This window comes from Microcebus murinus, chromosome 10, assembly GCF_040939455.1.
Source record: "Microcebus murinus isolate Inina chromosome 10, M.murinus_Inina_mat1.0, whole genome shotgun sequence".
Taxonomy (NCBI): domain Eukaryota; kingdom Metazoa; phylum Chordata; class Mammalia; order Primates; family Cheirogaleidae; genus Microcebus; species Microcebus murinus.
Genome location: NC_134113.1, coordinates 82,533,642 through 83,110,357, shown reverse-complemented (window position 1 = coordinate 83,110,357; position 576,716 = coordinate 82,533,642). Strand labels below are relative to the sequence as shown.

Below are 576,716 nucleotides of genomic sequence, written 5' to 3'. Positions count from 1 at the left end.
GGACCTAGTGCACGCCAGGATAAGTGTGCAATTTTATCTTTCCAGAGTTGGGAGCAAAAAGATGAGCCAAGAACACTCATTTATCTAAGAATAAGACTTACCATGCTGTCACTTGAATCTGAAAAGGGGGGGCCAAAGTTCCACACTTTCCAGGAAGCTAGAAGACAATATTAGCATTCCTTAGAAGACCTGATTTGCTAAAATGCTAAATGCTCTTAGTGTCATATTAGAACTGCTCCACTGGCAGAACAAACATTTTTCTACTGGGATACAATGTAATTTTTGAAACAGTTTGACTTGACAATTTAAATTTCAAAAATACATTTGAGGATGTAATGTATGTGTCTCTACCTTTAAATCCGAAGATTAATATAGAGAGCATGGGGTAGGGGGAGATTAGTACTCTGCATGTAGCAGAAGACACATGGAAGGGAAAACAGCTTCTCAAGATGTGTGAAGTGCAGGGACAAGATTAAGATGAACATTTTCCATGGTTTAATTGGTTTAATTAATTGAAAAGGAGGTAATTGATTTTTAGAAGGTGTTTAAAAAGTGTAGTTAGGGATTGAAACTTTCTAAAATGAATTCATAAATCTCTGATAATCCTCAAACAGAATAAGGAAGTATTGGTTTAAGGGAGCCTCCTATTAATCATAGGAAGCCATATGAGGTTAAATCGATGAGATTGTTATTTGTAACCAGATGTTAATTCTCCATAAACAGTAGTGTGGTTCATAGTAATACAGAACCTAATGTGGAATTAATTTTAAAAATAAAAAAAAAAAACACTGATGTGTAGACAAAATTCTTCCAATATATTGGGAGGAAACTAAGAAAAAATGAAGGAGATCCTCACTGGGCACATCCCAGGGACTCTCACGAATGGCTAAATAGTAACCGCCTTTCTTTATGGATTTCTCATTACCTCTCCCCATCGTGGCTAGGGGAGGAGCATTCACTATGAGAAAAAGTGCTGAAACTGACACATCTAATAAAGGAATGATTCACAGTGTCTGCTGAGGTCTCTTGGCAAGGGCTTTGGGTCTAAATAACACCATTTTCTAACATTGCCTGAATGGGTGTTCTTTCAGAAGCATAGAAATATTATCTCCTGTCCTTCCAATTCAGTCACTCAGCTTTTTCTTCTATATGGTTGTAATGGAGGTAATGCTTTGAAAAATTTAAATATGCATTCTAATTTAGTTTTCCAAGTATATGACATTTTTATTCTCGTTGGCCCAAGAATTCATCAAACCTGGAGAAGATTAAGATGTGTTATTGCAAATGGGATGATATAATAGCTTCTGACATGGAAAATAAGATTTTTAAAATTCCTTAAGTTTCTTTTCAGTGTACCAAGAACACTGGTGGATGAAGAGAGAGGGAAGAAGTTCATAGTTCAGCCAAAAATGTGTGTTCTTATTTTTCCTTCCTTGGGCTGCCACTCAAAGCCATAAAAGAAAGGAAAAGAGAAAAAAAGAAAAAGCGGGTAAATGAAGCCAGAATTGGACTTTTATGTCCACTTCTGATTTGAAACTCTGAGCCTTGCAAGGTACTCTTAGATGATGTTATGGGGTAAAGGTTATTATTCGTATTTTAAAAGCTGAGGCAAACAAAGATCACGCAGATGGCTCAGAACCTGGATTTGAATCCAGGACAATTTGATTAAACACTCTTAACCGCAATATCACACTGCCTCTCTGTACTGCACTGGGCACATAGAGGTGCTAAATTTTTTAAAAAAGTTAATTAAAGTATGAAAAAAATAAAAGTCAGTAAAAGTTTAATACTTTTACATTTGTACAATAAATCAATTTCTGATCATTATTTTTAGTTGTGATATCATGGTAAGGCACTTGCTCTAATGGTTTAGCAACATATTAAAGTCTGCTAAAATTTTGGGTAGAAATAAAGATTTAAAATGTAACTTGAACTTCTATGTGTCTTGCTAATAAAAAAGAGTGTCTTGCTAATAAAAAAAAGCTGTACTTTTGCTCAGTTGCATCTAATCTCAAAGCATTTTTTTTTTCCTCATTGAATATCTTGGATGGCTTTGTAATTATCAATGATTATAAATGATAATATAATTTCTGGTCTTGATTTATCAAGTACCATAAACTTTTACAATAGATTTGTAATTTCCTCAGAGTTTCACAAAGTAAATTAATTGCCACAATAAAAATGATCTTTGAAGTTCTTTTAAGTAGGGTACTTTGTTTATATTCCAACCATTTCCTTAGAGATGGTGTAAATATTTCATAATTGTTTTGGGAGCCAAACTTCCAAACTTTTTATATATAGGTATATTTTGAGCCTTTTTGTCATCAAATTCCATCATCCAACACAATATAAACTGTCTCATCTAGATATTATTTTTACTTTTAGGTACTTGGCTCTTTATTTACGTGTTTTAAAGGATTATTATTTCACAGTAGTTTATTTGAACTAAATGAGACATTTCTGACATCAACTTTTAAAACTTGATGGTTTGGTTCTCTTGTATTTATTTTTTGTAGACTTTCTGTCTCTAGTCGAAGGCTTGCTTTTGCTTGTAAACCTATAGTGTTACCAATTAAATGATGTAGCAGTTCAAGTAATGTTAACCACTCTGGATTAAAATGCTCTCAGGCAATTAAGTCATAGTTGTAAATCACTGGAATTTCAAAAAATAATCAAAGTCATAGGACAGTTGCATGACACATGATGCATCTGATTCTTAATGTATGAGATTTTGGTTAGAAAATGAAGGTGAACCTTCTCTACAATTTCATGCGTAAGATAGAATCAAGTAGAGGGAAGAAAAAAAAAGAACAGAGAATATGTGCACCCTGCTTTTCCCGAGTAATAAGGAGAGGAAAAATTTAACTCTGAGAAAAGTAATACAACTGCACCAATTACATTAATGCAGTTACACAAATTGTGAAACAACAGTATAGTTTTCTTTTTACTGTTGTTATATGAAATAAACCTCTTTGTTAAAAAAAAAAAACATTCTGTTTGATACAAACAAAGTAGAAGTCATGGACAACTTGATATGACAGTCAACTATTCCGGTATTTACCCTGTCCCTGCCTAGATAGTGGTGGCAAACTACACCAATGTATTTGTGTCTCACCTTCCTAGGTTGCTTTTTCTCCATACAGATATTTCTATTATCACCAATCATTTGCCATTTTGGCCATGATTGATTTTGTTTCTTTGTAGGTATCTATGATTATGTGAAAATGATGTCAAAACAAATGTTTGTGTTTTTATTTTTCAGAAAAAATCCCCAAGAGTCGGACTGGTGAGTCATACCATTGCCACTAATAATCATGTGACATAGCTGAAAATTTCATCAACTTCAATAAATAATCAAGATGGTAATAGTTATACAGGATCTAGCACAGACTGTTAAATTTGTGAAAATAAGCTGTGGACTGTGTGTGTGTTAGGATTAGGTTTGTCTGCCACCGACAGAAATCTCCAAATAGAATACGTTTTATACTAAATAGAAAAATCCAAAAAATTTACCCAACACAGTAAATGAGATCAGTTTTTCCTTAGCTTAGATAATAATATGAGAAAACTGTAGGGAAAGAAACAACTTAAAAATATATGAAACCCACAGAATATGTCAAAAGGTACCCTAATTTAAAAGAGGCTCCTAAAGTTTATAAAATAGGAGAAATGACCGGGATTAAGTCAAAACTTATTTGTAGCAAGTCACAATCAAATATGTCCTGGCCGGCAATAGAAGTATGAAGTTGTGGGAATTTTAATGAAGTACTTTTTGAGTTAAAACAGAGAACCACAGAGCTTTCTTTATCATTATGCACATCTTTTGCATTTATGAGTGATAATGTTTGATGAAGAAGTTAAAAAAAAAGTTGTGAAAAGCTCTCAATACTCTAAGTCTATAGGTGACATCACTACAAATATGCAAAAAGAAGAAGACTTCCCCAAAATATGTAAGCAGAACAAAGGCGTTAGAAGTAAACTATGAGAGTTGTGAAGCACGGATCGATGTGTACTTCATCTTACAGTATTGGTGGAATTGAGACACATCTGGAGATTACAGAGTCTTAGAATTTGCAGGTAACTGGTGAATTAAGGGTTTGGTTTACAGAGATTCTAAATTTGAAATTATAATTTCTTTAAAATGCTTTTTTTTTTAAAAGAAAAAATCTTGTTCTGTTATTAGAATTTTTCCCCATGAGCAAAAAATACATACATTATAGACCCTTTTTATTTGCCTTCAACAGAAAACCATTATTTCAATTTTTGTCAAGGACAGATGATAAATATTTTAAAAGTATTTGGGAAAGAGAGAAAATATTGTATATATCACAAACTAATCTCTAAAGTTTTCTAAGTACAAATGCCCTTTCTTCAAAAGAGGCAAAATATATTCATAATGAATTTTTCTAATTTTATGGAATGAACTCATATAAAAGAACACTAGGATGTTCACTGAGAGCAAGGTTTTATCTGTTTTGTTCATTCTATTCCTTCACCTAGAACAGGTCCTGGGACATAGTAGATGCTCAATAAATATTTGGTGTATGAGTGATCGATTGACTAAATCAACAAATGAACGAATAGCTAATCATATGCTATGTAATCCCAGAACTCCAATTTTCCTGAAATTCTGAAAACTCTGACTTCATGTATGAGTGTATCAACATGAACAATTTTGGCATTTGATGTATTTAATGTGGTATTCATAATAATCCTTAGAGCTGGCACTTAATATTTTGAGCTGGCCAGTTGTTACGGCAAGAGCAAATGACTCATTTCCATTCCACTTTACCCTTAAGAGTACTTAAAAAATACCATGGAGAAAAATAAAATTAGTGTCCATTGATAAATGGAAAATAATTGGTAACTGAACTGATGAACTCAGTAGGGCTCAGTGGCACTGGGAAGAGATTTGCCACACTGCTAGAGAAAAAAAAAGTGATGCTTCACTAATCATACCTCTAAAAACATATTGCTGAAAGTTCATATATTCCCATAATTCACATTTCAGATTTTAGCCTCTCACTTCATATATATATATGTATATATATATATATATATATATATATATATGTATATTACTCTGATTATAATTTGATGCCATTATAATAACACTGTTGCTGGGAATGACATTAGGGAAATTAACACTATTTTGTTAAAAGCTTCTAGTATTATTAAAATGAATAATCCATTGGAAAGATATTACTCTGATATTTCTCATAAAGCTTTTGTTTCATTTTGTTTAAAGTACTTACTTAGGGTAACCATCACCACTTCCCAGCAATAATAACTGTCTCAGACAAACCTGAATTCTAAGCATTAGAGTTCAGCCCATTAAGCACGTAGTCCCAACCCCAGGGCTGCAGACCAATGCCTGGGGCCATGGCCTGTTAGGGACCAGGCCACAGAGCTCCCTCGAGCCCAACCCCCTTACCTGCCTCCTTAGAAAAATTATCTTCCAAGAAACTTAGGAAAGGGGGTGATGCACAGCAGGAGATGAGCTAGTGAAGTTTCATCTGTATTTCTGTTTACAACCAGCTGGTCCCCATCCCTTGCATCACTGCCTGAGCTCCATCTCACCCTGCCCCCGTCCATGAAAAAATTGTTTGCCATGACACTGGCACCTGGTGCCAAAAAGGTTGGGGACCTCTGGTTAGGCATCTTGGGGATGAGACTATAATCTTTATTTCGAATTGGTTGGGGAGTTAACGTTACAGAATAGGACTGAATGCCAAGTTTCTAGAAAGTAGCATATGAATGTACTCAGAGTAAACTCAATACATGGTGCTACAACTCTCTGCTGAAATTGTTCTCCCTAAAGTTAATCAGTGGACGCTGTGCCAATTGTCCTCAGTTCTAACAGTTTATAAAGCCTCTGTTCAGTTTATACTATTGCATCCTTGCTCTTCTCTTGCATTTTGTGTTCTTCCTTGTGTCCTTCTCCCTGGCTGCTTTTACTTTTTATTCTTCACTGTGGGATCTTCCAGTAGTCAGTATTTGTTGGTACTCAGTTTCTGGCTCCTGGAGCATGTGTTTTGGGTTTGAGGTGTTCATTTCCTCTCATGAACCCCATCTATTCCTAGTGTAGTGTGGGACTCACCCTAGAAAGGAGAGGGTGTGTGTCCTGCCCCCTTCCTGTCACATTTCTCCAATGCACATCTTCTCAGCCGTGTCCCTAGGTACAGTCTTTTCTGTCTGCTCAGGATGAAGTTGAAATTCCTTAATATTTCCCACCAGGCTCACCTTTCCTGAACCACATCTCATCATTTCGATCTCTAGCAGTGCTGAAATATTATTAGCTCTCCAAACATACTCTGCTTTGTCTCTTTTCACAGGCTTTCTCGTGTGCTAAGAATACCCTTCTGCCTGATGGATAATGCTGCTTCCCCTCATGACTTCATTTATGTATTTTGTCTCTCAGGAAACTCTCTCTGCTGCACTGCAGCCGGCAGGTGGTCCAGTGATGCTCCCTGGCCCCTGTGCTAACTACTATTATCTCAGAGAACTTATCTTCTATATTTTAATCATCTATGTATTTTGTTCCCTGCTGAATTTAAGTTTCTTGAGGACAAGACCTGGGACTCATTCACTATTTTATGTGTACAGCAGTGCTGAGCACTTAGTTCTACAAATTAAGCAGCCAATAATTTTTTTCATTCATAAATGAAAAAGGAGATGTTTTGTCTTATTCAGAATTGTGTTCTAACGACTCAAAATCATGAATATTTTCTTCCTGACTTTCTTAGATTTCTATGGATTATTTTCCAAATTCTTGAATTTTACTTTATGTAATGAAAGTCCACTAATTTATTTCAAATCATTTTAACTTACGATTAAAAAATATAAAATTGCCACGACTATCTCCTGAAAATGTTAGAATGGAGTTCACTCATCATCATCAGTTCCTGAATAATAGTAGATTTATATTTTGGGCCTATATTTAAGAAACTATTTTCAAATTGTCAACTGATTGGAGTCCCTCTTGAATATTTTTCTGAAAATATCTAGTTTTACTCTTTTGCAGAAGAAGAATGTTGGTAGCATATTTTTGACACTTTGGAATTTATCTAGGTTTTGTTTTTTGAACTCCTGACCTTCAGCAATCTGCCCGCCTCGGCCTCCCAGAGTGCTAGGATTACAGGCATGAGCCACCGCGCCCGGCTAGGTTTTGTTTTTTTACAGACTATCTATATAGATTTTTAGGGACCATGTGCACTGTTTAACTGTTTGAAGGCTTACAAAATTTGATAAATATAAAATTTTGAATTTTATTTTTCTAATTTCTTATATATATGTTACATAATTGTTTAAGGGCTAAGAAACGTGTATTAAACTGAATAGTTGTGTCTGTGTCAAATTACTGCTAAATGTCAAGAATTTTGCTTTATGTATTTTGATACACTTTATGAGTTTTACCTTATATTACTTTAATGACTCTCTTTTATCCACGTTAAAAAAGTTACTTTCAAGTCTACTGCATTCAAGTAATATGGCTATTGTTACATTTTTCTTGACTTTACCTAGTACATTGTAGCCAGTCATATTATGTTTTACTTTTCCATACTGTTTTGTTTTATTCATATCCCTTGAAGTGGAGATTATTTGATTTGGAATGGTGTTAAATGTCCCCTCCAACTGCCATCAAGTTGAGTGAGAGATGATTGATTGAAAGAGGTCCCTATGAGGTTGCCTCATGGTCAGTATGGGGATTGCTGGAAAAACCTAAAGGCACAGCAGCTCTGAGCAGCCTCTGCCGATTGTCCAGAGAAGAGTCTGGTTGCCTTAGGCACAGTCTGGGCTGCCAGAGGTCTTCGGAAGGAAGGCTTCTGAGGGCCACGTGGAAGACAGAGACATGTCTGGAGACTCCTTGGTGGGATGGTAGACTCCTGGGAGAGTGGAATGGGCCTCAGAAAATCAGGATGAAGTTGCATGTGGCCATGCAGAGGAGAAACCATTGTATTCAAAGAGTAACTGTGTGAGATCTCATTGCCAGGGATGGGGATCATAGGAAGTAAAAGATGCTCCAAAAGAAAGAATCAGGGAAACCAAAGCCAGATTATGCTGTTGTCTGTCAGGTGAGAATTTTCTTGGACACCACTGCTTTTTAATACACCTCCCCCAAATCTAGATGATGCGGAGCAAGCCTATTCAGAGAGGGAGGTGGGGTGCATGTTTTAGGAAGCAAAACAAAGGAGGTAACTGGAGACTTCATCACTCTGCAGTCTTCCAACCTACTCCTTAGCCTGAGCTGGGAGAAAGCAAACTTTAAATGAAGTTTGGAGATTTGACTGTTACTTGGGAATATTTAAAATACTGAAATGGGCCGGGCGCGGTGGCTCACGCCTGTAATCCTAGCTCTCTGGGAGGCCGAGGCGGGCGGATTGCTCGAGGTCAGGAGTTCGAAACCAGCCTGAGCAAGAGCGAGACCCCGTCTCTACTATAAATAGAAAGAAACTAATTGGCCAACTAATATATATAGAAAAAATTAGCCGGGCATGGTGGCGCATGCCTGTAGTCCCAGCTACTCGGGAGGCTGAGACAGAAGGATCGCTTGAGCCCAGGAGTTTGAGGTTGCTGTGAGCTAGGCTGACGCCACGGCACTCACTCTAGCCTGGACAACAAAGTGAGACTCTGTCTCAAAAAAAAAATAAAAAAATAAAAATAAAAAAAAATAAAATACTGAAATGAAGCTTTTTGTGACCAAAAGTGACTAGAGGACTTTTTTACTTTCTGAGCATGATCAGAAAAGACATGATCGCTGCTTAGATTTAATTGCATGGGTACAAAGAAAACAGGTTTGAATGGGCGACGAGAGAAGAGAATAGAGTTTTCTATTCTATTCTTTGGGGAATAACCACAGCTATCAGTGGCATTATGAGTTTTCCTTCTGTGTGTTTTCCTGCATCGCTGGCTCTCGAGCCCTGGTGCATATCGGAACACTAGGAGAACTCAGAATGCGGAGTGGAAGGTCCGTGAAGAGAATAGGTAGACCTGAGCCTCCGTGTTTATACCTCTGCTTCCCACCAAAGTTTGAGAACCACTGTCTTGGATATATTGGTAGAAAGGTGAATGAGGCTGTGCATCATGAGCTGCTTGCTAAATACAAATTAAATCAGAATTCCTTCTGGAAGCTGTCCTTAATTCTACTCATTTGCATATTTCTTAATTTGCTGATTCTTTCTGTTTAAGTTTTAACAATCTTTTTCCCTTTTCATATTTCTGTACATCCTGAAGAACAAATGTCCTTCTCACCATTCCATACTCATTTTAATTTATTTTATATCTAATTATTGTAATTAGGGTGCCTCATATTCTATTATAATCCTGTGTTTCATCAGACAGATGAAAGCCACAGAAAAGATCACTAGCCTTGATATGGTGATGCTTTTTGTTTTTCAGATTTAGAGATGGGATCTTTCTATGTTGTCCAGGCTGAACTTGAACTGGGCTCATACAATACTTCTGTCTCACCTTCAAGAGTAGCTGGGACGACAGGTGCTCCTTTTTTCCCTGTACACTACTTTACTGAGATATGGTTGACATACAAAAAGCTGTACAAATTTAATGTATACAACTTCATGAATTTGGAGATAATTATACATTTGTATAACCATCACCACAATCTATGCCATAAAAATATCTATTACCTCCAAAAGTTTATTCATACCCTCTTTATTTATTTTTATTACTACTATTATTATTTGTAATGAGAATACTTAGCATGAGACCTACTTTATTTTCTATTTTTTATTTTTTATTTTTTATTTTTTTTTGAGACAGAGTCTCACTTTGTTACCGAGGCTAGAGTGAGTGCCGTGGCGTCAGCCTAGCTCACAGCAACCTCAAACTCCTGGGCTCAAGCGATCCTCCTGCCTCAGCCTCCCGAGTAGCTGGGACTACAGGCATGCGCCACCATGTCCGGCTAATTTTTTTCTATATATATTAGTTGGCCAATTAATTTCTTTCTATTTTTTTATAGTAGAGACGGGGTCTCACTCTTGCTCAGGTTGGTTTCAAACTCCTGAACTCAAACAATCCGCCCGCCTCGGCCTTCCAGAGCGCTAGGATTACAGGCTTGAGCCACTGCGCCCGGCCAAGACCTACTTTATTAGTAAAATTTTAAGTATAAAATACATATTGTTAACTATAGTCACTATGCTATACGATAGATCTCTAGGACTTAATCATCTTGCATAACTGAAACTTTGTATCCGTGGACTCATGACTCCCCCAGCTTCTGGCAACCACCATTCTTTGATAAGCAACCACTCTACTTCGATAAGTTTCACTATTCTAGGCTTCTCATGTAAGTGATATCATGTAGTATTTGTCCTTAGGGCGTGTTTTCACTTAGCATCATGTCCTCCTGGTTATCCATGTTGCTGCAAATAGCAAGATTTTTCTCCTTTGTTAAGGCTGAATGATACTCCAGTGAATGTATGCACCACATTTTCTTTATATATTCAACCATCGGCAGACATTCACTTTGCTTCCATGTCTTAACTATTGTGAATAATGCTGCAATTAACATGGGAGTGCAGATATCTCTTTGAGATCCTGATTTCAACTACTTTGAATATATACTAAAAAGTAGAGTTGCTGGATCATATGGTAGATCTATTTTTAATTTGGGGAGGAACCTCCATACCGGTTTCCATAGTAGCTGCACCAATTTACATCCCATCAACAGTGTACAGTGTTCACTTCTCCACATCGTTGCTAACACTTAGTGTAGTATCTTTTCATTTCTTGATAACAGCAATTCTAACAGGTGTAGGGTGGTATCTCATTTTAGTTTTGATTTGCATTCCCCTGCTGGTTAATAAAGTTGAGCATTTTTCCATATACCTGTTGTCCATCTGCATGTCTCCTTTGGAGAAATGTCTGTTCATAATCTTTACCCATTTTTAATTGGATTATTTGGTATTTTACTACCAAGCTGGGTTTCTCTATATATTTAGAATGTTAACTCATAATCAGATGTATGATTTTCAAATATTTTCTCCCATTCCATAGGTTATTTCTTCAGTCTATTGATTACGTTTTGTTTGTTTTGCTGTGGAGGAGCTTTTAGTTTCATATAACCCCATTCGTTTATTTTCATTTTTGTTGCCTATGCTTTTGATGTCATATCCAAGAAATTATTGTTTAGGCCAGTGTCAAGAAGCTTTCCTCCTATATTTTCACCTAGGAGTTTTATGGTTTCAGGTTTTACATTTAAATCTTTGATTCATTTTGAGTTTATTTATGCATATGGTTTAAAATAAGAGCCCAATTTCATTCATGTCCCAGCACCATTTATTGAATATTCAACTGTCCTAGCACCATTCATTGAAGATATTAACATTTCCCTATTTTGTGTTCTTGGCATCCTTGTCTAAGATCAATTGATCAAACATGCATGGATTTATTTCTCAGCTTTCTATTTTGTTTCAATTGTTTATTTTTATGCCAGTACAATAATGTTTTGATTACTGTAGCTTTGTAGTATATTTTAATATATATTAAAAGTATATGAATATATATTGAAGTGTAATGACTCCAGCTTTGTTCATGATTGCATTGGCTATTTGGGGTCTTTTTGGTTTGATATGAATTTTAGGGTTTTTCCATTCCTGTAAATAATGTCATTGGATTTTTTTTATTTATTTATTTACAGACAGAGTTTCACTCAGTTGCCTGGGCTAGAGTGCCATGGCATCAGCCTAGCTCACAGCAACCTCAAACTCCTGGACTCAAGCAATTCTCCTGCTTCAGCCTCCCGAGTAGCTGGGACTATAGGCACGCTACACTATCCTCAGCTATTTTTTTTTTTTGGTATATTTTTAGTTGTCCCACTAATTTCTTTCTATTTTTGGTAGAGGTGGGGTCTCACTCTTGCTCAGGCTGATCTTGAACACCTGAGGAGGAACGATCCACCTGTCTTGGCCTCCCAGAGTGCTGGGATTACAGGAGTGAGTCACTGTATCCAGCCCATAATGTCATTGGGATTTTAATATGGATTGCATTGAATAGGTGGATAACTTTTGGTAGTTTAACATTTGGACATTTTAACAATATTAATTCTTCCAATATATGAACATGGGATATCTTTCCATTTATTTGTGTCTGCTTTAATTTCTTTCATCAGTGTTTTATAATTTTCAGTATACAAGTTTCTTAATTCTTTGGTTAAGTATATTCCGAAGTCTTTTGTTCTTTTTGATGTGATAGCAAATGGGATTTTCTTAAATTCCTTTTTAGGTAGTGTGTTCTTAGTGTATTCAAACACAACTGATATTTGCATGCTGATTTTGTATCCTGCAACTTTAATAAATGTTTTTATTAGATCTGAAAGGTTGTTTTTTTTTTTTTTCAGAAGTCTTTAGGATTTTCTATGTATAATATCATGCCATCTGTTACCAGAGATAATTTTGCTTCTTTTTTCCTAATTTGGATGACTTTTATTTCTTGCCTAATTTCTCTGGCTAGGACTTCTAGTACTATGTTGAATAGATATAGTGAGAGTGGGCATTTTTGCCTTGTTCCAGATCTTAGAGGAAAAAGTTCCAGTTTTTCTCCATGGACTACAATGTTAATGGACTTTTCATATATGGCCTTTATTGTGTTGAGGTAAATTCCTTCTACACCTAATTTGTTGAGAATTTGTAAAATGATAAATGTTTTTTCTGCATCTATTGAGAAGATCATGTGATTGTTATTATTCATTCTGTTAATGTGGTGTGTCCCATTTATTGATTTGCATATGTTGAACCATCCTTGCATCATAGAGATAAACCCACTTGATTATGCTGTATAATCTTTTTACTGTGTTGGTGAATTCTGTTTGTTAATATTTTGTGGAGGGTTTTTGCACTCATGTTTATCAGAGATATAACCATTAGTGTTCTTTTCAGGTGATCTCTATGTCTGGCTTTGGTATCAAGATGATGCTGACCTCAAAAATGAGTTTGGAATTTTTTCCTCTTCTTCTATTTTTTGGAAATGTTTTGCAAATTTAATGCCTACGAAATTGTATCTCATTATTCTCTTATTTGCCTTTCACTGACCATTAATATAATACTAACAATATTATTGTCCATATGAATTTTTTCTTTGGTTACATAGTTGTCTTTTATTCAGTTTTTTATAAAGTTTCTGCTTTTATTATTGATATCTTAGGAGTTTGTAAAATATGTTCTTTATACTAATCTCTTGTTATTGTAAATGTTGTAAATGTCTTCTCCTGAATTATGGCTCTCCCTCCATTTCACATTCCTTAAGGTATTTTGGATGAACAGAATTTCTTTTTTCTGATTTTTGTGAATTAAGAGGTTTTTCTCTACTGTAAGGTCTTAAAATATTCATCTATATTTTCTTGTAGGAGTTTAATATTTTTGTTTTTACATTTTCAACCCTTATTCCATTCAAAGTTGATTTTTTTATTATGGCATGGGGTAGAGTCAAATTTGTTGTTTTTACAAATGGATAACTTTTTTTAAAGCTCCATTTATTAAACAGTCCCTCCTTTTCCCACTGCTGCATATACCAAATTTCTATACTTGAATAGTTCTGTTTCTGGGCTTCTAGTCAATTTATCTACCACAATTGCCAATCATGATATTAATTATCATAGTTTCATTATAAGCCTTGATTGCTAAAATTCCTTTAAATATCTTTTAGATTAAAAATTTCTCATAATATTACATGTAGTATTATCCATTTAAAATATTTTTCTTACAAAATGTATATTTCAAAAGGGGTGAAGTCATTCTGAAACCAGATATTTTAAAAATATTCTAATATGGAAAAAATAAAAATATCTTCTTAATATTGGTGCCATTGAGATTTTACTTCTGGAGTCAGTGTATTTTAGATTAAAAAACCATAAGTTTCAAATTCCAAGTTAGTATTCATGAAGGATACTGCTTGCTGCCTATTTCTCTAACTAGAAAAAGGGCTCGATATAGTTTATACTTCAAAGTGAGTTTTTGGCAATATAAAATGATACATCTGATATCTTCTAATTAAGTGATATTCATTTATTTAGCATTTGCATATGTTTGAGATTTTAATCTATTCTAGATACTCAAGTTTCAGCACATTAAGACATCTACTTTTCTTTAGGGGTACATTCAAAGTAGCTTCTGATAAGTTGGTTTGCCTGGAGAGATTCTCAGGGGTGAGAGGAAAATTATTGTAATCTGATGACTGCACTTTTACAGATCCAGTATCACTTGAGGCCAGGCCATATGCTTGAGCAGGGACAATAGAATATGGCTTCAAGTCCTTAGTGTAAACATGCCCTCTTAGCCTACCCCATAATACTAGGGTAGATTAAGGAATGCACCAATATTTTTAGGCTTAATCAGTACTAACTCTGAGCTGAAACTAATCATTTGGAACCATGGATATCATTAAGTCCACTTTTTTGGGTGATGGTTTTTGAAAGGTGAGATGATAACTGGAATTCTGACATAAAACATCATAGTCCGAATCTATCCCCTGAATTTTTTCCCCAGTTCCTCAGTATAAAGTTGAGATAGATATCACAATTACCAGGGGATAGATTCATACTGAGATCAGCATTTTGACCAATATGGTAAGGGTCATTTAGTAGGAATAGCCAAATGGAAACTCCTAGAACTCTCATCCTGACCAAAAGAGTAGCGCCATTTCACTCTCTCTTTGCCTGTTTTACTCAATCCAAGTTCAGAATCTCAGATGGAAGCATCTGTTTGGAGAAGCCCAGGTCTTGTGCCAAAGCCCTCGGTACTGGGAGTAGGAGGTAGATAGAAGAGTGGGTTTTTGCTCTTTTCGGGTTCTATAGTTAGAAATAGTTCAACAAAATACATAAAATAGAGAATTCTCCAGATATAGGTAAGTCAGATTCTAGGCAGCCAAAGAAATGCAAGTATAATTTGCCCAAGATCACAGAGCTAACTAAAAGAGCTGAATTTACTAACTCCAAATCTTTCTACTCTACAATACTGCCATCCTTATTAACTAAAAGACCAATAGTAGAGAGTGTGTATGATTAGGTAGATAACAACAATACCTTGGGTTTATATTATGTTTTAAAGAACAAACAAATCCTAAACTACTTTAACTCTTGCTTATACTTAAAAACCTTAGTAGTTTAAAGCAAGTTTATTCCTTTATTTAACAGATGACCAAACTGAGATAAAGATAAATTAAATGACTTCCCCATGGTCAAACAGCAGTAGATTTAGCATTATTTGTTTTTCTGAACTCTGTTTCAACCCATTAGCATCCATTACCTGCTTTCTGAAAAAGAAAAGGATATGGCTACAAAGTAACAGATTGAAAGTGAATGATATGTTTTCCTCACAGAAACTCTTTCTATGATGTAGGTGTTAGTAACAGGAAAACTGAAATTTAGGAGATATAAAAAATAATGGATTTGGTCAGACTGGGTCATGAAAAGATGAGAGCTGAATTCACTTATCATAGCTTTAAATAATGCAAAGTCCAGCTTAGTACAGATCCCTCTCTTAAATGGAAAGGTACTTTAAAATCTTCTTGGCATATTTCCACTTTAATAATCCGACACCATCTGTGGAAACAAAACTAGTATTAGAGGTTTCCACTAAATGGATTATACGTTCCTTAGCTGACACCTGTTCAGAGCACTTAGGTATTAGGTGACTCAGAGATCTAAAACATATCCATATCTATTGAGTGAGGCTAGATATGAATTTAAATGTCAGGAAACAGTGGCAGTTTTAGAGCAGAAATATTATATTTTTAATTTTAAGCTTCTTGAATTTGAGATTATCAAAGGAAAAAGTCTTTATTTGTGTGGAATAGCATAATTTATGAAATTCTTGCACAATACTACTGCACTGTGAAGCACTGGCTACTGTTAGGATGGTGCAATTATGTTGTCATACATCACAGGCTAATAAGTCAGGGAAGGTCCTTGGATCTGTTGGATCGCACAACTCAGGGACTCCCTGCAATACTGGCATGCCTGGCCCACCTGGCTCAACGTGGTAGCCCTGGGTTCAGGAATAGAACTTGAGTGTGGTGATGCCTAGCCTTGAGTTTTCTTTACTTTATCTTGTGCTATCTATGGCCCAGAGAAGAATCCAGAAATAAAGATAAGCGTAGACTTGAATTTTATTATAATTTGACTTGTAGCAATGCACTGAATTTTGAAAAAAAAATTTAGTACTTAAAGAAGCAGCAGCAAAAAAAAATAGAAGGGAATATGAGTTGTAAGAAAATGTAGCCCACACTCCAGTAATATGTTAGAATTTAAAGAAATCAGAATCACCCAGGGCTCTAATGTACAGGAAAATGAATGTTTTCTAAACTTGAATTCTTTTGAATGTACATACGGGCACATTTTGTAAGCAGCAACTTTCCATCTCTTGAAAAAGCAACATATTTTATGGTAAAACCCAGCCTGAACTAAGAAATAAGACAACTTGTCATGTTTCTTGAGTATTTAGGGAGCAATGGCATGAATGTTCTGGTGAATATGGCTGTAGAGAAATGCATGAAGAAAAATAGAAGCAGGAAGGGGCAGATGTTGCTTTTTTAAAATCTTTAGGATATGAGGAAAGAAAAGGGGTAATGGATATCCTAGAAGAAACAAAAAAGCAGATGAAAGTTTTTTAATAGAAGTTCTCTTTCTTCCCACCTTACTGGGAGCCTTACTGCCTGATATATGGTCTTGTGAGAAAATGTTTGGTAAGAAGTGATTTTATACAAACATTATGAAGCCAGATATATCTATAGGTTCTCCATGTAGGTAGTATATTTGTAATTTGGTAGGCTGATGAGAAACATTTTTTGGAGTAGGCACTTTAGTGCTCCTAAATTTAATAAAAAAAAAAATTAAGAGAAAGTAGAAATGGTTCTTGGTCCTGGAAAATAATTGTCCTCATTAATCAAATCTTGCTTATGGTTTAGCAAATAGAAGAGACACATAGAGGAAAATCTCTTAAAGGAGAAAATGTTTGGAAGTAGCTATTTAAGCCATTGTACTCTAATACAGTATATCTAAGTCTTTAGTGTTTATAAGAATCACATGAAGTAGCATTAAAAAATATGGATACTTATGTTTCACCAGTGGAAATTCTGATTCGGAGGATCCAGAAGAGCCCAGAAATTTTAATTCTTAACAAGCTTCAAGAGATTCTGAAATAATTGGTCTGGAGAAACATGTGATGATCCATAGATCTACAAAGCATAGTATTCTTGTTCTGCTCAGCAACAGCCAAGCTCTTAAAAGTATGTGCAACCTAGCTCTAAAGCCAGAAGGAGGTGGAGAACTTGAAAGGAATTAAAGGAAGTTGAACGAAAATGGCTGTCCATGGTGATCTAGCACCTCTTGTATTATCCTGGATAGAGCTGGAGCCCATTCTACTAAGTGAAGTATCACAAGAATATGTACTCACCAAAAAACTGGTATTAACTGACTTAACTGACCAACACTTAAGTGCAGATATCGTAGTTACATTCATCAGGTGTCAGGCAGGTGGGAGGGGTAGGGCGGATGGGGAAATACACAGCACTGTCTGGGGGATGGACATGCTTGAAGCTCTGACTGGGGTGGGCAAGGGAAATATATGTAATCTAAACATTTGTACCCCTGCAATATGCTGAAATTAAAAAAAATTAGAAAAAAGAAAATGCTGTCCATATGGTGATGGCTGGTAGGAAGATTTTTCTTTGAAAGTAAAAAAATAAAAAAATGAATGACAAAAAAGTAAGGCTTTGCATTCTTTTGTCCTAGTGGATTGTTTTTCAGATATTGCTTATCTTTTGAAATGTGTCCCTTGATCATATCATTGGCACTAATGGTTGGTGGCTGGGGATATCTGTGAGGTGCTTTGTCAATTATCAGTGTTGGAATGTATAGAAATAGGCAAAGTTCAGCACTTTTGGTAACGTAAACATCCATCCAAAGGGGTGGTATTTTAATATATCATTTAATAGAATATACAAATATGGAGATATTTTTGTATCTCAATTTATAAGACATATCTATTTCTGCTATAGATTCTCTGAAGAAAATATGTTTAGTATTTTTAAACTATTTGCTTATAGTGCATAAAACAAAAATGCTGCTTCTTAGATAATTGAAAACAATAACTACATATAAAGTTACCTAGTAGCTTTCTGGACACTAGCCATCAAAGAAGAGTTCCTGAACTGGTGTAGGCTATGGACTTGAATTTCTTGATGAAATCAGATATCACTAATTAACATAGATGAAAACAGCCTAACCAAAAAACACATAGAAAACTCTCTTAAAGTGACCTTTTCTTTGTGGAAAAGAAAACAAGACAACAATTTTTAAGACTATCAATATGTTCACCACTGAAATTGTTTTCAAAGGAAATTCATAGGACTAGAGTGTCATGTTAGTGAAATAAGAAATGTTAGAACAAAGTATAACAAAGTCTAATGCAATGTGCTGCAGGGGAAAATGGAATGTTTTTCTTTCAATGCAAGAAAGAAAAACAAAATAAATATAAGAAATTGGACCAGGAAAAAACAGAAAGGATTTTTGTGAATGACCCCGTAGAGAGATTAGCAATGTTCCCTGAAGATGGGAACCCAAAGGGTAAATGGACTAAGGTGATTTGAAGGTGAGGTCTGGAAGAAGAAAAAAAGAAGCCATGATTGTGAGATTACAGAGCTGGGAGAGGTTTGAAAGATTAGTCACATTCCACCTTACACCTTTCCTTTAAGCTGATGTGATTCTGCCATAGGCAACACATAGAAGGAGCTTCCTGGTCCCTAGTCATTAATCACAGGATACATCTTTAATCATTTCTCCCAGTGCTTATTTTTATACTTAGTAGCATGTCCCACTGCATGTTCTGGTCTTGAACTTCATTACTTACTTGCCTATCTTTACCTCTGCCTCATACTCTGGACTTGATGGTTACATTATAGCTTTGGCTATGATCATGCCCCATGCTCCACATTTGATCCAGTCTTTGGTATCCTCATTTCATAATACACCACTAGCTGCTCACAGTCACCCCTCCAGCCCGGATTACTTTTGCCATGTGACCAAGATTTATATAAATAAGTTCAACTTATTAATTTTAAAGTTAAGTATATGAAGTCCTACAGAAGTTAGGTAGTTTACCAAAGTCATTCACCTGATTAGTAGACTATTCTGGTCTAATTACATCCATTCCAGTTCTTTGTCTACCAACAATTCTCTCTTTTTAGTCCTAATAGTGCCTCACCTTGTAGATAATGTAAATTTAAAATCTCCTTCTCCTTGCAAAAATTTTAAAGAATTTCTTTTGTCATTTGTACTTCCCAAATAATATGTTGGCCTTTCTTGCATATGATACCTGTGCTGCTTTGGTAAAATTTATGCTAATTTATCTTCTTTTTTTGGGTACTTCTTGCTATTTTATTTATGCCACTGGAAGGTTTAAAGGCATTCTGGTTTATTGAAGAGAACAATTTTAGGATGTGTCAAACATGTTGCATGTTTTTAAAGCCAGCATAATGTTGGAATGCTTAAACATGCTTAGTATGAATAATTCACAAAGCACAGTTTAGTTCAGCAGTAGTTAAGCTCATAAAAATGTATGCTACATGGCCCTAATGGCTAAAATTTAAGAGATGGGGAACCTGAAAGGAATTGCAAAGAGCTGAATGAAAATGGCTGTCTGTATTTTGAGGGCTGATAGAAATTGCCTATTTCCTCTTCGCTCTACACCACGATGAATTTAGAGTTAGCCATTGTCTTCAAAAGTAATATCATCTAAAGTGGTTGTGTCCATTTGGCATTTGAGAAAGCACAAAGATCCCTGATTCAGGCCTGGCTGTGCTAACTTGATATACACATTCCAAACAAGAAATTATGGCACAGAGCCTCTGTCGAGGTGGAGGGAAATTGAGTGTCTAAATTAATGGAAGCCAAGGAGAAGGCACGTATGAAGCACCTTTGATATATAAATCCAAGGTTTTGAAATTCTGGGCAGACCGTCAAAATGTAACCCTATACATAATCCCCAAAGAAAGCATAAACAGAATATTTCCTTTTTATTACCATTTCACTTATTTTTCCCCAACCTATAAATACTAAGAACATTTTCCTGGCTTCAAAGTTTATAAAATTAAATGTCCTAGATGTTTCAAGTGTAAATTAGCCTCTAATAGAATCCTAGAAACCCAATTTAAATGCTCAGAATTCTATTTTGGGTTCTAGTAATATAAAATATAAAGTTTCCAATAAACTTCAAAGATTGCTATCATGTGTACCACAGTTATAAAAGTCATTGCCTTTTATGCTCAGGTTTGGCTTTTGCTAGTTTTAAACCCCCCTCCAGAACTTTGGAAAGAATGACTGGCTTCACAGAAGTGCTACTTGACTTATAAGGTTTGACCGATTGGGAGAAACAGTCTCAGGTAGAGTGAACAGGGATGGGAAATTGCCTGGAAACCAGAGAGATGACAGTAGCTGAGTGAAAAACTTCCCTGTGTGCTTTGGTGCTTACTGCCAGAGTAGCTGTTCCACTTTCGCAGTTTATAGCTATGAGACTCCAGGAACATATACATGAGAAAGCATCACTCAACGTGACAGTTTAAGCCATAGGTACCTACATTTTCAGCAAATCCATGCATTCGAAATCAAATTTGGAGTGCACAAATTAACCAAAAATTGAAGAACAAAATTTTGTCCTTAGAAAGTGTCTTGCCAGCTACTGATGGCTTGGGCCCAGGCTACCATGTGCACTGGATGAGGGATGGCTGCTGAGCACATTTTGCTGTCAAGCTGATGACTGCCTTAATCAGGTAGGAATGCAGAAGCATTTCCAAGCTCTCAGCCTGGTTTTCCATGGCACATTAATTATTTCTAAACCAAATTCTTTTATGACCTAAATTCTAATCTTGAAAATGATATATTAGAGTGGCAGCACTGGAGATAGAATTCAGGATATACATTTTTCCATGCTACCTCCCTGCATTATTTTCTTCTCTGTGCCTTGGTATCTTTAACACTGGACCATCCATAGTGTCCAAATTGAGGTCTCAGTAGTAAAGCTGGGAGAAGCACAGTAGAAACCAGAAGAGATTTCCTCAAAATCTAGAGAAGTACCAAAGATCAATAATGGAATGACAAGGTTGTAAGGAAGGCAGATAGAAGCAACTGCCAGCATTTTTGTAATGAAGTGGATTTATGGATTATAGTGTCTGGTTTTACTTACACAACCCTTCTTCAAATTGGCAAATGCCTCTAAAAGATTTCTGCAAAAAACTATGGATTGAGGAAGTGTACAGAGTGGCCAGATAGAATCCTCCAGCAATCGTTCTCCTGCAAGAACACCAAAGTCAACAACTATCCATGCAAGAAAGCACTTTCATAAGAGCCAAAAATCAGGCGAGCAATCACAGTACCTGGTTCTACATGATATTGAGGAAAGAGGCCCAGAAGAGGGCAGAAAAGACAGTCTTGCATTGCCTATACCACCACCCCCCATCCTGTGGCAATGCTACACCAGTGCACTGGGTGAAGACAGTCTCTATGTGTCCGGGGAGGGGAAGAAAAAGTGAAGCAATTGTGGGGCTTCGCATTGGAATTCAGGGCTGCCCTGTCACAGGGGAACACAGCACAGGGCAGATTCTGCTGGCCGTCACAGAAGGAGCATTTAGATCAGCCTGGCCAGAGTGGAATCCTCTGCCCCAATGTTAGAAACTTGAGTTCTGGCTGGCCCCACCACCAGCTGAAGAAAGTGGCCTAGAATAAATTTTAAAGGCAGCCAGGCTACACAATCTGCCATCCTTGGGCAAATTCTTTAGCTGTGCTGGCTTAGAGCCAGTGGAATTGGGGTGCACAGGACCAAGTGAAACACCAGCAGTGGCAGATAAGAAGTACCTGTGTCCTTCCCTCCCCCAACTCCAGGCAATGCAATTTGGGAGAGTCATCTTCTGCTTGGGGAAAGGAAAGGGAAGAGTTCAGAGGACTTTGTTTTGCAACTTGGGTACCAGGTCATCCACAGTGAAATGAATTACCAAGCAGACTCCTGAAGCCCCTGATTTCAGGCCTTACTTCCTGGATGGCATTTCTAGACCCATCCTGGGCCAGAGAGAAGCATGCTGCCCAGAAGAGAAGGTCCTAGTCCTGGCAAGATTCAACATCTGCTGACAAAAGAGCCCTTGGGTTTTGAATAAATATCAGAGGTAACCAGGCAACAGTCACCATAGGCTTTGGATGAGACTGGATTGGCTTCAGGTGTGACCTGGAACAGAGCCAGCAGTGGTGGCCACAAGGGAGTATCCAAATCACTCCTCCCTCAAGTGCTGCAGCCCAGCACAGACAGGGAGGGAGGAGAGTGAGAGACTTTGCCTGATAATCCAGGGAATTCTCTCATATCTTACCCAAGTCCACCAACGTGATACCACCAGGAGTCTACAAGTCACAGCATTACTGGGTTTGGGGTGCCCCTTATGCTGATACAGCAGTGACTAAAGACTTAGATCACAGCACTCAATTCCCTTTGAATACTTGGTAAGCCTTCTGGAAAAAGACAGGTTCAAATATGCTTAGACACTGAAGATTAGAATAAATACCTAACTTTCAATGCCCAGACATCAGTGAACACCCATAAACATCAAGAACATCCAGGAAAATACGGTCTCATCAAACTAGATAAAGTACCAGTGACAATCATGGAGCAATAGAGATATATGACCTTTCAGATAAAGAAGTCAAAATAGCTTATCTGAAGAAGCTCAATGAATTTCAAGACAACACAAAGAAGGAATTCAGAAGCCAAACAGAGAAATTTAACAAAGAGATTGGAATCACAGAAAAAGTATATATTCTAGAGCTAAAAACTTCAATTGACAAACTGAAAAATGCAGCAGTACCAGAGTCTCCCAACAGCAGAACAGATCGAGTAGAAAAAATTATTAATGAACTTGAATACAGGGTATTTGAAAATACACAGTCAGAATAAAAGAAAGAAAGAAAAAAAAACTAAAAATAGAACTACCATATGACCCCAAAATCCCATTGCTAGGTATGTATCCAAAAGAAAGAAAATCAGTATATCAAAAAGATATCTTCACTCCCACGTTTATTGCAGCACTATGCAGAATAGCCATGTTTTGGAATCAACCTCCATGTCCATCAATGAGTGAATGGATAAAGAAAATAGGAAACCTATACATAATGGAATAGTATTCAGCCATAAAAAAGAATGAAATTCTGTCATTTGCAACAGCATGGATGCAACTAGAGAACATTACATTAAGTGAAATAAGCCAAGCACAGATATATAAATCTTGAATGTTCTCACTCATATGTGGAAGCTAAATTCTAAAAACAATTAATATGATGGAGACAGAGAGTAGAATGATAGTTACCAGAGGATGGGAAGGGTAGTGAGGAGGGGGAGATAAAGTAGGGATGGTTAATGAGTGCAAAAAATATAGTTAGATAGGATGAACAAGGTGACTAAGACAACAACAAATGAGGGTATACTTTAAAATGACTAAAAGAGTGGAACTGGAATGTTCCTAACACAAATAAATGATAAATGCTTGAGGTGATGGATACCCCACTTATCCTGTTTTGATTAATACACATTGTATGCCTGTATCAAAGCATCACATGTACCCTATAAATATATACAACTATTATGTTCCCATAATAATAAAAAATAAAAAATTTGAAATGAAACAAAACACTGTGGATTGAAAAACATGAACAATGCAAGACCAAGCAGAGAAGACAACGGTAGACCTGCTGTCATTTCCATTTCTAGCGCAAATGCTTGGTCAGCCACATTTAAAATAAAATAAGGATGACTAATCCTGCCAATGTATTCATACCACATTGCTGTCAATGAGTGCATTGAAGTTTTTTTAATTAAAAAAATGAAATAATATGAATTTATGTCATTTTATTTCTTCCCTAAGTTTAGAATTTAGCTGCAGCCTTGGAGGGAGCTCTAACAGATGTGAGATGGGGTGGAGCAGTCTACACTGGGATGGTTCCATGGACAGTGGCAGCCCTGGAGGCAGGATTCAGGAATCAGCATGCTTGGTCCAGCAAGTGGAGTAGGTGGTGGAAGTAGCCAGCAAGCTTGGCATACTCTTGCCACAGTTCTCATATGGGGTGGGGCGAGTTTAGGGTCAATGGTCCTAAGCATTATGGATATGCTAGTCTGTGCTTCACAGAGAGTCAACAGCAGATTGTACAATAAGCAGTTCTACTAAGTGAAGTATCTCAAGAATGGAACAAGCAGCACCACATGTACTCACCAGCAAATTGGTATTAACGGATCAACACCTAAGTGGACATATAGGAGTAACATTTATCGGGTGTTGGGAGGGTGGGAGGGGGAGGAGAGGGGGGTGTATACAACCACAATGAGTAAGATGTGCAACATTTGAGGAATGGACATGCTTGAAGCTCTTACTTGAGGGGGTAGGGGGGCATGGGCAATATAAATAACCTTAACACTTGTACCCCCATAATATGCTAAAATAAAATAAAAAGAAATAAAAATTATAAAAGGATGGAATGCAAAAGAAAAAAAAAAGAAAGCAAGGAGTGGAAAGACTTGCCCCGCCTCCTGTTTGTTCACTGTAACCCTGGAAACATTCTTTTGAGTAAAAAAATTAATTTTTAAAATTGAAAAAAAAAAGAAGCAGTTTGTATGTATATATTTTTTTTTGGCAGGGAAAATGTATTCATTTTCCCCCTTCCATGGTCTTAGGATGGTAGAAGATAAGTTTACAGGGTTGAACAGTGATCTTCTCTCCCCTGTCCGAAAGATACGGTCAAGTCCTAACCACTATACTTGTGAATGTGACCAGTGTTTATTTGGAAATAAGATCTTTGAGGTTGTAATTAAGTTAAGACAAGATCATTCTGGATTAGGATGGGCCCTAATCTAACGTCTGATGTCCTTATATGAAGAAGAAAATTTGGACATAGAGACAGACATGCACAGGAGAAGTCCATGGGAAAACAGAGGCAGATATTGGAGTGACACATCTACAAGCTAAGGAATATCAAGGATTGCTGGCCACCATCACAAGCTAGGAGAGAGGCATGAAATACATTCTTTCTTAGAACCTCCAGAAGTAACCAACCCTGCCAATGCCTGGATTTAGGATTGTAGCCTCTACAGCTGTCAGAGAATAAATATTTGCTGTTTAAAGCCACTCAGTTTGTGGTAATTTGTTATGGCAGTCCCAGGAAACTAATGCAGAAGGGGTAGAGATTAGCTATTTTAGGAGAATGATAACTGATTTGTCCATTACATATCACTAGTAAAGGGCAAAATCAAGGCTAGCTATAAGGACTTGGGTACTACTGTATCTGAATTTCAATTTTGTCTAGAAAAAGAATGAGTTAGAACCTATGGGAAAAACTTCTTAAAGTGAAAAGTGTGCATTTAAGTGTGCTCCTCTCTCTCTTCTTTCCTCCTAATAATGAAACAGTGAGTTACTGTACAGCATGTTTAGAGCAGGAGCTAAAACCTAATTGGATCAGTACATTTTAGACCAGGGATTCTCAAACTTTAGCACACATTGGAATTACCTAGAGGGCTGCATGAACACAGTGCTGGATCCAATCTTCCAGAATTCCTGATGCAATAGGTCTGGGAATTGGCATTTGTAACAAGTTCTCAGGTGATATTGATGTTCTAGTCTGAGTACCACATTTTGAGAAACATTGGTCTAGTACATGTTTTATTTTTTCTCTCTCTTTCTTCCTTCCTTCCTTCCTTCCTTCCTTCCTTCCTTCCTTCCTTCCTTCCTTCCTTCCTTCCTTCCTTCCTTCCTTCCTTTCTTTCTTTCTTTCTTTCTTTCTTTCTTTCTTTCTTTCTTTCTTTCTTTCTTTCTTTCTTTCTTTCTTTCTTTCTTGACATTGGTCTCACTCTTTTGCCTGGGTGTGAGGGCAGTGGCATCATCATATTAGTAGCTCAACTCAACCTCAAACTCCTATGCTGAAGTGATCCTCCTGCCTCAGCCTTTTGAGTAACTGGGACTATACGCATGTACCACCACTCCTGGCTAATTTTTGTATTATCATTATTATTATTTTTGTAGAGACAGGGTCTTGCAATGTTGCACAGGCTGGCCTTGAACCCTTGACCGCAAGTGATCCTTGGCTCCCCAAAATGCTAGAATTACAGGTGTGAGCCACTGTGCCTGGTTAGTACATGTTTTTTAAGCATCTTCCTAATTTGGACCAGGGACACTGTGTTGTTCTTGTATGATAGTTAAGTTGTAACTGGTAGCAAGGCAGGGTTTATACTGTAAGAGCTACACATATGTCAGTGGAGTTTGTGGAAGAAGATGAGGGCATTACCTTGTGATTGCTTTTATTATGATAGTAAAATATTGAATCATCAGATAAGAGTGAGGAGGGCAAAGGGAAGTATGGGATGTTTGAAAATAGAGGAATATCTGTGAAACCGTCACCATGAAGTGGAGGAGAATCAACTGATGAGAAAATGTGGTAAGTTTTCTTGGCAGTTCCAAAGGCTCATGGTTAGTGGTTTAAAGTGAAATTGATTAGCAATGTGGCTGGTTTTTAAAAAATCATGTGAGCTGCACATGTACAATCATTAGTGTGCAGAGATTTATCCTAACTGGGGTTGGGGTTTCTTCAGGCAAATGGCAATGAAGGACAGATGTCAAAAGAGTTGAAATTATACACTAAGAAATGACAACAATGATGGACTGTAGACTAAGCTGGGACAGGAGGCAAGTGAGGAAGGCCTGAGTGCACAGTGAGTGAAAAGGTGACCAAGTTAATGGATTGAATTCAAAGTTGGGGTGAACTGTTGGAGTACTGAAAATACAGGAGGTAAAGGTTAGATGATTACACTGTGGTTTTTGTAGGTGATAGAGTAGTATCAATCAATTAATCATTTAGTTGCATATAATAGCAAACCCATCTAAGACTGCCTATGTGGGTAGGTGTTAAATTTAATTTAATTTTGTCACTTATCAAGCAGTCCCAAGTGGACAATCCAAGGCTGATGCAGTTACTTATTGTCACCATAAAGGACTCAGCTGTTCTCTCTCCTCTCTATCTCTCTCTCTCTCTTTACTCTTTCTCTTTCTCTCTCTCTCTCTGTATGTGTGTGTGTGTGTGTCTCCCTCTTTTATATAGTGATGAATGTGTTTTGTCTACATATTTATTTTATTTTATATTTTTAATATTTTGGAGTCTATGTTCATGACAGTGAATGATATATATATATTCTTTTCCTATTACTATAATATCCTTCTAAGACTTTGATTTAATAATACGCTGAGTTCATAAAAGAAGCTGTTCACATGTTTTGTTTTGTTTTGTTTTTGTGTTTGTTTTCCTCTATTCTCTGGAAAGGATTGTGTATGGTTGGTGGCTGGAAGAATTCCCTGGTAAAGCCCTTTGGGCCTGGAGTTTTCTTTGTGTAAATTTTCTTAAAGATTCAGATTTGTAAACAGATATAAAACTTTCCAGATTTTGTATTTGGTTTTATGCTAATTTTGATAAATTGTGTCTTTCTAAAGATGTATTCATTTAATTTATTTATCAAATTTATTGTCATACATAGTATAAGATGTAGTTCCCTGGACCAGAAGCATCAGCATCTCCTGGGATGTTGTTAGAATGGAAATTCTTAAGCCCTATGCTAGACCCACATTCAAGAATATATTTTCTTCAGATCATATTTCATAACCCCCTATAATACTTTATACTTTTGTTTGTAAGTATTGTGTTAGAATATTTTTACTATTTACATTTTTGGGCAGTTATTGCTAATATGGAAAAACTATTTTATATATTTACCTTATATCCAGCCACTTTACCAAATTCTTCCACTAAATATATAGTATAATCTACTGGATATTTAGAATATTTTTACTATTTACATTTTTTGGCAGTTATTGCTAATATGGAAAAAGTATTTTATACATTTACCTTGTATCCAGCCACTTTACCAAATTCTTTCACTAAATATATAGTATATATAATCTATTGGATATTTAACTATACAATCATATAATCAGAAAAGTAGAGCAGTCAGATTGCACCTTACTGTTTCCAATACTTATATTAGTTATTAAATTTTGCTTTACTATTACATGCAATAAAACCTCCCCAAATGTTTAGATAATGATGGTAATGGCAAGCATCTCTTTTTTTCCTCTGCATTTAATAAAAATGTGATCACCCAGACTAATATTCAGTTTTTTTAAAGCTAATTAATCTTTCCCCTATTTAATTTAATTCTTTCTATTTATATTTAGTTTCTTTCTTACTTTTAGTAAGAATGGCTGCTTATCTTAGCAATTATAGTTTTATTGACATGTTTGTATTATTTTTCTACTTTTGACATCTTTTTTATTTATTTATCTTTATATCAGGAAATTATGGGGGTACAAACATTTTGGTTACATGTTATGATTTTGCCGCATCCCAACCATGATTCAAGACGTGCCCTTTCTTCCTCTACAACACTCACCACATCCATTAGTTGTGAGTTTACCCATCCCCAACCCCCCACCCCTATTACTACTGTGTGAGCACCTTAGTGTTGATCAGTCAGTGCCAGTTTGATGGCGAGTACATGTTTTTCCTATTGTTGACATGACTTTGCCTTCCATTCATTATTGTCTTTCAGATATCCAAATTTATTTCACTTTATTAATAATTCTTTATAACTAATATAAAACATTCTCATTAATCAGAATTAATACAATACTTTCCAATCCCTACTCCTAAACCCAGTTCCCAGCTTATTTTGCATATTCCAAACAATGTTCATGCTCTGATAAGCAAAATGGCAAGGTTATGATAAAGGCTTTTCATAGAGATTGTAAACCTCTTCGGAAGGCAGAGGTGGCTTAGCATTTTTTCCTGGTTAACAATTAAATTATTTAGCAGAGTGCCTCATATGTGGTAGGTATAGAGTAGTCCTTTTTTCTGTTCTTCTTTTTCAGGACAACCATTCTGGTTTCTCTTATCATTCCTTCTACAAAGCTCTCACATTGTGTTGTTACTCTTTTCTGTATTTGCTCCAATTGTTTATTGTGCCTCTTAAAGTGTCACTTCTAGAACTAAAGCTAGAAATCCACCTGTGGTATCACCAGTAAAAGTAATGTTACCTCCATATATGTGACTACTAAGAAACTATTAGTGCAGCCTAAGATCACCTCTTTTTTTTTTTTTTGGCAATTATATCATATCATTTCCATATATCAGTTTGTCCAGTTCTTTCTTCACAGGAATTTCTGTGGTGGTAAATTTTCTCCACAATGGTTAAGACTATTCCTTCTGGAGGCAGTTATGGCGAGTTCAAATATAGAGTTTTCTAATTCTAAGATATTTGACTTTTGGCAAATTTTTTAATAGCTATAGTTTCGTCATTTGGAAAATGGGATTATGGGACTATTTTCAGTACCAACAGTTTAGAGACATGAACAATGTATATACAAGGTCTATCTGGAAGGTATCTGGCCATATAATAGGAAAAATAGGGACTTTCAGAAGATACAAGATACAAGAAATATTGTACATAGGACTGATGCCTCAGTGCCCCTCAAAGTAGGCACCTTGGGACCTCACACAGTTCTCCCAGTGTCTCTTAACCTAACCTGTACACATTCAACATTCTCAGGTGTTCTGCTTATTGCAGGTCTTCCAGAATATGGATCAGTTTCAACAGATTTTTGACCATCTTTGAGGCATTTTTGACACACATTTATTTGCACTGCACACATTGCCTTGTCCCCCAAAAGCCTTCTGAGTTATCTGAATAGTTTCTGCAGAGGAATGTTCAAGCTTAACACAAAATCTGATGCAGATTCATTGCTCTACTCGCTCAGTCATTTAGAATGTGATGGTCACACAGTACATATGCTCACTCAACAGTGTCTAGCACCCCACTCACTAGTACAGTGAAGCCGTCATTGTTCACTTATGCACAGTACAGTCCACTCTGCATGGCTGCCAGGTTCCATCGATGTTGTGCAAACCGTTCTCAGTATATTAACAATGGCTGGGTACCTTACAGATAGTCCTGGTATGCATGATTTAGACATATAGATGTAGACATAAAGATATAGGACAGCACATAACATTCTTAGCACAGTTGTGGGACTTAGTAAGCTCTAAATAAATATTCATCAGAAGGAACTGCAAGAGTGACATTATCATTATGTTTATAATTCACTGCTTGTGCAACTTTTCCCCTAAAGTTAGGGTCTTATAGATGTTTTAAATTTCATTTTATTTTGTCTAGAACCTAAAAAACATTTTAAAACATTTGCACAACTTTTTGTTTAAGGTTGTGTCTAATGTTCTGAAGTCAACAGGCTTTCATAATAAGAAATGATACTGTCTTTTCTTCCAGTTATTTTATTAGTGGAATTGTTTCAGATCTTTCTAAAATGTAGGTAGAGGCAAAATAACTGGAATTAGCTTATAATCCAAGCTAACAGTTATTCCTGTGCTCATATTTCATCAAGAATTTGAATATAAACTTGTCATTTATTTTATACTGGTGATAGTTATGCTAAGTATCAGCAAGAGCAGATTTGCTGTATTAAATACATATCTTTACACCTGGAATTTTTTTTTATTTATTTTTTTTTTTTGAGACAGAGTCTGGCTTTGTTGTCCAGGCTAGAGTGAGTGCCATGGCGTCAGCCTAGCTCACAGCAACCTCAAACTCCTGGGCTCAAGCGATCCTTCTGCCTCAGCCTCCCGAGTAGCTGGGACTACAGGCATGCGCCACCATGCCCGGCTAATTTTTTGTATATATAACAGTTGGCCAATTAATTTCTTTCTATTTATAGTAGAGGCGGGGTCTCGCTCTTTCTCAGGCTGGTTTTGAACTCCTGACCTTGAGCAATCCGCCCGCCTCGGCCTCCCAGAGAGCTAGGATTACAGGCGTGAGTCACCACGCCCGGCCTACACCTGGAATTTAAGATCTCTTTTATGTTACTAGTTAGAAAATGTGTGTCGTTTAAGCAATTAGATCTTTAAAATGACTTATCAGCCTATTTACCCCCCATGTGTACCATTTAACTTTATAGTCTGTATGAGAAAGGGGTCACTTCAAGGTTTAAAAAGAAAGTAATATAAATTTTGGATTTTGTGTTTTTATTCTTAATGTATTTGTGTCCCAACAAGGAAGAAAAGTAAAAGTGAAACAAGAGTATTCTACTTGCTTTGTTTAAAAACGGAAAGTAGCGCCCAGGCTGAGGCTAGCATGTCAAACAATTACTGACAGCAATGCCACTGTTTGCCTGTGAGTGTGTGTGTATGGATAAGGATATGATTTTTTTAGTGCACTCTGTTTACACAATAACATTCCTCAAAGCAATATATACAGACTCATTCTCAGCATGATTTTTTTTTTTTGCTCTTGCTAAAATATTGTGCTATTTGCTTAACATTAGTCCTTCTCTTTTCTGGCTATAATCCACTTCCTAGCTTCTCCTTGATTTCTTCAATGACTTAGGAAAAGATTAACAGGATTTAGGTCGTTATTCTTCCTGACCATAAGACTGGCTGAGTTCCTCTTTCTTGTAGACAAAATCATACATTTTGCTGATGTTTTGGCCTATTCTTATAAACTCTGCTGTCTGTTGAGTAGGGACCATTCTGACAAATTATCTCTTTGGGAATAGAAGTATATTTTATTGAGCAAATTAACTTGATAAATCACATTATATTTGAGTGTGGGTGCTTTTATGGTAAACATTTTTACTTGGAATCCCTTTGTTGTTCACTGTGTTGATGCCTATGATTCAAACAGTCCTCGATCTTGTCATTGGTAGTATATGCAGAGAAGAACTCGCTATGGGAATTTAAACAATGACTTTTCAACACAGATTCCCTGATAAGGTATTTCATATCCCACACACAATTCAAAATGAAAATAACAAATAAAAGTTGGCTGGAAAGACTTAAAAGCACAAAAACCAAGAGATTCGATGTAAGAAATGTTGATTAAAATATATCTTAGCTAGGGTCTAAAGATGATCTTTATGTCCCAAGTGTTTGTTTTACATTTACTAACAATACCTTCTATTAGTAAAGATTATTTATTTGACAAAGGGATGAGAAAATTCTAAATGTGGACTCAGGTGCCAAAAGGTGTTAGTAACATAGAAACATGAGCCAAGAAAGCAGTATGACCAAAGACACAAGATAAATGCAATCACATGGATTTTGCAATGTAAACTAAAAGAGACAATACAAAGTTATTTTGCTAATAGAAAAATGGCTGATGACTTTGTTGTCACTATTGCTTTTTTTTGCTCTTTTTAGAACAATTATTATTACAGTTTCTTAATACCTACTTCTAGGACAAGTATGCATTATAGAGATCTGTAACAAAAGAGGCTTAAACTGAAAGGACACCTCTTAAAAGGAGAATAAACACTTCAGAGATTCATATTTATTAGGAAACACTGGAAGTACATCCTATGATTTTTCTTTTCTTTTAAACTTTAGAATTCCACCTCACATTTTGTCTGGAGGGTTAGACAACATCTGTATTTTTCAACTTTCTCAATTATTTAGGACTTATTACAGACCACACAACTTTGAGCTTTGAAAGAAACCTAAAAGGATACAATTGAATTCATTTTATAGCTGAAGAGACAGGACAAGAGAGATTAATGACTTACCCAAGATCACACAGCAGTTATTTGCAAATAGGTTTTTAATCTGGGTTGCTAAATGTCCAGTCCAATGTTCTCACCACAAATGCCTACTAAGGCATCACATATTATTAGGTTTTGTTTTGTATTCTCTGGATTGCATTTAGAATAATTCTGGGACTTATAAAAGGTTCAATAAATGCTTATTAAATGTATAAATGAAAAATGGCCTGGAGGTAGCATAAATCAATATTCCATTTTGTTGTCATAGCTTTCATCAAACAAATCTTGTGATTATTCTTGGAATCTATTACACACCACAAATCAAATGTGCATAGCGAATAGATTTTTTTTTAACCTCTCCCAGCTAAATTGATATTGAACTTCCCTGTGCTTGTTTAACAATTCTGGCTCAGGGTTTTAAAAAATTGTAAGTTTTATTTTGGGGGTTACAAGCTTCAGCCCAGGACTGAGAAAGGAGATGACAGCAATCTGTAAATTTCAATGGTGTGTAATTCTGGGGGCTCAAAAATAATTCATAACTCCTGTTCTCAGGAGCTTTGCAAACAAAGATGCCAAAGACATAATGGATTGCCATTGTATACAGGGAAGAAAAAGTAACAATGACCCACTGATTGCTTATTTATGAAAATTATTTCCTTAATGATACAATGTTAGAAGTCAAAATCAGTTGCATAACCTGCACATGAGATCGAATTGAGTGTAGGATGTTAGGTCAGAGTGGAGTAAGGTTTTAAAAGAACAGAATAAAAGCAACACCTAGGAATGCTATTGGGGTAGGGCAAAACATTAGTTCTGAAATAAAAAAGTTCTGAATAAGAAAAACTTATCTGCTCTGTAACTTGAGTAATAAAATTTGCCAAGCCTCAAGCAGTTCATGTGTTACCTGGAGTACAGATACTCACCCTGCAGGGTTATCGTAAGAATGAAACAAGATTCTGTGGAAGCACTAGCCTGTATAGGTATTACCTACTTTTGTGCTATTATTTCAGAAATATTTTTTATATTTTAAATACTAATGTATGTGTGGTATTTATTATCACACTGAACAGTTTGGTCCTAAGTTGCTAACAAATAGCATTCTAGAGGGGCTTTAAAAAATGCCAAGGAAGTCTAACTTCAAGATGTTAAAATACAACTTTTATAGTGGTTCTATTGACTGTCAGTGCAAATAGTTGGAGAAAAAAAATCAGCAGGGAATTAGAAAATAATGAAACTACTTTTAAATGAAGAAGTAAAGAAGGTAGCCATGCCTAGAGGCAGGTTGTAACTTGAAAGAAATAGTTGCCATGTTCCATACTGGGCAGAGTAGTAGAGTGTATCCAAAGTAGTTGAGTACACCAAAATAGGCAGTAGTCTTCTCTCTCTCTCCTCTCTCCCTCTCTCTCTTCACTGCCCTCTCTCTCTTCTATTCAGCTAGGATGCAGTGGCCACACAGCAGGTGCAAAGGTAACACACCTTGATGAGACCTCTTGAGACTTGCTAGAATCTCTCATGTGGGAATGCTAAGAAGTATTCCTAGTGCTATGAAGATTCCAGGTAGAAGGCAGGGGTTCACTGGATCTCAAAAGCTTAATTTATGGCTATACCACAGTTCTCTTTCACTAGAGCTTAAAATGTTCTTTTATTATTCTTATTATTTCAATAGATTTATGGGGTACAAGTGGTGTTTTGTTACACGGATGAATTATACAGTGGTGAAGTCAGGGCTTTTAGCATAGCCATCACACAAATAGTGTACATTGTACCAAATGTACTTTAAGACACTATGTAGATTTAATATTTCCATTAAGAGAATGTTTGCACACATTGAGAGCCTCCTGGTTTTCAAGTCAACCCAGCACCAAGACCATATTCTTATCCTATAAAGAGCAAAATTAGTACTCAGGCATCCCTGGTTGGTTTCTGCCTTTTTAAAAAATGTTTTTATTCTCAATTATTATAGACACATAATAGTTGTACATATTTATGGGGTATATGAGATATTATCATACAAGCATGAAACATGGGTCTGGAGTATCCATCACCTGAGGCATTTAACATTTCTTTGAACTAGGAAGATTCCAATTTCACTCTTTTAGTTATTTTGAGATATACTACAAATTGTTAACTACAGTCACCCTATGGTGCTACTGAACACTACATCCTATTCCTTTTTTCCACCATGAGCCCTGGTGTCAGCAAAGGCCCAGCAGAGAATGAGCAGTTTTACCACCACCCAGCGTAGGGAACCCACCCCTCCTCTGGGGTGTCCGTGGAGGTCACAAAGGGAGTGACAATATGGCCTCTCTACCCCTCCCAGCCAGGATGGTGTCAGCAGAGGCTTAAGCATAACCAAGAGCCCCTCCTTCCTCTCAGGTGTCAACAGAGTTTGAATGTGGAATCTGCACTTCTACCTCCCAGTGGCAGCTTCTCCCCTTTGCCTGTCTGAGTTCTGTCGGAGGAATTCCACTAAGATAGAAGGTTTAATGAAGATCCACAGTCTTCTACCATAACACCCAAAACGTCTAGGTTTCAACAGAAAATCACTCGTCATACCAAGGACCAGGAAAATCTCACTCAAATGAAAAAGGCAATCAATAGATGCCATCAATGGGGTGATAGGGATGTTAGAATTATCTGAGAAACATTTTAAAGCAGCCATTATAACAATGCTTCAAAAAGTAATTATGGCCGGGCGTGGTGGCTCACGCCTGTAATGCTAGCAGTCTGGGAGGCCGAGGCAGGAGGATGGCTCAAGGTTAGGAGTTCGAAACCAGCCTGAGCAAGAGCAAGACCCTGTCTCTAATAAAAATAGAAAGAAATTAACTGGCCAACTAAAAATATATAGAAAAAATTAGCCGGGCATGGTGGCACATGCCTGTAGTCCCCGCTACTCAGGAGGCTGAGGCAGGAGGATTGCTCAAGCCCAGGAGTTTGAGGTTGCTGTGAGCTAGGCTGACGCCATGGCACTCTAGCCCGGGCAACAGAGTGAGACTCTGTCTAAAAAAAAAAAAATTAATTAGGAACATGTCACTGAAAGCTCAGCACTTGTCCCTAAAACCACATTGGAAGAATAAAGACAAGTGGCTGAGGAAAAGGAAAGAAGAGTTTATTAATTTGCCTCATTTGTAAATGAGGAGGATGAAGACTCTTGTCTTAAAATGCCATTGTCCTATCCATAAGCAGAAATACAGAGCTTTTACAGGGAGGTTTTTCAGCTTTGGGCTATTGCTGTTTAACTGTAGTTGATGATTCAGATCCATCTTATCTCTAGGGAAGACAACCTTGTGACCTCCCCCCAGATCTCTGCCTAGACAGTTGAGCCATCTCCTGTGGCACAAGGAACAAAGGACACTGCTATGCCTATCCCGACCACTGGCCTGAGGCAGGAATGCAGGTTTTAATTCTCAAAAAAAGTGGAGGAGGTTTTAAAGAGACAGCTTGTAAAACATTTTTACCCTTTTACAGGCTGTTCCCTCTGTTACATATTTCCCACTGTCAAATTTATCCTTCTATATCTATGGGAGGAGGAGTGACGTAGTCATCAAGCTACTTCCTGCTGAACTGGGGAATGTTTTAGATGAAAAGTTTATAATTAATAGATTTACAAAAATAAAGAATGCAACAGATTACCAGGTGAAAAAGGGCATAAGCAACAACTACAACCATGAGGATTGATGAAGTGAAATGGAGGATACCTGATAAGAGGGATTTTACCCCACTTGGTATCTAAGATTCCAGTAGGACTGTGGGTTCTTATTGTCACTTCATATACAATGTCTGATACAGGGTTGGGAAAGAAAGAAACATGGACTTCTGAGTGTGGAACTATTAATCATGCCCAGTAGGTGATCTGAGAGACCAGCTTCTGCAAATCCAGAAATCATATTCAGGAATACTTGCATGGAATGAGGTGATAGCTCAGGGAAATGCACACTAAGGAGTGGATTCTGTAGACAGAACAAATAACTAAAGCTTAAGCAGATACTTTAGATCTCCTAAAGGTTGGTTTATCCATTGAGGGCTTGGGTCCTTCTCTTTCAGGGGACATCTCTTTACTCTGTATTATGGGCCCAAGGTTTTATTCATGATGATTTCAATGAGATGTGAGTTGTTTTCACGGGGTCTCTTCCACTTCTCTGCTTCCAACTGGGGTGGGGATCTGAAAGAGGCAAACTCATGCATAATGGTTCATGTCTGACCCATTCGTTTGACACATTGCTTTACTCTGCTTTCTTTTGTTCATGATTATATAACCATACTTACCTCGGGGTTCTAGGAAGGGTCTCCCATAAACTATTTCTTAGGGGCTTAACTTAAGCCTGCTTCTAGGGCCAACCCTTACCAGAGGAGGGCAGGCAGCAACACTTTATCCTAACTTAGATGGGTCTCGTACATCAATTCCAGGATGCGTGTAAATTCCATTCTGGGTTTAGGGCTTTGCTTACGTGCTGGGTTACCTCTGATACAAAGAAGGGTCCATTATCAGTCTTGCAATATGCTCAGGGCTCAGTGGAGGGTTCTTCTGGGTCCTGTTGATAATGGAGTTGCCAGTCTATGGCCTGCAGCTGTCACTGTTCTAGGAAGAGGCTCCCTGTGGAGCAGGTTGCCCTGTCTTTGGGCTCTTTTGAGCACACAAACAGCCTGCTGTAAACAGGGTTCTCCCAAATGAGGTCCCACCAGACCCATCAAGCATCACGCTCTCAATGTGTGCATTCATGCAAGTGCCCCACAAGAGGCCAAACTCCTGGTCTTGGGCAGGAGAACAAGTCCATGAGAATTCTGTCTCCATTTAGCTATGCCATCCCAAATGTCAGAGCCCCAGTCTTTGGCTTTAGAGGGGATCTAAATATAATTGGGGCATTAACTACCCTGAGGCCTTATTTTCTGCCATCAGGAGTCCCTTTCCTTCCAAAGAGCACCATGAGCATTCACAACCATAAAAGCATATTTAGAGTCTGTATAAATATGTACCCTTTTCTTCCTCTGGATAACTGAAGAGCGCTGGTTAAAGCAATCAGCCCAGCTTCCTGGGCTGAAGTCCCAGGTGGCAGTGTGTTTTGCAACCACCCCATCTCCAGCCCTTCACTGTCCATAAAGCTGCTCTGCCAGTGGAAAGATCCTAACCTGGCTTTGGTATTGGCCAATCTGACATATTCGTCCTGCTAGCGTAGACGGTCTCCAGAACCTCTAATCAGCCATGTTGCAAAGGCTCATTCTCTTTGGCTGGTAACAGCGTGGCAGGATTGAGGGTAGACCCAGTCCTTAACTTAAAGTTTGGATTATCCAAAAGGAGGGCCAGGTATTTTCCCAGCCTTCCTGCAGTCAGCCAATAACCCCCTCTTCTGTTCTAATAAAGTCAGAACCTGGAGGGGTGCATATACTAGAACAGGTTGTCCTAAGGTGAATTTTTCAGCCTCTTGCTACAAGTCACAAGTAAGTAGCTGCTACTGCTCGGAGGCAATGAGGCCATCTTCTCAGTCCAGCAGCACTTCGTGGCTACTCCAGCCCTAGGATCCTGCCATTCAAATGTGACTGAGTACCATTCATCGAGTTCCTCCTCCGCCGCTTGCCTACAGTTGCCTCAACTTTGCCTGGCCCCTTGCCCACCCACCCCTGCCTGGCTCGCAGAGCACTGGGCTCAGCTGGTGTCAGGGGTCTGGGCAGCAGCTGTGGGAAGGGGCCCTCTAGACTGCTTTTGGCCATGTGGCTTGGTACCGATTAAATCCCCACTGTTGATTTCACCTGGGGCTCCTTTGGGGAATATTGGGATTGGAGCCACTAGTGGGGGACCCGTGCCCCTCCTTCATCGTCTGAGTCCTGGACTTTGCCCTGGCCCAGGTATGGGTGTCCTCTGGCCAAATTGAGTTTATAGAAGGAGAGCTCATTCCCTCCCCTGAGTTATAAACTAGTGGGCATGGAACTGAAGCCAGTCACACCCTCCCAGCCCCTCTCACTGTGTGGTGGTTGCCCTGGGCTGTTTCCCAGGTGGCTGCAGCCCTCTGGCAGGGGCCCCATCAGCACAAGATCCAGTGTGGCTGAGCCTGGGGCAGCATCTTCCTGTGAATGGCCCCAGCTGTGGTGTGCCTGGCATGTCCCTGCTGTGTTGTGCATGTGCCTGGGGCAGGGGCGATCAAGCAGCAGACGCTCCCTCCTTGGCCCTTGTTTCCCCCTCATCGTGCAGTGGCAGGCTGAGCTCAATGGTACCCACCTCCTGGGTCCACCTCCAGGGCTGCATTGGTGTCCAACAGCTGACCCCAAACTGGTGCAGACCAGGGGAATTTGACTGTTTAATTAGAACAGAGTACCACAAAGGCCTATGGTGGGTGGGGAAGTGGGGCCCCAGCAGTGTGAACTTGAGCATGGCCAAGCCCACAGCTCCTTTCCCAGTGAGTGGGAGCTGGCAGTGGCAGAGCAGGTAAAGGGTTCATGTGATCCAATCTGATTAATCCCTCCCCAATTCTATCACCCAGCCTTTCAGCCTCTTTATTATGCAATTGCACGAAAGATTGTAAGCATATGATCTCATTCCATTTACTCGACCATTTGACATTTCATTCAACAGCCACTTCTCCTCACACTCCAGCATGTACATTGGATACAATAATACCATTGTCTTTTAGACATAGACTTATAGCCGTAAGTTGGCCATTCAGCCAAGATTCTCCCCAAGGGGCTTTCAGATGGAGCTTCCTAATGTTGCAATAAAACTCACAAGCATCACAAGTAGACACTATAGGGAATCCCCAACACAAAATGCCAAGGCCTACACAATGGGAACCAAGCAAATGAGAACCAAACTCTCAAATGAGTACCAACATCTTCTTAAAGGGGACAACTGAGAACCAAATTCTCTCAAATAAGAACCAACATCTCCCAATCCTCCTTGGTTCTCAGGGAAAGGCAAGTGAGCTCCAAATCCAAACCAATTTCCTTAGTTCCACTCAAACTCATGACTTCCACCCCAAACGGTGCCTCCAAACATATCCAAGAGGAAAGTCTGAAAGCCTCTCCCAAATGGTTGGAATCAAGGGTCTTGGCATGCACTCCAGAGCACTTACCAAACAAATGGCTGAGGCTGTTGAGACACTTTCCAAATCTATTTGCTTTTCCCCAACAAGTTTTAGGTTGGTCAGAGCTGTGTCCAATTCGGGGAGAAAGAGACGGGAGACCCCCGAGCTAAAACAGGCTCCGTCATCTGCTGGGGCCATCCCTCGCTCTCTCACCTTGAAAAGAAGTTGCTCCTACAAGTGAAAACCCACAGCTCGACCTGGGGCTGCTGCCTCCCACTTCCAGCCACAGCAGTTGTGGGGTGCCATTCAACAAGGGCACTGATGAGCCCACCCAGGGATGGCAAATTCTGTTACCAAAAGTTCAGCACTTGTCCCTGAAGCCACATCGGAAGAATGAGTTCAAGTGGTTGAGGGAAAGGAAAGAGGATTTTATTAATTTGCCAGTAAATGGGGAGGATCAAAACTCCCATCCTATCCATAAGCAGAAGGACAGAGCTTTTAAAGAAAGGATTTTCAGCTTCAGCCTGTTGCTGTGTATAGTTGATGATTCTCTGGCGAAGACAATCTTGTGACCTCTGCCTAGACCTCTGCCCGAATCTCCACCTGGATAGTTCTGTTGAGACATCTTCTTCATACAAAGACCAAAAGGCATGGCCCTGCCCTGCCTGAATTCTTGCCTGAGGCGAGGATGTAGGTTTTAATTCTCAAAAAAGAGTGGTGGACATTTTAAAGAAATGGCTTGTAAAACATTTTCCCCCCTATTTCAGGCCCTACCTTCTGTTACAAACATGCTTAAAACAAAAAATAAATGGTCTCAGCAAAGAAACAGAAAATTTCAGCAACAAAATGCAATAATAAAGGAAAATCAAATGTAAATTTTAGAACTGAAAAATACAATTACCAAAATTAAAAACCCAGTGGATGGACTTGATAGCAGCAGTGAGGGAGAAAAAACAATGTGTGAAGCTGAAGATATAACAAGAGAAATTGTCCAATCTGAACAACAAAGAAGAAAATAGGCTGGAAAAAAAAATAAATAGAGATCTAGAGGACTATAATAAAAGAATCATGTCACTGGAGTCCTGGAATGAGAGGAGAAAGAAGGCCTTGCTAAAAAATTAAGAAATAACGACTGAAATTTTCACAAATTTGGCAAAAGACATAAATCTACACAATTAGGAAGTTACGTGAATTCCAATTGGATAATTCACAGAAATCCACACCAAGACACATTATACTCAAATTTATTAAAACAGTAAAATTTATTTTACTGTTTTTACAGTAAAAAAATCTAGAAAATACTCAAATGATACTTTTTGTCTAAGGAAGAAATAATTCCAGTGAGGGTAGATTTCTTATCAGAAACCATGAAGACCAGAGAGGGTGAAATATTGTTTTCCCCAGAATTCTTTATTCAGCAAGTACATAATGCAGGGTTTTAGATAGATTTAACCCACTTAATCCTGCATTTTAAAGCACTTTTTTCCAAGAATGGATTTTTAATTGTCAATCTTTATAGCACTCTTAGTTTAGTGGTTGTGGCTCTCAAACATTTTGGCCTTAGAACTTATTCACAATCTTAAAAATTATTGAGAACCCTAAAGAGCTCATGTTTATTTGGGCTATATCTAACAATATCTTCTGTATTAGAAATTAGAACTGAGATATTTTAAAAAATATATATATATTGATTAATTTATTTCAAAATAACAATAATGAACCCATTATATATCAACATACATATCATAATTTTAGAAAATAACATTTTTCAAAGCAGCAATATCTCATAAGAAGATTGGCATTCTTATACATTTGCAAATCATTTCAATGTCTTATTTATTTAAGAGAACACAGCTGGCATCTCATACAGGGTTCTGAATGCAATCTGTTATGGTATATTTTTTTAGCTGAAGTGTGTATAGAAAATCTGGTTTCACATATATATAGCTGGAAAGTGCAGGGTATTTTAACATATTTTTCAGGTAAGTATAAATATCTCTTTTTTTTGACACATCACTAAAATCCAACAAGTAGTATTTTTTAAAAATATTACCCTTGATGTGAAATCTTAAACCATATCAATGGAGATTTGGTATTCTGTTACATTCAAATCCATTGTTTTGCACTTCTAATGGATATTTTACTTATGTGTGCTTCTGTAAAACCACAAAGTGGTCATTTGAAAAATATTCATTCACTGACTAATATAATATAGACCCCCCAAATATATATTTTATTAAATATAAGAGACACATTTATTGACATCATCACTGATCTCATCAGAAAAATTTTTGCGTATTGGAAAACTGTGAAGCTCAAAGGAGCAGATACAATTTTTTCCAGAATCCTAATTTTTGCTTGTCAGTGGTTTTCCTTGAACTGATGGGCTCATTTTGTTCATTTTTGAAAGCATGTCTCCTAAATACTAAAATCAGATTAACGATAGGCTGTCAATTATTCTTTCAAGTAAAGATGGTGTTTCATGACAAACGCATCTGGTTCCACTCACAGCTGAAACAATTGTCCAAGTGCTTTTCCTTGGAAGAATCATTACTTCTTGGAATGTAGAAGTGTTCCGTGTACATCCATTTTGTTATACAGAATTTTTAAAAAGACATGTCCCTCAAGGGTTGAGGTATAACAAGATTAAGAATTTTTATAGCTTCAACAAGGACATACTTAAGTATATTTGGAAGTTTGTTTTTAACTGAAAGTGCACGGCAGTGAAAAACACAAGGAATACTATTACAATTAGGTGTCACCGCTTTAATTTCTACTAAAATGCAAACAATTTTATATATTATTTGGCAGTATCAGTGCAAATGTCCACACAGTAAGAAGAGCAAATAACATGTTAGTATTATTATGAAAATATTTTGACCTCACAAACTTCCTCAAACTGTTGCTGCAACCCAGCTATCAACACTGAGAGTCACTGGTCTAATGTTTCTTTAGTCAGTTTCTCATAGGTTTTTACTATAAGCAAGGATAAAACTAACATATTTCCACCTCTCTCTCTCTCTGTTTGCCACCAAATGACGTTAATCAATAGTGTTATCTTTCTTCATATTTACCTTTGTATTGTTAAATATGCTTAAACATCTATTATTTGATCTGCCAGCAGTAAATGATATCCTTTGACTCCAGAGATTACAGATGAGGTAATCAGCAAACCTACTATACCTTCAATCTTCTTCCTTTTTTTTCCACAAATTTCCATTAGGTCCATTATTTCTACATTGTCATGGTATGAACATTATGTTCTGTTCTGTTACTGCCAGTTGCTGTACCTTTTTTAACCTTAGTGCCTGTTGCCAGTTTATTTGCTGTTGTTTCTCTATTTGTCTCATCCAGCTAAAGTGCAGCCTGTAGTAGTTTTCCCAAGAAATACTTACTCCTATCTCTCCATGCCAACATTTATTGTTTTGAGACTTTTTGATAAAGACCATTCTCATTGGAGATAAGTGATATCTCATTGTGGTTTTGATTTGCATTTCCCTGATGATTAGAGATATTGAGTATTTTTCATATGTTTGTTAGCCATTAGTCTATCTTCTTTTGAAATGTTTCTGTTCATGTACATAGTAATAACGCTCATAGGGTGTCGGGCAGGTGGGAGCAGGGAGGAGGGGATGGGTATATACACACCTAATGGGTGCGGTGTGCACCATGTGGGGGATGGACACGCTTGAAGCTCTGACTCAGATGAGGAAGGACAATACACTAACCCAAACATTTGTACCCCTGTAATATGCTGATATGAAAAACAAAGAAAAAGAAATTAATAAAAGAAATACTCATAGAAACCATATTTCCTGAGTTTTTATGGCTTTTGAAAGATATTTTGTCTATATATTAAAACCTTTTCATAAACCTTCTTTTCCTGAGTATCTTGTATTCAAAGGACTTGTAATCTATATCCTTCTGCTGTTATAGATTGTGGTGAAGTACAAGACTAGCCTGCTTTCTTCTTTATAAATGGCTTGATATTTTTGTCTGGCTTCCTTAAGGATTTTTTTTTTCTTCCTATTTGAAGTGTAGTATCTTTGAGCAGATATCTTGGATTGATAATTCTATTCCATTTTCCCTAGTTTCTGGTCCATTACTTTGTATCTTTTCTTTGGATTTCAGCTGTATACATATTGGGACTCCTTTATTTTATCTTCTTTTACTATAATTATCTCTAAAACTTTTATATTTTTAAATTTCTTTTTCCACCCACTTTCTCAATTTCTATTTTCCATATACTATGTTGTGTTTTTCACATAAAACTTAGAGGAATGCTCTGTGCACTTTACTTGTCAGGTAAAATGGTTACAGTCAAGGGGAACTTTCTTTTTCTTAAGTCAAGCCCAGCAGAAACATAAACCATATACAGCCATAGGAAAAAGCAGTTAGTCAGTGATTAGTAGTTTTTGGCATCCTAGAAAATCCAATTCCTTAATGATGTTGTGAGAGATCTCATTTCCAGGAATTTAGGAGCAGGTCTAGAGACTTGTATTTCTCTGTTCCCAACATTGATGGTGATAGTTGTAGTGGTGGTTGTATATTCATATGTTTGAAGCTGCAGTTCTGGTAGGCATCTCAGCTTCCCGTATCCAGTTCTCATTTGCATATGAAATCCAAGGATCCAGCCTTGTTATGATAGATCCAAATTCAGATCTCCAATTCAGCTTACCAATAACAAAGCCACTATTTGGATCTGTCAGACTCACACATATTTATCTCAGTTGTTTCTGAACTTACTCAAGTATGAGAGGCAAAGCGAGAATCATATTTCCAAAACTCAAAGCTCCTGCCCAGTGTACTTCCTTCCTCCTAAGCCTCAGTTGTTTTCAGGTGTAAAATAGGATTTAATGTATTTAATAATTTAATGCATATAGAGCTCCTATTTCAGTACCTGGTACATGATATTTGCTTAACAAATATTAGCATACCTTCCACCTTCTTCCAAATATTAATATACACCAGACTTTCTTTCAAAGAAAAAAAGGAAGTTCTTTTGGGACAGCTAGGGTTTCCAAAGTTGAGTTATGGAACTTTTTCAATAGATATTTTCTGCGTATTATGTTCAGGCGCTATCTTTCAGGCACTAAGCTAGATTCTTGGGTTCAGAGGGAAAACGTGTTGTCCTTCTCCAAAAGCTTAAGATGAGTATATATGAATACAAAAATGAAAAAAAAAATGATTATGCAATGTGATAAATGTTTTCTCTTAAATACACCCAGAAAGCTAGGGAAAAAGAGGATGGGCATCTCTCAGCCTGGAATAGTAGAAAAGCTTCCCAGAAAAAGTGGAATTTCAGCTGCAGGAGGAAAATATTGTAAAATAATATGAGGGATGTTAAACCATTCCAATAACTGTAGTAATTCAAGACGATGGGAGAAAAGGAATGACATGGGAACAACAGACAGAGATAATGTTGGAAAGGTACACAGAAGTCAGTTACCAAAAGGCTTTCTGTGATGCCATTAAGCCATTTGGATTCCGTGCTCAAGGCACGGGGGAGTCAGTAAGGATTTTAAGCAGGAAAGGAAAAGAATCATTCTGGTATTTCTGAAATTTCACTCTGGTTACAGTATGACATGATGGACTTAAGTGGGGAAAAAACAGAAGCTGGGACATTAAACCCTCCGAAGAGTTGGGTAACAAATATTGGACTAAGGCAGTGGGAACGAAGATGTGGAAATGAATTTGTAAATTATTAAGAAAGTATAATTGTCCAAACTTAATGATTATTTAGGTGAGGAGGATGAAGGAAGGAGAGGGGGTGTCAAAACTACATCTAGTTTTCTGACACAGATGTCTCAACTGATGATGAGGGAAAGGTTTTGGGGGAATGATAAGGTTTTAGTGTTGGGCATAATGCATTCTTTTTTTAATAAGTTTTTTATTTTAAGTAGGCCTAACTTTACAGATTAGTGCATTTATTTATATATATAATATACAATATGGTATATTATAGATTTAAATTGATTAAAGAGTTGCTAAGATAGTACAGGGGGTTTCCAAATACCCTACATCCGATTTTCTCTGTTATTAACATATTAGTATGCTACCTTAGTCACAATTAATAATCCAGTATTGATACATTATAATTAACTTAAGTCCATATTTTATTCAGGTTTTCCTAGTTTTTACTTAATGTCCTTTTTCCATTTCAGGATCCCATCCAACTTATCACATTACATTTTAGTCATCTTAGGCAGCTCTTAGCTGTCACAAGTTAGCTCTTAGCTGTAAAAAGTTCTTCAGACTTTTCTTGTTTTTGACGACCTTGAGAGTTTTGAAAAGTACTGGCCAGGTATTGTGTAGAATGCCTCTTCTATTTGGGGTTTGATGTTTTTTTCCCCATGATTTATCTGGGGCTAAGGGTTTTGGAGAAGACCACACAGGTAAAGTGTCATTCTTAAGCCATCATTTCAAGAGTACATGCTGTCAACATGATTTATAACTGTTTCTGTTAACCTTGATCACCTGGCCAAGGTAGTGTTTGTCAGGTTTCTCCACTATAAAGTTACTCTTTTCCACCCTTCCTATAGTTTACTCTTTGGAGGGAAGTCACTATGCACAGTCCACTGTTAAGGAGTGGACAGTTATATTCTTCCTCCCTCAGGGCACGGTTATCTATATAAGTTATATGGAATTCTTCTGCAAGAGAGATCTGTCTCTTTTCCATTTATTTAATTATTTGGATATCATTATGGACTCCTGGGTATTTATTTTAGATTTGGGATTATAATTCAATACTACTTTATTGTTTTGCTTAAATTGTCCCAACTCTGACCACTGAGAGCTCTTACACTTAACTCCTATACCCTATCAACATATTCACATCAGTGATTTGGGGGGGGGTATTTTCTTACTTTTTGGCACTGTTAAGATACTCTAGGCTCATTTTGGTTATTTCCTGGCCCAGTCCTAGAATTGGCCATTTCTACAAAGAGTCTGATTCCTTTTATAAGAGAGCAAAGAAATACATATGTATATGCTAACCTCAATATACACATATCTATAAATATTTCTATATTAATTCATCAGTATCTATATCAAGCTAACATGCTCATGGATCATTCTAGCTTTCCTCCCTTCCTTACCCCTGTTCCTACTCCAGTAGGGAAAAACCTGGTTCCTACCCTCTGTCATCATTTATTTAATTGTTTCATTCTAGTATACATGTATAGTGGTTTCAAAATTGTTAACCTGTACCCCTGTGGGAAACAACATAATTAACTAAAGGATAGGGCTTATGTGCAGTTTCTTTTGTCTTTAGTCTTATGACTCAATTCATTTCTAAAGTCACTTAGGTCAGCATCTCCCCCAACCCCCATCAACCTCAGTGAGGTTGCTTCATACATTTGTATATAGTTGGATTTTTTTTTTGTCACAATCTGCCTTCAATCCAGGATCCTCAACCATTTATATGATTTCTTAAACTTGCATTAATTAATGTTCACTTTTTATGCTGGAAACACTTTATGGGTTTTGATTAATGCATAAATGTGTAATCCACCATTACAGTATCATACAGAACAGTTTGACCCCCCTTAAAAATCCACTGTGGTTCACCTATTCAACTATCTTCCCAACCCTGAACCCTTGGCAACCACTGATATGTTAACTATTTCTATAGTTTTACCTTTTCCAGAATGTCACATAATTGTAGTCCTATAGTAGGCAGACTTTTCAGACTTTTTCCACATAGGTTAGCTTCTTTCCTTAGTAATCTGTATTTAAGGCTCTCCCATGTGTTTTCATGGCTTGATAGAGCATTTCGTTTAATCACTGAATAATATCCCATTGTAGTGATATACAGAAGCCCTTCCTTATCTGAAGTTTTTAGTTACCCATGGTCAACCATGGTCACAAAACATATGGAAAATTCCAGAAACAAACAACTTATGAGTCTTAAAATGTGTGCTGTGCTGAGTAGCATGATGAAATCTCATGCTGTCCTGTTCTATCCTTTCTTCATCACAAGAATAAGAAGAGTGATATAGTACAATAAGATACTTTCAGAGAGAGAGAAAGAACACATTCACGTAAATTTTATTACAGTATATTGTTATAATTGTTCTATTTATTATTAGTTACTGTTGTTCATCTCTTCCTGTGTACAATTTATAAATTAAACTTTATCATTGGTATAGGTATTGGTTGGATTTTGTGAAATGCTTTTTCTGTGTCAATTGATACGATCATATATAATTTTTTTTTCTTTAACTTGATAATATGGTAGATCATATAAATTGATATAATAATACTGAATCAGCCTTGCATACTTAGAATAAATCCCACTTGGTTGTGGTATATAATTGTTTTTATACATTGCCCTATTTGATTTGCTATTATTTTATTGCAAATTTTTGCATCTATGTTCATGAAAGATTTTAGCCTATAGTTTTTTTTATAATGACTTTATCTGGCTTTGGTCTTCTGATGCATTGCCAAATTTATGAAATGAGTTTGAACTCTTCCCTCTGGTACTTGACATTATGTTTTCTTTGAAAGTTCAGGAGAATTCACTAGTGAAGCCATATGGGCTCTTGTTGTTTATTTTTGGAAGATTATTAATTATTGACCCAATTTCTTTAATAGAGATAGAGCTATTAAGGTATCTATTTCACCATGTATGACTTTTGGTAGTTTGTCTTTCAAGGTATTAGTCCATTTCGTCTAAGTTAACAAATTTGTTTGCATAGAATTGTTCATAGAATTTCTTTAAAATTATTTTAATGTCTATGATATATCAGTAGTAATGATCATTTTTGCATTTGTGATATTCATAACTTGTATCTTCTGTATATGTGTGTGTGTTTGTCTGTCTGTCTGTCTTCAGCTCTCTTTTTTGGTTAGCCTGGTTAGAGTTTTATCAATTTTATTGATTTTTTAAAAATCAGCTTTTGGTCTTGTTGACATTTTCTATTGTTCTCCTGTTTTCAATTTCATTGATTTTAGCTCTAATTTTTATTTATTTATTTATTTATTTTTTTTTGAGACAGAGTCTCGCTTTGTTGCCCAGGCTAGAGTGAGTGCCGTGGCGTCAGCCTAGCTCACAGCAACCTCAAACTCCTAGGCTTGAGCGATCCTTCTGTCTCAGCCTCCCGAGTAGCTGGGACTACAGGCATGCGCCACCATGCCCGGCTAATTTTATATATATATATATCAGTTGGCCAATTAGTTTCTTTCTATTTATAGTAGAGACGGGGTCTCGCTCTTGCTCAGGCTGGTTTTGAACTCCTGACCTTGAGCAATCCGCCCGCCTCGGCCTCCCAGAGAGCTAGGATTACAGGCGTCAGCCACCGCGCCCGGCCTAATTTTTATTTTTTAATTTTGTTTGATTTAGGTTTAAATTGCTCTTCTTTCTTCAGTGTTCTAAGGTGGAAGTTTAGTTTATTGACTTTAGATTGTCTTTTTCTTTTAAACACATGCCTTTAATGCTACGTATTTACTTCCAAGTACTGGTTTAGCTGCATCTCACAAATTTTGATAATTGTATTTTTGTCTTCATGGAATTGAAAATGTTTTAAAAATTTCTCTTGTGACTCCTTTAACCAATGAGTTATTCAGAAGTGTGTTGATTAATTTCCAAGTAATTTGGATTTTTAAAAGCTACCTTTCAGTTATAGATTTCTAGTTCAATTCCATTTTGTTCTGAGAGTATATATTATATGATTTCTATTCTCTTAAATTTTTAAAGTATGTTTATGGACCAGAATTTCTCTATATTGGTGAATGTTTCATGTGTGCTTAAGAAGAATGTTTATTTTGTTATTGTTAAATGAAATATTCTGTAAATGACAATTAGATTAAGGGAACTATGAGGATGTTCCTGAAAGGAAATTGAGAAGGAATCAAATATTATTAGTGAATGAATAAGTCAGGATCCAAATTGCTGGTCAGTTGCCTATAATGTCTCCCAGGCTAAGAACTGAAAACAAACAAACAAAACAAAAAAACACAAATGGTGGAGGAGAACTGAGATTTTTAGATCTCCATACTGGCAACCCATTTATTTGGCTATACCTTAGAACTTATTATCATCTCCAAATAATTTTAAAGAAGTTTTAATACCTGAAATTCTCCCGGCCTTTTATGTTTTTGCCTTTGCCATTACTTTACTCCCACTGAACTTATCTTCATGTCACGTCAACCTTCAGAACCTACTCATTCATGTCCAAGTATACCCTCCCCAATTACATTCACTTTTCTTTCCACCCTGCCTGAGCTCCTTGTCCTTATTCTCATTTGCACCCTTGCTGTTTTGGTCACATCTCTTACTCTGCCCTCTGAATCATCAGCCCGGGAATTTCAAGCCACTTTCTTTCTCCTTCCAAGGTGCTGATGGTTGGTGGGCAGACACCACACAAGAAGGATAATTAGTTACATCTAAAATCCCCTGAGGATGCTCAACAATTCTTTTCCTCTTATTCAAATCAATTCCTTGTTGCCATCCTAGTCCCTTTTTCCATGTACACATTACACATCCTAAATGTTTTGATTTTATTTAAGTCCCTAACCACGGCCCCCTTATTCACAACTGACATTTCTAACTTCCTAAAGATAGCCACTGTAATGCCTACTATGGTTCTGTGTTTACTCACATCTTCTCCTTCTTCCATCTTTCCCCCAAATAAATCATTTCTACTTCTCTGATATCTACTCTTTCAAATTTTGTCTGGATAATTTTAATTACTGTTATTAATTATCTAATCTCCTCTTTGAATCTTTCATTTCTTTTTTCTTTTGATTCCTATCCTTAACCAACAAACATATTGAAATCTTACTTTGCTGTTAAAAAAAAAAATACTTCTTTCCATGATCTTTCTTTCCTCTTATAGCACCTTCTCTTTTCTCTTCTTCTTGTAATAGTTGTCTGCATTTCCTGCTGGCACTGAAATAGGGAAAACTCTGACAACAGTGTGTAGACTGGATGAGTTGTCAAGGATAGTTGTCTTGGTTTTCTGTCACTCATTATTAAGACCCCAGTAATCTGGCTTTAATTCCTATAACTTCATTGCAACTGGACTCTTAATAGTTGTCATTAATCTCCTAATTTGCAAACATAATGATGAGAAGATAATGTTTTGCTTTTGTAAGCCCATTTTCTCTATCCTAATAGGTTCGTGTCTGAACATAGAGAGTAATCACACAAGGCAAAGATAGAAAAAAAGCCGTCTGCCTCATCAGCTAGAGATTTAAATATTGCTGCACTTGTCTTTTTTGTGATAGTCACTTTAACTTACCTTCTTCTGCAGAACAGAAAAGCATGATCCTAGGTGTGAGACAGACTCAGGTCTCAGCACACATCCCTAGCTCTGTCACTTATGACTTGTGACTCCAGAAAGCTATTGTCAGCTTCAGTTTCTCATCTGTAAAATGTTTATAATATTCCTTCCCAGAGTAGCTGTGATATTAAATATGTGTGTAAAAATGCCTTGCTCACAGAGGAGTCACTGGGCAGAAGTTGTTTCCTTTTTTTTATCTCCTGCTCTTACCTCACCCTTGAAAATGGATTTGTTTCCCATGATACGTCTTATCATGTTTTGTCCAATCTACTCTTCAAGCAAACAGTGAGTGACCAATGAAGAGGTTGCTACAATTTCCCCTGAGATAGTGTTTCACAGATTAAGAGATTTCATTGCCATGGAATGTTTCCTGATCTTTGGCTGAAAGTAAATATCCTCACCAGTACCATATATAGAAAATCATGATGAGCAGTGTTTGTGACATGATACTTTGCCATCAACCATGGACAAAAAAGTCAGGTTTCATTTTAAATCATTGTCTTGAACCATTATAGTCTAATTTTTTTTTTTTTTAGTACAGTATTTATTTTCTTTATTCCCATCATGAGAACTAGTTTGTATTTCCCTAGGTGAATTTTAAATTCACATGTAAGTTTTTAATCTAAGTAATGTTTTAAAATATCTCTTTTTTCCTGATCATTCTAGTACTTTCTAGAGAATATCTCATATATTGTTTATCCCTTGTTCACGATCTTTAATAAAGCTCAACATTATGAATATGATGCTGAATAAAAACTAACAGAAGCCATTTCATTATTTTATGGCATAAAGTTTATAAGCTTTTGGTATGAAATGTTACATTTCAGCCATCATCTCTTTGCCAATATTTGCTGAATACAGATTAGTTCCTTTGTCTTCATTAATCTCATGGAAACTTTAAACAATTCTGATTTTATGGAGATGTTCTTTCACTTAAATAAGAAAACCTGAGTAGTCAACTTCTTGCTATGTCAGTCTTACTATAGAGTTTTACCATATTTCCCTTTCAGGATGTTCTAAAACAAAATCTGTCATGGACTTATGACTAATCAGGCAAAGTGAAATGAGGTAATTATTTGGTGACTTTGATCAATGGGAATAAACACCCTGGATAATTCAAGCCCCATTTCCCACTTTTTCTTTAATAACATTTACTGAAAAGTCACAGTGGATTTTTAGGTAATTGTCTCAATCTTCTTCCATGGGCCTGAGTAAACATAGCTAATGGGTCTGTTTTACATAATGAAATGTTATGGAAAATTCAAAACATAAGCCTGGCAGGGACTTTCAGAGGTCATCTGGAGCATCTCACTTCCTCTAGGCAGGCTTCTTAGAAGTCTTAAGAAGAGAACGCCTGTCTCTAGGTTCAGCTTTGCAGAAGACACAAAGCTAAATGAGCTAGTCGATATGATTTATGGTTTAAAAAATATCCAAGATGTTCGATCAGCATTAGAAAGTTGGAATCAATAGAAAAAAAATAAGCTCTGCATCTCATTTTAAATTTCAGATGTACATATAGAAATTGTGGAACTGAAGGGAGGAGAAATAACAAGGTAGAGTGAAGCAAAGCTGGTTGGATTAGGCTTGTACTGTGGCTGTGTTTCAGGTTATTAACTGATGTGCTGGTTCCTACTTGACCTGAGGCAGCTGCTGTGCTCCTCATCTGGCAGGAAAATGGATGATCATCCACTGCTGTAGATACAGACAGTCCACCAGGGAGAACCAATGTGCCATATACTTAGCTGACATGTTCAAATGACAGTATCTAATGGAGTGTGAACAGGAGAACAGTCTTTCCTTTTGCTTCCTCTCTTTCCATATAAAAGACTCTCTCAGCTACGGAGAAGCAGAAAGGTTCAGAGAGAAAAAAATAAAGTTAGGACTAGAAGCAATGTACAGACACATGAGTAGGAGATTTCCCACGAAATGCAGAGGATTGGTTAAAAAAAAAATAGTGCTTGTTCATCCCTTTGGAAACTCCAAGTCTAGATGAGGTTGTTGATTCTGTTATCCTTATTGCCATCTTAATTGTAGGCCAAGAATGAGCCCTGCTTCCCACCCCCAAAGAATCCTCTAACGTTTGGGAAGAAGGTGGGACATTGTCTAAATCCATTCTTGATTACTGTTCTTCTGAATTATTTGTTTCATCCACCCAACTCCCATTCTCGTGGGGCCAGACCACTGTTGATTTTACTTATGATCTTGTCCTAAATTAATGGATAGCAGAGCTCCTAGCTGCAGCTATTTATACACTGCTGCTTGAGTGATAGTATTGGTAGAACAGGGTGATCATGGGTAAGCTTCCCGTCTCTTAACACCCCTGTCTTCTGTATCTGTTCTCAGCACCATGAGGTGACGTTGTGTGCTATATCAGACTCAGCTGAATGGTGGGGGTGAACAAAAGAGGATGCTGTAGATCTGGGGTTTGCATCTCTCCAGATTTGCCTGCTCCACTGTACCCTAAGTCCCAGCCACTTGCTTGGTAAGAACTTTAGCTGTCTTCTTATTTGCATCATCTACTACTGCTGCTACCTGTCTCAGCCTCTCTAGGTGAGGTCAGGATTTGGCACAACCTTGCCCACCAATGTGGGATTCCATGGTGGCTTTGGCACCCAAGTCTAACCTAAGTAGACCCACGGAGATGCTACCTCTTGTACCATCTTCCAATTCAGATAAAGCCCATGTGGGAATGGGATCTGGCTTCCCAGAGCGGCCAGGTACACAAGTGGGAAACACAGAGGAGTCATTGTCCCTTGGAATGAATTGAACTTGGACCCACATGGTGCAGGAAATTTAAATGGATTATATTAAGACATTCCACTTGCTTCAAATCTATGACCCTCTTTTCACCTCATCATAGTCAGGAGATAAATTTTTAGCTCTACTTCATGGAGGAAATTCATTAATTTATTTCCAGTTTTTCAGATATATAAGTAACCAGTAGTGGTTAGCACTTACTATTTAATATGGAATAAATAGCGACTATATCAGGTGGGAATTCCCTCAGTCTTCTACTGCCAAATCTACAAATCTGGTTGTAAAATCTGCTGCCATCCTGCCACATGTCCCCTCCCATCTCAATGGCCGTAACTGAGACCCATGGCTACATAGTGCTGCAAGGCAGGCTGGAAAATTTGATACATGGAGAGACAAATGGGGTTCCCATGGTTGGTTTTTAACCAAGTGATACTCATTTCTAGGAATTAGTACATTGCTTCTCTGTATAAAGTCAGTGATTTGCTACCAAGAAAGCCTGCAGAACTATCCCCGTAGGTAATAACAAAGAGGGCATCCATGGCTGAGGACTTGCACCCCTATTGCATTTTTGCAGCTCGTTACAGTCATGGTTTAGAGTCATGACTCCTCCACCCTGGCAAAGTACTTCCCATATATTTTTTCAATTTTAGAGAAACAGGACTTGTTCCAAAGCTTGCGTAATTGAAAATCCTAAAGCAGTAATCAAAACTCCAGTGCATTTTGACTCTTGATTGAGAAAGATAAACATGTCAGCACATCTGCCATCTACTCTTTCTCCCTCTAGAAAAATAATAATTTCTCAGGAATTTGTGAGGCTGTTGCAGTTAGACTGTAAAGTAATTTTTAGATGATGATGTAATGAGGAAATTTTTAATACTTCCTCAATTTGGCATATCTTTAAAATGTTACATGTCTAGTGTTTCCATTGTGACAACCAGTTTATATCTAGGCATTATGAAATTGTAACTTAGATTGTGGCAAAACCTCCACAATTATTTTCTGTGTATTCCACGAAGCATAGTGCTTTGGGTCTACTTGACAAGAGTTCTTTACACAATTTTCCTACAAATTTGATAATCATGGTGAAAATTTACTCCTGGATCCAACCTAAAGTGAATATTTTAACCTGAGATATAGCTGAGTGCTTAACTGCAGCAGGTCTGAGATCTTGGGTGATAATTCATCAAGGGATAATGTGAGTGAAACTAGGCTCCCTCAATGTCCAGTCTTCCAATGCAGTCACATTAAAAGGAAGCACACATTAATTCTAGAATCCCTGAGGAATAATGCCAGTATTCAAGGCAATATACTACCCAGAAAAAATAACTCTCTTTAGGTACTACCCCATGCTGCCTTAATTTTCACTCTCATATGCACTAGTAAGAAATTCTCTTTCTCCCTGGCCACCAGGCAGAGGCCTTCATTCATTTCTGCATTTTCGACAGCAAGCGCAGATACAATAGTGGACGGAAGCTCCTACTGCCCTGAAACCTCATCATCTCCCCGGCTGCATTATCTACTTGGAAAGTATACTTCTTTCATTCTGAGTATAATGATCGCAGATAGCTCTCCCAGATTCTGACCAATAAAATTCTCTACCTTGTTACAAAATCAACCAAGACACTGATAACATGGTGCAAATTGCACCCAGAGAGAATAGAGAGCCTTCGCATGGATGTCCTAATGATGAACCACACGTTGAGATGGAGTTTAAGGGGCAAGACTGTGTTAGAGATCAAGGCCGGTGAAAAGAAGGGGAAGGACGTGGGTTTGGGCAGTGAAGTTGAGCTCCAGTGTAGGCCCAGCAAAGCCTCTGCCAGCCTGGTGAGGAACTCTGGAATGACTACTGCCCATTGGAGTACGCCCTGAAATGGCAAGGCCTTCATACCCAGCCTCACTCAGTCCCTGAACGTGAGGGGACAACTGTCTGGAGAAGACATGACCTAGGCAAAGAAACCCTCTTCAGCCAGGGATGACTCCAAAAGAACTGTAGCTGGAGACTATCTGCTGCCCACACTCTCTTCAGCAGAACAGTAAGAACTTTCTTAAAAGGGAACCTGGGAAGCACATCTGTGTCTACCACAGTTGATCCTTGTGCCTCTCAAATATACTTCTCCATAGAAGTTCAGTGGCCATCTCTCCCTGGAGGAAACATAGAGGAGGGAGATTAGTGGGGCCAACTGCAGTCCCAGCTGCTACATCTGATCTCAGGGCTGCAATTAATACTCATTGTCTCACTCTTCTATTACTCATTTTAGATTTTCCTCACCCTCAGCCTGTCCTTGCTGGCCTCAGTAGTTTACTTGGTGGCCTAACCCAATCTCAGAGGCCCTGCCTCCTGGTCATTATGCCCTTCGCAGATCAGATGCTCTATATTTGTCCATTTACATTAAAAATTAATGTGTTCAGGGAGCAATTGTAGCTGACAATTTTATGGGATGATTGCTGTGCCTTCTGGCAAAAATATGTCCCCTTTGCAGATGAGGAACTCTAACCATGCACAGCTCAAACTTGCAGGACCAGGAAGCACAAAATCCCTCAGTGTCTTTGGAAGTAATTATAAGCAAGTCCACTTTTATTTCTATTCCTTGGTTCTCAGACCAATGTGCCTCTCCTAGTGAGAGCATCGCACCATATAAATGTCTTTGACTTAATGAATATATTGCACCCTGGAAAATTGCTCTCCATTTTTGCAGAGCCTTACCTGTAAGCTTGCACTTCTACTGTGCTTTCAGCCGGGCCTTCCCATGCTCTATCTGGCCAGCAGATGCTGAGTGGTACTGTATGTGATATGACCAGTGTGTGATATGTCATATGCCCATTCCCACAGCTATGTTGCTTAAAGTGAGTTTCCTGGCCTGACAATACTGTTATGAGGACTATTATGCCAGTGGATCAAAAACTTAGTAGTGCTGGTTGGAGCCCTGCAGTGAGAAAAGTCCAAAAATAATTAGAATAAATATCCCCATGAGGAAAAAGAGCTGGCTCTTCCAGGATGGTAGCAACCCAATGTAGCCCACTTGCTACCAAGTGGCCAGTTATTCTTTTTGAGGAATCGTCCATATCAGGTGCTCAGCATTGGTCTCTGTTACTTGCAGACCGGACATTCAGCCATGGCAATAGGTTGCAGTCCATGCTTTTGGGCCTGTGCATAGTATTCAGTTCTGCCACTGTGCCCACCTTGTTGATGTGTACTGCCAGCACTGATGACATCAGCTATAATGTCAACCAATCAGGTCATCTTGTCTACTTGCTTGTTTATTGCTTCATCTATGGTGGATGCTCTACATTGAGCATTAATATGACCTACAAAGATCTTCATATTTCATGCTGACTCCTGTATTTCCATCCACTTGCCTCAATCCCAACCTCTTTGTCCCGATTGTCTAGCCTTTTTCCATTCATGTCCCTGAACAACTGGCCAGGCATTCACGAGCCTATACATATTCTAACCAGATTCACTGCCTTTCCCAGTGAAATATTTTTTGTTGTTGTTAGTGTTTTTAATTTTAAAATATTAAAGGGGTATAATTTTTTACATGGATAGCTTTGATAACGCTTAAGTCAGAACTATTAGTGTGCCTATCACCCAAATAGTGCTCAGTGTACCTGATAGATAGATTTTTACCCTTCCCCTTCTCCCTGCTTCCTGCTTCTTGATTTGCAATGACCTTTACTTCTCTTTGTGCCTGTGTGTGCCCATTGATGAGTTCTTTTGTTAGAGAGTACACAGGGCATTGGTTTTTTCATTCCTGAGATACTTCACTTGGGATAATGGTCTCCAGTTCCATCCAAATTGCTGCAAAAGACATTCTTTCAGTCCTTTTTATGTCTGCATGATATATATATATATATATATATATATATATATATATATATATATATTTATTCCAGCCATGAATTGATGAGCATTTAGATTGATTTCACATCTATACAATTATAAACTGTGCTGCAATAAACATTTCAATGAAGGTGTCCTTTTGATAAAATGACTTATTTTTTTTGGAGGGTAGATACCCAGTAGTGGGATTTCTGGGTCAAATGGCAAGTCTGTATTTATTTCTTCTTTTTAATGCAAAAAAAAGCCTTAATTTTAATTTCATACAAATCTTTGCTGCATTAGTACATTCTAAAATGTCATTTCTGGAAATTAGGGGTTTTGTTTTTGGTTTTTGCTTTTTGCTTTTTTAAATTTCAGAATATTATGGTGGTACAAACATTTTGGTTACACATATTATCTTTGCATCACCCAAGCCAGAGCTACAAGTGTGCCCGTGCCCCAGACAGTGTGCTCCACACCCATTGGTTATGACCTTACCCATCCCCTCCAGCCCTCTCCCACCTACCTTGCACCCACCGAATATTGCTTCCATGTGCTCACCTAAGTGTTAATCGGTTAGTACCAATTTGATGGTGAGTACATGTGGTGCTTGTTTTTCCATGCTTGTGATACTTTGCTTCAAAGAATGGGCTCTAACTCCAACCGGGATAATGCAAGAGGTGTAATACAAGAGGTGCTAGTGTATTTATTTCTTTGGGGAATCTCCATATTATTTCCCATAGTGGCTGTACTAATTTTCAGTGGCACCAACAGTGTGTAAGCATTCCTTTTTTTCTGTATCCACATCAACATCTATTGTTTTTTCACTTCTTAATAATGACCATTCTGACAGGGGTAAGGTGAGATCTTATTGTGGTTTTAATTTGCAGTTACCTGATGATTAGTACTATTGAGCATTTTTTTGTGTTTGTTGGTCATTTGTCTATCTTCTTTTGAAAAACTTCCTTTCATGTCTTTTGCCCACTTTTTAATGAGGTTGTTTGTTTGTTTTCTTGATGATTTGTTTGAATTCTTTGTAGATTCTGGATATTAGCCCTTTATCAGATGCATAGTTTGTGAATGTTTTCTCTCATTCTGTAGCTTGTCTATTTACTTTGTTTCTTAGCTATACAGAAGCTTTTTGATCAACTCCCATTTATTTATTTTTGTTGTTGCTGTAATTGTCTTTGGGATCTTAATTATAAGTTCTTTGCCTAGGTCAATGTCTAGAAGAGATTTTCCTATATTTTCTTCTAGAATTTTTATTGTTTCATGGCTTACGTTTAAATCTTTCATCCATCTTGAATTCATTTTGCATGTGTTGAGAGATAGGAGTCCTGTTTCATTCTTCTGCATGTATCTATCCAGTTTTCCCAGCACCATGTATTGAATAGGTCTTCCTTTCCCCATTGTATGTTGTTGTCTACTTTTTTGAAGATCAGTTGGTGGTAGGTAGATGATTTTTATACGGGACTCTCTAATCTTCTCCATTGGTCTATATCTCTACTTTTATACAAGTACCATGTTGTTTTCGTTAATGTAGCCAGGTAGTATAATTTGGAGTCAGGAAATGTGATGCCTCCAGATTTGTTTTACTTATGATTGCTTTGACTATTCATTCTCTTTTTTGGTTCTAAATGAAGCCATTTTATAATATTTTTTCTCAATCTGAAAAATATGATGCTGGTATTTTGATGGGGATTGTGCTGAATCTGTAAATCACTTTGGACAGTACAGACATTATAACAATGTTGATTCTGCCAATCCATGAGCATGAGTTGTTTTTCCATTTGTTTGTGTCATCTGTGATTTCTTTCCTCAGTGTTTCAGAGTTCTTTTTGTAGAAATCTCTCATCTCCGTGGTTATGTATATTCCTAAGTATTATTTTTTATTTTCTATGTAGCTACTGTGAATAATATTGATTCTTTGATTTGATTTTCAGCTTGACTATTATTAGTATATAGAAATGCTACTGATTTGTGTACATTGGTTTTGTAAACTGAGACTTTGCTGAATTTATTTATCAATTCTAGCAGTCTTTTGGTGGAGTCTTTGGGATTTTCTAGCTACAAGACTATATTGTCAGCAACAAGCAATAATTTGACCTCCTCTTTCCTGATTTGGATGCCCTTTATTCTTTCTCTTCCTGGTTACTCTAGATAGGACTTCTAGTACTATGTTGAATAGACGTGGTAGCAGTGGGCATGCTTGTCTTGTTCTAGTTCTTAGGGGGAATGCTTTCAACTTTTCCCCACTCATTATGATGTTGGCTGTGGGTTTGTCATATATGGCTTTTATAATTTTAAGGTATGTTCCTTCTATGCCTAGTTTTGTGAGGGTTTTTATCATGAAAGAGTGGTGGATTTTGTCAAATTCTTTTCCTGTGTCTATTGAGATGATCATATGATCTTTGTTTTTGCTTCTGTTTATGTGATGAATCACATTTTTCGCTTACATATGTTGAACCACCCTTGTATCCCTGGGATGAAGCCCACTTGTTTGTGGTGAATTAATTATAAGGTACTGTTGAATTCAGTTTGCTAGTATTTTTTGAAGATTTTTACATCTATATTCATAAGGTATATTGGTCTGTAGTCTTCTTTGTTGTTGTTGTTGTGTCCTTTCCTGGCATTGGTATCAAGATGATACTAGCTTCATAGTATGAGTTGAAAAGAAGGATTCCTTCCTTCTCAATGTTATGGAATAACTTCTGTAGTATAGGTACCAGTTTGGGGGGTTTTTTGTAAGTCTGGTAGAATTCAGTTGTGAATTGATCTGACCCGGGGCTTTTTATTTTTGTTGTTGGGAGTTTTTTAATTACTATTTTAATCTTGCAGCTCATTATCGGTCCATTCATGATTTCTGTTTCTTCCTGATTGAGGCTTGGGGGATTGTATGCTTCTAGTAATTTGTCTATTTCTTCTGTGATTACTAGTTTATGTGCATAGAGATTTTTGTAGTACTTATGAAGAAATTTTATATTTCTGTGGTATCAGCTGTAAGATCTTCTTTTTCATTTATTATTGAGCTTTCTCTTCAATTTCTAGCTAATCTAGCAAGAAGTCTAGTGATTTTACTTATCTTTTCAAAGAACCAACTTCTTGTTTCATTGATCCATTGTATTGTGGTTTTTTGTTTGTTTATTTGTTTTCTTTTGTTTCCTGTAATTCTTCTGCTGGCTTTGGATTTGGTTTGCTCTTTCTTTTCTAGTTCCTTGAGATGTGACATTAGGTTGTCAATTTGTGATGTTTCTATCTTTTTGATGTAGGCATTTAAGGCTATGAATTTTCCCCTGAGGTCAGCTTTTTCTGTATCCTATAGATTTTGATAGTTTGTGTCTCCTCTGTCATTCAGTCCAAGGAATCCTTTGCATTTCCATCTTAATTTCATCATCGACCCAAGGATTGTTCAATATCATATATTTTAATTTCTATGACTTTGTGTAGATTTGAGTGTTTCCCTTGGAATTGATTTCTCATTTTATTCCACTGTGGTCTGAGAAGATACATGGAATAATTTTAATTCTTTGTAATTTGTTGAGACATGTTTTGTGGCCTAATATATGATCAGCCTTGTAGAATGTCCCATGTGCTGCTGAGAAGAATGTATATTCAGTAGTTTTTAAGTAGAATGTTCTATAAATGTCTGGTAGGCCCATTTGTTCTAGAGTCTCATTTAAGTCCAGTGTTTATTGATTTTCTGCTTCAATGATCTGTTCAACTCTGTCAGCAGGGTGCTAAAGTCCCTGGAAATCATGGTGCTTCTATTATCTCTTTGCTTGGATCTAGTACAATTGACTTGATGAATGTGGGAGCTCCTGTGTTTCGTACATATATACTTAAGATAGTTATGTCTTCTTGTTGAATTTCTTCCTTTATCATTACATAATGACCTTCTTTGTCTTTTTTTACCATTATTGACTTAAAGTCTGTTTTATCTGATATGAGAATGGCTACATCTGCTCTCTTTTGTTTTCCATTACATGGAATAATTTTTCCCCTCCCCCTTCACCTTGAGTCTGTGTGAGTCCCTGTGAGTTAGATGTGTTTACTGGAGACAGCATATACTTGGGGTATGTTTTTCATCCATTTCAGCTAGGGTGTGCCTTTTGAATGGAGCATTCAGATTATTTATGTTGAGTGCTAGTATTGATATGTGGGATGCTGTTCTGTTCATAATGTTGGGTAGTACCTTATTGCTTTGTTTTCTCTATTGCTATTGTTTTATAGGATCTGGGAACGTATAGCTTTTGGTGATTTTATTGTATTGATCCATGCATAGTGCAGTTCTGAGTATTTCCTGTAGGGCAGGCCTAATTGTGACGAATTTCTTTAGCATTTGCTTGTCTGGAAATTCTTTGTTTCTCTGTCATTTATGCAACTTAGTTTTTCAGGATACAAGATTCTTTGTTGGAAATGGTTCTGTTTAAGTTGTTCTTGGCTGAAGGTAGGGCTGCAAGCCCTCCTGGATTGTAAGGTCTCCACTAAGAAGTCTGCCATTAGTCTGATGGGTTTTTCTTTATAGTTTAGTTGTTGCTTTAATCTTGTTGCTTGCAGAATTTTCTTCTTCATTTTGACATTGGTGAATATGATAACACCAAGACTCTGTGTCTTGGTGTTATCATATTCACTATGAATCCTGCCAGCGTTCAATGACCACCTTGTATCTGGATGTTTAGAGCTCTGATGATACCAGTGAAGTTTTTCTTAATAATTCTCTCAAATACATTTTCCATGCTTTTTGCTCTTTCTTCTTCTCCATTATGGATACCTATAATTTGTATATTAGTTTGCTTCTCATAGTCCCATATTTATCTGAGTGATTCTTCAGTCTTCTTTATTCTCTTTTCTGCATCTTTGAATGACTAGGTTAGCTTGAGAGCCTTGTTTTCAAGCTCTGAGATTCTTTCTTCTGCTTGGTTTAACCTGATATTGAAGCTTTCTGCTATATTTTTAAATTTCCTAAATGACTGTTTCATTTCACTAAGTTCTATGATATCCTTTTTTATATTATCTAGCTCTTTAGTGACTTTTTAATTTTTTTCAATTGGTTTTCTGGAATTTTTTTTGGCTTCTCTTTGCTGGTTTTCGACTTTCTCTTCAATTCCATTCATCTTATTTGCCATCCATATTCTGCTTTCCATTTCTGAAATTTTGACAATTTCCTTTTGGTTGGAGTCCACTAGTGTAGATCCATTGTGATCCTTCAGGAGCCTCAAACTGTTTTGTTTTTTCATGTTGCCAGTGTTCTTTTGCTGGTTTCTTCTCATCTGAATCTTCTTCTTTCAGTTCAGGGCTGATAGGTTTGCAGGGCACCTGTTGTCTTTTGCTGGGAACTTTCCTACTTAGTGAGAAGGGAAGGTCTCAACATGGCACTGTTGTGTCCTCTGGAATGTTGATTTGGCAGGGGAGGGGAGCGTGCACTAAAAGCCTGTAATGCAGCTGTTCAGTTTTGTCTTGTTCCCCTGTGATTGTCACAGTTCAAGCTGGTGCTTGATGATTTTTTGTGGGATAGTGGGTTGTTCCCCAGATCTTTGATGGAAGCTCAAGTTGGGGGCTGAGTGATATTCTCTCCATGCAGGCTGGCATTATGGGAGATTGCTCTGCCTAAGGTCTGCCTGTGTAAGTGACAAAGACAGCTGGGCAAGGCTATCTAGGCAGTGGTTGTGGGTGTCCAGACTGTGGGTGTTTGCTTGAACTGTCCAGGTATAATGTTGGCTCGAGGCTGGGGTGTCCCTGGCAGGGTGTTGGACCTCAGGGCAGTTCTATGGGCCCAGCAGTGCTGGAATCTCAGGGGTGGAATTGTGGGCCCAGAGGGAGCACCAGAGCCACAGGGTCAGAGCCTTGGGTCCTCCGGGGCAGCACTGGAGGCTCCGGGGGTGGAGCCACAATCCCATCAGCTATAGTTAAGTATTGGGGGCAGAACTGAGGGCCTGAGCACAGCAGGAGTCTCAGTGCCAGAGCTGTGGCCTGGAGGAAGGGAAAGTGTGACATGGGTGTGGCCATGTGGTCAGAACACAGTGCAGGAACTGCAAAGGCGGATCTACGTGAGAGTAGAGTGGCTCCAGCAGTGTGGGGATCACAAAGGCAGGGCCACATGGGTTAGGGGAGGCTCCAGTAGTGCAGGTGATGGAGCTGTGCCTGTGAGGGTGGGCTGCAGGCCAGGTCCCTTGGGCAGCTAAGGTTCTCCCCCCACCAAGGTCCTGCTGAGGCAGTCACCACAAGGTCTCTCAGGTGGTGCCAATGGCACCTGAGGCACCCCATCTGCTCAGATCCCATATTGACGGGGAAGGGGTGCTAGGCTCCCAGTCATGGGGCATGGCACAGGGAGCATCTACTCTGACTGCTCCCTCTCTGGCCCAGCAGGGTGATGCAAATTCTGCTATTGCAAATTCAAGCCCTGTGCAGACCTGGTGCCTCATATCTGAGAGATCAGGATGATGCCATTTACAGTAACCCGGGATTGGTAGCCACCAGATCCCTGCTGTGCCTGCTGTCTAGTACAGTGTCTCTGCACAGGCTTCAAGCAGCTCCCCAATCAGTTCAGAGGCCTGCCATGGTGGTGGGGCCCCCTCACAGCCCAGGCTGCAGTGCCTGCGAGAGTTAAGCATGGAGCCCCAGGGCTCTCTCGTCCTGTCCTTCCCCATATGTGGATGCCTCCCCAAGGTTCCCTTCAATCCTGTCAAATGAATTGCCCCATCCCCTTCTCCCTCACTCTGATTGTCCCCTATCAATTCTTCAGAGTTTTACCATGTTCTTTCCAAGAAGAGCCATTGGTAGATAGGCATCCACCTGCAACTTTTGATCCTCTCCTTGAGGCGGCATGCTCAGGCTACTTCTAGTCCACCATCTTGCCCCCTCCTCCACCAGTGGAAGTTTTAACAACCATATAGCCACCTTGTGCCAGGGCCTGTCTGTGTTCCAGCTACCATCAGTAATGGGCTCCTGACTATCAGCCAGGGGATGAATGATCAGCTCCTAAATCCCATCTTACTGATCACTCTTGGACCACTGCTAGTACCAATGACTGGAGGTTGGAGTCTCTAGAAGCAGGCACTGAGATGGAGTTCAAACAGCAAGTTGTTTATTAGTATTAAAACCTGTGAAGGGAAGACAGAAGAAGCTGAATTTGGCAGAGGAAGAAGTCAAACCACTGACAAAAGCTTATCAGCCCTGCAAAGGGCTCTTGAGTCAATATAGCCCATCAGCGTGTGTCATATTTGCACCAAAATAGCTGGCCTTGGTACTCTTACCTCACTCAGTCACCAGCTGCAGCCTGCCCCTGAGAAAGACATGACTTCAGAGGAGGAAGCGCTCTTCAGCTATGGCCCATTGGGAAGGAGCTGGCAGCTGTAGGCTTTTGCTCACCACTCTCCCTTTAGCTGGTCAGTAAGTTCTTCCTTGAAAGAGTCTGATGGTGCATATCTGTTTCTATTGCATTTGTGCTGGGGCAGAGAAAAGTTCCTGTAGATACAAGGAGAAGAAGAAAATGTCTGGTATAGGTGGTGAACATAGGATTTTTTTTTTCCCATGAATTCAAAGGTCAAGGGAGTAAAATCAAGGGTTTGGAAGAAGGAATGGAGTGGAAATTTGAGTCACGGGAAAGGAAGCTCAGAATGTTATGGGTATTAGGACGTAGGAGAGGATGTATAAACAGAGAGGTTTTCTCATCATCTTTCCTCTAAAGGAAGATGATATGAAAAATACACAAGGCGGGGCGCAGTGGCTCACGCCTGTAATCGTAGCACTCTGAGAGGCCATTTGTGGGTCATTTTGTCATGAGTTCATTAGAGATTAATTTAATTTAATTTAATTAATTAAGTTCGAGACCAGCGGGTTGATCATTTGAGCTCAGGAGTTCGAGACCAGCCTGAGCAAGAGCGAGACCCTGTCTCTACCAAAAATAGAAAGAAATTAGCTGGACAACTAAAAATATATATAAAAAATTAGCTGGGCATGGTGGCACATGCTTGTAGTCCCAGCTACTCAGGAGGCTGAGGCAGGAGGATTGCTTGAGCCCAGGAGTTTGAGGTTGCTGTGAGCTAGGCTGATGCCACAGCACTCTAGCCTGGGCAACAGAGTGAGACTTTGTCTCAAAAAAAAAAACTAAAAATACAAATGAGGAGCATTTTCCATTTCCACCTTTCTAAGCCAATTGGCCTCATGATTTTAGTTGCAGCCTTAAAGGGAAGCGAGGCAGTTGTTTGTGCAGTTAGACTTTCTGTTTGCTTCTGGTCTGAAAAAGTAAATGGCAGCAATGAGCACCTGCAAATGAGCCAATGTTTCTTGGTACAGCATGGATATTTAAACTCAGGGCAGGGTGTTAATGTTTCTGTATCCATATTTTAATCCTCTTAGCTGACTTGGAAAGATTTAAGTCTGAGACTTAACAGAGCCTGTCAGAACTGATGGGATAATGTACAAAAGGTTTGCCATTCTCACATACAAGAGATGCCAGTTCTCTAGAGCCTTAATTTTAATGCAGGGATTAACATCCCTTAGGTCAGCAACTAATTCATCAGAATTAAGAAGGATGAACAGGTGCACTTTTCTTTGTAGTAAAAGAGTTAATAATAAAACTGTTAGCATGCTCTGTAAGCAGAAACTGAGACACTTGGATATTTGCCAAGTGCCTTAGAGCCTGAAAACAGTGTTTTCCTTGCTTCTTTCAATTCTTATGCCATAATATATCATGTATGTTATACTTTTAAAAGAAAAATAGTATATAGCTCTATGAATTTCTGTTTTCCTTTAATAATATTGTATGTCAGTAAATATGTAACTGAATTATCACTTTTCATGACCACTTATATTTTGCTATATGTTTTTGTCATAATTAAGCAAATTTTCTGCATTTGAGCACATTCTATTTTTTGTTTTTTGAAAAACAAAAATATTTTGAAAAATTTTGAAAAATGTCCTTGTTGAATTTCCTAGTCCCTTTATGCCTGTGGACTTTCACAATTATTTCTTTGTATTAAATTGCTAGAAGTTGAATAACTGAGTCAAAGTGTCTAAATATATGTTAAAAGTTACCAAATTGTTCTCCAGGTAAGCAGTATAAATTTATACCTAACATAGGGATATGTAAGAGTGTTCTATATTCTCATCAATATTATATTTAATAATTTATTCATCTCTTTGAATCTCATGATTAAAATTATATCTCCTTTTAAAAATGTCTTCTTTTATTATTAGTGAAGTTGACTGTTTTGTCATGTGTTCATTAGAGATTAACTTAATTTAATTTAATTTAATTTTTTAAATTTCAGAATATTACCAGTTTACAAACACTCTGGTTACATAAATTGCCTTTGCACCACCTAAGTGAGAGCTACAAGCATGCCCCTCCCCGAGACAGCATGTACCGCACCAGTTAGGTGTGAGTTTACCCATCTCCTCCACTCCCACCTGCCTGACATCCGATAAATGTTACTTCTATATATGCACACCAGTTTTAATTGATTAGTACCAATTTAATGGTGAATACATGTGGTGTTTTTCTTTCCATTCTTGTGGTACTTCACTTCAAAGAATGGTCTCCAGCTCCATCTAGAATAATACAAGAGGTATTTATTCATCTTTTGTGGCATAATAGTACTCCAGGGTATATATATACCACATTTTATTCATCCACTCATGTATTGATGGGCACTTGGGTTGTTTCTAAATCTTTGCAATTGTGAATTGTACTGCTGTAAACATTCGAGTGCAAGTGTCTTTTTTATAAAATGTCTTTTTTTCCTTTGGGTAAATACCCAGTATTTACCCAAAATTGGTAGTATTGCTGGATCAAATGGTAGTTCTACTTTTAGTTCTTTGAGGTATCTCCCACTCCTTTCCACACAGGCTGTACTAGCTTGCAGTCCCACCAACAGCGTATGAGTATTCCTATCTCCACATCCATGCCAACATTTTTTGTTTTAGGACTTTTTAATAAAAGCCATTCTCATTGAATTTAAGTGATATCTCATTGTGGTTTTGATTTGCATTTCCCTGATGATTACCCAAAGTGATCTACAGATTCAATGCAATCCCTATTAAAATACCACCATCATTTTTTGCAGATCTACAAAAAATAATTTTATGCTTTGTATGGAGCCAGAGAAGACCCTGAATAGCCAAAGCCACATTAAGCAAAAAGAACAAATTAGGAGGCATCAATTTACCAGACTTCAAGCTATAATACAAGGCTATTATCACCAAAACAACATGGCACTGGCATAAGAACAGAGACATAGACCAATGGTATAGGACTGCGAACCCAGGTATGCACCCATCCTCATATTGCCATCTGATCTTTGACAAAGCAGACAAAAACATACTATGGTGAAAAGAATCCCTATTTAATAAATGGTGCTGAAAAAATTGGATACCACATGTAGAAGATTGAAACAGGATCTGCACCTCTCACCTCTTACAAAAATCAACTGACAATGGATAACAGACTTAAACATAAGGCATAAAACCATAAGAATTATAGAAGAAAATGTTGGAAAAACTCTTACAGAAATTGGCCTAGGCAAAGAATTTATGAAGACCCCAAAAGCAATCATAGTGACAACAAAAATATATAAATGGGACCTGATCAAATTAAAAAGCTTCTGCACAGCCAAGGAAACTATCATTAGAACAAACAGACAACCTACAGAATGGGAGAATATATTTGCATGTTAACATCCGATAAAAGGTTGATAACTAGAATTTATATAGAACCTAGGAAAATCAGCAAGAAAAAAATCAAACAACCACATTAAAAACCAGGCAAAGGACATGAACAGAAACTTTTCAAAAGAAGATAGACTCATGGCCAAAAGCATATGAAAAGATGCTCAACATCTCCAATCATCAGGGAAATGGTGATTTATTTTAATCTTGTGAAATTGTTTCCCAATGTTTTTAGCCCATTGCACCATATGTTTTTGTCCTTTTTTAGAAAAAGCACTTTATATATCAAGGACATTTACTCTTTGTCTTAGTTTATGTAAAATATATATTATCTTTTTGACCACTCTTTTTATGTAAAAGTTTGTATTTAAATTAAATTTTTAAAATTTAAATTTCTCAAATTCAAACTAAACTTTCTGTCTTGTTTCTAGCTGTGGTCGAATGCAGATCTAAAAAAACTTGTCATGTTCTAATATAATTTAAATTCTTAGTTTTATAGTTTGTTTTCATAGTTAAAAATTTTAATACATCGAAAATTTATTTTAGTGCCAGATTTTAAGTTGTCCGAACACACTTTTTTTCAGTTAGTGAGACATTTGACCCAATAGCATTTACGGAAGAATTTATCTATTTCTCATTGATATGTATTTGGTATGAGTCTGGTGTTTGAATCCTCTTATATTAATCTGTCTCTATATGCTACCCTCACAATGATATTATTTTAATTATTGTAGCTGTGTGGTATATTTTAATACCTTAGAGGCAGAATGGCTATTGATGCATTTTGTTCTTTCATATTAAAATTTGCAACTCAAATTTTTAAAAGTTGCAACTCTTAGTAGCTTAAAAAAAAAAAAAAAAACAGTATAAACTCATGGGATCAAAGAAAAGTTTGGCAACTTTGCTTTGAGAAAAACATCCAGGCACTGAGGCCCTAAGAACAAGGAAAACTGTAGAGAGATTCTGTCTGGTAAGGTTCGGCCTTCCTGGACATGCCAGCCTTGTTTTATCACCATTCTTATCTCAGTGTGGAAAACATGGCGACCGACAGCTCAAGACTTTCACTTTAAGGCCCTAGCCAATAGATTAAACCTAATTTCGACTTTTGTCTCTGGCTTGGTAGAATTCTCTGACAAGGGACATGTTAGCTCAGTTTAGCTTAGGCATCCACCACTTTACGTGGTCTATGCAGGTAAGCACCTATGAGGACTGTTCTATCCTTGGCAAGAAATTTTGCAATGAGCTCAGAATGCATTAGTTCGTTTATCAACTGCAAACAAATTGTTTTGAACTTAATGATTAGAATTGTGTTTGGTGAAATGTTTTGACCAAAGAAATGGAAAATACTTAAATAATCATGATAATGGTTTTGTTTTCTCTTATTTTAATGGTATATTGATTTTGCTGTTTGAAAAGTAGGTTTGCATCAATGCTTTAAATGTTTGAAGTACCTCTTAGTATTGGTTATAAGAGAGTGTTTGTGAGCAGTGTAGATTTGGTTTGAAGCCCAGAAGCTTTGTATGACAATGGGCAACCATGACTCAGCCACATTGATTAGGCATCCAAACTCTACCTATAGTGATAAAGTCGTGGAGAAAACACTTCCTACATATGAAAGTGAAAGATTGGAAGAGGAAATAGAGAGCGGGTTTTTTAATTATTTTATTTTTTATTATGTGATATAACAAGCAAGAACATTCAGTTTTGTTCAAATTAACCCAAAGAGTGAACTTTAATCAAGACATCCATTTTTATGACCCATTCCATGGCTCCTTCACCTTCAGCAAGTCTTTCTGAGTAGCTGTGGTGGCGTTTGTTCACCATCTAGTTTCTCTGTTTCTTAACTTGTTAGTCTCATGTCATAACCTGTCAGCTTCTCTAGGTCAGGGACTTTCTTATTTCTCTTTCAACACTTAATGAAAAACACTGTGTTTAAAATGTTGGTGCTCCATAAATGTTTTTCTTAAATAACTTAAAAAATAAAGATAACATAGAAATACCAGAATTTAGAGTGGAATAGAAACTTGGTTACTTGTTTTCATATGTTCAAGTATTTTGCATAATGACATTTTGTAGGAATTTTTCCTTAGGCCTTTATCTCTTTCTTTACTGTAGTTCTACCAACTATTCATATGCTACTTACCTTGGAGACAGTATAACTCATATCCTTATTTTCTATTGAACTGAGCCATTTTTTCCTCCTAGAGGTTTGTTCATTGAGTTGCAGAACTAAATATCACATACTAATTAATAGATATTATATGCAGGATATTATGTAATAGTGGAAGAAGAGGTCACTAAGACATAATATACACCAGATTGCCAACTTGAGTGCAAACCAAATGAGTAAACAAGCATAGACATCTAAAGACTTTTGGGGAGTTTTCTATGCTGTGTGAAGAAAAAAAAATGTCCTCAAGATTAACATCCTATGAATTTGGATCTACTCCTATAGGGAAAGCAGGTCATCAAAAATATACTTTTATATAACAGTTTCATTGAAGTACAATCTATATACAATAAACTGCACATGAGTATAACTTGGAAAGCCTTGACATAAGTGTGTACCTGTGCAACCGTGTGTCATTCCCCAAAGTTTCCTCATGACCCTTCATAATCCCTCCCTCTTGTCCTTCCCAACCCCCCTCCCCAGGCAAACAGTTATCTGTTTTCTGTCACTGTTGAATAGTTTTCATTTGCTAGAGTTTTATATAAATGGAATCATACAGTATGTACTCTTCTTTTTGTCTGGCTTCTTTCACTAAGTATAATTATTTTGAGATTCGTTCATGTTTTTTATACATCATTAGTTCATTCTTATTGCTAAGTTTTATTCCATTGTGTAGATATACCACAGTTTGTTTATCCATTCACCTCCTTATGGACATTTTAAGTGTTTCCAGTTTTTGACTGTTGCAAATAAAGCTGCTGTGAACTTCATATGTAAGTCTTTGTACAGAAGTTTACTTTCTTTTCTCTTGAATAAATATCTAGGATTTGGATGGCTGGAACGTACAGTGCGTGTTTAAGTTTTTAAGAAACTACTAAACTGTTTTCCAAGCAGTTGATTTATTCATTATTGGTTGGTTTATTCATTATCCACCCCCTAAACAGCACCACAATATTATCTATCCAAATAGGTATGTAGTGGTATCTCACCGTGGTTTTAATTCGCTTTTCCTTCATGACTGATGATGTCGAGCATCTTCTCATGTACTTTTCCACCCATCTGCGTTAGTTTCCTGTGACCGCTGCAATAAATTAACACAAATATGGTGGCCTAAAACAACAGAAAGTTATTCTCTCATAGTTCTGGAGGCTAGATGTCTGAACTCAGTTTCAATGAGCCAAAACCAAGATACCTCAGGGCTGTGCTCCTTCCAGAGGCGGTAGGAGAAAATCTAGTTGTTCCTGCCCTTGCCCGCATTGAGGACTGCATTCCTTGTAATACTTGGCTTATCCCTTTTGCAATAAGATTGCAACACCAATATCAAAACCTTAAACCTTTCCCTATATTTCTCTGAAAATGTGTTCTATTTGGCTGAAAAATATACTTGGTCTTTTTCATATCCTGATTTCTGCAGCAGATTACACAGTCCATTTCTTATGACAATTTTAATACACTACATACATATTTTTCATTTATCTTTACATCACATATTTGAAGCAGTTCAATTAAAGAATCTGGTGGTTAAATGGCTTAACAACTTTTTTAGGTTCACAGCTAGTCATCAACAAAGGTAAGTTTAGCGGTATGATACTTTGGGTTATAAGACTCCTCATTATATTCTATCCAGTAAATTAACTTTGAATTTTTCCCATTTTTAGAACCATGAAATAGGGCTTTCAGCAATTTTATATATATACAAGGGCCGTTCGTAGAGTATCCATCCGTGTAAAATGAAAAATTATATTATTCATGCATAGTCAATATTGAAAATTTAACAGATTTCTAAATATTGTATCAATGTTTAGCCTAAGGCATAATTGCCAAAGAGCACAGGATCTAAATATAAATGTCTTTGTAGTCTAAAGCCTAACACACTGTAGATCAGTGTGTTCTATTTGCATTACATTACTGTAACAGGGAAGCATATTTCTTATCTGTTTTGCACTTCAAGTAGCATAAAGAAAAGTTTTTTTCCTTACTGATTCTTAGAGGTTATCGCACAAAAATCCTATGATAATTGCCATGTTACTTATCAAAGGGCAAAGCCCAGGGTTATGACTTACGGACCAGTAGTCAGTTTTGAAGGGACTCATATAAATTGTGTAATCATTCTTTTAATTGTTTTATTACAATGTTGATCTTTTTTCCAAAGAATTGAGGCAAATAGAAATTGATACTATATAATAGCTAATTAGTTTAAGCTAGTTTAATAGCATACATTTCAACTTCTTACAACAAAACATTTAGCTTCTTCGGAAGCACAGTGTTAGCAATTGGAGCTGCATGTTTCAATATGCCTGAAGTTTCAAATATTATGCTGAGATGCATTTGAAAATGATTAAATTCGTCTCACCAAAAATGCTTTCTATTTTATAAACTTCAAGGTAAACACCATTTTAGGTTGTAGCATCTTATGATGGTTTCTAAGGCAATGTTGATTTTATCTTTGATGCAGAAAACGACTGTCACTGTGAATTGCCTAAACTGTTCCTTGTCAATGTTGCTACTATTTTTATACCACCCTGGTATGCCAGTAAATGTTTCTCACTTCATTATTATGCCCAGGCCTTTATAATATCGCTTAATACAGGATGAAAATATTTGTTCACTTTTGGTTTGGATGTTTGTGAGCATGAATGATTATGGGGAATCAAACGTAGTTGTTAAAAAAGGGTTTTTACTGATGAATAACAAAATCCCTCAGAGGTATGGGTGCATGTATTTTTAATAGGTGCATTTATTTGATTACCATCAGCCATTTGTAGTGTGTTCCAGTTGCTTCCCCATTAACTGACTTAGAAAAATAGTTATTAAGCCAAGATTCCTCCGTCGTTCTGAACAAGACTGACTTTTATTTACATATAAATTCAAATTTATAAATTATTTAAAAAATACTAAATTATGTCTTTAGCATTCGGCTTGTTTTGGAGTTGAGGACTGACTAACTTGGATGGTTTATTGTGTTGCTTTTTGCTAATTTAAAAATAAGTGTTTGAAATATATGACAGAAAACCTACCTCTAAAACACCTAAATGACTCATTATTAAAGAAACCTACTTTCAATAATTAGATACTGAATTTGTTTGCACGTATAGTTCAGAGTCTTTCTGAAAAACTAAATTCTCACATTTTTGCTTTTCTGAAAACAATGATGGACTTGTTCTAACCAGCTTTACTTGAATTTCTTTCTAAGTTGCTTTCAGGGCAAATGACTTGAATCACTGTGTTGTTCAGATTGATAGTATATGATGATTTAACCCTCAGAACTCTAGTGCTGTGTATTTTGGCTTCATTCCAAGTTACCATGAGATACACATAGGGCACACTTTGTCTTTGCTGAAATCATGAAAACACTGCAATTTCAAGTTATGTGCTACCTGCCCCAAAATAATAAACTGCCCCATCTATTGCCTTCACTCATGAGCCAATAAAGTGTTCCCCACGGTTCCTTTAAAACTAAATTGAGAATGTATCCTATCTGTGGATATCCATTTCAGTGGATGTTCATTTAAATGTGTAAATTTGTGTGCTGTTGTCACATTCATTTTAGAAGTGGATTTTCACAGGAAACTAGCAATGTTTCCATGTGAAATTTAGGTCTGATTTCATGTAGATAATTCTTCCTGCCTCTACTCTTTCTCTGACAGTGTAAAATCGAACACACAATTACTTATTTGTAGTCAAAGTTATTCAGTAGAGCTTCAAGCCAAGAACTTCTAGCATAAAGCAGTCTCTTTTATGAGCGTTTGAAAATGGAAGCCAAACTATGTGAAGAGTCAATTTTAAGATTAACAATGTTTTGGAAGCACTTTTAAAAGAAATCTTGGGACTCCATTTACAACTATCAGGCTTAAATCAAAGGACTTGCCTTGCTGGAGAAGATCTGAGAGATAAGAACACATAAAGCCTCAGAGGTAAATCAGTTTGACATAAATAAGGTTTTGAAATGTTTAAATTCAGTTTAACTGAATTTTTCAGTTTACAGAATACCAAATAGTGTGTTTAACAAAATATTTCATGATACTTCATTAAGGGTTTAGTAGAGAGAAAACCAAAGACTGAGAAACATTACTTATGAAATTTAGAAAATCAAATTGAATATGTACGAGCAATTTTATCAAAAGAAGAAATAAGTATTTTTTATTTTGAGTCTTTCATGTATACTCAACATTTATAATACCTATAATATCTGAGGTATTTAGGGCGTTATATTTTAAAACTATCCTAAAGCAATTTTAGCATACATAGATATTTATGTTTATCTAGATATAGATAAAGAGAGATAGATATCTCATATATAATATAGAAATCACATATCTTTTCATGGATCACTTTGAAAATTAATTCAGAAAACTTAGTTTTTAAATGTGTTTTGATGACTGCTATAGGTCTATAAATAATATTTTATGTATTTATATATGTTTTTAGATACATGTAACATATTAATATATGCTTTACCTCAGTGAGTTTCCTTTCAAAAATATATAGAAATCTATAAAACTGACTTAAATTTATTTTAAAGGAGCATATTTTAAAAAGTAATATAAACTATCATTCAATTTATTGAATATATACTAAATTCATGTCAAATGAGACACAGTGAGTTTATATTGTTTTCTAATTATCTCTCATCCTAAAAAGACAAAGCAGACTAAAAGAGAGATTAAGGCTTTTGTTGGGCCTGATGATTAGTCCCCAAAAGTGTGGGGGCAATTTGATACCCTGAGATTCAGTATCTGAGCAGGGGGCTCTACTTTCTGTGAAACTACCCACAGGAAACTACCCAGTGGAATCAACTTGATCCTTCAGTCCTTCATCTCTCGGGTTCCATCTCTGTTGGCTTAGCTCTGAAGGAGCTCAAGGAATTTTACCCCAAAATATGACTGCTTGGTATAAAGAACATTTTGAATTAAAGGCCTTTAGCATTCAACAGGCTTTGGAAGGGGCTTTCCCTCTATCTGCATAAAACTAGACAGACCCGTCAAAAAAAAACAACTGCCCCCCCCCCCCGCATTATTATCTCAATATATTGCCAGAAAGAGGATCAAGAATACCACCAGACCTGGCCCAAAACCTGTTTTAAAGATAATACCTGGGCCTGGCACGGTGGCTCACGCCTGTAATCCTAGAACTCTGAGAGGCCCAGGCAGGTGGATTGCTCTAGGTCAGGAGTTCGAAACCAGCCTGAGCAAGAGCAAGACCCTATCTCTACTATAAATAGAAAGAAATTAATTGGCCAACTAAAAATATATACAAAAAATTTGCTGGCCATGGTGGTGCATGCCTATAGTCCCAGCTACTCGGGAGGCTGAGGCAGGAGGATTGCTTGAGCCCAGGTGTTTGAGGTTGCTGTGAACTAGGCTGACACCAGGGCACTCTAGCCTGGGCAACAGAGTGAGACTCTGTCTCAAAAACAACAACAACAACAACAAAAAGATAATACCTGTGTCTCAGGTTAATTTAATTTCTAAAGAGAATCGTTTACAAGTCAATCTGTTACCCCTCATCCATTCATTCGTCCAAGTATCTATTCAGCCTCCTTAGTGACCATTTATTGCCCCTAAACAGAATTACCTATATTCCTCAATTCCCTCCTCCCCTCTAAAATGAGGTTATATAAACTTCTGGACCCCACTGAGATACTGGGTGATCACTCTGTGATTCTCCCTGTGTGCATGGTAAATAAATCTCTTTCTCTTATTAATCTGCTTTATTGTGAGTTGATCTTTCAGTGAACCTTGAGGGAACTGAAGGGAAAGTTTTCTTTCTCCCCCACAGCATCAAAGGCCAATTAAGCACTGCAGGCCAGGAGGAATAAAGTAAGTCCTCATAAACATCCCCCAGCTAACAGTCTCAGTCTTTTATCAACCAGAAAAGCAGTATCAGAGATGCTAAAAGAGAAAAGACTTAACTGAAAAAGAAAAAAAAAGGAAAGAGAAAAAGAGAGTTCGATAGTGTCAAACATGATAAAGAGGTAAAGGAAAAGGAAAAAGCCACAAAATTGGCTGGCTTGAAGGTCATTAGTAAGAATTTGCTAAATCTACAATAATCATATTTCAATAATAAGGTTTGTGGTTAGTTAGATGGTACAATTTCAGTAGAATAAAATAGCAAATATTATGGTGATAGCAGGGCATTAAAAGGGATACTTGGTGGGGAGAACCTAGAAGATTTGTTAAAATATTTGTTTGAGCAGTTTTAAAGAAAAGGAAGGAAGAAAGAAGAATAACTAAGAAAGACAGAAGGTTCATTTAGTAAGCACCTACTAGATATAGGGACAAAATATAAATTGAAGAAATAGTGAAATAAATAGTACCTAATTTAAGACAAGAAATAATTTCCATGTTTGTACTTTGTTTCTTACTACGAATCAAGACAGCCATTGGGGCAAGAAATAGCTATATAACAAAAATATTTCATTTATTCAAATTCTTGCTTTTGTTAGTTCACAGAATAAGAATGCAAATTTCTTGGATTTCATTTTCCAGCAGTTAGCATATATTTTTAAGCCAGCTGGAGGACAAGTTATTTCTGGGAGAATTAAAATCTTGCAAGTGAAAACTCAAGATCAAATAATCTGCGCACATATAAACTTTACTATATTGCAATAAATGTTTTTGTTGGCACAGTAATTTTGATAGAGACAAGAGACACCTCTCCTTTATTCTTTCTGAGATTTTTCTCTTTAGAGATTTATATCTTAGGGGCCTGAAACAGAAGTAAAAGTAAACTTAATTCTTTCTAGTTTTCTGTCTTTTCTTTTTTCTTTTTTTTCAGCCCAGTCACCAAATGTTTATATTCTGGGCACTTGTTCTTGGTGCCAGGGAATCAGAGATAAATAAGACATGGTTTCTGCCATCAAGGGGTTTATCATCCAGTGATAGAATAAATAAATGCAAGAAATAGAGTGCTGTGGGCTTTTTCATAAAAGTGTGTACCGTGTTTCCCCAAAAGTAAGACCTACCCATAAAATAAGCCCTAGCAGGATTTCTAAGCATTTGCGCAATATAAGCCCTAACCTGAAAATAAGACCTAGTGATGGGCGTGGCTGTGCAGCGTATCTGCACAACCCATGCATTTCGTCGGAGTGGTGAAGAAGATGAGCAACCCTTCTCATCTGCCCCATGAGAGCTCTATTGCTCCACATGAGAGATTGGGGCCAATGGTTCTAAAGGAAATAGAGTCGCAAGAAATTCAGGATGGAATTCAGGGTTTGGAGAGTTATGATGATGTTCCAGAAGAAGATGACTTAACTATATTTGTATAAATGTAGATTGCTGTACCATACATAAACAAAATAGCACATCCCCTGAAAATAAGCCTTAGGGTGTCTTCTTGAGGAAAAATAAATATAAGACCCTGTCTTATTTTGGAGGAAACACGGTACCTCTGGGGAAAAAGAAAGAAGCAGTTAATTACATTGAGGGGACCTACTAAGGCATCTCAGACATAATGGTGGTTTAGATGATTATGAGCTTGTATTTGTCAAATGGACAAAGGGGAAGGCATGTTCCAGATAGAGGAAACAGCACAGTCAAAAGTAAAGCGACTTGAAATGATAGAGTGTGTGCAGGACGGTATAAATCATGTCAGTATAGCTGGAGCATGAGACGTGAATGTGGGAATAACAAGAGAAAGGCACCACAGAGGTAAATTACGGCAGTTTGGAATAGCTTTGTCATTTTAGAAGCCTGGAGTTCATGCCAAAGAGAATAGAAAGCTGTAGAAGGACTTCTTGTTTAGTTTAGTAACATCATTCTTGCAGCCGTGTGGAAGATAGATTATAAAGAGATCCGGGAGAAAGGAAGGGGGAGGAGAGAGACTCTTGAAATTATCCAGGTAATGTGCTCACTGCTATATTGCTGCAGCTACTGCTTCAATCCAGATCTTCAGCTAACCCATCATTTTGTCTGGGAAGCCTTATGAGGCCCCCTTCATCTTCATCTGGACTGAAGCAGTAGCCATAGCAATAAAGCAATGAGCACAAAAAGATTATTTAAGGAAGTTGTATCGACATCCACTGGGTAGAAGGAAAAAAGGGGACATCAAGAATTATTTCTCGGTCCTTGCCTGCGAGAGTGGCCACTGCGTTGGTGCTCTGGGGCTTGGACCCTGGCTAGCCAGAAAATAAACCTCCTCTTGTGTGATTGCAAAAAAAAAAAAAAAGAATTATTTCTCCTGTGTCCACCAAGACTTAAAGGCACATAGTCAAAATTCTCCACTTTCTTTTAATAAGTGGTTGTGGATTAATAATCATTTATTTATGTAAAAATAAGTAAAGATTTGCTCTGCATTTCCTCTGTGTGGCAGAATGTCTTAGTCACTGTTTCCTTCTTTTTCTTTTTCCCTCCCTTCCTTCCTTCCTTCCTTCCTTCCTTCCTTCCTTCCTTCCTTCCTTCCTTCCTTCCTTCCTTCCTTCCTTCCTTCCTTCCCTCCCTTTCTTTCTTCTTTCTTTTTGTCATCTTTTGTTGATGTTGTTTGTATCTAACTAAGTTTATTCTGGAAGAAGGAGTTTGGGCCAATTTTGGAAAAAGGAATTGATTTCTTCATATGCACATTTATTCATTCAACAAACACTTGTGTAGCACCTTCACTGTGTCCCAGGGATATGAGAAGAACACGGCCCGATCCATGGCCTTAATTTGAAGATTTCACAGCATGGTGGGGAGAATACATAAGAGCCTACTACATACTGGACATACATATGAACTGCAGAGGAAACACAGAAGAAAGTCAATGCTTGAGGACAGACTTGACAAATGAGTTATTTGTCATGGGGAGAGGAAGCCAGACATAGTGAATGCATTTTACGTTCAAAATTTCAGATAAATAAGGGAACCTGGCATGCTGAAGGAAGAACAAATGGCCTAGAGTGACCTGGGGAAGAATGGTGACAGAGGAAACAATCTAACATAGGCAGGGGCCCTGTTATGGAGGGGACTTCATGTAAAAATTTTTAAGAGCTATGACATGATCAGAATTGCAGGTAAAAAGAAAGAAAAGGCACTGATGTTAGTTAAGCCCCTGTGCTAGCCCTGTGATGAGTGCTTTCGATATGATGTATCTAAATGCATGACGCAGTGGGAGAGAACAACTTTGAGCCCAGACAAAAAGTTTCAAATCTTAGATCTTCTTTATTATTTTAAGAGTTGGACCAATTCCTTAAACTCTTTGAACTTCTATCATCTTCTTAATGTCTAATACATAACTTGCAGAGTTGTTATAAAGAACAAACATTAGCTGTAAAGTACATGACACAGAAGTGTAGCTATATTATTGCTATTAATAAACACCACTAGGGCCAAAATTCGAAACCATGCTTGAATCCAAAGAGTACATATGACATAGGTCTAGTGACACAGAACGTTGCAGCCTGTTGGTCAGCATGCTTGGTTCAGCAGTGGGTATGTAACTCATCTGGAGTCCACCAAAGTTAACCCCGAGAATTATATGGGAGATAGGATCAAACAAACTCTTTTACTGATAGAGTTATAGCCATGAGAATGTTAAGTGTAAAAATCTCTGCCACGTTTTACCGCCACAAAGCATGAATCGGCCAACAAGGTAAGCCAAAATAGCAGGCAGAGTCAGGAAGATGAGAGTAAGTCCTAGCTCAGCTCCACCTGGAGTCAGCACAAAAGATGGACTTTTTTGGGTAAATGAGCTAAATTACTAATAATAATCAAATTAATAACAATAGCTTTTCTTTTGGTTTAACTGAACTTGCATTGAGTTTTCCGTCTTATATCCAATAGTATACTGACTAATTAAATTGGAATTAGCAGCCTAGAAGCTCACTTTGGAATAACAATAATGTAAAGTTGGAGGGATTCTTTTTTTTTTTTTTGAGATAGAGTCTTGCTTTGTTGCCCAGGCTAGAGTGAATGCTGTGGCGTCAGCCTAGCTCACAGCAACCTCAAACTCCTGGGCTCAAGCAATCCTACTGTCTCAGCCTCCCGAGTAGCTGGGACTACCGGCATGAGCCACCATGCCCGGCTAATTTTTTCTATATATATGTTAGTTGGCCAATTAATTTGTTTCTATTTATAGTAGAGACGGGGTCTCGCTCTTGCTCAGGCTGGTTTCGAACTCCTGACCTCGAGCAATCCGCCCGCCTCGGCCTCCCAGAGTGCTAGGATTACAGGCGTGAGCCACAGCGCCCAGCCTGAGGGATTCTAATTAATAAGGAAAAGAACAAAATATGAGTAAGTAAAAACTAAAGACAGTCCACATAGACTGCTTGTTCTACAAGCTGATCTGTTGGGTTGCAGTCTGAAATGTCTGTTCTGGGTTCTTAGTTCTTGGTGTGTGCTCATGGCCGAACAATGACCAGACACATCAGAATAAGGCAAACATGAGGTGAAATTTATTGAGAGGGAGCAAGAGGATTATAGAGCAAGAGCAAGACATAGGTTTATAGAGCAAGATACATACACCACAGATGATCACTGGACCCCTGTCATAGCAAAAAGAGAGCTTGGTCATGGTCTGGGTCCTGTTTCATAGTGTCTGGATAGGGACCTCCCGGTGGTTCAGACAACGTCATAGAACCACTTTGGACAGTTGGGAGTTGTACGACCTGAGTCTTACTATGCATGCAGATCTCCCATGAGCCTCTCTGAAAGCCTACTGGAGGCAGTGAACTGCTACGGTACCCACTTTTGTCCCTGGGAGACTCAGAATCCCTCCCTATCTACCTAACAGATCTATTTTAAAAAAATTGAAAAGAAGGTGCAGTAAAGGGGCAGAGTCAAGAAAGTGTTTATTCCCAGGAGGGAGAGACTAGAGCGTGTTTATAGGTGAAGAAAAGGGTGCCAGTAGAAAGGAAAAGGTTGACAGTACTGAGAAGAGAGAGGATAATTGATGGAGACACGGAAGCAGACACAGAATGTGATGAATATTTCTGTTGTCATGAAATCTCTAGCAAGCCCTAGTGTCTGCTCAGATGATGAATTTAACTAAAAGTGTTCAATTTTTTTTTAGTTTTTAAAAAAAAATTTTTTTGGGCTTCTTTAGCATGTCTAATCACACTTTTATATCTCCCCTAATCTCTTCCACTTCCCTAAATCATATGAAATCTTACAACACCCTGCTTTTCCCCCCAAAAGCAAACAAACACACAAATAAACAGAACTAAACTAAAGCCCTCTATTCAAACTAGTAGAGATCTTCATGGCCAAAGAATGCCCCCAGCATTACTGATGGTGTCTCAGAATAGTCATTTTGCAGGCTTTTCGTTTCTGCTTTACTTTTTTCCCCTGACATTTTTCACAGTCTGATGCACAAAAACAATGGGAAAGCGGATGACGTTAAATGTATGAAAGAAATGGCAGGAATCCAATGGGAAAGACATGCCCTCCGCGTTTGGCAGGAGGCGCGCAGGGAGGCAGTGGCTTTGCAGAGTGATGAGTCACACTTGAACAGAGGCTCTGGAAGGAATTAGTTGGAGAGAAGGCTGGAGAGCTCCCTGAAATGTCTGAGTGCCTCGGGCCAGTAGCAATCTGTGTGTGATCACAGCGAGACAAAGGAAACCCTGAGATCCTCAGACCTTCTTTCTGGAACCAGTGGAGAAAAGTTATCCCTAGCTGCTTTTGTGTCTGTGGTAGGTGTAAAACCACAGCCCTTCTTCTGTAGTAGCGAGAAAACATGTCGTGAGCCCTGACTGCTTTTTAGAAAACTTTATTTGGGCCAAAGTATATAACGTGAGCTTCAAACTTTGAGGATCGATAAAGAAAAGCCATGACTTTAAAGAAAAAGAAAGACTTTAAAGATAAAGAAAGACAGATCTGCTCCAAGGTCAGCTGGGCCACAATATTAATGAGCTTGAGAAAGACAAGACAAGAGATTAGGAGAGAAGAAACTTGTTTGCTTAACTCTGAATCAATTAACAAAAACAAGGAAGTGTCCCCAGGGAGCACATAGTTAGCATATGGACGAGCCCTAAAATAACCAGGCAAAGAACACCACCAAATTTAAATATCAAACTTATCCACTGAACATCATTGCAAATATCAAATGCCATGCATCATAAATCAAAAGCTCCCAATTCTTGGACTAGTAAACTGCTCAATATTTAATGCCTTGGGGAGGAATGGGCCATCATTTTGCAATAATATTAAAAATAAATAAACAATAAATATAACTCTACATAAATAACAGCTGTTCTCCTGATTGTCTTTACGTACTGCTTCATGGTATTCATATAACCTTGAAGAGCACCAGGAACATTCCAATATTACAACAATAAATGACATTTTGAGCCTGTGATATAGAAGAATATGACTCTTTGGTATACTCTTCTATGCTCAGATTTGACCAAAAAAAATAAAAGAAGTTAGGTTTGCATAGGCCGAAGTATCAAAATGTGACCGAAATCCCCACAGTTTGATTTTTAAGTGAAGTGCTGTAAAATTAATAAAATTCTCTAGTAGACAGTACATATCATGGGATGGAGCATTTTGTTTCTAAAGCATTAAGTAACAGATCAAATGCTATTAAAGGCTGGATCAGGGTTGGGCCATCTAAAATAGGTAAAGAAACAACTAGTGTGGAAGCAGTTGCACAATAATGTCAGAACACGACTTCAGAGCACGCCGAAACATCTGCTCATTTCTAGCTGTTACAATATAAAGCTTACTTTTTTCATTTCAAAAAACCGAAAGCGCTTGAAACGAGACTCCTTCCTTTTGGGAATTTACAGTGAAGACACAAAGCCTTTATAACATAATTATGATGAAATGACTTGAACATTTCATTATCCCACTTTCATTTGCTTAGGAGAATAACCTTGACATTAGATTAATGTAGAATGAAATTGAAGTTTCCACAAACTGTAAACATCTCCGCCATGTGACTAGAATGATGTCAGCCGAGCCAGTGATCTGAGGCCAAGAGGGAACTGTGAAAAGATGTCCGCTAACGGCAACTGAAGACAGGGAGCTGGTTTGGCTTTGACTTTTAAAAATTGCCAGAGAAGCGTGTTCTGTGTCTCTCCTGAATTTGAAAGGAGCTGGAAGCTTGTGGGTACTCGAGAGCTGATGGTCTCCAATCTGCCTTCTCATGGAAATTCTTGGCCCTTTGCCTGGTTTACCTTAGACTTTGTATTGCCTCATTTTTCTTTTTTTTTTTTTTTTTCCACCGATGCCCTGCCCTGAAGAGCTTTCCCTAAATGTAATTTTTCTGTCTCTTTCTTTGGGGTTGACCATGCAGACATCTAATAAAGAATGGCAGCACGTTGCCCTCAAGGATGGGATCATTGAGACATTTGCTTGGGAGATGGCAATCTATTAATGCAGTCCTTCTGAGGAGGCTTTTTGAAAGAGTCCAATACAATACGTTTTCCCCATTCCACAGATTAAGAAACTGAGCTATATATAAAAAATGGGAGAAATAGCAATTCTAATGGTCAGGTGCCAAAATATTAAAGGAAATGAGAAAAGCTGAGAATAGCATCTACTCCGAGCCAGATCCTGTGCTAGACAGTAGGCTATTTCAGTATGTTAATTCCAATTCTCCCATTAACTTTGTAAATTAAATGGGGTTGTTTCCATCTGCTGCTAAGTCCCAGAGCTAGGATTTGTCCCCAAGCCTGTCTCCTTCCAAAGTCTATTCTTTATAATGTCACACAATGCTGCCTCTCCACTAAAAATAATAAATTTATTACATGTTTATGTAGTAGATTTGTTTCTTAAGGCATTTTATTAACTATTATTTTACCCTCACAATAATCTTTTGAGTTTAATAGAGATTATTAACTTTTTGTTGTAGAAAAAGAAACTGAGGTAAATGAAGAGACCCTTTGACATGCTTACAAAGGTTAATCATGTTATAAGAAACAGAATTCAGGTCTTTCGTGTGGCATTTACATTAGATCACATCATCTATTTGGGTATATTTATTTTGACATAGACCCAAAGCATTTAAGGTCAATGATACGTGTATAAGCATTTCCACAAATAAGCGCATAATTTTACATGCCATTACTAAGGCTGTAGGTAAGAGGCACTATTATACACTGTAAAGAAAAATACAATTGTAGGTTTCCTGCAACCAGATAGGCTTATAAATGGCATATATACTATTCAGTGGATATACTGAGAATGGCCTTATGAATTTAAGAATTTATTAATTCTTTCAATCAGTAATTAGACAAGTTTTCTTGAGTGCCTACAATGTGTTAATCACGGTTCTAAATACTGGAGATACAGCAATAAACTAAATAAAGAAAAATGCTTCCCTCATAAAGCGTACATTCTAGCATAAGAAGTGAGAATAAACAAAAAATTGAATATTTACTCTGTCGCATGGGGATAACAACAATGAAGGAAAATTCTCAAAGTGTTTTGTCTAGTTACAGAGATTTAGCCAAAGATATTATATAGCTTTCAAATAGCATGCTTCACAAGTGTTTGGTTTGGTTTTGAATAACTCTTATTTATTCTTCAATTCTGAGGCTAGAAAAATGAAAGAAATTTATCTTCATCAGGTTACATATGTAATATTTATTTATGTGTATGAGCTCTACATTTTTAAGGTCTCCAGAATCTGCTAAGTGTCTGATCAGCAAGGAATTGATCTTTTATAACCTCTACAAGGCTAAGATCTTGTAATCCATAGAAGGTATCAGACCAGTGTCCTGTCAGGGTTTTGTAGTCTTTGATTCCACATCCGAGTTACAACATTTGTTCCTTAATGGTGGGCTTATATCTCTGATTAAATTGGATTTATTCTCAAATATGACAAGGTTGTTTTGTACATTACCTTGGCTGCACGATTGACTTGTGCAATGATATTCCAATTTAAAAAGAGATATCTATTGAACCTTGAAAATAACTACATTGTAATTAAAATTAAAGAATTTTAGTTAAATTATTTTTTTCTGAAGGGTGAAAAGCAGTAAACAAGATGCCATTTAAAGTATGTTTCATTTCATTCTGCAAAAGCGTAATTTAATAAGATGTGGCATAAAGGTAAGAGGCTGCGTCATATAACTATCAAAAGTATCTGTAATATCACAATGGCAAAGATGTGAAAACAACCCAAGTGCCCATCAATACATGAATGGATTAATAAAATGTGGTATATGTATACCATGGAGTATTACTCAGGCATTAAAAATAAAACAAAATAAAACGGTTATCTAATATCTTTTGTATTACCTTAATGGAACTGGATACCATTATGGAACCTTAATGGAACCTTAATGGAACTGGATACCATTCTTCTTAGCAAAGTATCTCAAGAGTGGAAAAACAAACAACATATGTACTCAGTACTAAATTGGAACTAATTGATCAAAGCTTATGTGCACATATGGAAGCAAAACTCAGGAAAATCAAGTAAGTGGGAGGGGGGAAGAGGGGATGGGTAAATTCACACCTAATGGGTACAATGCAAGTTAACTGAGTGAAGGGCACACTTATAACTTTGACTCAAATAGTACAAAAGCAAATTATGTAACCAAAACGTGTGTACCCTGTAAAATTCTGAAATAAAAAAGAAGTACATGTCAAAAAAATAAAGTTAGCTCAATTATTTAAAAAATCTATAATATCCCAAACACACACACACACCATAACATACATTTTCCTTATCAGTTCATTTAGTACTATGCAATTAATTATTGTTCCTCTTGATCTTGGGTCAGCAGTGTGCATTTATAAATTTGCTGGCTTCTGGAATAAAAAGAACTGCTGACTGAGTTGTCTGGTACAGTCTTTAAGTGATGTCACTTTAAGCTCCAAAGCCTATACTAATGAGTCTATTTCCTCGAGTACAAATAGTTAAAAAAAACACCTGCTACATGTCTTTAAGGGAGACTCTGAGACTGTTTGTCTTTTTTGAAGACCAAATTGCTGGTGGATCTTTGGTTGGCTTCCTAAGAGTCTTCAAGAGTTATGATGTTATCCTATGAAGTATAAGATGTTACCATACTTAGAAGCTAACAAGTTAGCCTGGTGTATTTTCAGAGATGCTGGTAGAAGTCTCAAGACTCCTGGGTCAGAGGGAAAGGACTGCTTATTACTCACAACAGAGTAAGCCGCATGAGCTTCAATTTCTTATCAGTTCCCCTTGCCTACCAATTCATAAATTGGCCAGTGTAAAGGGGGCCCAGGTGGATGCTGTGTGTGGAATGGGTTTGCATCACACCCGAGGAAGCAAGACTTTAGGAAACCTAAATCATTTATAATGAGCAGCAAGGAAATAAAGTGAAATTTACTTCAGAGGAAGATGTATTCATTATAATGACCTGTAAACAAATCTGTCTTCTGCTCTAGAGAGAAACACTATTTTCCAAGCTGATGAGCTTGGAAAGACATTAATAATCCAGAGTAAAGATAGCCAGTGCCTCTCCCTGGAAGACATATAGAAATGTAAGAAGTCTATGAAGAATTGTTTTCTGACAAGGGCGAGAAAATAATATTCATAGTGAGAGCACTGTGAATTTCCTGGACCTTCCTGTAAAGTATACAGTCTCTAAATATAAATATATTTATATTAATAATAATTTACCTACACAAAACTATTTGATAACCAATGTTTCAGTATTCTGTCTTTCTTAGGAAGAATTTGGAGTTCTGGATGGCACAAATGGACCTCTGAGTAGACAAATTTTAAAAAGATATGAGAATAATATTAGCTTTTTTGAATTAAACCACCATAAGAAGCTTAGGAAGCTCAAATTAACTAGTCTCTTCAAGAGGAAACAAATGCAAACATTATACAAATACTGTTTTGCTGTTTCAAAAGTTTTGCTCTAGACTGATAGACTCAAGGAAATTAAATCTTCATTTAGATTTTTAAATTCAAAACTATCAAACTGGTCTGATTTATCTAAGATTCACCTGTTTATATTAACTTGGTTTCTTGTAGAAAAAAGCTGCTTCTGAACTAGCACTTTTAATGAGATTGGTTTGTTTTCTTTTTAAAATGCTAGCACATTTTAAAATATAAGAAGTTTTTGTCTTTATTTTCTGAAACTATTAGAATTAGGCCCATGTTTATTACTTTGTATATCAGAAGAGACCTAATTTATTTTTAGAGCCTTTGTATCTAATATATTACTGCCCTTTGGAGTAAGAAAATATTTTAAACATAATGAGAGGTCAAAGCTTTTCTCACTGATAGACAGACACACAGAGACTTTGTAGCCTCGGTCCATATTAAACATAGGTCAAAATTCAACACATAAACACATGCACACAAATCACTGATCCAGATTCCAAAGCACTTTTCTTCTTTCTAATGAGCATAAAATATTTTCTTAATTGACTTGACCTTGCAAATAGACAAGTAGACTAAAGAAAAAAAAAAAGGCCAATAACTCAGTTGTCTAACATCTCCCTTCCATCAGAGAATAAATTGCTGTTTCTATGAACTAGAGATTATTAAATGGTCAGATTATGAAACCAGATATTTATAACTTGCTTATACAAACCAAAAGCAGAAACAAATTTAGTCAGGATGTAGAAAATAAAACCATAGAATGAAAAATTAAAACAGCAGAGATGCAAGCGTCAGTAAAGATAATATTTACTACAACTTGACATTCTCTCTATGAGCCAAGAAAGGATGCACTCGGCTTAAAACATGAGGTGCACTTCTCGAGCAACTCAGTCTTACTGATTTAGGAAGATGGACCCACTTGGACATTTCAGTGAGTCCTCCAAAACTGTCACAGTGTGATTTTTTTTTAAGTTTAAAATATGACTCTCATATGAAGTGATCACATATCAAAAACTTAACTAAGTAATAAAAAACCTACCAAGGAATTTAGGTTCAAAAATATATAGAAGATGGGACAAATACCTTAAGGGACCGCTCACCAAAGAAGTTGTACAACTGGCAAATAAGCATATGAAACATTGTTCCACATCATATGTCACCAGGGAAATGCAAATTAAAACAAAGAAATATCACTACATATCTACTAGAGTGACCCAAATCCACAACATTAACAACAGCAAATGCTGACGAGAATGTGGAGGAACAGGAATTCTCATTAGTTGCCTGTGGGAATGCAAAAGGGCACAGACACTTTGGAAAACCATTAGGCATTTTTTCACAAATCTAAACCTACTATTACCATTCAATTCAGCAGCCATATTCCTTGGTATCTTCTCCCAAAAACTGAAAACTTATGTCTACACAAAACCCTGCACACTGATGTTTATAGCCACTTCAGTTATAATTGCCAAAACTTGGAAGGAACCAAGATATGCTTCAGTAGGTGAATGGACAAATAACCTGCGGTACATTTGAACAGTTAAATATTGTTCAATACTAAAAAGAAATGAAATATTAAATCATAAAAAGATATTAAAAAACCCAAAATGCATATTACTAAGTGAAAGAACAAATTTTAAAGGGCTATATACTATATAATTCCATTCTGGAAAGAGCAAAATTATGGGAAGAATGAAAAAAAGATCAGTGGTTGCCACAGGTTAGTGGGGAGGAAAAGATGAATAGGCAGAACACAAGAGGATTTTAAGGTCAGTAAAATACTCTGTATGATACTATAATAGCAGACACATGTAATTTTACATTTGTTCAAACTTACAGAATGCACAATACAAAGAGTGAATCCAGATGTAAACTATGGGCTATGGACTTTGGGTCCATAATCATAATGTACCAATGTAGGTTCATCAATCGTATTAAATGTACCACTCTAGTAGGGGATGTTGAGGGGGAGGGGATGCAAAGGGGGAGGCTAAGCATGTGTGGGGACAGGAGGTATATGGGAAATCTCTACACCTTTCTCTCAACTTTGTTGTGATACTAAAAGTGCTGTAAAAAGAGTCATGATATGTGTATGTGTGTGTGTGTATATCAATATATATCTCATACAAAGTCACATATGTATATATGAGACAGAAGTATGAAAGAACAATATGAAAACATATGAAAGAACAATAGAATAAGATTGTGAAATTACATGCAAAACTGGTAAAAAAAAATCCATGCAGGTCAAAAATAAATAAATAAAAAGCTAAAACATTTAGTTTGTAGTTTTATCTATGGACAGGAATGATTTGTCTATTGACAACATAAGTTCATTTTCATTGTTATAAGAGAAGAACATTTGCATTGCTATTGTATTTCTACAAGTTAACATGTGGACACTTACAGAATTGTACAATAGCCTAATCAAGAGTAAATAGTAATAATGACAGCAAGATGGCAGATTATGATGTTCCAGCCCTTGTCATCCCACAAAAACAATGTAACAACTATCTATGGATGCAAATAGCTCTGGGAGTGCTCCAGAGTCCATTTAAAAAGCTGCAGCAACCAGTGGAGCAAAATACCCAAGAATAATTGCATAGAAAAGGGTAGGAAGAACAGTTTCATTTTACCTGTGTCTTCTCATCCCCTGACCTGCAGAACTCAGTGCTGAAAGGAATTTCCCCAGCCATGTGTTCCTCACAGAAGAAAAAAAAAAAAAAAAAAAAAGCAGGAGGACTGCAGCAGCCTTTGCTGCTAAGGATCCCTACAGTCTTTGCTGATGTAGAATCCTGCTTTCAGAGCCCATGCCACCATGCCTCCCTAGAGCCAGAGATGCTGAGTCCCTAACCCCAGCCAATGCCTCTGTGGTTTCCTACCCCTCTGCTGACACCATCACATTCTCCCCAGTGAAAGTCTTTACTTACCAAACCAGTCCATAAAGTCTAGAAGAGGTGACTGCTTATTTAAATATGCAAAAATTAAAGCAAGACTACAAAGAGCATAAAAAAAAAATCAGGGAAACATAATATCATCAAAGGAAGACAATAAATTTCCAAAAACCAGTTTCAAAGAAATGGAAATCTATATATTGTCTGAAGAAAATACAAAATAATTGTTTTAAAGAAGCTCAGTGAAGTACAAGAGAACACAAGCTACTCAAAAACCAGGATAACAATAAATGAACAGAAATGAGAAGTTCAATAAAATGTTAGAAATCATAAAAAAAAGAATCAAACAGAAATTCTGGAGCTAGGGCCAGGTATGGTGGTTTATGCCTGTAATCCTAGCACTGGGAGGATGAAGTGGGAGGATCTCTTGAGATCAGGAATTTGAGACCAGCTTGAGCAAGAGCGAGACCCCATCTCTACTAAAAATAGAAAAAATTAGCTGGGCATGGTGGCGTGTGCGTGTAGTCCTAGCTAATGGGGAGGCTGAGGCAGGAGGATCGCTTGAGCCCAGAAGTTTTTCATAAATCTAAACATACTCTTACCATTCAATTCAGCAGCCATGTTCCTTGGTATCTTTCCCCCAAAGCTGAAAACTTATGTCTACACAAAAACCTGCACTCTGGTTTAAATATGTTGTGAGCTAGGTTGATGCCATGGCACATGGCACTCTAGTCTGGGGAACACAGTGAAACTCTGTCTAAAAAAAAAGAAGAAGAATGAACAAAAAAGATAGAAAGAAATTAATTAATTCTGGAGCTAAAGGATATAATAACTGAAATAAAAATGCAATAGAAAACAGAAGATTAAGCAGAAAAAAAGAATCAGCAAACTCAAAGACAGGTAAAATTATCCAGTTAATAACCTTTAAGGAAGGTCACATCTATTCCTGGTTTAGTAATTGTTGAAACCATAAACAGCTGTTAAACATTATCAAATGCTTTCTTGGCACTGATTTGGGTAAGTTTTGCCCTTTATTTTGCAATGTGATAAATCATATTAATTTTTTTCTGATGTTGAGCTATCCCTGCATTCCTAAGATAACTCCAGCCTGATTTTGATATATTAATTTTTAAATACACTCTTAGATTTAGATAGTATTTTATTTAGGTTCATAAGTAAAGTTGGCCTATAACTTTTTAAATTCTTGACTCTTCCTTATCTGGTTTTAGAATCAAGACTATTTTAGCCTCATAAAATGAGCCATTCATCTTTCTCTCTTTCTGCTAGTTAAATTGCCTGTTTGCTTTCAGCCCCATTTCTGTTCTGGGTGCACTGCCAATGTCTGGTTCATAGTAGGGACTTAATAAATTTTTTTGTGTGGTTGAATAGGAATGACATCAAGACATCAAAAATGGGTCATGCTTGAGATGATCTAGGCAGTTGGCCAGCATTTCACTGACATCACTGTTCTACTGCCTATTTAGCTATCATCTGTCCTCTGGCTCTTGGATCACCAGCAAGAAAGGAAACTCAGAGTTTCTATGTCATGCCTTTTTATATTCTTAACTTTGTCTTTTGAAAACCAAAATTTTTAAAATTATGGTGAAGTTCAATTTATCAACTTATTTCTGTTATGGTTTGTGCTTTATGTGTACTCTAAGAAATCTTTGCCTAACTCAAGATCACAAAAATTTTTTTTGCATGTTTGCTTCCAGAAGTTTTAGCTTTTATATTAATTCAAGTTAATATTATTTATGGCATGTATGGTTTCTTATTTTCCAAAGGAAGTCCAATTATTTTAGTACTGCTTATTGAAAAGACCAAGCTTCCTCAAGTAAATGGCTTTTATATCTTTGTTGATAATCAATTTTAAAAAAGAGAGAAATGATCTAGTCAGAGAAGAAAATAGAATGAAAACCTGCAAGATTAATAGGACATCATCAAGTGGACCAATATGTACATTGTGGGAATCACAGAGTGAGAAGAGAGAAAAAGGAAGGGGCAGAAAACGTATTTTAAAAATAATAGCCAAAGACTTCTAAAATCTGAGGAAGAAAATAGATATCCAGATCAAAGACTCCTAAGTGATTCTCACAGGTAGAACATGCATATGTCTACACCAAGATACATTATAATTAAATAGTCAAAATCAAAGATAAAGAGGAAATTTTCAAAGCAGCAAGAGAAAAATAACTAATAACATAAATAAGAATTTTCATGAGATTGTCAGCAGATTTTTGATCAAAATTTTTGCAGTTCAGGGGCTCAAGGGAATAACTTATTCAAAGTACTAAAATGAAAAACTCTGCCATCCAAAAATATTATATCCAGAAAAACAATGCTTTAAAAATGAAGGCAATAAAGTCCTTTGCAGACAAACAAAAACTGAAGGTGTTTGTTATGACTAGACCAGTCTTGCAAGGAATGCTTAAAGGAGTTCTTCAAATTGAAATAAAAACATGCTAAATAGGAACACAAAGGCATATGAAATCATAAGCTTCACTGGTAAAGGTAAATATATAGACAAATACAGAATAATGTAGCATTGTAATAGTGGTGCATAAATTACCTTTAACCTTTATATAAAAGTAAAAAGACAAAAATATTAAGAATAACCACAACAACAAAAATCTGTCAGCGTGTGCGAAATATAAAAAAGTACACATTTACTTTAGGAACACAAAGTGTGTGCAAGGGAAGTAAAAGTCTAAAGTTTTTGCTTGCTGTTGAAGTGAACTTGTTATCAGTTTAAAATGCATGGTCATAACTACAAGATATTTTATACAAGCCTCTGGTAAGCACAAAGAAAGAACCTGTGATAGATATACAAATATAAAGAGAAAAAATCAAAACAAATCTCCAGGAAAAATATATAAATACAAAGAAAAACAGCAAGAGAGGAAGAGAAGAACAAAAAACCTGCAAAACAGAGAGAAAACAATGAATAAAATGTTAATGGCAAGTCTTCACTTGTCAAAAATTACTTTATAAGTGGTTTTAAATTCTCCAACAAAATATATAGAGTGGCCAAATGGATAATAAGATAAGATTCAGTGATATACTCTCTACAAAAGACTCTATTTAAGGACACACGTCAGCTGAAAGTGAAAGATGAAAAAAGATATTCTATGTAAAGAGTAACCAAAAAAAAAAAAAAAAAAGGAGTGGCTATACTTATATCAGACAAAATAGACTTTAAGTCAAAAACTATCACAAAAGATAAAGAAGCTCACAAGATTGTATAATAATGAAAGCATCAATTCAACAGAAAGATATAACAATTGTAAATCTAGGTGTACCCAACATCTGAGCAACAAAATACATAAAGTGAATATTGACAGATCTGAAGAGAGAAATTGAAAGCAATACAATAACACTAAAAGACTTCAATACCTCATTTTCAATAATGTATAGACCATCCAGACATAAAATTAATAAAGAAGCAGATTACTGAACAACAGTATAAACCAAAGAGACCTAAAGTACACATACACAACTTTCCTCAACAGCAGAATATAGATCCTTCGCAAAGAAAAATGGAACATTCTCCAAGACAGATCACATGTTAGGCCACAAAAGAAGCCTTAACAAATTTAAGAATGAAATATACTAGTTATCTTTTTTAACTGCAATAGAATAAAACTAGAAATCAACAAGAATAAGAAGATGGAGGCATTCATAAATATATGGAAGCTAAAGAATATACTCTGGAACAACAATTGGCCCAAAGAGGAAATCAAAAGAAAATATTTAAAATATCTTGAGACAAATGAAAATGAAAATATAACATACCAAAACTTATGGGAAGCAGCAAAAGCAATACTAAGAAGAAACTTTATAACAATAAACATCTACTTTAAAAAGGAAGAGCTATCTCGAACACTGGTCCATGTTTATTTTTATGCCAGTACCATACTGTTTTACTATAGCTTTGCTATATAATTTTAAATCAGGAAGTGTGACACCTTCAGTCTGGTTTTTTTTTTTCCCTCAGAATTGTTTTGATTACTCAAGGTCTTCTGTGGTTTCATACACATTTCAGAATTATTTTTTCTATTTCTGTGAAGAAATATTATTGGTATTTTTTATTATTATTATTTCGGCTGGTGGGACTGCAAATTAGTGCAACCTCTGAGGAAAAGAATTTGGAGATACCTCAAAGAGCTAAAAATAGAAATGCCATTGGGATTTTGACAGAGATTGTATTGAATCTGTGTATTGCTTTGGGCAGTATGGACATTTTATTAATAACAATATTAATTTTTGATGTACTTTCGAGTCTTTCATATCATTTAGTGAAATTTTATTTAGCTAACAGTTTATAAACACTACCACCCCACCACCACACACACATTGGATTCATATAGTGCAGAGATTCTCAGTCATGACTGCATATAGAGTCACCTAGAGAGCTTTTTACAAAAATATTGATGCTTGAGACACCGTACCACATAAATCAGAATCGCTGTGGCTACGCCCCAAGCATCAGTGTTTTCCAAAACTTTTTCAGGTGATTCAAATGTACAACCAATGTTTAGAAATACTGATACAGTGAATTTTTCAGATGTTAGGTATCAGTTCATTCCTGACATTCCCCCAAAGTTTTCAAATACTTTCGATTCCAAAGAAATTGTTAGTATAATACTTTTTTAGAATAAGAAGCTTGAAAATGTATTCACAAAATTTTTTGTTTTACTAGTTTTTTAGAAATAGACATTTTCTTCTGCTAATATTTGGAAAACTATAGCTAAAATACATCTTGATAGAATGTAAAGGCATAGCTCACATGATCAGAAAGTATTCTGTTGATCAGGTGTGTAGTAAACCAGACTCATATTGTTCACTCCAGTGGCTTTACTGTGTATGTAGGTATGGGTGAGGGTAGGGGGAGGATACAGATCTATATTATTTCAAAGCTAAAAGTAGTTTTTTCATATAGAAAAATGATACATTCTTTCTTTGGGAAAAAAATTTTTTTTAATTGGACTTTCAGTTATGCAAAGATAAAGTCAATAACCTACTGTGGAATGAGAAAGTTCAAGACAGTAACATGCTATTCTTCAAGAATAAAAGATTGCAATGGTTATTTTTACTCTGGGAAGAGTGGTCATAAATCCTTCTCACGCATGCACTTTTTGGGGAGTATCTGAAAGTGATTTTCTAGATTCTAGGAAGATACAGGGAAGGAGGGATGGTGGTCCTTGTATAACAGTTGTGTAGAAGCTCAATTGAGAATTAAGAATAGTTGTGAGTTTTGAAGTCTCAGTTGAGCATTGAGAATAGTTGTGTAGAAGCTCAGCTTCACAGGTCCAAGGGTACCTGTGGAGTACCTCGGTCTAAAAATTCTCATATATTTAATCCAGTTTCAAGTGTTTTGTGTAAATGTACGTATATATGTATGGGTTTCTCACAAATAAAAATTTGGCTTTTTTCTACACAAACCTTGAGTAAAATCTTGTTAAATCATGTTGGCTGATCTTAGCTGTGCTGTGTGGTGTTGGCGAATATTCTGGGTTCATACTTGGAAAGAAGTGCCCAAGTGGAAAACAGCAACTGACGTAAGGAAGAAGTTTCCGGAAAGCAAGAGAAGATACGGAGTAGATGGAGACATGATCTGGCACAAGGAGTGAGGTGTTAGGTAGAAGTGATAACTAGAACAATTCTAGAGCCTGCAAACATTCCTCAGTGATTCTAGAAATATCTAGGGGTAAGAGAGTGTTCCAAGACCAGACAATCAGTTATTGAAAATGGATGCTACTGTGGTGAGTGACTCCTGATAGCTGAAGCAGAAGATACAACTGGATTTCAATAGGAAAAAAATACTCTAACGTTACAACTATTTATTCTATCACTCAACAAGCATCTACTAATCGTATTCATTGCCCATGTTGATACCTATTACATATTACTTACTATATATATAAACTGGGCCAGCTAACAAAATTATTTTCTTTAATGAGGCATAGCATTAAAAATAATAAATATATAGCAAGGCACTTTGCCAGGCACTGTACATATGAAGCTATTAATTATTATCTTCAATTGTAAGTCTTTGATAGGACCATCATTAAAAAAATAAAAAAAATAAACTGTCCTATAAAAAGTGTGCATCTTTGTGTTTTAATTTCAAGAAGATTTTGTTTAATTATTATTTTTTGTATAGCATTTCTATTCTATTTCTGAATGGAATTAAATAAGGGAGATTTGTTTCAAGGCTGATCCGTGGAGAATCCCTTTTAGCAGGATGACAGCATAATGAGAGGAGGTTAAATAGGCAAGGCAGCCCGTGCAGCTGAGGGTCATCAGAGATCAGCATAGGAAGGAAATTCAGGATATAGAAGCCATCTGGCCAGAGGTAATTTAGCAAATCCTCACGAGGAAATCTAACTTCGTCGTTAACTTTAGTTACGACGCAGAACAGCAATGTTTTAAACTCTCTTAACAAAATGAATGATTCAAGATTCGGAGGGAGAATACCCTGTAATGCTGTCTGCAAACACGCTGAGAATTTCCCATGCTCAAATAGCTCTAGCTAAAACTGAAGATGAGTTATAGTGTACTCGAACTTAACAGCATATGAAGTTAGCATACACATGTCGAGTACACTTTGTCTAGATGAGGACACTTAGAAAAAATGAAATTATAACCAAAGTGCTTTCTGCACAATGGACAGTTTTGTTATTGATGATACTCCTCTGTTACATCTGCTCATTTATATTCCCTCTATTTTTGGTCCTCATCCTTGTTTTTCCTCCCAAGGCCCCTCTTTTCTTGTACTTCTCCCAGGCTGGTCCCATTTGGGAACTGATTTCTCATTAATATTTCCAGTAAAAAGAGGATAATTGCCAAAGAAATGATAAAATTCAAACTTTCCATGCTACAAATTTTAGTTTAATCTTTTAATTATACCTGAAGATATAATGCAATCAAGTATACAATTCGAAGTGCTAAGGCTTCTTAGGTTTCCTAAAAAAAAAAACAACACATTTTTTTTTTTCAACAAATATTCACCAAGTACCTCATGTACCAGATACTATTCTAGATACTGGAGATAAATCAGTGAAGAAAAATAGAAAAAAAATTCTTGCTCTTACAGAACTTGTATTTAATAAATGTGTTTATCTATATCTATATTTACACAAACATATTTTTATTAAAAATCAAATTTTTTAAAATGTAATACACAAGAATGAACACACACATCCCTATATAACAGAAAAGTAGGATTGGTGGTCCTTGAATTAGGAGTGAAAAAAGTGTCAGTTTTTAAATGGGATGACCAGGGTAGGCATCCCTGAGGTGCTGACATTTGAACAAAGGCCTAAAAGAGTTGTCCAGTGTCACAGAATGCTATTGTGTGAGCATGCTGGGGGAATTTGAACAATAGTTGGCTTTAATAGATGAACTGATAGAATCCTAGAAGTGACACACAACCAGTTAATGTGTGAACGCACAGTCCTTGAGAGAAGCAGAAGCCTTCCCAACAGGGGGAAGGTAAAAAAAAATCAGTTGTTTGATCTAAACCACCTGTGCACTTGCTTTAACATAAATACACACAGTTGTGGTTAGTCATTGAGAATCCTAGATAAAAGAATAATGTTTTAAAATAGATAGTTAAACATTTTACTTTGATCAAGATTTTAATATAATCAGAAACCAATGTCAGAAATCTTAGAAAATGAATCAGGCTAAATATTTTGGTGCATGTTATGGGAAGATGGGGCTGTCTGGCAGAAAGAAACAAAGAAAGGAGGAGGGGCAGGGTATAAGGTACAAGGAGAGTTGTGACTTGAAAACACAGGAGATTTACTGAACATGGGAGAGGAAAATCTACCCCTTTGTTAGACATCTAAATATTGTGCTGTATTAATAGAATGAGTGTAATAAAGTTGATTACTTTATTACCAGATCTGAGAAAATTCATTGAAACATACACAGACATATAATTTTGAATTGGCAGCATATTCATAGTCTAAACAACACACAAATTTAGGAACATACCTGGAATGAATTTTTTTATCTCAGTCTTGTAGCTTATATTATGTGGTCTTTTGCACCTTAAAATTCTTTCCATATTAATCCATTCATAAAGCACTTTCTTATTCTTTTTCATTGTTTTTACAATTGCAAAGTATTCCATTGTATGGATATACCATAATTTCTTTAACCTATTAATGGAAATTTAAGAGGTTTTCTTTCTTTTAATGCCATACTGACTAACATCATATACCTATGTAATTTCACATATGTGGTACTGTATGACTAGGATAAAATCCTCAGAGTAGAATTATGGTGCCAAAGGGTACAGACATTTTAATTTTGATAAATGCTGCCAAATAGCCTTCTTAGGGGTTGTATAAATTTACCCTTTTGCCAAAAATTCATGAGAGCTACTGTTTCTCTACAGCCTTGCCGATACAGTGTATTTTGGATTTTAGTTTATCGTGTATATAATTCGCGGTAAGAGTTCTAAGAAGTTATTGGCTGAGGCTTAATAGAAGTATGACTTCAGTTAGATCATAAAAAATGATTGAAAGTTGAATAAACATAAAGGAGGAGACAGGGCATTGCTGGAGCAGAATAATATACCAAGCAGATGGTCAGGTGAAAGGAAGAAAACCATTCAAGCTAAAATATACCGTAGTGACAAAGAAGACAAGATAATGAAAGGCTTATTCAGGGAGGTCAGCGGGACACTCAGGGAAGACTGTATCTGTCAGTGTTCTGACCGTTAGGCTATTACAAAAGGTAGAACTGAAACATAAGGACCCATGTATTAAGATGACTTAAATTTCATCCTGAACAATCTTAAATTTTCCCACACTTCTGCCTATTCTATTGATGACATCCACTACTTCTTATGACATTCAGTCTGCCTGTGTCTTTGATGCCTTCAATTTTGATTCTACTTTATCTCTGCTTTTCTGCAGCTTGCTAATAAATGTCATGAGAAGGGAATCTTTGGAGTTAGCATGGTGGCTGGCTACCACACGCTCAATGACTATTACATTTCTTAAATCACAGTAGCCTTTCTACAGCCCAATGCCAGTAGTGTTTTTCTCCACTCTTGGCCAATTTTCAGTTCCATGTCTTTGAGATTTTCCATTTACCTAAAATATCCTCTTTTCTCTTCTGACTCTATCCAAAGTCTACTTAACATTCAAGGCCTAATAGTCAGTGCATGTTGACTATATACACATTGATTAATACTCTTTCCTCCCATACTTATTATGCACCTTGTATAATTTAATAGGATCTCATTCTTTTTCATTCTGTAAATTGTTTTCCTCCAGCAACTAGATACTAAATGTCTCATAATCACAGACCATTTCTTATTTTTAACTATCCATCCAATACATGCTAGTTGATTGGTTGATCAATTGATTCTTCTAACCAGTACTTAACTAGTTCTTACTGAGGACTGACTACGTTTATTAGTTACAGGGCAAACATCTTAGCATAATGAATAAGATATTTTACAACTCAGTCCTGAGTCTAATTTTCAGCCCCCCTGATTTTCAATTTTTAATCTACATTTAAACTCTAGCTTTGGTGAATTTTTCAGCCAGTTTCTGAAATATCATGTTATTTCTATCATCCATTTGCATTTACTCTTCCCTGTTCCCGTGCTACCTATACCCACACATTTATTAGGCTGGCATCAGTTTCCCCTTATTACTTGGCTTCTGCCTCTTAGAGAAGATAGGCCAGTCACTCTTGCATTCCACTAGATTGTGAGGTCCCCCAAACCTCTCTTATTAATAGTTGTATACTCACAGAATAGTAATCTCAGAATGGAGGAGGAAGTTGTATCAATCTAAGAGTTATTACCAAAATAGTAAGAGAAGCAGAAGGGTAGCAGGGAATGTCCTATATGTTTGAAATCTGTGGGTAGAGAAGCTTTTAAGAAAAGTGGATGGCCAAGAAGGGTAAAAACTCAAGAAATGTGATAAAAAAGGAGAATAGAAGAAACACCTTTGAATTTGACGTGTAAGAGACCATTAAGGTGCATGGGCAATAATAAAGTATTAGCATTGAAGAACTGAATATAGATTGCTTATTAGAAAAGTTTGGCAGTAAAGAGAAAGAGAAAGATGTGAGCATTAAGGAAAAATGTCAGCACTGGCAAAGGCAGAAACATCTACAAGATGAGAGAGATTAATTTATTGATTTTAACATCTTCACAAACTTTCATTAGTAATTATTTAGGATGTCTATTTTTTCCACCCCTTTTAAACAAGTAAGAAAAATGATTATATTGGAATAAATTATATAAGAAAAATAATATTTAACACAAACATTGTCATTTCCTGTTAGGCCACCTATGTATCTCGGTATAGCACAACACAACCTAGTCTAAATGACTATCATTCCACAGAATTGTGTTTATGAAACAGTACCTGATAAAATGTTTCTGGTTTGTCTTAATTGTTCTCATTAAATTTAGCTCACACTTCAACACATATCTTAAATCTCATGACTTCTGTGAAGTCTTCATAAATAACCTCTAGTTGAAATCCTTACGGAATTCTCCCACATTTTCATACTATTTATTTATACTTCTTAGAGCACAAATAATGCAGTTACTTGTGTCATTATCTTTAAATTAATAGACTGTATTTCTTAAGGCAGATTTAGGTTTACAGAAAAATTTAACAGAAAGTACAGAGGTTCCTAAATATCCCCACCTCCTTATTTTCATGTATTATTAAAATCTTATATTGGTGTGGGACCTTTATTATAATTGATGAACTAATATTGATACTAATTAACTAAAGTTCATAGTTTACCTCGGGGTTCACTCTTTATGTTGTATAGTTCCATAGATTTTGCCAACACATAGTATCATGCATACACCGTTATAGCATCATATAGAATAGTTTCACTGGCCCCAAACTCCCCTGCACTCCATTTCTTCATCACGCCCTTTTTCTTAACCCTGGATCTTTTTACTATCCACATTGTCTTGCCTCTTCCAAAATATCATTGTCTTATTCTGCTTTCTACTGCTAAAACAGAATGCCACAGGCTAGGTAATTTATAAATAAAAGAGATTTATTTGGCTCTCAATTTTGGAGGCTGAGAAGTCCAGAGGAATAAGGCCAGCATCTGCTCGGCCACCTGGTAAGGGACTTCTCGTTGCACCATTCCTATGGCAGAAAGGGAAAAGCCAAGCAAAACTCAAGACAGAGAAAATGGGGGCTGAACCCATCCTTTTATCAAGAGCCAACTCCCGAGATAACTAACCCACTCCCTCAATACTGGCATTCATCACCCCTTAAAGGTCCCACCTCTCAACACTGTTACAATGGGGATTAAGTTTCCAACATTTAAACTTTGGGGGGGCACATTTAAACCATAGCAGTCATATAGTTGGAATTACACAGTATGTAGCCTTTTCAGACAGGCTTATTTCACTTAGAAATGTGAATCTGAGTTTACTCCATGTTTTTTGTGACTTGATAGCTCATTTCTTTCTTTCTTTTTTTTTTTTTTTTTTTTTTGAGACAGAGTCTCACTTTGTTGCCCAGGGTAGAGTGAGTGCCATGGTGTCAGCCTAGCTCACAGCAACCTCAAACTCCTGGGCTCAAGCGACCCTCCTGCCTCAGCCTCCCAAGTAGCTGGGACTACAGGCATGTGCCAGCATGCCCGGCTAATTTTTTCTATATATATTAGTTGGCCAATCAATTTCTTTCTATTTATAGTAGAGACGGGGTCTCCCTTTTGCTCAGGGTGGTTTCGAACCCCTGACCTTGAGCAATTCGCCCGCCTCAGCCTCCCAGAGTGCTAGGATTACAGCTCATTTCTTTTTATCACTGAATAATCTTCAATGTATGGGAAGTACCACAATTTGTTTATTCATTTGCACACTGAAAGGCATCTTGATTGCTTCCAACTTTGGGCAATAATGAATAAAACTGCTATAAATATATGTGTATAGGAATTTTTTGGATGTAAGTGTTCAACTCATTTGGGTAAAGACCTAAGAGTATGATTGCTGGATCCTATGGTAGGACTATGTTTAGTTTTATAAGAAACTGCCAATGCATTTTCCAAAGTGGCTGTACAATTTTGCATTTTCGCCAACAATGAATGAGAGTTCCTGTTGCTCCACATCCTCACTAGCATTTAGTACTAGCGTCAGTGTGGTGGTATCTCATTGTTTTAATTTGTAATTCCTTAATGATGTATGAAATTGAGCATCTTTTCATATAATTATTTACCATCTGTATATCTTCTTTGGTGAGGTTTCTGTTCAGATCTTTTGCCCACTTTTTTCCAGATAATATTTATTTTATTGCTTATTTTATTTTATTTTTTATTTCAATAGATATAAGGGATACAAGTGTTTTTTTTATATGGATGGATTAATAATGCTGAAGTCAACTGCCCACTTTTTAATTAGGCTGTTTATCTTCTTATTGTTGACTTTTAAGGGCTCTTTGTATATGTGGATACAAGTCCTTTATCAAATGCATGTTTTACAAATATTTTTTCCCAGTCTGTGGTTTGTCTCTTTATTCTCTTATACTTGTATCATATTTAATCAAATGTTATAGTTGAGTATAATGTCCCGTGGGGTGGGATTTTTGTCTTAGGAATCTTTTTAGTTGAAATTAATTAATTAATTAATTATTTACAAGCCCAATGATATTCACATCAGACTTCAGCTTTTCCTGCTGTCACAATTTCCTCAGTGAAGCATAGAATAGTCGAGAGCCCAGTTTTCAGTGTTTTCCAAGGGCTCAGCTATTCAAGAGTGTATTTTAATATGTAAGATTACATATTAAAGTGTGTAAGCAATGAAATGAGAGATCACCATTCTAAGTTTATAAGTTACCGATATTTAGCCTGCATATAAAACATTTTTACAATATACTTTACAATATTAACATGATTCCTTCAGAGAAACCAAAAGAATTCTTAACTTTCAGTTTATCTTTTTTGTGGTTTTGATGGATTCTGGAAAAATAACTGCAAATATCTTAACATTAATGTAAGCCTTTCAGACAACCAAACTACTAAGTTTTTGTGGTACGCAGTAAACGACAGTAGTTGGGATAAAATTCCAAAGAGTAAAGGTGAAGAAAAACATGATAAAGTCCCAACAGAAAAAAGCTGGAAAATGTTTTGCGAAATGTCAGTCCTTTGGGCTTTCCTAACCGGGTGAGAGTCTATCCAGTCCAGGAACTTGGAGTCACCACCCCAACAACTTGGATCAATCTTATGTTAAAAGTGATAAATTTACTTGTCAGTTTCTTACTGTCCTTTCCAACTTGTGCAACATAAGCCAAATAAGCCAAATGGCAAATTATGTTTTTATCTACCTTGACAATGTACAAAAATAATTTTTATTGTACATTAATAATTTGTTTTGCATATAAGTCTATGTACTTTCCGTTTTACTTTGAAAATGTTTTCATTTCTATTATTCCTATAGAGGAGGAATAGATAAGGCAGTCATTATTTCTAGTCACTTATCTCACTTATTAGATACCTCCGCCTGAAAGTTCCATGAATCTCAAATTCAATGTGATCATATTTTTTCATGTCCCCATAATCTGTTATGTTTTTATACTCCCTGACTCAATTAATGACATTTAAATATATCCTATTTTCCAGGATAGAGTCTTCAAAATTATACTCACATTCAAACTGTCTCCTGTTCTCTCTTTCCTATTCCCAGGCCATTCTCTGTATTATCTTGTAGTATATCAATCTGGTATCAATTCCTAGTTTTAAAATTTTGGCTAATCCCCAATTATCTACAGGAAGAAATGTAAATTACTTTTAATGCAATATAAAGCCTTTCAAAATCAGGCTTTGATAAATCTTTCCAACCTCATTTTCCTCTATACCCCAAAATACACTCTACACAGACTACATTGAACTGTTACAATTCCCAAAAACAACTTGTTTTTTCTTTGATTTTATACCTGCTAATTTTCTGTTCTTTCCTTTCCACCTAAAAGTTTTCTTTTTCTGCAAAAATTTTAAAGAAATTCTGTGACATAATTCATCTTTTCCTCCTCTGTGTTTACACATCATCTTCTTCCATTACATTATAATTACTTTGGTTGTTTTCCACCTAAACTATGAGTTCCTTCAGAATGGGAACCAACTCATTGGATTTCACATCTCCATCACTTTGCATAGTACCTAGCACATGGTTTGCGGTTAACAAAGGTCAAATAAATGGAAGCTTGATTGCACAAATGAATGATTGATTTGCCAACATTTTGTTTCCAAAGTAACAAAAAAAAAAATTCTCTGCCTACATAGAAAATATCTAGGATGAATTATTTTTCATGAGTACTCTATATTTACTTGTTTAATTAAAAAACACATATTATTGAGTAGAAATTACTTTAGATGTTTAAGACCTACACCCCTCCTGCAGTGAGAAATATGGACTTTGTTAGGCATGTCCACAAATAGCAGACTCAGATAGAAAGTAGTGGGTACTGTGGGAGAGGTTTAGGATTCTGGGAACTGAAAAGATGACAAATTACTTTCAGCTTCATAGAAAAACATGGCATTTCCTTCAATTATTAAACTATCAGTACAATGTAGACAAGGAGAGATGCGAGGAAAACACATTTGTAAAGAGTGCAACACAAACAAAGGCTAGAGATAAGAATGTTAGGTAAGTTGTACATGACCAGGTTGCAAAATACTTTCAAAGTCAGGCTAAGGATTCTGACATCTGTTCCATAAATCGCAGGGAGCTTTTCAGGTTTCTGGAAAAAGATGGGACATTGTAAGACTAGGACAATTAGTCTGGGGTCAGTAGATGAAATGGATTCGAGAAAGAATAGATTAGTAGTGGAGAGAACCATGTAGCAAAGTGTGAAACACTTTTATTTGCAGCAGTTTTCTTATTAGATATAGTGTTATAGATATTTGTTAATTTTGCCAGTTATTGCCATTTTTGTATCAAGAAAACATTGATTTCATATCTTCTTTTTTAGCTCAAAGGGTGGAGCATTTGCACTAGGGTTAGCCTAAACAATTAGGGCATTTTTCCTTTACCCCTGGCTGCAGTGATTGTTTCTAGAAGGAACAAATGACCCAAGGCAGAGGAACCAGACAATTAGTCAATTCTGGACTTTTTAAAAAAAATCAACCAGAAAGCAAACTATGTTCTGATGGATTGCCATGATGTGAGCCTGAAGTTTCTGGGATTTTCCCACTACAGTCTGAAAAATCCAAAATCCATACAGCCTATGGATGGATCTTAGTGATATTTTGTAAGCCCTGAATCAAGCTTTGCCTCTACACCTTTGGAGGCATGTTGGTGGAAGTCCGTTTGGGCTAGGTTTTCTGCAATTGAAAGAATTTTTGTACTTCAATTTGTTTCACTGATCATCCATATCATTGCACGTTACTAGATTTTATGGACAAGGCATTTTGTAGGTTTCTTTCCACACTTCCATCTTAAGAAAGAACTCAAAGCAACCATAGTTCAAGGCTTAGCCACAGGCAACAGTTGGATTTAATTGAGTCTACTTCATGAATAACAGTGACTAATGGATAATTAATGATGAATGAAAGTAAGGAGCTGTTTGGAGTTAAATAACTTATGGTATGTGAAAAACATTTGTAAGTTGTGAGGCATAATACAAAAGGTAACTGTTAATACCATATTTGTATTGGTCTCATATTTATTGCCTCATCCATTGCCTCCTGGAATTCAAAAAGTCTGTACTTTTTCTGTGCACCTTGGTTTTTTCCAAAGTCACTACACTGACTTTCCTTGTTTGTCCATCTGTTGCTTTAAAAAAGAAGAAGAAGAAGAGGAGGAGGAGGAGGAGGAGGGGGAGGAAAAGGAAGAAGAGGAAGAGGAAGAAGAATCAGGTAAAGCCCATTTCTTTAGAGAATAAGAGTGAATTCATCTTTTCTTAAAGCCCGTAAGAAAACATCAACCTCACAATGGAGGCCTTTATTGCTGGGTGTTTTACTGATGATTTATCTTCTTGAAACCTTGTTTTACTATTTGATTGGCAGTTTCAATGCCATCTCCACCTTTATCTAATATGACTCTATATTTCAACAGTGATTTCACTATCAAGAGAAACAACTTCTAATCCGACTAAGCGAATTAAATTTGGGTTTTAATTTATACTTCACAAAAATACAATTGCCGAGTGATCCCAACAGTGAAAGTAGAGGTGCATAACAGAAAGGAAATAGTCTCAAAACAAGAATACTGGCCGTTTATAAAACCTTATGTAAATATTCCTTTTGGATTAGTCGAAGCTGAGAGCTTTCATTCTTTGAAGTTTGAAATCAGCCAGATTTTTAAAATATATTTTTCAACTTGGGAACTGTATTTTTATTACGCAGTTGAAATATTTTCTTTAAGCACGACTTGTCACATCTATTATTTAAGTGCTATAAAATTAGCACTTCCTTTCTCTGATGGAATATTCCATTTCCTCATTTCTTGTCATATCATTTATTAAAATAAAAAAAATTCTTCCCCTGAGTCCCCTGAAACTCTTTATAATGCTTTTTTTCCTACTTGGAATAATCTGCCTTTTATAGTATTTACCTATGTCCCTGTTGTATCTCTTTCACTTAATGGCTAAGGACTGTAAGAGGAACCCTTAGTCTCTTCTTGTATATTACTGTACACTCTATTCCCCTCACTGCTTGAAATACTTATTCTCAAGGCATAGAATGTAGAATGGAAGTGAATTGTCCCTTTATGATGGAACCTTCTAGCATTTATTTATTTGTTTTGTAGCCAATTTTTGTCACTCTTCTCCCCACCCCTGTTAGAACACAAGCTCCTGGAGAGCAGGGGTCTTTGTCTATTTGGTTCACTGATGTATTCTGAGCATCTAGAATGGTTCCTGGAACATACTTTATTCAATAAATATTTCCTGAAGAAATGACTGTATATTTGAATGAATAAACAATAATGCATCTTTGCCATTCTAAAAGCTAAAAGTCAGTATGCTGTGGCAAGAGACCAGCGATTGACCAGGGAAAGAACCTAGTGGCACACAGAGGGTCGGAGAATCAGCTTTTATTTCGCTAGCGGGCTCAGAGGGGCATGCCACCAAACTCTGAGCACCACTTCCTTATTTCTCTACAGTTTTATACTCTTCTTGGGGTTACACACAACCAATAGCCAATTAACAGTGGGATTAGTAGGATCAGCCGTAAGCTTCACTTGTACCCAATCAGCAGTACCCAATCAGCCTCAGCCCCCCACCCCTGGGGGGCGGGGCGGGGCTTTTCCCTATCAACTATACTTTTTTAATAAACAAAAACTCTAGTGTAATCTCTATTTTTTGCATTTATAACCCCAAAGCTACTATCCCAGAATAAGAGTTCTTTAGTATGACTTGTAAGATGACACAGTGACAGAAAAACAAAGGGAATGCTTTAATTTTAAGAAACTTTATATATGTGAGTTTGCTCACAAAATGGCTTCCTTGACACTCTCTATCTGCTCTCCCCTGGTCTTGTCCCATCTTTCTTTCTTCATCCTCATCATTATATCCCTCCTCTGTGATTCTTCCTACTGGTTTTTTTTTTTTTCCAAGTCTACTAAATCATAGATATTGGCCATCCCCTTCTCACAGGCTTTCCTACTCCTAGAGCAGTCCCTGAAGAAGAGGTGCTGTGAATCTGAAAAGAGAAAGATGGTTAAAAAAAAAAAAAAAAATAGCAAAAGCCAGTGCCAGTGAATGGTGGGATGTGAACTGGGTTTTGTTGTAAGTTGAAGGAAAAATGTACCGCTGACCAAAAGAAACCCCTCTTTCATTATAGCATGCCAGGTAAAGGTCTCAACAATGAGAGTAGAAACTTTTTCAATTCATGAGGGTGCTTTCTAAACCATGGTGTTTATTTCTGGAATCTCTTTACCTAAAATCAGCTGACTAGATCACTTTTGAACAAGCAAAATTAGGTCCCATGAAATATATTAATAGGTTGAAAATTTTAGAAAAGTAAATATGTGCAAACAAGCAAACTTACACTTGCTGTAGTTATTTGAAAAAAGAAAACAATAAGAACTGCTCCTTTTTTGAAAGTAGACTTTGGCTAAATTAAGTGCCTAAGTTATATGTTAGAAACCATTTCATGTGAGTTATCTAAAATATTCCACAGGCCTTTCTATAACTTCTCAAAATTCACTGGGCATAAAAATTGCCTGAGGAGCTTGCTAAAATGTAGTTTCTAATTCAGTAGGCCTTGGTGGGGCCTGAGATTCTACATTTCTGATAAACTCTTAATAATCTTGCAAGCGATTACAATGCTGGTGATTTGCAGACCACATTTTGAGTATAAGGCTTTAGATATTTTCGTTTTTTAAAAATATTTTTAAACAATGCTTTAAGTTGCAATTCCTAATTATTTTATTTTGGTCTTTCTACTATATTTTGACTTGTTTTTACAAAAGAAATTCTTTCATTTATTTATTATTCTCCCTAACTAAAACACATGATTCATCTGATTAAATTTTAGTTATTTATCCATTTGGAAAATTTTTTTGATTGCTAAACTGAAATGAAATACTAAATAAATGGTATAATCATCTAGAGTTAGATGAAAAGATAAGTGTGTTTCACTGTCTTGTCAGCCCCCCACATAAAGACAAGGGAATTTAAGTCAAACAGTCAGTTCCTGACTAAGAGTAGATTTTCCTCTCCTATTTCCTAATTTGAGGCACTTTGAGTAACACATGTTGCGTACAATAGACTCAGTCATATATTTTCCTTAATATGGTGGGTTACAAATTACTTCCTATTTTTCTCCAAATTTTCACCAACATATTCTACTTTTCCTAAAGTAAAAAAAAAAAAAAGAAAAAAAATTGGAACCAGGTTCAGTTTTTAGCTTCAGGTGACTAGCTAATGAGGTAAAAATGCCCATGTTCAGCAACATTGAACAGAAACACTTTTCTACTAGGCATTCAGTTTTCAGAAACATTTTAAACTATGACCATACTGTTCATGAATTTTTAGAAACACCATTGGGGAATTTTCTTCCTAAAGTACCACGTTCACACTACTGAATACTTTCAGGTCAGTGGTGAGGGTAAAAGATGGAATTTAGAGGCTGGGCGCGGTGGCTCACGCCTGTAATCCTAGCTCTTGGGAGGCCGAGGTGGGCGGATTGCTCAAGGTCAGGAGTTCAAAACCAGCCTGAGCAAGAGCAAGACCCCGTCTCTACTATAAATAGAAAGAAATTAATTGGCCAACTGATATATATATATATAAAAATTAGCCGGGCATGGTGGCACATGCCTGTAGTCCCAGCTACTCAAGAGGCTGAGGCAGAAGGATCGCTCGAGCCCAGGAGTTTGAGGTTGCTGTGAGCTAGGCTGACACCACGGCACTCACTCTAGCCTGAACAACAAAGCGAGACTCTGTCTCAAAAAAAAAAAAAAAAAAAGATGGAATTTAGAAAGATTAACTCTCTCTAGCATTCTAAAGAGTTTAAAAAGCAATGATGCTAGAAAGATATACTTTTGAACAAATATATTTGTTACTGAACACACAAATATTTTTATGAGCATTGGTTGCATGAAAATTATAAAAATATTATCTAACAATGAGTTATAGTCCCTACTCTTTGAAGTTACGTCTTCTCTAGCTTCAATCTTCCACTGGCATAAAATTTAAGCCAGTTAACACAACATATTAGAACTGCTGAAAAACACAAGTACATTTTACTGAACTTAACACTGAGGACATAGGAAACAATTTTATCATTAGATTTGAGGTGGTTTTTTTAAAAAATTGAGAAAAAATATTATAATTTATTGACATTGTTATCAATAGTTACCCAAGCAAATGCTAACAAAACAGTGTGTCACTTATTGTTTTTGAAACCTACCTAAACTCAATGACTAAAGACAAAACAGCCTGTATTCCGTTGCCAAAGGGTACCTTCTACACTCTGGTTCTATGACTCTCCTGCCTAGATTTTTTCAGTGGCTCCCAGAGCTCTTAGTCCAAAGTTCTAACTCCTTAGCTTAGCACATTACAGGCTATACTGCCCCGACTCCTGCCCACCTCTCCAGGATTATCTTCTGCTATACTCCTTAAGTCTATCTGTAATCATCTAATTATTCAGTTTTGAGTGGGGACTTTCTAGGGGCAAATTTTCACTTTCTTGGCCAGGCACAGTGGCTCACACCTGTAATCCTAGCACTCTGGGAGGCCGAGGCAGGAGGATCGCTCAAGGTCAAGAGTTCGAAATTAGCCTGAGCAAGAGCAAGACCCCATCTCTACTAAAAATAGAAACAAATTAATTGGCCAACTAAAAATATATAGAAAAAAATTAGCTGGGCATGGTGGCGCATGCCTGTAGTCCCAGCTACTCGGGAGGCTGAAGCAAGAGGATTGCTTGACTCCTGAGTTTGAGGTTGCTGTGAGGTAAGCTGACACCACGGCACTCTAGCCTGGACCACAAAGTGAGACTCTGTCTCAAAAAAAAAAAAAAATTAATTCAATTTTTGTTTTCTCTAGTCACCTTTATATATATATATATATACATATATATGTATATATATTTTTTAATTTCAGAATATTATAGGGCTACAAATGTTTTGGTTACATAAATTGCTTTTGTACCATTTGAGTCAAAGTTATAAGTTATCCATCACCTAGATAGTGTTCATTGGACCTGTTAAGTGTGAATTTACCCATCTCCTCCTCCCCTCATCACCTGCTGGATTTCTGATGAATGTTATTTTCACATGTGCACATAAGCGTTGATCAATTAGTCCCAATATAGTGGTGAGTACATGTGGTTCATTTTTCCATTCTTGTGATATTTCACTTACAAGAATGGTTTCCAGTTCCATCCGGGCTAATACAAGAGCTATTAGTTCACCAGTTTCTTATGGCTGAGTAGTACTCCATGGTATACATATACCACATTTTATTAATCCACTCACGTATTGATTGATGGGTTTTGGGGTTGTTTCCTCATCTTTGCGATTGTGAATTGTGTTGGTATAAACATTTGAGTGTGAGTGTCTTTTTTATAAAATGTCTTTTTTTTCTTTTGGGTAAATACCCAGTAGTGGGATTGCTGGATTGGTAGTTCTACTTGCAGCTCTTTAAGTCATCTCCCTACTACTTTACATAGAGGCTGTACTAGTTTGCAGTCCCACCAACAGTGTACAAGTGCTCTTACCTCTCCACATTTGCTGTTTTGGGGCTTTTTGATAAAGGCCGTTCTCACTGGAGTTAAGTGATATCTCTTTGTGGTTTTGATTTGCACTTCCCTGATGATTAGAGATGTTGAGCATTTTTTCTCATGTTTGTTGGCCATAGTCTGTCTCCTTTTGAAAAGTTTCTGTTCATGTCCTTTGCCCACTTTTTACTGGGATTATCACCCTTATCAACCACAGTATATCAAACTTCCCAACCCACTGAACAGTAGATCCCATTACAAAATACAAATTTACTTACTTTTTTAATGGTTTTGATAATTTAAAGTATCTCTATTTTATAATTCAGAGTTCATGTATTTTAAATCTCTTTTGCTTTCCTCCCCTAAGGCCCCTTGGTTTTGTGGTTTGGGGATGGTGATTTGTGACTTTACTTCTCTTCTCACTCCCTCTTCTTAGAGTGGAAAGTGGGAGTGATATGTCTGCCTCTGGGACACTTCCTTTCCCTCCTATTTTCTGGAACTAGCTCCTTTCCCAGTGTGCTGTGGTAGGTAGGAGCAAGACTTTCATAGTTCACTGTTGGTGGTTGCTGCTTCCCTGGCTAACAGTGACAGGCCATTAGGGCCCTTCTGCTGTTGAAATCCCAATGCTTAAGCCCTTCAGCACCCCCTCTTGGGGGCCCTTAAACTTGACAGTGTCCAGATGTGAGACGGCCAGCTCCACCTGGGCCTCTTCTATCCACTTCTTCTCTTCCACCACCAGCCTCTTGCTGCCTGGGTCCCCTCACCTATCCTTGCATCCTGTTGGCGTGACATTGGGCAGATGGCTCAAGCTATCTTCCACAGTTCTAATTTGTCCACAAACAGCTCCCACATTCTTACCATGCCAAATGTTTGGCTCAGAGCCTTTTCCATGCTGACCACCTCCCTTCCCCCATGCCCTGGCATCTTTTTCCAGCTCTCTTGTTCTTGTGTTCAAAGAGGCACATGTGGGAAAATCAACCAGTCTACAGCCTGCACACGCGTCCAAGCAGTTGGTGAGATGCCAGTTTCTCTTTCTTGTCAGGCAGCCCTGACAAGATCCTCTACAAATGATCCTCTTGGAGCCCCTTTTGAAAGAACTTTACTTCTACTAGAGCAGGCATCCTCAAACTACAATCCCCGGGCCACATGAGACCAGCTGAGGACATTTATCTGGCTCGCTGGGTGGTTTTGCCACCGCTGCCTGTCCTGCTTAGCAGCAGACTCGTCCTGGGCCCACAGTGCGCATGTGTGGAACGTGCACCGCACTCTCCAAGGCCTCCAACGGTCTGAGGGACAGGGAAGTGGCCCCTTGTTTAAAAAGTTTGAGGACCCCTGTCCTAGAGAATGGGGACTATCCTGCCTTCCTTCTCTCCAGAGGAAAGGAAGGAAAATCTGTCCCTATGAATACTACTCTTCCACTTTCTCCTCTCTCACCTCTCTGTTTTTATTCTTTTTAACTCAACACTCCACTGTCCCCATAGACCCTATTGGCTGATTCCGGGGCCCAGGGAAAGCCCCATCCAGAATCATGTCACATGATTCAGTGAGTCTGTGTGTTCCGGAAAGGGCCATGTTGTTTCAGGCCTCCTTGCCAGTCACTCTGCCTCCATCTTCCCTTCTATTGTTAAATCTTAAAAACTTTACCCCAACCTTCACCTTCTCAATGACTGTATCTCAGTTCTAGTACAATGTATTGCTTCTTTTCAATGAATTAATGACACAGTGACTATCTCCAAGAGCACTCATCTGACTATGGTAATCTTTGATTTACTTGCCTTCCTCCCAGAAGACTAGAAGCTCCTCAAGAGCAGGGACTATGTCTTAACGGACTTTATATCCCCAGCATTTAACACAAGAATTACTGTACAGATTGTGAGAAATCCATGTGTGTTAAAGGAATCAATGGATGACATATTATTATATTTAATTTTCCTGCTAATAGCTTGAACTGTAATTAGATACATATAAATTTAAGTTCATGATTTAATTTAAAAAATGAATAATTTAAAAAATGTTACAGAAAAATGGAATTAATGATGTGCCACCTGTATACTGCTGAGCAAGAAGTATACAAAAAACTAAGTACCAAATACAAATTATTACGTCCTTGTGGCTTTCTTTTTTAAGCTATTTATGATTAATGAAAATATGTGTTCATAAAAGAAGGGAAGCAGTGAATTAAATAGAACTAGCATAATGTTTCCAAACTGAAGCCCTAGAATCAAACAAGTTCTGCCACTTATTATCTGCATAACCTATGGACTCAGAAAGTCCCATGACTTTCTGAACAGAGGATAATAATAATAATTTTACCTGAAATAGATCATTCCAAGGATTAAGTTAGATAGTACATGTGAAGTCTTCTAAAATGTATAAAGGATTATAGAAATACAAGCATTGTATATTATTTCTGATCTTTCATCATGTCTAAAAATCTGGGATATTTTCTAATATTGGATATTTTAATTGAGAATATTTCTGAATACACATAATAGTAAATAACCTACAGAAAACGTACTATTTTTGATTAATGAAAGTGGGAAGAAATAACTAATACTTGTTCCTGAAATTATGGTATTCTTTTCTGATCAAAATGATTAATAGTTTTCCTTGTTTTCATCAGTCATTCTCACCAGGCCCACTGTACTTGGAGTTTTGGTCTAACAGTTTACCTAATTTGAAGATGAAATAATGAGTTATTTTTCCCCTTCTATTGTTGAAAGTAATAGACACCATCTCTCTGAATAATTTATGAATACTAAGTATGATAGTAGCTGATTCCAAAAGTTGCTTGATTAACTTTTAACTCAGTGAGAAACTATATCAAGTGAGTGATTCTAGATGAAAATTCTGTAAAGGTCTGTTTTAAAGGTGTTCTCCAAAAGTAAAAATGCAAAATAAGGTTTGAAATTACTAAATCAGAGAAATATTTCTCCTATGATATTCCTTTCATGTAGAGAAGTAGAGTGGGCTATAAGTCCTTTGAAAGGTGTTTTCTCATAATGCCCAATCTTAAATTTATCTTTCAACATGGTTGGCAATCAAAGTTGTTTTAAGTGAAAATAAAATGAGTAGAATGAATAAGACTTAAAAGTTTTCCTTTCCTAGAAAGGGCTATTTGGCTTTCCTGACACTATATTCTATGTACTTGAAAATTCTCCTAAAGAGATTTCTAAACCAGGAAAGTGTCTTTGGGGCCAGTTTTATGAACAACATGGTCATATCCATGTATGTATATTAAAAAAAAATTGAAAAACCTCAAATAATTGTTTTACATTTCCAGTGGACAGTCTTTTTTTAAAGATTACCTGAACTAAAACTATTAAGATTACCCAATTAAATGTAAGAAACTGAGATGACAAAGTACATAGGAGAGAATTAAAGAAAGCTCTAGTAACTTTACAATGCTAGAAAAAATCTCTTAAACAAGAAGGACTTCACAGACACTGGAAGACTGACAGTTGAGTTAGAATAAACCCAATTATAATGACATGAATAATTTGCATTCTTTTAAATATAACTAATATTACTCTGGAAGGAAATTCACTGTCTAATATCCCATCTATAATTTACGTTTACCTTTTATTAATTGAAATTGCAGCTATAAGGACAGACCACATGTGTGCGTATACATCTATATGTGTGTGTGTATATAGACATTGAAGCTAGTCAAAGAGGCCAGGTTCATTCCCCTGGCCTATGTCTCAATGAGTGTGGGGTAAAAAGAGTATAACAGATTATACTGTTCTTAGAATTGGGAAACAACAGTTAAATGCAAGTTTTCTGAAATATCTAATCCTCTCCATCTGATAATCTGATAATCAACAGAGAATCATCTGTTCTCCCATCCTTTCTATGCTTTTCTCTTTGAAGTTGGAGAGAAAAAGAACCAAGAAGTTTAAGCAATCCAAGCAACTTCCTCCTGCTTTGATTAGCATCTGTTTCCTTCCACCCTCTTCATTTGTAGCATTGTTCAGGACCACTGTATCTTTACCACTGGCCTTGATTCCCTGTCTTTTCCCCAAACACCCATTCCCCTTCTATCTTGCTGCTTGCTCGGTGGCGATCCTTCCCTTTTAGAAACCTCTCTGCCATCTTGGACACCATCTTGCTCTTCTTCTGTATTTAACTCTGTGTGACTTGTCCTCCCAAGCAGCCTCTGTTCTCCACTGGCATTGGTTTTGGATTATGTCTCAGTGTTTGTGTTTGCTCTCCTAAAAAAGAAGGGGCAAGAAGGCAACATAGAGAACTGAGATACAGTAAATAACACTTTCTTGGTCAATGGAATAGAAGAGAGGGAGGGAAGAGTCACTCTATGACAAAACTTATTTAAAAACTCTTGCATATATATATTTATCTTTCTCAGAATTGGGCATGATGTGTTTTCACTTTCCTCCTTTGATCCTTTGCCATCCTCCATGAGAAGAAAACACCCATGTAGATGTCACTACTCAACCAGAGTCCAGCAATAAACTAAATATAGAAGAGACCTGACCAACTGGAGCCTGAAGTAGCCAGGCCTAGCCAATCTGCACACCCCTGAGTGAAAAATCAACCCCTGGACCTATGAGCTAGAAATAAACATTTGCAGTTATAGGACACTAAGATCCTGGTTTGTTTGGGGCAAAATCTGACTAATGCAAAACCCTATGAATTTAAAAATTGGTCTGAATATGAATAAGAATTCTAAGTAAAATTAGAAAGAAGGAGAAGTAGAGAGAAAAAAGAATGGCAAGACTTCTGAATGTTCTAGGCATTCTACATATCTTATTTCCTTTTATTCTCATCAACACTATGATATATTTATTTTTATCTCCAACTTACATATGAAGTAACTAAAGGGGTTACGCAATCTTAGTAGTAGTTACCTCTTGCAAATGTGTCAAGTATATGCATATGTGTATGTATGGGTGCTGCTGGACTTTTGCTTCTTGTTTATGTGCTTTAAAAAAATGTTAGAATGGGCTGGGCATGGTGGCTCATGCCTATAATCCTAGCACTATAGAGGACAAGGCAGGAGGATCACTTGAGGCCTGGAGTTAGAGACCAATCTGAGCAAGAGTGAGACCCCATCTCTACAAAAAATAGAAAAAATAGAAAAAATAAGAACAACAGCAATCATGCTTCACATATATCAGAGAGTTTGTTAGAACCCCAGACAAATGTGCTTTGAGATGTTATATGCTCCAGCATCTGGGCTGCAGATGGTCTTGCAAGAGGGTGCTGTCTATACACTAGAAGCTTCTGTAGTTGAAATAACATCAATTAGGGGACTTTGTTGCAGTCATTCATTTGCTATTAAGAACTTTGACCCTGTTTTTGTTAGCAGTTCTGCCATGGCTTTTATATTTCACATCTTGCTTGTTAACATCCAAGAATAGAATTTGGGTATTAGCAAAACTGAGAGTGGGTTTTCTCATTCCATTTCCCAAGTATATATAGGATATGAAGATGATGCACAGAATGTATTTTCCCATCATATTCTCCACTGGTAAACAAATCCAGAGATTAAAACTATTCTTTCAGGCTTTCATCTTCGAACTTCAGAAAGAATTTCTGACATCCCCACCATTAGAGCAGCAAATATAGGCTTATCCTAATACATTAATTAAGTCAGAAGCATCCACAGAAGGAAAAAGCATCTGCTAAAACATGTCATGTTGTCCAACATGAAATATTTGATTTTTCCTTCCAACAACAGAACTAGATCTTAAAACATCACAACATTATGTACCAGATGATAATCTCCCACAGGTTTTAAGCGACCAAAGGTGACACCGACAAAGACATAATTTATTTGCTCCTACTATAAGACCACAGAATGTGAGAAAACTAACTTACTGAAGTCTGTGATACTCAAAGTAGCATGATAAGTGGGAACTAGGACTTTTGGAATTTAAACAAGAAATATACTCCAGAGAAAGGCCTCTTGGCTATCCAAAAAGGTTTTAGCAACCTTACAGGCTTTGGTGATTAATTATTTTAATATGGTGGTGATTGCGATCTTGGCTTGAAAGGTGTGATAGAAGAACATTTCCAAATATTTATACACGTTGAGCCTAAGTTTTTAGTAAAAAAAAATTCCTAACTTTCCACTAGGGAGTATGACTACATAGTCAAATTTATTTGCAACAACATTTTGTGCATATAGTCATTTAACAACAATCTTAACAAATTACCAGATGACTAAAGAATAGAATTCCTATTGTATTTTGGAATTTAAGACCAAAATATACTGGCTCCTTGCTTTCACAACATATAATCAATCTTTGTAATGAAAAAAATATTTCAAGAAATAAAACAGCACTGTTACCATCTCCCCTAAGTACTTTTTTTTATTTTCCAAGAGATCCATGTGCAGAGGAGTTTTCTCCCTAAGTAGCTCTGATGTGTTGCTAGGCTCTACTAAGCTACAGAGGAATTGAAATGGAACAAGAATTGGTATAAATCCCATTTAGTATGACTTTTATTAATATCCAAGCATGATATGTTGATAATAAAGTCAAATGACTTAATGCAGGTTTACCTCCTATGCCAGCAGATTATTCACATAAGGTCACAGTAATATTGACAAGGTGTTAAATGTGAGTGTTACATAAACAAAAGCAAAAGCATGTAGTTCGATATTATACAAATGACAAACATTGCTTTTAATGTAATTATTTTGAAGTGCAATATAGTATTTGGGTCATATTTTCTCACCAATGTCACAAGCCAAGAAGAACAGATGTGTAGAGTTTTAAAGATTACAAAAATACCCAAAATTTTTCCAGTGATGGAAATTAAGAAAGCTTCTTAGAATAGAGAATGCAAAAAGAACTTTTCTCTTGGTGTAAGAGGTGTACATTAATTGTTAGACCACAGAGAAGAGTAAGAGTTGCATATACATACTTTCACCATTAACAGTCTATTTAAGCCTCATATTTTAGAGGTATGCAATACAACAATTTGTGTTATCTTTTTATTCCTTCACTTACAGTGGCCAATGAATAACACCAAAACACTTGTGTTAGTGTGTAGAACTAATGTAGATAACTAATTTTATAATGTAATCTGTCATAATTTCAATGCCTTAGAGAAGAACTTATTGATTCTCCTGTTACTATTTTTACTAACAATTCAAATGATTGAAATTTGCAATGCTAAGGAAATATGCATAGATTTAATTCATAAGATTTAATGAGATATTCTTCAAAATCAATATTTTTATAATTACCTATTAATTTTAATATTTTTTTTGAAAAAAGAGATGTTTAGAAGAAAGAATATGTACAAGGGTATATTCCAAGTTCTCAATTAATCGAGGGCATTTCAGGTGGTTAGCCCTGCCATGCAAATACCCTGTGAAATACATCCAGGACCAATATAAGTAGGCACAGTAAGGAAACAAATAATGGCACATTTTAAAGAAAGAAAGATCCTAAGGTCACATTTGGAAGATAAAACAATCTGCTTCTCAATGTGAAATTTTCCATGAATGGAACTGTTACAGAAGCCAGGTAGTCACTCAGTTCGGATGTTGCAGAAACACCTACAAGTTTTCCCCTGGTGGGTTTTTTGGGGTGGAAGGCTTGTCAAGGTATAGAAAGCTGGAGGCCCCAGACAGAATACAAAATTCATGGAAAATGCATCTCTCTGAAATTGAAGTCCAACTTTAGAGAAATGCATTCTGTAGGCATCCATATATAGTTATGCCTTCTGAAGAAGTGATCCACAGTATTAAATGATGTAGAAATGTCTCATTGGCAGGAACACCTCCTAAAGGGCTTAATTAAGAGAGTACATCTTAAAACATCAGTGTAGACTAGAACTCATATAAAGTAAGTTATCATCTATCTGCAACATATTAAAATTTATATGTTCACAGAATGACTGAAACTTTTGATAATTGATAAGGAGTATTAGATAAAATGAAGCAGAATTAGGACAGATTCATCGGGGCTCATTTAACAACGTATAAAGAAAGGAGAGAATATGCCAAGTGTTGCTATGTTTCAAGCTTATTTAAGGATATGATCATTTCTTATTTATGTCTAAGCTCAAGCACAGGACTGCAGATGGTACGAACAGACCTCTAAGTAGGCAGATTTTCAAAAAGGCATCCCCTCTGGGCAAGGAATTAGAAAAAGTTGCCTCACTCAGAGATTGCAGTTGTCCAGAGAGCAGCTTGGTGAGCAGAACACAAGCAGGATTTCAGGCTCTACTTGTCTCTTGTTCCAGCACTTCACATGGGCTTTACACAAATTGCACATCAATAAATAAATGTCCTATGTTACGTGAATTAATAAGTAAATGAATAAATAAATGAAAACATGAGGCATTCTAATTGTTTTATAGTTTCCAAGAAGAAACAACACTAGGATATTTATCCTAATAAAACTAGAATGAAAGTTTTACTCCAGTTAAAAGCCCCTCAGAAGACTATAGAGGTCACTTTTCCTTCATTCAGTGAACATCAGAAAACTTTCTGATTACTTTTTTGGTTTACAGCTAGCCTAACCCTGTGAGTTCTGGAAAGGAAGGATAAGTATACTGATTGCTATAGAGTTTTATTCTGTAATATATAACAATAAATGCCTTTTTCTTTTCTTTTCTTTGGGTTCAAAGGGGGACTCTTTTATCTTAATCAACACATTCTCCAGGATTACCATACTGCTTATGCATTGCAGTAGTCCATTAAATTTATTACATAAATATAGAAAATAATTAAATCTGTCATTTGAGGACTTGGCTAATGTCAATCAATCTCCCATAGACTAACTACTTGTAAGTGGTTGAAAACAGAGTTACAGAATGTATAAAAGCAAACTGATTCAGAAGTGTTTCTAACAAGTGATTACTACCTTGTAAAATGCCACCTGAAAATGTCCGCTGATCAATCCTGCATAGCTACCAGAAAAGTTTATTTTGTTTGAAAGTCTTGCCTATGAAAAAACTTAAGAGGCATTTTGGAAAAGGCAGACAAAGGCACCTGTGTGGACAGCACAAATGACACGGAAACTGGGTGCTAAAGTTGAGGCCCATTATTCAAAATTATGATGTGTTACATTCATAATCTCATAATCTCTCAGGGCCCAACAGTGGAAGGACATAGTAAAAATAAGAAACTATAACTGCTGAAAGTATAACAGTCCAAAAATGAGGTAAGATATAGAACAATTATTTTTTCCAAGTCAGACATAATAAGTCCAGAGGCATCAGTGCCACTTACTATATAAACAACAAGCCTAGAATATCTCAATATTACCCTCAGGGCACTCCTTATTACTGGAGAATTCTTCTATTATTCTGATCTGATGACACATGAAAATCTTACATTGTGTTCACTGGATTCTGGAAAACATAAAATTTGTAATATCTGAAAAATAGTTAAAATATAAATAAATGTTTCTTATTGTTAAAGCAATGTTTTCTTACTATAGTAAGATATGTGTGTATTCTAGTAGTCAGTTGCAGAAATTATTTTATTGTGACTTGGCATCCCGGTGACACATCAGTGAAAAATAGTAAATAAGAAAGCCACCAGGTAGTGTATGCTTGTCCAAATGAGAATGTCTCTGATAATAAGCCTTTTGGAGGACAGAAATGACATTATTAAGCTAGTGTGAATGTCTATTCCAGTTCCACTAGATGGGGTCAGGGCCCATTCTGGTAGGCTGATGTCTGTGTCATACCAGTTGCTAAACATAACAAATACCATCCCTTCAGCAGAGTTGGTTCCTCCTACTCAATATCCCTCCTTCAACAGGCCCCCATATCTTTACTGAAAACACCTCCATCCTAAACTTAGGTCAAACTTTTCAACACCACTCCATACCTGGCGTAACTTTAACAAGGGCACAGAATTGTTACATAGTACTAAACGGAGCAGCTTTCCATTCTACCATCTTCCAGCTCTGGAACCTTGGGCAGAGAATTAGCTTCACTTTGCCTGAGTTTTTGCATCTTTTAAACACCTTTATTGATTCATATAGCATTTCCATTAGACTTTTCCAGGGAAAGTGAATACACAGAATGTGCGCACACACACACACACACACACACACACATATATTTACAGAGAGAGAGAGAGATTTTAATGTATTGGCTCATGTGACTGTGGGGGCTTGGAAAGTCCAAAAGTTTCAGGGTAGGCTGGCAGGCTAGAGATCCAGGGAAGAGTTATGGTTAGAGTACAAAGGCAATCTGCTGGCAGAATTCCTTCTTGCTTGGGGAAGTCAATCTTTTTCTTATTAAGGCCTTCAAGTGCTTGGATGAGTGCTCCCACATTGTAAAGCTGCTTTACTCAAAGTCTACTGATTTAAATGTTAATTTCATCTAAAAATACCTTCATATCTAAAATAATTTTTGACTAAATATGTGAGTACCATGACCTAGCCAAGTTGATATGTAAAATTAATCCTCACACCATACAATGCACCCATTTAAAATATATAATTCAATCGTTTTTAGTATATTCACAGATATGTACAGCTATCATCAACAGTCAATTTTAGAATATGTTTATGACTCTCAGAATCAACCTCATACCCTTTATATATCATCCTCCTATCTCCCCATTTGCCCCAACCCCAAGCAACCACCAACCTACTTTTTGCCTCCATAAATCTGCCCATTCTGGACATTTCATATGATTGGAATCATGTAATATGTAGTCTTTTATGACTGACTTCTTTCACTTAGCATAATGTTTTCAAGGTTCATCTATGTTGGAACATGTAAAGGTACTTCATTCCTTTTTATGATTTAATGATATTCTATTATAGATGTTGGGGACTGATATTATACTTTCCTGGTTTAAGAATTAAATTTAGTGAGTAATGTACGTGCTCTGCCCAGAGCGTTTGAGAGTAATGTGTTCTGGACAGGGTCCCTGTGACAAACAAGGTTGTTGCCTAGTGGCATAACAAAGGACCTGAGTTTCTGCACTAAGGCAAGAGCTGCCCAGCCCCATGGCAGTGGGTATCTGGGGGCCACATGATAAACACATTGTTCCTTTGATTGCTGCTTAGCCCCATAAGATGGCTGGTTAGCCAATTGATGGGTAAGAGCCCTTAAGACAGGCAAAGCCGCAGGGAGTCAGCCTAAGAGAAACTGGGGACGGAAAATGTCCCCTGTGGCTGCCTTGCCCAACCTTGCTAATCTCTGTCTGTGATCTATGCCTGGCATCTAGAGCAACCACCTGGAAACCTTGAGTCAGGGGACACCTGTGTCCTTAAGGCTACGTGTTCCGGAATTTATGGCCATTGCTGTAGTGCCTGGGAACTAACCTTAGTTTTTTAGAGTATAAAAACAAACTGACCAGTGCATTCAGCACTAGAGTCATGTAACCATCTTTGTGTGTGTGTGTGTCTTTCTTTTTGTCTTTCTTTTATGTTCTGTGTTCATCCCCCATCCTGTAAATGGGCCACGGCAATAGGAATATACCACATTTTGTTTATCCATTCATCTGTTAGAGACACTTGGATTATTTCCGTTTTGGGGCTCTTATAAATAATGCTGCTATAAACATTCAAGTACAAGTTTTTTGTATGGGCATATGTTTTTATTTCTCTTGGGCATATACCTAGGAGTAGAATTACTGAGTCACATGATAACTCTATATTTAATCATTCAAAATACTTTTAGGCTGTTTTCCAAAACAGCTGTACCATTCTATATTCCACCATCCGTGAATAGGCTTCCAATTTCTTCATGTCCTCACTAACACGTGTTAGTGTCTGGACTTTTTATTCTAACCATTTTAGTGGTTGTGAAGTGGTATCTCTCATCATGATTTTAATTTGCATTTCCCTGATGACTAATGATAAAAACTAGTATCTTTTCATATGTGTATTGATCATTTGTGTATCTTCCTTGGAGAAATGTCTATTCAGAGCCTTTGTTTATTTTTAGTTGGTTTTTTGTCTTTTTATTATTGAGTTATAAGAGTTATTTATGCATTCTAGATACAAGTCTCCTATCAAATATATGATATGAAAATATTTTCTGCCATTATGTGTATTGTCTTTTCACTTTCTTGATAGTGCCCTTTGAAGCACAAAAGTTTAAATGTTGATGTAATACAAACTATCTATATTTTTCCTTTGTTGCTCATGCTATATCTAAGAATCTTTTGCCAAATCTGAGGTCATGAAGATTTAACCCTGTTTTCTACTAAGAGTTTTATAGTTATAGGTATAAACACTTAAGTTTATGATATATTTTTAGTTAATTTTCGTAGATGGTATAGATCCAATTTCATTCTTTGGCATGTGCCTATCTAGTTGTTCCCAACACTCTTTGTTGAAGAAACTATTCTTTCCCCATCAAATGTTGGAACGCTTGTCAAAAGACTGTCAACTAATGAATGACACATGGTTTTATTTATGAATTCTCAATTTGATTCCATTGATCTATATGTCTATTTTTGTGTGAGTACCATATTGTCTTGATTACTATTGCTTTATAGTAAGTTTTGTAATACTGAAGTGTGAGTCTTCCTAATTGGCTTTTCTTTTTTAGGATTTTTTTTTTTTTGCTATTCCATGTCCCTTGCAATTCTATATGAATTTTAGAATCAGCATGTCAGTTTCTTACAAAGAAATTAGATGAGATTCTGCTAGGAATCACATTGGCTCTGTAGATTAATTTGGGGAATAGTGCCATCTTAACAATGGCAATATTAAGCCTTCTAATCTATAATTGTGGGATATTTTTCCAGTTATTTATAGCATCTTTCATTTTCAACATTATTTTGTCATTTTAAGAGTATAAGATTTGCATTTCTTGTATTTAATTTAGCCTTTCGATTCTTTATGATGTGAAGGTAAGTGGAACTTTCTTAACTTAATTTTCTGGTGAAGTCAGTTCCTTTGGGAAGAAGTTAGTAGCTTTGCATGGCCCACCTCTATCCCAGGCAAAATCTCTGACCCAGGATTCTGAAGCTAGAAGTAGGGATGATGGCACAATTCTCTCTGACACCCTGTCTTTAGAAGTTGAGTACTAGGTGGAGAAAAGCAGTAGCCTTTCTTCTCAGCTTGCCTCTTGTGTCATGGAACTACCACCTCATGCACTGGAGGAAGGATGGTAGGGTCCCAATATTCTCAGTGGCACTGCACCCAAGGTAGGGCCTCCCTTGCACTAGCGGGAGCTGGGCATTAGAAGGAGCACCCACCTCATGATGACATAAACCAGAAAAAGCCTCAGCAATAGCTAGCTTCGGGCAAGATGAGAAATGCTGACATCCTGCTTCTCCCTGGAAGAAAGTCTTAAGCTCTTGGCTGCACCAGACTGGAGTAGAGTCTTTGGTTGGTAAAGCTAGGAAGGAGGAGAGAGGGAGTGGTCTTGGTTCAAATACCACTGACTATTGCTTTTCTTATAGGATTTTATATAGAATTCTCTTAGGACAATTTCCAAAGGTTTTAAATGATTGTGTTTTTATAATTTTCATGAGTTTCACGGGGAATAGTTCTGCTAAGCTCTCCATGCTGTCATACCAGTGTATATTTTTAAATTTCTTGATTTTAAAAATGGGGATAATAGGGTTGTTTGATTTTTTTCATGCTGATTTGCCTGAGTTCTTTATAGATTCTAGTTAACAGCTCTTTATCAGATGTGGAGCGTGCAAATATTTTCACCCATTCTGTAGGTTGTCTATTCGCTCTGATGATTGTTTTCTTGGCTGTGCAGAAGCTTTTTATTTTAATTAGGTACCACTTACTTATTTTTGTTGTTGTTTTGGGGTCTCTTTATAAATTCTTTGGTGTGGCCAATGTCTATAAGAGTTTTTCCAACATTTTCTTCTCAAATTCTTATGGTTTCATGCCTTAGCTTTAAGTCTGTTATCCATTGTGAGTTGATATTTGAGAGAGGTGAGAGGTGCAGATCCTGTTTCAGTCTTTTACATGTGGCTATCCAGTTTTCCCAGCACCGTTTATTGAACAGGGATTCTTTTTCCTGGTGTATGTTTTTGTCTGCTCTTGCAAAGATGAGATAGCAATATTGAGGATGGTTTTATGTCTGCGTCCTCTGTTTCGTTCCATTGGTCTATCTCTTTGTTCTTGTGCCAGTACCATGTTGTTTTGGTGATAATAGCCTTGTACTATAGCTTGAAGTCTGGTATATTGATGCCTCCTACTTTATTCTTTTTACTTAAAGTTGCTTTGGCTATATGGGGTCTTCTCTGGTTCCATACAAAGTGTAGAATTATTTTTTCTAGATCTGAAAAAAATGATGTTTATATTTTAATGAGTATTGCATTGATTCTGTCATTAAAAAGTGAGTAAAGTACATAAACAGAAACTTTTCAAAAGAACACAGACTAATGGCCAACAAACAAGAAAAATGCTCAACATCTCTAAACATCAGGGAAATGCAAATAAAAACCACGATGAGATATCACTTAACTCCAGTGAAAATGGCTTTTATCAAAAAGTCCCCAACCAACAAATATTGGTGTGGATACAAAGAGATAGGAACACTCATATACTGCTGGTGGAACTGCAGATTAGTACAACCTGTATGGAAAGTAGTAGGGAGATATCTCAAAGAACTAAAAGTAGAACTACCATTTGATTCAGCAATCCTACCACTGCTTAGTTACCCAAAGGAAAAAAAAGACACTGGCACTCAAATGTTTATAGCAGCACAATTCACAATTGCAAAGATCTGGAAACAACCCAAAAGCCCAAGAACACATGAATGGATTAATAAAATGTGGTATATGTATACCATGGAATACTACTTAGCCATAAAAAATGGTGAACTAATACCTCTTGTATTAACCTGGATGGAACTAGAGCCCATTCTTCTAAGTAAAGTATCATGAGCATGGAAAAACAAACCCCGCATGTGCTCACCATTAAATTGGTACGAATCAATCAACACTTATGTGCACATATGAAAGTAACATTCATTGGGGATAGGCAGGTCGAAGGGTGGAGGAGAAGATTGGGTAAATTCACACCTAATGGGTGAGTTGCATGCTGTCTGGGGGATAGGCACACTTACAGCTTTGGTTCTGGTTGTGCAAAGGCAATTTTATGTAACCAAAGCGTTTGAACCCCTTTAATATTCTAATATAATAAAAATTTTTTAAATTAAATTGAATTAATAAAAGTATATTCTCATAATGGCTAGCTGGAATGTGAATTGTTTCAATTACTTTTTTAAGAAAACTGGCAAATGCTATTAAATAAATATGCATACCCTTAAAAATGGGAATAATAGTTTCTATTTCATGGGATTATTGTGAGGATTAGTTAATACATGCAATGGGCTTATAACAAATGCCTGCCACAGAGTAAGATACTATTAATAGTATCATATACTATTAGTATCTTATACTATTCTTATACTTATTCTTATCTTATACTATACTATAAAATACTATTAGTATCTTATACTATTAGCATAAAAAAATTTTAGAGCATTTACTCTGTTCCAGGTACAATACATTGTTTACTAACTCATTTATTTCCTATAATGCCTTATGAAATAGGTACTCCTGCAAAGCCCACATTTTAATGCCAATGCTATCCGATTTATATAAGATACATGCCTACATCTGTATTGATATATATGCATAGAGAGATTTTCCCCAGTGTGGGAATAGAAATTTCCTTTGGGTGGTGGGATTTTCATAACTTTTACTTTCTCCTTCCTATATTTTGAATTGCTTTTCAAATTTTTACTTTTTTATAATGAGCATGTATCATAACTAGAAAGAGTAAAATGAAAATCCTCGTGCAACTCTGCAGGCAAGAGCAAAGCTAAGTTAAGCTCTTTGTGATAAGCGACGCCTAGTAACAAGGGTAATTAACTTGAACCTTTGTATTATACGATTTTGAACCTTGCTCTGACTTCCATAGCATGTTTTATTATGCAAAAATTAGAAATCAATCAAAATATGTTCTATTAATGTAATGAATTATACTTTGTGCCAAATGAATTAGGGAAAACTCTATATTATGCACTTGTTTCTCCCGATTTTTCAAGCCTGACCAAAGCCTATTTCTTGAGTCCATAAGCATCTACCACAGCTCACCTTGGCATTGCTACCTAATGTGCAAATTTAATTTCTGGAAGGAAGCATTCAACCTGTTCAGGGTTTTCCCTGTTCTCAGCGTGATATCAAACACCACAATCTTCCTAAATAGCTGGAGAAAGTGAGCTGTCCAGTACTTGCTTTTTATCCGTTCAAGTAAGACCTGAAGGCTGAGTTTTGTTAAACAAGAAAACATATAGAAATAAACCATTCATGTCTTTTTGAATAGATTTCACAAAATATGCTGCTTTTTGTTTCTTTTTTTCTAGTTACTATTAATAAAAAGGTAACTAAAGCACAATTTTGCGATAGGAGAATGAGACAAAATGACATCTGATTCAAGTGCTTTCCAAATGGAAAATAAGATAAAATGGAAATCTCTTCAATTTTATAATAGCTAAGCTGAAGCTACTTAAGAATGTGGTGATAATTTTTAATACTACCACATCAATGAGTGTTTCACATACTTGTAATTTTTCCTCATTTATCATTCTCTCTTTTATTAGTCAGTCTCCTTTTCTGCTAATTTGAAAAAGAACTTGAACATCTTTAATTTATATTAAAGTAAATGCCTATGATCCCAGACCAAATTTAAAGGTTGAATGGTTGTATATTATTAGAATGCTGGATCCAAGGAAAACTTTTAGATTACGCTTACACTGAAAAATTAAATTAATAATTTATCTATCAAATGCTTGTTTTAAATTTTTGAGTGACAAGGAGTCTGAAATACAAAGTAGGATATAAATCCTTAAATAATGTGCAAGCCATCAGACTTTGGCAAAGAATATCAACATAACCCAGATTCCTGATATGGTGCTAAAGATTTTAATCAGTAAAAAAAGAAAATACTTCTAAGAAAAAAAAAAAAACCCTAAATTTTGTTATGAGATTTTGTCCATATATTTCAGAATTTAAAGTCCAACTTTTTAATGAACATGCTTTTTCCCCAAACTTATCACTAATTATCTAAATCCACAGTCATAAAGTTGTAGAACTGGGATTTCAATAGAAGACTATTTATAACAGTGAAAATGTTGAAAACAACCTAAATGTTCAACATTAAGGGTTTGGCTAAATAATAAAAGATAAAATCATGCAATGAAATATTACCCAGCTATTAAAAGCATTCTACTGACGTAGAAATAGCAGGAAAGCCAGCTATAAATACCTGCCAAAGTTACAATTCTGTTTTTAAAACTACAATATATATGCACATGAAAACAGATTAAAGGACATACTTCAATATTGTAACAGCAGCTTTCCTTGGAAACTACATGTATCCTTTATTGTCTTTATTCCTTTTTTGAGTTTCTGATTATTTTTTTCCCCACCACACTTGTATTGAGTTTGCTAGGATTGCCATAACAAAGTACCACAGACTGAGTGGCTTAAACAACAGAAATTTATTTTTTCACAATGCTGGAGACTGGAAGTCCAAGATCAAGTTGTCAGCAAGGTGACCTTCTCAGGCCTCTCTCCTTGGCTTGTAGATGGCAGTCTTCTCCCCCATTGTCTTCACATGGTCTTCCCTCTGCGTGCTCATGCTCAAATTTCCTCTTCTTACAAAGACACCAGTCACATTGTGTTAGGGCCCACCCTCATGACCTAATTTTCCTTATATTACCTCTTCGAGAGCCTAAATACAGTCACATTCTAAGTTATTGAGGGTTACAACTTTAACATGAATTTGGGGGAACACGATTTAGTCCCTAACAACAATGTTCATATATTCCTTTTGCAAAGAGAAAATAGAGGAGCTTCGTTTCAAGCAAGATGGGGCGGGGGTGTGTGTGCTGAAATCTAGTCCTTTCTATTAAAATGCCAACTCTAAATTAATTCATTGGTCTTTTTGTTTACAGATCAATCTCTTTGGGCCTTGGCTATTAGGAGTCTGTCCTTCCAAATCCCTCTGTCTAGACTTTGAAGCTTTGGCCTAGACTCTGTGCGGTGATCACCCCATCAAGGCAGTGCCCAACTGCAGGCATTTGCCGAGGCAGCTGGCCAGTCCATTTTCAGTTTGTTTTTGAGCTACAACAGCCCTCATTTCCATTTTCTTGATAGAAAACATTTTAATATAATGTTAGAGAAAGCAAAAATTGCAATCAGAAACTTAGAAAGAAACTATAGTCATGCCCTCCGTGATTCCTCAGTATGTAAAAAGAAAAATGAATTCAAGGCAAGTTTTTCTGAAGCCAGTGAAGGCATGTTCCTTCTCTGTGCCTGCATTCTCTTGATGTTGCACTGTATGGACACCACGAAGAGCGAAATCTTGAAAAATGGACAGGGAGGGTCTTGTAATCATGGATCTCTGGAAACTTCTTGACCATAAATCTTCCTTCTGGAAGATTTGTTTGGTCAAAAAAAGAGTGGTGGTGGGCAGGGAGGTGGGTGTCAAGAGGAGTGTAGAATTTTAAAAGAGCCTGAAGGAGCAGCAATGATTACAGAGAAAACTAATGAAGTGGGAACCCCGAAAGAAGGAGAGATCAGATTTACTTACTATAATTGAAGAGCCATGGACCACATTTATTTGCACGTTCTCTAAAAGATGTTCGAAATAAAGGCCTGACATAAATCCCAAAGTATACGTGTTTCTCATAAATTCATCAAATATATTTTTATTACACTTATTTCCAAAAGAGTGCAGTTAGTTTGAGCAAAATAAATGGAAAAATAATTTTATAACACTCAATGAATATCTTTTGTGTTTCTTCTTTTAATGACACATGCTAAGTCATAAAACGTTTCCAGGTCATTTTTTCAGGGGCATTAACTTGTCTAATTTGTAAGTAAAGAGATTTGGGAGGTGAGGAATAGTTGAATACACCAAACTAAACCATTGGTTTCTCATTAACTTCATCTGTGCTTATAAGATAAATCTTTCTTATTTTCAGGAAAAAAAGCAGTTGGTTTATAAAAGTGTATACTCATTAGCAATTGGCTTCATATCCACCCAGATGTAAGTTTATAATTTCTAATATCGACTGAATTCAAATGAACTTGAGGTACCTAAAATGTTCTTGACAACTTAATAACATCATTGAAGTATGAATTCAATACTTTAATAAAACTCCTCAATCTAGAAAGTCAAGTATTCAGCCTTAAAATTATCTTGAATACAGATCTGCCCTAGGAAAATATCCGCATTTGGCGAAATCATTCAATATGAACACAAAAAGAGAGCTGATATGTGTAGAAAATAATTCTAACATCAACTTCTCTTTTAATATTTCAAGTACTGCAGAACTCTTTCATTGTAAACAAACCTTCAAAAGCAGATCTCTTATAATTTGTTTTCCTTCCACTTATACACAATGTAAGCATTTTGTTCATTGCTCTCTAGCACAGCTCATTACTGTGTTCCTCTATCCCTCTTATTACAATCAATTGTTTGAATGGCCAAAAAAGAGAAAATGAACAATGACTATCTCCATGCTGGACTCCTCGGCGCCTAAGAAAGCATTTGTTATCTAAATAAAACAAGGCATCATCTTCCGTAGTATATTTTATTTGAAAAACTTTTAGGCTTCATCAAAGCCACACTTAAAGTTCGTGGGTGGCAGCATAGATTCTTTTCTAATTTAAAAAGGACCTGGATAATTTTGGTGCTTCTAATGCCTGAGAAATATTACTTGGCACTGATTACAGTAAGAAGCAAATGGCCTACGTGTGATTGTAGCCTCATGATAGGATATTCCCAGTTACATGGGTAGACTACACCTTGTAGGATTTAGAAACCACCTTTTAGAAAAGAACTGGGGAATTTGCAAATGAATGAGAAAGTGGTTCCCCTACCCCCAAGATCAAAGCTTTTCTTCATCTGGTGTGAAATTCTTTCTATAGTTACAACTAGTTATTAAACACAATAGAATCCTAATTTAGGACATATTTCTGGACGATTATAAGATAATTCCAGGATGTGCTGTGGTGGCTGAAACTGAGAGCAGCTGAAGTAGACAACAGGGTGGCCTTAAGAATTAGTGAAATAAAAAAAATTTTTGAATGGGTTGGGGAAAAACATGGGTTGTCCAGAAGCTAAGTGTTGCATATGAAAATAATGTTGGAAGAAGTCAGGAAATCTGACAAAGTGAGATTCTGAATTAAAAAATCAGGCTCTGAATTCTTCTGGAAAGAGCATTATTACCAAGTTCTATCTCTTATTCCTTGTAAGAGCAGGCAATCAATGCAAGTACTCCTTTAGCCAAGGATAAAAACAAGAAGGCTTTCAGTTTCCTTCACATTTCTGTTCTGATTTACTGTGGCAACTATATCATTGATGATTCATGTATTTATGCCATATGTGTGTGTGTACATTTAGGCAAGCTAATCAGAATCCATTTTGTGTATTGTATTTACTGTATTCATTTCTTTTAAACCCATCTGAGCAGAAAGTAAGCTCCAGAAGACTTGGGAGTTTAGTTTGTTTTCTGCTGTTTACCCAGCACTTAGGAGAATGCCTGACATAGAATAGTTGCTCCCTACCTAAGCCTTAAGTGAATACATACAATGAGAGCATAAGTCCTATGTTTGGCATACATTGAATATTTCTAAAATTATTCAACCAATTATTATGCACTCACTCTACCACCTGCACACATAATTTTAACTAGTGTATACCTGTAAGCAATTTAAAATCTGATAAAGGAGAGGAATTGCATACATACCACGATCCACTATCAACAAATATTTGCGACAATTTTGCAATATGCTGCAGTGGGAGGAAATTGTCTGATGCACAGAATGAAAATCATGATTGCAGTAGTGTTTGGAAACCCAAGGGAAATGAAAAGCCCCCAAAATTTAGGGCTGTGGACAGAACAAATACTATAGAAAGATAAAGGAAGGTGAGGTGGAGAAGAGGTATTGGGTTTAGGTTTTAGGATATTCAGTGGAGACTCTGTGGGAGGCCTCGTGTTATATACAGTGACTAAGAGCCTTTTCTCTGGATTCAAACTGTTTAAGTTCAAATCTCAGCTCTGCTGCTCAGTAACTCTCTGTCCTCTCTATCCATTCCTTCCTCTGAAAAACGAAAAGGATAAGAGTAGTAACTAACTCATGGGGTACTTGTAAGGATTAAATGAGCTAAAATATTTGCAATATGTTTAAAACAGTGTCTATCATGTAGTATATACTATTACATGTTAGAAATGTTAATTATTATTGTTATCAAAACTATGGGGGAAGGACCCACATTTTAAGAGCTTTAAAAGGAGTAAATAACAAAGTTTCTCCATGTCGACATTCTACCAGGGAAAGAACCACCGGTATACAGCTCCTTAGGTTTAGCTACGTGAGTCTAAGGGAAGCAGCCCACGTGTAAGACTTGGTAACTATAATCTCCTCTTGTTTGGCAGCTTCTGGCTTGATGCTTGGTGATCCCTGCTTCCTGGTATTCACTATTTTGTGGGATCCTCTCCCCAAAGTGTTGGATGAACATAGTGATTTGTTTCTTTTGCTTTTAAGATTTTATTTTTTAGAGGCGTTTTTAGGTTCACAGCAAAATCGAGAGGAAGATACAGAGATTTCCCACATATCCCCTCCCCCATCCATGCGAAGTCTACCCCATCATCAACATCTCCCAGCAGAGTGGTCTATTTGTTACAGCAGATAAACCTACACTGACACATTTTTACCACTCAGAGTTCATAGATTATATTAGAGTTCACTCTTGATGTTGAATGTTGTGGGTTTGGACAAATGTATAATGACCTGTATCTACAATTACGGTATCATGCAGAGTGTTACACTGTCTTAAAAGTCCTCCGTGTTCTGTCTATTCATCTCTCCCTCCCTCCTAACCCCAGGAAACCACTAATCTTTTTACTGGTTCCAGTTTTGCCTTTTCCAGAATGTCATATAGTTAGAATCATACAGTTTGTAGCCATCTCAGATTGGCATCTTTCACTTAGTAATATGCATTTAAGTTTCTTCCATGTCTTTTTTTGGCCTGATAGTTCCTTTCTTTTTAGCACTGAATAAAATTTCATTGCTTGGATGTACCACAGTTTATTTATTCATTTCCTTACTGAAGGACACCTTAGTTGCTTCCAAGTTTTAGCAATTATGAGTAAAGCTGTTGTAAACATTCATGTGTAGGTTTTTGTACAAACAGAATTTTTCAACTCCTTTGGGTAAACACCAAGGAGTACAACTGTTGGATTGTGTAATAAGATTATGTTTAGTTTTGTAAGAAACTGCCAACTCTATTCTAAATTGCTGTACCGTTTTGCATTCCCACCAGCAATGAATGAGAGAGTTCCTCTTGCTCCACATTTTCGCCAGCATTTGATATTGTCAGTGTTACAGATTTTAGTCATCTAATTGGTCTGTAGTGATATCTCACTGTTTTTTTAATTTTCATTTCTCTGCTGACCTATGATATGGTGTACCTTTTCATATAATTATTTCTGTGTGTATATTTTCCTTGGTTAGGTGTCCAGATCTTTTGCCCACTTTTTTTATGTTGAGTTTTAATAGTTTTTTGTATATTTGGGGTAACAGTTCTTTATCAGCTATATCTTTTGCGAATATTTTCTCCCAGGCTGTGTCTTGTCTTTTCATTTTCTTGACAGTGTCTTTTATAGACCATAAAATTTCATTTTAATGAAGTCTAGCTTATCAATCCCTACTTTCTTTTTGTTTTTGTTTTTGAGACAGTCTCACACCATTGCCCTGAGTAGAGTGCCATGGCATTAGCCTAGCTCACAGGAAGCTCAAACTCCTGGGCTCAAGCAATCCTCCGGCCTCAGCCTCCTGAGTAGCTGGGACTACTAGCATGTGCCACCACGCCCCGCTAATTTTTCTATTTTTAGTAGAGACAGGGTCTTGTTCTTGCTCAGGCTGGTCTCAAACTCCTGAGCTCAAGCAATCCTCCCACCTTGGCCTCCCAAAGTGCTAGGATTAAAGGTGTGAGCCACTGCACTTGGCCAATTCCTACTTTCATGGATTATGCCTTTTGCATCATATTTAAAAAGTCATTGCCCCAGACTGAGCAAGAGCGAGACCCCGTCTCTATCAAAAATAGAAAGAAATCAGCTGGACAACTAAAAATATATATAGAAAAAACTAGCCAGGCATGGTGGCGCATGCCTGTAGTCCCAGCTACTCAGGAGGCTGAGACAGAAGGATCGCTTGAGCCCAGGAGTTTGAGGTTGCTGTGAGCTAGGCTGACGCCACGGCACTCTAACCCAGGCAGCAGAGACTCTGTCTCAAAAAAAAAAAAGTCATTGCTAAACCCAAGGCTATCTGTTCTCTTCTATGAGTTTTATAGTTTTGTGTTTTACATTTAGGTCTATAATTCATTTTGAGTTAATTTTTGTGAAGGGTGTAAGATTTGTGACTAGACTGATTTTTTGCATGTGAACATTCAGTTTTTTCAGCGCCATTTCTTGAAGATTATCTTTTCTCCAATGTTACCTTTATTTCTTTGTTAAAAATCATCTATATATCAAGTTGAGAAGAATTCACAACTTGACAACAATGATTTTTGCTATCTATGAACATGAAATATGTCTCTATTGATTTAGTTCTCTTTTGATTTCTTTCAACAAAGTCTTATAATTTTCCTTATATAAGTCTTATACGTATTTTGTTAGACTTATACCTGAGTAAGTATTTCATTGTAGGGGTACTAACATAAATGGAATTGTGTTTTTAATTTCAAATTTGTTTTGTTCATTGCTGGTATATAGGAAAATGAATACATTTTGTATATTAATCTATATCCTGTAGCCTCACTAAAATTACTTATTATTTCCATGAGGATTTTTTTTTGGTCAATTCTTTCAGATTTTCTACATAGACAATCATGTCATCTGCAAACAAAGACAGTTTGATCTCTTATTTCCCAATCTGTACACCTTTTATTTCCTTTTCTTATCTTTTTATGTTACTTGAAACTTCCAGAGCCATGTTAAAAGGCAGTGGTGAAAAGGAACATCCTTGCCTTGTGTCTGATCTTAGTAGAAAAACTTTCAATTTCTCACCATTATGTTAACTATATGTTTTTTGCAGATATTCTTTATCAAGTTGAAGAAGTTACCCTTTATTCCTAATTTACTGAGAGTTTTGATCATGAATACATGTTCCATTTTTTCAAATGCTTTCTTTTGTATCTATTGATATGACCATGTGATTTTTTTTTCTTTAGCCTGTGGATGTGATGAGATACATTAATTGATTTTCTAATGTTGAATTAGTCTTACACCTGGGATAAATCCCATTTGGTTATGGCGTATAAATTTTGTTATATACCATTGGACTTGATTTGCTAATGTTTTGTTGAGAAATTTTACATCTACATTCTTGAGAGATATTTTTCTATAGTTTTCTTTTCTTATAATATTGTCTGGTATTGTCTGATTGTGGTGTTAGTATAATGTTGGCTTCATAGAATGAGTTAGGAAATATTTCTTCAGCTACTGTCTTCTGAAAGAGAATGTAGAAAATTGATATAATTTCTTTCTTAAATATTTGGTAGAATTCACTAGTGAATCCATCTGGGCCTGACGTTTCTATGTTGGAAGGTTATCAATTATTGATTCAACTTCTTTAATAGATATAGGCCTACCCATATTATTTATAGGCATACATCTTTTTATTGTTTTATATTTTATTGCACTTTGCATATATAGACTTTTTTTTTTTTTTTTTGAGACATATTCTCACTCTGTTGCCTGGGCTAGAGTGCCATGGCATCAGCCCAGCTCACAGCAACCTCAAACTCCTGGGCTCAAGAGATCCTCCTGCCTCAGCCTCCCCAGTAGCTGGGACTATAGGCATGCACCACCATGCCTGGCTAATTATTTTTTTACATATATATGTTTTTTAGTTATCCAGCTAATTTCTCTCTATTTTTTCTAGTAGAGACGGGGTCTCACTCTTGCTCAGTCTGGTCTCAAACTCCTGAGCTCAAATGATCCTCCCGCCTGGGCCTCCCAGAGTGCTAGGATTACAGGTGTGAGCCACCACACCCGGCCAGATATAGAATATTTTACAAATTGAAATTTTGTGGCAAACCTGCACTGAGCAAGTCTGTCAGTACAATTTTCCAACAGCATGTGCTCACTTTGTGTCTCCATGTCACATTTTGGTAATTCATGTAATATTTCAAATTTTATCAACATCATCATCGTCATTATTATTATATATGTTATTGTGACATGTGATCAGTGATCTTTGATGTTACTATTGGAATTGTTCCACATATAAGGGCACCACATATAAGACAGTAAACTTCATTGATAAATGTTGTATGTGTTCTTACTGTTTCAGGGACTGGCCATTCCCCTATCTCCTTTCCTCTCCTTGGGCCTCCTTATTCCCTAAGACACAATATTGAAATTAGGACAATGAATAACTCTACAATGGTCTCTAAGTGTTCAAGTAAAAGGAATAGTTGCATGTTTCACTCTTTAAATAAAAAGCTGGAAATGATTAGGCATAGTGAGGAAGGCGTGTTGAAAGCCAAGATAGTCCAATAGCTATGCATCTTGTGCCAAACAGTTAGCCACAACATTAATGCCAAGGAAAAGTTCTTGAAGGAAATTAAAAGTGCTATTCCAGTGAACCTATGAATCTCAAGAAAGTGAAACAACCTTATTGCTGAGATGGAGAAAGTTTTAGTTGTCTGGATAGAAGATCAAACCAGCCATAAAATTTCCTTAAGCCAAAGCTTAATACAGAGTAAGGTCCTGGCACTTTAATTCTATGCAGGCTAGGGAAGGTGAGTAAGCTGCAGAAGAACAGCGGAAAGCTAGCAGAGGTTGGTTCCTGAGGTTGAAGGAAAGAAGCCGTCTGTGTAACATAAAAGTGTAGGTGGCACATGAAATGTTAATGTAGAAGCTGCAGCAAGTCATCCAGAAGATCTAGCTAAGATAATTAATGAAGGTGGCTACACTAAACAACAGATTTTCAATACAGACAGAGCAGCCTTCTGTTGGAAGATGTTGCCATCTAGGACTTTTGTAGCTAGAGAAGAGAAGCCAATGTCTGGCTTCAAATCGTCAAAGGACAGCCTGACTCTCTTCTTAGGGGCTAATGCAGCTAGTGACTTTAAGTTGAAGCCAATGGTCATTTGCCATTCTGAAAATCCTAAGGACCTTAAGAATGATGCCAAATCTATTCTACCTGTGCTCTAGAAATGGAACAACAAAACCTGGATGGTAGCACATCTGTCTATGACATTGTTTACTGAATATTTTAAGTCAATTGTTGAGACCTACTGCTCAGAAAAAAGATTCCTTTCAAAATATTAATGCTCATTGACAATGTACCTGGTTACCAAGAGCTCTGATGGAGATGTACAAGATGAATGTTGTCTTCATGCCTGCTAACACAGCATCCAGTCTTCAGCCCATAGATCAAGGAGTCATTTCAAATTTTAATTCTTATTATTTAAAAAATATATTTTGTAAGGCTATACCTGCCACAGATAGAGATTCCTCTGCTGGGTACGGGCAAAGTAAATTGAAAACTTTCTGCAAAAGATTCACCATTCTAGATGCCATTAAGATCATTTGTGATTGATGGGAGGAAGTAGAAATATCAACATCAACGAGAGTTTGGAAATAGTTGATTCCAGTTCTCATGAATGACTTTGAAGGATTCAATATTTCATTGGAGGAAATAACTACAGATGTGGTGGAAACAGAAACAGAACTAGAATTTTAGAAGTAGGGCCTGAAGATGTGAGTGAGGTGCTGCAATCACATGATAAAACATGATTGGATGAAGAGTTGCTTCTTATGGATATGATTTCTTGTGATGGAATCTACTCCTGGTGAAGATGCTGTGAATATTGCCGAAATGACAACAAAGGATATAGAATATTATATAAACTTAGTTGATAAAGCAGTGGCAGGGGCTTGAGAGAACTGGCTCTAATTTTGAAAGAAGTTCTACTGTTAAACAGAACTGAATACTACAGAGAAATCTTTTTCCGAAAGGAAGAGTAAACTGATGCCAAAAACCTCATTGTCTTATTTTAAGAAACTGTCACAGTTATCCCAACCTTGAGCAAGCACTACCCTGATCAGTTAGTAGCCATCAACACTGAGGCGTGATTGCCCACCAGCAAAAAGGTGACAACTCTCAGAAGGTTCAGATAATCATTAGCGTTTTTAGCAATAAAGTAATTTTTAAAATTTTAAAATGTTAAGGGGGCACCTAGGGTTTTGGTTATATGAATTGCTTTTGTATTGCTTGAGTCACAGGTGTAGGTGAGCCCATCATCCAAATACTCATCTCACCTTGTACTCATTAGGTAGGTTTTTCTCCTTCCCCTTCTCTCCCTCTCCCCCTTGCTTGATTTCCAGAGTTTTACTTCCTTCTGTGCATGTGTGTTCTCATCAGTTAGTTCCAATTTAATAGTGAGTACATGTGGTGTTTTCTTTTTCCATTGTTGAGATACTTCACTTAGGAGAATGGTCTCCAGTTCTATCCAAATTGTTGTAAAAGGCATCAATTCATCCTTTTATATGGCTGAGTAGAACTCCATGGTATATATATACCATATTTTATTAATCTACTCATGGATTGATGGGCACTTGGATTGATTTCACACCTTTGCAATTATGAATTATGCTGCAGTAAACATTTGAGTGTAGATGTCTTTTTGATACAAAAACTTCTTTTCCTTTGGGTAGATACCCAGTAGTAGAATTTCTGGATTGAATGGTAGGCCTACTTTTAGTTCTTGAGGAATCCCCATACTGTTTCCATAAAGGTTGTACTAATTTGCAGTCCCACCAAGAGTGTATAAGCATTCCTTTCTCTCAGCATCCATGCCAGCATCTGTTGTTTTTGGACTTTTTAATAAAAGCCATTCTAACAGTGGTAAAGTGATCTCATTGTGGTTTTAATTTGCATTTCCCTGATGATTAGTGATATTGAGTGGTTTTTTTGTATGTTTATTGGTCATTTGTCTATCTTCTTTTGAAAAGCTTCTGTTCATGTCTTTTGCCCACTTCTAATGGTTTTTTTTTTTTTCTGATTTGCTTGAGTTTTTTGTAGATTCTGGTTATTAGCCCTTTATCAGATGTACAGCTTGTGAATATTTTCTCCCATTCTGTATGTTGTCTATTTATTCTGTTGTTTGTTTCCTTAGCTGTGCAGAAGCTTTTTAGTTTAATCAAATCTCATTTATTTTATTGGGTTGTGAAGAATGAAATAGGACCCCTATCTCTCACTACTCACAAAAATTAATTCAAGATATATAAAAGACTTAAATGTAAGGCATGAAACCATAAGAAATCTAGAGGAAATGTAGGAAAAACTCTTCTAGATATCAGCCTAGGCAAAGAATTTGTGAATAAGACACCAATGGCAATCACAGAAGCAATAAAGTATTTTTAATTAAGGTGTGTACAGTTTATAGACATAATGTTATTATACACTAAGTAGACTATATAAGCATATAAGCATAAATAGACTATATAAGCATAAATTTTTATATGCACTGGGAAACAAAATTCATGTGACTCACTTTATTGAAATATTCACTTTATGACAGTGGTCTCAAACTGAACCCACAACATGTCTGAGTTATCCCTGTATTTCTTATTGTGTGTTTATCAGATTGTGTCTTTGAAGGAATTGGTTCATTTCATCTAGGTTATCAAATTTGTGAGTGTGGATTTGTTCATAATATTTTTTATTATCTATTTAAATGTCCCTGGGATCTGTAGAGATGGCCCCTCTTTTATTTCTGATATTAGTAATTGTGTTCTCTCTCTCTCACTCTCTCTCTCTCTCTCTGGCTAAAGGCTTCTCTATTTTATTAATCTTTTCAAAGAACTAGCTTTTGGTTTCATTTATTTTTCTCTATTGATTTACTATTTTCAATTTCATTTATTTCTACTCTAATTTTTCCATCATTATTGACAAAAATTGTATATACTTAAGGTATGACATGTAATGTTTTTTTTTTTTTCTTTTTTTTTTTTTTTTTCTTTTCTCTTCTGGCAGGAATCTGACACATGTAATGTTTTGATTATTCTAATTTTTTTCTTCTGCTTACTTTGGTTTTAATTTGCTCTTATTTTTCTAGTTTGCTAAAGTGGAAGTCTAGATGATTGATTTTGGACCTTTCTTCTTTTCTAATGTATACATTCAATGCTATAAATTTCCTTTTAAGCACGGTTGTCACTAATTCTACAAATTTTGATAAGTTTTCAATTGCCTTTGTTTCAAAATATTTTTCGAATTTCTCTTGAGATGTATTTCTGTGACTCGTGTTATTTAGAAGTTGTTTAATATCCATGTATTTTGGGATTTTCCAGTTATCTTTCTGTAATGGATTTTTAGTTTAATTCTATTGTGAATTAGAAATCTGAGAAGAGATATTGTATAATTTACATTAATTTTAAATTTGTTAAGGTATGTTTTATGGCCCAGAATGTGGTCTATCTTGATGAATGTTTCACATGAGTTTGAGAAGAATGTGTGTTCTGTTGTTGTTCACTATCTTTAGTTGATTGATGGTGTTGTTGAGTTTAACTGTGTCTTTACTGATTTTCTGTCTGCTAGATCTGTCTGTTTCTGATAGAGAGATGTTGAAGTCTCCAGGTATAATAGTGGATTCATCTATTTCTCCTTGTAGTCCTATCAGTTTTTGCCTCATGTAGTTTAATGCTCTGTTGTTAGGCACATACATTTTAAAGACTGTTGTGTCTTGTTGAAGGATTGACCCCTTTATCATTATGCAATGACCTTCTTTATTCCTGATAGCTTTCCTTGCTCCCTGCTGTGTCTGAAATTTATCTACTCTGGTATTCACATTGTATATATGCTACAGCTCTTGGATATTTTGTCCTTTTTTCAATCTTATTCTGTTTGTCTTTCAGTTTGGGAGGTTTCTATTGATATATCCTCAAGTACAGAAATCTTTCCTCGGTTGTGTCTAGTCTACTAATAAATAATCAAAGCATTGTTTGTTTTTGTTAGTGTTTTTTATTTCTAGCATTTCTTTTGGATTTTTTATTCTTAGGACTTTCATCTCTGTGCTTACATTGCCCATCTGTTCTTGTAAGTTGTCTACTTTATCTATTAGAGCTTTTAGCATATTAATTATATTTGTTTTAAATTCCATCTGATAATTCCAACAGCCCTGCCATGTCTGGTTTTGATGTTTGCTCTAACTCTTCAAATTGTTGTGGGTTTTTTCATTTGTTTGTTTGTCTTTTTATTTCTTTTTGGAGCTGGACATGATGTACTAGGTAAAAGGGACTGTGGTAAATAGGCCTTCAGTAATAGGTTGGTAGGGTGAGAGAAGTGTTCTATAGTCCTATGATTAGATCTCAGTGTTTCAATGAGCCTATGCTTCTGGACTGTGACCTTCACAAGTGCTTCTCAGGTTTTTTCTCCCCACTTAGGTGGGACAAGATGGCTAAAGAGGACTTCAGTTGGATATTTCCCTTCTCCCATGAGGAAGGCCAGAGCTTGCTGAAGTTGGATATTTCCCATCTCCTAGGTCAGTTAGGCTCTGGTAAAATTCCAGCAGGTTGGACTATGGTTAACTAGTTTCTCCTAAGGCCAGACCTTGTTAGGAAGAACAGATTTCCTTGGTGTATTTCAAATTTTTTTTTCTCCTCTCCCTGATGGAAGCAGAAGGAGCTCTTTCTCTAATATTTACTGTGAGAATTTGTTTGAGCTTCTGGAGGAAACACTCACAAAACCATGGAGGTCCTCCTATGAGTGGGTCTCCCAGGAGTTTTAACCTCTCAGACTTGCCTGAAGCTAGCCTCTAGCAGTTCATCATTAGGAGTCCAGATTTTCCTACCCCACCTCTGGTCCTCAAAGTGGTTTTTGCTTAGGTATGTTGTGATTCTCTGTATTTGCCTTTCTGTCTCTCCAATTTGGAATGCAGCTGTTTGCCCTATGACCTTACATCTCTCACAGATCCAAGAAGAGTTATTGATTATTTAGTTTGTTCAGCTTTTTACTTTTTGTTAGGATGGAGTATTGACTTTCAAGCTCCGTATATGCAGAACCAGATACTGTGACTTACTTCTGTCAAATAGAATACAGCAAAAGTAATGGGATCTCACTTCTGTGAGTATGTTGCGAAAGACTATCACTTCTGTCGTGTTAGACCTTCTCTCTTTTAATGACACTCTCCTTTGCACTCTTGCCCTCTCACTTGCTCTATGAAGCAAGATGCCATGTTGTAAGATGCTGTATATAGAGAGGTCACATGTGGCAAGAAGCTGAAGGAGACTTCTAGTCAACAACATGCAAGGAACTGAGACTTTGGTCCAACAGCCTGGAATAAACTGAATCCTTCCGATGACTAAATGAGTGAGTTAGGAAGCAAATATGTCCAGTCAAGCCTTCAGGTAACGGCATTTATGAGAGACCCAGAGTTAGAGGACCTGGCTAAGCCATGCCTGCCTGTATTTCTAGCCCACAGAAACTGTGAGATGATAAATGTTGCTCTTCTAGTCCACTAAGGTTTTGGGTTAATTGTCAAGCAGCAGTAGATAACTAGTGCACAGCTATAAGGAATATATTATAACTAGTTTCTCCAGAAGGCAGATCTTGTTAAGAAGAGCACAGTGCTCTGGTGTATTGAAATGATTTTTGTGACCTAGCATGCACATGCACACATGCAGACACCCATACATATGCTTATAAAGCTTCATAAAATAGTATTTACTCTTCTATATAAGGAACTCAGATCTTTTCTGTTCCATTAATATTTTTGTATATAATGGGGAAACTGATTTGATTTCATGAGCCACATATAAGGCGAAACAATTTGAAAAACACCGATTAAGAACATAATCCCTAGAATAAAATTTCTTTGTAACTCAGGTCTATCACTTAGTATAGTTCAGTATCTCTGCTAATTACACAACCTGTCCGTGTGTCAGTTTCTTAATCTGTAAAATAAGGAAATAGGAAAAAATAGGATGGTCTTGAGGATTCGATCAGACAGTATGTGCAAGGCATTTAGCAAAGAATTTTGCATATAGATAAAACTAATTATTCATAGATATTAATAATATTATTTGAATGCAAAATGTCTTTATGTCCACTCAATCCTAGGGCAGAATTAGTAATTCTATCCACTCTTGTTGAGAACAGTTAGAACTTTTTATATTCCATTATAATCACTTATTTTTCTACCATTCTCTCTTTTACTCCTACCCCATTCCTACTAAATTATGAATGCCTTGAGGGAAGTTATTTTTTCTAATTATTCTTTGTCTCTTCAATACATAATATAATTCTTGACACAGAATAGGCATTCAATAACTATTGAATGAGCAAATGAATTACAAATGAATGAATAAAACTCATATCCACAAGATAGCCCATTTAGTTTTTAACACCTATAATTATTAGAAAGTTATACCTTTTAGCAAGGCAAAAAATCTGCTTTCCACATTCTCCTTTCCCTGTCAAAATGAGCTCATTATAAGTCTATTTTCTGCTCATAACACTTCTTCTATTTCCCCCCCTCAATTTTCGTGTAGAAAAACTGTCAGATGGGAGAATAGGATTTATAATTCCAAATAATCTGAATAAAAAATCCCAAGTTTTTCAGTGATTCCTGACTGCCATCTCAGTCATTCTCCCTAGAAGTATCACACTTTGCTAGCATTCCTATTAAAATCTGATATTCAGTTTGAACATGTGAGGTCAGGCAAATATGCCATATAGCTCTCATTGTCCTAGTTTTACATTACAGTTCTACTAGTGTATTCCAAAATTATTTTAACCTTTCTTCTGGTAAAAATGCAATAACCATTCTTACCAAAATATCCATTTCCTACATACTGATTTTTTTTAAATGTAGCTTCACACTTTTATTTATATTAAATGATATTAATTAAATATTTGGTTTTGCATTTTACAGTCTTTAGAAGACTTTTGGAATACTGATTTCCTTATACTATATTAACCAGATTTCTCAGCTAATGTCATTAGAAAAATGCAATAAGCATGCCTTCGTGTTGTAGGAACGTAACTGATAAACTTTTTGGACAGGATAGGGGAAAGTAATGTTTTAGACACTACACTGTAAGTTGGTATCCAGCCCGATTAATCAACACTCTGGCTAGAATTCAACTGGTGACAAATTATTCTATACTCAATTATATTATACATGTCCAAAAAGTTATTATGATAGTCTATGCCAATTGTTTTGATTTAATGGAGATATTTTAAGGTATTACCATAGAATTACCATTTTCTACCTGTGTGGTCAGGCTATTAAAAAGCAAATAAGTTCTCTTCGGCATGGCCTCTTCTTAGTAAACCTGTGCTGGATTCTAGTCATTACTTTTCATGAGAGCCAGAAAACAATTTATAATGCATACTAAAATTTTAAAGAGGATCAAAATTAAAACTCAATGACCTGTATTCTGGGGAATTGTTTTTATGATCCTACCATTGGGAGAATATTTCGGATCATCTAGTAATTGTAAACTCTTTTTTTATAATTCTGCAGAGGTCTGACAATATTTGAAAATAACATGTAAATTCTTTTCTAATAGTTTCACATACCCGTGTCACTTTGGCTAAATTACTTTTGTCTACTCACTTCATTTGTTGATATTAAATATTATTCAGATATAACAGCTTCCATTTTCAGCTATGATGGAATTATTTTGTAGCAGAACAATGCTCCGGCCAAGAACAATTCAAACAAATCACACACACACACACACACACACACACACACACACACACACTCTTCATGTTAACCTGTAGGCATGAGAGAACAGCAGAGGGAACCGAGACTTGAGGAGCCATAGTCCTAGGAAAAAAGAAACCACAAAGCACAAAGAGGCGAGGAGACAACTCTGCAAGCAGCACACGTGTCCTATTTGGGCATTTGCCAATTACTGACAGGACAAAATGTCAGGAATTGTAAAGAAGGTCACCACTAAAAATGGAAAGAAGCCATCAGGTTTTTTTGGCATTTTGCCAGGGTTAGAGGAGTGGGGGAAAATGGAGTTCTAGGATGCCAAGAAAATCAGAATTTAAAGGGCAAAGATCATGGCAAGCAAGGAGGTACAGAAAAATTAACCTGGAAGTTGGTAGTTTTTTTCAAAGCGGAAGATAACTGTCAGCAGTCTTTCAGTGGTAAACAGAAAAAGAAATTGGGACACGGTAAGGTGGAACTCTCAGTAGGAACCTGTGAGGCAGACACAGCTTTGCAAAAAACCTGCGATGTAACTTTGAGTTAGGTCAGTCCCAAATTGGGGGAAGGGACTCTGGTTCTACTTTCTGTCTACCACTGATAATGTGAGTACTCTGGCAGAAGACAACATCATCACAAGCCTCTTGGGTTTTTATGCACAATGTCCAGCATTTAAGAAAAAGTTGTCAAACCTATGAAGAAATGAGACAAAAACAATGGAAACAGCTCATAGTTGACCCAGTCATTGAAGTTATCAGAAATAAACTTTAATTTTTAATATCATGTTCAATAAAATAATTGAAAAGATAGAAAATTTTACTAAGTAAGTTGGAATTGAGTTTTTAAAAGAATCAAGTGAAGTTTCTGGAACTTAAAAATGGAATAATTGAAATTAAGATCTTAACAGACAAATCAAATATCAGACTTAGCACAACAGAATAGATGATTAGTGTATTGAAAGATGTCAGTAAAATATACCCAGCTAAGAAACCTAGAACAAAAGAGATGAAAATAGGACAAAAAGCATAAACAGATATGAAATATGATGAATATATGTAAGATTGGAGACCAGGTATAGTCAAAATGATCTTGAAGATTGAAGCTGGAGTACTTATACAAACAGATATTAAGATATTTAAAAAAATTATGGCAATTAAAACATTGTGCTATTCACATAAAGAAAGGTAACTACTCAGATAGAACAGAAGAGAAAGTGATCTAGAATAGACATATCATGCACATTCTCATGTCAACAATGACAGTGCAGCAGGTAAGGGGAATTTTTTTTTTTAATGAATGATGTGGGATCAGATAAATATTCATAAAACAAATAATGAAATGAGATAGTGGAAATTTAAAGGTGGAAATTTAAATTTAAAGGTGGAAAATAAAATAAAAGATTTTAGGAGGAAAATGGAGAAGATCTTCCTGGATTTGAAATAGTCAACATTTCTTAAATAGGACAGAAAATTGTGAATATAAAACAAATCGAGAACTTAGACCATTATGCAGTAATCATGCTCATTAAAAGACACAATTAAGAGGAGTGACATCAGCCAGATGACCAACTAGAGGTTCTTATAATAAATAAATAACTGCATTTTGAAAAGAACTAAAGGAGAGCACCGGGGTTCAGCAAAGGAGTAGCAGAAGTCCTGTAGAAAACAGAAACTCAATGGGTGCATACAGAAAAGATGAATAGATCTTGCCTCTGCCACCCCAACCACCACAGTCAGGATCAGTTGGGAACCAGGAGGGACCTCTCCCTGTGGAGAAAAGGTAAACAAGAGGACCCCAGCAGCTCCCACACCACCATGAACACCTGCAGTCTTTGCCATTGGAGACTCCCGCAATCCTCACAGGCTGTGAGCTCAGCTGATGGAGCCGCCCAGAGTCCACACAGCTGCAATAACCCCAGAGAAGGGGCCAATGCTGTGTCCCTCCCTATGGGCAGAGCTACTACTATGCTGCAACATCTTAGAACTGGAGCCACTACTAGAGTGCATCTTGTTCTGGGGATGAGTAGCCATTGCACATTTCCATCCCCAAGGCTTTGCTGCTACTGCATCATACCAAGCTAGTAGCACAGCATTCCCAAGCCAAACTGCTGCTATGCCCTATCCCCTGAGGCCAAGCTTCTGGAGAGCCACTCTATCCCTCTACCCTAGTTGGCCCTGCCCCTCAGAGCCCAAACTCACTCAGTACCCTTCCCCCACCAAGGGAACTAGAGTCTTGGCTAACCGGTGTAGCTTCACCTTCTGCAGCTGAGATTATGTGGTGCCCCATGTGCCAGGGAATGAGAACCTTGCCTGAGCTGTCCTGCCCCACCCTCCAGAACAAATAGCCACAGAGCCCCACCTCCACAAAACTGGAGTAGCCATCTGGAGTCTGAGCTACTGAAGTGCCCTGCTTCCCAGAGGAGTTGAGCCATTGCTGTGCTGCTCTCCACCCAATCCACAGCTGTGTTCCACCATCCCTGGAGCCCTGCTGCCACTGTACCCAGTTTACAAAACCTGGGATACTGCCATGTCCCACTATCCTAGGATCCACTGCATGGTACTTCATCCCCTGGGGCCTGAGGTGCCACTGTGCATTGTTGACTCCAGGACCTGAATTGCAGCTGTGAACTGTTCTCTGGGTCCCAAGCCTCCAAAGTACCCCTTGTTCCCTAAATTCATTCTGATGCTGCACTCTGCCTCCCAGGGTCAGAGGCACAGTTATATCCCTGCTCCCTGGCCCTCAGATGTTGGGGTGTACCTCAGAGTCACAGACCACAGATTTGTAAGCAATCTATATCCACCCATGCCTCAAAATCTGAATCTGTCCCAGGTACCATAATTGTTTTGCAAGACACTGAACCCAGGATCCCAGGTCCACAGCCATTCTGAACACCTGTGCCCTGAATCCCAGCACTACTGCAGCTGCATATGGGCCATGCCAGGCCCAATAGTAAGAGAGAAGCCCTCAGCTAAAACTCCCCACCATGGGGAAAAAAAGAACGGGAGGTTCTCTAAAGCCCTTTCCACTGAGGACGGTAAATAACCTATGCTGCCACCACCTTTGCCACAAACTCCTGTAGCCTGGACCCCTGAGGTATCAGCAGTCATGATTGGATATTGAGCACAGCTAAAGAAGCTGCATGGAAATTACACCACTGCTCCCACCCAGAGCCAGAGCCACCACACTCTGGTCAACTGGTACCTTCAAATCCATCGACAGGCAAAAGTATTTTCCTATAAAACTACCCTGTCACTGCTCCGTCAGATGCACAGACATCAATGCAGGGCCACAGAAGCATGAAAAATGCAAGGAAACATGACACCACCAAAGGATGGTGTCACATATTTCTTCAGCAACTGATTCCAAGAAATGAAAATTTATAAACTTCCTGAAAAGAAATTCAAAATAATGACCTTAAGGGAACAGAAGGAGACTCAAGAAAATCCAAGTAGACAATTCAACAAAATCAGACATGTGATTCATGATCAGAATGAAAAATTCAGCAAAGAGATATGTATCATAAACTGAAAAGAAAGTTTGGAGCTGAATAATTCAATGAATAAAATAAAAAATAAACTATAGAGCTGCATGAGCAGACTAAATGAAGCAAAGGAAAGAATCTGTGAACTCAAAGATGGGTCCTTTGAAATTAGTTAGGCGGAGGATTAAAAAAAGAAAAAAGAATGGAAAAGAGTGAAGAAAGCCTATGGAACTTATGGAACACCATTAAGCAAACAAATATTCTCATTCTGGGATTTTTAGAAGGAGAAGAGACAAAGAAATTGTTAAAAATCTTATTTAATGAAATAATTGCTAAAGATGTCCCAAGTCTTGGAGATAGAGACAACCAGATCTATGAAGCTCAAAAGTTCCCAAATAGATTCATCCCAAAGAGGTCCTCATTAATAATAATCAAATTATAATTAATCAAATAATAATAATTGAATTGTCAAAAGTCAAAGACAGAGAATTTTTAAAATGGCAAGAGAAAAGTGACATGTCGCATACGAGGAAATCTTTATTAGACTATTAGTGGATTTCCCCACAGAAAACTTGTAGGCCAAGAGAGAATGGGATGATATATTTGAAGTGTTGAAAGAAAAAAAAAAAAACCCTTCAGAAATTAAAGAGAAATAGTAAAGTATTTCCCAGACAGGCAAAATCTGAGGGAATTCATCACCACTAGACCTGCCTTACAAGAAATTTTTAGGGAGTTCTTCAAATGAAAACTAAAAGAAACATATGAAAGTAAAAAACTCACTGATGGAAGTAAAATTCAGAATATAACAATATTGTAACAGTGGCATGTAACCCATTCATGTCTCTAGTATAAAAGTTAAAAATCGAACCAGTCAAAAATAACTATAGCTACAAAACATTGTTAAGATATAAACAATACAAAAGGATGTAAATTGTGACATATATAAAATATAAATAGGAGGGTGAGGATAAAAGTCTAGAGTTTTGCATGTGACTGAAATTAAGTTGTTATCAGCTTAAAATGGTATGCTATAACTATGAGATATTTTATGTAAGCCTCATGATAACTATAAAACAAAAAGCTACAGCAGATACAGAAATGATAAAGAGAAAGAAAATCAAAGCTCAGTACTACAGAGTATTACCAAATCAGAGTATTACCAAATACTACAGAGTATTACCAAAGTTAAACCCCAAAGAAGGAAGAAAGGAACAAAGAATCTACAAAGCATCCAGAACATAAATAACAAAATGGCATTAATAAATCCTTACCTACCAATAATAACCTTAGATGTAAATGAGTTAAATTCTCTAATCAAAGATATAGAGTGGCTGATTGAATTTTAAAAAATCGAAACCCAAATATATGCTGTCTATAAAGGACTCACTTTAAGGAAACACAGAGGCTGAAAGTAAAGGGATGGAAGAAGATATTCCTTATAAATTGTAATTAAAAGAAAGCAGTGGTGGCTATACTTAGATAAAAAAAAATTTCAAGTAAAAACTTTCACAAGAGACAAAGAAGGTCATTTTCTAATGAAAAAGGGGTCAATACATCAAGAGAATATAACAATTATAAGTATATATGTGCTGAACATCAAAGCACCAAAATATAAAAGGAAATATTAATGGCATTAAGGGAGAAATAGATAACAACACAATAATAATAGGAAGCATTCCCTATTATTACCTATTATACAATACCAAACTTTCAACAATTTATATATCAATAAGACAGAAAATTAGTAAGGAAATACTGATCTTGAATGGTACTATAGACCAAATGGACCTAAAGAGACATACAGAACTTTTTATCCAATAGCAGCAAAAGACACATTTTTCTCTCATTCACATGGTACGTTCTCCAAGATCAACTATATGTTAAGCCACACTAAGTCACAAGTCTTAATGAATTTAAGAAGATTGAAATCATATCTAGTATTATTTCTGACCAAAAATGATATGAAACAAGAAATAAATAATAGGAAGAATCTTGGAAACGTTACAAATATGTGGAAATGAAACAACATGCTTCTAAATAACAAATGAATCAAAGAAGAAATCAGAAGGAAAAATTTTAAATATGTTGAAACAAACAAAAATGGAAATACACATAACAACTTGCACCTATGGGACGCAACAAAAGCAGTTCTAAGAGGGAAGTTTATAGCAATAAATTCCTTAGACAAAGAAAAAAGATCCCAAATAAGTAGCCTAACATTATGCTTCAAGGAACTCAAATAAAAGAAAAAAAAAACTAAACCTAAAATTAGCAAGGGAAGAAATAATAAAGATCAAAATCAAAATGAATCATATAAATAGTAGAAAAACCATAGAAAAAAATAAAACTCTGTGGGTTGGTTTTTGTAAAAAATAAACAAAATGAATAAACTTTTATCTAAACTAAGAGAAAAAAGGAGAGATAAATCAATAAAATCAGAAATGACAGCAGAGACCTTACAACAGATGTTTCAGAAATGTAAAGGATCATAAAGAACTATTATGAACAATTATACACCATCTAATTATATAGTATAATGTAGAGGAAATGGATAAATTGCTAGAAAAATTCAACCTATTAAAATTGAATCAGAAAGAAAGAGAAAACCTGAACAGACAAATAACAAATAAAGAGATTGAAGAAGTAGTTAAAAACATCCCAACAAAGAAAAACTCAGGACCAGATGGCTTTATGGTTGAATTTTGCCAAACATTCAAAGAAGAATTAATACAAGTCTTTCATAAACTACTGCAGAAAACAGAGCTAGAGGGAACACTTCCAAACAAATTTTACAAGATCAGCACTACCTTGATACCTAAGCCAGACAAAAATAGCACAAGAAAAGAAAACTACAGGCCAATATCTCTGATGAACATTGATGCGAAAATTCAAAATAAAATATTAGCAAACAAAATTAAATGACACATCAAAAAAATTATGCATCATGACCAAGTGGATTCATCCCTGACAAGCAAATCTGGTTTAATATGTGTGAATCAATGTGATACATCACTAAACAGAATGAAAGATGGAAACCACGTGATTATATTAATAAATCATTTGACAAATTCAACATTCTTTCTTGACAAAAACTCTCAATGATTTAGAGATAGAAGAAAGTTTCCTCAACATAATAAAAGCCATTTATGAAAAACCCACAGCTAAATACTGAAATACTAGGGAAATACTAAAAGCTTTTTCATTAAGATCTTGTATTAATACAAGGCAAGAATGGCCACTCTAATCATTTCTGTTTAACGTGTTGCTAGAATTACTATCATGGGCAATCAGACAAAAAATAAATATGGAAAAGACATACAAATTGGAAAGATCGAAATAAAAATATCTCTATTTGCAGATGACAAGATCCTATATGTAAAAACCTGAAAGATTCCACAAAAAAATGGTTAGAATTTATAAATGAATTCAGTATAGTTTTAGGATACCACATCAATATTTATAAATTGATAGAATGTCTATACCTAAATAACAATCTTGCCGAAAAAAGAAGTCAAGAAAATAATCCCAATGTAATAACATCAGAAGAAAGAATTAGGAGTAAATTTAACAAAGGAAGTGAAAGATCTTTACACTGAAAACTATAAAACATTGATTAAGGAAATTGAAGAAGACATGAATAAATGAAAAGATATCCCATGCTGATGTACTGGAAGAATTAATATTGTTATAATGCCCATACAACCCAAAGCAATATATAGATTCAATGCAATATCTACCGAAATCCCAGTGAAGTTCTTCACAGAACAATACTAAAGAAAGAAAAAACAATACTAAAATTTGTATGGAACCACAAATGACCATGAACAGCCAAAGCAACACTGAGAAAGAAAGACAAAGTTGGAAGTATCACATTTTCTGATTTAAAATATATTACAAAGCTATAGTAATCAAAACAGTATGGTACTGGAATAAAAACAGACACATGGATCAATGAAACAGAATAGAGAGCCCAGAAATAAATCAAATATATACAGCCAAGTAAGTTTTGACAAGGGTACCAAGAAGACTCAATGAGGACAGGATCATCTCTTCAATTAATGATGTTGAGAAAACTGGATTTCCACATGCAAAAGGATGAAATTGGACACTTATCTTACACCATACACAAAAACACACTTAACATGGATAAAATACCTAAACACAAGACCTGAAACCAGAAAATTCATAGAAAAGAATGTAGGGGAAAATCTCCTTGACATTGCTCTTTACAATTATTTTTTGGCTGTCACACCTAAATCTTAGGACACAAAAGCAAACATAAATAAATGGGACTACATAAAACTAAAAGACGTTTGTACAGCAAATGAAACAATCAATAAAATAAAATGGCAACCTAAGAACTGGGAAAAAATATTTGCAAACCATATATTAGATAAGGGGTTAAAATGCAAAATTAATAAAGAATTCATACAATTCAGTAGCAAAAAATAATAATAATAATTTTTTTTAAATGACTAAAGATTCTGAATAGACATTTCTCCAAAGAAGACACAAATGGCCAAAAGGTATATGAAAAAGTGCTCAACATCATTAATCATCAGGGAAATGCAAATTAAAATCACTATAAACTATCACCTTGCACCTGTTATAATGGCTAACATAAAAAAGAAAAAGATAAGTGTTGACAAGGATGTGGAGAAAAGGGAACCCTTGTAAACTGTTGATGGGATGTATATTGGTGCAGTCCCTACAAAAACAGTACCAAGATTTCTAAAGAAATTAAACATAGAAGTATAATACAATCCAGCAATCTCTTTTCTGGATCTATATATCCAAAGGAAATGAAATCAGTATCTCAAAGAGATATCTGTACTCCTATGTTCATTGCAGCTTTATTCACAATAGCCAAGATACAGAAATGACCCTAGTGTTCATTGACAGAGAAATGGATAAAGAAACTGTGGCATCTATATATACACACTGGAATATTATTCACCCTTAAAAAAGAACACAATCCTCTCATTTGTCACAATACGGCTGAACCTGGAGGACATTATGCTAGGTGAAACAGGCCAGACACAGAAAGAAAAAATATTGCCTGATCTCACTTATATGTGGGATCTTAAAAGAAAAAAATCAAGTATCCAGAAAGAGAATAAACAGTGGTTGCCAGGGGTGGTTGAGAGCAGGGAGGAAACAGGGAAAAGCCACAGTTATGTAAGATGAACAAATCTAGACGTTTAATGTACAACATGAGGACTACAGTTAATATAATTGGACTCTATTGGAATTTCTGCTAAATAAGTAGATTTTAGCTGCTCTTGTCACACACATAGAAAATGAATAACTATGCGAGATGATGGCTATGTTGATTTGCTTCACTGTAGTAACCATTCACTATCTTAGGAAGAGTATCCTGTAAGATCATGTTGTACACCTTAAATAGACACAATGAAACTTACGTTGTTGTTGTTTTAAAAAAAAGAAAAGAATAGTAATTAAAACATTTTGAAAAAAGGGGGGACAAAAAAGATATCACGAAGAGAGTGGAAAGGCAAGACACATAGAGGGTGACAGCATTTGTAGTATGAACAAAGAATTTCTATCCAGGATCTCCAAGATATGTAATGAACTCTTACAAATAAATCCATAAGAAAAAGCCAAACAACCCAATAGAAAAATGAACAAGGAACATATAAAAGAGGCCTATAAATATATTTAAAAACTGTCGATCTATGTTTCAGAGTATTAAGAATTAATAGGGAAATAAGGCATACTATATAACTACAAGGTAGCTAAATTAAATATTAATACTAAGTATTGGTGTAAATATGAACCAATTGGAAGTCTCATTCATCACTGTTGAGACTGTAAATTGGTACAACCAATGTAAATTGATAAAACTTTGGGAAACTGGTAATATCTACAAAATTTGAGAATAGAAATGCCTCATGACTCAGAATTCTACTCATTAAGAACAGGACTATTGGCCGGGCGCGGTGGCTCACGCCTGTAATCCTAGCTCTCTGGGAGGCCGAGGCGGGCGGATTGCTCGAGGTCAGGAGTTCGAAACCAGCCTGAGCAAGAGCGAGACCCCGTCTCTACTATAAATAGAAAGAAACTAATTGGCCAACTAATATATATAGAAAAAATTAGCCGGGCATGGTGGCGCATGCCTGTAGTCCCAGCTACTTGGGAGGCTGAGACAGAAGGATCGCTTGAGCCCAGGAGTTTGAGGTTGCTGTGAGCTAGGCTGACGCCATGGCACTCACTCTAGCCTGGACAACAAAGTGAGACTCAAAAAAAAAAAAAAAAAAAAAAAAGAACAGGACTATTAAATATATGTAGGTAAGCTTACCAAAGGACATATGAAGAATGTTCATAAAAGCATTATTTTGAGTTTTATACATATGTGCTTCTTAACAATATAATGGATAAATAAATCAATTAAAATACATTCCTAAATGGTATAGTATGCAACAACAAAAGTGAATAAACTACTACATATAAACGACATGTAAACACTATTCATTGAAATGAGCCAGACACAAAATAGTGCACACTGTCTGTTGCTTGTTATATAAATCTGGAAAACAGGAAAAACTAATCTATGGTACTAGAAGTCCAGATAGGTTACCTGTAGGGAACCAGTGAATGGATGGGGGCAGGCAGGGTACTTTAGGGTGGCAATGCTCTATTTCTTGATCTAGAGGGTGCTTACATAAATGTGTTCCTTTGCACAAAATTTATTAAATTTTCCATTCAAGATCTGTATACCTTTCTGCATGTATTTCATATTTTTTGAAAGATTTGCTTAAAAAAATTCATTCAAGTATCATTCATTCTTTTGCTTTAAACATACATTACATTTCACATGGGAGACTTGTAGAACAACACTGAATATGTTGTCAGCACTATTTAACAGCCTTCGGAAAGATCCAATCTCCTGCCTGATGGGTGAAATATAAGCTCCTAAAAATGAGCAAATTATTTAACTAATTAAGCCCAGATGTTTTCTTTACGTTTCTGCTTTGTTCCTGGTATTGTGCTAAGAACTGAGGACATAATAATGAATAAGACGGACATTGAAAAATGAAGGGCATTTTGAAACAGAGAGCTAGTTATGTTTTCATTTTCTATTGCTGTTTTAACAACTTAGCACAAACGTAGTACCTTCAAACAATGCACATTTATTATCTTATTGTTTTAGAGATCAGAAGTCTGAAATGGGTCTTACTGGGATCAAAATCACAGTGTTGGCAAGGCAACATTCCTTTTGGAGGCTCCAGGATTCTACAATTTTTTTCCTTGACTTTTCTAGCTTCTAGAGGGTGCCTGCATTTCTTAGTTCATGGCTCCCTTCCATCTTCAAAGCCAGCACTGCATAGCTCTTTCCTGTTTTCATTGATCTTCTCTAACTCTGAATCTCCTGCCTCTCTCTTTCACTTACAAGGACCATTGGTATTATACTGGGCCCACCTATGTGATCCAAGATGAACTCGTCATTTTAAGACACTTAATTGTATGTGCAGAGTCCCTTTTGTCACATTGTGAATGTCACACATTCACAAATTCCAGAGATTAGGTCATGGACATCTTTGGGGAGACATTATTCTACCTACCACAAGATACGAAAGGAGTGATTCCTAAAACTAAGTAGTATTCCTTAATTAAATTTGCATCACTAGCAGGAAAGTTCTAAGAAGACTTGAAATAAATGCTATATAATTCCTTTCAAAATCATGATGTTGGCTCTTCCTGTTTTATGTGGTAGTTGGAGGTGGGAGGGGAATTCTGGGAAATCACTTTCTTTGAGTTCTTCCCATCACCTGATGTATTCTAGCTGGGACTAAGAAATTTAAATCATTTGAAGTAGCAAATGTGTCTGAGCATTTCCACGACTGCCATCCAGTCATGCACTTCATAACAACATTTCAGTCAACTACAGACCACATATGTGATGTTGGTCCCATTGGATTGTAATACTGTATTTTTACTGCAGCTTTTCTATATTTAGATACACAAATACTTACCGTTGAGTTACACCTGCCTACGGTATTCAGGACGGTAACACGCCGTACAGGTTTGTAGCCTAGGAACAATAGGTTAGACCATATAGCCTAGGTGTGTAGTATGCTAAGACCATCCAGGTTTTTGTAATTACAATCTGTGATGTTCACACAACAAAATCACCTAACGACACAATTCTCAGAATGTATCTTTATCATTAAGCGACACATGACTGTACCTACTCTCAGTTTAAAGTTTTCGTGATGACCACAGTCTCTTTGCTGTTGTTGACGTTTTAAAGGCAGTGTCCTTCACAAAGAACAGGTAAGCCAAATAAGGGTTGAATAATTCTGCTTTATTATTTATAAACCATCTCTTCCAGGAGGTGTGTCAACTCTCTGCCTGCCCAGTCCTTCTGCCTTGTTGCAGCTGCCATGCTAATGTGCTTGCAGCTCCCTGGAAAAAACATGTCCTTGCACAATTCCATGGCTTTGCAATGCTTTCTTCCTGTCTAGAAACTTCTTTCTCCCATTTATTCATTTGACTAACAGCTGCCTATACTCTAATCCAATTTGAGATTTATTCCATATAAAAATATTTCCTGACCCTTATCCACTCCCATCTAATCTGGGTAGATATCCATTTGCATGTTCTGATAGAATTCTAAGTTTCCTTCTGTCAAAACATGTCTCAATCTTTATTACATGTCTAATTTATTAAGTTCACCATTTGTGAATCCCTTTAGGGTAAAAACATATATTATTTGCCTTTGAATTTCTGACATTTATACAAGGAAGGGAGGGAGGAAAGGGAAGGAAGAAAAGAAGAGTAGTAAGTCAATTAGACTTAAATTCATTTAAAACCTGGTTGTAGCTATACCTGTGGGAGATGGGACTAAATTATTTAGCCACTCTGAGTCTTGGTTTCCTTTTCTCATGAGGAAAATAGCTGCTATTTATGTCTTATTTTTTATTATGAAGATGAAACAAAATAATGTAGGTAAAGTCCATGTCAACAGTGAGGTTTTACAGAAACCTGTTGACAACCTACTGTTTCAGTCATTGAGCTCAGCTTAGAGAACACAAAAAAGAATAAAATATATACCTGCCATTGAGGAACTGTGATCTGTTGTGAATGTCAAAGAAACAGGGGAAGGAATTGTTTTCTTCTGTTGAGAGGGGGAAGAAAGTCAAAGATATAAATTCAGACAGTGGTATTTGAGCAGGTCCATTTAAAAAAAATGAAGCATTTATTTGGTTTGAAATGTGAAATGATGAAGTTAATAAAAATTAGGAGAAACAAAAAGTGGTATGGGAGTACAAAGATAGAATGGATTAATTGCATCCAGAGGAGTCAGATAAAGAAAGCCGCACAAAAGAGATGACATTTTGGGTAGATCCAGAAGGACATGGTATCTTCTCTTCTTTCAAAACCCTAGCGGACAGAAGGAAATTCATCAGACTGTGTGACTAGGCTAGTTTGGCTGCAACATATGGTGTAGTGTGAGGATTGCCTGCCAGCTCCCAAGAAGGGTTTTTCCAAACACCACCTGAAGATGTGAACCTGGGTCAATAGCAGCTGAAGCCAAGAAAGGAGTAGAGGTTGACTGAATGACAGATGGGGCAAAGTCACATAAAGACTGATGTCACAAACGGCCAAAGCTAAGGGAACAAGACAATTTCCAAAAGGAAATTTGAGAGCAAAATGAAGGCCAACAGGCAGAAATGGATGGATACCATGGTGTCAGTACAGGGGCAGGGCAAATTACCAAAGGCAAAAGTCCAGTAGCCCAGCTGGGTTTGAGAGCTCTTGGTGTGTACCATCAGGAACAAGATTTAAAACAAGGGCCAATTAGGTAGAACAGCGGATCTATGAAGCTCAAATTGTTTCGACAGTATAAATCAGGTGACATCATTAATTCTAAGAGCCCCCCAAAATTTTGTGGGGTAAAAACCTCCAGTTTCAACTCCTGGTATATGAAATTGCTCTCTACTCTGGGGCAGAAAACAACACCCCCCCCCCACTTGCCTAGCTTTGTGGCAGTTACATGCAATTATGCTAGTGGCAAAAGTAGGGAGGCATAGGAAGATTTGGGGTAGGAGGGCCACATGATTGAAGCTGAACTTTAAGAAAATCAGCAGAAAATGTAACAGCATGGTTGGTGATGTTTTTGATAAGTAGAATTTTAGTTATAAAAAGTCTAAATTGAGACTGCTTCATAGGTTTATTTATAAAGAATAGATAGTCAATGTGATAAGGATTCATCTACTAAACCTCTGTTATATAACTTGCAAATAGGCTAGATGATACCATGTTTGTGGACCATCCAACCATCCTCATGCTCACCATCTTGTTGCAATATGTGTGTGGATAGTGGTGGTGAGTTTCTGTCTGAAAAGGAATCAGAATTGGCATTCTTATAAGATTCTGCAAGTGCACTCTGAATGTGATGCAGTCCCTAGGCAAAATGTGGTCATGCATGCTGCTTATACCTGTTATGGTGTCTTAGAATTGGAAATAAGGCCATTGGAAATTCTTTAATACTTGGATATTCTAGTTTCTGAACTTCCTCTAGGCCCCAGAGATGATTATATTCCTAGATTATATCCAATTCTACCCCAGTCCATTGTTCTCTAGTGGCTTTTGTTCCTTTCCGCAGTATGTTTAGACTTTTTCTCATTATTCTACTTGGCCCCATCTGAAGTGACCACTGCAAGTATGCCCCTCTTGGGGACAAGAATCATTCTCAGCCTACTTCCTATCTGTAGAAAGATAAAGCCTGAAGGATCATTTTTAGTTCAGAGAAATACTTTTTCTTAGGCCAGACCTATGGTATCTACAGCTATAAGTTCTCTTAAAATAATTGACTTCTTATCTGTTAAATTTCAGTTAGTTTCAAGTACTAGGAGCCACAGATATTTTCCAGATATACTATATGTATTAATGTATTTCTAGACATATATATTTCATTCAATAAATGAATATTTAAGTCTATGTAAATTTAAGTCTATATTTTCTTTTCCCTTGTGCTTCTCTCTCTCGACTTATTGTGAGTTCCTTAGAAATGAGAATTTGTTGCAAGAGCTTACAGCCTTAGTCCCTATTCACTGATTCATTTTGTTCTAATTTTAAGAATTTCATGGGTACCACCTTAATCTATGCAGAGGTTTTAACAGTGGGTGAGCCCGATAGGTACTTGTTTTAATTCTTACAACAAAGCCAAGATTTTACCAGCCTTTAGCCTTGTTTAATTTCATTTTCTACTATGTAGGCTTAAGAACTGGCTGTCTCTTCCATCTATAAGAGACTCTAAAATTATGGCCTCTATTTCCATTCAATCCATTCTGCAGATATGCCTTCTCTTTTCTAAGATCATGTCTTTTTTATATCTTGCCATATATAGACAACCACAATCAACAATGGCACTAACATTCTTTTCTCTAACTTCTAGAACTACAAGTTCATTAGATACTTTGTCTACCTTCTATGCTGCTATAGACTGTTTGTGCTCCCTCTACCCAAATTCATATGTTGAAATCTAATCCCCAATGTGATGATATTTGGAGGTGGGAAGTAATTAGGCCTTTGGGAAGTATTAATAATTAGGTTTATATGAGGTCAAGAGAATGGAGCTCCCATGATGGGCTTAGGACTCTTATAAAGGGAAGAAGAGCCTATAGCTCTTTCTCTCCACCTTGTGAGGCTACAGCATGAAGACAGCCATCCGCAAACTAGGCCTCATCAAGAATCCAACCATACTGACACTCTGATCTTGGACTTCCAGCCTCCAGAATTGTGAAAAATAAATATTTGTTATTTAAGCCACCCAGTCTATGGTAGTTTATTACAGTGGTCTAAACAGACCAAGACATAAACTCTTCCAGTTGTGTATTGCATGATTTCTATCCTCCCACCCTGAAATATCATTTTCTTCCCTGTCAGCACCCTAGTCTGATGCCACATATGATAAGTTATTTAGTATCTATCATCCCAATTCTAGGTACCAATTTCTGTATTAGTCAAGATAAAATAGATTATGCATTAGTATACTAACCCCACAATCTTACTGACCTATAATAATAAATGACTATTTCAAAAAAGGAGTCAGAGCACTCTTTATTATTAAGTATTAAATACATAATATATTCTAGGTGTACTACCATGATCTTTATATGTACTACCTCATTTTGTTCTTCACAAGGTGTTCATGAATGTCTTTATTTTCTAGATCAGGAAAATGAAGTTTAAAGGGATTAAATCACTGTTTAAGAAAGAATACATAGTCAGCATACAGTATTACTGGTATTTCAATTCATGTCTGTTGAACTTTAAAACTTTTGCTCTTTTTGACCAGCTGAGGAAAACTGAAAACTAAAATAAAAGTACCTTCTGCCAATATATAAAAGTAGGCTAGTCACATGTCATTGGCTACAACTACTGCATGTAAAAGATCCTCTGCAAATCTCAGATGCTCATTATATGCTAATTAAATTTGTCTTCTTTATTCTTTTGCCTTTTAGTAACTAAGGGCATGACTCACCATCCATCTTGAATATTTCAAATTGAGTATTAAAATATTCTATAAAGCTCTTCTTTTGAAAAATTAAGCAATTTGTGAAAGCTATGTTCTATCTTTTATTTAGCATTCTTTTTTCCTTTTTTTTTCTTGCCATGAAAGAGTATGCCTACAAAATATAAGGAAAAGTATATACCTGCTTTTTATAACATGAAATAAAATCAATCTGAAAAGTAGCAATGGAAAAATAAAATAGCATTACTTTGGGGGAAGGGATAACAATTGCACACAACAAATTTTATTAGAAAATAAAAACATATAAATGATAAACAAAAGTCTAAAGAGATTGCAATTGAATTGCATAGAGAGATGAAAAATGGAAAATCCTTTTTAGATCTGTCGGCTTAATCATTTCAGCTCTGATTTAGATGTTTCAGTCAAGAACTTACAAAACAGAAGAGAACTTAAGTAGAACTTTGTTTGTAAGGGAATTGGGCTACCTGGATGTCACAGGAAACTAAGTGACCCATTCAGGTGCATTCTGGGTACTGGAGGTTGTGAGTCAAAGTGGTATTATTTGATGGCTGTTCTTGGGCTCAGATCCAACCCGTTGCTGATCACATTCTAGTCATCTCTCTACTGTCATGTGCCTGCACAACCCTTCCCCCTGAACTTAGCTAAGGTTATCTCTAGAAAGGAAAATAAATTTTAAATGATGCTGAATTTCAAACTATGCTTTCAAATCTACACGTGGTTTCAGTTAGTGCAAAAGCAGGAAAGAATAGAAAAAGCCATGTCATTAATTTGGTGAGAAAGAGACTTTGTACATAAACATAATCAAAGAAGTGCCTTTCTGTAATTGCCTAACAATTTCAGGTTTAAATGAACCTTAAATATACTTCATTGAAAACATGTCCTGCCAGTACAAGCTGTTTGCTTCCTCCTCTGAATTGTTTTATCATTTATTATGTAAACTGTGCATGTGGTACTAGCATAGGTTACATTTAAATAAAACATAGCATTTGTGCAAATCTTACAATTTAAAAGAATACTTTCACATCCACATTTTTGAATCCATAAAACTCTCATGAATAATCAATACCCGCATTTTACAGTAAAGGAAATGAAGATCAAGTAAGATTGAGCAATCTACCCAAACTCTTACAACTATCAGACCTGGGACCTTTCTGATGCAAAGCCTGGTATTTTCACTGAAATTACTGTCTGCATTGTATTGTTAATTTTAACCACATGTACACTATCAACAGGATTAGAAAGTTCTTGAGCAAACCGTGTCCCGTAAAATTTTTTAAAGCAACCTTATGCAGGACCTTTTGGTAGTCATTTAGAAAAGTCTCTTGTGGATAATGATCATGACCAGCTCCAAGAGTCTTACTCCGAAGTATGTTTACAAAATATTACTCAGCTTTGAGATGTATGTCAATTGTATTTAAAAATACAGTGAGCTGCAGCTTCTACAGAATTTTCTGATACTATCACCCCAAAATGTTTGCATGCTTAGTCAATCTTTAAGCTTCTGTTAAAATAAACCAACAAAACACCTACTCACCTCAACAACTTTTAAGTAAAACGAAAAAGCTCAATTTTTAAGATATATATCCTTTTTTTTTTTTACCTTTCTGAGAAAAGTAATCACTTACTGTGTAGAAACAGGGAGAAGCTATCAAAGCATAAACTTAAACACTCTACTGGGGAATTTAATTCATAAAAGTACTTTTTGTTTCCTTACACCAAAGAGCTATGATGAGCTCAGTAGTTAACATCTTTGATGAGGTATTTTTATCAGAGGTAATGTATTTACTACAGTTGAAGAGGAAACATCTTTGCAATAAAAGAAATATAATTCCAAATCTTTTAGCAAAATTTACAAACTGTTTTCTGTGCTCAAAAGGTCTCAAAAACTACTTTGCTCTTTAAAAAAAATTTCCATGGCCTTTGTGAAAATAAGACAAGATGCATTTTCTCTGGGAGATAATTTATGTTCAAGGAATTACCACAGAATGGAACTCAAAGATTCAGGCCCTATTGTCGTCATCCGCAAATCTAGCATCTCTAGATATAAAATTCACTCCAAGGCAGTAATTCAACAATGCGCTATGGGAAGTTTTCTTTTGGAAACTCCTGAGGGCAAATCAAAAAACTATGTTGTTCCTCAGAAAATGTCATTTTAAAGGAATGTACTTTCTTTCCTCACCCTTTATTTCTACTGGAGGCTCATGTAGGGGTTGCCATTACCATTAAAATGACTCCTGTGAAGAACCTTTGTGCCTGGAACAAATTATATGAAACAGGAGAAGAGTAGCTTCCACAATGACTCCCATAATGCTAGTGGTGGTAGCAGAAGGAACTGTAGGCCTTTTGGCTACATGGTTAAATACAATTTCTAACTGGCATTAATTTCTTTACTCTTCAGAAGAACCCTGAGAGGGAACCTATGGCCAGTATTTTCCCCATTATATAGATGACAAAACTAAGGCCCTGAGAAGTTCATTACGTTACCTAAGTAAGCAGCAGAATCTCGACTTCCCTCCTAATCCAGTAAGAATTCTGCCGTATAAAATGATTTCTTATTCCAGGGTTAAGCTTGAGCTGATTGAGGAGGAATTTATGCTTGTGGGAACACAAATAAGTTGCAATAGTCTACAACCCACATTCCTGTTCCTACACAGATCTCCTCATTATTTATGCATTAAACACATTTTTAATGAGCATCCACCATGCATGGGACACTGTGCTTAGCACTGGGGTTATAACGATAAATAAAACAAACACAGTCTCTGTGCTCATGAAGCTTGCAATCTGGTAGGAAAAAGAAACAGCAAAGAAATGCTACCACAGATAATTATATCTGTGTTATTTTTTTTGGTAATATGGAAGAGGAATAGGACCAGTATTTTCCTCTTAAAGTTACTCATCATTATGAAGCACTAGCCACATATAATGAATTTAAAAAAAGAATTAACTGCCATTCATTTCTATGTGCCCATTTAGTCATTGAAAATTCTTTACTTAATTTATAATATCTCTGGCCTTTGTTGCTTCTGTTTCCCTAGACCAGCATGGTGTTGTCTTTTTTTCCCAAGACTATTCTGTTAGAAGTTTATGTGCAAACAATATATATATATATATTTTTTTTTTTTCTTTTCAGATTTTCCATTCTTGTGGAAACGCTTAATTTTCCTAGAGAAATAACAGCTGGGGGCCTAAGTGACCTCCACTGTTGTCATCAATGCACACGGTCATAGTTTTACGCACTCATGTATCCAGCAATCCTGAAACGATACCATAAGGGAGATTATTGCACTGGGAGACTGAGAACCTGGAGTAAAGTTCTGGCTTTTGTCACCTTATAAACTACGGGACCAAGAGTAAGTTATTGCCCTTCATCCGCCTGTTTTCCTCATGTGTGAAATGTTATCTTTAAACACTCTTGTATAACTTACACTCTAAGAAACAAACTCACTGTGCTAATGAACTTCAGAATTTGCTTAGATATAAGAATCTGACCATGTATTTTACGGGCAGATTATGGATTCCAATTGTTATTTTGAATATGTCTTATGCAAATACTATAGCCCTCAGAGGAGAGATTTACTTTACATTCAAGTCACTCTGTATACAACAGAAAACTGAGCATTTTTAGATTACTTAACGTGTTTCAGGGTCAAAACCATCTGATACCTTTAACTCTAGTCAACAAACAGCCACAATTTAGTTGTCTGTTGGCTGTTTGAACACCCATGATGAGGTTTCTTTCTACAGCTGCTGTGATCTGAATATGTCCCTCTAAATTCATGTGTTGGAAATGTAATCCTCAATGCACCAGTGTTGGGAGGTAAGGCCTTTTGGGAGGTGTTTAGGTCATGAGCACCCTCGTGAATGGATTAATGGCCTTATAATAGGGCTTGACAGAGGAAGCTTGTACCCTCTTTGCCCTTCAATCCCTTCTACCGTGTAAGGACAAAATATCTCTCCCCTCCTTGGGACATAGTGTGAAGGCACCATCTTGGAAGTAGAGAGAGCAACCTTCACCAGATAATCAAATTTGCTGGAGCCTTGACCTTGGACATCCCAACCTCCACAGCCGTGAGAAATAAATTTATGTTTTTAATAAATTACCCAGTCTCAGGTATTTTTTGTTATAGCAGCACAAATCAGACTAAGGCAAAACCAAAGAGTTCTGAAAGAAATCTAGCAAGTGGCCTGAGAGGGAGACTATTTCCTGGCCATATTTCTCAAGCTTTTCATAGAAATCCATGAAAATTAGCTTGCATAGACATTTTGTGACATTTATGTGGAGAAATTTGAGCCATTTGAGATAAAATATGTGGGATAAGCTAAAGGAAGCATATTGGTATACAGTACTGAATACAAGCTCAGCTCACCTTCCCTCTGGTAACATAAATGAAAATTTGCAAGTAGATTATTACCTAGCCCAGTTAAGAATTTTCCTTTTATTTTTTTGTAAACCCCCTTTAAAACACTGATATCTAGCTGGGGACTTAAAAGAAATTAGCACATATGGCATAGTGGCATAAGCAAGAAGTTTCAACATTTTTATTTAATTTAATAACCATATTTAATGCCTTGTAGTTTTTGAAAATTTATTCAGAGCTTAATTTCTATCATATTTTATTCTTTTCTTTTACATTTCCCTTTTTCTTTTCTCTCTCTCTCTGTGAGATAAGAATGGAAAGTTTTCTAAACCTAAAATCATATAGAAGGTTTTGTAGACATTCTGCTTATTAAAAACAACAAGAACACCATCCTGAAATATAAATGCCAGCAAGTAAATTAAATAAGATAGGCATTTAAGGACTGAGAAACAAAAATTGATGGGTACTCTTGAATTCCTCTTTGATTACTCTTTCTCATCTTAGTGCATGCAGCATTCTCAAAATATCTGAATCAAACAAGACTTGGTAGTGACTTCACAATGTAAAACCAACTCAAATTATGGGAAAACTTTTCATAATCAAATTCTATTTTATTTCAGCCTGAGATCAATATGACATTTGTTTTCTAAATCAAGTTTTGTATTTTGGGGCTATATTGGAATTTTTAAAAACTTGATAGCAACTCATTAAGTAGGCCAAATTAAATTTTAGAAGTTTTATATGTGTTGTAATGTTAACATTTTTGTGTTCTGATTGAAAACTAGGCATATTTCTTTAATATGACTAAATTTTCTGCTATTATACATGCATGTATGTAGTTGCACTGTTTTTAGATCCAAAAAGATTTTTTTCCCTGAACTTTTTTCCTTCCTATATCCTTCCTATATCCTTCTTCATGTCCCCATCATATTTTCTTTCTAAACCACAGTACAATCTTGTTTAACTCTTAAGCAGATACCACCTGGGTGTCCCACAGGCACCTCAATCTCAGTCTGTGCAAACAATTATTTTTCCCATCAAGTTGGCTTCAAGCGCTCTTATTTGCTCTCTTAGCTGTTGGTGTAACCATGTCAGAAACCTACGATTATTCTTGATTACTCCCTACCCCTGAACTCCAAATGCAAAAATCACTAGATACCGTCAATTGGGGCTGTGGTCCAGGTGAGTCTGACACAAGCAATTGAAGAGCAATGCCACCATTGATTACTCATGTGTCAAGCTAACCCCTCTAAGTGTTAGTTTCCTCACCTATCAAGGTGAACTTACCTCAGAGTGTTGCTGTGAGATTAAATGAGATAATGTATATAAAGTATTTAGCAGATATCTGGCATGTAGTAAGTTGAGGGTAACGGATGAAAAAGGAAGGAAGATTATAGTCCCAATAGAGAGGAAAAAGTATATAATGTCTTAGGGAATTTGAAGCAGCACAGCCCATTCAGGCAAAAGAAATGCCTGCTTGAATATTAATAATTCTGCATATTCATTGCTATTATTAGGTTGGTGCAAAAGTAATTGTGGTTTCGGACCATGAATTTTAAATCATCATATTAATAACTAGGCTCAAATACATCTTTATTAATCAAAATAAGAACCGTTACAATCAACACATTTTTGCCAATGAGAAATAAGTTTGTTCATTCCCTCTAAAACCCATTAAATTCTCAGAAAGCATTTTCTGCATCCTGCTGGCTGTGGAAATGTTTGCCCTGCAAAAAGTTGTCAAGATGCTTCAAGGAGTGGCGGTAGTCGGTTGGCGAGAGATCAGGTGAATATAGTGGATGAGGCAACACTTCTTAGCCCAGTTCATTCAATTTTTGAAGCATTGGTTTTATGACATGCGATCGGGCGTTGTCATAGAGAACAATTGGGCCCTTTCTGTTGACCAATGCCGGCTGCAGGCATTGCAGTTTTCCGGTACTTCTCATTGATTTGCTGAGCATACTTCTCAGATGTAATGGTCTAACCAGGATTCAGAAAGCTGGAGTGGATCAGACTGGCAGCAGACCACCAAACAGTGACCATGACCATTTTTTGGTGCAAGTTTGGCTTTGGGAAGTGCTTTGGAGCTTCCTCTCAGTCCAGCCACTGAGCTGGTCATTGCTGATTGTCATATAAAATCCACTTTTCTTCACATACCATAATCCGATCGAGAAGTAGTTTGCTGTTGTTGCAAACAATAAGAGAAGAGGACACTTCAAAAATGATGATTTTTTTTTGATTTTCAATCAGCTCATGCAGCACCCACTTATGGAGCTTTTAAACTTTTCCTATTTGCTTTAAATGCTGAACGACTGTAGAATGGTCGACCTCCGAGTTCTTCAGACACTTCTTGTGCAGTTGTAAGAGGATCAGCTTTGTTGATTGCTCTCAACTGATCCTTGTCAACTTCTGATGACCAGTCACTGCCCTCCTCATCTTCAAGGCTCTCCTGTGCTTTGCAAAACTTCTTGAACCACCAATGCACTGTACGTTCATTAGCAGTTCCTAGGCCAAATGTGTTGTTGATGTTGCGAGTTGTCTCTGCTGCTTTACGACCCATTTTGAGCTCAAGAAAATCACTGGAATTTGCCTTTCATCTAACATCATTTCCATAGTCTAAAATAAGTATAAAAGAAACAGCAAGTCATAAGTCATTAGCAAAAAAAACATAAAGAGAAAATATGCATGAAAATGATTTATAACATAACCACATTTATTTAAGAATGTATTCCAATATCAAAGGCAAATTTCAACAATGCTAAAACCGCAATTACTTTTGCACCAAACTAATAGGTAGAAATGAGGCTATGGACTAAATCATATAATGCTCATGGCTAAATAAGATTTATTCAATTTTTTAAAATGCAAAGTACAAGAGAAAAGCAGATCTAGCACAAAACACAACTAAACACTACCCACAAATACAGATCCGTATGTGTATTTGCATGCTAAGAACACCTGGAAGGAAAATATCCCCAGTAAATGATAAACTGATCAGGTATTTTCAGCTGTTAATAGAAGATTATGGGGATTGATTACTGTAGCTACTTTTGCAACACTTATATTTTATAGTTGTTTATATATAATATTAAAAATTAAAATTTCCTATGGCATTGTAACACTCAACCTAAAATTACAAAGAGTAGTAAAGTTCAGGCCAGGAATATTTTTATTTTAGTATGTTTTTTTTCTATTTTTTCTCTTTTCAGAATATTATGGGAGTAGAAACGTTTTGGTTACATAAATTGCTTTTGTGCCACTTGAGTCAAAGTTATAAGTGTGCCCATCCCACAGATAATTGTACCCATTAGGTGTGAATTTACCTATCTCCTCCTCCCCCCCAGTTGCTTGATTTTCTATGAATGTTATTTCCATATATGCACGTGTGTGTTGATCGATTAGTTCCAATTTAATGCTGAGTACGTGTGATGTTTGTTTTTCCATTCTTGTCAATGAGGCTTCACTCATTTGCAGTGATTATTCCTTTCTTCTGACCCATTTCAAAAAGCTGTTCCTTTTATCTTGAATTGATTCCAGCTGATTGTATCAGCACCTGCCCCAAGAGAAAGATCAGTCCTTTGGCACCACTGCCATAGGGCGGTAAACAGGAATTGTCTGAGACAGGCAGGGTCCAGTAGCTACCAGAGTGACTCTGTCTCCTCATGATTGTCAGTTTTCCTGCGATCAATACTAAGAAAGAGGAAAAAAAAAGATTTCCATTCACTTGCTGACTGATACTGCTTTCAGGTAACCCTGAAATGCTCTATTCTTTGTCTAAGCTAAAAGAATTACTCTTGGGCTTTCCTTTCACTGTTTTAAATAGCAATCCATTTCCAGCCATAGTGGATTTGCCTGTTTTCAAAATATAACTGCAAGGAGCTGTGGCGGCTTCAGTGACAATCTATTCACAGTGTCACAGAAAGTCCACCAGCGTAGAAATCTTACAAGTTCCATTAAACTTGTCAACCATGTTTAATAGTCTTTCACTTTGGTAGTTGTTTATTTATACTTTTTTATTATTTTCTAATTTCCCTTTTTATACCAGGGCCTATTTGAAGTTTGATACCATTTCTACAATTTCTTCTGGGTCTTTGGAATCTTTTCAAAATATGTGGGGTTTTTTTGTATAGTATCTTGCTACAGTTAATAAGCATATTTTAAGTAAAAAACAAAATTATGTCAGGTTAGTTAGAAACCTGAATGATGCAGAAGGTGATATTGAAGAGTAGGTTTCAAATAGCAAAACTTCAGGAAATGAGAGGGACTTGGCTTGGTTAAGACTAAGATGAGATGAAAGGCAGCGACCATCCCCAAAATGTTAGAACTTCAGCCTTTGGCATGAGTGGTGGAAGACGAGTAAATTATTCCCAGTGATTACCTCAAATCAAGTGCTGAGAGTGGAAGACTAGAAAACACAGAGTGGCTCCCACTCCTAAACTGCGCTCAACACGATGGGGGCAAGGAGACTGGCTGCTTTTGACAGCATCGTCTAGATCAGGGGTCCTCAAACTTTTTAAACAGGGGGCCAGTTCACTGTCCCTCAGACCATTGGAGAGTGCTCACTGTGGGCCCAGGACAAGTCGGCTGCTTACTAAGCAGGACAGGCAGCGACAGCAAAGACACCCAGCTGGCCAGATAAACGTCCTAGGTGGGCAGCATGAGGCCCACAGGCCGTAGTTTGAAGACGCCTGATCTAGATAAAATCAGGTTCAAATTCCTTTATTCTGGACTCCTGGTACAAAAATTATGGCATATACCTAAAAAGAGACCATATGACATATATGTGCAATTTAAGAAGGAACAATAAGATGAACAGGCACCACCTGGCTTACAAATTAGGAAAGAAGCCACAACTTAAGTGCACTTCCATTCCTGTCCATTCTTTTTTTTTTTTTTTGAGACAGACTCTCACTTTGCTGCCCAGGCTAGAGTGAGTGCCATGGCATCAGCCTAGCTCACAGCAACCTCAATCTCCTGGGCTTAAGCAATCCTCCTGCCTCAGCCTCCCGAGTAGCTGGGACTACAGGCATGCACCACCGTGCCTATATTTTTAGTTGGCCAATTAATTTCTTTCTATTTATAGTAGAGACGGGGTCTCGCTCTTGCTCAGGCTGGTTTCAAACTCCTGACCTTGAGCAATCCTACTGCCTTGTCCTCCTAGAGTGCTAGGATTACAGGCGTGAGCCACCACACCCGGCCTCCTGTCCACTCTTTTTGGGAGTCAGTATTCTAAAACTTGCATTAATCATGCTTTGATATTTTTCATGGTTTTACCATGAATTTGTGTCCTAAAATATATACTGTTAAGTTTTGTCTGCTTTTTACTTTTATGTGCTGACAATAAATCGTACTTTTATGTGTACTTCAGTGACATTTTCCCTCAAAATATTATGTTTTCAGTTTCATCCATGTTGATATCCCAGTTCAATCATTTCCAAAACTATATAACAAACAACTACATGAATTTAAGGTGATTTATTTATCTAGTCTCCCATCCATTGATTATTTACAGTTTTTATCTATTTCAAACCATGCCTCTATTGAGATTGTGGTATGTTTCTTCAGACACATATATAGAAATAGTTCTCTATGGTACGTTCCTTGGAAAGGAATTGCTGGGTTGTAGTGTAGGCATAACTTCAACTTTACTAATTAATGCTTAATTGTTTTCCAGACAGGTGGTAACAATTTACATTCTCATCAGTACTTTGTATGTTCCTGTTCTACCACATGTTTTCTAATATTTGGAATTATCAATTTTTTAAGTTTTTATCAATATCGTGGATATAAAATGATTATTTTGTTTTATTTGTATATTCTTAAATACTAAAAAAGTTAAGCATCTTTTCATATGGATGTTGGTTACTCCTATTTCTTCTTTTATGAAATGCCTCTTCTTGTATTTTCCCATTTTTATAATGTATTGTTTGCTCTTACATATTGCTTTGTGGGAATTCTTTACATAGTCTGGATATAAAGTTTTTCTCATTTAAAATATTTAAAAATGTCTTTTCCTGAACTAGTTTGTTGTTTATTTTTGATTCTTTTTATAGTATTATTCGATAATTAGAAGTTTTGCATTTTAATGTATTTGAATATATTAATCCTTTTCTTTATGGCTTGTACTTTATATGCCTTAATTAAGAAATCGTTTCCATTTTGATGTGTTTTCCTATGCTTTCATTAAACTTTCTAAGTCTGTCTTTCACAGGTTTTATCTATATAGAAATGATTTATATGTGTTTGTGAAAAGCAGACTTCAAATTTTATTTCTTATGAGTAGAAAATTTTCCTATCATTATTTATGAATAGCTCATCCTTGGCTAACTGACTAGGAATTCTATCTCTGTTCTATATCAGATAGCCATGGATAAATAGATCTATTTCTGGGCCTGCCCCTACTTGCTTCCACTGGCTTATTTTTCTATAATAGTACTACATTTTCTCAATTCCATTTTCTTCATAATGAGTTGTATTTTTTGTAAGACACTTTTCTTCTTTCTCCTCCTTCATCTTCTTCATGAATATTTTAGCTATTCTAGATCCTTTGTTCTTGCATATAAGTTTTAGAAACAGCTTGTCAAATTCCAAGAAAAACTCCTTTGGGAGTTTGATTGAAATTTCATTGAATCTATTAATGCATTTAGAGAGAATGACATATTTATTGAGTCTTTCTATTCATAAACATGGTATATATTTCCATTTATGCAGGCTTTATTTTTTCAACTGTACTTTCTATTTACATTTATTCCTGACTACCATGTAGTTTTTGGTTTCTATTATAAATTAAACTAAATACTTGTTTAAATTAAATTTCTTAATTATTATTTATAAGTATACAGAAATTTAATTGTCCTTAGCATCTTATCCTTATATCTTGCAATCTTATTATACTATTATTAATTCTAATAATCTGTCTGTAGAAAATTGAGGTTGTTTATAGAAATAATTATATAATCTATAAATAATAAAGGTTGCCTTTCTTCTTTCCTAATTCTTATGCTTTATTTTTCTTGTTTTATTATATAAGATCTCAAGTGTAAAAGAATAGAAATGGTTATAAGGTGAATCAATGACTTGCTCCTGAGTTTAAAGGGAAAGCTTAACAATTGCTAGAGTTAGTTTGCTAACATATTTGGAATTTTTGTATCTATGTTCAGGAGTGATGATACTCTTTATTATTTTCTATTTTGTTATTCCTTATTTTCATGTTAACATTAATTACTCTCATCAATTAAGTTGGAAAGTAGTCTCTTTTTTTCTCTTTTCTAGAAGACTTTTAAAATATGTTATTTTTGACTACTGAAAAAATTCACCTGTAAAATTATTTGAACCTGATATTTTATTCATGGGATATACTTTTGTTATCGGAACATTAATGTTTTCTTTTTCAGTTAGTTTTAGTAGGTCATGTTTTTCTAAGGTTATTTTATCATAATCAAATTTCAAATTTATTGGTATGAACTTGTTTATATTTTTTCCCGATCTTTTTATTATCTGATTCATTTGTAGTTAAATCTTCTTTTACTTACTAATATTATTATACTTTGTTTTTAATTGATCAATCTTTCTAAACTCCATCAATGCAATAATCTGTTCAAATAACTATTTTTTCACTTTTGATCCTGTCTTTGTGTATTTTTTGTCTCCTTAACTTCTGCTCTTATATTTAATCCTATATTTCTGATTTTTACAGAAGTTTGGTGTTCACTTTTTAAACCTCTTTAATTAGATAATTAATGAAGTATTAGGTTTTTTCTCTTCTAATGTAAATAGTTAAGGATATACATTTCCCTATAATACTACTTTAACTTTAATCCTCAAGCTTTGATAGGAAGGGTTTTTATTATTTTTTGGTGCTCAGTATTTTCTAATTTTCCTTTTAATTTTTTTTGACCTAGGAGTTATGAGAGAGTGTATTTTAAATTTTTCATCTGATTGACTTTTTAAAGGTATCTATTTTGTTATTGAATTAAGAGGATTTTTTTTAACACAGAATATGCTCCTAAAATATTGATTCTTTGAAATTTGTTTTGCTTGCTTTATTACATAGCACAAGGCAATTTTTGCAAATGTTCCATTTATCCTTGAAACAAACATATTTTGCAGTTTTAGGGTTTAATTATGTATATCTACTTGAGCAAACTTTATCATTGCATTTTTCATATTATGTCAATTCTTATTTCTTTTCTGATTGATCTATCAATTATTGAAGGTTTATTAATTTTCTAATATGACAGCAGATTCTTCTTCTTTTATGTATTTTTTAAAATGTTATTGAGTACATATGGATTTAAAATTATATACTACTGAGACAGTGAATCTTTTATCAATGGGAAATGACTTAAGAAAGATATTTATAAGAAAGCTCTTATGTGTTGTTTCTCAGATACATGCAGAGAGATTATATATCACACAGCAATAAATGCAACCGAAGGTGGAAATGATCTCAAATCCTTCTGAATAAATGAAAACAACTTCCAAGTAAAGAGGTTGGTGTGGCTAATTAATGGGTAACAGAGAACTTTCATCACACAGGATTAACATTAAAGCATAGTTTCATAGTTTAATAGGCAGTGTTTTCGTTTTATTTTTTTAACAGGCTGTGAAATAATAGTGCCCCTTTCATTGCGTGGCATATTAGATCAAGTGACATAAAAAAGCCGGGCATTTTAGTCCAGTCTGTCAATCTTTGCCTTTTTCCCTAGAAATTGTAGTCTATTTCCATTTGTTCAAAATAAGTATACTTATAGTTACTACTTGGTCCATAGATCCCATATTTTCACCTTTCCAGGATTTTATTTATATTGTATTTGTTTAACTTATAAATTAGGTATTATTAAGTATGAGGTATTTGGGCAGGTTTACCCACAAGTTTCCATTTTCTTTGTTCTTTCTTCCTTACATCTCAATCTTCCTTTGCAAATCACTTTTCAGCATTCTAATGTACATCCCTTAGAAGTTCCCTTGGCAATATTAGCATTAATATTTACAGTTTCTGTTTGTATAAAATTGTCTTTATATCACTCTCATCCTTGGAAACATGTTTCAGTAGAAGTACAATTCTAGAATGATACTTACTTTCTCTTGGTATATAAAGACATTATTCCTTTGTCTTTTGGCTTATTTGTTGCTGTGTAGTATTAGTAGTTAGTTCTAATTCTTATTGTTTTATAGGTAATCTAATTTCTTTCTGGATGCTTTTAAGATCTTCTTTTTTTGGTATTTTTGTCTTTGTAAATTGTATCCTGCAATTTTATATTAAAAAAACAAAATTTGTCTATTTCTCCTTGGGATTCCTAAGACTGGTCTATTATCTTTCAATATTGAAAATTCTCAGCCGCAGTGTCTTTGAATATTGCCTCCTTACCATTCTCTCCAATCTCTTATTCTAAAATTTCAATGAGATATATACCAAACAATTTACTATAGCCCCACAGAAAGTTAACTTCTCTTTTATATTTTCCATTTCTTTGATTCTTTCTGGCACATTCTTTGGAAGCTTCAGTTTTCCCTTCCTGTATATAAATTCCATTTTAACTTGTATCTAATCTGTTATTCAATATATTTATTGAATTCTTAACAAATTCCTAATATATGTTCAAAACCCTTCTGCTGTCCTGTACTGTGTTACTCCAGGTAGCCAAGCCCACTTTAGTGCCAGAAATAGAAGACAGACATCTAGGAGAATTTCTACGATCATAGTGAAAGAATTTCCTAACTCTTATAATGAAAGGGCTAAAAAAAAAAAGCTCAAAATCAATCTTTACCTTGAGAGGTTTCTTATATAACAGGGGGTTGATCTGGAACAAATGGGCCCTGAGAATTGAAATGAGGATGTATAAGAAAATCAGAAGAGTAACTACAGAACTGCGAAATTTACTATCTTCTGAGTTTTCCGTACCTAAGAAAGCAGCTATTCCTCTACCCCTTCTGCTATTGTCTTTCATTTGCCTAACTAGCTAGTTCCTCTTCTAGCATCAGGACACCACCATTCCCTTACCTGAGATAACTATCTTCCAAAAGGAAGCTGGTTCTCATTTTTTTCAGAATTCAGTAAAGTTATATCCCAACATGCCCTTGGGAGTCAAATCCAAATTTATACCCAGGAGGAGAATACTCACACAAAATTTCAGAACTCTTTTAATATGTATCAGAACCTATCTCAGGAATATGTATGGAAATGAAATTTTAGGGTACTCCACTAAGCAGGGAAGAACACAACTTTAGATCAATATCAATTCACTAATAATGATACAACTTGAAAAATCAAGATTCCAATAGTACACTGGGTGGACGTTAACACAGATTTCATTTACTATGGGCCCACAAATAAAAATGAGAGTCAAGAAATGAATAGAAAATACAAAGCACAACAGTAAGAATAATTGAAATATGAAAATGTATATTAGTATATATATTTGTCTTTTAAGAGACAGCAATTATTAGAATGTTCCACTTACATGCTGTTTATAGGAGACAGCTAAAACACAAGGACACAGAAAAGTTGGAAAAGGAACATTCTATTGGAGAGGCCCTTTAGAGTTTGGAGGCAATTTCTACCACATTTGGTGTCCTGCTTTGACCCTTTTACCAGGTGGCCTGAAAAGCTGCCAGCCTTCAGTGGTGCTCAGAGCAAGAGAAGACTCTTCTTTAGCCAGCCTGCCACACAAACAGGCTCCACAACTAGGTCCGTATGACCCAGCAGGTACAATCACGTTGGAAGTCTCAGGATGCTGCTGTACAGACTACAGCAAGCCCTAAAGGAGAATCAGCATCCCTCGGAGTTCTTCAGCAAAGCCAACCACTTTATGGCAAGTAACTATACTTCTTTTGAGGAACAGTTTCTGGCTCGCTACTGGGCTCGGGTGTTAATTGAATGCTTGTGCACAGTATATCATGGGGATTCAAACTTAACACCATGAATTAGGTACTACCAGATCTTGTGTTTATTTACGACTGAACAAGATGAGATCTGCTCAACATCATGCTCAACATCATTTCACCATGAAGAAGAGTATTTTTTCAAACAGGTTTGGCTAATATTGTCATCCCTCTGTACCATTCCCCCACATGAACATTCAAACATATTTGGGAAAAACATATTTTGCAAAACTAAACATACCTTTACTGTGTGCAGTGCACTGTAAAATTTTTATTCTATCTTATTCTATTCAATTTTCAAATTCTGGTTGTAAACCAATAAATTTATTTCAAAACCCACTAAATGGAGGTGACAGGCAGTTTGCAATGGCATCTCAAAAGTCTGGTCTTGAAGCTACAAGCAAGTTGTGGGAATCTCAATGGGCCCACTTGTACCTCTCTGCCAGGTTCTCATTCTGTCTATACCTGTGGCTCCCAGGGACCTTCCCTATGACCCATTAAAGAAAAAAATTGAGCTGGGAACAATAATTCTGCATGCTATATCAATAACCAAGCATGTTAATGAATTTCTAAAGTGGGTAAGAATTTTATAGTTCTTTTTACCATCATCTCAGCCTCATTCACTATTTTAAATGGTGAGAAATCTATACCTTGATGAATACTATCATCATGTGCTGTCATCTTAAGGTAACTGCTTTGTAAGAACTACAAGCAGGAATATTAACTTTTTTTAAGCTAATTATCTAGTTTTAAGGATGTCAGCTTGTGTTCTTTTACAATTAGCATTACATATTAGTATCAAAATTTTTTTTTATCACTGGAAAGGTTGTTAGAAATCACTTTCTTAAAGTCCTTATTTCATTGATGAGAAAATTAAGGTTTGTAGTGAAAAAGTGACTTACTAAGGTCACATAGTACTGGGTAACAGAACCAAGTTTACAATTTGGGTCTTTGGTACCTTAATTAGTATTCCTACATGCTGTTTGTTAAATATTAAAATATTTAAATATTAAATATTTAAATATTTCTGATATTAAAATATTTCTGATAAGGAAACTTCTCATTTGCAATCCATGTTTAGCAAAGGGCAAAAATAAGCACTTCATTGATATTTTTCTGAGGGGTAAGTAAATTAGTCATAAGCTGATTCTAACGGGCTTTATGCCCTATTTAAGCACTGGGTCCAGAAAGAAGAAAATATCCCCGTATAGGGATATGCTTTTATACAAACCAGATCACTTAATGGTTAAAATACTAAACACAAGTTTTTTGCTGAGAAAACTTGAAATATATCTTTTTTAAGCCCAGTAATGTAGGAAAATAAACAAAATGCTAAGTTTACTTTTATTACTATTACTTCTATTTTGCAAAATATCCTCTGGAAGCCAAATGTAGCATTTCTACCCAAAGACTTATATGCATAATGAGATTTAAAATACTTTAAAAGGTGCTCTAGTAATACCATATTTAACATATTCCATAAGTCTTATAAATTGTTAGTCTCAATAAAAGTAATAACAAAGTAAAACTTAAAATCATGCCCCTTATTTCTGAGTGGAACTCATATTTATGCACTGTGGATTCAGATACTTCAGGTCCTTCCATCTTACTGAGTATGGCTGTTATCATCTATAAGGTTTACTGGCAGGCTTGCTTTCTCAAGCACCTTTCTGCCACCAATAGTAAAATGGACAGAAATTTGCCTTTCCATAAAGTTTGGTTTCTGAGATGCAAAATGTCAGTCATCAACTTTATCGCTTTATGCCAACCTCTGTTTGCTATTTCTGCTATTACCTATTTTTTTCTGATTATTTGCAAATTTGTTCTCTCTTATGCAATTCTAGAGTGTCCCACCATTATTGGAATTATTCACATAAGCATTAAATCTGCATCTGGCAAACCAAGAAATCCAAACTTCTTTTATACAAAAAAAAAAAAAATTCAGTAACACTTGGTTATTGCTATCATAGTCATAAAAAAAAGGCAGTATTGCTAACATGTCCAAAGCCAAAAAGAAATGAGATTGGACAACATGACTTTTATCAGAATCATCAATTTCATGGTTACTAAGACAGGTGCCAAGCATTCAGCTAAGAGCTTTAAGGGCATCAGCTCAATTACCCCTTACCAACATCATCTTGTGAGAGAGATGCCATTAGTATTCCATCCTCATTTTTGTGGATAAGGAAGCTGAGGCATGATAAATGTAGTTTGACACCCAAAGCACAGTTGCTAGTAAAAGGATAAACAAAGCTATGAATCCAGGTATATCTGCAACTGAAGAATGACATGCATGTCTTTACATAAATGAAAATTAGTCAGAATGCCTTAGTCCACTCAAGCTGCTATAAAAAAAAAAATACCATGAGCTGGGTCACTTACAAACATTTACTTATTACATTTCTGGACGCTGGAAAGTCCAAGATCAAGGTGCCAGAATACTCAGCATTTAATGAGCGCTTGTTCCTCATAGATGATGCCTTCTAGCTATGTCCTCATGCGGTGGAAGGGAAAAGCAGGTTCCCTTGGGCCTCTTTTTTAAAAGCAATAATCCCATTTCTGAGGGCTTTGCTCTCATTATCTAATCACCTCTTAAAGGCTCCACCTCTTAATACCATTGTCTTAGGAGTTAGCATTTCAACATGTAAATTTTGGAAAAGATGGGCTTTTTTAAAATAAAAAATATTGCCTATTACCGTGTTTCACCAGAAAATAAGACCTACCCATAAAATAAGCCCTAGCAGGATTTCTAAGCATTTGCACAATATAAATCCTACCCCGAAAATAAGACCTAGTGATGGTCGTGGCTATGCAGCACATCAGCACAACCCATGCATTTCCTCAAGGAGTGGTAAAGAAGACGAGCAGCCCTTCTCATCTGCCCCATGAGAGCTCTATTGCTTGACATGAGAGACTGGGGCCAGTGGTTCTAAAGGAAATATGTCCCGGCCCGCGGGACCTTCTGTTACTCGCGGGGGCGAGGGGGGCCGTGCCTGAAAGAGATGGGCGAGAGAAAGAAACGAGACCAAGCGAATGGTTGTCAAGGTCTACTTTACTTGGATTTTTAGTAGGTTTTATATACAGAAAACAAGGAAGTAGAAACAGAAAAATAGAGTGGGGGGATGATGAGGCTTGGGTGTGGGCTAATCAGCTCCAATCAGCATCTCAATGGCACCGAAAGCTGTTTGTGATGGATCACTCAACCCCAACCTGGCAGGGGGTCTGGAACAATTGCAGGTAGCATGCCCTGGAGCAAGCACGTCATGGAATGCATTCTTCTCGGAACTATAGCTGGAGGGCTGGGTGCTATTTTCATCTTAGGCTATTTTTCCTGCGTAGGACAAGTCAGGACAAGTCAGGACAAGTCATTGGAGTGTGGAGGGTCTTAGTCTCCAACAGAAATAGAGTTGCAAGAAATTCAGGATGGAATTCGGGGTTTGCAGAGTTATGATGATGATGATGTTCCAGAAGAAGACGACTTAACTATATTTGAATCAATGTAGATTGTTGTACCGTACTTAAACAGAATACACATCCCCTGAAAATAAGTCCTAGGGTATCTTCTTGAGGAAAAATAAATATAAGACCCTGTCTTATTTTCAGGGAAACACGGTAATTGGAAAAATGATTGCAGGTAAGATTTAAAGCTGGAATCACCACAGTGGCCAGCTAAATGACCTAAGTGAGTGATTCAGAATGGCTAAGCATAGTGGTGACTAGAAAACATGAACTAATCCAGTGGGTCTCAAAGTGTGGTCCCTGCAGCATCAGCATTACCTAAGAACTTCTTAGAAGTTCCACTCACACCTTCTGAGAATCCTGGGAGTGGCACCAAACAACCCACCTTTAACTGGCCCTCCAGGTGTTGGTCCCAAACCTATGGGTTTGGGTCTATGAGTTCCAGTCACTTATTGCCAGGAGGAGCCTGCAGAATTCTCTATAAAGCTCTTTGAATTTTCAAGATGTGTTGGAAATATGGTATTTTATGTAAATCTTGAAGATGCCATTTCATTGTCTTCTAGCAGAAAGCGTTGTTGATGTGAAGTCTGATACTAATTTCTCACTCCTTATTGCTACCCTTTGTCTTTTTCTCTGAAATATTTTGGGATTTTCTCCATCCCCCATGCCCTGTCCAGCCCCATAGAGTTATGGACAGAAGACAGACTGAGAACTCTCTGTACATGGATGGTGTCTGTCAAAAATAAAGATACCCTTAAGAATATACAGGAAGGTTGGCCTATGACCCTTCCAATGGTCTATACAAGTAGGGCTTCATGTTGGGAGTGGAAGGTTTAAAGGATTTTATAACTAGGTTCATTGATGTACTTTCCCGCTACCATTCCTTGTGTCTCTTGAGGTGCCTTAAGTGCTCCTTTGCATCTCTCTCAGACCCCAACTCAAGAAATTGCAATCTCACTTTATTTACAGACAAGTTCTTGAAGTTTACCCTAAGCCCAAAGCAATCAGTGGCAGCTATGCTGAATACACAAGCAGTCAAGGAGGGGAAGGATGCAATTCCCTCAAGTGATCCGCAAGCAGTTAAATTAATTTTCATGGTCTAATTCTCTTTGCATTTGTTGATTCTGAGACGGGAGTTCCTTCAGGGCTCCCATGTGACCATTTGCTCTTGCTCCAAATGTTTGAACTATTTTTTTTCTTTTCTTTTCTGATTTCTTTGTCCAGGAGATCTCATCTGCTTTATCTTTTCAGGTTTTTATTATTATTATTATTATTATTGTAAAGTTTTTCGGCGGCGGCAAAAAGAAAAGAGACACAGAAAGAGAAAGAGTGGGGGGCCAAACCACGTGGCTTTATTATACACTCCTGGACGAGGTTCCCGGGGCCCCAAGAGCGGGGGCCCCGGAAGTAGCCGCCGTTTGAAGGGGCTGAGGCCTTTTATATCCTTTGAGCCTGGCTAGGGACTTTTGGCGGGAAAAGCTGGGGATTTTAGGAGGGGCTGGAGGTATTTCTGGAATCCAGGAGCCAAAACGTTCTTATCCAGGTGGACATCTGGGTGTGGTTCCTCTCAGCGGGGCCTGGCAGTTTTGTCCTTGGCGGGTCTGGTCTCATGAGCCTTTTCTTTTTGATCTAGGGAAGGGAGGTGACCCGCCACCAGCCTTACAATTATTATTAATCATCAGCTATTTTTTGTCTGCCTTCAGGAATTCCTTGTCATTTCTGGTTTGCTGATGGGGATCCTTTCTTGTAGATTATACTAACTTGCAAAATCTGGGGTCAGGTATATTAGTCAGGGTTCTTCAGAGAAATATGAGTAGGATGTACATGGATATAGAGAAAGAGATTTACTATGAGGGATTGGCTCACATGATTATGGAGGCTGAGAAGTCCTATAATCTGTCATCTGCAAGCTGAAAGTACAGGAAATTTGATGTTGGTGTAGTTCCAGCCCGGACCCAAAGGGCTCAGAACCAGCGAAGCCAAGGGTGTAAGTCTCAGTTTGAGTCTAAAGCCCCTAGAACCAGGAGGCAGCTTATGCAGAAAACAAATTCACCTTCCTCTGCCTTTTTGTCCTATTTGGGCCCTCAGTGAATTAGATAATATCCACCCACATTGATAAGGGCAATCCTCTTTACTTAGCCTACCTATTCAAATGAAAATTTCTTCTGGAAACACCCTCACAGACACACCCAGAAATTTGTTTTACCACCTGAGGGGCATCCTTTAGCCCAATCAAATTGACATATTAAAATCAACCATCACACAAAGTTAATCCAATGCTGTCTGCTATTGGAACCAAATGTACAACTTAGTTTCTTGGCATGTCCTTATTCAAGATGGACTCCCATTTTATAACAAACCCTACAGTTCTTACAATGGCCTGCAATTTCCTCTCCAGTCTGACTCCTACACACCTCCATAACTGTCTCTTTTTGCTCTCCTACTACCACACTCCTTTCTGTCACATTGGCCCTCTTGCTACTCCTCAAACTTGGTGAGTATATTCCCATCTCCTAGGCCCTGGCAGTCACCCTTCCCTCTCTGAGGACTACAGTTTCCCCACATGTTCTACAGATCAGTCCCTCAGTGCCTCCAAGTTTCTGTTGCATGTCACCACTTCAAAGTGGCCTTTTGAGATCACCTTATTAGAAGTGGTTTCTCTCTATCCTCTTAATCGTGTTTTCTCTTTCCTGACAGCACTTCCTTCCTGATAGAATGCTCTATATTTATTTGTCTAACATGTTCACCACTTTATATCAAACACATAGAACATTACTTGGCACCTATGAACAAATGAAACGATAATGTCCATCATAACATCTGACTCGTGGATATTAAATGTTTATATTAAGTCTAAATTTGTCATTTATCTCAGACTAAATGTCAGAAAACGTAAAAAATAACATTAGTGCAGATACAGTTTAGTTCTTTTTTCAAATAAATAGTACACCATTAGCTAATGCAATAAATTCAATAATCTCAGAACCTTGAAAATATATGGCTAAATGATGGTGAAATAGATTCTGTTGACATTTCTGAAAAGCCTCTGTGAAGATGTACAGCTTAATCATTAAACACAAGGAGGTGAAGAAACCATTAGCCTCTTCCCTTCTGCATAGTTTATTTTCTGTTCCATTTATTATTTGTAGAGGACTTATCACCATAGCATCTATGATTCATTAGCAAAAGGCAAGCAGGAAAGGCAGGAGTTGAAAAATTAAGCCCTCTGAACTGCTCATCTGAAAGCATTCTACTCACAAAAAAGAACCTCAATCCAGAATGATAACTAATATTCTCAGTGACCACAACTGAGACCGCAAACCACTGTACCTGTCTGTGCCTCAGTTTCTCATCGGTAAGATGACAAGTTTGAATATGGGTGACATTTAAGGTCTCTTTTAGCTCTAATCATCAATAATTCAATAACTCTAAAAATGACTAGTTTTAGGCTGGGCGTGGTGGCTCATGCCTGTAATCCCAGCACTCTGGGAGGCCGAGGCGGGTGGATTGCTTGAGGTCAGGAGTTCGAAACCAGCCTGAGCGAGACCCCGTCTCTACCAAAAATAGAAAGAAATTAATTGACCAACTAAAAATATATATACAAAAAATTAGCCGGGCATGGTGGCACATGCCTGTAGTCCCAGCTACTCGGGAGGCTGAGGCAGCAGGATTCCTTGAGCCCAGGAGATTGAGGTTGCTGTGAGCTAGGCTGACACCATGGCACTCACTCTAGTCTGGGCAACAAAGTGAGACTCTGTGTCAAAAACAATAAAAATAAATAAGTAAATAAAAATAAAAATGACTAGCTTTAAACACGTTTCTGCAATTTTTTATATTCATTTTGTATTATATCATAGCAATTAATATGAAAAGACATTTTCAAATCAATGATAAACATGAATGCAGCATAAATATAAAGCAAACATAAGGAAACATTACACTTTCTATGCAAGGTTCTCAGCCTTAGTTATCTAACATGGAAGATAAACATGTAGAAAGGCCTGTAACATAACGGTTAACATCATGGAAACTAGAGCCACACTGGCTAAGTTAAAACTGGGTTCAACCACTCTCTAGATCAGGGGTCCTCAAACTTTTTAAACGGGGGGCCAGTTCACTGTCCCTCAGAGAGTTGGAGAGTGCACACTGTGGGCCCAGGACGAGTCAGCTGCTAAGCAGGACAGGCAGTGGAGGCAAAAACACCCTGAGGGCCAGATAAATGTCCTAGGTGGGCAGCATGTGGCCTGTGGGCCGTAGTTTGAGGACGCCTGCTCTAGATAAAATGGCTCTAGATAAAATGACTTTAGGCAAGTCATTTAACTTCTCTGTACCTCCATTTTCTTATCTGCAAAATGAGAATACTTCATGAGATAAATGAGAATTAAATTATTTGAGTGAAGCCCTGAGAATATTTCCGGGCATCTAGAAAGCACTGTTTAAGTATTTTTCTATTATTAGGATCTAATTCAAAGGGTTAATATAAAAATTAAGTGACAAAGCACATTCGAAATAACACAATATCTAGCAGAGAGAAATTCATCAATCTGACAATTTTTATTGAGGGCTTCTTCTGTGCCAGACACCGGGCTAGGATTAGGGATGCAATAATGAATTAAACAAAATCCCCTGTTCCCCGGGGGCTTACACTCTGTTGAAGAGAGACAGAAAATGTACAAATAAACAGTTAATTTCAGGTAGTGAAAATCAGGAATGAAAATAATTTTGGAAGAAAGGATGTCAGATGTCCTATTTTATTTAAGATAGTCAAAGAAGTCTTGTCTGACAAGGTTCACTTTTTCCGACTTATATGAAAAAGTAAATGAAATTTTATAAATGTACAGTGTCAATGCCAGTATCAGCACATATAATTAAAACTTACTATGTGTTGAAGAATTGCATTTGGTATATCATTACTATTATTCTGATAAAAATTAAAGTAATGATAATTATCTCTTTTTGATAGTGCACTGGTACATTTAGAAAACATGCTGTCATTTCAGTCATTTTCATGTTCATTAAAAAATTAATATAGAGTTTATCCTATGAAGAGTATTTTTAACATGATACAAGTCATGTGAAACTTCAATGTTCATAATAATTTTAAAGTGCATATTATCTATTTAATGTATACAAATAGATAGATACCATTGATTAGGAAATTGATAATTTCAGAGATGCCCCAAATTATACCAGCACTCAAAGCTAGGTTCTTGATTCTAAATTCAGGATTCTTTTCACTCCTCTAAACAGTCCAAATTATATTTAATTGGCTAGACTCTGCAGTTTTTAATTCTTAAATACATATTACTAGCCTTTTCACTCACTTATTTGCATTCCTGAGGACAAGATTGCACAAGATAATTTTGTTTGCCACATTAGTGGACTCTCATGACCTTTGCCTTCAGATGAGAAAAATGCAGAATTCATTATTTTCATACTCGGTATCTCACTTGTAAAGCAACAGGTTTTTCTATTATAAAGTTTCTCATTGCAGGGTAAACAGTGCACTCAATATACCAGTTTAACTCAAAAGAAGAGAAAATATTTTAAACTTTAGTGAGTCTATCAGTTTAACAGGAAACACAGTAGTGCTAGAACAATGTGTTCCATTGAAACACTGAAAGCTATATCATCTTTTGGTACAGACTGCAAAACATAAAGACCTGCAAATGTGAACAGGCAAAGTGAATACCGATGCTACAGGAAGACAATGATTTTTATAGTGAGCCAACATCTGAAGTAGCTAATGGTGATCAGGAAGCTCTTAAGATTCAGCTGTGTGTCAGTGAAAAGAGATTGATGCTTAGGAGAACTGAGCGAAGGTAAGACATAATTATTTAAAAACTCTTATTCAAATCTTTTGCATATCGAACCAAAGAAACAATAAAAATAACACATGTTCTCAATTCATGAGACTAGCTGTATATATAGAAAGGTATTACTTTAGAAGCATTTTAAAATATAGTCCCATTAAGTCATTAAAAAAAGGAGTTACACGTAAGTTTGTTGATTTACTATCTTTTTAAGTTTTTTGTAATGGGATTTTCTTGGTTTAGAAAAAAAGAAAGAAAAAACCTAATGTCTTACTCTCTTCAATATGATAAATATAGAAAGGAGCACATAAATACTAATTCACACAATGTTGCATATTATGCTTTCTCCAAAAGTGTTTATATACATACACTATCTCATTTGATGTTCACAGTGGCATCTAAAACATGGAGAAGAGTGCCTGGCACAAGTCTGGTAGTTCATAATATTATAACCATAATATTATAATTATAATAATATAATAATATTTGTTATTATTTTCAAACAGTGCCTCAAGCTCAATATATCCGAACTATGCTGCTTACCCACTCACCCACACCTCCAATCTCTTTCTGCTCTTTCCGACCTGACTTGGCATCACCCTCCAGTCTGCAACCTGGGAGACATCAGGGACTCCACCTGCTCCTCATCCTCTCTCTTACCTTTCTACGTAACCTCCATCATCTCCGCTGCATTCTCACTGGAAGGGCATTGACTCAGCTGCTCATCATTTTTTGCCCAAACTATTGCAATTCTCGCTCTTAACCAAGAAGAATCCCCATTCCTGACCCCCTTAAAATTCAAATGCTTGTACAGCTGGGGGGAGTAATCCAGTCATGTTGATTACCTAATTGACCTTAAGTATTCTCCACTGGTTGGGGGATAAGACCCAAACTCTTTCTCTCTTCATCCTTGCCACTCCTCACCAACCCACTCACATCTTCCCATTATTTACTCCTTTTATTCCAAATTTCATGGAGTTCTCAGAACACACTATGTCGGCTTAAACCTTTCTGCCATCCTATAGCCCATTTCATCTGGAAAGAACACTCCTTCTTTCTTAGCCTGGGTAACTTTTGCTATCTTTCATGACTTGGTCCGGGCATCAATTCCTCTGTGATTATTACTTTATATATATGGCTCATCTCCATAGTTGACTATTCCAAGTTCTGTGACCATATTGCCTTGACTCATTTCCATCATGGCCTTCTTCCACTTGCACTGTGATTCATTTATTAAATATTTATTGGATGTTGAACTCCAAAGATGCAAGACTCATCCATGCTTTTAATTTGCTTATGCTTCAATGAGGGAGAACACTAAAAAGATGAGTACCATAAGTGTTCCATCAAAAGTAGACCTTTTTAATGCTGATACAAAGACCTAACATTCTCTTGCCATGCTCAGCTTCCTCATAGTGCTTTTCTTACCTTCAAGGGCTCCATTTCAAAAATTCACTTTTCTTTTTTCCTTTTAGCACAGCCAAATGTTTTACGAAGTCACCCACCCCCAACTCTGAACAGGATGAACCCAGCTTGATGTAAAGGGAGTTAAACAATGGATTTTTTTCTTCCTTGCCTGCTGTGTATCTGGCTTAAGGCTCTGAATTTGGAAGGCACCCTGACTGCTCTGGTCTCAGTTTTAGTTTTCATATGTGTCAATATTTCTTTTTCTTTTTTTTTTTGAGACAGAGTCTCACTGTGTTTCCCAGGCTAGAGTGAGTGCCATGGCATCAGCCTAGCTCACAGCAACCTCAAACTCCTGGGCTCAAGCAATCCTTCTGCCTCAGCCTCCCGAGTAGCTGGGACTACAGGCATGCGCCACCATGCCCGGCTAATTTTTTCTATATATATTTGTTGACCAATTAATTTCTTTCTATTTATAGTAGAGCCGGGGGTCTCGCTCTTGCTCAGGCTGGTTTCGAACTCTTGACCTCAAGCAATCCGCCCACCTCGGCCTCCCAGAGTGCTAGGATTACAGGCATGAGCCACTCCGTCTGGCCCATATGTGTCAGTATTTCTTATTCAGTGCCCAACTGGGGACTGGATCTTCTTTTTTTTTTCCCTTTCCTCCTTCTTGGCTACTTTCTTTCTATCCTTCCTCCCATCTGTCAACAAATATTAATTGAGCACCTACCAAAAGGATAAAAGGAGACAGGGCTTATGATCTTCTCCGGGAGCACTGCTGCTGCCAGGTACATCATGGGCACAGAAATTTCCTCATCTGTGCTTCTCCAAATGCGCTTTAGCTCAATTTGTGTGAGTAGTGTTGGAAATAAAGCAGTCTGATTAAACCATTTGATATTCAGGTATTGAAGTCCTAGCAGTGTATCCCTGACACGCATACACACACACACACACACACACACACACACACACACACTCTTGAAGAAACTAAAAACTAGTTTCAAGAATCTTCATTTTCATATATTAATGCTTTTTTCTTTATTGAGGTATAATTGACAAAAATTGTATATATAGTTGTCCCTCAATATACTCAAGGGATTGGTTCCAGGACCCCTGAGGATACCAGAATTGGTGCATATTCCATGGAACCTGCATGAAGGAAATTTCAGCTCTCCATATCTGTGGGTTTCCAATCCCTCAAATACTGTATTTTCCATCAGTGTTTTGCTGTGGATGTGGATACCAGGGGCCAACTGTATTTATTGACAAAAGATCCATGTCTAGGTGGACTCTTGAAGTTCAAACCCATGCTGTTCAAGGGTCAACTGTAGTTATGGTGTAGGACATGATGTTTTGGTATATATGTATACATTGTAAAATGATTACCTCAATCAACCTAATTAAAATATCTATTACATCACATAGTTATTATTGTAGGTGTGCGTGTTGAGAACATTTAAGATCTACTCCCTTAGCAATTTTTAAGTGTATATTATTATTACTGATAGTCACCACGCTGTATAATAGATCTCTAGCACTTATTCATTCTAACTGAAACTTTCTACATTCTGACCAAGGTCTCCCTAATTCCTCCTACCCCAGTTCCTAGCAACCACCATTCTACTCTCTGCTTCTATGAGTTTGACTCTTTCAGATGCTACATATAAGTGAGATCACATGATATTTGTCTTTCCTGCCTGGCTTATTTTTACTTAGCATAATGTCCTCCAGGTTGTCATAAATGATAGGATGCCCTACTTTTTTTAAGGCCTAATAATATTTCATTGTATGCACATTCCACATTTTCTTTATCCATTTATTTGTTGATGGACACTTAGGTTGATTCCACATCTATTGTGAATAATGCTGCAATGAACATATTTTAATTGCCAAGAGTTGATTTAATAACATTAATTCCTGATGTACGTTATTGGTTGCAGACTGTCAGCTTCTAAAAACAGGCATCACCTTAATTCCACTGCTTAGTTTGTTTGGCCATATTTTGCTTGATAACTAAATGTAACTAAGTGTAAGTGTACTTTAATATGCATATGAAAATCATGTAAATTGTTTGCTAATTTCTTTTCTTTTCTTTTTTTTTTTTGAGACAGAGTTTCACTCTGTTGCCCTGGCTAGAGTGCCAGGCGTCACCCTATGTCCTGGCCCTCGGGACCTTCTGTTACTCGTGGGGCCAAGGGGGACCGTGCCTGAAAGAGATGGGCGAGAGAAAGGAACGAGACCAAGCAAAGGGTTGTCAAGGTCTACTTTACTTGGGTTCATTGTAGGTTTTATAAGCATACAGAAACAAGGAAGTAGAAACAGAAAAATAGAGTGGGGTGACGATGAGTCTTGGGTTTGGGTTAATCAGCCCCAATCAGTGTCTTATCGGTATCGAAGCTGTTTGTGACTGGTTACTCATCTCCAACCTGGCAGGTGGTCGGGAACAATTGCAGTTAGCACACCCTGGAGAATTCCATGGTCAGCACATCATGGAATGCATTCTTCTCGGAGCTATAGCTGGAGGGTGGAGTGCTATTTTCGTTCTGGGAATTTTCCAGGGCGAAGCCCGTGCGTAGGACGAGTCATAGGGGAGTTGAGGGTCTTTGGGGGTCCTTGCCTCCAACAACCCTAGCTCACAGCAACCTCAAACTCCTGGGCTTAAGCAATCCTTCTGCCTCAGCCTCCTGAGTAGCTGGAACCATGCTCAGCTAATTTTTTTTTCTATATATTTTTAGTTGGCCAATTAATTTCTTTCTATTTTTAGTAGACATGGGGTCTTGCTATTGCTCAGGCTGGTTTTGAACTCATGACCTTGAGCCATCCATGCGCCTCGGCCTCCCAGAGTGCTAGGATTACAGGTGTGAGCCACCGTGCCTGGCCTTGTTTGCTAATTTCTTGAGAAGGAAAATAGAAAACAAATTCTGGGGTCATTTTGACCATCACTTGCTAGATTTGGAATCTTAAATAAGTGATTTAACACTGTAGTTTCAATCTCTTCATGAATGCAATGAGGTAAAATTAATAATATAGGTCTGTTGTAAGGATTAAATGTGTAGATGTACACAAAGCAGTTGGCGTTGTACCCACCAGATAGAATGTGTTCAATAAATGCTAAGTAAATATTCTTAGAGACTGATTTTTCCTCCAGAGGCAGGAATTAAATCATTTAGATTGTGTATTGAGAAGAAGAGACAGTGTAATAAATTTGATATTTATATCTTAGAGCAGGCGTCCTCAAACTATAGCCCATGGGCCACATGCGGGTGTTTTTGCCCATTTGTGTTTTTACTGCAAAATAAGATATGTGCAGTGTGCATAGGAATTTGTTCATAGTTTTTTTAAACTATAGTCTGGCCCTCCAACTGTGTGAGGGCCAGTGAACTGGCCCCCTGTTTAAAAAGTTTGAGGACCCCTGTCTTAGAGCATAGTACAGAGTAATGGCCCTCCAAAGATGTCCATATCCTAATTCCCAAAACTGCAAAATGTATTACCTGTGGTAACGGGAACTTTGCAAACATGATTAAGAATATTGAAATTAGAAGAATATTCTGGATTATGCAGCTGGGTCCAATATATTAGGGTCACAGTGATCTTTATAAGAGGAAGGCAGACAGTTTGGAGAGAAGAGGAGGAGACATGACCGCAGAAGCAGAGGTCTGAGTGATGCCATTGCTGGATGAAGCCATGAACCAAGGAATGCAGGTGACCTTTAGAAGCTGGAGAAAGCAAGGACATGGATTCTCTCCTGTCCACTTGCCTTTAGCCCAATGCACATGGTTTTGGATATCTAACTACCACAAATGTAAGATAATAAATTTGTGAGGTTTTATGCCACTAAGTTTGTGATAATTTGTTTTAGTAATAGGAAATCAATATACACAGATTGATCCCAATTGATTTTATTCTTTTTCAGGCAAGAAAATGTCTAATGTTAAAAAGGAAAAATATAATTCAATATGCAAATACACATTGCATGCACTTTTCCAAAAAAAAAATTGAATTAATTTTGGCCTCCATCACATGAGCAATTTAGAAATTGTTCTGCTTTAGCTAACTGGTTAGGCCTACCTAGATGGACATATCATGCCTTCTTTCTTGCTGATCTCCCAACTCAGCATCAGTACAATTGACAAGAACTGGATATTTTTTCCTAAGGATTCCAAATTTTAAATTGGACATTCTGGAATAGAAGAATGAAATAATGAAAAAATATAGATAGCCTTGAAAAATAAGTAAAAATAATTCACTATGCTAACATTATTGAGTGTCATATTTTCTAAACACTATTTTTTTTGAAAAACCTAAAATTTCTTTCTGCTTTCGAAGTCCTGTTTCTTGAGCTTGATTCTGCCTCTCTACTGATTTAATGCTTATTATGTGCCAGGCATAATATTTTCAAAGGAGATAATACCTGGGAATGATTATTTGTGCTATAAAATGGATCAATACAGGGTTTCTTGAAATAGAAAGCTCTCCTAGTGCATTTTTAAATGTTTCAATGTTATAAATGTGAATAAATGATTTACATACACAGCTTCTCTTGAACACAGTTATTGTACAAAGTGAGGAGCACTGGTGCATACATAGTGTCTGTAACTGGGTATATTTCCATGCATTGACTATCGCATATGCATTTAAAAACACGCCAATAAAAAGTAGGTTTGTGTTGGAAAGCTGAAACTACTGTGTTAAGATATCAAATGCTTACTTGTAATAACTTCTATTTTGTGCATGTTGTTTTTGTACTGATGGAAAAAATTGAAAATGATGTTTCCAGACCAGAAAAAAAAAAAAAAAGGAAGGTGAGGGAGAGGTAGGGGTTAGAAGCTTTAATCAGTTAATAAAATATGTTTTACCTTCACTTAATTCCGTTTATCTAAAAGAAAAAATAAACAGGTAATCTTTTAAAAATGCTGTAGAATGCCCCAAATATGTGGCAAAATAATAAAAATTTAAAGGTGAAATTTAAATGTCCACAAGATTTTTCTTAAAAATAAATTTAAAAATCATATATTACACCATAGCTTCGGGAGACACATTCATTTTTAAGAATAGGTATATGTGTATTTGAAAAATGTTTAATCTTTTCTCTAGCTCTTCAATATTCCCTGTGCATAAGGCTTACTTCCTAGGTCTATGGTCATACCCACAGACAAACTGCACAACGACTGCCGGTTTCCAAAGGCAGGGACTTGTCGGTGCTTGTGAGGAGGATGCTCTGTGGTTAGCTTTATGGGGGATTGGGGGGGTTGGCACAAAGCAGTGGCGAAAAACATGGCACAGAGCACTTATAGGTGGCTCTGAACACTAGTGGCAACACCTTGGTTACATGAGTATGCTGACTCAAGCCTCCCCGGAAGGCCAGCTAACCAGCGGGGCTGGGCCGGAAAAAAACATTGCGGCAGCCATCTTAGTTTGGCCTAAGAAACCTGCTGCCTATACAGAGGCAGTTTCCCTTACAGGGCTCTGTAAGGATTACATGGTTCAAACATGGACATTATCTCTTTCTGTTTTCCTACTCCCAGAGGTCAGCCATTGGAGGGTGAAAACCCCCAAACCTAACACGTTTGATTTGGAATCTCAATCCAAATGCTTATGCTTTTATTCCAATGCCTCTGCAGCTGATAGAAAGTAAGCTGCCTTCTCTCTAGGAGAAGACTGCAGTCAATGTGTTCACAAGTGATTTTCTTTTATAAAGAAAAGTATTTATCAATGTAGGGCACTGCTTGGAAAAACTGATAGCTAGTTCTTAAAATCAGTACTTACTAAGTTTTAAACCATGGTCAGAGAGTTAAGAAGAATGTGGATACCAGCTTTGAGTCCCTTTGTGGATTCATATACAGTAACTATAATTAGAGTTTTTTTCCATTTTCAACTTATCTCTCAAATATGACCTGTGTAAGTCTTTAAACTTTCTGCTATAGAAATTAAATGCCAACTTCGAGGGGAAAATCTCCAAGGTATGAATGATTATTTTTTTTATATACTTAACTCTTATTACTATTGCAATGAGTATTGTGAATGGGAAAAGAAAAATAAGGTGTGCACGAATCTTCTATTGCTGCATGACAAATTATCACAGACTTAACACTAAAATACCATTCTTATATTAGCTCATAGTTCTATAGGTCTGAAGTCCAGGACAGTCACTGGGTTCTCTGCTCAGGGTACCAAAAAGGCCAAAATCAGTTGTCAGTTGACCTGAGTATTCATCTAAAAACTCTAAGATTCTCTCCAAGCTTATTTGGGTTGTTGGTAGAATCTAGTTCCTTGCAGTTGCATGATTGAGGTCATGGTTTTCTTTTTGGCTACTGGCTAGAAATAATTTTCAGAAACTAAAAGACCTGCTCAGATCTTTTCCCCATAGCCCTGTTCTTTTCAAGCCAGGAACAGCATGTCAAATTCTTCTTATACTTTAAATCTCTGACTTCTCCTTTTACTACCAGGTAGAGAAAAACCTATGCTCTTAAAAGGCTCATGTGATTAGGTTAGGTTCATGTGGATAATCATCCTAGCTTAAGGTCAACTAATTAGTAACCTTAATTACATTTGCAAAATCCCTGTGGTGATGTAACATAACATAATCATAGGAATAACAATGAGGGAGGAAATCATAAGGACCGTTTTAGAATTCTGCCCACCACACTGAGTGTCCTATTTAGCATACCCTTCCTGGTTTTCACCACCTTTTATTATTTTTGAACTATTTTACAACTCTAAGTTCTAGAAAATTGATAACAATGCAGGTGAATCTTATCCATAGAAATGCAAATGAAATGTGTCTGATAGAATGCAATTGATTGTTTCCCTGTGGATAGACTACTTTTGCACTTATTTGCAAACTCATTTCAGCATTCTCTATTACCTATATGTTTTCTTCAATCCTCCTTGGAATTAATTGTAACATCTTACTGGTTCCCTCACTAAATAATGAATGAAATAAAATGGACACATTTTATATCAGTATGAGTTATGATTTTCTTTTTAAAAATATTGATCCCGTAACAATATTTATTATATATGTCACTCTAGTGGTTCATTAGCACACAAAGATAAGGTCTTAGCAATCTCATATAAGGTCATATGAAGCTGGTTCTTTTGAAATTGAAAAGTCTCCTAGAAATGAAGGGTATAAATGAGTGAAAAGATGTTACTACTGTTTCAAGTGAAGTTTTATGTTAATGCCTTATAGAAGTTATGAAAAGACTGGGAGTCTCAATTCCAACAACTGAATAAGCATTTTTTGTAAGGAAGGAATATTGAGTACATATATCTACAAATATTAACACAAGAAAATGACCTTCTTGAGCTTTCCTAAATGAAGGAAAGCCAAGCCAGGTATAGGTGGGCTTACTTAGAATCCAGAAAGGTAGAAACAAATGCTCACATTGGTGAGCACAGGAATGAGACTGTTTATGAAACTGTCTTGTTATACTCAATCTTATAATTTATATAGCTCAGCAGCCAATATTCAATCATTATCATAAAACTGACAATAGTGTTTTACTTGGTAATTATGTCACAAACAGTGCTATTTGCTATCAACTCTATCATTAAGTAGTATCTTTAGAGTACTTGGCATAAATCAGGAAACTAGTATGCATAGATTATAAAGCACATACAGATACTCATCTTCAAAAAATTTGTTTTTAAAAAATAGGTCTATAAATTAACATACTTTTGGGGGAAAAATGTGACTGGTATATTTTTATGTATTTTTGAAGATATCCACATCTATTACGCAACTGACTATACTCGCCAGTTCTGATAGGTTCAACATTTCAGGCTCAAGTTTTAGATTAGTTGTTTTGCTTCGTTCATTACAGGATATCACAGATTACGATGAATTGTAATGACAAAATATAGAAAAGTTTTTCAGCGGTTGAATATTCATCAATGCCCACAGCCAGTATTTGTTTTCTAAAAATAATCTCTAATTAAGTAGATGAGATTATTAGAAATTCTCTTTATACATAAGTACATAACTTTATGGAAGATGAGATTATTAGACATTCTCTTTATACATAAAAGGTGTAACTGTGGAAGGAAGAGAAAGAAAAGATGATTAAATTTGCTTAACCTTGTTTTTAACTTTATATTCTGTCATGAGATGCAGGCAGCAATACACTAGTAGATGTTTTCTGGAAAATATGTTTTCAAAAAAAACCAAATGCTTTAAATTAGAGTCAATGAAAAGTAGCTCAATCAGTAAGAGTATCTTAGTTAAAATCTTTGTGATCCTTAGAATGAAAGCATCAGGCTATACTTGGCCTTCATTTGTACTGAGAAAAATAATTCTCATAGGAAGCATGCTACCATGACTCATTTACAGTTTTGTATCGTGAGAAAGGAAGAACGAGCTGACGCAGACATCAGGGCTAAATGGGTAAAATAAGTTTATATTACAGGCTTGTGTGATATTTCCTTCAGCATGATGAATAATTTGTCATTTCTAGATTCAGTGAGTAGCAAGTTCACCCTTGACCCCTCTCACCAGGCTGTTTTGTGAAAGGCATTTGGCCAAGTAAGATCAGGCTGTGTCAAAATCATGAAGTACAAAGTACCGCTTTTAGACTTTACAAGTAGAATACTTCCATTCAAGTAAATTGTGGACGTTGTGTTTGTTTTATTTGTATTACTATAAAACAAACTCTTGAGATAGTCTCACTTTCAAAAGTGAACTGGTAGGATGCAGAAAATATTTAGAAATAAGTCTGAGGAACAAATAAAGTCAATGAACACATTCCAAAAAATCAATGGCCACTGGCTGGAAATTCTTTTTTTCCCAAGTATGAAATAAAGCTGCAGTGAGATAGACTTGATGTATAAATATTACACCTTTCCAGGACCTTTTTCCAATGCCTTTGAACAGCGGAGCTCTCTCATGGCCACATTGAGCTGTACTTTGAATTTCTTGCTTTGATGCATTCCTGATTTTATTGCTGCTTAAAGGCAAAGTTTGGGTTTTATTTATTTTAAAAGCATTAGAGAAATATTTGCAGAATGACTGGATTTATTATAATAAAGGCTTCTAACAAACAGATCAGTTAATAAACCAAGAGAACGGCACCCTTATGGGTTTTGTTCGAAAACTGATAGAATTGCTTACTCGATGACTCTTTAACATGAAAATTTTTTTTTTTGAAGCTTTTAGAGAGCTTTAGTGGTTTGTCACACAAAGACAATCGGGTTTAAAATACATGCCACTGTTCTGTTAGAGTTCAATAGATGCGACATTAGAAACTTGTTTAAATATACGTTACCAAATGAAAGCCAAGAAGATACAGGCTTCGGGTTTACAGGGCCAAAATAAGCAATTAAAATGGGAAGAATTCGCTGTATACACATGTGGCCTACGTTATGACTAGCAATTGTTGGACCAGGTTTTTAAGCTACAGTGATATCAGGACTCAACTCACTCGGAGAAGCTTTCCTTCGGCCAGCCCAGACTTTGCATAACTTTTGCAGTCTTCCCTGGCCTCCAAAATACCATTCAAGTTAGGTTTTCTCGATGAAGTCTTTCCTGACTAATTAAACTTACCTTGGTTTCTTCTCCCCAGTTAACTATCCGTATCATACATTTCTTCACTTCTCTATACACTGTGTTGTATCAATTTCAAGGTGTGTGCCTGCTTGCTTCCGTGTCCATACAAGTAATTATCTCCCCTGCAAGAGCCTGCATTTTTCAATGCAGAGAGTGTGGCCTTGTGCTTTTGTATTTCCCGTGGTGCCTAGTGTAGGACATGTTATTAAGCATGAAATGGTTCCACTGTAAAACTCCAGGCTGCTGAGGCCAAAGGTGTTTTTAATGGGGAGCACAGGAAGTATCCTAGAGTCCATGTTTTTGCCTACTGGGGGATACGTTTTCAACTTGGACCTAAGCTGGAATTTATTTTCCCAGCCAAAAATCAGTAGAATATACACCCCCTCCTCGCAACGGCTACGGCTCTGGCAGAACACAGAAACAGCAGACAAAGAGCACTCAGAGAAGACAGAAAGTTGCCGGGCTGCTCAAATGGAGACAGAAGCCAGTCCCTGTGTAATAAATACGAGCCTTAGCCATTTAGCCAACAGCAAGGAGCGAAACAGCCTTCATGTTTAACTGTATACAGTTAATGAAGACTCTGTATTAAAATCTGAAAAGCAACTGTAGATAGAAACTAAGATTTTTCTACTATTTTCTAATATGGAATTTGGTACAAAGAAGTAATTATCCCAGTATAGAAGAGCTAGGGGTGTAAAGAAGAGGGTGTGTGTGCCAAATTGATGACAGATGAAGAAAATTAATCTGTGTCATACCTGATCAGAGACACTTTGCTACTCTCACTGAGCCAATAACACAGAATTGAAAAAGAATTTCCAGACTCTACTCAATGTCATTTCTAATTCATTACGTATACTTATCTCTAAAGATTATTCAATACTTTTCCTCAAAATAGAGCCTTGAGTTAAAGAAGCCCTATATCAATAATGATAAAAATCTGAACCTAGTAATTTGCTGGCATGATCCTGGCCTCTATTTTGAACATGCCAAGACAGCCTTCTTTATAGAGGATTGCTCTAAGAAAGCTTATTCTTACAGGATACAATACACCAACATGTGGCTGGCAAACGTGGTTGTTCAACATATACCTGTTGATTTGTTTAACAACCCCCAAATACCCTGAATATAGTAGCGATTTCTTCTTTTGAGCTCATCTCTAAAATAAAACAGGATAAAGCTACCCAATGATCCGTATATATTTAAAAGAAAAAGGCAGGGTGAGGTTGGATGCTTGATAACCTTAGAAGTGAAGGAGAAAAACAGCTGGCTATGTACCCCCATAATATGCCAAAATAAAAAAAAAAAATTAAAAAAAAAAAAAAAAAAGCTACCCAATGATCCGTATATATTTAAAAGAAAAAGGCAGGGTGAGGTTGGATGCTTGATAACCTTAGAAGTGAAGGAGAAAAACAGCTGGCTATTAATAAGCCTTGCAGGGTGACATTTACCTTGGTCAGTTTACCTAGGCTCAGAGCTTGACATCCCAGCCAAAATAATCTTGTCAGTCACCCAGAGTTTGTGAATGTCAGGGAGGCTAACCTGCACATTCTAAATGCAAATAAGACTTCAAAATGCCAATGTTGTTAATTTCCTATGTTATTTATGTTAGAACTCTTAGTGGCGAGTGAGAAAAATCCCAATATCAAGCTGGCTTAAGCAGAAAGGGAATTTAGGGACTCAAATAACCAAAAAAGTTTGGAATTTTGGCCGGCTTGATGTGAAGTTTCAAACAACATCACAATTACCTGGTTCTCCATCTTGGATTGATTCTCGCCCCCACCCCAACTCACACACATGTTGGATTGATTTGTGACATGATCTCCTCTCTTAATTAAAAACTTACCACTACAGCTCCAGACTTCATATCCAGTGTAGAAGGCATAGCCTCTCTTTTGCAGCCATCCTGAATCTTGCTGTCGTGGCCCTCACAGGGTCACACACCCATCTATAAACCAGTCACCAGGCCAGGGAGATGGGGTGTGCTGATTCGTGTTGGCCAGTTCTGAAGCTGAAGGTGAGGTCAACCCCACCTTGATTGTGTGGGCTGAGTGGAGAGATTGATTATTCCTCAAAGGAATAGCCACATGCTATTAGAAAGTAAAACAGATGCTGGGGATGGTGAAGGGAAGAGCAATCCATTAGATAACAGGAAATACAACTGAATAAGATATTCACTTATTCATCAGCAAATTATTTCTACCACCCCCAAGGTAAGCTAAACATAGGGAAACAAATTATCAGAAATTTTTTTTGGTGAACAGGAATTAGATTAAGGGAAATTAATTATATGATTCAGATATTTTGTAGCAGCAACCTATATTGTCTTTACCTTTACACTAATTATAGATCTATTATTAAGTGATCTGGGCATTGGCTTGCCAAGGGCCTCACTATAGCCTTATGTGTATCTTTCACACCAGCTTTATGATGAAAATTCTAGCTGATTAAGCAAACTCAGTTTTAAATTTGAGACAGCCAGTTTCCAACAGATGAATTCTAGAATTCCAATACAGCATTCTCATGTTTGTATGTTAGACAACAGTGGATACTACAGATGGTACCTTTCCTAACATAGCACTCAGTTATTGGTTTTTCTCTTCCATTTTCTTGGAAATAATAATAATCCATTCATGAAGTGTGTAACCTTAGGCAAATCATTTAACCTCTTTGGATCTCATATTTATCAACTGCAAATGAGATTATATAAATTCCACTCGTTCTTTTCATATTCTCTGTAACACTTTCTCAATAAAGGGGTCACTAAAGTTTCTCTCATTTTATGTGTTGTGTATATTCATATTGTACTTTTGCTGAGTTATCGGACAGGATCAAATACATCTCAGATCTCAGCGGCTTAGAAAACCGGAAGCATTGGTCACTCACGATGCAGGTCAGCTGGGACTCTGCTGCATATCATCTTCTTTCAAGCACAAGGCTGGAGGAACTGCCTCTACCTGGGGAAAGTCAGTTTGATGGCAGAGGGAAGAATAATGCTGGAACTTGTGGTCCCATAGGTCACTTCTGCTCACATATCATTGACCACAACAAGTCACAGGGTCAAGGCAAGTGTCACTGAGAGGGGCAAGAATGTGGCAAAGGACTAGGATATATAATCCTCTCACATGGACAGGTAGGGAGGTCTTAGGGAAAACAATACACTCTATCATGGTCCTCACTGTCCAGGTGCATTACAATCATGTTTCCACATATTATTTTATGTCACCTTATTTAGGTGAAATAACATGACATTAAAAAAAATACATAATACTAGTTTTGAGTACTACATTTATAATCAGGGGGTATCTAAGAACATGGATCACTTTGGAACATGGAACCTAATCAGGGGATACCTAAGAACATGGATCCACTTTGAGAAAAAAATAATGTCAATACCAATTCCATTTTGTTCAAAGCAAACTAATCATCAGTTGTGGTTCTTTGCAATTCAGTAGATGTGGGGATTGTATGAAACCCGTGGCCAGGGAAAAAAAAAACAGGAGCCCTGGATTTAAGACTTTCCCATCATTCTGACTTCTCACAATTATCTCCCCCAATTCAGCACTTGGGTGGCACAAATGATTAACCCCCAATAAACTGAATATCAAATATTCACCATGTAAATAATTGCTGCCAGAGTTTAGTGGATTTAGCACAAGTAAACATTATATGAAAGTTACTGTGGCCTCAAGGCTGTCTTTCCTCCGAAGTGTTGCTGTGATGTCCAAGTTAGCCTAATGCTAATGCAATAGTTCTTGAAATGGGGCTCTGGAGCCAGGAGAATTAGCAGTACCAGGGAATTTGTGATAAATGCACGTGTCCAGGCCCACCTTTGACCTAGTGAATCAGAAACTCTGAAGCCCAGGCCCAGCTATGGTGTATGAAATGCACCAGGGTTTGGAAACCACTGGGCTGAGGAGTATTCTTAAGTCTCTGAGACTTGAAGCCTGTCTGGGGGGCATCTCTGTTTCTGAGTGGCTCATGTACGTTTGCACCTATACCTTTCATCTCACAGAATCTAGGGCCGTTTATAATCTCCACCTGAAACAGGGCATCCTACGTAGCCCAGTGTTCTAAAACCTCAGCTAGGTCGTTGACATGGATTAGTGTGAGAAATATTTCTATATCACCACATATTTGCTTTAAAAATATGTTTTAGCTATTTGCCTCAGTATGCCACTTTGACCAATGTTATATGATCTTGGAATAAAAAACCTTGTCTTATTTTAGGGTTCTGCTTTGCCAAAAATATTTATGGCTTTCCCAGCTTTGCCAGGATAGGGAAAGCTGCAGGGGTTTGGTTTATAGCAAGCCAGCTCGTGTAGGTCAAGAAGGCCTGTGGAAAAATCTGAACTGTGCCTCTGTCCCAAACCAGCTTCAGGCCACAGTCCAAGAAGAGAGAAATAAACACTCAGGTGAAGAATTGTTCATTTCTTCTGGAATATTTAAACGATCTTTCCCAAGAAGTCTTGATTTGAGATCAGATAAATATGATTAAAAATAAAGTTTTAGTGGGAATTGGTGAGTTCAAATTTGGGTTGGATAATACTTTACTGATAGCCTGATTGGAATCTTCAAATCATTTTGGGGGTAATACCTCTTTAGAAATCTATAGTTTTGGTACATGGATATACAAAACCTACCAAATTACCATTGTTACTTAGATAAGTGTATCTTAATATAATTTGGGCATTTTTATAGATTTCTTCTAAAGAAGACTTTTGCCTATTTTAGGTCATGCTATATTTAAACCTAAATGATGACTTCTACATCAGAACATTTTATGTTAAGTTTTGTTCTTCTTTGAAGTGTTTACAATTTATGCCGTTAGATGTAGGCCTGAGGTTTTTGCCTAGTTACGGTAGCATTTTGCACATTATCTTCTCTCAGAAGAAGGGACTAACCTGGGGTAGGACATAAACACGTGGTGATATATTGATAGTTAACATGGAAGTATACGAGGGACAAAGGATACCTTTTAAAGCTCATATTTATAATCTGATTTTCCCAAGACACATCAGTTGGGGGTATAGATTAGATAGGCTGCTACAGTTGAAGAATGCAGGTCAAAATAATGATACCAACAAAGAATGTATTTTCTAGCAAATGTCCTACCTGCTGCAGTGTCTTGTGGCATCTCTCTCTGTCTTCCTTAGTTACCCACCCTTCTGTGCTCATCACGTGACTCTGTTCACCTCTCCATGTGCTGGCATCACTCACACTACCATATGGCACCTTCATTTCAGTTTCAGTGGCACTATGGTGAGACAAAGGGAAATGCCTTCTTTCTATTAGATTAAACCATACAGATTTGTTCCCTCATTTTCTATAATAGCACTTTTTCCCCCCCATGGACTTACTGATTTAGTCCCTGACAGCCTCATTTTCCCAAAAAGACATGGCACACATTTTCTGAGGACTCTTCCAGAAGACAATTTGCGGGACATATTTTATTTCTTTCTTCCCATCTAACTTCCAATGTGTCCAAGCCCCAAATCAAACACAATCTTATCAAGTATGAGTCCCTTTTCCATCTTACATAATGCCCAAGAGGTAAAGAGGTCACCCTTTTTGCCTAAATGCTTAAAAACTTGGCAACTCAGTGTGTTCTGCCATTGCCACTCTCACGAGGATAATTATGCCTTTGAAAAATGTAATCCTAGCCAACCCTCCTAAATGTAGCCAGAGATAACTAAATTTGTAGCAAACGTAGGCCCTTCCACTGTGACTCTGAGAACACAGAGAAATAAAGTTTTTTGTTTAGAAAATACCATTTATATAATTTCAATAGGAATTATGTAGGTCAGCCCTTCTGGGGCCCAGAAGAAGGCAAGTCTAAGTTAGCTTTGGGAGTGAAGGGGTCTCAAGGCATGCTATGGTAGCCTCTTATTTGATTATTGGTACCCAAAAATCCTGTGCCAGAGAAAAGCAACATCACTAAAGTGCAGAAACCTAAGTAATAAGATCAAAACCTAAGACAGTAGGTAAAATATTTTATTGCATGGGGCACTGCAGTGGGGGAGAAGCCCAGAACTATTGGTTGGATAATGGGATCCACAGATATTAAATAGACCTGTGGGTCAAGGAGAGGCCCAGGAGCACACAGAGGTAGGTACATGATCTTACAGTAGGCCACAATGTTCTTCTTACTTACAAGATGAGCTCCGGCTTTAAAGCAAAAGCTATTGCAGACATGCAGAAGCGGTATTTTTCTTTGCATTATTTGGAAATTGAGAGCTTCCTTAGAGTTTACTTTGGGTCTTAGGGTGCTCTGTCCATTGACTGTAACTTTGATCAGTACTGAAATAACCCCTTTATCACTTTCTTTTAACTTTCTTTCTTTCTTTTAACTTTCTTTCTTTCTTTTATCTACTGGATGCTTCTGTCTGTGTTTCATTTGACTGCAACCTTCACCTCCACTCTCCACCTTCCTGACACTTGCTGATTGACTCTCTGGTAGATCTTACTGAATGGCGTTGTCTTCCCTTTGCTAAAATATCCTTGGCGAAGGAGCATCACTAACTCCCAAAGTTATTCATCTTTTCATTTTCAAGTGGTTTTAATTGTTAGTAAGTTCTTTCATCTGTAGCCGGGTCACAAAAGTGTTTACTCTACAATATGGTTGCTCATTCCTGCACCTGCAGTTAGAGAAAGACTCTGGGAAGGAAGGCACAAGTGTTTGCAGCTGTAGGCGTTTACAGGGAAAGTGAATGCTGATGAACGGGGCACTGCCACCACCTGCTACAGTCCACCCCTTGGGCCATCCAGATATACTCATGCCCTGCTTTAAATTGAGCTGCTCTGTTACTGATTTTACACAGGAGTATTCAGTTCCTATACCTCTTCTCTCTCTCTCTCTCTCTCTCTCTCTTCTCTCTCTCTTTTCTCCCTCCTCACACACACATATACTTTCTAAAACAAAGACAACAGGAGGATTAGTGGGATAAACTGCAAATCCAGCTACTGCAGATGGCCCAAGGTTATCATTGATATTCACAGCTCCCTCTTCTAAGACCCATTCTAGGGTCTCCTCATCCTCACCCTCAGCTAGCACTTCTGCTGGCCTGAGTCGCTGGCCTGCTTCAGTAACACAGACCTAGATCCATGAGGGCTCTGGACCCTAAATTGCCCTAATCCTTCCCAGTTATTCCCTGGGATGAAATCACCAAGAGGCACCTCAGCAAATTCCCCGAGCTCAGTCATGTCATTTCCTGCCCCCCTCGTGCAGCAGCAACCTCACCTGCTCATGATAACCAGAATAATAACTCCTTTCTTTGGTTGCTATTCTACTGGCATGAGATGCCCACTATGTCTACGCAGCAGTCAAAGTTTTTCATGTAGTGAAACACCATGTCCCCTGGCAGAAGATCTACCCCAACCACCCTCCCCTCCCCAATTGTCTGCACCCCTATGAGGTCATCTGGTCTCCTGTCAGGCTAGCATCTTCTGGCTGGCCATGACGTGTGTGAGCCTAGCACTCTCTGCAGCCAGAAAAAGTCCCCAGAGAGAAGCAGTAGGTTGTCACTGATGTACAGTCAAGGGGATGTGGGAGGGGAACCCCATAGCTATAGTGCTATAGTGATAATATCAAATATTTGTTATAAAAGGAGGCATTAGGTATGAGGCTGAGAGCTACTGTGCGATACCACGAACTACACATCTGTCACATAATTTCATCTGATAGCTGGACTTTATTGATTTTATTACTCAAAGTATCCTTCAAAGTGTCCTTTGGTGTGGACACCAAAGGTTTTTACATAAGAAAGGACTGAGGACAGAGAAAAAGAAATAAAACAAATAGAACCTAGTGTCCTCCCAATTTTCAGGACCTCTAAAATGAGGACAGAGGAAGGCAGTTGTTAATGTGAGCAGGACTTGAAATACTCAGTTACTGAGCACAACATGTGAGTTTTCCGCAATCAAGTGGTAACAGAGAGTAGTCTGTTCAGGTCCCACTTAGTTCTACTGCTTGGGTGCAAGAGGGAACTTATTTTAGCCGTCAGCCCAAATATATTGGTTAAATTATTACCATTTTCATTTAGAGGCAGCTGAGAAAATATATGCCAATTACTGCCAGTGACCACTGGACTCAAGATGTCTTTTCATTCATTAATTATTGAGGACTGGGCTTTTGTAAGAGGAGGTGATGGTGACCTCTCTCTCCCTCTCTCTCATTTAACACCTTTTTCAGAGGGGTGTCGTGAGGATTTCTGCCTGTGTGGTAATGAAGTTCAGTAGCCTGCTTGGAATTTCCCAGTGGAAAAGGTGTTATAAAATTTCAAAATAAAAATTATACTACTACTAATAAGGATGTTGATCTTGAAATGCAATATGAATGCCAGAGACTGGAAATTTAAAATTTGTAATGAAATGCTCTAAAGCTGTGATCTCTTCAGACCTTGGGAGCTCAGCAGGGGTGGGCCCAGGGAAGACTTGGATGGAAGATGCTGCAGGATGTGGTGGCGGTGATTCAGTAGGTGGCCTTCTTCCATCCCAACGTGGTCCTGAGCCAACTCCCAGCCCTGGGTTATGGAGCACTGTGCTACAGGAGAACCATCTATTGGATCAGAAGTAAGACTGAGGTTCTGACCACTTCTGCCCATTAAAAATTCCCGGGCATTTTTATAGGGTTAAGGATGTATCCTCCTATTCTACAATCCTGTTCCAGTTGGGTAGCAATATTGGCTTTTTGGTAAGGTCTAGAAGAAAGAAGATGCATGGCAATTTCAGGAGGATGGTTAACATTTCTATGGGAGAAATTTCAGACAGATCGACTCAAAACTTTATACTGAATTTTTATTTTACCAAATAGCAAAACAAAACACCTGTTTGAGTAACTCTCTTATTGCGGTATAAATGAATTTGTAGGTGAGACATCTCCTTTCTCAAATAAACCTTTATAATAAGTGTAAATCTGAAAAACTCTCCAGTATCATTATACTATAAGGAGATGAAATGACTTGTACCTTGAGGGTTTCTTCTGGGCTTTTCTTCAGTTTCTTGAATACTTTGATACAAAATAAATGGAATAAGAGAATATGGTAAATGATAATCATTGTTTTAATTTAGAATAATATTAGATCTTTCCGTGATAGCTTTCAGCTATGCATCATCCATAACTTCCAGAACTCTTAGCTATGTGCCACCTATAACTTTACACGCAATATATTAATCATAATAACAAGAATCAAAACAATAATGTCAAATTAATTCTCAGTAGTAAATGGACTGGAAGTTCATTGATGAGTCTTTAGAAATACAAAAACAAACAAAAAAGAAAAGAAAAAAAAGAAAAAAACCAATATAAAGATTAGGTGAGGAAAAAGAGACTGAGAAAACAAACATTCTTACATATTTGGAGGTCCCCCCTTTTCTGGAAAGGGAGAACTACATTGCTTTCTCCCATGCATCACTTACTGTTCTTACCGAGCTCAAAATGCCCCGTTTCTAGATTTTGGCTAAAGGAAATCATTGAGCCTAAGCTCTGTATGTAATTTGCCATTTCTGTGGAAAGTTACCATAGTTCTGTGGTTCCAGTAGAATGAAAAAAATGCCTCACAGTTTCAAGCAGAGAAAAACTCAGATTAACTAACATGAGCACTGCCCGCTCAGTCCCTGAATACCAGATATTGATCACACTGAGAATCCTAAACAATCCCTTCATTTCAGAACTCCATATTAGTTGGGGAAATAATAGTCATTAAGCATTTTGCATTTTGTATTTGAGTCTAAGTCTGTAAGTGTAAATAATAGGTGTTTATAGTCACCGATTAGTTCTTTTCTACAGTTTCTACAGGTAATTGATTTTTAAATGCTATATTTTGGTACTTTCCCTCACTTTTACAACATAGCTATTATGTTAAAGCCAACTAGACATTGTATAGCCCTCTTTGGGGCTAATGCTTCGGAGGAGTTAAGAATTTGAGAGACTTTAAAAAATAGCCCTAGATTCTGCAAGGTCCAATACAACCACAAATAAAAACAGAATTGTAAATGTAAGTAATGTGGGATAATTAATCATGTGACAGTATTCTTTAGTTCTAATTACTTAAATATAAATATATGTATTTAATTGCTGGACCATAGCACCAATAGACCTGGCATCCAGACTGAATTGTGAAGTATCCTAAGTGAGACAACTGAAATACCTGTGCTTCTATTTCTATATTTATGCAACTAAGATGCTGTTATCTACTTTACCAATTGCATATATTTCATAGTGAACAATGTCAATAAGCCATCTTTAAAAGCAAAGAATAAAATAATACCTAGATATTACCTTATAAACATTTATTTTTAGGAAAACTGCTTTGTAATAGCCAAAAGACTAAAATAGCATATATTGTGTTTTTTAGTTATAAATGTATTTTCCATTTTAATTTATAGGCTATATAGCAATTATTTCAAACTAAATTAACCAAACATCAAAAGAATTTCAATGTGGGAACAGTAATGAGGAAATCAGCAGTTTTTTTTTTAATGACATACCTAACTAAGCACAGAAAGAAATAATAGTGATTCCCCTTAGTATCAGAGATAATGCAAAATATACTTTTTTTCTTTTTATATTGTGTATTCACACATGGAATTGTAAGAAATAATTCAGAGAGATCCATGTAACCTTTACCTGGTTTCTCCCAGTGATAACATCTTGAAAAACTATAGTACGATATCACAACCAGGATATTGGAATTGATACAGTCAAGACAGAGAATAGTTTCAGTCCCACAAGTATCCTTCCAGCCACCCTTTTATAGCTACACACACATACACACACACACACACACACACACACACACACTCTTCCCTTTTACTCAATCCTCTCCTTGGCCTCTGGTAACCACTAACCTGTTCTCCATTTCTATTATTTTTTTCATTTCAAAATGATATATAAGCAGGATCATACAATATGGGACTTTGTGGGATTTTTTTTTTCACTCAGCATAATTCTTTAGAGATTTACCCAAGTTATTGTGTGTATCAATAGTTTGTTCTTTTTCACTGGGGACTCTTGGTTTTTTTTTTTTACTAAAGTGCCTCATGAAATAATCAGAACACATAATGAAAGAGCTCTTTCTTGCTGAAATCTATTTTTTAAATTTCTGGTAGTTTTAATGAACCATGAGAAAATACCACATACATATAGCTAGAAAAAAGAGTTCACATGGTTTCAGTTTCCATTAATATTAACATGCATATGTGATCATGAGAAGTAAAACAGCAGTTTTGTTCTCTTCTGCATTCATAAGATGTAGGCTATTCCAGAATGATGTTGACACATAGCCATGAAGGTTGCAAAGAAATTGAAGGACCAATAAACCACGTTCTCCAATAAATTACACAAACTAGGAATTCCTCTATTGGAGAAAATAAGACTTCAAAAAGATCACAAATGTTTGAAATGCTGTTTTGTATAGAAATTAACAATAATACATTTTGTATTTCTCTAAAAGTAGAAGGGGGAAGTATATTTGAGGAGAAGCAGAGTTTGCCTCAACGTAAAAGAAGTGCTTTCTAACATCTTTAATTCTTATCTGTCTCTTAAGGGTAGTGGGGGTCATGACAATTCAATGAGAAAAAAATAGAACTTCTGAGCAAATTGTGCCAGAACAGCTAGATATCCACATGCAAAATAATGAAATTGGACTTCTACTTCATATCATATGCAAAAAAGTAACTCAAAATAGATCAAAGACCTAAATATAAAAACTAAAAATATAAAACTCATAGTTTTGAGAAAACATAGGAGCAAATCTTCATGACCTTGGATTTGGCAATGATTTCTCAGATATTATATCAACAAAAGAAAACAATCAATAAATTGAGCTACATCAAAATTTAAAACTTTTGTCCTTTAAAGAATAATATCAGGAAAGCAAAACTACAATCCAAATAAGGGGAAGGGGAGACACTACTTGCAAATTCTATCTGATAAAGAACTTGGACCCAGAATATATAAAGACCTTTTGTAACAGTATATTTATTCAGTGGAATATTATTCAGCCGCCCAAAGGTATTAGTACTAATACACACTACAACATGGATGAACCAAATCTCAATCTCTCTGGGTTTTGGTTTCCTTTCATATAAAATAGCGATGGTAATATAAGCTTTACTGACATCATATACATTGTGAAAATTAGAGTAATAAATACCATATTACTTTTAAAGCTGCAAAGCACAACATAGATATTAGGAAGTTTTCAGAATTATATAATATACTCTTTTTATGAGTGATTTTTGAATCCATTTTAAAATTTCATTCTAATTTTAAAAATGTTTTCTCCTTAGATAGTTGTAAAGAAAAAAAGTAGTGGGTGATCGATTATTCAGGGTAGATTTTCAATTAGTAAATTATCTGTGTTCTTTCTTTTTTTTTTTTTTTTTTTTGAGACAGTGTCTCGCTTTCTTGCCTAGGCTAGAATGAGTGCCGTGGTGTCAGCCTAGCTCACAGCAACCTCAAACTCCTGGGCTCAAGCAATCCTCCTGCCTCAGCCTCCCGAGTAGCTGGGACTACAGGCACGAGCCACCATGCCCGGCTGATTTTTATATTATATATATTAGTTGGCCAATTTATTTCTTTCTATTTTTATGGTAGAGACGGGGTCTCACTCAGGCTGGTTTCGAACTCCTGACCTTGAGCAATCCGCCCGCCTCGGCCTCCCAGAGTGCTAGGATTACAGACGTGAGCCACCACGCCGGCCTCTGTGTTCTTTCTATTGCCCCTTCTATCAATTGCCTAATTCTAGACATTTGGCTGCTTATTGGAATTTCCTCCAAAATGATAAGGTGGCTCAAAATGCTCCATTAACCGTTAGAAACATTGGTAGGTTTCATATAAAAGAGCATTAAATTTACAGACGAAAGATGTTTCGGTACTGTTTATATGTTTTGTCCTGGCATCCTACTATCATATACACAAAAAGTAACAGTTTGGGTGCTATTGTAACTCTTGGAAATGGGCATTTATTGAAACCTTAAAATCTGTACCCCCATAATATGCTGAAATAAAAAAAAAACAACTAACTTTGGAATTCAGTGGTGTTGAAATATAAAACAGAAGTAGGCTATACTTATTTAAATATATTTTCCTTTCTATCAATAAGCTTTGAATTTTTCTCAATAAATATGCTCTAGTGGAAACATGCAAATCATCCTTAAGTTTGAAAATTTTAGAATGGACTGCTCATCAGTAGCCACTGTAGACCTGAAGTATTTACTCACGAAGTCAATAATAGCTCAGTCTCGGGTTGTTTATTGGCAATTTATTTGGCAGGCACTGCATTTTCTTTCTTCTGCTTCTTTCACCAAAGTAGGTATTTTTCATATTATTACATATTTTTATTAAATTTTAGTAAAATGCACTTCTCTCCATTAAATATTAATAGTACATGATGTGTCCTTTAATAGAGACACATTTTTTTTTGAGACAGAGTCTCACTCTGTTGCCCAGGCTAGAGTGCCATGGCGTCAGCCTAGCTCACAGCAACCTCAAACTCCTGGGCTTAAGCAATCCTTCTGCCTCAGCCTCCCGAGTAGCTGGGACTACAGGCATGTGCCACCATGCCCTGCTAATTTTTTCTATATATTTTTAGTTGGCCAATTAATTTCTTTCTATTTTTAGTAGAGACGGGGGTCTCGCTCTTGCTCAGGCTGGTTTTGAACTCTTGACCTTTAGCAATCTGCCCGCCTCAGCCTCCCAGAGTGCTAGGATTACAGGCGAGAGTCACCGTGCCCAGCCAACACACATATTTTTGTGGACTATAATAAATACGAGTTGTAATTCATTCATGAAGTTAATGTTACTGAAAATCTCTGCCCATTCTTTTCTCCGATAACAAAGTATTCAATCATTTTGATTTTCTTATATTATTATTGTCTGGTTCTATCCAGAGTCTAGTAGAAGAGAATTTTGTTTTGTTTCTAAAGTTAATGCCCTTAAAGAATATGACACAAGAGTAAATGATTATTACGCTCAGGCTTTTGCCAATGCATTGCTTAGATTTTGAGATTGGGATTATTTTAAATGTAATTATTGCTGAACAGAAATCAGATCACATTCAATCTAATCCCCATCCTTACCCCACCATGTACACACATATTGAAAAGTACTGTTCATAATGGTGAGTCTGAAACATTGTAAGATTTTGAGTCAGCACAGAAAGATTTAATTAAGTTTGTCATCCTGGTCTTACTAAAGCTGAGAAATGGAACAATTTATTTTAATAAAATTATTTATGAGAATTAGTAGGATGCCAGGACAAAATTTCAAAGCTCTTGTGATTACTCATACTAGTTATAATACAAGTTGAACATCCCTAATCTAAAAATCCAAAATCCGAAGTGCTCCAAAATCTGAAACTTTTTGAGCATTGATATGATGCTCAAAGGAAATACTCATTGAAGCGTTTCAGAGTTTTGTATTAGTGGTGTTCTCCCAGTAAGTATATAATGCAAATACTCCAAAATCCAAAAAAAAAATCTGAAATCGAAACATTTCTGGTCCCAAGCATTTCAGATAAGGGATCCGCAACCTGTATTTTGCTATTTGTATAAAAACAGATTTATACATAAAAACATTGTGTGCAACTCTTTTGCTTGACCTGGGCTCTGTGCCAGTGTTTCCTTCCTCCTTAATAGCCTTGCCCACTGGTATTGAGATGTGGAGAATCTAGAAATAAAAGCATAAGTCTTCATTTTCTGGTGGAACAACACCTTTTGATACATGTACATGGGATTAAAGCATGCTGATTTCCAAAAAAAGTTATTCTGGGGATTTTAACAAAATATATTTGTATTATTACACAATAATTCAGGTTTTCAAGAGTTATACTATGCTTGCACGTTTTGGGGGAAAAATTTTATGGATGTGATGAACAGCATGTCAGTGAGTGGTAGGAAAGATTTGGATTCTAGGCTCAGCTATAATAGTGTCTATTTTACCAATCACACTTAGTGTGCCTCATTTCCAAATTTTAAAGCTAGATAAAAATCATGCATTTGGGCCGGGCGCTGTGGCTCACGCCTGTAATCCTAGCTCTTGGGAGGCCGAGGCGGGCGGATTGCTCAAGGTCAGGAGTTCAAAACCAGCCTGAGCAAGAGCGAGACCCCGTCTCTACTATAAATAGAAAGAAATTAATTGGCCAACTGATATATATATAAAAAATTAGCCGGGCATGGTGGCGCATGCCTGTAGTCCCAGCTACCCGGGAGGCTGAGGCAGAAGGATCACTCGAGCCCAGGAGTTTGAGGTTGCTGTGAGCTAGGCTGACGCCACGGCACTCACTCTAGCCTGGGCAACAAAGTGAGACTCTGTCTCAAAAAAAAAAAAAAAAAAAAAAAAAAAAAAAAAAATCATGCATTTGTAGACCAACTGAGGAAATGTATGTGAAAGTGATCAGAAAGAAGTGCAAAGAACTGTATGTTAATCAGCAAGCCATTAAGATCTTGAAATTTGTCATATGTTTAACAGACTTCTGAAGAAGGCCCTATATTTTATTAGTGAGTTAAATATTAGGTGTCCCCCAAATTGCCAGCTAGTGTACCACAAGTTACAGGTGTACCTGAGATTACGATCTTATCAGGCCTTGTGCCCGAAGCCTTTATTTGCAAAAAAGATTTGTCCCTTTATCTTGATGTGACAACAAAACATTATCATCTTCTTTGTGTGCCATAAAGTAAACAAAGTCGGGAAGCCCAGTACCTAAAGTACTCTGATTTCCTTAACGATTTGTTCAGAAAGGGCAGAACCAGCCATTGACTACATGTAAGACATGATGTAGGGCAGGGGTCCTCAAACTACGGCCCTCGGGCCACATGTGGGCCGCCTAGCACATTTATCCGGCCCTCCGGGTGTTTTTTCCACCGCTGCCTGTCCTGCTTAGCAGCCGACTGGTCTGGGCCCACAGTGTGCAAGTGTGGAATGTGCACCGGCCCTCCAAGGGTCTGAGGGACAGTGAACTGGCCCCCTGTTTAAAAAGTGTGAGGACCCCTGATGTGGGGAATATCAACTCTGTGTAGACGTCAGGATAGAGAGGACTTGAAAAGTGATGTGAATTGTCCTGGTTGTTTGTGCTGTAAATAGTCTGATTCTTTAATAATACTTTTGTTGGTAGCAACCAGTCCTTACACCTTGCTTTTTCTCTTTATTTTTTTTTTTAATGCAAAGTCACAATTGTATATCCAAAGATGTTGCTTAAATTCTTTGAAAATTACAAAGAAGGGCAGCACTCAAAAGAAAGAGAAGGAAGATGATGCCTGTAAAAATACAAGCTTTCTGCATTTTTCCCTCACTGTATGTGAAATAATAACAAGTATTAATAAAGTCTATCTTGGCAAAATGCTTACTTTTTTTAAAACTTAAATTAATCCCCTAAAGTAGTATTGTTAATTGCCATACTTGAAGACTAGGTTATACATCATGATGTGAGATAATGACATTTTAATCACCCATATTCAGACATCTAATTTTGAATTTTTCAGCTTACTTGCTACCCAGATGCATATGTTTAAGTTGCTTTTTCCTTGTACCTACCAGAAAACTGCTATGGATTATTCATGCAAAGTTTTCAAACTTTGACTATTACCTATTTCACTAATAGTTAAATAATTTAAATATATAGTCATGTGCCCCATATAACATAACAATGTTTTGTTCAATGACAAACCATATATGTGACAGTAGTCTTATATTATTATAGTATTATAGTATAGTATTTTTGCTGTGCCTTTTTTTATGTTTAAATACACAAATACCATCATGTTACAATTGCATATAGTTTCAGTATAGTGACATGCTGTACAGGTTTTTAGCGTAGGAGCAATAAGCTATGCTATATAGCCTAGGTGTGTAGTAGGCTATACCATCTAGGTTTAAGTACACACTATGGATGTTCATATAATGATGAAATTGCCTCATGCTCCATTTCTCAGAACATATCCCTGTCATTAAGCAAACCATGACTCTATCTATCTATCTATTTTTAACGCAACATTCTGTAAAAGTGCTGTTTGCATGATTTTGCCCATTGGTTCACTCTGGGAAACAGAATCTTCAATACAAGATTTAGAGGGATTATGTGTAGAAATAAATGGGAAAAAAATATATGGAGATGATCTTTAACTTAGGACTTTATAAAGATATTGTCATTTATTATTTCATCATTTATTCAACTACTTCATTCATTCATTAATTCATCCAGTATTTATTCAGTAAGTATGTACTGAGTTTGGCTATGGTTTGGTTATGGTATTTTTATTTCCACCAAAGCTCACCTTGAAATGTGATGTTTGGTGGTGTTGGGAGGTGGGGCCTAGCAGGAGGTGTTTTGGTTATGGGGGCAGATCCCTTGTGAATGGCTGGGTGCTGTTCTTGCAGTAGTAAGTTCTCACTCTTGGAGACTGGATTTGTTCTTGTGGGAATGGATTAGTACCCTTGAGAGTGGGTTGTTAAAAAGCCAGGACCATCCTTAGGCTTCTCCCTCTTTATACTTGTCCACTTCCCCTTTGACTTTCTCTGCCATGCTATGACGCTGCATGCAAGCCTTCACACCAACATGGGAACAAACAAACTATACCCAGCCTCAGGTATTCGTTTATAGCCATGCAAAACTAACACAGTGTCCCCAAATCCTTTGATAAGATTGTTGGGAAAAATCCTTTCTATAAATACAGTAACACTTGCAGTTAGACTTAATGGAGCAGAAGGAGCCAGCCATGTGAAAATCTGGAGATCCCAAGGTCCTGGAGAGAGGTTTTGATTTGACATGTATGAAGACCACAAACATGGCTTGAGGTACCAGAGAGAACATTCTCCATTACTGTAGAACTAGCCAAGCCAGACCATTAACAATAAAATAAAATAAAATAGAAAAACTAAGTCCCTCAGTGGCACTAACCATGGTTCAAGTGTTCAACAACCATACATGCCTAGTAGCTACATACTGGACAGCACAGAGTCAATTTCCATTGCTGAAGAAAGTTCTAGTAAGTAGTGCTGGAAGCAGTAGTGAAGGAAGAACATCAGAACAGGAAGAGAGGTCAGAGAGAGTGGCTTGGAAAGATCATGAAGGTCCTTGCAGGGGTCATGTGGACTTTGGATTCCACAAGCTTAATGGGAAGCCTTTGGATGGTTTTAAGCAGCAGAGGGACATCATTCAATTTATATTTTTAAACTATAACCCTGCTGTGTAGATGAATTATAAGGAGGGCAAGACCAGTTAGTTATTGCATTTGTCCTGGCTGGGGATGATGATGAGTCTTTGGTAGGTTATTATGAGAGGGATGGTGGAAAGTAAATGGATTCAGGATCTATTTTAGAGATAAAATCAAGTAGATTTGCTAACAGACTGATAAGTGAGATAAACAGAGGAAAGAATCAAGAGCAATGCTGGCTTTTGGGATTTGAGCAACTACGTAGGTAGAAGGTCATGTTTTTTACTGGGATGAGGGAAGACAAAGAAGGAAGAGTTTGGGTGGGGTTGGAGGGCAGGAATTGGAAAAATTCTGGTTTGGATACAATTTTAGGTACTTCTTGGATATAAATGCATAGAGATGGGGTAGGTAGTAGAGAATGAATGAACTCATACTATGGAGTGTCAACTTTTTGAATTTTACAATAGAGTCCCTTTAAACCTAATCGTATTGGGTAAAGGACAAATACAATGGGGTTAATTTCTACACCCTCTTTCCAAAGAGCTAATAAAAACATACTAGCTAGATTTGGCTGAGTGGAGAGTTTTATCAGGGGAAATTTGAATTTTTATTTCTCTTGTCCAGACTCCATTATCTTTCTATGTGTCCAACAATTTCCTTATTGTTTGACCATGTTGTCACTTTCTTGCTTGAATTAGGACTCATCACTATCTGCCAAAAAATGAGCAAGATTTACATGTGACTGCTCCATGTCCACTGTATGTATCTCGGTATTTATGCACATGTTTAATCACTGCTTTTACTGTAGCCCTGCAGCTTTCTGTGTCTCTCTAATGTCTCTCTTTTGTTGTTTTTGTTCACCTGCCTCTGTGTTCTGGATGGTAATGGGGAGAAAAATTTACCTTCTTTCCTTTGGGTGGACAAATAACTTTTTGATTATGATTTTTGTTGGAAATGGGCAGAAACTTGGATGCCAGGACATTGTCTTCGTTATATTATCGAACAGCTCCAGGATGTCATTGTTTAACATGTGACCTAGTATTCCTGTTCATAATGATGGCAAATGCCTTTTTTTCTGTTACAACTTGAAAAAAAAAAGTCTACTTTCCATCCCTTAAGGGTCCAGTTTTCATGGTAATATTTATTATAGTATCTTTTCTAAAGAACTGAGCTAATTGTTGGGATAGAAGACAGAGAAAATTAAAATCCTGTAAAACTTCCTTTGCTTTTCTTTCTAACCTTGGTATATCCCCCAATTTTTACAGTTTTTCCTTTTAATATGCTATTTTTGATGCCAACAGATATTAACATGATTTTTCCAATCAAGGTTTTTCACTCTGATGTGTTCCAGGTAGGATCTGGCATATGAATCATATGTCTAAAAAGGAAACTCATGAAAGTATGTGTGCATGCTAGGGGGCTCATTTGTCTTTGGCAAAGACATTGCTGCTCCTGTTCCCTTAATTATTAAACAGATGGTACCCACTGCCATTGACTAGCTGCCCAACTTGTACTCCTGTGTGTGAGCACAGTTCTGGACATCTGACAGAGAGAAGCTGTACCATCACAGCACCTCATATCCACTTATGTCATAATATTAATACCTGATTCTAACTAGAGCAGGCTGTTTCCCATGAAGCTATGTCGAAAACTTGAGTCATCTTCTTCCCTAACTCCCATGAATTAATTATTTTATCTCAAATATCTCCTTCTGGCTTTTTCTTTTATTGCTTCATTTCTACACACAAAATACAGTGGCATATTGAACCAATTATCCAAATACTCCAGGCTATAAACACACTTTAACCTGGAATGTCAAGATAATTAAGACAAAATTGGATTATTATTAATGTTATTAGTGAGGGCAAATGACATCTAAGATAGCCATATTAAAACTGAACAAGAGTGGACTATCATATTCTTGTTTCAGTTTAAACAAGACACTAGCTCCCAAGGAATATAGATGGAGTTTTTTAAAGGCCATCGAACACATTGAACACATACTAAATTATTTTTCATAATCTGCCAAAAAAAAGTTAACTTGAAAAATTTCCTTTAGTTTCTTAAACATCACATTACTACAGCACATGTGCCTGCAATCATTAATAACCAGGATCCTGATTATTTTTTTCTCATATGCTTTTTTCTTTGTAGATGTAATATTTCACAGCCATAATCAGTCTTCTAAGACTTTTCCTAGCGTTAACCCACCTATCCCATTGTTAACCCACCTATCCTCACCTTTATATTATGTTCTGATAAACTATCTGGGCTTCTTAACTTTGTAAACCTTTTTGAGGATATGGTCACTTAAGCTCAATGTGCTTTTACCATCCACAGTCAACAAATGATGATTAATACTTATACATTGGATTTAAATGAATGCTGCCCCTCTCCCCCTTCTCTTTAATAAATTCTATTGTGTTCCAGATAACTCTCTGAGATTCTACTTTCATTTGAACCAACAGGACAGGTTTGGGTTCTCAGTTGAAAACAGTCTTTCAAGCTAGGAGCAGCTAAAAGCATTACAACGCCACCTGAAATTGGTTTGCTGTCGTACCTGACTTGAGAACCTATGAATATCTTTGAAGCACTCAGACAGTAGATGTGGCTGTCATTTTCAATGACGGTAGGAAGTACACTGGCTCCCGTGACCTGCCAAGTACATTTTTTTTTTCCCCCAAAGTCCTAGGAAGCTCAGACTCGGGGCCAGCTGCAGACCCCCACAGCCCTGGGCTGCAGCGAGCTGCGAGCTGGACCCGCCCAGCAGCCCCTGCACGAGGGTGCGGGGTCGCTCTCCCAGCGAAGGAGCCTTGGAGCCAAGAGCAGCGCCTCCTCCGGGGCAGGAGGCGGGAGCTCGGCTGAGAAAGCTTTCCTAGGGAGTTGCCTTAAAGCAAGCAAGCAAGCGGAATTGCCGAGCGCTCCAGCTGCCTGTTTCATACAGTTTTAAGCAGCCGTCTCCACTCGTTTTCCCTTCTGCAAAACTGTAAATCACCACCAACCTTGCACCAACGAGGAGGAGGAGGAAAAAAAAAAAACCCACAAAAAACCCCAAATCTCCTTCTCCCTTCTCACCCTCCCTTTCCTCTAACCCTCCCTTCCTCTCCTGCTCGTTCCCTCTCCCTCCCTCCCTTCTCCTCCGGCTGCCGCTCGGCTCTCGGTCTGAGTCTCTCTCTCCGACGGGACTTGGCAACTTCGGTTCTTTCTCAGCCCCTCTTCCACCCTTTGCCATGAACTGGACCGACGGACGCGGGCGAGGCTTCGCTCTCTGCCCCAGGGAATGGCGGTTCGCGTCCTGGGGCCGCTCCAGGGAGGATCGGCCGAGGAGAGAGAAGGAGTGATAGAGAAAGCTGCGGGAAGGAAGAGAAGGGAGCCCTCCATCTGCCGCGGGCCCGGCGCGCAGCAGGGCGGCGCGGAGCCGCGTCCGGAATGGCCCCGAGCTCGCCCTGCGCCCCCGGCTCCTCCGGCGTCAGCAGCCCCGGCACCGCGCGGGACGCACTGGGCAATTTTTAAAATCCTGGAGTAGGAAGAGACCCCGGAGGCTATAAGTCGGGGGTGGGGCTGGAGCACAGACTTTGCAAAAGCCATTCCAAGAGAGAAAAGGGGAAGCGCGACCGTTCCTGCCTGTGCTAGCTTTTAACTCGAGCATGCTCGCTCTTAACTTGAAGTCTCCTCGGAGCATCTAGCCTTCTTCTCCCGGAGTTACTCGAAAGCTGAAACTTTCGGTGGACCGCGGGCCTGGGGACAGGCAGCAGGGATCCCGAGGGTGGGACCGGGGGCGCGTTTGTGTGCGCGCGCGTGGGTCGGGGAGCCACCGGGGGTTCGGTGAAGAGGGGACACCATGGCAGTGCCCGGCGAGGCTGCACGAGCCAGGGACAAGCCCGGCCACGGTGGGCTGGGGCAAGCCCCTGCGGCGGGCCGGGACTGCCACCGTCGCGCGGGCCCCGCGGCGCGGCGGGGCTCCGACTGCCGCGGCTGCTGGGGAGACCTGGTGCTGCAGCCGCTCCGGCGCTCCCGGAAACTTTCCTCGGCGCTGTGCGCGGGCTCCCTGTCCTTTCTCCTGGCGCTGCTGGTGAGGCTGGTCCGCGGGGAGATCGGCTGTGACCCGGAGCAGAGTCGGGAGGCGGCGGCGGCGGCGGAGGAGGAGGAAGCAGCCGGGGGAGCAGAAGGGGGCGTCTTCCCGGGGCCTCGGGGAGGTGCTCCCGGGGGCGGCGCGCCGCTCGGCCCCTGGCTGCAGCCCTCGGCGCTGCTCTTCAGTCTCCTGTGTGCCTTCTTCTGGATGGGCTTGTACCTCCTGCGCGCCGGGGTGCGCCTGCCTCTGGCCGTCGCGCTGCTGGCCGCCTGCTGCGGGGGGGAAGCGCTCGTCCAGATTGGGCTGGGCGTCGGGGAGGATCACTTACTGTCGCTCCCCGCCGCGGGGGTGGTGCTCAGCTGCTTGGCCGCCGCGACATGGCTGGTGCTGAGGCTGAGGCTGGGCGTCCTCATGATCGCCTTGACTAGCGCGGTCAGGACCGTGTCCCTCATTTCCTTAGAGAGGTTCAAGGTCGCCTGGAGACCTTACCTGGCGTACTTGGCCGGCGTGCTGGGGATCCTCCTGGCCAGGTACGTGGAGCAGATCTTGCCGCAGTCCGCGGAGGCGGCTCCGAGGGAGCGTTCTGGGTCCCAGCTGATTGCTGGGACCAAGGAAGATATCCCCGTGTTTAAGAGGAGGAGGCGGTCCAGCTCCGTGGTGTCCGCCGAGATGTCCGGCTGCAGCAGCAAGTCCCACCGCAGGACGTCCCTACCGTGTATACCCCGAGAACAGGTAAGCACCAGGCAGCTGCTCGCTCTCGGCTCCCGGGGAAACTTGAAACACTTGGAAACCGCCGCAAAGTGGAGGGAATCCGAGCGCTTGGGAACTAAAGGGAAGGTAGGCTAGAAAAGTGGTATAATTGAGACGTACTAAGAATTAGTGGGGGTTTCCTCACCCTCTCACAGTATTTTATAACTTGGACAACTGAAATACGAATAAGGAACAAAACCAGGTGGCATTTGCAGGGGCTCCCGCAGCTGAGCTAACTTTTTAGATCTGCTGCACCTGGTGTGTATGGCTTCCCTACACTTTTCAAGCACGCTCACACTTTTCTCCCCTTACCAGAAATTTTAGAAAGAAGTTTAGTTTTCTAGCAGTGGGTGATTTTTCAATACGTGGATTTTACCAGATTTCTAATTCCTTTTGTAAAATGTCCTTCTTATAACGTGGTAGGGTAAACATTTATGAAAACCAGTAAAAAGGTTCTAGGGCAAAGCAAGGCATGCTGAAAGGTGAGGTGTTGATACACACTTTCTGGGTTTGCAGTAAGTTTTATTTGGAGAGACTGCATCTAGTGGTGCCCAATTTGTTTTTAAACATTATTTAGTGGCATACAGTATTACATGCTGGTGTGTTTGTATCATAATGATGAACTTCAATTTGGGAAATAGTATGTCTGAACATCCGAATTGCTCAAAATGGTAAACGGTGCTTTCTCTTGTCAACTAAAAACATTTCTCTGAGTATGTGCATACTGAAGTGGATATTTAGAAAGACAAGTGGATTTATACAGGTTTTACAGGAAATGTTAATTTGGAATAACATTTCTAAGATTGCTGGTGATCTGTATCTTTCAGAAAGGAGGAAGAGGAGGAGGAGGAACCTGGAATTACCATGAAGTTGTAAATAAAAGTTTAGTCAATTTGGGAGATAAGTCTCATTATTGTTATTAAACATTTTAAGACCATGGGATAGTTGCTAGAAAGGACGTAGAAGAACAAATCCCAATTTTAACTACAAATTGTATGTGAAAAAGCTTTCTTAAGTGTTCCCCTCCCTACTTGAAGCAGATTTGACACTTGCTAGTGGTAGGAGGGAGCTGGTTATGTATACAGCAAGTGGAAATTTACACTTTTCCCATGTAAATTTATGTCTAACTATGGTGCCACAAGGACAATTCTAGGGAGTTAGGGACTATCCTAAGATATAGTAAGCTTTTTCTTTTGAGGTTATTCTGTGGATAATCATTTAGGTATTTCTAAGAAATAGTCACCATATGGTGTGGGTGCTAGTTTGTTTCTGAAATGAAGTTGATTACACAGATCTGTGGTTGTTTGACATTATTTAGCAGAATAGATGACAGCGCCATAGTCTGTGTGTTTATTTTACAGCAAATGTACTTATTTAGCTTTTTGTTTAGATAAAGTAAATGTTTCTTGGGTTTAAGCATACTCTAAGAGTGAAGGAAAAAACAGGCCACTGACTGATACTTAGTTTTGGGAGAAATTTGGAAATCATTGAAACAAAGTAAAATTTTATCTATTTAAGGGTAAACTTAAAGATTTTAAATTTTTTTCCCACAGTTACAGGAGAGAATGCCTTTTAAATGAAAACATCACTGCTTTAAAATGTTTAGAATAAACTATTCTTTAACTTACAGGAAAATGTGATATGACCATTGCAAAATTGAACCATAATTCTTAAGGAAAACCTGGGATTTAATGGTAAATAACTGGACTCCAAATTCATATTATTTAGCCTCTGTAATTAAATTTCTGAAATTTTATTTTAATATTTATAAGTTAGAAGTTAAGGGTGGATTTACGATAAGAAGGTGTTTAGGTGAGTTAGCCAGCCGTGTTAATTAACCTACAAATATTTATTGATTTTCTCTGGTTTAAATTGATAAATGGAGACTTTGAATTATTTGCAAACTTATAAGAAAATAACTGAGTATTGCATTTTTAAATGTTGTTGATTAATGCTGTTGAAAAATGCATATTTATAATATATTTTGGTGATTTTTTTCAGTTACTTTTTTTTTAAAGGCTGTGTAAATGAAAAAATGTTCAAAAGAGAGACTTTATCTCTAATGTTTGATGGGAGAACAATAATATATTTAGCAGAAACTGAAATCCTTGAAGTTTTAATAAGGGCATGGGTGAGTGTATGCGTGTCACTGAAGACCAGTTTTTATATATGACCCATTAAAGTTGTTGCTGAGTGTAATTGTGGGGAGTGGGTGGGAACTGACATAGACTAGTAAAAGATAGGGCAATATGCCATGCCTAACTGTGTGAAAAGTTCAGGAGCTATACAGTAAATGCTTATCTGTTTTATCATAAGGAAACAAACTTCTGATTAAGGGTGCAAAGTGTACGCTGTCATTTGCATGCTTTACAACGTCAAGAATCAAAATAACTGTGAAACAAGTATAACACTCTTCTGAATGCCGCCTGATTAGTTGATTTGTTTTGTTTTCTGAAAGAATGGCTACCCTCAACTCAAGACAATACTCACAGGCAATAAGTGAATTTTAAATAGTAGAGCTCAGAGAGTCTGTCAGTGGCCTCTTGAAATTTATGTGGACTTTGCTCTTTGTGAGATTTAAAGGTGAGAGAATTTAACATTATCTTCTCTGTATGAATGACAGTGACCACTTGCTTATGAACTACCCCTCTTAAATGGCTCTTAATTCTAAAAGTGCAAAGAGACTATATGACAAAATTCTCATAACACAAACCAATGGACACACATCCTCCCTCCCTCCCTCCCTCCCTCCCTCCCTCCCTCCCTCCCTTCCTTCCTTCCTTCCTTCCTTCCTTCCTTCCTTCCTTCCTTGGATAGAACTATAAGTCTGTAGCACTGGTTTGTCTGTGAATGCAAGTGAAGATATCTTTATTCTCAGTATATAACAAAGTTTATAGAACCTGGATGGCTTTTGTTAATGGTTTAGTCCTGCCAGCTCAGTATCCTCAATACTGAGGCTGATTTTGTAGATGAATGTGCTAAACTGTGCTTTTTTGGCTGGCAGTATTAAGAAGGTAAGTGTCCATTAAGGTGTATATATCTTTTAAGTAGACTTTCATATCTGAGACCAGATATATCTCTCTCAAGTTACAACTGTATCCACCCTCCACCACCACCAAACACAAATATACAGAAGTACTTAGAATTTCTTGAATTATTAGATATTATGCATGATTAATATGTTATTTTTAAAAATAATATTAATTATGCAATTTTAAAACATTTGGAAATTGTATTTGAAGAGGTGTCTATTTTCTTTATACATCAAAGAGTACAATTGATGATGCATTCCTCTCTAATGATTGTGGCCACCTTACACACTCACTTTTGAAAGATTCCAAACCAATGCAATTTTATTTTAGTTACTTGTTAAGAAGAATTTAATATTTTTACCTATGATTTCAGATAAAAATAAACATAAAGCATATCATTCTCTCCATTAATGCATTTGTACCACTTAATGACAAAATTCTCTGGGATGGATACTACGTCAGTCAGAAGTATATGTTACATATGTTGCATTATGTGAGTAAAAACCCAAAATGTTTCCTATAAATACTTCCCTAAGCTCTTAAACATCTTTAGCAAAAATGAATTGCTTATTGTAGGAATGTAAGTTGGTTATCAAAAGAAGAATCAAGTTTTTCATCACTGATGTGAGAAAAACATTTCGAAGCAAAAAAACAACAAGAAAACCATAATAGGAGAAATGGGTATGGTTTTTGATGAGAGGCACTGAATGGTAGGCACTGTTATGTCTTTGTAAAAAGTGTAACTTGCTTTATAGTACAGATAAAAAATATAGAAGTATTTCTTCTGAATGTATAGAATATATTAATCTTTAAATTCCAAAATGTGTTTCAATGTAACATATTTCTCAAGTTGAATGCATTTCAGAAGTAGTCATGGGCTTTTAATTGTAGCTGCCATCACATTTTAGTAGTATTACGCAGCTCATGGTGCTACAAAGAACAGTATTGATTATTTATGACATGGTGACAGAATTAAAATTAATTAACGTCAACTTCTGAAAATACTGGAAAGGAAAAACAAGATTTTCTTGTCCCTTGGGAAAGGTAGGGAAAATAATGTTTTGGTTTTTTGTGGGGAAAAATTGTGATTTTACTTTGTGAATGCAGATATTTAAAGCATACTGAAAAACTATTTTAATTGACAGAAATAGTCAGTGAATCTATATAAATTTACAGAGGTTGGAAGGACTGAAAACAGTAATTTTACTCTTTCTGTATTGAGTCGAAAGTGTAAAAAGTTAAAACTGTAGAACTGAAAGAAATGCTGTGTATGCTGGGCTGTCATGTTAATTAAATAAACAACCAGAACAGTGACTCTGTGTATGAAATACATTTTGAAAAGCTTGGGGGGAGGGGGTTCAGGCAGGCAAGGGTGAGTGACACTGGCCTGAAAAAACATTCATTATATCTGTAGTGACATTTGTGTGAATTTGCTGTATTCTATTAGAAAATTCAGCTCTAAGAATAATTTCTCTAGGGCTCTAGTTGAATAAAGGCTTTACCAAATTTAATTTTACTTCTATTTTTAAGCAAGTTCTCATTTATTACATTGAGGTAGGATATTTATAAACCTCAAAATTAGGAGTATGCCTATATATTATAAGATTTTCCATTAATATGGTTTGTGTCAGTAACAGCCCAATAGAGTCTATGTCAACTTCTTGAAAACTTGTGTTGTTTAATCTGTCAAAATAATTTTATTTGGGAATTAAATAAATGGGAGTTCCATTTTTCAGAAATAGTTATTGTTGTGAGTTGTACCTTCCTGGATGGGTGAAGATAATGCAATTACTGTATCATGCAGTATTTTAAGAGATTTTGCCTTGCTGAAACAGTGCCTTTGCAATGGGCTATGGGGAAAATTTCTTATGCTTTGTGAAATGATTCATAACCCTACATGTTTATGGTGAATTGTTTACTTAATTATCACATGTCTCCTGTTCAGTGGAGACTTCCTCCTCATCCTCTTCTGTGTGATGTTTATAATTATATCTTCTAAAAAACCCTCACATATATTGAAATCTCAATTTATGCTTATTTTCTACAGTCAGGTGTTTAATGAAGCTCTATCAAATAATTATGAAGAACCTGAGGAAGTCCAGTTTCCATATTCTTTTACCTAAAGATGTACTCCTATTAATTTTCAAATGAACATCATTCCTTTACATAGAAATTTAAATCCTTTTAGTAATTACCTATACATATTTTTACTATTGGTTGTATTTTTTTGTGAAGGAGTTTTTATAATTAGATTACCCTTGGGAATTGTTTTAACTTTGAACTGAGAATATATAGTTTGTGCTTTTATCAGCATAACACTGGGAGAAAAGTCTGAAAGATATGCCTGACTTGTAGTTCACAGTGAGATGTGTTGGGCAAAATTGTCAAGAATATTAGTTGGCCATACCTGTTCATGGTAAATGTATACTACTGTTTTAAAAGAAGATGCCACCCTTAGCTCATGTTATCCACAAAGGCTCTTTGGTCAGTCAACCTATCAAATGCCAAATCAACACATTTTTTTTCTATGCATTAAGCCTTGTGCTGGAAATCATACAAATTAGACACAGATATGGCATGGCATCTGCTTCTCTAGAGCTTAGAGCCTAGTTACAAAAATGAGACATAAACACAGAAAAGGGGAAGTCACACGAAAATAGCTAAATGATCTCTTTGTTAATAGTTGGAGAAATGTTCAGAATAGCTTAGAGCAGGTTTTTAACCTGAATCCAGGGCTCATTCATCTCTTCTCTGAAATTATATGCAAACTTTCATTTGTTCATTTTTATGAGGAAAAAATGTATAATGCCATAGATTTTTCAGAAGGTGCTCAACATGTAATGGTTAAATACAAATGGTTTAGATTTTAAGCAAAATTGACATTTTGAAGACATGGGGAATTTTATTTTGAAATGGAAATTAATTGCGGTAATTGACTACAGTAATTAATTCATAGTATGCTTTGAAATAAAAGTAAAATATTATTGGATTTAAGACATGTGACACTTCAATGTAGCACACTGATTTTTTTGATGTCTTGAAGTAGTTTGTGAGTAGCTGGTTGCAATGATATCTTTTTTTTTTTTTAATTAATTTTTTTAGAGACAGAGTCTCACTTTGTTGCCCAGGCTAGAGTGAGTGCCATGGTGTCAGCCTAGCTCACAGCAACCTCAAACTCCTGGGTTCAAGCAATCCTACTGCCTCAGCCTCCTGAGTAGCTGGGACTACAGGCATGCGTCACCATGCCCGGCTAATTTTTTCTATGTATATTTTTAGTTGGTCAGTTAATTTCTTTCTGTTTATAGTAGAGACGGGGGTCTCGCTCTTGCTCAGGCTGGTTTCGAACTCCTGACCTCGAGCAATCCGCCCACCTCGGCCTCCCAGAGTGCTAGGATTACAGGTATGAGCCACCATGCTGGGCCTCCAATGGTATCTTAAAATGCTGAATTCTGTGCCAGGCTCTAGTTAGTAGACTGGAATTAGTCTGATTTTAGAGAAAAGGAAACTGGAGGGAGTCAGCTAAATGTATGTAGTCGGCTTCAGGCAAGATGGCTTTTTTCCATTTCCTCTTTACCTTGAATATGTTGCTGGGAGACAGGAAGTAGGAAGAGAGGCTGGTAGTTTTAAGCCAGGTATCATTTGTGAGTTTACATGTGGAGCCAACTCTAAATTCTCATTCAGAATTGGAAGATTGAATAATCAGATTGAGTAGTAGATGCACAGATGATATAAACTTTTTTTCAGCCCTTCACAGTGAGTTTTCTGGTCATCAAATAGTACCAGGCAGCCTCTGGAATGTGTTATTTTTGACTTTGCCCGGTACATGAAAATCACTTGCATTGAAAATGTGGAGTCCTTATCTCATCAAATAAAAATATTCAATGTTGGCTCAAATATTGATTATTTTTACTTTAGTTTTTCAGTAAATTGGTTTTAATGTGTTCAGGATTTCTAAATTCAAATGAAATATAGTCTGAAAATCAGTGAAGCATTTCTTCACTATCAAAAACAGCTGTTTATTTTTTTTAATCTAAATTATTTTTACTGTTAACTCAGGAAGCCATTAAAATCTAAGTAAATAGGACGTAATATTAGAGGAGGTCATGAAGAACATTACCTTTTAGAAGATGGGAAGCTCTTTGGGAAAAAAATCACAAACTAAACAACTTCTGCATGTTTGGTTTGATTAGAGCTGTCATTTATTATTAAGGAATCTGAATTATTATTAACGTTTTCAAGTATAGCCACTTCTACTAACATAGCAAAAAAATTACTTTAAGGATACTCATGTTGTTTTATCCTAAGAAAATGAGTAGTTTATAAGGGATACCTTTTGTCTGTCACAGGGTGTGTGTGTGTGTGTATGTGGACACGTGCCTATGTGTACGTGTGCATTTGTGACCTGTGTGTGTTTGTGTGTGCATGTGTGATTTTCCCTTGCCAGGAAATTGCTTGGGTTGTATCAATTTAATGGAGAAACAGTGTCACCCAGTGGCTTCTATGAAAACAGTCCTGTAAACAATATAGATAAGCACTGTCCAATAGAAATAGAACACGAGCCATATATTTAATTTTTTGTACTACATCTAAATATCTGTTGTGTGTTTTATACTTAAAGCACATCCCAATTTGGTCTAGCCACATTTCAATTATTCAATAGACACATGTGGCTAATGGCTACCATATTGGACAATGTAGCTATATATTTTTAAAGATATAAAATACTTGAATACTAATACTACCTCTTTAGTTATAATGGGAAATCTAGATTTAGTGATAGCATTTAATATATAATCTTTAAAATTTTATCTGTAATCTTGATAGCTTATTTTTGTACCACTTGAATAGTTAGCAAGTATATTCTCTTTTCTTTATTGCATATTACTGCACATATTTTAAAATATTATTTTAATTTGAGGGGGAATTTAGTAGAGTCCTTAGTAAAATTATGGCCCATTATGTTGACATGATTTATGACACAGTATCAATATTTCCAGTTAATTATAAATTTGTCTTTCACAGTGTGGTAGATAGCAAGGATTGCTTATGTATACAGTGTAAACACATCACATGTTCATAGTGATTAGTTTGTAATTGGGTTATTCAATGTATCTCTAGAAATGAAAGTGCTTATGTTTGTATAGTAGGTTGTTATCTTTGTAGTTTAGGAAACTAAAGTGACAAACCTGCTAGTAGCTTTAATGGATGAAAATTATAACAGTGTATATAAAGATAACTTCTCACTATTGCTTATGTTAATATCACTTTCATGGAAACAAAATGAAAATGGTTCCATTTTGTGTATAGGAAGGATTGGAGATTTTGGTAGTGTGGAATTTCTAAACTAGGAATTGAGATTAGATGACTTTTCGAGCCATTTTCTGAGTTCACTCTGCAGTTTATGATTTGAAACTGATTTGAGATGAAAAAGTTGAGAAATTTTTAATGTCACATTCCTTCTATCACCTCTCCTCAAACTCTATGAATTCATTACCTCTAGGCATAACTCCAATGTTACATCAAGAATTAATGAGGAAATTACTTTTTATATATAGCATATTCCTTTATATACACACACAGAGAGCTCGATTTTAAACAAATGTATTTATTTTGTGTCTACTGGTTTATATCTGTGTGATGCTTATAGTTACTTTTGGGACAAGGTATATTTATCTTTGTGTTGCAGGATGACAATAGATAGAATTTCTAAGATACATAGAGTTTCACATGTCACTTCGAAAATAATCTAAAAACATCAAAAGCAAATAGAATCATGGCATACAAAGAAGCACATTTGGATAAAATGAAATAACGAACTCAGATTTACTCCTGGTAAAACTGACTTAATTCAGACTTATTAAAGAAGCTAGCTAAAGAATAAAGTGTAATTTTAACACATCTGCTTCTTGAAAGGGTTTGTATTTGAATGTAACTAGTAATTTGTCATGGATATTTTTGAAGTTGCTTTGAATTAATATAAATGTTGGTCTTGTAAATTTATTTTTGGGCCAGTCTTCTTTTTCTGTTCTCTCACTTTCTCTCTTGCCCCCATATATGTGCATTTCATTTTATGTTCTTCTTATCTAATAGAGTCTTCTCCCTCAGAATGTGTTTAGAAGGTGAAGGAATAGCTTTCTGTCTCCCATAGTACCTTGTTAGAATATTAAAATGAAATAATTTTGTGCAAGAATCTTGTGGTTTTGGTTTTAATAGGATTTTAATAAAAATTTTCCAGCTTCTAAAGTAATTTTAAATGACTGAATATTTTTGCCATGTCTGTGGCAAGTGTTTCCTCCTCTCCAGGTTTAAGCCACTTAAATAGACCTGCTGGAAGTTTGAAGTTGTTGAGATATTATTTTGGGGAGAATGTTTTATTTTGTGGCATTTGTACTGCTATGTGGGTTCAGCATCCTTAGCACATTTTTTAAGCTAGCGTGAACACCAATAAAGGAAATAGTTCTTATTTTTAATCCTAAGTATTTCAGAGGTCCACTTAAGAAATACTCCTTAGGAAGCAGAGTTTGTTCTGCGGTCTGAAACATCCCCTTGTTTGAGAGTTAGTATTTTGGGGTTGTGCCTCAGCAGTCCCTCAGAAAGTTTGGAAACGAGCGAGCCTGTTGATCTGCGTATGCTACCCTGAGAATTTGCTTTCTAGGCTCAGGAACTGAGGAAGTCAGACTCAGATCCTGACAGTTTCCGTTATGAAAGCAATCAAACTTTTTATTCTCCTTGTCTCAGCCATAAACATTTCCTGGCTTAGTGTCTTGCTCTTTGTAGGGGCGGGCTGGCTGGCTGGCTGGCTGGCAGAATAAATGGATGGAAAAGAAATAAAAGACTTTGAACGTGAAATATTTATCGCCCCATTCTCCTGACACTAAGTTAATGACTACATTGATATAAGGGATTTGCAGAGAAGAAAAGAAATAGAATATCAACACGTCTTTGAGTTGCGTTTTTACTATGATGATTGCATTTTTGTTACTTTAAAAAATGTTTCTCTTTTTGCGTGCGTCACTTAAGGGGCTGCATTTGCTGGTGCCCTTACTAGTAGGATTTCCCATGTTCAGCATGAGTCCTAGATATTTATTTTTAGCTCACTCTCAATTGAATATAACCAAAGTTACCCCCAAGATCATTGTAGTACAAACTTTAGAGAGATCTCTGAAATGACAGTACATTTTTTAGAAAAATAAAAATTGAAATGCTTTTCACATTCAGTTAATAAATTGAGAAAGAATGAACTCTGACTTTATTTGCTCCCATTACTTCCCACAAAGATCTGACAGGTGTTCTTCAGCTATCTCCTTTTTACTCTGTTGGTCTTTATTCTTGTTAGAGGTTCTTACTGAACAGCTGTATTTTTTGAAAAGTCTAATGTAAATACTGTGTCTATTTTGTCTCTTAATTGAATTAAATTACAAAATACATTCTGAGATAGTTGGCTTCCAGAGAGACATTGTGAAATTGGCTTATTTAAAATGTCATCCAGATGCAATACTGTTTGAATCATGTGAAATGATCTAGAAATTTGGTAGCATAATTTGAGTCAAGGTGAACTGAAAAATCAGAAGTTTGTAAGGTTTTATTGAAAGGTTTTTAGCTTATCCAGTCATTTTTTTTCTTTGGTCCACCTAGTTTTGAATAGAACTTCTGAAAACAGAAAAAATTTAAGTTAAATAAGAACATTTTTGTCGCCGCAATTTTAACACTTTAGTGAAGATACAGTATTATCATATCCTTTTACTGAAATCAGAAGCATCTCTTTTGAGTATATTAGACAGTATATCATGACATTAAATAAACTAGAAGTATAATGTTTAGAAAAAAGTTATTTCCAACTTTACGGTGACAAATTTCTTTTTGTCTGTAGATATCAAATGATCCTCATAGGTAGATTTTCCAGAAAGGTTACTATTACTGACAGCTTCCTGAGTTTGGGAGTTATTTGAATAATATATTATGTTTAAAAATCTGAATATGGTTTCTGTTTGATAAAATAAATAATAAACTAGAAGTTAGTTATAAATTAATTTGAAATAATCAAAATATAATCAAGCCATTTGTGAATTTGACATTTTTGTAAAGAATTTAGAATGAAAATCTTTTAAGTATATTTTCATTTTGGAACAAGGAGCTAAGTGTGTGTCTGTATCATGATGAATAGTGTTTGTTTTTACTGTTAATGATTTGCTTTTGCTATAAGTGGAATTGTTTTTGCTAGATAAATAGGACCTAAATTACAGCACAGTTATTAAGGTGGTAGTCTCATTTTGTCCACTTCTTTTCATACCTTTTACTAGAGTAACAATTAGATTGACTCTTCTTAACCCCTTTAGAGAACTACAACTAGAACTTTTAAATGTTTTCAGTGGAACTTCTTTAAGCAATTAACAGGTGTTAATGAAAAATGTGAGAATTAGGTTGGGAATGTTGGATACAGATATAATGAACACTGATTATGTTATCTAAAAAATAAAGTGGCATTCGGAAATGAAAACTACCATAGAAAGTAAGTGCAAACAACTGATGCCTGTATTTTGCTTGTGCAGAAAGATTAGATCAAAATCAAATATGTAATTCCTCAGTTTTCAAAAAATAGTTATTTTATGGTCTTTTGGGGACATAATGTTAGTTCACTTAAAATCTAGAACTCCTTATGATTTGAAAGCAGGGGAAGAACTTGAGAGAGTCATTCTTGGGTCCTGGGCAGGAAGTCAAGCCATGCATTGGCTCAGGATCTGTCCTTAAACAAAAAGCACTAAGTGATGGTCTATGTAAGAAGCCCTAATGCTATTCACGAACTTTTCTGACATTCATTGCTTTCCAAGACATTGATTCTTATTCCTTGGATCTTTGCAAATTTATCACTTTGACTTTTAAATGTACCTTAATGGCAATCTTCTAAGAACTTTTACCTCTATGTGACCAGGATTGATTGAAAATGCCAGCAAGTAAGTGTACCTTATTTAAAATCCCAGAACTCTCTTTATTTTATTTTATATTGAATATTTGCTTCATTCTAAGCATTTCAATATTCCTAGATTCTTATCTTCTCTTTTCTGACTTTTCCCCTGTTGATAATTATCTATAATGCTGTGTTAAATTAAACTGTTGTTTATGAATTATAGTAGACATCTCCTATTAATAGATTAATCAACTTCTTTTAGATACTTCCAAAGTCTGTGAGGAGATTGCCTGATTTCACCTACTTATAATTACACCTCATTTGGCACTTTCTAAATTGAGCTGGATGATGTAGTTCTGAAAATTTAGTGTGAATAAAAATCATTTGGGAAACCTATTAAAATGCTGATTTCTAAATCTTACCCTCGTATATTCTGATTCCTTAAGTGTAGCCTGGGGTGCAGAAATCTGCAGTTTTAAGGAACACCCCAGGTGCCTCAGCTGAGAAACACAGGGTTGTAAATGTCTGTCTACTAAAACTGTACAGGAAGTTCTGATTTTTGCAGTCTGGTTTAACAAATACTTAAAAGTGCTTGGCTCAGACAAGAAGGCTCAGTATTATGAAGAAACACTAATTTATACACAAACACACTATATTTATGAACATATGACATTTTGTTTCATTTTTGATTTCCCCACTGAGGATACCTCAGAGAAGTTTTTTCACTGCTCTGTATAACAATTTCCTCATCTGTAAAATAGGATAGGAATAACAGTGTCACTATCTTACGGAGCTGTTATAAAGCCTAAATAAAATAAATTGCTATGCAAATGTTAAGTAGAAAGAGTATATGCCCTATTCACTAGACTGAGACAGATTAAACCTTTGTAATACGTACAAGTTTCCTAAATTTTCAGAACTTTAGTGGTCCTATCTATACCTTAGGAATGATATAATCAACTTCTTAAGATTGTAAAGGTTAAATTAATACAAATAATGGGCAGGGGTTCTTGTCAAACATCTCTCCCAGCTGAACATAAATAGTGTCTATTCTTGCCCATCACAGCCATGGCACTGAAGGCTATAGGGTAAATATCAGAAAGCAAAACATAAAACAAGGCAAACAAATATGCATTTGATGACAGAAATAGACTGGCAAGTGTTACAAAATAAACAGATTACAGATTTTATGGAAGTTCACTAAATGATATTAGAGAGCTGTTTAAATTGTAACCAAAGCTACCGACTCATGAGGATTCCTGAGAGCCAGGTAAGGTAACAGCAGGAGAGAAATCTGACAGGGACTTCATATACTTCTGGGACTTCAGTAGGAAACAATTTGAGTGAAAAAGAATTAAGAGAGAGATTTAGGAAAATTAATGGGCCTTGTTTGTGAAAATGGCTGATGATACTACTGAGAGTTAATTGTGCAGTGTGTCAAATAACTCTATTTACAGAAACTTGATTCATGCTTTAAATTTGATTTAAATGATTATCACTCTTATTTTGACTTGGAAAAACAAAATTCTTTTCAAAAATTTTTAATTTCATTTTTCATGGTAAAATTGTAGTCATACCTTTCCTTTTTTCATTATTTACCCATGGTGCTGTTATGCTTGAATCATGGGGACTTCTTGCCTGTTATCTGTATAAAATAGCTAGGACCTGGCACACTCAGCTGTGGCCCTCAGTGGAAGGTACTGAATGTGTTTATTTTGTCACATGAGGCTATTCCTCAAGATGTGCTCTCTTTTAGCCAGCTTTTGTAGGGCTTTACTCTAGGCCTCAATCCTCAGAACACTTTTTCCCCAGATTTTTCCACTCATTGAATGATCTTTCAGTCTGGTCTGAGGTGGTTATTCTGGTTTGGCCACAGAGGAGTCCTGTATAGTCTCAGTTGCCCACCGTTGGTTTCAATTTAGAAATTCCGCCTGGGGTAGTCATTTCTTTCCAAACTTGGTCTTAGAAAATTCTCTGATTTTTACTTCTGCAATACAGGAGGAGCTGTAGAAAAGTGTGTGTTTAGGGGGAGAACAGTAGATCACATTGGCCCTGGGGTAGGGGTTCTCTTGCTCCTAGGCGGATGGGACACCACTGAAAGGTTTTGAGTAAAGAAAGGATGTAATCAGACTTATGTTGAATAGGATAGGTCAGATTCTCTGTGTTGAGTAAGAACAGGTATTAGGACAAAAGAAGGAACACCAATTAAAAGACCGTTGCAATAATCCAGAGATGATTGGGAATTGGACCAAAATGGTAATGTCAGTGGAACGATTATAAATGTATATTGAAAACAGTACCATCAAGATTGGTATTGATTTGGCTGATCTTCTCTTTGAGGGTAGACTGTAAATTCCTTTAGTATTTTCTCTTGGGGACATACTATTGAGGGAATATTTACCTATATTTCCTGCTTTTAAAAAATCAGGGGTGACTTTTATTTTCCAATTTTATTTTTTGCCCACATGTTCCAGAAGATGTACAAATTGTGGGCCTGACTTTCAGGGAGGTTGTCAAACCCCCTTATGTGGAAACAAATTCTAATCAAGCATCTCAAACCCTTTAAAAGTTTTTAGTTTTTTAGGCTATTATAACATTTTATATAAGAAAAATTGGTTTTGAATTTTATATTGATGTAAATGTGTTTATATTTTAGAATAAATTTTAACAAGATAATTTTTAATAAATTTGTGTCATTTGCATGCTCTCCCTCTTAAATGGATGTTTTTGTAGGTGATACTCTGATATCTTGAGCTCTAATATAGCAAAAACATTAGATTGTTCCAAGAAAACTCAAGGCTTTCTCTCTCTATTAGTCTTTGAACAGTCTGACAAATCCCATTTCCATCAAAAACATGTTGCCAATATATCCCGGGGCTTCCTATGGAAGAAATACTTCTATTTTGTTTTCATATTAACTCAGACCATTTGTCAACCTACAGAGCACTTCAGTGATAGGTGCTATATAGATATTTAAATTATGATAGCTTGATCATGCTATAACTTTTCACAGTTTGCTAACTATGCTGTGGTTAATTTCTGGTTATGAAATGTTTTACATACTGCTTGGGAGCAATGAAAGATGAGAGATGTATGTATGAAATTAAGAGTTTTTAGTCTTCAAAATACTTTTGATGGGTGGAAAAAAAAATCAGGAAACAAAATTGAGGATAAGGCATGCTATCATCTATGACACCTAAATGCACAGCAGAAAGAAAATTTGTCTTAATATTAATTGTTGTGTGTATGGAGAATCATGGGTGATTTTTACTTTTCTATCCTTCTCTGCATTTTCTAAGTTTTCAACGTTGCATATATTTTATAATCAGGGAAATCATTAAAGCCTTACTGAGAAATGTAGTCATTTGACATTATTTATTTGGATATATTCACAGAATGTTTATTAGGGCCATTTGCCTAGTAGTTTGGCTTGCAGACATGGAAGTTGCACCTCTGGTGCTTTTCTGAATGGTGATGGGGTATTCAATACGGGGTAAAACACATTTAGAAGTAATATCCTTCAGCATTCCTGATTCTTGACCCAGATGGCTGGACAGGCTTAAAGTTTCTTTTTTTTTTTTTTCTTTTTTTTTTTTTTTGAGACAGAGTCTCGCTTTGTTGCCCAGGCTAGTGTGAGTGCCGTGGCGTCAGCCTAGCTCACAGCAACCTCACACTCCTGGGCTCGAGTGATCCTCCTGCCTCAGCCTCCCGAGTAGCTGGGACTACAGGCATGCGCCACCATGCCCGGCTAATTTTTTTATATATATATCAGTTGGCCAATTAATTTCTTTCTATTTATAGTAGAGACGGGGTCTCGCTCTTGCTCAGGCTGGTTTTGAACTCCTGACCTTGAGCAATCCGCCCGCCTCGGCCTCCCAGAGAGCTAGGATTACAGGCGTGAGCCACAGCGCCCGGCCTTAAAGTTTCTTTAAGTTGGAGGTCTAATTGGCCAGTGATCCTCCACAGTAGGTGGAGGTGAAATTTTAGACAGGCATATAGACCATTTTTGTAACTTTACCTGAAGTTATAGTTTTATGAAAATATATAGATACGCTTGTGCTGAAATACATACACATATACAGAAATATGTTTCATTTTTTTACAAAGGCTTTTTGGCCTATTTTTGTTTACAAGGTGGCAACAAATCTCTGTCACCACAATTGTGATATACTGAGATGAACATGAAAACAAATATTCTAAGGAGAGAACATTTTTTATAAAACGTATATATGGAGAATATTGAGCCTGCTTCACCCATTACCAGGCCAGTAAGATTGCCAATATCAGCTTCATAGTGATTGTCTTTCCAAGTTATGAACATATTTTTTAAGAAAAGTCTTTGCCTGAAAGAATTCTATGTACCAAAGTTCTTATTAAACACAGTATATTTTTCCTAAGAGTTTATGCATAGTCTATAAATGTGTTTTTATTTTACATTTTCAAGTTTCATTCCACAAGTCATAGGAAGAAATATTATGAGCTATTGTTTTGTGTCTGAGTTATGCTGTATGTAATATTGATCAATTTCAGTTTTGCTTGTCAGGATTTTGTTGATTATCCCCTGCATTTCCTGCAAAAGACTAAAAAACTTTGCACAATACCATTAGCTATTGCTTGTTTAAATAAATAGGGAAAGAAAGCGACATGCATATGATATTTTAAAAACTGCTTTCACATCTGAGATTATTAATATGCTTTTTCATTTGAAGAGTTGTCAATTTCTACAGAAATTAATGTGAGAATATTAAACCAGTTTCTATAACTACGTACTTAACAACAAAAAATTCTTTCCAGAAAAAAAAAATATGATAGAATCAGAGATGGTAGTTAAACAGAAGGAAAAAAACCAAATCTTTGCTCAGGCATTCTACCCACTTTTTACTGTTCTGTCGAAGGAGAGTTAACAGGTTAGCACAAGCTGATTATGTCTGAGGTGGTTGAGTTAAGGTGACAGGGACTGGTAGGCATTTTCTTTCAGAGTGTGTGTATGTGGGCTGGGCGGGGGGAGAGAAAGGGAGATCATACTGAAGTTAGCATTTGGCTAGAATCCAGATCTCAGCCTTGCAGGTCAGAGATGCAATTTTTCCATAAAACCAGAGGTTATCCATTGCTGAGGCATTACTAATAATAAAACTTTAACCATCAATCAGATGTCAGGGTATTCGTGGGCACTGGGGAATTTAACTGTAAGGAAGAGTGCCAGTGCTTACTATTACTAGTAAATGTTTCTTGTTCCTAGTGGGAAAGTCACTTTTAGCATGGTTGGCTACTGGGGATCTCTGGCTTGTGGGAATTCTCCTTGGAAAACTTGCACTGTTTGCATTTTTTATTCCAGAATGTTTGAAGAGTACCCACAACATGCCAGAAAGTGTGGGGATTGTTCGGGAAGATTCAGAAATGGACCACTCTTGCCCCACTTCCCGAGCTTCCAGAAAAGATACTGCAGGAACAGATGATTACAGTGCCAAATAAATGCTTTGAAATACAGAAAGTCATGAGAACTTTGCCCTCTAGAAAGGTCATAGCTAAATTTAATGCTCAAATACCATCACCCTCTTAACATGGATTTCTGGTAAAATTCTGTCTTGTCTTTTCTGACATCTCCTTTTGATTTATGCTTAACATTTTCATGTGTTTGTGTTAGTAGTGAGCCGACTGTAATCAACTCTGGTGCAATAGAAAGAATGTATCTAACAGTAAGTTACAGATCGAATTCCTTGTTCTACTCTCCCCTCTTCTCACTACTGCACTTGACTAGTGTTAAAAAAAAAAAGAAAAAAAAAGAGGAATGCTTCTTTGTATTTCCCCTGTGGAACTGAGGCCCTGAGGATACCAGGGAGGAAAAGTAAAAGGTTAGACACCAGGTGTGGAACACATATTGTGTTCTGGAAAAGCTACTTGGTACAGGTGTCTAGATTTGTGGTGAGGAGAAAGGCAGGTGGTGGGAAATTTTAAGAAATACTACAGGAGAGGTGTGGGGCTGGGGCTTAGATTGAACAATCCAAACATTGTTTAGTGTGCATTGAATGTTAACTTTTTTGTTTTTTTAACTGGAGAGTGATCGTGAACAGATTACACATACTTTTGATAGCAGTGGATCAGATGAGAGCCCAACTGGACACAAGGAGACATTTAAGGGGCTCTTGTAAAAGTCCTGGTTACAGACATTGAAGATTTATTAAGATAGCAGAGGTGAAAGGAAGTATGATTTAAGGGGGGAGAAGAAAGAGCTGCAGTCAGCAGGATAGGTCAGTGATTGATGGTGGAAGATGTTAACAAAGGGCATGAACACTACTTAAAGACGTGAACTTGAGAAACCAGATAGTGATGCAGCTCTTTGAAGGAAAAAGCATCCGAATGTCAGTTTTTGTTTATTTCAGTGTCTGGCTGAAGGAGGGAAGACGATGTGTTTGTTTGCTTTGGACGCATTCAGTGTGTGATACTTTTTGCAACCTCATGTGACCATGTCTGCTTGAAGGCACCCGATTTCATTGTTTCGCAAAAAGGGCTTTAATACCAGAGTCACGTTGGCCCACCATGTTCCCCTCCTTAGTATGTCCGTGCTTTTTAGAACTGGAAGCCTCTTGTGCTCAGATTATAACTGAAAACTCAGAGAGCTTTGGCCATGATAATGAGTCCAAAGACTATCACCCTGTTTAAGATTAGATGTTAAGTAGGGTCCTAAATCTTACAGGGCAGATGACTTTGTACTCTTGGTGCTGAATCTTCCCACTGGAAGCGATTGCTGAGTAAGTACAGACTGTAGCTTCTGTGCAACCCTCTGGCAATCCCACGGCAATATACTGTCATAACCTCTGATCACACTTTAAAAGTACATGGGCAAGGTTCTTATCCTTGAACAGACGAATGCTGGGTCATATGAGTAGTTAAAAGCTTACTTTATCGATAGAAACATTCTAGAAAGTCTAGAGGAGTTAACCTTATAAAATTATCAGGTGTAGTTCCACTTTGATTTTTTTTCTTCTTGGATCACCCTTAGATGCTTACTATGGTTTGTCTTTTTTTTTTTTAAATATATGTATATATAAATTAGGCTGTATTCAGTGATGCCAACTAGCACTTCTGGGTCAAGTTTCTGTAAGTGCAATGTGATAGCTATTTTTTGCCCACTCAGTGAAGTTTTCCACATGGTAAAATCTTCATTGCTCTCAGTACTCTTCTAGACTTGTCTTTGTATGTCATAGCAAATTTTTGGAAGGCTTTTTTTTCCCTTGATTATGTGTGTGTTACTTTTCATGGAAAATATCACTGTTGTTATAGGGTTGGGGGGAAATTTAAGGTATGACAAATTTTATGAAATTCTAACAAGTGATCCTCATTAAGCTTTTGCATAATCACTACTATGACAGGGAACTAAGTTTCCTTCCATACCATTTTCATGCTGCCTCTTTTCCTTTCCTCTCTTTTTAGATATCATGGTCTTTTGAAATTGGGAAGTCCAGAGCTTGGTATAGTAGTTTAGTGGTGGTTTGACTGGAACAAAATAGAGTGTGATTGTCACCTTTTTTGTACAAGAATAATTTATGGACCTTTTACCAACATATACTTGCCTAAGCATGGACCCTAAACCTACATTATATCAAAATGCAGGCGAGCAGGCAAAAGGACGTATAATTTTGTCATACACCTGCTTATGAGCTACTGTATAGTTAGTGAGACCCTTAATATACTTTAAGACTGCACTTCCTTTTTTTTGTCAGCATAATAATTTATAGATTTATATTTTGTTATTTTCAGCTAAAACTTTGAAGTCCTTCACATCAATTAATACTGTGCTCTATCTGTATTGTGCCTTTGGGACTTTGAACCTTCTTCTGTTCTTGTTTGGTTCAGGTGAAAACAGGAAGATAGCTAAGGTTTCTTCTGTTTTAAATATCTTCTGGTAATTTATGTATGTCTAGAATAGCAAAAACTGGGAGGAAGAAACATTACGTGAAACTTGGTCAAATTTTCAGGAATTAAAAAATAGTTTCATTTATACACCCTTCATTCAAAGTACACCTTTAACACAATAGAAATCTGCAATGAGTTTACTAATGCTTTGGGTTCTTCCAGGTATAGAATCATAGATAGCAAAGAACCAATCTAGCTATATGACATTTTGTTCGTGATTTTGTATATAATACTTAATACAAATATTAAAACAATTTGACAAATTTATAACTATCACTGGAACTCTATAATGCATAGGTCTAAAATGTAGCTGGGCCAGGCAAGGTGGTGCATGCCGGTATTCCTAACTGCTCGGAAGGCTGAGGCCAGAGAATTGCTTGAACCCAGGAGTTTGAGACTAGCCTGAGCAACAACACGGCAAGACTTTATCTCTTAAAAAAATAAAATGTAGCTGGACATTATGGAAAACAGCATGGAGGTTCTGCAAAAAACCAGAAATAAAACTACCATGTAATCTAGCAATCCCACTGCTGAGTATTAATATATATCCAAAAGAAAGGACATCAGTTCATCAAAGGTGTCTGCACTTCCATATTTATTGCAGCACTATTTGCAGTAACAAAAGATATAGAATCAACCTAAGTGTCTGTCAACTGAGGAATGGATAAAGAAAATGCAGTACATACAATGGAATATTATTCAGCCATAAAAAGTGTGTAATCCTGTCATTTGCAGCAACATGGATGGAACTGGAGGTCATTCTGTTAAGTGAAATAAGCCAGGCACAGAAAGACAAACACTGCCTATTCTCACTCTCATGTGGGAACTAAAAAAGTTGATCTCATGGAGATAGAGAGTAGAATGATGGTTACTAGAGCCTAGGAAGGGAAAAGGAGGTTGGGGGAAGACAAAGAGAGGATTGTTAATGGGTACGAACATACAGTTAGGTAGAAATTATAAATTCTAGTATTTGATAGTACAGTAGGGAAATTATAGTTAACAATAATTTATTATATATTTCAAAATAGCTAGGAGAATTGTAATGTTCCCAACACAAAGGAAAGATAGATGTTTGAAGTGCTGGATATTTAAGTTACCCTGATTTGATCATTACACATTGTACACATGTATCAAAATATCACATGTACCCCCAAAATATGTACAACTATGATAGATCAATAAAGTACAAAAAATGAATACCATAAAATGAATAATAAAATTGTAGCTGGAAAAGGAAAGCTTGAGATTTGATGCACTAAATTCTAGGTGCTTTGGGAAATGCTTTTAGCATAAGGTGGCACTGTCAATGGTTAACTTTTCATCCTAGGTGTGCTCTTTGAGATGGCTCTTTGTTTTCTACAAGGGTGATTATCACATGATAGGCTTTTTCAAACACTAACCTGCCCTGGATTCTGATATGTTATCTCTAGGGGGACCTCCCACCCCCCTGAATCAGTGCTGTAGTGGGCCACAGTTACTGATGTGTGTGTCACATCCATCAGGTATGCTGGCATGAGAAAAAAAAAAGTTTGCAAATCACAGCTCTATAAACTTGCTACAAGAAGGGCATGAACCTCATTTGTGGACTGAACAAGCAGTCAGTCTTTCATGTAGAAAGTTCCTGTAGGAGAGATTTAAATAAATATAGCTTAGAGGAAGGGCCTTTTCCAAAGTTGCATTTGATATCAGTGAAGTATTCATTCAAGGGGCAGCGTTTGACTCAGCATTTTCATTGATCATTTGGATTTTATTTCGACTTTAATTACTAGTGTTCTAGCCTTGAATGGCAGACTGTCTCATGATTTTTCCCCATAAAGTTATGCTTCATTATTTATTTTCTATAGTTTATGGGTTCATGATTGTAACTTATACGGAAATCATAAAAAATAGGACAGAGTAGAGAACGGAATGTTCTAAAAGGATATCTCTGCATTAAAGGTGGTATGGATTGCTTTTTCATGAGTTGGGATAAATAAGAAACTTCTTTGTGGCACTTTGGGTAAAAAAACAAATTTATTTAACATTACACTAAATGGACTACTAATCTAAAAAGTTGCATCTGAAATATTATTTATCTAATTTAGTTAACTATAGATTTGTATAATAAGCTTTCAGGAAAGCATTGTAATTATGTTGAGCTCTATGTATTCTTCCAGAAGTAGTCAATTCTATAATTATAATCTCCACAGAAGAAAATGTGATTTTAAAATGTAAATAAATATGCAAGAACTTGAATCTGTTATTCTGCTTACTCTGTGTTTTCAAGTTTTTAAGTAGAGTACTGTGTTGATTATCAACTGAGGCTAATTTTGCCCATCTGTAGATATATTTTAGTTGTTAGGACTTGAAGGGTACTGCCAGTTTGAAATCTAGTAGGTAAAATCCAGGGATGTTGTTAAACATCTTAAAGAACGTAGGACAGCTTCCACAAGAATGAGTTCTCTGACCCAAAATGTCAGTAGTGCCAAGGTTGAGTACAATCTAACTTAGAGTATTATGATTTCATTTTTATTAACATTCCATATGGATGGGAGGATAAAATAAATGGAAATGGAATTTTTCCTTTTTCTAAGTGTGGAAATAGTGATAGTAGGATCTATCGATGGAGGGATTCAAATACAGTGCAGTGATTAAGATGTAGGATTTGTTATCAGATCTGGATTCTGAGCCTCACTGCAGTCAGTGGCCATCTGGCCTTGAGTAAAATGATTAATCCCTCTGAGACTGAATGTGTTCATTTATAAAATGTGGATAATAAATTCTACCTTACAGGCTTGCTCTGATAAATAAAATTATGTTTGCAACCTGGAAGGTATTACACGTTCTATAAATGGTAGCCACTGTTACTTGTTTAGAATGTCATTTGGGATTGGTAGCATAGTATTTATGTAGTTATATAGAAAGTGAGATGGTAGAAATATTAACAGTAGAAATGAATTTCTTAAATGAATCTTAAGGATTTCTCTGCAATTTAATGAAGAGATATAGTATTTAAACATTATATATGTGTGTATACATATATACTATATATAATGAGAAAAGAATAGTTATGTGTGTATAACTAGAAAAGAATATTTGACAACCTGGGGAGATCTATAGAAATGCAAACTTCAAGACACTATAAACTAGCATTAAAAAATGCCAAATTATCAAGAGATTACCAATGAGATTTGTCAGAAAAAACCTTTTTTTTTATTTTACATTCTTCTATGTTGATATGTTGCCTAATTTTTTTTTCAAAAAACATATATTCTTTTTGTAATTAAGAAAACAAACATTAGAAGTAAAAAAAAAAAAAACAAAAACCCTTTTAGTTTCCCATTACAAATGTTGAAAAATATGATACTTGTTAAAACATCCCTCTTCTAATTTATAGGGTTACCATTATTTGCTAGTTTATCTCTATTTGTTGGTTTCCCTCTTTAGTCACCTTTCTAAAAGTGGTTAAGGTGTGGGACCCATTAACATTTTACTGGCATGATAAAACTGGTCATGTTGATGCCTTTTATCTGCTAGGTTGGCATGAGGTGCCAGTAAAATTTGGTCTGAGCAGTGAGGAGAGAGGGAGAGAGCACAGGAGAATTTAGAACTTGAATCTCCAAAGCCAGAACTCTGTCCTTGACCAGGTCCTCTTCAATAATTTATTAAGAACTTGACTAAAAACATCGAAAGAATATATATATTAAGTTTCCAGTTGACAAAAACTGGGAAGCATAGTTAATAGTTTAAGATGATTGAATGTCAGTTTCAGAATGTACATAGATTGGAACAATGAGCAAACACTAAAAATATTAAATTTAACAGGAGAAAAGGTAAATTCCTATAAATTTAGCTTTAGAAATAATTTTATAATTTCATGATGAGAGAGATTGGACCATTATCTAACTCCCATTTAAATAAATAAAAAAATAATACCTAAGGGTTAGATGGCTGCAAATTCAATGAATTGACTGCCTCATCTTAGATTTTGACAGCAAAATTTCCAGAATCCTACTTGTATGTTTGTAGCATTGTGACCAGTTCTGCTTGCCATATTTTAAGAGGAATATTAACCACTAGAGAGGGGTCAGAAAGCCTGGAGTTAGTCAAATCCCTGCTCTGCCATATATTAACTGTGTGGCTTCGGGTAAATTATGCTTTATCTCTCAAAGCTAAGGCTTTCTTATTTAAAAAAATTTTTAACTACCTTATAGAGCTGTTTTAGAGATTAACTGAGATGATGATGCTAACAATAATTTATTAAACCTTGTATGTTGCTTACTTTAAGCCAGGCTTAATTCTAAAAACTTCCCATTTATAAATGCTTTTAATCCTTATTAGTAGCTCTCTGAGGTTGGTAACACTGTTTCCATTTTACGGCTGAGGAAACAGGCACAGTGAGAATAAATTCTCTGTATGTTCTATTAGTAAATCATAGCTTAAAATTTTTGCACATATATACTCCCAAACACTGTGCCATATGTTTTATATGCCTCTGTCGCTTTATGCCTGAATTAGGAAGTTGGGCTTATTTCAAGAAAGGTTCTGAGCCCTGTTGGTACCTGTAAAGACTAGGAGAATTATATTTAAAATGTATATTAAAGTTTGTTTCCTGTAACCATGCTAAATAAAATTTATCAAGTTAACAGAGTAGTATACTATGTAAGTATGTATAATATAGTAAAATAGATATGATAATATATTATCAAGTAACTATAGCATAATTAGTAAAATCATAATTGATTTCAAATAGTATTATTAAATGAAACTTTAAAATATTTCCCAAACACTGCACTGTTCTATATGCTTTGAACAAAATGAAAGTTTTGTTTTAAATTTGAAGTGTAAATAATTGCCTGCTGGGTATATATTTTAAAGATGGTCTACAAACTATACTCATTAATGCAAATTTATTAAAATAGGAAACTCAGTCAAAAAGAGAATCAGCTCATTTTCTTAAATGCCAACAAAACCAATTATAAGAATGCTGACAAAGAGAAGAGTACAAATGATAGAAAATTTTAAAAAAAGATTGTTTATAATAGTATTAATTAAATATGGGCAGGCTGACAAAGAGCAGAGGATGTGTTGGATGCTTATTGAACTCTTTAAATCATTTTATAGAAACTTACTGATATCAATCTCTCCACGAGAATGTTAGTCTTTACAGGAGTGCTGGGAATCTCTATCTAATTCAGTCTCATGCCTTTTGTTGGCCAAGGCAGGAACTCTGACCTTTATTTCCAAATGAGTAATTAATAAGGCTAACCCAATCTAGGGGAAAGTGGGAAAATACCTGGTGGCTGACTGGGGAGAAATAAAAGGGGTGCTTGAGAGGAGGAATCATTAAGTTAACATTATTCTGGGGGAGAAACAGCATGGTGCACTTGCAAAACTATAATTATTTCACTTTTTTCGTTGTCCTTAGTGATAATTTGGGTAATAACAATAAATTATTTATATTTTCTCAATATAGGTATCTCAGGTGTCTTACCTGTGTCATCAGTTGATTTCTTCACATCCACTTCTAAAACTTTTATGCTGATAACATTGCCAATACGGTTTTGACAATCTGCAGTGAGTTCTCTTGAGTTATAAAAGCCTAATATTTTAAGAAAAATGAGAAAAGGATTTTCTAAACAACTGTACTTACTTTTTAGCCTTGGTTTCTCTGCATTCCTTAAAATGATACAGCTTAATAAGAGGCTGTAAAATCAATACAGCTATATTCTGGATTGTAAGGCTGTTGTAAGGATGGTATAACCATATTTGGTAAATCTTGTTTTGAATGTTGCTTTAACCACTCAGCTGTGTATTCGTATTAACTTTCAGTCTGATCACTCCAAATGAGACACAGTTTTGTGTACCAGTGATTGAATTAGACAGGAGAAAGAGCAAGTTAATTTTTCTTGTCTAAAAGCTTTGTAGGAGTCCACTGTTTGCACAGTTGTCCATTAGTCCTGTCGTGTTTCCTTCTACTTTGAGACATCCATTAGTAGACACTTTTACACCGATCTTCTCTCTGTCCCAAACACATACGAGCCCAGGAGCCAGGGATGCAAGGTGTCATTTTACCTTCTAGTGGTCTATTTCTGTGTTCTGGCACATGTCCTACTGAGCTCTATTTTTAAAAGGAAGGAACTGCCACCTGAAGCCAGAGAGATACTGAAGAATGAAAAGCCTTGAGACTTCTGCTGTCTAAAGGAGTAGTACAGCCAGACCCTCATGAGGGTGGAAGAAGTAGCTGAGTCTTTTTATTATAAAAGCTCATGTTGACTTCTTACCATTGTTAATATTTTAATCTTCATTTTTGTTTCTCTTGTTTGCTCTTGCTAATTTCCCCCCAGTATGCTAAGCGCTTGACAGACAGTACAACGAATTCTCCCAACAAGATGAGAGGTGTGTGTTATTATTCTTGTCTGAAGCTCAAAGAGATTAAGTAGCTTACCCAAGAGCTCATTGTTTGTCAGATGCAGAGCCTGGGTTTTGGTCCAGGTCTGTCTGGTGCTGATGGCTTCCTGTTTCTGTTACACTAGACAGCAAAAACATCACTGGAATTTACAGGATATAACTTTCTTCAAAGTGATAATCCTTATGTCCAGGCCTTCCCTCCCTTCTCTGCTCTCACTGTCCCAGTTTAGGGCCACATCATCACATCATGCTTGGATGGGCTATTGCGGGCATCCTGCCTCCATGCTTTCTGAATATTAATTCATTCCCTGTGCTACTACGCTGCATTTTCATGGTGTACAGCTCCAATCGTGATAGCAGTTTTGTTGAGTGTTAATATGAAGTCATGTCAATCCTTTGATTCAAAAATAGTTCATAGTTCCTTGTTGCCTTTCAAATGAAATGAACACCTCTTCATCTGGGATTCATGACCCTGTCTCATCTGCCCTTCCTATATCAGCCTATGGAACTGCTGCTACCTTCATCACGTCAATTTTCTAGTGACTTTGAATTGGTTACAGTGCATTCTTCTCCCGCCAGGCAGACATAGGTAGATAGGTCTCTTGAGTTCCTTTTTTTTTTTTTTTTTTTTTTATTGCCGCAATAGTGCCCACTGCCTCTAATGCTCATCTTTTGTCCTGATCTCCAACCACCTCACCATGAAATTTTACTGTCTTTTACCTGCTTCATGATGGAATTTCTGATCACCCCAACTGGAAGTTTTTTCTCCTTCCTCCGAGGCTCCATAGCACTCTATTGATTACTCTCTTATGGCACTTATATTTTCCACCTTGGGTTGTGAACATTTTTTAAAAATGAGAGTGAGTTCCTTCAGGATGATCTGCACATAATTGAGCCTGCCTCTCCCATGCCCTACGTTGTTTATCACAGTGCCATGTAGATGGTTAGTGAATGTTTTTGAGTAAATGAGATATCATCATAACTTGCTTGTAAGATGGTGTTTGGAAATTTAGCTAATATCTTTAGTATACATTATCACATTAAATCTGACAACAATACTGTGGAACTTGGTGGTTATCCCCAGTGAATGGCTGATACTTGGAACTTCACAGAGATAGGTTCAGGAAATATATATGGAGCTTTGTGAATAATTCTGTGCCTGAGGAAGTCGTAAGACAGGACTTCAAGTTAAGTATTAATAGTATGGAGCTAACATAACCTCCCAGGCAATTGAATCCTGAGTTTCTGAGCCCTGATTGTACCTTAGACTCATCTTCAGGAAATGAAGAGTTATTTACCAAGTTGCACTGCCAAAGATTCTGATCTGATGGTCTCAGGTGGGGCCCAGATGTTTTTATTTTTAAGTGTGATGGTTTTTAAAACTATTTTAGTGAATTTAATTTATGGAAGAAATTTATAATTTCTGTTATAAACACACTAAAAAATTTTGAGCAAAGCATCCACAGACTATTTTTTTTTCTTTTTATGAAATAGAAATTCCATTTTCCTTTTATTTCTATAGTATTGTCAAAAATTAATTTTTTTCTGATGCTGGGTTGAAAAATAGGTCTATATCCTAGTTATATGAGACTAACCCTTCAGAGGCACAGGATTATGTTGGTATAATCCTAATGCTGAGCTATTAGATTTAAATACTTTGCAATAGGTACTCTGGGTCAGCTCACGTTTCTGGGAATTGAAAGCTTGGCTACCAGTGAAGATTATATTTAAAACTTAAAACAGAAAAAAAAGAAAAGTCTTGTAGATGAGAAGTATTTGATAAAAGAAAATTACATAGGAATAGAGAAATGATATATAACTCCTACTCATTATAGTGTAACATCTTCTTTTTGTCTCTCATTAAGGAATACTGTCACATGAATTTTTACTGTGGCCTGTTGAATTGGTAACCACATTTAATTCATTTTCTTAGTGTGTGGGTGAGTGCATACACTGACTTTAATTAAATCTTTTCTTGCTTGCTCAAGGTCTTCATTACCAACTTGAATTACTTTAAAATGCAGCAGACGTTTCAATAACATCTTCAGAGACCATTAAAATATTTAGAAATATTTTCCTGATGCTGAACAGCTCAACTTTCCTTGCTTCTATATTATTATGTGTGCCTTTTAAAATTGTTCTTCTCTCCCTTACAGTTAGTTGACCAATGTATTTAGCAGATATCTTTGATTCTGTTTGGAAGAAGAATTGCAAGTTTGCAGGCAGAGCACTTAACTATGCTTATTAAGTTAATAGTTATATTTTTTTCTCAGTTGGAGTGAGTGGCACAGGCATGAGGTGGGGGCCTGAGTGTGACAATATTTCTATCCTATGTGAGGATTTGTGAGCACAATTGTATCAGGACCTTTTCTCCATGATAACTAGATTTACAACTGTGTTAGGAATGGAAGAGCTTGTTGGCATTGCTTCCTAAAGGAAATGAAGACATTTAATATCAGAATGTTCAACATGATAATTTTATGTTAAAGAAGGAGATTTAGAGGTATGACAAATTAAATTTTGTCTTTTTTTTATAAGACAAAAAATAATATGACTTGCCATTTTCATTTCAGGGCTATTTCCAATCTGAGCTTCAAATAAAAAACAGGACTGTCAATTATATATTTTTGTTCTTTTTGGAGAAATTGGAAATTTAATTGAGGATAAATATTATTTATGTAGATATACATATAGATATATCTATCTTAAGCAACTATATACATGGTAGACACTCAGTTATTTAAAAAATTTCTAACTCCAAAACTTAATAATTTTGTTAAAATTCAATCTTTAGATTTCTACTTGAACTTCCTAATGAATTATTACCTTTCAAGGGCTCTTCCTGGTTTCTCTCTTTTTGGCAGGTAAGCTTACATATCTAACCTGACATCATTTAGTTGGATTTTGGAAAGGGAATACTTTAAAACAAAAACGTGGGGTGGTTCTTGAGAGTTCTAGTGTTACGAGTTTGAGAGAAACTAAAATAGAGAAATTGTATGCTATACTTATAAGGAATATGTGCTGTTTTCTTAAACTCCATATTTTATTAAAGTTTTTTTGTTTCTTTTGATAAATTTGTTAGGTTTATAATTTTATTTCCGAAGCGGAATATTATTTTTCTCTTCATTTTCAGAGTTAAATTTTAGCAAAAGTGACAATTATAATTTTGATTTAAACATGCTGCTTAAAATGAATTGGGTCCTGGACTTAATAAAATCACACTTATGTAGAAAGCCATATAATTGTAGGTTTTTTAAAAAAAGGAAAGGGACAACGTTAGTCATATCAAAGTTAAAAATATAACACTGTAAGTTTCATGAGGTCAGGAACCACAACTTTTAATCTTTTTTTTTATCCTGAATTAAACCTAACAAAGTATACTCATTAAATATTTTTGACTTACTGTTTACAAAATAAATTTATTGAATAGTACTAGCCATTGTAGCTTTCCTCCTACTGATCTGGCTGTATCTAGTATCTCTCTTATGGAAATAGCAATTCCCGAAGGTTTAACTCTTTGTTTGACACGTCTACCTCAGATCACCTTATTCATGTATATTTGAACTGTTTTCCTTGCCAGGCATGATTCATATTCCTTGAGCTGTTGGCCACTTGCCATGTGCCATTGCCATTCCACATCTGTGTGGCTTACCATGGTTTTTTTTTTTTTTAAACAGGAACTAGGGCATAAATCCTTTCTTCAAGATAATACCTGACACAGGAGTTTCCACATGGTTTCCTATTGCTTGCTGACTCAAATACAAAGTTTTCTGCTGGCTTTCTGTATTTCTTTCCTGAACATTCATTTTGATAGACCGTTTTATTCGGAAAAAGAATGAATATAAGATCAGCTTTTCTGTGTAAAGTTTTGAATGTGGTATGAAGGAGGGAGAAGAGTCAGGGAAGATGGAAACTGAGAAATAGGAAAGAAGTAGTATGATCCAAACATAAGCGACTGCTTCTTAACTAATCCTCCTCTGTCCTCACAGCAGTTTTCTCTCCATCTTTGTTATATTTATTTTGTCTGTTCTATTATGTGAGAGTCTACCCAGCCCTGTCATACCTAGCCAGTGCCCTCATGGTTTCTTTGTGCACACCTTCTAACCCTGATCGGCACCTCATCCTGTTTCCTGTGAGTCTGCCGGGTGGCCGCCCACCTTCAGGCTCTTCTGTTCCTTGGGATGACTTAACTTCTCTTCTGTGCTTAGACTAAAATCCTGTTCCTGGCTGGGCACCTGTAATCCCAGCACTCTGGGAGGCTGAGGTGGGCAGATTGGCTGGAAGTCAGGAGTTCGAACCAAGCCTGAGCAAGAGCAAGACCCCCGTCTCTACTATAAATAGAAATTCATTGGCCAACTAATATATATATAGAAAAAATTAGCCTGGCATGGTGGTGCATGCTGGTAGTCCCAGCAACTCAGGAGGCTGAGGCAGGAGAATTGCTTGAGCCCATGAGTTTGAGGTTGCTGTGAGCTAGGCTGACACCATGGCACTCACTCTAATCTGGGCAACAGTGAGACTCTGTCTCAAAAACATAAAAAATAAATAAAAATAATAATAAATAAATAAATAAAATCCTGTTCGTCCTTCATGCCATATTTCCAAACCCACAACTTTCACAAAACTTTCTGGAGCTATAGAGCTCATTCTCATTTCCCTTAGCTCCTCACACATATTGTCTCACAGTTTAGCATTTCCTTACTTGTTGTGTGGTCATCTTTCCCTGACCACATCAGAGAGATCACATCATCTTTTTTTTTTTTCAGCTTTACTGTGATATAATTGACAAATAAAGTTTTAGCTGCTCGGTGTGCAATGTGATGAATTGATAGATGTATGCATTGTGAAATAATGACTGCAATCAAATTAACACTTCCCACAGTTACCATTTTGTGTGTGTATATGTGTGTGGGTGTGTGGTGAGGATACTTAAAATTTGCTCTGAGAAAATTTCAAGTAAATGACACAGTATTATTAACTGTAGTTGCAATGTTGTACATCAGATGCCGAAAACTTATGATGATTGATAGTTAAAGTTTGTACCCTTTACCAACATCTCCCCAATTCTCCCACCTCCCAGCCCTTGGAAGCTCCCATTCTACATATAAATCAGTTCAATGTTTTTAGATTGCACATATAAGTGAGATCAGGTGGTATTAATATTTGTCTTTGCATGTCTGGCTTATTTCACTTACCATAATGTCCTGTAGGTTCATCCATGTTTTCACTAATGGTAGAATTTCCTTATTTTTAATGGCTGACTAATATTTTAGTGTGTGTGTGTGTCTGTGTGTATGCACACATATACGCACACACCACATTTTTTTTATCTTTCCATCTGTTAATGATTACTCAGGTTGATTTCCTATCTTGGCTTTGTGAATAATGCTACAGTGAACATGTGGTGAAGGTATCTTTTTGATGTATTGATTTCATTTCTTTTGGATATGTACCCAGAAGTGGGATTGCTGGATCATATGGTAGTTTTATTTTTAATTTTTAAAAAATAAATAGCATAGTGGCTATGCTAGTTTATATTCCTAACAATAGTGTACATGGGTTTTCTTTTCCCTAGGTCCCTGCCAACACTTGTTTTCTTTCATCTTTTTGATGATAGTCATTCTAACATGATATCTTACTGTGGTTTTGATTTGTATTTTCCTGATGATTAGTGATGTCAAGCACCTTTTCATATACTTGTTGGGCATTAAATATGTCTTCTTTGGAAAAATATCTATTCAGGACCTTTGGCTACTTTTTAATCAAGTTTATTTATTTATTTATTTTGCTATTATGTGAGTTCCTTATGTATTTTGGATATTAATCTCTTATTGGATATATAACTTGCAAATATTTTCTCCCATTCTGTAGGGTGCCTTTTCATTTTGTTGATCATTTCCTTTGCTGTGCTTGCAGAAGCTTTTAGTTTGATGTAGTTCTACTTGTATACTTTTGCTTTTGTTGACTTTGCTTTTGGTGTCATTTCCGAAAAGTTATTGCCAATACCAATGTCTTTTTGTCTGTTTTCATCCAGGAGTTTTATGGTTTCAGGTATTATATTTAAGTCGTTAATCTATTTTTGTATATGGTGTAATTTAGGATCCAATTTTATTCTGTGCATATGGATATCCAGTTTTCCTAACACCGTTTATTGAAGAAACTATCTGTTCCCCATTGTGTATTCGCATGCCCTTGTCAAGGGTTAGTATATGTGTGGGTTTATTTCTGGGCTCTCTATTACATTCCATTGGTCTATGTACTAGACACCCTGCTTTACGCTGCTTCTCTGCCTTATTGGAGGCAGGAGTCACAGTGGTGTAACATGCAGTTTGGGATCAAGGCAGATGTTGATTACTAGCTACGTGACCTAGAGAAAGTTACTTGGCATCTTTGCATCTTTTCCTTCATCTGTTTAATGGAGATAAAAAATTTCTTGTCTCCTAATGTTATTACTTAATCTTAAAGCAATTTGCTTACAGCATCTACCAAAGTACCAGGCACTAGCAGGCACTCGTCATTATTTGCTTTTCCTCATGAGTACATGCTTAGGTTCACAATAGGTAGTCACTAAAAACTTTTTTTTTTTAATTGATCAACTAAGTGATTAAGTTTCAATTGAATGGATGAATTATTAGAAAGGCCAAAGAGGCAGCAGATAGACATGTCTTCATATAGGTATTCTTGATCTATAAGTGTAGTACCTCTAAATCCAGCCAAATGAGCTCTGTTGTCATGTACTGTAGCTAATTACCAAGGTTCCTAGGAAGGGATTGGTGCTGTTATTTGTTCTAGTTTATTAGCTTGCATTGGATTGGATACATGCAGGAAGATATACCAGCATTCCCCAATTCCTTCTACTACTAAGATTCTGTGGCTTAGAATTAAATTTTTAATTGATTATGTAGTACTTAATTTTAGGGTTTCTAAGTTAATTCTTGTAAATTTGTGATAATTAAAAAAAAAAATTGCTTCCAGTTGGCTTATATATATTTTCCATAGTATAGATGTAGTATAGCATATATCTATACTGACTACACAAAGAAAAGCAACTAGTATATAAAAAGTTTTCTTAAAAATTTTTTGTGTAATGTCCTTATGTTTAGAACTTCTTTTGTACTGAAGCCTAGTAAAATGTATTTTCTTTCAAGTAAAACTTTAGAAAAGTCACATATTATAACTTAATATAGAAATCTATAAGAGCATGGATGAAGTTTAAAAATTTAGACATATGTTATCAGTCTCTCTTCGTAAGATATTAGTGTAGGATCTATATACCTTAAATGAAAACTTACAGTTACAAAAGTTGATATTCTTAATGATGTTGTGCACTCTGGTATTTACACTGCTCTTTGGCTGTGTAGATGTTAGCAAACACTTCATTATTAAAGGCAACACTTTTCTTTGTGGTAAATTGCCTGAAGCTGACTTTAATTTGCAGATGGTGTTCATTAGAGTGTTTCTTTTCATAAGGTCATTCTTCGTTTTTATTTCAAAAATTAAGTGGATTTATGCATAATTTTTTTAACATAACATCTGTTCTTATTTTTTCCTATTCAGAATTTCCTTCTCAAATATCACATGCTTGTATTCAGTAAACTGTACAAATGAGTTTTAAAGGAAAATATGTAAGCCTAAATGATTATATAATTTATTGCCATTCTTTCTCTTATCATAATTTTCATTTAAAATATTCTCAAGTCTTTCAATAGAAATTCTTAAACGCCATAAAAATTTAAACTCTATGACAACATTAATTATGTGTACATATATTATTTCTGCTGCATTTTTTTCTCAGAGTACAATGATGAATCCATTGTGAGTGAGGATTCTGGAAGGCTCTAAAAGGATGGCTTATATATCATCTTCCTTCTTTCCTTCCAACTTTTCTTCCATTCCTTTCTCCCTCTCTTCTGCAAGTGAAATATTTGTTTCAAGTGAAATTCTATGAAAACTCAATGAATGGATAGGCAAAACAAACAAATCTGGTGAAAGCTATCGAAGGCACTGAGAGCAGGCTTCATTATCACCTGTACCTGAATTCTTCCTCATTTGGTTCATGAATGGATGTATCCGAAATCTGGAGCTTGAAAGTAATATTTAATAGATCTTAAGGATCTTGAGGTCTTAATCATTGTATGTTTATAAGTCAGTGACACAGCTGGAAAGCCCAAGCACAATATTATTAAACCTTGAATAGGTTTTATTTTTTTAAATTCTATTTTAGCTATTTTTTTAATCAAAAAATGTGGTCACTTCTACAACTCTTTCTAGAAAATATTGTTTCTCAGATTTGGATATATTTACTATTACTAGCATTCTTATTTAAAGATGAATTAGATCTCTTTTCCTTAAAAACAAAATACAAAAGAAAAATTCTTACTAACAATTTTGGTGCTATAGATAAGGAATATTTTCTTTTTGGAAATTATCAAGATTGTAAAATCTTTGATAGATAGGAAAAGTATTTTTCTTTGCTTGTAATGAATACTTTCAAAATGAATTCACTGAATATAAAACAGTAAACACATGAAATATTACAGTTGGAAATCATCAGAGAGGTGAGATAATGTCTCCCCTCCCAAATAATAATTGTTCCTATAGTATTTCTGTAATGAGTGTTTATTTAGCTACTATACCTTGTATGAAAGAGAGCATTCTATAGTCAAACCAATACAAAGTGACCCAGGGTGTAAGGAAGGAAAAGGGCATTGGATCCAAGTGCACATTGGTACAAGTTGTGATTCTGTTACATATGAGTTATCTGATATTAGACAGTCTGAGTTTCTTGGCATTGGGTTTTCTGTTTACTAAATGAAAACTCAAATTCCAGCTCTGCTGGTTTGTTGAGTGATAATATAAATGGATTATCTTGCATACAAAAAATATTTAATAAAATATTGCTATAGGTTTGTTGTTATGTTGAGCCCAAAACTGCAATTGTTGTAACTTTGACTCCTTTTTCCGAATATTTATTTTGTATTCTGTATGCCTCTTAGGATTCTCAAGTCTTCTTCCCAGGCTAAAGATGCCCATTTAATTCAACTGTCTTTTTCCATAGCTTTTGACATTATTCCTCTTCCCTGAGATGCGCTAGTCTAATCTTACTGGGCTACTAGACTATCCACATTGTAGTCATCTGTGGGAAGCCACACTTGTTTCACATGGATCTGTTGTCCTAGCTGCACTCAGTTGGACCTAAGCTGAGCAGTGAGATTCTGATCCAGGGATTCAGTATTGGGACCAAGGGTGAGTCAAGTCAGTCTTTTCCAAAGTGCAAAACCTGCAGGGCTAAGAAGCAGAGAAAGTCAATTTGCAAAAAGAATGAAACAGATATGAGGGTGGGCTGGGGAGAGAGAGAGAGAGAGATCTTGGTGACCTCAGGGCTCTCATGATTCTGGTTCTACTTTTTCCCTGGGGCTGCACTGTGTCCCTGACCTTCCTTCTATGAATAACCCTGCCCTAAGCTATCTAGAATTAGTTTCTGGTTTCTGTTTTTACAACTACTGTTTTTCATCAAAAGATGCTGTTTGTGGGTTTTTGTTGTTGAGAACAAATCAAGATGTACCTTCTAATAGATACAGTTTTTATTTGTTAATTATATCTCAAGCTATTAAGATGTTATTCATTATAAGACCATTCCAATTCAGAGATATTAAAATGTGAACAATATTTTCACATAGCAATCTATTTTAAAAGCATCTCTGTTAAAATCTAGGGCTGAGAATTGAACATGATGACTGGCTCCCCTCTCACCCCTCCCCTCAAAATGGTGACACTAAAATAAAAGCATATTTCCTCTTCTGTCCACAGAGCCATTATCTATTGTCTCCAGATGCCTGTGAAACACATTTAGATATTCCCATCAAGCACATTTCACAATTCATACTCTTCTCTCAGGCCGGATTCCTTTTGTTTACTTCCATAACAATTCCATTTACCCCAGTCTTCGAAGCTAGTGATGTAAGAGTAATTTGGAATTCTTTTCTCCTTCTTCCCAGTTTTGGCATTTATTTTTTTTAATTAATATTTTAAATTGTGGTATAATGCATATAAAATTTACCATCTTAGCCATTTGTTAGTGTCCATTTCAGTATTAAGTTCATTCACATTTTTAGGCAAGCGTCACCACCATCCATTTCCAGAACTATTTTCATCTTGCCAAGCTGAAACTCTGTACCTATTAAATAGTAACTGCTCATTTCCCCCTCTATGAGGCCCTGGTAACCACCATTCTACTTTCTGTCCCTATGAGTTTGACTACTTTGTGTAACTCATATAAGTGGCAGCAGACAGTATGTGTCTTCTTTGTGCCTAGCTTATTTCATTTAGCATAATGTATTCAAGGTTTATTCATAGCGTAGTATGTGTCAGAATTTTGGCATTTTTTTATGTTGATATTATTCTGCTACTTTTTCCCCCATCTTTATCCCTTTGTTGACAACCATAGGGTCTAACCCTTTGTCATCTGAGTTACCGAATTGAGTTACTTAACAGGTCTCTGAGGATTCTCTCCCTGCTTACAGCCATAATCTATCATGGATAAATAATCTTTATAAACATGGCTTTCATCTGGTGGATGCCCACAAGATGACTATGAATGGCTGGTGCAGCATTGAGGCCCTAAATAGTCCCCTTCTTGCTAAAAACATTACATGTTTTCACCTGATGTTCCCCAACTAGTCTAGCTCCTTCTAGTTAATATCTGAGACCTTTATAATCTAGTTAGACTTTTTGCTTTTAATTATCTCATTACTATGTGCTTACATTTACATGCCCCCATCAGCTTTGATTTCAAGATTTCAATTAGATAGTCATTTAACTTACTCTGTTTATATTTGTCTCCTCTTCTTTTTTGCCTTTAATTTCTCACAGATAAAAATTTCAACTTCTCATGACCTATGAAACACCATATGTTCTGCATAGCTCACCTCCTTCATTAAAACTTCACAATTGCTATATTCCTATATATAGTGCACTTAGTTTATACTCTTACTCTTAAACACTATTATTATAAATTGTGTTGTACTGGTTAGTAGTTTCCTAACCAGATTACAGTTTCTTGAAAATTTATACTTGTTTTTTGTAGCTCCACATTAGCAGGCATAGTGCAAATATACATCATGTGGGCAATAGATATTTGTTGTCTTAGAGGTATTTTTTATATTAGTACAAATGATAGAATAAATTAAATATGTGCTATAAAAAGCTTTCATGACACAACTGTTATTTTCTACCTCACTGTTGTTTCCAAACCTCCTACGTTTAATTTACCTGAAAATGTTTTTGAGTGTGAAAACGTGAAAAAGTCATTAGTATTCTTTTTTCCTCCTGAGAAGCACACAGGCATCTTTTTGATTTAATCTATGTTTAGTCTAGCATAGAAGTATTCGATACATCTGTGAGCGATTATCATTACACATATATCCAAGAAAAGGCAAAAAACAAGCCAACAAACAAAAACCCACCTGGGTGAATAATACTGGCAACAAAACATAGACTGCTGTGACAACATGTGAAATGATCTCTTACATAGATGGGTATGGGTAATATGTAAAGAATATTTTTAGCTCTTTTGTTTTATGTTTCTTTGAAAGCACTCTATTTTCCTTAACTCTCCTCATCCTTTTCTGAATGTCCTTAAACTCAAGGTCATTGTTGAGTAGGAAGGATGATAATTAGCCATCCTAGGTAGATAGGACTTACCAGCTTGGCCTTCATTTCTCTGCATTCTGTTAACATTGAAGAACGTCATACTGACTGTAAAAATCAAGTACTGCAATAAGAGTGAGAAAGTGTATGTTTACAGTCTGTAGATATATATATATATATATTTTTTTTTTTTTTTTTTTTTTTTGAGACAGAGTCTCGCTTTGTTGTCCAGGCTAGAGTGAGTGCCGTGGCGTCAGCCTAGCTCACAGCAACCTCAAACTCCTGGGCTCAAGCAATCCTGCTGCCTCAGCCTCCCGAGTAGCTGGGACTACAGGCATGCGCCACCATGCCCGGCTAATTTTATATATATATTAGTTCGCCAATTAATTTCTTTCTATTTATAGTAGAGACGGGGTCTCGCTCTTGGTCAGGCTGGTTTCGAACTGCTGACCTCGAGCAATCCGCCCGCCTCGGCCTCCCAGAGAGCTAGGATTACAGGCGTGAGCCACCGCGCCGGGCTCAGTCTGTAGATATATTAGCTCATACCACATATGTGTCAAAAAGCAGACATACAATTCAGTAATGATGTACTGAAACACCAGTTGCATCCTGTGCTAGATATAACAAGATGAAAAAAGGAACATCATTCTGCCCTTGTGCATTTCATAGTCTAGTTGGAATATATTGGGTAATTAATTACAAGTACATGAGTATGATTAAAGGGTGTAAAATATCGAATAGTAAGGGAATTTTGCTTTGCTTATGGGGCCAGTGAAAGCCTTCGAGAAACTATTCTTTAAGCTGAGAACTGACAGTTGAGCAGGGGGTAGCCAGGCAAGAATGGATTCAATGAGTTTTCCAAGTCCAGGAAATGACATATGTGAACACTCTTGGGCAAGAGTGTGGAACTCTTGCGTCCTGTGGAACCCTGGGGAGAACAGAGAACGTGGAGGAGTCATGACTGCAGGGAAAGTTGTAGGGGGCTGAGCAGTAGACCTGAGAGAGACAGGTTGGGGCCAGATGATGCAGGAACTACCTCTGCTTGACAAGGATTTTGAAATGAGCCCTACAGGAGGCTCAGAGTCAGGGGATAGTCAGGGGATATAGTCAGGCAGATAGTCAGGGGACTATCTGGTTTAATTTGTATTTTAAAGTGACCATTCACCCGTATTACGGAAAATGAAGTTAAAGGAGGCCAAGACTGGATGTGGGAAGACCAGCAGCTGGGCCACAGAGGAGGGTGCCTTTGACCAGGGTGGTAGCTGGGGCTAGGGGAAGTAGGGGGATTTCAGAGATGTTTCTGTTAAACAGAAATCATGTTCTGTAAGTTCTGTCAGATTTTTAGGGGTGACAGAAATACAGGAGGCAAAAATAGCTTCCAAGTTTTTCTACCTTGCGTAGTTAGGTGAAAGATGGTGGAAAATAAAATACGATCCCTGAGGTAAGGAAAACCAGCAAAAGAACGGATTCTGAGGAGATGGGCAATGAGGAATTCTGTGGTATTTATTATATACCAAAATATATTAAGTATATTAAAATAGTGTAATATTTATATATACATATATGTTCTTGTATGCCTATAGGGTACAAGATTTTGGAATCATCCCTCCACAAATGGCCAAGTAAGGCCATGCCCGTAGACACAATTTTTTGAGAGTTTGTAGAAAAAGAAGTGCTCTTGGGAACATAAATACTTAGCAAGAGAGTAGTGATACATTTAGGGCCGATAACTATAGATTTAAAATCATATAGCAGGATTAAGTCTTCTACATCATCCAATCTGATATCAAAATAAAGATGAGTAAAATGAGGTTCTGTCAGACTAAGTGACTTTCTCTAAATCACAGCATAGAAAGTCTCCTAAATCTACCTTTCTAGTGTAGGTTTTTGACAATCAAGTTCAATCTCTTACTGGTATTTTGTCTGCTTTGGATTATAAATTTTGAGGGTATAAGAATTTTTTCCCTATGTTTATATTTAACACCCTTTGATGAAAGCAAATTTTAAGATATCTCTTGAGTATTCAAATTTGTTACAATATGAAACACAGAGCCTGGCAAAAAAATAGATAATATTGGCTGAATGAAGGCAACATACAGATTTCTGAGACAATCAATTTTTTAGAGACAGAGACTCAATTATTTATCTTTTTCTTCTGGGCCAAGTATAAATATTGCATAACAGTTACTACTTCTTTCTAGTAACTATCTTTTCTCATGGTTTAAACTGGGGACAGGAATTGATATTTTTAAGAGCAAAACTTGATGTTTTTAGTCTAATAAACAAATATAAACCATTAGTAGACATAAAAGTATGTCAAACACAATAAGACTCTGACTGTAAATACTCATTATTTTTTGATCCTAAAGACCAAACCTTACAGGATTCCTGATAAAGTTAATAGCACATTTTTTAACTCTCCCAAATATCTTTTATTTAAAGACCTTTTTTAACCACAGACTGTTGAGTACTTACGTTCTATTTATTGCTGATGACTCTCTATTTTTTTTCTTTCTTTTTGTATCATGCCCATAGCAGCTGTTTCCCTAACCCTTACCCCAAACCACGGGCTTTCCCACGCTCCTTTTTTGGCTCCCATTTGGCGCTGATCCTCACTTTGACAGATAAAACACGTGTCTGAATTGTAGTTACAGCCAAGCTGCAATCCATCAGGTTTTTCTTAGGGGTGATTATGCTCATTTTACCCCCAAACAAGTTGATCGTTTTGTGATAAAGTATTTAGTTCGCTTTGGATAAGCCTTCATTCCTTGGTAACATGCTGACAGATTACTTTAGGTTCTGTAGAGTCAGTGTGAGTGAAGCTCATCGGATGTTACAGTTGGGGACAGAGACAAAGAGGCTTCAGTGTTGGGCAGAAATGGGGTTCGGTTCAAACTCAGACGCATACTAGCTTGTGACTTTGGGTGGGATATTCTATTTCTATGTGTTTCAATGTCCTCATGTACAAAAGGAGTAAAGGCTACCTGCCTTTGAAACTTTGATCCAAAAGGAGTCATTTTGGTAAATTTAAAACTAATATGTGATGGACTTCATCACTGTTTCATTTATAAATGTATAACCAAGGTTATTAGTTCTAAAGTTTTTTTGTTTTTTGTTTTTTTTTTTTGAGACAGAGTCTTGCTTTGTTGCCCAGGCTAGAGTCAGTGCCGTGGCATCAGCAACCTCACAGCAACCTCAAACTAGCTAGCTCACAGCAACTTCAAACTCCTGGGCTCAAGCGATCCTGCTGCCTCAGCCTCCCGAGTAGCTGGGACTACAGGCATGCGCCACCATGCCCAGCTAATTTTTTCTATATATTTTTAGTTGGCCAATTAATTTCTTTCTATTTATAGTAGAGACGGGGTCTTGCTCTTGCTCAGGTGGGTTTCGAACTCCTGACCTTGAGCAATCCGCCCGCCTCGGTCTCCCGGAGTGCTAGGATTACAGGCATGAGCCACCACAGCGCCCAGCCAGTTCGAAAGTATTAATAAAATGCATCCATGGCTCAACACTGTCCACAGCACAGTATCAACTTTAGTTGTAAGAACACTTCCCAGGTTGTTGTATAGATGTGTGTGAAATCAGGGTGGACATGGAAGGAATAAGTGACTTAAACAAATTCTCCTTTGTGGGCATCACCACCCTTGGATTTCAGGATCTGATTGTGAGTGGTCTACATTACATTGTAAAAAAGAAACAATAACAACAAAAAATGGGTTAGGTTTGTTTTCTTGTGCAGTATAGTTGACAACTAAATTAATTTGCTTTCTTGTGAGTTGTGTTTATCATCCTGTCATTCCCAACAGCTATTTAATACATTGTATATGTTCAAAGAAGAAAAAAATTAATGATTTAATAAGTAAAATAATGCATGGGTTTAAGACACAAATTTAAATTCATAAATTTAAGACCTCATGGGATACAGCCCACCTTTGTGTGTGAGTGCATGTGTGTACATTGTGAGTGCATTGTGTCACTCAAAAGTTACAATTTAAGGCCAGAATTGAACATTCAAAAAACATTTATTAAGCAGCCGCCATATGCCAGGAATAGTAGAATAAATAACATTTTCTGAAGTTATAGGTACTTTAAAGTACTCCAAATTTAGTAGTACTTTGCACAACTTAATTTTTTATTGGTGTGTATTTCAGTGATATCCTTTTTAAGCTTTCTCTGAATGGCTTCATCACTTCTTAAAGCCCCTGAAAAATTATGAAAAATTAGAATGCAGCTTATCTGATTTCTTAAATTTTCTAGACATTTTCTTTAGATTATGTGATAACTCCTCTTTTTCCCAGGTATATACATACATGGACACAGGCACACAACTGTGGGCCCTACTACGTAGTCACTTTTAATTAAGAAAGAACTCTCTAGGAATTGATACTCTGTATGGATATAAAATTATTTAAATTCATATTGAAATTCCTCAACTTTATATTCAAAGTACCTAAGCTGATAAATTGTGATTTTTTTTCTTATAAACTTATTATATTAAGGCAATAAAATTGGTTCTTTTTATTTGAAACAAATAACAAATTTTACCAATGATGATTGGAAACCTTAAAGTGTGTGTAATGTATATAAGTGATGAGAAACATTCCTTCTGCAACTAAAATTAATGCTGGAATTGGGCATTGATTCTGTGAGTAAATATATTTAACTGTTACCCTTATACATGATATGTCATTACTTAGCAGAGTTATTTATGTGACATCATGTGGCAGTCTTTAATTTTTAGAACCAATTTACTTTTCTAAAAATTAAATCGGCAGTACACAAAAGTACTGTTATAGAAAAATATTTTAAGTCTGACATTAGAATGATATAATTTCCTTTTCTGTTTTACTTTGATTTTTTAACATTTATTTTAGAAAAAGATTAGTAAAACACAAATTAATATCTTTAGAAACCAATATATTTAAGAATATTTTACACAATTAAAATAGCAACCGTAATCTTGGGAGGTAAGATTTAGCCCTATTTTTAATTTCCTATGGTAGCAATTCCTAAATGTAAATTATGGTGTATATGCCAAAAGCATGGACTTTTGTCTGGCAAAGGTTTTTTTAAAACTTGAAGAGACATGAAGAAGTATATGAGTTCGACCAGCCAGTTCCAGCTAGAACTGCCTCTGAATGGTCCTGTGGCTCATTTAGGTCATTAAAACATTGTGATTGCCCTCTTAAAAGTCTGAAAGTAGTCAAGTGTTATACATAGCAATAATAGTTAACATTGTAAAACATTTTTCATGGAAATTAAAAATTTCATGGAAATGAAAAATGTAGACTAATAGCTGATATTTGTAGAGTGTTGTCTGTGTTCAAGGCAATTTACTTATATCATCTCTGAATTTTGTTATAAAGAGTAAACAAAGTTGATATAAAGCACATATGTGCCTCGTGCATAAATTTTATCTACTTACAAAAACAATAATATCAATTATCATTGATTTAATTAAAATTTAGTACCATTAAAATAATAGAAAGCTAGTAGGTGGGAGAACCTGGATTTGAATTTCAGACTGCCTGACTCCTAAGTTCATTCTACGTCTCACGGAGTAATTCTAGTTTTCCCATGTAAAGGATCTAGGATGGTCAAAAATGGTCTCCAGACCCTCCCTATGGAATGGAAACAAGTTGGCTTATGACCTTTGTAATTGCCTCTCACTAGTTATTGGGTTTAGATTAAGTTATTTAGATCAGTTTCTCCTTTGGTAAAGTGAGAACACCAAAAATACCAATCCTAGATGTGTTGTGAGGATTAAATGAGATAATTCATATGCGTTGCTGAACACAAAGCCCGGCACGTAACAGGCACTCAGTAAAGGTTAGCTGTCGTTGCTTGAGGTCTGTGCATCATGACTGATTGCCTTGGTTATTAGTGCTCAACTTACGCCTAGCTCAATCATGTGCACCAAACTCAATGGTAGGTTTTCGTGAACTAACCTCACCTCTGGCTGTGTTGTAATGTTTTTCTGATATTCTGGTGATATACTCATCTATTTCATTTAAATTTTACATAATATAGTTACATGTTAAAAAGATGATTAGCTTAAATTCCTTCTAAACTAAGAAAGCAAACAAAAAATAACTGAAAATAATGTTTTGTCAATTTTTATGCAATACTTTTTTCAAATCTTTTATATTGTACTTGATTAGGATGATATGTTTTGATTGGTGTTGTATATTTTTAAATTAACAGTATTTTATAACCATTTTCTACGACATTAAAAGTCTACAAATATCACCTCTATACTTCTTAATATTCTATATATGATTGTGTCATATTTAAGCAGTTTTTGCTCTTGTTGGACTTGTCTATTATCTCCAGGTTTTGTCAGTATAAATAATACCTAACTGATGATTTTAATAAATCCTTATTTGCATTTCTGATGTTTTTTTCCCTATACATTTCTACATGTGGGGTTATAGATTAAAGAAACTAAGCCCTCTGTTCTTTAAAATAATGGCTTATGGCCTAATAATATTAGGAGAGATTTCTTTTAAAAATCCTAGAGCAGTGATTTTTAAAGTATTCTGTGACATCTCCTTTGGGGTTACTATTGAAAGGAGAGACCCTGAAGGTAACCTTTTTTCATGTTCTTTCTTATTATACCAAGTGAAACTTTGTTTTTTAATCACAAGGATGCATTTCAAAATATCAGATTTGACAAAAAATAAAATCAAGGTGGGTCGCTTCATATAGTTAATATTTGTTTCATTTTATAATAAAATATAAATATTAAATTTCTTATCATATTTTAAATACTAATTTGATACTGAACACCACAAATAAGTATATTTATTTAATAAATAATTTAAAATTATACATCAGCTATCTGATGAAGTTTAATGTTATTGAAAGAGACAGTGGCATGGGATAGTTTTAGGAACTTTTTTTTTTTTTAATCAGGTGAAGAATATTTTACTGACTTAACTGTCACCAAAATTCCTCTTAGAAAAAGTATGGAAAGTATTTAGATATTGGTGAAAGCATGGGGGAAACACCCTTCTTCCAAAGGGCTTGGGTATCACATGAAGCCAGGGCTTCAGAGAAGAGAGAAAATGTCTGCATTAGAGAGAGACAGAGAGAGAGGGAGGGGGCAGGGGAGAGGGGGGAGGAGAGGGAGGGAGAGAGAGGGAGAGGGGGAGAGAGGGGGGAGAAGGGGAAAGAAGGAGAGGGGGAATGGGGAAGAGGGAGAGGGGGATAGGAGGAGGAGGAGAGGGAGAGAGGGGGAGGGAGAGGGGGAGAGGAAGAAAGGGGGAGAAGAGGAAAAAGGGAGAGGGAGAGAAGAAGAGAGGATGAGGGAGGGGGGAGAGGAAGAGGTGGAAGGGGAGAGGGAGAGAGGGGGAGAGGGAGAGAGGGGGAGAGGTAAAGAGAGGAGGAGAGGAGGAAGGGCGGGGGACAGGGAGAGAGAGAGGGGGGAGAGGAGGAGGTGGAGGAGGAGAGGGAGAGGAGGAGAGGAGGAGGTGGAGGGGGAGAGGGAGAGGAGGAGGGGGAGAGGGAGAGAGTGGGAGGGGGAGAGGGAAAAGAAAGGGGGAGGGGAAGGAGGAGGGGAGGAGGGGGAGAGAGAGAGACTCTTTAGGAATATTCTTAGCAACTTATAGAAGAGTTAGGGGAGGAGAGCACACAGAAGATCAGGGGCTGGCAGAAACCTGCAGTGTGACTCTTACTTCCAAATCTCCCCATCCTCTACCCTCTAAACTCAGTCAAGTCTCATTCATGAATGCATGCTTCCAAGTTTTATGTTATTTTTAACCTGGGAGACTGATCTGAGCCTCATGCTGGGGTTGATGTGATTGTGGAGTAGAGGCAACCCTGGGATAAGCCAGCACCCTTGGCCAAGGGTAAAGTTGGGTCAGGAGCTTTCAGCTGAATGTGGAATGTGAGGGCATTCAAGGAAATTCTTCATGGATTGCAAGGGACAGGGAGGCCCAGGTGAAGGCTTGGTTTTGTGACTTTTCAAGAGCACTGTGTAGGCAGCACAAGCCTTACTTGTCATTGTTATATGGAGCAGAAACCCGGAAGGATTGGCTGCACAGTGCTACGTGAGGTCCCCCTGAACGCGTGCCAGGTTTATCTCTAGAAATGCAAGCTTTTAGACGTTTCTGGGCTAAGGTGTGATCATTCCACTTTGCCCTCAGATACTAGGTAAGTTATTGGGCAACAAAAGGATGAATGTCTTGCCCTTTATTTGTATGTTCTAAATCCGACAGGCATTTGAACTGTATATTTTAAAACAAACATGAGAAAGGTAAGTATATGAGAGTTAGACTTGTTCAATATTATCCTAAGGAGTAGAACTAGAACCAAAAAATAGATGCTTTTTTTTTTTTTTCCTTTTTTCTGGTCACTGAAGGTGTTTAAGAGCTGAAACACAGTTTGCTGGGGATAAAATAGAGGACATCGAAATGGTAAATTCACAATAGTGTTGATAAATAGAATAGCTATATTAGGTAAATGTATATGTTCTGTGAGTCTTGAAATCATTAAAGTATCGAATTAGCCACTTAAAAATACTATGACATTGATTTTTAGGCACATACGTTTGTATACTTTCTAGTGTTTTTTTTTTTTTAAGTTGTTTTTTCTGCTATTTACTTTTGCCTTTGTGTAAATATAATTTTAGTGTTTTGATGTCCAGGAGCCATTTTATACTAATAGCAGCTCTAACTTCGATGATCAAAGAAGTTAATGTTTTTTACATGTCTTTATCAGACTTGAATCTGTGTTCGTACCGGAGAACAACTCCAGACTGTGAGACTATTCTGTTGGCCATGAGGTTTGTTGCTTTAATTGCAGCCAAGTTAATCTGTAGAATTTAACAATTATGCTGCCGTCTGTCTTAAGAGTTTATAACTCTGGTATAGAATAAGCAAATAGCATAAAACACTTGTACCTGTGTGTGCTGCTCAGGATTTTATTGGTAATAAAAAAAAAAAAAAAAGACATGCTCACTTTTGTGCTTGGGAACAGAATCTGTTTCTAACCTTTGCTATTAACAGGAAGTGGGAGAGGTGAAATGAGGCTTGGTTTTGTGGCTGGGCCAGGTCACTCTGTGTTCCTGAGAGTGGTATTCAGGTTTCATTTCTGTCTAGCTTCTTGCTCCTTTGAATAGCTGGCCTTTGAAGTCCTAAAAACATAGATTGGTAATGAGCAACATAAAGTAAAGAGTAGGCAAATATTTGGAAAATTCAAGCTCTGAGAATAGCCTGCCTAGGATAATTTGGCTCAGACTGGGTTATAGCTATATTTTCCTTTCCCAGTTGAATTATGAACTTTTACTAATATAATAGTATAAATTTTCTGTGTAATAACCATTGAAAGTTTCAACTTCTCCTGTGTTTTTTGAGTAAGACGCTATATTTATTTTTAAATTTTAGGGCAGCACTAACTGCTGTCTAGTCTATTAAAAAGACGATCCAGCCTATGAAGTGCTTTTTTTTTTTTACGAGTACAAATGGGGATCAGAGAAAGAAATCTAATATAATTTTTAGGTTTTAAATGGATCTGAATCTAATACCTTTGAATAAAAATAACCTAAACGTTTTATTCTATTTGTTATTAATAAGTACACTCATTATAATGTATACAGTGTCCTATTTGGGAAACTATTGTTTTCTGTCAGAAAAAAGCCATAATTTAATACTTATTTTCACTGTTGTAAATTTCGCCACATTCTAAAATATGGATAGAAGGACATGACTCTAGCTTCATATAGACTTAGGTGAATTCTAGAGTATCCTTCACCACCAAGATTATATTGTCTTCTCCTCCTAAAAACAGGCACATTTTGTTAAATAGTCCCAAAGGGAAGATATAATATGAATATTTTTATATGTTTAGGAATATATGAATTTTAAAAGGCAATCTCAGTTATTAGCATATTTATATCCTGCTTTGGAGACAATTCATAAAACTGTGAAATTTATTCTTCAGTTGTGACTGTCAGACTATGACACATATATGTTTTTTGTAGAACATAATTTTTTAATACTGATAACTTTAATTTGTTACAGTAATTATGTTAGAGTAATAGTTTAACATTTCAGTGGCATGATATTAAACTTGAAATACTAGACATCACTGGAATGTATAGGCGACCACGCTTGCATTGGTTTTAGTTAGTTTTGGTTTTATATAGTACTAAATTATAATGCCATATTCTGTATTCAGGTCTCTGAAATAAATGTGGCCTTTCATTTATCCAAATGTATTTCTATATAAGATTTTAGCAAAGTATATGCATACAGAGGGAATGCATATGTATACAGAGGGAATGTATGCAGATTTAAATTACAGTCCTATAAATCCTTTTATCTTCTTAGATATGAAAGTTATAAAAATTATGACAATTAGATACATCTGTCAGGAACTAGTTTTTCACTTTAGTCTTTCTGTCTCAGCCTCTGTCTGTTTTCTCTCCAATGGATACAATGTACATACTCATGCATTTGCACTCATGTCTGTCTTCGTTTGCTTCTTCCTTGAGACTTTAATCCTGAAATATTTCACACTAGGCATACAGCTAAGATTAAAGTGTTCTTTTTAAGAGCACACTTTTCATAATGCCTTGAACTTGTTTTTCTGTGGCAGAGGAAAACAACCTCATGCACCTGGACAAACAAAGGTGTTCCTTCAAAAACAGACTTTCAGAATCATTAATTCTGGTTTAGAAATAATTACGAAGGTTAAGTGGACTCTCATGCGTGAGGTTTTTGAGCTGGCGAGCAGCTGATCTGTGATTTGCTACTCTCTTATTTTCACCTTTCCTATGCCACATATGTTACTGTGCCTCCTCTTAAAAGTTTGATTCCCTTTGTAGAGAGTGAGCCAGAGACAGACAGCCCTCCAGCTTCCTGCAGCCTCCTAGTGGTATGCAGGGCCAGCTGGCTGCTACCCTGATACATCCCAAGGTAAGGCCACGGATGGTAAAAGTCGGACCAGAAGGTGGATGTTTTATGCATTTCGATGCTAGAGATGTTGAAAGAGCAGATAGTACATATTTTAATAACCGAGTGAGAAAGGAATAGGGTGTTGAGTAGAGCAGTTGTGTTTAGTGTAAGGATGAAGAAATAGCAATGCCTTTCAGTGAAGTGGAAGTTGATGAGAGACGCTGCAAACTACAAGTAGAAAGCATTGGATTTTTGGCTTTTTTTTTTTTTTTTACCATAACCATAAATATAGTATTAAGAAAAAAGTAGATGTTAACAAAGGAAAACTTTTAAAGGATAATTTTTCGCTTACAATTTTTAATACATTGTAGTAATCTTATTGTGTTATAGAGTGGCTGTAAAATAAGGTGGTCAGTTTTTAATTGTTAAGAAAAGAGTAGGAAGGGGAAAAAGTACTAATGGAGACATGAGCTTGAAGAAAGTATTTTTGCCCTTTGATTGTTGGAGGAGGGTGAATAATTTATTCCAGTAGACCTCTCACTTTCCTTCCTGTTTTTCTGCCTCCTTCTCTCTTTTAATTACTTCCCTTAGATCACGAGTTCTTATGTTAGTAAAGAAATTATTCCATAAATACAAATAAGTGGAAAGGGGCATATGTGAATTGCTGACTTCTTTATACAAACTAAGAATTCAACATGCATTTGTGATTTTATTTTATAAAACAAATTCCATCATTGCAAATTATTTACATAAAGTCACAGGTGAATCAACGATGATGTGGTCCTATCCTTGAAAAACAAAAAAATTGTTTGTGAGGTGGTGTGGAATAATGTTTATACCTCCTTTATGGAATTTACATTGGAACTTCTAGGTATACATGTCAGAATATCTACTTATTAGAAAATCATGGAAAAATATAATTCCATCATATTTTTCCATTACGCTGTAGAGTAAACCAGATAGCCAATAAGAAACTTTGATAAATATTAACAATGATTTATAATAAGCACCAGAATATCAACAATTATTCTATTGCCATTTTTTTTTTTTTTTTTGAGACAGAGTCTCGCTTTGTTGTCCAGGCTAGAGTGAGTGCCGTGGCGTCAGCCTAGCTCACAGCAACCTCAATCTCCTGGGCTTGAGTGATCCTTCTGCCTCAGCCTCCCGAGTAGCTGGGACTACAGGCATGCGCCACCATGCCCGGCTAATTTTTTATATATATATATCAGTTAGCCAATTAATTTCTTTCTATTTATAGTAGAGATGGGGTCTCGCTCTTGCTCAGGCTGGTTTTGAACTCCTGACCTTGAGCAATCCGCCCGCCTCGGCCTCCCAAGAGCTAGGATTACAGGCGTGAGCCACAGCGCCCGGCCTCTATTGCCATTTTAAGACAGTAGATCATGATGCAATGACAGTAGGATTCCATCCTGAATCCTGTTTATCATGGTACCCATGTTGTGTTTTGTCTGTACAGAGCACAATGATCATACTTCAAAGCCAAATGAGAGTTTAGGGGTGCTCAGGAAATTCCAGTAAAGAAATGCTTTTAGTTTCACTGGAACAATACGTAGTACTTAGTCTTAGGCAAAAATAACAGTCTGTGGAATCTTGTGTCATTCATTTGAAAGAACTAACAAAAAGAACATGTTTCTAGATAACCCTGGATTAACAGGAACACATATGGATTGCCAAAAATATCAATTTAGAAGATTTAAAGAGGCGCACTCCTGGATTGGTATAAGTGACCAATAAAGTCTGGTGGTAATGCATGTTTTTCGGAGTAGTTTTACCTTAAATCACCAAACAAGGTAGTGACATACATAAAGCTGGTGGGGTTCTTTCCACCAGGGGGTGGGTGTTAAAGAAGTTGAGCAATTTTTTTTTTCATCATACAATGTTTCTGGTGGTCTTGCCTACTTCCAGTCTCACCATGTTTTGCTTCTTAGAGAATATTTCACTGTTTAAAATAAAGTCTCATGATGATTTAATTAAAGTTTGTTTTCTTGCTCTAAGGAACTTTGTAACTTATAAGTATAAATTTACATGTATGCATATTTATAGGAATAAATTCATCTACAAAATTAACACTTAAAAAGAGCTAGCACTTAGGGTAGTCCAAACATTCTTTTTTTCTTTTTTTTTCTTTTCTCAAACCGATAAATGTTATTCCTGTATGTCCACTTAGGTGTTGATCAGTTAATATCAATTTACTGATGAGTACATGTGGTGTTTATTTTTCCATTCTTGGGTATTTCACTTAGTAGAATGGGTTCCAGCTCTATACAGGAAAATATAAGAGGTGCTATATCACTGTTGTTTCTTATAGCTGAATAGTACTCCATGATATACATATGCCACATTTTATTAATCCACTCATGTATTGATGGGCACTTGGGTTGTTTCCACATCTTTGCAACTGTGAATTGTGCTCCTATAAACATTCGAGTGCAGGTGTCTTTTTTATAGAGTGTCTTTTGTTCTTTTGGGTAGATACCCAGTAATGGGATTGCTGGATCAAATAGTAGACCTACTTGTATTGAAACCAGCCTGAGCAAGAGCGAGACCCCATCTCTACTATAAATAGAAATTAATTGGCCAACTAATATATATAGAAAAAACTAGCCAGGCACAGTGGCGCATGCCTGTAGTCCCAGCTACTTGGGCGGCTGAAGCAGCAGGATTGCTTGAGCCCAGGAGTTTGAGGTTGCTGTGAGCTAGGCTGACTCCACAGCACTTACTCTAGCCTGGGCAACAAAGCAAGACTCTGTCTCAAAAAAAAAAAAAAATATATATATATAGTAATATAGTGGATTGTCCGACATATTTGTCCTTCTCTTGGCAGCTACACATTCAAGTTCTCTACCTGTTACTGGAGCTAGTGGTTGCTGGCTCTGAGTGAGAAGTGAATATGAAAATTTTCAGTTTGTGAAAAACATCTGGAGGTTTTACTTGACTACAAACTTTAATATGAGCCAACTGTATGATGCAGCTGCTTCAAAGAAAAAGAAAAGGAAAAAAAAAAAAAAAACTCTTAAGACTTCCTTATGCAGTATAAATAGAAATAAGAGTGTCCACATCATGGGAAGTAATATCTTTGACGTACTTCACACTGGCCGGACCACAATTGGAATACTGTGTTCTGTCCAAGACACCATAATTTTAAGAAGGACATTGACAAACGAGAGTGCCAGAAGTCTGGAAATCATGTAAAAAAAGGAGGAAGTGGGACTGTAGTAGCCTAGAGAAGACTAATAGGAACTAAAACACCTGTCTCCAATTATTTATAAAGTTGTCATTAAAAAAAAAAGGACACACTTATGTATTCTAGAAAAAAAAACATAGAATCAATATAATGAAAGTAACATTTATATTTTGACTCAAAGGGGAAAACACTGAGTAGCTAGCTCATTGTTCTCATTAATAATGGGTACTGATACTGGGTCTTGCTGGAATGTTATAAGAATTCCTGTATATGGTTGAAGCTTAGATTCAATTACATTCACTAAAGTAAAACTTATGCATTCATATCCTCACTGGGCTTGGGCAATAAAGAAGTTAGATTCCTGGAAGATTCATTAAGATTTAAAGGCTGTTGTGTGATTTCATGGGTGGTTAAACTTAGACTTGATGGCCCACAATTGGTCACTCCATGAAAGGAGTAAAAAGTTTATATAGTTGCTTTACTTTTATTTGGTCTAGTTTTGAAATCTTATTTAAGGGTGGATCAGGGAACACTTGGATGGTCAGGGGACACAAGGAGATATGAAATTTTCCTAAATTTCAGAAAATCTTCTAATTTAGGTTCAGGAGGTTATTAAGAATTCTTTATATGTATGTCAGCAAAAATAGTTTGATAAAGGACTAATTGAGAATTGTATGGTTTTGGAATCTGATCAAAGAAAACTCATAGTGCTTGTCTCTAATCTCTAGTTGCTTTTAATCTAAGAAGGGTATAAATGTTGTGTGCCTTTGAATTTTATGCGTGGACAATATTTGAGGTTTGTACGCTAAGGGTTCTCTTTAAGGATTAAGTAAAATGAATGCATTACTGGGAAATACAATAGAAGGTAGCTATGGTATTGGTACTGAGCAGCGGACTCACTGCCCAGTGTACATAGAAGCCAATACTATGGCATCAGCTTTTGAGAGAATTAAAAGCTTTATTGCAAGTTGACTGGCAAGGGGACAGGAGGCAAAACTCAAATCTGTCTCTTCGATCTGGGATTTGGGGAGAGTTTTATGGATTAGGGTGGACAGATTGATATGTGGAAGCACTGGTAGGGCGGGTTTGATTGGAAGGACTTCAAACAAAACCATGTATGGTAAGACATGGATAGGGGTCTTATCATCAGACATTCCTAGACAATGGACTTCTTGCTTTTGAAAGTATTCTAGTTGTTCAGATTCTGGTCATGTCTTGATCTTTTGGTTCTTGGGTGGAGGGAGGCGAGACTTTAGTTCTGGGTGTTATTTGAGGTTGAAGTCTTCTGCACATGCTCCAGGTGCATGACTTGTAACTTCTTGGCCCTGGGCCTGTAAAATAGCTTGGCATCTTGTTATTAGTAGAGTAAGGCCAGTTAGAACTAGTTGGAGGATACAGTATGGCCTTGGAAACTGACTTTGCGTTTTATAGATATGTATCTGTTTTGGTATTTCATTCTTGTATCCTCAGATACACTCTTCTTAATGGTTAGATATGTGCTTGCTAGATCTTAGAGCTCATTTAAATTCATCTTGTCAAAATATCAGGCTTTATTGATTCAATGTTACCAAGTTTCAGATACTAGCTTATGTTCAGTTTTTGCAGTTTATTATATTTTTTTTGACAAGACAATAAAATGGACTTCATAATTTTATATTGTTTCATAGGAGACAGGTAGTTTCATTTAGCAAATTTAACCATATAATGTCTGTATTTCCACATAGGATAATCTATGTAAAACAAAATATTATCCTAAATCCAGAATTAAAAAGGCACATTCATATATATATATATTTTTTTTTGTAATGTTCAATAATGAGTTTGTTATAACCGGGAACACATTGTAGTCATCCCACATCATTCCAGTCAATAATGAATTTCTTACTCTTCTTTGAAACAGAAGTAGTTATATCTTAAGAATTGTTTCTATGCATTTATTTATATGGTTGTGTCTAAATTGGACACATCTGAAATGCTGTGGCAGATAACATAAGTCTTTTGATGAGATTGGTCAAAAAACTGCAGTGGGTCACCACCATATATGCAGTTGCCCAAAAAGTCAAGATCTTGAGAAATTTTATTTTTCAGAAATGTAAATATATAAAAGGACATCTCTTCATTTATTAAGAAAGTCTCAATGTTTTTACATGCACACACAATGCTTACAAAGTCAATGTTGTGATAATGCACTTCCATGTAGTCAAATTTGCAAAAGCTACATAAAATGAATTAGAACCCTATAAAAGTCTCTATATAATTTATATCTCCAGTATTGGAAATTGTATGAAGATGGAATATATAGCATAACAAATTGCTTTACCAGGTTTCTAGGTATTCCTTAATCCAGTCAAGTTGACACCTAGTCCAAAAATATACCCCTGGCCACCCATGTGTATCTCCTTAAACCATTCTTAATTTCTAAATAAAGGCAATAACAAAGTAATAGTTCTACCTAACTCGATGCAACTATCCTGTGATTGTGATTCCAGGATTTTAGACATTAGGGATTTTGATCTTTGGGGATATCAACATTCAGGATTATGGCATTCAGGATTGTGTCTTTTGGGTCACAATTGCACTCTAAGAAGCCATGATTAGAACAGTGAATATGCATTGCAATATTAGTATGAATCTGTTGTCCAAACCTGTCAAATGAGCACCATAAAAAGGAATTTAATTACTAAAATATTTTCTAACACAAAGCCAAACTTGTTTTAAAATAATCTCACTTGTAAAATGAAAAGATGATTAGGCAAATATTGTAACTGGGACTTGTGGAAAATGTTGACTGTAAATAACATTGATGTCATTAACTTTTCCCTTTCCTGTCCTTCATAATTCTACCACATGAATGCTTCATTATGTTCTCTGAGGAAAATGACATTAGTTGATAGTATAAATAAGCATTTAATTAAGTAATAATTTTGAGTATAATTGAGTTCTATTGCTTAATGTTGGTATTGGTAAATGTAGGTCAGAAAAATAGCATACATAGGTTTGATTTTTGATTTATTTCTCTTTTCTTCAAACAGTTACTTTTTTGGCTATATTATCTTATTCTTAACACTTCTCTCAAATTGTTTCCTGGTAGAGTGCTGCGACTTACAGTGCTTTTTCAAATGGTTAAAAATTACAGAGAATTAGGGGTTTGGGTCTTCTGATATGAAGAGCATCTTGGAATGCAAGGCTGTTTAGATGTGCATGTTGTGTTGGTCTTGTCTGTGTTTGTGAGGCTCTATGAGATGCTCTCCTAAGCCAAGAACAATTTTTACCCTGTAAGGTGGGAAAATGATCCTAAGTATTATATGGGCTCACTTTAAATGAAAAGGTAAATTTCATTGAATGGTCACTTTATTCAGCACCTACTACATTCAAAACATGTTGGGAGGGAGGGATTATAAAAAGAGAAAGTCAATATATATATAGAGAGAGAGAAAGAAAGAGAAATAGATATATAGGTAGATTTGGCCAGTAGAAAGAGCTTGTTTACTTTTTTTGTGGTTGTTCTTGGTCATGTTTTGGTTTTTACTGCCATCATTTCACTTTCTTGTTTTCTTCCAAATACTGAAACATCAAATCCATGTTCCATATATCTTGGAGGCCGATTCTTATTTTGACATCTACCCAGCACCCAAATGCCAACATCTGCTACATGTTGCTCTATGGTTTAGGCTTGAACTCCGAAATGCCCCAAATGTTTTTAAAATTTATTTGTGTACATTTTCAAAATAACCTTCCTTTGAGTCCTCAGTTTTATGTGAACTGTAGTTAAACTCTTTTTTCCATGACTTGTAGCATATGGTATTTAACTGTTTGCTAGTGTTGCTTTTTTAAGTAAACATATTTGTACAAAGGCATTTTAAGAGAACAGTGCACTTAATCAGAGAAACTCCTTCAAGGTGACTCTACTGCTTAAACATGGCATAAAGACAAAAATATATTTGACTTAGCACATTGTTTCACTGTCTTTCAAAGTTCATCAAAATATGTGACTTTTGGGAAAGGATAAGCATTTAAAATTTTTGAAGGCACAATAACCTTTTTGACTTTTGTCTCCGAGTATCTGACCCTAAGAGAAGAGAATCAAATCAGCTGGCTTTACAGTCAACCAGGATGCACTTTTAAAAACCATCTATTCGATGTGATTTGAACATATGATCAACTGTAATTCTAGGATTAGAATTTTCTGACCAATAGAATATGACTTGCTTTCCATAAATTGTACCTTTGTGTCATTTTTCATATTTTAAATAATCTGCTGAATTTCTTATGTCTTTTACGTCATCCAGATTATCACGAAGAAGGGGCATCTAGCATTTTTAAATTCTGTTAGCCCTGGGACAACAGATTCATACTAATATTGCAATGCATATTCACTATTGTAATCATGGCTTCTGAGAGTGCAATTGTGTGAAGTGTTAGGCATGTTAACTGAATCATAAACACAGCTGCAAACATTTAGAGGGTGATTAGAGATGCCATTTGTATATCAGATATGTTTGTCAGAGAATAGTTTGGAGACTTGCCCCAAAACATACAGCTAGTCTGGTGGCCGTGTCGTGATCATTGCCAAGGTTTTCTAGCACTGTGGTCTAGGGCTTGTCCCAGGAAATCAGGTGATTGGACCCAGTGTGCAATAATGAAACAAGTTTGCGAACTCTGATCTTTTCAGCCATAAAATGTCTATAAAACAAGCATTTCAAAACTTGGAGGAGGAATTTAGTGGCTGAAATGCTCAAAGGTAATGTTCGACTTTGTCCTTGTCTGACCTGCAGCAAAATGGTAGTATGGCTAGAGAGTGGAGTTTCGTGTGGTCCTTGATCTAGACAGAACTGGACTCAATCTTGGCCTTGCTATTTACTAGAATTGTGACCTTGGGCAAGTCATTTAAATGCTCCAAACTCTATAGTTTCTTTGTCTATAAAATGTGAAATGGTTAAGATGTCCTTATTGCAATGTTTTGGTGGGAAATTAGAGACGCTGTATATATAGCACCTACCACAGTGCATCGTGCATGATTTTTAAATTTTGAAAAGTAATGCCAACAACAACTTCTGAAAGTGTAAAGGTGATTATTGAACCATTTCAATAATTTAAGTCATTTGTTAAAGTTCTGCTAAAATGGCACAATGATGTTATCATAGGCATATATGATAATCAGAACATATCAGACAATGTATTGGTCCACTAGCTATTTATTTTTATGTGGGGGTAATTTTTCCCTTTAAGAAAATCAAAGAAATATAAAACTAATGATTACTAAATGTTTGGGGAAGGGATAGTGTGATTCATATTGAAATTTTTCGTACAATTCCTTGGTATTATTGAGAATCTGTTTTTGACCCAAATGCAAAATATTTATGTTATGGTTAGGAAGCTGCTCTTTTGCTTAAACACCAGTCAAATGCCTTCAGTAAAAGGCAGATACTGATTGCTTTGGAAGACGATGTGAGCAGTTAGTCTTTAGCACTAGGTCAGATTTCAAGGCTTGGAAAGCAGAACATGCTTAAATCATTTCAAATAGGGAAGCTTAAAAAAACTAGTTTAAGAAGTGTTTTCTAGATGTTCAAGCATTTTACACAGTATGAACTACTTAATAATGTAGGAGAAAATTAATAATTATTTCTATATGTCTTGATTTAAACTACTACTAATCCTTCATCTCCCAGCATCATTCTGGGATTTTCCTGTGCATGCTTATGTGTCATCTCATGCAGTTGGCCGCATCATCTTTCATCGTTTGAAAAGCGTTGAAAGCTGCCAGGAAACTGTCAGTTTGCATCCAGGTGTTCTGAATGCTGGTGAGTGATTTACACTGTGCTGCTTTCGTAAGAACAGGTGGCCCAATGGTCTCTCCATGTCTCAGCAGTAGCAAAGATTAGTATGCACAAATGGCTCTTGGCCATGAAGGGATGTGGTGATCCACAGGTGCTTTGCAGACTCAAGATCTCAGTGACTTGAAGCATTCCATGCCCTATATTAATATTCTTGGGTCATTTGCATTTTTTTGCCAATGGTTCCTCTGAATACCATGCCATGAAACTAGTGTTCCCTGTAGCTCCCTCTAATGGGCCTGGCAGACATTACAGTCTTGGAAATTTCCATGTCTGTCTCAGAAATAAACAGTAACAGGGCCTATAATTGAAAGTGTAGTTAACTGCCAAGCGCTCTTCATCTCTGCTTTTATTTCTTCTTTATGAAAAGAGCAAATTATCTGAAAAGGAACAGAAAACCCACATGTATTTTAGTTTAAAGGATTGTAATAATACAGTAAAAGGATTTTTGACCCCTCATTGTCCTGATGTCGGGAAAATTGGCCTGAGGATAAAAACCCCATACTGATATAATTTGGTTCATCTATTACCTTGGCCACAAGTTCTGAAAAACCGCTTTAAAATATATAAAGTAGAAAAGGACAATCTTGCTGAAATTTAGAAGACGGTATTCATACCAATGATTAGTGAAGACAGAGAATAAAATTGGAAACCTTTATTACTAATATTTAAATGCTATGCTGAGAAGATTCTTTTGTGTTTGAGTTTATTTTCTGCCTCTCCCACTACATCAGCATTTGCACACATATACAAATTCCTACAGCAATGTCTATATTCAGTGAAACTCCAGTGCAACAAATGAATACACTTTGTTGTTCTTTGTGCCATGGAGATACCTATCCCAGGGCAGAAGGAAACACTCATGGTTCTTGGTGGAGCAAATTCACAAACTATGTTCTTTAGAAAGCTATTTGTTTTAATCAAAGAAGTTTTTGTTGACATTAATAACTTGACATAATCTGCTAGTTCTCTGTAAACACCATGCCTTAAGTGAAGCCTGTATATTCGAACCAAGTTTTGTCTGAAGGAAAATTGTCTATTTTGTTTTGGAGATGAATGACCCAACTTTTCAATTCTTTGTTTTGGGGGTAGGGTGCGTTGTATTTACTAGTGGAGAGCAAAAGTAATGCACTACGTTGGAAGGAAGATCTGCAAAACCATGGAAGTGAGCAAAGTTGTACAGAAATTGAGCATTTTATTGAAAAATACTGCATTTTGCCAGGAATCATTCCCTGGTGTTTATATAAGCATTAGCTGCTGCCTGAGTCCCTGTGCACTTCCATTCCCTACTTTTAGTATATAGAAACACGATTGCACTCAACTTGAAAGAAGTGTGTTGTAGTAAAGGTCATATTTTTGGCGTCTTTCTATTGTTGGTTTGCCGCTATGTGGAGAGGGATATGGTTGGTGTGAAAACTACCTTGAATTCATGTTCTGAACAGGGCTGCAGATGTCTTATTCCTTAGCTCCAGGCAAGTCACTCTTTCTGGGCTGCAGTTACTATTCAAGACTTAAGTAGTCTGGTTTGTTGGAAGATTTTTTTAAACAAAAATCTCTATTTTATCCTTCTAGTTCTAAGAGAGTAATACCCCCCTCAGATTGTCTCATTTGGGGGAGGAAACATTATCTGCCTATCCTTATTACTACCTGTATGTAAAGTTTGCATATTTATATGTTTGGCATTCTATGATTCTGTCTAAAACAGGTCAGTTATATGTTTTGAACATAAAAGACCAGAATGAGATGAGGCTATAGGGAGAATGAATGAACCAAAAACAAGAAAATAAGTTTTGTATATTTTAATTTCTAAAACGTTTCTCTAGGAAGGTTTATAAGATGATTTTTTGTTGCTGTTCACTAAAATATTGTTCTGACCTGTAGATTCATGTGAGGAAAAAAATGTTCTCATCCTTTGAGAGGATGAGGATACAGTACATAGTGTATATAATGTTGGAGATGAAAGATTTTACTAGCTCCCTGACCTTAAAGTATTAATAATTTTTATATCTCCCTTTCTGAGGTGGGTTTCTTATGCTTAAGATGGGACATTTGAGTTACTGTGAGGATTAAATTAAATCAAAAGGGTTAATTGTTAGGGCACCATGCCTGTCAAATAGTGACTGGTCAGCAACAAACAAAAAATCGCACACACACGTCATTGCTATTGAGACACACATGTAGCTATGTCTACATTTTCCATGGTATTAGATTATATTTCAAGTTTTTGAAATTCAAGTAAAAAAACCAAACTAAACTAACAAGTCATGAAATCAAAGATAGTCTGTGTGCCTTATAGTCTCAGTTATATAAGCCTCAGTTATATAAGCCTTTGCAAAGAAAATGTGTTCTTTTAATACATTAGTTTAATAATACATTTTGCAATTGCTGTAGGGTTCATAAGTTTCTGCTACCTGAGAATTAAAGCAAAGTTTTAAAACAAATGAGATCGAGTGACCTCATGATCAGACTTCAAGTATTAATCTGGATGCACTTTAAAAATGATTAGTCAGTTAGCAGCACGATTTCTTGTTTCTTCACAAATCATTTGCAAAAAGCAGTGATAATATACTAATGATAATGAGACATTTGAACTAGAAAAAATGTGTTTATTTACAGATGAAAAACCACCTAAGGTGGTTGAATGATTTGCCTAAAGGCACACGGAAGCAGCTCTGATTTCTGAAGTTCACCAGATACTTAAGTGCTCTTTTCTATGACAAAAAAGCAAAAGATTTACTCTCTGAAAATTATTGAATTCTCTGTTATGTTTCTAGGATCACATGAGATGCTGGGAAATTTCTTAAAGAAAAAAAAAGAAGAGTGGGAAGTTGGGAGGTATTAGTCAAAAGGTACAATGGTTTATGTTTATCTAAGATGAGTAAGTGGGTAAGTCCTAAATATCTACTGTACACTATATTGTCTACAGTGAACAGGAACATGCTGTATTGTATACTTAAAAATTTGTTCAGAGGGTAGATCTTATGTTAAGTGTTCTTGTAAAAAAAAAAATTATAAATAAGGTAGGAAGAAATATTTGGATTTAATAGATAGGGCTATGGCAGGGGTAGGGGTTGGGGGGGGAACCTGTGGCCTTAAAGCCAAATGTGGCTTTCTAGTTCCTTAAATGCAGCCTTTTGACGGAATCCCAATTTTACGAACCAATCCTTTAATTTTTATTAATACATTTTTATTCATTGTTTATATTTTTATTTTATTATTATTTTTTTTAAATGAATGTATTTAAAGTGCCAAAGAATAAAATAAGTTTCAACGAAATAACCCTCCCAGACTGACCGGCACAATTAGAACATTAGTAAGCCATGAGGGCTAACTGGGCGGCTGCTACGCTCACGATTTAGTTCTCACTTCCCCCGCCTGACTGGCGCCACCACCGCATGAGGCTGGGTAGCAAGAGTTTATGGGGGTCGAGTGCACCAGTCTGTTATCAGCTTTGACAAGTGTGCAGTGTGTTTCTGTTTGAAGTGGAATTTGTGAATAGTTACATAGCTCGACAGTATTTTTTAATTCTGTCTGCTTAGCAGCCCATCTTGTCAAAAAGACCAAGAGAATGCTAAAGGAAGAAAACAGATTTTTTAATGAGGATTGAGAATTGCACTATTATCTTGTTTCTGCTAATGATAAGATGATTTGTTTGCTTTGTGATACTGTAATATCAACATTAAAGAAAGCCAGTGCTCATCAGCATTGTAACACTTATAAGGACCACACATATTTTCAATTAGAGGGAGAGGTGCAAAAGGTTGTATTGCAGACATTAAAAGATGAAAATCAAAGGCAAAGACAATTCTTTCAAGTAGTAATAAGACCTGGAAATAATGCCACTGAAGCAACTTATAAGGTAGCTTATATACTCAGGGAAAGAAGAGAAGCCATTCAATATGATGTAGAAATTATGAAAGAATGCATCGTCGAAATCGTAGGATGCTTAGACCCTGATAACATTTTGAAATACAAACAACTGTCTTTTTCAAGGAGAACCATAACTGATCGGCCACGTGAATTTGCCTTCAACTTAACAGAACTTCAGGAAATATAAAAGGAAAATATATATTATTCAATCGCTTTGGATGAATCAACTGATACTACTGACTTGGTGTAGGTTTTATACTTCAGGTCATAAGAGAAGATTTTCTTTGCTACAAAGAGTTACCCGCTTTAGACACTCCTGTGGACAGAACACAGGGAATAAGTATCTTCAACAACTTTCAAGATAATTATCATGAAGTTGGACTGAATTTGGTAAGTTTAGTGAGTGTAGTACAGATGGTGCACCTTCTATGACAGGAAAACATGAAGGGTTTATTGCACAGATTAAAAAAAAAGTATGAAAAGATCCAGATGCTCTCATTTCTTTTCATTGTATCTTGCATCAGCAAAATCTCTGTGCTAAAGCTACTATTTTAAGTGACACTTTGCAACAAGTTATAAATATTGTTAACTCTGAATATATTTATGCATATGCAACATGATATCATCAGTTTCATAACATGGTAAAGTTGAACTATAAAGTATTCAGTGTGGACTTGAAGTTTCATTCTAATGTGTGTTGGCAGGGACAGGTGTTAGCCAACATTTTTTCTATGTGAGAACAGATAGTTAAATATTGTGCAGAACAGAATCAGCGATGTGAATTATTGAAAGATTTCTATAGGAATGCAGCTATGTGATACTATGTCAAATCAAAACAACTTGAATATTTCTTTGCAAGGTAAAACTAAGTCTCTATATGATTTGTGGCAAAAAAATCCAAGCATTTTGAAAAAGGCTTTCTTTTTTCAAAACTCTTCTTCAAAAGTAAAATTTCAGGTGAACATTTTCCTCAGTTAGCAAAGGTCATTGATGAGCAGGGTGATATATGTGAATCATTTGGAGAATACACAGCTATTATAGACCTATTAATCGAAAAATACAATGCAAGTTTCACTGACTTGGAGAGTCATGATGTTATATTCAAATTAGTATTTCAGCCTCACCTAGTTAATATCACTAAGGCACCTGAAGAAATATAGATGGAATTGATCGAGCTCTCAGTAGATGACATTGTAAAATCATTGTTTGATGCTAAGAAAGATCCAATTGAAATGTGGAAAAATGTGGTAGAATACCCACATCTTTGGCAGTATGCTCAAGAAATGCTCATTAGCCACATCCTTCCCAAACACTTTGTTGATATTTGAAGCTGTCTGAGCTACATTGGTTCCATGATGGAACTCATATTCGAAAATAACGTGAATTTTTGACTTATCCATGGTTTCACAAAAATCACTTCAAAAAAATATTGAAGAATAATCCCAAGCCAAACTATACATCTGAAAGACTGAGGATGCACCTTCACAATAAAAATAAAACAAGAAATGTTAAAGTGAGTGTCAGATATATGAACGGTCAAACTTAGTACTTAAGGAAATTGGACACTTCATACTTAAGTAACCTATAATAGTAGTTAGAATTTTATAAAATAATGTACATTTTAAAGTATATCTAATTGAAGTTTTTTGAATGTGGCGGTATTTGATTATAGCTAAATTAATGCAGCCTTCTCACATGAAAATGTTCCCTACTGTGGTATATGGCACAGATTATGGTGATGGTTTCATGAGTGTATACTTATCTCCAAACTCATTAAGTTGCATACATTAAATATGTACATCTCTTTATATGTCAATCATATCCAATGACATATATATTGGTCCAAGTGGACCAATAAAACGGAAGAGCTTCAGTTATTTTTCACTTCTTTTTTCCATATTTTCATAAAAATTCAGAGGGCTAATTCCTTCAATTATTTAGCTTTCTGAGCCATATTTTTCAAGACTTGCATTATATTTCAAAAGAAAAATTCAATTCTGTGTCATGCCATTTACTATATAAAATTGTTCTTGAAACTTAGGTGGATTTTAAATAGTTTTAAACTAATGTATTTTACATATATTTTAAATAATAACAATTTATATTTATCCTTTAGTAAGCTTTTGTGTACCTGCAGTAGAAAACCCCACTGAAAATGATATACATGATAATAATAAAAGTATATTGTCTCACAAATGGAAGTCTAAAAGGTCTTGGGATGACTTCATCAAGGAGTTGTGGCCCTGGAATTCTGTTGATTTTTGCCCTCCTCCATTGGGAAGCGATAAAACTGATATGCTTCTGGGACTTCATGTCCAAGCATAATAATGAGTAGATGAAGAGTGGAGCAGAACTTTCCTAGCAGCCTCCAGAAATCCTCCTGCTATTAGCCTCAGTGACTTTTTCCAAATCATTCCCTGCAAAGGGCAGTGGGATCAGTCCATGACCAAACTGACCTTTGGTAGGACACAGACCTGTGACACTGGGTCAGGTGGGAGAGGAGTAGCTGCCTCTACAAACGTGGATTCCCTTAAGAAGGAGGAAGAGTAGGAGGATGCCGGACAGAACACCCTACCCCTTAGACAAACTGGAGATTTTGGGTTCCTGATATTAAAGGAGACAAGTGTGAATTATAACTCTTGATATGTTATGAAGTAGAAAGAAAAGTTGAAATATATAGCAGACATAAGTGGCACACAGCCTTGGAGATTACATCAGTTGGTGGTGGATATATGTTACAATCTTTGCAGGTAGTGCTTGAGTTTTCTATGTGCAGGATGACTTTTAAGAAAATAAAAAAATTTTAGCAAATATTAATGCCATTCTCTCAGGGCAGCTGTTTGTTTATTTCCAATTTGGACTGCAGTTGAGTTTTTTAATAAATCCAAAACCCAATTAAGTAGACCTGTTATAAATATTGTACCATATTTCAGTGTCAGAATTTTAAGAACAGCGTAAAAATTTTAGAAAACCACAAAATGTAATTTTAGTAGAGAAAAGTATGTGTGACTGGAAGGACATTTCTGTAGCTACATAGGTAAAATATATGCTTTCTCTGTCACAATTTTGCCTTCAGATTCCTTGTTTATGTTAGTAGAATGTTTCCTGTTTATAGGCCTCATAGATAATGAAACTTTTCATAGATGGATTATGGAGAAAGAGCATGTATAGATGAAATTCCTAGATGGTCCCAGTATTTTAAATGTGGTTGTCTGCCTCCACTCTGACCAATATTGAGTAAGAATTGCTAGTAGAAAATTTGAGTAATCTATTATTAATCCCCACTCTGAAATCGGTTCTCATTTAACTTTGATTTGTTCTTCCTTAGACACGATGTTTCTGACGGAGGTGGTATGAGGCTCCCACATTGTTAAAAATATTGTCAACATTGATGTTCTTTTAAAATATCATTAAAGTGCTTACTCTTTGTTATCTGTCAAATCAAGACTTAAACATTGAAGATGACTTTTTTTTTCTTTCTGCATTTTAGCCGAGTTTCTGTCTCTTGCGATAGTCTTGACTGTAACCTTTCCTTGTTCATGGCTGCTGACTGCATGTGCCCTGAATAATTTCTGGACCAGCATGGAAACATGCAGTAGCTATGTCATATGCTTAACAATTTGTTTCCATTGAAATTGTGTAGGGGCTTTGAAGTGGTGTGGTATGGTACCTCCATAGAAAGCTCTGTGCTCATCTTTCTTCATATGAGGGTAGAGCCAGATAGGCTGTTTAGAATTAAATGTTTTTAGAGAGAGTCTGCTAGTTTTTAATAACTCCTAGATCTGGTAAGGATCATGGACAGGCAGGTGCAAAAGATCCCTGTCCTGAGAGGAAGTGTAGTCTACTGCCAGGGACAGGTAAAGCAAATACGTATAAAATTATATGACTTCTATGAAAGAGAAGCCCATGGTGCTAAGAAAAACCTGTAATAGACTTCCTTCATGAGATGCTGATGGAGCCAAGAGCTAAAGGAAAATCAGAAATGAAACTTCCGTAATATCATGAAGAGTAGACTGGAAATAAATAGGAGCCAGTGGCTATGTTTTTCTCATTTGAGTCATTATGGAATTTGTATACAGTGAGATTTATTGGGTTGGTATTATCTTTGTCAGAAACTAAAGAGTTTTAGTTTGTAAAGAGCAAAATGTCTCTAGTTATCCTAAGAATTAAAAATTTTAAAAGAACTTTTAATTCATATTACTGTGAAAAAGAATCCACTTACAAAGAAAGAAATGACAGTTCCACATTTAAAGACATTTTACCACTTATTACATTGTTTATTGTTATAATACGACTTCAGTTATTCATTTGATTTAAAAGATATTTATGGACCACTCTTTACATATCCCAGGGTACAACAGCAAACAAATGGCCTGGAAGGCCATGAACTTGACCTGGAAAAAGAGCTTCTCTTTGAGACTAGCATGGACAGAAGGAACTTGTCATTCCTCACTCTGTCATAGGGAATCCCCATTGCATTCCTTGCTACTGTGGAGTCACTTGAGATTCTTGATTGTGGAGCATTTTCATCCACTTGTGAACACTGATGATCTGTGACTAGCATTTGTATTCAGATTGATTAAAATATATATCTCTGCTGTTGAGTCAAATCTTGAGAATCTCATTCCTTCTGTTTAGCTATATGTCATCCAACAGAATTTAGGTTTACCTTCCAGATTTAAAAAATTTATTTAAGGTACAGTATGTAGTAAAACAGTGAACCCCAAACAATCCCATATGCCATTGATATTCCTTTCCACCCCACCTCCCACTCCCAGTTATAGAACTGCTGGAACAGTAGTATAGTGATGTCAAAGAAAATTTGGGAGTTAAGAACATGGGTGATATGGGCTGGGCGTGGTGGCTCATGCCTGTAATCCTAGCACTCTGGGAGGCTGAGGCGGGCGGATTGCTTGAGGTCAGGAGTTCAAAACCAGCCTGAGCAAGAGTGAGACCCCATCTCTACTATAAATAGAAAGAAATTAATTGGCCAACTAACATATATATATAGAAAAAAATATATATATGTATAGAAAAAAATTAGCTGGGTATGGTGGTACATGCCTGTAGTCCCAGCTACTCGGGAAGCTGAGGCAGAGGATTGTTTGAGCCCAGGAGTTTGAGGTTGCTGTGGGCTAGGCTGACGCCATGGCACTCACTCTAGCCTGGGCAACAAAGTGAGACTCTGCCTCAAAAAAAAATAAATAGGCCGGGCGCTGTGGCTCACGCCTGTAATCCTAGCTCTTGGGAGGCCGAGGCGGGCGGATTGCTCAAGGTCAGGAGTTCAAAACCAGCCTGAGCAAGAGCGAGACCCCGTCTCTACTATAAATAGAAAGAAATTAATTGACCAACTGATATATATATATAAAAAAAAATTAGCCGGGCATGGTGGCGCATGCCTGTAGTCCCAGCTACCCGGGAGGCTGAGGCAGAAGGATCACTCGAGCCCAGGAGTTTGAGGTTGCTGTGAGCTAGGCTGACGCCACGGCACTCACTCTAGCCTGGGCAACAAAGTGAGACTCTGTCTCAAAAAAAAAAAAAAAATAAATAAATAAATAAATAAATAAATAAAATTAAAAAAAAAAAAAAAAGAAAGAACATGGGTGATGTGAAAGGCACTGTTCAAATGGACAGACTCTAGACTTGGGAGTCACAAATTTGGAGTATGATTCCTCGATCTGACTCCTGCCAGTTAGAAGACTGTGAATAAGTTGCTTACCTTGGTCAGTCTGTTTTCTCCTTTTCTAAAATAATAATTCTGCCTGCTCTCCTTAGCTCATAGCGATCATAAGGATCGTGTGAGAAATACACAGATGCTTTTATATGGTAGTATAGGCACAAAGCTAGAAGTCATCAAATTTTAGACTGCAAATGTGGTCTAACCATTCTTAGTACAATCTAGTGTCAGATTGGGGCAAACAAGTTAAATAAGGGAAACTAGATTTTGTTTTCCCCACCCCACCCCCTTTTTTTGTATTTCTTGTGTTGCATCAGATAGTTAAGATTGAGATTTTTGGTGGGCGAGAAATTTTTTTGATATTCCTCAAATTAAATTACAAAGGTAAACGTGGTGGAATAGATCCTTGCGATTCAGAGTAAGGTTCGTGGGTTAACAACATTAGCATTACCAGGGAGCCATGAGATAGGCCAAATCTCAGGCCCCACTTCAGACTGCCACATCAAAATCTGCAATTTAACAAGATCACCAAACTTATCATTTGTAAATTTTCCTAAGCACTGGGGTTGACAGATTCTAAAACTACCATTATCACCCCAAAAGACTCTTAGAGCTTCCATGACAGCAGCTGCTAGATGTTTTAGCACCACCTGGAAGAATGTGGAGAGGGTAGAGGCGGGTTATACTGGGAAAAAAAAAAAAACAAAACAAAACGAGCTGCTTTCTGTTCCCAAGGAACCGTTTTAGGGGTGAAAGGTTCATAATTCCATTATCAGTCCCCTGAGCCCACCAGTGTTCAAAAATGTTTTTTTCCCAAGACTTTTATGGCACTTAAGTCAGACTTCTCATATTGGAATAACAGACCAAAAATGACTGACAGTTATAGTGTCTGGGATTAAGGGGGGAAATATTTAGTCAGAGGAACTGGGAATTTATCAGGAGACATGTGTGATTTCATCTCCAGGATTCTGGTTTCTAGTCACCTTTGCTCTCTGGGGGAAATGGATGAGAGCTGCCTTACTCTGCCTGTTCCAAGGTCCAGGAGACATACATTCTCAGGGGATCACAGTGTATTGTAATGTATGTTGTATTCTTTTACTCTTGTAGAAGGGAATTGAAACCAAGAGAAAGCCTAAATTCTCAATAAAGATCACATGCATACTTGAAAATTGGAACTAGTTCTTCAATTACCCAAACCTTTTCTAATAATTATAAATTAGTCCTCAACTCTAGTCTTGGCAAGGTTTAGGATCAAATAATATTGAACTAGCTCTCCCCTTAGAAGAATAGAGCTGAGTTTTTAATCATATGCCCTCTGCAATTAAAAAAATTGTGATTTCTCTTTCTCCCACTCTTTCTTGCCTTCCTGCCTGGAGTCCTGGATAAAATTTAAGGTTGTTTTCTGAGCCCAAAGCTATCCAATTCCTTTGAGTGTTGACCACACATCTGGACTATGCTACTAAAAAAAGTTGAGAGTGTCGGGTGATATGAGATAAATCAGCTTTGACGTCAGAGATAAGTAGATGGCTTATGACAAAGTTTCAGGCCTTGTTTTTCCAATTTCGCTACAAATTGGTAGCAACACTTTGTGGTGGCCAGCATTTGAGAACCAGTGTTACACCCGACTCAGCCTTCATTCACTTATTTAACAAATATTAATTGTATTCCTGTTGTGTGGTAGGTGTCAGGCGTCGAATGGAAAACAGATTTGTACTCAGCTTACATTTTATCCTGGCAGACATCCCTGTGAGCCCATAGCTCAAAAGTTTGAAATGAACAACTGAGGGTTAGTTGCTCATATTAAACCTTTTCCCCCAATTTTAACTAAATCTCATTTTATGTAAAGAAAAAGGACTTTTTTCCAATACCACTACTAAAGTAGGAAATCATTTTATTAAAATTTTCTTAAAAAGCAGACCCATGAAAGGCTCTTGTCAATGTTAAGGCTTTTCTTGGGGTATCTTATAGCTGATTCTATCTAGTAAAGAAGTCTTCCTAGTCTTGGGTGTAGACTCTTGTTAGGAAGAATTAGTTCATCAGAATGCTCCAAGTTAACCCTATTTCTCTTTTTAAGGATGCTCCTAACTATCCACAGGTGTTCAGCCTTCTTAAATTTTAATTTATCTTCAGCACAACCAGCTTTTCAGTGTTTACTATAAGGCTTTAACCACATAGCAATTCCTCTCTTAAAGAAGCCTGCTGTATATAATGTTAAGGCAGAGTTGTCATAGCTGTTATGCTGTGTCTTAAGCCAAATACATCTCTCAGCATTCCAAGGTTAAGTGAATACACAGAAATAATTATTTTCAGATGTTGACATTGCATTTAGTGATTTAGTAATATGAGAAAATACGGTTCAAAAGTTTCATCCAAAAAGCAATGCAAAATATAGAAGGAAAAAATATGTGCATTCAGGCACATACTGTAATGTAGAAATGTTGGAGTGATTTAGCTTTCTGTCATAATATCTTCATCACGTAGGATGTGGACTGTGCTATGTTGTAAGTTAGTCTGTTTCCTATGATGAAACCAAAGTCCAGAGATGTGCCTTGCTTCCAGTCCAGAAACTGCTTTTAATCACTGAGCCAGACCCGTGATTCTTGGCTTCTCTTGTCACTTAATATGTCCTGTCTTTAAGTCAGTTTCAAATGTTAAAAAATGGAAATCTTCACTTAGTTTCAAAATGTAATTTTTCTATAATCATCCAAAAAAATGACAACAGGACTTTAAAAGCCCTTAGCTTTGGAAGAAAGGATATGAAGTCAGTAAAGAAGATTTAATTGTCAGAGAAACCAAGACTCAATTGGAAAAGTACTCAATTTATTTTTGTCCTAACATTCATATATGACATGGAGTATGAATTTTGTTTATTTATATTGACTTATCTTCTAGTCAACATAGTGAAAGGAGAAGCATGAATGAAGTTTTATTGTACTCATAGTATTTTGTTTCTTTACATTTATAAGATGGAAAATTATTATCTGTTAACAGTCTTGAAATTTCTACAGTAACATTTAAAGAAAACCAAATAAAAACTCCATTAGATGTATGACTTATTGCACTTGAAAAATTTTCAGATCACTGAGTATTGCTGACTGCCTCTCTTACAAGGCAAAATATTTTGACTTTACTGTGTTGTTCATGCTGTGGGAGAAATGGGGTTCTCTGCTAATTTTTTATTTTCAAATGCATATATCTGTCTTTACCTTGTATCCTTGCAATGCATAATTCAAAATGTTAAATACAAGAAATGTATTGTATTGTTTAACTGTCTGTTTCTTATAACTTTAAAAGAAAATGGGACACCCTCCCCCATCCCACCCTAGAGACAGATTTTCCATGACAGAATAGTTTTAAACATCAGGATGTTGCATAAGTCAGTCTGGAAAAAATATGAACAGACAGCACTACCTAGTAAAGGCTTGCTTTGGTGACATTTCTTGGTTAAAGGAACTGTATGTAAATGATAATTTCCCTACCTATGTTGATAGACTTTCAAAATTAGTAATTGTTTTGCTTTTTTTGTGTGTGTGATTGTGTTGATTTGGGCACTGCATAAAAATAAAGAAATTTTAAAGTCATTGTATGGTGTAAGATCCAAAGAAATCTAATTAAGCTTTGAGTCTAATGAGTATGAGGGAAGCCCATGCAAAGGAAATTTGAAAGAATGAATGAACATTTGTGTTGAGGTATGAAAAGTCAAAGTGATGTGTTTGTTCTGTGGAATAGGTTAGTATCCTAGACAGGTAACTGCTCCTGTTTTTACAAGTAGTTAGCATTTAATTTTAAAGTTTTGGCCTCCAAAAGACTTAAATTTTAAAGTAATTTATAAGGGATAACAAGTTATTGGGATGGATTTGTGATCCTGTGAGTTGCTTAGTTAGAGCTGGCTCTGTAGTGAGTAGTTCATAGGGTAGAGGTTAAAGCCTACTTCAGAAAAGTTGAAATCAGAATGGTAAGCAAGAACTATTCTCTAAGTCCCTTTGAATTTGGTTTGATCACTTAACATAAGTGGCCTGGGCTTAGGCCATATGTTTTTCAGGTTACAAGGATCAAGCTACAGGAGCCAGTTGCATTTCAAGTGCAAATCTATTTCTCAATAAGTCACATCACTTACGTAACACTTCTTGAATGCTTGTTTACTACAGCCTAGACAGAGAGTAGCCAGACACAGACACACTTGGTGGTGGAGTCAGGGGAAAACTCAAATTGTTTTTTAACAGCCAGTTGTTTATAAGGATACTTACCGGCCTTTTGATTACCTTTATGGTCATGGAAGTAAAGAATGCTATCTGACCAGTCGTGGTTGGCTTTCTTCCCATTCTGCTCCTGGAATATGGGAGCTAGAGGTTTATGTCGGAGATTATAAATTTTCCTTTAGAATTTGCCATCAATATGCCATGTCATTTTAAAAGAATGACATAACCTATCCAACTTTTGATTATTTATAGGTAAAAGCAGGAAGAAAACTAACAGCTTTGTGAAATGGTTGTTGTTTCTCACACTTTATGAATGAAAACATATATTAATAGTATACTAATAAGTTATCATCAAATTATATGTTAGGATTTGCTCGAATTCCTTGAGTTACTCAATAAGGATCAGAAAGTTCAAGGCATAACAACTAAGAACTGCTAGGAATATACATGGATACATAAGAAGTCATACTGGCTAAAGGAAAATACAGTTGAGAAAAATAAAACCTGCAAACAATTTATAATTAGGTGTCATGAAGCAGTTAGAAACTGTGGTATAGTTCAGAATTGGAAGAAATTATTTCCTGGGGCATAGGGAACAATTTAGAGAAGCCTTCATCGTGTAGACTGTAGTTGAGCTGGACCTGAAGGATGAGGGGAGTCTGAGCAGATGGAGACTGGGGAAAGACACAGCCAAAGGCAACATCATTAGTAGAGGAGGAATGAAAAAATATGGTATTGAAGAAGAATGGCTTATTTATGTCATGGGTCATAAAAATGCACTAGATAAGCAAGTTAACTTTCCACTAAAAGCCAGCTGCTTTGCTAAATTAAGCATTTTTTACATATATTATTTTAATCTTCATGATAAACCCAAGAAGTAGAAATTTATGGATAAAGAACCCAGGACATCATACAGCCAGTGTGTGGCACAAGTTGAACTTGGAATGAGAGACGGGGGCCTTTACCACTAAGCTCTGTCCCCTGATGTTGGAGGACATTTCACTCTGTAAGCTGTGGGTCACTCATAGGGTGTTTTTGAGCAGGATGAGTAATGTGTTCCTCCCAATTACTCTTTTTGTCTCATCTCACCCTTCTATTTCCACCCATTCCCTCTCTTCGACTCTGCCTTCAAACTACAGGGAGGAACGTTTTGGAATTACAGATCAGATCAAACAGTGCCCAAGCTTATAATCTTCCAGTGCACCCAGGGTCCACAGCATGCCTTTCTTGCTCCTTCCCATGATGTGCAAGGCCCTGCCAAGCTCTCTAGCTCCATTTGGAACTGTTTTCCATTCTCTGAAATCTTGTCTTCTCAGTCTTCTACTTTTCCCAGGTGAGCGCCTCCCTCTGATTGACCCTTTTGCACCTCTGGATCAGCTCATCTACCTCTATTTTTCTCATTTATTGTTAAATAGTGAACTGCTTGTTAACCCTTTACTTCATACAAAATGTGAAAACCTCAGGTCCAGACCTGTAGTTCTACACCAAAATGGAATTCAATCATCGACACTACAATAGTCCATATTAAAATGGCTTTTACGTATAAAATTGTTTCATGTATACATAACCTTAACATTTGTAGCCCTGTATTATGCTGAAGTTAAAAAAAAATTGTTTCATGCAATTTTTTAATCAAACGTCCAGTGTGTGACTCCTAATCACAACCTGGTATGTGTAGTGGTCAGGACAGGTTAAGTTAGCTTGCTGTAACAATCACTGTAAAAATCTTGATGGCTTATAACAAAAAAGGTTTCCCTCATGTCTGTGTGGGTAGGGAGGAAGAGTCTGCTTCCCATAGTTACTTCTGAGGCAAGCACCATGTGCTGTGTGCTTTCACAATTACATGGCAGGGGGAGGGGCGAGCTGAACATGGTAAGTTACAAATTGGCTCTGAGCACTTCTGGCTCCTCATGCATACATTTGCAAACCTCTTGTGCATACATTTCATTGACCTCCCATGACCTCACTAAATGTCAAGGAGACAGGGAAGTGCAATGCCACCGTATGGCTGAAAGTGGGAGACAAATAGAAATATTTCATTAACAGCACTGCATTTTGTTTGTTCTTGAGATCAGAAATTATAAGACAGCTCTTTTGAAAGTGATGTTCATTAGTAGTTTGTAAACTAGCAGTTTGGAAGTCAAAACTAGAAAAAAAAATTCCTTAATATGTGTGCTTTATGTGTCTTTTAAAATGATTATCTCAACTTAAAACACTGAATAGTGAAGCATGTGCTTAAACTTAACTCAGTAAATGTGAACATGTGCAAAAACATGCACAAAAACATGCGCTAAAATTATATTGTCCACTGATATAGTGTTAAAATGGCAGTGTCACAGGAAATAGGTATATATATTCAAGGATATATATATATATTTTTTTTTTGGGGGGGGGGAGGCCATGATTATCTTTCATAATTTACCAGTCAGTGGTAATGGACAGAGTTTGAATGAGTCAAAATTCCACATTGAAGTGCTCCTCTATAGGTATACTGAATGTCATATTAATAGAAACAAAATATTTTTCTTAATATTCATTTTTGGTTTAGCTTTGTCAATACTAATTACCGATTTTTATTTCTTTTTGCAAGAAGTTATGTAGAAATTGATTTAAGGGACATTTAATATAAATATACCATTGGAGAGAAAATCTTACTCTGTCCCGTCTATAGATATTGCTAAACTATATCACTATAGTCCTCGCCCCAAACTTGGATATAGGACCTTCATTACCTGCATGGATACGTAAGGGGTGTTGGTGAGAGGAGGACTTACAAATACAGTTAGACCAGAATTACTTGCTGATATAAGCTATTTAGGTAATACTTCATTATTTTCTGGAATGATGAAGGAATGATGACTGTCAATGTGATCAAGTATACAAACATAGAAAGGGGAAATCTAAAGTATCTGTTTGCTTCAAAAAAATCTGATCAGTAATTGGATTTCTTCCTGTGGTGTTTTTTTAAAAATTGCACAAGACTATCTCCTTCCATTTGTTGTGTATAAGTTAAATATGTCTGAATAAGTCCCTTTGCTTTCTTTTGCTTCACAGTAATTATGGCGAAAATTATGAAGAGACGCATTAGCATAAGTTAAAGATTCAATGTGGAAATCATAAGAAACCCTACTCCGTGAAAATGAAATTCCTTTTTACAAAGAATAGTAGATATTCACTGTTGGTCTGCTTTTTGCATTTAGTGAATTTTCTTTTGGAACACCATTGCTCTGCCTCTCAGAAAATGTGCCAAATTGTTCCAAACTTCCCCTGAATGTTGGTACTTCCATAATCTATTGAAAGAACAACTGGTTTTGTCTGTGCCATGTTGATCTCCATTGAAAGGCGGGCTCATTTGGTTAACTTCATTGTGGCAGAAAAAGAGAGGAGGAGGAGGAGGAGGAGGAAGAGAAGGAGGAGGGTAGATCTTGTGGTACTGGTTTAAGTAGCAGAAAGTTAAGAGACAAGAGACCTTTGTAATTACTAAGCACATGAAAATCAAGCTCCTATTCCTGGTAGCACGATGCATGTAGAGGAGTTTTCAAAGATGATGTAGGACATAATCCTTTCCCCTGTGTTACGTGAGTAATCTACAAATATTTATCAAGTAGCTGTTAGTTTAAGTACTGTGGCTGAGTTTTCGTGTCTGTCCTGCTTTCCTCATCCCTGCTCCTCCAGCTCCTGGCCTCTCCATCATGAATATCAGCTTTCCATGTGCTTGTGTCTTTCATCTAATAAGCCTCACACTGCCCACTTTTCCTTTCTGGCATGGGGACCCAGGAACAACAGAGAGCAACAGTGCTTAAACCCATAAGCCCATGCTATAAAACAAAAACAACAAATTGGTTGTGATTTATATCAGCCATTTACATTTTGAGAAATCTGGTTAATCAGATAAGTTTACTACTTTCATTCTAAATCCATTGGCTGTATCCATCAGTCACTATGTTTCTTACACATAGCAACTGATTTAAGAATATCATTGACCTAACAACGAATTCATGACATTTACAAGCTCAAAAATTACCTAGGACATTTTTGAAAGGAAAGAATTAAAAGCATTAGTTCTCTCCGATTTGAGCAAGACTCAGCCTCACCCCTTTTATAGGTCAGGCTGTGGAAGAAGTGAACAGATGATATAATAGTGCGTGCTCAGTGAATTAAAACCAAACGGGATTTCAGCGGATGAAAGGAAAGGGTGAAGCAAGCTTTAAATTGTCTGCCTCAGAAATGATGAGAAGACTTAGACAGTGATAGTAACAGGAAGTGTTTGCTGTGAGCCTTGGGTATATTCAAAGCAATGTCAGTTTGTATTCCATTAAGGAATCCTGGCTCCAGGTGTGAGCCTATGTGCATCAGTAAATTTTGCACTAGGAAATACCTCACATTAAGCCTTAGAACTTCATACTCTGGCCAGCTGTCAGCAAATCCATCGCCCTTGCTAGTAAAATAACTCCAAAAGCAAATCAAGCTGGCAGAAATTGCAAACGGGTTACTAAAAAGCAAAATGGATAAGTGTTACAGTGTCATTTCTAGTGGGCTCCACGTTATCCTGCTTACATTGGAAACAAATGGAAGTCTAGAAGCAAAGCTTGGTGCTATATTCTCTAGTGATGCAGAGGTAAGTGTTAACAGCTGGGCTTGGGTGCTTTTTTTTTTTTTTTTTTCCTGCTTTGTCCTGGAAATAGTTCATTGTTTAAGAGAGACGAACTCCATACCTTGGAGGAAAAAAAAAATCTCTCCCAAATTGTACAAATCTCTGTAAATCTCATTTTTTACCCCATTCTCAGAGTTAAGTCACACGAGTAACTGTAAGGCTTTTCCAAATACTTTCTTAGCCCTGAAAAACTTTCCCCCAAGACTTATAGTGTATCCGAATGGTTGCAGATGATAGCCAAATGTGAGTGCGTGTGTACATATGGAGGGAAGCCAATTTTTGAAATGTGGGTGGCAGTGTATTTAACTCAGACTAAGGGTACTTTTACACAATAGTGGGAAATATCAGGGGATCAACTTGAAATTCTTTAGAAGCAAACTGAATTTTTGGAAGACCAAGGAAAATGGGAATATGGCCTCACCTTTTATTTCTCACTGACGGCATAAATGCCTCCCTCGCTCTGTTGTTTATTGTTTCTTGCAGACGATCTTTGCATACCCAGTCCTTGGAATATAGAGTCATTGCCCTGTACTCATTTTTTCCTTCCTGGAGGTATAAATAGACTGATGACGCCCTATGCTCTCTGCAGTCCGTGCATCATTCATACCGTACATCTCCTTTCTAGGTCACAAAGCTTTTAAAAAAATCAGCAGCGGTAGCAGCATGTGAGAAGATGAGCATATGACTCCTTCCTCTCACCTCAGAGCCATGCCTTTGATAGCATCCAGACAGCCGTGCATGGAAACATGACATTTGGGTGGTTCAAGAATATCAGAGGGAAAAATAGCCATTCTTACCAAATAAATTAAAAATAGCATAGTCTGGGCATTTTTCCCTCCCCCCTTTCTCCCCCACATGCCTGAAATGAAGCCCTTCCCATCCAAAGCACAACTAGGAATTTGTGTTTTGTGAGAACTCGAAGAGCCTGCCTCTGCTACTACTACTGCTCTCTCCCTTTGTCCAGTTGTATAAGCTCAAGTCATGAGAACATGTCATGTCTCTCATTCCTCTTTACTCTCCAGTAAAATAAAAATGATTATGCTTCCAGACAGTCATTTATTTTTGAGTGCCTACTGAGTGAGGGCACAGTGTATTGAGTGTTTTGAGATGGAGTGAGGGAGGACCTTAATTTTCTGTATTCCTCCAGCTTTGCTTTGTTTTGTAATTCATGATATCTAATGCAGCACTTCCACGAGGGTTAATTCCCAGAGGCGATGTCACATTTGGGGAAGGCTGGGAACAAGGTTGGTAAGTAGTGGGGACATTGCCCTTGTAGCCATTTGAGTTTGTGTCCTGGGTCTCAGGTATGCATCATGCTGTTGTTTACTTCTTGGTCTGTCAATATTTTTTAGGAATTATTAATTCTCTCTTTTAGTAAACACTTACTGAGTGCCTATTATGTGCCAGACTCTAAGCATTTAGAATGCCAGTTAACAAGTAGACGAATCCTCTGTTCATTTTAAATTTCATTCCAATAGATAATATATCTGGTAGAATAAATGCTATGAAGAAAAATCAAGCAGGCTGAGTGTTACCTATAGGTGGTACACATGTCCTATAGCTATCTTTCTCGTACAGGTTGGTCAGGGAGGAGCAAATTAATAAGGGGGCAATTGCTTTTTCCTATGAAAGAAGCAAGCAGTGGGAGCTTTGTAGATGTCTGGGGGAAAATCAGTTCCAGGCAGAGAAAACAGTGAGTGTAAATCTCACAGATGAGGGCTCAGTGGGAGAACAAGGGCAAGAGTGGCAATGACACAAGGTCATGGAGGCCCATTGTGGGACATGTTGAGGATTCTAGGTTTTACTCTGATAAGATGTGACATTGCAGAGGAGTGGCATGCTCTGACTCACTCTTTGGAAGAGTAGGATGAAAATTAGACTGTAGATGGGCAAGGATGGAAGCACGAGACATGTCTTTTTCTTGCAGACCATCCAGGTGGGAGATAATGGTGGCTTGGAGATGACATTGAAGGTGGTGGGAAGATAGTCTTAAAGTGGAGCTAAATGGATTTGCTAGTTGTAATATTGTGAAATGTACATTTGGTCTTCATCTCTGTCTCCTGGCGTATAGCTCTTAAAACCCTTAACAAGAGTATCTTTTGTATGCTAATGAGTTGACCAATGACTGGGGCCCCTAGGTAGCTTCCGGTTGGGGGCTGGCCACCAGAAAGACTGAGGTCTGATCAGAGGGTTGAGACTTTCAGCCCCTACCCCTCAACCTCCAGGGAGGGGAAAGGGGCTAAAGGTTGAGTTGACTACCAAAGGCCAATGCTTTAATCAGTTATGAGCACATAAAGAACTCTCTATAAAAATTCAAAAAAACAGGGTTTGGAGAGCTTTTGTAGTGAACATGTGGAGGCGGTATACCAAGAAAGGGTACCACCTGTGCATCTCTCCATCTGGCTGTTCATCTATATGCTTTGTATTTTTCATAATAAAGAGGTAACCATATGTGAAGTGTTTTTCTGGGTTTTGTGAGCTGCCCTGGAAAATTAATTCAACCCGAACAGGGGTGTCATGGGATCTCTGATTTATAATTGGTCGGTCAGTAGTACAAGTCACAACCTGGGGTGTGCAATTGGCATCCGAAGGGTAGGCAGTCGTGTGGTACTGAGCCCTCAAACTGTGGCATCTGATGCTGGCTCCAGTTAGAATTGAATCGGAGGATCCTCAGCTGGTGGTGTTTGCTGGTGAATCTGCTGTCAGAAGGGTTGAGAGACGTGTGAGAGTAGGAGAAACACTTCTTTAGTTTTTCCTACATCTTCTTACATTAATGGATTCATGTTCTCAGAGACTGGAGGGATGAACCTGTCATTTGTTGAGATGGGAAGACATGGGAAGGAAAAGGTTAGCCATACATTAACTCTGTTAATGATGTTAAGGCCATCAGTTCTAGGAAACTGATGGTTATCCCTCAAAGTAGACAGTGGATTACAGTTGAGCAAAAATGGTATAAAATTGGTGAAGAAGACAATTTTGTAACCTACAAAAATTTTGATAGAAGACATTTCTGAATAAAGTACTTCAAAGAAACTTGGAGTTAAGATATTTTAACATTATGCCTTGGTTTTCCCAACTTGAGTGTTTTCAATATATTTTTGTAAATTTGTATATAAATGCAGCCACTTACTCAGATTTCTAATATTGATAATACCACTGTTTCTCATTCACTAAAACAATTGTTTGTTAAGGGTAATTGCATTACATTTTTTGGAGGTTTTTTTTTTTTTTTTTTAAATTTCAGCATATTATGGGGGTACAAATGTTTAGGTTACTTTTGAGACAGAGTATTGCCCAGGCTGGTCTGGAACTCCTGGGCTCACGTGCTCCTCCTGCCTCAGCCTCCCAAGTAGCTGGGACTACCACATTACATTTTTGAAAGACAGAGAGTATATAAATATTGATTTCCATACATTTTTTAAAAATGGTTTTGGGTAACAAGATTTATTTATTCTTTTTAAATGGGATTTATTTTGGTGTTCTACTACCTCTATTAAGGCTCATTATCCTTCTTAACATATGTTTTTGTCACTTGCTGGATTGCTAAGAATATTCTTCTTTATTTATAGACAGTTCAGACCTAGAGAGTGAAAAGATCTTCTACCCAAGTTGTCCTCTAGGAAGGGAAGATGGGGAATTGTCTTTTTTTTCTCCTAGTCATTCTGCCCTTTGATTAAGTAACAATCTGTGTTCTTCCAAATCTTTTAAATGCTACATAATCCTTAATTCATTTTAGTAGTTCCTTTAGAAAATAGTTTTGTAAAGCAAAATGCAGCTAAATAGTTCAGCACCACATTCTTTTTCCAACCAAGGAGTTTGTTTCATTTATAAATATTGCCAGTCATTATGCTTTATTTATAATAGTTGCACTTTATGCTTTTACTAGTGTGTTCATTCAACAATTATGTATCCAGCACTTACAAGGGTTGTCTAGTTGCCAAAAATTGTCAAGTTTATGCTAAATATGCTAAATTGTGAGTTTATCATAGAACAGTGAATGAGACCTAGTTCCTGCCATCCAGGGGCCAGTGGGCCAGGGACATGAATGAACCCTTCTTCCTGACTTTTGCAATTCTAAGTTTAAAGGGGTTGTAGAGGAGACAGTTCTATATTCCCAATTCCTTTACTCAACCAGGTAAAAATAAATTTGCATATCCTTCTGTTGCACCAGCTAGGCACCAATGTGCTTTGATTTGTGTTTCAAATGGAAAACTCCTTTAGTGTGAAGCTGCCTTAGTGAGCAAAGTGAAAAAGATTCATAAAATATTACAAAAGGTGCATCAGTTTGGTGCCTAAGATGGTCCTTTTCATAGTATTTTAACATTTGATAGAATGCTATCCAAATGTCAAATTGGATAAAAGTGTTAGAAATAGTTCAAGTTGCCATCAACAAAGAGTCATTTAAAATTTGGCTTCATTGTGGTGTATCAAAAATGGCTCGTAGGTGTGTGCTTATATTTTAATAAATCAAATGTATTTTTATTACGAATGAAGATGCATATCAGGATGCTGAGCTACTGGAGGGCTAGAAGTATAGCATTACAGCAAGTGGGTGCTAAACAGAGAGTGAGAGTTAGTTTACTTGGATGCATGAAGGCTCTGTTTTCTGACTCCGAGGACATGTTCAAGGCAGGAAAGAGTTTTTATCTTGAGCTGAAGGGGGAGCAAGGGAAAAGCCCAGTTACCTGCAGAAAGTTACTTGCAGTTTTAGTTTTACACAGCATGTTGCTTAAATCTAGTGTTTACCTTTTAATCCCTTTAGATATGTCGGCAGAATTCTAGTATTTGGAAGTATGCCTTGATCACTTGAAAAAGGCCATGGAAGACAGACTCATTGTAAAATGTCAGGTATTTAAGAACGCAGTTCAAACTTCCAACCTTCAGACCTCAGTGTATGAACAGTTCTTCTATACACTGTCCAGTGATCTCTAATTCACCTGTATGTTTTAATTTTTTTGGTGTGGGAGAAGGGACCAATGATCTTTTTGAAGGTGAGAGGGATCCGAAAGCAAAAGGGTTTATTTCCCTCTCTTTAATTCCACCATGTGACATGGCATCCCAGTATCCAGAAGAATTTTCTCATGTACTAGATGGGGGTGTTGGACTTCTTTTGGAAAGAGCCAAATTTCATATTCATTTAGGAATATTTGTGCCTACAATATGGCAGCAATGACACACGGACAGTTGTTTATTTAACTCTGTTTAACCCCTTCATTTTGTGGGTGATATATGCACACTTACCACATCTTTCTTTGTTCCATTGCTTATCCCTGACTCACTGGGCCCTTTATCTGATCAGTCAGTATTGTTCCTGTATCTCAACACTCTTCTTCCTCTTATCAACTGACCAGAATGCTCTGCTGCTTTAGGTCTCAGTTTACATGTTATTTCTTCTTGGAATGCTTCCCTCAACACTGCTTTCCACATTCCCAAACCCAAGTTAAGTATTAGTGCCCCCAAATCATAGCATTCCTCTGCACTTAGCAGGCTAGTTCTCCTAATGGCTCATGTAGACTAAGTCGTGCGAAAGCAAGATTGGTTTCTTTCTAATTCATTGTTCTTGGTGCCTGATTTAGTGTATGGAATATAGCAGTCCTGCCTGAAGAGTACAATTAAAACAAAAAATTTTTTTATTTTGGAAGTCAGTTGTTTCGATATGTCATTTTGCCCCTTTTTTGGTCATCAGGTGAAGAACTGAAATCCTCTTTCAAACCTACCTCTCCTTCATCCATTCATTAAATAATTCACCACATTTTGACAATTTTCCTTTGCAGTGTGTCCCCAAAGGGTCATCCTCTTCTCATTGTTCTAATTAAGGTCCTTGTTTTCTTTACCTATTGGTAAAATAAGTTTGGGAAATGCTAGTTAAGCAGTTAATGGTTTAATTACCACAGGACTTGACAAAACCTTTATTGAAGGAATATCTTAAATTTCTGCAGGAAGCATGTAGCATAGAACATTTCCTATATTTGCTTGATCAGAGAAACCTTTTTCCATCTCAGAGCATCTTACGTGGTTAATGATCTGCAGAACCCACCTGGGGAAATGCTGGCAAAGATCATGGAGCAGTCACCCTCCCATCATGTGCTGAGGATCACTTGGGCTTAACTTAATGATAGACATCAGCCATAGACGGCGAACACGTGGAAGGGAAGCCTGCCAGACGCCTGACATCAAATGACCTTTGACTCTTACACTTCATTGGCAGCTCGCACCAGTTTACCTTGATTAGATGATGAGGCCCTGAGTAGGGAAGCATGTACCTTTTTCACCTGCTAAAGATGCTGCTATTTTTTCTCACAGTGCTGTGTGGTCTGCCTGCTTTCCTCAATGCTATCTTGACAAGGTTGAAAGAATTTTCAGCCTCCGTCTTCAAGCACCTTTAGAAAGAATACCATGGTACTCATTTAATGTCTGCCTACACCACTGGTTTGAATCAGCAGTTACAAAGAATGTAAGAGACAGCCTCATGGAAGTTAGGTGGCAGGCTTATGGGGTTTTATTTCCCAGATTTATGACTTACTGGTTTTGGACGACAAATTTGCTAATGTGTATATACATTTGCTGAAGTGAAGGTATATAGGTAGCAAAAACAATGGAAAGAGAGAATCGTGACTTGTTGGAGTATCTAAGAACTGAGTAAAATTAATCAGGAAGGTAAATTTTTTGGTTAAAGAGAGCAGAAAGGAAACCTATAAAATGTTAGAAACTATATTTAAAAAATATAAATAGGGATCATGTTCAGGAAATCATGTTATTGATGCATCTATTACACTTTTCCAGAGGTTTAGGTCACACATTTTGGAGTTAACCTTCCCAACTCCATTGCTCGTAAATCTCACATTTGATCTGCAAAGCCTATTCCACCTAACTGCACAATATTTCTAGCGTCCCACTACTTCTTACCGCCTACACAATTACCATCTTGCTATCATCTGTTGCCTGAATTATCGCAATAGCCTTCTAAAGGTTTCCTGTTTCCACCCTTGCCTCCTTATAGTTTATTCATCACACAGCAGCAGGACTAATCCTTTGAAAGGTGAATCAGATCGTGTCATTTCTCTGCATTCTTGCAATTGTGTCACCTCTCATTCAGAATAAAATTCTTAGTTCTTAACCCAGCCAGTGAGCTCACATGATCTGTCTACCTGTGATATCTTTGACCTCATGTTCTGACACTTTTCCTATTACTCACTCTAGTCACATCTGCTGCTGGCTTTTGTTTGAACCGAAACATGCCCTTACGTTGGGGTTTTTGCTTTTACTGTTTCCTCTGCCTGGAATGTGCTTCTTTGAATCCCCGTGTGGTTTTATTCTTTCATTTCCTTGCAGCCTCTGTTCTAGTTTTCCTCATAGAGTCTTCCCCATATTACTTTATTTAAAGCAATTCATATAAACTTACCCTTACCACTTTACCTGACCGTATTTTTCTGCATTGTTGATACTACCACCTGGTATGTTATTTTGTTGTTGTCTACCTTCTCCAACCATAATGCATGCTCAATAAAAGGAAGACTCTTTAATCTTATTCATTGCTAAAGAACAGTGCTGGTAACAGAGTTCCTGGCACACAGTAAGTAGGTATGCAACAAGAGATGCTTGCTAAGTAAAGATGGAAGAATGTTTGAGCAAACCGCCTTGTATGTTATACATCAAATACGCACTAAGAAATGGTGAGCTGTTTTTCAATAGATCCCAGTCATTGCTATATGTTTATGCTAAAATTGGTAAGCTTTCTAATTATAAATGTATAGATAAACATCTTCTTAATTGCTGCTCTCCTTTTCCTCTCTCTTTATTTTTGTAGTATAAGGGCAGGTGAATATTTGAAAATACTGAAAAAGTTGGGAAAGGTCTAATAGATGGGAAGTAGGATAATCTATTCAGGTAACTGCTCTTGAACCTATGTAAGCAGATTTTAGGGACTGTTACTGTGTGGTGCTTTCTGACATCAAAGCATCAATTTCTATCCGTGTAACATTTTCAATGATAAAGACATTGGCATTTGATCACCAAAGATAATATTTTTCCTTGACAAAAATTACGTGAAAAAAAAGTCCTTAATTTGGGATGACTAAAAATGAACTGCCCATTTAAACATTTATATCTAGAGCATCTTGACAAACAGAATTGAAGGCATTTACTATGTTCTGCCCCAAATAAGTTTGCTGAGTGACAGGAGTAAGTCAAATAACTTAAGTTTACTAAAAGACAGAAGCAGGTTGAGTTTTAAAACAATGAAATTGTTTTAGTTTTAAAACAATGAACTAGTATGTTCCCCGGGAGTCAGTTTGCTTGTGTAAAATGTCATATCACCAAAGAAGAGATACTATGCAAACAAATTGTGTAAGATTTAGTAAAACAAGTATCAATATTTCTCATTTAAGCCATAATGTTTATGCCTTAAAGTTGACTACTTAACAAGTTTTATTCCCAAAATGTTGATAAAAATCCATATTTCTGTGCTGCAGGGTGAAACAAAACCTCACATAACCTAAATCATTAGTTGCAAAGCTAAACTAATTTATAATAGTAGGCCAGAGTTACAGTAATTAAAAACGTGATCAACTCAGGAAAATATTCCAGTATTTAATACTGTAATAGTTATTACCAAAAATTTTGCTGGAAATCCAATTAGGTACATGTGCGTCTATGGGTAGAGTTGCCAAGCATCATATGGTAGGTGAACAACTAGTGATTTGGTCATTTCAGTTTGTTGCTATAGAACTCTAATAATCCTCTGTTTCTTTGTAGGGTAGCTCTTGATAACAGGAGAAAGAAAACCATGAACTTGCTCACAAGAATCGAGCAAAGGGCCTATGATTTTGCATGAGGACTATCCTGAGAATACGTGTTCTCTGTCAGACTAAGCATAGAGATGGTTTTGTCAACTAGCCTTAATTTTTGCTTTCTCCTCTTTTGGTTGAGTTATGCCAAAGACGGCATCCAGGAAATCCTTTTAATCCTCTTACATACAAAGCAAACCAATGACTTCATTCCCATGAACGCATCTATTTCCAACAGCAAACAAACAAACACAAAAAACAAACCTGACAATTCACAAAGAGATAAAATTTCAAGCAAAATCTTAGAAAGGACATTGAGTGAAGAAGGAATTCCCCTTCTATAATAATGTGGAGGACACTGTAGGGAAAAGATTCTATTTTCTAATTCTATGTAGGGAAAGTTTTTTATTTATTCACTTAGTTTTGTTCTTAATACTAATGCTTCCATATGTAGACCGTACATTTATATAGGTATCCTAGATTTTTACAGGACTGCCAATGGTATTATAGTATTTCACTTATAAAAAAAAATGAGGCATACATGAATTAAGGTTTACATATGCATGGGTTTGTATGTGCGTATACATAACATAAAATATATACCTTAATTCATGTATGTTTTCTTTTGTCCTTATGTGAAATATTTTAACTGCAATTCTATATACATACATTATATAAATTATCATAATGTTATCTAAGTGGTTGATCTAGAACAGAATACAGATTTCCTAAACTATCAATACAACTGGTAGAAAAGGGTATAATGTCTCTACTCATAGGGAAGGGTTAACCAACTTTTGGCAGGTTAAAAGCCAGAACATTTTCTTATCTGAGTTGTTATAGCTGTTAAAAAAAATAACTTGTAATATTATTAAATTTGTCATAGTTGGTGGATGGCAATGCTGTAAAAATATTTTTTTAAGTAAAGAACTTCTGAACTATGCCCTGATTAAATTAATAAACATGTCAGATAAATTACCATTTAGAAAGGTTATTTCCTTTCACTAAAATTGCTGCATCTTGAACTTATCTTCTCTGTCAGTTTTCACAATGTTCTGTATATAGTTAGATATGACGATTATTCTGGTGATTCCTTTATATATCAATTTTACTAACACTAGCAAATATGCTCTTTGACATATTTTTCTTCAAAAATATTTCCAGATTATTTTTTCTGGATTTTAGAAACTTGGATCCTTTAATATGCTAGTGAATTTGCACTTTTTTGTACATGCTCATCTTCACATGGATATATTTATTATTTATACACCGTGTAGCTGTCCTGCTTGTTGCCAAAAGTACAAAGAGCAGTGCCTGGTGACTCTGTAGCTTTTCCTCAAGGTTATTAAAGGTTATTAATATGTTTCCTGAGAGTCCTACTATTGACTGATTCTTATGTGCTTCTGCAGTTTCCATTTATGTCCAATGGACTATTGAATTTGTTGACACTATTTCCTTTTTTTCAATAGTAGTCTTTTTACTTATCCTGAATTTTATTGAGGTGCATAAATATTAATTTCCAAGAAAACTAATTTAGGGATGATGTAATGTTTGGGGAAAATCTTTTTATGTAGGTTTAAAAAGTGGGCTGGGTTTTAGTTTAGAAATGGTATCTGGTCAGTAGCCCTCTCCCACCGTAGTACTGATGATATGCCCTTAGAAACAGGAAAAGATGGATGCAGAAAATTACAGTTAACATTCAACCTATTGCCTGCCTCTAGGAAGAGTTTTCACTACTGCAAGCAGATAGAACTAGAAGAACTAGAAGAAATCCATCAGTCCCCTAGTTTTGCTATACTTGTTTGAAGGTAAATAGGAAACCAAGCTATCATTCCTAAGATTCAGAAACAGTTATTCCAATAAAAAGCAAAGACACAAGTAGGCTGCTGTCTGTCTTTTGCATGGCTGCAGCATTCTGGGGTCATTGGAATGTTGTCTATACTACATCATATAGTCAATAACATGGTGGTTACTTACATTATATGGTCAATAACATGGTGGCTCATAGAGTGATTAAAAAATGCTTATGGTAAAACATTAAGAGTGGGAAAGTTTAAATTTTTTAAAAAGGAATATTAAGGTTATACATACTATGTAAACACAAGTACCTTGATATAAGGGTGAAGGAAATATTTCAAATGTTAATGGTACTTCCTTGTCAGATGGAGAAATTTTTCCCCAATTCAATGTTGCTTTGTACTCTCAAAATTTTTACAATAAGCATCTGTTGTTTGTAATTTGGTGTCTTTGTATATGTATCAAGTTGCTATTTAAACAAAAGAATGGATGGTAGGTATAATGATACCCCAGTTTTAGCAACTGTAATTTCATACAAAATTCTCAACAACCTTGTGAGGGAGACTTTTATAGATATTATGCAATTATGAAATGGTCAGATTAGGATAGTCATGCTATCTGTCTGACTCCAAACCCCATGCTCCTTCTATACTTTGTTACAAGCAGAAAATCATCCTGATGGAAACTTCAAAGGCAAATACACACACACACACACACACACACACACACACACACATATAATAAGTATATTATACTTATAGAGAAAAATTTTAAAGACATTTTTGAAGTTAACTAGCATAATTTCTATCTTTTTAAATTTTGTCATGTACCTTTTAGTGTGTTTTTGTTAGTAAAGTAATATATGAAGAAAAAACAATGTATATTCAACTATCAAGAGATTGTTTATCATTTTAGAGTACGTTCTTCCAATTTGTGTCAAATGTGTATATAGTATGTATATTTATACTTACATATTCAAAGGTTTTTGCAGCATTAATCTGAAATGTATATTTCAAAACTTTGGCAATTTAATGCCAGTAATGATAGGAAGAGAAAATACTTTTGAGCTATACTGGTTTTATTGTGTACCAGCAGTGCCCATTCAGAAAGTCAGAACCTATTCTAATATAAGCAGCAAGATATTGAATGAAAAAAATCAATTTCAGAGATAACTGGAGGTGCAAAAAGGAGAAAGGGCTACTATCCAAAAATCAGAAAGCTGTAACCACCCAGGCCTGGAGACCATGAAATTGCATTTGATGCTGAGGTACAGGAGGGGTTGGTGCTTGCACTCTTAGAACAGAATTGTGCTACTGTTGCTGAGTAGTTCCCCCAGGAGTCAATACTACTACTAATACTTCTAAAATGACTAGGCTGGTGCATGCCATAGTCACCTGCTGTGGTTCACAGTATCCCTCTGCTGCTCTTGCCTCTGCTAGAAGCAGAGAAAAAAAAAATAGCCTCCCCTTCCTTCCACCTTCAAATCTTTGACCAGTGCCTCCCTTTAGCATAACCTGACAAGAAGCCAGCTGGCTGAGGATCAAGAAAAATGTGGTTTAGAATCATCCCACCTCCTATGGATGAGAATGATGGGGATGGAGTTCAAAGTCAATAGACAATCTGCACATGTTTGTTCATTTACTCATTTTAGTAATTTTCTTCTCTCATCCTGCTTGTTTTAATAACTGACCTGCAAGTATATAATCCACAATCATGGTAATTCATTTTTGCTGAAAGCATGTACTGTAATTTATTAAAAGCAAAATCTTGTTAGGCAGTGAATGGTTGGAGAAATAAGATGGTATCAAGGAAGATATTTGTACTTCTATGATGCATCTCACCCATAGTTTATAAGAAGAATGCAATGCAAACAAACCTAAAATCCTGGTAAATTAAATCCTTAAGCTTTGGGAATAATATGAAAGTTGGTTATGTTATTAATAGTATGCTAGAATTCATATAACTGATTAGTTAGAACAAAGACAATGCTATTGTATTCATTATGGAAAATAAGTTTAGTAGTCTTCTTTAAAATATCTGCTATTTGAAAAGATAGCTTCAGCCTGATTATTTTAAAGACTGTATAGTTCATCAGTTTAAGCAGGGGAGTGGGAGTTGGTGATCTCAAAGGAGTTCTGCATTTCCGCCCTCTTTTTGACTCACTACTCCCATTCACATAGTCAAACACTACCCTCCCTCACTCATTCAGATCATGGATGAATGCCATTCTGTTTTTAGCTTAACCACCATCATTCTTGATAAAATGTAACATTTTATTTGAGAAATGCCTACCTGGTATAATAGACTACAGTGTTTCTTGAAACATAGAGTCCCTATCAGTGGTTGTATAAAAGGTTATTTTAGATGCAACCAGAAAGGCTGGTAAATCATATGTTTAATAAGTTCTTTGCTTTTCAGTTCTGCTCTAATTTTTCTGGTTAAGGTAAGGGGAGCAGATCTCAGTGTGGAGCTAGTATCCCTTTAACATCACTCCTTTGTAGCAGAGGCAGGCCTTAGGTTCAGCATGTTGGTCAGGAAATAAGATCTTGGGAGAATTTGATAGCATGGCATAGTTTCTCATTGACTTTACTTTTATGGCCACTTTGTACTTATATAAAGTGTTACTGAGTTTCCATTTAAGTAGTAGTATAAAGTCATAAAAAATAAGTCCAATTGAAGAAAATTTCAAATTAAAGAAAAACACTAAGTGTACAATATTGTGAGTGGTTCGTCCATAACATGGCTGAGGTGATTGCTATGTGAATAAATGAAATTCTGGTAAAAGTGATATATATATATATATATATATATAGCACACTTACATCCATTTTTTTCCTTCTTTCTAGTTACTTTGACATGGAGATATAAAACATAGAATGATAGACTTATCTGGAAAAGCTAGATTAATATAATCATTTTTGTCTACTGTTTTCTCCTAAGTAATCTATATTAAAGTTTGGGCTCAACCCAGTAAGTGAAAAGGATGATGATAATGATGATGAAGATTTTTTTTTTAAAAACACCCATAATTCCTGCTAACATAACCCTGGAGCAAATTTAATGAATTTTGAGTTGCTTTACCAGATGCACAAAAGACAGGTATCAGTCAAAATGTCAGTGTACAAGTGCATAATATCCTGTCTTATTCCTAAAGTAGCTTATTATTATTTATCTGTAGTGCATCAAAATATAGATATGGTATCAAAAGATTGAAAAAATAGCAGTTAGCATGGGAACAAAAGGAATACTAAAGGAAGGAAAAAGAGATGAAGTAGTACTTCCTTTGCCACCTCCCTGCTGAACCCATCTCTGCTTTGGATGCTACCCATATATAGATGAAGTTGGCACTCCCAAACAAGGGTTATTACCCGTCTTCAGTTTCACACATATCTTGTAATTTTAGGTAGAAAATATGCTAAAAGTGTTATTGTTGTTGACAAGTGCTTAATCCCAGAATTTCCAAATCAATTTTGATTATCAGGAAGATTGAAAATTGAACTACTATTTGGTTATTTGTGAAGTTAGGGTTAGGATTTGGCCTCTTATTGGAATTGTATTCTTCCCCTCAGGGTTGCCTTATACAACGTTGTGATTTGCTAGGTCCATTTTTAATTTTAGTTTGATTTGTTTAGATTTTTCAAAATGTTATTATTTTCGATGTCTAAAGTTTCCTTTTGTTCCCCATTTACTCTGAACATTTACTTCAAGCTTTCTTGCAATTTGGTATTCAGTTAGTCAAAAAGCTCTTCTTATAAAATATCAACATATTTTAGGATAGTAAAATCTATATTCAGATTATACCCAAAATACATTTTCTCAGCTATAGTACATAACCTATGTCTCTATATAAATAGGAATAAGAACAAGTGCTATTGCTGCCAATGAGACTTTTTAAGAAGATATGTGTAATAGTTTACAGGTAATTTAAGTTCTGGGCATCAGACTTGTTATAGTATGAACAATAGAGTAGGAGTCAGAAGAATTTTAACTTATTAATGACAGAGCTGGAGATAAATATGTGATCTCTCTAAAGCTCCATTTCTTTATCTAAAACATGAAAATAATTATCTTTTCCTTTTCTCCCTCAGTGTGCTATTTGCAGTATTTAGTATATTGAAAAGTAATTTGTGTGTATTTTTAAAACTCTACATAAATATGTTATACTTGTTATTTGTTGCTCAATCAAATCTCAAGCTTATATGCCTTCTATCTAAGTATATTGTGATTTACTCCCAGATGAGTAATGATCTCAGCTGGTAGGATTTTGTTCAGTCACAGCAAATAATCTCTAGATCTACAAGGAGGTACAATTAGAATTGGAAAATACCATATATTCTGAAAGATTAGTGACTTTATTCTGATATTTATTTTTCATATTTTTAGTACTCTCCTAAAGTATTTTGAAATATTATATTTTCTAATTATAAAAGAAGTATGAGGAAAATGCAGAAAAGTTTCAAGGAGACAAAACATCACACTTAATCCACTACCGAAACTTGGATATTATTAATAATTTTACCCAGTTCCTTCACTTTGTGTGTATCTATGTGTCTGTGTGTATTGTGTGTGCATGTGTGTGTAGTTCTTATTTTAGTCTTTTTGATTTCAAAAAAATAGGGACTATATACACATTCCTATTATAATTGAATTTTCCACTGAATTTTTTTTTCTGAATAGCAGAACCATTTAAAATTTGTTACTGTGTGGTTTAGGTTGTTAGTTATGATATTGACTAAAAATATTGTTATACTCACTGTTAATTGGGTGTTGTAATCATCATTCTGCACTTGCCACTAGATGGCTCTGTTCTCGGAGTGACTTTTTCCTAAAAAAAAGTGTGCCCTGTATTAATTACGTTGAAATGATGGGAAATTTTCTTGGTCTTATTAGCATTATATTAAATATACACAAATGTAATTGCATAATAATTCAATGAAGTAGGCCTGTGGTATTTTAAATGGTATTTCAGTAGATCCACAAATTTAATATGCCCCTTCAAAATGGGGATTTATATACTTAGAAAGAAATATATTCACCTAATAAGGTCCACTTGCCAATTAGCAAACCAATACCTAGATAATTTTTTTATGTCTTGCTTTTGAAATTTATAACTATGATTTTAAATATATGATTATTTTTTACATTACTCAGCTAATTTTTGTCATAATTCTCTCTTCTGCAATTTATTATGGTAACAATGTCATTCTATAGGCTCGTGAAATATACTATGTATGTAAGATCTTATTCTGGATGATTATGATGGTAAGATGTATTACCATGGGCTGAATCATGATTACTCTCAGAGCCAGTCTGCTTTCACATAGGGTCCTAAGCCCACACTAATTTCTATGACGTGGGTAGTCTGTTATGCAAATTTTATATCTCCTTGAAGACTCACTGCAGGACTAAAAATGGCTGATCTTGTATTGAATGAAATGAGACATATGGGCACAGACATCAGTTTCTCATGTGTGGCTAAGTTCTGGTGTCTGTTTATCCAAAGCCTTCCAGACATATCCAACTAATTACCATCAAACTATATCTTATAGAGAGGAAACCAAATATTTTGGGATAAAACACTCTCACCACATTATGAACTGATAAAATATTATACTCCATTTATATCACCAAGCAAGTCTCAGTATTATGAATTAAGAAGCAGTTAATAACATACAAGAATATAAAAGAATCCTGAAAATGAAAGTAGAAGCTTAGACATTGTGCCTAACTTTTTACTTCTGTGTTTCTGGGTTCATGACACCCCATTTATTTATTTTTAAAATAAATTTGAAGTTATATATAGTTTATCAAAATTCTGGGTGTTTTCCTTAGTTCATCAAACTTTCCTGTCTGAGGATAAAAGTCAATGAAATTGTAAGTTTCTCTATACAGTTTCTTCTCTTCATTAGTATATCATTTTCATTTCTGTAGTGTATATATTCCAAGAATTGAGTAGCCCTTATATTGGTTCATATTGAGTTGTTGGATTACACATGCTCACAACTCTGGTATTATATCAATTTTATACCAGCTCCTCAAGCCAGATACTTATGTGTTCTGGAATATCAAATATCTTAGATACTTTTATTTAAACATTTTAAAATGGTAGCATGTCCTGAATAAAATAGAAAACATAAAAGTTGAAAGTCCTGTAGTTGGATGAAATGGGGAGAACAGATAGGACAAACAGTTCTTACATTTTAGAACTTGAGGGACCGTATCTAAAAGAATGTTCCAGAAAAGGGAAGCATTATAAATAATACCAATTTGTGCCAAAAATATTACTCATTTTACATCTCCCTTTCTGAGATTTTCAATCAGTAAGGAACCACGTTTACACGGACGTGGGGCAGAGGCCATCACCGAGTGTGAAGAGCTTATGAACTAAGTCAGCAGGTTAAAACCTGACCCTCTGGCCCATTTATTTTTCTCTCTTCTGACTCTTGAAAAGCATGTTCCCTAGAGATCTATACAAATAGTCACTGGGAGTCCGGAGGCCCCACCCTTTGTCCAGGACACTGCACTGTGTTATGCAACATGGAAATTTCCCCCCTTTCCAGCTCCTAACAGCCAGACTCTTGGAAGGCAGGCAAAGAAACAAGATGCTTCTGTGAAGTACAGACACTTTGCACTGACAGCTATGATCTGTGCATAAAGCTATTTTCTATTATATGAATAAATAACATGTTTTTAAAAATTCAAATGTTATAACATGTATAAGCAAAAAACCCCAAAAAACCCCCCAAAATCCCCAAAGAGTTGTGTAGCAATCAAGAATCCTTGCTGAATGGGAAGTAACAATTCTCATGTGTTTCAAGAAGGTGAGGCGGTAGCAGCAGATGGGGGCCAGTTAATGGACCCCATCTAATAGGGTGCCTGAGTTGCATTCTGGTGATTATTATGTAATATAATGACTAGCCATGAGTAATACTTTGAAAGTGAATAAAAGAAAGTTAATGCTTTTTTATTTTTAGTGTACTTTTAAAGAAGTTATTTAAAGACTAAATTATGACTACTGTATTATTTAAAAATGTCTCATATAAAAGGCTATTTTGTCTCTTTTTGCATTTCTAGCTCTTTTTGCATTTCTAGCTAGTTTTTGTGTAGCTGATATTCTAGACAAAGCCCATCTGAATAGAGATACCACTTAATCTGTTAATAAGTATGATTACCTGATTGTGGCTTTGTGTCTGATGAAGTTCAAATTTTAAGATAAATGTTTCCTCCTTTCTTTTAGCCATCACCCCCTGCTCTTGTTACTAAAGGCATCTGTCTTTTCCCATCACAAATTTTTGGTTTGAAAAATAGAATGAAGAGTGTGCTTCTCATTTTATAGTTACGAGGACAAAAATTGTCATTTGAACTCGCCTTGAATTCAAAATTGTAGGAAGTAAGCACAAATTTCATTAGATTTTTGAGATTTCTTTGTTTTTGTCCTTGTTGGGCAAACAGCCTTTGTTCAATATGCCTTCCAAAGTTTTTTCTTGGTTGTTGAACTGCTCGACTTATGTGTTATTTTAATAAGTGCATTCAATTTTTATATCACGGGAAGTAAAAGAAGAAAGCTGCTAAACATGAATTCTAAGTTAATTTGGTTTTCATTTTTTAAAAAATTCTGATTTGAGGAAAGGCAGACAAACTTGGTTTAAAATGATAGCTTATAAATAAATGAAATGTCTGGAAGATTCGTTAAGAAGAAAACAAAAGAAAGGGGATCAGTGATAATACTGTTCTATCTGTTCACGTATCTAGGAATCTTTAATTCTAAAATGAGCTAACTATAACGATAGTCTAGGAGTGATTTCCCATAGTCTTGCTTTGGACTCTTTCCATTACCCCATATTCTAGATGTTTCAGCATTAAATGTTTTATAAAACATGAATTACTACTTTTTATTATATAAAGGAGGATTATAAAAAATTTCTCATTTTAATGTATTTTTTTCTAAGTATGTGGTACTCTCTTAAAAGCATTGAATATACATTTTCTGGCATCTGTTACTGGATTTTGGACTTTTCTTTATACATCTTTAAGATAGCCACTTTAATCCAAATACTTGAGCTAATTAAACAGTGGAATGTTGCTCAACGGATAAGAACATTTCTTAAAAAACTTATTTAAATTCATATTAATAGCAAGTTCATCTTTTGTAGCCAGCTTTGTGATTTTTTTCTCTTATACTCAAGCAAAGTAAATAGCATTGTTTAGGTTTTAAAATAGCAACATTGTTCTATAAGAATTGAACTGTATTCATAAATTCATTATGGCATTTATTTTTCCATTTGCAATTGATTTCTGAGCATTCCCTTTTATACTCTGGGCTGTCTCAGAATCTTGCTTTCTTTCATTTTAATAACAGTTTGCATCTTATATATGTTACCTTTGTGTGTATTGCATATTATCATTTGCTTTTTGTCTGGAAATTAGAATGGCTAATGATTAAGGTCTATACTAGCCTGTGGCCATAAATTACTTAATTTCTCTGGATCCCATTTTGTTATCTGCAAAATTGCCCTAATAAAGTGGGATCTATAAGACTGATTGTAAAGATTAAATGAAATGATAAAGAGAAATGCCTGGCAGGACATCAGAAACCTGGTAAATTCTTGCTGATCATGGTTTTATGAAGATACAAGAGGCAATTCAAAGGACATTGACACTAAGAGCTACCTAGTGTTTCAGGTTACACTTGTAATCTCTGTATTTCCCCTTCCATATGCAGCTTCAAGCATGCCAGACCCAAGGGAATTATTTCACTGTTGTTACGACTTTTCACCTAACTGCTGTTGAGAGAAATTAAAAACGAGTACTTAAGAAGTGTTTGTTCACTGCGTGTTAGCGGTGGATTGGCAAGCACAGTAATTGATTCTGTTGGACCTCTCCACACAAAGGATCTAAGAACCACTAAGCATCCTCTCAAAGTTTCAAATGTCTTTTCTGGCAGGCATTATGTTGTGAAATAACTCTGGAAGAGAAGTTACTAAATAGCTTATTTGCGCACTGTGAGGCTGCCACTTTGTCACTGAGTGTATCATTAGCATGGTCCAATTGTTTGTGTCTTCACACAATTCCATACTGAACTAGGAAGTGAAGTTGGAAGCCTTGGAGCTCACTACCTCTCCTCTATGCTTCAGAACCCAGAGATGGTAAATGCTTGAGAATCATTAGTCATGCAGTATAAGAAGTCAGTCATGCCAAACAGAGAGATCACACCATTATCATTATTTTTTTTTAATATTTTGGCAGCTTTTGAGGCACATTTGTTCATGTTTAACACTGAAAGACTTCCAAGCCATTCTTTAACACTGAATGACTGACGTTTTCCAGATTTTCCTAGCCACCCTATTACTCAGTATTTTTCTAGTTACCTGGGTGTAACATTCAACATCCATTTTTGCCTCCCTTCTGAAATTCATTTCTCACTTTCATTATGTTATAATGTTCTGCCAGGTTTAGATCTTTCAACTCCTCTCTATTCCTGCAGCCTTAGGCTATCCAGTTATTCCCCACGCAGATGGTGGTCTGGTCGTGCCTCCTAATGATTTTTTTTTGTTTCTAGCCTCACCTGAATCAGTCTTCCACATTGTCTTCAGAGTTACTTTCCTAAGATATACACATACACAGGGTACTAACTCAGCATGGAAATTGACTCTTTCTGGGTTTGATAAATTCATTCCTTTCCTACACTGTTGATTATAATTAGTTAGGAACTATTTCCATTTAGAAACACCTCAAATTCCCTTCTAATAAATACAGATGCTTTTTATAGGTTTTAAAAAGACATTACATATGGAATAATGTCTAGAGAAACATAATATTTTTTAGGTACAGCATATGTTTTTGATGGCATCTGAAAGTAAATATTATGTGGGAGGAATGGGGAAATACTAAGTTATTTAGGAAGTGAAAGCAGAATAAATTATTTAACACAGCTTAACAGTGCTGTAATTATAAATAACACTAATTCTGAAGCTACAGGTCAGTGTGGAGAATGAGGCAGACAAAATAGATATTTCCATAGCAGAAGGTTTATGAGCTTTCAGGAAACTCTAAATGACATTCTCTGCCAATAACAACTTTGGAAATTGCATCTCCTTGTTTTCTGAATTTACGTCCATCTCCACCTCTTCTTGGAAATCGTATTTTAAATTTAATCTCTTTTCTGGTTTGTTCTGTCTGTGCCACATGTGTTAACAAAGCTCAGATTGTTTTTTCCGACTTGCATAACAGTAATTATTCAGTATCATCCATTATTTTCTTAATTGTTAGGGTGTTTTTTTTTTTTAATGCACCAAAATTTTGTCTTAATAAAGAAATAATTTTGTTGATGGACTTCGTGGCACAAAATAGAAGTTTTTAGAGTAAGAATGGAAAATAGATTTTATCTTGAGTGTCGTTCCTATTTGAACTGTAATGCTGTGTTAAGAAGGGCTCTGAGGCTGTATCTGAGCTTGTGGGAAAGAAGTAAGAATTCATGATATCTGAGCTGGGCATCTACTTAGGGAGGGGGTTGTGTCCAATGGTATCAAGTATGACCACAGTCATTAGAAGTTAGATCCTTGAAGTGTCTGATTACAAAGCTCAAATTCTTAAATATCCATTTTGGATTGCCTCCCATAAAAATGTATAAATGGTCAGAAAAATGTATTACTATAGTTTATAATATTTTTTCACTTAAAATACTTTAAACAGGATTGGGAGAGAGTTTAAAGATGTGAACGTGCAAGTTGTGGTAATGAGATTTATCTTCTTCTTAAATAGCAATCTCTGAGTTATGAATCTGTAATGTAAGTACGAGCCTTAAATAGGCACCAAAATTGTCATGAAACTTTTAAAATACAGTGCTGTGGGTTGAATTGTGTTTCCTTCTCCCATCCCCAATTTTTATATTGGAGCCCTACCCCCAACGTGGTAATATTTGGTGAAAGTGCCTTTGGGAAGTAATTAGGTTTCTATGAGTTCATGAGAGTGGGACCCTCATAACAGGATTAGTGGACTTATAAGAAGAGACATCAGAGATCTTGAGTGCTCTCTCCCCACCATGTGAGCACACATGAGAAGGTTGCTGTCTGCAATTCCAGGGCAGAACCCTCATCAGATACCAACCATGGTGGCACCTACATCTTGGACCTCAAGTCTCTAGAACTGTGAGGCAACAAATTTCTGCTGTTTGAGCCACCCAGTCTATGGTATTTTGTTAATGCAGCCTAAGTTGACTAATACATGTGCATTCCCAGGCTTCACCCTGGAGATTTATTCAACAGATCTGGAGAGAAGCCTAGCATTTGAATTCATCAAAAATAGCCAAAGGATTCTGTAGCATGCTTTTAGGGTGGCGAACAACCTAATTTTTAATTTGTGTACAAGTGATTGTCAATCTTATCTGCACGTTACAAGCTCCTTTGGAGCTTTTCAGTATTATTGGTGGAAGGTTCCACTTCAGATCAATTAAATCTAGGGTAGGGCCAGGTGTTGGTGTTTTTTAAAGAGCTCCCCAGGTGAGTTTAACATGCAGCCAAACAAAGGAAAGAGCCACTGGCCTGAATTAATACTGTTTCCTCTTTGCTTTTGCTCTATAAATCCCAGTTTCCAGAGATAGAGTCTGATCATACTCTCTTTTCCCTCTGGGTTCCCCATTCCACATCTCAAAGCAACATTGCTATTATTTTCTGCACAGCAAATCCATAGTTTCAAAAATCATCTTTTCTTCTGTTGCCTCAAGTTCATCAGCACTTAAAAATCTCAGAACCAGGACTGAAAAAGGAAGAAAGTGAGTTGGTAGTCTAGGTTTTTTAAATTCTGGGTAAATTAGTAGTATTTATTTAAAAGTGAACATTTCAAAGAAGTAATAGATTTTGTATTTTATACCAAAACAATATTCGATGCGTGATACATGTTTCTCTCAAGGTTATTTTTTTGATCTTCTTACTCAAGAAATATTTGTTGAATGCCTTTTTTTTTAAAACGTGGGCTGGCTACTATGTTGGCACTTGGGATATGATAACATTTACAGTATTTTTCACCAGTATGGGACTAATGTGATTGGTTAGAGAGGACATCAGTTATAAACAGCCATTATGTTCATGCTAGTGCACATTGGCCCTGAATTAAACACTGAAAGGGATACATCCCTACCCTGTTAAAGCCTATAGTCCCTTGTAGAGTCTTACATTTGAGTATATGTTGACATGACCTAGTTATTCTTGGGTACCATCCCCAGAGAATCTGACTCAGTGGATCAGAGTTGGGGCTCAGGAATCTGCATTTTTAACATATTTCCTGGGAGACTAGATGGGAAAAGAGAACCAGGAAGGGATTACTCAGTTGTTCCATAAAGCAATTCAGAGTGTCTTTAACAAACTCTAGCCAACTTCCATGCATTTTTCTCTTATTTCTTTCAGGGTGTTTTTAGTGGAAAATCTCTGCTGTCTGATAGTTGGCATCCTGGAAGTCAATTTTATAGAGAGTTAGCTTTTGTACATTCCTACAACTTGGGCTCTTTCCTTCACTCCCACTGCAAGCCCCAATCAGTAGGAAATTCTGGAAACTTGAAGAGTGATACTACTTTGTTTTTCTTCCTAAAGGTGCAACCGTTTAGTTAGATCTAAATTCCAACACTCTTCAGTTGTTAAATCTAGTCATTCCTCAGGGGTTTCATTAATCTAAATGACCACATTATCACAGCTGCAACTCATCTTAAGAACTATTTCTCAGAAAAACAGTAAGTAGCTAGTGGATCTCTGTATACTGAGAAAAAAAATAAAGAACAGTTTAAATTCTAAATCTTATCAGAGTTTCCGCTGAAATTTTTTAAAATGTTGGAATGTGTAGCTTTTAATCTTGTTTGGGGGAATTTTTAAATTTGGCTTGGATTAAAGGGCAAAATGTTTGGGAACATAAACAGCTTGGTATCTAAAAGCATTAAAGAGTGCATATTTTTGGATTGACATCTTAAATAAATTGCAACTCTTATTTACCAACAGGGTAAATCTTTTAATTGTGTTTCAATTAATATATTATAAGTGATACTTGATATATGCATGTTGTATGTAATCTTACATGTAGTAAAGTATAAGGCGTTTAGAGCTTTTTCAGCAATCAATAATGAACAATTAAAATGGAGAGGTAGATCTTGGAAATGGTATCTAATTTCCTATTATAACAGTTCTGGTGAGTTGTGTTACTGAATTTTGTAGATTAAAAACTTCACTTGTGAATATTATGCATGTGAAGGAGTATATATATATATACAGTTTAAAGAATAGCAGACACTCCTATTCTACTTTTCAGCTTAAGAGAGAGAACATTTTCAGAGACTATACATCTCCCTGAGTTCTCTACCCTCATCCCCTGCTCCTCTTTTCTTTATGCAGTTAACCTGTACTGTGAGTTCTGAGAAAATCATTCCCTAGATTTTTTCCATAATGTGAATTTCTTAAAAATATAATTTTAAAAAAATGTTTAGTTTTATCTATTTTTGAGCATTATAGCATTAGAATCATACTGTGTGTGTTCTTTTATGATTTGCTTTTTTCATTCAACATTATTTTTCAGATTCAATCATGTTGCTGTATATAACCATAGTTCACTCATTTTCCCAATGTATATTAATTCAGCATGTGAAGGTACTATACAATAACATATCCATTCTAGTATGAATGGACTTTTGGAATTGTCTCTAATTTCTGGATATTACTGTCTAACAGTATGAATAAAACTATACACACATTTTTCATGCACATGTACAAATATTTCTCCAAGGTGTATACCTGAGAGTGAAATTGTTGGGTCATATGGCATGTGCTTGTTTAGCTTTCCTGGATAGATTGAAACAACATTCCAAAATGTTCATAACAATGTAAACTCTTCCCCCCCACCCCCACCATGTTGTACCTCTTTTTGTTTTTTGGACCACTTTACTAAAAGTTAGTGATTTGTCATCTAATTGCATAAGAAATGTTTACATTATTTTGGATACATTATCTTTTGTCAGCTGTATACATTGCAAGTGCTTTTTTCTTGGGATATTTTTGAATTTTCACTCTCTTTAAAGTCATTTTGATGACAACAGTTATTTTTCCATTTTAATGTAGGTGTGTGAGTTTCCTATGGCTTCTATAACAAATTTCTACAAACTCAGTAGCTTAAAATGACACACATTTATTCTCTTTCAGTTCTGGAAGGTCAGAAGCCTGGGTCAAAAATCAAGGTTTCAGCAGGGCCTTTCTTTCTCGGGATACTCTAGAGGAAAATTCTTTTCCTTTCCTTTTCCAGCGTTTAGAGCTGCATTTCTTGGATTCCTTACCTCCTAGTCTCTTCTTCCATCTTCAGAGCCTACCATCTTGTCTCAGTCTTCACATCGCCTCTGCTGTCCTTTAGCCTCTCTCTGCCTCTTTCTTCTGTGGACACTTGAGATTATATTTAGGGCCCACCCAGATCATCCAAGATAATCTCCCCATCCCTAAACCCTTGATTTAATCACATCTACAAGATCCCTTTGCCATATAAAATAAGTTTCCAGAGATTAGAATGTAGACATCTTTAGGGGACTATTCATTATTCATCCCACCACAGTAGGTAAATTTCTTTTGCTGTTTTGGTGGTGGAGGTGGGGTTGGTGGTGAGAGGGTGCTGTGATTGTTAAATCTTCATAGCCAGATCACCCAAACGATCTGTCAGGTATTCTTTTTAGCTCACTGTTGAGAAGACATGAGTGACAACACAGTTCTGTCACTTAAGGATGAAGTGACATCTACCATTTATCCAAAGGTAGGTATGCAGTATACATGTATATACATATTTGTACTTTTTTCTTTTCCCTCCCTTTCTTTTCATATTTCTGAGCTCCTCATCTTTTCCCTACATGTCCAAATCTTTGGGCCTAGTGTCTTCACACTTGCTTTTCCATGTGAGCTTTATTCTATGGCAAAATCTTAGTAAAGAGTTAAAAAAAAAAAAAACACAAAGGCCTTTTGCAATCCCTTTGCCTAATTAAATGATTCATTAACTTTAAGCATGCTTGGTATATAATGAACAAAGGAAATGCCTTTGGTTTTGTGTATCTGGAAAGAAAATGGGATTTTAAATGGGCTGAAGAAGACACAGGCTGTGTACTCCTAATAAAGGAAGAAACTGAGAAGCAAGCAGACGTTCTTGGAAGCATTGGTGGGGAATGCCAGAGGCTGGTGCTAGATAAGCACCCAAGTAGAAACAGGTGGAGAATGACTCAGAGCCAAGAAGCCACAGCACATGAGTTGTTTAAATACTTCCGTTTGCATTTTAGTTTGTTTTAGAAGTTATGGAATTTAAAATCAGGTGTTTTTCCTCTACCTGAATTTCTTTGCTTTAGTCATTTGCATTTTAAATAATTTATTTTCTCTTTGGGATATAACAGAAAAGGTTTATTCTGGCTTTTATTCTTATTTTGAGGATTGGGAAAATATGTGGGAAAATGCTAGCACAGTATTGCTATGATTGACAAGCAAAACACTCATGTCACGAACTTATAATCTATCATGTCTTTAGACTGAGAAAAATCAATGCCTTGGTAATATCTATGGCAGGTGGTAATGAGGAGACGTGGTATTTATATTGTGCTATTTAATATTTGATTTTATGATATTTGAGTTTTGTGGGATAGATTGGATGGTGGTTATGATCTTAATAAGTAGAGATTGTCAATTCTTCTGTGACTGGCATATAAAAATTATAAAAGAATTGCAAGAAACATTCAAAGAAACTTGACTGTTTGAGTAAAATAAGTAATTCAACACTATTTCTACCATCCCCTAAAGATGGGAACTTAAAGACAAAGTTTCATATCTCTACCCTGTCTTGGTAACTACCTGCCCATTCCATTCTGTGGCATCATACATCCTATAAACCTACTGCAGAATACAGTTGGCATCGAAGGGGAATTTACTCCATGTGATTATCTAAATTATTCACGCAGGATAGAGTATGAGTCCCTCGAAACATATGTTTGGGTCCGCAGGGCTTCAAACCAACGCCTGGGGGTTTAGATAAAATGTCCTTCCCCAAAGAGCAAAAAGATATGACAACAAAATTATCACCCTTGGCAAATCCCATCAAATTGTTTTGAATCTGTGGGCTGAAAATGTCAGTACTTATTAAACTATACATTGAAAATTATTAAGAATATAATTGCTGGATGTCCTATATTCTTTTCTGCCAGTAGCAATGAAGTGGCAGCCGAGCACTCATTTTTCTGGTCTAACAGGGTTACTGTTGGTTATGAATTTGGTTATGTTATGAACATGAAAAAACGGCCTTTGTTAACTACTGATGCTGTTTGGGAATTTAGTGCAGATGGGCTAACCTTCATTCCGCCCATACATTCACTGCTGTGCCATCTTTTGAGAAGATGCCTCTCTCTGGCAAATGTATAGGGAATGCTTCCTCACTGCTAGGGTACAAAAAAGGAAAGATGTGTTTCTGACATTTTCAAGAATCTTAAAGTCCATTGGATAACCTTTTGGAGCAAAGAAATAATATACTTTTGATTGGGATTGCCTACGAAATCTGGAGGTGCTAATAGGAAAGTAAGAGTTCACGTTGCATTATAAATATACCTCTTTTCCATGCTTTTAAAAATACCACAGCAAAAACCCAAATACTGTGTACCAACAAATGTATACCCCTGGTTATCATGAGAATTATCAAGCAGTTTGAAAGAACAGAGTTTCCAGCCTTCCAATTTCTCATCAGCAATAATGATCCTCTGCCTCATTGGTAAAATCCTTTATTTTTGTGGTATCATAAAGATCAGTACTTCTAGCTAAGATGCAAACTATTAAGGCCACAAATCAAAGGAATAATTCATTATTTAGCTAGGTAAACATGAGATTGAAAAAAGAATCTTGACTTTCTGCTTAAAGTCTTTTCCCTTAAACATATAAAACAAGTGAGGTTGGCTACTTGCTGGCTTGGGATTAGAGAGAGGGAAGTGGAGTAAGTGGCGGTGGGGACATCTTAAGAGTTACAGACACATGGCCTGGTTCCTAAAAATTAATGCATAAGATGCAAAGAATCACTTTCTACCATATATTCGCTCTAGTGCTGTCAAGTATTGGTATATTCTTCAGTGGGGTCAGATCAACACAGAGGAAATCTCATGACCAACTGACATGATATGTTACATCAAGAGAGAAAAGAAAACAATTATTGATTTCATCTGTGTGATTCATACATTAGCTAGACAAGTCAGGCTTCCTATGTTTCGGTTAAACTTTTGAATGTCTTAGTAACACCTTCCAAGTATTATTTTTGACACGAAGAAGGTGGCAGTTCAGTTTCTTTCCCCCATCCCCTTTACAATAATTGAAACTTGGAATTTCTCAAGATACAGAGAGGTTTCAGTGAAGTGTGATGAGTAGTTATGTTACCCCAACTTTGTATATCGAAAATTTAAAAACATACTTAAAAGTTGAAAAGATATCCCATTGAACCCCCATATACATAGTGGCTAGATTCTACCATTAACATTGTACAATATTTGCTTAATCACATATCCATTTATTTTTCCAACCCTTTACCCATGCACTGATGCATCTAGGTTTTTTGATGCATTTCAAAGTTAGTTACAGACATTTGTACATGTCCCTGAAATCTGTCAGCATGTGTATCATTAAGTAAAGTTCAATGTTTGTTTACAGGTAGTTATGTTTTGAACTGAACTAGTCTAGAGCTACTTGGCTGGAAAAGGTACTTGTGGGGAGAAAAGCTGCCAAAAGTAGGAGCAGTTGAGAATTGGCTGGGAAGGTGCAGTTTTTATCTGGGATTAATAATAGCTTTCAAGTATTTGCACCATGCTAAGCATTTTAAGTATACTGTTTGATTTGGTCCACACAACAACACTGTAAATTTGTTTTGCTACCTTTAACTTACTCATAAGGAAATGGAGGTTTGTAGAGGTCAAAGCAGTTGCCCAATGGATTTGTCAAGGGCTGGAATTCACATGTATTAGACTTTAACCTGTGGTTTTTAAAGAGCCAGCGTCTTGACAATGAAAACAAAATAATACATCGGGGTATTTATTCTGTTTGGTTCGTTAAACAAAATTTTAAATACATATCAAAATCACCCAGTGATAAGCTACATTTTCTTCCAGTTGTGGCTATGACACTCAGAAAGATTTTATTACAAGCTTTGCCTTCATTTTGTAGTATGGATAGAAAAGTACCATTCTTAATTAATTTGTGTTCCTTTTTTTTTTTTTTTTTAATGTCTATAGGCTGGAACCAAAGTGTTTTATGTTAAATAAAAGTTAATCTCTACAATTAATGTAGCAGCCTGACAGTCATCTCTTAGAGAGATTATTGCTGGTATAGAATTTATTGTTCACAATTACACTGATGTCTAATATCTGAATTTTGCCCTCTTGATATGATTATGAGGGAGTAAAGACATTAGTTACATTTGTTTTTAAAAACTGCTCAATATGGATATATACACACCTAATGGGTGTGGTGCACACTGTCTGGGGGATGGACACGCTTGAAGTTCTGGCTCGGCTGGGGCAAAAGCAACATATGTAACCTAAACATTTATACCCTCGTAATATGCGGAAATAAAAAAAAATTTTTTTAAAAAAACCCTGTTCAATATTTGAATTTAGGATTGGTGAATTAAATTATTATGAATATTAAGTTTATATCCATGTGGTAGTCATAGGTATTCCTAAGGGGAAATACTGCTTATTATACTGAAAAAGTAGTGTCTTTTTCTTTTTAGATCATTAGATTTTTTTTTTTTACCAGCATTTTCCTTACTTGATTCTGAGGTTTAAGAGGAGGAGGAACAATGTAATTTCTACTGAGGGAATTCATTTCATATGTAAGCTTTGTTTCATTGAATTCTAGCAAAGAAGCTTCTAAAACAGCTTGAGGCCCTTTTGGAGCCGTGAGGGGGAGCTAGGTCTAACACATTAATATATAATTATGATTGTTGAGCTAATATTGCATGAATATGTGATGAATTAAGATGGCTAATAAGGTACTGTCAACCCAATCCTGTGTGAAGAGACGCTATATGCTGTTGAGTAAACCAGAGGCCTATTTTTAAATTTTACCAAGAATAAACTAGCATGTGTATTGTTATGCATCTAGGGAATGCATATTCCTTTATTCTGAGGCCTGCCCTACATTATAGCTGGCACACATGTCATGATTTACAATCCTTGCAGAATCCATGTATTCTTCCATAGTTACTCAATATGCAAGAGAGTTTTAAAGGGAATGAAAGATTTTTATGTTTGAAGGTAAAAAAAGAACATTCTTGATTTAAAGGAACACCATTGTGTATAAGAGGAAGAAACTTAGAATTTTTTTTTTTTCCCTCTTTTCTTGAGTATGTTAGCCTTGGGAATGAGACCGTTAAGCAACAACTGAATACTTTTTGAAAGACATCTTCGCTGCCCTCCTACCAATCCCCACCTTCCTTTGTAACAACCAAACATGGAGCTTGATTTCTCTGCTTCAACAGCTTGTCTTTCTCCTGGTCCCCAGAGCAAGCCATTCTCACCAGATCGAATCTTCTGCCAGAAGCCACAAGTTTGGCTTCTTGAAATCTTGAAGGTACTCGTTTCTCAAGGAATTAATTAAAACAAATAAACAAAATGTGTAAACTTTAAGGTTCTGCAGATGACTTAAGTTCTTCCAAAATAGTCTGTCAACAGTTGCAGTAGTCACAACATGATTGTGGGGGAGGGACAATTAGCTTGAGGAATTGTTCTTCATCTAAATTTTTATAAAGTGCTCTTAGGAATAAGGCTAGTTGACTCCTACTGACAGCTTGGCCCATGTAGAATAAATAGGGGAGCCATGTTTGGAGGCAGCATGCTAAATAGGAAGGAGCAATGATTCAAAAGAGGATACTGAGAAAATAAATTATACCAATATATTGTATAGTTGCAACAGTTGTAGTTGTAATCAGACATAAATACCTGAAGCAGGCAGTTGCATTTTATACAATCTCATTAGATCAAGCTTCTGGAAACACATAAGTTAGGTTACATAATTAAGTACTGGATCCAGACCCCATAACTCTATCCAATATACATACTACCTTCAGTGACCCCCTGATGACTTAACTCTTTTTGTGTTCAGTATTTTCGGTACCCACCTAGCACAGTGCTTGACATTCAATAAGAACTCAATAAATATTGGATGTATTAAGCAAAATTAAAACCTGCCTGAAAATTTAATGATGTAAATATTTATTGCAAATGTTAGAATTTCCAGGAATTAACAATTTTCATCCAGAGGAACTACCTATTTTGAAAAATAATTTAAATGACATTTTCCTTCTGTATAATCAGACCAAGTTTTAATATTACATAATCCTTATTAAAACCAGGATAATGCCAGTATTTTGGGGGCTGTATTTCAATATTATTAATTCTAATGTTAAAAGGTCGCTCTTTTACTGTAAACATCTCAAATTATTTCCAGGTCAAAATTTTGGCACATGCATTTTTGCCTAGATTTTTTGATAGTTGAAAAGTTTACCATCCCCCTGAATTTTCTCATGCATTTTCCTCACCCTCTTGATGAAAGAGCTGAAAATAATTATACTAATTTGAAAATGTATATTTTGTGATGTTTTCAACATTTATTAAAACCCGCAATTTCTCGTGGCCAGGCTTCTTATCTACACTTTTGCTTAGAAAAATAGCAGTTAGCTGGGATTGACTTTTGATTTTCAGATAGTGTTGTAATATTTCTCAAGAGTAACTGTTGAGCAATCATAGCTGTTGCTTCTAAATATTCTTCCTTCTTAAAAAGTTTTTAGTTATTCCCTTAGAAGGTAACCAACACAGTGAATAGAAATTGAAAAATACTGAATCTATCATTTTCCTTTTTTTTGAGACAGAGTCTCACTTTGTTGCCCAGGCTAGAATGAATGCCGTGGCGTCAGCCTAGCTCACAGCAACCTCAATCTCCTGGGCTCAAGCGATCCTACTGCCTTAGCCTTGGCTAATTTTTTGTATATATATATTTTAGTTGGTCATTTAATTTCTTTCTATTTTTAGTAGAGACGAGGTCTCGCTCAGGCTGGTTTTGAACTCCTGACCTTGAGCGATCCTCCTGCCTCGGCCTCCCAGAGTTCTAGGATTACAGGTGTGAGCCACCACGCCCGGCCTATCATTTTCCTTTAAATGAGCTTTATCAAATATAGTATAGTCTAAAGCAGGGGTCCTCAAACTTTTTAAACAGGGGTCAGTTCACTGTCCCTCAGACCATTGGAGGGCCGGACTATAGTTTTCAAAAAACCATGAACAAATTCCTGTGCACACTGCACATATCTTATTTTGAAGTAAAAAAACAAACGGGCAAAAACACCCGCATGTGGCCCACAGGCTGTAGTTTGAGGACGCCTGGTCTAAAGAGCTAAAGATTTTTTGCAATGGGTGCTGTTGAACTGCCCTGTTTTTATGGGGATGATGTGATTGTACTGGTGAGTCCAGGGGACTTTTTCGTTACTCCTTCTCCTTGTTCAGTGCCGAAGTTCATGCATCACCTTCATGCCTTAATTTCCCTTAGCATGTTCTCCAGTGCTACACCTTGAGCACATCTCATGTTGTTGAGGGCCTGAATTGCAGAACTTCCCCTGGTTGGTAGTTAAGAGGAAGTCTAGGAAAATGAGTGTTGCAGCAGATAAATATTCCAGTTGCTTATCCTATTATCTAAATCTTACTCTTTTGAGTTTGTGATCAAACATGAGCACACTTATAAAATGCTTTTCTGGGGCCAGTGTGGCAAAAACTGTGGTTGGAAAGTGATTCATACTACGCTGAGGACACTTGGACCAGAGACTTCTGCAGCTGCAGTTGCTTAGAAGATTCTCGCTATGACTCGAGATCTTTTATGAACGTTTCTAACTTGAGATGTTAATAGTTGAATATTGGATAACAGAATCTTAAATTGATCTGGTGCCGCAGAGCAAGTGGGAGGTATGCAAAAGGATAAAATTGAGAAGTTTGATGATCTAAACCTGAAGTCCCTGAATGATCAAAAGCTTAGTTCGTTAAGGATCTAATCAATCATTTTCTGAGTCCTTTTCATCACTGTTGACAAAAGCAAGGATCTCAGGAAAATTTTTCTTCTGGTTATAGGGACAGTAATGAAGATGAGCTCAAGTGTCCATGAAGTTCTTGCTGTTACTTTCTTTCTTTTTTTTTTTTTCTTTGAGACAGAGTCTCACTCTGTTGCCCAGGCTAGAGTGAGTGCCATGGCGTCAGCCTAGCTCACAGCAACCTCAAACTCCTGGGCTCAGGCAATCCTTCTGCCTCAGCCTCCTGAGTAGCTGGGACTACAGGCATGCGCCACCATGCCCGGCTAAGTTTTTCTATATATATTAGTAGGCCAATTACTTTCTTTGTATTTATAGTAGAGACGGGGTCTCGCTCTTGCTCAGGCTGGTTTTGAACTCCTGACCTCGAGCAGTGTGCCTGCCCAGGCCTCCCAGAGAGCTAGGATTACAGGTGTGAGCCACCGGGCCCGGCCCTTGCTGCTGCTTTCTGGCCTCATTTAATTGCCATGAGGCCAAATCCTCCACTATTTTTTAAAAGAACACGTTTGAGTCTTTGACACATCTTCAAGATGTGTCAGTGGCCAACCAATAAGAGAGATTTGGCGATTAGTGTGTCACTGCTATAAAATGATGGTTCATTGTAGAAATATCACAGATAAAACTCCAGTGTGGAACAACAGAACACCATCATGCTTATATAATATTTTTTAGCTTTATAGCATAGGCCCTCCGCATGCAAGGCTTTTAAAATGATTTCCTTAACTTTATCATTTACATGATACAGCACTCAGAATTTAAAAATTCTGATCGTGGATGAGCTGCTGTGTATACTAAACACTGTAAAATTTAACATAATATATCGTGTCTTCTAAAATGTTGTTTCTCAAAGAAATAAAATATAGCACTTGCAAAACTAACACAGAGGATCTTATTATTAAAGAAATGCCTTGATTAATTACAAGTCTATTAAGAATAATTTTCCTTAACTTGGTCTATTGACCATTTTCATCTCATGGAAAGAAGTTTCCCTTCTCTGATGTTTGCTTTGGATTACATAACTTTCTTTTCTTTTCTTTTTTCTTTTAAGTAGTGATTTGCCCCAAAGCTATTCCATTCAGCTTAAAAACCATAGGAGGGCAGTGAAGAGAGAAATATTTATGAATAACTTTTTCTACCGTCTTCTCAGAAAGATGAGTTCTAGTGGGAGAAGCTCCCAAACTAACCAAACAAAACTAGCATTGATAGTGAATGCAGAGCACCATTCAGGTTTGGAAGTAAAAGCACAGGAGAAACTGTCTTTGCTGACCTGACCTTATTTAACTAGTTAACTTGACTAACCTGGGCTCTCAAGTCTTTTCGTTAAAAATACCAACCGATACTCATCAATTGTGTTTGTTCCCACTCCAGTTTACTTCACTTATCCTGACTATTGTAATTACATAATTTAAATAAAAGTTATATAAACTGCTGAACTATATGCTGAAAGATACTATAGCTGTTTATGAGAAAACTTGGTTGAATGCTTTCTTTGAAAGACTTGATGAAGGCAAAGTGGGCATAGCATACATGTTAACTTAGGTATAGGTGATATTATTGTGAAATATTAGGAAAAGTATAAAAACCAAAGAACTCTGCTGCATTGCAAATGTTTAAATTATCTTCCTTTTAAACATGACACAGAATACCAAGTATGAGAACTAGACCTTGAGGGGTTTTAGTCCTTCACAAAAAGTTTGGTGAATGAATGTATGAATAATGAAAGTATAAAGATAAAATGAAGATTTATTATATACCCATTTAATTTGTTTAAATGATTCTCTGCTTTAAGTGACTCTTTCAACTAATTAACTGATTTTATTTTTGTTTTATCAACTACTAGTCCTGGTCACCTGGATAGGAAGACTTACATCATATTAAATCTAACCCTAACCAAATCTGGGGTACCAGGGGACCCACTCTTTGCTAGTTACATATAACGTAACACAATCAGGCAGCTACAAAAAAGTAAAAAAAGCATTTTGACATTTGTATATTATTAAGAATAATAAAATAAATATTTAGTGCTCAGAGCATCTCTTCCCAAATCCCCCAAACTCTACCTGGATTCCTGGTTTGAATACTTCCAAGGAAGTGGCCCTAGTGAACAAGCTCTCCAAATGATTTTTCTCTGACAAGTATGGAAATCACTAGATTATTCCTCCTTGTTGCTTTGAGTATTTGATTTACATAACTGATCATTTAACTGGAAAAGAAAAAATATTTTAGTGACTAAAATTATGCATTTATTATTCACATGTGCATTCTTTTTTTTCTGTACACTAAAGAAATTTCTAAGCCATATAGAAACACAAATACATTTGTTTCAAAATAACTGGAAAGCCATGGCATAGATAAATACTCTCTATTCCTGTAAGTGTGTTTTTTTCTTGAATGAACATTACTTGAATGCTTTGGTTGGGAGCATAGGGGAAAGAAAAAATAATGTTTTAGTTGAAGAATAGAAAACTGAGTTTTAGATGAAGAGAAACAGATTCAGGCACACAAAGTGAAATGATGCAAAACATTAAAGTCCAGTTATACATAATCAAACTGGTCTAGATATAATACACATTTAAATGAAATAAAAATTGTCTCTCGAAGGACAAAATTGGAGCAAAGTGTGTCTGACTGTTGTAGAGATAAGCACTTCTCAACTTCTAACGAAAAAAGAGAAGCTGGTGTTTATGGAAAAGAATCTGTGTAAAAGCCATATGGAACTGTCTCTAATAAATATCCATTTAATCAAATGTCACTATGTTTTTTAATGTTTTGTAGTTTGATGCCGAGAGTGTACTTCTATTTCTTCAACAGCTGCTCTTTTTAAATGGCTGCAGCTGTACTACAGATTTAATTTGCAGCAATTGCTTAATTTTTAGTCAGTTGCTTCCAGTCTTTCAAAAGCAATGTTTCATGTTTCTGTGGAAGGGAAAGGGTTTTTTTTTGTTGTTGTTGTTGTTCCTAGAAAGTGCAAAGTATGATATAAAGTAGGAACTAGGCAAATAAAAGTTTCTGCTTGATTTTTTTATAACTGTAAGTGCTATTTGTTCTCTTTATGGTACTGCGACTCCTAGACATCCTTTTTCAGATCACATCAACAAAGATGTTTGATGCCTATACAGCAGTGTTTGCATCTCAAAACTTTGAAAACACCATAAGGTAGGACAAATTCTGTAAATGACTTGATACTGAGAAAAAATATCACATCTAATTATTTTAAATGTAATCTACTTTCAGAATAGTCCAGTATCATGTATTTGTTGCTTGAATTAGTACTTTGACTTTTTAATACACAGAGATACTTTTATTTTGTGCTTCATTAAATTAAAATGTAAAACACACTATACTATAAAGTACTCTATTTCTGCTATATCATTTAAAAATCTACTTTCAGGCTTAATTGGTATGGAGAAGTCATCCTGCTGCATACCTTGAAATTCAGTCTTTTTTAAACTCAGAAAATTTTTGGAGGGAAAGGTAAATATTAATTTTAGAGTATCTAATATTTATCCCAATCACAGTATTATTTTACTTCATAGCTTTTCATCCTCCAAATAAAACTGTGAATATAGACATTTAAAATGTGAGTTTATAAAAATGTTTACTCTCTTAACCATTCCTCCTGCAAGACTTGTCTAGACGGCGCTTGAGTGTGTGAGCATGTTGAGCATGTTGAACAGAGCCTCCTAGTCTACCGGTTCCTTCCCTCCTCCCAGACCCACTTGACTCATGGCTCAATGAATTTTTTTTTAAGTTATGCCTTCTTTATGGAGTAGCTTTAAAAATCTCCTTGTATATGTATTAGAGTCTTTTTTGTAACTGTTACTTAAATACTTAATTTCTTTTTATCGTAAGTACTGCAGACAGAATTCTGTATTAAATGTAAATTAGGATGTTCCCCATCCCAAACTAGACCCTCCTAGTTATTTAGTTGTTGCCTAGACTTAAAATTAACAATGAACTAGTTACTGCAATTACCTTGAATATTTTTTATCTCTCAGGAGTACATTGTGTTTAATGGTAGTGGCATAGTATATAACCCAGTAGCAAAATAGTCTATTTTAATTTTTATGTAAGATTTTTCTTTTCTTTAATATTTTAATTGTTACTTATTAAACAGTAACCCATTTATAATAACTAAGGTATAATCAGTATTCCTCAAATTCAATGAATCCTTTTTACAGTTTCCAATCTTTTTGTGTAAAGGATAAGCCAAAAACCACAAAAATGTGGGTTTTGGCTTATCTCTGACCTCTGCAAGAAAGAGGTTTCTCTGTGTAATTCATACACTTATTCTTGCTAACTTTAACATTGGTATTTATTAATAATGAGCTCCATTAGTGTTGATTAATCAACATTTCAGAAAACTTTTGACTTGAATTTTAAACTTTCTACTTTGTTTTTAACCTTTTGTTCTTTATTCCATTATCCCATTTTATTTTTATGATATCTGAGATATCATAAACTGAATTGTTCTTAAAATTTGATACTATGGCAGAAAGCATGAAACAACTAGTGTTAATGGAACATCACTAATAGCAGTAACATTATATGGATGACTACAGCAGTCATTTGTAAATTATATCTAAAAATGACTGTAGCTGCTTCAAATATTTCTTATTTTTAGGAGAAAAAAATGAAAGAAAATACCTTGGTCGTGTGTTTAAAGAATAGCAAAGTTTCAGCATATTTTATTGTGATCATAAGTAACGTGAAATTAGACAATGAAATGTCAATTCTTTTTTTTGGGGGGGGGAGGTTGAAAAAATATTTAAAATTAGGTTGCTTACAATTTGGATGTGGAGGGAGAGAGACTATTTTCTTTTTTTTTTTTTATTTCAGCATATTGTGGGGGTACAGATTTTAAGGTTTCAATAAATGCTCTTCTCCCCCCAAGTCTGAGTCTCCATCATGACCATCCCCCAGATGGTGCACATCTCACTCATTATGTATGTATATACCTGTCCCCCTCCCCCCTCCCACCTGCCCAATACCCTATTACTGTAGTACCTATGTGTCCACTTAGGTGCTGCTCAGTTAATACCAGTTTGCTGGTGAGTATATGTGGTGCTTGTTTTTTCCATTCTTGGGATACTTCACTTAGTAGTATGGGTTCCAGCTCTAACCAGGAAAATATAAGATGCGCTATATCTCCGTTATTTCTTAGAGCTGAATAGTACTCCATGGTATACATATACCACATTTTATTAATCCATTCTTGGATTGATGGGCACTTGGGCTGTTTCCACAGCCTTGTGATTATGAATTGTGTTGCTATGAACATTCGAGTGCAGGTGTCTTTTTTGTAGAGTGTCACTGGATCGTTTGGCTGTGGTAACAAAACCCCACAAACCGGTGGCTTAAACAACAGAAATGTGTTACTTCACAGTTCTGGAACTGGAAGTTCCAGAGACCAAGGTGTCAGCAGGAGGCTGTGAGAGGAAGGTCTGTTCCGTGCCACTCTCCTCACTTTCCTTTCACTCCTTGTGTTGCGGATGGCATTCTTCCTATGCCTTCCCTCTTTATACTTCTGTGCCTGGGTCTAAATTTCTTCCTTTTATAATGAAACAGTCATATCAGATTAGAATCTAGCCTAATGACCTCAACTTTGGTCATCGTCAAAGAGCCTGTTTTCAAATAGGATCACATTCAAAGAAAGGTACTGGCGACTAGGGCTTCAGTATTTTTCAGGGGGAACACAGTTCAACCCATAGCAATTCTGTTTTGCCCTTTAGTGATTACCTTTTAAAAAAGTTTTCAGAGAGCCTTTTGTTTCTATTGTTAGTGCTCAAAGTAAGACAAGCCATAAAGTTCATTCAGGTACATTGATTTATTTAGTGGGAAAATGGGCTGAGATTCCATAATGGCACATAATAAAGTTACCTATTTTCTGTCATCTGTGTGCTAATATTGATATTTTATGAAAACTAGTAAATTATAAGGATTTACCTGTCTACATGGAATCAGTGTCCTTATAATCGGTGATATTTACTTCCCTTTGTGCATGTACAGATTTACTTAATTTTACTGCCACCCCCTCCTCTCACCTCTGTAATCAGTCCAACCCTGATCCTGGAATCAGAGATTTTGCTTGATTCAGTTGACAATATCAGTCACATCATTTAAAAAATGCATGTATGAGTATTGTTCAGTATTGGCAAACAGGAATTCTTAACATTTACCTTTAAAGATTCTATTTAACTACTAATTATAGAGCTATGTTAAATTAGGACCATCTTTGCTCACTTTTTTTTAAAAAAAAAATCTTTCTTTTTAGTTTCCATGAGACAAATGTCTCTTCTTAAATGAACAGGCTTTTAAGAAAATTAGCTTCTTCAGCACCGATCCAAAATGTCATTCCCAGAGTTTAATCACATTATTTTGCCAGAAGCTTCCAGGTTCAATGTGATATTTTCTATTTCAATAAATATTTTAAATTAATCATTCTTCACTTATAAACTAATAATTCTTCTGGAATTGATAAAGTTATTTGGGATCATTGAAGAGGTTCTCTTCCAAATACTGAATTTGTATTCCAAATTCAGTAACACACTCTGAATCTGAATAGGGCTATTTAAAAAAATAAAATTCACTTTCTGTTGACTTTTCAGTATAGATTTTTACTCACAGGTATTTTCCTTTAGTCATGTCTTTCCTTTAGTCATGTCATTAAGGATTTTTATATTTTGTTTTCATTTGCATGCATGGGTAAGAGAAAGGATGCGTTCCTTCTGTTGTTTCTGGAGATTAGTGCAGAAAATGCACAGAGAAGACTAAGTCTGGTTGTGATGTAGTCACAGCTCATATAGCCAGTGAACCTGGCAGTCAGCTTCTGCAAATAGGGGCAAACTTTGAGGCGAGCACAAAAAAATGATGGCCTTCCTTATGCCAGAGGCTTATAATCGTTTTGATTTAAAAAATGTTATTTGGGGTGTAAGCAAACTACTGTAGCCATGAAAATGAGACAAAATCAACAGTTTTTTTTTTCCTGCATGCATTCCATGTATTTATATTGAAGAATGAAAAATCACTGCATAGCTCACCACCAATCTCTATAGAGGAAAGGAAATAATTTGTGCCTAAGTATATTAATGCTTAATTGAACGGTTTTGTATACAATCATGCATAATCGTAAGATACAGCATTAACTTAAAATGTATAGTTAATTCCTATTTCTTGCCTCACAGAGTAAATAGGTTTATTCAAGTAAAATCAATTCTGAAAATGATGTTAAGTGATTTAGATGTTGATGACAGCTGGGACTTAGGTCAGGATAACAGCTATGGCTGGGAGACATTGATTGTTAACATTTATGCTCCAATAATGAATGACCTGGATTTTTTTTTCCCCCACATGTTTGCCCAGGAAATATAGGGCTGTGAAGGTCTTGACGTCATAGAGGCAGAAGGATTTGGGGTCGGGGCATATTCACTGCTGGCAGTCATTCATTAGTAAATCTGTGTAAGAGAGTTAGATTTGAGTGACATCTGGAGGATTTCTATACCTAGAGATGCAGAAATAATTCTGGGTTTGTGTGTGTGTGTGTGTGTGTGTGTGTGTGTGTGTGTGTGTGTGTTTTTCCTGGTGAGCTAGATTTAGCTTTTAGGAAATGCCACCCATGTAATTGATGGATTTAACATTTCACATTGAGAGGGAATGGAAGATTGAAAGAATTGAAGGAGAAAGACTGGTCTTTTATGATTCCTTTCCTTAATGGACTCGGTTAGTTTAATATTAGGTGCTAATATAAAACATTTCTTGAATTATATAGACCTCAGGTGTACATATCTGTTATTAATTATTGATTACCATTTAAAAATGGAAATTGAAATTCCCTTTACCTATCCAGAACATTATAACAGTTATCCTTGAATGTTTGGAAAGGATGCATTCCAAACTGTTTAGCTATGAGACAGAATTATTAATATTGAATTCCATTTTCTTGCTAGAGACCATTAGGCTGTAGGAAATTCACTGTGAGCACTGGAGAAGTTGTATGAGAATGTTGTGTTTGCTGCTTGGAAAAGGAGAACACAAGGCTTCTCTGCATGGTGGCTAAGCAGAACAATGCATGCATAAACAGGTTGTAGTGTGACTTAGAATCCGGGTCCCTATAAAATAAAGACAGCAGCACTCAGATGTTTGTGCAGCAGCACAATTCACAATTGCAAAGATGTGGAAACAACCCAAGTGCCCATCAATATATGAGAAAATTAATAAGATGTAGTATATGTATCCCATGGAGTACTACTTGGCCATAAAAAATGGCAAACTACCTCTTGTATTATCTTGAATGGAGCTGGAGCCCATTCTTGTAAGTGAAGTATCCCAAGAATGGAAAAACAAGCACCATATGTACTCACCATCAGATTGGTACTAACTGATCAACACTTATGTGCACATATGGAAGGTAACAGTCTTTTGATGTCAGGTAGGAAAGTTGAAAGAAGGGATGGGTAAATTCATACCTAATGGGTTCGGTGCTTACTGTCTAGGGGATGGGCATGCTTGTAGCTGTGACTCAGGCAGTGCAAAAGCAATATGTGTAACCAAAGCATTTATATCCCTGTAATATTCTGAAATAAAAAAAGAAAAAATATATAGCATATATAGTTTGATTATGGAGATTTGATGAAATTTGAAGCAAATTTACTCTATCGTACATCAGTAATGTCCCAAGGAAGACTGTAAAATTCTGTGGTGGTTAAAATCTGAAGTATAAATATTAAAAATATATGTTAAACATTTCTTTTTGTTGGTTTTTATCCCATTCGAAGAGCTATAACTTAGTATCTCATTGGCACATTATCAACAATACGAGGAATAGTAATTTAATAATCCTCAAATATTTTCCTATGCAAGAATTTTTTTTTATAGTCCAAGAGTATCAATAGACAACACATTGTCTAGGCCTCTATGTTAGAGAACGATTATTCATATTTTATAAGAAAACCTTATAGTCAAGATTGTCAAATAATATTTTAACTACAAAGTGGGTTGTCTGTCTAAGTGGATTATTCTATAAGTATAATAAATTTCTTTAAAGGAGTAGTCAGTAGTAGTAAGTGGTATCAGATCCCATTATTGTGATCTCATTAATGTTGAATGTATAATACTTCACTGTGTTTTTATTGGAAAAATACATAATAAAATTTAAACACTGTATAACTATAAAATATAGATATGTAAATTCCCTCTGGTTATCCTTCTTCCTGGATAAAGCCCCTATTAATAATTTAGTGCATAATCTTTCAATACTAAAAAAACAATACTAAAATACTTTTCAATACTAAAAAGACACTGTTGACTGCCTGCCTGGGTTTGAATCCTGTTTCTGCTGCTATAACAGCCACATTCCTGGCAGGAAATAGATGACTCAATCAAAGAGGCCATTGAAGTCTTTGAGGAAGGAACTAGTTATGGAAGTATTAAGGGAAGCAACAAGGAATGGTAAGGCAACCTGGCTTAGGGAGAGGGGAAAGCTGTTATCAAACCTCATCCTAAAGACATGGGAGAGGGAAGCCCAGTGAGAGCAGTCCCTGTGAGGAGGGGACTCCTGTACAGGAGCTGTGGGCCCGAGTGGAGAAATGCAGCCACTGTTCCATCACCAGCACAAGGCAGTGAGTGGGTGGGGGTAGGACAGCAGGGACAGGGGCAGTCTCTTTTCTTCTTCTGTTCCACATCCTCTGATGGTCACTCCCATGGCCTTAATCCAGATGAGATCGATAGACTCTGCAATGCAGATGTCGGAATGTATAGAAATCAGCCTCTTTAGGGCGGAGAAGGAAGAGGGAGTAGGAATGGGAAGGTGCAAATGGAGAATTACAAGCAAAAATGCTTAATAGCTGTTTGACCGAAGGCACATTATTTACAAGTTACCCTATGCTTTAGTTTCCTTATTGGTTTAAGGGGGGAAACAATAGAACCAATAATACAGGTTATTGTGAAGGTTAAATGAATCAATATGTACGAAGTGTGTAGGTGGGTACCACCTGTATAGAAACCGGTCAGTGAATATTATTAATAGTAATGTTGATACTATATGAATTAATTTTACATACACTATTCAGCTGTCTGTGATTTTTACTTAGCATTATATCTTGATCACCTCCGTCTCTTTTTCTCTCTTTCTATATGAGTCATACACACATATATGTAGTGAGCCTGCCTTATCTGTGGGTTCTGCATCCATGGATTCAACCAACTGTGGATCGAAAATATTAGGGAGAAACAGTAAAAAATAATAATACAACAATAAAAATAATACAAAAAATGCACTATAACTATTAACATAGCATTCGCATTGTATCAGGTATTTTAAATAATCTAGGGGTGGTTTCAAGTATATGGGAGCATGTAGGTAGGTTATATGCAAATACTAGGCCCTTTATCTGCGGGGGTCTTGGAACGAATCCTCCTCAGATACCAAGGGATGACTCTACATAGGTATACATGCACACAAACAGATGCATCTCACTTCTCTCTCTACTCATTTATACTCACACATTCACAAACTCTACTTTTTAGCGGCTTCAGAATATTCCATTGTATGGGTATCCCGTACTACATTTAAGCTTTTCCTTTTAGATGGAGATTCAGAGTATTTTCAATATTTTACTGTTATGCACAATGCTGTAAAAACGTTAGATCTTTTAACCCCTAATTTGGGGTTCAAGAGAAGCAAGTGAGTTTTTTGTACTTTGAGTCATCTAGATTAAATCATCTTCAAGCCACTCTCTGATGGGAAGGAATGTAAATGAGTGACATTAGGACAACTGTTCAAGAAGTAGCTGAAGCCTTTTCTTTTTCTAGGTCCTAACTCAATTTACTTTCATAGAGAAAGAAAAGGTTTATAGATTTTTTTTCCCCATGACCTTTAACTTTATTAAAGGACAGCTTTTTAAATATTTTCTTGATACCACCATATGACCTATATTTAGGTTTCATATAGTTTATCAAAATATTGATAACTCTGTGATCAAATTCAGGGACAAATGTTTGAACTGCAGTTGACCCTTGAGCAACGCAAGTTTGAACTTCACTTATAAATGGATTTTCTTCTGCTTCTGCCAACCCCTGAGACAGTAAGAGGAACCCCTTCTCTTCCGTAGCCTACTCAACATGAAGACGTTGAGGATGAAGACCTTTATGTAATGTTCCACTTCTACTGAATGAATAGTTAATATATATACCTCTTCCTTATGATTTTCTTAATAACCTTTTCTTTTCTCTAGCTCACCTGACTGTAAGAATATAGTATATGATACCTATAACATATAAAATATGTGTTGTTTGTTATCAGTAAAACTTCTGGTCAATAGTAGGCTATTAGGAGTTCAGTTTTGGGAAAGTCAAAAGTTATATTTGGATTTTCAATTGTGAGAGGGGCCTATGGCCCTAACCCTTGAGTTATTCAAGGGTCAACTGTAGGTGATTTCATTGTAATGAGGTCAGAGAAGCACAATTATGGGTGTTTTATTTGAATCTCATGCTGTGTGTTTGTATAATTTTTTTTATGGAATAAAGTATCTTATGAATGGTTTTGAGATATATATATATATTTTTTTGTTTGTTTGTTTGTTTTGGCCTAAAACTTTTTTCTCTGTACATGATGAAGTATAAGGTAAATCCTCCCTTTCCTTTAAAATTTATGGAGTAAACTTTACCAAATTCAAGTTGAGCAAGTGTGAAAAAATGTGACATATGTTTACTTCTTTCCTACTTCTGGGCCGAATTCGGGTGACAATCAGTATGTGTCATTCTGCATTGAAATAGTTAAGAATATTTTGCCCTGCAAAGAATTTAGACTGAGAAAAAGTTTCTACCTAGTAAAAGATAACCGAAGAGAATCAGAGAAAATAATGTTTTAGAAAATTCTGCAAAAACAAAAACCAAAGAAGTATATCCTAAACATACTACTACTCTATTTCATCAAATAAGTGACTTATAACAGATGTCATTAATATAAGAATCCAGTTATACAACATTATTTATTTATTTTAATAGACTTTCTGACCCAAATCGTTTGATTTAAGAATTCTTCTGGATGGACAGTGGAAAAGAGAATTTTCATGTGCCACCTTTTGCCCCCAGTCTGCCTGTCTGAAATGTATTCATTCAGTGTCTGCATAGAATTCTGCTCATCCCTTCCTCCCTCTCCTGCTTCCTTGACTGTTCTTGTGGTCTATAACACATGCTCTGTTAATCTGTGTCTCTAGGTTCAGGCTTGAACCTTTATTCCTGGCATTCAGTTTGCCATCTAAATACTTAAAATGCTTTCAGTATATCAGATTTTGGATTTCTCTAATTTGTGACCATAAACTCAATGTTTTGAAGGTTAGAATAATACAAAGAAGAAGCATGATTAAAATCTTATGATTCTAAGATAAGATTCTAAGATAAGAAGATATTTTATATCTTCATCACCATTTTATACATTTTGCATAGAATATTATAGTATATTTAATTTTTGAATATTCCTTTTTAAGCTTGTCTGTTTCCCAGACATTTTTCCCTGTGTTAAGTGTTCAAAAATATTTTTAATGGTAATATGCCAATTCTATGACTATGACATAACTTACTCTCGTTAGACATTTGTGTCTTGTTTTTTAAGTTTCCCTATTACAAATAATAATGACATAAAAATTTTGTATAAAACGTTTCAAGTTGCATAAGACCTCTTTACAAAATATTCCTAGAAGTGGAATTACTAGGCTAAAAAGCATGAATATTTTTAAGCTTCCTGTATATATTTGGCTGAAAACACAAATTGCTTTTCAGGAAGATTGTCCCAATTTACACTCTCACCAGAACTGTAGGAGGAGTGCCTGGTAAATTTTTAATTGGATTTTTTTTTTTTTTTGATAAGAGGCCAAATGGACATTTAACTGATCAATTAAAACAAAGATGAGTCTGTTGAATTTCTGTTATTGCGTTACAGGAAATGTACATGTTAAAATAAATTATATAATTTTTATTCTCATTTAGTCATCAGACTACAATAATGTCTTGAATGTGACTCATATTTCCCTCTCCTTGGTACTCTTAATGTTAGTAGAAAAAAGCAGAGGTGAAAGTAACTGTGCCAGGGTCCTGCCTCCTTTCCTTTGGCCTGGAACCAGTGGTGAGGAAAGAGGACTGAGTCTGGTTAGTCACTCAAGAGAGCATGGGCTGCAATGACCCACAATGGCTGCCTTATCAGTGAGGAGGGAAGTGATAGCTGAGTGCCTGACACTGAGTACTTGGGGTGTACTTGATGGATGGACACATAAATGGATAAATAAGTGAAGTGTTGAAGCAGTAAACTCACAAACCTGCTGATACTGAAATTTGGAAACTATCGTTTGGCATTTGTGATAGGTGGGCAATCCCTCTTACTGCAGACAATGGTACATAGGCAGACTATACCTATGCTGTTAAAGGAAAATTTATCCTGATGTTAAATAATGTAAAAATCCAAGTCTCATAGATTGGTTGGCACTGTCGATTTTGTAGATTAACATGTAAGGCTTCCCTGACTGAAGGATATTTAGAACTCTGTATAGTCAGCCCTCCTTATCTGTAGGTCCTGTAACTGTGGATTCAACCAATCTTGGATCAAAAATATTTGAGAAAAAAAATGAATGAATGGTTGCCTGTGTTCTGAACTGTACAGGCTTTTTTTTTCTTGTCATTACTCCCTAAATAATAGAGTATAACAACGATTTACAAGGTATTTACATTATATTAGGTATTGTAAGTAATCTAGAGACGATTTAAAGTATAAGGGAGGAGGTACATAGATTATATGCAAATACTACATCATTTAATATCAGGGACTTGGGCATCTGTGGATTTTGGTATCTGCAGGGTCTTTGGAAGCAAGGCCCCATGGATACCAAGGAATGACTGACTCTGTAACTCTTCTCTAGATCTCAGATTATTTCAAAATAAGGTTTTCTTTTTTTTTTTGATAGAAGGCTTTTACTTCTTCAAGCTTTGTCTTAAATTTCCTTCATCTCTTACAATGTAGAACCTATAAAATTGAACTTCGTGTCTCCAAGATAAAATACAATGATGGGAAACAATGTTTCTTTTCCTGCTTCTCCTTTGTTTCTCTCTTTCCTTCTCTCAGTTCCTTCCTCCTCTCCCCGTCTGTCTCTAATATAGACACAAAAAGCAGCAGCAGTGAAAACAGAAATCAGAAGTGACTGATTGCTGTTTAACATTGATTTATGAAAGAGAAGGACCAAATATGCTGCCTAACATTGAGTTATGAAAGAGAAGGACCAAATATCATATGCATGTTAGACTCTTAGGTAGAAAACTGGCACATGCAGGTGTATTTGCACTTTGGGCCCTGCAGAAAGTATGATTAAAATCACAGTCCGTGGAGTCTGAGATGGGTCCCAATCCATCCTGACACCACTAGCTCTGTGACCTTGGACAACTTACCTACGCTGATGGTTCTATGGTTCCACATTTGTATGGTAGATTGAAGACTATACTTCTGTAGAATTGTTGAGAAGATTATAAGAAATAATTTTTAAACTGATTAACATTGTGCGTGATGTGCAGTTGCCTCTCAGTAGCTACCATGGGCTTGTTTGAAATGATTAATCCTTAGTCATCTTGGTTATATGTCATTTGCATGGTCCCTTACAAAATGGATAGAGATAAGCAATGAATGGAGAGATTTTGCAAGGATTCTAATTACAATTTGTGAGATATTCCTGAGGTGATGTCTTATGTCTGTTTCAGAATTTATAATGATAAAAAATGAGAGTAACAAGTTGATTTTTTGTGAATATATAAAATATATTTGAGCCAACTGTTAGTGTCCAGGGAAGTAAACTAACAATGCACATACAGTTTCAAACAAATCATTCTTATTAGCCTTGTTTAGTTTAATAGAATCAAGAAGTTTACATTTCTTCTATCTCTCTCCACCTCATTCTCCTACCTTTATATATATTATTTCACCTTTGGTTATTTTATCAAGGTATAATTTGTATGCAGTAAGGCACGCAGATCTTAAATGAATCTGACAAATGCATGTGACCTGTATATCTTTTCTTGGCCCATATAACTAGTTTCTTTCCTATCATTAACAGCCTACAGCACATACCGTGTGATCACCATGGTCAAATATATATATGGAGCATTTTACCTATGCATTTATTAATCCTCAAAGCCCTTTCTGTTTCACACTACTAATATATATAGTTTTACAGATAAGAACTAAGTTTAGCAAGATTAAATGACTTACTTGAGGTTACCCTCCCTGATAAGTGGCAAAGTGTGCCTTAAAACACAAGCCTGGGCCCTTAACTACCATACCAAACCATCTTTCCATCACTACTATACAAGAAAGAATCTGCACCTATTGCCTAGGTTTCCACTGTTTTTCTTCACACTGGTAAAATTGACACAGATTTTCCTACTCAAACTTCTCAGTCATTTTGTTTGATGAGAATATTTAAATCAAAATTGGATCCAGGTCAATATAGAGAGAGATATTTAAGAATTTTCCTGTGAGTAATGTGTCCTCTTGAAAATCTAGAACCTAGAAACCATATTAAACATGACATATGTTAAAGTAGAATGCATCATGCACAAAATATTTGAATTAGAATTTAGTACACTTTATTTGGAATATTATATGTTATTTTTTAACTGGCAATATATTTTGATACTCAAATAGAAGCATTTTTATAAATTATTTAAAAGAATAAAATGATTTATCTTTATACTCTGAAGAGAATAATTGCCTATATTACTGAAAATATAGACCATAAATCTAAACTTGGTCCTTAATAATTTTTTCTTTAGACTTCAAATCTTTTTTCTGTGTATTATGGTCTAAAATTATTTCTTCAGTAATTTTTTTTTTCCTATGTTTGGTATTTGGACCATTCTGCAGCCAGTTTGCTAAACAGAAATCTATATAAAAGTTGTTTGTTCAAATATGTTCCTCATGTTTTTAAAGAAATATCTATATTATATTTTGCTAGAGGGCCTTATTTCCCTAATTTTTAAAAGTAATTTGATGAAAGTAAAAAAGGCTTGAATTCTTTCACAGTAGAGAACATATAAGTGTTACCCATAAATGAGAAAATAAAATATTAATATGGAATCATGGCTCAAGCATAGGAATTTTCCCTCTTAATATTATGTTCTCACACTTCTGTGAGCAGAAAGTTATAGTACTTTGCTCTTTTGGCTTATAAATATTCTGAAACAGTAAGCTAGAATAATTAAATCAGAAAAGGGAAAGTATTCATTGAGTCAAAGTAATATTTTCTTTATGTAAAAGATAAGTCTCAGGCCGGGCGCGGTGGCTCACGCCTGTAATCCTAGCTCTCTGGGAGGCTGAGGCGGGCGGATTGCTCGAGGTCAGGAGTTCGAAACCAGCCTGAGCAAGAGCGAGACCCCGTCTCTACTATAAATAGAAAGAAATTAATTGGCCAACTAATATATATACAAAAAACTAGCCGGGCATGGTGGCGCATGCCTGTAGTCCCAGCTACTTGGGAGGCTGAGGCAGGAGGATTGCTTGAGCCAGGAGTTTGAGGTTGCTGTGAGCTAGGCTGACACCATGGCACTCACTCTAGCCTGGGCAACAAAGCGAGACTCTGTCTCAAAACAAAAAAGAAAAGATAAGTCTCTACAAAACTATAATCTGTGCAACCTCAACATCGAATCAGGGTTTGTTTATTGCCTGGAAAGTGCTAAGTAAATATGGTATATGTAAAATTAAAATAATGAAAGCATAAATGATTTAGCATGATTAGTTATGTACAATATTATTACTTTAAATAGAAATGAAATTATTCCCACACCTGTTTGTGGCAACTTTTTGGTTATTTATATGGAGTAACACTTTCTATTTAGTTCTATATAAGTGATTTGCAATTATTCATAGAATGATGTTGTTAAATTTTATTTTTCTTATTTGCCTAGCAAACCATACCAAATTTCTATTCATTTAATGAGCACTTATAAAAACAAAGCTATTTTGAAGTGATCTTAAATATCCTAAGTGATGATTATAGACTATTTTACAAAATCCAAGTTGATTTGACCCTATGGTAATAAAATTGAAAAAAGATGCTAGCTTTTAAGAACATAATGGTAATACCAATAATTGTGTTATTCCTTTTGATGTATTGAATTTGATACAATAAACTGTCATTATTCTAGTCTTAGGCTAAATAATTCAGCTAGCTTTATACAATTCATCCTGACATCATATTAAATATATAGAGACTCAATTCTGATTTTTATAAAATATGTATTTGTTAAACTTTCCACTTTGTATGGAATGAACTTCAAGACACTGGGGAATTCAAATAATTGTTCATCCATTTATAAATGATATTTCACAGAGTAATATTAATCTAAAAGGTCATCTTCACTTATTATATCTTGTGAGGATATATATGAGGCTAATACCTCAGATATATTTTGTAGAAATTATTATTACCAGTTTGGTACTTCCTACTGAATCACATGACTCGCTCTTTTCCCAAATGGTAAATTTTCAGTCTATAGATTAGAGGGTCTAGGGAACAGTAAGGATCAGATGAATGCTGCTAATCACTTCCAACTTTTTTCTTTTTTTTTTTTGTCATCTTAAAAATTTATCTCTTAAAAGATGAGTCCCACAAACAGAAGAAACATTTAGTCAAAAGGATGCTCAGCATGGTTAGACTTTGAAGGAGCCATTGGAATGAGTCCCCTGCCTAGAAAACTCTTCCCCCAGCGTATGCCTATAGCAAAATCTCTCATTTTATTCAGGTCATGATTCAAATGTACCAGAAACACCTTCCCCGAGGGTGGGAAAAACTTCACCCCAAAAGTGTTTGTCTTCTGTCTTCCTCTCCAGAATGAGATCAAGTCAGGCACCTTTTCTGCTTTGCTGTGGGTGTCCCTACCATTGCAGCAGGTCTGGCAGTTAGCAAGCATTCAGCACGTGTTTATGGAGTACATGACTGAAAAAAATGAATGAGCTATAGATCTAACAAGAATGTTTTAACATCATCTAATCTAATCTTTCTGATTTATATTAAGGAAACGATACTTATTTATGAAGGAAACTAATGGGTTAAGAACTGATGTTTGGGAACTAGACAGACCTGGCTTTGGCCAGAGTTTGAATCTTAGCTCCACCACTCGCTAGCTCTGGGACTTTGTGAAAAATACTTCATCTCTCTAAGTAATTTTCCTCGACTGTGAATGGAGATGCTGTGTGTTTCATTGTATTCTTGTGAAGGCCAAATGAGATAATGTATCACAAAGCCTGACCCAAAGCAAACTGTTATGGCTCTCATCATCATCATCAACATCATCATCATCATCATCACTGTTTAGTTATTCTCATATAAATTATATAGGCATTTGGTCTGTTATTTCCTATAATGTCACTATAGCATTTTTTCCTGAATGTAATATATTTAGAGACCCTTAGTTTACCACAAATATATGAAATTTACTAGGTTGATATGCTAGTTTAGAATACTAAATAATATTAATAGGATGTTTTGTTCCAATACTAGTTTATAATACTAATTAATATTAAATATTCACCAATCTAGTGTTTCTGACTCCTGGGGCTTTAACAGGTATTCTACAGAATCTATTATTCCTAATAGATTTTAGAAATAAGCAGGATATAAGTTCAACCACAAGGGTTGAAGTTGTAAAAAGAAAAAAAAAAAATTCAAGACAAAAATTCTCTTGTTTTCTCCTTATCAATTTCCTATCCACAATAGAAAATTTCCATCAGTTAGGAGCCATTCAGGAGAAGACAGGGGTAATGGTCTATAAATTACATTAATACATATTGATCATTCTCATCTTATAGTGTCATTTAATTTGAATATCTTTTTTGACACTATGGTTATATGTAAAAATATTCTTGAGACCAAATTTTCCAGATGCATATTCTTGTGCCATAACTACTGTATCAATACATTTCCACTTGTGGTAGCTTTGCTCATTTTAGGTTCTAATTTTAAAATAAACAGCATTTTTGATATTCATTAGAATTTATATACCATTCTAAAATCTACCATCTTTAAATTACAGTTTTTTCAAATGTATAATGATAGAGTCTGTCATTTATTGTTACCAGTACAAAATAGGAATCAGTTCTTTAGCTTAAAAATTTTTGTACAAGAAGAAAATGCCATGACAACTTATTGTCTTCAGAATAGTCTGGGACTGATTGACAATCCAAATGTAGAGACTGTTCATTTTAGAATCTAAGGAGGAAAACTTCATGTTGGTTTCACTTTATTAATTAAGCAAAAAAAGTGCTAGGTGGATCTGAGAAAGTAGATGCCAAACTTCAAGAAGGCCAAACTGGACTACACTTTCCTCCTGTGTACAATTGGCTTAGATGATTTCTAAAATCTCTTCTTCTCCTTCTCTTCTTAGTACTCTATTGACGTTCTGCATGTAAAAGAACATTTGTGTACACACATGTAACATGTACATATAAGCCAAGTCATATACATTGAAGAGCTACTCACTCCTAACCTCAAAGAACACATCTTAGTCTTCTTCAATCCTAAATCCTAGAATGTGGCACATTTTAGACTTTCAGTGAATGTTTCTTGAATAAATTTTAAAAAATCTCTTCATGTATAAACATGTTCTTATAAAATGACTTTATTAATTCTCTGTTGTGGCTGTAATAAATTTTCATAAAGTTAATGGCATTAAACAACACAAATTTATTATTTTATAGTTCGGTATGACTGTATAGAACTGTAGGTCAGAAGACTGACATGGCTCACATTGGGCTAAAATCAGGGCACTGACAGGGTTGCATTCCTTTCTCCAGGGTCTAGCAGGGATCCCTTTCCTTTGCCTTTTCCAGCTTCTGGAGGCTGCCTGATTTTCTTGGTTGTGACCCTCTTCCTCCACATTCAAAGCTAGCAAATGTGAGTTGATGCCTTCTCATATCATCTCCCTCTGATCTCTACCATCTTCACATCTGCTACTACCATGTTTCCCCTAAAATAAGACAGGGTCTTATATTTATTTTTCCTCAAGAAGACACCCTAGGGCTTATTTTCAGGGCATATGTTATTTTTTTTAAGTATGGTACAACAGTCTACATTTATTCAAATATAGTTAAGTCGTCTTCTTCTGGAACATCATCATAACTCTCCAAACCCCGAATTCCATTCTGAATTTTTTGCGACTCAATTTCTTTTAGAACCATTGGCCCCAATCCCTCATGTGGAGCAATAGAGCTCTCATGGGGCAGATGAGAAGGGCTGCTCATCTTCTTTACCGCTCCTCGTGGAAATGCATGGGTTGTGCACATACACTGCGTAGCCACGCCCATTACTAGGTCTTATTTTCGGGGTAGGGCTTATATTGTGCAAATCTTAGAAATCCTGCTAGGGCTTATTTTATGGGTAGGTCTTATTTTCGGGGAAACACGGTAACTCCTATCTTGCCTTCCTCTTATAAGGACACTTGTGATTAATTTGGGCCCACCCAGCTAACCCAGGACAGTCTCCCTAACTCAGTGTCCTTAATCACATCTGCAAAGTTGCTTTTGCCATAGAAGGTAACATATTCACAAGTTCTGGGGATTAGGACATGGATATCTTTGGGGGGGGGAGCATTATTCTGCCTAGCACACTGAGTATATGCCAGTGGCTGAAAGTACCAGCGGCCTTTTCCTTGTAATTATGCAGAAGAGTTGCTTCTTGGCTAAAAAAATGCAAGTGCTTTGGCTAAACCTGTCTGAGGTCTTAGCTAAAGAGAAGAGCTCCATTCTTTAAGTTTCGATTTCATTCCAAATGCGTAACCAGCAATTATTTTCTATAGTCCTATATTTATGGCCTATCACTTGAGACCCTACTACAGTAAATTTGTAAGACATTAGGTCATTACACAATGACAGGGTTCTGTGTGGTTCTATGGCCAATTTTGTGCAACTTGACCTAGGAGGCTCCTTTCTCCTCTGCTGCTAACTTTGCAAGCCTGTGTGAATCGTTTTTGTCACTGCGTTTCATTTGCTCATCTATAGATTGCATATGATAACTCAATCTGTCTTACTCAACTCCTAAAACTAATAAGATTGCAATGAAAAATGTTTTATAATGTATAGAGCTCTCTTTCTATACATGCTATTTCTCTAGGCCTTAATAAAGGGCCTTTTTCTCCTGAAGTGTTTTATTTACTTTAATGTGAACCATGGTGGATCTTTGCACATTACTGAAAATAACTCAGCATTTTATAAAATCATACCTAGTACTGCCTCAAACGTTAAACTTTCTAGTAAGTAATACAGAACAGAATTATTTAGCCATGTTTCTCTGTGGAAAAGTAATGTTAGTCCAAGGGTTGGTTGATGATTCTCACTTTTCTTTCTGTAGTTCCGCTAAATAAACGTGAAACTCTGATGCTTAAAGAATTCCTAAGTATATTTTTAAATAGGAAGTTTCCAGGACAGTAGTTTTCCAAGTTATTTTGTAAGCAGTAGAAACCTTTTTGCAAGGCAATATTACATGGAGCTGCCATATGCAAAGCAAATATATGTGAAGCTATTCTGGTTGAACAGGAAGAAGAGGCTTCAGGTCTGTGAGTTAGTGCCCTCCAAAACACACATTCCAGGGTCTGTTAAGGAACCCCTTTTGCGGGGACCTGCCTAGTGAGCAGGGTAGTTTATCTGAAAAATTTTTAATAAGTATTAAAGTGTTCAAGATAATATGTATTAGATACAGATCAGGAAGCTTCAGGGAATATAAGAGTGTGTTTATGTGTGTAGCAGATTACACAAATTTATTTTGTAAATGCTAAGTCAGTGTTTATTCTTTGAGTTAGCCCCTCCTATAAAACCATAACTCATCTGAAAATTCACATTAAAAATTGTTTTCTCATAAGTTGTAAATGCATAAAATAGGTCTTTATTAATACATATGTCATTTCTATATAATATGCATTATACACACAGTATTCCACCTGTTGTAACATTTTGTATAACTTTGAAATTTTTTTTCACATCTGTCTAACATGAACAGAAAGAATAGAGGTGTTGGTGTTGGGTATTTAATGTATAAATGAGACATTTTTATTAATCATACCAGAGAAAAATTTTTCAAGGTTTTTTGCCATAATGCAGAGATTAGTTTATAATAAGAAATCTTATGGATCTATTATTTTCTCAAATTTAGCATGTTTTGTAGTTAAGTTTATAATTTTGTAGTAAATTTATAGTTTGGCTTCTAAACATTTTCAGAAATGTTATGTTATACTTTTACCTGTATTATTAATTATCTAAGATCTAGATCTTGTGTAACCATAATATACTTAAAATGTACAAGAGAATTAAGCTAAGTATTTGGGAAGAGAGGGAATTCTACTGTATGTTTTTGAAATGCACGGCATCAAATGAATAAGTCATTATTTTTATGTTCTGTTGTAGAGAAATAGGTTACTTAAAGTTCCACATATGTGCACACAGTTTAGCTCATTTGAGATCAAAATAAGGTATCTTGTGAGAAACAGGTGATTTCTCAAGAAAACTATTTACTTATTTAAGAAATAAAACTATAATTTGTTTTAAGCATTTAGATTAAAATTTTAAGAGACCTTATATATTTTTATTCCTTTTAATGGGCTATTAAACTTAATTCACATCAAGGGCATTTATTATGATACTAGGGGGTAATTATGCACAGTTCTGCGTCTACTGTTTGGATTTCTTTTTTCCTCCATCACAGCTAGATTGTAAGCTACATTTCTGTTTGCTCTGGGCCTTTGGGAGATTATAGTGTATAGCTAATGGAAAAACCTACATGTGAATCCAAGTTCTGCCTCTTCTAAAATTCATTGCCATAAAGGAAGTTGGTTAGCCGCAGGGAATTGCTGAGATTTTCTCAATTTAATTTACTAGTCCCTAAAAAGTTCTAGCCTGTAAAAACAGGAAAGTTACAAGAAGTAAATGGCATAAAGTGTGTGAAAGTGCATGGTGTCATGCATGGCATGTGCCATGTGACCAGTGAGCACTTCACATCCCTTGCTGTATCCATTGGCACACTGACAATGCCTAAAATGGTATCTCCAGCTCGGATCCCTCTCCTGAATTCCAGACTCACATATCCAACTGTAATAATTGCCTCTTGACTTAGATCTCCAACAGACATCTCAAACTCCACATGTGCCAAATGCAACTTCCAATCGTTGCTTCCAAATATGCTTTTTCAGCAGTCTTCCTAATAGCCGCTGAGGGCAAGTCCAGCCTTCCAGCTGCTCTTCAAAAATCCTGAAGGCATCCTTGATTCCTCTCTCCCCCTTATACATCACATCCAATCTACCAGCAAATCCCATTAGTTCTACTTGCAAAATAATCCAGAATCTGACAACTTCTCACCATCTCTGCTTCTGCAACTCTAGACAAGCTGGCAGCATGCCTAGCCGTGATAGCTACAGAAACCTCTCAGCAGTTCTGTTTCCATCTTTCCTTCCTTACTGTCTGTTCACAACAAAGTAGCCTGAACGATCCTTTAAAAACCCAAGTCAGTTATTGTCACTCCTCGGCTCCAAGCTCTCCAATGACTTCCCGTGTCAGAGATCGTATAACTGCTCACAGGGCCTGTGTAATTGCATTCCTTTATCTTTGTCATTACTTCACCTCTTATTATTTTTCTCCTCCCTCACTCTGTTCCAGCTACACTTATCCTTACTGTTCTTTGTATACACCAGGCACACTCTCATTGCACTTGGCTGTTCTCTTAGCCTGGATCACTTTCCCCTCCAGATATGCTCACAGCTCATTTCTTCTCTGCCTATATCTTTTTTTTTCTTTTTTTTTTTTTGAGACAGAGTCTCGCTTTGTTGCCCAGGCTAGAGTGAGTGCCATGGCGTCAGCCTAGCTCACAGCAACCTCAATCTCCTGGGCTCAAGCAATCCTCCTGCCTCAGCCTCCCGAGTAGCTGGGACTACGGCATGCGCCACCATACTTGGCTAATTTTTTCTATATATATATTAGTTGGCCAATTAATTTCTTTCTATTTATAGTAGAGACGGGGTCTTGCTCTTGCTCTGGCTGGGTTCGAACTCCTGACCTCGAGTAATCTGCCTGCCTCGGCCTCCCAGAGTGCTAGGATTACAGGCGTGAGCCACTGCGCCCGGCCCTCTGCCTATGTCTTCAAGTCTATGATCTAATGCACCTTCCTTTTATGGTTTATCTTGACTCACCCTGTACCCTCTACCCTCTGTACCCTCTACCCTATCCTTCTTATCTTGCTCTTTCTTCCTCTAAAGCATTAATCATCTTCTTATACATGATAAAATTTACTTATTTTTATATCCATTATTTTCTGTCTTCTTCACTAGAATTTGAGCTCTACAATGCTTGCTACTTCATTCAGTTTTGTCCACTGATATTTCCCAAGGATCTAGGACAGTGTCTGGCACATAATAGGTGCTCAGCAAATATCTGTGGAATGAATTGGGTAAGTAACAATGAGATCAGAAGAATGCATTCCTAGAGTTCTTTACTTTACATTTTATCCAATACTGTTATCTAAAAGGAAACCATTTAGGCAACATATCCTTTGGAGTAGCCTGTTTGTAATTTGTAAAACAACTTGGAAACAGCCTAAATTAAACAGTTAGAAATTTGGTAGTAGCTTTGGGATTGGACTACCTGGGATTGATTTCTGTTTCTACCACCTAGAAACCTCACTGTGATTATCAATTTTCTGATTCTTTTTGTCAGCCTGAATACTTGAAATAATTAGCCAAGTAGTTGATGCAAAAAAAAAAACACAAAAAAAATCTTTGTTTTTGAATTTTTTCCCCCAGTATTTGATTTTTGATGCATTCATAAATCATGAATATGATCATTAGCTTTGCTCTTAGGAATTATATCTCCAAATGAAAACATAAAATTCCATCATAATTTGTCTGTGTATGTGTTTTGCATATATAGCCAGCATTTTTTATTCACTAACACATGTATTCTGTCACCAGATCTTAAACTACCCTTCTTATGTTGGATTTGTGACATTGTGCGTCATCAAGAGCTGTTCTCAAAAACGCAGATTCAATTATGTCTAGCAAACAGGCCAAATATCTAATCTACCACCATTAAAGCTATATTAATCTGCTTCTATCCTGTAGAGCCTGGGCTTGGATCACAGAAGGAGACCACATCTGTGTCCACAGCTGCTGCCTTTTAAGCAGGACCCAAAGCATAATATTCTGGCCAAGGGCCTTTGAGAGAGTCTAGTTTTAGGTATCAGGCAAAGCCTTGTCTTTAGTGTTCTGGGCTTCTAGTTTACCAAACATTTCTTCTCTTACGGAGTAGAGTGTTCACTTTGTTTGTCTCTTTTGGGTACCCCCTGTGTTACTTTGTGTTTCCCTCATTAAAACCTCTTTTCTAGAAGCAATAAATCATTTATGTTTTAGTGTGAACTATTTACCCTAGAAGTATTTGTCCTGATAGCTTCATTTTCAATTAAATAAACAAAAGCATTTTTCCATTAAAATGTAGATAGATATGAATAAGTTGGCAGGAGAACTATTTTTGAAAGGGTCCTTTTGGCACTATAATAACCCCAGCAGGTATGTCAGCCTACTCCATGGTTTTGTAATGTTTAGCCCTGAAGTTATGATTATGTATCTCCTGATCATTTTGTTGTTATCAGATGACTTTTAATGTTTTCCTTCTCATTGTTAAATGTCTTTTCTTCAGTACAGCTTAGAAAAATCTAGAAGTAAGCAAAAAATACAAATCATACCTATTTCTACCACTCTCTAGAAACCATTACTATTATGCTGGTCTTAATTCACAGTTACTGGAATTGAGAGATATATTTGAATTACTTACAAATTTGACAGGTGAAAAAATAACTCATTACTCATGAAGCTAAATATTTATATTGTTTAGCCATTTGTATTTTATCTCATTCATTGTATTCTCATTGACATTTTAAATATTAGTATTTACTTATTTTATATGATAAAGTATTTAAAGTGTCTTACTTAACATGCAATTATTTAATATATTTGTGAAATGCAAATTTTCTATCATTTTGCAGGTATTCTTTAAAAATTCTAAGATAGCCTTTGTCCATTCAGATAATTACTAATTTTTATTAGTCTTTTCTTCTAAATTTTTTGTTTTACTGATTTTGATGTAGATGTTGAACACTTTTGGAATTCAGTCATACAAATGGTAGTTTGCATGTAATAAGCAAATTGTGTTTTTTTCCTAAATTGCTATACAAATTTGTCAGCCAGTTTAATTGAATAATGTCTATGCCTTTTCTGTTGACCTGTGATAAGCTATTATAGATCAATTAAAATAAATTATAAAAAATAACTCACTGGACTTAGCAAATTAAGTAGAAATTTCATTAGCGGTAGAAGCCAGATAGTGAAGTAGATAGAGAAATGGATGGCAGTTGAGATGTGGGAAAATCTAATTTAGATTAATTTTTTCAAAGGTCTGGGCTATGTAGAGAAATAGGAAAAGAAGAATAGCTGGAAAGTGATTTGGGGGATAACAATCTACATTTGTAAAAAGATGGGAGAGACTAGACTGTTTCCTGAGGACAAATACAGGGCAGAGATGGGGAGGTTAAAGACACGAGGTGGATCAGGCAAAGACTGATGGGACTAGTTCTTGGAAGAGGCAGAAGGAGGGAGTTTAACCCTCAGGTGGATCTATTATTAATAACATGGGCTGAAGACGAATACCTTTTCCACTACAGAAATAGAAGATAAAGATGGTTATGATGTGGGTATATTTGTAGAAAGGATGGCCTGAAGTTGAGGGAGTTTCCATCACATGTCCTCTGTTTCTTCTACAGGGGTTAGTATACACACACATATTTCCTTCCTCCGAATACTGGAGCGTTCATTGCTGTAGCCCCCTAGCAGTGAGCACACCCAGCACTGAGATCTTGATTTCTAATACGTTCACAAATACAGGGAACAAGAGCTCTGTGAAAAAGTGGCTTCTTCTAGGGCTGGTTCAGGGAATATACAAGAAAAGCTTGGAGTATTTTTCAGTGCCCATGACTTAGGAAGTGTGCACTTGTGTGCACACGTACATGCACACATGATGATGGGGGTAGGTTGGTTGGACATAGGAGCCGACTGAAGGAGTTCCCAAAGGTGAGAGCTGGAACAACCTGAGAAACAAGATGAATAATGTAGTATTAGATTATGATTCTAATTATAAAATAAATATTCATGAGTCCACACTAATCTAAATGATTAAATAAATAAGTAGATGGATGGAAGAGACAGTCTCTCGTGCAAAAGTATTCCAAATAATTTATGTAGATAATCCTCCCCTTACGGATGTGTAGCATAACTCCCCATCCCTGAAGCATGGGCTGCTCAGAGTGATTCCTTCTACAGCATTCAGAATGGAAAGGGGATAAAAGAAAGAGTAACACTCCAGTGGAGAAACCTTACAAACACTGCCTTAGCCAGTTGATCCAGGTGGACATCAACAAGGATAAGTTGTATTGATAGTATATACCCATAATATGATGTGGTAAGAATATCAGTTTACCTGTGTGGTTTTCTTTCCCCAAATCTATAACTCTGTCTAACCAGGAGGAAAAAAAAAAAAAAAAAACATGAGACAAACCCCAGTTGAGGGATATTCTGCAAAATACATGACCAGCATCCAAATTGTCAAAGTCATCAAAAACAAAGTCAGAAAAAACACTGTCACAGCCAAGAGAAACCTCAGGAAACATAAAGACTAAACATATTGTGGTGTCCTGGATAGGATCCTGGAACAGAAAAAAAAAATACGATAGATAAAAACTAAGTATATGTGAATAAAATTTGGGCTGTACTTGATAATAATATATTTTTTCATTAGTTATAACAAACATACTACTAATTCAACATGTTAGCAACGGGAAACTGGGAGGGTTGGTAGAGAGGGAGTGGAATATGGGACTGGATACTGTCTTAAAACAATCCTATAAATCAAAAACTATTCTAAAATAGAAAGTTTATCCAGAAAAGAAGCCACACTGCAAATCATATATTGTTTGGTTATTATTATGAAGCCGTTCTTATACCGAGAGACCAAGACAAATCCATTTAGTACTACTATTTTGATCTATTGAGTGCTCCTTTGTAGAGGCCTGCAAAGCTGATGGAATGATATCTACTCTTTGTTTCATATCTTTCTATGGAAAGATGGAGGAAGCAGGTGAAATAGTCAACATTTGACAGTGTTAGTGCTGGGGTTTTAGGAAATACCATTGCCCAGAAAGGCCCGGTGAGCATATTTGTACTTACAGAATGGAATATCTGACAGAATATAGCACATTTTAAGCTATAAACAAAATGACTTTCCAGGAATTTCTGAGCATGTTAGGGCCTATATTTCCCATTATCAGAGGCATCAGAGAACTGCTTAGTAAATTGCAACTCCATCATATTAGGTAGTTTCCTGTCACCCTGAGAGTGATGACAGATTCGAAGTGCCAGGCTCCAAGGAACTTGTTCACTGAGGGAAAAAGACTCGATATACAGCATATTATTTATCATTATTTTGGCAACACCTATTATTGTATAAATTGATCCATTTAATAATGTAGCATTATTCACAGTAGGAGTCACCAGATTCTATTCGTTCAGTCCTTTTCCTTTGAGCTTCTTTTGAATAAATGTTTTTTTTTGTTTTGTTTTTTGCAGAATTAAGTACATAGAATCATTTCCACTTTACAAAAGGATATTGTCAAAGGCCTGTTCCTCCTCTGTCTATGTATTTGTCTTCTAATGTGATATATACCCTCTAGCAGTGATTTTCAATCTTATATTTTATATCTTATCACTTATTCCATTGAAAAATCTGGGTCTTGCTGTTATAGAATTAAACCATGTTTATAGTCATTCAATGCATATATATTTTATGTTTATATTATAAATTTATACAGTTTTAGCAATATACTGTGGTAATATAGCATGTTAGAAATATTTGAGAGAGTTGAGTAAGACCAGAGAAAATAGGGGGTTGGGGAAAATATTTAGTGTCTACCTAATAGTATCCATTGACCAACATAAAAAGAAAATCACAGTTTAATATGTGATGGGAAAAATTGGCAAAGAGAAAGCATAGAATATGGAGATTGAGAAGAATAATCTTAGTAATATTTATAAAAATTCTTTGTGTCCCATTTGTACTTCCTCTGTGTCCCTCTGGTGGTGTGAATGCTATTTGGAGAGAGATTCTGGGACATCATTTCTTGTTCCATGTATCAATTTACTAGTTGTTTCTGGGAGTTACTTAATGACAACAAAAGAGTTTTTACACTGAGAACATTTGTCATGTTAAGTGATAAATATTTATATAATATTTTTTCTGCATTTTCGATGCAAAAATTCTAGGCAGGAACCTAAAAGAGATAAAAAACCTTGTAGTTTTTGCATTGCTTCAGTATTTTTTCTGTGCTTAAGTATTTATTTAGTTGGGCTGAATCTAAACATGTAACAAACTATAAAATTTGTAATAGGTTTTTTTTTTATCATGCCCTTAAGATGCTCACAGCTCAGTAAGGAGCTAGGCATCTAAGCAGATAATTACAATAGTTTTTTTTTTTTTTTTTTTTAGTGCAATAATAAAAGTAAGTATCTGATGTTTGATTGGGGGAGGACCTAGTTTAAGGAAGTGAAAGTGATAATACTTTGAATTATGTTTTTAAAATGTAGTCAGAGAAGTGGGGAGCAAGAAAATATTTAAAGCAGAAAGAGTAAGAAGCAAGAAATAATGAAAATGCAAGGAAAACTGTACCCTACTTGCTGCTGGTGCTCATGTGGTGGAAAGTGAGGCTACAGAGCGAAAGGAGGTTGGATCATGGAGGCTTCCATTCCATGTTTAGGATCATTTATCCTGTCATGGAGAACCAGGTTCTGCCAAAGTCAAAGTTGTGTTTCTAACCCAATAAACTACCTGGCTCAGTGATCAATGGGAACTACAAATTTGAGATGGGAAATTTGGAGGGAGTCAAATCAGTTGGAATATAATTGACATAAACCATGGGACTGATGAGGAGTCCTCCACTCATGGAGTGGGAATGGGAGTAGTGTTCTTAGGTGAAGATGAAGTTTAAGATGGCCGTCTTTCAACTTTAGAAGATAATGAGAAATAGTGAGGGTAACATCACCTTTGTCCAAAGAGGTCTAGATTTTTTCTTTAGACCTTCATTTCATATGGTCATTTACTGTAGACCAGTGACTTCTAAAAATGTTTGAAGAGTTGGTGCTTATACAGATGCTCCTCAACTTGCAATGTGGTTATGACCTGAAAAACCCATCCTAAGTTGAAAATATCGTAAGTTGAAAATGCATTTGTACACCTAACCTACTGAACGTCTTAGCTTAGCCTAGCCAACCTTGAATGTGTTCAGAACACTTGTATTAGCTTACAGTTGGGCAAAATCATCTAACACAAAGCCTATTTTATAATAAGGTGTTGAGTGCCTCACATAATTTATTGTATACTGTCCTGAAGGTGAAAAACAAAATGGTTGTATGAGTACTTGAAGTACTGTTTCTCCTGAGTGCATATTGTTTTCACACTATGGTAAAGTATAATAGAAAAATCATTAAAAGTTGACCCTTAGTAAGTTAGGGGCCATCTATAAAATAATTTATATCCACTTAAAACACAGAAAAACCTGAAATAATACTTAAGTTCTTTTTTGACTAGTAATCTCATAGCTAAAAGAAGATATCAGATAATCATGATATAATTTTTGTTATTTAGTCCCACTAAAGCATAACTATGAATTCTAGAGACTGTTTTTCCTCTGTTAAAGTATAACTTTCAAGAAGGTAAAATCGTGGTTCATAGAAACATACAATTAATGTAAGTCAAAGATTTCTTTAACTCATTAATTAGCAAAGGAATCAGGAAGGTGTTAAACCCAGGTCAAATGAGAATTTGACTCTCAGAAGTTTATATTCTTAATCAGACAAAATAATTTGAATTGCCAAGAACAGGAATTTTTTTCATTGCTATGAACAGAAATACCTTTGTATTGCTATTAGCTTTGTCTAACTTGCTATGGACAGAAATACCTTTGTATTGCTATTAGCTTTGTCTAACTTGAGGTCCATCCCTAGAATCGTAAAATAGCGTAGTCAAAAGCAATCAGAGATACAGAATCTTATATGTAATCCTCAGAAGAATCAATAGAAATCCCCTAGCATTGCATTGAAAAGTCACTCAGTATTTCTTTTGTTCATTTCCTAACACTTGTAAGGAACATAATGAGCAAACTTGAAAAACCTTTGAAATAGTTACATGATTTTAATCATGAGAAACCACAGTATTTTTTAATGGTAGCCACCCCTCAATGTTGCAACATCTCTATTTCATTAGTAATGGCCACCTACAATTTTCTAACAGCTACAAAATTCATCAGTGACACTTTCTCTAGAGAAAGGTATCAACTCTGAATGGTTGCAAGATGGGTTTTGGATTATATTATTTTCCTTAATTTACAAACTATTGGATGTATTTTTCCCAATCGTATTAACTTTCTCATGGAGTTTGTGAAAATATACACTAAAAAATTGCCCTAGCATTTTCAAGATTCTCAGATTTTGATGCCCCTCTTCCCTGTCTCTTATATTAGAAAACTGTGTTGATATATTTATTTCTCGTAGTAAACTCCCTTAGGAGCCCAGAAAGCAGTTTTGACGTATCAGATACAGATTCCACTGAAATTTTACTGAATGATGTAAACAATTTAGGTGAATTTTAGTCAACTTATCAGTCAGTAGAACTTTAAATAATGCCATTGCATGAGGTTAAAATATGTCTGAATTATACTACTATCAGCTTAAAGTACTGTTACTTTTTTGGTTTGTTTTAATTGAAAGGAAAGAAGAGGTAGTGAAGAAAGCATACAACTGGGACTTAGAAAACTAATTTGTGAGTCCCGCCTCTGCCGCTAAGCATCTGTAGGTCTCTGGCAGTTGCAGTGGCTCCCAAAGTTGGCTGCACATTAGAATCACTTGGGGGGTTGTAAAAAATCCCAAAGCCCAGGCTGCATCCTAAAACAATTAAATCTGCATCTCATTTGCTAAGACCCAGGCATCAGTATTGTTAATGTTTCCCAGGTGATTCTAATATGCAGCCAAGGGTGAGAACTATTATAGGAAGTTATTTCATCTTCTCATCTATAAAATGTTTGAGTTATGTGATTTCTAACTGTACTCTCGTTATTTTTAGTTCTTTGCTGAATATGGTTGTCAAGTTTTTTTCTTATGTTTGCTTTTTGTGTTTGAAGTTTTCAAAGAAGATATCAAATTTCAAGGCATAATCAAATAAGTCAGTTACATATTTTAGTCTATATCAAATATTTTGGTTATTTTAATTTTCAAATCATCCTAGGATATTATCTTTGATCACTGAACTAATTGACATGATTTGGGAAATAATGTACTTTGGAAGGAATATAGTCATCTTTTTATAAACTATGCATGAACATCCCAATTTGATTAAATTTCCTAAAAGCCATTGCTCTCAAGAAATCAACACATCACATGTGTGGATTATATTCTTTGTGTTGTATTTAAAGTGCAGTGCAGTTGATAACATTTGATATGAAAATCTCTGCAATGACAGTAAGTTTACTGCTTCTAAAAAACTAGAACCCGGAAAGTCCAAGGTTAGAAACACTCTCAGTCCTCCTGTTCCTAACACATTTGAAGCTGTATGACCTTGAGAAGGTCATTTAAACTTTCTAATTCTCAGTCTCTGGGCCTGTAATTGTTACTTTCACTTTTCGATTGCAGATATATTTAGTGTTAACTTATATGGAGTATAAACTTATTGAGAATTAAGCATTCTGGAAAAGATAGGCAGTGAAACATAGTGGGAAGAATATGATTTTTGGAAGTGAACCTGGCTTCTAACATTAGTTCAGTTAGTTTCTTACTAGCTGTGTGACTTTGACATGTGACCTAATCTGAATTTGTATAAAATAGTTTCAATAATATCTATCTGTCTTACTCTATTTTGTGTTGCTATAACAGAATACCTGATGCTGGGTAATTTATTTCCTCAGTATTCTAGAAGCTGGGAAGTCCAAACTTAAGATGCCAGCATCTGACAAGGACCTTCTTGCTGTGCCATCACATGGTGGCAGCATCATGTGACAGAAGTGCAAAGAGAAGGCAAGGGTGGCTGAATTTGCCCTTTCATAGGTGTATTAATTCCACCCATGAGAGTAGAGCCTGAGGGCCTAATCACCTCTTAAATATCCCGCATCTTGTTATTTTTTTTTGTTTATTTTTATTTTTATTTATTTTTTTATTTCAGAGTATCATGGGGGTACAGATGCTTAGGTTTACATGTATTACCTTTGCCCCTCCCAAGTCAAAGCTACAAATGTGCCCATCCCGCAGACAGTGCACACTGCATCCAGTAGGTGTGAATATACCCAACTCCTCCTCCCCCCTTCCACCTGCCCAACATCCAGTGAATGTTCCTGGGCAAGAGCCCATGCCAGGGAAAGTTTTGGACCTGTTCTTAGCTAAGGTGGTGGTAGAAGTGATAATAATTATCATGGAAACATGATGAAAGGCAGATCGTTATTTTTTTCATGTTTTTTTTTTTTTTTTTTTTTTTTTTTTGAGACAGAGTCTCGGTTTGTTGTCCAGGCTAGAGTGAGTGCCGTGGCGTCAGCCTAGCTCACAGCAACCTCAAACTCCTGGGCTCGAGTGATCCTTCTGCCTCAGCCTCCCGAGTAGCTGGGACTACAGGCATGCGCCACCATGCCCGGCTAATTCTTTCTATATATATCAGTTGGCCAATTAATTTCTTACCATTTATAGTAGAGACGGGGTCCTGCTCTTGCTCAGGCTGGTTTTGAACTCCTGACCTTGAGCAATCCGCCCGCCTCGGCCTCCCAAGAGCTAGGATTACAGGCGTGAGCCACCGCGCCCGGCCTTTTTCATGTATTTTTATTCAAACCCATTCAAAAGAGGATGAAACTTGAGTATTCCATTTAACATCAGTATAATTCTAGTGCAGTCTCTGACTTTGCTAGATAGTAATACATCTCAGTCTTGCTTTATGTGAAATCAGTTAGTGAAATATGGATAAATTTTATTTATTTCCTGTTTTATAGAGTAGCACTTAAAATAAGTAGAAATGTAAAAGTCAACTATAATTCATCTGATTTGTATCTTTCAAAATGCTAATGAAATAATCAGGTAATTTACGTGGCCAGTATCTGCTTCCCATATATTTCAAATGTACTGTAATCAACATTGTCATTACCTTGCATGTAGAATACCAAAACATTTACATATGTGAAAAATTAAGCATCAAGTGTCTTTGGTTTATGTTGATTCCATTCTTCATCATACAGGAATCTCAAGTTATTTCCTAATGAGGTTTCTTTAAAGTATTTGCTGTGATTACTTTAATAGTGAAAATATTCACAAAAGTCAAATGTTTTTATTTTCTAAGTTGTTAAGTTATATTTTGTTTTATGTAGTTAAGCTTAACTAATTACAGAGACCAGTAGGAATTTTAATAAGTCATCAAGGTAAATTACATCGAGATACATTTTATTCAAAAGAATTTAGCTAAAATAATTTATTCTACAGAGCTGAAAGCTATAGCTAAGATGAGGAACTCTTTACTCCCAACCAAATTACAGAATTTCAAAGCAGAAGATCATCTTGTCTTGCTTCTTGCTGTGCCCCAGGAGAGCACATGATTTTGCTCAGTGTCTCATGGGCATTTAGTGAATGGCAAAGTTGCCAGGAAGGCCAGGTATAATAGTTTGATTACATCAACAACAGGGAGTTCTTTCTTCTGTTTCACATTTTCTAATGCAGTTCCAGGAAATGGCAAATAATTTTGAAAGCTGTTTGATTTCTTTCAGAGCAGCAGGTATAATTTATTTTTCTGGTTAATATTAATGTCTCCACTCATCCAATCAACAAGATTTGACTTAATAACTAAAGTGATCTACGTGCCAAGAATAAAACACAACTAACAAAAGAAGCTGTGGCCCTGGTTGCTGGCCAATCGATGCTATGACGAAGGGGTTGTACAACGGGGATTACTGTGACTCTTAACCGTGGGGAGAAAAGAGGAAGCTTTCACTCTGAGTGTGTTTGGATTGCTTGGATATACAAGTGTTGTATAATTACAGTAGCTCACATTCCAAAAGTTTTTCTCAGTTGTATAATAGGCATCATGATGACATAAATAAGTTTCTTTACAGACTTTCTGCTGTGTTTCCTACAGCTCCTTCTTGCAGCCAACTGAATATTTATGATGAACTAATTCTACTGGATAGCCTTTAAAATTATAATCGTTTTTCATAAATATATATATTTATAAATAAATAAAAGTCACTGGGATGTGATCCACGGGTCTGTTGTAAAACTTTGCAGATATCTTAAATATCAGGTTCTTCTCTCTTCAAGTTCAGGAAGTCAGGGATAGATAGTGTGGGGTCCTTTTTCTCTTGTCCCTGCCACTGTGACAATGGTTATCAAACTAGAATGTACATACCAATCTTTTGCTAACTTATCAAATACAGATTCTTAGGCCCCGACCTTAAGATTATGACTTAATAAATATGGAATCCTGGATGTGGCCCCCAGGAATCTATTTAGTAATACCTTTTTGACAGTGAGACTCCTAATCTGAGTGGCCTAAGAGCACATTTTGAGAAACACTGACCACGCCATATTCTTTTCTGAAGACAGGCAGAGACCCATCTCTCCCTCGTTGGCAGCAGTTACTCTGGCAGGGGCAATTTCTATACACTGTTATTTGAATATCAAAATATTTATATCTCCCCAAGAATTGGGAGACCCAACAAATTTGCCCCACATGAGTAAATTGCAGACAAAATTCCCCAGTGCTTCAGGAAAAAAAACTGGTTGTTCATTCATCAGAGACTGCTTTATAAAGAGAAATCTTTTCAATATTCAAATATATTACAAGCACAGAAACTCTTTGCATGAATAAATAAAGACTAAGGATCAGTTTATTTTTAAAGATTGAGGGGACACTTTTTGAGAGCTTTCTAATCCCTGATATGACAATTACTGAACTTCTAGAGGGTTCAGAGTTAGAGCTTCAAGGATCTTTAACCATGAAAAAAAAAAAAAATGATCCATTTAGGAGAAGATCTCCAAGTATAACCAACTTTAGCCCCTTACTTGTGCTAAGAGAATAACTGACTTCAAAAACAAAAAAAACACCCCAAAACCAAAAGCAATAGAGATTATGAACAGAGGGATGCTTTTTTAAAATTAAGTAAACTGCTCTATCATTGAGAAAAGCCTTCCTAATATTGGGTCAGAATAATTTCATGTTTGTAAACCAAGATTAATAGATGTTTCAGATCTGAAATTTTTTATCTTCCATCCTTTTTTGTCTTTTCCATGTAAAGGATAATGGCGACCAATTATTTTTAAGTACCAGAGTCAATAACTCAATTAGTAATGGATTTAAGTAAACAGAGGTAAATAATCATACTTATAAAAAAAAAAAAACCCAGATTTTCATTTTAGTTCTCTAGATGCAACACCATTCAATAGAACTTTCTGTAGTGAAGGAAATTTATTATGTCCGTCTTGGTTAATCAGGTAGCCACAGTTACATGTGGCTGTTGAACACATGAAGTGTCGGTCGTGTAACTCAGGAACTGAATTTTTAATTTTACTTAATTTCAATTAATTTAATGTAAGTTGCCACACGTGGCAAGTGGTTATTGATCAAGTGTATTGATCTGTGTCACTGTGCAAAAATGTACTTTTTCATAACTTTGGAAGTAGTAACTGACATCTTTATGAGAACAAAAAGCTAGATGATTGTTTAGCATCATTGTTTATGTGTCTAAAGGTGGCTTCTTACGGAGCAGCCCTTTAGATATACTTGTAGAGATAGTTATTATTTCTCCCTCTACTATTATTTTGAAAGTCCCTCTTTTAAAGCAGGTAGATGTCGTGGAGAGAGTCTGGAGACTCCTTTTATACAACACCAAGAGTGGACAAATTATGAATGGCGCCCCCTGGAGTTGTGCACACAGCATCCCTGGCCACCCTCTAAGCCAGGGGTCCTCAAACTTTTTAAACAGGGGGCCAGTTCACTGTCCCTCAGACCGTTGGAGAGTGCACACTGTGGGCCCGGGACGAGTCAGCTGCTAAGCAGGGAGGGTTGGGATAAATGTGCTAGGTGGCCTGCATGTGGCCCACGGGCCGTAGTTTGAGGATGCCTGCTCTAAGCTGTGCCACTCCTCAAGGCAATGCCGTATTTGTTTTTATGTCTGCAGTGCTTAGTATGCAGTCGGTTCCTGATAAATCTTTGCTAATTTAGGAATATCTCGATTTTAGATATGTGCAATAATGAAGGATACTGATTTTTTAAAAATTGTCTTTTATTACGTGCAATAGAACACATTGCATGAGTTTTGCCTTTAGTCTCCATATTCATTACCTTGTTCCACACTTATGAAGTCCCCACTCTGTGGCAAGTATGAAGTATTTAGAATACAAAGATGATTTAGACATAGCATGCCTACTGTGAATTAATGAAGAAGGGAATGTAAATAAATGTGCTGTTTAAAAAAAAAAAAAGAAAAGAAACTATAATAATTGACCTGTGTGCGTAGTTTCAAGTAGCAAAGGAAGAGGAAGTGATATCTGTCTGGTTGAGTGATTCTCTCAGTCCTGTGGCGAAATGAAGGGGGCACAGGCAAGGAAAGCTGAGTTAGGGAAGTGATTTTTGAGGCAGGTTTTGAGAGATGAGTAGGAGCTGGCGTGGGGAAGGGAGGGCAGGAAGGAAGGCCTGCTGTGCCCCAGGTACTTTGCTAAGAACTTCAGAGGCATCATCTCACTTCAGTTCTCTCCATACTCCTGCAAGATTGGTGTCCTTAATCCTCATTTAGTGACAGTGCAACAAAGATTCAGAGTTTAAGAAATCTCCCCAAGGTGACATATTGCTCAGTGGAGGTGTTAAGCTTTGAACCTAGGTATGGTTAATGCCAAAGCCCATGCGGTACACTATAAGTCATTGGTATCAGTAATGAGCAACTAGGGTGTTTGGAAACATTCAAGTCATGCAGTGTCATTGAAGCACAGGATGCAAAGAGAAGCAACTGAAGGGATAGAGTACAGGCACTAGGTAATAAAGAACCATGGGTGCCGTGGTAAATACACTTGCAGAGCTTTTTCTGCACATGATGTGGAGCCCTGGATGGGTTAGATTTAGGCTGGGCAATGAGTGACGTCATGATTCCTCAAGAAATTCAGCAGTTAAAATCAACAGCAGATTTAGCTAATTATTTGACTTGAATTGGGCTTTATTTTTTCCTGAATGCACAGTTGCTGGGAAGTGACTGAGTTCCACCCCGTTGTGTGCTGGCTGTCAGCCAACATAGGAGCAAAAACTCCCCAGGAATAGTCAGCCAAGAGACACATGCAGATGCTTAAGAAATATTTATAATTACTTTTCCCATGTCTGCCAATGGCATGGGAAGTTTTTGTTATATTGTGTTTTTAGATTGTTGGTTTATTTTAACGTATGCTCATGAAAACATAAAATAACAGGATGACAGATATCTGATGAAGTTGCCAAATTATTTCTAGGATTTGGCCCAAGGTTTGCTGATCCCTCTGCTGCTTCCTGGCTCCATGTGCTCAAAAGCACCCACCATCAGCTGTCAGCCCTGTGGCAAAATGAGGAACAGGGTCAGAGTTAAGCAAGCAGGAACCAGAGCCAAGTGTTGTTCTGAGAAATACTAGCATGTGTTTTGTGCACTGAGGAGCTCTCTGCTCTGTACTAGGCAGCCCATGTGGGACTCATGCTACAAAGGGGGTTGATGATTCCAGATTGAGGGAGAAGACTCAGAGGGGAGATCTTGACTCGAGGCACATCCTTTTCCCCACCTCTCTGATGGACCATTGTTCGAGTCCACCCCCGGCTTGAACTAAAGAATGGCCCCCACTTCTCCTGTAGATGAAAGCATATTTTGTTCCAAGTGTTGCAAGTGGTGTTTCTTTTATTTGTCGTACTCCTTCCCCTCCTGCCTCAAATATATTCCTAGCCCAACTCCTGGCTGTCTCTCTAGGATAGGGGTCCTCAAACTTTTTAAACAGGGGGCCAGTTCACTGTCCCTCAGACCATTGGAGAGTGCACACTGTGAGCCCGGGACGAGTCGGCTGCTAAGCAGGACAGGCAGCAGCGGCAAAAACACCCAAAGGGTCGGATAAATGTGCTAGGCGGCCCGCATGTGGTCCGCGGGCCATAGTTTGAGGACGCCTGCTCTAGGATCTTTCTCCTTTTCTTGGACTTATAAGAATCAGGTTAACAAGCAGGCAATCTATAAACAGGTGGCTGGAGAGGAGGGAAACAGGTGGACATAGGTTCAAATTTGTACACATCTTTTGGAGCCAGGAACTGCTGCATAATCTGGCTGCTGCTATGGGGTAAGACTTTATGTTGGGAAAGAGGAGGAGTGAGATGAGGAATAAAGAAAAAAATTTTTTTAAAGTTTAGAAAACCGTAGATGTAAGGAATACAAACATTTTACCTAGTCATTTTGAGAGGTGAGTTTTAAATAAATTGAGTACTCCGTTGTGTATTAGTGGTATTGAACATTGAACTGTCTTGATTATCAGTGCATTTAATAATGATTGGTAATGCCCAAATTTCCAATGTGATGCATAGCCCATTTCAAAAAGAGGTATTATGTATTTATACTATTTTTTGTTGTTTGGGGATAAAATATTTAGAATCAGATGCCCATGGAAATGTCTATTATATTAAAACCCAATTCCAAAATCATTCATTTGTTCAACCAGTGTACTTGAGCATCATTCACACATTTTAGGCCAGGTGTTCTCCCATGTGCTGGGGACACAGCGGCAATCAAGACCAGGGACCGGCTCTCAAGGAACTTACACTCTGTAGAGCAGCTTGTTTTTCAAAATGTGGTTTCCTGGAACATTGGTATCAGCCTGCTGGTGGGAATTGTTAGAAATGCGAATATTCAGGCTCCAGCCCAAACCTACTGAATCAGAAACTCTGGGAGTGGAGTCCAGCAATCTTTTGGCCATTTAACAAGCCCTCCAGGTGATTGTGGAGTTTGAGAACTACTGCAAAAGATGCATAATAAACTGATGATTAAGTCCACGAGGAAACTGAGTGCTATGAAGAAGTCATAGCAGGGGAAGAAGATAGTGAAAAGGGTATATGGTCTTACATAGCAGTCTTACCTGTCAGGGGAGGCCTCTGGGGGTGTTTTAGCATCTGAACCAGGGGGCAGGGGAGGCTTTGCAGTGCTCTAGGTTGGAGATTTTAGTGAGTTGAAGCAGAGTTGGAATTATGATGTATTTTGAAGGTAGAACCTCTAGAATTTGCCATCCAATTAACTGGAAATGTGGTGTGAGAGTGCAGGATACTCTAAGGTTGTCGATGGTCCCTACGAATGTCTGGTGGCAGCTCCTGACTAGTGGCACCTCTTAGAAAGAAGGGAAACAATGGAATGGGGAGGGGCAGGGAAGACCAGGTTTTGGGAGAAGAATAACACATTAGATTTTGGAAACATTGTTTCAAAAGCCAGTTAGCCATATATGAAGCTGTATGATGAGTCTGCCATTCAGGGGGAAGGTTGGGGCTGCAAATATTAACTAGGAAGTCATCATCATATAAATAGTACTTAGAGGAATAAGCTAGCATGAGATCACCAAGGAAATCAACATACATAAAGGAGGAAAGTGGTCTGAAGACCAAGTCCTGGGGTATCCCTGGGAGGGTAGAGTGTTAGGCAAAATTTCTAAAATCAGAACATTTTAATGACTGCTAAGTAATATTTTTGTATATGTATTTTGAGATTGATACATTGCAGTGGCAGCGTCCTATCCCAACGCCAAGTTTAATAGCTTCCTTGGATTTGCTACTTTTTCTGTTTGGGTGTCCCTGGTGCCATAGTTTCCCTCTTGACTTTCATAGGCCAGGGCTTCTTGCTTTGCAGGCAGGGGTTCCACCTTCCCAGTTATGGGATCCAGACTCTTGGCTCCTTCAGCTGCCTGCTGTAGGCTCCTCTGGAAACGTGGGGATCATGCAGACAGGATACAAAATTCTGCCACGGAGAGGAGAGCACTCCTTTTCCTCTTGCCTGAATTGTCATCTTCAGTCTTCCTTCTCTCATTTCCCTTCCCTCTCTTAAATTTTCTACAGGAAAATTCTTTGGTCCACAGAGCTAAAAGAAAAATTAAAGTTTTGTTTTCTTTGCTTTGCTTTGTTTTTAAGTTAATAGTACTTGGATCATTTTGACAGGTGACTTATTTAGTACCACCTAGACAGATTCTTAATGTTGAATTCAATTGTTGATTTTTACTGTCCTACAACTTGGTATGTTTGGATGTGATCATTTGAATGCCGTGAGCTATTGACCAAAGCAACAATGAAATTTATAATTTCTAACTGGGCATAGTGTTCTTGGGATTTCCTTCAGAAAACCATACCTCTATGATATAGAAATATATCCTTTAAAATGAAAAAAAAATGCTTTAAAATTTGAATTATGAAAGAAAATAATGAGTAAAAGATTCACTTCATAGAAAAGTCCTTTGCCTTAAAGTGATTCATCAAATTCTACTGGGAACATTTAAAATGTTATCTGAAGGCCGGGCGCTGTGGCTCACGCCTGTAATCCTAGCTCTTGGGAGGCCGAGGCGGGCGGATTGCTCAAGGTCAGGAGTTCAAAACCAGCCTGAGCGAGACCCCGTCTCTACTATAAATAGAAAGAAATTAATTGGCCAACTGATATGTATATAAAAAATTAGCCGGGCATGGTGGCGCATGCCTGTAGTCCCAGCTACCCGGGAGGCTGAGGCAGAAGAATCACTCGAGCCCAGGAGTTTGAGGTTGCTGTGAGCTAGGCTGACGCCACGGCACTCACTCTAGCCCGGGCAACAAAGCGAGACTCTGTCTCAAAAAAAAAAAAAAAAAAATGTTATCTGAATTTTACATACCTCTCTAGGAAGACACTTGGTATATATATGATAAGGTTATTAATTTAGATTTATATATCACTGATAAAAAATGCTTTTGTATATTTAATAGAACAAATTTTTGAAAAACGGAGTGGTTAAATAAATGACTTACCTAAGGACACACACCAATTTAATGGGGAACCAAGTCTTTTTTTTTTTTTTTTTCATTACATGTATATATTGCATAGTGGTGAAGTCTAGGCTTTTGTACCCATCACCTGAATAGTGTCCGTTGTACCCCTCACTTTCCCCTGCCCTTTTGAGTCTCCACTGTCCATTATACCACTCTGTGTGCCCTTGCATAGTCTTGAGTAGCTATAGTTTAGTTCCCATGTATAAGTGAAAATATGTGGCATTTATTTTTCTGTCCCTGAATTGTTTCACTTAGGATAATGACCTCCATTTCCATCCAAGTTGCTGCAGAAGACATTATTTCATTCTTATGACTGAGTCGTACTCCATGTTATATATATATATATACACATACATACATACATACATACATACCACGTTTTCTTTATCTACTCATTGGTTGATGGACACTTGGATTGATTCCCTATCTTTGCGGGAACCAAGTCTTGAGCCCAGGTCTCTTGTCTTGTTCACTTTGGAGCTTCCCATCAGAGCCCCAGGGGAGTAGCTCAGGATTGAGGTTAAGGGGAACCCATAGAAACAGACTCTGTGGAATGAGCCTTTGTGTGTACTCCTCATTTAACAAATTCGGTTACTACGCACAGTGTTTAGATTTAAGTGACAAATTTTCTTAGCAGTTGTGGTTTTCGTTTAGCTCTTCCCACCTTAGAATTCTAAAGCTGTAAGGTATTTGAATCATAGTCCGTCTAATTTCCTTCTTTTTGAAAGAGGAAATCCACATCCTAAAGTGGTCATTACTTTCCAAAATTTATTTCTTAGAAGAGAGGGGGGGATCTTCAGTTACCTTTTAGAATGTGAGGAAAGATTGCCAAGATCTTGGCGTGGGTGATTTAAAGAGTTTATTGTCTGAATCTCACATTCAGTCAGGTTGCTACTTGTGCCAACTTTTAAAATTTGTATAATAGCTAATTTTTTATTTTAAACCTAAATTGTGAAATGTATCACACATTAAAGAATACATAACACAAATAGTATTACATGTGCATATTATTTTATTAAAGTATATATTAACTGTATACATATATAGTTATATATAGTTACAATAAGAACAATAAAATGAACATGCATGTATCCACCACTGAGTCTAAGAAATAAACATTCTACAATCCCGGGAAACACCTGTGGGTACCTAATGTATCTCACCCCCTTCCTTATCATCAGAGGTAACCTCTGTAGAGTACAGTCTCATGGTTACAAAAATAGAGCTACATCACTGCTCTGGACCCCTGAGCAAGTTATTAATTTCTGTGTGCCTCAGTTTTCTCATCTGTGTAAAGGGAATAATAATAATCTATGTGTTGTGAAAACTAAATGATGTCACCCATGTATTATAGCACACTTAGAAAAGTATGTTATGTAGCTACTCTTATTTGTTTACTACTTTTGTTATTATCATGTTGACTTTTCACATTGTTGACAAGATGGAATTTGAGGAAATAAAATTTGATCTTAAGAATAATAATAATGTTTCTTTATCAAATCTTTTAGAATGGAAACATTCTGATTTCTGTTGGGCCTTTTGACATCATCTGTTTCACTTTATTGCTGTGTACTTTGAAAATCTCTAAGATACTTCCATTGAAGCAACATGGAAATTGTTTTAAACACATACCCTTTAAATGAGAGTCACAATTTCAAAATGCAACACCAGTAATCACCAATTACTGATGATTTATTGGATTAGCAGGATTTCACCATTTTGCTATGTAACATTGGTACAGACTGATTGTATTTGAATACAGTGAAGGGTGGTATTAAAATGTGTCAGACTTTGCAAAATATTACTTTGTTTTTTGGGGATTGGGCTCTCTGCAGAGTTTACTAAAGAGTACTTACTTCTAAGAGCATGAGAGGACAAAGGATTGAGAGAAAGGAAGAGAATTGGGAACATCCGAAGACTGTAAAATGAAAGAATGAGTAACCAAAAGTTGCTATCTTTATTAATACTGATAACCAAAGAAAAATTTCTCACTGAGAGAGTTTTGCTTTTCTCTGAGTATTTATAAACAAGAATGAGAAACAATAATAATTTTCTCAAGTAAAAGAAAATACTCTGATACTCTTGGACTTTGCTTCTAAGTTGGTGAGGCTTTGGATGCTAATATAAAATTCACCAATAAGGTATTTTGAAACTCGTCATGCCACTTTTCTTTCTCTTCTCAATTTATGCAAGGATTATTGTTTGAGATCTCTGTGTTGACATGGACATTACACTTGAGGGTTGATGCATACCTTCCCCTTTTTTACATATTGGCTTGTGAGCCCAATAGAAACTTAGCACCTTCTATTTAGTTGGTGTTATTTTTCCCCAATGAAATGATTTTTCTCCCTACTGATACTATTTTCAAGCTGACTTCTAGTTAGCAACTCCATAGGCAACATGTCTGCTGGCTTTAAAATTCTGTATTTTAACAAGCCAGCAATATTTCCCTTTTAATGAGATTGCATTTTATCCTTTTAAAAAATCATTTGCCTGTGATTACATTTTTAAACTATATGCAGGATTTAAAAACTCACTTGAAAATTCATTTTCCTATCAAATTTGTTTAAAAAAAAAAGTGTTGCAATTAAAGCAAGTCGACATAGGAATAGAAAGTAATACAGGCATGTATAATGTTCCTTCTAAACCTCTGAGCATCTGGAAGCAGAGATCCATGGTCCGTGAACGATCTACAAATCTACTTAATGAGTTCTTAACAAGAACCATGGTACTTGGGATAGCAAAGACTTAGTAAAAAGCTATCATCCATTCCGTGTTTGAAAACATTGAATGCCATTTACCATAATGCCAGTCCTTAACTGATTTTATTTTTTTTTTACTTGCTGAATTTCATTTTGTGTCAACATGAGTTTGTATCGATAATAGAGTGTTTGTAATTGATGATGTATCCAAATCCCTTATTGAAATAAACTACAGAGCTAATAATACATCTTCCTATTTTAAGACCATTAGGAAACATTTTTCCTTGTATTTTTCAACACGACAAATAGGGCAGCAGAAACATAATGAAATAGCTACTGAATGTTTTAGAAGATGAATGCATCTCCCCTTTCTAAATAGATAGTCGGGAGGGTTACTTAAGTATTTCTGATCTTATATTTGAGGATGATATTTATACAACCTAATAGTTACCCCTTTTTCCTGTCTTTTTCTTCCCTAATAACAAAAACATCGCTTCTGGCATGAAATGAGTGCCTTGATGCGCTGTTTCTTTTATTTTCCCTCAGTCCTGCCCCCTCCCAACCTACATTTCTTGGCATCTTTCCGCTGTTCTGTTAGAGTTCTGACTCTGACGTAAAGGACTCACAGTGAGTGACCCCCGTGGCAAACCTGTAAAACATTATACAACATGAATAAGAACGTTCTTATTAGATCCGCAGCTGGCTGAGTGCAGACATATGGCAGCAAGGATGTTTTGGAAGAAAGGCATTGCTTGACAAAGAACCCAGTCTCTTGAATAAAGGTTTACACTGGCACTCCTTGATGTTTATAATACCCGATGCCAGGGACAAAACTTTTTTTTTTCCCCCCATTATATTGTTAGTTTACTGTTTAAACCCCATCATTTTATATATTGAGGTGGCTAAAATGTAGAAGCAGACATTTTATGTGTGTCTGTGTAACTTTAAAAGAAAAAAAAAAAAAAGAAAACGCAAAACCCACAAAACTTTCTCAGGCTCTGCCTACCCAGCTGGAAGTGGTGGATTCTCTGAGGCCCAGACTCATATTGAAAGTGAGGGAGTTTGTGAGAATGGACTCAGCCCTTTTGAGAAGGATTTAAAATGAGGATCAAAGGGTCCATAGGCTTTGCAATTCCCTGACAACTTTAATAGTTTCTTTTGGTCATTGTTGTTGTTCTTTTTTTTTTATATCAGGAGTAGTTAACTCTCTCAATTGCTAAAAATTTAAGGTAGGAATAATTGGCGACCTAGGAGGTTGTCACATTGATTTACATTTCATTTGCTATTTCTCAGTCTTTTCAATGCAGTCCTGCTTTCATTTCACTCCCTTTCTTAAACCCCAGCTACTAGCATTATGGAGAATGGAGTTGTGTTTTGTGATCTGCACAAGCACACTGGTGTTGAATAATGCATTGTGAAATGTTCTGGTGGTGGCAGTTGGGTAAAATTGCCCCAGGAGGAATGATGACACTTTGAATCAGAGGCCCAGGAACAGATAAGTTCAGTTTAGGGGCTAGCCAAGGTAAATGAATGAAAGCTTCTGCTTCTATAGAGAGTATCTATCTCCTTTCATTGTGGATTCTTTGCAACCTTGATGCTGTTTATAATGTTCAAAATCTTTGATGTGGCCATTATCTTCCTAGTTTCTGTTGCATCTATAATAATTTAGTGATAAGTTATTGCTCGAATAAGGGATGCTTATTGTACATACCTGATGGGAATTTGATTAATATCTCCATTTGACAACTGAGAAAACTGAGGCAGGGGGAGGTATGTGATCTTTCCAGAATATACATACATCATGGCACATGCAGGCAGAAATGGGATCATAGCATCTAGCAAATAAGTGCTCACTGACAAGTTTATACTATGATTGATCAAAGTGAATATATCCGGGGATGTATATGTTTACAGAAGAAGCGTAGTGTTTACAAAAATTAGACTCTGGTTTTGCGAAATTGAAGAATATCAGTAAAAGTGTTAATAATATTTGAAGTACTTTGAGTTATGCATGACATTTTCCCCTGGTTTTTAGGTTTTCATGCTAAAAAATTTAAGAATTATCAATATAATTCTTGATATATTTGTTTCAGTTTTTTGACTTAACCTATATAAGAATGCAAGTCTCAAATATGTTCAAGAATCATAAAAGTCCTGGCTAGAAAAGTCTTGGAGATCATCTAAGCCAGGAGTCCCAAATCTCTAAATCAAATCTACCAAAAGAATCGTATGGTCAGTCACTACACACAACTGTCCTACTAGGCTTTTCTAGAAAGTATAGAAGGCAACACAGCTCATGTCAAGATCTTTCATTGAATAAGGGCTGCCACTACTACTTATCAAGGGTATATTTTATTTCGAGGAAATTAAAATTGTTCCATCCATAATTGATTGAGAGCCTCTTTAAGTAGGCTGTCTTACCTGTTTTATAGGTAAGAAAACCAAGACCCATATATTAAGTGTTGAATTGCATCCCCACAAAAAGATATGTTGATGTTCTAACCTCCAGATCCTCAAAATGTGACCTTATTTGGAAAAGGAGTCTTTATAGATGTAACCAAGTTAAAATTAGGTCATTAGAATGGGCCCTAGTCCAATATGACTGGGATCATTATAAAAAGGGGAAATTTGGACACCGACATGCACTAAGAGAAGATGGCCATCTGAAAACAGATAGAACAAGGATTGCTAAAGAACTGCCAACAAACCACCAGAAGCCCAGGAGAGGCAATGAAGGGTTCTTTCTTTACCGCTTTGAGAAAACATGGCCTTGTCAACACTTTGATTTGAGACTTCTAGCCTCCAGAACTGAGATGATAATTATTGTAGTTCTAAGGCACTTAATTTGTCATGCTTTGTGACAGCTGCCCTAGCAAACTGATACATCGTAGATGGTCCTGGGCCTGGTCTCCTGGATAACTAATGAGTAAGGTAGTCAAGTCTGGACCCCAGTTGGATTCCTGTGTTCAATGCTCAGAGCCTGCCTCCACAAATGAAATGTACTAATTTCTTTTCCTATAAAGATACATGCATGATATTCCACAAATTGTTATGAAGACTCTCATTCTAGTATTGCCTCCACCCCTCCCCCCGCCCTTTTTTGGTTCTTAGTTATCTTTGTACATGAATTGATTCATTTATTAACAAGTTCCTGAAACCTAATAATTTCAGGCACAGGCTTCATTTGTTAAAGGAAATGCTCAACCTGCAGGAGGTGAAAGTCCTTCATTTCCTTCACGTCTCACAATTGCTTAATTATCACTAATAATTTAGTGATAAGTTATTGCTCAAATAAGGGATGCTTATTGTACATACCTGATGGGAATTTGATTAATATCTCCATTTGACAACTGAGAAAACTGAGGCAGGGGGAGGTATGTGATCTTTCCAGAGTATATATACATCATGGCACATGCAGGCAGAAATGGGAAATTTAGAGAACATTATAATTGTCGTATCTATTTCTTTCCTTAGTGTAAACACTTAAAGTATAACTTATAAACTAGGTTACAATTCACGTAGTCAAAGAAGTCAGCTGAGCCTGACCGCCTTACCCTATCTCATGGATACACCCTTCTCCAGATAGTAGAAACAAGACTCAGAGTTTACATTTCACGAGGTATATCCAGTATGGGTACCAAATAATAGATTTCAAATATAACTTTTCAAGATTGACTGTAAGTCTATAAATACATATTAGTGACTATCAATACGTTTTATTAAGAATTGAGACTATGGAAAAATCTTGTTTTTTAAAAAAAAATTCCCTCTTTTCAAGTTAAAATGAATTAGCAAATTTAAAAAAGAAGTGTGAATGCCTCACTAAGCTCAACAAATTAGAAAATGGAAAAAGGATCAATCAAGTCCTCCCCCAGGCCTTTTGATCTGTGTATATTGATTGGAATAATGCTCTGTTCACTTTGTAGAAATTAACCATGTTTTTAAATACCTCATGCAATGTGAGTTTTGACTGTATTTTATTAAACTTACTTACCTTATAGTAAGTTAAAATTGGGATCCTGAGAATGAAAAGAGATTTAATGTCATCTGTCTGGTTCAGGTTTCAGCCAAGATTATTTTAGGATAATCCTGAGGTTGACTCCTTTGAAATGTCACCCAAAACTAGGCTGCTTGAAGTTCCTAGAAGCTAGCAGTATTCTCCTTATCGGGATATATTTCTGATGCCTACACAACTCTCCTCTTAGCTTCATCCTATTACACCAGTTTCTATTTATGTTGATATCTTAAAACAAAATTTGCTCCATTATTTGTTCTAAAGTTAGCAAAAGCAATCCCGTGTGATCAGGAAAACTGCATCTGTGTGAACATCTCCCCCACATTTATTCTTACAGCTTAGTTTATAACACATTATAAGCAGTTATCCCTTTTATTCCATTGTTACAGAGCAAAATAATGTTTATTTGGTATGAAGAGGAATAACCTTGAAATTAGAGAGAATTCTATATTTATGATGCTTGACCTTATATTAACATTACAAAATGTATAGTCAATGGTTTTAAAACTTGTTGCACAATTTATGTAGATTTCTTCTACTTACAATCATACATTAGATAAGATAGGAGGACTTTTCCTTTTATTCTCTCATTTGCTCCATCATAAAAATCTGTATTAAATAGGTAAAACAATAGTGCCTCCATTGTACTTAGAAACTGAGGGTCAGAGAGATGAAATGAATTTCTGAAGGTCACTGGTATGGTAGGACCAAGACTTAAACCATAGTGTGAAATTCTGTTAGCAAAAAAAAAAAAAAAAAAAAAAAGTACATTATTTAAACTTTGGAAAGTGTAGCCTCATTAGGGAATTACAGTGCCAATTAAGATATTGGGCAATTATTAAATAAATGATACTATTATTTTGACAGGAGTAGTACTTTGTAAAATACCTAAGAAGTTAATTGAGCACTGAGAGAGACTTTACACTGAAAATTCTGAGTGATTACACTGAAAATTCTGAGTGATTTTTAAATTGTTTATTCCATCTCTTAGCCTTCTATTTTTTTATTCAATTTCAGGAACTACCAAGAAAGAGTTGATTTTTTAAAATAACTAAGCCCCACATGCAAAACTGATAGATCTGTTTTCTGTGGTTGCTAAATGGGTAGGTTTATACCTCTAAGTTCCAAACTCTGCTCTCGGAGATTCAGCAAAATATAAAGCCAATACATTGGAAAACTTAAGGAACTTTATTTTAAATTAGGTTATGTTCATTTACTGATAAATGCTCTGAATGCAAAGTGATCACACATGTAGGGTCATCTGTCCCAAAAGCTGTCTAAAGAGTTATTATACAAATAAAAGTAGTGGTAGATGTGTAAGACAAAAAAGGGCAAACTTTCACAAAATTAATGGTAAGAAATATAATGATTTAGGTACAAGGCATTCATCACATTCTTATTTCATATGGAGTAATTTATGAGTATACTGCATAAGTATTGGATTTTTTTAAATTTCATTTTGGCAATTATTTTTAATCACCATAATCAGCAGCATTTATTAAGAGCTTAACAGTACTGTTTTGTGTATAAAATGAGTAGACAAGTAGACATAGTCTAACTGCAGTCCCCAACCTTTTTGGCAGCAGGGACTGGTTTCATGGAAGACAATTTTTCCATGGCTGGAGGTGCCCGGGGGGAGGGAGGGGGCAGGGAGGTGGAGCTCAGGCTGTGATGTGAACCATGGGGAGCACTTGTAAATACAGATGAAGCTTCACTCATCTCCTACTGTGTATCCTGGTTTCCAACAGGCCACTGAATGGTACCGTTCCATGGCCCGGAGGTTGGGAACTAGAATTATGGTATTAGGAATATATTAGAACTCAAGCTGTACCATGTGACATTTCAGCATTTATGTAATTAGCTAACTGGGCCGTTCTGGATCACCTACTAGGTGCCAAGCACAGTGCTAGGCTAAGAAGCCAGGCCTGCCATCAAAGAGTTTGCATTTCTTTTAGGTAGATATTTATAGTAGACTATGGAAAGCATATAATTGTGAGTAATATTGCACTCTTTCTCAGGCTGCCCTTATTCATTCTCTTTACGTAAATAAAATTCCACCTCAGAAATGTCCCTCCATCTCCATCTCCCCTATCTCTTCTGATCTTGTCTCTGCCTTGACTCAGGTTCTTCTTATCTCCTGCCCAGATTTTAGAAGTATTTCATAACAGATCTTCCTGCTTCCCCTGACCCCAATCTGTGATACTCACTCTCTCTCTAAAGAAAGATTCTATGTTTATAAAGAACAAATCAGAACAAAGCCAGACTGTCCTTAAACCCATGGTGTAGATTTTCCAAGTTCTTAGCCTGCCTTATCAGGCCCTTCAAAATTGCACTTCAGAATTTGCAACCTTCTTTTTAATGCATCCTGAGTACAGGTCATCAGTGAACTTGTTGGCTTTTCCTGAGCAAAATCATCTGCTTTTGCGTGCTGAGTATTTGCTAATGGTGCCCAGCCACCTGGCATCACCCTCCATGTCTTTCTGGTACAACCCTCTTCAACCTTCAAACCACATTTTAAATGGTTTACGCAGCCTTTCCTGTCACTGAGGAACAGAAAGTTTAAGAATTATAACATTAATATTATATTGTAATTCTTTATTTACATATTTTGTTTCCCTCTGGAGAATGAGAATTCCTTCACAGTAGAGACTCATTCAGCTTTTTCTCTCTCTTATATAACCTGTGTCTGGCAGGTGGTAAGTGCCCAAAAATTATTGAATTAGTGAATGATGAATACATAATACGAGTCTCCTCATCAAAGCATGTGTATCCTTGGCCTTCTGAAGTATGTATGTCCTTGGCCTTCATCATTTGCTTTTTCAACCCCTACTTTTTTGGTCCTCTCCCATCGGTGAGGTGGGTATTATCTACCTCTAATGGGTACCAATGACCCCATTGGCAAGGCATTTATATTGATCCCCTTGAACGGATGTATGCCATGAGATTAATGTTTTTATCTTTTCATCCATATTCACATTTATATTTTAAGTGCAGTGTTGTGAGTGAAATGAGCCCTCACACTAATCTGGGTAATTAAAGAAATGGAAATCTCAGTGCTTGGCAACCCCTCTAGACCTTTGGACACAGTGGCTGCTAAAGGGGACTCAGGCTGCAATTGAGATTTAAATTCCCTATTTAAGGGAAAAGAGTAGGATTTTTTCCCCCTTTGAAATGTCAATCCTCTTATCTCCTTTTTTTTTGTTGTTGAGTTCTCTAATTTATTAGGCTTTTATTTATTTATTTATTTATTTATTGGTCAATTATACCTGTTGATACAGTTGCAACCTCATGCAAAATCATGGTTGAGATCATGGGTGAGATGCTTCCATCCCAATACAATTGTTTCCTGCATTGACTAGATCTTTCCTTGTGGAAATAAAAAGGGAGTGAGTATTAATAAAAAATAATACTTTAACTCCACATTTAGTAGAGGTCTTCTAAGTGATCTTGCCATCAATTTTCTTCCCACAAGTTCTCTCATCATACAAATAAGCTGCCTCTGTGTTATTAATAATAGACTTTTCTTTTTTTTTTTTTTAAGATTTTTTTTTTTTTTTCTTTTTGAGACAGAGTCTCACTTTGTTGCCCAGGCTCGAGTGAGTGCCATGGCGTCAGCCTAGCTCACAGCAACCTCAAACTCCTGGGCTCAAGAAATCCTTCTGCCTCAACCTCCCGAGTAGCTGGGACTACAGGCATGTGCTACCATGCTCAGCTAATTTTTTCTATATATATGTTAGTTGGCCAATTAATGTCTTTCTATTTTATAGTAGAGACGGGGCCTTGCTCTTGCTCAGGCTGGTTTCGAACTCCTGACCTCGAGCAATCCGCCCGCCTCGGCCTCCCAGAGTGCTAGGATTACAGGCGTGAGCCACCGCGCCCGGCCTAGACTTTTCTTTCCTAAAACACAGGTATGTGATATAATTCATACTCTGAAGAGTCTAATGTCTTCTCCCTTTTTGCCTTTAAAATACATCCTGAACTCCTGGACTTCCTATACAAAGTTCTATGTATCTTGACTCCCTCATAACTAGAATTCTCCTCTATCCCTCGTCATCTTCTCTTACCTTTAAAACATATTCTGAACTCTTAAACTTCATGGCCAAGGTTCTATAGATCTTGACCCAAACCTGCCTAGAATTCTCCCCCATCCCTGGCAATCTCTTATACCTACCTAAGACCCAACTCAAGCATCACATTCTATCTTTAGCTCAGCTTTCAGATGCCCTAACCTCTCTGGGGAGAATTCATTGTTTCCGTCATTGTGATTTAATAGCACAGTGTTCATTCATATGTAGAGGAATAAAATAGAGAGAGTAAGGGCTAGCATTTCAAAGGCAGGCATTGCTCACTGTTTGCATTCTGTCTGTAGGACCTTCAGAAGATTCCACATTGTAAAGTGTTTTCTGTGTATCACAGTTTCATCATTTATGAGAGAGGGGAAGTTATATTTGCTCCAGAGGGTTAGTTTGCAGATTTTTAAAATAATCCATAAAAAAATATTAGTACAAGCCTGGCATATAGTAAAGACTCAACCACTAATAGAAAAGACAATTGTTTTGTGGGCTTACATTTTATTTTAATATGCTTATGTATCTCTCTCCCTTATAAAATGAGATGGTCAGAATTCTGTCTTCATTGCAGAAGCAGCATCCAACAGTTCTCGGCGATTAGCTCACATGATTATTGTTAATATAGTAATATATGGAAAATCACATTGGTCAAAACAATAATTATTTGAAGAATTATTAGAAGATTTATTAAAATAAGATTTAAATATCTATATTAATGCTGAAATTGACACTTAAATGTTTTGAGAGGGGCTCTTCTCACAGAGAAAAGAAAAATGAAAGCTACTGTGTGAACCACAGTTTAAAATAACAAGTCCAGGAATGTTAAATATTGCATCTTTTCAGTGGAGAATTACTCCTGGTGCCAATTTAGAAATAAAAATGATGTTAAGTACTTATAAAATCTAACTTTGGTTCAGACTCTGCAGGTGGAACTAGTGTAAGTGGAAAAATTCCCAAATAATTCCAGAGTAGCTACTAACAGGAATAATGATTACCATGCACATACTTATGTCTATTAGCCATGCTTATTTGTACTCTTTAATATAGCTAAAATATCTTACACATAAAGTTAATTATAATTCTCTATTCCACAGTATTGTCAACACTTCTCAAATTTAAATTGACATCATGAGTGTAATGTTAATCGGTTTTTCCTTAAGGAGTCTTTTAGTGTGAGTTGTGTATATGGACATAGAAATAATACTGAAATATGATTCACATACAATGTAATTTATCCCTATAAAGTATACAAGTCACTGTTTTTTTTAGAATATTCACAGAGTTATGCAACCATTACTATTTCTAGAACATTTTCATAACCTCCTCCCTCCAAAAATACCTTATACCCATTAACAGTCACTTCCTATTCCCACCTGTGTCCCTGCTACCTCAAGCTCCCATCAACTACTAAGTGATTTTCTGTCTCTATAGATTTTGCTATTCTGAACTTTCTCAGGAAAAGAACCAAACTCTCTGTGGTCTTTTGTGATTGACCTCTTTCCTTTAACATAATGTTTTGAAGGTTTATCCATGTTATAGCATACATCATAGTTTTGTTTTGTTTTGTTTCTTTTACTGCCAAATAATATTTGGTTGTATGGATATACCATATTTCATTTATTGATTAGTTAATGGACGTTTTAATTGTTTCCACTTTTTGGCTATTATGAATAATGTTTTAGCTATTATGAATAATGTTCATGTTCAAGTTTTTGTGTGAATATATGTTTTCATTTCTCTTAGGTATGTACCTAGAGGTGAAATTCCTGAATCATATGATGATTACAGTTTAGCATTTTGAGAAACTGTCAAATGGTTTTTCAAAGTGGCTGCATCACTTTGCATTTCCACTAGAAAAGTATGAGGGTTCCCATTTCTCCACATCCTTGCCAACACTTATTATTTTCTGTGTGTGTGTTTTAAAAAATATTGTAGCCATCCTGGTGGGTGTGAATTGGTAACTCATTGTGGGATTTTTTTCCTTTTATTTTATCATATTATGGGGGTACAAATATTGTTAGGGTTACATATATTGCCCCTGCCATTCCTCCCCCTGCCTTACCAAACATCAAGCGTGTCCTACCCCCTCATTGTGGTTTTGATTTGCATTTCCTAATAGCTAATGTTGATGAGCATTTTTTCATGTGCTTGTTGGCCATTTGTATATCTTCTTTGGAGAAATATCTATTTAATACCGTGTCCATTTTTTGGCAGATTCTTTTCTTTTTATCATTAAAGCATAAGGGTTCTGTATTTTGCATACAAGTCCTTTATTAGATCTATGATTTGCAAATATTTTCTCCCATTCCCTGGATTGTCTTTTTTCCTTTCTTAATGGCATTGTTGTATGTGTTTACTTTTAAAAGAAAAATCAGACAAATTATTCTAACGCTTAGATTATACGGTTAATGTTCATTTTCGTGATTTATCTAGTGGTAGTTATTTTTGTATTCTCTAAAATTGTTAATTTTTTGAATGAAAGCTGTAGAATTTTGAGTAAAAATATTCTCGATTTTATTGTTTCTGAAACTGTGCTCTGTGGTACACAACATGCTCTATGACAAGTGAGTTCAGTTCCTAAGGTAGATTGAGAAATGTTATTTGCTTTATTTATTACTCTGAAGTCACTGCATTAAAGACCCTATGATGTTCTATGATGTCATCTATCTAGCACAGCATCTCCAAAATCTGTTTTAATTATTTTTTCTCTAGAACAACTCTTAATGCCAGCTTCTGTAATACATACTTCAGAAACATTGTTTTAATCTAATCTATTCTCTAAACCAGTTTTACCTGGTTCATAGCACTATGTGCAGTTGTTGTTGCTGTTGTTTTTTAAGCAGTTATAGTCTTTTTTGAAATTTTGTTTAGATATATGGCAACAAAAGAGACTAGCTCTTTGTTTAACTCACAAGATTGCATTTGATATATGTGTTATATACACAGTGAGAATCAAGCTAATAGCATAAATTGTTCCTCTGTGTACCAATCATATAGTTAAAATAGTATGCTTTTTTTATTGTTGTTTTTTGTGAATCCAAAGTCAGCTGGGGTGTATAGGTCTGTTTTTCTTCTGTTTTCAGGGCTTTGTCCAGTATGTATTTGTTGCCTGCCATTATTGCTACTCTTTCATAAGTAATTATACTTTTGTGTGTGTGTGTGTGTGTTTGTACATGTCTGCTCCAATAGAACTCAAGGATGACATTTCCATGGCTTCAGGACGTTGGGGCAGAGGCAGTTATCTTTTCCTCATGGTCACTTTGTGTCAGATGATCATTGCTTCATCTCCAGAATCCTGTAACGCTTCCAGGCAGGAAGAATGGGAAGGCAGAAATGCAAAAGAGAGAAGCTAGCCAAGTCTTTCCCCCTTTAAAGAGTTTTCTTGGAAGCTTCACACAGTGACTTCTACCTATATCTCATTGGCCAAGACTGTCTCATGACCTCCTGATCTGTAAAGGAGTTGACATTGGAAAATGTAGTTTCCTAGCTGGGCCCATTGCCATCTTACGAAAATTGGGGTTCCATCAGTAAGAAAGATGAATAAGATGTACATAGTATGGGCAACTAACAGTCTTTGTCACATAAGGCAAGGGATGACAGATAGAAAATTCTGAGTTAGAATGAAGGGGCAGAGCTTCTTTACTGACCGAGTACTTTTCTTTGCATCCCTGAGCTTGCAGCACCGCAAAATATCTACATGTCCACCAAGAGGTGCCACAGGATTTTAAAATGAAAACAATAGGCATGTTATTTATTATAATTTTCCAAACCTGTAACTTTTACAAGATTTTTTTTTTCATAGCAAGAGAACTCTAGACAGAATGAAAGTAAAGACAAATAAGTATTTCCACAACAGTAGAATTTTTTTATCAATTCATTATTTAAAATTCTAACTAATCGACTTACTAATCTTTCTCCTGGGCAAAAAACAGTAAGTTATTCTTTATACAAATATTTATTGAGTCCCTCAACTGGTGCTGGTTAAAACCAGTGAGATTTCTGCTCTCCTGAAACTCCCTTTCTAGAATGGGAGACAGACGCATAGAAGTACAAGTTAAGTACATTTTATCTGAAATGCAGGGGGCCAGAATATTGATGATCTTGGATTTTGTCAGGTTTATTTGTAATACATAATGAGATATCTTGGAGATTTGCAAATACGTAATGAGATATCTTGCAAATACATAACGAGATATCTTGGAGATAGGATGCAAGTCTAAACATGAAGTTCATTGATGTTTCATATATACCTTAAAAACATAACCTGAAGGCAATTTTATAACATATTTTAAATAATTTTCTGCATGAAATAAAGTTTGTTTCATTGGATCATTAGAAAACAAAGATGTCACTATTTCAGCCACCCATGTGGGCAATCTGTGGCATCATGTCAACACTCAAGAAGTTTTGAATTTTGGAGCATTTCAGATTTTAGGATCAGGGATGCTCAACCTGTAATGAAATAATTAGACAAGGTGATTTCAAATTTCATTAAGTGCAGGAGGCAGACATGGTCATACGCTAAAGAGTAATAGGGGAAGATGAAAGTAAGACTGGCCTCTTTTGTTTATTCCAGAAACCTAGCACCTAGTACCAAGCCTGGTACAGGGTAGGTACTTAGTATAGATTTGTTGGTGTTGGATGAATGGATGGATGGATTGATGGATGATTACTCATGGAAAGTGTCTCTGAGGAGGTATTTTGAGGTGAAACCTGAAGAATTAGAATGAGCCAATAGTGCTAAGATATGGGAACATTTATTCCATGCAGAGTAAATAGCATCTAAACCTTGTAGGTTATAGCAGTGAGTTCAAATTTAATTCTAAAATAAATGAGAAGCCATTAAATGATTTTACATTGATTTTTCTCAACTGAAATTGATAAAAATTATATAAAGTAAGTAATCTATTACTGCCTCTATTTTACAAATGAAGACACTGAATACAGAAGTGATAAAGTAACTTATCCTGACTCGGGGAGCTGGTAAGAGTCAAATCAGGATTTGATTTCAAGAAATTTGGCTCCAGAATCCACTCTTAAACACTCTACCATGTTGTAAACTATGAAAGTAATATGTAACTTGCATAACAAGACATGGATTGTTAAATCAGCACGAAAGAAAGGCTAGAAATAGGCTATCTGCCAATTGAATGGATTCAATTTTTACATTTTTTAGTAGGGACTTAGGATTTGAATATATAGCAGTGTTTCCCAGGGCCTCCTCTGAGCATCTTTTTCTTTCAAAGTCAAAGTTGTCTTTCTGCAATAAATTATGAATTGAATTATTATAAGAGGTCTACTTTATGGTTCTAATGAACTCTGAATATATATGAAACTTATAAAAAATAAATTTATTAGAATAAGTAATAAATTGACCTTGAAAGAGGAAAAACATTACAAACTCAAGCTAGACGGTCCAGTTTGGCTATACTTTTGAAGTGTGACTATACACGTCATGACATCCATCCATTAAATAATGTATTGATTCTGAAAAATTAAATTTGTCATCTTCCAAGAATATTATCTTGTGTATTTGGGGCATACCCTGACACCAGAAACAACATGAGACTAGTCATTCCTTCATGACATCTTCCAAAAAAGTATAAATCTAAGCTAATAGGAAAATCACCCTAACATTTCTGTAAGTGACAATAACTTTTAATTATCAAACGTGACTTTGTGATCAGTTTTTTATTTCACAATTCTAACTCTTCATTCTTCCACAAAGGATGAGAAACTAATGAATTTGATTTGGCAATTCTATTTAAAAATTTTGGCTATGACATGGCAAAAATGTACAAATATTTTGTTTGCCATATTCTACCCTTCTCTGTTTCTGTAATACAATTTATGGTGAAACACGTTTTGTGGTAAAACATTTAATACTTCAAATTATGGTTGGAAACAAAGAAAATGTGCTCAGTAGATTTTTCAAATCATATACTTCCTGTAAGATCCACATCTTTGAAAATATAATCTTTCAATTTACATATATAATCAAATAAGCCAAGAATCCCATCCACTGTATATTACTAATTCAAATTGACAAGGTCAGTGGTAAAATCAACATGATAAGACTTCCTCTTATACAACCCAAAATGATGCTTTTTTAATAGCCATTGTTAAGTAACTACTTTATTATTTCCTTGTGTTTCTTCTCTCCATACCTGCTTTTAGGTTCTTCCTCTTTTTTTGTTTAATGTTTTGATTTTAATCAAGGGTCTGGTACAGATGGTTGGTTAAAAAGAAAGGAAAAAGAGTGAATAAGTGTCTTAGTTCTAGTACTTGAAGTAAGAACAAAGAGATGTGTGGTACTCCTGTCTGCACCTGCGATTTTATCCGCCTCAGTTAATTAAATATAGTTTTAGAACACAGGCTACTCTTCCTTTTTTATCTTTCTTACCTTTTCCTTGCCACATTATCTTATGAATTCTAGTTTCTTTTGCTCTAAATAGAGATCCACATAATATATCCCCAAAAGGAATAAATTTCCATGAAAAAAAAATTTTTTTCTGCAAAAGAACATTGGCTTTAGTATAAAAAAAAAGCCATGGCATTACTTTCAGTGTATCAAACGGTTCTTGAAGCCATAAAGAAAAATTGAAGGGCAAGGTCAAATTTAAGGGCAGTGATAGATTACTTCCAGCAGCATTTAAGAAGCTGAAGACAAAATGCACGTGTCTTGTTAAAATCTACTAATTGAAAGTGGAACTGAAGTAATTTTGGCAAGAACCACGTTCAGAAGAAACCAAAGGGGCACATGATGGGACTGGCACGGATTGTTCTCTGCCACTTAGTTAATCTGTGCTGTACTCAACAACCCCCGAAGTCTAACTGACTGGGGAGGAGGAAGTAGTATGGGAAATGTTTGGAGTTTTGTCTTTTTGCTGAAGTTTTTTGGCACTGATGAAAAAATGTGGCTAAGCATTGAATGAAATAAGACTAAACATTTTGCAAAAAGCATTTTTGGAAAAATGTTATCTTTCACATTAAGAGGAAATTGTATTAAAATGAATTCAGTATTTTATGTCATTTTAAAGGCCTAAATGAATTCAGTGTTTTAAGTTACATGAATTATTGAGATTTATTTTTAAAAGTAACCTATTTATTAATTTTTAAGACCGTTTTTGAAAAAGATATTTAAGTAGAGAATTTTTCTCTGATTTAGTTTTGTTACATGTAACAGCTTAAAAACTGAGAGTGTGTGTGTATAACTAATAGGGCCATAATGTAAACTATTTGGGGACCAAAGTAATTTTTTCCATTTTTCAGCATATATTATTAATTTTAATGCTGCAGTCTAAGAAATTGTATGTTGTTTACACCAAATGCAGTATATCAGAATGTTTGATAAAAGAAAAGAAAAAACAAATCTATCCAAATGTAAGAACTCATAAATCTTGTTGAGTTAAAGCTTTTGTTATAACTGAGGCTATTTCTGAATTTCATTATTTTTCCTAGCAGTTTCATTTTTTTCCTAAGAGAAGAGATCAATTTTATAGATTAGCCTCATGAAGTTGCCCCAATGGGTTTGACTGAGTTCTAATAATTTTTCTGGGAAAAGTATCTTTGAATGAGTTCTTTCATGAGACCCTGTATAAATGGAATCTAAATATATAGGGAAACTGAGAAACATTAGCATCATCCAATCTAAAAACAACAGATGAAGATCTGGAAATAATAAATGAGGCATTTATTTTATTTTTTACGTTTCCTAGTCAATTACCCAAATTGGCAGAAATAATATAAGAGGTAGTTTAACAAACTGTAAAATACAGATTTATAGTCACATTCAGTGGAGCTCAGAGGTTTGAGTTTCACCTGAACAAAAGTTCATAGAGTTGTTAATAACCATAATGCCTTGTTTAAATATATCACAAGAAAATAGCATTTTGTTTTGTCTGCTCAGAAAAACTTAAAAGCTCTTTTATTGTGGGTGTTACGGCATATTTACATGGACTTTCTGGGGTTTGTTCATTGGTTTGGTTTGGTTTGCTTTGTTTTTTAAGGCCTTATTAGTTGCATTGGAAATTTGATTGTGTTTCCAGCTAACAAATGGTATACTTGTAGAGACAAGCCCTTTCCATATTCTCTCTCATAGCTTTTTCCAGCTAATCTTTTCAAACATTTGTTATTTTAGAGACTCAGCCTTTTTGCTACTCTTTATGCCTTAGAAAAATTAAGCTATCTTAGCTCTCTTATCACCAAGGGAACACGGTAATGTTAAAATTTGGATTTTATAATTATTGTGCAGAAAATAAATCTGATTGTAGGTTCAGTAGACTCCATGGTTATGCACATGTGTTACATGTTACTATGAATTATGATGCATGAAGTTTTGTTTTAATTATAAATTTAATCAAATTTTGTAAATTGTATGTTGGCGTGGTCAAGGAACGAGTTTTTCCCATTCTAGTTTAATAGAAAATAATATATATTCTCTGAATTATACTTTTCTCAAAGAATTAGAGTGTAATAATGTCTAGATTACATTATATAATTATTCATAGTGATGAAAATAACAGCGAATATTAGTGAGTCCTTTACTGTGCACCAGCTACTACACAAAGCCTTTTTTATATAATGTCTCTTTTAATGCTTATAAACCTACACAAGGTAGATGCTATTATTATCTGAATTCTAGAGACATGGAAACTGAGGTACAAAGACAATAAATAACTTGTCCGAGATCATGTATATAGTGAGACTGAATATCATGGCAGAGGTGGAGTTTGAACCAGTCTGGCTTCTATAGCTCACATGAATAACCACTGTGCTATACTTTGTTAATGATTCAAAAGGTACTTCAAAATCCTATGGTGCCTCTGGGTTGGCAATTTGAACATTTGTATAGAGCACAGAGCTGTGTATATATACACACATATAAATATTTGTTGAAAGAATGCTTGAATGAATGAGTGAATGAATGCAGAAATGAACAATTTGTATTGATGAGCTATGCTCATAGAGAAGTTGGTAAAACTAAATATCTGATATGCAATTTACATTTTGAGATAATTCCATAGCCAACATCTTAAAGTATAATTAATATATAGTGTTTACAAAGGATTTCCAGAGAAATTAAAATTTTCTCTTAGTCCACTGTTTTAAAGGAAGAGATTAGAGAGTAGAAAATTGATTATGGAGAAATAAATCCATCACATTAACTACAACCATGAGTGACTTGAAGACAAATCAAATCTGATGTATTTTTCTTTTTCCTTACAATATACGTTAGTGTCAAGAACCTGAAACCAAGTTTGGGCTTTAATTATTTACTATTAAAAGTAGCACAGCAGGTATTTAAAAAGTACATAATTTGCAACCAGTGGACCTAAATTTTGATCTGTGTTTAGCCACTGACTAGATATGTTACTGTTTTACCCCTTTCAACTCATTTCCATATCCATAAAATAAGGATTATATGCCTCCTATGTTTCTTTGATGATGAAAGAAAATAATATATAAGAAAAGCATTTAGAAAACTGTAAAAAATATTTCTGAAAATGTGTTTGTGTTCAATGGAAAACTATAAATCTCTCTTGAAAGAAAGGTCCTATAATTAAATACTTCTAGAAAAAAACGTTTCTTTAAACACTTTCCCAAACTTTAACATGCTAATATGTACTGGGGATAGCCAAGGAGGAATTGTATTATGCAGAATTTCACAAGTTTGTTATCCTTTATTGCCATTTTTTTTCATAAAATATCTCACAGAGAAACTGTTTATGCATGAGATTGATGTGGTTGCATTATTAGTAATAGCAAAAATACAAATTAGCAATAAAAGTTGCAAAAATTCCATGCAATCAAGATAGGCAAGATGTATTAAGTGAAAATAATGGAAGATTTGTAAGTTCAGCGGCAGCATATAGGTTTAGGGTAATGATTGTCATTGTGATAAAAAGGACAAGAATAGAATTATGGAAACATTCTAAACTGGAGTGTGGGAACATCATTGTCATCAGAAATAGATATAGAACTTATAGCAGAGAGACTGGGATATCTGAATTTCTCTCTATCCAAAGCCTTCTCGCTCCTTAGTGTTTATGAAATTTATGCTGGCTGCTAGGTTGGAATGCTCAGAGTCAAGATCAGGAATTTAATATCTGCCAAGTGGATGGAATTTAGGTAGTTATCACCAACTGTGAAAGGGAAAAAAAAAAAAGCATCCATTAATTTCAGTCATTCAATGCTGTATTTTCAGGCTCTCAATCCTTTCTAAGGAGGGTCAGTTTTAAAGAATCTTTTTTTTGTTTCTGGTAATTTGAAGATTTAAGATGGGAAGTATAAGCAAATGCTAAATTATTCAGAGAACCATAAGAGATTTAGATCCTGGGAAAGATCCCAGAGGCAGGAAAGGCTGGAACCAGTATGCTGAAAAAGACTCACTTCCCTTGCCCCACCCCAAGAGTAAAGGGCAAGAGGTGATGGCTGCCAAAAAAAAGAAAAAGAAAAAAATGCTTTGTGATCATGTCCAATGGCTATTTTCATGGCTGTCTTCTGCATGTCTGTATAATGTAACAATGTCCTTTTGTCTCCTCTTATCACAGGGCGATATCCCTGTGATATGGTCAATGAAATCAACATCACTTGATAATGCCTTATAGAGAGGGGTGGGCTTGGGAAGTGGAGACATGTGATGAAGCAGCTGTCCTCAAGGTGGGCTGCTCATGAGACTGTGGCTGCTGGCCACAGCTGGTTCACCCAAAGGAAGCTGGTGTAGTCTACCAGTTTGTAAATTAAATTATAAAGGAGGGCAAAGCTTTTCGGCACTGCCTACATAGGTCTTTCTAGACCTCAAACTCTAGTGTAGAACCCTGGAGGGCTGAGTGACAGTGAGCCTCAAGGATTCTGTTAGCAACTTAGGCCCAAACCCCAGACCAAGCACAGATTGCCATTGGCGGCCCTTTCCCAAAGAGAACACTGCAGTCTTGACATTCTTACCCCATTCATAAGAAGAGGCCAAGGAAAGGAATACCAAGAAATAAGGGCAATTCCCTACAAGGACTAGACAAGGGGTCAGCTGCCCTAAACTGTCTACCACTGATCTTCTGAGTCCCAAGTACTTCCTCCATTAGACCCTGCAGGCTCGTCTCACATGGATTTCTGGAGAGAGAAAATAAAAGTAGTAAAAAAATTAAAGAAAAGAGTATACCAAGGGAAGAATCCAAAGCAACATGCCAAGATTAAGGAAAATATTTTAATTTGTTTATCAAATTGAAAACTCCATGCACATCACAGTACATTTGCTGTAAAGGACAGCCCCTGCTCTCACGCATTTTTAAACTCTTGACACATGAAACACGTATGTAAAGGGACGATAAAATTGTGCTATGTGTCATGACTAGAGTAAGGCTGCCTTTGTGAAATGCGTTATGCATTCTGTAAATTCGTATTGTATTGAGTAGAGGAAGAGTTTGGGGAAAGAAGAATCCCTGATGCATTAGTATTTCTCTAGAGGTTTTTTTTTTTTTTGGAATTTTTAATTAATGGAGCTAATGATTACCTTATGGACCAATTTCATACTAAATGAATAGAGTTAAACGCTAAGTACCGTGTTTCCCCAAAAATAAGACCTACCCATAAAAGATGCCCTGGCAGGATTTCTAAGCATTTGCTCAATATAATAAGCCCTACCCTGAAAATAAGACCTAGCGATGGGCGCGGCTATGCAACGTATCTGCAAAACCCATGCATTTCGTCCCAGAGCAGTAAAGACAACAAGCATCCCTTCTCACCTGCCCCATGAGAGCTCTATTGCTCGACATGAGAGATTAGGGCCAATGGTTCTAAAGAAAATGGAGTCCCAAGAAATTCAGGATGGAATTCGGGGTTTGGAGAGTTGTGATGATGTTCCAAAAGAAGATGACTTAACTATATTTGAATAAATGTAGATTGTTGTACCGTACTTAAAAAAAAAGAATACATCCTCTGAAAGTAAGCCCTAGTCCAGGGGTCCTCAAACTTTTTCAACATGGGACCAGTTCACTGTCCCTCAGACCATTGGAGAGTGCAGTGCACATTCCACACATGCGCACTGTGGGCCCAGGACGAGTAAGTAGGCTGCCAAGCAGGACAGGCAGCGGTGGCAAAAACACCTGGCGGGCCGGATAAATGTCCTGGGCAGGCAGCATGTGGCCCTCAGGCCTGTAGTTTGAGGACGCCTGCCCTAGAGTGTCTTCTTGAGGAAAAATAAATATAAGACCCTGTCTTATTTTGGGGGAAACATGGTATATATCTGTGATCACAAAGATCCAACTCCTTTTTAAATTTTAGCATAAGGATGCTTTCCTGCTTCTCAAACATATCATTCCTGCTCCTGCCTCAGGGCCTTTGCATCTTCTGTTTTCTCTGTCTGCCATGCTCTTCCCCCAGGTATGTGTGTCTCCCTTTCTCACTCTATACAGTTCTCTGATAAAATGTCCCGTTGTCAGAAAGGACTTCCGTGATCTGCTATAAATTCTAGCAGAATTACCCCCACCATTACCCAGTCATCCTTCATCCTTGTGCTCTGGTCTAACCTGCTTTATAGCTTTATCATCACCTGGTATATATTATGTTTATGGGTTTTTCTTCTGTCTTCCTTCACTAGAACATAAGAGCTGGGAAAGCAGAGATACATTTTGTTTTGTTATACATATAAGCTGTGCGTAGAACAGTGCCTTGCACATAAAAGGCATATAATAAATATTTGCTTAATGAAAACATGGTGTAATAAAAAGTGGGTTATGTGGTACCCTTCATATCCTTCAATGTATATCATTTTTATGTTTTCAAAAATGTTTCAAGGTACTTCTCAACAAGTGAGAAAGAATGGTTTTCTTAAGAGTAATGCAAAGACAGCAGTGGTGACTGTTACTGTCAGTTATTACCTCTGTTCATATCTAAAACCTCTCACTTCTTTTAAAGTACATGCAAAGAATAATTTTTTATTCCCCATCTAGTCATGGTTCTCCTGCAGCTTTCATCACTTTCCTAATAGTTATTGGGATTTTTATTCTCCCACGAATCTCCTTAAAAAAGCATTAATTTTTATGTAAACAAATAACAGGAGAAAAATAGCACAGGGAAAAGTATATAAACACTGAGGGGAAACATTTTACCTACAGAAATACACTTCTCAACTATCTTCATTTCACATGCTATTATTAAAAATATCTCTGCTTGGATAGAACCTTTTTGTTTCCATGCTGACTTCTTCTTTGCTTCTCCCGTGAACTTTTTAAATTCTGTGTTTGGCAGCAGTTTTGTTTGTCTTGGAGCTAAGTACTGTGTAACATACTGTTAGCCAAAGGCTGTGATGTAGACATTTATTATTAAAAATAAAAAGAGAGAAGAATTTATTCCATAAGGATCAGAATGACTTTGGTGTCAAAGAAGTTAGGATTTTCAAAATGTTTTATACAACAGATTGTGTTTCTTTTCAAGGAAGCATAATTTGTTTGGCCAGCAATAAATTTAATGGTCTTCATTTTGCCTATCTTGGTTAATGGGAACTGAAAGGAGAGGAAGGATACTCTTTTTTTTTTTTTTTTTAAGAGAATTCCTTCATCAGATGGAAAGATTTTGTTTGCCATTTGTAGGCATAATCTTGGTGACCTATATAATCCCCAGACCTTCTGGAAAGATACTTATTAAAATGTCATTACCCAGAGGAGTTATCATAATTAAATAGCCAGGAGGATATTTTTTATAGATGGTGAGAGACAAACATATTTTTTCCTTCCTGAATTAAGTAGTCATATACTCTTATCAACTAGAATATATTTGAATTTCCTACATTTTTATTCATTTTTCCAATCTCAATCTCTCCCCCCCCCCCCGTTTTAAATTTCTAGCAATTTTATATAACTAAAATCATGAGCATTCCTCCTCCAAAAAGAGTGTCATATCATCTTAAACTTTCTGACTCTTTTCCTGGAATGGCTTAGGTAGCATGCTGCTATTCATTTATCTTGAAAGTTTAGTCCAGATAAATGAAATTGCAAAAAGAAAAAAATTCCAGTTTCTACTTCTGTTCCTCATTGTCTATGACCCATTAATGTCTTTTATCTAATCCCATGATAATGTCAAATGACTGCTTTGGTCATTTGCAATTTAACACTAATCCTGTCTGCTGGATTGAAAGGATGTTTTGACTTTCTCATTGATATGATATCAACATCAGTTTGCACTTAATTCTGAAATTCATTGACTTCAATGTACAAGCTTTTTTTTTTCTTCTTTTTACTATTTATTGTGAATGACCAATCTTTGTAAAACATTTAGCGTTATGGTTCTATTTTAACAGGAATATTTACAAGTGGCCAAGTACTTCATTTTAGTTTAAATAGTCTGTAATTTATTAATTACAAAGTCAGTTTATCACACTATGGATAGTTTTTTTAAAAAAGAGAACTAAAACTATACTGCTTATTTTAGTCTTTTGTCCATGATCTGAGGACAGTGTTCTTATCATAGTAAAATAAATTTGTGTGTGCAAATAGGATAAAAATTTGTATGCTATCAAGTGATAATATGAAGCTTATCTTGGCTCACTTCCCCACTCCCCCAATCCCTACCCAGCCCCTAATCCAGTGCCCAGTATGCTATTCTCATAGGGAACAGCAGAGCCCTCACACCTTATCTGGTTCTTACCCATGAAACACCATTGCCTATTTGTAAGCATTTTTAAAAGATGACAAAGAATACTATCATAAATTCTAGACACTCAACACTGAAATAATAAATGCTAAATTTTGGCTCAGATCATTTTAATTAAAAATGGAATTTTAATGGTAGAAAGGCTTTCTATGGTTTCCTCAAGTACAAAGGGGAAAAATGTTCCTCTTATTGAGAACATATCTTATTTATCATATGCAGTTAATTTATTTTTGATCGCATTTCACATAGCATGTAGATTTCTGTAACTTTTTATTATTTTTAAATAAGTAGCTATGGTGTATATTTTAAAATATTGCCAAATTCTTGGTCAACTCATACCTTTCTAATATAATAATGGTATTGATATATAACAGATAAATATATAAGAATAGAATTTCTTTACCCTAAATCTTTTTCATTAGTTTGTTGTATAATGCCAGGAAATAACTCTCTGATACATAACACATTTAGCAAATTTACTGTTTAATGCTTTAAAAGAAAAAGATTTAGGTGGTGAATTGGGGGAGGTTTATTTTTATAAGCTCTGGTTTGCAAATTATCAAATTGATTTTCTCTTTTGTAATAAAGGCTGACCCAAATGAGTCATTTTGAATGTTTTTGTTCTTTGACTAAAAATCATTATCAAAATAGTTAATGGCAGAGGGCAACAAATTCTGTGCTTTTCTTATTTTAGTTATGACCCCGCAAAAATGTTACCTTCCTGATTGATTGTCATTGTCAAATATTCTCTCTTAAATCAGTATCTTGTGGATTCCAATTTGTATTTCTGAGATTTATTTACCTCTTTTACTGTGGTAACAATGCTTACTTAGTAGAATTTACCAAGTTATCCTGATCCTCATTAGTATGGAAGATGATAGTCAAAACAACCAATCTTTTGTATTTTTTTCAGAAGATTTTGATAATTCATTTCACTAGCAGCCTAGTGCTCAACTTTATTATCTCCTTAAAGTTTCCCAAAACAGGCATATAATCTTCCTATTATTAATATAAAGTATTCTCAAGGCCTCAGTAAGATTGAAATGTGTCAAGAACTGTTTTTGATATGTCTAGTGAACAACTAATTAAGTGTTCTTAATTTATATCTTTTTAAATCATACTATTTATTTCATTAGTTGATTAGTGTTTATGAACCTTGTTATAATCAACTTTAAATTTGTATTAATATTTACTAGCATATGTAATGCCAATAAATCCAGAAATTAAAAATAAAGCATTAAAGAAATAACTATGTAAGCATTCAGCTATACATAATGATTATCTCAGCTAATATACTCAAAATTGTGTCCTAGGCAAACTATAATTAAATCATTGTAATGATCCCAAACTTACAATAATTGACTATGTCTTATTAAAATTGTGTTGCTTAAAATTACTATGTTGGCTGAGCGCGGTGGCTCATGCCTGTAATCCTAGCACTCTGGGAGGCTGAGGTGGGAGGATTGCTCGAGGTCAGGAGTTCGAACCCAGCCTGAGCAAGAGCAAGACCCCATCTCTACTATAAATATAAAGAAATTAATTGGCCAACTAATATATATATATATGTGTGTGTGTATATATATATATATATATAAAACATTAGCCAGGCATGGTGGCACATGCCTGTAGTCCCAGCTACTTGGGAGGCTGAGGCACTAGGATCGCTTGAGCCCAGGAGTTTGAGGTTGCTGTGAGCTAGGCTGATGCCACGGCACTCACTCTAGCCTGGGCAACAAAGCAGGACTTTGTCTCAAAAAATAAATAAATAAAATTACTATGTTATATTTTTCACTTGGTATACCATGAGCATTTCTGATGTAATATTTTTACAAAGGGCTTGAGTGCCAAATTTTAATAGCTGTGTAGCCTTCATTTCTATGCTATAATTTATTGGATAGTTTCCCTTTTGTTGGCTAGAGTAATTACCACATGGTAATTACTGGATTTTACATTTTGATTTACTGGTTCAGAGGATATTAGACATGTATTAAATTATATATATTTTATATATGTATATGTAAACAAATAAAAAGTATTTATATGTGTGTATATACATTTGCTATATACTAGAAATTATGTCCTTTTCTCCCTACTCCTCACCAAATATTCAACATTATTAATTTGCTAATTTACAGGAAACAGTAGTATCTTGTCACTGTTTATACTGAATTTCTTTCACTTCCAATAAAGTTAATTTTTTCCATAAGTCTATGGACTATTGATATTTCTTCTGTAAATTGTTCCTATCCTTCTCTCAATTTTCTACTATGGTTGTGTTTTTCAAATTTGTAAAAGCTCTTAATGTACTGAGAATATTATCCCTTACCTGCTATTTGCTGTAGATAGTATACTAATGTGACATTTGTGCAGATATTCTACAGTTTTATATAGCCAGATCAGTTGGTCCTCTTTTAAAATTTTTAAAAATTATTTTTAAAAAGTTTTAGATTTTTTAACTTCGTTTATTTTCCATGGTAGGTTAAATATTTACCTGGATTTTATTCTGTTTTTTATGCGCAGTTTCATCTTTTTAAAAATTTGTCTTTTAAATCTAGAATAAATACTGGCATTTATTTTAAGGTTAAAGTTGAATTTTTTCCCAAAAAGTTAATTTCTCTTTTTCATTTGTAGAATAATTCATCAAATACTTATTGATTTTTCATATTTTTTCTTTTTTGTTGGTACGTATACTTGTGTTTATTTCAAATGGCCATTATATCTCATTCATTTATATTTTGAGTGTTAAATGATTATCCCATAATTTTGGTTAAGTTTTATAATATATTTTAATAACCTAAAGAATATTTTCATTCCTGGTAACATTTTCTGATTCTTTTTTATTATATATATTTAAGGTATACTACATGTTTGATATAAATATACACATTGAAGTATTATAATTACTACAGTCAAGTAAATGAACACATCCATCATTTCTCATAATTACTTTTCTTTTATGTATGTTGGATGAGTATCATAGATCTATTCTCTTAGCAAATTTTCAGTAATACAATACAATATTATTAATTATATGTGAGATCTCCGGAGTTAGTCATTCTACATAACTGATTCATATATGTTTCTTCTCTCAGGTAAAATTTAAGTTCTTTAATTTTTTATTAAAAAATACTATTAGCTTTTCATTTAAATTGAGTTAAACTTATAAATTTGTTCACATAGAACTGAGTACTCAGTGATTTTATATAATTCAGTCTTTTTAACTAGTAGCACTGTATGTCCATCAGTAAAGTTTTACCATTTTCTGTATATGATTATTAAACAGCTCTTAATAATATTCAAAAAAATTTTTTTGTTGCTATGGTGAACAGTTTAATTGTTTTTTATTAAGTCTAAGGAGTCATTGCTGTTAGATATGAAAGCTAATGTATATAAATACATTTATAGTTCACTTGTAACTACGCTAGGTTATTAAGTTAATTAATTGTAAATAGTTCATCAGTTGATACTCATAAGTAATGAATATACTGGACAGCTGAATGGAGTTTCATTCCTCTCAGTTGATATCTTAACAAGAACAAGAACATTCTTCTTGTTAAATGTTATTTTCAATAAATAAATATCTCACTTTGTAAGCAAAATTGCTCAAGGCTATTACAACTTTGGGAATAACTTCATAATGTTTTATAGTCTCTGTTTTTCTAAAAAATCTGCATTTTGTCACTTTGGGGGCATATTTCATATTAAATAATTACACTCTTTAGAACTCTCATGATTTTGTGATATTATCGAAATAGAAGTAAAAATAATCAAAATATTTTGGCCTTTTGGTTTTTATCATTCATGACAGTTGATGAAACTACACTGGTGGATTACTCAGCATATTTTCCTAATAAATTGGAAGGTTAATGATACACAAATAAAGCTTTACATGGTTTAACATCTATCTAGGATGTTCCTGAGAAAGAGCAGTAGACGTATACATTAGCAGACTCTTTTTGCCACAGTGATATTAAAATGCCCTCAAAAAAATGAGAAGTTAAAATATTATCTATCAAACAGGAAGTTTATTACTTCAGATGTGTTAATTTATTCATGGTAGCTATTTAATATGTTACTATTAAAGATTTCATCAACATTATTCTTTAAAAGAAAGAGTAGAAATATTTGCCATGTAAAATCATTAATTCATTGTCATTTTTACATTATCTTTACAGCTCATGGGACATTCAGAATGGGACCACAAACGTGGGCCAAGAGGATCGCAGGTAAGTTTCTTTTCCTTTCCTTTTTTTTATTTTGTTTTTTAACACTTGAGGCCATGAGTTTTCTAAAACTCAAGAAATAATTAGTAGAGATGAATCTCTGTCTCAAAAAAAAAAAAAAAAAAAAGTAGAGAGAGGAAGAAGCAAGACAATCATGGCATTTGTTTTTATTTAAGTTAGCTATAATTAAAGTCTGGATTTCAAATCCCCAAGGCAGATGCCAGCATATTCCTCTTAAGAGCTTTCTGGTATCCCAGATTGGTTGTGTTTATATGAATATAGATTTTATATTCATCTTGTCTCTGTAGAATACATTTGGATCAGCAACCCACTCTCTTGATTTTATTTATTTCCTTTGATAATTTTTCCATCTATTTTCTTTTTTCCCCTATCTTCCTGTTTTTGGTTAAATATTTTGAAATATAATCAGAGTAAACTCTGAACTAATTAGAAGATTTTGTCTCTAAATTAACTGTCTTCATCTAAGGGAAATAGAAAGATGAAAAGACCTATTATTTTTGAAAGGAAACAAATTCTGAACCTTTCTATATTACCAGACTGTTTTCATTGTCTCACTTTATGTCTTAGGCAAAGAGAAAAGCTTCCATGACGCATTTATGCTTTTTAATGACCTAATTAGACAATGTGGATTTGTTTTGCTTCCATAATTACTTTGCCTGACAGAATAAAGGCTGAGTTTTTACACTAAGAAAATTCTCTATGCTCCTAGGGTACTTTGTGAAGAAAAGGAAAAATAATTTACCTCATAGCAGCTTACGTTTACCTGACCGTAAACACGCAAAATAAGAATTAAGTGGGTAGAAATTTTTACTTTCTCTGCTCACGTTTTGTATTGCCACTAAAAATGCAATTAAAGAGAGTCGAACGTGCAGTGCTGTATTTGAAAGTTCATTGTGAAGTGTGAGCTTCTCCCAAGTGTTTTACAAAGCTGATGTGTGCTTACATTGCCATTATGTTTGTATGGGTAACTATGTTTAATTTAGGTCAGTCACTTGTTTCAGCTGAGATTTTAATAACTGACTTTATTTTTGCTTGTTATCAGTTTGAGTAGTCAATAATATAAATCAAGCCAGTTACATTTGGGTTATCCTGAAGAAAGTACATCTTGTTTTATTTCCCTCCCTCTCACCTCTCCTTCTGTATTTTCTCTGGCAATTCTCCCTCTGAACACATCTATAATATTTTAAGTCAGAATTTGCTGCAAGGTTGGTAATAAAATGATGAAATTGATGTAAAGTCTTGTGACTCTACACCAGTTAAAAAGTGCAGATGAGCCCAAGTATGAAAGTCATGGCTTCTGATTTTTGCCACTGAAGGTGTTTTGGTATCTAAAACATGGCTAGCAACTTGCTGAGGACATTTATTCCTTAGAAGTAATGTGGTATTTTATATATATATATAAATTATTGTTTAAAATATGTAGTATTTACTCCATATAGATGGCCTACTTTGATATAATTCATCTTCACTTTGTGTTAGTCACTCTGTCAATATACATTGGAAAAAAACTCATAAAAATAAAATATTGTTTGTGTGAACTTTAATTGTAAAAAACCCCCCATGCCGAAAATTTTCAAACTTCCAGATATTACACATAACTAGAAAACTTCAGAGTTTCACATATACACACAACATATTTTCATAAATAAAGTTTGAATCTTTAAAAGCCCGAAATGATTCTGAAAAGCAAAGCCATTAGAACACGCTTGCATGAATTACCATTATAAGCATCAAGGTCTTTCTTGGCTCTCTCAACTAGAAACATATTCTAAATGTAGTATATGTTTGTCCCACTTTGATTCCCCAACTCAGGCAAAAACTCTCAAAGTAAAAAGCAAAAACACACACACCAAAAAACAAAAGCAATAACTTCAGCAAAAAAGTTATTCTGTGAAAATTCCAGGTAGATAAATTAAGCATTATGTAATACCCTCTTATCTAATTCCATTTTCCCACTGGAAAACAAAAAGGCACTGTATGTTTTAGATAATTGATCCCATCCTATCTTGCTATTGTTTCCTTGGATAAAAGCCTTTCAACCTTTAATTTTTTTAATTTTTTTTTTTTTGAGACAGAGTCTCACTTTGTTGTCCAGGCTAGAGTGAGTGCTGTGGCGTCAGCCTAGCTCACAGCAACCTCAATCTCCTGGGCTCAAGCAATCCTGCTGCCTCAGCCTCCCAAGTAGCTGGGACTACAGGCATGTGCCACCATGCCCAGCTAATTTGTCTATTTTTGGTAGAAACAGTGTCTCGCTATGTTGCTCAAGCTGGTCTTGAACTCCTGACCTCGAGCAATCCTCCGCCTCGGCCTTCCAGAGTGCTAGGATTACAGGCGTGAGCCACCGCACCCGGCTGCCTTTCAAGCTTTTACAGGGAATTTCAGACAGGCTGCACTTGAACACAGATCTCTAAATATTTTGCTAATCTTCCAAGGCCTTGTCAAATCCCATCTCAGTTTTGTTAAATGTAGATGGGTTTTTAAGCATTTACTGTGTGTACAGCACTGTAGTAGGTCTAATTTTGAGGAAAAACTGAATGATAAGGTTACTGTTTTCTAAGAGCTCACAAACTGTAGTTGGAATAGAGCTATACTTGTACGTGTAATTCACATATAAAGCAGTCTGGTAGTTGCAATATTAAATAGGGTCACGTACCACACAATGACATTACTGTCAATGACAGACTGCATATAGAATGGTGGTCCCATGTGATTATGATACTGTATTTTTACTGTACCTTTTCTGTGTTTAGATACACAAATACTTGCCATTGTGTTACTGTAGCCTACAGCATTTAGTACAGTAACATGCTGTCTAGGCTTGTAACCTACCAGCAATTGGCTATACCATATAGCCTAGGGTTTGTGTAAGTACACTCAATGGTGTTTGCACGACAAATTACCTAATGACACATTTCTCAGAAAATATCCCTGTTATTAAGCAATACATGACTGTGTATAAATAAAGTGGGGCAAGATTTGGGTGGAAATAAGTATTCCTTTCTCCCTGGTAGAACTAGGAAATACTTAGAAGTGATACTATCTGAGGTAAGGCTGCAAGAATGGGTAAGCTTTCAAAAGTACCTGGAGATGGAAAAGTGAATGGAAAAGCTTGAGTAAAAGTCTGAACTGGGAAGACTATGGGATACATTTGAATATGTGTGAATTTTTTAGAGAGCTTCTTTATTAACACTTATTGGGTGGGGACTGTTGCAGAAACTATTGTGAAGGAATGATCTAGAGAGAATGCCAGACGTTATGGAAAAGAAAGGAGGAGGAAGTGAGGAGGGTCAGGAGCTTGAAACTGAGTACTAGAGGAATTACAGCCTTTAACCCAGACCAGTTTAGAGGGAATATGATGAGCTCGGTGTTAGCAGCCTTAAGTGAGAAGTGAAGATGCCAATTCCAAATGGGAGTTTCAGCCAAATGCTCGAGGGGCCATTCTGGTGCTCTGTAGCCTGATCAGAGTAGAAGATGTAAACCCGGGAATGCTGATCGTACAGGTGAGAATTGAACTACATTAGTAAATAGATGCTCAGAAGAATAGTCAAAGGAAAAAAGGCAGAAGAAAGGCTCATTCTTGGGGAATACTCACTGACAAAGCTGGAGGAGTCTGGGGATGGGGTTAATGAATGCACACGCTCTCACTAGGGCCCAGGTAGGGGAGAAATGATTCAGAATCAAAAGTGGTGTCTATCAAGTTACTCCAAGGAGAGGGCTGAGAACACAGATGTTCAGAAAAGACCATATTTGGCCGGGCGCAGTGGCTCACGCCTGTAATCCCAGCACTCTGGGAGGCCGAGGCGGGTGGATTGCTCGAGGTCAGGAGTTCGAAACCAGCCTGAGCAAGAGCGAGACCCTGTCTCTACTATAAATAGAGAGAAATTAATTGGCCAACTAATATATATAGAAAAAATTAGCCAAGCATGGTGGTACATGCCTGTAGTCCCAGCTACTCAGGAGGCTGAGGCAGCAGGAGTTCAAACTCCTGTTTGAGCCCAGGAGTTTGAGGTTGCTGTGAGCTAGGCTGACGCCATGGCACTCACTCTAGCCTGGGCAACAAAGCAAGACTCTGTCTCAAAAAAAAAAAAAGGCAAGAAAAGACCATATTTAGAAATTGTTTGGATTCAGTGATTAAGAGGATATTGGTGAACTTTGAGAAAGCAGTTTTGAGAAAGAAGTGGTGGGAAGCAGAATGGAAAAGAAGAGAATTGTATAAGATAGTAGCACGTTCTCTCAGAGGAGCTTTGTTTTGAAAGAAAATTTGGATGATAGAAAGAGGTGGCAGCAAAAGTGAGTGAAATTTCTTTTTATGCTAAGATGAGATGTGTGTCTTCATTACTAACAGATGAAAAGAATCCTTGTGAAAAAGAGAATGCTGAAAATTCCCAGTGGTGAAGTGATTAAGGCCTGAAGAAACAGTGTGCTTCAGGGAAGGGAATGTGCCTTCTTCTAAGTGGTTGTTTTGGACCGCTTTTCTGTGTTTTCCTCTCAGGCAACCAGCTCCCCACTCCCATCCTATCCCCAGTTTACACGATTTCAGGAAAACTGGCCCTGTTTTCTAGTGGACTACTAGATAAATTTGCCAAAAAGTGCAGATGTAGAAGCTTTGGAAATAAAGTAGAGACACCTCTACCAGAACAAGAGATAAAAAAGAAAAATAAGGACTGTTATTAAAAATAAAATGCCATGTACCTAATGATTTTACTTTTCTTGGTAGACACAGGGTGTATAAAGTTAGGGATAGAATAGAGAAAAATCTTAAATAGTAGAAAACCCCAGGAGTAAGTTTTGTTTTAGATATCTAAATAAAAAAGAATTTGCTTGGTTTCTGAGTACCAAGACATGTCTAGTAGAAAGCAAAAGCCTGTCTCCCACGTGAGTGTGCTAGCTTATAAGATGAATTTAAACATATTTTACTTTGATACAAAAAACATGAATATATGTCAGGCATTTTTTTTTTTTTTTTTTTTTAGCCTTTGAGGAATCGAAAAGCGACTTTGGCCTTCAAGCAGCATATAGTTTTATATGTCAGCCTTAATCATTATTAGGATAGAGTTCAGCTTCTGGCTTCCCCCTAGGTGCTTAATAAATAAGAGATCTCTTCAAATTTGCCTTCATCCTCCAAAATTATATATTCCTTATCACATAATTTGAGAGTGTACTTTTCATATCAAATACTTTGTCAAGTAGAAAAATATCTATCTTGCTTCAAAGTAGATTCCAACATTGAATTGCATATGGTTCTTTAGACTCAGCAAGAATTTCATTCAAGTTGACTTATTTCGCTTTATTCTCAGTAATTCTCTGATATAATTTGTCAGCTCACTCACAGCTTTCTGGCTGAATTTTTTTCTTTTCTTTTCTTTTCTTTTTTTTTTTTTAAGGATAAACTCTCAAAGAGTAGATCATCCAAATATAGGAAAGATGCTAAATGATAAATAAACTTCCAGCAGCATGCAGATCTCTTTTCTCTGGCAGTGCTCCCAGTAATACCAAATGAAGTCAGGGGGTGAAATTCTCAGAAGGCAATTACTTGTTTTAAAATTTTTTTTCTTTAAATGCTTGAAGAAAAGTTTTCCAGTGGGAAGAGAGACAATAGAATATATGCCATCCTTCGAGAAGCTTAAAAGTGGTAGGAGGGGGTTCTAGGGAGCCAGTGATTTACTTATCTTTTAGTTGAGTGTCCTTGTGGAAAAGATTAGTTCAATTTGTAAACTTTCTAATGTTTTAATATACGTGGAGCCGGCAAGCCTTTCTTTATCAATAGTTAAATGCTAAGAGGTTCTTTAGTTATTTAGAATATTATTGATGCTTTACCACCAGCCAGGCTTTATTAAATGGACTTAAAAATACTTTCCAGGCAACAAACTTGTGTTATCCATGTAGTCTTCAAATAATGGAAGTATTTCTTTAGATAATGAAATCCTGGTTTGTATGTTTCTAAATAAAGTATGTATAACACAAGAAGATAGCTGAATATTGTGATGGAAAGTTATCAAATGCACTAGACTATCAACTTGAAAGTGATCTATGGCCTGTTCAGTAGCATGTCTTTAATAGCCTACCAAGTACTGGAGGCTCCAAACTATAAAAATTCTAGAATAAGAAGCAGCTACCTAGATCAGTTAGCTTTGTAGCATTATGTTAAGTCTCAAGAATGAGTTTTGATGGGAAGTCATTGCACTATTAACTTTTCTGTCCACTTGGGTATTCAAGAGAGCAGATCTGTTAATGATAGCTAGTGAAGTGGATTAACCTAAACATTTGCCTAGCCATGGTCTAATTCAGTGACAGGACAGTTCTTTCAAAGCATTTGTTTTTGATAAGAGAATGTGAAGAGTGATTCCCTTCCAGGCTTATCTAGAATAATGCCATAGGTATTTATTAAAATTACCTTTTAAAATGCATTTTAGAAAGATGACCAGTTGTATTTCCCAGGAATTTATTCCAAGGAATTAGTGTGAGTAGATTGGGAGTCCATTATTATATCTCTCAAATGTTAAATATGGAATAATTATGCTTAGATAGAGCTGGCTACTAGTGTTACTGTTTCTAGAAATGTAATGTCTTTCACTTGCATTTCTTTCTCCTTTTTCACTTTTCCATATGTTAACCTAACAACTGTTAGTATTAGCTTAGAAAATGTTCCAATAATTGTTTCATTTTTGGCAATTCTCCAAAGAAATTTTTTTGTTTTGTTTTTTAGAGTTTGTTTTCTTTGTTTGTTGTATTGTGAAATTTGTTTACATTGTATTTACGTGGACAGGGACCACATAAATATTTTCTGGGGCTCCATGCATTATAGGGGTGGCATTGTCATCTTATTCGGCAGAGCCAAGAAGAGACCTAAATGTCACATGCATTTTCTCTATTAGAACCTCCTCTAGGTATTTTATTTTATGTATTTACTTATATATTTTGAGACAGAGTCTCGCTTTGTTGCCCAGGCTAGAGTGAGTGCCATGGTATCAGGCTAGCTCACAGCAACCTCAAACTCCTGGGCTCAAGCAATCCTGCTGCCTCAGCCTCCCGAGTAGCTGGTACTACAGGCATGTGCCACCATGCCCGGCTAATTTTTTCTATATATATTAGTTGGCCAATTAATTTCTTTCTATTTATAGTAGAGACGGGAGTCTCACTCTTGCTCAGGCTGGTTTCGAACTCCTGACCTCAAGCAATCCTCTTGCCTCAACCTCCCAGAGTGCTAGGATTACAGGCGTGAGCCACCGCGCCCGGCCTCCTCTAGGTATTTTAAATTGTATCCTTTAGTCAGATCTACGCTGTTGGACAGTCTTTTTTTTTTACTCTTTCTTTACTCTGTAAAATTACTTTTGGTTGCAGCTTAATTTTATGTCTTTAATTTGCATTGACAAACTTTACATGACCCAGTCTTAGAAAATTTGTCCTGGTAGGGATACTGTTGACAATATCCACAGAATACACAGTGTTAGAAGAATGCTGAGACATTTCTCATTGTCCTCAGAGAAGGGAAAACCGTGTTTCCCTTTAACAACTGAACCCACTAGTTTGTTATTTTTCCAGCATCCCGTTCTATACCCATTAGATGCCAGAAGCAAACCCCTCCCCGCCCACTGCCCAGTTGTGATAAGAAAAATGTCTCCGGACGTTGTCAAATGTCCCCTGGGAGGCAAAAGAGCTTCTAGTTGGGAGCCACTACAGCAGAATCTCATTGCCAGGCATATAAAAGATAATGGATAAAATATTTACTGATTAATTTTGACACTTCCTATAGGAAAATGGAGAAATAATTCTCTCGAGTCTTTATGCTTTCAGGCTTTCTGTTCCCGTCTTTAAGTCTGTCAAACAGCAGTTTTAAACAACATGGTCATTTGATTGTGAAGTAGTTTTCTCACAGTAGAATCATGCCCTAGAAAACTGGGGCAGGGAAGGAGGGGAATGTACTCTTCCCACACTTATGCATTCAAGTGACTCACAGGGGCAGCTGGGGAGAGAATGTGGCTCTGTCCACACAGTGGTTGCATGGAACATGTGTTTTGGGGAAACCGATTGATGACCTTGAGTAGGTCACTCTTTATTAAAGGCCCTGGTCTCTTTCAAAGAACATAGATAGATACACAGGAATCAAACAAGCCCGCAGAAATAAAAGGGAAAATTGCCACTGGCGCTTATGCTTTTATTTTTTCCCCATGTTTATAGATTAGCAGACATGTTGTTTAATACTTACTGAATGACCCTCTTATCTTGGGTACCATGGACATCATTCACATGGCATGTGCACTGCCTTGTGCTTGCTTTGCCAAATCCCTACCTTGTGGTACCTATATATGAAACAAAACAAAGCAATGAAACAAGCAGCCATTGATACATAGGTGTTTGTCTGCAAGATCTGTGAATTGTTTAAGCAACAGTCGAATTTACTAAGTGTACAAAAGCATATTTTGAGAGAAATAAAATCAGTAATAATACCTATCCCTTTAAGCCACAGTGTCTGATCAATGTTGCAGTTGTAGTTTTTATTATATCCTTTCTTACCCAGATACCCTGTAGGAAAATTAATTCAAGTACTTTGCATGTAAGTTCCTGTAACATAAACATACACATTCTGGAAATGAATTTTCCAGCTCTAAAGTTTTGCCTTCCACTTGCTGGAATAACAGAAGAAAAATATGCTAACTTGAGAACAGTTAATTTTATCATGAATTGCGATATCTGACAAAGGGAAATAATTTTTATCCCAAGCTGGGTGTTTTATGCAATCTCTGGCATAGATCTTGTTTCTCATTAATTGTGAAAACATACTCCAAAAGGGAAGTTTTGGGGGTGGATTTTTTATTGTTACTCTACTTATAGATAAAAACCGATGAAAAAAAAGATTGTGCCAAATATAATCAGATTCTCATGGAGGACAAAAATCTAGGGCTAAGGATATGTTGACTAGTACAAATTCTCAGAGCACTAAGTGAAGATAAGATGAGATGAAGGAGGTGATATGGCAGTTAGAAAACTAGTTAATTAGTGAGGGTGAATTAAGGCAAAGGCAATGGGAAATGGTTGATCTTTTAAGGTGAATATTAACATCTGTTTTGGTATACTAACCAAAAAGGTCAAGTTTCAGGTTTTATACATTCTTGGCACAATTTTTAAAATTTGGACAAAGTGAATCTTTTTATTGAATTTCTTATTAATGCATATTCAGATTATATGTATAAATATATATTTCTCCTAGCATTAAAGTCCAATTTATGTTATAGGAATTTTTCTTTATCTGCATTCTAGGGCATAAATTAAAAGACTATTTAATAGCATTCCCTACAAGATTTTGTTTTGTCATCAAAGGCACTGATTTTATTTTTTTAAGTTTTATATTGGGAAAACAAAGATTGCTCAGCAGTTCTGTTCTCAGCATTAAATGGTTGTCCCATTTTGTGCAGCCATCATGTGAATATAAATAAATCCAGGGAACTGAGGCTAATAATTACAAAGAAAAACTATAGAAAAATGTTAGCGATATTGATGAACTGAAATTATCTTAAAAGTCATAAAAAAATGAAGCTTCTTGTCAGGTCTGATTTTCTAGATCACACAGCTTTTTGATTTGTTCTGGTTTTTGGTGGTTTTTTTTTTTTTTTTTTTTTTATGATGATGCATTCATTATGCAGTGACCAATTCCTGGAAAACTCTGAGTGCTACAAGTTAAAGCTTGTTCTTATTGGAAATCTGCAGGTTATCACATTTGAGTCAAAGCAGTTTGCTTGCTGAGTTCTGTGGTCCTGTGGTTAAGTAATTCTGGGTGACCATTCACACTTGGATCTCTACAACTATTTCCATTTTAGAATTTTGTGTCTGTGTTCTTTTGTTCTCAAATCATATTAACCCTGAGTTTAGAGAAAGTTGTTTACTCAGAACCAATGATACACACTTAAAAGAGCAATCTTAAAAAAAAAAATGTTTGGGATAAAAACACTCAGAAGATTGTGGGCAAGACAAACAGATGGAGTAAAAAAGTAAACCAACATGATCAGTCCAGGAAGACAAAGAAATGCAAGCAGATGTAAGAGCTCCAGTTCTCAAAGGACTGGGAGCAGATGGATGGAAAAGAGTTGTCTATCAAAGATGATGCAGAAGAGACACTTGGGAAGAAGGATTGGTAAATACAGAAAAGACTGTCTTATGAAACAAGATAAGAACACAGTTATTAGAGCCATGTTGAGAAGGTTATAAACATATAGCCCTTTTATTCTGGGAATAATGATTTGAGGTTTGGCATGTTTTAAACCCAGTCTGACTGCTCATTGTCCCTAGTCAGATTTACAGTGACTTAGTGCTATAACTTGTTGACCGTTCTCTTCTCATACCTCAAAAATATGGCAAAATAATGAATGTCTTTTTGTATATGAAAGCCTTTGTATGATTTTTTTAAAGTATTGCAGTTCAACATGTAAGTTTGTGAAATCTAATCCTAGGACAATTTCTTTTTCTCTTTGATGTAGAAATATATAGTATAACATTAAGTTTTGCTAAATAGTATAATTGCAGCAGTCTTATTTGTACCCATAGTGCATAAATTATTTCATAACACTCAGGAGGGAATCCTCCCTAACTCATTCTATAAAACCAGTGTCACCTTGATATCAAAGCCAGCAAAGGACACAGCAGAAAGAGAAAACTACACACCAATATCTCTTATGAATATAGATACAAAAATCCTCACTAAAATACCGGCAAACCAAAATCAATAGCATGTCAAAAACATAATCCACATGACCTAGTGGGCTTCATTCCAGGGATGCAAGGATGGTTCAACCTATGTAAATCAATAAATGTGATCCACCACATAAACAGAAGCAAAAACAAAGACCATATGATCATCTCAATAGATGCAGAAAAAGCATTCTACAAAATTCAGTGCCCTTTCATGATAAAACCCTCAACAAACTAGGCATACAAGGTACATATCTCAAAATTGTAAAAGCTATGTATTACAAATGTGTAGGCAGCATCATATTGAATGGAGAAAAGTTGAAAGCATTCTCACTAAGAACTGGAACAAGACAAGTGTGCCCACTGTCATCACTGTCATCACTTGTATTCAACATAGTTCTGGAAGTCCTAGCCAGAGTAATCAGGCAAGAAAAAGTAATAAACAGCATCCAAATTGGAAAAAAAGGATGTCAAACTATCACTTTTCTCTGATGATATGATCTTATATCTAGAAAACCCCAAAGACTCCACCAAGAGACTCCTGAAATTGATAAATAAATTCAGCAAAGTTTCAGTTTACAAAACCAATATACACAAATCAGTAACATTCATATACACAAATACCAGTCAAGGTGAGAGTCAAATCAGAGACTCAATACTATGCACAGTAGCCCCAAAGAAAATAAAATACCTAGGAACATATTTAACCAAAGAGATGAAAAGATCTCCACAAAGAAAACTACAAAACACAGAGAAAATAAATCACAGACAATACAAACAAATGGAACATACATTGGTAGAATCAACATTGTTAAAATGTCCATACTGTACTGATTGTACAACTCAGCACATAGTGAATTTTTAATTAATATTTCTAAAATAAATGAAAGCATGTTATAATTTGTGAACTTAGAGTTTAATTTATGCAAATAAGTTTTGCTGAACCAGTGTGTCTTGATTCTGTTAATTTGTAATAAAATATAGCATCCCTCTGAGATTTGGTGAAATTATTTCTAAAGCATGAATAATAAAGCCCCAAAGCCTTTTGCTTTATTTATGTTATTCCTCTGCTTTAGGCTTCTCTATTTCTAAAGCATACAAGTTGGCATTTCCTCATTTTAATATCCATGATGCCATCTTATAGGATAGGGTTTGAGTACTTTGACTCTAAATTGACATTATGGTATGAGGAAGAATTATCGTGTTGGCATTAATTAAAGAGAAGATAGTATTTAAATATAGACTTTTTCCTATAGGATATGTGTTCATCTCATTCTCAAAGCATATGGATACTCTCTCTCCTCACCCCTTTTTTTCTTTTCTCTTATCACATGGAGTTTTTAAGCTCAGAAGTAATCCTGTTTCATGCGGCTTCGGGATCTGAAATTGACATAAGGACTTTAATAGAAACTTATGACACATGATGTGACCGGGCTTTTCACTATTTTTTGCTATTTATTTGGCTTAAAATCAATGGAACAAACTGAACTTGGCATTGCTATTTCTGTTCGAAAAGAAGAAAAATATATAATTTTACTATTTCTTATGTTTTGGTCTTGGCACTGTGGCTTTTGTTTATGGAAAAAGACAGGAGAGGGAAAAAGCATTATTTTAACTTCACATGATAAATAATCATAGCAAACTGAAATTTCCTTAAAAAGTATTTGTTTTCATTTCTTACTGCTATAATGCAGATTGCTACTAATTCAGTGCAAGTTTTATATAAGAACTAATGTTAACATCTTTTTAAAATAGCGTTATAGGTTTTATTTATTAAGCTTCTAACTTTATAGAGATATTCCATTAGAATTCAACTAGTTTCTGTATCTATACATGAATAGGAGAAACCTTTCATTTTATTATGGATGTTATTTCCACTTGACAAATTCTTTTAGCATCAAAAAAAAAGCATTGACATTTACTTTTAATAAAAGTCATAACTAATGCTCTTTATACATGCATTGTGGTCATTGTTAACTAATTTAAAACAGTGACTTTTTATCTAGAGTGAGTTTCTGCCAAATATTAAATTAGGAAAAATAGGATTATAAGTAATATCTATGACTTCCAAACATTTAAAGGATGTTTCTCTGTTTTCATCATTTTATACATTGGTGGTCATGAAAATTTTAAGCAGTGGACACAGGATAGGAAGTAAACAATTTTCCTGAAATGAACAGTGTTCAAATTGAACAGCTATACATATTATCAATATGTACGTGTTTAGAAGCATAAGAGAGGCTCCTATTTATTACATTAGATATCAGATGTTTGACTCTTTCTCCTTTTTTTGTGTGTTATACAATATTTCAAACAGACAGCAAAATACAGTGAATATTGCAAATAAACCATATACTCATAACTTAATTTAATAAATATTAACATTTTGCTCTATTTGATTCAGTTTTTTTGTTAATTGATAGAAATTGCTTAGAAATATTCATATTAAACTTTCATAATATATACATTTTTCTCATTAATAGATATATACTTAAATTTATTTCACTATGTGAGACACTATGAGAATTTAAAGAATATGGGAAAAAAATTAGAAGTATGAAAAAGAATTGGATAATATGGAAAAGGATAGGGAAAAGATTAATTTTTCAAGGAGACAAGCAAGATTGATTTTTATTTTTTAAAGCTGATTGCATTGATAAATATAAGAAATATCTACTTTAATACCATCTTGAAAAGGCTGGTATATAACCAATATATTAATACATATGTATACCAAAATAGGTTACTCATAAATGCACAAGTGTTGTTATAAGCATGGCCTGTATTTAAAAAATCATTATCTCTTTGGAGATATTAAAAAACACAGGAAATTTTATTAATACTAAATATTCTTTTCCAAATAGACTAGCTTTGATAATTACACTTAAATTTACTTTGAAATCATGTTTTAGAAAACCATCCCTATAATAGTCACCAGATCAACTTCTTAAAATCAACTTCGTTAGAGAAGCTATAAAATTGGAGAACTAATATTATTATATCTTGCTGCACTACCTTCTGAAACTGTTACTTTCTATACATTGTATATAAATATTTAATGGTGGTTTTAATAACTTAAAAGACAAAGGTGTTCTATATATTTTTATTTTAAAAGTTTAATCATTTATGTGTGAGTTAGCTGTATATAGAGATAGTGTATTTATCTCTTCTTTTATAACCTTGTAAGGATTGTCATATTTACATACAATAGAATAGTTTTTGCAGAACAAAATCACAAGGTATTATGAGGATTAAAAAACCCATTAGGACTTCATCCTATTTAATACTTTCATCAATGATTGATATAAGAAAGAATGCACTCTTACATTTTGGCATTGATATGTAGCTAATTTGTTAATGACAGAAAAAAAGATTTAGAATATTTTCTCATTAAACTCCAGGTTAAATTGAAGAGGAGGAAATAAAATTTTATACTTAAATTTTTAATAAAGTTCCAGTGTGGAAGGTACCTGTATATTTGTTTACAAGCAAATGAAGAAACCAGAAGTAAGGCTTAAAGATTTGGGTTAACTTCAAGCCCAATATCATATGGATTTTCTAACAGCAGGTGCTACTTTGGGCTTCATTAACGCTATTCATTACAGCATACAGGGCAGAAGAATTAATCCAATAAATTCTGTACTGGCCAGATGACCCCTGCAAGTGTTACATTCTGTTCTAAATGCAAGATTTCAAGAAGGGTATTGAGAAGCTGGTGCACTCCAACTAGAAAAGATGTCCCAGAAGTAGAAGTTCAACTTACAGGACAGCTTGTGATGACAGTCATGAGAGGATGGCAAATGGATTTCAGTGCCTAATCTCCTTTGTGTCACTTCTGTCTGACGTTCTCGTGTTAGAGCTGAATTTCTTGACCACTCCATCTCTGTATTGTGGAACCTTGCATTTTAGATCTATCATAGTCATTTATTCATTAATATGGATGAAGGATAATGAGAATAACACTTGATGAGGGAATGAGGACAAAGAAATGGAAGTACTAAGTACTGACTTGAAAGACAGGGAAACTACGTTGAGGACTGATAGAGATTTCTCTTCTCACAATCTCTGGTATCAGAGCAGTAATGTTGTTTAAGTCCCAAGAGAGTCATTCAAACTGTAGTCTACATGAATGACACCCCCTGGCGTTGTGCAGTGCACAACATGCACAGGTGCACACATGATACTTTTTAACCCTTTAGATCTGCTTCTATACTTATAACAAAAAAACTATTCTAAAGCTTAACCTTGATCATATCATTTTGATTATCTCTCAGGGAAAGGACACAAGGCCTGTTATTTTCTCACTCCTAACTAACATTTTCCCTGTCTATCTAAAATAAATCAAATCTCCTGTACTCTGGATGGCATCCTGCTATTTCACTCCTCCATGATTTTCTAAGTGCATTTCTCTACCTGTAATAAATACCTTTTTCCTTTTTATCTTCTTAAATTCTTCTTCAGTATAGTTGAAACATTCTGAGTCCCAATTCTTATTTAATCCCTAACTGTGCTCTTGTAACACATTTTGCATCCATCATGCATGTATTATAGAGCTCAGAATACCATGCAAAATTTCCCACCAGAGTAAAGCTTCTCATGTCCAAGAACTTGTTTTAATGTCCCATAATGACTGTGTCCAAAAGTTGTTCAAGAAACGGTGAATAGGTGAATAAGTGGATGTGGGATGCATTGGAAAGTTTGAGCACACAGAACTTTCATTTAACCTACTTCATAATTTGACTATGGTGTGGCCTTTCTTTAATTTGAGAACAGCTAGAGTTTCAACCAGTATTTATGAAAGCATATTTTTAAAAAAAACAAGTATGATTCTGATAGAATCTGGACTTTAAAAAAATATTACTGATAATACATGGTGACAATATTTTCTGAATTATAGCACTAAAATGTATGAATAACCTTTTTGTTCTATATTGATTTTGAACAGAAATTATATTAGAGAAGGATAGTTGAAAAAATTTTAAAAACAAGAAATCCAGAAAGTAAATCAATCAAGTTTATAGTAAACTTGTTCAACTTATTTATATATTTTTCAGTTAATTTCTAATGGGATACAAAAATAGGACCTTAAACCAAAAACACTTCCCAGAGTTCTAGAATGATTTTTTAAATGTTATAAAACTATCTTAGAATGTGAAACAGAATATTTTATTAGCTTAGAACTCTTCACTAAACTTCCTAATAAAAACCAGATTTTTCCACTCAAGTAAAATACTAAAGTGTCATGAAACTTTATAATCTTTATCTAGTAGCAAATCTACATTTATCTAAAGATGGACAATGTCTTTCCTTCTGCATTTTTTCCTATTTCCTTGTGCATTAGTAGCATACTTAGAATTTTTGAGGTTCTATGTTAAAATTTATGGAAGAACATAAAACTATAATATATGATACCCTGTCACAGTAGTAGGGTATAATAAATACCTGTTGAAAGAATAACTCTTTGAGCAGACAAGTCATTTATATGTAAGATGCAAATGATGCAAGAGATTTTAATGTTTCAAAATTATTTACTGCCATGGTTAGTCCAATCATCAGTTGTGCATTTCATGCTTTACTTAGAAGTTATCTTTGAAAATGTACGAAATACAAAACCAGAACTACCAATATATAATATCTTCCCCCTATACTGTATTGATTGGTATTAATTGGTCATTATCAGTGAAAATGACTATCCTATATTTCTAAACACATCGAACTTTCCAAACTTGGATGTTGGTTCATCTTAGGTTGAAGAGCAAAACTAGAGGTTTCTTGTATCTCTTCCTTTCATTGATTTTCAGGCTAAGTTTTCCTTACTTGATAAGTATTTTCTTATTGCTTCCTGTAACAAAAGATAAAAGCTTTAAATTAAAATATTAAAAATATACCATGAGTTAACCAAAGGAGGGGGAAAACAATATTCATTGAATATGTATTTTTTGCCAGATATTGTGCTAGGTATTTTATTCACATAATTTATAGCAATCTACAAAACTATTCCTGAAGGTAGGTAGTTTATTTATTCAATTAAGGTGTTTGAGCACCTCCTGTGTGGGCAGAGTATTGGTGGTGAGGGACACAGTTCCATGGAAAACAGGACAGGTGAACTTTGTCCTCTCATGAAGCTCATATTCTAGAATTCTAGATATTATATCTTTACAAAGAAGAGACACACTTGAATAGTTTTTATGACTTACCAAAGCCCCAGAGCTAGCAAGAGGTAAGGTTATGTTCAAACCCAAGTCTGTCTGTCTTGAAAAGGCTGCTTTTCTGTCTACTGTGCTATATTACTTCTCACCAAGATATATTTAAGATCTGATTTATCCATGAAGATATCAAACCATTTTTACCGTATAAGGTCAAGATTTAATTTTTTTAATACTGATGCTAATTTCCATCATTTAAAATAAAGTCACATTTTTCCTTAGTGATTTGCTGATCTCGAATTTTAATTAGAAACATAAGCCCCATATTGTGATGGAGGCTATAAATTTAGAGTTTCAGAAATTTAAATAACTACAAGGGTGATCTTCAAACAGTGGGTTTTCCAAACAGTCTTATAAATGTGCAGGAAACAAACATTTCAGAATTGCTCTTCTGACAAAAAATGGTGATGTCAGCCAACAGAAATATAGCACTACATTTTCTGCTGCCAAGGCTGCCTGACATAAATTAGATTTATTGTGTACAGTACATGAAGAAGTCCCACTCCAAACCTACACAGCTCTCTAACCTTTCCACTTTACCACGTATGCAGTGGGACTGTTAAGGAAGTTAGTTTATTTATTATGGAGTAGAAATTACCTCCAAATATGAACTTTGGAAGACCTCTAAAAGTGCTATAACCTCTAATTTAACTAGCACCAGTCCACGGAGGAAAAATTTACTATACCTCATCTTCTTAAAGCTGCACATCTGTGAAAGCAAAAGCTTATAATTAACTTTTCCGGGAATTTCATGAAACTACGCATTTTAAAGTATAGTGTTGTAGGATTCCACCCTAACTGAAATGAAAGGTTGGTGTGGTGGCGAAGAGAATGATCTTTGAATTAATTGAGATCCCAACTCTCCCATTAAATGTATGTGGGGCCTTAATGAGATATTTAACCTCTGGAAGTTATGGTTTTCTCATCTGGAAAAATGAGATAATATCTACTTTGTAGGCTTGTTCTGTGGATACAATACATTGTGAGGTATTAGATTAAAAAAGAGTATGTGGAATGCACACTCTCATTTAAATGATAGCTTTTAGGCCAGGTGTGGTGGCTCATGCCTGTAATCCTAGCACTCTGGGAGGCCGACACGGGTGGATCGTTTGAGCTCAGGAGTTCGAGACCAGCCTTAGCAAGAGCTAGACCTCGTCTCTACCAAAAATAGAAAAAATTAGCCGGGCATGGTGGCACATGCCTGTAGTCCCAACTACTCAGGAGGCTGAGGCAGGAGGATTGCTTGAGCCCAGGAGTTTGAGGTTGCTGTGAGCTAGCCGGGCAACAGAGTGAGACTCTGTATCAAAAAAATAAAAAAAATAAATGATAGCTTTTAGCATCATGATCATCTTGCTACTGCCTGCGTATCCTGCTATGTAGCCTTCTGTCTTATCTGATTCTTCAGAATGTGACCACTTACCTTCCCTTGCAGTCAACTTACAAGGTCACCTGTGTCTAAATGTCCCTAATTCATCAATTGGTAGAGTGTTTCTCTTCGTTCTTCAAAAACAGCAAGATATTTCACTATCATCTTTCAGCAAAGGGACATTTGCTCCCTAACAGACTCTTCCACTGAAATTTTGATTAGCAGGAGCCCACCATTACACAGATTTCTTTGATATACGAGAGGTGGCATCATAGCCGAGCTCCAAAATTGAAATATTGTCCTTCTGAGTTTCTATAAATGTCTTTTAACATGCTATTTATTGAGTTATCTCCAATCACATGAGTAAGATAAATTATTGGTCTGAATTGGAATGCCTCCTTCTGAAGTAATTTATGAGGGTGAATATCATATCATCCACAAACTATTTCTCAGGAATTTTCAGTGGGAATACGAATTGTGATGCCCTGTATTTTGCAAAAGAAATTCAGAGGAAGTTGTCCTCGCGAAAATTGGACTTAATGTTTTAATTGACATTCTTTTTACTTGGCATCAAGCAAAATGTTAACTTAAGTAAATTTCAGCCTACCTAATAGTTAACTATTTCATTAGGGCTAATATATTGAACCATTTCATTAGGGCTAATATATTGTTTAAGATTAAGCTATAAAACAAGGTCCAGCTGTAAAAAAAGCTCTGCTTAAAAGTAAGAGGGGAAAATAAAGCTCTGATTAAATAAAAATTACAGAAAAATTAATTTTAACTATAGAAAGGTGAATTTATGACAACCTTGCAAGCTGGTTTTGAGGCAGAATTTGTGTATTAGCTGATTAAGCAGGCAACTTCAAAAATCATCTCCTATCTAATGGTAACAGTTTGGCTTCATAGATGGAGAGTATTTGGAAATCTAATATATATTATCACATAACTTAATATATAACACACTATTCTTTCAGAGTGTTTGGGATCATCTATAGACATTCATCCGTGTGAAAATAAAGTTCTTTTCTACTTCATTCTGAGTTAGGTCAAAAGATCCTATTGATTTTAGCTGTTTACACAATTTTGACTGAGAAGCTGTTTCTCTCTTTCACCCTCTGTGTTTAAGCCTGAAGTATTTGACCTGACAAATGAGCTCTAATTGCAAATTATAACATGACAATTTCTTCTGGTATCTTACACATATGAAGATTGAAAGAATTTTTTTAAATGAACAACTAAACTCCAATGCAAAAAGAACTCTCATATAAATTAGGTCAGCATTTGCATATATTCATTCACAAACCTAAGAACTTACACCTAGAAATTATTGCCACATCTTAATTTGAACTTATACTAATCTATAAAATGAATGTTACTGAGAGAATTGCTTAAATTTCAACATAACTGGTCTTTGAATTTTCTAAATGTGGTTTTAGAGTCAAATATTATCTTACCTTTCTGAAGCAAGGAATTCGAGAACAAAGTTAGTCTCAAACATTAATTGAATTGTAAGTACTATTTCATATGTTATAATTTTATATTAAGGGTACTGAATGTTAGATTAGCAGGAACTAGATAGCAAAATTGACTAAAATAAAGATGTGAACATCCTGAAATAAACACAGTACTATATACAACTAATTAAAAACAGAGGGATGAGTAGTTTGGCAGAAGCATTAAGATATCTGGAAAACAGGAAATAAGGATTGCCTTGGTCTTACATAATGTGAAAAGACTAAATCTTCTACTGGCAATAAACAGAAAAGAGGAACTGGCTCTTTCAGCATTAAGCATTTACCAGTGGAAATGAAATTAGACAGTTTTTATATTAAATATGCTAAATTTTTGGAAATTCACAAAAATATAATTTATCAAGTAGAAAACAATTTTCTTGTAAGTTATCTAAAGATATATCTAAGATAATGAGAATGTTATATATTATTCCTTAGCCATATGCTACTCTAGGCACAGATTGGCTTTCTCATTTTTCTGATGGAACATGTCTAATTGTTAGAGTACAAGTTTCCACAATCTAGAGACAATAACATGAAATTATACAAAGAAATGAAAGAAAAGGGTAAGTTGACAAAAATGGAATGAAGTTATGGTTTCTAGTTTTCAACATTTAGATCTTTGAATTTCAGAGCTATATATAAGGTTATAATTAGTTATTTGTAATTTTTTTTTTCTTTTTTTTTTTTTTTTTTTGAGACAGAGTCTCGCTTTGTTGCCCAGGCTAGAGTGAGTGCCGTGGCGTCCTAGCTCACAGCAACCTCAAACTCCTGGGCTTGAGTGATCCTTCTGCCTCAGCCTCCCGGGTAGCTGGGACTACAGGCATGTGCCACCATGCCCGGCTAATTTTTTTTCTATATATATCAGTTGGCCAATTAATTTCTTTCTATTTATAGTAGAGACGGGGTCTTGCTCTTGCTCAGGCTGGTTTTGAACTCCTGACCTTGAGCAATCCGCCCGCCTCGGCCTCCCAAGAGCTAGGATTACAGGCATGAGCCACAGCGCCTGGCCAGTTATTTGTAATTTTATTATGCTTATTATTTGTAATTTTTATTATGCCTATCTTTTATATTACCATTATCTTACACAACTACCAGTATTGCTGTCTTTATTCGGAAAACATTCTTTGAGTGTCTATTTTAAGTACTATATATAAAATACAAGCTTAAGCATGATTTTTGCATACCTGGAAAAAAAAACAGCTACATATCATTCATTCATTCATTAAGTTTTTAATTCAACATTATGTCTCTTTTGCATGGCAGACACTGTGCTAGGCATGGGTGATAGGAACACAAAAATCAAACTGCCTTGTTCTTTTTCTAACAGATGAGGCATCTGTGATGCAGTGTGTTTAGTACCATGTTAACAGCATACTCTGAGAATGATAGGTACATATAAGAAAGTTATGTAAATAGACTAGATAGATAAGCCTGGTAGTAAAGAGGCTACATTGGAATTGACCCTTGAAAATTGGTTCAGAGTTGGTCAAGGAAAAGGATCTGGAGAACTTTCCAGATGAAGGCAAAGCTTAATGGCATCATAGTTCGGTAAAACAGGCCAGAGTGCTGGCTAGGAAGTGGCTTAAGACTGATAGAGGTAACATCCTGCAGGATCTTTTATATTTTAGCATGATACTTTCCTAAAGCTTTTGAAGGACCCTGGGTTGGGAACTGACATCATCAGATCTTCAATTTAGAAAGATCATTCTGATGCCACCATAGATAGAAGATGGAGCGCTCAACATTTCAGACGTCATTCTGATAGCAAGCACTCAGATAACAGGTGAGTAGAAGGCAAGAGGCTTGAGGCAGGAGACTATAACCGTAATATATATAAAATGTGAGCTGGACCAAGTGGTGTTTGTTGTAGATATTCACAGGAAGGTTATGTCATACCATGCCCTTAGAGAGGCCTTCTTCTTCAACCCTCTCTAAATTAGCTATTCTCTTCCCTACATGCTATTATTCACGACCACAGCCTTCTGTTTCCTTTACAATATTTACAATAATTTATAAAATTTTTGATTGACTTATATATATATCTCTATAGATGGCTGAACCCATATATGCTTTGTTCACAGTTGTGTTCCCAGTGCCTTGCAAAATATTTGACACATGGTTATCTGTTTGATAAATATTTATGGAGATATATATACATATATATATTTTTAAAAAAACAGATAAAACAGATAAAAGATATGCTTTTTTCTAATTGAGGCAACTCAGTATATGGTATAACCATTCACTGAGAGACAGGAAATGCAGGAAGAGTTGCAAATTTGGGGGGGACAATATGGATTCAATTTTGAGCTTATAGAGATAGTTTCATTTAGTCGTTATCACCCTCTAAGAGGCAATTGCACATACGATTGTGAAATTTATGAGAAAGGGCCAGACTAGATTTGGCAATCTATATGTTTTGTTTTTTTTTTAACTAACCCAGATGGGGCCATTCAAACACAGTGAGGAGAGTGAAGAGATGGCACCTTGCCATCCTAAATCTTCCCATGGTATCAAGTAGGAACTGGAGCAAAGACTACCCGAACTACCCCTGAGCTCCCCTCCCCCAAACAAGGAATCACAGAAAGGTTTTCCTTTTTGTTTCCTTTTATAATTAAGTGAAAGCTGGTGAAAAACATAAAGACAGTGGAAGCAGTCGTTTTCAAAAGATGGGAAGAAAGTAGAGATGTGAGTTTATAAACAAACTAGTAACAAGTTTAGGTTTGAAAGATTTACCTGAGTGGGAGAGGTGCTGTCCTTTGGAATTTCACTCATCTCATTACTTGTTTGAGGGAGAAACTGGATAGCTTAAGGTTAATGGAGTTAGAAGAAAAATCTTAGAGATTACTTCTACATTAGGTTTCACTTCATCTCTGGGAGGTTCACACCATTCCATGGGAGAACAAGGCAGGAGTTAGTCTAATACACTCCCCAAGGAAGCCTCCATAAAGAAGCCCTATTCCTTATGATTCTTTATTTTTTATTTTTTATTTATTTATTTTTTTGAGACAGTCTCACTCTGTTGCCCAGGCTAGAGTGAGTGCCGTGGTGTCAGCCTAGCTCACAGCAACCTCAAACTCTTGGGCTCAAGCAATCCTCCTGCCTCAGCCTCCCGCATAGCTGGGACTACAGGCATGTGCCACCATGCCCGGCTAATTTTTTCTATATATATATTAGTTGGCCAATTAATTTCTTTCTATTTATAGTAGAGACGGGGTCTCGCTCTTGCTCAGGCTGGTTTCGAACTCCTAACCTTGAGCCCCCCTCGGCCTCCCAGAGAGCTAGGATTATAGGCGTGAGCCACCGCGCCCAGCCGGATTCTTTATTTTTAATTCAAGGACTATATTAGTCAGGACAGACAAGGTGGTACTGCAGTATTTACAGACCTCAACCCTCCAAACTGCGAGGTTTATTTCTTTATCGTGTATGGTGCATCATGCTTCAGCTTTTTCTGTATAGTCCTCACCCCAAGACAGAGTTGATGCAGAAGCCACCACCTAAGGCATTATTTGCTCACAGTCCCAGAGGGAAGGAGAACTCTGCCGGGTCTAACTTTGGCAGTTAAGTGCCAATCCCAGAAGTAGCCCGCGTCACTTCTCCTCGTGACTTACTGGCCATAACTTGTGGGATGGCATCATCAAACCATAGAGGACTCCGGCAATTGCAATCCTTCCATGTGCTCAAAAGGAAGGGAACTCGGAAATACTTGGCAAAGAGCACTAATGACCACTCCACTCTGTCTTGTCATCACTCTTTGGCTTGTACTCCCCAGTGTAGGAAAAATGTACTCATCTCCTCCTCGAGAGACAACAAAAAGTTCCATCCAGTAAATGTCCGCATGATGCACAGTAGTTTCCTCATTTGGGAGTCTGTTAGTTTGCTACGGTTGCTGTATGTAACAAAGAACAATAAACTGGAAGGCTTAAACAGCAGAAATATACCCTACAGTTCTGGACGCTAGAAGTCCAAGGTCAAAGTGCCGGCAGGGTTCATTCTGAAGGCAATGAGAGAAAACCTGTGGCATTGCCTCTTGCCCTCCTTCTGGTGGGTTGCTGGTGATCTTTGGTACTCCTTGGCTTATAGAAACATCACCTCAAACCCTGCCTTCATCTTCACGTGGCATTCTTTGTACGTGCATGTCTCTCCAGATTTCCCCTTTTTATAAGACACCAGTCACGTTGGATGAGGGCCACCCTAATGACCTCATTTTAACTTGATCACCACTACAGACACCCTGTCTCCGAATTTAAGGTCCCATTCTGAGGTGCTGGGTGTTAGGACTTCAATATATGAATTTGGAGAGAGGGGACACAGTTCACCACATAACGTGGAGGGATGTGTAGTCTTTTATATATCAGATTTAGATGTGGCTCCTGTTTATCCAGAGGCCACTAAATGAAAAGGGAAGGTAGGTTAGCAGCCTCCCCACCCTCCCCCAACTAATACACTTGTGTGCACACACACAAATGGACAGGTGGAAAATAGGGTCATCACAGTCAGTGCTACCATTGGGAAAAGGAAGAAAGGAAATCACATAGAATCACTAACCCGAAGCAATTCCAAAATCTTACTGGAAAGCTATTTTAAAGTCTCTTATCCTGGGGAGATATTTTATTAGACCCTCATTCTGCTTCCTGGGAGAAAACCCTGGTTCGTCGTTCTCTGGGCCCCTGGCTCTACCTTCAGAGGTTCTACCTGGCCTGATTAGCACCATGGCCACGTGCAAAGTGAGCACTGGGAAGCATGCCCTTCTGTGGGAATAAGCATCTTCATTTCATCACTTTCTACCTGTAGATCTTGAGGAGTCGAAGACTGGTGTTAAGCATTGCACAGTGTTCTTTTGATAGTATAACTCTCTCAAAAACATAACTGCTTTTCAAATTGATTCCATACAGCTTTGTGTCCTAATAACTATATGTGCAGTTTTTTTCTGGACATACTTTTAGATTTGCTGTATTTCTTCTTAGGTCTCATGCTTCTCACTCCTTAGTTAGATGCTGATCATCTGAGACTCTTTAGCTTGGTTAGAAGAACCTGGCAAATTTTCCCCAAGAAAATGATTTTTAGTCTATCTTCCCTGAGTTATTTTATCCAACTGGAAGTATATATTGAGAGCTATAACCTTAATTTGATTTTGCCTTGAGACATGTTAATCCAGTCTTAGGTTTGATGTTGGGTGTGATGACCATGTTCTTAATTAACCCCTACCAAGGCTGAGTTGAAATAGGCATTTTTAGCTCAGTGTGCTTCTCAGTCATTCCACTGCCATTTAAGAATAGGAAGCAGTTGCCTCTTTCCTATTCTTGGCCCTTTTTATTCTGTTTTCTTCTTCCTTGCAAACAAATCTAGTCTTTTCTGAGCTTTTTGTTTCACATCATACCTTGTCCAATACAGCTTACAGTAACCGACACGTGATACTCACATCCTGTTTTGCGATCTCTCTGGTGGTGCTACAAGTTCAGAGTTTAATCATCAGCCTTGCAAGATGCTACAGATAACAATGTTACTGCATCCTCCATCTCTGCATCAGGTGGACCACCTCTTTCCAGCCGCTAATGACAGGTTCCCTGCCACCTGCCCTCAGGCCCCTACACCATTGCCTTATATGTTAGGGACTTTTTTATCCCAGCAACATCCCCCTTCTGGGTGCCAATTCTGAATGTCTTTTTATTTTGCAATAAGCAGTGTATACAGTGATTCAGGGTTGCACCTTAGGTAATGTGTGTTAAAAATCAAAATAAGGTTCTTAGACTCAATCTGTAATGCAGGGAAAATAACTGAAGAGCCACGTAGAAATGGACTGAGCCAAGGCCTCTTTGACAGGAAGAAAAGCACCAACCCCGAAAGGGTGGTCTAGAGTTGTTTCACTCATAAAGGAAATTACAAACGCTTTAGGAAACAACCTAGTACTGGGGATGTAGAAAAGAGATCATGCACATTAGATCAAGATTTAATGAATATAAAAAATATAACGAATTAAAACGGTATAGTTAGCATTAGAGAAGTGATCTGTTTAATCAAATTAAATCCACCTGACCCATGTGATATTTGTAGTAATAAGCTGCCTCTTGGGGGCTTCTGGGCCAATTTTAATGATCACATGACTTCGGGGTGGGCGATTGTGAGGAAGGAACAAAGGCTTGCTGGGTAATTCAGTAGGGTTCAAAAGATATGGCTCCTTTCCTCAAAATTTATGGCATGGATTAAAAAAAATGAGGTACACATAAAAGACTGGAAGACAGAGTATAACATTTTAATGGTCTACAGTGAGTGGAAGTCAGAGAGGAGAAACATCAGTATAGGCTTAAGTCTTCAAGGGATAATTTCATAGAAGCCAGTGGCTTGAAAGGTTGAATAAATGGTGATTGGGGTGGGAGAGAAGAAAGGGTCATTTCAAAATTCAACTCTGTAACCGCACTGGTAATATTAAAAATATTCTAAGGTCCAAAAGCATTTAGTCAAATTGGGACTGTTAGCACAGCAATCAATGAACTAGTGTGCATTTTGACAGGCAAGGGCCTTCTGATTCTTTTCTGTGTTGTTTCTATTGATCATGGGACAAGGCAAATTACTGCAAATTATATTTTGCTATGTATTTCTTGTGACACCCAGGGAAACAGTGTGTGCTAAGTCAGAGGAATCAATGCACAGCTGAGTGTTAAAGTAATAACTCCCTCAGTCCCTCTGCACACTCACACGCTGCTTTCCTGACAGACATTCAAATATGCAAGCATTTCCTAAAAGTGACAGCTAATGGTAAAAATTAACCTCTTGACTCTGGCTCTGGCTTTTTCCAAACTACTGTAGCACATAAAAGATAGTGGTGAAATGTGAATAATAAATGCAAGGAAGAATGACGTGCCTTCCTCTTGCTTTCAGGAGCTAATGGAGGGTTTCACTCTCAAGAAAATTACAGCCTCTAGGTTTGTTTATTACTGAAATTGTCAAACAACCTTCCTTACAATGAACTGATTTGGGTTTGAAAAAAAAAATAGCAGAAGATATTTCTTTCTAAATTTCCTTTTTAACAATATGAAAAGCACTCAGAACATGGGATGTAATCACCAGCAGAATAAAGGCAAACTAGACATGGTTTCTCACCACGACAAATACATTAAGTTTAATTATAGTAACAGGTAAAAGTTTAATGCCAAATGCAATGGTTATTGCCCGAAATGTTCAGACTCTTGTGGCTTTGAGGTAAAATTCCAGTTTTTGTGTTTGTTTTGTTTGGTTAAAGGATCATCAAGCAACAAGCAACTATATAACATTGACACAGCTCATGGTAAAAGAAAGTTACCAGGAACTAAGCAGAACATGCTTCATAGCTTAGAGCCAAATGTCTACTACCACCTTACCAGTTGTCTTTTTCTCCCATGGTAGAATTGGTTGCTAAACCAATTGAATACACCTTAGACATTGCAAACACAGCAATGTAACAGAGCTTGCAATTTTTTTCGTCCTTTGCCTTTGATCATGTAATATAGATACACATTTCTAAATGTAAAATCTGTAGAGAAATTATGGAATACCATAATTATAAAATTGGGCACAACTTCATTGGCAAATAGGATAAAGAAAACAAGTTCCTCCATAAATCTCATCTTTCTAGAAAGTTTCCATCTACATAAGGTTTAGTAGCATCATTCCCCAAATATCAGAACCTCCTCTTTACCTTAACAGGATTTATACACATTGATTTTTCCTTGGTAGCAACCTATTCCTAATTTAATGCAGAATTCCAGACTCTAGATTAAAATATTCTGGTTTTTTTAGATTGAATCCAAGATTGTTGAATAAGTTCTATTATCCTTTCCTTACAATCCTCAGGAACAACTCAGAGAATCATGACTATAAATATGAGATATTTACGTTGACTCAAACTCAGACTAGTTCTTTAGACAAGATAAGTCCTGTTCTATAAAATGGATCTATCTCAAGTGTGTAATAAAAATTCTGAGTGTCATTTCTTTCTGGTGTTTTTCATTTTTATGTCCTTGATTTCCTTCCCCTAAAACCAGGTTAACAGTTTTCTGGGCAGTTTCAGAGTTTCTTCTCTTAACTTTTCTGTTATCTTATTATAAGAAAAATAGTTTTCACTTAAAGGTAGTTATTAGGTAAGGCACCGAGAACATTTTTTACTTCTTTGTTTTATTTAATACTCTCTAGAAAATATGTTAGACCTTTTTGCTCATTATTAAAAGCTTAAAATTACAAATCTACTAGTAGTAACTTGATCTCATTCTTTCTCCAGTTACTAAATGGACATTTCCCTCTGTATGGTTATGTCAGAACCTCCTGGATTTCTTATTTTCCATCCCTAAACCAACACACACAGCTTATAAAAAACAATAGAAACCAAGTGACAGGTGTTTTTGAAAAGCTTGTTTAGTTTATATGTTGCCTCTGAATTAGCAGCTACTAATGACCTTTTGTTCTAAGGAGCTGTTAGAACTCCAGATGAAGTCCTGGAATGGTTTAAGGCTTAGCCTAGAGTTGGTATTTTCCAAATGTACCTTGTTGGATTTTTGTCTTATACCTTAAGTATTTATTCTTGGAATTTTCAAGATTCACCCCAACTTCAACAATAGGTTATTCATTTCCTTGACTTCTCATTCTCCCATCCTGCTTTAACCAAAACAACATAAGTTATTGATTATCCTGTAATGCTAGAGTGTCAACAGACCTGCATTCCATTCTGTCTCCAGCATTTGGCAGCTGAGCAATATTTAGTAAGTAACAAAAACTGTGAATTTGATTCTTCCTATATAAATAGTTATACACAATTCCCACTTATCAGCTTTTTACTGATTATTAAAGGGGATAATGTGTGACAGTGTCTAGCATGCTAGTGGTTGTATAGCATATGCTCAGTAAATCCTAGCTATTTTAGCTCAGTCATAATAAGTTATCTATTCTATTTTTTTTCTTTTTTTATTTCTCTAGTCATGATATTAGTTTTGACTTTGGTAGATGCTTTTTCCTTTCTATTGCTTTGGTGTGCTTGCCTTGCCTTTCTTTCTTTCCTCCCTTCCCTCCCCTCCCCTCCCCTCTCCCTCCCCTCCCCTCCCCCTTCCTCCCTCCCTTCCTTCCTTCCTTCCTTCTTTCCTTCCTTCCTTCCTTCCTCAGACATATATTGAATACTTAATGCCATGCTAGGCACTGAGGATGCGAAGGTGAATAATACTATCCCTACATTAATGAAGTTCACAATTTCCTATGAAAATAGAGATGTGCAATCAAATGTAGAAATTAAAATGAGCGTATGTGGACCGCGCATTTGCAAAGCAGGGCTGGGTCTGCGAAGGCCTCCTGGGGGAGAGCAATAGCTGGATGAAACCTTAAAGAAGGGGCAAGAAGAAGTGGACAAGGGGATGTGTCTTCTACATAAAGGAAGCAGCATGGTCCAGAAGCGCAGAGACAAGAATAAACCACAAGGATTTCATAGAAAGAAAGAATGGCCAAAGTTGAGGTGGAAATGATGGTGAAAGAAGAGCTCCATCCTGGCGGGTCTCAGTTTAGATGTGCTGCCATCCTCCCCTTCAAAGTCAGTTAGAGCAAACCTTCAAATTATACAGCACCTAATCCCAGCCGGTCACATGTCCCTTACTGCTTTAGCTATTTCTACCACTGGGACTGTGTCGTATTCCTCGAACCAATTGGTGTAGGATTAAAAGTTCGTTAGATAAAAGGGAGCTATTGAAAAAAAAAAATTTAGCCCAGAAGTGACATAGTCATATCTATGCCTACTTTAAAAATCTACTCACCTAACTTAAGTGAGGAATGGATTTTCATGAGCCATTAGAATTGGAAAATAATGATGTTAAAAGCTGTCTTCAGTATTAGAATGTTTAAGATCTGTTTTGAAAAAGGAAAAAGCACAACTTAGGAAAGACAAAGCATTAGGTCTGCAGCAAGGTATCTAAGCAATTGCAAGAGTGACTGATACTTAGGCTTAGCTTTAATTTGATCTGTAATATTGCTTTGCAGAAATCTTTTCCATGTAATAATGGTCTGACTCAAGGAATAATAATGGTCAGGGATAGGGATAAAATTGTAGGATCTCATTCACGTGTGTATTCTTTTATCTTTAGGAGCACTCCATTTGGTTGGCTTTTAATGAGGCCGTTTTTACTCTTTGCTGTTAATGATGTTTGCCCATTTCCAGGAACAGGCTAGGTATTGTGAACATTCAACTTCTCCCTTGTAAAGAAAAAACCCATAGTCATCATTAATAACTTAAAATTACTAAGCCCTTCTATATTGTACTATGTACAAATATTAGAGTGGAGGTTTTTTGTTTTGGTTTGGTTTGGTTTTTTATATAACTAGGACTTCTGGAAAGGATTTGTTTGGTGTTTCTTCTAGAATTCTGTTTCTTTGACATGGAGTATAAACATTCAATTGACCTGTTTGCTTTTTGTTCAATCATTTAGAAAAATATTTTAGTTTAATGATATACTCACGAAATATATCCAAGGTAAAATAGCCTGATAACTATATCATGTGATTTCAACATTTAAAAAAAGACTATCCATTTAAGCTTCTAGCAAACTGTTAAAAAAAAATGTACGTATGGTGTGTAAATTCTTAAGCTGGTGGATTCAGGGCATGGCTGCAGACCTGTTCTCATCATAACACCAGGTGTTTACTTACAATGATCAAAGAGAGACTGTCAATCAGAAGTTAGACTAATAGTTTCCTTTAACACCTCTACTCTCAGAATAAACATACTCCAAGTCCTGACACACAAATAGAAAGGGCTTTAACATTTCTTTTTTAATGTAATGATCTACACAAGCTCCAACTGAAATTTGGAGAGCTGGGGCCAAATACCACGTCAGTCCTGATGCTAAAGCTGTTCTTTAAAACGAAGCAGACAAGAAATAGAGAAAATCTTTTTAACAGGCTACTTTGCTCCTGTCCTTTTCCGTAACTAAAAGTTGGAGCTTTTTGCCAGGGAGGAGGGGAGAGCAAAGCTGGGGGTGGAAGGGAACCATGAAGAAGGCGGTGGGGGCAGTTGTTTTTCTGTGCCTGCTGACGTCAACGAAATTGCCAGATGGCATTTGAATGCTTTGCAAAAAGACAGGAGCCTTTTATTACAGCTGTCACATGGGGTTTCGTTCATTTGCATTCCCAGAAGTGGTCTAAAGCTTTCCCTATCCGTAGGAGTAATAAGGGCTCTGTACCTTCAGAGACCCAGAGGGCCTTTTGTAAGATGTTGTTACCTTAAGTGGCTCTGATAAGGGACACATGCTCAGAGAATGGCATGTTTCACTGTCAGCTGTAGAGGCCATGGACTACTCAGCTTCAATTAGGACTATAATATAATCATTCAAAAAAAAAAAAAGTATTCTCTCCAGGAGGTCTTTTGTGGATCCTGACAGCCTTGGAGACACGGTGTCACCTGAAGGGTCTAACATGACAGCGGTGGCCTATTAAACAAAAACACAGGTTCTGCGAATTGGTCCCAGGCCTAAAAAGTACCTAACGTACAACAGACCTGTGCGTGCTATGTACGGCTTTGCTCACGCCGTCTTTCTTGCCCCATGCTGCCTTGTCAGCTTCTTCTCCCTGACATTTGGGGACAAAAAAAGAATGGAACTTTTAGAAGATTTAGGGGCCCGTGTGTAGAAGACAGAAAGAAGTTTGAAATGCCAGAAGCTGCTCTCAGAAATTGACCTCAAGGCCACACTTGTCCATCCTCAAGGCCACAGGCCAGGCCGACTTGTCCATGTCATACCCCAGTCCAGGCATCCTCAAACTACTGCCCGAGGGCCACATGCGGCCCGCCTAGGACATTTATCAGGCCAGGAAGGTGTTTTTGCCGCTGCTGCCTGTCCTGCTTAGCAGCCGACTCGCCCTGGGCCCACAGTGCGCATGTGTGGAATGTGTGCCCCACTCTCCAACGGCCTCCAACAGTCTGAGGGACAGGGAACTGGCCCCCTGTTTAAAAAGTTTGAGGACCCCTCCCCCAGCCTTTCCCACCACTAGAAGTTTTCCTGTTTCACTTTCTTTTAATGCCTGCGATTTCTTAAGCTTTTAATTCCCTGGGTTATCAAGTGTGTTCTTTTCATAATGTAGCTATTTCTGGGACAGTTAGTGGGTGAATTGATTTTCAGAGCCAATTTGAAATTGATAAAAAGTGGTATTAAGACCAGAAAAATGTTTTTGTCATGGCTGCTGTAACTCATACTATCCATGGTAAATAATTTGACCTGTTAGGGTTAATCTGAGCTGTGTTGCCCAGGTTGCTTTCTTCCTAACCCTCACCTGAAAGCAATGACATGATACTTATCAGAAGTAGAAGTTTGTGTGACAATAGGTCTGTGGGTTGTGCTGAAATAAGAAGCAGCAAGTATGCCAAAGGCTTTGAAGTCTAGAGATTAGAAAGTCTTAAAAATTTGTTTATATGTATTACCTCGTTTCAGTCTTATGCCTGCATTGGCAGCTATAATGGGGTACTTACACTGCAACTGATCATCTGTTTAGTAAAAAGTCTTAGCTGTTTTTTCAGTGGCAACACATTACATGGATGTTAAGGCCTCTGACTTGAGTAATGGACAAACCTAGAATGGTTTTCTAAATGCCCCATTATGCCACGAATGAAACAAACAAATACAGGCACCCTTACCATGCCTTGCTAAAGATGCATACCTCGGCTCCACCATGGATTATTTTCCAACATAAACAGTAAGAGTGGAATTGCTGGGGAACGTGTTCATTTCTTTCTAATTTCACTTTCTGATTGTGCTTCAGGGGTCAAGGAGATCTAACAGGTGATGGTGAAGATTATACATAAGTTTCAAGAAGCACCTTCCAACTTCCCCTGACTCATTTTCCTTCATCTCAGCTGCAGGGGAAGGGACACACAGGGGCACAATCAGAATCTTGTATTCATGAGCAAGTTCCAGATCTGAGCATGTGGTCCGTTGCAAGGAACATAAGAGCAACATCCATGAATAACCCATAGGAGAAAGGAGGTATCAAGAAACACAATCCAAATGGGCTGGGTGATGGGAATTAAAAGAGGGAGGGGTTACACATTTAAATTACACACTCCTACCCCTAGACCATACCAAGGTAGTATGCAGACAAAATGGAAATTAGAAATGTATGTATGAATAAATATTTCACGCCGGGTATACTTGGGCTTGAGTCTCAAGTGTATGAAGGTCATGGTAGGTCTGTGACACATCACGTTTCTCCAAGAATAAACCTTAGGGAAGCTGTAGTGATAGCAACAGTGTCCTACTTTGCATGTCCTAGCTCCCTGTCCACTTGGAAAGTGCAGAGCACTTGTACCAGGCAGAAGTATTGCCATTGTTAATGTTATAATGGTAGCTATTCATTATCACTACTCTAACACGTTAGGGTTTGCTTGAACATTACCAGAATTAAAACAACGTGTTTTTGAACGTAACTTCAGGTTGATAGTCCTGTCTGGCATATTATACTTTTTCTCCCCCAAACCCTGAAACAGTAAATGTAGGTCTCATGTATTTCACAGCTATAGAAAAATGATGTTTTGTTAATTCATCTCCCTAAATCATGAAATAAATTTTTGATTGTACAATATGGTATATTGCCTACATTAGGTAGTGCTACAGTTCAAAGACAGTATAAAGCCAATGGATATATTTCACTCTGTTTTGAATAAGGTGTCATGACAAAGAATGGCATAATCAGTTGTCAGGCTACCTTAGAGTCAAACCAATATCTGAATGCATTTATTAATTTATTAATTCAGCAAACATTTTTAGGTACTTAATGGATACATACACTGTGATAAACACCAGTGATAAAGAGTTAAATAGAATACATGATCTAGTGTTATATCACCAGTATTTATCACAGTGTATGATATCCATTAAGTACCTAAAAATGTTTTACTGAATTAATAAATTTGTAAATTCATTTCTTTATTCAGTAATTTGTTTGCCCAGGTAGACTTTTATACTCTGAAAACAAAACACTGGACAGCCAGCATGAGTATTATAATCTGTTTGGCAGTGATACTCTCTCAAGAAAAATGAGCAGCACACTAACATTCTGGTTAATTAATCAGCCTCTCATGAGATAAGTTAAAATGCATAAGTTCTCTGAAACTTGAATTCTCTGGGTGAACTTAGTATACAGTTTTTGATTCTGAGAGAGAAAAAAAAAAAATAACACCTCTCTACCAACTCCTCAGCTGGACTCATGGGGCTTAGCTCAGACAGAACAGTCGGTCATCATGGCTTCCTCTGGTCCCTAACGATGCACATACCTTGGCAATTTGCCTTTGGCATTAGAAGGTCATATCTGTGTGTCAGCGTGAAGCTGCTTTCTGTGGCTACTTTCTTGTAACATGTAATTGTGTTTTGGATCATGGCATCAGCATTGAGTTACCAGACCCTAAAATGTTGTATGCTCATTGCTTCTGATTGAAAAATGCTGTTCTTAAAGTTACATCAGATGTTGGTTTGACTCTAAGGTAGCCTGACACTGGATTATGCCATTCTTTGTCATGACTCTTTATTCAGAACGCCTATCTGGTAAAGAAAGATATGCAAACAGATCATTTCAATTTAAGTGCAGCAATTGATGAATTAGGGGGTTACGGGGGTATAGATGGTGGGTACCTAACCCAATTCTTGAGTGGACTGGGAAGTCAGAAAAAGTGTTTTTAGAAGACTTAAAAGTAGCAGAGTAGTAGGAATGAAGCAAGTGAAGGTGGTAGTGAGGAGTGAAGTAGGGGAAGTTGAACTTCTAAGCAGAGGTAACTATTTCACCAAGATAAGTATGATTTAAAAATACCATGTGGAAAATATGAATCAGTAGGAATTATTGGAACAAAAGTTGGGAGAAAAGAGTAGCAATCCATATAGGAGGTTAAAATGGCAGGAGTCAGTCATTAATGAAATGAAAAAGAAGAAATGAGGGTTTCTAGTGTGAATGATTTGATGGAAGTTGGAGCCATAGAGTGAGATTCTATAGTCAGGGAGCCTATGGAGAGTTAGAGAATGCAAAGTTGAAGTGCTAGGCTTTGAGAAGTTGGGCTGCACATCTCTGCCAGGGAGTCCAGCACAAGGCTCTGGGCAGAGGTGTTTGGCTGGAGGTGGTTTAGGAGTTGTTAGCTGGAAGAGATAGGATAGCTCTTATGAACGTGTGTGAACAAATTTAGAGAGGATCTCCAGAATGAGAAGAAGAGTAAGCTGAGATGTGAAACCGAGAGAACTGGCTTTTAAAATGTTGAGGGATGGGAAACAAGTGGAAATTCCAGAAAAGAGACAGAAAAATAATGTTCTGAGAAGAAAAGAGCTGGAAGGGTGTGCTGTCATGTGAGCTGAGGGAAGAGACAAGTTTGCAGAAAAAGTATGTCACTGATATTTCAAAGTGATATGGAGAAATCCAGTCATGCAGGCACTGAAGAAATCACCTTTGAATTTGGCAAGTAAAAGCCACTGGTGATAATAGCAAGAGCTGTTACAGCCATTGTTCTTGAAGCCTGGCTTCGGTGGCTTGGGATATGGGTGGACAGTAAGAAAGTGAAGGCACTGAATCCTTTGTTCCTTCAGAAATGTTGGTAGAGAAGTTGGATGGTAGTTGATAGGGGTGTGGAGATTAGGAGAAGACTATGGGAATAAGAAAGAATAAAGGATATCCTAGCAAAGGAGAGAGTAACTAAAAAGGTGCGACCTGTGTTTATAGGCTGAAAAGAAGACACTGGTATTGGAAGTTTGCTTGGTGAGTGCAATCCCAGAATAAAGAAACCCAAATCTATTTTTTTTTAATTTCAAAATATTACAGGGGTACAAATATTTCTGGTTACATATATCAATTTTGTCATACTTGAGTCAGGGTTATAAGTGTACTCATCACCCAGACGGTGTTCATTGTTCCTGTTAGGTAGGTTTTGGCCCACTCCCTCTTCCCCCCACCTCCCCTGCTTGATTTTCACTGAATTTTACTTCCCTCTGTGCACATGTGTGCTGATGTGTGTGCACATGTATGCTCATCGGTTAGTTCCAATTTAATAGCAAGGACATGTGGTGCTTGTTTTTCCATTCTTTAGATACGTCACTTAAGATAATGGTCTCCAGTTTCATCCAAATTGTTGCAAAAGGCCTTAATTCTTCCTTCTTTGTGGCGGCGTAGTATTCCATAGTATACACACACCACATTTTGTTAACCCATTCATGAGTTGATGGACACTTTGGTTGATTCCACATCTTTGCAATTGTGGATTGTGATTCAATAAACATTCATGTACAGATGTCTTAGAAAACCAAATAATCATGATGGTTGCTGTAATATAGCCATTAGCTTAATGTGACCTTCTCAATGTCAGGACTTTATCTGCCAGCTGCTTTTATAGACTCAAGTTTGCCAGTGAGAAGTATTTGGGTTGTATTGAAACAAACTCTTCCTTTCCAGCTGTTTCTTTCTAGTATTTCTTATTGTTACTAGTCAGCAAAAATATTTGCCACAAAAAGTCTTCATGACAGAAATAATTTTCAATATGGCACTTTCAGTTTATGTCTAAAATCTCAGCACAGATACCAGTATGTCTCCCAAGCAGAAAGGCCATAATTCACAATCTTAGATGGGTTATGTTGTGGAAAGGTGATGAATCTCATCTGTTTAAAGATGTTATTTTTTATTTAAAAGGACTTTTTTTTTAACTTCTCGAATCTGAAAGAAGAAAGAATATTGTCTTTCAAGAGCATATGGGATATCTGTGCTCTGGTTACAGTGGAAAGCTCAAAAGGTAGTATTTGTTTTGAGGGAGCTGAAGGACTGTTGATCTCCAGAATTAACCTGTCTTTAAAGATATAGATGATCAGCCTGCACTAAATAAAAGGAATTTGAACACATCCTATCCAAGCATTCTGTTTTTAAAAACTATGACACCAAATTGCTGTATTAGCAATGAGTCAAAAGCTATTCGCGTTTATTTTTTTCCCTTCCATGTTCTGGTGTTTTCCGGGGATGTAAGCATGTCATTCCTACAAGGAAGGCTACTTTCTATGAAGTATGCACCTATACTTGAGTCACAGAAAGGAGCTCTGGAAATAAGTAGTGGACTAATGAAAACCACGGAGAGCTTCAGGGAAAATCCGGGAGATTAGCACACCCTGCCTCTCCTTTCTCCAATACTCCTTTTTGTTCATTGCCGATGGAAATCCATGCTGAGATTTTAGACATAAACTGAAAGTGAGTTGTGTATGTTGCAGGCAGTTGCCATAAGTAACATGATACTCAGTAGGAGGCCTTGAGGACTACAAGTCTTGTCTGAATACAGGGGCCAGGGAAGCCACACTTTTCAGACTGATTAGAATGATCGAGAGTCTAAACTTTTGAGAACCATTTGTAAGAATGGGATATTGTGTTAGAAGGCAATTAGAGCTCATTCTTTTAATAATTATGTTTTTGGAGTTTTTACAGTATGCCGAGTACTAACGTTATAAAAATGAATAAAAATTGTTCTCAACTTCACAATCTAGCAAGGAATTTAGTCACAATTAGCAATGGCACAATATGATAATAGATGTCTGAACAAAGTACAATGGAGACTTCAAGGCTGAAGTGATGAATTTGGTGTCAGTTTGAGAATGAAGCTTAAATGTTTGTATGTTTTAAAGTTGGAGCTTGAGCATAAATACCAATAGAAGAGAGAAATGAAGTGCTAGGCAGAAGCAACTCGATAAACAAAGACATGGGTCTGTGCTACCGTATTTGGGGAGGTAATCTGGGAGAGCTGGTGAGATGAGACATCAGTTAAGTATATGGAGATGAAACTGTGAAAAAGAAGCTAAGGGTTAAATGTTAAGATACTTAACCCCATGCCAAGAAGTTGAATCTTATTCTGTAACTTTGGAAAGCCATAAAATAAGCAAAGCAGCATATTAATATCTCTTTATTGGGGAAAACCAAGTTTGTGGTAGGAAGAAAAATATTATGGCCATCCTTCTGTTCAATAATGAGAGATGATGAATTAAGGCAGAGATGAAAGGATTTTAAGGAAAAAGTAGTTGGCAGAGAATCTTTTTTTTTTTATTTTTTATTTTAGCATATTATGAGGGTACAAGTGTTAAGGTTACTTATATTGCCCATGCCTCCCTCCCCCCTCGAGTAAGAGCCTCAAGGATGACCATCCCCTAAACATTGCACATCCCACTCATTGTGTTTGTATATACCCATCCCCTCCTTCCCCCTCCCACCTGCCCAAGACCCAATAAATGTTACTCCTATATGTCCACTGAGGTGTTGATCCATTAATACTAATTTGCTGGTGAGTGCATGTGGTGCTTGTTTTTCCATTCTTGAGATACTTCACTTAGTAGAATGGGTTCCAGCTCTATCCAGGAAAATACGAGAGGTGCTATATCACCATTGTTTCTTAAAGCTGAGTAGTACTCCATGGTGTACATATACCACATTTTATTAATCCACTCATGAATTGATGGGCACTTACATGGGTTGTTTCCACACCTTTGCAATTGTGAACTGTGCTGCTATAAACATTCGAGTGCAGGTCTCTTTTTCATAAAGCGACTTATTTCTAGATGGAGTGAGCAATTTGACATTGGAGGTGAGAAAGAAAAAAAATAAAATAAAATAAATAAGTAAAAATACAACCCAAGAGTCAAGGTGTGTCTAGTTTTGGTGAGCGATTTTGTTTTTTTTTTTTTTTTGGCCAAGACAGAAATTACAGGAGGAAAAGAAGATTTCAGAAGATAGAGATGAAGTATTTTCTTCTGGACAGCTGTGTGTAAAACGCCCTGGATTATCTGAGTGGAGCTGTCCAGTGTCTCGGGGGAATGGTCATTGTAGGAGCCACAGATTAGCAGGTTGCCATAGTTATTATAATGTAGGGTGAGAGCTGGCAGGGGAGGGCACGGATTAAGATGAGCAAAAATAATGAAAAGGAGTGACAGTCGAGGAAAGAAGAGCCAGCAAGGCAGGCAGAGAGATTGGAGAAAAGCCAGGTCTGAAGAGGAGGACAAGGCCTTGGTGCTGAGTCCGTAACGTCTGGCGGTGAAGTCAGACAAAGCCAGGAATGTTGTCATTAGATATTTCAATTAAGGTATTGATTACATTTGATGGAGAATTTGTGAGAGGAGAGCTTTCCTTCAAGGGCTTTCAGCATTTTCATAGGTTTGAATTTAAAAAAAAAAAAAAGTGGATAGCATCTGAGATGGTGTCAAAGAATAATTTTATTAGCAGGGGAAATGCTAACCATGTTTCTAGGTAGAGAGAAAGGAGAAGAGGAGGAAAAAGAGGCTCAATATGAGAAACACTAATTGAAACAACAAATATGCTGTCCATGTTAGAAGGATAAAATTAAGTGTATGGAGGCAGGAGACTGGTATTAAGAAAAAGAAAGACTATTGGCTCACTGCAACAAGATAGAGAAAGTCAAGAATTATGAAGTCCTATCTATATTTAGAAATGTATTAAAATACAAAGCCAAATTAAAGTCTTCCATAAAGGGTTAGATAACTCTTTTGTTTATTTTCTGCCACGAAGAACTGGAGAAAAGAAAATTAATATAAGCTAATAAGGCAATTTTTGCTGAGCCTGGTGTCTGAGCGAAGTGCTGTGGGGGTGGAAAATAAATATAAAATGACTCTCATCTTTAAGGTCACAAATCCAAACATGTCATAAAGTGCCTTTACATAGGAAGATTTAACAAGTAACGTTGGTTATTACAAGTCATACTGAACGTGTGTTGTGGCATGTGGCAATTTACAACTAAGGCTCAGGTATGGATCGTGTGCAGGGTCCTGGTGTGTACAAGTGGGTCACGGGTAGAGGAAGTTAGCCAGTGCTCAACCTCATAACCCTCACAGGCTACCAGGTTCTGCTTACCCTAGGATGATTGTATTTTTTTAAAATTTTCTCACAATATTCTGAATATAATAAGATTATAACTAAAATTGGTTTTTTAAACTGAAGTTATTAACCTGGACTTGTAGACAGGTACATTATACAATTTTTTATTTTCATTACCACCAATATATCTACTTACTGCATATATATTTGATAAAAATTGTATACTGTATTATGATATTGTATCTCTAACCATAAATCAAAGAAAACTTTACTCCAACTAGCTGTAGCAATAAAGAAATGTTATCTCTCATAATAAGAAGACCAGAGGAGGGAAGACTTTAGGGTTAGTGAATTCAATGGCTCTGCAATTTTATAACGGATCTAGGGTTGTTTTTGTTTTTTTTTTAATTCTACTACTGCTGCTGCCTACAGTATGGGTATCACCCTAATGCTGAGTCCACTTGTGATGCAAAAATGGCAGTTGGCAGCAACATGCTTCCTTCTGTAGGGAAAGGATTTCCTTTTCTAGAAGCAGGAGCTAAGTTCCCCTCATGTCTTATCTGCTCTCATTGATGCATCCTACTCGTCCTTGACTGAATCCTGGCTTGGGGGTTGGAATTATCATGATTGGCCTAGAGCAGGTGTCCTCAAACTATGGCCCGAGGGCCACATGCCGCCCACCTAGGACATTTATCCAGCCCACCAAATAGTTTTCGCCGCGCTGCCTGTCCTGCTTAGCAGCCGACTTGTCCCGGGCCCACAGTGTGCACTCTCTAACGGTCTGAGGGACAGTGAACTGGCCCCCTGTGTAAAAAGTTTGAGGACCCCTGGCATAGAGTCATGACATCCATTACATATGCTTTGAAGACAGTTCAGAATTGGGGCATTTATGAATGGCCTTGGACATACTCTTTTTAATACCAAAATGTTATAGTCCACAGGTGAAGGCTGTCAATTGATCCAGCAGCCCTTATAGTCTTTTGAGCCAGTGTCGAGTGTGGTCAATAATAGAGTAAGTTAAAAAATTATTTGTTTGAAATACTGAAACTATCAGGGAGACAGTTTAAAACTATTTTTAGTTAGACCTCACTATATTAATTTTATAGTCTTTAATTTGCCATCTGAGCCAGCACCTGAAAGGATTCATTGTGTCTGCCCTGTGTTCATTCGTTTTAATAAAGCTCTGATTGTTTTTATTGCATATTTTAATGAAAGCCTTCACATGCTACTTCACTACTCATCTCCTCATTTTAAGATGGAATAAAATTAAAATTGACGGAAATCATAGCTAAAGAAGAACTCAATACCAGTTTTTTTTCTACATCCTTCCTCTTGATCCCCAGAAAAAATAATAATATTTTTAAGCAGCAATTTTATTAACCTTATAAGATTTTAATCTTAAAGTCTTGTACCTGAAGTTACTTTGTCTTTTTTTTTTTTTTTTTGCATAGACCTTTGTCTTAAAGAACTTGTGCTGAATCTCTACAAATTGTTGGCTCTTTGTGTTTCATAAATCTGCTATCATTGCTATACCAGTGGCGTGTGGAAGCGTTGACTGAACTAGCAATTATGTCCTCAAGAAGAAAACAAATCTATGACATAAATCCTGAGTGACTCAACCTTATGACCAAATGACTTATTTACTTACCTAATTTCCTCCTTTATTGAGCAACACATTCTTGCTTAAACATGTGGAACAGAGTATCATTTTGAAATGCTTCACATCCGCAACCTTGATGGTCCTGCCCGACATCTGCCTGTTCAATATCTTGGTGAGCCACCGTGTCTGCTGGTCTTTGGATAATCCTATTTTTTAATTGTCTTGTAACATTCTGAATATAATAAGATTACAACTGAAACCAGTTTCTTAAACCGAAGTAATTAACCCAGACTTATAGCCAGATACATTATAAAATTTTATTTTCATTACCACCTAAGAGGAAAATGAAGACAAATGCCTTCCTATCAGCGACAGAAGTCTCCATAAGAACCCACAAGGTTTTCCTTCCATGGCAGTTAATGTGAATGATCTGGCTTGAGTACTGGAAATAGGAACAAAGAATACATGTCATTTTTCCTGATGAAGACATAGTAGTAGTGGGGGTTTTCCTAAGACTTAGTTCTGGGAAGAGTCTAATTTGAAATTTTCAAAAAAGGTGTGAAAGAAGGAAGCGTGTCATGAAATCTCAGGGTTTACTGGTGATGTTAACAAGTAACAAGTTTCCCTTGATAATGAGAGCCTAAGTAGATAATGATTAATCGGAGGAAGAGTTTACAAAGAAGTGTGTAGCAAATGGGCAAAATAGTTTCCTATCATTAAAGGTGACTGTACACAGACAGGAACAGTACCCACTGTTTAGCCCTGTGATAAATAGTGTAGGGTTTCAGATCCAGACCAAAGGGTTGACACACCACCTCTGCCACTTACTATCTGTGTAACTTTGGGCAAATTACTGTTTCACATTTTTAAAGTCATTCCCTTTATAATGAAATTTTTTGAGAACTACGAGTTGCATCCTGGAAAAATCAAGAATTGATACCCAAACTTTTTATATTTTATACATGTCTCCACTATATTCAAAATTGTTCACAGATAAGCTCTACCCATCCCTTACAAACAATTAAGAAGCAGACCCTCAAGTACTCCAAGAGGCAAGGGAGCTTCAAGTTTCCTACTCTTTACTGGGGGAAAGAGAAGCTGAAGAACCCTGAAGTTCATGTTTCCAAGGTGAGATTTAGGTGTTGGAGCTACAGGAGTTCTAAAGGACTCAAGCTCTTGAGGGAGATGCCATGAAATCAGAAGTTTCTATATTTGAGTAGTGAGTTATGTTTGCTACCTGTCTCTTTCCATTCCCATGATTCTCTTCTCTGGAGCGTTGGCTCTTTTTTGTTTGTTTGTTTTCGCCGGACTTTGAGGAGACGTATGAAAGGTAATAGTGACTGAGCTCAGGGTGACCATTTTCACAGTTTGCTTGGAAAAGAACCCCATGGCCAGAGTCAGGTGTTTTGAGACCTGCACTTTAAGAAACAACTGTTTTCTCTTTGAAACAACTTCTTTTACTCTCCTTATAACCAGAGGCCGTGGAGATACACCCATAGGTTTCCTCAGTGTCCTCTTTTATCCCGTTTTCCCTTTCTGTCCTGAATGGCTTCCACTACATGGCAAGCTCTTTGATGTCAGCAGCTCTGATTCATTTGTCTCTGTAGCCCTACGTGTAGACAAGACCACTAGATGGTTAGATGTTCAGTTATTATTTGTTGGATAAATGAGTCAGAAATGGATGTTTTTCCATTGCCTCCATATTCCCTTTTTGAACCACACCATTGATAATTTTTTTTTAAATTTTATAACATAATTGAAATGGGGTACACTTGCAACGGAAAACAAACAAAAAATACTATCATGCTTATCACTATGTGGTTTTTTGTGAGCTAGCTCAGGAACTTCAAAACCATTTATAATGGTTCTTTAAAAGAAAAATGCATTCCGTGTTCCAAAAACTTTGATTTACAGTGTTTTGAAATTTGATCTATTTATAGGTTTGGGAAACTTATTATTTAATTTATGGTATCTTTGATCAGTTGTAGAAAATAAAATTTATTGAGTTTTTAAAATACATTTATGAAGTGTTTAATATTGTATTAAAACATTTTGGGGCTATTAAAAGCATCTACCCCCCTCAATTTTTGACGCTGTGGAGGGCAACTACCAGGAGGCATTAAAAAGAGAACATTTTCTCAGACAGTTGGTCAGACCCAGTATGGATTTTACACACTCACAAGTGAATTATTCACATACTATTTTATGAGGCCTGGGACATTTGAAATTTGAAAGAGGAAACTGAGAGAATATGGTAGACAGAGTAAAAAAGACTGTAACAGACATAAATACATTGCATTTTTGATATGTCCATATCTCATCGGTTTACAAGTGCAAGTGATTCTCCTTGGTGTTACTTTCACTCTTTCCTTCCTGGTCATGCTGCAAGTGTGGTAGTTTCCCACATTTATTACTGTGGCAGCCTTGGCCAAGTCTTGTCTTTCTCTGTGCCACCCCTTCGTCTTCCTCAAGCACTGCATACTGTTCGATTGCATCATTTTCCTTCTCAGACATCTTTCAGCACTCAATTACCAACTGATGGAATTAGAAGACTTTGTCTTTCACTCACGGGCATCTGAAATCTGGCCTCATACTTCCCTTTCAACCTCGTTTTCTGCTAATGAAAAGCAGAAATTTTCCATGCCTGAGAGCCCAGTCTGCTCGTGGAATCCTGCGTCCATCCTTCTCACGCAACGCCCCACGTTTGATTTCGTGCTGCTTCCAGCTTTTCCACTCTGCCCCTCACTTACGCTGTCTCTGCCTGATCTTTCATCTCACCAGCATCTCCAGTCCAGTTAGCTAATCTGCTTTCTTTGCTATCTGTCAGACTCCTCCTGTTTTCACTTTGTTGCATTTCCGTGTGAAATCGTATGCCGGGTAACGCCAAAAAGTACACAACAGCAGGTTGGAGTCTCTAACCTCAGCTGAGCCTTCAGTATTGCCTGAGAATCTCCGCCAGCTCTTTCTTATTCCTCTTCCAAAACTTCTTCATTCTCCTTCATCCCTCTGACCTCAGCATTGCTCACATCAGATTCTCAGCAAGGAACTCACTGCCTCATTCACAGAGAAAGGTCAAAGTCTAAGACTCCTTTAGCTTCTCACCTGTAGACCTAACATTCCCCTTTACCCCTTACTTCCTTCTCTTGGAATTTTATCTGTTTTCCATCCTATTGTCATCACTGAGTTTTAAACCTCTCACTCAAGTGAGCTCTCCCCTTCAACATTTCAACTCTTTATACCCTATCTTCCGTTTTACAGCTAGTTTTGATGAGAGTTGTTTCCATGATCTTCTTTCTTTCATTGCTCAATTTATTGCAATGTGACTGCCAACCTCAGCCAATCTTTCAGTTTCACTGAAACTGTTCTTTCCAGTGTTACCAGTGACCTTCCAGATACTAAACTAATGGATGTTTTTCAGAATTTCCTAATCTCTCAAGCCCTGGTCACTGCTGACCACTCCTTCCTTCTTGACAAAAATATTTTCTTGGCCCCTTTGACGCTATGCTCTTTTGGTTCTCAATTGTCCCTTCCCATTTTTCTTTGTGGGTTTCTCTTCTGCTTTGTTCTTAAAAGTCAGTATTGATTATGGCTCTACCCTCAGTCCACTTCTCCTTTCTGTGTATACACTTCCATGGCCTTGTGTCGTTGGAATGACCATATGTATGTCATCAATGCTCAAATATGTTTTCCAGTCCACACATCTTGCCCGATATGCAACTTGAATCATGCTGTGGACACCATCCATGTATTTATTCAAAGGTGAATACCTTGGCATGCCAGTCAAAACTGATTACTTTTCCTTCGATTTCTAAATCATGAAAGACTCTTAACTACCCATTTTCCCAAGCCGTGATCTTGAATCAGCCTGACTCCTTTCTCCACAGCTTCTGATACTGTCACTACTGAACAGCTGTTTCGTATTGCCCTTCGGAGTTAATCAGAGCTCTTCAATGCAGCTCACGTCCCTGCCATGATCTACTGCCTCTAAATCAGGCGTCCTCAAACTACAGCTGGCAGGCCACATGCAGGTGTTTTTGCCCGTTTGTTTTTTTTACTTCAAAGTAAGATATGTGCAGTGTGCATAGGAATTTGTTCATAGTTTTTTTTTTTAAACTATACTCCGGCCCTCCAACGGTCTGAGGGACAATGAACTGGCTCCCTGTTTAAAAAGTTTGAGGACCCCTGGTCTAAATTCTCCAGACTCATCCTTTCAACCAGAAGCACTCTGAACTTCACCTGAACTTTGTCCCCAGAAGGCCAATCTTTCTTTATCTCCAGTCATGTTGAGAAGATTTATCCTTTATCCAGAAAATACTCACCATCCACCCTAATCCTTTTCTTACTCTTTTCAGGTATGCACCAGCTTACGGAAAAATGTGTAGAGTCGGCTTTCTCTCTCAGTAGTAGTATTACTTCTCCTTGGCAGTTTCACTGTTTTCTGGATAGTACTTACTCTAGAGTCAGTTAGTTAAGTCTCATTTTTCTTCATGACTCCAGTATTCCAGTCTAACTGTTCTCAGTATCTTTTTTTAAGTGTGAGATTAGAACATGAAATTGTGTTAGAAGATTGAATGTTTTAATATGGCTTCTAGAAAATACAGTGATTTAAGGAAATACTAATACCTTGAACACTGTATTTGCCCTTTTACATTTCTTTAAGGCATGAATTGGAGAGGGGAAATTTATATATCTTTGGAGGTTTAGCGTATGTTACTTATGCATTCAACACTTCTTATATTACTGAGTGCCTAAAAAGTACCAGATACTAGACTAGGTGAATGAAACCTAGCATTGTCCTTGTCCTTGTCCAACTTTCAGCCTGAAGGAAGAAGACAGACCATCACATAATGACATTCTAAAAGTTGAATTGAGAATAGTGACAAGTGCTCGTGCCACGAGGGTCTGTGAATACAATTAAGAACTAGTCAGAGATGAAAGGTTTCTTGAAAGTTACAGCTCCCACGGTTTTTCACTTGTTTGTTTTTGGTTTTGGTGCTACCAGTGTATAAAATAAAGGAACACTCCAACAGGCATTAACGTGAAGATGAGTTTGGATGCTCCTGCAGCAGTCCAGGGAAGATAGCCTGGACTAAGTATAGTAGAGGCAAATCAGTAACCTAGATAAGCACCCATTGCATATGAGGCAGGAAATAGTTTAGTGTTAACACTAAATTAGTGTTAAATTCCAATGAAGCCTCACAAAACCGTGTGTTCTTGTGCACATTTTGATGTTTTTTTGTGTGTTATGACTATTTTAATAACAATAGAAAATGCCATGTAGAAAAAAAAAATCACATTATGTTTGGAAATAGGTCATGTTTCTAATGTGCCTTATAGAAATGGAGAAGGGTGACAGAACAAAAATGTTTGTAATGTAGATGAATTATTATGTAATTACCATGTCACTATAAAAGTGCTTCTGAGGGATATTAACTCAATTTTAATTTTTTTTCTAACCATAGTCTTATGTAAGTTTTTTCTTTTTTTAGTTTATTTTTGTTTTCTATGAAAAAAAAGAAACTAAATTCTGCCTGTTCGTGAGGGAGCAACACTCATTCAAAAAGAGATGTTCAGACAATTAGAGGGCTTTAAAAAGGCAGAACAGTGCCATCTGTTGTTCACTGAAATTGTTTTTAACCTAAGCAAACAGAAGCTTCAAGTTCAAGTTTAATACCAATTCATGATGTTTAACAAACAAAAAAAGACTACCTAAAACTCATTAACTTTCTGAGTTCATACTTATTTCAGAGATTCTTAATTGATCTTATAACATTTAAAAACTCCTGCTCACATCAGAGAATCCAGGTAAGTTCTCTTTGCTTCTTGTTTCTTCCATTCACAGAAATGACCTTTTTATGTATGTGACAATTCATTCCTAACCTAGCCTTCCCACATCCATTTCTGTGAGCAGTCATGTGAGTTGCACATTGCCTGAATTCCTCACATCTGTGCCAGCTACCTCGTCTTTGCTAATTAGGAGAAAGAGAGAGAACCAGTCTGGAAGTGGAAGGCAGCTAAGGTTATCTTCTCAAAGATACGGGTGCTTCCTAGAGTTAAGCAATTTAATAAGGTTGTTTTATTCCCTAAATAATGAAACCATATTCTGTGATAATTGCTAATTTCAAGTTGTTGGGTGAATTTGCCAGTTCCGGAAAGTACTTAGAAAATATCAACAGAGGGAATGTTTGAACACTTTTGAGGGTTGTTTGCAGATAGATTGTAAGGATATAAAGACATTGTAAGGATATAAAGTATATATAAAGACATAGGCCATGTACTGCGTCCCACTTGGTGACTTGGAATGCTCTTTGAACATCAAAAGAGAAGGAAGTTAAGAATTCTGGTGACTGCTGCTGTTTGCTGTGTCTCCCATCTCAACTGGGACCTGCCAACACAGATGCTGGAAAGCAGTTTGATGAAGGGCCCTGTATGTTTTCCTTCTCCTGTACATACATTAATATATTATCTTAAAGAGAAAGTCCAAACGTAATCTCATATTCCCTGCCAGAAAATTTAAAATACGTAAACATCTGCTTCCTTAGGATGGACATTAGCCAAGGTTCAGCCTACAATGAGTTACTGCAAAATTTTCACATGATTTCATTTTTTAAAAATTTCCCAACCAACTTCAAGTCTAAAATTATAAATGGGTCCTATGAAAGTATAAACACATATGCAATTTTGCTGGCTCTGAGGTCAGAACCAGTAATATACCAAACATCGTTTTATCGAGCCCGGCTCATCTTCTAAAGTAATTTAGCACATAAAAGAACAAGATACCACTTCCTAGTATCCCAGGCAGCCTCCAGGGAAAGATTTAGAGGGGGCAGCGTGGCAAACTGTGCTATAGAGATGTAGGAGACAGCTTCCAAAAACCCATCACACTTCTTTTCCCAGCATCGAGAACCCGAGTTGGGTAAGAAACTTCCCAGTGACTCCTTTCTTATTATGTGTCATCTCGTACACTGTTTATTCCTCTCTTCTCCCAACTCCTTTTTCACCCTGAGAATGTTCTTCCCATGCTATGTTTGCCTCCCAGGGTGCCTCCCAGGATGACTAAATACAAAGGAAAAAAAAAAAAAACTTCCAACAAAAGAGCTAAGATGCCTGCTTTTGGAATTCTTTTCACATACTGTGTTATAAATCATACCAAAGGCAATCAACCATATTAACTGAAACCAGGACTTTTGTACGATCACTTTTTAAGAGCCTAAAATTAATCTCTGAACTATCATGAGTATTTTGGAGTAGAGAGTACAATATATGGGACTACGTTCACCTTTAATAAGAAGTGAAAATATTTAAGTTTTTGCTTTTATCGTTTTATTTTGGTTTTGTTGGTAGAGAAATCATATCTCTATGTTGTCTTCATTTGTAAAGAAGCTACTGGCCCGGCACACGTAGATGACAAATACCCACATGCACAGTGTGCATCCTTTTGCACACACAGTCTTTTCAATGGAATAATAATGTTGATACATTAATGTAATTATCAAACATATACTTTGGGCCAACCACTCTACCAAGGCTCTTTATGCACACGATCTCATTTAATCATCAATAACACTGTACAGTAAGTATTACTGTGAACCCTGGTTTAGAGATTAAAAAAAACAAAAGATAAAGAGATAAATGAATTTCCCAGAATCTTAGCAGATTTGAAATTGGAATACAGGCAACTGCCTTCAGATCTTACGTTGTTGAAGACCCCATGTGCTACCTCAAAAAATAAATATTTGATACTGATGAATAAATAAAACTTCCTTTCATATCCCAACTTTTTAAAACTTTGCTTTCCAACTTCTCACATATATAACCTTATAAATTATGCACTTGTACCCTTTTGCTCCCCATATGCCAATTCATAAACCAAGCTTCACTTTTTATCTCTTGTTGTAGGAATGATAATAAATAGCTTTGACATGGCTGTTATTTTACATCTCAAGTGAAGGAAATGTTGGGTGTAAACTGTTATGGAGCCCTCTTCATAGACATAATTAGGACCAGTGGTTGGTCTGGGAATTTAAAATTTTTCTAAAGCAGAGAATCATAAAAATATGACAAATTTTGCATGCTTCCAGTAATGTATTATATTTATTTATTTAATTTTTAAAATTTTTGTGGGGGGAGACTGAGTCTTGCTCTGTTGCCTGGGCTAGACTGCAGTGGCACCATCCTAGTTCACTGCAACCTCCAACTCCTGGGCTCAAGTGATCCTCCTGCCTCAGCTTCCCTAGTAGCTGGGACTACAGGTGCATATCTCCACACTCAGCTAGTTTTTTTCTATTTTTAGTAGAGATGGGGTCTTGTTCTTGCTTAGGCTGATCTTGAACTCCTGACCTCAAGTGATCTTCCTACCTCGACCTCCCAGAGTGCTAGGATTACAGGCTAGAGCCACCTTGCCCAGCCATCTAGTAATATATTTTAACTTAATACATACCAGTTTGCAGTTTTGCACACATCTGTTGATGAATAGCCAAGAATATTTCTCTGGAGTATGTGTCTACTATATTGATTGGAGTCTCAGTTTGTCTTCCTTACATATACACCACACCCATATTTCATTGTTCAGGTTTCAATTTCAGTTTCTTTATAATGGAAATGACTTAGGAACTTGGAGGCATTCTAACTTGAAAATCTTTCAGATCTGATTTCCTAATGAATTTTTACAGTTGTATCTCCCCTACCTAATTCAATGGAAATCCATTTTTAGGGCCTCACCTTTATAAAGTCTATTTATAAAATCTATGTAAATCTATTCAACTTAGTTTTAAAGGAAACAATTCCATTTTTACTCAGATATCATTAGTTTATAACAGATATTTTGTTAGCACATGTAATTTACAATGGCACATACAACTGGCCTAAGCAGATCTGGGACCAAACAAAACTGATACTTGGCAAATGTGCAACTCAACTGTTGGGAGGAGAAATACATAGAAGTTCCAGAGAATAGTCTATTCCCTGTGAGTGTTCAGTGTACACTCAGCATTTTACCATAAGAAGGAAACAGCATTAATGACTCAATAATGTTATAAGGTAGAGCTTGGGTAAGATTAGCAATTAATTAAGCAAAGACTTTTCTGAGTCTACATAATAATTTTTAAATCTTTTCTTAAAAAATGTACAACGTTTAATGATGCCAAGAAATAGTTTTAAAATCATTTCCTTTTTTCTTCTTTGTGTGTGTGTATATACAGTACACAATGAAATGATTTAAACTTACAGAATTGGAAAGGACCTTTAAGAAATCTAGCCCAGTTCTCTGAGTTCAGAGGAAGAGAGAATGAATGGCCAATGGATACAGTACTGCCTGTAGGAACCCTGTGGTCAGTTTTGGAAACCATCATAAAATATTTTTTAAGTGGGCCAATTTGAGGCATATAGCATTTCAACTTAGTTATCTAGATAATTTCTCAATTCTAACATGTTAGCATTTGTGACCTATCTTTGGGTTTCATGTAGACTTATGAAGAGAGGCTTTTGTGCTGCTTCTAATCCTTTTCCTTCAGTTAGAATAAATTAATTTCCAAAGCAAATGATACGCCAGATTGTTCACTGAGTCAGAAGAGTTGAGAATTATTACATTTTCTGCCTCTGGGCAGGGATGTATCCAACCTATTTCATTAAGTTAGTTAAATGAATCTGTGCTTTAAAATATGTAGGAAGCAGAGCTGTAACTGGACTATACTGGTGCTACTTCAAAGGAAATGTATCAAGAATTGGATGCATTATCTTCACCCTTACCCCTCATGCTAGATAATTTCCCTAATCATGTTAATCAACAAAATTCTTTTGATACTACTATTTTTCCAGTCTTTGATTTTTTCCCTTGAGCACCTTCACTTTCTTTAAGTCAAATGATGTGTATTTGCTTTTTTGTTTTCATTTACCTTGTTCCCATAGTTATTTCCTAAGCCTTCTTAAAGATTTTATCTTTTAGAAATTTGCCAGTTCTGAATAATATTTTGACATAACCCCCAAAACAGCACTGACATATTTATTAAAGATATGTAATTTTATTTTACACTCTATTAGTAACTTAATCACATAGACCTACTTGTTACAATTTTTTATAATGTGAACCTTATGATAATTTATAAATTTCAGTGCCTTTCATATTGTACAAATTCATTCTGACCCCCACACATATTCAAAGATTTTCCCTTTCTCATTGCCAACACTACAATTTCAAAGTTTTCGCATAGTAGTGGCAACAGTGAAAACAAATGTTCTATAATTGAGTTGATAGATACATGTCTAATCTAAGAGTTACATTTAATGTTGATTATATTTGTTGCTGTCTTTTTTTTTTTTTTTTTTTTGAGCCCAGGCTAGGGTGCGGTGGAGTCAGCCTAGCTCACAGCAACCTCAAACTCCTGGGCTCAAGCAATCCTTCTGCCTCAGCCTCCCAAGTAGCTGGGACTACAAGCATGCACCACCATGCCTGGCTAATTTTTTCTATATATTTTTAGTTGGACAATTACTTTCTTTCTATTTTTAGTAGAGACGGGGTCTGGCTCTTGCTCGTGCTGGTTTCAAACTCCTGACCTTGAGCGATCCTCTCGCCTTGGCCTCCCAGAGTGCTAGGATTACAGGCGTGAGCCACAACGCCCCACCCTGTTGCTGTCTTTTTAACTTATCTATGCCCCCAAATTTTCTATACCTTTGGTCTTTTCTATACCTTCCGAGTAGTAACTTGGAAGCAGTCTAGATCATAAAATAGCAAGGTTGTTTATATTTGTGACAGTATAAAGCCAACATTAGATAGGACATCGCAGAGATAGTAAAGCAGACTGGGTGGAAATAAAGGGGAAATATTAAGTTGTTTAAAAACTGGGTACATTGAAAATGGTGGATTTACCTAGAGAATCAGTTATTTTTGGTTGGGCATATAAAACCGCACTTTCTTCCACTGTTTATCAGACTTAAATTCCAGATTTTCTATTTAAAGGTGGCAATCCAAATTTGGTTGTCACTTAAATAGTGTCCAGGGAATTACACTTGCATTTTCTTAAATGCAAAATCTAAATATTTTTATTATAAGGAGAGAAGGTTTTCTATTGCCTGGTAACTTCTTTTTAAAGGAAAAGATTTGTTTGATCATGTGCACTGTAACAAGACTCAGCCGTGCTCAGTGTGGCCCATGACTGCACTCAGAGATGATTTCAGGTTGTTAGTGTGAGACTTTCCTTTAAAGTGGCTTTTATGTAAACCTAACCTTTAGTATTTATTATCACTCTCTAAGATTTCACCGGTTAAAGGAAATATTTCTGGATATTATTGGTATACTTGAAATTTAATTACATTATTTTTTCAAAGTTGAATAAGCATGGAAACACACTTTGTGAGTCACATAATTTTTTCCTACTTTGTGTATGATTAAAATAAGACCCACCATCAACAGGTGAAAGCCCCCCTTCCTTGAAATTCTTTAATAGAGACTCCCTGAACGTGCTCATGTCTTTATATTAATAGCTTGCCTCTATTTATTTAAATAGCAACCAGCCCATCTTTCCCTCTTTCAGCATTTCATGTGTGGTTAGACTTGGCAGGTTTGTGGCAAACAAATCTGATTGTTGATTTTAGATTTCATGCCTCAGTGAAGCTTTTAGTTATTTAAGCCAAAAAGTGGTGATAACTTCTTATGTGTGATGTAACTTTTGACTGCTATACAAATCTATTCTTGAATCAGAAAATCAATAAAGCAGTGGCCTGACTTGTTAATATAGTAAGGAGATTTTTTTTTTTCCCAACAGTAAAAGTGTTCCTTGTGTTTTCTTAGCCAATTTCAGTATGGATAATTTGCCTTTTATTGCATTGAGTGTTGCGTTTGTTTTCACTGAAAGGCCTTTGCTTTCAAAAAAGCTACAGCATTGAAATACATAATGCACTTATTTTCTAAATTCGTATGTAACACTAACATTGACTTATAAGGATGAGTTTTCAGTTGTTTCTATTTTAAAGTTACTTTTTAAAATGTTACTATTAATATTTGGTTTTTTTCTGTGTATAAAAGAAATACAACTATTACTTTAAAGAAAATGTTTTATAAAGAGACACAAAATTAGAGAATTACAAAAAGACTTGTCTTCTCACCAATAATTTATTTCAAAATTCTACTTTTAATTATCAATGGACATGCTCTTATTTTTGTATTTGTAGATTTTATCTCCTGAGAATATTTTATGAAAAATTCTTTAATTATCAATTACTAGAGAATAAACTATTAATTTCATTGTCAAAAGGTCATAACAATTTATGTCCTAAAAACAAAGTTTGACTTAAAATTTCAAATTTTTATGGAAACAGTTCAGGGACTTGTTAGTTTATTTAGAACCACTTGGCTAGGAACAAACATTATTATTTTAGATGATCACACTGGGTGAGTTTTTCAGAAGCATAATGATTAGAGATGCACTTAAAAATACCTGTTTCTGAAACAGAATGTTAGCTTAGTTTTAGCACGGTGGGGGAGATGAAGAGATATAGATCAAAAGATACAAGGTAGCAGTTATGTAAGATGAACAAGTCTAAACGTCTAATGTGTACAGCATGAGGCCCATAGTTAATAAAATTGTATAATATTTGCGGTTTTTGTTAAATGAGTAGATTTCAGCTGCTCTTGTCACAAAAAAGTAATTATGTGAGATGTTAGATGTGTTAATCTGCCTCACTATAGTAACCATTTTACTATCTGTAGCATATAACATCATGTCGTAAACCTCAAATGTAAACAATAGAATTTATTTTAAAAATAAATAAAATGTAACTTGTAGCTGAAAAAAATAAAATGAACAATGTAGGTACATATATGAAATATACATGATTATATATACTAAGAATGTTAATATTACAGTTAAATTTTCATATTGATACATAAGAGATATTTAGGCCTATGAGCAGAGAACATGGGCACTGTGATTAAATAGTGCATTAAATAATTACAGATATATTTAGTAATACAAAATGAAAAATTTTGGTATTTATTTCAGTATACTGGTTCAGCTATTGAGTTGTGGAACCAAAGTCTTTGTGTTTGCAGTCTGATATTTTCACTTCCCAGCTATCTGATTTTGGCAAGTTATTTCTGACTAATAAAAATGAAGTTAATAATAGTACCTACTTTGTAAGACTTGGGGTTAATAAGTATCAGCTGTTACCATTATTATTATGATTAGTATTGTCATTCAAGCAGTAAAAGACGTAACTGCTCTCTATGATACCATTAAAGAATAGTTTATCCAATACTTACAGTTATTATGATAATGGATCCATGAAGACTAGAGATCTTCATGGATGTCAGGTGTTTTCATAATTATGATATTTTTCTGAATATAAAATTAATACACATTCACTTTTTCTATGAATGATTTTTCCCCCACTGAACAATATTTTCTGAGCATTGTTCTAAGTAATTATTTATGGATGTACCCAAATCTTTTAAACAAGTATATACATCTTTATAATACATTTATAATACAAGTTTTTAAAAACAATTTCCCTGTTTTTATTCGTTTAGTAGTTACTACACTCTTTTGTTGTTACCAGAGCACTCTATACCATTTGTGTTCTTGTTTTTGTATTTTTACATATGCGTAGAAGTATTTCTTTGGACCAGATGTCTACTTGTTTTGCTGGAACGTAGCATACACATTTAAACTACAAATGGATAGCCTAAGCAAAATTCCCTTCCAAAAATATTGGATTATTTTTTCCTCACTAATTTATCCAAACCATTAGTAATGTTTGGTGCTATCGATCTTTTATTATTTTGCCACTTTGGTAAGTAAAAGTTGTTTTTATATTATTGATTTACAATTTAATTATTAAGAAGGTAAGTAACTTTTTATATGTTTGATTTTTTATATTTTGTTTAAATTGCCTATTTCTTTTATGTAATTTTGTCATTTATTGATTTTTTAGAAGCTCTTTATTTGGATATGTTTCGTTTTCTCTTTCTTTAGTCAAAGTGCTTCCTTGGAAGTTTATGAATTCACAGTATCTTTTAAAGGTTTTAATTCCATGATTATAAAATAGCCCTCTATGTTGTCTTTTAATAGTCTTACAATTTATACATTTAAGTTTTTCAACTTTTTGGAATTTATTTTTAAGTCTATTGTGAGAGAATAATTAAACTTTATTTTCTTCCAAATATATAGCCAAACTTCTAATAGCTTCTTACTGAAAAAAACACCAAAATTATTATTATTTATATCATTACCATTATTGAAGACTTACAATTGCCAGCTCAATATTAAGTGTTTTACATATATTATCTCTTTTAGTTTTTATAATTACTTTCTGAGACTGCTACTGTTATTATTATATCTATTCTATAGATGGAGAAATCACAGCATGGAGACCTTAATACCTTGCCAAAGATCATGCTGCGAGAAAGTGGTACAGCGATCAGGAGTGAGGATTTGGATTAAATAGCCTAGCATGTTTCCCCGAAAATAAGACAGGGTCTTATATTTATTTTTCCTCAAGAAGACACCCTAGGGCTCATTTTCAGGGGATGTGTTATTATTTTTTTAAGTATGGTACAACAATCTACATTTATTCAAATATAGTTGTCTTCTTCTAGAACATCATCATAACTCTCCAAACCCCGATTTCCATCCTGAATTTCTTGCAACTCTGTTACATTTAGAACCATTGGCCCCAATCTCTCATGTTAAGCAATAGAGCTCTCATGGGGCAGATGAGAAGGGCTGCTCGTCTTCTTTACCGCTCCATGATGAAATGCATGGGTTGTGCAGATGCGCTGCGTAGCCACGCCCATCACTAGGTCTTATTTTCGGGGTAGGGCTTATATTGGGCAAATGCTTAGAAATCCTGCTAGGGCTTATTTTATGGATAGGTCTTATTTTCGGGGAAACACAGTAGTTCCAGAACCTGCAACCCTCATCACTCACTGGGTTATGCAGTTTAAATTTATGTGGGTTCCTGGTGCCTCCCACTCTGGCTACTTTCCAATGGGAATAGTCCTCTGCATCCTCTCTTAGTCTTCATCAACCTCTTGGCCTTCATCCTACCCCAGTTCTCCCTTAGTGCCACCTCTTTCTGCATGTCTTCTCTCCTGGCCAGCAGGGCGGGGCCTATTCCTAGCCTCTGTTGCTCATGCTCTTCATTCTACAGTGGGCGCAGAGCAACGGCTCTGTTTGGATAGGCAGTTTAGCGGAAAAGAACATAAGTGCCATGGAATCCCCAAGACTGAAATCTCTGTTCTTACCAACCACAAGAAGAGAAGACAGATTGTGAATCTGAACACAAACCGAGTAGCTTTTTGTGTCTCTCTCTAACATTTGTTGAATAATGACCTCATACCAGACTCAAGTCTCACATTAAAATATTACTAATATGACTAATATTAAAATTTTATGGTATATGAATGTTACACTCAGAATGAAATTTCTAAATAACATACATGTCAAATGTTGAGCTCTTCATCTGGAATGATAGGAAGTTTTGTTCCAGTTTCCCAAAACTTCTTCCCTCTTAAAAACTAGTGTTTGGCCGGGCGCTGTGGCTCCCGCCTGTAATCCTAGCACTCTGGGAGGCCGAGGCGGGCGGATTGGCTCGAGGTCAGGAGTTCAAAACCAGCCTGAGTGAGACCCTGTCTTTACCAAAAATAGAAAGAAATTAATTGACCAACTAACAATATATATATATAAAATTAGCCGGGTATGGTGGCACATGTCTTGTAGTCCCAGCTACTCAGGAGGCTGAGGCAGCAGGATTGCTTGAGCCCAGGAGATTGAGGTTGCTGTGAGCCAGGCTGATGTCATGACATTCACTCTAGCCTGGGCAAGAAAGTGAGACTCTGTCTCAAAATTAAATAAATAAAATTAAAAAATAAATAAATAAAAACTAGTGTTTATCTTTTTAATCTCTTCAAATATGCTCTACTCCTCCCCAAGTTCTAGCATTAAAAAAATGTGCCATGAACATGAAAAGGGTGGAAGCTAGGGCACATTTTGAAATAGGTGATTTGAATTTTACTGTACTGAAATACTGCAGCATCAATTCCGTTCATTGAAAAAGTCCAGTTTAACTCTGTGTCTCCAGATTCAGGCCTTTTCTTACCCGACTTCTCCCGGCTTGGTGTCTCAGTCTTCAGGGACCAGCATCACTGTGGATATCGCTGTGATGGGCGAGGCGCATGGCCTCATCACCGACCTCCTGGCGGACCCGTCTCTGCCACCCAACGTGTGCACGTCCCTGAGAGCCGTGAGCAACCTGCTCAGCACACAGCTCACCTTCCAGGCCTTCCACAAGCCCAGAGTGAATCCCGTCCTTTCCCTCAGTGAAAACTATACCTGTTCCGACTCTGAAGAGGGCGCTGAAAAAGACAAGCTGGCTATTACCAAGGTAGGTGTGTTCGTGACATAACTCCTGAAAGGGATAAACTTTTCCTTCTAGATCTCCTTCCTGTCACTCCCAACCTAATCTGCAGATTCATTTTCAGTGACTGGGCAAGATGTTTGATCATGGAGACAAGGTAATAAAAATGTAAACACAAAAACTTCTGTTTTTATAACTTGACAGCTTTCTGTAAGTAGAAAATCTACCTTTTTACATTACCTTTTTAATTTAAACTTCCAAGAAGTTTTTACTTGCAAGAATTTTTTACTTCCGTGTGCCAAGCTCTGTTTTAGGTGATAAGGAAATTGCAAGGGGAACAAAAGGCAAGAATCCCTGCTCCATTCTAGTGCAGATTCTGTTTAAAATCTATTGCCTTGTAAAACTTAAGGTTCCTTTGCTCTTTGATTTCTTTGTATGATAGCCTTCAGAGTACTCTCATGGCTTTCCTAAATACAAGTTTTGAACTGAGAACAGTTTTAGTTAATTACAGTTTATTTAAAGTAAAAGATGGTCTTAGTGATTTATCTAAACTTATATACCTTATATGTAAAAAGAGGAAGTAATACACACTCCTTTTGACATAGAAGGTTTGAGTTTTACAAAAGTAAGTTGTAAGGAATAGGATCATGTATCCAGTTCAGACCTCAATATTAATTAAAAATAAGTCATATTAAAGACCGAAGATTCCAGAATATCAGTGGTCTTTGGTACATTCAGCACAGTTATTTATGAACTGTCTCCTTGAGCTGGTGGTCAGTTAGTAACATCTGTGCTCTTTCATTGTGCTATTCTCTTGACTGAGGAATGTGATCTTCATAACTTGGACAATTATGTTTTTATATCATTTCCTTTAAATACCCACTTCCCTAAAAAAGATATACCTAAGCAGGAAATGACAGTAAAGAAATCGAGAGAGAGAGAGAGAAAGAGAGAGAAACTGGTTCCTTCGGGTCTCAATCAGACCTGAGGTCAGTGACAGATTTAAGACAAGAAACCTGGTCTTTACCAGTTTGACTTTTTTTCTCTTTCTACTGAATCGCCTGCTAAGATGCATGTTCAGATCTTCAAGAGACACCGGAAACTTTAGTATCTGAGCTGTTCTCGAATTCCAAGATGTGTCGTATACTTTTCAAAAGTTTTTACCTTCTTCAGAAGGGCAGCATGTGTGTTTGTAAACTCTGCCTACACTGTTTGTTTACTAGGAGTCATTAGCCGCAAGTCAAAGTGGGCTGAGGTTCTGCCTCTTATGACTATTGTTGATTGTGTGTTAGGAGAATGCCTTCACTTTCATGCTTAAGGTCAAGACCCTCGTTAGAGTGCCCCTCCTGGTGTCCCTCCTGGTTGAGCCCAGGCTCTTGCCTCAGTTCTGATGCTGCCACATGTGTCATTTGGGACGTGGTGGGAGGAGAAATGATAAAGAGAGAGACAGCAGGTCAGCCAGCAGGGTCTCCTATCAAGAGGAGTTGGTACCAATGACTCTACCCACATCTCTGATTTTTGTTACATTAACATAACAATTTTGCGAAAGAATTACATTCTTAAATTTAGCCCCTCTTATTTGAGATCAAGGTAATAAAATTAATAATACTTAGGGGTATGGACTATTGTACAAGATGATATAAATTAATCCATGCCCCAAACAAGTGACTTTTGAGGAAAAACTTCTGCTCATAATAACTAATATGATATATGCATATAGGTAGGTAAATCCTGTTGAACTTATATAACTATAAAATTATCCCAGAGGTAATTGACTCTGTAATCCCATGTTTGCATAAGCATCAAAATAAAGACCCCAAAATGTTATCTTTATAATATTGATTCATTTTGGCCAGAAAGTCTTTTATGGAATTTCTAAGCACCTACATTTTAGATAGGTAATGTTCAACCAATATAGTTTTCTCAATTGCTTTCCAATTAAAAGCTCATTTTCTTCCATTATATTACATAAAAGTTAGAGTTAAAACCAGCCTGAGCAAGAGCGAGACCCCGTCTCTACTAAAAATAGAAAGAAATTAATTGGCCAACTAAAAATATATAGAAAAAATTAGCCGGGCATGGTGGTGCATGCCTGTAGTCCCAGCTACTGGAGGACTAAGGCAGGAGGATCGCTTGAGCCCAGGAGTTTGAGGTTGTTGTGAGCTAGGCTGATGCCATGGCACTCTAGCCTGGGCAACAGAGTAAGAATCTGTGTAAAAAAAAAAAAAAAAAAAAAAAAATTAGAGATATAAAATATGCTTGGTAATAAAATCAACACTCTCTCCTAGCGCCTGAGAAGGAGTTTGCCCCCGGGCTTGTTGAGACGAGTTTCTTCCACGTGGACGACCACCACCTCGGCCACGGGCCTGCCCACCCTGGAGCCAGCACCTGTAAGGAGGGACCGCAGCGCCAGCATCAAACTGCTCGATGCACCTTCACCCAGGTTAGACGATGCTCCTGCTGGTTTCATGTCTCTTAGTGAAGTTACTTACCAAGAAGGAATTATACGCAAGGCTATGGAAACAGCCCAAGGGCCCATCAATCCAAGAATGGATTAATAAAATGTGGTATATGTATACCATGGAGTACTATTCAGCTCTAAGAAACAACAGTGACATAGCACATCTTATATTTTCCTGGTTAGAGCTGGAACCCATACTACTAAGTGAAGTATCCCAAGAATGGAAAAACAAGCACCACATATACTCACCAGCAAACTGGTATTAACTGAGTAGCACCTAAGTGGACACATAGGTACTACAGTAATAGGGTATTGGGCAGGGGGAGGGGGCGGGTATATACATACATCATGAGTGAGATGTGCACCATCTGGGGGACGGTCATGTTGGAATCTCAGACTTGTGGGGGGGAAAGGGGGAAAGGGCATTTATTGAAACCTTAAAATCTGTACCCCCATAATATGCCGGAATAAGATAGATAGATAGATAGATAGATAGATAGATAGATAGATAGATAGATAGATAAAAAAAAAAAAAAAAAAAGAAGGAATTATAGATGACAGGAGAAGGAAGGCCTGACCAATTACAGTCGCCTGGAGGCTAGCTTTGAAATTGGAAAAGGTGTTATGGTTTAAATGCAGAACACTGTAGAGATTGAGATCAGATAATTAGGCTTAACCTCTTTTGTGGGGCCTAAAATCTAAAGTGGGAAGAGAGACCTGAGGCGATCCTTGCCACTATGACCTTGCCTGGGAAGGGTCAAGCCCAGGATAAATAAAGGTAAGCAAGGTTTTAGCTACATTGAAATTCCTACTGAGACCCTTAAATCAGAAGTATCCATCCTGACACTTGCAGTTGAAGTTAGATTGTCCTAGCCCACCAGACTACCTGTTTTAGCTTATACAAAAGGCAGAGGAGCAAATCAAAGTTAGACCATCATCCTAAGAATACCTCGATATGTTCAAACATTTGATAATTTAAACTTTATTTAGGGTATGAGTTCCAATTTTACAAAGTGACATGAAAGCCAGAATTACCAAAGCTAAAGAAAAGGTAATATTAAGATCTAAAAAAGAATTTTGCAGAAAATAGCTAATGAAAGAAGTGCTTTTATAGGGTGCTATTGTGTTTGTCCTTTTCTATTTAGGATTAAAATATCATACTTTAAGCCTTTAGCCTGCCGGAGCCTCTGTACACTCTACAAGGGATCATTAGGGAAAAGGGGAACTATGGTGTAACTGGAGGGACAAATTAGATAGAAGAATGCAAGTAGATGCTTTTAAAAAAAAAATAGGCTTCAGATAAATAGAATAGGCTAAAATACATCATACCTCAAGTCATTCCAAGTTGACCTTGGAATTGACCCCTGCCTGTGTACATGAGGCCAAAAGAAAGCTATAAAAAGAGACTATTACCTGGTCAGACTTTTCAGACTTGTTATTGGGACATTAAGGGTATGAAACCACTTTTGTGAAGAGGGTTGAGATCTTTTATCACAGGCACGTAGACAATTTTTCTCTGCTATGTCAACATGAAGAAACCAAGTGAAGATTTCCTTAGGCTGTTTTTTCTCTCCAGAATCCAAATTATTACATATTCCTGAGATCCCAACAAGAACCAGGAAATAAGCAGGAATGAAATGCTGAAATCTCTTGTGAGGATCACATAAAGCAATATATAAAAGTGCCTGTAAACTGTAATGAATTTACACATATAAATATAATAATGTATTGATTTATTATATTTTATTAATGGTATAATAAATTAATATTTACTGTATTAATAATAGGATAGATGTGGCAGGATGTTACTTATCTTGAGTTCATTAAATCCCCATACATTAAAGGTATTATTGCCCTTTACAAACTTTTAAAAATGAGTACATTTTAAATGTTTTTATTTGAAAACAATAATATAGTTGTTGAGCTGGCCTCCATAAATATGTATTTTTGATATATTAAAAAATTCAGTTAATGTTGAGGTCTTTAAAAAAATCTACATAGAAAAGTAATCACCTATTTATTGTATAATGTACTCAGAAATGAAAACATTTAGGCCACATGTATATTACATAAAATTTCTTCACTGTAAATCTTATCAAGTTAATCCAGCAAAATGAGTTGGAAAAGGACTACACCAACAAGAAACAATCAGTGTAGTTATCTGTTTTAGATCCAAAGTTTTCTTTGATCTTATTATTTCTAAAATTCCAAGCATTTGTGAAATATCTAGGATGAAATTTCTAAGAAGGACATGAAACAAATATTTTCTTTGCTTTACTTAATTATATTCGATAATTGCTGAAGTTCATTCCACATTTCAAATAATCTCTTTTGTGATATTTTTGGTAAACTGCTATCAGAAGTAAGGAGAAAGAATGAAGTTTTTATATATCTTGGCCAATAGTTGAAGAAACATCTCTCTGAAGATGATAAAAAGAGAAGAAATGAGATGCTACAAGTGTTAGAGTGTCAAATCAGCCCAACACGAATTACAGATCTTACCCCATTGCCTCGTTTACTACTAATCAAAGGATACAGGCAATGGCAAAACACATGCTCAGCATTCTTCCCTTCGAGAGGTCTGAGACTTAGTACAGTTCTCTGAAAGTCCTTTTATTCCACATTAGCACATGTTTCTGGTTTAGATTTAGCATGTGGGGTACTGACCAATGCTTACATAACGTTGCTTGCACAGAGAGAACCATTTTGGTTAGGGAACCTCTCCAAATTATACCTCATTAATTATACAACTTTATATGGCAATCTCCATAGATCCATGACCTTGTAATTCCATCAATTTCAGGGTTTTTTTTTTTTTTTTAAATAATAAGCCACGCAAACAGACCAGGCAAATCCTGCTTACAGTGCCAATCGAAGATTGGCAAAACCTCAAATTGTCAAATTATATTTATGCAAATTATAGATTTTACCCAGTACCAGATTTACTAGTGCTTGAAAGGACACAGGTGTTAACAAAACACAGACCAAGCACTTTTCTTTTGAAGCAGCCCAAGATTGTCCACACAGCTTCCTAAATTCTTTTCTCTCCCAAATTAGGATGGATTCTCTTTCAGATTTAACAAGTAAGGTTTTGAGCAATACATGCAGAGAAATTTTGGTTTGAAATGCCTCCAGAATTTCCCATTAATCACATGGCTTATATAGCATTCTCTGCTCTAACCTTCCATAGATCTATTAATTCCAGATTTATTTACAGTAAGACACCTAGACAGGCTAAGTACATCCTGGTAAAAGCATTCCCTAGATGTAGACTCTCCATTTCCTTTCTCCTAGTAAATATCAGAAGATATTTGTGTGTGTTTAGCATTAGGTCCCTCACTGTCATGTTTACAAGGAGATTTGACTGGATCTTCACTTGCTCTTTAAGGTATCATCAGTAAAGAGAAATTATAGGCTAATGATCTGCTTCTAACTTTCTCCTCCATAAAGAAATATGGGGGAAAAAACCCCCATTATCTTTGAATGACTTTATAGTTATTCAGTTTTTAAAAATATAGATGTACCAAAAATAATAAAGAGTACCAAAGTAAGCATTATGATATTCATAACTAATTTGAGATCTTCTGCACCTTAATCAGTTAATCTTCAAAGCTCTTTTAGAAAATTTGAGGAATTTAATTATAGAACTAGAACAAGAAGGTATTTTATTCTTATTAATTTGATAAATAGCAAAGTTGTCTTTCCTCGTTTGTTAACCCAGTATGCATGATAAGTGACTACTGCAACAGAGATTGTCGACGGAATCTATCTTGTCCTTGGGAAGTAAAATGGTTCTGTCACTGAACTTGACCCAATACTCAGATTGGCAAGTCTATTACGGAAATGATGGCTGGGTTCTGGCAAGTTTTGCCCCAGTAATTGATGAATAATGTCTTCATTTTTCTTTAAAAACTCTGTCTTTGCAGTGTGGCTAGTCCTGATTCTAGGAATAACACAGCAATGATGACCCTCACTAAAAGCAGATCCTTCACTTCATCCTATGCTGTTTCTGCAGCTAACCATGTAAAGGCTAAAATGCAAAATCGACCAGGTGAGTAACTTACTGGGAACAGAGTTCATGCTCTGAGTGTGCAGGCACAGAGTAAACCAAACTTTGAGTGTTGAAATAGTCTAAGGGTGCCCAACATTCACATGCCTGTGGTTTGACTATTCTAATAACCAATTAGTTGTTTTTTTAAAAAAAGCCACAATAACTAGTTTATATTTAAATTTCCACTTTATATAATGAAACAGATTCTTTCAGTGTTACTATACCAGATTTCATATCTAGAATTTATTGGATGAATAGGAAATCCCTGTTACCATTAAGGATAATCTCTGGAAGAATCATTTTATAATAGAAATTTCAGTTTTCAGTGTCTGTTAAACAAAATTTTTTTTTCAAGAGTAGGGTATTTATATGAGTTCAAAGAAATGCTTCATTTACTATATATGAGCTATGATAAAGAATTTGCATACTGGCCTGGCGAGGTGGCTCATGCCTATAATCCTAACTCTCTGGGAGGCCGAGGCAGGAGGATCGCTCAAGGTCAGGAGTTCGAAGCCAGCCTGAGAAAGAGTAAGACCGTGTCTCTACTAAAAATAGAAAGAAATTAATTGGCCAACTAAAAATATATAGAAAAAATTAGCTGGGTGTGGTGGCACATGCCTGTAGTCTCAGCTACTCGGGAGGCTGAGGCAGGAGGATCACTTGAGCCCAGGAGTTTGAGGTTGCTGTGAGCTAGGCTGATGCCACGGCACTCTAGCCCGGGCAACAGAGTGAGACTCTGTCTCAAAAAAAAAAACGAATTTGCATACTAAAGTTAAGAATAATAAAGTTTTAGGTTGGAAAGTGAAATGATTTGTGGGAAGATTTCATTTGATCAGGGTCTGTGCTGTGTCAAAACCCTGATAACAGTTTTTGTCAGATTCTGTCTCTGAATTGCCCTTCTCCTAGAAGCTCAGTTGAGAACCTGGGGTGTTTACTTTGACCTCTCCTTTTTGGAAGGTTCTAACTCCAAGTTTTCACTTCTCAGTAGTATAGAAAACTTTGATGAGATTGTCAATAACTTACTGCTTGGTTTCTGAATCTTCTAAGTCTTTAGCAACCTAAGAATTCACCAAATGGCTCAAGGTTGAAAACTGCCCATTTCTCCCTGAGATATTAGACATTCAAGTTCTGGCTGCCATGGTAGTCCTGAACTCCAGTTTTTATGTCATCAGCCCCATGATATTGCTAAAAGCCCTGCTGGCTTTGCGTCCCTAATGGCCGCACCCTGTTGCCTGGATCCTTGCCTCTTGTTCCATGCCAGTATTCTGTAAATAATGCTGAAGGGAAGAACCATTTGCAGGATTTTGGCTCACCTTTCTGAGGTCCTCTCCTCTCTGGGAACCTAGTTCCTCAGAATGGGGTCCTTTACCTTGATAGCTTTTTTCATATGATTTTATGGGACTTACATCACTGAAAGAAACCATTAAAGATACTCTTATTTTCCAACAACTAATCTGGTCCTGTCTGCTCTTTAGAAATATTTTTTTAAGTTTTATAACTTAGAAATCATTAATGACCTAAGAAATAAAACTGAGCTTTCACCAGGGCCAGGCAAAGTAGGATAATGTAGGCAAATACTACCTACAGCTAACCATGTAAAGGCTAACAAGCAAAACAGACCCAGGTTAGTAACTTGCTGGGAGCAGAGTTCCTATTCTGAATGTGCGGTCACAATACATCACATCTTAAGTGTTGACATATTCTGAGAGTGTGCTACACTCAGATGTCTTTGGGTGACTGGGCTAATAACCAATTAGTTATTTTTTTTCAAAAAAAAAAAAAGGTTTCTAATTTTATAACGTAGAAGTCATTAATTACTTGAGAAATAAAATTGAGCTTCCACCAGGGCCAGGCAATATAGGAAAATATAGGCAGCTAAGCATGTAAAGGCCAAAAAGCAAAATCAACGAGGTAAGGAACTTACTGGGAGCAGAGATCACCCTGAGAGTAAATAAAGATTAGCTCAATAATAAGGAGAATCATTTGGGACTCCAGCAAAGTGGAGGAACTGAATTTGAGAATTCCACATTAAACTTGGCACTCTTAAAGGGGGCACTAAAATAGTCCTAAGTCTGTAGGACTCCTTGGCTCCCTACAAAAACATGTGCAGATAATTTTTGAATGAAAAGCATTACCAGGTAAGAGCTATGAGATTTTTTTTTTTAACAGAACAAGTTCGAACATGGAGCTTATAACCATGATCACAAAAGACAAAAGGACACACCATGAGTTTGAAGTAGCAGAAACCACAACAAAAATTCCTAGATCTCTAAAAGGATTGAGATGTTTCAATGCTAAATTACTTAAATCTATCGTTTAATTTAAAAATGTACATATTTAAAGAAAAACATGAGATTATAAAAAATAATTGCAGTGAGAAAAGACATAAATATGGAACAGCTAATTAAAACTTTTGGAAATGTAATCAAGGAAATAGGTTAAATAGCTTAATAGACAACTGAAGGGAGAATTAATAGCCTGGGTGAAAGAAGATATGAAGATATCACCCAGAATGCAACACAGATGAGATACTAGAAAATATAAGAGATTTTAAGAGGTATAGAAGAAGGAATTAGAAAGTCTAATATACATAAACATAATTTTAGTAGCAGATGAAGGACATAAAATATTTGAAGAGAAGCAAAATATTAATAAATGGGAAGAAATTCACACATAGACACAAAATGATAAAACTATACAATACCAATGACAAAAATAAACAAAAATCCTAAATCTACCAGAAAAAAAGACAAATTACCTTTTCAGGAAAGGTAGTCAGGGTGAAAGCAGAATTGTCAAAACTAGAGTAAGAATATAGTAGAAAATTTTCTTCAAATTTCTGACAGAATATTATAATCAACCTAAAATTGTGTGCCCGACAAATGTATCTCATAAGAATAGGAATGAACAAAAGACATTTTGAGAGAAGTCAAAACTTTACCACCTACCAGATCTTCACTAAAGAAATTTGTGATGAACATATTCTCGAAGGAAGAATGATAATGTTAGAGAAAAATCTGAAGTCTAATGAAAATGCTCAATAAAATTGAGAGCTACAAGTCAATCCAAACAAACATTATACATATAAATAGTAGTATTTCTGTATTCATGGGTAGTTTTTAAAAGATTTTCAAAGACAGAATTAAAATACCAAACAATAATGTGTAACTCAAGGGATGAAATACAAATGTAAGTGTTCCATGTCCTTGCTTAGCTCAGCAGGGGGGTTAAAATAAGGAAACTGAGGCACAGAAATGTTAAGTACTCAAAGGCCACGGAATTAGTCCTGAATTCTTTATTTTGTCCTAACAACTTCATAGTAGAAAAAAAGTTGACATAATTAAAAGTTAGGATTTTTTTTTTGGTTTGGCCTTTGGCTGAGTACAAGCTAATGGAAGGGTTTGGTTTTCTCTCTCTCAGTTTCTTCAGTTAGATAATAAAATAAAAATTGTTAAATAACCAACATGATAAAGTCAAGAAGATAGAAATTATGGGTAGGGCAGGCACTGGCAATAACAGGGCAAATGATAAAACAGCCTTATATTCCTGTGTCCTGTTCCCATATTTATATGACTGGACTGAAGAAGAAAGGGCAAACGTAAAAGGAAAAGCATGTCCACGTAAGATACCACAAGCGCAGATGGTAGAAATTAGAGTCACAAGCATCACAAGGGCCACCTCCCATTCTTGCCATCGAGTGCGTAAGATATTTCGATCATGATTACTTTGAAGGGGATTTTGCACTGTGGCACTTTTAGACTGTTGTCAGAGTAGAGCTCAATATTTATATTATAAAATAGCCTATATCCTATGCATGCTGAACGCAACTAAATCGATCCCTGAAAGTCCTCCAAAAGGAAGAAAAGCATCCATCAAGAATCAGGGAGCTAAAATGAGATTATAGCTCTCTGTGATCAAACGTGTCCTTTTGTTGTGAAGTCCTTACTCTCCTGGGCTGATGGCATGCTTGGGTGGATGGTGCCCTGTTTCATGCAGTTGACTGTGATGCTTATTGTTTTTCAATAAGCTACATGGAAAGAGGCTGGGAAAAACTCCTATATGTGGTAAAGAGTAGAAGCAAATGTTCTCAAATGAAATGTGAAGAGAGTCTGAGGAGGAACCTAAGAACAACAGGCAAATACAAAGAAACCAATAGACAAACCAAACAATAAATAACTTGTTTCCAGAGGGGACTAATGAAATCTGTCCTGTGCACAAATCAAGTAAACATTGTGTCCTCTAGCTCAATCAATCAGCGTTAATTTTAAATAGCTGAAGCACAATCAATTATTGATGCAGTTACTAATATAAAATCAATGAATGGAATCAAATAAGAGCCTCTTGATTAAAGCATAAAACAGGAGATTTAAATGTAAATTTGCATTTTTCAATCTTGCTCTTCTAGGATGAGTCACTGACCATGTGGAGCTACCATGATGTCATCCTGCTTTGAAAATTCCTCTATTCACAGTTATTGCATTTGCAGTAGTTCTTTCCCAGATTCTTGCAAGTTTGAGCTGCCCATGACAGTGATAACAGATATCTCTACACCTGTAAACTAGCCTGAGTTCTTTCTGTAGAAAATTTGAAAGGACGTAAATTTAATTATGGTATTGTGACCTTTTTTTTTTTTTTTTTTGCATTTTCTTTAAATATATTTTCTGTTGTGGGAAAATATTAAGGCTGACCATTTTCATGTGGGCATGGAAAAGAGGCATATATTTATCAGACAAGCTGGTTCCTTTTCTGTTTGGTTAAAATTAAACTGAGAAAGTCTAATAGCACAAAACAGATGGATTCACTTAAATAATTCCTCTCCAATATTATTTATCTTCTCCCTTTGATTGCCCCAAAATTCCTCGTCTTGACACATTTTCTCATGCTCTCAGGAACAAAGAATAAGGCTAAATTACTCAAAGGAGTTGGTATTTTAGACTTTATTTTTAAAGGTATATTTTTAATTTTTTTTAAGTATTTTGATTTTAAGCATTTTACATTAGGGCAGTTTGAATAATTCAAAGATTTATAATTCATGAGCTATGTCTTTTTCCTGGAGTCTCTTAAAATCATTCAAATATAAAAGGAAGATAAGTATATTTGAGAGAATGCATATTTATCTGAATTCCTTCGTGTACGTGTGTGTGAGTGCACAACGTAAAATTATATGAGATTTTCAGAAGTCCTAACAGTCATCACTACAACTTTAGACATGATTACACTTAAAGTGTCTTAGAATATCTGTTTTAAAAGACTTGTAAAGAAGGTTATCCCTACCATTTTCTCAGAAAATCCTCTTCCTGAGTCTGAAATCGTTTATTTGTAGTCTATTCTTTCTAGAAAGAAAATTTGATTATTATATTATCTGCATGTATCTCCCCATGTATTTGAAGACTAATATGTGCAAATATGTATCTACTTCCTATAGCACTCCTAATTCTGTTTTTTAAACTCTAAGCAAACTACAACAAGGCACACTGGGAAAAATTGTAGTTTGGCTCTGGAAAAAAAGGAATTTATACCTTTATCTTCTCACCTACAGATTAAAAATACCCCTGCTTCTCATAGTTGTTGCCAAGACTTTTGTTTGTTAGAAGTGTTCAAAATATGTAGACTAGTAGTACTACAGAAACAAAGGTTTTCTCCTGTATTACATGTTTATTTCAAATTTCATCCCAGGCAGTAAGTTTGGAGTCTTCAAAGTCTGCTTATTTGTTTAAATTTAGTTAATCCTTAACTCGAAGAATTCTAATAGCTGTATAGATGTTAACATTTATATTTGAGAGTGAATTTTGCATATCTCAGAGGCTATCAATTGGCAGCTATTAAAAATTAGCAATGAAAAATAATCACTCTTTCATAAATTGCCTTCAGAAAATCCATTGTGTCAAGACAGAAATGGACAATATTCTCATGGGCTGTGAACTACAGTTCTCTTTAAAAAAAAAAAAAAAAAAAAAAAAGGTGGTAGAAAACTATCCAGAACTCATAATTTGCTATCAGAATAGTTAAAGAATTGTCTAATACAATATCTAGCATGAATCTCTCTCTTTTTTTAAGAGCTTAAAAAGCAATTAAGGCCGGGCGCTGTGGCTCACGCCTGTAATCCTAGCTCTTGGGAGGCCGAGGCGGGCGGATTGCTCGAGGTCAGGAGTTCAAAACCAGCCTGAGCAAGAGCGAGACCCCGTCTCTACTATAAATAGAAAGAAATTAATTGGCCAACTGATATATATATAAAAAAAAAAATTAGCCGGGCATGGTGGCTCATGCCTGTAGTCCCAGCTACTCGGGAGGCTGAGGCAGAAGGATCGCTCGAGCCCAGGAGTCTGAGGTTGCTGTGAGCTAGGCTGACGCCACGGCACTCACTCTAGCCTGGACGACAAAGCGAGACTCTGTCTCAAAAAAAAAAAAAAAAAAGCAATTAAAATCTAACCCTGGACCTACCCAGCTCTATCCAGCCTTACCCAGCAACCTCTCTGACCCATTCACTGACCCCATTCTCCGCCCCATTCTTCCTTCCTCTTTGCTAAGCTGCCAGCCACTGAGCTCCTACTGATCCTCTGACATCCTCAGGTATGTCCCTCTTGCCGAAACATGCTTTCCCCAGATACTTGTCTAAATGTCTTCCTTATGTCATCAGGGCTCTGTTCAAAATTTACCCTCCCCCAACCCCACCCCAGAGGCCTTCCCAGACGGTCTTATCTAAAGAGCATTTCTGTCCTTCTCTGTCCTCTACTCTGCATTATTTTTCTTCACATCACTTGAAATTACTTGACTTTCACGACTTTTCTTTCTTCTGCTTTAATGATTTTTAATTTTTAGCTCCCATCTCCCCTAAAACAGTGGGAGCTCCATGAGAGCAGGGATTTTATTTGACTCACCACTCCAGCTCTGGAAAAGGACACCCAGTAAATTTTTGTTAAGTGAATAAATCACTGAGATACTTAGTGCAAATACCTTGATCACCTTTATGCCACATCATGCCAGGATTCAGTTCCTGAATGGTTACACTGCCTAGCTAAGATTATCTACACTGCCTATCTAAGATGATCTGGAGTCTCCACCTTAATCCAAAAAATTGTCTAAATTAGAGCAGCCCTTCCCAACCTTGTTTACATCAGAGCACCTATATATGTGCAATGATATTTGTGTATCCCATAATATTATATAGCGTTAGAGAAATGAGAAGGGGTTTAGAGCTTGGAGAAACATAGATTTTTCTTTATTTTATAAAATTATAATGAGGAGATCTAATTATAAAATATAAGAGATAAAGTTAGACATTGAGTTTATTCCAGAGCTTCCAAATAATATATTTCTTTTGTTTTAAAACTTACAACCATTTAATATAATACTTCACAGCACACATGTAACTCACTCCCTGCACACAATGGTACATTGGCTCAGGAAGTGAGTTAAAAATTTAGTGAACTTAATTTACTTTTGGCTCAGGAGACTGTAACATGAGCGTTTGTCAGTATCTTTGGTAAAATAGTTAAATCTTTTAAATAGAAATGGAAATAAAACCATAAAGCATGACATAAAGAGCGATACAAATGCCGCCTCATAGATCATAGATCATGGATTTTTCTTCCCCCTTGAGCAGTCTCTGATAGAAATACTGGCTGATAGAGCACATTTTACTAAGAATAGCTGGACCCACTCTCTTTTCTCCCACTTGCTAGTAGTGTGACACTGGGGAAGGTCTTTTAACCTCTCTGGGTCTAAGTGGTGTTTCGTTTGCTAAGTATAAAAGCTGGGACAAGCTGTCAATCAAGAGTCAACAATGGAAATGTTTAGAAAGGACTAGGAAGGCTTGGTGTTCCCCATGCTTAAGCAGAGGAAGAGAGAGATTTCCCATCTTTTTAAAACAAAACAAATACCAGTGCCAACAAGAAATGTAAAAAGAAATTCATAAAAACCCTTCAACAAGCTTAATGTTCTTTTCAGTGGGCCAGAAAACCTTTGGGTGTGACAAATCAAACTTTTGAGGGAACTGGTCCCTGGAAGCAAACTTTGCTGTCAGCCAGATGCTAGTAAACCACACACATCACTTGATGATGTGAAAGTCCGTGGCTGTAAATTTCCTTTCAGTGGTGAGAAATAGAGAATGACTTTGAATGATTGCGTTTCATTTACCCTACAGTAGGCCGTTCGGCCATAAAATCATGAAAACCAGTAATCAGGTAGCTGTTCAAAAGTTATTTGTCTCTCTTTTTTTCAATTTTAAGTGCAGGCTGCCTTCCCTTATGTTTGGGAGAGAGTAACTTCAAAAGATACCGTCATTGTCCTCCGACAGACAGCCCTGCTTTGAAATCTAAGCCAGCCAGCGTCCTGTTAAATTCTCACAATCTAGAGTAAACACAGACAGTTTGGCACAAACCCTCACGCTTGAAATGTAACCTTTAGGCCTATCGTTTGACCTGAAATAGATCATATTTTCATTTTAAAATGTTTTCTTCAAAAATTATTTTGGTCAAAGTACTGTTTCACACAAAGTGGTCCCCTTTCACTGAAAATGTGAATGGTTAAGAAGGTTAATTGCCTCTCGAAAACGTTATCTTCCTTATTTACATATTTTAAGCATCAATGCCTGCCAAACTCCCATCCAGATACCAGTTAATGCTTAAAACCATAGTGGATCTTGTTCCTGCTAAAAACTTCACGACCTAAGAGAAGGCAAGCACATGAGAAAATTTGAACTATTATTTTTGTGTCAGAATGACAAGAAGAAACAAAAATGGGAAGAGAAAATAATATCCTTCTGTCCTGAAGTTACTCCAGGACACCAGGGCTTTAGCTGGATGTGCCAACATTGCCACCGATTTTTTCGTGATGATTCATCACTCCCATTTCATGCTGTGGAGACACCCCCACCACACACCCTGTCTCCAGATGGTGGCATGCACCAGAGGCCAGCCCAGTGGCCTGAGTGCGCACATGGTTGTTGGAGGAGCTCAAGAGTTGCAATTTTGCATTTCAAAGACATTTGTTTATTGACTTAACTCTTCCTCTTTCTCAGGTGCCCTCGCTAAAATTTCCCCTCTCTCATCACCCTGCTCCTCACCTCTCCAAGGGACTCCTGCCAGCAGCCCCGTCAGCAAAATTTCTGCAGTGCAGTTTCCAGAATCTTCTAACGCAACTGCGAAACAAGGCCTAACTTCTCACAGGACTTTAACTTACACTCAGAGTGCCCCTGACTTATCCCCCCAGATCCTGACTCCACCTGTTATATGTAGCAGGTAAGGATTTTATGTTGTTAACTGGGGTTTAATAATAGTTTTCCCTACGGGAACATCTACCACTAGTCCCAACAGCTTAGGGTAGGTCTGCCAAAGTAGTTGACAAGAAAGTATAGTACAGTATGATTTGAGTTGAATAGGCTATAATAAAAACTTAATTTTTTAGTGGTTTTTGTATTAATAGAAAGTTCAGTCCATACAGTTTATATACCTAATCTTAGTAGATGATAAAAAATAATTAGTTATATATGTTATCTGCTTACTGATGGAGAATGCAGAAAATAGATAATTAAAAATTTATATCAAATAATCTAATTCAACATTTTGTTGGAATGTGTTTTTACTTGTTCTCCAGGGAGTATTTTATACCGATTTTAAAGATGTTTAATCCTAAATTTGCGTTTCTCATTTTAATACTTTGAAAATGTGCAAATAATTACATGGACCACGATGGGTGGACTCAAGTAGTTCTCTGAATGCAATGAAACAGTTGCATGTGCTTTTCTATCATGTTGAAACAGAATTATAAAGTGTTATCTGTCACAGAGGGCAAGAAAAAAGGGCCCAGCATGGCTGGAGTGATTATTTTGCCAACATTGTCACAAAGAAAGAATTGCCTCTTTTTACTGATTAATGTGTTTTTACTGTTCTTCACTAATAGTTCATCTTGAATAATTGCTCTTAAAACATTACAATATTTTTTAAGTAGAAAGGAGTTGAGTGCTTTTAAGTACCTTGAAAAAAAAATAGTATTTCTTTTCTAAGGTGAATAAGGTTAACTATGTGAGTAAATTAGTAACATGTTAGTTTTCTGGTATCAAATACTGGTTCCTAGACCCATATTTTATCAATACGTTCAGTTTTAGGAACTGGCAATTGCTATTAAACCTCCTAATTTTCACTTTCATATGCCTTACCCATAAGCTCTGTAAGCTAAATGAATTTCATTTATTTTGTGATCTTTATTTTTACTTCTTTTCTCTTTATGAATATTTTTAAACGAAAAATTATTCTTTTTTGGGCAGAGCCAGCGTAAAAAGTTATTCTACCATCCAAAAGTTATTCTGCTGCTATTTAAATAAAACAATTTCTATAGGATATTAACCACATCTTTTTTCTCCACGCACACACAAAAAAAGGATAGTGTGTAGTACCACGTCTAGGAGACAAAACATATTTCCCTCTAGAGATTCACAATACATATCACTTTATTAAAAACTCTGATAAGTTCTGCTAAAAGACCACCCCTTGATTTTTTTTTGTTGTTGTTGTTTTATCTAGTGTTTTCTAAATTTATTTGACCACAGAACCAGTTTCTTTTGGTTAACACCCAATAATTGCCCATGGATCTAGTGTTTGGCAGAACACACTTAAGAAGCATTGTTTTGCTGTGTGTACCCCGAGCCAGGGTGAAGCCCCAGGGAGTAATCTGCATGAAGGACATCTGCTTTCAGCCCTTTTAGGGAGACTCTCCCACTGAGCTTTCCAGACGTGTGGGAAATAAGCTGCCTAAAGAAAGGAAGACGGATGTTCAGAAAAGATGTACCACTCACATAGCTTTTCTTTTAATAGTCTATTTCTTGTATTCTCAGCAGGGAGAATGTAATGGGGATTTTTATAAAAGAGGTTTCAGAGAAAAACAAGGGGATTTCACTGTCTACTTGTTCAGTAATGTTTATAAGTCCAGTAGTGTGTGTTTTATTTGTTTGGGCTTTATAAACCTATAATTCAAACCAGGTTTTATTATTGCCTTCAAGACAGCCACCCATGTAGGCACAGAGAGCTCCAGAAACACACGACTAATTATTGTGGTTTCCCCTGCTGAACTCGAGGGGCTTGGCGTTGAGTCCTAGTCTCTTGGCTGCTGTAATGTCTATGCAGCAAGCTATTTTTTTGGCATAGGGGCTGGTATATTTGAACTACTAATTTAAATAGTCCTTCTAGGTATTATCTTGCAATGAAAAATCTTAAAACTAATAAACTTCTGCTGAGTTTCATCTGAGAATATAAGCCCATTAATTGCATCTACTTTTCTTTTTCCTTTAGTACCGTCATTTTCTTTTGATTCCTTATGTTAAAATGATAGGTTTCATAACTAGGAATATTTTGTGTGTAATGATTTTCTACTTACATTCAAGGGTTGAAAATAAAGTTACTTAGTATGAAAATACGCTCTAGCCAGAAAACGCTTTTCTTTACTGCATATACAAGCATAATTCAGGGGGAAAAAAAATGATGAGACTTTTAAGATACTAAAGAAAAAATTATCACTCAATTTTTTTTCATTTTAGAGTGAGTAATCTGTGGTTAAATAACAAACAGAAAAAAATCCTCGGAGTCCGTTTGTAATGTTAGTCAGAAGGAAAGAACCCAGCAGCAAAATGCAGAATTAGAATCTAATCATGAAATCTCTAAACAGGATTACAGAGGGAGGAGCCAGTTCGGAACTTTGCCAACTGTTTTGTGGAGTTGTTTTTTAATTCATAAAACAGTCAAACTGTTGAGGAAAAAATATCCCTCATCTTCTAACACCCTCTGTTAGGGGGAGTTGTTTGCCTCTCAAGTACCTTGGTTTTTTCTGGTTCCCACGATATCTCCCTTGGCCTGTTTTTCTGAGCCAGCATCCTACATAGTCCATCGTACATTCACTTTTTGTCAAAATGTGCCTCTTGTGTCATTTCCTAGGGCCGTAGCAGGTGACTGATTAATCTGAAACAAAAAAAGAATTCATTTTTATTTTGTGGCAAAAAATAAAATTGATATACCATCCTTCTATTTTTACCTGTGCTATCTTTTCTTAAAGGTCTGTTGGGCCATAAGATGTCTTAAGCCAAAGACATAAATCTCATAATGAGGCTTTTAAGCAGGCACAAAGGGATTCCACTGAGGAAGAGATTTTTGACCAAACACATGCTGACACTTCCAAAAGGACTGCTATAGATAGGTAGCAGCCTGTCACTACCTGTCACTAGTATTCTCTCAACAGTGTGGCAAAGTTTTCCCACCACTTTCACCTCAGGTGTGGGAGAGCACAGGAGGCAAGTGAAATTTCTAATCCTTTGTATTTATTGCTCATGCTCTTTCTTTACTGTGGAAAGCACAGTGCCCGGGTCTCAAAACAAAATGAATTTTCCCATGAAACAAGTAAGTAGAAGGTAGAAATATTTGATTGTTGTGTCTGTCTTACTGTACGTATCGATGGTATGTGCCTATGATGTTTTTTGAAAACAGCAGGATATACTGACAGCTGTTCTGATATTTCTCAGCTGTGGCAGACCGTATTCCCAAGGGAATTCTGCCGACGGGCTCCTGGAGAGAAGTGGGGCAGTTGCTCAGACACCAAGCAGAACAGGTAATTCATTGTTTTAGATTCTGTTCCTCAAAATGGAAATCTTTTTTTTTTTTTCTTTCCTGATCAATTAGGTAACCCGTATTTCTGATTATTTTAAATTACAATTTTAAAAAGACAAGGAAGAAAATCAAAATCATCTTTCACCCTACTATCTAGAATTTTGATCGTGCATAAAGTTTTGGTGCAAAGCTATCCAAAATGTTTCTGGCCCTCATCATACAAATGTATGTTTTTACAACAATGAGAGGCCATTTTATAGAATATATAGAACTGTACAGAAATGTTGTTTTATCTTGCTACTTCCACCAGTATACACAGAATTAAGCAACTGCTTGTATATTTGAATTAGATATAGTATGAAAATGTAATTGACATGTTTCAATCCCAAAATGTGTAATAAAAATGAAGACGCCACATTCAAAGACTGTAGCTCTCCATCAGACCACAAAGGTGAAATATTCCCCTGATTGTATTAGCCCTCGTTGAGTTAGGGAAGATGAGGGACACAGAGGAGGGAATATTCTGTGCCTCATAGGATGGTTGAGAGGATTAAATGTGTTAATACAAATAAAGTGCTTTAAGTGGTCCCTGACATCCAGCAAACACTCAGTAACTTCATTCAGGTAGCTTATTCAGCTACAGGAAGCTTCTTGAGGTCTTTGCCTCAGGAGTGTGTTCTTTAGACATTTTGTTGTTTTTTTTTCTTTGAGATAGAGTCTCACTCTGTTGCCTGGGCTAGAGTGCCGTGGGGTCAGCCTGGCTCCCAGCAACCTCAAACTCCTGGGCTCAAGTGATCCTCCTGCCTCAGCCTCCCGAGTAGCTGGGACTACAGGCACATACCACCGTGCCCATCTAAACATTTGGCATTTTCTAATTGAACTTTAGATTAGCACAGTTTATTGGAGACTGACAAATGGGGACAGTGAAGGGGGATAGATAAGGAAGGAAGCAACAGACTCCAAGGAACAGGGTGGATACATACATGGGCTCTCCTTTGCTTTTAAACACATGCCCTCCCTCCACGTTCTACAGCCCACGTTATTCCTGGGCTGCTCAACTCAATTTCTCCCACCCCACGTGCCAATTCTAGAGTTAGTGCTTTAGTCAGCTACTCAGTGGTTTATGTACTGGGAGAGGAATAGAGAAAAAAGAAATATAAAGTCACAGGATCTAAAAATTATTATTGAGGAATTAGTAAATGTCATAGAAATTACAGATCATAATTCCCCTCTATTTTATTGGGTTAGAAGATCTGTACTTTTCTCTACCTAATGATGTCATATTCTTGCTGTGTCAGCCCATGAAAGCAGTATTTCCCTAAATACTGTATTTACCATGTGCATTTCAGGAAAATGTGCTTAAATGAGCCCCTTTTCTCCATTGCAAATCTCATAATAAGCTGTTCTCTTTCAATTGCAGATGACACTGCTCAAGTTACCTCTGATTATGAAACCAATAACAACAGCGACAGCAGTGATATTGTACAGAACGAGGATGAGGCTGAGTGTGCAAGGGAGCAGCTGAGAAAAGCATCAGCTTGCAGCACGTACACTCCTGAGACCATGATGTTCTTGGTAGGCCCATGTCACTTAACCCATTCATTTACTCAAGAAATCTGCTTTTTGCTACGGAGATTGGCTTAGAAATGGAACCTTGAATGATTAGATTTACAGATCTGTCTCCTTTAGATCACACATATGTCATAGCCATACCCATATGTACCAATATAGTTCTTCTCTATCCAGGTCCTAATGGTTTCTTAATGGTTCTGTTATTTGGTGATTAAAAGCATAAGTATTTTTTCTTTACAAATCATTACAGATATTTATTAACTCAATTAAAAAGTGTAAATAAGCATAGAAAATGAATTATTTCATTCAATAATAAAATAATATTTTATAAAGGAAAGAATAGAAAGATGAAAGAAAGGAAGGAAAGGAAGAAAGGAGTGTGGGAGGGAGTAGGAGGAAGAAGATAGTTGTCTTAGGGCATTTGCTGGTTTTTCTCTAGTACCTCTTTGACGGAGAAAGTGAGCCAATGTTTATTTTGCTTGTTATATTAAACCAGGTTTATAGTGACACTTGCTACCTATTAAAATGTTTTTAAAAAAAATTTTTTTTTACAGATTTAGTGGATTCAAATGCAATAGTGTTATATGGATATAGTACATAGAACACCTTTCTCTCACTATTAAAATATCCTTTAATGACTTAATTTGTGTGTTTAATGAGATCTGTTTAAGGAGGATACAAGTGTACATTTAAATCAGGTTAATTTGAGGGAGGCGGCAAATGGTAGAAAATGTTGACTGTCACAAGATTATCAATTTCTGTTTTATCATTTTTTATTGTATTTGTCATTTGCACTTTTAAATCAAATAGATTGTCAGGTAAAATAATTTATGTTTTCTTATCCTCAATATCTTTATTTTCTATTTCTTTTGGAAATTTAAGAATATCCTCATTTGGGACCAATTATAAAAAGTCTTCACATTTACATGGTGATTGTTTCTCAGAAAACAGTAGATCATGGGAATGAAATTAAAATCTCTGAAAAATGTTGCAGTTGTCATTCCATAAAATGAATTTTTGCTTTTGAAGCATCAATATAAATTTGATCAATTCGAGTAGGAGTGATTAAGTCCTCCTCTCCATTCATGGATCTCTTTTAAGAGTTTCATTTGAGCAAGGAAACCTCATCTCAGAAAAATGTACATAACTATGTGGACAGATAAATTTATATATAATTCCAGAATTTTCTGAAGTCCTTGAATCTTTCTTTAAGAACCCTGCAGTAACAATATTTGTACCCCCATAATATGATGAAATAAAAGGAAGAAAAAAAAGAACCCTGCAGTGGACCCAAAGCAGTTACGTTAATTTATGGAGGAAATATGCATGATTTTGCTGAAGTATATCCGAACCAGGGATATACATGCATCTAACAATGCAAAATTCACAGTCTAAAACAGAAAGCCTTGGGTACTTTCCTCCTTACTTTGGACTCAATGTCTCATTCATCTTGATTTCTTTTAAAGATCGCTCTTTGACTCTGGAGTTTTAAGTCATTTATTTATGGTAACCACAGTTATTAATTTAAATTTACCGAAGCACACAAATTGCTCTGTAGAAAAACTACTTGTCGTTAAAAATATTTTAATCTTCATTACAGGACAAACCGATTCTTGCTCCTGAACCTCTTGTCATGGATAATCTGGACTCAATTATGGAGCAGCTAAATACTTGGAATTTTCCAATTTTTGATTTAGTGGAAAGTATAGGAAAAACATGTGGCCGTATTCTTAGTCAGGTAAGATATTCATTCAGACATTATGACTGTAAATATACAAAAAACAATTCCTCATTTGCTTAAAGCTTTGTACATTCTTGACACCTGTGGGTAGGTGTTGTGTGGAGAAAGGAAGTTTTGGCACACAACATTCTGTAGATTCCTTGGTGGTGGGTTAACAAAGGAAACTGGATTTTCAAGCGCATAGAATACCATATTATACAATTAAAATATTATATAAATTTTTAAGACAAAGGAGGAGGAATCAGAGATACATAAGCAAGAGGAACAAATGATCTATAATTCATAAAATTAAGAAAACAAAAAGAGGTGACACAAGCCGCCTAAAAGAAGAAAACTGCCTATTTACAAAAACTAATTTATTGTCTAGAATTATTTCCAATGACTTTTTTTAAGTTTTTAATATTAAAGTGCTTATCAGAAACAAGATATTGTGCAGAAACATGCTTCCCCACGATGCTGTGAGAGACATATTGAATAGAGTTTTCTGTATTTGAAAATCAAAAACACATTTATTATCACAAGAAATACAGGACGAGAACTGTTGCTTAGATAGCAACAGCCTGTTAGTATTGTTATTTCTAGGCTAGACCACCTTCAAGGCTTCCCAAATAAAGAAATGTTTGTTTTGCCAAGGAAGAAAGAAAACATACAGAAATTAAGGCTTTGAACATATTTGTTTCAAAAAAAAACAAAACAAAATGTTGGATTTGCTGTATTATCAAACACCTATCAAAATATACACTCTTAATTTAAAAGAATGATGCTATAATATTTATCAGCTTATTTTAAAATGTTTTAGGTGAGCTGTTACAGATCTGAATAAATATTACAGCGGAGATATTAAAGATTACTACACTTCTTAATATGCGACTTAGGTGAAAATTCAGAATCCAACCCAGATTTATTGAGGCCACTAACATTTCTCTGCAAAAGGCTAGAAGAGAAATCACTGAAAAATACCTCTTTGTACTACTCTCTGCATCTAAAGACCGCTCAGCCAGTATCTGAGTGTGGAACTTTGGGATGAAGATCCTGATCTGGGAAGCTTTGAAGGGAGAAGATAGTGGGCCTTTTGTTTTGTGTTCAATTCCACAAACACAGACAGCTAGGTCTAGTTGGGAGGTGCGCCAACATTACTGATGGGATATAAAGTACAAAATAAATACAAAGTCTGTATAACATGGAATTGTTGCCTCTGCTAGACTCCTATCCATGAACACATTGAGGAATATAATGGCATCCCTTGCTCTTTGCTGGGAGTTAAGAGCCCATTCTTCTTCTCCTCTTCCTTTCTCCTCAGTGCTAAGCAAGGTCTCATTACTGATCTTGAAGACTGGTTTAAGGACAGCCATTCTATCTAATCCACCTTACCCCCTCATACCTTAGGGCTCCTCCTGGGAGGTTTTGTATCCCACTTTCTGAAATCCTTGGAAGACTATGACTTTGAGGGAGTGATCTTTCCTGGAAATACACTTGTAATGGTGCTTCAGGATGTTTCAATGGGCTAAAGTATTTTCTACCTTTTACTGGATTGTGTGTTCCCTGGCATGGAGAAAAAAAAAAAATCTCATCTCGATTCTTATTTGATATATGTTTCACAAACTCTCCAAAACTCTCTAACATTCACAGTAACTTTGGTACAGGCATTTTCCCACCCCTATTTTACAGAAGAAGAAACTAAGGCTTAAAAGAGGACATAGTGTCCCTCTAAAATTATATAGTAAATATTAGACCCAGGCTTCAAATGTAGATTTATCCATCTCGGAAGCCCAGGTTTCTTACATTCATTCAGCTGCTTCTCAGATCCCCATAAAGCACATTTTGCTTATTATACCTTCAAGCTCTCCAAGTGGGGCATCTAACCAAGTAGAAAAGTGGTTATCACAGCAGTTGGTTTTACAGCACAAGTGACAAGTACTGATATCATTGCAAGTATCCAGCCCCGCTTTATGGGGGTGGAAGGATGGAACTTGGTCAGCATTGACACAAAATGTGTCCTGCCAGTTGTAGATACCAGTAGACCTTGGAAAGATTATGGATAATTAGCAATTAGATCACCACCAATTCATTAATGTATTTTTTTTGTTCTAGTCATCTTTCAAAAATAAAGTATTACTGCATGATCTTTAGCAGTCACTCTTTACTTTCCCAATTTACCGAACATTGAACTTTGAGAAAATACAGCAAACACAGCTTCCTATGCCTTGTTGAGTAGTTTAACATTTTTTCCCTTTGATTTGAGTTTATAAGTGCAAAAATCATGACATTTTGCTTATGGAAAAGGATTTTTTTTTTTTTTTTTTTTTTTTTTTTGGCTTAGTAAGGCTTCAGGACAGCTGAAGTGAATTAACATGGACATTCCAAGAAATCACCTTTTGGCTGAGACTAAACAGAAAAAATCTTACTTCAAAAGATTTTTAAAAGAGACATATGTACAGTGGAAATGACTTCTCAGTCTCAATACACAGCCTGCCTTTTGATGATTATCATGTTTATTTTAACAAATCTAAAAGGACATCCTTCAGATTTTTTCAGTTACCAATATTTACCTAGTTAACAGTATCTTTATTTATGAGTTTGGAATTACCATGTGTAAAATTATTGAGAGTTGATTTTAACAGCTTCTTGAGGAAAATTCTTCTGTTTTAAAATCATACTCTAAAATATCCTGTTGTCTTAATTTTGCAATTCATCTTTGAAATGTTTTAAGAGAATCATAGACAACTTTAGCTATTTGTGATCCTAACCATACTGTTTTGTTTTTTTTTAAATGGTGGTAGAATTTGAAGCTGATGGTAAAATCTGAAGCTAAAATGCTTGGTTGGAATTCTGGCTCTCAAATGGATCATCTGTGTGATCTTGGACGAGTCACTCAACCTCTCTGTGCTTCAGTTTCATCTGCTTTCAAATATTAGTAATCAACAGTACCTATCTCAGAAGATGCTATGAGGATTAATTATAATATGTAAACTTTTTAATATATAAAATTGAAATTAATTACAATATGTATACATATAAATCACTTAGAATCAACCTTACTTATTTAATGCTGTGTGTGTGTGTGTGTGTGTGTTTGCAGTAGCTACTGCAGCTGTTATTATTATTATTGCAGTAACGTGCATAGTTAAATCCCTTAGGTGCATATAAACAGGAACTTAAATATAGTCCAAGGCAATAGTAGGAAGGAAATAACTAAAAGACGAAACAGCTTGAAATATAACAAGAACCACAAACTTTACTTTCTGCTGCATTTTTAAAAGAGAGGAGGTAGGAATGGAAAAAGAGACAATGAATAAATACACTTGTCCTTTAGAGTGAAGAAAGTACCTAGAAGTTGAGATGAATATATTATACAATTTATTTCTCATTGAGCAGCCAAGATGCTCCTTTTAAAAATAAGCCAAATAAAGTTATTTCCCTTCACCAGTCTCTTCAGTGACTCCTTACCTCACTCAGAGTAAAAGTCCTTATAAATAGTGGATCTGGCTCTCACACTCCAAGACTGCACCCCCGCCCCAGTCCCACCCTGTAGTTACCCCCTTGTTGAAGTCTCACTCCAGTCCTTGTGCACTCTGTTTCAGTCACACTGGCCTTCTTGCTGTCTCCTGAATACAGCAAGCATAGTTCAGTGCCTCTACTGTGACTCTCTCCTCTGCATGGAAAATTCTTTCCTCAGATATCCATGTGCCTCACTCCATACCTCCTTCAATTCTTTGCTCAAATGTCACCTACTGAATATGCCAACTCTAACAACCACATTTAAGATGACATCTGCCATGCCTTCCCTGCCATCCCGATTCCATTTTTTCTTTTCCCCAGGATTTATAACTTTCTGACATATAGTATATAACTTATTTACTTATATCTATTGGTTCTTGCCCTCCCCTGCTAAACCAAAAGCTCAGTGAAAGAAGAGATCTGTGTTTTGTTCATATGTATGCAGTGCACATATATACATATGTGTGTGTGTATATATATATATATGTAGACAGAGAGACAATGCATGCATAAAAAAATTGGCACATAGTAGGCACTCAGTAGATACATGTTGAATGAATGAATCCCTTTTTCCAATATAAGTGTGTGTATATAAGTATAGATATAGACACATATAATGTATGTGACTGATAAATATTAGAAATATAGTTAAAAAGAATACTAGTGAATTTGAATAAATTTAAATATGATAACAAAAGATGGAACCCTAACTATAAAGCAATATATTGAAGATTTGGAAGAACTATTTCAAGAGAATTTTAAGAAGGAATGCAGGTAACAAAAAGGACAGATAATTCTTTTTTAAGGTCTCCTGAATGCTAACCAGCACTGTGCCTTTGTGATGTGCAGTGAGGCCATTTTAAAAGGTTCTGCCCTCTATTCTGCTTCATGAATAACCACCTCTCTCCCCACTATTTTCTCCTGTTCCATTATCATTTTTTTCTTCCTCCACCATTTGCATGTCACATATGCTAATTATACCCAAAGGTATTTATATTTTTATATTTAATTATATATTTATATTTAATTATATCCAAAGGTATGTGAGTCATCAGAGCCAGGAAAGCAATTGGAAAAAAAAAAATAGATATTCAGAGGAAGAAGAGGAAAGATAAATGAGGGAAAATAGTTTAGACCTTGTTATTTATACTGGATTAGAATAAATCTTTTTTCTTTATATATCTTAGTCAAAGCAACCCTTTTCCTGTCTCCCATAATTCTTTCCCCTTTTATCCTTTACTGAAGCACAACTCGGAATCTTTTATTCTGTGGAAAACTTTATTTTTTTAATGAAATGAGTCCAAATTAAAGCTTTCTCTTATCCTTTATTTAGTGCTTATCATATATACTATGCAATTAGCAATTTACTATGTATCATCCTCTAATTATCAATATCACACACAATTTAATACCTTGGTGTACTACCATAGTGTATGCTGGTTTCTCTGTTGGTGGTTTCTTGGGTCTATGTCTAGTCTTTACCATAAAAATAGATTAGATGCCCCTGTGGTCAGGAACTACAAAAGCTAAGCACATAGAAGGGTAGGCACATATATAGCAACATGCTTGATTAATTGTTTGCAATAAGTATCTCTACTGGGAACAAATTAATGTGGTTGATGGAATGTATGCTATTTTTTCCTCATTTTTTTTTTATGTCTAACACACACTTAGGGATGTTTTGTAAGGCTTTGTCTGTCTCTTTTACAGGTATCATACAGACTTTTTGAAGACATGGGCCTCTTTGAAGCTTTTAAAATTCCAGTTAGGGAATTTATGAATTATTTTCATGCTTTGGAGATTGGATACAGGGATATTCCTTGTAAGTATAAGTGATTTGTGGAATAATACTTTTACAATTTGTCAGATTTGCTATGGATAATGGGATAGTGAATCATTAGCAGCTAAAACAGAATTACACATGGTGGACACTCAATATGGCCACGTCATAGCATGGTTGGGAAGGGGGGTATAGCGCAAGTTAGAATCTGGTTCCTTCACTTATGGGCTATGTCTTACTTAACCTCCACATGCCTCATTTCTTAATACATAAAATAGGGATCATAATATCTGCTTCGTAGGATTGTTAGGATAAAACAAGGTGATAATTTTAAAGAAGTTATAATGGTGCCTTGCACATTATAAGTCAAATTTAAATGTTTGATGAATGAACAATTAAATATTAAATTTAAACGTATTGCCCATTTAATAATCTGCCCCTTTTATTGGGTGAATTCAATGTTTGTCATGGTATCTGAGGAGTTCAATCACTAAATATTGAAGTTTTCTTAATATAAATTTAGCTGATGTTTAGAGAGATAGGAGGATGGTGGTCTCATTAATAAAATAGGAAAGAGACATCTGGAAGTGGCTATGAAAAAAATGATCAGAAACATTTTTAAAATTAGGTAAATGTGAAAAACCCAAGGAGAGGACATAGTGTTCAAGCTTTGAATATTGTGAGAATAAGTTTGCCATTTATAATAAGGAGAAACTGGAACACATGAAGAGATGTTTAATTTTCAGTATATAGCATTTGAGGCGTCATCAGTCAGAACATGTAAGAATTGTACTACAATGCACAAAATATATGGGTCTGAAAGAAATGTTCATGGGTCCAACCAGGAAAGTGTGGAAAAGTATAGAGATCATGTGACACTTCAAGGAAATAAACACAGAGAAAGAAAAATAGTCAAACATAATATATGGTTGGAACGTGTCTTAGAAATGTGTTATTTAAATCATGTTTTACCTTTTATGTTTTAAATTTGCTTTAATTATGCACCTCAGACTTCAGAACTCCATGTTCTTTTGCAGTTGCAAAGAGCTGAAGTTAAATAAAAAATGTAAAGATGCAGACAAAACACGAGTATTTGCAGAACAGGGTAGCACGTTAACCTACTGATCCATTATTAACATGTTGTTTTTTAAAATGACATTTACATGCTACGTTGGAATGAATATGCACAGCTGATAGTATGTGATAGGAAAAGAATGAAGAATTGAACCTACGAATTGTGAGATAGAAAAATGAGAATGAAGAGTTGAATCTACAAATGAGATTTATTTTTTTAGAGAATATGGGACCGAAATGCAGGCAAAATAGGACAGTTGGAGTAGAGAAGAGGGAAGCTTAACAGTACCAGGCCCCCTGGGAAAGTCTGGCCGACAAAGCTATGGAAATTGGAAAAGAGATACGAAAAGGGATAGTTTGAAAGGATCTCAAGATAAGCCTTGCTTGCTTAATACAGTTTTCCCAGGGCCCACTGTGCTTGGATGCCAGTAATTGACATAAATGTTAGTGATATCTCAAAGGTTAAAGAGTTATATAAATAAACTTTGATAGAAAAGAAGCCACCGAAAACACTGAAGAACAGCTAGTGACCAGACAGAATTTCCAAATTGATGTTATATTTTCAATTGTATTTTAGTGATATAATCAGCCATAGCAAAGTTCCATTCAGTTCAAATTGATACTAGACTACAGAGATAGAATAACCACTAACTTTTCTCTAGGTATATGTCATTAAATAATAGTAAAAGATGACCCATATTTAAGTATAAAAAGAAGTTTCCAGATTCTAAAGTTTATTGTTCACTTTTATATTTTCTTACTACATTTTTATATGTTATGAGTAAATTGATCTTTTTTCCTGTAGTAGTGGGTTCTTCATTCCATGTGAAAAGAATTTGTTATATTAAACCTGCTTGTTCTATTTGAAGTCTCAGATACTTTCCATAAAGGGAATTTATTTATATCTTCTCATAGGAAAGCCCTAGCTTGATTGGTGGTCACTTTTAAATAATGATACCTCATATGTGCTGGGGTTGTAAATTTAGATTAATATGGATATTTATTAAACACCTTGCTTATCGTTAATTATAATTAACATATATAAAAATTTGCTATTTTAACATTTACTTCTAGAGAACTGTATTTCTAATGGCTCTAAGTGAATCCACAATAATTGAAAAAAACCTAAGAGGAACCAAAGTGAAAATGGAGTTGGATGAATTTTAATGTGACAATATATGAAAATATTAGAAACTAAATTTTTATCATAGTTCTAAGTGCACCTTTCACAATTTTCAAGAGAAGAAGGAAAGTATAAAGGCTTTTAAACTTGTAATTAGAACCCTGACTAAAAATTGAGGAATCTAGATTTAAACAGGGGGGGGGGAATGAGAGAGAGAGAGACACAAGGGAGAGAAGGAAGGAAGGTAGGAAGGAAAATGTCATGGAAGTAGCAGTGGAAAAGGCAATAAATATAGGCAACTCACAATAAATGTGATATTTTTATCACATTTATATATTCAGTGTGGCTTAGGATAAATTAAGGTATGGTTAATACCAAGTTTTTACCTAGTACAGAAGATAAATCATCAGTTCCTATTTTAGCCATTGATCCAGTTATTTTGGAGGGTGCTTATTCTATTTTCAAACAATTTCATCTCTCAAATATATTATCCCTGACACCTCTCATTCTTATTACTCAAGTTTGAGAATTAGGGAGCAGACCTCAGCAGTACCTGTGATCATACAACTATTTAATGGCGGCAATGAGAATAGTCTTGCTCAATCTGTGTTTATTTAGTTCAGTTCATTTAAGCTATATAGAATGTGCCCACCAATTTTAAAGCTAGATATTGAGGTGATATGGTACAAGCTAGAGGGGCAGAACTACCATGTTTCCCTGAAAATAAGACAGGGTCTTATATTTATTTTTCCTCAAGAAGACACCTTAGGGCTTATTTTCAGGGGATGTGTTATTTTCCCCTGAAAGCCTCAGCTTGCAGCACGCACAGGATGGCCGGGACCTGACAGGGGGAGCCAACCTTGTTGGTGGGGCTGCCCACACCTTTCCAGTCACCTCTGGGATAGTAGCTGTCACGAAGGGGCAAATGAGAAGGGCTGTTCGTCTTCTTTACTGCTCCAGGACGGAATGCATGGGTTGTGCAGATACGCTGCGCAGCCACGCCCATCACTACGTCTTATTTTCGGGGTAGGGCTTATATTGCGCAAATGCTTAGAAATCCTGCTAGTGCTTATTTTATGGGTAGGTCTTATTTTGGGGGAAACACGGTATTAGACTAAGACTATTAGCTATAATGCAAAGGAAAAACATGCTTAAAGTGTCACATCTGTTCTTTACTGCTTCTCCTAGCCCTGTGATGCATGAGAGTGTGGATAGAATTTTCAAACAAAATAAATTTATTTCAATCAAAATAAATTTGGGTCTAAAAATCTATGGATTTTACATATAATTCCAACCCTTCATACCAGCTCACTTCAAATCTGTGCTTGAGTTATAAGGAGAAAGTTGAGAAAACAACTGTATCAAGATGGAAGAGTGAGGTGGGCAGACTTTAGGAAAGAGGTAGGGTGTACCAGGTGCTAGTGTGTGCGTGTGTGTCTCTGTGTTGTCAGGAAGAGGGGTTTGCCATGTGGGTGAGGGAATTAGGGGTTTGTCCAAAATCTAGAGATGAAGGATGAGGGATGATAATAATAATAAGGATAAAGTAAGAATAGCTCCAATACCATTTCTTATCCTTCTCGGTTGCCTACTGTGGGCAGAACAAGAAGAAGAATCTTTGAGCATCTTTATGTATCATGTACAAACCTATCAATACCTTCCATGACCTAGCTGGCTTCTCTCCTGGGAGCGTTTGCTCCTGAGTTGGGTCATCAGAGAGTTAATGGCAAGAGTAATGTAGACCAGCACTTGGCTTACTACTTGCACATAGTACATGCTAAATGAGTATTTGTCTAAGAAGCATGTTATTGACTGCTGACAGGACAGATGGTTTTCCATTCTTTTTAAGTCATTGGTGACAGTACAATTCTAGACACATACACACACACACACACACACCTAGATGTATATATTTAAGCCGTTAGATTTCATTAATTATTGTCTTCTTCAGTACTTCAAAACCTAAACTAAAAAGTAAATGTAGCATTTTTTTTTTTTCATATACTGTCTTCACCTAGTTTTTTAATCAAAATTATACTGGGATCATAGAATGAGTTTGGCAGCTTTCCCTCTTATATTTTCAGCACTAAATTATTTAGATAGAATTATTTGTTCGTTGGAAGTTTGTAAAAATTACCTATGATGCCTTCTAGGCCTGGACCTTGCGGTGGGAACAGGGCAGGAAGCAGTAGGACTCAAGAACTGCAAGTTCACATCCATTTCTCACCCCAAAGAGGCTCTGCCAACAACCTCATCCTGCCACCATCACTCTTGTAATGCTGGGCTTGTGCACATTTTCTCTGACTTGCAGGAATAGTGATAATCTTCCCAGTTTGCAACAGGAGAGAAGGACTTAAGTCCTTAAGTTGCTGGCTTAAGATGCTGGCTCCCAAAACATCTCCGCATGGTGGCATTCTCTGCCCAGAATTCCATTTTCCTCCTATACTAGGTCATTTTTGTCTTCTACCTCCCCAAGGGATTAGAATAGCTTTTACTTAGCTCTTAAATTCCATTCTTACAAACCCAGCTTCAATTTGGGGAGAAAGCCAGCGATCTGCACTAGTTTACCATCTTGTTCTACAGCAACCACTTATTTTACACCAATAATATTTATGCTAATCGCAGACTTACTGTGTATCAGGCACTTTAAAATATATTTCCTCCTGAAATTCTTAACAGTTGTGCTATGAAATTGGCACTAACGTTATCCCCATATTTTTAAGATAAGGAAATGAGTTTTAAGTAACTCACACAAGGTAACATGGATAATAAATACCAGAGTAGACACAAAACCAGATCTGTCCCAAATCCAGAAAATTCTAGTATGATCAATTTTGTACATGGCACAGCTACAGAGATAAAATGTGATTGTAAGTATCTTGTCTGTGAATTTTCTATAAATGGAAAGTGTTTGTGTCACTTGAGATGGTCTATACACAGGAATATAGACTTTAATCTTCATAAAATTGCTCTTTGAAGTACTAAATAGTTTTAGTACAATGACACAAGGTTGGCTATTTCCTCTTCAGGAGCCTGGTAGTACTGTGTCTTAAAGCTCTTCTGAGGACATCTTTTTAAGCCCACACTCAGGCCTCTTGGCTGAATTTCTGGGGTGTTTACCCAAGATTTAGCCACATATTATCACTTAAAGACTAACTCCTAAGAGTTGCCAGAAATGTAGGAAAATAGGCACCATCTACCTACAGACCACATATGCTGTAGGTTTCCTCTTTTTTCCTCTGGCCAGGGAACAAGTGTTCTCTCATAGTCTCATGTCATTCTTCTTCTCTTCTTTTCCCATCTTCTTCTCATCTGTTGAATATTATTCAGAGATACAATGCATGGAGAAGGAAATGGTATCATAGTTGGTTAATAGGACCAAAATGTGTAAAGTTAGTACATTTAGGGAAAAGCATACCAATCAATGAAGTATTATGGAGGGGCAGACAAACAAGAACAAAACTTGGAAGAAGTACACCAGAAAAAAGAAGGCGAGCCAAGAACATACTGGGCATCTGGTTATGGTTCAAAAGAAGCTGAACTGCACATGACTTCCTTCCCAGGATAATGACATTATGACCAGTGGATTTGGTTTTTCCAGTTTTTACTCTTCAAAATGGCTCAACTTCCTACATTACTATACAAAGTAGTTGTTTTTGTTTAGGTATTTCCTGGAAGTATATTCCCCGTTAGAATCTCTAGATCAGAGAATGTAATTGCTTTTGGCTTTGAATTTTGCTTGTAGATGTAATCTACATATATAAGATGTATTCACTTTTATTGCAGTGTTTTAAGATTGATACAGAAAAATGGTATTATGATCTATTCCCTGATTATATTTACCAGAGGTGAAATAATAGATCTGATCTAGTTAAAGTATGTCATAGCTCTTAATTTTATTGTGGTTTTCTGCATGGTCTTATACAGAAGGATGAAAATAAGTGCAAGAGTAAATATTACAGTTGTTTCACATAGTGAGTTTCCTATGTACGTAGGTTTCTGGTAGACTCTGGACATAGACTTTTCCACTTCATACATCTGCATGCATACTAAATGTGAGTGTTTTTTCCTTGTTACCATGGATATTATGGAGTTATAGAAGAGTAATTTAAGGGTATTATTTGTTGTGGAAGGTTTGGCTGACTTTCATGGGGGTACTAAAATGTTAGTTAGGTCTAACCTGCTTATCCAGTAGATGGCACTGTTAGTCCTTAGACCCCAAAGTTCACAAATTGATGATGGTTCCTTTGCATTGGTTGCAGATCATAACCGAATCCATGCCACTGACGTCTTACATGCCGTTTGGTATCTTACTACACAACCTATTCCAGGCCTTTCAACTGTGATTAGTGATCATGGTTCAGCAAGTGATTCAGGTATGTGTGAAGTATATCTGTGCTTCCTTGTGAAAGGTGGGAATAGAAGGGTGTTTTGTTTTTTGTTTTTTTTAAAAAGGAAGTCAAGACAAATGATACTGGTTTAATACTTTTAAAAAATTTGTGCTACTTTCATTTTCTCTTCTCAGATTCTGACAGTGGATTTACACATGGACATATGGGATATGTATTCTCAAAAATGTATAATGTGACAGATGATAAATACGGATGTCTGTCTGGGAATATCCCTGCCTTAGAGTTGATGGCACTGTACGTGGCTGCAGCCATGCACGATTATGATCACCCAGGAAGGACTAATGCTTTCCTGGTTGCAACTAGTGCTCCTCAGGTAAATCTTTAGACTTTGGGTAGGAGAAATAATTTAAATTTTTCTCTGGAAAAATTAAGTTTATAAATTGGATTGATAATAGGCACCAGGTAAATATAAGCCAAATTATATTCCGTCCCTTAGAGATCATGCTAATTCTGAAAAGATATCATGGTTTCTTCCAAGATATCAATGGCGGCATGCAACTTTATTACCCATGGGATCCCTTCTCAATGTTATTCTTAGGAAGAAAATCTACTTTAATTCATATTATGGAAATTCCTCAACAAAGAAAAGGGAATCTATACAAAAGTCCCTTTCTGAAAAGATTAGAGAACCAAATCTTTCCTGGATTTTTAAGAATGTAAGGCTTCTTTGTATAAAAACCACATTCCTTTGAAATATATTCATTATAATAATTATGATTTTTATGGCATCTATGTTGGTTAGTAGGAATTTAACATCAGTTTATTTCACTGATTCAAGGGAAACATTTTTTTTAACCTGAGCAGAGATTCCAACATAGATTCTAAAAACAACCAATAAATTTAAAGTTCATCTTGATACTTCAAGTGAAGTATCAAGTCAAAAATCTAAGTCAAAAATTAATCATTAAATATCTTGGTATCTCCATCTATACAGTTAAATTCAGTCAGCTTCCCTTTGATTTAATCAGTTGAGCCCAAATTACTAAACATCCTGAGATATTCCATTGTTCTTTCTATAGGATCTAGAGGCCAGTTTGGTACCATATGTATTCTTTTGTTTTCTTGTTTGCTTTTTTTCTTCCACCCCACTGCCATTCATTTCCACAATGTCTCTTACGGACTTTTTATAATTTGCCTTGAATCTATATACAATAAAAATATCCTGATTTTTTTTTTTTATGAGTACTTACTTCATCTTCTTTGTGCATGTCCTCCATACACCAGAGTTTTTTTTTTCTGAAGACAGTCAAAAATCCTCTTGCCAGCACAATTTACCATGCAGATTTTTCTGCATGTCTGCATTTTTACCTACCTCAATATAATATTCATGTACTTAGTTTTTCCTTTTTGTCCTTCTACCTTTTTTTTCCTCCTTAGGCTATCTTACACACTAGTCTTCAAGCATTTTGTAGGCAGCTTCCCCTTTTTAAAAAAGCATTACCTAATAATGCTTCCCTCTGCATTTTCAGAGAATTCCAACCAGGTAGATGCTTACTTTATGTCTTCAATTACTAAATAATGGGAGATATTTCCTATGGCTAATTTTGGAGGGAGAATATTTTGAATTGTGGGCTTCTCAGGGATTCCATTCCTCTTTAATAGTTATATGTGTTTAACTGACAAGAGGTGATTCTGTACCAGATACAAAAAGTAAGCAAGTTACCTCTTAGGAATATAAAGTGTGTGTGTGTGTGTGTGTGTGTGTGTGTGTGTGTGTGTGTGTGTGTTTAAATTCTTGTGCCCTACAAAGAAATCTAAAGAAAAAAATCTAAAGAAAATGTATCTGTTAAGATGGACTCCTCACTTGTGGACTAAAATTTTAAGAAAAGGAACTTTATTTTACAAAAAAAGGAAGTTTAATCAAGTAAAATAATCAAGAGTCAATGTATAGCAATAGGGATTCTTAATAACCAGCAGCCATAAGATTACATTGCTTTGTTTTCTGAAAAAAAAAAAAGAGCAGTTTCCAAAGCATTACATGTTCTCATTTATTTTTGTGATTTTTTTTTTTTAATCTTAAAAAACTAAACTCTTAACTCTCTTATTCGCCTAGGCGGTGCTATATAATGATCGTTCAGTTTTGGAGAATCATCATGCAGCTGCTGCATGGAATCTTTTCATGTCCCGGCCAGAGTATAACTTCTTAGTTAACCTTGACCATGTGGAATTTAAGCATTTCCGTTTCCTTGTCATTGAAGCAATTTTGGCCACTGACCTGAAGAAACACTTTGACTTCGTAGCCAAATTTAATGCCAAGGTAACTAGATTTGTACCAGTCTTCATTTTATGGCCATATTGAAAGATATCATGGAACCAAAGTGTTTAAAAAAATTTGTTGCTGTCAACTTTTATATGTCAGATGTGAAAATGCAATGCAATAAAATGTTTAACCAGAAGCAGATAGACACATATTGCTCCTAATCTAGATACCTAAGAATTGGAGGTGTTATCTATGTATGTTTGTGCTACAGAGGAATAATAAATTCTAGCTTTCATTGTGACTTTTTGTTTGATTTAATTTGTTCTCATATCTGTGGTCTACTCATATAAATTATCTGGCAGTAGTATTAATAAATGTCAAAAACCTTTAAAGCAAAATTTCATACCTCTAACATAAATACCCAAATGTTAATTCAAGGAAATTTCATATCATTTATAGCTATATTATTTTAATAGCAATTGATAATATATGCAAATTTTTAATATTTATTGTCAGTTCCATAATTAAGAATTATTTTATGCATTACTCATTATTTTACCTTTTTGATGACTATTTTACTATTAATTTATGCAGGCCAATAACATTGTTTTTAAATAGCTGAGAAATTCCTGATTATTTAGTATTCTGCTGTCCAAATAGTAGAAAGACAAAAAATATTCTTTTGGTTTCTTCATATTCAACTTTTGTTTTCACCACCAAGGCAAAACACATGTTAACTTTGCCCCTCAAACAGGTGAATGATGATGTTGGGATAGATTGGACCAATGAAAATGACCGTCTCCTGGTTTGTCAGATGTGTATAAAGCTGGCTGATATCAATGGGCCAGCTAAATGTAAAGAACTCCATCTGCAGTGGACAGAGGGTATTGTCAATGAGTTTTATGAACAGGTAACTAACAACTGTTTAATCTATCTTAATCTCTACCTTCAGACTGCTCATGAATTCTCCAAAGCTAACAAAAGCTGTAAAAGTATGATCACTCTATTTCACATTCACACTTTTATAAGAAAATAAACTGGCCAGTTTTGATCAGGAGATAAAAAAAAAATGACATGTAAAAATCAGACTGAGGCCGGGCGCGGTGGCTCACGCCTGTAATCCTAGCTCTCTGGGAGGCCGAGGCGGGCGGATTGCTCAAGGTCAGGAGTTCAAAACCAGCCTGAGCAAGAGCGAGACCCCGTCTCTACTATAAATAGAAAGAAATTAATTGGCCAACTGATATATATATATAAAAAATTAGCCGGGCATGGTGGTGCATGCCTGTAGTCCCAGCTACTCGGGAGGCTGAGGCAGAAGGATAGCTCGAGCCCAGGAGTTTGAGGTTGCTGTGAGCTAGGCTGACGCCATGGCACTCACTCTAGCCTGGGCAACAAAGCGAGACTCTGTCTCAAAAAAAAAAAAAAAATCAGACCAAACTATAACCGTAGAACTCTAAGATAAAATTTTTTGCAAGTTATTTTGGGTGAAGAAGATATTTAGATAATGGAAGTCAGACATTAGGAAGACCCTCGAACTGCTGTTGCAGGGACTGATTTATTATGATGGAAGCTAGTTTAAATTTTTATGGAGGAATGTATATCAGACTAAGTTCATTTACATTTCTCATAGAATTAGTAACAATTTATATGAGAAAGCTAAAAAGTAATAGGCATTTTATTTGACATGATAACGTGAGAGTTAACAGATTACCAAAAAACCAACCACAATAGCATAAGTGTGAGGTGGTCCTCCTGACATCACCCTGCTCTAGTCAGACTGTACTTGAAGCTTCCGGTTCAGTATTGTCAACTACTCTCTTAAAAAGAATATGAGCCTGACGTAGTGGCTCATGCCTGTATTTCTAGCACTCTGGGAGGCCAAGGCAGGAGGATTGCTCAAGGTCAAGAGTTCAAGACCAGCCTGAGCAAGAGCGAGACCCCGTCTCCACTAAAAATACAAAGAAATTAGCTGAACAACTAAAAATATGTAGAAAAAATTAGCCAGGCAAGGTGGCACATGCCTGTAGTTCCAGCTACTCAGGAGGCTGAGGCAGCAGGATCGCTTGAGCCCAGGAGTTAGAGGTTGCTATGAGCTAGCCTGACGCCACGGCACTCTAGCCCAGGCAACAGAACAAGACTCTGTCTCCAAAAAAAAAAAAACAAAGCCTGTGGAGGAGATTGAACACTGCTAAAGGACAGGAATCATTGACATAAAAGGAAAGAAAAAAAGTAAAGATATCATTACTCTGAGGGAAAATAGAGGTGATATAATAACTGTCTCCAGATATTTAAAGGATTGACATAAAAATTTAGAAATAGGTTAATTGTAACATTGCTGTGAAGATTGAAGGAGATAAATTATATAAAGTACTTAACACAGGATCTCATTCATAAAAAATGTTAAATCCCTCTCTACTACCCTAAAAAGGGTATGAATATAACCAGCCTATGGGCGTTATTGGAGGGTATAGTTCAGGTCAATGTCAGAAATAAATTTACACGCCAAAGGTATCCAAAAATACCTTTTTAATAGTAATAAAGTATCTGTCACTGGACATATTAAAACAGAGATTAGAATGAACTTTTATGGTTACTATAAGTGTGATTCATATACAGAATGAAAGGTTTATGCATTTTAAAAAAATAATATATGCCTATCCTAGGAATGAAATTGATTTATAATCATTCCTGAAATATTGAAATACATAAAAATATATAGGAGGGAAAAGGAAAATTTATATACAATAATTCCATTTCTTGAGCATAACTATTGTTGATAATTTTGCCATATTTCCTTCACTTATTTTGCTAAGTAACTTCTGGTTTACAATCTGTCATTTTTTTTTCTCAAAAAAATTTCAAGCAGTCTAAAACAAAATTCTTATACGATAATATTATTAAACATGTAAAGGAATAAGAATATCAGAAACCATATAATCACAAAATATATAATTCAAACAAAATCTGGAATAAGGTAGCAACTTGAATTGTGTGATAAATTATCTTGAGCTTTCTGACAGCCAAGGTGCAAGAGAAAAACACAATAGATTATATATTTTTTTATTATTGTTCCCAGCATTGCGTTTTAAGATGCATTTATATTCTTGTACAAGGGACACTGACTAATGTGATAGGAGCTATCATCTGCTGAGACATTAAACCACTCCTTGTGTTTCCCCTCGATAAAAAAGAGAAAACCTCAAGATCACACCAAAGTGCTAAATAGTAATAGCATTTGTATAGGACTTCTAATGATTAGGGTAGAATCTAGTTGCAGTCACATAAAGAGGGAGTTCGCATGTGAATGCCTGGGTTCTTGTGTATTTGCACATTTTGCATGCCAGGTGAATGTCGACTTTCCTTTTATTCTAAACTTTGCTTTTCATCGACCTTCTAGCCAACTATTCATGCTAAATCCCTATTTCTAGGGTGATGAGGAGGCCAGCCTCGGGTTGCCCATCAGCCCCTTCATGGATCGCTCTGCCCCGCAGCTGGCCAATCTTCAGGAATCCTTCATCTCTCACATCGTGGGTCCCCTGTGCAACTCCTACGACTCAGCAGGACTGATGCCGGGGAAATGGGTGGAAGACAGTGACGAGTCAGGTGACACCGATGACCCAGAAGAAGAGGAGGAAGCAGCGGCAGCACCAAATGAAGAAGAAACCTGTGAAAATAATGAATCCCCAAGTGAGTTATGAAATCTAGTTCTAGTGGGCTTTTCCTGGGGTCGTTTTCTTAAGTTTGGATGAATTTTATGCTTCTTGTGAAATATAATTTTTTAAAGTCCCGATATCTTCGGGGTTTGATTACGGATATCTCCCTTCCCCAATGGCATAATAACAGAAATGACAGACTGTGGAATCTATAATAACACCTAACTTTCATACAAAGATATGTTCTCTGTCGTGAAGTAAAAAAAGAAAAAAAAAATTAAAAGAGTTGAAGCTTATTCTTCAGAGTACCTTAATAATGTAGAAATCAAAAGAATTTCTGGCCGGGCGCTGTGGCTCACGCCTGTAATCCTAGCTCTTGGGAGGCCGAGGCGGGCGGATTGCTCAAGGTCAGGAGTTCAAAACCAGCCTGAGCAAGAGCGAGACCCCGTCTCTACTATAAATAGAAAGAAATTAATTGGCCAACTGATATATATATAAAAAATTAGCCGGGCATGGTGGCGCATGCCTGTAGTCCCAGCTACCCGGGAGGCTGAGGCAGAAGGATCACTCGAGCCCAGGAGTTTGAGGTTGCTGTGAGCTAGGCTGACGCCACGGCACTCACTCTAGCCTGGGCAACAAAGCGAGACTCTGTCTCAAAAAAAAAAAAAAAAAAAAAAAAAGAATTTCTGTTACCATATAGAACCAATCACAGGCTTTCATTGGCTTGCTTAGGGGAAGGCCATATAAAAAGGTAAGAGGTAGTATTCATTCGTTCATTCAACAACTATTTATTGAATCTCCATGCCAGGCATTCTTCCAGGTAAAGATAGAGCTATGAACAAAAGAGACAAAAAAATAGATAAATTCTTGCCCTTGTAGACTTACATTCTAGTGGGGTCAGCAGACACTAAGCAAGACAAGTCAGTATGTCTGTAGTATGTTATGTATTGATAAATATGAGAGTAGGGAAAAGATATGAAATATTGCAGAGAAAGATTAAAACTTTAGGTAAGATAACGAGGGACAGAGGAGATCCAAATAGAGGTTAAAAAAAAGAAAAAAAGACCTGAAAGAAGTGAGGGAGTGCCCTCCATGGGGATATGGAAAGAGGATTCCAAGAACAGGAGAAAGTGGCACGTGCAAAGGTCCTGAGGTGTGTCTTGGCTGGGGTGTTCAGGGAGCATCAGGAGAGCTGGGGTTGCTGAAGCAGATGGAAAGGGGGTAGTGGGGAGCCAGGTGATGTAGACTTTGAAAGGAGAGCTTTGTAAGTCACAGCAAGGATTTGGGCTTTTACTCTGAGTAAGATGGGAAATCAGTTATTTTTGAGCAGAAGAGTTAATGGACTTGACTGAATGTTTTAACTGGGTCGCTTCTGCTGCTATATTGAAAATACTCTTGGGGTTGGGATGGGAGCAAGGATAGAAGTAGGAGATCAGTTAGGAGACCGCTGAAATTACCCAGGTGAGAGATGACTGACTTTGGACCAGTGTGGCAGTAGTGACAATGAGAAGTGATCCCATCTGGTAACTAGTTTGGAGGGCGTTACATGGCCAGTGTAATTAGCTATAAAAATGTCTTTTTTTTTTCTTCATGTCTTTAAATATGCTCTCCTATTTCTCTTGCCGTGTACAAAGTAGTGACTGATAGCATAAATAGTAAAACCTGGGACCCTTACAGTATTATCACATAAATACCATTTGTTCCTGTGTTCTTAAGAAGATAGTATATTGTTTATGTCTACCTTCAGACAAAGAAAGTACAACCCTTCAAAGCCCTTCTCAGAAATATTACCTATGAAAGTCATTCTGATAGTTTTGTTCCTATTTTCATCACAATCAGGAAAATACATGATGTGGTTAATTTCAGCCATGTAGTAAGGAGATTCTCTAACCCTGTATTGATCTCTTTTGCCCTCATATGAGGATCCTATTGTAAATACAGATAAACAGAGATAAAGAGATCATTATCAGCTATACACTTGTGGGAGAGAGTTTTGCAAATTTGGCTTTAGATTAGATTTTTGTTTAAGTGCTGTCCTATTTATTAACTTTTGCACAGAATAAGGGAAACAATCAAAACTTGTTTTCCGGCCGGGAGCGGTGGCTCACGCCTGTAATCCTAGCTCTCTGGGAGGCAGAGGCGGGCGAATTGCTCAAGGTCAGGAGTTTGAAACCAGCCTGAGCAAGAGCGAGACCCCGTCTCTACTATAAATAGAAAGAAATTAATTGGCCAACTGATATATATATAAAAAAAATTAGCCGGGCATGGTGGCGCATGCCTGTAGTCCCAGCTACTCGGGAGGCTGAGGCAGTAGGATCACTCGAGCCCAGGAGTTTGAGGTTGCTGTGAGCTAGGCTGACGCCATGGCACTCACTCTAGCCTGGGCAACAAAGCGAGACTCTGTCTCAAAAAAAAAAACAACAAAAAAACTTGTTTTCCTTCAATATTCTATTAGAGTAATTACATTGTATATCTCTGATGCTTATAAAAAGACTTGCATTAGAAATTTTGTGGGGCTCTTGGAATTCAGAGCCAGAAGCCAAGACTTGGGAGTCATGAGTTATTTATTCATTTGTCCATTTAATATACATGTATCAGTTTTCTTACTTACTTTGTTTTCATTTCAAAGAGCCAGGTAGTTTGCTGTCTTACTAAGGATAAGACAGTTTTTTCCACTGAATGAAGGTCTTGTCGGCTTAGCCTCTGAAAACGCTTTGTTCCTGTGGGCCCTGACTGATTGCTGTGTGAACTCAAACACGCTGAACACAGATACAAAACCTGGGCCAGGAGATTTAACAGGCTCAACTTGTCAACCTGGGTGTTAGCTGCAAATGCTACAACCATATATTCTATTTCCTCCTGTTCTGTAGGGTTGGGTTGTCATACTAACATTCAGATTCCTGTGTGGTGTTCTCCTGACTGTCCCATTTTTATCAAGATCATTAAAGCAGGAATGAGAATTCTGTGAATTCTGTTCACTAATGGCTTCCAGAAGTTAACTGATTACCTTATATCAAAATTTAAAATATCCCATCCACAATGATTTGATACTGTAGCTTTAGAAATATTATCTTTGAAGTATCCCTTTACAGCCAAATAAATGATAAATCTTGTACAATTTTATTATTTACTAAATATTGGCCACATAGAGTAATGGAATTTTGGGAATGGAAGGGGAATCTATGTCATCCAGTTTAGCTTCCTCACTTTGCAAAAGAGTAAACTGAGGCTCAGAAATTTAAGTAATATGCCAAGGTTGTAGAAACAGAAAGAAAACCCAGGTTTCCTGATTTTTAACTCCATTGCTTTGGGCTTTTAGTATTAATCATTTTAATTTCAGAATTCTTATTGGCAGGGATGGTTATTTTGATTTAGCCTAATACTTAGGTTTCAGAAAAAATTAAATATGCACAGATAACTTCTGCAATTTTTAAAACTTGGATATCTCCCAGGAAACACAGAATAAAATGTTTCAATATGGTATCCTAGGAAAAGAAGGTTTTTAGGGTACCTTAAAATTAAATCTGAAAGATTCCTACAGCGAGCTAAGAGGTTTCTAATGAAGTACTAAGTCGCATTGAGAATTGGAGCAATGAAAGGCTCTTTGTTCTTTTTTCAAAAGGTTCCAGTGCTGAACAATTTGGCTCCCAATACAGGCATGTTTTAGACCACCTGCAGACTCTAATCTACGCAAATTTATTTGGTACAAACTTTCTTCTACGTCATTTTATTCAGTATAATTCCAGAGAGGTTTATTGCTAACATTTAACAGCATTAATAAGAGAACAGCTGCTCTCATGGGAGCTTCCCTGAAAGGAAAAAGAGAAAAATTGAGCTTTGTTAGCTTCTTTCCTATCTGTACTGCCATGAATGTGTATAACTTTAAGATGGAATAATCACCTCGAGCAGTAGAGTGTTTGCTTGAACTGTGATTCCAATCTGCCCATTAGCCAAGGGTCCTCTGGAACTCCCTTGATTCAAAGGATTAGGTTCAAAAGTATATTAACATTTAAAAATTTCTCGGCAGAAGTTGATTTGTACTTAACTGCAACAATAACAAAGTAGAAATAGACAAGTAGATGGCTTTGGTAGAAGGGTAATTTTTAATTTGCTTATAAAAATCTGATGTATGAATATATTTTTATTGACTTTGATAGAAAGAATTCAAATTTATTTAAATGTGTGTGTGTGTGTGTGTGTGTGTGTGTGTGTGTCTTGCCCTTGTTAGGAACCTTTCAAATGAAGGAATTGGTATATGGGGTCATGCCCATGCCTCTCTGTCCCTTTGCCTGTGTCCCTGCCCCCTCACTCTTAGAATCCTCATAGCCCTTCTTCACACGTTATTTAATTCTCATGACTTCACCCAGCTCAGGTACTGTGTCCATTGAAAAAAAGTCCTACCTAGTCTCCCACAGGTTGAGTCTTTTGTGTTGCCATGGTTTGATGTATGAAAGAGAAATTGTACAGACACTTCTCAAAAATGGCAAAGAAGGCTTTATTCAAGACTATTGCAGTAGAGGAGAAAAAATGAACTCAACTCTGTTGAAACAAAAGGCAGGACAGCTTTTAAGTGCTGTGGTGAGCTAGTGAAAAAGTACTGAAGGACCCAAGGAGGGAGTTGGTTCATGTGATTAGACCAGGTATTAATTGGTGCTCCAATGAGGAAGTTGGACTTCTACCCTCCCACAGAGACTAGGAGACTGAGGCTCACTCTTCCCTCCCTCGCTCCCTCCCTAACTGTCTGTCTCTCTTTCTCTTCCTCTTTATTTTTAAAAATTTTATCTTATTGTGGTAAGAACACTTAGCATGAGATCTACCTTCGTAAATTTTTAAATGCATCAGTTCTAGGCATCTGCTGTATAACATTGCATTTACAGTCAACAGCACTGTAGTGTCTCTATCTTTCTCAATGATTACTTTTCAAAGAGATGGCTCCTAGCTCCCTGAGACACAAATTCCGGGCTTGTAAAATTGGCTAGAGGCTGGGAGAAGATTTATCTCTATTACAAAGGGGCAGAGAAAGAATTTGCAATTACAAGTTTTCTGAAGTAAATGCTCTAAGAAGAGGGAGGTCAGAGTTCTCTAGTCTGAAAGTCTGAAGTTTAGTCAAATGGGGAGGAATGGCAAGGCCATCCTGGTCACAAGACTGTGTCTGTCATAAAACATAACACATGTATTTCAGTTTTTATCTTCTGCTTCTCTCTCTTATATAGAGCATAATCTCTTTTAAGGCAGGCTCTGAGCCTAATTGATCTTTGTTTCCACAGCATCCAGAAAAGTCATTGTCAATTGGTAGATATAAGTTTGGATCATCTCATGAATGACTAATGAATATAGTAGTAAATATATACGTTTAAATTTTTCCTTGTGACTTTGCCTGTGTTCATTTTCCCTGGTGTTCATTCAATTTAATAATTTTTGTTATATGTCTGTATGGATCAAAAGTAATTCAGTCTATTTTAATGTAATGTCTTTTTTCTACACAATGTTTTGAAAATTGATTTTATTGTCCTGTAAAGTACAAGAAATTTATGTGGGGTATTATAATAAAACTGTTAAAAGAATCACTAGCACTTTCACGAAAATGTTGGTAGATGGCCTTTAAGAGATATAGTTCCTTTGGTGTATCCCATGGCAGTTGGCTTTGTTTTGGTTTTTTTTTTTTTTTTAACTGGGTAGCCAAGTTTTTATTGTATACAGTAAAGGCATATTGATTTTTTTTTTTTTTAATTTTGTAGCTTTCCATTTTCACTTAGAACAACATTTTGGGTTTTTTTAAATTCAAAATATTATAGGGGTACAAACTTTTAAGTTACATATATTGCTTTTGCCCACCCAGATCAGAGCCACAAGTGTGCCCATCCCCCAGACAGTGCGTATCACACCCATTAGGTGTGAATATACCCATCCCCTCCTCCCCCCTCCCACCTGCCAGCTGAATGTTATTTCCATATGTGTGTGTTAAGTGATCAATTAGTGCCAATTTATTTATTTATTTTTTTTTTTTTTTTTTTTTTTTTTTGAGACAGAGTCTCACTTTGTTGCCCAGGCTAGAGTGAGTGCCATGGCGTCAGCCTAGCTCACAGCAACCTCAAACTCCTGGACTCAAGCGATCCTCCTGCCTCAGCCTCCCAAGTAGCTGGGACTACAGGCATGTGCCACCATGCCCGGCTAATTTTTTACATATATATATCAGTTGGCCAATTAATTTCTTTCTATTTATAGTAGAGACGGGGTCTTGCTCTTGCTCAGGCTGGTTTTGAACTCCTGACCTTGAGCAATCCGCCCGCCTCGGCCTCCCAGAGAGCTAGGATTACAGGCGTGAGCCACCGCGCCCGGCCTAATTTATTTTTTTATGTAAATTATAATTTATTTGAGAAGCTCATTCTTTTTTTTTTCCAATTTTTTTTTACTTTAGTGTATTATGGGGGTACAAGTGTTAAGGTTACTTATATTGCTCATGCCCCCTCCCCCCTTGAGTAAGAGCTTCAAGCATGTCCATCCCCCAAACATTGCACATCTTACTCATTGTGGTTGTATATACCCATCCCCTAATTAGTACCAATTTGATGATGAGTAAATGTGGTGCTTGTTTTTCCATTTAGTTTGTTATTGTTAATATTTTTTATGCTCTCCTTCCTTTTTTTTCTTCCTCCCAGAGTGTACAGTGTAACTCATAGCTAGTTCATTAAGTAGTGCCTTCTGATCTTCCTGGTAACTTGGACTGTTAACTCTTTAGTGTAGTCTCAATTAGATCAGAAATTTCTGTAGACCACTTTTTCATGTTTCCATTTTTACTACGTTTTATCAACACTTCATCATATACCTAGAACTATGGAACAAAAACTGGAAAGAAAATGATTCATTTAGTAAACTCCTACCGAATACTTATAAAGTCTGGGGTTTTGCAGAAAAGAAGCTTCTGTGCTAGGGAAGTTTACAGTCTAATGGAAGGATCTTAGCGTAACTTCTAAATTATTGGCCCAAGTTAATCCCACATTCATTCTGTGCCACTAGGAAATATCCCAGGGAAGGACTTTGATTGGCCTGTCGTGGATCATACACCTTCATGTTGGCCAATCACTGTGACACAGCTTGTGATGTCAGGAGATGAGTGAGGAAGTAGAGTTTGACAGCCTTTTCTAGAACCACATAATTGAAAGAAGGAGGGGAGCAATCCCCCCAAATAATTTTGAATACACTGTTACCAGAAGAAGAGATAATAAGAAGAAGGGGGAAAAAAAAAGAAAACCAGAAACAGTATCTATTCTGGGGGGTATATGTGGAGTAACATGGGAATTTAGGAGAGAGATTATTTTTCAGAAGAAGAATTCAAAAGTCTTAAAATAATGAATGGATATGAACTTTCAGTGATTGGGAAGAGCATTTCAGAAGGAGAGGCAGTACCAGCATGAAAGTAGAACTCAGCATATACCAGAAAACAGAGTAGTTATAGATAGAAGCCAGACTACAGAAAGGGAAGATTGCAAACATGAGCTTGTGCCAGTTTGTGGGAGAACTTTGAATAGGTTTGAAATTAATTTTTTTGTCCTTATGAAGCAGAAAAGTAACATCCAACACTGTCTTTAATCAGTCTTATAGACTATTATGAACTGAATTGGTTGACAAAGGAAGATATAAAAAGAAATTATTCCAATGGTCTAGATGGAAAGTATTGAGAGCCTGAATATAGTAGACATAATGCCAAGGTACAAGCAGAATTTTGTATTAGACACCACCAAATATAAAATGCTTCTCACAGTTATTTCTCAGTGATACTTTAATGGTTATTGCCATCTTCCTCTTACTTTCTCATTCTCCAAAACTGCATTATTATGATATACAAAGCAGGTGAGAGAGAGATCTCCATTTGGTACTTAACTTTTATTATTATTATTATTATTTGAGACAGAGTCTCACTTTGTTGCCCAGGCTAGAAAGAGTGTCATGGCGTCAGCCTAGCTCACAGCAACCTCAAACTCCTGGGCTCAAGCAATCCTTCTGCCTCAGCCTCCCGAGTAGCTGGGACTACAGGCATGCACCACCATGCCTGGATAATTTTTTCTATATATATATTAGTTGGCCAATTAATTTCTTTCTCTTTATAGTAGACACAGGGTCTTGCTTTCGCTCAGGCTGGTTTCGAACTCCTGATCTCAAGCAATCTGCCCGCCTCGGCCTCCCAGAGTCCTAGGATTACAGGCATGAGCCACTGCGCCCGGCCTTAACTTCTATTATTCATCTGAAAAGAAATGACTTTCATGTGTTCAGCACACAACTAAGTAGTCTAATTTGGTGTTTTTTTGTTTTTTTTTAAGGAAAGAAAACTTTCAAAAGGAGGAAAATCTACTGCCAAATAACTCAGCACCTCGTGCAGAACCACAAGATGTGGAAGAAAGTCATTGAAGAGGAGCAGCGGTTGGCAGGCGTAGAAAGCCAGTCCCCGGACCAGACTCCTCCGCAGCACTCCTCAGAGCAGATCCAGGCCATCAAGGAAGAAGAAGAAGAGAAAGGGAAACCGAGAGCAGAGGAGATCCCAACCCCAAAGCCAAACCAGTGACAATGGATAGAATGAGCTGTGTTTCCAAACAGATTGACTTGTCACAGACTCTTTTCAAGCCAGCACAACACTTAAGACACAACACTGTAGAAATACAAGAAGATGGGCAGATGGCTATTGCATTCTGGGCTTCTTCGTATTTTATGTGTTCATTTTTACAGTGAGGTACATTGTTTAAAAACTCTTGCTCAAAGAAGCTTTCACGTTGCAACACCAGCTTCTAAGGATTTTTTTTTTTTTAAGGAGGAAATATATATGTGTGTGTGTATATAAGCTCCCACATAGATACGTGTAAAACATATTCACACACGTGCACGCACATACACACTGAAAGCCAGAATATCTGGCTCCACAATTTAGTAACATTCGTATTAAAATATATAGTGGTCACTGTGATATAATAAATCATAAAGGAAACCAAATCACAAAGGAAATGGTGCGGCTTAGCAGGGAAACAGTTGCAGCAAATGTAGGTTACCAACTAAGCAGCTTTTGCTCTTAGTTCTGAGGGATGAAAGTTCCAGAGCATTATTTGAATTCTGATACATCCTGCCAACACTGTGTGTGATCGTGTGAGAGTGTGTGTGTGTGTGTCTGTGTGTGTGTGTGTGAGTGGGCGTACGTGTGTGTGTGTGTGTGTGTGAGAGAGAGAGAGAGAGAGGAACAGGTCCAGACTGAAAGGGTATTTGTGTGCACCTATGTGCATATGTAAAGAGAGACTTTTGTGGTTTTAGTAGCTCATAGAATAGCTGTAGCCGATGACTAAGTACATGTGAACAAACAGAAGGAAGTTCATTCTGGAGTGTCTTTGAGAGGAAACCATTTCAAATGCACCTCCTGCATTTAGCTTCAGTAAAGGTCCCTTTGCTGATGGCACTCACTGGCTGGGTGAAGGCCACGTGGTTGGTATTACTGCTATGCACCACTTGGAGGCGCTCGATCACTAGCCTCAAACATGGAAGACTGGTGCATTTTCCAGTCTCCTCGCTCAGTGAATGTATAGGCCCTGTTTGTGAGTATGGATGTCGCTCGACTAAGATCAGATCTCCATTTAAGGGAATGGCATTCTTTATATATAAACACCTAGGAAGGAGCTGGGGTCATGTCTTTTAATCAGGGCGGAATACTAAAAGGATGCCAGAGAAGGCCTGGGAAATTGCACTTAACAGTTATCTCCTGTGTCTTCTTAATTTGCTGCAAAATGTGTGCTAGAAGAATTCAAAAACAAAGGCAGGCAAGCAGAAACCCACGCCGGGTTACATGGTAAGAGATGAAGGAGAAGAGTTCAACCCAGGGTTTTTGTGGTGACACAGGAAAAACCTGATCCTTGGCGACCGTTGACCTTTGGCTTTGGGGGGTGAAGGTCGCACAGATAACCCCTGTTTTGTGGTGTGATGGGGTAGCTTCCATCTGCAATCTGGTCCATTGTCAGTCATGCTGCTTCTGACAGGGAAGATTATAGAGGGATTGTTTGGGGGTTGGGTTATTACTGCAAGTCTTTTGTTTTGTTTTGTTTTTGTTTATCTACACTTGTTTATGCTGTGAGCCAAACCTCTATTTAAAAAGTTGATACTCACTTTCAATATTTTATTTCATATTATTATATATGTCATGAATAGTTATCTTGATGTAAATATAAAGATTTTTTTTTTTTGGTTTCTGTAGATAGTAAACTCTTTTTTTAAAAAGAAAAGGGAAAAGGGAAACATTTTTATAAAGTTATATTTTAATCACCATTTTTATACATTATAGTTGTCTCCAAGCCCAGCAAGAGAGTGATGATTCATTTGCATAGAGGTCTATGAACAGCCACTCATCTACCTATTCTAATTTAAATGATAATCTGATACAGTTATTTTTTTCCAATTAAATGAGGATGCAGCAAAGAATGTTTTTTTCACTAGAAACTTTTGCTAACTGAATGGATTTGGGGTCCATGTCTGCCAGATGAAAGACTTTCTTAACCAATACCAAATTTGTATAGTTGGTGTCCATTTCTTTCCAACACTTTTTTGATTATAATTCTTCCTTCAGTGTTATATACAGACCTGCTTATCCTCTAAACAATCTTAGCTTCTAAGTAAACCTTGATGGTGATTTTTATTTCCTCTGAAGTCATAAAAAGGAGTGTTTACATTGAAAATACCTTTGTTTCTCGTAAGTGGATATTGTGTTCTCCCCTTCCAAAGCATGATTTTGAAATAATCCCTGGCATTTTCTAAAATAAGGGAAAAGATAAAGCAATCAAAAATAAACATGATTTTAGGACAAATTCTCCAATAAGTAGAAATATACAAAGGACCAAACAGATGCAAACTCAACCTAAATAATGACAATAGATTTCAGTATATTTTTGAGTTAACACCAGGTCTTTATTATTTAGGACTTACTGAATTGTTTCCATTTTCTTAGTATCACCTGTGTGTGTTGTCTATGTTTGCAAAAATTACTGTGAGTCAAATACATTTCGCCAGTGAATTTAACTGTTCCTCTTCCCTTGCAAATAAGAGAAGGAAAAAGGCATTTATATTCACATGCCACTCACCTATAATTATTTAACAAAACTAATCTCTTCCCCTTTTCCCAGTTCTGTACATCTGTAAAGTAAATATAAGTTGAGGAAAAAGCTAGGTGGCGAGCAAGTGGAATGGCGGAACAGTTGTGCGTCCCTGTTTCTCAAGCTGAGCGACCCATGCAGGGGACAGCCTAGCTGCCAGCAAAGTGTCTGGTTTTGTCTGTTTTGTTTTAAGCCACATGAAATAGTGTGAATCATAGCGGCCAAAGCAATTAGAATCTCTTCATTCCAGAATTGTGTTCATCAGTCCAGGCAGAAGGATAATTTTTTCTTCAAAAATAAATTGCCATTATATTGAAGCTAGAAGTCAATGGAAATAAAGAAAGGGATGGGGATCTACCAATTGTGTGACTTTCGTACACACCAGTATGTCTCAAAGGATGCCTGGGGACATAAAAATAGATATTTTCTTCCTGTGGGGTTCTCCCCCTTTTTGGCAATATTATTGTGTTCACTTTCAACTCCAGAGCTTACTTCCTGTGGTGCCAATGTATTTGTTGCAATTTACTACGTTTTTATATGAGCCTATTTATAGGTGCCATTAGATAAACTCAGGTCTTTCAAATGAAGGTGTTTCTAGCCCACTTAAGGAGAGGGATAATTGTTTAGACAACCGTAAAATCAATGGTAGGAAAGCTAGAACTGGTTGCCTGGATGTTCATGGTTACTCTCTCAAGTAAAAGACCAGGTATATTCTGGGTGTCATAAATGCCATTTTCAGCATGCTAATAGAATGTCTTTCCAGTTAACTAACTAAGCTGACCTTTAGAATGTTGTTTCCTTGGTGAAAACACTTTTGCTATTTTTTTTTTCTTTTTGTCATTTATATAAGACCTGGTTTTGCTTTCAGTAAAAGATGAAGACAGCTCTGAACAGGGATATATCTATTAATATTTTGGTCTTCATCTGACAAGTGAAAGAATTTCCACATACTATGTTTAAGAAAAGTGTCCACTTTCTAACAATCAAATACCCAATTCTCCCTCTTCCACTTTGGTTGAATTCCAGAACAAATCTTAACCATTGCAATTCCAGTAAAACTAAAGAAAAGGAATGGAATGTATTGCAGACTGTTCATATTAGATTGTATGTAGACTGTTAATTTGCAATTTCCCTATGTCCTCTGCCTTTCTTACCCAGAGAAATTTCTTTCAAGATAAAAGCTGTGCAAAAGGCATGAGACTCAGGCCTATTCTTTGTTTAAATGATGGAAAAATATAAATTATTTTCTAAATAATAAAAGTATAAAAATTATCATTGTAAATAAAATCTGAAGTTTGAAATGACTGATTTATAAAAGTGAACTATTTGTGTGATGAACAACTCCTGACTAATGAGAAATGAATAATCCAAAAGTCATTTATAATATTCTACTTTGGGAGGTATTCTTGGTGCTTCCATGTCAGTATGGGGATCTCCACTGTCCTCATTATTTATAGTATTTCTAAAATAATAGTGAAAACACCAATAAGGGTCTTATTGCCCTTTTCTCCCATCATAACTCAGATTCTGATTTCTATGCTATTTACAAATAAAAACTGCCTTTTCAAACTAGCAGAAGGCTCCAGTAAAACAAAGTTCTGTGAACTTTCATAGTCTGGAGTAAATTAAGATTCTCCTATTCTAGAGATTATCAGCTAATATTTGTAGAAAAAAATATCAAAAATAGTTCAAATGCTAATAGCTCAATTCCAGATAACTGAGAGCTAAAATATGTCTGTACTTTGAAACCAAAATGAGTTTCTTTCATTCATCTAACAAGCAGCAAAATATTTTATGCCAGTTGTTTTAGGTCTTTCATTTCTCTCATGATTTCCCCATGAAATATAGCTATGATATTATCAGTCCATTTGTAATGTCTGTTCAACCAAATTCAATTTTAAGATTAGGAAACCAATCAACCACCTTAGGTAAAGACATTCCAAAATTAAATTTTTCTTAGACTTTCTAATCAAGAGAAAATAAACCAATTTTAAGTCCTATATTTATATATAAATTTGTTCCTCTAGAAAATGTTCAAATTCTTATTGGAAATTCAATTTGGGATGAATTAAAGTATAAGCAATGAGTTAAACTACACACTATGATTTTGATTAATTAAATTGAGGTTTGCATAAGTATATGTTTCACACCAATGAACCATGCTCAGAGGACAAGAACGTATTTTTTTAGCCTATATTATGTGCTATGGATGTTAGGCAATTTGTTCTATTGCCTAACACATTGCATTAGTTAAAATAATGTTGCTTTTACCTTACCTAATGGTGCATTTACCTTACCTGAATTGATCTTTATGTTCCCATTAACAAATCATGCTAGCAGCAGGCTAACAATTGTGAAAGGATAATTGAGCTTTTCTTTTTTTTTTTTTGCTAAATATGTTTTATGACACAAAACTTAAGGCTTCATTTACTTGGTGGAACTCAATCTGCTAATTCAAAAATACTGATCTAGTATAAGTTAGGTAAAACTATATAGTATATGGAATTATATATAGATGGAAAATAAAACTGGTTTTTAATGTATGTTTAAGGCTCTAAAAAGAATACAAATGTTCTGTCTAAAGTCAGCTAGTTCTCCATATCATGTTTTTAAGGCTGATTACCTTTTCACACATTGGTATTCTTGGACTTCTGCTTCCTTGAAGGGTTGTGGAACACAGAAGAAAAGCCAAGCCTTCTTATCGATTTAAAAATTGTTGACTTTGTCCATGTTCAGATTTCCTCATTGCTTCACATCAAGAAGTGGATCTTTAATCATGTAAATAATTCAGTAAAACACAAAATGCTTCAAAGAGTAATATTAAATCATATGTAAGCATTATCAAGAATATTTAAATTTGATTTATTTTCTTGAACCAAAGCTGTTTAAACTTTTTTTATTCAATTAAAATGAAACTCACAAAATGACATTCCACGGTACTGAGATGATGAATATTTTGATATAATCAGAACTAATATCACATAACTAAAAACCAAGAGGAAGATTTAATTCTTTTTCTAATGCCATTCATGCCTAGTGGGAAAAAATATTTTATGGGGGTCCAATAAATACATTAGATTAAAATAAATTTAGTCCCAATAACTTAACTTTGCTTAAGTGCACAAATTACAGTCTGACCCCTTATAGTTATCCCAAGACAAAGGAATGTATTATCTAGCAATTTATCATGGTTTAGATTATTGTAAAATAAATGTTCTATTAGTGTAGGTTTGGTTTTGCTAAATTCTAACACAATGAAAAAGCCAAATACTTATCTTCCCTAGTAAGACAAATTAAACATTAATCTTGACTTTCACAGATGAAGCAGTGACCAGTCAATAAAAAACACCCACTGCATTCATCTGCCAGGCATGATCAAATGGTAGGTTAGAATTTGAAATTTACTAATAAGAAAAGTAACAACAAAAAAAAAAACCTTTTTTAAGCCTTCCTGCTTTAATATTTAAGTGTCATTGAAAGTTCCTATTTCAAATGAAACAGAAACTGCATCAGGGAATTCTTCCTTTCCTCTTCTAACAAAAAACAAAACAAAGGACAAAGTAAACTCATAGGAAAAAAAGGATGGCTTGTCTTCAATCATTCTTCTCTAATTCAATATTACTGAGGGAAAAAAAAAATCAGAAATTCCCCTCTGCCATAATAAAAAGAATGCCTTTCAACTCAAATTCTAGCTCACCATGCCTGGTTGCATTGTGAAATTCATGGTACTAAGAAGTAAAAAAAAAAAACAGAGATGTGGATTAGAAATGAACACTGTATAAATTTGTGGGACATCCCAGGGCACCCCTCTATCTTTGTTACAAACCAACTGAGTTACTCTGAAACAAAATGACTTAATGGATCCATATTTCAACCCTGACTTCCTTTATAACAACGAGCACTTATACATGTTTCTGAATGTGAATTAGCCCTTACAGCTTGAAAACTGCTGCTTGAATAACTTTTGAAGAGAAGGATTTTTTATTCTAATAATTTTACACCCTATATAATAGCAAAATACTCAGATGTTTAATGTGAAATTAAAAATAATTGTTTAAAGATATTATCTTTGTGTATATAACTTGTCGGTTGATATCTTTTTTCCTGTCACCTACTTTTAAAAAGTCCCAACTGATTATTTTTATGACTCAAAAGCCCCATATTATATCATATATTTCATCTTAGCTATTTATAAGTATAATCTAGCACTATAGTGTTGCTATCTTTATATAATAACCCTAACATATCTATATATTATCTGGTAGTAGGGTTTTAATGGCTTGACTTTAAATATGTATTTGTTCATTAGCTTAACAGATCATTGATTTTTTTGTACTCTTTGTAAAATATTTGCATGGAATTTTTAGCATATTATGTTTGTATAACTGGTGTGTGTTTTTTTTTTCATCTGAGTGTCAGTTTATGTCTTAATATATTCTCACAGAAGAACGCATACCATTTGTGTTCCAACAAGGACAATCTGTTAGTTGACAAGCACTGGAAATAAATATCACTGAACCCACCTACCCCCTAATATTTCTTTCAAGAGATTTTTATCATGCAAATCACAAAATGAAAATTGGTGCTTTTATAACTATCCTGGAGCTCTCCATGCAAAATAATTAAAATGAGATTCTTTCTGACTTTCTATAAAGATATTAGGACATACAACTGAAAAAACTTTAATTTCAGATTGTTTTGGGTTTTGATTGGTTTGATTAATTTGATTTGAGCTTTGGTGTTAAAATGTGCTCTGTTTCCTGATAGAACAGTTGTTCTGATCAGTCATTACTTCTTTCTGAAAGAAAAAGAAAATCCTGTCATTGGAAAGTTCTAATTAGCATATACCAAATATTTGACCTTGTAGGATATTTGTAAACCAGAGAGTATTGGATTAACTTAATTTAGGGTTTCTAAAAAGCAATATTTTCAAATAATTGCCAACCAAAGTGACACTGTAGGGGATGTCATTTGTATATGAAAATTTTTAACAATTTCTCAACACTCTCAACAAACCTGAATATGTTTGTTAATGAATAATTTTGCCAAATATATCAACTTCTAGAAAAACAAGAGTGAGGCTTTGGAACTTAATCATTTTGCAATTGAAATAAATCTTATCCCTTTCACCTATATCTTGCACTTAATATATGTAGCAATACTTAGCATCATCCCATCACAAGTATTGTTAAATGACTTATTTAGTGGCTGATAAATGTTTTGTAAAAAGTAGAATCTGTACAGAAAAAAAATTAGATAAATTGTATTTATTTTTTATTATTTTTTAGCTTAGACACTATATTGATGCTCCCTTTTTGCCAGAATTACTGGAAGTGCCTCTTGGTTTTATATATATATAAAAATATTACAGTAAATATATACTCAAAATTATTAAAATTCTGTCATAGATGATCAATGTGGATGTTACAATGTGAAAATAATGTACAATATAAAAATAATTCTGTGGTATCATGTTTTATGGAGTTATTTGTGCAACCCAAGTACTCTGGTCTTTTTCTAGAAGTCCTCCTTTCCTCTTATATCCAAATACAGTGGCTTGCCACCTCACGTTGGTACCCACTCTGTAGGGAGACATCCATTGGCCTTCCTACAATTTCCATGAAACCCTAGGGACTTATATTCCCATAGTCACGTCTCCCTCCCTATCACTGATGAATTTTTAGCCACATTAACCATCATTTAACTTTCTGAAACTAAGCTGTGCCCTTTCTTTAATCAAATAGCACCTAGGCCAGCATGCCCAATTTTCTGGTATTCATCTTCACAGTCCTAGAAAATAGTCGGGGTTTCTACCTAAACTTCCCAAGAAATTAATTCTTCAGCCTACACATATTGCTTTCTGCATTACTTATGAGATCAAATCCCAAATCCTAAACCTTGTATTTTCAAAGCTCCCTTCACTCTGGCCTGAAACTACACCCCCATGCCCCACAAGGAACCATCCATCCATTATCATTTATATTTTCTGACTCAGGTAAATACTTCACTGAAGTATTTACACACTCTTCATACATATACTTTTCTTCTCCCTCCACACATTCTATACACAGGACAAGACTGGCCATGTCTTTCTGAGTTGTGGATTTTATCCCTTTCACAGGGCTTTCCTCTTACGGTGATGCTATGGAAGAGAGATGAGAGCTTAGCACTCTAGCCTGAACCTTCACCTCCTTCCTTCAATTAAGTGCTCTCAAAATTGGTCTCAAGTAAGGAAAAGTTAAATTACATGGCATGAGAAGTGACAACAGATAAGTTCTAATGAAACCTGAGATCCAGGCCGGAGGAAAGGGACAACTATAATCACTACATGAGATCAGATTAGTGTGTCCTTGGTTACACTAATCCACACTTTGCCCAGCTCCACAGGTCACCCCAAGCCTTCTGAACCACACAGGGTGCAGCTTGGGATATGGACATGACACCCGACCAATGAAAAAAAGAAAAGTAAAATCAATTCTTAAACTTCTGCTCGTTTGGATAGATTTAAGCAACGATCTTGCTTATTTTAGTCCTTGAGCTATTTCATGTCCAGAACATTTTCTCTGACATCATTGCTGGATTAAGGAAGGAGCCCTGGGCTCCTTAAGAATGTTGGACTATTCTATTAAAAATTGAGTTAGAAATCAGACAAGCCAAGATGTCTGACTTGAGACATGGCTTGTCAGACTATCCTGGCTGAAGGGTAGAAAGTTGGATTGAGGAAAGCGGAGAACAGTTGGGGCTCAGCTATGGATCACAGGGAGAGACAGCAGAGGTGCCCTGGGACCCCACTGAGAAGGGCTGTGAGGCTAAGAGGAAGAGAGAGAAGAGAAGAGAATTATATGGGCTGAATCTAGAGAGGCCTAGAGCCCAATGAAAGGGCAAAGGGGCTCTCCTCCCCCATTTGGGTGACTTGGGTGAGCAGTAAGACACAAATCTTCCACCCTCCCCAGAAGGGTGCCATGAGAGACCAGAAAGCTGGCATTCTTACAACTAGACACTTCCTCTTCTGCACCTCCTCCATTCCTGGCACCACAGAAAGTAAATTTGGCTCAAGCCAGATTGTAGCTGTGGCCCCCTACCCATGAGAGTGCTCAGTGCTGAGAAGGCTGTTTTTCTGTTGGGGCAGGGGTATTCCCAGCCAAGCCTGCCACTGAGAGTGGAACTGCAGCATCAGTGTTTCATGAGATCTCCCACTGGTGGCTTGGACAGGCAGGCAAAACCCAGTACTCCTTGGACATGAGAACAGTGCAGGGAGACCATAGCCCCTTGCCCCCACAGCAACCACGAGTGTGCTTGGTGCTCAAAAGCCATTTTCACTGCAGAGGGGCGGTGCGTTCCTGGCAGAGCTCACCACTGAACCACAATGGTGTAACACAAGAGGTTCATCAAACCTATTAGAGCACCCCAAAGGCAACTCAGGACCAGCACTCCTCTCACTGGCAGGGGCAAGCCCTGATCTTCAGGGACTCTGAGACAGGTCCATAAGCCAAACATAGAGCCTTAGCTCTCAATTGAGAGGCCAGATTAGTAGGAACCAATGAAATAACTTCAGAAATATGAAAAATCAACATGAAAGTACACCCCCAAATGAAAGCAATAACTCCTTTCTGATGGATATCTACCTTAAAAAAAAAGATTAAAATGACAGATGAAGAATTTTGAATATGGACTATAATGAAGTTCAATGAAATATAAGAGAAATAGAAACCTAGCACAAAAAAGTCAGAAAAACAATACAAGGAATAAATGAAAAATGCTTTAAAGAAATCAAATTATTAAAGAAAAACCAAACAGAACTTCTGGAAATGAAAAATTTATTCAGTGAATTATAAATCACAGTGAAAACACTAATAATAAGCTAGATTAGGCATAAGGAAAAAATCTCAGAACTTGAAGATAACACCTGTGACCAAAACAAGTCAAAGAGAAAGAACAGAGAAGCAAAAGGAATAAACAAAGCCTACAAGAAATATGGGATTATGTAAACGGGAAAAACATAAGAATCATAGGCATACCTGAAGGTGGAGAAGAAAATACACAAGGGTTGGAAAATCTATTTGAAGGAATAATAAAGGAAAACTTCCCTGGCCTTCTTAGAAATCTAGATATCCAGATACAAGAAGCCCAAATGACTCCCAGGAGACTGAACATAAAATGGCAATTACCATGACACATAGTCATTAGACTGGCCAAATTAAAATGAAAAAGGCACTCCTATGAGCAGTAAGGAGAAAAAAATCAGGTAACTTACAAAGAAAAACCTATCAGACTAAGTGCAAACTTCTCAACTGAGACCTTACAAGCCAGAAGGGACTGGAGGTTCATTCTCAGTCTTCTCAAAAATAATAATAGCCAGCCTAGAATTTTGTATCCTATAAAACTAAGTACTTATATGAGGAGGAAATAAAAACTTTCTCAGGCAAGCAAACATTGAGGGAATTTGTCAAGACCAGATCTGCTCTGAAAGAAGTACTCAGAACTGTGTTATACACAGATAACACAATAAACTCTCACCTGTGTAAAATTACTAGAAAGATAAAGGTCAGAGCCCAGATATCACAGTGGCTAAACAAGTAAAACAAAGCAATAAAGTTCTACTCAACAGGAAGAACAGAAATCCACCCCACTTATCAATTCTCTGAATAGATGTGAATAATCTGAACTCCCCACTCAAGAGACATAGGCTTGCTGAATGCATAAAAAAAAAAAATTAGCCAAATATCTGCTGTCTCCAAGAAACAAATCTAACCCATAGGAATCTCGTGTAGCCATTGTCATATCATATATCTAGACTTCAAATCAATAAAAGTAAAGACAGACAAAGATGATCATTATAAAATGATAAAGGGAACAATTCAGCAAGAATACATAATGATTCTAAATACATATGCACCTAACACAGGAGTACCCAGATTCACAAAGCAAATGCTACCTGATCTAAACAAAATGGTAAACAGCAGCACAATAATAGTCAGAGACTTCAACACCCCACTGACAGAGCAGGACAGATCCTCCAAGCAGAAAATAGGCAAAGAAATGTTGAACTTAAACAGAACTCTAGAACAAATGGGCCTAACAGACATTTACAGAACATTTTACCCCAAACCACTGAATATACATTTTTTCATCAGCTCATGGAATATTCTCTAATATTTATCATATCCTAGGCCACAAAACTTGTCTCAACAAATTTTTAAAACTAGAAATTGTACCATGTATCTGCTCAGACCACAGTAGAATAAAATTAGAAATCAACTCCAACAGAAACACTCATCTATACACAAAGTCATGGAAACTAAACAACCTACTGCTAAATGATATCTGGCTCAAGGAAGAAATTAAGATGGAAATTAAAAGACTCTTTGAAAAATGATAAAGGGGACACAAGTCATCAAAAATCTGTGGAATACAGCTAAAGCAATCCTGAGAGGAAAATTCATAGCCCTCAATGTCTACATGCAAATGACAGAAAGATCACAAATCGACAAGTTAATAAATCATTTTAAGGAAATGGAAAAGGCAGAGAAAACCAATCTCAAACTCAGGAGAAGAAAAGAAATAACCAAGATGAGAGCATAACTAAATGAAATTTATCACAAAAGAATTATTTAGAAGAATTATTAAACAAAAAGTTCATTGAAAAGAAAAGAAAATTGACAGGCCTCTTACTAGATTAACCAGAAGCAGAAAAAAAAGGATTCTAATAATCTCAATCAGAAATGAAAAAGGAGATATTACAACTGATACCATGGAAATACAAAACATCATCTCTGGATACTATAAAAATCTCTGTGCACATAAATTTGAAAATGGACAAATTCTTGGAAGCACATGGCCTTCCTAGGCTCAATCAGGAAGAAATAGAATTTCTGAACAGACCAATATCAAGTATTGTAATTGAAGCAACAGTAGAAAATCTTCCAACAAAAAGAAGTCCTAGACCAAATGGTTTGACATCTGAATTTTACTAGACCTTCAAAGAAGACCTGGTTCCTGTACTGTAGAAAGTATTCCATAACATCAAGAAAGAATGAATCCTCCCCAATTCATTCTATGAAGCCAATATCATCTTGATACTAATGCCAGGAAAGGGTACAACAAAAAAAGAAAAATGATTAAACTAAAAAACTTCTGTACAGCCAAGAAACAATCAATAGAGTGAATAGAAAACCTAAAGAATGGGAGAAAATAGTTGCATGCTATATATCTAATAAAGGGCTAATAACCAGAATCTACAAAGAACACAAGCAAATCAGCAAAACAATAAAATAAAATAAAACCACCCCATTAAAAGATGGGCAAAAGACATGACATAAAGACTAATGGCCAATAAATATATGAAAAAATGCTCAAAATCTCTAACCATCAGGGAAATGTAAATTAAAACCACAATGAGATAACACCTACCCCTAGAGAATGGCTTTTATCAAAATATCCCCAAACAACAGATGTTGGCATGGATGCAGAGAGAAGGGAACACTTATACACTGTTGGTGGGACTATAAACTATACTTGTGTGGAAAATAGTATGGAAATACCTCAGAGAACTAAAAGTAGACCTACCATTTGATCTAGTAATCCCACTATTGGGTGTTTACCCAGTGGAAAAATGTCATGTTATCAAAAAGATACACACATCCGAATGTTTATCACAGCACAATTTACAGTTGCAAAGATGTGGAATCAGCCCAAGTGCCTATCACTATGTAAGTGCATTAAGCACTTCGGGACCGTGCTCACTGGCTGGAAAACGTTGCTCACAACCGGCACTCCTAGTCCGCACTATAGCTTGTGCTGTGCATTGACGACGAATTCGTTTTGCTCTTGTGTGATGAGGAAAGCTTTAAAGTTTTAAAGCTTTAAAGCACTCAAAGCTTGTTTTACTTTACAGGCAGCTTTACTTGTAATGTAAATCAGAATAGGTAACATATACATATATGTTTTTATTACATTATTTTTAAATGTTCACAATTTTACTTTGACAAATGAAAAATTAGAAAAGTCATATCACAGCTGTCGGCTAAAGCCACTGTGCGCGTTCATCTGTGGCTGTCGGCTACAGTCGACGCTGGTCCTGAGGTGGCTAATAAAATGCTGTGTATGTATACTATGGAGTACTGTGCAGCCTTTAAAAAGATGGTGAAGCAATACTTTTTGTAACACCCCAGATATAGATGCAAATTCAATGCTAGTTGCACTCATGGCTACTTAGTTGGGCATTGTGTCTAGATCTTTTTAGTGGAGAGAGGTAGGATATAGGCAGATGATAGATATTGATAGATAGATAGATCTATCTATTAATAGATATAGACAAAAACAGATTTTTTTTTTACAGACTGAAAAACTCTTAATTCAAATTTGCGTCTACAAAGCTTTCCTTCATCTCATTGATCTGATTTTATAGATGATATTTAAAGCCATAAGACCAGATGAGGTCATGAAGGGAGTAAGTATAGAGAGAGCAAAGAAGAAATTCCAAGGACCGAATAGTAGGGTACTCCAGCAATGAAGACTAAGAGGAAAGCACCACTGGGGTGGGATGAAAACCAAGGGAGTACAGCGTTCAATGAACCAAGTGAAGAAAATGTATTAAAGAGTAATTGTGAATTAATGTATTACATCAAACGTATACAATTCTGCTAGATCTATTAAATAGATCTATTAAATAATAATAGATCTATTAAATAATAATAGATCTATTAAATAGATCTATCTAATAATAGATCTATTAAAATGAGGTCTGGATATTGATCACTGGATTTGTTAATGTGAACGTCTTTGATGTTATTCATGGACATTGTTGAAATGGAGTGGTAGAGGCAAAAACTGACTAGAGTTGGTGAAAAAAGAATTGGAGGAGAGGAATTTTAGATAAAGTGTATAGATGAAAGCTTGGGTTTAGAAGCATGAACTGTTCAGCCCCAGAAGCAGGAAGGAATACGGATAACATGAACATACATGTAGGTGGAGAGAGGGTAGCTGTCATGATGGCAGGTTGTGATGTTCCTCCTGAGTTTTTCCATTTCATTGGTTAATTCCCTAAACAAGATTGTCAGCTAATAAAGAGGGTACAGAAAAAAAAAAGAAGATTTGAGAAATGATTCAGAAGAAATATAAAGTGATTGGGTCCTTAAAAGATATTATGTGTAACAATACTTCTGCTGAAGTATTAGTGAAGTTGGTGGTTATAAAATAAGCCCTGAGGGCATGTTAGTGAGTTGTTCTCCAACTACTGAAAACAGTGTGAATGCAAACAATAAGTAGACAGAAAGTTGGATGCAACCCAGGTGAGGTTTGCCAGAGAAGAACCACAAATTGAAAGAGGAAGAGGGGAATTGAGGGTATACAGAAGGTAGTGATTAAAATGATTGTATGAAACAACTCAAGTAAAGAGGGAAATGTGAATATGAGTGTTATGGGTTGAATTGTGTCCTCAAAAAAGATATGGACAAGTCCTAACCCCCTGTACCTGTGAACGTAACCTTTTCTGGAAATAGGGTCTTTGCAGACATAATGATGTTAAGATGAGGTCATTAGGGTGGGCCCTAATTGAATACGACTAGTGTCCTTTTAAGAATGGAAGACAGAGACACACAAGGTGAAGATGGCCATATGATAACCAAGGCAAATATTGAAGTGATGCATCTATAAAGCGAGGAATTCCGAAAGTTGGCAGCAAACACCAGAAGATAGAAGAAGCCAGGAAGGACTCTCTGCTACAAGTTTCAGAGGGAGCATTGTTCTGCCAACACCTTAATGCTGGACTTCTGGCATCCAAAATTGGGACACAACAAAATTCTGTTGTTTTATGCCACCCAACTTGTGGTGCCTTGTTACTACAACCCTAGAAAATGCATTTGTTTATATTAAAATATATTATCTATGAGTTGAGTGGTTGTGATAGAAACTGTATGGCTCCGCAAAACCTAAAATATTTATCGCTTCATAGAAAAAATATTTTTAACCCCTGGTCTAGAGTATGAAAATGGGAATGAGAGGCTGAGGTAGGATACGATCCAATGCAAGGGAATACATAAGAGCTTCTGAATATTGCATCAAATCAGCGTTACGTACATTCAGAATAGTAGCATTGGCTGTGGACTGCAGAAGTAAGAAAAGGAATCATGTTAGTGAATTTGAGCAAGTTGGGAATAGACCAAATTACATCCTCAGGGGAGAATTGTATTTCTTGGTGAGGAAAAGTAGGCCCTTTGTGCTTTTGGCTGTTAAATACTATCTCACCTTTAATATACCAATGGCCTCCTGTTAGACTGAAAAGTCTAACACAGGATTAAGTTGTTTGTTCGCTGTGTCTGATGTCAAAGGCTGGTTTGATTGCTAAGATAAAATATTTGGTCTTTCAGAGTCTGGATATACCACTGTTTCATTGTAAGGTTTAAGATAAATCTCATTTTCCTTACATCCTCTTTTTTTCTTTTAGAGTAAAATGTGCTTTTAATAATAGTGATTAAGCATCCTATTATGTGAACTAAAATTATATATATAATGATGATGTATTCCAGTTACTTAGTGCTTTATTTGCAATGTACTTTTGAATACATGGCATAATTTAGCCTTTAAAATAATCCTGCAAATCTGTTTAATTTTTTTAAACAAAACTTCTGCTTTTTAAAGGAAGAAATTGAGACTCAGTGAAATTGAGTGACCAGCCCAGAGTCTCAGCCGTTTAAGAATAGGGTAAATCTTGGATAATTCCGGTAGCAAATCCATTTATTGGTAGAAACCAAATGCAAACTAATACTGCTCAAAATCCTCTAATATCATCCTCTTGGAAAAAGAATTTATTAGAATTATAGAATTTCTCAGTGCAAGGATTTCTTTTTCTTCAGAATTAGGTAGAATAAACAATTGAATGCCAAAAATTCAACCTGGTTTTTTTTTCTGTTGTTTGTTTTCAAGACTCAGAGAAATTGTGGATATGAGCATTTGATCATGCCTCTGAGAATTAACTTTCTCTAGAGAGCCCTGCAGTGCTTTGATCCTGACCTGATATGTGGTCTCTGAAGATTCTAGAATCCCAACGGTAAAGGAAACCATGCTGTGAGTTAGCCCAAGAGCCTTTAAAAAACAAAACAAAACAAAACAAACAAACAAACAAACAAGACACAAGGATCCCAGTGATGTCCCTAAGGAATGGTTGGCTTAAAAACTTTTTGGAAGGAGAAGGAGGGGTCTTTGTTACAAACTTCCGTCCCTTCTCTGGCTTCTGTTCCTTTACCCTCTGCCCCCTGCAGAGTTGTGTTTTCTGGGAATCAGCAAGTAAGATCACAAGTGGTCTTTTCTTTTTTCACTCTCTCCCATAAAGAAAGCTTTATCACGTGTGGCCTTAAACTTGCAGCAAATTGCAAGGAAATGGCTCAAAGGCTTCAGCTCTTTCTGTGCCCTGGGAGCTGAGATGAGCGTCAGTGGCCTTGCCAGCCTGGCCAATTCTCTGCAGACTGCCAGAAAAAAAGAGGCCAGGAGGAAAGACGAAAAAGAGAAGAGATTGCCCAGGGTGAGACCATGCCCTTCATCTTTGCTTTCCCTTAATCCTCCCTGGCTGTGTCCACCCAAGCTCTCCCCACCTGGCAAAACTGTTCAAAATTGCTGTGGAATTTACCTCAGTTTCCCCTTGCAGTCTGTGGTCCAGCCTCTTGCTGAACACGTTGAGAGGAACTGGTAGTCTTTGATCTCCACCTCCAGGTAAGATTTTGCTCTCTTCTTTCGTATTTTGTGACTAGGACATCAGATTCCCACAGGAGAACAGTTAATGAACCCTTCAGTTCTGCACTATTTGTGTTCTATTCATAAGAATTCTCAATGTAAGTTGATGGGCCCCTTGTTAGTCTGATGGAAATAAGGAGAGGAGATTGGTTTAAAAAAGGGCAGATAAATTCAAATCTGGGTTCAGATTTTGCCTCTGATGCTCATTACTTGATAGCTTTTGACAAGTCAACTTAACTGCTCTGAGTCATATCACTTTAAAAAATGGGAATTATAATACTAAGCCTTTTGGGTTGTTTTATTTTTATTATTTTTTACTTTTTTCTTTCTTTTTCTTTTTTTGCTTGCCTTGTTTCTCAGGTGAGTCTTTTGGGTTGTTTTAAAGGCTAGAAAAAGTACATACATCCCCTGGCACAAAAATAGTGCTTATTAAATTTGAATCTCACACAATGAATCATTTGGATGGGAGAGGATTAGTCTGTAAACAACACACACCTCTCTTCCACACGTACCGGGAGGTTATTTTTTAGAGCATCTGAAAGGAGGGATTCTGGTGGCCAGAAGCCAGCGCAGGGCAGGGGTTTTCCTCATGAGAGATGGCTAAGAGAAGAGAGAGGGGAGTGGCTGTCTGCACGGCTCCGTGCAGCGTGTGGAAACTGGCTGCTGGCTAGAGTCTGAGTCTCTGTTTCAGAGCCCCAGGGTTGAGTGCATCCGTGTGATCCAACTACAACCTTCCTAAGCCACCTGTGCCCTACATTTAAAATCTGCAAGTGCTGATTTTCAAACCCATATGAGCAGAGAATTCCATTTTTTTTTTTTTTCAAATCGAAATGAAGCAAAACTCTTTGGTGCGTTTTTCTTTGGCCTTCAGAATAAGTTATACTCCAACCCAGGGTATTGGATGAAAACTTTGCCATATGTTTTTTTTTGTTTTTTTTTTTTTCTGGAAGAATCTATTCAAGTGGCTGGAGCTCAATTGAGGGGATTTGCCAAATGCAATTCCTTCTGAATAACTGTGTGCTGCTTGCTCTACTTCTGCAGTTGCAAATGAAGACAGAGAGCCTGCATGCCCCAAGGATCTTTCCATTCATGTCACTGAGTTTCCTTCCACCTCTTTTCACCGGGGATGAACTGTAGCCTCCTTGGAACATACTATACTTACTATGATTTGCATATTAGCCAGCGAGATGAAGTTATGTCTGCAGCAAAACTATGCAGTGCCAATATTTTAAGCTGGGTGTTATTTTGCCCTAACACAACATTAATTAAGATGACTATATTTCCCTCTTGTTATTGTTTCTGAATTCTGGTTAGAGTGATTTTTGTATCAACATCTTCAAATATAAGGAAGCTTACAATGTGTTTTAGGGTTGAAGTTTTTAAATATTGTTTTCAACATGATTATTTTACACTCTAGCAGTAGCATTTTAGATATAACCCATTGAATCTATTAATGATAAATTTAGCATAAGTCATAGCATATTTTATTATTAAACAATTTATTTGCATTTTCTGATCACTGGCTTTAATTTTATAACTGATGGAAAATAATATGATATCTAGACCCTTAAAACAGAAGGCCAATTTGAATTACATAGTTTACTTTCTTGGAAGAATGTTGTATTTTAAGTTGTAAATTTAATATTTTGTATTGTAAAATGTTTCTGTTTTTTATATTCTGCTTCATGATATTTTTAATATTTTCAAATGTTTTTATATAAAAAATACATGTTCATTGTAGAAAAATTAGAAAATATGGATACACAAAGCATTTTTTGAAAAATCATCTGCAATGCTACCAACCAGAAATAATGTGCTAACCTTTTGTTTATAAACTTTCTGAAGCTTTGTCTCTGCATATACATATGTGAATATGTGTGTTGCTTTCATAAAATAGTTCATTACATATTCCGTTTTGTAACATATATTTTAAAAATCAATCTATAATGAATGTAGAATCTGTATAACTATATTTACTTCTTTACACTAATCTCCAATGGCTTAAAAAATTTTCATTGCATAAATGATATTTAGATCATTTGGTTTTGATTTTTTTTTCATTATAAGCAATGGGTCTCTCTCTCTACAAGTTCAATTAAAGGTACTTAGTAGTTTTGCAGTAAAGAAACCTACTTAACATTAAACCTGTGTTTCCCAAACTCTCTTTTCATTGTTCTGGAAGAATAGCCTTAGTGATTCAATGCATGTATGAAGTTGGCTACTATTATCAAATACTGGTAAAGAAGATAATACTGGTAAAAAAGATAATACTGGTAAACTATACTCTTAGTTTCTTAGAATTTTTTTAAAAGTCAGGAATGGATGTTGAATTTTATCACCTGATTTTTTTCATTTATTGAGATTTTATTCTTTTTAATTTTGAATTCTTCATATGATAATTCAGATGAATAAGTTTCCTACTATTAATTGTTACATCTTTTAAGATAGTCCTAATTATATTATATTAGTCAGTTAATTTGGATTTGCTAGTATTTTATTTAGAATTTTATAATCTATGGGTTTGATCTGAAGTTTTCCTTTATGTGATTTTGCTACCAAGATAATTTTAGTTTTGTCAAATGAATGGAGACAATGATTATCTGTTTCCATTATCTGCTGTCTTTCCTTGAAGAACAGCCCTTGATAAAGCCATTCCTATTGTGTCCTCAGTCCTGAGCATCTTTGTTTAGGGAATAGTTTTAGAGTGTTTTTGATAATGTCTTCCTTGGCTATTTTTCTCTTCTGGTTTGTGCCAAAACAAGTAATTAATATTTGCTAGAAATGCATCCATTTTGTCAAGATTTTAAAATTATTTCTATATATTGTACATCATTTTTATGTTTTATACTCCTAATCATCTTTGTTATAATCTCACTAATATTATATCCTCGTATTTTTGTCTTTTGGTCTTGACTAGCATTATAAGCTCTTTGTTTTATTTAATTTTTTGGTTTTTCAATTTTTTTTATTTCACTCAGTTTTCTTTCTTTTGTCCATTTTTTTTAAATTAAAGTTATGCATGTTTATGAAATCAAACACTCTATAAGCCTAATAATAATTTTTTACCAAGCCTTTGCCCTGCCCTTTCTCTATTTATGTCCCACTCCCTGGAAGAATCCACTCTACTTTTAAGTTGTTTTAGTCTCCTGATGTTTGACTTCATATTTTAAAATCAATTTTTTATACTACTATCGCTTGATTTTTCAGTTTGAGATACTATCTATGCATTCAGACTATGATGGTTGAAGTTAGTAAACATAAAACAAGCATTGCATAAAGTCAAGATGATATACACACAAGCAGAATAAGCCAAAATTCCTACTGCAATACATGAAATTTTATTCCTAATGCCATTCCTTTAGTTAATGTAATGTGAGTATAGAAGGAAGATCTCTGTTAACATACAATTGTGTCATCTAATAGTATTAGGAAGATCCAGAAGTTATTTTATTTTTTGAATTCCTTGATTTAGATTAGAGTGTCAAGCAAGCAGGCACTGAACCGTGTGTAATCCTAAAAAAGTAGGGGCACAGGATATGTAAATATTGATGTGAACAGGGAGAAAATAGGTTCAGTGTTTGATACTGTCCAGGGTTTGTTCAGGACAAGAGTGAGGGGAGGCGGGAAATTAAACATAGGAAGGAAGTTCATCACTTTTTATTTAAGACAGCCAAAGGACTATCCTTTCACTTGAATTAGATCTAAGCCTGAGGTACAAGATCACACTGCTTTCTTATTTTTCAAACTAAAACAATAAATGAATTGGACCTCTTCCTTTTTTGCCATATTTTAAGCCTTGCTTTGGGTGCAGCAGGAATCATAAGGCGCTATCGAAACCTATGATGGGTATCAACCTCTTCTATTTGTTCTGCTAGGAAGATAGATTTAAAGGCTTTAATAAAAGACTTAATTCTAATGAATCAATATTCACATGGTTGAATTCCTTTTCTTCCTTCCCTGCTTTCTCCTAGTTTAAACTGGCAAGACCACAAAGTTAGCAAAATTCTGCCTTGTTATTTATTCCAAAGGCAACTTTTAAATTTATTCTTTGCCATAAAGAGGCTTAAACTGGAGGGATTGAGAAAGAATGCTGGCTACAGAGTCCCAATAGCAGGATTAGTTAATCAAATATTCTGGTTGATTTTAATTGAAAAATGTTGCCAACTTACTGTTGTAACAAAAAGTAGCTTCACTTTTAATTTAATCTATAGAATTGAGGTGTAGAATTGAATAAAAATATTATTTAATAAATTGCATAGTATTGAATTCATTTTTTTCTTTTTACTTTTAAAATCAACTTTGACAGATCAGAGGCAAGGAATACTTTTATAATGGACACTTCATCCAAAGAAAATATCCAGTTATTCTGCAAAAATTCAGCACAACCTGTTGGAAGGACTTCCTTGAAAACAGAATATCCCTCCTCAGAGGAAAAACAACCTTGCTGTGGTGAACTAAAGGTAGAGTAACAGAGAATTAGGTGGAGTTGATGTTCTTGGCTTTCTATCCAGATAGCTTCTATATGAGGAAGTTAGAGAGAGAATATTTTTCCCTTTTACAAAGTGATCTTAAATGTAATTCACTAAAACCACACTTTGCCAAGTGATGCAAGGAAACACTGCCTGACCGTGTAGTTTAAATTACTTTCCTGGACTCATTTGAATGCCCTTCCTAGACAGAAACAAGAGAGATAGTAGAAACTAATATTTATTGAACTTCTACTATGTACCAGATATTGTGCCAAGCACAGGTATACCATTTAATGTATTAAACACCCACATTGTTCCCATTTTATAAATAAAAGCCAATACAAAATGGGAATAACGTTACTCATTACAGGGTAGGGTTGCTTTTCATGGTGCTCTGTGTGGCTCCTACTCTTTCCTTATACCACATCCTCACTCAACAAATATTTATGTGGGTTTTTTTTTGTATAAATGCTAACCTGCCATATAAATACTCCATCACAGACCCATGTCTAGCAAAATACATAAGCCAGATATCAAAGAAATGCTTTTCACTAAGAAAGAACTTGAGTGTGAATTTAATAAGTATAAAACACAAGGAATAGCAGTTCCACTTTTTCAGTCTATGTATTATGCCCCCTGCTGGTACACGCACCATCGCTGTGAAGCACATAACCACGAACAACACTAAGACTTGTGATAACAGGTCAAGACTTTGGCTTATGGTTTTCATTTGCTTTATTTCCTTACCTATGAATGGCTCTTTCATCTTTTTACCTACCATACACTCAATCTTATTTTCAAAGCAAGACATCTTTGAGGGTCCTTTGGGGGATGGTGGGAGAAAGGGACGAAAAGGAACTCAGCATACATTTTCAATGAAAATCAACATACATTTCAAATTCCAAGAGAATTTGAATTTTTGGAAAATCTACATCTGCTTGAGGCTGAAGGAAACCCGTAGTAATGCTTGAATTAAATCTTCAATGCTAACAAACATGATATTACGCATTGTTCTTAGTTTGTATTTTGATTTGTCTGTTTGCTTAACAAGTTTCCAATTGTGTGCCAACCTGCAGTCAGACTAAGTGTGACCTGTCATATTTTCCAGCTGTTCCTGGGTGCCTTGTCTTTCGTTTATTTTGCCAAAGCATTGGCAGAAGGCTATCTGAAGAGCACCATCACTCAGATAGAGAGAAGGTTTGATATCCCTTCTTCACTGGTGGGAGTTATTGATGGTAGTTTTGAAATTGGTAGGTATTGCAGATGCCTGACTTTACTTTTAAGCACAAGCTCTTCTAGGCATGGCTAAATGACATCCTTTCTGCCTTCGGTGGTCTGCTGGGATCTGACTCTATTTGTAAACTCTTGTTTGGACAAAATTTGCCATAACTTTATGCTACAGTAGGAGCAATTTGCTCTGAGAGCAACCAACGAAAAATGCACCTCTTCAGATGTTCACTATTGTACGACTCACACAATTCAGAGTTCCCAGTCAGAATGGGAGACTTTCCTGGAGGAGGGGGTGGGATGCTGATTGGTATTTTGAGTTATCAGCATGTTGCAAGTGTCTTTACAGAAGAATGATATAACCTAGGAGCCCTGTGATTCAATTTTAGAGATTTGAAAGAATCCAAATGGACTCTACAAAAATCTGTTGCAATGATTTAAGAAGTTTAACCATGAAAGGGATTGTCGGCCCAGTGGCTTAGTAAGAAGAAAAAAAGGGATTCTATTCACAAGAACACCAGATCACAGCAGGCAATAACAATTGTCTGCTCAGGTGTCTTCAGTTAGCAATTGACTAGGGACTCCCTCTTAGAGCTTGAAAATGCCAAGTGATTTCAACCACTGTTTTGGAAGTACTTTAAAGAGTATAATCCCAGTTAGTCAGCTTCCTGAATTGATAAACTAAGAGGCTTTAATTCTTTGTTGAAGTAAACAAAACAGTACCCTTTGTGGTCCTTAATGCCTGATTGGACTCAAATATATGTGATAGTAAAACCTCTAACTGCTCTAATTTTAGCTTTACCTGATGAACTTTCAGAAGAGTGAAGAATTATCTTCCAACTCTTTAACAATTTATTTATTTTACTTCATAGTATATATTTTTGTTTTACTCTGAATATCACAGAAAGAATTAAAAGAATGAATAGGGAACCTTTTGTCTCCAGGCTTTTGCTTCCCAAATCCATCTTTTGTCATCTTACCAGAATGAAATTTCTAAGTGCCCATCAAATATCAACGTTCGTAATAATGACTAGGCAATCTTTTAAAAATGCAGATGCTGATTCTGTAGGGAGGGGATAAGATTCTGCATCTCTAATATGCTTTCAGATGATGCTGATGCTTTTAATCAATGGACCACACTTTGTGTAGCAAGGTTCTAAAACATCTGATCACACCCTTATGGAATCTCCTTAGGCCCACATGGTTCATTTATTCCTTGATCCCTGTTCTGCCAATCGCTGTGGACTGAATGAGGAGCCATGGAGCGTCAAGGGAAGGGTGGCAGACTATATGATTAGAAGAAACAAGAATGAAGAGGCGATTGGTGCAGATTGAAAGAATAAAGTGGACTCACAGAAAGAAGCAAATATGAGTAGATAAAAAAATGATGTATCATGTGATACTTTGATTTTCCCCCTCACTCTAGATTACTGTATAAAAGCATTTTAGAGCTGAAGAGACTTAGAAATGATTTGATCCAAACTTTTTCTTGAATTCCCAGGTCCCAATGCAAGCTGAGAGAGTCTGTATTTGCTAAAGAGTGCTAAGTTTTCATAGAAAATGACAAAGTATGCTAACTCCAAATTCATATTAATTGTTCTAGACCATTCTAAGGATAAAAATTATTTATTGTATGAGATGCCTTAAAATGGCTTAAAAGTTCTCTAAGTTCCATTGGAAACTTTTATTCCAAGCATCAAATCCAAGAATTTGCCCTGGTTATTTGCAATCCATATATTTCCAGAAAAATGAGTGTCCTGACTGTAATCTTAATTTACTTCTCTTGCCTCTTTCCACATTCCTTCTTTCCAGGAATCTGGATCCATTACCAACCTCCATGTCTACTTCCCAGTCATTGTATTTTGTAGAACAATGTCCTTTTTCCTTTGACAGCTCTTGACATTATCCTCTAACGGCCACATAGTAGAGACTCAAGTTCTCCCCTAAGTAAAGTACGCTTTTCATAACAAAGACTTTTCCCAAAAATGACAAAGTCACCAAGAAAATAAAAAGGTTTTCATATCATGACCTCCTAATATTTTCCACATATTAATTATTTATTTTAAAAAGGTTTCTGTGTACTTTCTTCTAAATATATAAAAGTTTTGCTTTTTACATTTTAGTATTTAGTCTACTTGAAATAGATTTTTTAGATGGTGTGATGTAGAAGTCTCTCTATACTATTATACCCAAGTGTCCAATCATCACTAATTGAATATGTACTTGGCCCAAGTATTTGTAATGCCTTCTTTATCATGTATTAACTTACTACCTCCATGTAAATCTGTTTCATACATCTGCTTATTCCTGACTCAATACAAGACTATCTTCATGATTATAGTTTTATTATTAGCTTTGTTTTCAGGTAGGAAAATCTCCAACTTTGTGTTTCAAATTTTTCTTAGATATACTTGGATAAGTTTTCTGAAGTCTGGAATATCCTATTTGGGTTTGACTGAAATTGCATAAAATTCCAATCAAACCCAATCTGGATATGGATCAGATCAGATAGCTGACATTTTGTGATGGTGAGTCTTCCCATCTACGAACATGGTTTAGCTCTCATCTAGTTAGGCCTTTTGTTTTCATAGCTTTCAATATTTTCTTGTTAATTGTCTCTACAAATTTATTACTAATATTTTGTTAGATTTATCCCTTCATATTTAAGTTTTCTGTTGCTACTGTGAAAAGGATTATTCCCACATTTTCTATTTGATAACTCCTGCAATGTAGGAATAATATTGACTTCTAAATGTTATTTGTATGTAACAACTTTGTTGAAATAGACAATCATATTGTCTAAAACAGAAGACAATTTTTAATCTGTCTTTCCAACTCTTAGATCTGTTTTTGTTGTTGTTCTTCCCTTTTGCAGTGGCCTCAGTACTATGTTGAGTAGAAGCAATTACAATGGGCATCCTTCTCTTGTATTTGATCTTAATGCAAATGCTTTTAAAATTTTACCATTGAGCAATATGCTTGCTGTGTACTTTTTATAGATGCACTTTAAAAGTTGCTTTGCTCAGATTTTTTCCCTATCATTAATGAGTAATTAATTGTATTGAGTGCTTTTACTACATCTACTAAGATAACCATAGAATTGGTTTCCTTCCATTAGTTACATAGTGATTTAATAAATAATTTTTAAATTTGGTGGTACCCTTGTACTCCTGTAATAGACTGTACTTGGTCAAGATGTGTTTATTTTTATGCGCTATTCAGTTTGCTAATATTTTGTTTAGGATTTTTACATCTATCTTCATAATTAAGTTTTGGCACTAGTTGTCTCTTCTTATATCATCCTTGTCCAGTTTGAATTTCAAAGTTATTATGTTCATCTTCTAGGATGAATTGAGCAGCTTTTCTTTTCTGTCATGTGAAATTGTGTGTCTGTGTGCATGTGCATGTGTGTTTGTGTGTGTGTGTGTGGTGTGGTGTGCAAGCAGAGAGAGATAGACAAAGATAGAGTGAGAATTTCTCTTAAAGTTTGGTAAGAGATATTTGTAAAACTCTCTGGACCTGTTTTCTTTGTCAGAGGCTAGCGATGATAGATATGAAAGAATTTTGATATCCAATTCAATTTTTAAGATGATTTATCACTATTCAGTTTCCAAGTGTATTTCCTGAGAACTCAGAAAGGATATAAGTAAAGGAAGAAAAACTTGTATAGATATCACAGATAGGGAAATCATATCATCTTGTATTTGACATATCCACTAATGTAATGGAGAAACAGCCTATAAATATGAGTCCGTTATTGTGTCTTATTGGTGAAGGATAAAGGAGATGAGAGTGGGGTTACCTGTAAACTGAAAGTCAATTTTCACTTTATTTTGGTTTATTTACTGTGGCACGTTAACAAAGGCATAGATATAAATATCAATATAATGTGATTCAAAATGTCTTCTACTAAATACTTAAATGTCAAATGGGAAATGTCATGCTTAATTATTATTTTCTTAATGTCAACATTGAAAAGAGCTTAATTCTTCCTGGAGCCCCAAAGATGAGAGCCACTGTGCAAGTTACTTTTCTCCCTGTCATTATTATTATTATCCTCAAGGCTATAAAAATTGCTGATCTTTTTTCCAATCGACGAAAGCTGGCAATGTGACTGAACAGTAGTGAATTAGATGATTGCTTACAGATGTAAGGAAACACACTGTTGCTAGAAAATTGAAAATATCCAGGAGGACTTCAAAGCAAAGGCAGCCATCAGCCATCACAATCAATTGCTGGAGATTGTTAAGTTCTTGCTTTATCTAGCACTGTAATTCTTAGAAATGAAATATTCCAAACAAATGTAGCTAAAACTTTAAAGCCCCTTGAAACTTAAGACCCTGAAAAATGTTTATCAAAGCATGTTCCAGGAATCATGCCCATCAACACACTCGAGCTAGTATTGGAAATGCAGATTTCTTGGCCTGCCCCCAGATCCATGGAATTGGAAACTGTCTGGACCTGCCAATAATCTGCATTTTAACAAGTTTCCATTTCCCTATGCACAGCAAAGCGTGAGAACTCCTCCCTTTAATCAGTTATCACCATCATCAACTAAAAGTAACTTAACACATGCTTCACTAGAGACGTTTTAAAAAGGCATAATTCCTATCTTCGAAAACCACATTTTCTATAATTATTTTTCAAGAAAGAGATAGATGGGCATATTTTATGGCGATTTTGTATTTCATAAAAGTTGTGTTATAGGTATACAGTGAGATTATATAATTGATATACAGCTGATGCTGTCTGTGTGGATGTTTATTTCTATTCTGAGTCTTTTTATAAAAAGTTAATAAACAAATTGTAAAGTATCATTTGTGTAAATATAAGTTTCCTAATCTGATTTCATTTTAAGTGATCTGATTTCATTTAAAGTTGTGGTTGTTTTACCTTTTCTATAAGGGATATTAGGGAAAGAGAGAATGTGTAATGTATGTTTCAGGAGCAATTAGAAAACTAATAGCAGTTTTAATAGAAAACTTAAATGAAAGAAGAATGAATGAGAAAGTTTACCTCAAAATAATTAAAGAAGATTTAACAGAGCAACTAAAGGAAGCCTTCTACAATTTGATTCACTGATAAAATACTTTACCAGGACAAATAATTAGGTTGGGTATAGTGAGATAGAAGGGATGTAATTAAAATATTTTGACAAAGGGATTAGGTGGTTGAAGTAATGAATATGAAAAGAGTTTCAGGAGTCATCTAAGATTAAAGAAAAGAAGGGTAAATGATGGGAAAGATGGTGGGGAGATGGTTTAGTCAAAACAAAACATTGCTAGACCTGCTATTCATTCATTTATTAGCAGTTATGCTGTTGACTTTTTTCTATGTTCTCTAACTTATGAATGCTTTATTCTTTTCCCCAAAGGGAATCTCTTAGTTATAACATTTGTTAGCTACTTTGGAGCCAAACTTCACAGGCCAAAAATTATTGGAGCAGGTTGCCTAATCATGGGAGTTGGAACATTGCTCATTGCAATGCCTCAGTTCTTCATGGACCAGTAAGTCTAAAGCAATCATTGTTTTCTTGCCTTATCAAACAACTGCATTTCTTTCTTTATGATTATAATTATTTAAATTTAAGCTTGACTCATGATAATGTTATGGGCCTTTATGGAACAGTTTTCTCAGAGAGGAAAAATAGTTCCACTACTAAAAAAATTAAAAATTTTAAAGTAGTTGTAAAGGATAAATAAATCCTCACTCTTGAATTAACTCACTTTGCAGCAGATCAGTATCTCTAATATGTGACATTGGATATGTTACTTAACTTTTCTAGGCCTCAGTTTATGCATCTTGAAATAGACTTTAACAGTAATACCTAACTCATAATGTTGTCGCAAATATTCAATGAGATGACACAGGTAAAATGTTTATTGAGGTTACCAGTATAACGAGTAGCTGTGTCATCATTGTTGTGTGTTGTTGTCCATCCTCCTTAGCCAACTAAGCCACTTGGTTTTAACCAGTGATGGTTTTGTCTTAAAGGTGCTGTATTCATATGAATAATTTTATTACTTCAGGTTAATGAAAAATATAGAATACAATGCAAGAAAATCAGAAGGAAGAGTGTACCTGAGACTGGATTTGGTGGCTCATGCATGTAATCCTGCCACTCTGGGAGGCAGGAGGATCTCTTGAGCTCAGGAGTTCGTGACCAGCCTGAGTAAGAATGAGACCCCATCTCTACCAAAAATAGATAAATAAATAAATAAATAAATAAGTATTTATTTATTTATTTAAATAAATAAATTTAAATAAATATTTAATAAATTTAATAAATATTTATTTATTTATTTAAATAAATAAATAAATAAATAAATATTTATTTATTTATTGAGACAGAGTTTCCCTTTGTTGCCCAGGCTAGAGTGAGTGCCATGGCGTCAGCCTAGCTCACAGCAACCTCAAACTCCTGGGCTCAAGCGATCCTTCTGCCTCAGCCTCCCGAGTAGCTCAGGACAACAGGCATATGCCACCATGCCCGGCTAATTTTTTCTATATATATTAATTGGCCAATTAATTTCTTTCTATTTATAGTAGAGACGGGGTCTCACTCTTGCTCAGGCTGGTTTCGAACTCCTGACCTCGAGCAATCCGCCCACCTCGGCCTCCCAGAGTGCTAGGATTACAGGCGTGAGCCACTGTGCCCAGCCATGAATTATAGTTTTAAAGGACCACACTGACTGCTGCTTGGAAAATTGACTCTGGTGAGGCAAGTGTAGAAGCAGGGAGACTATTTAGGACGCTGCTGTAGAATTTTATACATCCGTCAAGATGGTGTCAGTCAGGATTTGAATGCAGGTCAAAACTAAATCACAGAATTTACAAACATTTATACCACTGGTCCCCTGTTCAATCACTTCTTTGTCTCTTCATCTAACAGAGTCTCACACAGGCACACACCACACCTATAGCTCTCATTTGACAACTAAGAAAATTGAAAACAAACGGGTAATTTTTCTTTAGAGTGTCACTGATAGTGATTAGTGACAAAAGTAACACTTAACATAAGATTCCATTTATTCAAAGTCTACATAATTATTATGCTTGCAATCGTAAACTTTTGACTAAAAGAATTGAGAAAGGTCAGATAATTAAAATTTTTCCAAATACTGCATAACCACATAGATGCTCACTTTAATAGCTTTGGGGCATAATTACTGTCTATGGTATCTCTGTAATTATTAACAAAATAAAATTATATTCACCATGATTTCAATGCTAAATATGCTCCTGTATAGCTTAAGGATTGAAAGCAGTTAACCTCATTAAGTGGTTACTAACCTATTTTGGTCAGGGAACCATTTGATAAAAATGGTAAAAACTGAATCTCTTCCCTTAAACATTCCTGTAAAAATATGCATACAAAATGTTCTTACTTTTTCAATGGAGTTCATGAACCCATTGAAGCGTAGGTTACACAAAACAGATACAAGGAAACCCATTTATCAACTTGAATATTTTGATAATGCAATCCATCTTTTCCTTACCATCCTGAATAAACAGGTTTTTCCTATTAATATGTCAGATATGTTACTATGATTGCTAGCCTTTGGTCACATAGTGCCTGAATAACATGAGAATCAAGGTAATGTTGTGATAACTTCTTGCTAGGCCCTTCTTCCCTGCAGGGTACAAATGGAGTAGGGAGCTTGACACATGAAGGATAATTCGAATGTGAAAGTGAAGCTAGAGGATTGTAGACAGTGTTACCACAGTCCTACTTCCAAACATTTGGCCTTTCAACCCAGCTGCCATCATAGCCTTATAGACAGAGGAAAGAATGGAATGAAAAATAACTTGGAGCCAGATGAATGAACTGTAAAGGAAAAGCAGGATACTATCTGGATAAATGGTTCAAACAGCCATGTATCATCATCTATTCTCTAGAATGTTCAAGCCTTACAGTTCTTACAGTTGTTCTACTAAATTTACAACTCTGAACGCAATGCGATGATGGCTATGAGTTTTTAAATTACTGCTTTTTCTGTGACTCAGAGATAATCATGATTTTATCAAGTATTGGATGCTTGATACTTCACCAAGAAGGTGATTTATAGTCATTAGTTTATATTCAAAGGAGCCCCTGTAAATAAATCTTACTTTTTATTTTGCTAATTGACTAACCCAGATATCGTATACAGCCTATGAACCAGATTTCCTGGCTACCTTTTCTGTAGACTCTGCTGTACAGTGCTGGTTTGCTTTGGTGATTCAGATTGAAAGACAGTTGCAAGCTCAACCAGGCACTCTTTGAAGTTCTGTAATATACACAACTCGGTAGCATGATGTTAACAAGCTCATCATGAAGAAAACGTTCTTCCTATGCAGGTACAAATATGAGAGGTATTCTCCTTTCCCCAATTCTACTCTCAGCATCTCTCCGTGTCTCCTAGAGTCAAGCAGTCAGTTACCGATCTCGGTTCTGGAAAAATCACAATCCAAAATAAGTGATGGTAAGATGTTTTTTGTTTTTTTTTTTTCTTGACTAAACAAACTTTTTTGAAAAGACTTTATACGTGCTTTAGTATGGACAAAAATATCTATATGATTTTTGCTTTCAAAAGCTGTACTACTTAAATTGAGATATTATGATGCCATACAAATTCGTACAATATAAAGTAGTATGTGATGAAATCTAAAGAAAATATACAGATGATCAAATCATGTGGAAAGAAAGAGGATTAATTGTTGGTGACTGGGAAAATCTTTCAGTGGTTCCAAATAAGGTGGGTCTGGAAAGCTGTGCAAGACTAGTTCTAGCATGTACAAAATCTTAGTCCATCGCTCAGATATGAAAGAAATATAATTTTCCCCATAAGTCAATTTAAATTCTGTGTTCAGCCCCTTTTCATTAAAATGGCAAAAACTGAATCTCGATTTGTCGCTAACTTCCATCCTTTTCCCCAGGGCTTGCTTATGTTCTAGGGAGCTTACATAATAGTCAGAGGGGTTACTGATGTTCCTTGCCAGCTTAGATATGTAAAACCTTCAGGTCACAGTGTTTGGACATACCTGACACCATGGTGTCACATATCCATATTCATATATATATATTTAGCACAGTAGCATTCTCTGGTTCAGAAGTAACAATCCTAGATTCATGGAACTAATTCCATTTTCTACACGAGCTAGGATGCAGGAATCTTGTTACTGCCTAGTGTTCCCTATGGCTGATGCACGTGGCATGGCAATGCTTTGTCTGAGCTGCCTTTGGGAACATGGGAATCAGCTCTTCTATATCACTCTAGACATTGGAAAGCCCGTGAGGAGCCCAAGGCAGGGATGCTGAGCTGGGCTGTGCAGCCATTTCATAGCTGGGGTCTTTCTACTTCCCTGGGCTCTACTTGGTCAAGACGGCACAGGTCTCCTTTGCTCATGGAGTCCACAAGTGTATCCACAGGCACTTGCCACATCTCTAGGACTCAGTGAAAGTAGGTGAACAAACCCTCTCTTTCCCCTCCAGCATCATTTGCCCCATACTCCCTCCCTGCCATCCCCCATTTCACTCCCTATGTCCAACATGGGGAATCAATTTCTACCCAGGCAGAGCAGAAGCCTTTCTTTTATATACCTGCCATTGCTCCAAATCTTTTTATCCAGTTCATAAAACCTTTTCACTCCCATAATATCTTCATTAATACTTTCTGTGAAGATGTCCCTTCCCTGTGCAACAAACACTGAGGGTCTGGCTGTTCAAATGAAAGGAAAGGCCAAGGGACTGAAGAAGAAACATGGAAATGTGGGGAGGGGCAGAAGGGGGAGAACATTAAATGTGAAAATTTGCCCTCTTCTGCTATATAAAAAAAAGAAGAAATACATTCTAGAAGAAGAGAAAAGAGAAATGTGTGAAAGAGAACAATAGATACTTTCAGGAGGACACACACAAATCAATGGACAAGAACAGAGGGCTTGTTTATGTAAGAATAGAACAGATAATAAATTTAATTTAGGTCCACATAAAAAGGCAGGGAGCTGACTAAAGGGTTTGGAGTTTCATTTGTACACAATGTACAGTCAGTGAAGATGTTTTGTTTCGTTTTTGACAATCAGAGAAGACTCATGATATAAATGGCAGTACCACCAGTTAGGAAATTAATACTTAAATGTGTAGTGTAAAGAAGCGAAACATAGAGTTTAGAGTCAGGGAATTAAAATGTTTTTGAGTGAAGGGATAAGTTTCCAGACAGATACAGAACAGCAGACTCTGAGTGAGGTCCTGCTCCTTTGAAGTCCTTTCCTTAGACATAGTGGACACCCTAAAGGCTCACCCTAAAGATGATGATAAGGATCTTCTCAAAATGGCTCCACACACAACCCTCACCTCCCCTACAACACTGCAGAACAGAGCTGTCCACGGGAATTTCTGTGATGATGAAAATGTTCTATATCTATGTCCTGTAGACATATACAATATAGTAGCCATTGGCCACATGCGACCATTGGGTATTTGAAACATAGCTACTGTGACTGAGGAACTGATTTATTCATTTTATCTAATTTTAATTAATTTTAATCTTAATTGCCACATGTGACTTCTGGTTACTGTATTGGAATGCACATCCCTAAGGTGTCTACACTAAATAACCTACTATAAGACCTCCTTGCCAAGAAGCTTCTTCTCCAGAATTATACAATTGCTAGGGCTACAATTAACATGACGGTTAATTGTCAGAAAAGGAGTTCACATCATGTTTGGGGGTGCATAACAGAATTCCAGAGGACATAAGTGAAAATTCCATGATCACTTGGCTACTTTTCCAGAAGAGGCAGAATCAGGATAATTTCCTGTCACACAGTCTGATTCGCTTTCCCAAAAGTGTTCACATCAGCTCTTCACATAAACCGTTCTTCACAAACAAAAATTACGTTAAGCGTTATTAATAGGTGAAAGCAGCTCCTACCTGGATTGTTAGGATTCCATTTAAAAATGCCTACAAACCACTTAGCCCAGCACATGACAGACAGAGAGCTTTCCCAAATGGTGATAGTTGGAGGTTATAGATGCTATTGATTTTATTAAAGTAGCTAAACTTTTCAAAACTACATTTTATTTATGACGGGGATAATCTTCCTACTTCACATGATTATATTAAGATATTACTTTTATGAAAGCACTTAAAAATTATCAGCTTTAAATTTTACTCCAAAAATACTGCCCAAAAGATTCTTTCTGTTAGTTTTACTATACTGCCAAAGCACATAGGGTTTATAATTTTTATATGAATTTGTTTCTGGAGTCCTAAAAGTGATTACTCACTAACAAACGCATGTAGGTGTAGGCAATACTGCCCAATGTTGGTGTATCAGCCAAATAAAAATTTTAATTTCAGAGAAAAGTTGGTCAACAATAAGATTACTTGTGGTTTCTGCTGAAAAATAGAAAAGAGTAAAAATTAAGGTGAGAAAAGACTTTGTTCAAAATTTTATGTTTGCCCCAGATAGGATATTGAATATGATTGGAGTGCAGGAATGCAAAATGCTCAGTGTAGATGGAAAATAAGAAGAGAAAAAGTAAGTAGCAAAGGGAAGAAGAACAAGAAGTAATAACACAATGAAGTCTGCAGGGGATTTACACTGACTAAAAGAGGGAAGGTATTTTCCAAACTTGCCAAAACTCCTATCAAATTATGACTATTGCAAAAATTTTTGCATTCTAATCCAGTTTTAAGACACATTGTAGAAATGCAGAATAAATATTTAATTTTGATAGCAATCTAATTTCAAACTTCTTTGCCCTCCCTTTAAGAATGTGAAGTTGATGCCAGCTCCTCCATGTGGGTTTATGTTTTCCTGGGAAACCTTCTCCGTGGAATAGGAGAAACTCCCATTCAGCCTCTGGGAATTGCCTACCTGGATGATTTTGCCAGTGAAGACAACGCAGCTTTCTATATTGGTAATATTGGTATATCATTTCTCTTGTCTTCTTGGGAAGCATGGTGCCTGGTTTTCCCAATTCCATCCTATAGTAAATAGGGTATGGGAGGTTTAATACTTCACATCCAATCCTTTTATTCTGCTCACACATTTCTGAAGTGCACTCTTAAAATTTGAACAATGACACCTCAGTTAGCAGGATCTGTTGCATTAGGGAATAAACACTAAGTTAAAAGAAAATATCTGGGGGCTCAAATGCAATGACATATGACATTGTGAAAGTATCTTCATGGGCTTCAGATTTCATAGGTCCTTTTTGGTGGAATAACTATACTGCTAAAGCATTTAGGCATTTTAATTTATTTTAAAATTTGCTTGTAGAGCCCTAGAAACTGCATTGTATTTTATAAGGCCCTGATTATTTAAAGTATCTTTTTTTCTATGAGGGATAGGCAGCAAGAACTTCTGAGATATTAATAGCAGGTGAGAATGACTTAAAAAAGTATTCAAAAAATTAGGAATAACACCTGAAGATATCTCATCTCTAGAATAGGTCCCAGTAAATAGACCAGCAGCTAAAATCACAAGAAGCAAAATACATAGGCATAGCATAGGCAAACTCCTAAGATCAGAAACATTTAAACAGCATTGGCTGGGTGCCTCTTATGTTGTGAGATTAAGCCAGAAACTAGAGCTCTGGGGAGGACTAAGACTTGTTCCCTGTTTCATACATCAGTCTTGATTTCTTGGAGTTTTGATCTTTTGAAGGCTTTGCCTTCAGGGACAGAGAAAAGTACTCCTTCCCTGGCTATCCTCTGCAGAACTCCTAGGTGTGCTGATTATTCCCATGCAGGCTATAGTTAAGAACAGAATTCTCGCTCTAATGGAAACTGCAGTATAAATCAGGAAGTAGACTTGGAATGAAATGTCCCAGCACACTCTAGGAACTGGAGGAAATGTGGTAGCCCGGAGAAGTATGCAGGTGCCCGGGTATCTCCTTTCTTTCCAGGAACACATAGATTGATCTCTTCACCCTGTCTTCTGGAAAGAGTCTGATAACTACTGTCTACTCCAGTTATTATAATTTAAATTAACCTTCCAAGGATATATGTGTTTTTAAGCTCTGTGGCTCAATGCAAGGTAGATGGGAGATAGTTTGCATGGAAGAGCTACCTTTTGGTTACTCGAAATTATATCCTTTAGGCCATCTGTGCCACTTACCTGTGAAGGCTACCATGGCTGGTCCTGAGGGTTTCAGAGAACACTTTCCCTGCTACAAACTCTAGTTCCTTCACTATCTGTAACCGGGTCCTGCTATTATGAATGATCTCCCAGAACCTCAGAATGAATGCACGCACTTTTTCAGTGTGGTAGAAGAAATCAATTTGAATGTCAAGACAAGTCTTATGCTTTAACTGTCCATAAAACAATTTTGAAAGACTATCAAAATTAGTACAGTTCTAATTTTTATCAATGGGCAATCTAATCCTAGGGAATAAAGTTTGCTTCGTTTTAGAAAATTAACTTCTTCAACATTTTGATGGTTTTTTTTTCTTATTAAGAGGTAATTAATGCCTTAAAAACATTCAGCCTTCTCTGAAAACAGAGAGGCACTTATTTCTTGATTCAATGTGGTTAAAAAATTGATACATTAAATGCAAGCAAACGAGGGGTTGAAACATTTTGAGCGGCTAACTGGATCTCTCTTGCATTTCTTTAAAATTTTATTATTCTATCCAAGTGAAGAAATAGTAACTTCTTTTTCCTTTTTTTTTTTTCTTTCTTGGTGCAGGGTGTGTGCAGACAGTTGCAATTATAGGACCGATCTTTGGCTTCCTGTTAGGCTCATTGTGTGCCAAACTGTATGTTGACATTGGCTTTGTAAACCTAGGTAAGGGAGCTTATTTTTATTTACTTACTGCAACTTTTTCAGTGGGAACAGTGTGAAAAATATCAAATTGCCTTTTTATAAGATGATGCAAACAAATGGAAAAACATCATGCTCATGGATCAGCAGAATCAACATTGTTAAAATGTCTGTACAATCAAAAGTGATTTATAGATTCAATGCAATCCCCATCAAAATACCAATGTCACTTTTTTAAGATCCAGAAAAAATAATTCCACACTTTGTTTGGAACCATAAAAGAGCCCAAATAGCCAAAGCAACCTTAAGCAAAAGGTGCAAATATGGAAACATCACTTTCCTAGACTTCAAGCTATATACTACAAAGCTATAGTAACCAAAACACTAGACATAGGCCAATGGAACAGAACAGAGAACCCAGATATAAAACCATTCGTATAATGCCATCTGATCTTTGACAAAATATATAGCAATGTACACTGGAGAAAAGAATCCCTATTCAATAAATGGTGCTGGGGAAATTGGATAGCCACATGTAGAAGATTGAAACAGGATCCATATCTCTTACCACTCACAAAAATTAATTCACAGTGGATAACAGACTTAAATCTAAGACATGAAACCATAAGAATTCTAGAAGAATATGTTGGAAAAATTCTTCTAAATATTGGCCTACGCAAAGAACCTAAGGGAAATCACAGAAACAACAAAAATAAATAAATAGGACTTGATTAAATTAAAAAGCTACTGCCAAGGAAACAATCAACAGAGCAAATAAACAATCTACCGAATGGAAGGAAATATTAGCTTGCTATACATCTGATAACCAGAATATACAAAGAACTCAAGCAAATCAACAAGCAAAAATCAAACCACCCCATTAAACAGTGGGCAAAAGACATAAGCAAAGGTTTTCAAAAGAAGACATACTAATAGCCAATAAACCTGAAAAAATGCTTAATGTTTCTAATCATCAGAGAAATGAAATCAAAACCACAGTGAGATATCACCTAATCCCCATGAGAATGGCTTTTATCAAAAAGTTTCAAAACAATAGATGCTGGCATGGATGCAGAGAAAAAGAAGCACTTATATACTGTTGATGGGACTGCAAACTAGTGCAACCACAATGGAAAATAGCATGGAGATTCCTCAAAGAACTAAAAGTAGACCTACCATTTGATCCAGCAATCTCACTACTGTGTATTTACCCAAAAGAAAAAAAAAGTCATTTTATCAAACAGACACTTGCACTTGAATGTTTGTAGTAGCACAGTTTACAATTGCAAGGATATGGAATCAACCCAAGTGCTCATCAACTTATGATCGGATTAATAAAATATGGTGTATTTTTACACCATGGAGTACTACTCAGCCATAAAAAAATAAATTTCTATTTCTTATTTCTAATAAGAAAAATTTCTAAAATAATAAGAAATCTTATTATTTCTTATAAAACCGTTTGCAACAATCTGGATGGAACTGGAGACCATCCTCTTAAGTGAAGTATTACAAGAATAGAAATACAAACACCACATGTACTCACTATTAAATTGGAACTAACTGATCTCATGTGCACAGATGGAAGTAAAACTCAATGGAAATCCTGCAGCTGAGAGGGGGGAAAAGGGGATAGGTGAAATCACACCTAACAGTTACAGTGTAAATTATCTGGGTGATGAGCACAGTTATAACTTTGACTCAAGCAGTACAAAAGCTATCCATGTAACCAAGACATTTTTACCCCTGTAATATTCTGAAATTAAAAATAAATTAATTAATTTAATTAAAATAAAATAGTAGGATAGTAGTCTTTCAGTAAAGGAAAATAATCCATGGAAATCTTATTATTGATATAATCTTCACATGTATTAATAAATGGAATATGAAAAATAGGTGGTGATTAAAACTGATGACCCACAGAGTGTTATTAAGGTGTATCCTTTTTCACTTCTGGTTTGCCAGTTCAAATACACTCCAGTGTAGTTAAGACTGAAAACTGGCTTCTTTTTGGCTCTAGTTGATTTCAGGTGTGTCACATTTATTACAATTACATCAATTAATGATGTATTTGGGCATTTGCCACAAAGACCAAGAATTGAAAGCCTTCTAGCAACCAAATGTTCCTTCTTTTTTTTACTGTACAAAGCTTTTTTAAGTGGAGGCATATTACGGTGGAACTGGCTATCCTTCTAGGAGATTGCTTGTATAGGAAATAAGTTAGGGGGCCTGATTTTTCTATAGCTGTTAATTTGTGACTATCTCTCTGAGATGCCCCTCCTAGAAATAAATGATATTGATCTTTTTTAAAAAGAATGCCAACAAGTCAGTTATAAACAAGAAAATAAGTTTCACTAAAAAAAAAACCTGGAATTGCATTTGAAAGTCATCATATATGAAAACAGAATGCAAAATTCTCACATGTTTTAAATCAAATAACCTGTAAGACACATTTCAAATATTTCATTTATTCATTAATTACTGCCCCTCCACAAATTATTTTACATTTATTCTATCCCAGATACCTATTCAATAGCACTAAACAAATAGTTGAGTTCCTTGACTTTACGAAGGTTAAAATCCACTTGTAAAAACTGATGTAGATAAGAAATTATACATGTGATGAGTGGTACAGAGGAAAATTGTTAAGGGGAAGCAATTAACATGCAGTGATAAACTAATATAAACATCTTATCAAGTATAATGCGTTGGGAATTGAGCATACTTGTCAGGAGATGTGCTTATTTTGTTCTCATAGAATATGGTGGAGATATAATGATTTGTTTTAATTCTTATATAGGAAAAACTCCACTTAGTTTTAATTCAAAAAATCACCAATGACGACTCTTTGGTCAAATGAGAAAAGGTGTCAAAAATAAAGTTTTATTTAATTATTAATTTTTATTAATTAAACATTTTTAATTTTGATTAATTAAAGTTTATTAATAAAGATATGTAAGTTTTATTTACATATGCAAATCTTGCTTTAACCCTAGAATAGCTCTGAAGTATTATTAACCACCATTTAATGAAAAACATTCTGCTAATTTAACCTAAATGAGTCCTAAATTTACCATCAGTATAATGTGAGGTTTGCACAAGGATTGGACTGGGGAGTGTAGGGCATAACTTTTCCTTCAAGTAAAATCTTAGACGTTCGACATGTAAATCGAATGGAAGTGGTACTGATAGGGAGTAGCTGGCATAGGAAGTTTTGAACCCTCATAATTCTCCCTCTCATGTTTCCTTTCTCCTGCAAAAGTTCCCTGTGCAGAACTCCAGAGCACAGTTTGAAAATCTCTACCAGAATTTAGACTCTGTATTTTAAAGTAGTGACCAAAAGAAGGAAGTATCTTGGTCCAGAAACACCTTTTTCCTTCAATGAGAAAGATAATGCAGGCATAGTTTGTTTTATTGTGTTTCATTTCATTGTACTTCTCAGATATTGCATTTTTTATGAACTGAAGGTTTGTGGCTACTCTTCCTAGAGCAATTCTATTGGGACCACTTTTTCAACAGCGTGTGCTCACTTTCTGTCTCTTTGTTGTATTTTGGTAACTCACAATATTTTAAATATTTTGTTATTGTTATCTTTTATGGTGGTCTGTGATCACTGATCTTTGATGTTACTGTTGAAATTGTTTTGGGGCATCACAAACCATGCCCACATAAGGTGTAAACTTAATACATGTATGTGTGCTGACTGCTCCACTAACCTGTGGGTCTTCCATTCCTTTCCCTCTCTTAGGGCCTTTTCTCTAAGACACACAATATTGAAATCAGGCCAATTAATAACTCTATAATGGCTTCTAAGTGTTCAAGTCAAAGTGTCAATTTAAATCAAAAGCTGGAAATGATTAAGCTTAGTGAGTCAAGCATGTTGAAAATCGATGTAAACTGAAAGCTAGGCCCTTGCACCAGTCAGCCAAATTATGAATGCAAAGGAAAAATTCTTGATGTAAATTAGAAGTGCTATGCCAGTGGACACATGAATGACAAGAAAGTGAAACAGCTTTATTGCTGAGATGGAGAAAGTTTTAGTGGTCTGGGTAGATCGATCCAGCCACATTTCCTTAAGCCAAAACCTAATCTAGAGCAAGTCTCTATTTCTCTTCAATTCTATGAAGACTCAGAGAGATAAGGAAGCTGCAGAAGAAAAATTGGAGGCTGGGAGAGGTTGGTTCATGAGGTTTAAAGAAAGAAGCCATCTTCATAACACAAAAGTGTAAGGTCAATTAGCAAGTGCTAATGGAGAAGCTAAAACAAGTTATCCAGAAGCTAGATAAGATCATTGAGGAAGGTGGCTATACAAAACAGATTTCCAGTGTAGACAAAATAGCCTTCTATTGGAAGAAGATGTAATCTGGGACTTTCTTAGTGAGAAAGGAGAAGTCAATGCCTGGTTTCAAAGCTTCAAAGAACAGGCCAACTCTCTTGTTAAGGGCTAGTGCAACCAGTGACTTTAAGTTGATGCCAATGTTCATTTATCATTCTGCAAATCCTAGGGGCCTTCAGAAATATGCTAAGTCTACCCTGCCTGTGTTCTATAAATGGAAAAGCAAAGTCTAGATGATAACACATCTATTTATACCATAGTTTACTGAATGTTTTAAGCCCGTTGTTGAGAACTACTGCTCAGGAAAAGAGATTCCATTCAGAATATTACTGCTCATTGACAATGCTCCTGGTCATACAAGAGCTCTGATGGAGATGTATAAGGAGATAAATGTTTCCATACCTGCTAATACAACATCCATTCTGCACACCATGGATCAAGAAATAATTTCAATTTTCAAGTCTTATTATCTAAGAAATGAATTTCAGGAATCTATAACTGCCATAGATAGGAATCTATAACCCATAGATTCCTCTGATGGGTCTGGGCAAAGTAAATTGAAAACGTTCTGAAAAGAGTTCACCATTCTAGATGCCATTAAGAACATTCATAATTCATGGGAGAAGGTCAAATATCAACATTAACAGGAGTTTGGAAGTTAATTCCAGTCCTCATGGATGACTTTGAGGGGTTCAAGCCTTTAGTGGAGGAAGTAACTGCAAGAGAGCTAGCAAGAGAACTGGAATTAGAAGAAGATCCTGAAGAGGTGACAATTGCTACAATCTCAGCAATTTTAAATTTTAATGAAAGAAGAGATGCTTCTTATGAATGAGCAAAGAAAGCGGTTTTTTGACATGGAAGCCTACTGCTGGTGAAGATGCTATGAACATTGTTGAAATGACAAAAGATGTAGAATGTTATATAAACTTAGTTGATAAAGCCAGAGCAGAGTTTGAGAGAACTGACTCCAATTTTAAAAGAAGTTCTACTGTGGGTAAATGCTATCAAACAGCATCACATGCTACAGAGAAATCTTTCATGAAAGGAAGAGTCAATTGATGCAGCAAATTTCATTGTTGTCTTAGTTTACGAAGTTGCCACAGCAACCTCAGCCTTCAGGAATCACCACCCTGATCAGTCAGCGGCTGTCAACAATGAGGCTTGCCTCTCCACCAGCTAAAAGATCATGACTTGCTAAAGGCTCCGATGATTGTTAGTATTTTTTTTAGCAATAACGTATTTTTTAAGTAGGATATGTACTTCTTCAGACATAATGCCATTGCACACTTAATAGACTACAGAGTAGTAGAAACATAAACTTTATATGCACCCTGAAACCAAAAAATTCATGTGACTCGCTTTATTACAATATTCACTTTATTGCAGTGATCTGAAGTCAAACCTGCAATATCTCCAAGGTAGGCCTGTAATAATGTCCAGATTTTTAAAAAATATCATGTGTGAATTATTAGGCACTTTTAGGATGTGATAGAGCTTATGCAAGGATGTAGTTCTTTTAAAGTAGCTTATTTCAACACGTTAGTTTGCTATGTGTGTTACTTGGCCATCATCTCTGTCTTTCAGATCACATAACCATTACCCCAAAGGATCCCCAATGGGTAGGAGCCTGGTGGCTTGGTTATCTAATAGCAGGAATCATAAGTCTTCTTGCAGCTGTGCCTTTCTGGTGTTTACCAAAGAGTCTACCAAGACCCCAAAGTGGAGAGGATTCTAATTCCTCCACTGAGAAATCCAAGTTTATTATCGATGATCACACAGACTACCAAACACCCCACGGAGAAAAAGCAAAAATAATGGAAATGGCAAAAGGTAAGTCAAATTATCCATGATTTTGAAGCACTTTCAGTTTTCCTGTTGAGACTTTAGGGGTGCTATAAATAATACCCCTTACGTCTCATTGTGTGTTCCAAAAATTAAAAAATTGAGAAACCATACAGGAAGCAAAAATGGAGATCAATAAGTTACCTTTATTACTGGAAAACTGTCTGCAGCCCATGACATCTCCACCCTCTCACATCCCTTTGATTTAGACCCTGCAATATCCTCTAACAAGGATTGCTGTTTGTGTAAGGCTGGGTGGACAAAATAGAAAGTAGTGAACCTGCAGGGTTGGTGGCCTTTGAACAGGTGAGATCCACCCATTTGAGTATTGCAAGTCTCCCACCAGTGATTTGAGTGAGTGGGGTGTGGACAAAAGAGTAGAGAGTTCCAATACATCCCCTCCATGGGGGTGTAGACACAAGATTGATCTCCTCCCCACTTCTTCTCAGACAATATTTACATTTATCCAAATTCTTCACATGTCTAATTGATTGGCTACATAATAGGAAGAAAGGAGAATACCAAAGTTCATTTCCAAAACCAACATTCATACTTCAAATGGAGATAAATTTTATATTCCTTTCCCTGTGACCACACACAAGTTAGAAGAACAGAGACCAGAAAAGTGAAGTTCTTGATGTCCTGCCTATGGCTCCCAGCTGGAGGTGAGAGGGTATTCTCATCACTCTTGCCTTTTAAGGAATCTGTTCCTGTTGGACTTTTTACCTCTAATGGAATCTATACTGCATTCCTGTAGAAGCAAGTGCTTATGTCTGGACCCGAACCTGGCCAGATGACAGCCTTGTGGTGTGACAGTGGCTTAGGATGCACAGTATGTGTGTGGCACACTATGACTACTCCCAAACACTATGACAATGGGACTTAGCCATCTAAGTCCTGCCACCATGGCTGCACCTGCGGCCAAGTGTGACACTGTCATTAATTATTCCGTGTTATTTTTGTCTTATAGATTTTCTTCCATCACTGAAGAATCTTTTTGGAAATCCAGTGTACTTCCTGTATTTGTGTACAAGCACTGTTCAGTTCAATTCTTTATTTGGCATGGTGACATATAAACCAAAGTACATTGAGCAACAGTATGGGCAGTCATCTTCCAAGGCCAACTTTGTTATTGGTATGTTTATGTGCCCTTCATGTTTTCTCATTGATACCATCTTAGATGCATTTTTTTCTGTGATTTTATTTATGATTATTATTTTACAGGTTTTTTTATTTCTAAGTATTAAGGGGGTACAAAATTATTTTGGCTACATGGATTGCTTTTGTAATGCTTGAGTCAAGGCTATAAGTGTTCCTATCACCTAATTAATATTCATTCTACCCATTAGATAGGTTTGTGGGTTATTTAAAAAGGTTGTATTTCTAGCACAGCAGTACTGTCAGTGATGAGAAAGATATTCAAGGGCCTAGGAAATCATGAAGAAATGAATGGAGAGGAACCAGAATCTACAAATACATAAACACCACCCTTGAAGTAACTGAATATTTTTAAAACCTGAAACTAAGTTTCTTTAGTCCAAGAAGATGTCATTTAATGTTACTGTTTCAAGGCACAAAATACATTCTATTTCTTTGGACATATTCCTTTATGATAGGAGAAACCAATGGTTTAAAATAATTTCTCTTCATAAAATATTGTAAAATTGTTTTATGTATCTATCTCTGAAAGAGATGGGGGCTGGGGAAACCCAGCCAAGTATATTTTAGGAGATGTAATTTTTCTATAATAATCCTGAGTAATGAGCATGTAGCAGATGCTAATATAATTCTTGATGTTAAGGTTAGATCACTAACCTTAGCAGGTTAGTGAAAGTAAAATATTGAAAGTAAAAGCAGTAATATTTCAATATTGAAATAAGTTTTTACTTTCAATATTAATTGGTTCATTAATTTTATTATTCATCAGTTGATCTGAAAAAATGTTTTAGGTTTTTTTTTCCCCAACACCCCATTCATGCCAATCAAAACTTTATATTGACTTCAAGACTAGACGAGGAATGAACATTTATGAGAGACATTATTTTTATTTTATTTTAAATTTTTTATGTTTATTGAGATATTTACAATCAGCAGTTAAGCTTGCAGATCTTAAATGTAGAGTTAAGCTGAATAAATTTTTACATATATAGTTGTGTAGTAACCCCCATCCAGAACAAATAGCACACTTTAGTACTCTGACAGCCTCCCTCAAATCTCTTTCCAGTCAATACTTTTCCCCAAAGCTAATAACTTTTCCAAACTCTATCATCACAGACCAGTCTTGCCTATTTTTGAACTTCATATAAATTGAATAATATGTTATATACTTTTTTGTGTCTAGTTTTTTTTCAATTGAAGTGAAATCTATGAGATTCATTCATGTTCTTGTATATAATAGTAGTCTGTTCTTTTTCATTGCTCTATAATATCCTATTATGTGAATATAGCACAATTTATTTATTATTAATGGATATTGATATTCTTTTCTGCTTTTGACTATTATAAATAATAAAACTGTTATGACCATTTTTCTTGTTCCTTAGGGCTCATCAACATACCTGCAGTGGCCCTTGGAATATTCTCTGGTGGGATAGTCATGAAAAAATTCAGAATCAGTGTGTGTGGTGCTGCAAAACTCTACTTGGGATCATCTGTCTTTGGTTACCTCCTGTTCCTTTCCCTGTTTGCACTGGGCTGTGAAAATTCTGACGTGGCAGGTCTAACTGTCTCCTACCAAGGGTATGTTCCCTCATTAAATGATTTGAGATGATTGGCTTGTTTAATCAAATTAATTATTGGTAGAGCTTCAAAATGAATGAGATAATGAGATAATTTTATTTTTAAACATCATAACAATGGGAGGAGAATTATTGTTCTATTGTAGAATAGCTGATAAAGCTTATGACTTAGAGTCTGTTGTTGTCACCAAAATTTATCTTGTTTGAATTTGAATGTCTTTGAAAAATATAAATATTGCTAACTCCACATTTTGCATTACAAAATCAACCTGATTAGTTTGCAGAAACAACCTCATAGTGGAAATACAGAGTTTAAATCTTGCCTCTGCCTATTCTTGGTGAAGTGACATTATATGTTATTAAAACCAATCCAGCTCCAATTTTCCTATGGTTAAAATAGAAGTAATAACTGCCTCTTAAGGTCTTATAAGATGTATCACATTGCCACACTAGAAAAAAATTTTTTTTTCCTTAGAGCCATGGTGCTTTATTACAAAAATAAAATAAAAACTTTGAAAACAAAACAATTCTTTCTAATTTAATTAAAAATTTGTTATTTTTTATTGCTTTCTGTGCATGAATTTTATGCAACTTCATATAGTTTATGCTGTTCCCAAGGTCAAGAGACGTGTGAGTTACATATGCTTCATGAAGCCCTAGGCTCAAAAGCCCTCAGTTAAATACAACTCACATGGTAGTTCATGTGGTAAGCAAGATAATGCTCATAAAAGTGATTAATACTTGCCTGACACAAAATTAATGATCCATTCTTAGAAATAATTGTCTTTTTTCCCCCCTTGGACAGCTGGGTGACTGGAGTGGTCTCTAATGCAATCCTCCATGGTTTCCACTGTGCTCGAATCACATGCAGTTTCAGGAGAGAATAGCATCCTTCAACCCAGTGAGCCCTACAGCAAACAGCTCTCTTTAGCAGGTGGTCAGAATGTCCACTGATGCCTTCAGGTCTATGCCATCCTGTATGGGGGTGATTAGATTGCCTTGTTTCCAGAGTCTATATCTCTTAATACAAGGCCAGATCTTGTAGGAACTATTTTGCCCTCTTCCTTCAAGAATCCTTCCCATGGCTTTACCTCCAAATGTGAGTTCCCAGCATGACTTTTTTTCATCCTTTCACCTATCTATGCATTATTTGTTTTAAAATAATTATGAAGCATAATTTTCTGTGCATGAATTATATGCAACTTCAAATAGTTCATGTTGTTCCCAAGGTGAAAAGACGTGTGAGTTACATATGCTTTACGAGGCCCCAGGCTCAAAACTAGTGTGAGTTAAATATAACTTTACTTAGTTATATCACTGGGATAATCACTGGTAATATCACTGGGAAAATCCCTCATCTCTCAGCCTAACTATTTTGAAAGAAAATCTCACTTGAGTATCAACATTCTGGCATATTTGTTAAAAGTCTTATTATAATTAAAATTTAAAATCAGTTATATTTAACTTACACTGGTTTTGAGCCTATTTAAATATGACTACCTTGTTCCAGGCAGACTTCTCTGATTATATCTACCTGACTGCTTGAAACCCTGCCTGGGGCTCAAAGCAAACACTCCCGACACTGTATATTCTATTTCCTGCTGTTCAGTGGATTCTTGCTTACTGCCTGATGTTCATCTCCCTCCCTGCCCTTCCTTCCATGCTTCTCTGTCTATCTTGTCTCTGTGTCTAACCTCCATTACCTTCAATGACCTGGTTTCTCCTGCTGCTAAATGAACACCAGTTATAATTATTGTCAATGAGAATGTTCAGGAAAATCGGGGAATGCAAAGTTCATAAATTATGGCTTCAGGGGAGTTGTCACAGCCATGTTGTTAGACTAAGCTGAGTGTAGTGTTGCCTTGGGGACAGTCACTGATGTAGATTAAGAATGTTAGTTGTAGGCCGGGCGCGGTGGCTCACGCCTGTAATCCTAGCTCTCTGGGAGGCCGAGGCGGGCGGATTGCTCGAGGTCAGGAGTTCGAAACCAGCCTGAGCAAGAGCGAGACCCCGTCTCTACTATAAATAGAAAGAAACTAAATGGCCAACTGATATATATATAAAAAATTAGCCGGGCATGGTGGCACATGCCTGTAGTCCCAGCTACTCGGGAGGCTGAGACAGAAGGATCGCTCGAGCCCAGGAGTTTGAGGTTGCTGTGAGCTAGGCTGACGCCACGGCACTCACTCTAGCCTGGGCAACAAAGCGAGACTCTGTCTCAAAAAAAAAAAAAAAAAAAAAAAAAAAAAGAATGTTAGTTGTAAATACAAATTGCAAGGAGATTCTGGACGGGGCAGAAGCCCTGTGTCATCTTCAACTGTCCCAATGATCATCATGGTAGGGGACAGTGGTAGAGTACTTTATATTTTACAATTTACAAAACACCTTAACTTTCATTATCTCTCTTGTATCCTCAAAATACCTTTATGACCCACGTTTTGTTACCTTTGTGTAAAGGAAACTGTGTTTAGAAAAATCAGTTAGCTTCCCCAAATTTAAATGTCTATAAAAGGCAGATCTAGGAATTGAACACAGGCACGGCTTAAAGTATAATGTTATTTCTACATTATACTGTTTCTAAGCCAAAAGCAAATGCATAAACAAACAACAGCAAATTTTGAGGTTCACATGAAAAGTATACCTATATAATCAAAGATTAAATATTTTTAAACAAATAAAAGATAATATATTCATTGAGTACTAGTCTCTTCAAAGCAGTCACCTTGAAAAACTATCAATGCATTTAGCAATGCATTGTCTAAATTATTCTAAAATTTCTCTTTTAAAATTGGTCTCCATGTTTTTTTAGGATATCCTTAGTAATGAAAAAAATTTAGCCTTTAAGAATAGGTTTACCATTGGTAGCAGGCAAAAGAAATGGTAATATCACTGGGAAAATCCCTCATCTCTCAGTCTAATTATTTTGAAAGAAAATCTCATTTGAGTATCAACATTCTGGCATATTTGTTAAAAGTCTTATTATAATTAAAATTTAAAATCACAACTCTGCTGTCAACAAATCCTTCAGAAAATATGTATGAAATTAATTTTTGCACTAGAAGATAAATTAAACTTACTTTCGGTAATGTAAAATAATTGGCTTTATGAAATATAAAATGTTCATCATGTATTATCCTATATTGCTTTGTTCTGAAAGGCTGTTTTATATCTGGACATTCAACAGGTACACCGTAGACAAGCTTTAGATATGGTAATGGAAGAAATCTTTCTTCTGCAATAATGACTGTTGCGAGATAAGAATTTAGAAACAAGAGGCCTGGAAGGTTTCTACTTCCAGGTTTTTCGCTAACAAACAGTGTGGATTCGAGGATGTTATCTGCCCACGTTGGACCTGACTTTCCTAGTCTGCCAAAATCCTAGATCATGCTAACGGTCCTTCCAGTTCCAACCTTCTATGATCTCAGCTTTACAGTATCCTCAGTGGCCTGATTCTAGACTGTCAAAGGCACAATTTTATGCTTTCAGATACTACCAAATAGTCTCAATAAACAAATAGTATTTTATGGAAGAGAATTGGATTAAACATTCCTGTAGGACTTCTCAGCAGGCCTAGTTAGATACCCTCTCCTACTGTTTGGAGACATCTCAGAGGTCTTCTGTTTTTACTTTCAAGGTGACCAAGCCTATAAATAGCAGTTCTACTAGATGCAATATTACATCAATTAAGAAATTATGGTTGCAGTCATAGAAAATGCTTCTCAGAAGCAGGGGCCAAAATGGCTGATTTCTTTCTCCAAAATAATATACTATTTTTCTTTCATTGATTGATTTACCAGACATATTGTTTCTTAGCCTGTTATGTGCCAGGAATTGTTCTTGGTGCTGGATATATGGGAGTGAATAAAACAAATAGTTTCTGCCCTCACTGAGTGTATAGTCTAGTGTACTTTTTAGTTGTTTAAGGTCCTCCAATACCTTTGTAAAAAAAAAAAAATAGGGGAAGGGTGGGAGGAACAAGCAAATAAATAAATAAATTCAAAATGGGAGTAGAAAAATGGATTACAAAGGGCCGATGCATAGCATATATGGTGCAGATAGAAACAACATACCATTGTGTAAGTTCCCTTTGAGAAGAGTAGAGGAATATGCATAGTGCAAAAGGACAAGAGCAGAAGGATTAGGCAATCCAAGTGAGAGAAAAAAGAGAGGGAGAGTAAATTCTGGGAGAGATGACCGGAAGAATATAAAAGAGAATGGCAGGGAAGAAAAGAAAGGGAGAGAAAAGACATAAAACAACCAAAATTATGTAAAATAACTAAAAACAAAGGCCAACTCCTGAGGGCAAATATTGTCTCATGCATGTTTGTAACTATCTCCTACCCTCCAAAATATAGCACTTAGTAGGTTTCCAATAAAATTTTATGAATAAATGAATGGGTAAGTCATTGCAATAGCATGTGGAATTAAGTAAGAAATGATAATATAAGATGTGGAAGAGCACCATACAATGGGGGTAGATGGGAGGAAGGTTAGTGGAACTGGGAGTACATTTATTGGTCAGATATACACAAGAAGAGTATGTAGGTCCTACACACATTGAATGTGTATTAAATGTTAACTGCTTGGCTAATTTTTCTTTGACCAGACCATTAGCAATGTCCATTCTAGTGATGCTCAGACAATTCTGAAAGAAATTCACACACACACACATACATACAAACACCCCACCTGTGATGCATTCAAGTAATGTCATAAATTGCTCTAAAAGTTTACTTTTCTACCTTGTCAGCCATTTTTATACACCTTTGCATGGAAATATCTTAGAAGATCCTAGAGGCAGTAGATTTTAGTAAAATCCATGAGCTAAGAACTGGATATTGTGTCAATTTTTAAACCTCCAAAGATAACTTTCAAGAGAAAGCTATTTCATAGTGGACTCACATTTTATGATCACAAGCTGAGATTTGTGATGACAATTGTGCTTCCAAAAGGCAGATTTTGTTGGCAGTATCATTTATGTCACTCAAGAACATTGACTTTTGAAAATATTAGGTTGCTACCTGCTCAGAGGTAATATTTTATACTATTGTATTTCTTTTCAGAACCAAACCTGTCTCTTATCATGAACGAGCTCTCTTTTCAGATTGCAACTCAAGATGCAAATGTTCAGAGACAAAATGGGAGCCCATGTGTGGTGAAAATGGAATCACATATGCATCAGCTTGTCTTGCTGGTTGTCAAGCCTCCAACAGAAGTGGAAAAAATATTGTAAGAAATCTCCTCCTCTAAAGTATATGCCCGTGGGCCTGTGACAATGTATGACAACACAGCACTGTGGGGTCTCAGCAGCAGACTCCCACTGGTAGGAGCCTGGCTCTTACCTTTGCCTTGTCCTTTTGTGTGGACATAGGAAATTTATAACCATTCCTAATGGAACTAGAGTTGTTGCAAGAATTAGGGTAAGAATTAAAGTCATGAAACAGGGTGGAGGAGCTTTTGTAATGAGGTAGCCTGGTTCTCTAGTTTTGCTTATAAAGAGTAATTAGCCCTCAATGAGAAAGTTCCAGGCATAAGATCATATAATAAGATCTGCTTTGAGAGCCTGTCTCCTGACCTCAAGACCAGTAGTCCTTGGAGATTTTAGGGGCAGGACAAATGGAGGCTCATATTAGGAGGTTTAGCTCCAGAGGTCTAGATCGAGCAATCAGGGATCCGATTATGAGGATGTCCCAGAACTATAATGGTTCTGGAATAACTCTGCTAGGGAAATCAAGCCAATTTGTGTGATAATGAAAAGACCAGGTGAGCAGGAATGGAGAGTTTCTGTACGGTAGAAGAGGGAGATGAGGTTGGAAGTTTAAGTAGAAGCTGTCTTACTCAGTCCAGGCTGCTATAACAAATATAATATAGACTGGGTAGCTTAAACAACAAACATTTATTTCTCACCTTTCTGGAGGCTGGTAAGCCTAACACCAGGATGCTAGCAGATCTGGTGGCTGGAGAGGGCCATCTTCTCCTATCCTCACATGGCCAGAGGCCAAGAGGAAGGGCAAGCTTTCCTGTCTCTTCTTATAAGGACACTAATCTCATTCATAAGGGCTACACCCTCATAATCTAATTACCTCCAGATACCATCCCATTAGGGATTAGAATTTCACCATATGAATTTGGGACATTCAGGCCATAACCGAAACCTGTGAAAATATAATGTACTTTAATCATTAACAGACTCACCCTTCAAAGCATACATTTACATTCCTGTCCCAAACATAGACTCTTCTTTATACTCACCCTGTGAGACTATTTGTAACTGATAAAATTTGCCTTTATTTGATAGTCTTAGAGGGCTAAAAATTAGACCACACATATTTACATATGCTTATCAACTAGATATGAATGCTTAGGCAAAAACATCTGCAGATATAGAGTAATATTTGTTGATTTTCTGTTTATTATGCTATTATTTTGACATTTTATTCAGAGCAGAAAGGATGGATCTCTTGGACCAGCAAATAAGACTACCGACAATCTGAAATCTGAGATTCACCATCCTTCTTCTCTTTTCTTCCTTTCCTTCCTTTCCTTTAGGTTCTTTTTTCTCATTTTTTTTTCTTTTCTTTTTTCTTACAACTGCATGAAGGTTTTTCTTAACTGTAACTACCATTTTTGAAGACGTTACATGCCAGGGGTTAAAAATACGTGCTCTAAAAACAAAATTACATTTAAATCTCATGGCCCTCAAATAATTATATAGTATTTTATTTATTTTCCTCATGTGAGAACTGAGGCACTGAGCTATAAGACTTGCCTAACTTGTTTATATTGAAATTGTCAAGAGTCAAGACTCAATAGCCTTCGACCTGACGTTTTAAAAAATCTACATTGCTATTCTTTCTGGAAGAAGAAATGTCAGCTAACTTTTGTTCTTTATGTAAAAAAATCACAAACTCTTCTGTGATGAAAATGACAACTCATTTTATTTACACATTCATAAATGAACTTTACATAAATAAACTATTAAGGGGTGATAAAAGTTGCCTCTCTCACAAAATTTAGCTGAGTTCTATGCATCAAGATTATTTTTTACCTGGTAGCCACTATAAAATATTGTCAAATGCCCATTGATTTAACAAAATTTTATTGGATGCTTAAAATGATGACAAAGCATATAGTTTCTACCTTCATGGAGGTTATATACTACTGGAGAAATATGTTTTAAACATAAATACATATATGGTAAGTTGTAACAAGCACTGTGAAAAAAAATAATAAGTTAAGATAAGAGGATGGAAAGATGCGGGCATTTTTGTTTTTTTGAATGGGTAGTCATTGAAGTTCTTTGTAATGAAATTTCTGAACAGAGACCTGAAGTGAGGATGCCAGGCATGTAGTTATTTAGAAGAGCTGCCAAGCAGAGAAAACACCAGGGCCATGAGGCATGGGTAAACTTGCCAGGTTTGAGGGGAGGTTTGGCAAGGGCAAAATGGAAAGGCAAATTTGCAAGGGCTGTGTATGTGGCTGATGCAGAGGGAGAGAGGGAAGACCATTGGGCAGCAGATCAGAGTGGGATCCAGGAGCTACATGACAGAGAATGTGTAACCCACTATAAGGATTTGGGATTTCATACAAGTATAATGAGAAGCCATTGGAAGGTTGAGGGTAGTAATGCAATCTGACAGCCATTTTTAAGGGTTCATATTGGTTACTTTGGGGAAAATAGACAATAGCTGGATAAGAGTGGAAACAAGTTGAGCATGAAGAGACCATTGTAATAATCAAGACAGGAAATAATGGTGACTTAGTCTTGGAAGTGGTAGTGAAGGAGGAAAATTATGGTTGGATTTGATAGGATTTGCTGGGAGATTGTTCTGTAGGATTAGTAGTTTATAGATCAATCATCTGCTGTTTGGATGATGAAATGTTATATCTCTATAGATTCTGCTTTGCTCAATATACTGTAATACAAAAAGAAAAGAATATTTCCCCATTGCTTATATAATGTGTGCCTATTGTACTGTAAAAATTTGTAAATAGATATTTATCTTTAATTTTATTTAAATGTTACCACAATAATAAGACTTTTCTCTATTGTGTTACAGATATTTTATAACTGCACCTGTGTGGGAATTGCAGCTTCTAAATCAGGAAATTCCTCAGGCATAGTGGGCAGATGTCAAAAAGATAATGAATGCCCCCAAATGTTTCTCTATTTCCTTATAATTTCAGTCATCACATCCTATACGTTATCCCTAGGTGGCATACCTGGATACATATTACTTCTGAGGTGAATACTGATTCTCCCCATCCTGATTTTAATATAAGTCATAGTCATCTAGAACAGTGATTTCAAACTATTTTCTGTGCAATCATAGTGATTCTTCAAAGCTGTTTCGGGGAACTTGTCCCACACCCTGTTCTACTTTTATCTGTATTGTAATTAAATTTTTTTACAAAAATGTGGCTGAACAAAAATTTTCTTAGTTAAAAATGTTTGCAAACCACTAATCTAGAGAGCAATGTTAGTATCTACATCACTATAGTCACATAATATATAGTATGCTACTTCTAATGCTAGTGATAATGCTACTTCTAATGCTAGTGATAATGTTAACTAGATTAACTATAGATAAGATTAACATAGATAACTTAACTATAGATAAGATGTTTTAAACTAAATATATAATAGCTTCACCAAATTATGGGAGATACCATTTATAAGACACTTTAATGGCTCATTTAATACTACAATATTTTTTTTTTTTTTTTTTTGGAGACAGAGTCTCGCTTTGTTGCCCAGGCTAGAGTGAGTGCCGTGGCATCAGCCTAGCTCACAGCAACCTCAAACTCCTGGGCTCGAGTGATCCTTCTGCCTCAGCCTCCCGGGTAGCTGGGACTACAGGCATGCGCCACCATGCCCGCCTAATTTTTTATATATATATCAGTTGGCCAATTAATTTCTTTCTATTTATAGTAGAGACGGGGTCTCGCTCAGGCTGGTTTTGAACTCCTGACCTTGAGCAATCCGCCCGCCTCGGCCTCCCAAGAGCTAGGATTACAGGCGTGAGCCACAGCGCCCGGCCAATACTACAATATTTTGCATTTATTATTTTAATGTACAAATTATTACTTTTTCTGTATATTCTTGCCATGACTGGAATTAATTGTGGGGGATTTCATGGCTTTTGAATCAATTGAGGATCCTAATCCATAAATATCATGTCAATGAGTTCAAACATCTTTTCTTATAAAACCCTGAATTTTAAAAATTTTGTACCCCCTTGCATATTTACAAATTGATGTGTAAAAATTTTTATCATAAGTTTAGTGACTAAGCATTGATTTCCAGTATATTATAAATATTTTCATTTATAAATATAACAATTTTAAGTATAAGTCACTCGTTCAAATGTAATTAATGGGATCTAAAATATAGTGATTAGATTCCCAGCATCACCTAATTAAAAATTATATAAAAAGATCTTTAACAGTCACAAACATTACCTATTTCTTGTTTCTTCTTATGCTTATATCTTCATTCAAATTCCCTATTGACTTTTCTCCTATTGTAATATAATTTGTGCTTGAACATTTTTCATTGATTATCCTATCATACATCTCTATAAAAGTTACATGGGAATTCAAATTTTGAAATAGTTTTATAACCAGGAGTCTCATGATATATTTTCTTCCTAATTGAATTAACTTTGCAATATCAATATGTGTATTGTACAAATGATTAAAAAACCCTAAAAGGATATAATTTTTGATGAAATTATTAAACACAAAAAAGTCAAAATTTACTAGAAATGAATGTTTTATGAGATGGATTGAGTGGTTTTTCAAATTAATTCATATATTCAGAGATGAATATTAGTTTTTTCTAGAATGGGCCTAATCAAAAGTATTGTATATATTTTTAATTTTCCACAGTTTTTATTGTGGAAATTGATTAGGAAGGATAAAAATAGAATTTTAGACACAAATCTGCTATTCTCAAAACGGTTTAGGGAGAACATGAGATATTTATGGTCACAAATAGGAGCAGGGTTTTGAGAAAATATGAAAGCATTGTCCTGAAGTTTCCAGAGAAATATGACTATTCAATACCTTATGCTGCTGTGCCAAGTAGTTACCTGGGCTAAATGTAAAAGTATTTTCCTTACTACCAGCCCCTCAAATTAACCATGGTCAATTGTGATATCAGAAGGACTTCCTTGGGTTGAAGGAGAAACATTGTGATTTCTGCCTCTTTTAAAGCAAAGACTAAATGATATAATACATAGGAAGTACTTAATACTATGGCTAACACTCAATAGTTATTATGTATCATCATGATTATTGCTATTAAAATCTGCAGGTTAATCAGTTAAAGCTATACAATCATATTCATGATGCTCTTGTTATTTTAGGTGTTTTTGCACTTTTCTGAGAAATTCAGGTCCCCACTATTTAGCAGTAATTTTTATTTAGCATGCTGTGATTATATCAACCCTGATCAATTGGGTCCTGTGCTTTTAGACCAAAGCCACAAAAACTAGTTATAGGTTATTAATCCTTTATTGTTGCTTCAAATTCTTACAATTTCTTGGAATTTGTGGGGATTTTTTCTGTCTTTACTATTTTGGTGATTAAACTTGTGATTTGACTTTATCCATCACCATTTGAATATGTCAAGTACAAGTGATTTACCTTCTAGAAATATTAACTATCAACTCCTTGAAGCACTACATGCAATAGAACATAGCTTTTACACATTTTGCCTTCCCTGTACACTAGTGGGTTTACCATAAATGATACTTGAAGTCTAACATAATTTATGTGTGTTAAGCAGATTATCATTCAAATTTCTATTTGCTTTACTTAATTATATATCTTTGTAATGGTTCATTTGTTGATTTTAGGTGCATTAAGCCACAACTTAAGTCTTTTGCCCTGGGTATCTACACCTTAGCCATAAGAGTTCTTGGTAAGTATAATCTATGCTTTAATTTATGGTAGCCATCATAAGTGTATTTTGAAGATGTTTCTAAATATTTTTACAAAATTACCATAAACTAAATGATGTAAGTAGTTAAGTCATAACTAAATGATATAAGTAGTTAAGTCTATAATCTTTTTATTTTCTTCATTTCCTTGTTCCCTCCCTCCTTTCCTTGACTCTTCCCTTCCTTTGTCCCAGAAATATTTACTGAGTACCTGTGCTGTGTCCCAGATATCATAGAGATTTTATGAGAATAATCATAATTTTTTTAAACAATTTTGTCTCTTCTATGACCTGTATGTTCTCACAAAATCTATTGCTCTTAGAGGAGAGTTCTCAGAGGAAACCAAAAATTAGTCAATAAGAAAGGGTGAAGCCTAAATGTATACTTTTTCAGTTATTAAAATGAGAAGAATTCTGTTGAGCTATTCTCAGTGTTCGTTCCTAGGATATATCATTAGGCAGAATGATAAGATCATTCAACAATTTCAAGTCAATGGATTTGAGTAGGGATTTTTTTTTATATATTAGAACATGATTTTTATTTCATCATACTATGGAGGTACAAATATTGTTAGGGTCACAAATATTGCTCCTGCCCCTTCCCTCCCCCTGAAATGTCCAATCCCCTGGTGATGTGCATCGTACACGTTATGGAAACATACACCCCTTTCCTCCTCCCCACTCCTGCCTGCCCACCACCTGCTAGAAAGGTTTTTTTTGTTTTGTTTAACATTTTGGTTACATTGTATATCTTTGCTTCTCCCTAAGAAGGGTTACAGTTATGCCCTCCCCCTTTGAGTAGGGATTTTTAAAAATGTAATTGGAATTTTTTTCTAGCCACCACATTTTTAAAATATGTATTGGTTAAAACCTGTAGAAAACAATGAATGAGACAGACAAGGTTTTGCTCTGAGTTTTTTTTCCTTCCTGGATGGTTCATTTTTGTCAAATTACAGAGGATCATTTCCAATTATTTCTTCTAAAGAAGAAAATGAAATAATTGGAAATGATCCTCTGTAATTTGACAAAAATGAACCATCCAGGAAGGAAAAAAAACTCAGAGCTTTAAAAATTTGAAATTAAATTTTGTTTACATATATCTTTATAGGAAAATGATACAACTATAAAATAAAAGAATTTAAGGAAACCCCATTTGACTTTAAAATATCAATATAAACTAACATAATTTTATTTTAAAATAATGTATATTTTATAGCTCACTCTCCTGAGAAATCCAGAAACTATGAAACCCAGCAGAAATGAGCCCCATAGCACTCAGTCTGTGGTATCTAAATATCATCTCCCAGTAAAAGAATCATGGCACCTTGGAGAAACAACTGATTAAAGGGCTAGAATAGAGATTGGATAATGACTATGGGACATCTTTTTGTACTGGAAAGTGAATAAGCTATCAAAAGCTAATAAGAATAAATCAAAGGGCACAAAATCAATTTGAAAAGATTAACCTCAAGATGAGCTAATTTCAGAATCAAAATAGCAGTACCAAGAATAATAATGATGGCTACAATTTATTGAAATATATCAAATATATAAAAACATATGAGTTTGTAATCATACTTTAAAACTTTGAATAATACCAGGACACCAACTCATTATTCTGAAAATTGATAAATAAAGGAAAAACTATGAATCATAAGGAAAATCTTCTTTTATAGAAAAATCCCCAATAATTAGTATAGGAGGTGCAGAATTTTTTTTAATTCCTGTCTTGCAGCCTCATCAATATTTGCTGAAAGCTTTGGGTAAAATTTTATCAGGAACTTCATAGTGATGGAGGGATGAGACTGGCATAGCATGAACTTCAGATCCAGCTTAGCATTACTAAGAGGGCCACCAGACAACATGTACCCCCTAACAGGGACACAATCAGAAGTACACAGAACTGCCCTTCCTTACTCCTGTCTAAAATAAATTGAACCTGAGTCTAACAAGATCTAGCTACCAGGTTATAGGGAAAATGAATAGGGGAACAAATTAAGTAATATAAAGAAGCAAACAAACAAACCCAGACTGTGGCATATTCTCGAGGATAGATGTCTTTTTTTTCAAAAATCATTAGTATGAAAAAAAAAGTGAGAGGAAGATACTGATATAAAGAGTCATCAACCAAATGCAATGTGTTTATTTGGTTTGGATCCTGATAAGAACAAACCGACTGTAATGAGACAACCTGAAAAGCTTGAATGTGTACTAGATTTTAGATAAGATTAAGAAATTATTGCAAAATATGTTAGGTGTGAGAATAGCATATGTTTTTTCAAATGTCATTAGAAGTGCATGCTGAAGTACATAGAATTGATGACATTTGAGATTGCCTTTATAATACTAAAAAAAGAATCCAGAGTTGGGGGAGAGAGGAAACGGGAATAGCAAAACATTAAAAATTATTAAATCTAGTGATGGTATATGAGGGTTCATTATATCATTTTCTCTGCTTTTGTGAATGTTTGAAAATTTTTTGTTATAAAAATGTTAGATCACTGACAGAAAAATGTATACATTTGGATTTTGGGGCTTGTCTTGACACCATTAAGGCCAGTGTAAAGTTAGTTATTACTTGGATTTTTTTTTTTTTTTTTTTTTTTTGAGACAGAGTCTCGCTTTGTTGCCCAGGCTAGAGTGAGTACCATGGTGTCAGCCTAGCTCACAGCAACCTCAAACTCCTGGGCTCAAGCAATCCTTCTGCCTCAGCCTCCCGAGTAGCTGGGCCTACAGGCATGTGCCACCATGCCTGGCTGATTTTTTCTATATATATTAGTTGGCCAATTAATTTCTTTCTCTTTATAGTAGAGACGGGGTCTCGCTCTTTCTCAGGCTGGTTTCGAACTCCTGACCTCGAGCAATCCGCCCACCTCGGCCTCCCAGAGTGCTAGGATTACAGGCGTGAGCCACCGCGCTTGGCCTTCACTTGGATTTTTTAAGTGGAAATCATCTATTTGGTTGGGCCATATACACAGAGAACTTAATTGAGGCACCAAATAATCCAGATTGGTTGCTAGATATATTTGCTGCTCTTTTAATCCATGAGATTTTATGCAAGCTAGGATCAGCTGCTTCTTTTTTTTAACTTTGTGTTATCAAAAAAATCCAAACACATACTAAGGTAGTAAGAATATTACGATGAACTCTTATGTATCTATTACCCAATCTCAACAATTATCAACACCCAGCCCATCTTAGGACAGCTGTATCACTATCCACTTTCCCTCGCTGGCTTGTTTTGAAGTAAATTTCAGACTGTCTCATTTCTTCCATAAAATATTGGGTTGAGTATGTACTTGTTATCTTAAAACATAATGATTTCTTTTAACCTAATGATCATCACATCTTAAAAATAACTCTTCAATATTAGCAAATATCCAATTAATGTTCGAATTCTTTAAATTATCAGATGTTCCATACAAATGCTTCTTTCAATGAAGGACCGAACAAGGTCCACACATTGCATCTGGGTGCTGTCATCTCTTCAATCCCTTTTGATCTGTAGGTTCCATTTCTCTCCCACCTTTCTCTTCCGTTTATTGTGAAAATTTTCAAGACCACAGAATAGTTTTAAAAAATTACAGCAAATGCTTGTATTATGTAACAACCTCTATTTCTCTCAACAAACATATATTTTGAAAATGAATAGTGGACAGACCTCCTGATACTTCACTCCTAAGGCCCTCAGTGTGTATTCTCCTGAAAAAGCAAGTACATTGTCCTATATAACTATAGTACTATTCTCACACTCAAGAAATTTAGCATTAGCATGATACTCTATCTAATGTACATCCCACATCAAATTTCTTTTATAATAATAATGTCTTCTATCACATTTTTTATTTTGATCCTATCAGGATCATAAGTTTAATTACCTTTTTTTGTGTCCAACAATTCCTCATCTTTTGTGTTTGTGTTGTTTTATTGTTGTTGCTTTTTTCTTTGATCTTTAGTGACATTTATATTTTTCAAGAGGCAAAGCTAGTTGTTTTGTAGAATATCTCACCATTTGGATTTGTCTGTTTGTTTACTTTTGAGTATGTCCAGGTAAAATATTTTTGGGGAGAATACTACACAGATGATGTGTGTACTGACTAGTAAATCATATTGGGAAGCACATGGTTTATACCATCATTGGAAATTTTAAGTTTGCTGTCTTGGTGAAAGTGGTGTCTACCAGTTTCTTCTATCATAAAAATCCTTTTGCAATTAATAATTAATCTGTAATATGACATTTTGATATTATGTGAATATTCCATTTCCCAAAAATCTTTTACCCAAAGTTTAAGCAACCATTAATGATTCTGGATTAAATCAATTATTACATGGGTAATTGCAAAATTTAAGTATACCTTTGAATGGAAAATCTTTTGAAATATTTCCCATTTGTTATCAAAGAACAAATGGATAATCTCTGGAATTTAGGTGCATCATGAATTTCTTAGACAACTTTAAAAACAATTTATTGAGAGTACTTTATTCAATATAAGCATGCAAAGCAATTTTATAACAGAAGAAAAAAATATATGGTTAAAACTCAAATGCAAAAAAAAAGTCTAGGCAGTTGATGGAAATGAGTGAAGAAGGCAGAGAGAAAGCTGTATGGACTGGGAAAGTGAACTCCAAGTGTGTGTAGAAGATAGGAACAGGGGATGGAGGCAGCTGCTTCTCAACTCCAGCCAATATTACCATGGATTTCCAGATAGTGTGGCTCTTAAAAGAATCTGGACATCTGTTGTTTTACATGAAATCTCCTGGCTTTAAAATATTGGCTACTAAGTAAAAAACAAAAGGCCAAACCTATGCAGACTAAATAACAGATGTTAATGGATCACCAATTTAAAACATAAAAAATATAAACTGAGATTTGAGCAGGCTGAAATCAACTTAAAATACTTTTTTGTTAAAATTTATATATGAGAGATACCTTTTCTCCCTAAAGAGGGATTAAATTCTCAACATGGAGAATCTACTAGAGTTTATAGCATGAATAAGAAAAACACATTTCTTTCCCCTGTACAGCTTATAGTCTAGCAGGAAAGGCAATTAAACAAGCCATTACAAGAGTATAAAGTTTTGAAGGAAGTACAAATGCTACCAGATATAGAATAAAAGGAATCAATGTAGTTTAGGCCATCAGAGTGGACTTTCCTGAAGGAAAACATTCAAACTAAGATTCAAAAAGTGAGTGTGTTTTAAGAAAAGAAAGGAAAAAAGTGTTTGGGATAAAGAAAACTATGTAAGTCATTTAGGCAAGAGGGAGAACATTTTAGGCACTGAAAGAATCCAGTAATTTTGGAGTCTGAAATGTAAGACAATGAATGTTGCCCCAAATGAGGCCAAGAATGGAGATGGGGCCTAATATCTAATTAGCTACTCTTGTCTTGGAGCAGATGTCTGAAAGATCATCTAGTTAATTGAATGATTCAACATCTGTATGACGAACAGATTGGAGAGGTTAACGAAGGAAGCCAAAGAGTCATGAATAAGCTGCTGCTTTAAATTAGGGTAGAAGTAGTGACAGTGGGCATGGAGAGAAGAGAGTGTTTTTAAGCTACACCTGGGAGGTAGAATTGGCATGATTTGGGGATAGATTAAATGTCATGATGACCAAAGAGAGGAAAAAGAGAGAGAGAGATCAAAGATGATGCCCAAGTTTGTAGCTTTAGGAATGGGGTGGCCACCGATAAAGGGACAGGTCTGGGGAGGAAGATGTTAACTCATGGTGAGTTGAAGCACACAGGGACATACTTCTCGAGGTAAACAAACAAATGGCAGTTACTTCCTGAGTCTGGCACATATGAGAAAAGACTGGGCTAGAGGGAGAGGTTTTGGACATTTCAGCCTTTCATCTCCAAAACAGAAATGATTACACTGTTTCGGATAATCATTCATAACCAAAAAGATGTGCATGTGTTTTCAATAGCAATTATTTGTTTATCTCTCACAGCAGGAATCCCAGCTCCAGTATATTTTGGAGTTTTGATTGACACGTCATGCCTCAAATGGGGATTTAAAAGATGTGGAAGTAGAGGATCCTGCAGATTATATGATTCGAATGCTTTCAGGTACCGAATCAAATGCATTCTCACATCTCACTGCTACATAGCCCAAGTTAACACAATGCCACTGATGCAATTTCTCATGTAGTTCCACTGCTTGTAAGGTGGAGGATAGTCTAATCAAAAACTGTGATCTGTATCATAAAGTGATTATTTGGCTAAATGTTTGATATTTTTCCCCATTTCTAACCTTGACTCTTATTTTAAGTGAGTAATCATTTTAAAAATATGACCAAAAAAGTCGAGAATAGAGTAGAATCTCAAAAGTTTGTGCACACAAATGGGTAAGTGATTCCCTGAAATTCAGAAGCATTTAAATTTAGGTCACATTTTGAGTTTAAGTCTATTCTTTTTCAAACTGAGCCAAACTGTACCATTTACGTCAGATATAATCCCCCTGGGCAAGAGTTGGATTTGGCTCTAAATCTGTCCGGCTGTTATTGCCAAACTGATGTTCAATTATTCCAGTACTTGAAGTGCATAAAAGTAAAAGGTTTTCTCTGTGTGAGTGAGTGTGTATGGGGGTGAGGGGCATGGCTTTTTCACCAGGGTGTCATTCAGCTCCATTCATCAAACATTTAGTCCCTTATTGCTTAAAGCAATGCTTCAACAGCTTAAAAGGAAGAAGGATTTTTTTTTTCTTTAAGACTTACAAGCTGAACATTTTCTAGAGAAATAAACTTGGTGCTGAACCATCTAAGTTGGATGTGAATTGGGCAGACCATCTCAAATAAGCGTGTTTGGTTTAATAGGCTTTGATGTTGTGTGTGAAATTTATTTTGGTCTTTGAAAGGGACCTGATCTGTGAGTATAATTTAGGCTTTCTTCACATTTTTCCTAAAGCTGTATTCATTTCAATGTAGAGACAATGTAACTCAAGCAGAGACTGAGAGTGCATTTTCAATGTGACCAAAATGAAACATTCAACCTGTCCTTCCGTGCCTTAGCATCTTGTGACAGAGCGCAGAACTATGGGCTTCTCATGGAAGAAGTTGATTTAAGCCTTTAGTGTATTCTTAAATCATTCTGCTCTACTGAGAGCTCCCATTCCCCTTAGCATTGCTCTCTGCATTTTTTTCCATAAAAGTGAATTTGGGAAAGGTCTGAGGATAGAGTAGCCACATAATTTATCATTCAACAAACCGGGACACTTTTGAGAGTGAAAGAGGGCACTATTAAAATGACACTGGGCTGACACAGGCATAAATTCGGGCTGTTCAAGGAATTCAGGAATATGGTCACCTTGTTCAAGGGAATAATTTACAGAAAGGGTGGAACCGGTTATGTAATTAGTAGTAACTGAAAATAATGGTGCAATGAGAAATTGCTTTATATTAATAAAGTGCCTTCAATAGTCTACCAATGTTCACAGAAAGGTCTATTATAGCCACCAAAATCTCCATTCTTAAAGAAAACCATCAGAATGATATTATTACCTTTCTGTACATTGTATTTCAAGTTGGGTGGTTGTAATAATTATGACTCAGATTCTCTCTTCTTCCAGACACATATATCTGGGACTAACTGTGATATTGGGCACAGTGTCCATTTTCCTAAGCATGGCAGTACTTTTCATTTTAAAGAAAAATTATGTTTCAAAGCATAGAAGCTTCATAACCAAGAGAGACAGAACGATGGTGTCTGAAAGATTCCTGAAGGAAAATTGTACTACGAATGATCATTTGCTACAGCCCAACTACTGGCCAGGCAAGGAAACACGACTTTAGAAAATGTTTTCTAATTGGTGGACATTTTGCAAACAAATAAATTTTAATCAAAAGCATTCTAAATGTGTAATTTCTTTCTCCTGTCAAAAAATGTCTGCTTTGTTTTTGACCCTAGGCATTAGATAATATACCTGATAACAAATATAATTAAACATATAACAGAAGATGCAGATGATAAAACTAATTTAAAACTTTTAATTTATATACAATTTCTTATATTATTTACTTATTCTGCTTTATTTTTCCTTGTGCCCAACTATGTATTAGCTGTATTTCTAGTAGAACAATTGTCCTTATTGTCTTATGCGTGGTTATATTTAAAGAAATTTCTAAAGTAAGTTACTTGTGTAGAGTAAGAGAACACTGTTAAAAAATTAATTCTTGGGCTTCTTCAAGAATCGCCTTAATGACGATGTTAGGATTAAGCCAGAACACGGAGAGAAAGATTTCATTTTAAACTCCTTCTTTTCTTTGAAATGCAACAATTGACATAGAAATGTATAGTAGCAAATGATCTTGGAGGTTAGACTTTTGGATTATTATTCTACTCTTCTACTATTCATTTGCATGTGCTTTTTGTGTGACACTATAAGTGACCATGGTTGTAAAGTAATAAAATTAATGTTAACATGCATTATTGTCCTTCTGTGACTCAAGTGGATTAAAGAATATTGTTAAATACAATACTACCCATATTTTATTGTATATATGCTCCCTACTTATGGATATGATGTGTTCCTAAAAGATGCTTGAAAGTTGAATTTCTGACAGTCTACAATAAGCTTAGGTGTTATAACAGGAGAGAGACGGATGAGCGATGGTAAGGCCAGGTGTGGTACCTTTTGGTGCTCCGCTTGTCGTCTAGCACAGGGTCTGGAGACTCCTGGTATAAGAAGCTGCCATGGGTGCAGCCTGCGAGATGGCTCTGTTTCTCTGCAACTGAAAAACTCAAGCCAGGCATTTCCATTTCCTCTTGCCTGGCTCCTTGGCGCTCCTCTCACTAGGGTTAGTAGGTTCGGCAGGCCACCATCTTTAATCTTCAGCTCTAGTATGTGCTGTGTTTTTCTTCCTCCACCATAGCTTCCAGGAAAAGCAGACTTAAGACAAAGACCACCCTAGGTGAGGCAACCTATTCTGCTACCACCAGCTCACACTCAACACTGTCTGCATTCTGTTAGTCCTGTACAAACAGGGAAAGACTGGGTAGAATAAAAAGTTGGGTTAGGGAAAAAAAAAAAAGCCTGAAGGACATTCTGTATGAGTGCAGCCACAGAGTCCCTCGAATGGACGAGAGGAGGACTTATGCTTACCAAGGATATTTTCAAGGTCAGAATGGAGGCCCATAATTCGATTATATGCCAAACATTCTAAAAAGTGTATTAATCTTTACAGCAGTCTTAGTATCAGAATCCCCATGATAAAACTGAGGCTGAGAGAGGTTAGATAAATTCCTTAACCTCAGAGGGGCACAGTCAGGATTCAACCCAGATATAAACCTAAAATTGTCTTTCCAACCTGACTCAATAACATGATGCTAAATAAACTGCTTCTATTATTGGTACTGTCTCTGCATCACTTTATTTCATTAGATCAGTTTGCTCCTATAATTGTCTTCATCTGTGTATTTCAACAACATGTAGATGATCAACAACTGTATGAACCGCACAAAGAATTTATTTAGCATATTCTTTTCTTCAAGTGTTGTTAATTTACGGTTTGAAATAATACACTCTACCCAAAACATGCTATTTAATTTTGTCAGATAATCAAGGGTGACCCTTAGAATTATAGAGACTTAGAATTGCAAAACGGTTCTTAGTAGCATTTAGGATAAACAGAAAATATCAACAGGACACTCCTAACGGAGGAGTCTGTTTAAAGCGTTTGTTGGAATCTAAGTCCAACAACAAAGGCAAATTCAAAAATGCAGCAGCCTTACTCGTATAGTGAAGGGGTCAAATAGGACAAACAAAATGGCTTGTGGTCTTTTAATATTACCCTTTCTATAGCAGTCTGGTGAATATGAATGGAAAAAATAGAGACAGAAAGTTTGGGAATGGAGAGAAGAGGAAATGTCCTTTATATAATAACCTTGTCATTTTATTTGAATTGGTGATGTTTGATTGTTTCATATGTTGCTATTTTAAAAAATGAAAATAGACTTATGTTTTGTTACCAGCAGTCTTATCTCTGATCTGCTGTTGCCCTACTATACCTGGTGAGCAGGAGTCCTTTTTGTCATCTCTGTATCAATCTTTACAAGGGAGTACACTTGTTCAGAGTTCTCTTTGTAGAACTGTAATTAAAATTAAAATTCCTTATCCTGTCTCCCACATTCTTCTTATTTTTCAAAGATTTTTTGTCATAATATCTTGAAAAATAACTTCTTTGCAAGTAAGTTTCTGAACAGAATCCTAGTCAACTTACTGTTAAATAACTTGAAAATAAAAAGCTATAAAGGATGATTAAATGATGATCTTTTTCATAAGGGGACTGAATGTCATTTAAAAGGAAGCGGATTTTTACACATAATCATTCATTTAACAGTGGAATTATATATATCAAACTCAGCTGTATGGCATATGAGGGTATTATTTAATGTGGAATTGAATTTACTAAGAGGTACACTGATATTTTTGATAGGTAGAATCAGATGACCAAAGTAAACAAGGCTTTTTATGCCTGAGAAAGCACATGATTAATTTTTTTAAAGCAAACTAAACCCCTTTTCAGAGGTCAAAACAATTCCATCAGTCCCAGGGCCAAATATTAAAGGGAACCCCATGATTGATGTGTGGAATCCTACAATTGCACCATATTCAATGGACCACATTATACTCTTATTCTACAGCTATGGCCCCTAGAGATGACCAGAATCTCCAGTGAAAACATCTGATTCCCTAGAACCTTCAGCCAGGTAAAGCTCCAGCAATGACATGTCACAGATGGAGTGAATTAAATTGGATTAGATGACTTGCCCAAGGTGGAGGCAGGCAAACTAATGCTGGGTTCTTCCATTACGTCATGTCACCTCTGAAGCAGGTAATAAAAACAAACCATCTGAACCCTCTAGAAACTGCTAGAAGAACTTTTGTGGCCATCTGCATTAAAGGAATTTCCACTTAAATATTACAAGCCCATACTTGCACATAAGGGAAGATTCAAGGAATAAATTGGCTATAACATATACTTGACAGTAATTATCATTTTATAATTTTTATAACAACTATTAAATATAACAATTTATATTAAGCACCTTCTATATGAGTGCTGAGAGCCTTAGAGATTCTCAATTTCAAAGATCAAAATAAGCTATGTGTTAGGTATTATTACTGATATTTTCAGAGGAAGAAACAGGCTTAAAGAGTTTTAGTGACTTGTCAAAAGCCAAAAAGTTCTAGTATTTGACAGAGCCATGATTTATTTCTTTTTCTCTTTTTTTCTTTCGGCGTATTATGGGGGTACAAATGTTTAGGTTATGTATATTGCCCTTGCCCCACCTAGTCAGAGCTTCAAGCATGTCCATCCCCCAGATGGTGCACACCACACCCATTAGGGGTGTATATACCCACCCCTTCCTGCCCCCTCCCATCTGCCCGACACCTGATCAAAGTTATTACTATATGTGCACTTAAGTGTTGATCAGTTAAAACGGATTTGCTGGTGAGTACATGTGGTTCTTGTTTTTCCATTCTCGGGATATTTCACTTAGTGGAATGGGTTCCAGCTCTATCCAGGATAATACAAGAGGTGCTATATTGCCATTGTTTTTTGTAAGAGCCATGATTTAAACAGTTTTCTCAAGTTCAGACAGCCATGTTGTACCTGTATTAATCTACATCCTAAATCGCTGGCTTTCATAACTCTGCTAAAAGTCAATTATGCACATCTAAGTTAGAAAAGTTTTAACATACTAAGACATGCCCATGGTTCAAAAAAATCAAATGGTACAAAACTATTTAAAATGAGATGTAAGTGCTCCACCTCACCTTCACTTGTATTCCTCAAAAGCAATTACTAATCAGTTTGGTTTGTTGCTTTTTTTTCCTCTTTTATTTTTCTTTTTAAAAATTTTTTCCTCCTCCTCCTCCTCCTCCTCCTCCTCCCCCTCCTCCTCCTCCCCCTCCTCCTCCTCCTCCTCCTCCTCCTCCTCCTCCTCCTCCTTCCTTCTTCTCCTTTAAAGAAACAGGATCTCCCTATGTTGCCCAAGCTGGCCTTGAGCTCCAAGGTTCAAGCAATCCTTTTGCCTCTTCACCTCCCAAGCTGCTGGTACTACAGTCCCACACCAGTGCACCCAGCTTGTTTATTGGTCTTTCTGATGGTCATTTTCATACCTTTAAATATTAACATATGCTCATATCACTTTCTTGACTCAACTTTGAGCAACATATATTGACTGCCTACTCTGATAGATTAGGACTAATGTCACACATCCTCTATTGTTATTCTCCTGTAACCTATATGTATTGAGGTCACTATTCTGAGTTCCTCAAATGTCACTTCAGTTCCTCCACTTTGGTTCAACAGACATAAACAGTATGATATTTTTTCATTTTGCAAAATGAAGAACTTAGAACTTCCTTCTTTCCCTCCAGGTCTCTAAATTCTCTTCCATCTCTCTTTCTGTTAGCTGTACCTTTACTTTCACATTGCCAAGAATGATAACAGTTTTAATCAGCTCTATAATCATACCAGATCTAGGCCAGGCCTGAATGGCCATGCTTAAAATCAATGCCATCCACTGTCAATGCCATGAACGCTTACCATCAGAAAAAAGAATGAGAGAGAGAGAAAGAAAAAAACATTTATTGAGGACCCACTATGTCTCAGGCATTAGAGACACATTAACACATTTAAATATAAGTGTAATTTTTAAAAGAGTCTAGTGTCTAAATAATTTTGAAATGCTCTGAGTTAATAACTTACAACTGCAGAATCTCTCAGATTCTTCAGTATGGTGGTGTACATTGTCGATCTTACACAGAAGGTGTGTATCTCAAACTTACTTGGTACAGAATCCATTTTTCTTTAACAAGGCTTAGACCTAATTTCCAATGTAATATATTTAGAAACTCGGATTTTATCTTTTTTTTTTGGTCATCTTTGTCAGATTCTGTGCAGCTTTATAAAATTAACTAAAAAAACTGCTTAATTTTCAATGTTTTGGAACAGTTTTTATAGCATAAGAATTATCTGTTTCAAATTTACATTTGAAAGAATGTTTTTAGCCTTTTTGGGAAATAATACTTTGGAAAGCTTTTGATCAGTCATTGTAGCTTTGTAAAAAAAATATATGCTTATTGATTCAACTTTGAAAATTTGTATTATTTCAGAAAATTTTCTAGATATTTAAAAGACATTTTGAGTTTTATAAACTTAAAACATGTAAACTTAGTATTTGTCATTATCTTCCTTTTCTAATCCCTAAGTTGATGTATGTGGGTTTATCTTTTTTGTGTATTATGCTTGTCAAATACTTATTTCACTTAATTTTTCCAAAGAAATGGCTTTTGAATTCTGTTTCTTTGTTACCTAATTGATTAATTTTTGTCTGTAATATCATTACTTTCTTGTTTCTGTTTTTTTAGACATGATTTTTTTTAAATCTTCACCTAAATTCTTGATTTGTAGGCTTGTAACTGCATGCTCTAGCTTAGTAATGAAAATGTAAGTTTGCTCCAGTGTGCAGTTTTGTTTATGATTAAGGTTTGACATGCTACAGTACCAGTGATGTTTCCCTAATTGTTTACAAATGCATTCTTAATTTTCTAATTGACTCAAAATTTCTATTTGCCAGAGAAGAAGAATGCATTAAAATTTCCTTGTGTCTAGATATTTTAATTTAAACTTGTTTTTTAATTTTTAGATTAATCACATTTGTAATTAGAGAATGTAACCTATTCAAAATTTATACTTTTTGAAATGTATTGAGAGCCAAATGTATTTTAAAGCAAAGAAGCCATGAATTTGTAAAAACATTCTGGATTTTGAAAATAAAGTATGTTCTTTGATCATAGAGGAAAATAATAGAAATATATTTATCAAACTAATCAATTATACTAATCACATCTTTTATTACTTTTTTTTCATTTTCTCTCTCAAGGC

General features: G+C 36.2%; 2 protein-coding genes across 2 annotated transcripts; both read left to right on the top strand.

Moving 5' to 3' along the window:
• Positions 1 to 217,325: 217,325 nt before the first annotated feature.
• On the top strand, positions 217,326 to 512,848 carry PDE3A (phosphodiesterase 3A). Its single transcript, XM_012785508.3, has 16 exons — positions 217,326 to 219,219; positions 399,905 to 399,955; positions 457,283 to 457,540; positions 459,802 to 459,956; positions 463,901 to 464,025; positions 473,045 to 473,264; positions 476,531 to 476,616; positions 478,036 to 478,190; positions 479,788 to 479,925; positions 485,137 to 485,248; positions 491,663 to 491,776; positions 491,926 to 492,125; positions 493,866 to 494,069; positions 494,767 to 494,922; positions 497,441 to 497,699; positions 505,984 to 512,848. Exons 1-16 carry the CDS (start codon positions 218,257 to 218,259, stop codon positions 506,223 to 506,225), a joined length of 3,438 nt encoding a protein of 1,145 aa, XP_012640962.3. The 5' UTR covers positions 217,326 to 218,256; the 3' UTR covers positions 506,226 to 512,848.
• A 10,217-nt stretch (positions 512,849 to 523,065) lies between these two features.
• Positions 523,066 to 571,243, top strand: SLCO1C1 (solute carrier organic anion transporter family member 1C1). The gene is made up of 15 exons (XM_012785505.3): positions 523,066 to 523,488; positions 527,816 to 527,969; positions 529,087 to 529,228; positions 534,580 to 534,712; positions 537,546 to 537,670; positions 540,964 to 541,110; positions 542,884 to 542,982; positions 548,879 to 549,124; positions 550,107 to 550,271; positions 551,680 to 551,875; positions 556,938 to 557,103; positions 559,935 to 560,119; positions 562,737 to 562,801; positions 568,773 to 568,890; positions 570,389 to 571,243. Exons 2-15 carry the CDS (start codon positions 527,841 to 527,843, stop codon positions 570,609 to 570,611), a joined length of 2,139 nt encoding a protein of 712 aa, XP_012640959.2. The 5' UTR covers positions 523,066 to 523,488; positions 527,816 to 527,840; the 3' UTR covers positions 570,612 to 571,243.
• Positions 571,244 to 576,716: the final 5,473 nt, after the last annotated feature.

Excerpts from the sequence above, each read along its gene's own strand:
- PDE3A (XM_012785508.3), top strand. The coding sequence starts at position 218,257 with ATGGCAGTGCCCGGCGAGGCTGCACGAGCCAGGGACAAGCCCGGCCAC. Across the intron at positions 491,777-491,925 it reads TGGTTCAGCAAGTGATTCAG|ATTCTGACAGTGGATTTACA; the intron begins GTATGTGTGAAG and ends TTCTCTTCTCAG. Across the intron at positions 497,700-505,983 it reads TGAAAATAATGAATCCCCAA|GAAAGAAAACTTTCAAAAGG; the intron begins GTGAGTTATGAA and ends TTTTTTTTTAAG.
- SLCO1C1 (XM_012785505.3), top strand. The coding sequence starts at position 527,841 with ATGGACACTTCATCCAAAGAAAATATCCAGTTATTCTGCAAAAATTCA. Across the intron at positions 537,671-540,963 it reads ACAATCCAAAATAAGTGATG|AATGTGAAGTTGATGCCAGC; the intron begins GTAAGATGTTTT and ends CCTCCCTTTAAG. Across the intron at positions 551,876-556,937 it reads CTAACTGTCTCCTACCAAGG|AACCAAACCTGTCTCTTATC; the intron begins GTATGTTCCCTC and ends ATTTCTTTTCAG.